Genomic DNA, 538,919 nt, shown 5'->3' with positions numbered 1-538,919 from the left:
AGCCAATCCTGTAAGCCAAAAGTGCATTTCTTCCACGCTTTGTGTTGATTCTGTCAATCCACATGAAGCCTTGAAATCAATTCAAAGCTCCAAATCTCTGGACTTTGGGTCAAAGCTTGTAAGATATTTGTTGTCTTTTGTGGGAGGCACGCAAAGGCAACCCCCCACCCCCACCCCACCCACACACACAAACACACTTTACATCACCCGAAGCTGAACTTTGCATGTCCAATTTCATAACCTAATCATGTTTGCCATAATTGCTGCACACTTGAAGCAAACAGCATTGCAGTTCCACTTTAAGTGCTCCCTAAGTATCCCTGATTAAACATACGTGAAAAATTATGTCTGTGTAATCTGTTATGACACCATGCATTATCCTAAACCAACTCAGCTCCCTATAACTGGGCAGGTCATATCAAACACGACCTCAAAACCTTGACAATATACAATTATCCGGCAATTAGACAACTCCCATAATCCGTATCGTACTATGTCATTGTGCACATTTAATTGAATGTTTTCGTTGACAGTAAACACAGCTTGTGCTTTCCGGGGTCAGGGCATGTGGTTCTGCAGAAACTAAAGGAAACGGCTCTTTTCAGACTGACAGACAGATAGAGCCTATGAAGCTCAATCTGGCAGATCCATCTCTGTGACAAATTATTGATCTTGGCTCTGTTGTCACTCCTCATGCCAAGGACCCCCTGCTATGGCTGTCTTCCGAAAACGCCCACTGGAGAAGACATTGCTTGAATATTGAATTTTTTGAAAGGGAGATAAGGGAGCGGAGGAGTGTGTGTCTGTCTGTGTGTGTGTCTGTGTGTGTGTGTGTGTGTGTGTGTGTGTGTGTGTGTGTGTGTGTGTGTGTGTAGGGGGGTGTTGGGGGGGCAATGTGAAAAAAGGCAAAAGAAAAAAACCCAAAAAGAGAGCGACTTGGTAATCCTCTCTTTGAGCACTTTGTGCTTTGTGCTCCATTTGTTTACTGAGTTCCCACACTGGCTGGGGGGCTGCAGCTTTTCTCCCAGACCGGAATTAGCATAGCCAGACTTGTAGTCAGATCTGTGTGGCACTTCATATGCATGTGCGTCACTGTTTATTTCAATGCGTGTGTGCGTGTGCAGTTTAGATGAGGTGAGAGCTTAGTGCATCCTCATTGGCTGGGGCAACCCGACTTTAATGAAATCTTCAAAGTGAGTGTGGTTTTTATAGAGTCTAATCAAGTCTGCTAACCTCTCAGACAGTCTCTTTTTTGGCTGCATTTTGCAGCAAAAACCCATCATGCTTTCCCTGTGTGCTGAGTGGGAACAGAGTCTGTGTCAACAGGTTGACTGCTGCCTACGTGCTGCAGTGGACGCTATCTCTTGTTAGGAGGCTGGATTGATTGCATCTATTGTGCACTCTTTTTTTTACAGAGCTTCAGCAGGACACAATATGATAGCTCCAAACCAAAAAATGGATGATAAGGCTTACAAGTGCAGTAAATGTCAAAAAATGATACCGGTATTTTGTACTACTCTTTCAATATGCATTTTGAACAATCCTGGCATTCGCTAATTAAATCTGCAGAATAATACGGACTAGGCTCAATACATGTTTTGTGCTCAAAGAGGTAACCTTTGCACTTTTAACGCTCAAACATTACATGAAATTTAATGACTTACAGATTTTGCTACCCACTGCATTAAAGCTGGTAGCCTTTATCTTTGGTATACTATTACTCTGTGTTCTGTTCTGCTTTAGAGAAGAATTAAAGGGATAGTTTGAATCTTTTGAAGCGGGGTAATATGAGATACTTATCCGTAGTCAGTGTATTAGATACAGTAGATGTAGGTAGGCTTGCCAGCAGTTTGGAGATGCAGTTTGGAGTACTGCCACAGAAGCTGAGCAATATACTGCTGTGGACAAGGGGCAGCAGCAAAAGTTATTTTAGCCACCTAAAAAAAATCAATAAGAGTTTAAGTGTACAGTATATTGAGAATACTTTCACAGCTCTACCTTTCCATCAGCCGGTCTTTTCCAATGAAGAAGCCATTAACAGCTTCAGTTCTTAATCTGTACTCTTGTCAGCACCACCAGACTCTTCTGACAAAAACATTTTAGCTCGCTGAATATGGGTGCTGCTAGTCTACAGCTGCCTCGATCAGTTCATTTGTTTGTGTTATTGTGTGACTTTGGTAAATCCAAACTAACCCTTTTAAATGCAAAAGTAGTACAATAACACAAAATAATAACTGATTGATTCCTCAGCTCCTGTGTTCAGCGATGTTAAATTACTGTTTTTCTCTGATGATGTCTGGCTTTGAAATGAGTAACATAACAACTTCATTTCACTGTCTGAAATAGTTGTCTGACATCAAGGTCAAGTGATGAAAATAGTCTCAATAGACCTCAAGTATACACCTATACTGTTTTTGATGTTTTAGGTTGGACTTTTTTAGGTGGCTACAATACGGTTTGTGGCTGAACTCTCCACAACACTTAGCCTCTTTGTTGGCACTCTCAATGCTCTTCCAAACTTTGCTGAGATTTTCTTTATGTAATACACTGACTTTGCATAAGTACCTCATACAACCCCACTTTAAGGAATCTGAATGCCCCCTTAAAAATGTCAGTGTCAACAGACGTGGACTCGCACTGATAATATAAATGTAGCTACTTTGTGACCATGCAATCGATACATATGGATTGGGTATATACATGTGCCATCACTGATGCAGTGTCTTCTGTACTGAGTCTTGTCTCTCTCTCTTTAAAAGCAATTGATTCTGTGCACAGCAGAGATATGTAATCTGCCCTCGGTTTCTATCTGTGCTGTGCTCCTGGGCTTGGATTATATGGCTGCTTTTAAAAACAGAATGTTTTATTCCTTGTGGTCCTACATTTTAATAATCCTCAACTAATTCAAGAGCCAACAACTTTTTTACTCACCACAAGGCTCATCTGTAATTGCTGAATAATACAGAATACATTTTAGTAATGACCTTATTGTTTCAAAGATAATTAATTGATTCACCAATGGATACCTTTTATAACTAACCCTCTCACATTGTTTTATGATGTCTGTGCACCGTGCTCACAAATACAAAAAGACGTTATCGTCGTGCTGGACCAGCGTTACTGTAGTGTGAGGCCAGACTGCACAGTGGTATGCTTCTCAAAGAGAATGATATCTGATTAGTCCAAGTCCGAATAGAAGCAGAAGCTGACAAACAAATGGATTTGCTGTGTCTAGAATGTTCTCTGGGGGAGCTGGATAGGCTGAGATACAGAGATGCTGCCTTTGTGTTGGAGCCAGCGCAAAGCATAATAAGACCCTTTGGGGAATGAACCAAACACAGAATGATAGGGACACAAAGGCACACATGCTCATACACTCAGTCAATTTCACAATCTCTCTCCCTCTCTCTTCCTCACCCTACCTATCTTTCTTGCTTCCCCATAAACTGACCTTTATATTACCGGCTACTGGGGTTGGCCTATCATTATGTGTTTTGGCTTTGCAGGTCTGGCGAGTTTCTTGACTCTCGCTCAGTTTATTGTGTAAGCCAAGTGTCATGTCAGACTCCCACGTACAGGCCTCGCAGCAGCCTTTTCATAAGGATATCATTGTGTGTGCACATGCATGTATGCGTGTGTGCGCACGGGCATGACTGTGTGTGCTTCACACGCATCACGGCGTGAATGGGCCTGCAAATCCCATTCCCTCCCTCCCTCTCTTGTTTTCCTTCTCTATCTCATCTTTACTGCCTCTTTAATTCCCTCTCTACCACTGTCCTCCTTTCTCGTGTTCTGCTAGCAGAGCAGTCTTAGAGGGAGTTTCACAATAGGGGTATTAACCAAATGTATATTAAGCTTGCCTGACTCGCGCAGTCAATGCAACGCTTTTACACCCCTAATGCCATGTGAATAGGGCTGCTGCTCCCCAAGAAACGCCTCCGTGAGCACTCGGAGTGAGGGGCCCTTTTACCGGCTCTCGTGACCCTGGTCCGCTTTGCCTGTGCCGGGCCCCATCTCAAAGCACACAGTTCTTCATTTTCATAAGCGCCTAATCTGGATTGGAAGCCTCTCCATTGTGGAAATGATTTGAGAGGGGGACTTCGGCCAGACAAAAGGGCCTCGTCTTTTCTGAGGGCTGGGGGCCTCCTTAGCCTTGTTCCTCCCTTAACCATTCTTCCATACAGAGCCCCTAGTAGGAGCAGCTAATTGTTGTATGGAGAGGAAGAGTGATGGGGTGTCGAGCGGATGTCCTGCTTAACACTGCCCCCAGTGGAATATGTATATGACGAAGAGGAAGATTAATGAAAGACAGATACAGGACTTCTCCTACCTTACTAAAAAAAAAGATTCATCCATCTTTCACAGTTTATTTATCATTTGATCCAGTTTAGAACAGATCCTGTGATGCCGGCTGATAGTAAAGTTTGGTTTGATTCCTTCAGGTTACAGCACATAAGACTTTGGAGCTAAAATGTGTAACAAACTCAGAGTGAAGCTTTGAAGTGTAATGCTGTTGCCCTGGGCTACTTAGCTCCAGGGTCAAATGTGATTACACCCTTGATCTGTGTTAGCGCCTTCTGATCTGCAGGATTGCAGTGTAGAGACGTACGTGTGTCTGTGTGTGTGTGTGTGTGTTTGCAGGCATACTTGCATGTGCCTGTATAGGGAAGACTTTGCATGTGCAAATTGATAAACGTATGTATGGCATGCATGTTTTATTCAAAAGGACTATAAGCCTTGATGATGCGTCGTGTGTGTGTATGAGAAACCCATATGTTGGCATGCTTCTCCTCTTAGAGAGGGGTTGTTAACTAATTAGAGTTGTTGGCCTGATCTTAGTGCTTTGTTGGTGTGTCTCTCCGTCTGCAAAGCCTATTCTCTCTCTCTCTCTTTCTCTCTGACTCTATCTCTCTCTCCCTGCTCACTGCTCCGGAACACCTTAATCCAGTGTGAAAGCAATTGGCTCTCTCAGATCTAATCAATAGAGGGCCAGGGCAGCGAGCCAGGGGGAACATCTCTGGCCCCTGCTCAGCTACAATCAATTTAGAACCATCGATTCAGTGATTGAAATACAAAGAGCAGACGCGCTGGACCGTACAGGTGCTTTAGTGTTTGGGTGTGCCAACATGTTATATATCTCCCTGTGTGAGTGTTTCTCCGTATTTATGTTTGTGTGTGTGTACTGAAGGTGTGTGAGAGTGTGTGCACGTAAATTTCTTCATGTATGTGTATATGGATAGTATGATTTATTTTCGAGCCATCTGTACTAAAGTGGGAATGGCATTTAATCTAGCACCTTTGAGATGGAGCCAAGAAAAAAAAATCACTCCTAATCCAATATGTCCTGCCCAGGGAAGGTGTGTTTTCAAAGATGTTTGTGTGTTAAGTTGGCTTGTGCATTTGTGTGCACCCGAGGGTTTCCTATTTACCAGTGTCAGGGCAGGGGGTGTACACCCTGTGTGTTGATGCAATTTTTGGATGCTCCAGCATGCACAGTTTAGGCAGGCCCTTGCATACCATTTGCATGCAAAATGTGACAACATTGCATGACTGTTGACATGTGAGAACACACACATGACATCCACAGGGATGTGTTTGGCTTGTCTTTGCTCTATACTCTGCATGTGTGTGTATTCATGCATATATGATGTCATTGCATATAATATTTGACCCTCTTTCTGCAGTCATGTGTATTCATTTGTGAAATTTATTGCTATGGATTTACAGTACAGGGTTGTGGTGTACTGAATGTCACTGTGTATATATTTATTTTTGACCTAAGTATCAGTTGTGCTGAATGTGAACACGCAAGACTATAAATGTTCTGGGTCATCCCCTACAGTAGCACTGCATCAGTATATGAAGCACTTGACATTGGTCTTGAAACTGCTGTCTTTATAGCCAATGTGATCTCATCCCATCCCATATCATCATTTTTGACGTTGGGCATCATAATAATGATGCCTGAGGCAGCCTTTTGCATTGTAGATTGACACAGGGTATTGGCAGTCAGGTGTAGGCAACAGAACTATAGGTTTAGGAAAATATTAATGTAGTCACCTCAGTCAACTCGTGACGAATAACTCTTGTCAGACCATCCACCTTCAAACCCACAAGAAAACTCACTCTTTCTGGCTCATTTTACTATGTCCATAGCTCTGACTGCCAGTGGGTTTACACTGGAGTTGGTTGAAAAGCTGATGCATCTCAAACAGATGATTAAGAGTGTATTGTATGCTGTATCTGACGCCGGGGGCCACTGGCCAAGCCTTGGTTTTTGACACCGTGTGAGTGAGACCAGGCTTTAATAGCAACTGCACATCATGTGCATATATAATGTGCTGTTCTACTTGGGTGGCCAGGGATGGCAGTGCCACCTGAGAAAGATAATATACACAGTCTGAGATTACATTTGTTTAGTATGCCTTAATGTTTGTGCTAATAATGAATTCTGACTGAGGCCAGTAAACATATGAACTTCAAAACCTTTAAAATCATACCCTAAATGGATTAAGGCGTGTGTGGGCTACTGAGATTGATCTAATGACTTATGGGGGCACCTGAAATTATACCACTATCCTTCATATGTCTCCTCTCATGCATAGACTGTCTTTTACAAACACCCCCACCCCCCGCACACACACAAACTCTCTCTTTTACTACTGTACCGTGTTAGACCTCACCCTCATGTTAATGGCTTTCTGCCATTAATCCAGTTAATCCAGTTTCCCAGTTGATGTGTTGTGTTTTCCCCTTAATTCTTGGCTTGTCAAGGTGTTGATGTCTTTCACTAAGTTCACAATGTCACAAAGACCTAATGAGGATGTGTCACACACTCTTTTAAGTAAGCCACATATACACTCGCCTCTCCTATACACTTCACTACACATTATCTTCCTTTTGTCACTTTTGTGAGTTCTGTTCATGCCCCCAGGGCAGTACAGCAGTCATTTCACTGGCAGACCTGCCAATTTTTTTGAAGTTTCAACTGGCCTTTATCTTGGTAAAATGAACCTCTGAATACTTACAAATGAATGCACAGACAACAACTTAAAAAACCTGAGATTCTAATACCAGACTTCACAGCAGCGCAGCTACGATTTATGTATGTGAAATTTTCCTCTCTGAAAATTGGAATATAATCAAATTAAAGAAGTACTTAACCCACAAGATGATCATTTGTATTTCAGTTACTCACCCTGTGTTACACTAAATTCATAAGGAATGTTTTGTTTTTCCTGCAATCGTCCATAGTGAACAAAGAATCCAAAAATAGTCTTACACAGGGATGTAATGTAAACACAAGGTGAGTAAAATATATACGAATGGCAATTTAAAGGGAAAAAATTGTTGTAATGCTTTAAATAATTTTCTGGGTAGTCCTAATTCTTCAGTGTTGGAAATTTGGATAGATTTATTGGATTATACATTTATAGAATTTATAGGGCTATAAAATAACAAATAATCAATATAAACTGATGCTAAACTTTTTTGCTGTGAGACTGTGATAATTCATGTGCCTGTCCACTGCCCATCAATAAATGACTTCATCTATCAATCCAAAAATGCGTAAAGATGTTCGTAAGGATGTCCAGCATGGCCACACCACATTTAGACACACACAAACACACATACAATAACACATATGTTTGCCGGTTACATAGCTGGGGGCATATTGACTAAGGCTGCCTGATAAAGGTCAGTGCTGTCCAGATTGGGACAGGTGGGGTGGGGGCTGTAGTTCAACATCACACACACACACACACACACACACACGCACACACACACACACACACACACACACACACACACACACACACACACCGTCTCTGTGTGATAGTGCATGTCTGTTGTCAGGAAGGGAATACAGCTTTCTGATAAGGTTGTGTAGAGGTCATACAGATGTAAATATGACATGAATATAGATGTGCTGTGGGACCGGTTACCTTCTGAGGATTTCAGGGCTGCAGGTGCATTGCGTGCCAGGGAATTGGGTCAACCTCTGTTCATTTACGCTGTGCAACAGAATATTTGATGAATGCATCCATTTGTCTTTGCAAGGTATTAACAAAGTACATCTCCATGCTCATCATTCATCCACTGAGCTTTTCTGGTCATGCCTGGACCTGATGTCAACAAAATCGTTGTTTTGTGTGTATAAAAACACACCCACCATGAACCATGAATGGAACTGACTGCATTGGGTAGGACAAATGCATAGTTCCTCTAAACAGCATTTATTATGCAGCCTTTTTTATTTCCTGTTGCCTATTGTCAGCTTTATAAATAATAGCCTGGCTGTTACTTAGTATGCAGTGAGAAATGGCTGCTTTGCACAACACACATATTGTGGGACTCTGTCACCAACAATTTGACTGACAAGATGCACTCCTGAGTGCTTTCTCACTTTGTTTTGCTCTCACTTTCCCACTTCTCTCTATCTCCCTTTCTCACTCTCCCTTTCCCTGTTCCTGGTCACTTTTCCTCTCCCACGCTTCACACATAATTTGTGTCTTCTCTTTTGATGCACAGGTTTTTATCATTATTTCCCATTAGGCAAAATAGCAGCAGGGGTGATGGGGGGGGGGGGTAAGCTAGTACCGCTGGACGAACATCTCGCCGCTGAATGCTTTAATTATATTGATGTTGCTGTTTTTGTGATAGTTGATGTCATCACCACCCCACTGTGCAGTGCTGCTCCTGATGACCTCTCTATCACGGTAATGCTCTTGCCACCCACCCCCCCCTTCTGTTCTCCAACTTCACCTATCCACCTCTTGTCCTGCCATTGGAGACAGAGGCTACAGCCCGAGGGTAGACCCTGAGCTCACTACTGGATTTCAAAAAGCCAGACTTGTGCTTTCCCTCCCCTTTCCTTTCTTGTCACCCACCTCCAATTCCACTTTACCGCTAACCTCTGGCCTCCTTACTGTGTCTGACAGCCTCTTTGCCATGTGTGAAAATGTCAGCATCTGCATGACAGGGTGCAGACGCTTACAAGTGGGTTATAGGTCGGAGACAAGATGCAGCACTTCTATGCGGTTACTGGGATGGAAGGGCCTCCCGTGGTTACTGTCTCAGCGATCATCAGAGGGAAGAGAAGCCCGTGTTCAGCTGTGTGATTCCGTCATGGGTGCTTGTCTTTGCCAGAATATTTTGGTGTAAACATTGTGTTATGTACGCTCAATTAGGAATCAAATTAGGGAATGGTAAACAGTGAAGGGACCTTTGTTTTCCAGTTGTTTTATCGTTCTACTCCTCTGCTACCTTCAAATGTGCATAATTACTCATCCCCATTCACAGGCCTCTACACTCATTAGCGGGGCCTCACCCCTCAGCCAAGGGTCTGGGTATTTTAGGATACATGGGTATTTGAAAGCCATTGTTAAGCCTTTGCTAAAAACAATTCTTAGAGCATTTTAACAATAAATGGGCTGGTAAGAATTGATGTGTTGAGATCTCATCTAGATTAGGACTGCAGTAGTTGCCAGAGTATTAGCCTCAGCTTGTTTTCATCTCTCTCTTTTTTTTTTAATCTAAATGCACATTTAGATTAAATACAATAAAAATATTTAAATACATTGCTTCTAGTTTTTTTTCTAGTGTTTTGTGTTTGAGACTATCACGCCTACTAGTTAAAACCATTACAGTAGCATATATACATATACAAATATTGCAATATTAAAATATTTTGTATTTTCTCGAAATTATCGTCTCTGTGTAGTGTATGTTATCCAAGTGATGGTCCTCCTGAGAGTCCTTTCCTTTATCACAGTAACAGTCATAATCACACATACCAACTCTGTTGACTCACTGTTTAAAAGTCTGTTTGGGTGATATTTTGGCGATCTGTAGGTACCAGCAGGTTGACTTGTTTCCTTTCCCTCACAGCTGCTGTAACTGTTTAGAGATTACTGCTTTGCAGCTAGGACGAATGAATTTTAAGAATATTTCAGACATACATGATGTATGCACATAGTGTTTTTCTCTTAGTTTTAGTGCAAAGGAATGAAACAAGTAGTCAGTAAATGAAAAACAATCCATTCTGAGAGATCTTGTTAGCTCAGGGATCTGTCAGAGTCCTTGTTACTCCAATTGACTCTTATTACATTGTTGCATGGAAAAGTGTGTTTTATATTCAATCAATATTACAGGGCCAGGCACATTGCTTCAATGCCAAGCAACTTAGCTTTAAGCCTGAGCTCTATAGAGACATACATACAAATGCAAAAGCATCTAAAATTAGAATGTTTTCCTCTCCTTTTAATAAGAAAAATCATTTGTTTTATGGTTAGCTGCTACTCATTGCTACTTAATTATACTATTTACCAGCTCTGTGTTTATATTATTAGTAGAACAAGGTTTTTAATTGAATGAAACAATAAAGAAACTTAATTATAGACAATAACAAAGCTGATCAAAAAGCTGATGCTCCTCTTTGATCATAAATGGCAAAACATGACGAGATTTCCTTTTCACAACGCTTACCTGCACAGACTCCTTTCTCCTTGTTGATTTCGGGATTTAAGTGACATAGGCTGCCATGGATGCTCATAATTTTATGTGCTGTGCATCTTGTAGTGCTATATCAATACAGGGTATGTCCACAGCTCAGAATTCATAGCTCGAAGCTGCCGCCTGTAACTCTGTTTGATTTCATTTTCAATTACACACTTTGTGAAGAAATAACAAAAACAAAAAAATCTAATTTGGCACCAGAGCATATGCATAATACATTAGGCAACGCTACACAGGTAAAGGGTCCAAATGACTGGATTGGCTGATAAAAGTCCAACTTGATTTGTTCACTCATTTTTGTTTCTTTGTTTTTTATTCCAGTTTCTAATTATAAACAGGAGACAAAGTTACATTTGTAGATGGGCAAGCCTTTTCTCTCTGTCCCTAATTCTCCCCTAGCATAATGCTTTATCGTTTACAATCTGCACCTTCTCATCAGGCTAAGCTCAGCTTTCGACAGAACTATGAGCAGTGAAAAAAATAAAAGCTCCAAGGCCATAAATGTAGTAGACATTGTTGAGCAGAGCAACAGCAAAGGAGCAAAAAGAGCAAGAGTGGGCATCTTTGGCTAACTGCTATAGATTAATTGATCTAGCCATGAAGTTAATGAGCTAGATCCTTTTTAAAAGAGACAAGTGCTGAGACAGAGGAAGCTAATGGTCTCTCACAACATGGAGTGGTAAGAAAGAGAGAGCTATTTATCTTGGAACATATACTTTATTCACCGTGTGACAGAATCGCAAGGTAATTGACGGGGCCTGTAACTGCTGATTTTATTACCTCATTCTGATCATCCTTCTCTGCAAGTCATGATCCACAGACAACTCAACATGGGGCGCAACAACTGATTTCTGCTCCAGATAGCTGAATAGCCTTTTTTTTTCTGAGCCAGTTGACAAACAAACTTGACCATAAAGTTGAACATCCTCTCACCATCACATTAATGCATCTAAATTGGTAATGGAGGAGGCTTTTGTGATTACAGTTTGCAAGCTGACTGAAGGTAGATTGATCGAATCAGTAGTGCAATCATATCGCAATCAAACACCGGCAATAAAATGCTGCTTGCTCACATAACTTCTCTCAACTGATTTCACCCCTCATCAAGTAACTCTTCATCTCTGCCTGTCTTGCCCCTTCGCCTTTTCTTTCTGTAAGTTGGCAGTGGGCAATGAGCCTGGTCAGGCCCCTGTTAGCTTCTGATTACAGTGTAGATTGTAGTGCAAGCAAATGTTACTGCCTGCTGAGCAGCGATATGTTTCAGGAGGGCGGTTTTCTCTTCCACCTTGCCAGCCAGGGATGGATTGGCACAGTGGTGTCTCCTGGAATACCAATGCCTCCTCAACGTCGTCGGCTCTATCTCTTTCCCCCCTTCGCTTCTCTCTGACCACTCCTCTATCTGAAAGATATGCTCAGTGCCTTGGCACATAGCTGCATCTTCCTGGAAATAAAATTGACCTGAGCCAATGTGCCATGCGCAATGCAGAGCGGCCAACTGCCAACGCAACACCCGGTTATGACGAGTCTGTGTGGAGCTAAGAGATTGTATTGCTTTCTTGATCTGTATCATGTTATACACGTACACACATACATGCATGTACAAAAGCAGACACACTACTCATGCACGCGCTTTCAGTAAGCCAGATTTCCCAGTCGGCTGGTCTGTCATTGGCCGGCTGTTCAAAGGGAAAGTGTGGGCCAAAAAAATACTGGCTGTGAGGTTACCATGGTAACAGCCTGCCCAGGGGCGTGGGCTGTCTGCTAAATTGTGCGCTGGTTTGTTAAGGCTCACACATACACACACACACACACGCACCTTAATTTCAACCGTGTGTGTCTTCCTACATTCATTGTCTAGCAGACACCTGCTCTGTTCATTAGCATTAGCAGTCAGACTGTCGGATTTCATGTCCTTATGTGAAGCAAACAGATTATTTTGGAGAAATCACACACAGGCCTTTATTTTCTTTTATCTGGACACTCTCTCATCTTCCAGTTATTTTACTGTCTCACTGCCCTCTATTGAATCCACGCAGATATGTTTTTTCTCTTCAAACATGCTCATATGGAGGAGCACGGTGCTGAGCTGCTCTTATTCACCAAATATTAGGACTTTAATGGGTGTCAAAAATTTATCAGAGGAAGCGAATTGTTGTCTATCTTTGTCTCATTTTTCTCCCCTGTATGTTTTCTTTAGAGCCTCGCCCTGTGATACAAGGCTACACAGCAATATGGCAGTGTGTAGAGTTTCAAAGGTAGCCTAATTGGATGGTATCTCAGGGGGCTTTAAGTATTGTTCACTGGGGTTTTCTGCAGAGTCAGACATTGCTGTATTCGCTAGTTGAGAGGACAGGTATGTCAAGATGATCAGTGTTTGCTGAAGAGGACTAAGGCAGCAGAAAGTTTAGAAGAGTCGAATTTATGTGTATGTGGGTGAGTTTGTGCGTACGTGGGTGGTTGTGGGTGTAGGTGCGTGTTTTATCTTGGAAGAGAGACTGACAGGGCCAGAATGGACAGATGATTAATGATCAGGGGGAGTGTTCTGTGGGAGGAACTCTTCAGCACCGCAGCTCTCAACAAAAGCAGAGGGGGTATGCTCCTAGTGCTGCACTCTTTCAACCATCCCTTTTATTCCTGAGAAAAACCTCTCCGGCCCTCTTTTATTCCTCCTCACATTCTCTCTTTCGGTGAGATTAGAAGGCGATGACAGGCGGTAGTGGAGACATACACTGACCAGACTTGCCAAGTGATGTCACCGCTTTGAACCCTGGATGCCTTCAAGTAGAGAAGAAATGACCACACTTGTGAGATGTTGCATGCAGTTTAGTCCCAGATCTTAGACTGAAATGTTTTTCGTGACTCCCTGTTGACCCATGTTGGCAGTTTATGAGAAATATGCAAAATTGTTCTTGAATCAGTTTCTATGAATGAATAAATCATATCCCTAAAAGGCATTCTACCCGGACTTTTAATATCCTGCGGGCATTTTCTGATGATTCTGACATGCCTTTGTTTCGAGCCAGGCCTCTGTCTCAAATTATTGTATTGTGTTTTTCAATGACCTTGTGGAAAAATGGAACACCTGGGTTGGAAAAGCAGCTCATTACGTGAATTGTGGCTGGAAAATGAACAATGACAGACGAGCGCGACTGAATACCAATAGGCTGCTGCACTGATTGCCTTTTTGTTTTAAGATGTTGGCTGTCCTGCCACGTTCTGCGTCCCCTCCGCCAGACAAACGCGTTCATTTCACTACTCGGATGATATTGTCTGATTTGTCACATGAGCAAATCTTTACAGGCATGCGCTTGGCAGGTATGCAGCCTGTGGTTGGAGTGGGAGAGAGCTGTTTTTCTGAGTGACTGAGCAACAAAATAGTAAAATACGGGTCAACTGGGGTCTTGACCCGATCATAAGCCCGTCTGTATGAGTGTTTGGGAGTCAGGGGGGTGTATGCATGACTCAAAAGCCTGTAAAGACTGTGATCCATGCCATGTGATGGATGAGGGCCAGGGTTAAGAGTGTATTGCGGAGGATAAGGGTTGTACTTAAGGGTCACTGAAGCTAACTCACAACTTGTCCCCTTCTGTGGGTCACGCACCCTCTCCGTACAATGTTTTAAAACCTCAGAGAAGCAGAGAAGGTAAAGCTGCTAAAAAAAGTATCTTTGGTTTTTTTTCATTTTAAAAGACTGTGTTTAAATATTGTGGAGGAAATCATATGTGGATTTAATCAGACAAATACTGCAAATACTTACTTGTTGCAAGTCAACCTGCTGACTTGCAACAAGTTGATCTGACCATCCTGCACCATTGCAGGGTTTTCCACACATTCTGTATTTGTGACGGCACAATTAAAATATCTGCTACCATGTACTGATTTATATTTTCAGAACTGGATTATTGGTATTGGAATATGTAGATACTGTTTGGTTTTTGATTGCGCCAGAGCGTACTGTGGGCACAGATGAAGCATCAGAACACCAGGTGCAGTGGACGTGAAACTTAGTCTAAAAGTTTTCAGCTTTCACTTGCCGCTGTAGCAACTGCTCCTCTCAACCATCGATCTGATCTGATTAGCTCTGACTGCATTTATAGATCAATCATCCACCACGCAACTCAAACTTTACAAACTGCTGCTGAGGGAAAGAACTCAAGATGAGTTCTGCCTCTGATTCTGTAGGGAAAAACTGCATCCATTTGAATGCTCTTATTTTATTTCTATGCTCTGCAACATAAGAAAATGTCCTAACTTGAGTCATAACTTTAACGTGCTTAACTTTGTCAGTATTTGAATGCTGTAAAACTTTTTTTGAAGAGATAGATATCTCCTAATGCAGAAAGGAACTCTTTCCTTTAAATCTCAGATTTATCACAGTACCTTTCCACATCAACTGCTGCATATGTTTGATTGCATTTTCCCACAATTTGCTGCCAAGCCATTTCTGGTGATTTAAAAACCTCATACACACTTCAGAGTGATGCCAAGGCAAAAGTCAGGGGAGGACTTAGTGTACTGTGACTTTGATTGGGTTTGAGGAGGAAAGCCATTTCCAAACCCATCTTGGTCATAATCCTTTGCCTTGGCTTACTGCAACTCCTAACTGTGCATTTCCATTTTATCTCACACACACCTGGTGATGCCGGCATGACAAGCTAATAAAAGTCTCATTTCGCTGCCTTCATAAATCCCACGTCTCCAATTACTTTGGATTCTGATGGGCAATATACATTTCGCAACGGCACATTCTAAACACATGCACCTTATGTGACACAGAGCCAGAGAGCTACCATGCATGATGTATTGCCTGCAGTGTGCACTATATTATACGCTCAGCAACACGGTTAGTCTAACCCCAGGCTCTGCATATCAGCCATTGTTCAAGCCTCTTCACAGAGACTAGCTCATATTGCAAATCTTCTCGTGTAGCACTTGTCTTGGCCGATCAATACATCACTGTTGTGTAGAAGGAAGATCAGAGTTTTCCTCAAATTAACTTTTGAAATGTGTGGTATACAAAGTCAATCCACATGCTCATTTATGAGCTACATTCAAAACTGAGACTGTTGTCATTATCAGGAATGTAGAGTGGAAGAGAACCTGCTGGGAAAATGACTGACAGTGAAGAGATCATCATCTCATCTCTCCCGGTCAGGCTTGCTGGGACATTAGGTCATTGCAGTTAGACTGTGATGAGTAGCGAGCAGCGATCCACAGCTGCCATACCTCTGTCAACTCGCCGCGGAGTGAGCTGGAGACGGAGGGAGAGACAGAGAGAAAGACAGCCAACCTTAACAAGAATTCAAACCTGTCAATCAAGACAAAAAAAGCAACACAGGGAGAAAAAGGTGGTAGAAGAGAGACAGAGCAATTCATTACCAGTGGGACAGACCAAAAAGATGTTAGGGCAGAGAAGAAGTGAGAAGGAGAGAACAATGCAGAGAGAATCCTGTAGAGATCACTTGAAAGGGAGGAATGTTTTGTTTTTTGCATGCAGCCAGTTCACTTGTGGGTTATTCTCCCATTGGGGAGACTAATTGCTTGTTGATCTAATGTTCTATCCCCTCCTGTCCCCCAAAAACCAACACATTTGATGAGTGATGGGTCTATGTGCCTTTTTTTTCAGTGGGACAGGAACTCCTGGCCTCCTCCAATCTAAATATTCACAAATCAGGAGAAAAGACTTTGGGCTCAGTTCCAAATTCGATGAAGCATAACGCTACGCAGCCTCACTGCTGCCCGCCCTTAGAATGATCCCTCTGAGGGCTCGCTAACACTGCTCACATCGCTTTCTCACTCTCCCTCTCTGTCTATGCCCATATTTGTTTCTTCCTCCCTCTCGCTCTGTGAGGCACATCAGCGAGCGGCTAATTAATGAGTTTAATGCTAGGATTCATCCACATATTATGTGTCAATTAGAGAAAGAGCATCAGCTCCAAGGTAGGAGATATAATCTAAACGGACATCCATCCTGCGCTGGGTGTGAAGTGTTTGCATGTTTGTTTTTGCCTAGCTGTCACTTATCTCCCCTCCTGTAATGCTGATGGCAGCATCTTCACATGTCCAAGGCAAGGTATTAAATTATCTCAGGCTCTGTAGAACATATGCTAGTCAAGTGGCAGAAAATATGGGTGCACCATTTATTTAATGGGGTCACATGTGTAAATCAGTTCTGTAAATGCATTCCTGAGGTGAGGATAGCATTGATGCCAATATGAGGATGTTTTTTTGAGGGTGTGTGTTTATGTGAGCGAGTGTGTACACGAGTATGAGAAGTGTGTCTATATGCATTCTTCTGCTCACAAGTTTGCCTTGAGGCACTTTTGCAGCGCTGCCATCTCAGACAGCTGATTCAGCACAGCCTCCCCTGCCTTTCTCTTCACTTTTGCCCATTTATGAGTGTCCAGGCTCGCTACTGTCTGTCTGTAAACACACAACCCGAGGGCAGAACCCGATGCACATATTCTGCTCACGCCCCATTAAACACACGCTGAACAACTTATTGTGATCCCTTTCAGAGTCAGGGCAATAGATTTGAAGCGTGTGTGTGTATATGTGTGTGATGGCCATGCGCGTGGTTCCTTGCTCACCCTGATGCATGAATTTTACACAGCAAAGATGATGACACATTAGTTCTCTCCCCCTCTCCTGTTGAAAATGAATTTTTGATCTGTATTTTATCGTCTTGTAATCTCTGATATCTTCGGAAGTTATTGCTTCATAAAATGGCTCTGCAGCTGGTTTGTGCTTTCCCATATGGCCAGAGAGGGCTTTTTTAAGAGTCTCGATGTTCTTGTTGTATATAGAACTCGATCTTCTCACACATGAAATCTGTGTATTACAAGTGAAAAGAGGTCGCAAACTTCCACTCCCACACACTAAAACAGAGGCTCACACTTCCCCTATAGAAGCATTATTACCTTTACTCTTGCAAACCCAGTAGACCTATATATTCCACTATATAAGCATCTATAATTTCAAGACAGCCTGGAGTATCCACAGCATAGCAATGCGTTTCGCTTGGGGGATATAGTTGTGCATTGGAGCTGTGATATGCCGTATAGCTCCTAGGGTTGTTATATAAGCTGTTTGTGGTTGTTGTGGTCCGCCCTGGTATGTGTGTTTGTATACGGTGGTCTGGCTGTGTGTGGACAGTGTTGTGTGACTAGACATGAGGTCAGTCAGTTAGCCTCTGGTGTGTCTGCCAGCCCGACCGAAGGAGACGGGAGAGCAGCCGCCATTGGGGGCAGCAGCTTGAGTTGTGTGTATGCATGATGCCTCCTTTTTTTCCTTCACCTGCTTTCCTCTCCCCTTTTCTTCATCTCTCCATTTTTCACCAACAACCCAACAGAGAGACCGGCTGAATGGTATGAATGGAGGAGCCATAAAAAAAACGAAACCTGCTCTTTTTACAACGTAGTAAAGATGACTCTGGATTCCACACACCAGCCTCTCAGTGCATTTTTTAATGAAGCATAAAATTTTTTAATTAAATCTTAAAAGCCTGTTGATACAAAGGTCCAACGGTTTTTCTCACATAGCTGCTGTGCCACATTCTCCACTATTTGATCCGGCCTTGTGGCAGAATGGGACCAACTCCTTGGTCATTATTGCTTTAAATAACTCTCCATTTACCAAGCTCTGCCCAGATATTGGAATAGAGGGCTCCTAATCACATACAATAGAGCCATTTCGTTGTAAATTCAATACTGGTTTAACCGTTTTCTTTTGCTTTTAATATCTGAAACACTTAGCCAGTGGCTCTTCATTTTGTTTACCTGATAAAGTCTGTAATTGTCTGCAAGAACCTTTTTGTTCTTGATATGTATCTTGCTGCACTTTTTCTCAGAGCAATTTTTTCCTTTTACATACTGCACAAATACTGCTGTCACAGTTTAGTCTGTGAAAAAAGGGATATCACTTGTGTTTTTACACAAGTATGAGTACCCTACATCCCATTTCTCAGCCGCAGTCAAGCCTTTACAGTCTTTTGCCCAAGCAAATAGACACAGCTGGAGAAACTGTAAGATGCTTGTCCCATTAAATTTATAACCCCTCCCCCTCTGGAGTGCAGCAGTACCACAGCTTCCTCCCCCATCAGTAAGCCTGCTAAAATATTAGACATTTATCATGGTTATTACAGTCAGTAAATCCTTCCACACGGTGCAGAAACCCCCCAGCTTTGTATTCTTTTGGGATGTGAGGCTAAATGGATTAGGTTATTGCCTGGACATAGGTGCGGTGATATCAACTACAATAATCTTTGTCCTCCACCACGGCCTTTAAAATTTAGGGCCCAAACACATGAAGCCAACCGCCACTAACTAATGACTTTGCCTTGTGTTGCCTCAAGTCTTCTGCTAAAATTTGCACTTGAAGAAACTGAAAATGCTACAGCTGACCACTGACTCATGCATATTGTGTGAACCCCAAATATAGTTAGTTGGCTGTATTTCTTGTCTAAAAGAAACCATTATGGAAAATAAAACTAAACAAACTAGCCCACCATTTTCATGCCACTTCTAATTAAACAGTTGTGTCAATTAATCGGGATAGAAAATGACAATGTGTCAGATAGAAGTGTTGCAAAGTTTCTATTAGCCGTTCGTTTTACTTCCAGGTGTTGTCCACTTGTAGTCTTTTGTTTGTGGAGAATGAAAAGAAATGGTGAAAGTGAAAATAAGACAACCAGGTGAAATCACAGCTTGCCTGGGCTGTACAGTTAGTCAGAGTACGTCCCTACCAGCTGCCCTGGCCGTTAATTTAACATGGTTAAATGGTTTAATTTAAATAGCAACCACCACAATGCAAAACTACTGATTGATGATTTCCCACAGACACTCAACAATTGTCCAACAGCACCTCACGGCCAACTTTCAGATGGGTGCATTTGGGCGATCAGAGTGAGGGCCAAAGCAGACCCTTGTGAACACACAGACATAGAAACTATGATCCAGATGCCGGGTTCATGCATTGTTGTTGGCTTGTAGATTTTTTTTTCTTCATTCATTCTCTGACGTTGTTTTTCCTTTCTCACAGCATGCCCGCCGGGTACCTTCAAGTCCACCCAAGGGCCTGGTCTGTGTCTACAATGCCCTCCTAACAGCCGCTCTACAGCTGAGGCCGCCACCATCTGTGTGTGCCGTAATGGTTACTACCGTGGCGACGCTGATCAGCCGGATGAGCCCTGCACCAGTGAGTATATCGCACATGACATTATGAACACACTGTCACACGCTTACATTCTTTTTGGACATGCACCTGTAAAAGCCACCCATGTGTGCACTGAGGCATAAATGAATGTTTGACATCAATATTGAATAGTGTGGTCAAGCATACAGGCCACTATATTTTCATGATGACAGTGTCGAGATTAATCTGACTTTGTCTCTCTCTCACTGTCATCAAAGCAGCACATGTAGCAGCATTTAAATGAGCATGTACCCAGAGCCCTAGCAGTCTTTGCAGTCTGGTCATAATAATCACATTTCAAGGTTTTCATCATTGACGTCTCCTTCACTGCGCCATCGAGCTTCCTCGCTGTTTCCTCTCAGTTATCTCTGTCTCTTTTTCTTGCTGTTGTTCTTTCTTTCTGTCTGCTATCATCCCCCGAAGTCCTAATTACTCAGGCAGATGCTGCGAAGCTTCGATACTGTCCTGCCGCTATCCGCTGGAGATCCAATAAGGCCCCTCGCAGCATCATAGTTATCTTAATATGATGTAAAAGCAATATGCTAAGCCTTCCTGTTGTCCCTGTTGACACCGGTTACGCAGAAGGAGTGCGCCGTTAGACCCCCAAAAAGTTTGTATACCTCTCCTCCCTCGCTGCCACTGGGGAGTGTCTTAATGGTATTTCTCTCCTCACAACAGCAGACCTGGAAGCATTATTGGTGTGGTTATGTATTCATTTAGTCCTGATTTATTCACATAGACCTGGCTAATTGGCCTCAGGAATATGGGCTCTGGACTGTACTCCTTTCCTAATAGTTTAGCAGCTGTAGCCTTCACAGCTAAAACCTGTTTTGAATGCAACTCTTTTGCCGTCTTTCCTTTTTATAACTCTGAATAAGTGCCTTTAAGGTGCAGAGGGACCCCGATGCAGCATGGCTGTCTGTCTGACTGCTTGAACGCTTCCCAAGCGTAGCCATCCACACCTTTAGGCTTTGGATGTTCTCGACGGATGACACCCCACTTTCACCTTGAGATTTCTCCACCCTCCCATGGTACACTGCATAGCTCTCTGGTGAATTAGTGAACGCTTCATCAAGTACAGCATCTGCCTCTACCTTGAGGCCTCAAATTTCCCTCAAGCAATCTCCACAACAGCTCCCCAGTGGAGCTTCTTGAACAGATCCCTCTGGTCTGTGTTCACTTTCCAAACGAAGCCTGTGTTACTGTTTTTTTTTCCTGCTTTCAATCAAGCCACTTCTGTCTTATCTTCTCTGTCAGTTCTGTTCTCTTTTCCTCTGCTGCACACTCCGTTTTTCTCAGCTTCAATCCTCTCGATATCTTAACATTTAGGCGAGACTATTTTTGGGTTTAAATGATAACACATCATACTAGGTGCCTAGTAAAATCATTCTTAATAAGTTAAAAAAAGGGAAAAATGCACACTATTAAAATCACTATTACACACTGCACCACAAAGTAAAATATACATTAAAAGAGAAAAATGCTTTTATTTCCCACGTTTAAATGCATGTCCTACTGAGAATTTTAGTTTTCAACCCTCCCTTTTAACATTAACATCTTAAACCAACCGATTCCTCCTCAATTTGTGTTGACAGAATTCTTTTGCAACGGCACATTCAAAGCCTCCTCTGAAGGTTGAATCATACAGCCGCAGCTGAGCTTGATGCTCAGGTTGCCCTAGATCTCAGCAGGGGGGGCCAGTGAGATCATCCCAGTAAGAATCTCTTTAATACTGCGGGTCCCGATAAGAGTGCTGCTTGAGTAGCTTAAATCAGGCCAATCTGTGGCTGCAGAAGCTGTAGCTTTGGCGCTTTTCGCCACCATCAGAGGCGTGGGTCCCTGTGTGCTCCAGATCAGTCTGATTAGCTTGCTGATGGATTGTCCAGTGCCTGGCTCTGTCAGTATGGGGGGGGGGCTTCATGCTTCCTTTTCTCCCCTCAGGGACACGCCAAGCCTGGGATGCACTTCAGACTCCCCTCTACCTCCTGGCCCTCCTTCATCTCAATCCTCAGTCTTGCACTGAGTCCAGCCATGCCTGAGGGGAGGAACACTGAGCGTTCTGTCTCGCAGCGTGAAGCCCACTCCTGTCAGCGTGGCTACCCAGCAGTGGGCTCTGGGACAGTGGCTTGCATTGCACTGTATCCTCTCTTGGTCCCTTCCCTCAGGCTCCAGGCCTCAATCTGACGTACTTCTACTTACCCCTGGGCGTGTACATGTAAAAAAGAATTAAGGTTTATGTGTAAGGACTGTGTGTTCAGGGGAGGTCAGCCAGCTCCAGCATGCCGGGCCAGAGGGTTTCTTCCAATGTGTGAGTCAGAGAAGGAGAATGACAAGCTGAGGGGTAACTGAGGGGAGTTGGGGAATAATGCCATTGTTGATTGTTCCATAGGGGAGAAGTGATTGTATGTAAGGGATAGTATAGAATATGGTAATGATGGGAAGGAAGGAGTAATGACAAAGATAGACAGAAAAAAATCATCGTAGTGATGATTTGACAAACTGAGATTTAAGTCTGTACATTTAGCCTGAATATAGACCTACTGAATGTAGGAGAAATGATGGATTAGAAGAGCTATCAGGGGAGGTTCTACACACAGCCCACAGTAACACAGCATATAAGAGAGTCCCAGCGAGGCACAAAACATTGTTGAAAAAGAAAAAACATGCTGTATATGCATGTTTACATCTTGGAAACCACCACTGCCAGCCACCAACCAAGTCATGGGGAAAATCTTTGGAATGTAATTGAATCAACATAAATATAGGGAGAGAGAAGGAAAATAGGACGATTCTGACGGGTTTCTACATTCCTGATCCGTACCGCATTGGCTCTGAATCATGCGGCTCTCGCTCTGTACCCAATATCTGTGGCCTGTCCCCTGAAAGCCTCCTTGAGCACTGTCAACACTCTCTGCGCCTCGAGAAAAACAACAACAAAATTTCTGACTGGAAAGACGGAGTTATCAGGTTTTCCATTCTCCTCATCATTCCATTTGGATTTTCTTTCTTCTTTGCTCCCCTATTCATTGTCTCCTTGTTCTGTTTTCAAAGAGAAGGAAGTGGGAGCTGTCAAAGAGCATAAATATTCGGTTCTTTTATTCTGTTTTTTTCTCCACATGAGCCCTCTTGTCAGTTCTAGAGTCAGTGAAGAGAGCTCCCCACAGCAGTCACCTGGCCAGTTTCCCCTTAGTATATAGTAAATGGAAGTATGTCTAGGTAATTGACCAATCCCAAGTCCCGCCCCCCTTGGTTACTGTTGCTAAGTCAGACAGGCTTTACAAAAACAAGCATGGTGATGCCGGTTTTGCTTAGCTGGGTGCGGCAGTATTTAGTAAATATTTTATGGGTGTGGGGTAATATATCTTAGAGAAGCCGGAGGCAGGGACTACAGTATGCAATGGCTGGATATATTCACAATGTCAACTTAACAAGGCAAAACAACACAAGTTAAGGCTTCAAGTTTCAACAAAAAGGGAGACCTAAGATGACAAGACTGGCACTCAAAACTGCTACTGTACTGTGGGTTATGTGTGCCCTTTCCCTTTCAGGGAATCAGTAAAATACTCTATGTATTTATTACTGACTTCAGAACATGGTGCTGACCTAACATTAGTATTTCTTTACTGTGGAAAGTTAGGTTAGTTACTTTGGGGCAGCACCTAACTTATAGAGATAATATAAACAAAGGAATGTTAGCCTTGATCTAGCAAACGATAACTCATGACATCTTGAAAATAGGACGTTAACCAACTTATCTGTCCTTTCCCAGTTCTCTGTAATGTTACCACAGAAATAGAAGGAAGCACACCTATGTGACGTTGTTAATCTGACATTGCAAACTCCTCTTGATGTTGCTACTTTAGCTAGCTAACTCGGCATAGTTGAGCAGTTTTTGCTAACGTTGGCAAAGTAATGTGTCCGTGAAGACTGTGACAGTCCCCAGGCCACGTCTTTAAAATATTGCCTTTTTTTCTGCTTTCAACATAGTCGAGCTTAGCCCATATCTGATATGAATACAGGAAAGGGGAAAGCTGATCAAGGTTCCGCTGAGTGCCAGGCTTGTTAAACACAGAGCGAAAAGGGGCAATTTCTAGGAAATTTTCTGTCCTACTTTAATCGTGTGTTCCACTTGTACTGGGAAGTTGAAATTTCTGAGTTCCAAGTTGGAAATTTCAACTGGAGCGCCCCCGAAGTCCAATTTGCGCCTTGAAAAGTTATTGGAACCTCAGTAACCATGACCTCCAAATCCAAGATGGCTGCTCTATGCATCAACCAGTCCCCCAGGAAATGCACTGGGATTTGAAGCCAATTTAGTTGTGGCTAAACTGGTGAATTAGACCTCCTGGGTCTGATACCGTTGGGTCCAAAAATACAATACACTGCGAAGTCTGCAAATCAGTGGATACATTATTTTTGAGGGTTACAAAGGGACTTGTTTTCATATCAGGATTTGATCCATTCGCTCTGATAACATTTGGAAAGTCTAGATGAGCCGCAAGATTAATTCATTTCATCCCTGTTCAAGTTAGTGGAGCCCTAAACTAGAAGTCGCCAGCTTGGAGGTGGAAGACTCTTGTGCACTTGCTCTATGTACCCAATGATGTGGAAGCAGCGCTGATCGTCCGGGTAATTTCATACTGCAGAAATAGAGCTTTTTTGGCATCATATGCCACTGAACAACTTTCATGGGAATGAATTGGGCCCCTCTGCAAATGCTGTATCCAGGTCTTGTAATAGATCAACATCAGTCAGTCATCTGTAGTAATATAGGCTACTGTTTATTAGCATTTCTGTGTTATTTGTGTTTCATTAAAACAGTCAAACATGCAGTCCTGGCCCACTTTTATGCATGGACATGTTGGCACAATGTTTGTGAGCACAAAATGCAGCGTTATGCATTGTTATCAGCTGGTATTGCCAACAATGACTAATCTGGCTAGAACCGGTACTGCTCACAACATCTTGGTTTTCTGAGTTGTTGCTTGAGTGTCAAGTAATTTCCAGCTTTGACTTCTGAGGTAAATGGAATACAGCAGGAATCAGCAAGGAGGACATAATGCAACAGACTGGCACATCATGCATGCACACAAAAATGACTCAAGTCTCTCTGTTGCTTCTAAAGCTTTTTGGATGCAGTAATTCAACATTTGGAGTCACTGCAGAGAATAATGTGGGTGGGTAGATTATCTTTTAGTCAGAAAAGCTTCCGCATATTCCTATTGTTCCTGCTCAGACAAGTCATTGCGGATGCACCCACCTCTCTCAAGCTGCATGCTCCCATACACGCTAACACACACAGTCTATCTATGACTCCCTCAGTCTCTCAGCCAGACAGTATTAGTCCTTATAACATGTTTTATTTCATGTCTCACCAACCCACACAGCCCTTCTTTCTTTCTCCCAGCTCCTCTGGCTGTGATCAGTATCTCCACACAGGGACCTTCTGTTGGTCCCTCAAGGCCTGTTTCACATCATAAAAACAAACAGTTTGAAAGAAGAGAAGCGCCAGTCTCAGACCACTCAAAGGGAAGATGAGTAAACAATGTGCAGAAGTGTTTATTTTGGGCACTGGGACACTCTTTATATTAGCAGCCAAGGGAGAAAACTAGGCTGTGGTCTTTTACAATGCAGGTGGCACCTTTACACCCCCACACTAACAGGGCAGTGAGGAATACCTCAGTATGCGAGTTCACCTTTATTGTCCAAAACCTACCCAGCACACAAAGATGTATTTTCCCATAAATGCAAATACTTGAAGTCAAACCTTTATCTTATTTTGCCTGATTCAACACTGCCTCTACATATTTACATTTTCCTGACCTTGGCATTACCTTTGTCCATTTACTTGCTGTTTTCATGTCCCACACAGGTTGCAAGGTTGCTATTTTTATGATGCATTTTAATTACAATATGATGTCAAATAGCAGAATTAACAAAGTTACATTTTGGTTAAATTTAAGAGGGTGACTCAAGAAATGTATTAAGTTGTTAGAAAAATGCCTCTGCAGATAGTCATGTAAACAGGATTATTATGGGGTATTGTCAGTTTGTGTGACCATGTAAACAGCTTACACAGACTTTTCCTTGACTCACAGTTTTGGCAGCAGTGGCATTGTTGTTACATGTAAACACAACGCAAATCTAATTGAGTACATCCTTATTAATCACATGAACAAACCAATCCAAAAGCAGCCAGCAAAGAAATATATCATTTTACTGTTAGACTAAGTACTTTGTACTTAGTAACTACATAAATAATTACTACAGTAGGTTATGTGGCTTAATGTCTTAAAGGGGACTTGATGATTCTTTTTTGTATTTTTTGTGTTATATATAGTATTACACTAAGGGACCTTCATGTTAAACGTAGCCACCGTTTCAAATAATGAGGTAAAGGTATGTAGAACCGACCCTTGTGAGGTTTCTCCTCAGGTTTCCTACAGTTATGAATTATCTGTTTACTACTCTGGCTACAGTATAATGTCATAGGGTGCTGGATTTCTTTATATGGTCAGTTGTTTACATTTCATAGACTATGATGCTAAATGAAGCTACATGTTATGCTCAGGGAAGCATATGAATTTGATTGTGGATGTTGTTATTTTCTCCTTATTTCAGATCAGATTCCTGCTGGAACATATCCGGTTTTATTAAGAAGCTTTTATTGATGATTTAAAATTAGCGAAATAGGTCCTCTTCAAATGTGCATTACTACACAAAATGACCAGACTTCTTTTATCTCCAAAAAGTCAAGTTATAAACATTGATATGTCCTCATTGCCCTTGTGCAAACAACCTGACACTTTGCACCAGTTGTTGTAATTGCAACATTTAAATAGAGCCCTTACCATGTTGTGATACAGAACATGTCACAAAGAGCTTCAGAGCTGCTCGGAGATTATGTTTTGCTCCTTTAAGGGAAAGCAACATGTATGCAAGCACAGCCGAGCCTGACTGGCATGGCTAAATGAACACCAGCTGAGAGCCTGTAAGTAACGTTCTCAACCAATTAAATCCTATGGCAATTTAAAACAGCCAAAGGCTCAGTAATAGTCTGCAAATCACTGGTTAAGTGGCCGTTGATTCTGATTTCTTGTGCCATCCCTGCTTATGTGGAGCCTGGTTATAATTGGGACAAAGTGGTGTGACGCCTCATTCACACCTCAACTAGGCAATTTTTTTTTTCTACCGTTGTGTAAATACATTGATACAGACAGTGTAGGCATAAATACACAGAAACAGATAGTTCAGGCGTGTCTGCTTGTGTCACATGCATTTTCCACATGAGCAAATTTGCATTGCTTTTCCCAGCGATGCAAGTTTGGGGGCGAGTGCATGCATGTGATGGATGATCCAGAGGATACAAGCGGTGTGAGTAACATATGAAGTGCCTATTGTGCAGTCCCAAAGGGAAAAAGCTAAAGTACAGCCAAGTCCCTCATATGGGCCTACGAACACACCCTTTTTCACCTTATTCTCCCTTCACATACATCTGGAAGCATCCTAGGACCAAATATTGTGCCATTTGACCATGTATCCAGAGCACTAGCCGTCCTCTCAGCCAGACTATAATAATCACACTATGGAGGTCATGCCCTTCCTGTCACTGACCTCTCCGTTGTTGAGGCGCTGAGCCGAGGTCGCAGCTGTAGTAGTGCTGTTCCCTCACCCTTGTGTGTTCTGCCGCTTTGTCCCAGCTCCCCAGGGCTATCCCACATGGCTTTGCAGCAACAATGATTAATTGTGTCTCTGTTGACTGAAGTAACTATCTGCCCCAAGCCCATAGAAATGGGAAACTCAAGTGCTGTATCATAATAGGCATGGAAATCTACATGTATGCTGTTGTCATATTTTTCTCATGGGTAAAAGAGGAAAGGGAGTGCAGGTTTCTACAATTGAGCGTACATTTAGTTTCATAGTGGTCGTGTACAAGTGGGTCAGTTAAAGTCCTGTTTTAATGATAAAGGTCAGGCTTTATGAGGGATAAACTGGTACCAGAGCAGCACCACAGGGCAGCCTCACTTAACCTAAGCCGCTCTGACTAAGGGCTTTGGCGAGCGTGTGCTTTATCGGCAGTGTCTGGTATCTAAGAAGAAAGGGCTGCTTCTGAGCAGCTGCAGGGACACATAGTCTCAGCTAAGCAAAATTCTACACTGCCATTTGAGCAGATTTGAACTCTCAAAGACTTGAGCTCCAATCGCGGGAGGCTGAACAAGCCACTTTTCTGCACCCTAATATTAAGCCCGCACTCAAGCAAAACAATTGTTTTATTATTTCTTGATTCCTCTCTGAATATCGTCTTTGAGGTTTTGCTCCAGCTGCGGGCTATGAGGGAGTGAATGTGAGCATGAATCTCCAGAGCCACTTGGATAAGAATACTCCATGCAACACTGCATTTTGCTAAATAACCAATGTTTGATAGACACAAACGTTTCGCTGTATGATCTCTCAGGCTGTGAATAGAATAAATTAGCATTCCAATTGTGCTGAAGATGGAGAAAAAGACAAGTTGCTCTTGGACAACAACACTTTATTACAGGGTTGTAAATTGACTAAATTGACCTAACAGCAGGCAGATTTACAAAACAGTTTTGCTTGGCAAGCAATGCGTAATGTTGCTTTAAAGGAACAGTTCATCCTAAAATCAAAAATACTCATTTTTCTTCTTGCCTGTAGTGTTATGTAACAGTTCAGATTGTTTTGTAGTTTTGTAGTGTAGCTACCCCCCAATGCATGTGTTTACTAAGTGTAGGGTGGATTTACAAAAAGACACATTTCAACTGCCAGTTAAAAAGTAAAAAAAATGTTTAGTTTGACAAATAACAAGGTAATATAATTTTCTTACATTTTTAGATGGCACTTGGCTCGAGGTGCTCAATGTGCAAAAAAAATAATAAAAATAAATAAATAGATAAATAGTAATGTCTCTTTCTAGAACTCCCAACCCAGTTTCTCACAATAATCCACAGATCTTGTTGTGAGCAGTTTCATATAGGAGCTATTTTCTTTCTACCAAACTACACCCACCAACAATATCACAATGGAGGCAGTAAGAAGTGTGTGCATCTACTCATGAACGTGAGTTTCGTGTAAGCCTGTTGGTGAGGACTCTTAGTCATCTAGGTCATGGTAATTTTAAGTGCTTTATCACAGGCAACTGAACTTGCTTGAGTTTCCTGAAGACGTTTCACCTCTCATCCAAGAGGGTTTTTTCAGTTCAGAACTAAAGAAGTGTCTTGGATGAGAGGTGAAATGTCTTCAAGAAACTCGAGCAAGTCTGGTTGCCCACAATATAGCACTTAGGACTTGAGCAAGTACAACTGAGCTAGCTGATGTGACAGCCCAGCTGAGGATAATGCCATTCATGTTTACATCTCATGCTGTCACAAGCGCAAGCCTCTCGTCCATGAGTAGATGCACGCTTCCTCCTGCACGGTAATATATTTGGCAGGTGTAGTTTGGCACAATGAAACAGTTCCTCCATTCAACTGCTCGCTGCAAGGTGTGAGGATTATCTTGAATAACCAGGTGACAATTTTTGGAAAGAGACATTGCTCATGAGATTTTTAAATGTATTTTGTAAGCCAAGTTCCATTTAATTCCATTATATTTGAGAGAGGAAAGACATCTCTATTTCTGATAACTCCAACACTCAGGAACTCACACCAAAAAAATCTAGATTGATTAACAAAACAAAACTTTTTTTTAATTTTGTTTTTTGATGAATGGTCCTTTTAAGGATCATGACAGCTTGCCTTATGGTAAAATCTTTTTTGATATTAAATAGGTCCAGCTGTAAGGGTATGTGAGCTTAGCTCAAGTGTCATTTGTCTTACACCTTTTCTCTGTGTGTCTACAGGTGTCCCATCCAGTCCGAGGAATGTGATCTCCATTGTGAACGAAACCTCTGTCATCCTGGAGTGGCATTCTCCCAGGGAGACAGGCGGTCGCAATGATGTCGTTTACAACATAGTGTGCAAGAAGTGCCGGGCCGACCGACGCTCCTGCTCCCACTGTGACGACAATGTGGACTTCGTTCCTCGACAGCTGGGTCTCACTGACACCAGGGTGTTCATCAGCAACCTATGGGCTCACACTCTCTACAGCTTTGAGATACAGGCCGTCAATGGAGTCAGTAATAAGAGTCCGTACCCTGCCCAGCATGTCTCCATAGACATCACCACCAACCAGGCTGGTAAGTGGATGCCGTGGCGAGGTTTTGGTGATAATGTGGTGGTGCTATTGATGATGATGACGACTAGCTTATATCTTACCTTTCCGTACTACTAGTTCTGCTTGTAAGCAAAAACCCGCCTTTGTATTTTTAATTCAATTTGCATTTGTGAAACTCTACTATTATTGCATAAATGTGAATCATTTCACCTGAGAAGACCATCATTTTTGCACAATGTGCATTTCAGAGTCTCACTTCACAGCATAGCTTACTTCAGGGCTGCTAAGATTTCACGTCGCTCCACCGTGAATAATGACTTTATAGCTTGAAGCAAGAGGCCAGCTGCTTTAGTGAAAGTTATACATACATGCTCTCTTACTCACCCTTCCCTCCCCGAATCAAAGTAATGGCTTTCCCTTTTGAAAACACGATGGAGAAGTTCAAACCCAGACCCAAGACACAGCATGTTACATTTTGTGGCAGGACAAGCACAATTCACTGCACCCATCCTTCTTTCCTTTGTAGTTTATTTACACATCAAATCCGGTGATGAAAATAGCCCCAGTTTGCATTTCACTTTAGGCATTCCAGAAATTCTTGCTTTTTAACATCGCTAAAGGTAATCATCCCTCCACAAACAACACATGACTCATTTATAAAACCCCTTTTTTGAGGTTCACATCTGGAGGTTGCAGGCTGGTTGCTTCACAGACTGACGCATCTCTTTGTTGTTTTTCCTTTGGTCTTTGTTTAATGAGACTTTGTTTTGAGAGCAATGCTGCACAGCGAGTCAGTACTTCTCTCTTCATGGAAGGCTACACCCCAGTTGAAACCTGTCTGTAAATCTGCAGATTTGTACACCGACACTGCTCTCCGAATTAACAAAAACAAGAGAATTAATCTTACTTAATTCCATCTATTTCATACATTTGGGTAAGCATTAGGCGTGATCTGCAAAGCTGTCATTTCTTAGTTGCACTGTTTTTAGCTTAGCTGACTGCAAGACACAGACATGTTAAACTTCCAAGTTTCACCTTTAGTGTTGAATAACAGCTATCCAGGTTCGACCCTGTCCACTGTTCAATACTTTAATGTCAAACTGAAGGAGACCGGCCCAAGATAGATACACGGACAGCTGCTGTTTTCAGGCTACGCTGAAATATTCTTCATTCCTGCTCTTTCTCTGTCCTCTCTCTCCTCTCTCTCCTTGTCTGTCTCCCTGTATGTTTGTGTGCATGTGTGTGCATTGTCTGACTTTCCCTGTGATGGATCAGAGCCCAGCCAATGAAAATGACCTTCATCCTGCTATCCTTTCCTCTCTCGTTCTCCCTGTCTGTCTTTCTGTATGTTTGTGCTCATCCTCTAACTGTGCCTGTGATGGGACCTGAGCCCAGCCAGTGGAAATGACAGGTCGAGGGAGAGATTGTCTTTGCCGGCCCTTTTTTTTTTTGCTTCAGAGTTTTTCATGCTCTTGTAGATCTTTGCAAGCAGAAGCACCTATCAAGGGACAAGTATTGACCAAGTGAAACATTTAAATGAGGCTCTTTTCATTTTTCTGTGTTTCTGTGGACGAGGCGGACCGTGAAAATCACAGCGTGAGCTTGTGGGACCTAATAGCAGACATGAAGCGGAGTTACAGGGTGGTGAAAGACAAGAGATTGTTGGTTGAGTTCATACTGGCAAGGTTCCCATAAGGAAAGAGTTACAAGTTTGTCAGCTTGGGGCCCCTGGAACCTTTTGTTGGCCACGCACTATGATTTTCTGTGTTATGTTTTCCACATAGTCTGATCCACTGATGAAATACCTAACGTCAAATGGATTCAGAATTATTGATGCTCATTTCAACTTTATAATTGTGGAATGAAATATTTTACATTTATTTCAAAGACCAGTGAAATAGAAATTGCTTTATCTTGGTCCCTTTTGTATAAAAGTACATTTTGAAATTAAATTTGGCCCAGTTGGTGGAGGGCATACCGTATTTGATTACGGTGACTCTCAGAAGAATGTAATGACCAACTGAACTTGTCTCTGTCTGCGACTGAGTCAGTCGGGGGAGGAGTGGGAGGGAAGACGGGGCAGGATAGAGAAAGGGAGCTCTTTTTTTCTTCTTCTTTTGACCAGACTATGAGACTGTGACAGTGAAGGAGAGGAAAATGAGGGAGTAAATAGGTCTGATTATCAGGGTGGCCTAATGGTGCCGACTGTCCCCATTTGACAGGCTAATAGCACACTTGACAGATAGATGTAGAAGAAGCAATACCCAGGCCTATTGTTGAAGTCTGCTGCAGTAATGAGGTGTCTGCCAGTAATCTGCCAGGCCTATGTCCAGCCCTATGTGGCCCTTTGTAGCCAGGTAATTGCACTGTTCCTAGTTTCGACAGGGGGTTTCATTGGCGGGCCACTGAAGAGGCAGAAGTATCCAGAAGGGATTAATGTTAATAATGCACTTCAAAAACTAAAAGAGAAGACACACTTTTAAAATGTAGGGCTCTATTTTTGTGGGTTCATGCACACTGTGTTAAGAAATAGAGCATGCTTCCGTTTTTTGGAACCTTGAAATCCTCTTGTCCGTTCATTTGGTGTTTTTGTGCACTGCAAACTTGCATGATGCAAGGTGGGGAAGGGTGGCGTAACAGAATGCAAGTTCCATGTAAATGAAGTGGCAGGAGGAGAGGTGTTTGTATTCTGAGCCTGGAAGACCATGGAAATTCCCAATACAATACCAGTCATCATACATACAGTGGGGTCATTGTGCCAAGATATTGTAATCGTTGCATATGGGAAGTAATGTGAATATTTAAGCACCCCACTGGTATCCAGGGTGCTGATGCCTATACTGTACACAAAGGCAAACTTCTCCTTCATCTCACCCAATAAAGTGGCAAAATGACATCAGCACAATCAAAACTCTGTTGAAACTGATTGCTTCAACATCAGAATGACAACTTTAGCGCTTAACTGTGAGACAAAAGCAAAGGCTGGCACTGTTTGAACTAAACAGACGAACAGCGCACAACCCTAATTTCACATGTTGTCATCCGAATGCCAGAGCCAGGGCTGGCAGTAGAATAGACAGATTTCTTTGTTTATGTGACATTGCCATGTTTATGCACATCAGGGAATGCACAGGTGCAAAGATATCGAGGATATGAAAGTTGAAACTTGTCCACTGAATGTTTTCATTGGGATTCTGCTGTCTGTTAGTTATCACTAATGCCTTAGGGGATGTGCATAAAAGCTTACATTTCTAAATCAAAAAAAGTCATTTCATTATCGTTTTTAATTTTCATAGGTTTAAAAAAAGGCTCAAAGAATGTGGCAGAGTTAAAGCCACTACTCGGTCTCCTCTGAATACCTCTTTGCTCTGCCAGTCAAGGTCAGCCATTTTTGTGCTGTTGTGCTCAGTACAGCTGTTAAATAGGTCTGACAAGAGCAAAATGATTGCTTGTCAGATAATCATTAATCAGCATACCCTCTTGTTTATTTTCAATTTCAGCCATTGATTTTTGCAACAACAACATGCATGGATGTGACTTCGCTTAATATGAAAGTAAATCGCAAGTGCATTTATATATGCACTCATTTTCTGGGCAACATGGAGCAGTGATTGCAGTTGTCACTGTAGCCGTGTCACAAAAATAGGGTCTGTAAATCAATCATATAGAGTGTGCATCTCAGTTTAAAGGACCACTTCACCAATTTTAAACCTTATCTTAACTTATAGCCCTCACATTGTCTGGCTTATGAACAGCAATTGCCAATAGCACTCCAAAACCTACAGCTGATGATTAAGGTTTGAGCTTGAACAAAAGCAGGGGAAAGAAATATAGCTGTATTGGTGATTCCAGGGTTCAAGTCAACACAGATCATTAAAAGCTGAAAGCTGGGAAGGATCCTTTGACAGTTTCAAATGCCTTCTTTAAAAATTATGACAACAGTTTTTTGACAACTGGACAGATGTTCATTTATTTATGTCAAAATCTGTGCCAGACCACGCCCTTCTCTGGCAATGACCTCATCCCCTTTTGGTCAACTGCTAAAATCTTTTGAGGATGCTTAATCAAAACTGTCCAGCAAGTTTGGTGGCATTAGGACAAACTAATTAATGGCCAAATTCTCTGCCAGACTAATGCACTTGTCTGGGCCTTAATTATACCACCATGATCAGGCTAATTCATGTCATATTTCTTGGGCAGCATAAGCACACAACCTCAATAATTGGTGAAAATTCCATGTGTCTATGATGCACTGTCTCACAGGAATTTGCAAAAACATTTCTGAGGACAAATACTTGCTTACTTTAAGTTATTATAGTTTCAAAGTCTCACAGTTCTGTCTGTTCAACAGAATGATAAAAGGCCTCCACACCAAAATAAGCCTTTTTTTGCTTCTACTCAGCTCAAAACATCATCAGGTAGAGGATTTGGGGTATAAGTAGAGCCTTCCCATGAGATATAGACTGTTGACAAGAGTAATAGTATATTATTACCCTTGTAATACTACAAGAATGTCAACCTATGAGAGAGCAGATAGGTGAAGTGCTCCTTTATGTCAGATTACCCAGAAAGAAAGAAAAAGTTTGTGCTTGTCTCAATGTCTTTTCAACTTGACACAGCTTTAGTGTGGACTGTTGTGAGATTAAGGAAAACCAAGAGACCCCCAAAAAAACAGTAAGGGCAGAGTAGTTAGGAGGATTATGGTGTAAATTGGCCATGAGGAGACAAAGGTGAGAGGAGGTAAAGTGGACGGAGAGGAGGAGAGGAGGGAATAATGGTCGTGGCGAGGGAGTAGAGGGGATTTAGTGTGAATCACCAAAGAGGCCATTTAACTGCCCTCCATCCCAGCGTGTGTCTGGGAGGAAGGACTGATCAATAGTGTGATTTAGGAGTTCATTCATGGCCTCTGCTATCCAGGAGATACACTCACACACATACAGATACAGATATACAAAGGTTATATACTGCTCCCTCTCTGGCTATCATTTATTCCTAGCCTGAATTTAGTCATATTTATCTGTGTTTGATATTGAAAAATAGCCATTATAAGTTTTTTTTTTTAAATGGGGTGTTGTAATTTAAGGGAAAGAAGACACTCCCTTCTTCTTCTAGTGAATTTATTAAATTGCTAACTGACCAGTAAAAATAAATGTATCATCATCACATTGTGGGCGATAAAAGAACTTCTGGTAAAAACTACAGACTTGGCAGCCATGTTTTCTTATGTAAGCCATCCAGGGGCACCCATAAGGGGGGCCGGGCTTCCTGGAGCCCAGCTGCGTGGTGGATCATTGCTCAGTCAATCCGATCACAGCTGATCAGATTAAATCAGTGGATGAGATTTGCAGCTGCTGCAAAGGAATGCAGACTTTTAGACCCAGCACAAATTTTGCACCTACGAATCACACCAGACTCAGGGTAAACACATTTTAAAATTAGGAAAGATTTATTCTGAAAAGACTAAATGAAAAAAAGCTGTCCTTCAGTTGCTTTGCTGGTTTTAACAGCCAACTGAGGAACACGACCAGAACCCCGTTTATATAGGCTGAGTCACGGGTGATCTTATGCCTTTCTAACTCAAAATAAAAATTATTTAGATTGGTTGGGGGGGTTTCCGTTAACAATAAAAATATAAATAAGAATATAAAACAACATAAAAGCAAGTGAGTAATTAAAGAATATGAATACATATAAAGTAACACACATAAGCAAGTGAGAAATGGGCTATAAATATTCTCTGTGCCACACAAACATCAGTTAAAGGTTTCACTTGCACTGTGTCTGGTGTTCTGTACTCTGTCTGTGCCCAGAGTACACTCTGCGGTACAAGAGTGTGGTGCTATGAATAATTTCAGGGTATTTATTCTAATAACGCTCCTAATGATAGTCTAGCTCCAAAAATAGAAAATCAACATGTGGCAGCAGATATTTTAATCGTGGCAGGCCACCACACATAATTAATAAGTGGGAAACCATGACTGCAATAAAAATGATTTATCTTAAATGTAAGTAAATCTCGCCACATTTTATTTTCAACCAAAATTTACACAATTGCTAATTAAAACAACAAAAATAAACATTGTACATAATTTAATGCTGCTTTAGTAAAAGTAGCCTGTTTCATAACAAAAACTTCGAACAAAATGAAAATCACAGCAGACAGCCAGCAGGAAATGCACATAAATCAGGATGCCAAAAAAGGAAGGAGAAGAAAAAGTAATAATAATGCAATAAACAGCTTTTTCAGTCAGCAGGGAGCTGCTCGCAGCCAGCCTAAAGAGGTGAACGATAGCCAGGAGGCTAAGGTTATAGCTAACGTTACTAGTCAAGACGTAGAGGCTCACCACCACCTGTGAGAAAAAGGATCATAGTGCTGATGTAGCCCCCGACTCTCTTAGTCAGTTTATATGTATGTGTTTATATGAGTAAAGCAAAATTCACTCGACCTTTTAAGGGGCCCATTCATTACCGTGGGTGGGCCTGATTCCATCCCGGACATTTTACATCCGCCACTGCTTCAGATGAGGAGGCCATTTTTCATCTTTTACACTTTTTACAACTGCTTTCTTCTCTGAGTGGTTATGTGTGGGGGTGTTTTGATGAACAATGCATGAGAGAAAAGAAGTCTGTAAATCTCATGACTGGTGCTATCTTTTTCAACTAATGCCTGATGCTCAACAGTTCTCTGATCTTACTGGCACAGCCTTCTTGACCTAGATTATGTGCCAACAGTCCCTCAGACCACAGAATGCCAAGTATATCTACAAACAATCCTCCTCCACTTAGCTGCTCTGTTTGGAGAGCTATTCCCACAGAAATGCAAACATTACTATCCTCGGCCTTCTATGGGCAAGTCCGACCGGGTGGGTTGCATTCAAGATACTAAGATGCAATGCGGTAGACAGAAATCCAAACAACCAGATGAATTAAAGAGATCTGCGCTCTGTGGGGTTCTAAAATCAGACGAGATGTTAGGCAAACATGTCCGTGGAGGGTATTCAAGACACTACTCATTATGCCTGTACAGTTTACAGCCTACAGAGTCTCCCCATTTGTTTTTAAGGGCTTGCCTTTTTCCCTGTTTCTTCCCTGTCACTGCTGCTTCTGTGTATCAGAGCTAGGGTGTCCAAGAGTTTCATCATCTTAGACGGTTCTTGGGGCTCTCTCCGGGTGCCATTTTTATTTCATTTGATGCCTGTTCTCATAAATGTTGGATCCTGTCCCTGGACCCAGAAAGGGAGGTATTAGCTGCAGGCAAAAATAAAAATGTGGGCTTGAATGCTACTGAGTTTTCTCGTCAATTCTGATGTCTTCATATAATGTATTAAGCGACGCTGGGAAGTGCGTGTTTGTGCCGATGTGAAAGTGTGCTCCTGCAGTCAATCTTTTTTTTTTCCTCACATAGAGCTCCGTTCAGAGTCCTCTACGTATAATATGATTTTGAAAATAATTCCAACCATGGTTCCTTGACAGAAATCCACGGTGCTGAACTGATCCCTCTTTATGATGTTTGAGAGAGGCCCATTACCATGTAGTCATGGCTGGCTTGGCCGTCTGAGCCTCTACTAATAGGGAGGGTAGTAGTTAAACCTATGCTTTTGACAGAGGCACAGCACATGACTATAGGCTGCTCTCCTCATCTGAGACACTGAGCCCCTATTAGGAGGCTGCATGGTTCAATGGTGTGCCAGCATCTTAAAGCAGAAACCGCAAGTGCACTTCAGAGAAGGAACAACTCTGCTTGTATATGCGGTTGCGAATGTGACCATATGTATTTATGTGCACTTGTGTGTTTTCTTTTTGTACACAGAGTTGAATGGGAATTCGGTACAAGACCAGCTGATCAATTATAGTGCAACTCTCTATCCAATAATTTTACCAAGAGTAACTGAGGCAGAGCAGGAACTACAAGCTGGGAATTCAAATAAAAAAGCCATGCTGCATGAGGAACACGGACGGCAGTCTTTCCTGAGACTCTCACAATGAGCGAGAGGACACAGGGAGAGAAGAAAGAGCGAGTTGGAGACGTTAAACATTAATGCTCCTGTCGGGGGGGACTAATAAAACTTAACATTGTCTACTTTGTTGGAGGAACAGAGGATTTTTTACCTACTATTTATAAAGGAACTTCACCAATTTTGCACATCAAGTTCAGTTTGTTAGTCACAGTGAGTACTTCTCAGTCTGTGAAAACAGTTGTATAATGTCTCTGTAGGGAGTTTTCTAAATTCTGAACAAATAACCTCAGCAATGTCATCATGGTTAATTTGGCTTGACGACTATCAATCTTTAACAGAGAGCCTGGGGATGTGGAGTCTGACAGCTGTAAGCATTTACATGGCAGGAAGAGCCCAGCAAAGACACAGTATTGAGTTGCATTATTGGAAATATGCAAGAAGTTTTTGGTGCTTTAAGCCTCCAGCAGACTGAGATTTTTACAATCTTATAAATTTAGTGCAAGTTATACTCTGCAACATGGATCTAAATAGACTAGGATACGACATCAAGTTTGATATACTCAGACTATGATGACATCACCTACTGAATCACGGGCCACCACCTATGTCTGTTGAGGTCAATACACAAGAACAAAACGTAATCAGCATGTGTCATGCATATACGCCAACTGTAGTGGTAAGAGCAAAATGTTTAAAAAAAAAAAAAATTCGAGCCCCTGCTATAGTTGCATTTAGTGTGTCGAAAAAAGTTTGAAGAAGAGGAGGAGCAGGAGAATGTGGATGCAGTCATGGCTGGGGAAAAGAGGCCAACTTGGCATGCCATTTCATGCTGCATGGCTATTGGTTGGTTAGAAGATGTAGGTTGTAACAGCAGTCACACAGTGCAATGATCATCCCAAATTTCTGACACAGTCAGAATTTTATCCCAGGCTGTCTTTTTGATTGCAAGACCATGATAACAGCTATCCTTGAACCTCTCTCACTGTGTGACGTAGGACTACTGTTTTAGAGCCACGACCAAAAATATCACCACGTTTCTTTTGCTCTAGGACAACCCAAAATTGCACAGTGTATACTGGGCTTTACTTAAACAAGGGACTACAAGTAAGTGTATTTCAGCATTGGAGCTAGTAAATATTTAGAAAATCAAATATCACAATATTTTTGACCAGCTACCTGGCAATGATATTGCGACCATATTGTAGACAGGACTGTTGGTACTTCGACAAAATATTTACACAATGAGATTTTGGAGAAAAAAGGTGTGCATGAAGGCAAATAATTGAACAGCCAAAACATTCAGGTAAGTTCCATAAATTACATCCCCTCACTGCAATGCAGGCTCAAAAACCAGAGAAAGACAACACTTATGATAATTTGATATCCAAAATCTAAAATGATACAATATCGCTATAATATTGACACATTGCAGCAGGTGCAGTTTGTGTTAGTTTGGGGGCTTACTGAAGCCCCTAGAGGCTAAAATTGTAAATGTAGAGTTTTAAATCATTTCCATATATCTTTTTTTAATAACACTGAACTAATCATTTATTGACGTACCTTGCAGGGATACAAGGATTTTGACATTTAGACATTTAAACTGGCTCTAAGTCTCCTAACTTTATGGGAGTGCAATACTAAATGACTGGAGACCTTTTTTAATGAATGTAGAACAGCATATTTGATATGCTGATGCTTCACCCAGCGGTGAAGTGCTCAAGATCGATCTACTTGGTCAATTTGTGAAGGTCTCTGTCTCGTCTCGAACTCGACTGTATTTCTACTTGGTCTAAGACAAAGACTTATTTTAGACTTTATTTCAAGACTACAACCGTGGGGATATCGCTGAATTGCCTGTGCAAAAAGGGGGGTTGAAAAAAATGTTTAAGTTGTTTTCAGCTGCTTAGTGTTTGTATCGGTTTGCTCATAGAAAACAAAGGAAAATTCCTGTACACAAAATTCACCGCTATAAAGCGGTTTGATTATTTTATCAAGGCATTTCTCATGGTACACATATAAACACACACATATATGCAGTATGCTGATAGGAGAGGTCACTGAAGAGTAATCTTTATTTGTTCTGGTGGGTGTTTTTATAGATATGTGGATCTTTTTGATCAATTTGAGGAGGGCCTACGGTTTGCATGTTCCACCGTTTATCGTAAGTGTGTCATGCAGTGTGGGACTTGCACTGGTCTTTTTCTTCACTTGGTCTTAACCCCTCAAAGTCGTGGTCTTTTGTTAGTCCCAATACAATCTAGTGCTGGTCATGACTTGGTCTCACTTTAGGTGGTCTTGACTACAACACTGCCCTCACCGTACCATATAAATTATAGTTACTGCATAGTGAAGTAACAATAATGGAACCAGAGGCTCGGGTCTGTGCCAGACATGTAGAAATGATGCTCCAACTCATCTGTATTCCAAAGTAGATTAATCGTACAAAGGTAAAGAAGCTTTTCATTCTTTCATCAGTTTCTTTCAAACCCTCTCTCACCTTTTCTCTCTCCCTCTCTGTCTCTCCATTCCTTTTCTCTCACTTTCTCTCTGTCTCAGCCAGACACTGGGAGGCTTTGACTTTGATTAATGGTGAGCCAAGCTCTGCATTAAAAGCCAGGGGCAGCAAGTGGGGCCAGATAAAAGTGGAGCACAGGAGCAAGGGATGGGAGGGATGGAGGGAGCAGAGAGGAGTGCAGGACACAGTCACCAATCACTGTCAGCATCATCGTCCCAGGGTGACAGTGGGGGATGCAGTTGGAGGGGACAGCGGTGCTTCATTGGGCTGAACCTCACCCTCAAACAGGCACAACACATTGTCTCTGACAGGCTCTTCACACATAGGCTACCAGGGCACACAGACACACATGCATGTGCACACACTCTCTTCTGCTTTTCTTCTTGGAAACATGTCCAGTGTCTGTCCAGTGGGACACACCAGTGAGAAAAGCATTTTCTTTGGGGAGTGTAGTGAGAATAATTGTTGGAAAGATATTCAGAACTCACACTTTCATGCCTAAAAATCTGGCTTAGTTTGCACGCACACAGATATATTTGAAAGCGTTGTGTCCTTTTTGTATGTTTTGGCCTTTTGTCAAATTACATTTTAGGTGGCTGAAAACAGACTCCTTCCAGACTGAAGAATTCAGGAACTGTTATCAGTGTGGATGTGTAGAAAGGGAAAATGGGTTTTTTGTTTTGTGACGTCAGATTGTGTGCAGTCTCCTTTGAGAAGCATGTTAAATGAGGCAACACAAATTGCTGCAGAATAGGAGGTGACAATGCGAAAAACCGTAGTTCGGAGGGTACCTTTCAGCATGCACCTTTTCTCAGACTTCTAACCTGCCAACATGTTTTTCTTTATGTGGCTTAAGGGTTTTAATCGCCACCTGCCATTTTGTTAAAATTAATTTTGCGTTCATATTAGGGTTGCTTTTACCTCAACAGATCAGTAGTTATTGACATATCATTCCCATGGTTTTCATTTTCAGTCAACACAGAAACTTAGGTAGAACTCACAAGAAGAAGTTAACTTGTTAATACTGCATTAAACTTAAACAAAACAAAGCTGATGTTTGAAAAAAAAAACAACCCTCCATTAGATCTAGAAGTTGCTCCGTCGCAGGAAGGTGATGTTTCATTCCTAATCGCAGCCCCCAAATCTGACTTTCTCCAAATGGGGTTAAAAGCCACCAGCACCTATTTGAATCACTGAGAAACTCTGAGATGTTGGTGGTGAGGTCTCAACCCAGGCTATAAATACACTTGCACACATTTAGACACCAGACGCTTAGCACTTGAAAACATGCATAAAAAATTATCCATGGTAGAAATGGATGTTTTTCTGTCCGTGCGCCTGACTGCACGAATTGAGTTGGGACCCTGACTCGGGGCTGGGGCCGTGGAAATACCTCTCCTCCTCAGCCCCTTTTTCCACTGCAGGAATTTCAGTGTGGAGTGCCCCTCCCCTGGGTCTGTCAGGAACAGTGTGTGCCTGTGGCCGGTAATTGATAATGCGGCCCAGGCAGCCCTAGCCCTGGTCAGTGGAGCGTGAACCAGCCTGAGAGGCAGAGAGGCTGAAGTGCACCGAGGTGAAGCTTAGCCCTCACACTCTCTGTCTAGGGTATGAGAGAGGGAGGGAGAGAGGGAGGTGAGAGCTAAGGGAGGCAGACATAACAGAATCCATTCGCAGTGCCAGGATAAACAGAGCTCGTTCATTTGTTTGCAGTTACATTTAAGGTAATTATCTGACACTCAAATCAAGAAATACGCTAATCAAAACTGTATAATAACGTTCTTCCTACAAAGCATAATCATAATAAGCAACCGGTCATCGGTTTTTCTCCTTATAGAACTCCTGTGACCCTATAGTGGTTATGCAAGGGTGAAGTATGAAAAAAAGGAGAAGGCGTAGAATAACCATTAAGGAGTCTGATTAAAAAAGGGAACATTTAGTTAAAAGAGGGTGCCATTTGCTGCTTTTTGAATAGGGGAGTTATTCAGAAAGATGGTGAGTGGATACCAGGTGGAGCGATGACTAGGTCTCAGCAGCGAGCAGGCCGTGAGCCAAGAGGCTGATAGGCACAAAATGTAGAGCATGGGCTTGTGTGGGGCTGTATTTATGCCTGCAGACATGGGGGTGGAGATTCCTTTCCAGCGCTGTATACAAACAGCAAGGCTTTGAACTTAATGTGAGCAGCCGCAGAATCGGTTTTTAATCAAACTTACTTGTGTGTTCACAAATTGGTTTGATGAGTAAGTCTGGTTGGATTCATCTTTGAACTTTAAAAACTGAATTATAGTTCATCTTAGCACCTTGGAGGAGTTTGTGATCACACAGTAGATTCTGGGGCATATTCACATGGCATTAAAGAGATTGATTTGTGCATAAAAGCTAAGCAATTTGTATTTTTAATAAATGTTCTGTGACAGTTATATAAACAAATTGCTTTCTCTATCTAGAGTGATTTATTCATACTTAGGATTCTACTTAAAGCCCCTGAAAACAGCACGCTACAATCAAATTTACATCAGGAAAAGCATCCTAGTTCAACACGCAAAAACTTTAATTCAGATGTCGCTTCGCCCTGATTGGTGCATCAAAGTATGAGAATTTAAGCATCACTGCAAACTCTGAGATGTTAAATGACCATTGTTAGAACATCCAATCACATCATAAGACGTCCCCTTATGGTCATCAAATTGTTCCAAAATGAAAGTTGGCATGTGCTTTTTTCAGAGCAATATTATATTGCAGTATTATTATAATATTATTTCCTGGCTTGTAAGGGAGGGTCTGACTGGACCATTATTCGATATGGAAACAATGTCACCATCTGGTTGTCTGCCTCATAATGGCGTTGTATTGTGGGCGTCCGATCAGGACCATTTTTTGCCAGGTACACATCTTCACAGTCCAACCAGTGTTTTCTGGGATGCCTTTACCGAGCCCCACCCACTTTAAACCAGTAAGATGATCTCCACTCTGAAGTGCAATAACAAAAACTTCGGATTTGGAAGAAAATAGTGTGTTCATGTAGTAGGACAACATCATTTATCGTAAGAAGATGATGAAAAAAAATCTTTAAACCCACTGAAAAATGCTTTGCCACATAAAAAATGGTACATTTTTTAAATCTCCAGCAGCAAAAGAGGTTTGTTTAGAAAACAAACAAAACCTTTATCTTGATTAACAGGGATCCAAATGATCCCTGGGAAGTGTGTAATGATTCGAACTGTGCAGATTTTAGAAATTCACTCGCCTGCTACCGGCCAAGACAGCGCTGTCTGTGACATTTAGGAACTTGTCAGTTTGCCTGAGATTACACATATTATCATAACAAATAGATGCAGAAGAAGTGAATATCAGCACCCAGGAAATGTACTTTTTTTCTCACAGAGGAGAAAGTCTGGGGTATTGAACTACCTTCGCTACTGTCAGCAGTGATAAGATATCTGCAGATTTGTTAAATGTCAACAGTGAGGAAATCTGCCAAGGTATCACAGCAAAAAGGCACGGGGATGGACTCTGCAATGGCATATGACACCTGTTATGATGGTGTATTAGGCTCAATTCTAGTTCACTTTATGTTATTTCACACCTGTAGTTCATGTAGATAACAGATAAAAAGAAAAATACTTTCAGCTGATTGGATGCTGCACTGGTTCAGATGCTGGTGTTGTTAGACCTGAGTAATAAAACATAGTTTTTCAACAGGGTGTGGTGATCATGTACAATCTTTGTGACTTAAGCTTTTATAATGCCCACAGTACAGACAGGCAGTTGTACTTTGACTTCTGCCCAACTGAAATTCAAAAGATGTGAAACCACACACAGAAATAAACACAGGTGCAAGCACATGCATTCTCTCTTTCTCTTTCTCTTTCTCTTTCTCTTTCTCTTTCTCTTTCTTTTTCTTTCTCTTTCTCTTTCTCTCTCTCTCACTCTCCCTCTAACACACACACACACACACACATATACAGAGTTTTAGTGGGGACGATGTCTTCTTCATGTCGGATAATTCAATCTCTGAGCAGCATGTGAATAGCGACGAGGAACAGGGATGATGGAGGGATGACAGTGCAGGGGACAAAAACGATGGAATGAGCAGGAAATTGCCAAGTGTCTGGGTTAATTGACAGCGCATGTGTGTGCATTCAGGTGTACTGGGGCTGAAGGAGGGAATAGACCATACAGCTGGGCCAAAACGATTACAATATGAGGCTCAATTTGATTCCAAAGGGCTTTGTTTACTGAATAAGTTATGGGTGATACACAGATGTTTTTCTCTTCTTTTTTTAAGTTTATTTTTTTACATGTTTTGTATTGGTTTGAGAATGTATAGTTTTATATTGTGAAGATAGACACGTAGTCCTTGTTTTGTTGATGTAATGCAACTTAACCAATTTCAAGCCTCACCATGACATCCGTTTCACTGAAATTAGCTATTGCTGCCTACTCTAAGACCACACTTTTTAACACAATCAATTTACTGTCATTTTTGTCAAGTTTGCCATCGACAGGCAAAATAGCTAAACCTCTTCTGTTTCATCTGCACATGTCATTTTAATGTACAATCCTGGGCTAATTAATAATACCTTCCAAGTGGTATTCTGATGAATGTATTTTTGTTGCACTGTGCATTACAATATATTGTAAATTTAGATGCATATTGATGTCTCTACTGCATTTATTTGTGCAGAATCATGGTATAACACAAAAGCCTAGTTAAGCTATTTACATGACTGCATGAATTACTTCAAAAAATGCATTTTACAGTACATTAGGCACTTACATTTCCAAACAAACTGGAACTAACTTGTTTCCCTTTCTTAATCAAAATTAACAAAAACAATGTCAGTCAGTATTAAACAGCAGTACATCCTATTATTAAGCACAACCATACGCAGACCTTTGTTTCAAATTTAAAATGCAGCCCAACTTTCACTTTTGAGGATTTTAATAGTTTTGGAACTTAATTACTGCCTCCGATGCTTCCTGTGGATGCCACATTTAGTGCTCATACATTCCGCCCAAGTGGCCAACAGTGAACTAAATCCAACACGATTGGTAGCTGGACTCTCGCCAGACTTGTGATGACTGACAATTCTGGCGCAAAGGTAGCCGGAGTCCTGCTAACTGGAGCTGACACTCAGCCCAAATCCACACCCTCAAATCTTTGCCAGATCTGGCAGCCTTATTTTGGCCAAAGCCGGCACATATTTGGTCCTGCCGTGCCAGAATATGGCTGAGTGAAGCTCTAATCGGCCTGACTCAGCTGGCTACCTGGGTCCTGATGAGAGTGGCAGTTGTTTAAACTTGGATTCTGTGCCAAGTACTGATAACTGATAATGCTCTGTTCTAGCTACACACATTGGATGACATGCCTTGTACACTATGGTAAAAAAGTGCACAATCCTTCCTGGAATTATTAGTGTGGATAATATTCCAACTAAAAGTAGCTGTCCTAAAAGATGTCTGAATATGAGGAAGATAATGAAATGGTTGCACCACAGCTGGCTGTTTTGAATCTAGAGTAGTGAATCAATATGGCTGCAAAAGGCCACAGTTCCACATGTTTATATTTTAGGTTAACATTAACAGACTGGCGCTTTCACCTACTGGCTTAAGGAATATAGCCAAGCCTTACTTCATCTGGAAATAAATACATTCTCATATCATTCAAGTAGTTTGGATTGAAATGTACAATCAATGTAATTCTATAAATTTACTGATTTTATGTTACTCTTTCTGTGCACCACAGCTCCCTCCATAGTTCCCATCATGCACCAGATCAGCTCCACCATGAACAGCTTCACACTGTCATGGCCACAGCCAGAGCAGCCCAATGGAATCATCCTGGACTATGAGCTGCGCTACTATGAGAAGGTAAGATAAGACAACTGATACCAGTGTTTGTTTTGTTTTTGTTGTAATTTATTCCTGTGAAGAAATCTTCATCATGAAAACAATTGTTTCATTGAACTTTCTATAAATGAGTGCAAATTCAGCCATACGAATTCATCAAATATACAACCTTTTTCCACATAAACTACATAAAAAAACAGCTCCAAATCCTTTTTTACCGTAATTTAAATATCAGAATTTCCTATCTTACATCAATTTTTGTATTTGTATTACATCAATATTGTATATATGTGAAAATATCACCACATTTCTCAATCAAATAACTGTATTTGATCAAGTTTCTCACCAAAAACAAAATTTTACAAGATTAAGTTTAACACATCTTCATAACATTATAGCTTAACTTTGCCCAATGCGGATTTTTCCTGAATAGAGCATGTACGCATCATAATGTAAAGCATGGTGTGTTCCATTTGCACTGGAAAGTCAGAATTTCCAGGTTCCCAGGCAAACATTTAAACAGAAACACCCCCTATAGTTGGATTTATAACGGATAAAGTCAAAGAAACCTCACTAACCTGCTGCTCTGTGTATCAAGTAGTGAAGCATTTGTGTCTTATTTGTGTCTCATTAAAAGAGTCATACACATAGTCCTATATAACTTCTATCTGTGGACATGTTGCTACAGTGTTTTTGTTTGCAAAATATAATGCAATGCCTTCTTATTAACTGGTATTACTAACAGCATCTTGCTTTACCGACTTGTGCTAGAAAGTGATCAACTCCGGTGTGACGTCATTCCCAGCTCCGACCTCCTACTTCAGTTGTAAATGAAATGCAGTATTATTGTAGCCTTCGTCAGCTGTAAATTTCGGCCACCTGGCTGCTAACCGTTGATCTTAACTAGATCTCATGCCAACGTCAGCACAGATTTGTTGTTCACAATTTACCATTAGAAGGGAAATAGCAGAGTGTTTTCTTTGTCGTGTGGATAGTTTAACTGCATCCCTTCGTGTTCATCTCTTCTCATCGGGATGCTGTTTGTCTCGAGCCCTGCTTTGTAGCTCCTGTATAGTCGATTTGACATAACATATAAGCATTGGCCATTGCTATGGGTGAATTTCAGAGTATTTGTCGATAGGTCTTTGATGGCAGTAAACAAGGCAAATATCAGGCAAAACTGATGTAACTTAGTGTATCCCTTAAGTGTATGCTTGTCTGTGTGAAGTGCCAGCGCTATCTCAGATAGTAGGTGTTGTTTCTTACTCTACACATGCATAACAAACTGCATGTAAAGCCCCTCCAAAAATCTGAGCTGTCCCAGATATCAGTCAGCAGAGTCCCCTGGGTTGATAATATGTTCTTTCACTGTGTTCACTCCATCTCTCCCACTGTTCTTTGGTTTCTGCTGCTGATGAAGTGAATAGGTTGACCTCTGCTCCAGGCCCACTCTGCACAGTGCAGCAACCTGTCCCGCTGTGAAAATGCATTGCGTCTGGGGGGAGTCACATCGACCCGTCTGCTCACACACAATACGTCTGCTTTATTAAGTCGCCAGCCCTACCCCACAGCGCCTATGCTGCTACCAGTATTGACCTGTAGGCTTTTCCCAAGGCCCTTGGACATAATGATACCCAGAGATCGGAGACTCTAGCTTTTTGTTTGGGCCCTTGTTTGTCCTCCTAAAGCTGATCGATAGTTATAGCAAGGTTGGTCATGCAAGATTTTTCCCCAAGTCTTTGTCATCTTAAGCTGAGACTTTTGCGAGACTTGGTGCACCTTTACCCATGTTCTGCTTTCCACATAAAAAGACAAAAATCAATAGAGTTTTATAAATGTTTTTTCTTTTTCTGTTGAGTTATTTATTTCAGACAAACTCATTTTGGCTAAGGTTGGTGGATCAATATTCACAGCTCCACCTTAGAATAGTGTTTGTCACATTAAGCATTTTCTATCGGAGAGAACAACAATCATGTTTTTAAATTATGTTTGCAGTTGGAAACTCAGTTATCCAATAATAGCTGCATTGCTCGCTGTTTCCCCCTCTGGCATTGCACAGGTCATGAAATTGAATCCGATTGCCATAGCCCTGAGAAACCTTATCTGCCAGACAGCTTAGTGTCGTGTAAATAACACTAATACAGCCTCCCATTAGCTCATGAATATCAATGAAACCTAATCCTATTGATGTTTATGTAGCATGTCTTCACACAAATAGATGAGCACGGTGCAATCACAAATTAGTGAATTAACGAGGACAAGATTGCTAATTGCACTGGGATGATACAGGTGACGGAGAGGTTTTGCTCTACGCTGTCTCCCTCTGTCTTATTGTACGCTCATATCCCCCCGTATCAAGAAACTGCACCAACATGTGAGTGTGCGTAAGACACAGAGGGTGAGTCAGAGTGATTGCTTTGTGGGCACACTCAGCTGTGAAGATGAGATTGCCACACTGGTGGGCCTCCCTTGACACTCTGTATTTTGGATCTGACGAGGCTTTTTATAGGCTCTAAACAGACTTTCCCTCAGCCAGCCACTGCTGTCCAAAGTGTCACTGCTGATGTGTTTTGGTGCCTGATTAAGCACCAACCCTCAGAAGAAAAAAAAACAGATGGTGGCAAATTAAATGCCATGTGTGTAATTTCCATACCAGTTAAGATTTATTATACACAGGCATGATGAAAAATCGGCATAAATTCTCAGTGACACACACTTTGGCTTGGGTTACTTACATGCATGTTTAGCCTTCTTGTTGCATATGAAGCAGGGAATTAAACTGCATTCCAGCGAGGTCAGTCCTGCCAGCTCTCCACTGATTCTCTGAATGCTTGAGAGGTCCAGAAAATCTGGAAGTTTCACGCAGCCGTAAAGTGATGATATGGCCTTTTAGTCATAAAAGGCAATTATGGAGGGATGTTTCTCACCATGTCTATCACACGTTCCCAGCTTTACCCAGCGCTATGGGTAACTTATAGGCTGCATAATACAGTCATAAAATTGACTTTTTATATAAAAATGGCCTTGCTATGTTCATGTTCTTTTTTATGCATCTCACCAATGCCTGTATTAATCTTAGAGTAGTCACACTGTTATGGTTCTGGAGTTGATTGTCTCAGTGTGCCTGGCACAGTCAGCTAGTCCTTAGCACAGCAGAGAGCTGTCTCTCTGTACACTTCATCTCACAGAAGGTCCCCCATTCCCATTTACAAAAGCAACTCCTCCAGCAGCATGGCATTGTCACACTCTGTGTTGAGTAATATCTCAGGGTAATCATAAAAGAATATTCCACTTTTTTTTCTTTTTCTTTTTTTTTTTGGCATCCATGTCTACAAAAGCTGTGGCCAAATAAATTATATTTTCAGGTTTTACATCCATCTCCAAAACGTGATATCTCAAAAATGCCTTAAGGGAATTTCTTTAAATTTTCTTTAAATTTGGCACAATCATCCACTAACTGAAAGATTTACTAATTAGATGGTGGTAGTCAAAAGTCAAGGTCACATCCTGTTCAGGTGAACGCAATATCCCATAAGTGCTTTGAGGGAATTTCCTTACATTTGGCACAAACGTCCAATCAGACTCAACAATAAGCAGATTAGAATTTGGTGATCAAAAGTCAAAGCCACCATTTACGTTTTGAAATTTGTTATTTCTTTGCAGCATCATCTATATTTGAAGTATTGTCATGTTTACATACTGTATGAGTCTAGACAGACGTGATATAAACTGCAACTCGACTGGTTGATGAAGGAATACAACCGTAAGGTGGTTATTCTGGTCATTTCAGTAACTTTATGTTTTCCTCCGTATTATTTTTGTGGTACATCTGTCTTGATTTGACAGTTCATAGAAGACAGTAAGTAATACAATTTAGAGTTGTCATGGGACAAAGGTCCACAGATAGTTTGGAACTTTTGAATGTCCTTTTGGGATGTAAACATGGATGCATCATTAAGAACTGGATGCCATGTTTGAAGATGGTGCCCTATTCACTCGCACATAGGCACATCCATATACATGAGTGGCACAGAAATATTTCACCGATACAGCTTTATTTTTATGATCAGTGTGCATCACAGAACTTGCAGCTACAACTGTGGCTACTATTTTACAGATGCATCTTAGCCGATGCTGTTCTGTGACTTAATTTCATTGTTTTGTTTATCTAGCAGTGATTAAGACCAAAAACAGTCCTTTTTAGGAGGCTGGGGCAGTGTGGGTGTGTTGTTTAAACTACCAGTGAGACAATGAAACAAGATCCAGAAAGTCCAGTTTGAGTAACAGTTTAATGTGTTTAAAGGCTTATGAGGCACCAAAACACAGGCATCAAACAGCCTGTAATACTCACAGACAGGATTTTACATCTTGGGAAAGTTACCACTGTCTTTCGTGTACCAATTGCAAGGTAAACAGAAGAAATATGCTGCAGTGCAGTGGCAGTTTGGGCTGTAGTCACATGAAGGAAACGGTTGAGTGTGCTGAAGTGAGTGCTGAAGGCTGTTCTCTCAACATGCTTCACTCCCTTCTTCAACCCACCTCCTCATTACAGAGTAAGTGGTACTGAGACCCTAAAAATTGGCAAGCAAGATGAAATGAATTAAAGGTTTTCAGAGTAAAAGTAGAATTCCATGCTCCCGGTCTCTCCATTTTTCTTCTTCCCTTTTTTACTCTGGTTGCCTGAAAATTTGGGGAGGGTGGAAATAACTCAGCATAGCGGAGGTCAGGCCTTCCATTAAGGCTGGAGCAGAGCAGCCACTGGCTCTGGTTACTGATGGAGTTGTGTGTGTTGGTGTGTGCATGAGTCTGTGAACTTGTGTCAGTGGCTGTGTGTGAGTGTCAGCACTAGTTCAGGTGTATCCCCTCTGGACGGCAGCAGTGCTGTCATGCAACAATGTGAGAAATTCAAGAGCAAATCCAAGTTTACAGCGTATCATCGGGTTCTGCAGGGTACTGACCGTAGCACCATCTGCAATTTTGGCACTCTGAAATCCCCCTCGTACTTTACATACAATTAGCAATTCCTCAGAAGAGAAGCCAGGAGAAAGTATTTATTATTCTTTTCTTCTCTCCCTGCCAGCCTTCAGAGTCAACCACAACACTTTTGTAGGGACACACAGATGTTGCACAGACAAGTTTAGATTTTTAATGGAACCTCTGAAAAGCAGGACTTGTGCGGCACTCCTCCCTCGGTCCCCCTGCAAGGGTATTCACATTTCCTCCTTCAGACTCCCTTCTTCTCTGCCTCTTTGTTTGTCTCCCACCTCGCTCACTCAGGCCTCCTTGTTAGTCTCCAGGTGAACCAAACGCATACAAAGAGTCATCTCAAAAAGGAGGTGGCTGCAAAGAACAAGAAAAACTAACAGAAAATGCTGGAGCAAATACATTTCCCTTCAAATGATTCTATAGATAATATGATCCTTCCCACTTCTCTCTAACCGTGCTCGCTAGTGTTTAGCCGTTGGCCTTGCAGAATTAGAATGAGAGGAAAATCTTTTATTTTGTTGTCGTTTGGCAATTAAATGTTTTTTGCATTATTTTAGTTTCTTTATTTCCGAAAACGATTAAGAAGCTTAAATGGTCTTTAATATCAGATGTTATCGCCATTGTATTTCCATACAAAATAATTACCATTTTCATTTTAGATTAGAATTCATGAGGTAATCATTTTAGTATCATTTTAGCATTTAGTAATAAAACCCATCTAGTCTCTAAGATTTAAATTGTTAGCCTATCTTTCCCCTCCTTTCTTTCTTTTTTTTTTTTACCTCAGGCAATATATTTTAATTTTAACATTAATTGGAGGGAGTTATTTCTTTCATTTCCAATTTACAAACATAATATTAGATTGTTCTCCCTCATACATACCCCTCCTCCCTTTCTTTGTGTGTGTGTGTGTGTGTGTGTGTGTGTGTGTGTGTGTGTGCATGCATGTGTGCATGTGTGCATGTGTGTGAGCCTGTGAAGAGGACACATGGTAGACACCATGCCTGTCTTTGAGCCAAGTGGCCATGCTGTCCATTTTGGGTGGTTGGCATTTTTTGAAAAACCGATCCACGCATGCACACACGTACGCGCCCGTGTGCGCAGTCACACACACACACACACACACCATACAGGCCCACAACAGTAATGGTTTTTGACTTGAACCCCCCCTCCCCAAAAAAATAAACCTCACAAAATAAGTGGGAGATGGCAGAAAGTGGCAGAAAGGAAATTCAAAGAGAGATCTCCCCTCTGCAGGCAGTGCAATGGTAATTGGTAGGAAATTGACAATTACCAAAAAAATGAATTGAACGTTTAAGAAGAAGAAAAAAAATATTGGACTTCCAGCAATCCAGCAATATGATTATAATAGATCCAGTGCTAATGGAGTACATCCCGCAAATGTAGTCGATCCTTTAAAATGGGTCCAATTAAACAGTCCAGCATCGGTTCTCAATGTGGTTCCACGTCCAAGTGGTAGTTTAAGGTGGTTATTGCACATCTTGAGAAAGCAACCAATAAACAATATGTATTAGGAAGACTTCTTGCTAAGTTTGTCTCAGTGATTTTACTGAATGCTGCAGAGCCCAAACTCCCTGCGGCGCTTCCTGTCTGTCACCCCTGGCAATGCTTTTGATTGGCTGCTCTGCCATCTGCCTCCCCACCTGCAGCTCTGTCTTTATTTAGCAAGTTAGGGTGTGGTCCTCATAATCCCCATTTGACTGGCAGCAGGAGAGGACCTCTCGTGGCTGGAAGTCCCTCCTGGCATGGCCTTTTATTGGCTATCCCCTAACCTGCTGGAGTGCCAAATGCCAGCTCATTTTTAAGTGGCAGATGTGGGTGTGAATGTGTGTATGTGTGTGTCACATAATCCCTATTTGACTGGCAGCATGAAAGGGCCATTCCTAACTGGTGCTCCCTCAAGGGATTCTCCCTCCCATTGGAGGTTTGCCATCTGTCTACTCACCTGTCCTCCATTCAAACTCAACAGATGGGGGTGTGGTCCTGAGAAATGCAGGAAGACTGATAGCAGGAGTCGGCAGCTCCTGACCCCAAATGGTCCGTGTGCACTCAACCATGTCTTATACCAGATGAATAGGTGACCATGGCTATGGTCTCTCAGGGGGCTTCATGTCTTCTGCAGCTCTTTCAAAATGCACAAGCTGCCTCTCAAAAGTCAAATTTCAGAAGTATTTGTATGCAGCACATCGGAGAGATGACAGATTGTGTGATCTCCTGGACAAAAGGTCCACAAGATGATTAAACTCTCTAAACCCAGTTACATCCAGCATTCCATTTATAAACATCTCTTTTCCTCTCAGAAATAGAACGAAAGCCTGCTGGTGTGATGCTCTCCCATCCCAAGCCCAAACATTTGTCTTCATCAAGCCCAGAGTGTCCAATAAGAGCTAATGTGATTGCACAAATCATTATGTGGGGTTGCTCCGTCTGCTCAATGACGGAGCAACCGGAATGATTCAATTACACCAATCAGATTGGATAATGATTTCGATGTGGGTTGCTTCTGCCTAGAGTTTCTTATCGCTTCCTGCCATCATCTTCCTCCTCCCTCCCTCCCTCGCTTCCTACTCGCCTATCTTCCTTTCCCACTCCACACTCAGGTTTGTTATTCATATTTTCTCAGTCACACATGTATTATAAGAGCAGCCCAGCATTAAACAACAGTGTGTTTACCAAGCGTTTTACTGACACCGAGAATTCTGTCCCTTCACTTTCAACTGCCCCCCCCCCTCCCGCTCTACAGTAAGTCTGCATCTAGCTATCAGCAGCCTGCAGTGGTGGGTGTAGTGTAGGTGCAGTCTTATTTTCTGGCTGTCATATTCACTCTGGGTTATGGGAAGGTGACAGGCCTAAGTAATTACTGATCCACTGTATCAGATACCTCCAGCAAGCCCCAAACTACACTGCAGCCGACTGCCTGACTGGCTCTCTTGAGCCTGGAGAGAAAAAGACAGAGATACAGGATCTGGAGGGCAGGACCCACGGTCATTTGCATAACGGACGGCTACGCACACATGCATGCGAGAAAACCACTTTTGAGATGATATTAACAGATAGTCAGCTGTAAAAAGTGAGCATGCGCCGAGATAGAATGTTACACACAGCACCGATTTTTATAGCATTCCCTTTAATGAAAAAATAAAATCTTTTCTGTGGGTGGAACTGGCCTGCCGTTGTCTTTAAAAGGCAACCTACTTCAAATAACAAAACAAGAGGATGTAATGTCAAACTTCTTGCAGTAATTAAACTGCCTCATAAAGCACATCTGAGGAGACAAATATGCAATGCTATTCTATTACTGTTCAGGCGCAGCTATTGCTCTTTGTAATTTGCAAGAAATGATTGTCTTTAATTAACATATTGTACGTGTGTTACCATATGAGTGGGAATTATGGCATGTGTGTGGATGTGTGTGTGTGTGTGTGTGTGTGTGTGTGTATTTGAAGTTCAAATTGACCAAAGCCTTATTAAAAACTGGAAGAAAAATGCATCATCTCTTGCTGTTTAAATGGACCTTTAAGACATAATTTTTAGGAGAGCTTTACTACCCTTAACTCCGTTCTGTCTCCTCTGTTTATCTATTTTTCTCTATCTACTGTTTCCATCCATCCTCTGTCAGTGTTGTTTAAGTTACATTTCCTGTAACTCTGATTTACAACAACTACACAACCTGAACTGATTTTCTCGAAATTTGCTCCACTTTCTAAGTATTATTTCCTGAATATACTACGCTTAATATTTCTTGTTGTTCTCTCACTGCCAAACTCCTGCTACCACCACTGTATCTCATTTCACCAGATTTCTTAACTGTGCAGTTAAACAATTTCCCGCTGACATCTTCTCTCTAAGTCACTTGCTCCTGGTGTGTCTGTTGCTCCTTTTAGGACCATGCAGAGATTAACTCCACCATCCTGCGAAGCCAAACTAACACTGCACGCGTGGAGGGCCTCAGGCCGGGGACAGTCTACGTGGTACAGGTGCGCGCGAGGACTGTGGCTGGCTTTGGCAAATACAGCAGCAAGATGTGCTTCCAAACCCTCACAGATGGTAAGGATTGCCGAGCCAGGAGAAACAGCTCACTCCGTCTCTCTCTATCCCTCTGTGTCTCTCTCTCTGTCTCACACACACACACACACACGCGCACACACACACACTCATACGCCCTAACTCTTTCTAACACTCTTGTCGCTCTTTGTATTTGTTGTTGCATTATTATTAGTAGGTGAGCTAGAGGGGAACCGTAATGTTTGATTGCACTTCTATTTCTACAGCTAAATTAATTTCCTTCACGGTCAGGTTCAAGTGTGTGTGTGTGCGTGTGTGGGTTCTTTGAATATGTAGAACGCTGAGTGTCTTTTGTTTGTGCAACTAACTGTGCTTGATCCAAAATGCTTAGCTAATTGGTTTTTCACCCGGCCCTTCTGTTGCTGGAGAGCCGTCCCAGAATGCATAGCTGTGATTAGTAGTTGATGAGATTAATTTTTTTGCCATGGGGGGGCTGGATTGTTGGAGAGGGAAAGGGGCTGAAGAGGAGCTGAAACACCTGCTCCACTGGCAAGGTTGTGGAACTAAGTTTATTAGTGGAAGTGCAAGGAGGTGTGTGTGTGTGTGTGTGTGTATGTATGTGTGTGTAGGGTTGGCGGTGGTGGCGTTGCGTGTCGCTTCTTCATGTAATACTTTTTCATAGACTTGCCAGGCTGTAAAATCAGTGCTAAAATTAACACAGCATGATTCCGTCTGGATGGATTAAACATGTGAATGGATGGCATTCACAAGATTTGCCAAAGTGCTGCCTCATTGTGCTTTGCCTGACTAGTATTATGCATGTGTGCAGTAGTGGATCTTCCTATAAGCGACATAGGTGGCTGCATAGGGCATTACCCAGAGAGGAGGCACCACAATTCTCCCCTAACTGTTCTTTTCTTTTTCTCTCTGAAATTTGAAAAAAATTAAGCCTAAGGGAAACATTATCTAACGGTCAGTCTGTAGTAGGGATACCGCCTCTAGTTCTGGCAATGCAGTTCACCTTAATGTGTTCACAAGTGAATGATCATCACAGTCAGATCATGCAAGATCAGGGATCAGATGGTTTTCAAGCCAAGGACCCCTTACCTGAAAAAGAGACAGCGCAAATGCAATTTGTTGAATGGCCACTTGAGGCTGGCTTCAAAAGAGAGTCCGAAAGAGTCCTGATAGGCAACTGTGTCAAAATGTCCAACTTTATAGCAGAAATAAACATGTTTACAGCCTTTAAAAAAAAGTTTCTGAAGATAATTTTAACATTCGTAACAACTGTTCAAGGGGTGAATTTCTATGTAACTCACCCATTTACATTTTATTAAGGCTTAAAGTTACACATATTTAAGGATTGGCTGCTTTGAGTGACAGGCTGTCTGCCAATAATGTCCTTGGCTTCTCAGTCAGATCCACCTATCACTCCTCCATCGTGCCAGCCTCCCACCTAAATATGGTGACTTCTGGCTCAAGAACTACAAGATGGCGACAACCAAAATGCTAAACTACTAAAAGCCAATGATTGACAGTAGCTTTGTCTATTATTTTTACATTCTATAGTTGTCAAGCAGAAAGCTATATTTCCCTCAGGCTGTAGACTTGACCTGTATCTGAGAGCGGAAACTCCACTTTCACAAAGATCAAAGATTAATTTTTGAGAAGGAATTAAAAACCTTTCAAAAAACGTAGCAAACAATACTTTGGCGTCCCCACCTTCAGTAACCCTGAGGACTCCCAAGGGGTCCCAGCCTCCCTGTTGAAGAACCAGGTGTTAGATCACTGATGGGGAGGTGAAGTGTATGTGGAGACTGTTAGAATAAGAGAAAATGAAAAGCGATCTGGGGTACAGTAAGAAAAAAGGAAGATGACAAAATTTGCACATACTGTATTTCTTTACTGTGCAGGCAACTGAATCTGCTTGGTCTGGCACTGCACATGTAACCAAAGCTCTTAATGTATCAAAGACAGGCGTGACTTTTACACATTTAATTCCGTTAATGAAAATGGTAACGATGAATAAGACAGTGATGATCTTAAGGGAGGGTAAGATCGGAGGGATAATAATAATGATGATGAAGGTGATCATTGTGGCTATTTACCCGTTCAGAGCAGATGTAGTGGCACAGTCACGGCCCCTTTGCATCGCCCTCACGGTCACAAATTATCTTCCCCTCAAACGCATGCATGCGCTTCGCGCTCGTTCGCACTGTTTACAGTTCATCCGTTGGCTCGCTGCCATGGCACGACATTCGTCAGGGCAATTAGCAGCAGCAGCAGATGCTAGAGAACTGCTGACAATCATACCCACAGCTCCACCTCCTGCCCCTCTGCAGGTTTCCCCTTCCCCCTGTCAAGTCGCTCCTCCATCTCATTTAGGCACCACCTCGCCACTCAACCACCGCTCTTCCTCCACGTCTCAAAACATATAATCCCTTTTGTTTTCCTGTCACCACGTTTTCATACACCTCCACAAGGTGTCCTTTTGCCACTCTCACATACACAAACACACACACACCTTCAAGCAGCGCAGATGTGATTGACAGATGTGATGAAAAAGAGTTGATTGGTTCATCAGTAGGGTTACTGATGTTACAGTTCTCCAGTTCTGTAATAGGCTGAGGCCCTGCTAACTAACTGATTGTAATAGGAGCCTATTTACCACAAGAACAGGTAGCTGTGTGATTTCTGGCTGTCAGGGAAAATCACTATTCTCATATGGGTGAAGGGGAGATTTATCTGGACCCCTCATGCCTAATATGCATCAAAAGAGAACAGGAAGACTGCCTGGAAGCTTGAGAAGCCGGAACATCATTCACACTGTTTGCTTGAAACACACTTGATAAATGTACAAGTTAAAAGAGTGAGCAATTCCTGTCACATTGAGTTTCCTCATATATCCCAGCTCTCACGCTGCTTCGAAGATGCATTAGTTCTCCCTTTATCACTTTAATCCAATAGGCCCATTCTACACGGGGGATTGGATTTAGAAGCTGCTGATTTGCCTGCAGCATGCTAAATCGTGCATTGCTTTAACTACAGTGTTTGCTGGTGCCAGAGTCGCGGGAAGACAGGCACACAAAAAGATAACCGAGGATTCTGCTGTGTCGGGTTTTTAGGCATTTAAGCCGCCTCTGAACCACCACCATGCCCGGCTATGTGCAAAAAACATGTTTGGGCTGCATGTGTGATTGGCAGTAGATGACTTTCCTTTTCAACACCTGAGAAACAACATTCCAAGGTGCACTCTCTTGTCCGCTCGTCTCTGACAGGTATTGCGGCACTGAAAGCTGAGAGGCGCCCCTCACTCTGTCTCACCATCAGCTTTATGCTTCTCTGTCACTCTCTGTCTCTCTGTCTCTCTCCAGGTTTATCAAACACAACCTGTCAGTCAGTCTTGCTAAAGCTCGCCGGATTTCAGTCAGCACCCCTCAGCAGAGAGATCTATATGTTTTCTTTATCCATCAGTACACCCAGTCCAACCATTCTGCTCTCCCTTTTCTGCTCCCTTTGCCTCCCAAACACACACACATACACACCTCCAAAATAAACACAGTTATGCTCCTTAAGCACTACCTAAGCTACTCTTAATGTCTGAACTTCTGCCCTTCTCTTTTTGCAACACAGATGACTTCAAGTCTGAGCTGAGGGAGCAGCTTCCTCTGATTGCGGGGTCAGCGGCTGCAGGAGTGGTCTTTATTGTTTCCCTTGTTGCTATCTCCATCGTTTGCAGCAGGTAACCACATTTCATTTTTCTGTCCTTTGCAACAAGGTACTTCCTAAAGCTTGTTATTTCACCCGGATGGATGTGGTTTCGCTGGATGCAGTAATGCACGCCAAGCTCCATGACTTTCTCAGCCCCTGCTCTGAGCACGCGTTCATACTTTATATGATAACCTGCATGCACCTTTGTGCTCTGATGAAAATGAGAAGTTGGAATTAGAGGCAAAGTATGGGCAGGTTTTTATACGTAAAGCTTATAAAATTAGGCAAACTTCAATGAATAATACATACTAGGGCTGCTGCTTAAAGTCAGAGATTTGAATTATCAGTCGGAGACCCGTCAGTTGACTGAGATTGCTTGCAGTATCTGGCTTTTGTTTCTAGTGTCTGTAAAAAAATAATGTTGCACATTTGCAATTTGTCTTCAGCCCTGTTAGCTTGTTTACTATATTATATACACTGTCACACTGAATGTCCCACAGAGCCCATTCAAACTTTAAAACTGCATATGGAAAACAAAATTGTTGAATAGTCATACTGAACTGCCAAATCTGATTTGTTTGAGTCAGGTACAGCCCATATACACACATACAATACGAGACCAGTTGATTTGATGAATGTCAAGTATGAAGGCAAATTGAGATATATATGTTTTTGTATTATTTGTATATTTGGTCTCATATCTATGTAAATGGAAATTGATGGTCTGTGTTCTGATGTCAGTGCAGTACCCTGCATCAATAGATGTTCAAATAGGTTTACAAGGCAGACTGCCATCTGAGTAGAATTTTTGTGGTTGGACATAATTTATTCAGTCTAAATGCTAGTGTTGTTTAGCGCTGTTTATTTGTAAATATTTTCCAGTATAATTGTATGATGGTCAATTTTAGAACTAATCAGTAGTCAGGTAAAAGTCAAGTAAAAATCTGCAGGAAAGTCTAGTGATGGTCACAGCTGTGCCAGTAGTATAAGGAGAAAATATTAGTGTTCATCTTTGTAAATTCCTGTTTAAAGTTAAAGTTAGGTTTGAGGTCCCCTGCATGTTTAATTGAAAGTTAAAGCTAAGATTAAGTTGATATACAACTTTCTAGGTTACAATTTTGTCAGCCTATCCAAAAAGCAACCAATACAACCCAGTGTAAGCCAAGAATGCACATTGGTGATACAACACTCTGTATGACGCTAAAGCACCATGTCCAGGTGAAATACCGTGTATTTAGGGGGGCCCTCACAATTGATGCAGAAACTGCTGCAATGTGAGTGGCAGCATTGCTATGTTTGTCCACTCTGTTTTTCATGCTCCCAAGTTTTTCTCCTTAAAAAGACAGTAGCAAGAAATCTATCCCACTTTTGCCATAGCATAAAGCTTCCAGGGGAGCTGTTGCAAATATTAATAATAACCTATGCTTACAATACAGAAGGCCCACACACTCCTCCATTTGTCAATAACTATTGAAAGACAGATGACAACACAGCATGAAGATGGATTTCCGTCACATTGTAATGGATTGCACTTTTTTTCAAATCAGAATCTAACCATATATGACTATGCTGCATATAATACATTATGTCAAATTGAAATTCCACAGTGACATTGACCTTCTTTGATACTGAAACTCGTCCAGTAAAGTATGTTTTTGAGACGTTTAGTGTTAGTGAAGTAGCCACATCCCTGGGTCATACTTTGAAACATACATCATGTGAGCTCCATGTATGAACTCATAGTGCTTTTAGTAATAGCAATCACTTTGACTGAAAGGAAAGCCAAGTTGACATACTTCAAATTGAATATTCAATTCCACAGAGACCATAATTCTACTACTTTGCCCTGTTAACTTACTTAAGTCAAGCCAATTTAATTTTGCAGCAGTTAGTCACATTGTCGCATTCCTATCTTGCTCTGCTTTAAATATATGAAAGTCGAATTTTCTGCAGAGCTGTGTGCAACTTTGAGCAAGTAAAGTGTTCATCAAACAGGCCGCGCTCTTTTGATGCCGAGGCAGAGGAGACAGATGAAAAGCAGAGAGATCCTATCAAGGTCTAATTAAAAATCAGCTCATTTTCATAAACTTCATTTGCCATTGCTAACCCTCTGCAACTGATTCAATTTCAGCCACGTCATTTTCAGGCCATACAGAGAAACATGAAGAGTAATAAGCCCTCGTTTACACTTCCTTTCATCCTGTCATCTCTCTGTCTCTCTTCTCTCTCTTTTTTTACTCTCTCAATATTCATCGCTCCCTCAGGAAAAGGGCATACACCAAGGAGGCGGTGTACAGTGACAAGCTGCAACATTACAGCACTGGAAGAGGTGAGTCCATCCTAATAACTTTAACTAGTATAAGCTGAAGTAGTTGGTTTTTCATCCCATATGTTAAGTTTGTCTGTTAATTTGCTGAATATTTCGAGAACCACTTGGCAGATTTTGGTGGCCATATGGCTTTTTATGAAGCACTTAACATTTTGGCCCATATCTCGTGAACTCAGAGACGTTTCCTGGATTTCATGGTTCAAGATGAATGCATTAGTTCAGCCCACGCAAATTTCTGCATGAGCAGAACAATATTTTTCACCACTCCTACTACAAATTTAATCCAATCTTTGATACATTTGGTGCATAAATTACTTTTAGTAACTAAAATAATAAGAATTAAAAATATATATTTATTTGTCCTTTAATACACCATGCCAAAATTGGTTGATAGATTATTTTACACATGGTCTTTTTGATATTCCTCCTTGTACATATTCTTCGTATTTCCGACAAGATTTAGCTACTCTCCAAATATCAGGGCAGTTTTCAGGCAATTAGTATGATTTTCTCTTGCTGCGTTAATTTAGATGCAGATGCAGTTTAAAGGGACAGTTCACCACAAAATAACATAAAAAATGTCTTTCACCTGTAATGCTACTAAGCAGTCTAGATTGTTTTGGTTTGAGTTGCAGATATCATCTGTTGAGTTGTCTGCCTTCTCTCCAGTATAGTGGAACTATATGGCACTTGGCTTTCTTGTGCTCAAAGTGCCAAAAAGTACATTTAAAAAACTCAACAGCAATGTTGTTTTCCAGAAATCATGACCCAGTTACTCAAGATATACCACAAATTCTAATGGAAAAAAAAAGTAAAACATAAAGAGGATAGTGCTACCTAGATGGAGATTTAGTCTTTTCTGAGTGTTGCCACAATTATTGATATTTGCTGCACCTCCATTTTCTACTTTTTCCAGTTCTCTACTGCTGTCATATCATGTGCGACATAGGACGTGTACATAAAGCATGTACACAATGTACTAATGGAAAGGAGGTTTGGTAAAAGATAAATTACCTGAGGCAGCAGGCGTCTGGATGTAAAAGACATTTTCCTTCCTTTACACAATGACACTGACTGACATGTCATCTCTCAGGGCTGTACGATAGCCGTGATTGAGTCATGTTTCAAGCACTCCCCTGGCACCGACTGATGAGGGAAAGGAGCCTGGAGGGACACACATATAACACCCTACACACACATACAGACAAAAGGGGTGTGTATGAGATTTGTACCTCAAATGAAAGGCCTGTGTACTGCCGACCTAGCAGTCTGAAAAGGGGCTCACTGGAGGGGATAGAGTTTTGTTGAGCCTGACACAGCAAAGCGTTTCAACACAGTTACTTTGTGTCAAAGCTCCAGCAGTGCCAGCCGGGGGCTCATTAAACCTGCTGTGGGCTGAAGAGTCAGTTTTGTCACCGGCTATCTTTTGGAAAAACCAAATGCAATTAACATGAGTGGTGAAAATAAACAAAAGATCAGAGACGCTTGCAGCCCTAATCATCAAATAGGCAATATGAAGTGGAGAGGAAATAAAACGCTGATAAGGGATCCTATTCATAGGTTTATTCCTTCAACCCTCACACCGCCAACACTCATGAAGTAATCCCCCCACCCCCCCAACCCCATGATGCATTGTTGTATTCTTTTCTCTCAAGATTTGACTGGCAGTTTTGTAATTACAGTATTCAACGCAACAATTAAATAGCATGGCTCAGCCAATTGTTTTGGGTGAATCTCCAAAAAAGTGTGTTGCCGGCTTTCACCCAGCTGCCTACTGTTCCAGCTGTTGCCACACACGTCAGGTGATGTCTCCTCATTCCCAGCCCACCTAATGTGACAGGCGTCAAGAGGGATGCTGTTCACACTGTAAATTCAGTTATGCAGCTCTTGCAAAGTCGTGGTTATGAAAATGAGACCTCTAACGTTACACCAAACACTGGGTGGGATGTCATGACAAGCAGATTGGGACACACGCATGAACACACACATCATTCCCACAGATGATTCAAGTGCTGCTTGTGTGGCTTGGATGCATTATTTTTTTTGTTTTAATTGCACACATCATCGCATCATCAGCACCACGAGCGTTCATCCCAGCACATTATACACACCTCACTGCATCTGAGCATTTACAGTTTTTTTCTCAGTGCGTCTATTCCCTGTTACGCTTTTCCACACATCAACAACTCGTCAACACCAGCTAATTAATAGACAGACAGACATTTCTAAGCGCTGCATGTTTACTGCATGCCCTAATGCTTCTCTGCATATGACTACCAACACATCTTTAGATCGCTAATGTTCGAACCCTGTTTGGTGCTTTGTAGCTTCAGCTGTTGTTTGTTGTTTTAGCATCTGGCACTCACACTGAATGAGATTTGGAAACCTATTCAACAGATCTAGTTATTGTTAGATGCTAAATATGTTTATACTTCAGCTGCTTCTTTTTTGATGCCACTGCACACTGCATTCATGTGAATTTAGAAAGTTGGCTGTGGAGTACATGTTTGACACAATTGGTAAGCATCTGTACACTGTTAGGACACTTTTCATCACCCTTCATCCTAAAGGCTCATATATGCTCATATACTGTGTAAAAAAAACCCCAAAAAATGCATCCATTTCACGCTGCACTGCCCCCACATTATCCAGTACTACTAGTACTGGTCCATTTTGTCCATACCCATAAGCTTTCAGGAAACGGACAAAGGCTCCGTCTATCTCCATTTCCGTCTCTGTATCTAACGTTGAACATAAATGACTCCTTAGTCATAAAGGTCAAACCCTTTTTGCTGATCAGAATAATATCTTTCACATAGTGACTTATAAAAGGCACCACGGGCCTGATAAACCCAAACTAACATCTATACAAATGTGGCTGTTAATCCCGCACAATTTTTAGATCCCCACTGTGATTTCCATGCTAATAAGCTGCAGCGTGTGTCTGACAAATGATTTTCTGACATCAAACGACGGATAATTAGTTTGTGTTTAGGAAATAAACTCAAACTCATTATATTCACAGAGCCACAGAATAGATTAGTGTGCATCTCGGGCTGACATGAAATGGGACTACAGGCTTACAGTGTCCTGCAATTGTGTATGTTGATTTTTCAAAAGTGGATAATCACATAAAACATATAATTATTATATACTGCAATTGCTTAATTACAAATATTGCCAGGCAAACGGAATTAGAAGAAATTATGTTTCTTTGGTGAGAGAACTAACATATGAAAGAATTCCTTTAACTTAAAACGATGAGCATTTATCTAACTACTGTTTCACTGACAGACATTGCTGTTTGTCTTTAGGCAATAAGTAAACTCTGTGTTCTTGGACCAGTAATTTGATTTTACCCAAAGCCAGTAATAGATTAATCTAAGCATTACTGCCGTACGGTTGATTTGTGGATACATTAGGGCCATTTAGTAAACGAGCAGGGCAGACTAATAACAGCCTAAATGCCGGACATTGGTGAAAATAACATGGTTAAGTGCAGTGCAGTAAACTGTCATTTATAATTCAGGTCAACTAAATACGCTCAACCGCAAAAGCAATTATGTCATAGCCTCGGGAATTTGTTGAGATCTAGAATCCAAATTCATTAAATTTATGAGTTTGTCCATTTTTCCTATTTATGCTAAATTTAATTGAAAAAGGTATGAAGTTATGTGTTATATGCCCATGAGTCATTGCAGCAGCCATGCATTCTCTCCCGAAAGGCTTTTTGTTTTATATGTTGGCAAAAATAGAATTGATGTTTGGATACATTTGCTTCATACACTCAAATGAAGGACCTATAAAATATTTAAGCAGAAATCAATTTTTTATCTGATGGCCATAAAAAGATGAGTCCAGTTAACCAGGGCTGTACCACAGGGAGAGAGAGAGATAAACTGTTTGCATTTTAAATTATATATGAACGTGGCCTCAAGACTCTGAATTTGAAAGTAATGGGTATGTGTAGGTAGTGTGTGCGCATGTGTGCTTGAGATTTGTGCTTGTGTGCTCTCATATGTTTGTCGTTGTGTACGCTCCCTGCCGAGATTTTGAGTCCCGCCCAGTGGTGCTGCTGTGTGCGAGCAGCTTGGCGACACTTGTAAATGAAACGACTTTAAGGAATGCAAAGCTGTAAACCCTCTGATGGATTAACTTGAATCCAATCTGTATGGAATCTCTAATGAGCAATTACGTTCACACAGGCAGGGTTCAAGGCAATTAGTGCGGTAACTAGAATCAGCTTCTAGTCAAGAGCGAGGTGAGTCACCTTGATCCCTCCAAGACCAGACCTTATCCTCCTCGCATCTCCCGAGACCCCTCCCTCTCTCAACATGGCTCATGCAAATAAGCAGGCACAAATTGACTTGATGGAGATGGGTTTATTCCAATCATAGCTGCCAAGATTTTGACTAAACAGCTCTGAGAAAGAGGGCTGCCCTTGGGTGTCAGTGTAGAAATGATGATTTGACGTCTGCTCGCTCGCCGTAATGTCCATCATGTGGCAGCTTGTATTGAATTTGTTTACAAGTGTTTTTCGGCACTCCTTCCCCACACGGCCTGTCGACGCTTAAAATCTGTCCTCCGTTTGCAGGCATCTCCAGTCTGTGAACTGAGTCACCTATTGCAGAGCAGCATAAAGAGCTAGTTGATAGCGCAGTGGTTTTATCTCTTTATGAGCTCCTATAGGGAGATGCTGTGGGGAAATTGGTTCTACCACTATCAAAGTGCAGAGACTGCTAGGGTAAGGGATAAAAGGATAAAAAAAATCTGTCTACATTTACTCTTTCTATATACCCCCATCCCTTCATCTTTCCCTTCATCTTTCTCTCTGTTTTTTTTTTTTCCGGTTCGCTTCCCCATTTTAAAAACTGAATCATCAAACCACCATTTTGTTGTCTGCTCTACTCATAACAGAGGCTCCTCCTGCAATAACCCACCGATATACTATTTAATATGTGCAATATGTGCGAATATCAATTTGCATACTGTAGTGCTCTTGCCTGTCTCTGAGGAGGACCATAGAGCAAATGGAGTTATCATCATTTACAGCTGTTAAGAGCTTGTAGTGATTGTAAGAAATGCTGTGTCACACTGTGATCTAGGCTACGACTTCTAGGGCAATCAGTCGTTGACACTAGACAATAGCCAAAGGAAGAAAAAACAAAGAACAGTGTCTTCTTCTGGAAAGCTCATTTAGCACTTTGGTTGTTCTAGAACTCTCTTTGCGAGCCGACATGTCTAACTGCCCCTCCCCACTGGGCTGCCCGACCCACTTCTCAGGCTCCCCGGGGATGAAGATCTACATTGATCCCTTTACCTATGAAGACCCGAACGAAGCTGTGCGAGAATTCGCTAAGGAAATTGATGTCTCCACGGTCAAGATCGAGGAGGTCATCGGTGCAGGTATGTAGAAATATGAATGTATGTGTATTTATGCGTAAGGAAAGGTTAATGTGGACTACTATATCCTCATGTATTTCTGTATGTTACACGTGTGCTTGTGTCCAAACAAGTTTACCATGCGTCTGTTCAAGGTCGTGAGGCTCAGCCCTCTTGGCAGCCACATCAGATGGGAACATGTCAAGGGCCCATGTCAAGAGCACTAGCAGCATATAGGCCAGCTACCCTGGGACCTAATGGCAGTAGAAATAACTCAAGCCTTGCGGCCTATTCCCTGTGCTTCTCTGTTTTTGGGCCCTATTAGTATTGCTCTCGAACATGCTCTACCTTGCCATTTTAATTGACCGTACATGAAAAATAGGTAGAGGCTTGTTGTTTTCTGTCCGTAATATGGATGTCAGTTTTGGTGTATTTTGCTTTCAGTAAGTTGACACCTATAATTGGTAACTAACCTGCTGAATTTTTAAGAAAAAAAATAACATGAAGTTTGCTTTTCTTTTTAGTCTAGTGCTCCATTGACTCAGTGAATTTTAATGCTATCCAATTAGAGGGAGTGAAATTTTAATGTTTTGTGATGTATGTAAATGTCTTGACTTTTTGTTTTATTTTCTGTTGGCTTTGCTGACAGAAGGCCAGCTAGTCACGTGAACATAGTGGAACATAGTGCCCACTGCCGACCCTCTAGTCTCCACTGGTTAGCTAACATTAGCCATTGCTGCTCTGCACTGTGCACCAGCCGTAATGCCGTCCTGACCCAACAGCCCACCCTTCGATCTCCTCCTAGAGCATCCTGCTAAGTAAGCAGCTCCATTTTTTGAGGCAAACGGTCTTTAGCATTGGTAACTACTGTTAACTCTGTTAGTGCCATAAGTAATGTTAGCATGGCCAGTGGTGCTAAAATAGATAACAATTATAAAAAAGGTTTCACGGCTCAAAATGAAACTGCTTGCGTTCCAGCGGCGGGACGGCCTTGCTGCAGAGACATGGCGGCCACCCTCTGGTCTCCTCCTACGTCTCCTGGTGAGCAAGCAGCTTCATTTTGAGCCACAAAACCCATTTAGCGTTGTTAACTATGTTAGCACACTAGCCAAACTGGCACCGCTAATGGCGCTGGCAGACCTAACGGCAGTTAACAATGCTAAAGGGGGTTTGTGGCTCAAAATTTAGCCACTTAGTCACCAGGGTTACTTCGGAGGAGACTGCAGGATGAGCATAATATTTCCACAGCAACACTGTTTGGTCAGCTTTACATGCTGTAATCATCAAATGAGTGACACCGCTGGCAAATGTTAGCTCCCACCAGACCTGAGTGGTGAGCGGTGCAGTAAGCTGATGAGTTACAAAATGAATCAATGGACAAACATGTGAAACTAGTCAAAAATATTCTCTGCAGTTTACCAATTAATGATTAAGTCTTGATATCCCTATTCCTGAATTATCTGTTGTGCATTTTTAAAATGTCTGCTAAAGTTGATGAACTGGTAGTTAGCAGCCCATTGGTTTGAAGTATATTCTGAGCATCTGGAGGCTAAAAGTAGCAGCTTAGCATGTCCACATGTCTCTTTCATGCCTTCTCCTTTGGACAGGACACACCTATTTTTACAGCAGGAAGGACATGCTGATACCAGATGTGTTGGTTCAACAGGGGCTAAAATACCCCTGGTAATGAGCCTGGGCCTTGAATAGCTCCTGAGGACTGACCTACTCAGCAAGCTAGGTGTGAGGAGGTGGCGGGGAGAGGATGAGGGTAGGGATGCAAGGGGACTAACTAATTAAAGATTTCCGTTTTTGTTGATTTCACTGTGTGGTGTCTCTGCAGGACACCAAGGTGGTGATAATTAATCAAACGGGTTGTGGATATTTACCAGATAGTGCTTGCCTGCTATACTTTGATTAGGGAATAAGAAGACACTTGACTGGCTTTTAGGATAGATGAGTATTATAAGTCAGAGGAGCCACACTGTTAAGAATATCATGAAGGAGCAACACTAGAAGAGTATCGGACAACATTTAGCATGCTTGATGAAGACTAAATGAAGATCTATAATTTCTGCCAAGGGACATGAGATGTAAATAAGCTTGATAAATGAATAGATTTAGATTCCATCAACTCTACTTATCTATTGTGTGATCACTTTTTGATCACACTAGATTTGTGTTTGACAGAGCAACCACTGTGCACATCTCTCTATCCCCCCTCTAGGTGAATTTGGGGAAGTTTACAAAGGCCGCTTGAAGCTTCCTGGTAAGAGGGAGATCTATGTAGCCATCAAGACCCTGAAGGCAGGTTACGTGGAGAAGCAGAGGCGGGATTTCCTGTCTGAGGCTTCAATCATGGGCCAGTTTGACCACCCCAACATTATCCGTCTGGAGGGTGTCGTCACAAAGAGCCGTCCAGTTATGATCGTCACAGAGTTCATGGAGAATGGTGCCCTTGACTCATTCCTCAGGGTGAGTAATTTTTGTGGACACATACATGTAGTATGGGGTAGTCAAAAGTCATTTTCAGGAACTATTCAGTTGAATAGGAACCTTGCATAATGGAAATTAGAAGCTAATTGGAAATTAATTGTTAAACAGTCCCGGAAAAGGAGTCCATGCTAAGAATTGCTCCTAATACAAATTAGAACAGGCCTTCTAAACCTATCTTGTGCCAACAGAGAATATGTTTCACCACAATGAACACGATTTCAATCATTCTTAATTTGAAAATTTCCACCAGCTAGCTCTATCAGCCTTTAATTTCTCTATTAATGCCTGGAGCTTTTAATGGACTCTTCACACTTTCTTTTATAGTCAGGATTGAGCGGACATACAGCTTAATCAATATTCAACTCGCTTTTTTCCTCCTTCAATCTCATGGATTGCTGTTGTATTCCACTTTGATCTAGGGTGGGTTTAAAGGGGCTCTTTGAAGTTGGCTTTGCTAACCGCCACATCCGACTTGTGTTTCCATCGATCTCCCTTACCCTCTTATTTGTTACTGTGTTTCGGGGGTTCAAAGCTTGCTCTTCAGAGCATTTGCACAGGGGTAGGGGCACCATGCTCGGATGATGAAGAGATGGATGCCTGCATGCCCAGATGGAACAATGCTCCAACACCTGCAATGAGCAAGATTGGCTTGAGGAATCTAATTTGCTTATCTAAGAAAAATTTTCTTTTCCATATTAAAGGAATACTTCATCCCCTAAATGACCATGTGTATATCAATTACTCATACACTGAAGTCTGGAGGAAAATGTTTAATTTGCATGTCTCCATGGTGAGGAATCCAATAATGGAAAAAAATCCTGAACTGAAATCATGGGCCACCACCTTTAACGACAGAAAAATTAGGAAAACGTGTTGACTCAACCCTTTGCTGCATGTTGATTCCTCTCTCTCTCTCCCTTTCACGCTTAAACTGTCCTGTCTATTAAAGGCAATAAAAGCTCAAAAAATAGTCTTAAAAAAAAATAAAACGTGTTGACAAACTCTCATAAAAACATGTGCAGTATATTCAGTTGTATGCTCAGTCCTTGCCAAACAGAAGGTACTTTCCAACTGGTAACTAAACTAAAAGCAAGACTTATCTGAGCTCTCTTCAAAGCCAGACTCCGTTGACAAAAACAGTAATTTTACACAGCTAAACATGGGAGCTGCTGGTCTACTGCTGAAATATTGTTTGTTATTATGTGACTTTTGTGTTTTGAGGGATTACTTTGGTCTTTGCAAAGTCACACAACAACACGATGATCAAGGCAGTGGTAGACGACCAGCATCCGTTTTCAGCAAGCTTATATGAGTCTGGCTTTTAAGAGCGTATAGATAAGTTTTACTTTTTGTTCAGATCCCTGTCAGAAAGGGTCACCCATGTGGGAAGCATTAAGTATACAACTGGATAAATGAGACTTGTGTTATACTGGTATGAGGGTTTGTAAATGGATGTGTTGACATAGATTGTTGTTGTGAAACACGGACAACTTTGTATTTGCAATCATCAAGAATTTGATCTGTATTTGGATTCTTCGTTCACATAAGGGATGCAAGAAAAACAAAATTTTCTTCACAAATTTAGCTTAAAACTGTGAGTAATTGATAAACAAATTATCATTTGGGTGGTGTAGTATTCCTTTAGGAGGATTTGAAAGGCAAAAAAAGGAATTAAGGGTGTTGATTTTGTAACAGCAAAGTGTAAACAGCAAACATTTAAAACAGAGGTGCAGGGAAAAAAACAATCTGAAATAAGTGAACATAATTACTTCCTTTGTAAAATGGTCGCTCCAAACTAAAATAGATGGAGAAAGCAGGGAAATTAGGCTACTTGTTTCTTACGTACATACCAGGTCTGACAACACCTCTTGTCCCATTGCCACTTTATGTGCATGTAGCCTCTGGCTGCAGCAATAATGATATACTACAAGGTCTTTATAATTCTGGAGGAGTGTCCCACTGGGCAGCCTCTCTGAAGACATCAAGACTACATGTTGTCTATAAAATACATCTGAAAATAGCACATTTATTTCTGCACTGATATTTCCTAAAAAAAAAAAAAGAGTCCAATTCAAACTGCGTGTATTTAAAATAACATTTTAAACATAGATATTTTTTTTGCCATTCAGTGAAGAACCAACATAATTAGCTCATTATCATTAAAAAGCAGTAATATTAGCATTTTCTGACACCTCTCTATCCTCCAGCTATTCTCATTTATGTTAATTGTGCCAAAGATAATATCTAAATAACCATTTTTATTTGTTTTCTCTCTGTCCTCTAGCAAAACGATGGTCAGTTCACAGTGATTCAGTTGGTGGGGATGATGCGTGGAATCTCAGCTGGGATGAAATATCTCTCAGAAATGAACTACGTCCACCGTGACCTGGCTGCACGAAACATTCTGGTCAACAGCAACCTGGTGTGTAAAGTGTCTGACTTTGGCCTGTCACGCTACCTACAGGATGACACCTCTGATCCCAGCTACACCAGCTCTCTGGTGAGTACTTTCAATGTTTTATTTATTGCTTGAGTGCCATGAGAAACTGTCTCTTCTGCTCATCAAGTTTTTGTCTGCGTTTTAAGTGTCCAGTGAATGTTTTATTGACATATACATCAGTCAAAGCATCCTAAAAAACCATCACCCATCAGTCTAATCAGTTTTGCTTTTATCTGACGCTGTCTCATTCTTTTTGAAGGACATGGCAACCTTTCACCTTTTCATTGCCTTTCATTTTATATTAGCTGTCTCTCTTCCTCATCCTCCTTCCTTCTCATTCCTACACCCTGCAAGTCACGGACCGGAGGTCTGTCACATCTTCATTAGTGTGGAGACAAGCCTCCTCTGGGAAGGCTCCTCTCTCGTTGACATGCCCAGAGTGCAGAGAAACCAAAGGGCATTGCAGCCTCTCAAACTGACAGCTACCACCCCCTCTCCCTCCCTCCCTCCTCTCCCTCACTCCTCATTCATTATTACTGGGGCATCATGGGAGGCTTTGGCTCCTCATTAACTCCTCCACACTACAGATCTGTAATTATTAGCAGCCATCGTTAGTTCATCTTCTGCCTCTCCTCTTCCTAATTCAAAACACACTCTTACACCCTCGCAAACACACGGCACAGGTCATTAGGACTCCCGGCATGCCTGAGTTTGTGTATGTGTTTTTATTTGAGTGTCTGTGTGAATGTGTAGCAATGCACATGCACAGGCATGCATGTGCATGTTTGTGTGGGTGGATGTGTGCATGCCCATGTGCAAGTGTCTCATATCACCTCAATGACTCTGCTTTGAGAGTCTTTGAGACTGGTGCAAATTAGCTTGTTTTGCTGCCAATGTATTGTGTGTTGTCTGCATTTTGTAGACTGTAAGGTCCTGTGTAAGATATAGGACATGGTTCAATATTATTTAATTCTAAAGTAGATTTTATTTTAAGTGTTTATTATATTGTAAGTTCACAAGTGTTGTTCAAATACATTTTTTTCTTCCCCAAACCAATTCAGACACCTGGACTTGTAAATGGGCTGATACTGATCTGAAACCATTTAAAAAAAAAAAAAAGAAAAGAAAAAAGTTTCATACTTAGCCTAAGCCTATATGGATGTTAATTAAATCATTTGTAAAACATGAAAAAATACACTTAATGCCATAGAAATTGCCAAATTTGTGAAATATTGCTAACAGCTAATTTTACACCATCTGCTGGAAGCCAGTTCTTATTCGTGCTCTAAAACAGTAATTGGCTGTGTCCTCACCACACAACTTGCTGTGTAAGCTACTGTTTTAGAGTGTAAGAAGAATATATCTAGGTGTGAAACTACTTTAAAGTTTACAAATGATGTATTATCAGAGCAGTGCATAGACTTACGTATTTGCCAATACCCAGTCCAGTATTTTAAAGTTCAAGTTTCAGAGGCATTCAACTCTAAAATTCACTAAACTTACAATACAAATATACTTACAATATCCATACATTTTAGCCATACCCTTTTGTTATGCAAGTCACTGAACGATGTCCTGTATTTCACCTGTCCTACTCATATTTTGAGTCACCAGCCATGGTGACATTGCCTTATAAAACCTATTCTGCCAGTCCTATCTGAGAGTAGAGATTTTGACTTGTGTCTGCAAACACTGAGGATATACAGCATTGTGGTAGCACTGCAAACAATGTGAATAAATGTGATTATATTCTGCTATAAAATGTTCTATTTTAGGATTAGTTTTAGAGGTATTTCATGCAAAACTTTAGATCAAAAGCATACAGTCATATAGCGTGTGAGTCAGTGCTGCCCAGATATGAAAATAGGGTTCTCAAAATAATTTGTCTTTATCTAGGCGAAGAAACAAAACACAGAATGTACTTTACTTCTTTTATCCGCTCCGTTGTGGCTGTACTCAAGTAGAAATTGCTCTCTGTAAGAATTATTACTTTATATGCAGAAACACATGCAGAGTGTACAGTGTAAATGACTGGCAGGAGGTGGTAACCCAGGTGTGAACAGGAAGTGTCATAAAAGCCAAAGGAGACATGACCTCTTATTGGTGTGGCTGAAAGCTAATTGCTCCCCAGGAATAGCATCCTTTGTATGCTTGACCCCTCTGGGTAAACCTTTGCTGAATGGGTCTTATTTAGCAACAAAGAGGAGCAGCATCTCTGTTGTCAGAGCCGCTGAGCCTGCTAATAAAACAGGGTGTAAAAGGTGGGGATTGGATTATAGATTGCAGTCGGCATTTTGATGTTGTTTAATGCAAACAAAGTCTCCTTGAGGGCATTATGTGGAGAGCCAATAGAGCAGGTGAGGTTTGAAGTTTGAACCAGGGGAACTGTTTTGATGGTAACATGCTGAGGTTTTTTGATGGTGTGTTTTTTACTGATAGAGATTTTAAAACAAGCACATCAAAGCTTTGGCTGTGCTTCACTTTCATACTGAGTGCTGCCTTATTATCATAAGCAGATGAAATCTTCAGCTACATAACTATTTTTGTTCCTTCCAAATCAAGAGAGCAGTTTTATTCGTATCGCATAATGAGAGTCCGTCAATATGCTTGTTAAAATCCAAAATAGAACTAAGTATGAACAGCTGACATATGAGGACAGCTCATAAAGAGTTAGCTGATGTTGCCACAGACTTTCATGTCACCTGTCCTCTTGATCCCTCATAGGCTGTATTCAGGGGAACATGCAAACAAGCATGGAGGGAAGCAGGGGTCCACAGGTCCCACACAGGGTCCTATGCTGTAATTAAGCTATGCATGGTGCCCTTCAATCCTTGACTTCTTCAGCTATGACCTGGCTCTAACCAATCAGCAAGCGAGGCTGGCGTGGCAGACAAGGCCGAGGGAATCCGGGAAATTAAATTGCGCTGACATGCAGTGATTTACATCGCCATCGACCTCCTCCTTCAGCAAATTAATCACCCCTTTCCCTCTACTGCTTTTTCTAATTTTTTCCCTGCAATTCGAGGAACAACAATTACAGTGCCTGTGGTGTGGTGCTGGATGTATGGTTAGGGGGACATGCTGGTAATTGTGTTAACCCTGGATGTGGGTTCACTCCGGAGCAATGTTGTGGAGGTTTCGGACAGAAGGGGGCTGTCCTCCCGCTCCGTTGGCTGCTAACCAAAGTCGTGATTAATTAGACTCACAGGACAATACTTGTACTGCACTGGTTTTGCTAAGGTGATGTGTGCTAATTAATTTAAAGACTGTGTGTTTCATTGCGGCCATGGCTTTCTTGCATTTGTATTTGCATCGCTGCTCGATTACATATACATGGTTGCATGGTTTAAGAAAAATCACCTAGGGAGTCCACACAAGTCCAGGTGAGATGTGAGTGACCCTGCTTACCTGACAAATAAGAGGATTGATTATTGAGAACCTGGCGATGCAAGAAGACTTTGACAATACTCTCATTATTCACCAATCCATTTACCTAGCCACCCATCCATACATCCATCTATCTGTCTTAAATTTTTTTTCACCTATCCACTTCTTTCCCTTCTCAAGGTTTTCCCTGGAGCAACACAGAGCTGCATCAGAGCGGCATTCTCAGTGTAGGTGTGACAAATGATGCGTCAGAGTGTTTACGGCCGTGATGGGTCATATGTTTTATTCTGTTTTGTGGTCACGGGTGAGTGAAAGTCAGAGGTCTGTACATGGTTACTGAGGTTTATGGATAAGATTTGAGTTGATTAGGAAAGTATGTGTGGATTTGTTTCTGAAATCTGGCATGTGAGAATAGCGTTTCAAGTCTATAACAGCTTATACAAGCAGTGTCACCCTTTTTATTGACATTTCGAGCCCACAGTCATTGGCAGGTATGGGTCAGGAATTTTTACTTGTGCCACAGCTGATGTGGAAAGGCTGTCCTTGCCTTGCATGTCACGCGATGTGTTCTGTAAGTTGTGACTGAGTGGGCATGTATGTGGTTAGAAGTGTGTGCTTGTGCTGTGTTCCTGGGTACACATATATGTCCCCAAGGTACCCTTCTGAGTGTATGTGTATGTAGGTGTGTGTTTGTTTGTTTGTGTCATTGAGGCCGAGAGGGGTTGAAAGGCGAGGTCACACAAAGCCAGTAACAAAGCTCATCTGTCAAATCGCTGTGACCTGAGTGACATTCTCTCAGCTCCGCTCCAGTGCTCGCACTATGTGGACCGCGCTGTTGTTTCTGTCATTTGTCTGTTTTCTATTTGCATCCTTTCACCCCCTCTCTCTCTGGCTTCAGGCCCATGCACTTTTTGGCTTGTCTATTCAACTTGTAGTGAAATATTTATGCACTGCAAGTTAAAGGGACAGAGTCTCTGAGTAAACAAGAAGTGAAACGAGAACATGTCTGTATGGACTTAGCCAAAAGCAAACAAAGGGAGGTTTTCTGACATTTCACATTTGTATGCAAACATGAAATACATCATTTATATATGTAGACATTAAGTAAAGAATCCCAGCATTGTTAATTTCATGGCCTTGAAAAGTTCAATCAGTATTTGTGAACATGAGCTCTCAAAGCCGGAAACCAGAGTAAGTCTCAAACTGTAGTAAACAGCAAACATTAAGTGTATTCAGGGAAGTAGTAGTATTAAGTGTGGAGCTGCTATTAAGTGTATTAAGTATTAAGTGTGGAGTATTAAGTGTACATGGTTAGTATTAAGTGTGGAGCTGCTCCATAGGCCGAATCACTGTGACATCACTACTAACATCAGTCGGTTTCGGGTATACAACATGCAATTGATGTGAATTGCAGATATGTTGTCATTTTTAGTCGTAACTGTAACGTGTGAAGGTATGTAGTAAGACATAGAGGTCCGACGTATCTGGCATTTCAGCTGTTCTTAGTTTGTGTACTGTGTTGCTTTGCTGGCATCTTTGAAAAACTAAATCTACTGACGGAAGCTAAGCAATGTACCTCTGTGGATGGGGGCTGCAGCAAAATGTGTTTTAGCCACTTATCAGATCAGTATCACAGTAAATGTAAGCTATTTTAATAAATTTAAATATGTTTTCTCTGCTTTACATTAGACTCTAACCAGTCTCGGCAAAAGTCGACCAGCAACTCCCATGTTATGTGAAGTAAAATTACTATTTTTGTCATTGGAGTCTGATTGTTATGAGATAACGGCTTCAGCTGGTTGGAAAAGGCTGTCTGACGGCAAGAAAAAGTGGTGAAAATATTCTTACTATAGTTTGCGCTTAAATCATTTTTTTTTTTAGCTGGGCCTGTTTTTAGGTGGCTAAAATCTTACCAACTGAGGCAGCGTTTGCTCAGAGCTGTTTGATTTTATGTATGTGATCTACTCTGATGTTACTGTGAATGTAGTGAATAGCTTTATATACATTAAATGGGAGACTGGTATTTTTGGACTCACCGAATATTTGTTGTATCTTTTATTTCCCTTCCTGTTCACAAATTCTCGCCATTTCAGCTTAACAGGGCAGAAAAATATGTTTCTGAAAACATTTTAATAGAAATATAGACAGTGCAGGAATCTTAATCTATACTTGATCATGACTGTCTAGTTTTACTGTTTGATTGGATTTCAGTCTGACTTAGAGAGAAAAATAGAGAGAGAGAGAGAGAGAGAGAGAGAGCTAGTTAAAAATCAGCAAAGTATCCTTTAGTAACCTGCAGTTTCCAACTTCCTTGTTTTTTATGTGGGGTGGGCGTACTTACACATAATACATACGCATGCCAGGCACTGCTTTCACTGGGACAGCATGTATAGGTTGTTTCACCCCCTTCTGCACAGATCCTCCATCTCCCTTCTCTTTATAAGTATGAGTCACTTTTGCAGTGACCGAGCATGATCCCCATCTTGCTTCCCACTGTGGAGTCCTGCCAAGCTGGAGGCACTGCTGCCGGGCATTGAACCCCCGTCACACTCACTCATAATTGCAGCGAAATCCTAAACATGCTTTCCTGCCCTGTTATTTTTTTTTTTTATCTCTTGGTGTTGTATATGAAACTAATTAAGATGTTTCCAGGCTAATTTTATTCAGATTATAGAGTTTAATCTGCTCAGTTTTGGGGTAAATGTAGCAGCAGAAAATATCCAGGAATGGAAATTAATATGAATATGGAGGAAGGCGTAAGTTCTGAAAAGAAGAAAGAAGGAAGCATGATCTATACCTGCTTCCTGCATCAAAGAGGGAGCAACCATCCAAAGCACTCCACCTTGATTTATACCTTCTGTCGTGTTTGCCAGAGTCACTATAAGGTGGGCATTGATTCGCCATCTGTGGCTGTTGGACTGCATTTGCATCTGAGCAGGATTCACAATGAAGTGGTTTGTGTACAACTAAATCAGTGAAAGAGATACCTTCTTTGTCAGTGGGCCTGTGCTTCCATATGACTACTATACTGCAGACTGCGGTGTCACCAAGGACAGATTTAATATGTTGTTAACCAAAGTGTAAACTACCAAAAAAGAAGCGTTTTAACATTTTCAAAACAGAAGCGCTGACATGACCATCGCTTTTTTAATATTGGTTTCATTAAAGGTGCCTTCATAACTACCTCCACAGTAGCTTTAACAACACAAGGACCAATATTAGCCCCATCATTACGGGAAAAATAACACCTACTCAGGTTGTGCTCTAGTTTAATAAGACCGTCAAAATTTGTAATTGCCTATTGCCCACATCCTGTGAAGGAAACATGGGGCCAAGGTCACTGTCTAATTTTAACATGGTTCTTGGTACTTGCCTGGTTTAATTTGATGGTGCTAGCAGATGTCAGAGAAATTGAGGACTAGTGGAAAGGTTTCCCTGAAGGAGTGGAAATTTCTGTTTTACAGTTTAACACGGGTAGGCACTAATGATGCTGTGGATGAGGAATAATTTATGGGGTGAAAAATAAAAAGACAGATTGCTGACTGCTCTTGGAGACATAGTGAAGAATTGTCTTTTCATAACCTGATTGTAAACTGTACAAAACATCTTGCAAAAAAGTATCACATAAAAGTCACTACGGGTAAGACATCTCGATGGAATTTCTAGTCATTTCTATTTTACGCACATTTAAAAAAGAAACACAGATATTACAAACACCTTGCACCTTACAGTCTGAAGGAGCTTCACCACATTGATTCAAAATAAGTCAACAAATAAAATAACAAACCTGTGTGAGTGTGTATTTAAGGCATGGAGATAGAGATGAACACATTCAGTTAGTAATTTCAACAAGTTGTTAATCATTAATGTTTGCCCAAAGCGGTAGCTCTAACAGTAAAATATGTTCGGTGTACTAGTTACAGATGCCCTTAGAGGCAAGAGAGGAAGAAAATTCTGTTGATCCGTTTTTTAAGTCTGATTTAAATCATTTTTTCTACTGTTTTTATGACGTGAGAACAGGTGATAGTAAGGTTTACGATCATCTGTTTTATCTGTGAAACATATGAATTACTTTTTTTTCACCTGGGAACAAGTGAAAAAAGTTTTGGCAGCACTGGGGTGTATGAAGAAATTAAAGTTCACCTGGAAGAAAATATGAATGCTTTTAGACCTAAATAAAACATGGGGTAGAGGTGCTAAATTAGTTAAACAACAAATGCTTTACAACCTGACAATTTTTTCACTTGTTTTCATGGTTAAAAAAAGCCAGTAACAATTTTCTGCTATTCTTAAGTCATAAACAGGAGAGAAAACAAAGGGATCAAAGGGATAGTTCACCCAGAAATGAAAATTCAGTCATTATCTATTCACCCTGATGCCAGTGGAACGTCGGGTGAAGATTAGTCCACAAAACACTGCCCAGTGTTCACAGGGAAAAGGCGTTGCACTCATCTCTGCGTTGCACTCACAATTATTCACTTTTAAGTGAAGTATTCCTTTAAGATCAAAATTGTAAAACAGATTACCATAATTTGTTTTTTCTCATTTCCCTTTCAGGGCCTCTGTAAGTTTATGCTAGTTGATCTGCTTAAATAAAAAATACTGTTTGCAAGTTCACTATTGTCACCTGGTGCTGACAAAAAAGGAATTACTATGTGCTGCACAAAATGTTTGGTTTTGTATTATTTGTGGCTGAAATATGTGACACCTTAAATATGGTTTACATATATATATATATATATATAGTATTATCTATTATAAAATCTTGGAAAATGGATAGCAGTCAGGACAGTTATCACAAACTGTACAGTATAACTAAAACAATTGTTTCTAGCAGATTTTATCAGCTACAGCTAACTTGCAAATTAAAGATAAACTCTGGAATCCCAATAGTAAAGCTCAACCAAGAATTAAAGTTGACATAAAGTAACAGTAAAGAAATCATGAACACTTTGTTAATGCCGTAGCAGACGAGTAACACTATTAAGTCACACATTGACTGTACTGAGTTTCCTGTAGCATTGTTCCCTTTTAGGTAAAGGGATTATCAGGATGCAGTACAATATGTTTCTTTCTAGCTGTTTCTATTGTGCTGTCATTTATACTGTAACCTGACTGGATTTCAGTTCCTCGAAGCAATTATTTTTGAAATTAGATCAGAAAGCTACAGACAGAAGGATTGCAGTGATATGAAGCACACGTATTTTAATCTTGATCACAATTTCAGTTTTTCAGAAGTAGACCAATTATGGAGGGCTATTCTGGGCGTACAGTGTTTTTTCATTCCCTTCTGTTATCTTCCCACGCTGTATAGACAGTTTTCAGAATTTGTTTGTTAATCAAATCTAAAAAACAAAAGGCCTCAAAGAGTTCCCAGCCTGATGTGAGACTGTTTGGCATCTTTGGAACATAAAATAAAACTTTGACAAACACTTTCCTGAAGTTTCGCATGACTCCATCGTATATATGGTGAAAGACCTGTGTCTTTCTCTCCACCAGAGATTCCCATGGGTGTCTGAGAAACCAACATCACTGTCACCAGCCCCCTCCCCCTTTTTTTCCTTGTTCTATTTTTTGTCCCCATCTCTCCATATCACTCTTTCTCTCCGAGCCTCTCTCTCCATCTCTCTCACACTCATTCCCATTCTATTTGGGCAGACATCCAGGGCAGATCGTTGCTCTCAGGATTTCATTAAAAGGATGTTGATGGAGCACTCTCCCCAGCCTAAGTAAATGTGCTCAAGTCCATTTGAGTGTGCATTGTTTGGAAATGGATAACTGAAGTTGGGGGAGTAAAGGAAAGGAGAAGAGGGAACAGGGGGGAAAGAAGACAGGGAGATGGAGATCTGCATATTTGTTTCCAGATGAAGGAGAAAGTTTATTTGGAATCTCTCAGTAGCTTCTGTGAAGTGACAGTGCTGAGTAAAAGCAAGACTAAACATTGGACTCTTCTTTTTCAATTACTGTAAATTTATCTGGGACGTTGTTTCCTGTTAGTGATGCCTGTTCGTTGTACTCTGACAGCTATATTTGCTCCAGATTTTTACCTCATTCTGCAGCAGCATGTCAGTGACAGTCTACACGAAGGTACCTGGCACATTGGTGGATGGATAGCTCAAGCCACTGCAAAGACATGACAGGTGTTTCACATCCGTGCTATGTGTATCAGTGTCTACACACACACATTATTGGGCCAAGAGACCATAACAGACACCAGTAAGTACACACATTACCTGGCCACCACATGTTTATCCTTCATCTTTTTCAGACCTGGCTGTCACAGGAACACACTCGTCTCGCCGTGATACCTCTTAACCTGACAGTCCCAGCACATCTCTGTTGCAGTCACACTCCAGAAGTGTCACTGGCTGTCATAACTGGTCACCCGCCTGTCACAGACGGTCACAACCAGGTGGAACCAGCACTGTAATCTCATTCTTGTGACATTAAGGTGACAGCACACTCCTGTGTCTGCTCAGTGTGTTCTAGATGCGAAGTCTGTGTGCAAACATGGCTGGATGTGTTGTCCACGGGCATGATGTGGACATTTAGAGGAAGAAAAAAAAAAGTTAATGTCACCAAGTGTGGAAATATGGGAATAGTATTTTGACAGCATATGGACAATTGTGCACCTAGAAATTTTACATAGGGGTGGCCAGATGTGGCCAATGAAAATCTCACACTATAACCAAAAGCCATAGCTGAATTTCCATAATTAAATTATACACCTAAATTATGTAAATTAAGCTAGTTGAAAATTATGTTAATGTCATTACTGGATGAGAATAGATTTATATCAGCACAGTTAACATTTTGAGTTCCACAACAGTGCTGCTTCAATGTGTTGTGTATCTATAGCTACATGTGTTAGGCTTTTCATTGTTCTTTAAGTAGGCCAGCTGTTATTTTCCTGAAATAGGCAAAAAATATAGCTTTAATTTGAAGGAGCAAAACATCATTAGTAGGGAAAGACTCATGGGTACCCATAGAACCAATTTTCATTCACATGTCCTGAGGTGAGAGATCAAGGCTCCAGATTGTTTCCTTGCCAAAATTTAGCCTAAATTTAGAGCGTTATTTAGCCCCCTTCTTGATAAGATATGCAGACGTGATTTGTACCAATGGATACCTTAGGCAGTTTCATTTGACAGGTTAATAATAATAAAATAATAAAATAAATAAAAATAATAGAATAATAATAATTATGATACATTTGATTTATATTTGATTTATATATTTTTTATATATTATATATTTTTTATATATTTTTTCATGGTATTCAAAGACACTTCACATGAGTTAAAAACAATCACACAATATAACAGACTAAAATACACACGACATTATTCACACATTAAAAGCAGTTTTGAAAGGAGAGTTTTGGTAGTGATTTGACCTGGGAGAGGTTGTTGCACTCCCAAATGTGTTTGGGGAGAGTTTCAGAGGGAGGGGTCGGCTGTAGAGAAGTGAGGTCGGAGGGGGCCTCGTTATGGAGAGCTTTGTGAGTGAGGAGAAGGACTTTGAATCTGATCTGTTGTGGGACAGGGAGCCAGTGGAGTTTCTGGAGGACAGGAAGTGATCACAGGAGTGGGAGTGGATAAGGCAGAGGAGCTCCGGATACATTGGAGTTGATTTAGGACTTTGGATGATGTGCCATAGAGAAAGCTGTTGTAGTAGTTAATTTTGGATACCACTACCTTTATAGTATCTTAAAAAAATAGTGCCACAGACTGTTAAAGACAGTCCATATGTTTACATGATGTTAGAAAAAGCTGAATTGTTAAATCAATTGCCCAGCAATCTAAGGGTCTTAAGTCTAAGAGGAAGTACCACAATGTACTGGAAAGCTCCAGAGGCGCCTCTGAAAATCACTTTGTGAATGATGTGAATGTAAATGGTGGTGCACAAGGTTCCTGTGTATCCTTTAAAAGTCTTAAAAGGCATTGAATCCATCAATCTAAAAATAAAGCCTTAATTGGCATGAGAATTGATTTTTCAATAGTCTTAAAAATGCTTTGGAGGTGTAATTTTTATGAGTCTTTTTTTCTGACATTGCATTGAAAAAGCTCAAAATAATAGGTTACTAAAAAATAATGAGTATTTACAGAATGTCTCTTGCATTAACATCACAAAGGAGTGATGTTTTATGTCACATAAATATTTGAAAAATTTCCCTTCAGTATTGGCTCCTGTAAAATTGTTTTTTCAAGTGGAATTAAAAAATTATTCATCTGTGCATGTCTTTTCAATTTAGTTGTGTTTCGATATGATGATGTTACATTTGTCAAAAAATCCAATTTTATGAAAAAAAAGAAGAAACAGTTAAATGATTGTGTTGGTCTGACTAAAACTGGACATTTAAAATCCATGTAGACATGTTAGTCCAACTTAAATTGTATTAAGTCAAATCTGTCTAAGTCGGACTAATACTCCTAGATAATGCAGTTAGGGTTTGATTTACTCTTTCACATATATGCCTCAACAGGACCCCAACTAGCTGAGTGGTCCTGCCTGTGCTCTTTAGTACCAGCGCAGGGCTTTGACCCTGAAGTCGAAAAGCATACATTTGTAGAAGAAAGCCAGGAAAAACAAACGACGAGGAAGGAAATAAAACAAAACAAATACAAAAGCACATAGTTAAGGGAAGAATATGTATGAAATGTCCAGTGAAGAAATGTTATCCATGTTATTACCGTTTGAAATGCAACCATATAACTGTTTGCCACTTGCTAACTTTTTGTTGGTTTACTGAAGCAGCAAATCGCTACCTGCTGTGGCAAAGTCACACATACTTCCATCAATAAGTCAATCCCTCTCTGTGCTTGTATTCTGGGACAAGGACAGTAGTCCAATTAATAGATCTAATCGAACTATAAGCAGCAGCAATTGTATCAGTGGCCATGGCCCTCCCTTGGTTTGCGCCACTGCATTTGGTAAAGTGTCTTTGTGACACATTTATTTCAGGTTTTCACGCCTTCATGGCCACTCGCTTGTTCTCCACGGCGCCAACATTTATCAACCAGAAAATAGACCCATCCAGTATCTCTGGAAAATCAGGCACTGTGCGTCACCCACTTTATTTATTATCAAGGGAGTTTTGCAAAGTATCACTTGATATCATTACAGATTACTCCTCTCAAGGCCTTGAAGTTGTGCAGCTGTGGCGGCTGTGCTCCATTCTGGCTCATCTACAAAAATTCTGAGTTAACTGTCCGAGATGATGGGAGTGTGTGAATTCTGTTTCAGGGGCGATATTTCACTTCAAGGCAAACAGAAAACAGCTTGTTCCTTTTTCAGTAGCCAGCACAATATACCGTATCCAAAGAGCTCTCGCCGTGCTTCAAGGCTTCACAAAGCACTCCTGCTTTTGTGTTGACATTAGGTCTGTTTTAATTCCCATCATCACTTCTACTACCCCCAACTCGTTCCCCGTGGTATTAACACTCTTTTTACTGGGAGAAAAAAAAAGAGCTCCACTGCTTTTTATTATGTTTTTGCCGTCTTCCCTGTATGCATGAGCTGTTCGGCACTTCATGTTATTAAAGCAGGATTTTGGCAGAGCTATCACTGGCCCAAAGCAGTAATTACTAAGGGTTTGCATAGCTGCCTCTGACTCACCCGCCTTGGAAATGTTATTACTAAAGTCTGTCTCATTGGAGGCGCACGGGGAGCTTCTTGTGAAGCCTGTGTCTTTGCTCAGGCCATTCCAGCGACACTCAGCTCATATTCCCAACAGGGTCCTGGGGCATGAGACCAGATGTACAGAGTGAGGGAGGGAGCAGGCGAGTAATGATAAAGACAGGCTGTAATAGACGCCGTTTCGCTTGGAGCAGCTATTTTTTCAAGTTGTTTTACGTTTATTTCTTTGTTTTTCATCTTATGTATGTTTGTCCGCACATAATAATTGACTTGAAGCACTGCCACTGACAGAGTGACTGATGAAGAGGAAGGGGATTGGCCCTTTTGTTTTTTCTTATGGACAGTCCTCGGCCTGTATCTGTGCAGCTCGATTTGCCCTCAGACAAAAGAAAGGGCAAGAGAACGTGTCCTGGGGTCTTAGTTTAGATGAAACGATTCTGATATGAAGTAGTCTGAGATATGAGAAAAGCATTGAAGTCACTGGGGCTTAGACAGCCTTTATTCGACTATTGATCTCTTCCTCTCTGTATCTCTTTCTTGTTCTCTCATTCTCTCTGTCTGTCACACACTCACACAACTGCACACTGCACCATCGCCTAATTCCTTCAACGCTCCATGTCTTTTTCTCCGCTGTCTGGTGAGAGTTTAGTGAGTGTTGCCTCTGCGTCTTGCAGTGCGTCCTGACAGCAGGCTCAATTCAGGTTCAGATGTTAAATCTCTTTTCAGGGTCAGCAACCTCAAAATGGTCAAACCCTAAAGAGTTGCTCGTTAATGAGCTCATTCTATCCACCTCTGCAGTGCAACACAGCGCTGACCTGTAACACCTACATAAGTGCGTAGAGATGGAAGGACAAGAAGAACAGGAAGTAAACCTGTTTGTGATTCTGTTGAGCATTTCAAATAACTGTCTGCAGTACATAAACACCCCAGAAGAACCATTTTCTGTCTCTCATTCTCCTCACTAATCTCTCGTTTTCCTCTTTGTCTCCTCCTCTGCATCCCTCCCCCTCTCTCTCTGATTATTCTCACTCTCTCTGGCGCTCATAGAGCGAGCAGGAAACAGGGTGGTCTGTGTAGGTTGCTCTCTGGGTTTGGGTTTGTTTCCAACAGCGGCTTATCTGCAAATGCTCAGGTTCAGCTAATTGGCATTATTAAACTGGTGGCGAGCTCAACTGAGATATAAAGGGAGGTGCTTTCGGGGTATGTGTGTGTGTTTGTGTGCGTGGGTGTGCACGCACAATCAGCTATGCTTGCGCCTGTGCATATGTTCCCAACTGTGTCTATGTATGTGTGTGTGGAATTTTAAACAAGCAGCTGTCAATTTCAGTCAACAGGGCGCGTGGCATGCCTGAGGCCCAGGTAGCCCAATTACAGGCAGACACGCTCGATGTGCGAGCAGAAGCCCGGGCCTATCTTCCTTTATTCAAACACGGCTGTGGGAGAGGAGCCGCTAAATGTGATGTTGGTCGATGTGTGAAGGGCGAACGCTGTTGAGAGCCGCTGCTGAGACAGAGGCAGAATCTTGTATGTGTTGTTGCTGCTGGAGGATTGATACTGGGTGGATTTGGGGATAAAGAGTTAAAGCAGGACAGCCAATTTAAGAGCGGTGGCGTTGAGATTGATTGCAGATTTTAAAGGGACAGTTCATCCCATAATCAAAAGTAAATATTTTTCCTCTTACCGTCAATGATATTTCTCAATCTAGATTGTTTTTTTTTTTGTGTGAGTTACTGAGTGTTGGAGATATCTGCCTTCTCTTGAATATAATGGAAGTGGATGGCACTTGACTTGTGGTGCTCAAAGCGCCAAAAAATACATTTAAAAAACGCAAGATAATCCACAGACTTTAAAGTCTGCAGAAATTTATGTAGGAACTATTTTCTGTCTACCAAACTACAACCATCAACTGTATCACATGCTCAGGGAAGTGTGCCTGTACTTATGAACAAGAGGTTCATGCTCATGACAGCATGAGATGGAAACATTAATGACATCCTCCTTAGCTAAGCTGTAACATTAGAGTTTGAGTGCCACAAGCTGAGTGCCATCTAGTTCCATTATGTTCGAGAGAAGGCAGAAATCTCCAGACTGATATCTCCAACAATCAGCAACTCACCATAATAATCTAGTTTGATTTAAAAAAAAAAAAAAAAAAACGCACAACAGCTTTTGTGGTGAACCGTCCCTTTAATTGACACAACTGAAATGAATGTTGACCTTTATGATAAATCTTTGCAGGACTCAGACATGTCTTTGATTTCAACGTATGCCCCTTGTCTTTGTTTCTATTTTCCTCAGGGTGGGAAGATCCCGGTGAGGTGGACAGCACCAGAAGCTATCGCTTACAGGAAGTTCACCTCAGCCAGTGACGTGTGGAGCTACGGCATTGTTATGTGGGAAGTGATGTCATTTGGAGAGAGGCCTTACTGGGACATGTCCAACCAGGATGTAAGTGACCATTTATACACATCAAAAGACCTACGAAATTACAAATTATCTTTAATTTGGTGTTTTTCCTCTTGAAGCAGGATGTTAGGGCAGGACATTAAACAGTGAGCAATAAATGCAGTGGCGGTTAAAGAGAGAAAGTAAGTTTTATTTCATTTGGAAAGATGACTTTTTAGTTACATCAACTACTACGGCATTACGTCACTGCTGAAATGCACCTTTTTCTGGGAAGTAGCACTTTTCTAGGAAGTTTAAGTGTCCTTTTCATGGGAACTTCAAGACAGATTGTAAAAAGCAACATTTAAGTTGAGTGTTTTCACTTTTCTAAACTTCCAGGTGGAAAAAACAAGTTTGAATCTGAATAAACTGCTTCATTAACAGAGTGGCCATTTCCGTACAGATGTGGTTATACTATCTTTTCACCCCATAGATGACACAATCAAGGATAACTCATAAGAGAGGAAGCTGTAATAAATCACACATTTTTATCAGCTCCCGTCTCCCAGCATCATCACTAGAGATGTCCTTGATTCTGACTTTGAAAGCAGACTTATTATGGACACAGTCTCACACTATCCTCTTTCCTTCCTGGCCAGCATTTGAGAGCAATGAATGATTGCTGAGAGCTCTTCTTTGTTCCCCATGTCCGTTTGGACAAGGTCCACATGCAGACTCCCACAAACACACAGGCACCAACACAAACACACACAACCATTGGATATAGTCCCATAGTATGAGGTCTCTCTCCCTAAGCTCCCTTAGTGAGACAACTAGCCAACCATCAGGCCTCTATGGACCCCGCTCCACAAGGACCGTCCAACCCAGCAGATGTTGCCACAGTGGGCCAGCAGCAAACACTGCCTGGTGGGACTAATGCAGAGAAGAGGACTGGCACAGCACAGCATGTCCGGCTGCTCAGTCCATGCACACATACACACACTTAAAAACACACGTACACACCACCACTTCTCCATATGCACCATTTGTCAAGATTTTGCTGAGTTGCACTCAGCTCTGGGGTGGAGTTGGCAACCTACAGAGCAGCCTCTAATTTTTAATGATAGTATCTTTTACACTTGATTTCACACCAGACCCTTATCTCGCAACTATGCATTTTTAAGAAAAGATTACATCTACAGACAGTATGGATATATGGATATGGGTTAGAGCTAGGTCCATCAATGTGCAATGCAGCAATCTGAGCAATTTTTAGTCTTTGTGGTGGTGTCTCAGAAGTGCCTTCTTAACTGCAGATTTAGCACTTTTTACTTTGAGATAATATATTTACTTTGACTTCATTGTTTGTGTAGTTATTACAAACCATACATTACAGCTACTGGACAAAAAAACCCACTAACATCTGGGTTTTGTATTTAATGGGAAAGGTTATAACCAGCAATCATTCCTGGATCAAATGCAGTGGTTGAGTATTGAACGGCTCCAGCTCCTATCAGCCTTGATTGGCAGTGATGGAAATACGACATCAAGGTGGAATTGCTCATTTTAGCACCTTAAACGGCGTGATGCAATGACCTCACAAAATAGTGTCCATCTCCAGGGCTTGAACATTAAAATATTGTCAAATGTAGTCAGAACTGACTTTGAGAGATAGACCAAATAAGAAAGAAATATATAAAAAGAAGTAACCATTATAACATTTTAACTGGCCTCCATGCTGCGTTATTTGCGTTTGTGACTTCAAACATGACACGCCAGGGAAAATCAAAACAGAAAAGCACACTCGCCTACTGCAGACCCCCATTGGCAACTCTTGTCTACTGGCAATGGGAGAGCAGTCTATCACCTATTTTTAATGGGTATTCCCGAAGTTGAAAAACCGCATACGCACTGATTTTGCTGAAAAAAATTGTATAACAAATTATTTGGTGTGTGAAGGGTGTTCATTGAATACTTTTGCCAAATCTCCAAATCTGCCCTTCAGTTCCGATCTCACTTCGTTCAATGGTTACGAAATACTTCACTCCAACTCTGACTACCCTGAAACTCTCAGTCTTAGCTTCCCTCTAACAAGGCCAGAATAGCCTGTGCAACCTTTAAGAGACATGTGTCAAGTGGCTGTGCTTCACAGTGTTAATTATATGCAATCTGCCCAGTCCCCAGTGACTTCTTTCTACAGTGACACTGCCTCTGCTATCCTTTCTGTCTCTTTCCATGCTCTGTCCTCCAGGAGTGACATGTGATTGGCTGGAGTCAAGAGGAAGGGCACCTCAGCCTGAATGCTAACTGTCTCTTGATTGACCAGAGGGAGTGTGTCTATGCATGTATGGTGGTGGGGGTGGTGCACTGGTGGGGGAGTTGTTGAGGCAGGGATGAGCGTGTCAGGATTACAGAGTGGATATGCTTAATGCCATTAGTCACTGCAAACTCAAATTAGTACTTTATTTTTAATGAAGTATATTATTGACAACCAGCCAGCTGATATAAAAATACTGTAACTGACAGCAATTAGTTGTAACTACTGTATGGAGTATGGTGTATAATATAACCTGAGCGTCCCCTTCTCCCTCAGGTGATTAACGCCATTGAACAGGACTACCGTCTGCCCCCACCAATGGACTGCCCCAGTGCCCTGCACCAGCTGATGCTGGACTGTTGGCAGAAGGACCGAAACGTACGACCCCGCTTCACTGACATCGTCAGCACCCTGGACAAGATGATCCGTAACCCCACCAGCCTCAAAGCTGTAGCCAACATCCCTGCAGTGTGAGTAAAAACACTTCTGCGGCAAAACGACACATGCATTCACCCTGAAGTGGACACTAAGTATTCACAAATGTGCTTTTCTTCGGTTTATACAGCATTTACACATGCTTTCTGCACAAACTTTAAAGCATGCACATGCTTACTTTTTATCGTCTCATAAAATAAACATGAATATATTACTGTTGATTGCATCAAACCTGAACTTTTCCTCCCCAGGATTTTTTTCCCTGCTGCTTATAAGTCTCCCACCCATACACACCCCCGCATTGGCTTTAGAAAGTTCACTATTTTTGCATTCTGCGGTGTTATATAAATATTTTTTACTCTGTAATGATAGGGAAAAACATGTTTTTAAACAAACTAACATTGCCACCTTGCGATTGTATGCCTCTAACCAGTCAAGTTGCAGTTTACATCCATGTCTGTTCAGACTTATATAACTGGTGAAGAATTTCATGAAAGGTATTAAGTGTTTGTTTTAGCAAAATAGAAGTTATCACTATATTGACATGTGTGATTCCAGTCAGTAATTTCCAGTGAGCTCCTGGTGGACTACCAGAGGATAAAACACAAAGTTGTAGCCATTATAGTCGATTGCTTTAAATATTAATATTGCAGCAAAAACCTAAAAGCTCTAAAACGTAGATTCTTTATACACATCTTAAGCCAGGCAGCACAGAAGGCCTATACAATCAGCACAGTTTCAAGGTGAGCACCCAAGATCGGTGTCACCTATTCAGTATCTGGCCAAATATCCCTTAATTATGGCAATAAATAATGGCAAGGAGAGTGTTTTTGCAGAATATTATGATTTCAAAGTGAAGTTGACCTTTGACCTTTGGGGTGTAAAATGTCATCTCTTCATCATTTTATCCAATTAGACCTTTGTGTGAGATTTTGTAATAATGAGCGTGATGATTCTTTAGTTATGGCCAAAAATGACTTAAGTTATGGCTTTAGTTATGGCCAAAAACATGTTTTGTAAAATCACAGTTACCTTTGACCACCAGAATTGATTCAATTCATACTTGAATTCAATTGGACATTTGTACCAATTTTAAGGAAATTCCCTCAAGGCCTTGTTGAGATATCATGTTTACAAGAATGAGGCGGGCATTAGGTCACAGTGACCTTCAGAAACATCAGAACATCAGAAACTGACTAGTTTATTTTTGAGTCCCAGTAGACATTAGTGCCAAGTTTGAAGAAGTTTTCAAAAATTTTCCTAAAACATCACGTTTACAAAAATAGGACTGACATGGGGTCACAGTGACCTTGGGTTTTGGCCACTAAAGTCTGATCAGTTTAGCACTGACTCCCAGTGGACGTTCGTGCCGAATTTCCTAAATGCTTCTGAGATATTTTGTTCACAGGAATGAAACGGATGCCATATTACAGTGACCTTGACCTTTGACCACCAAAACCCGATCAGTTTATGTCCCAGTGGACATTTGTGCCAAATTTTTTTCCTAAAAATGTTCCTGAGATGCCACGCTCATAGGAATGAGGTAGATGTGAGGTCAAATCTGATCAATTTCCCAGTGGATATCTGTGCCAAATTTCAAGAAATTTCCAAAAAATGTTTCTGAGATATCATGTTCCCAAGAATGTGGATGTGAGGTCACAGTGGCCTTGGCTTTGTTTTTTGACCACCATCTAGACTTTAAGTGGACGTTTGTGCCAAACTTAAATACATTTCCTCAAGGAACTGAGATTGATTGAGATATAATGTTTATAAGAATTAGACTGACAACAGACAGTCAACCTGAAAACATAATGCCTTCAGAGGCAAAATGAAAACATTCAAAAACATGCAATTTACAAATTCATTCAGAATGTTTATTCATTATCTTGCAAAGGCACCATTGGTTTTGATTTGTTTTGAACTTTATTGCGCATGATTTTGCCAGCTCTGCACACCTTGTTTGGGGCAGTTTCCTCCACCCTTCCTCAAAAACCTTCTCAAGTTCAGCCAGATTGGATGTGGATTTTCTGTGAACTGCGAGCTTCAGGTTTCTCCACAGATTTTCTGTTCCAATTTCCAGGCTTTGGCTGGGCCCCCGAGGGTCATTGTGGGACTTGTCCCGAAGCCACTTGTTTTGGCTGTGTGCTTTGTGCTGATGCCATGTTGAAAGGTGAACTTTTGGCCCCTTTTGCGTTTGACTTTGCGGTCCCTTCTGTATTTAGCTCAGTAATTGTTACTTTTTCCTATTTTCCTAATATGTGACACTGACAAGCATCACCATAGCATGGTTCAGTGTAGACCAGTGACTGGGGTCTTTGTTTTTGCAAGTTTTCTTTAATGATACCAGAGAATATTTTCACACTTTTTGCAACTTTCAAACAATGTAATAGATAGCAGATAAATAGGTAGATAGTGTATAACACCAAAATGTGGTAAAAAAAAAAAAAAAAAAAAATCAGGGGTTAGAACGCTTTCCAAAGCCAATATTCACACAGTGCACACACACATGCACACTTTCTCCTCCTCCATCTTGCATCCTCTCACCCACACCTACGCAAATGCCATAACCATCGTTTCTCTCTTTCTCTTTAAATCCTCCTTGCTTAATATTGTATCAAAGCCCTGCACTACACTTACCTCCTCTTACTCCTCCTCCATCTCTCTCCCTCCTCCAGGCCTTCTCAGCCACTGTTGGACAGATCCATACCTGACTTCAACACCTTCAGCTCAGTCGAGGACTGGCTCGCTGCCATCAAGATGAGCCAGTACAGAGACAACTTCCTCAACTCAGGCTTTACCTCCCTGCAGCTGGTGGCTCAAATGACCTCAGAGTAAGTTCACCTGCTGATGTGCAAATGAAGAGTTCCAAACCCATATGGCACTTGATGGGCACCCTTGCATAAAATGACTCAACGTCAAGTGCTTGTATTTTTAGCATGAATGCGCCCAGTGACTCAAGTCGTTGATTGCATCGAATTAAAGTCTGTATGGGTAATGCATGAAAATCTAACTCATTATAACAGAAAATAACAGTCATTGTGGTAAACATATTTCCATCTGTGCTCTTCAAGTATTATTGCTACTATCTAATAATTTTCTATGAACAGCTTTCCAAAATGGACAAGGATGTAAATCCTTTAAATATACAATTTAAAGAGGCACATCTATTGGCCCCTGTTTATGTAGAGTATTTCAAAGCATGGGTCATGGTCGCATTTCTTGTGGCACTTGTGGTACCAAAAAACACGCATATTGCACTTCATTTATTTTAATTAACAATGTTGCTTGGTCTATAAAATTATTTGAAAATGTAAAATCATTCTAACATTTTTTATTATTATTATTAAAAATGTATGCCTGGGGCTTGGTGGCATTTATGCAGTCTCTTTGCAATGCAAAGCAACATGCATTACTAAGTCTTCTCCCAAGTGATGGAATTAATTTTGTAAATTTGTGTTTTCTGTTCATTGCCACAAGCTTTCCATCCTGAAATGGCCCTTTCATATATAGTGATGTGAGGACTTTAAATGCACCAGAAAATGATAGCCATTTCTTGCTACTATAATCGCTTCATACTCAAATGATCCATTCCATCTTCAACGTGATGAAAGCCTTTCATCTATTACTTCAAAATATGCTCTTGCTTTTCAAGTTCCTTTCTCTCTGCCTGTTTCTCTTTAGGGACTTGCTGAGAATAGGAGTGACCCTGGCAGGCCACCAGAAGAAGATCCTCAGTAATATTCAGTCCATGAGGGTGCAGATGAGCCAGTCACCCACGACTATGGCATGACTACAGGGGGCGCTGTGCCACGGAACGGGCAGCATTCGCAGGACCAACAACAATGGCAGCCCTCGAATGACCCCCGATCCATCGGAACGCGCCAGAGTCGAGACTATTGTCTTAATCTAATCCACTACCATGACAACAGGAGACCAGGGTCTACACTACCACATGGTTAACAGCTATCACACTTCATGCAATCCACGCCAGGAGTTCAGGGTCCAGACTTGATACTGTTTCTCCATTTATCTACGAAAGGAAGACAGGTTATTGGTTGCTGTAGTTATATGGACTGCCACTCATGTCACTGTAAACCAAAATAACTCCAACAATCCGACATTGATACAGGGAACCTCTCACAATTTCCAGACTGTATGGTAAAACGAGTGATATTGTACTTCTATATTATCTGGACTAGAAGATGTTAAAATTGTAAACAGAAGTGTGAGCCATTTAGAAGCAACGTGTGACCTGTGATTTTACCGTCGTCAATGTGTGCAATGAAGATGCCTTGACCTGGCCAGAAATAAGTCCCAGAAGAAAAAGCAATTACCAGTAGGAAAATTTAGAGGGAGAAGAATACAGGGATGTACAGTGGAGCACCATTTTCAACTCTCACACCATCTTTTGCTCGTTTGAAGAATTTGAAAAATGTATCTTAAATGGATTGGTTAAAATTCGGAGCCAGTTATATTTTTGTCTTTTACCATCTGTTCGTTTGTTTGTTTTTATCACTATAGCAAGATGCCGCCCACTTGTATTTTAACTTTAACACTACCTGTGGAGTCCTGGGTAGAAGGCCTTGCCAAAGGACTTCTTAACCAGCCCCACCCAGATTCAGAGAATATAAATATGTTTATCTCTTGCTAAATATGATTATATCTTTCATAATAAACCTTCATATTGAAGGTGATATGTATGAATATGTATGTACAGAACTCTCTGCTTGCATTTTTGGCAAAGACATGTTTGTTGACTAGATTATGATAGACACATGCAATGTGTAGATTCTCTATGGTGCCCCGGTTCCGAAACAACACACTGGGTTGTGCCTCTCCCTGTACCAGAGGCACAAGGACAATCCTGACTGAATCGTAACCCTGAGAGAACATTAAAAGAATCGTGGGCGATGAATTGGTATTGTAGAGCTATATGAAAATTGCTGTAGGAGTTAAAATAATTGACAAAATATCCATTTACTGGAGATCATGTTTAATGTGGGTGTACACATGCTGTCTCTTGCTGGTGAGCACTTACTTGTACAGATATGTTTTATGTTTTTATTTCTTTTTTGTTCTGTTGTCGTTTGTGTCGGGAGTAATCAGCACCATCCAGAGGGGAAGGAAACTCCGCACCTCAGCCAGCCCCAACCCATGGTGAGTACTCGCTGATCACACGGGAAAAACACTACTTAATGTGATAGTTCATCCCCACAATCAAAAATACATATTTTCCTTCTTACTTGTAGCAGCACTTATCAATATGGATTGTTTTGGTGTGAGTTGCCAATTGTTGGCCCTTGTTGCCATGGTGTGCCCCGCACTGTTGGCCCTTGTTGGCTTTTTTTCTGACGATTTAGCATGTTGTATTGGTGGCGGTGGCCGTGAAGACCATCACGGCTGAAATCACTCTGATTGGCCATTCAGCTCAGGGCATGAGAAGAAGAATGGAAGGAGGAGGAATGTAAACAAACAGCTAAAGTCAAGAGGGGATTAGTTATAAACAAACTTGTAATATGAGGTGAGGGTTTTTTTTTTAACCAGTGAGTTCTTCACAGAAATGTCTCCTGATGGGTGGTGGGTTTGTTCACTGGTGCACGTTTAATGTGCTTTGTTCTTTAAATATTGGCTTGTGTTGTCAATGGGCTAACTGGCTAGAGTTAGCATCATGGCAATCTTTCGGTTTCCTGTTGTGAATATTACAGACAACCATCCTCTGCTGGTCTGGAGGGGTATTTCCTCTCATGCATGTGCAGAACATAAGTGCTTGCTGGCTGTTGTTTTAGAGTGATCCTGTGCAACCTTTTGGCCGAGACACGGCAAAGTGAGGTTGATGAAGCAAGCTGCTTTTTGGTCGCCGCTAGTTCTGTGATATTGGTTTTGTGTGTCTGGGCCTATAGGGATGGCAGTCTTGGTTTAGTTTTGCATCTTTATGAAAAAAATGGAATGTGAATAACAAGGTGTTTGTTTTTAGTCCAACACTCCGTTGACCAGGTGAGCTTTGGCATTTAAAAGCATTATCCATTTAGAGGTGGTGAAATTTTATTGTTCTGTGTGGTAAATGTTTTGACTATGTTAGCACCACTTGCTGTGTTGACACTGCTAACAATACTAAAAGAGCTAGAAGTGATAACACAGTAACAAACGATGAAGGGAGTTTGTGGCCAAAAGTTGAGCTGCTTTCTCACCTGCGTGACCAAAGGGGAGGCTGGAGGCTGGGCACAATGTTTTCAGAGCAACACTGTTGGGTTGAGACTGGGTTATTAATGGTAATCTGCAAATGAGTAGGGCTGCTAGCTAACATTAGCTGCAGTTCAAGTCCTAAGGCCTGCCCCTCCATGTTAGTGAAGGGACATAGGACAAACTAAAAACTCAAAGTACATGCCAAATACATTTTTCCCAAAGACGGTGTCTGCCACTGAAGGTAGTTTTCCTTTGTTCAAGTGTTATTATGTTAATTTTGGTTTTGATGAGTTATTAAATTATACTAAAGGGGGCTTTTCCGCCATGATTGACACCCAATCTGTGCGCTCGCATTCAATGGAGCTGCTCACAATTAAGTGGATGGGTGTTTTGGCAGAAATTCCCCCACCGCCGATATACTGCCACTGCGCAGATGCAGGCTCTCAATGACATTACCATCGCAAGATGGCAATGCCCTAACTCAGATATTTTAATTTCACTTCAGCATAGCTGGGATAAGTGGGAGCGTGTTGTCCATCTTTATATACAATCTATCGTTGATGCACAGTGCAGAAAACTGGAGGGCATCAAAATTAACCCGTACAATGCCATGCGTAACCGATTTAAAAAAGATTCTCAGCGGTTAAAAAACGGTCAGCAGTTGAAATCCCTAGTAGGAGATATCTGCTATAGAGATGTCTGCCTTCTCTTAAACATAATTAATCTAGGTGGCACTCAGCTTGAGGTGCTTAAAGTGCCAAAACATTACATTTTAAAAACTCTTGTGAGCAGTTTAAAGTAGGAACCACTTTCTTTCTACACTTGTCAACCTTACCACCGCACAGAAGGAGGCATCTACTAATGGATGAGAGGCTCGAGCCAGTGACAGTGTGAGACCTTAACATTAATGGCGTACTCCTTAGCTGAACTGTAACATTAGTTAGTGCATTAGGGTAAGGTGAGCTAGCAGTAGGTGCACACTTCCCTCTGCAGTGATACATTTGGTGGGTGTAGTTCAGTAGAAAGAAGATTCCTGTATGAAACTGCTCACAACGAGGTCTGTGGATAACCTGGAGTAGCCTTATTGAATCATAATTTCTCGAAAGAGACATTGCTGTTGAGCTTTTCTCTTTTTTTTAAGTTTAATTTTTGGGCTTCTCAGCTTTTAGGACAGTCTTAGAGTGAAAGTGCGAGAACGTGGATGACATGCAACATACGGCCAAGCAATCGAACCCTTAGCTGCTGCGGCAAGGACATAACCTTTGTATATGGGGTGCGCTGTTGAGTTTTTCTGAGGTATTTTTTGGGCTTTTAAGAACCACAATCTCGATGCCATCTTGTGCCATTATATCAGAGAGAAGACATCTCTACGGCCGATATCTTCAACAGCTGGCAACTCACACTGTAACACAGGTAAGAGGAAAAATATGGATTTTTGATTTGGGGGTGAACGGTTGCTTTACAATCAAATTGCTCTGTATCTAGAAGAATTTTATTTTAGGTAAATCCATTTCATCTCTCTCTTGGGTTGCTGCAAATATCTTGGACAAGGCTTGATTCCCTACAAGTTTGAAATACATAGGAGAGCAGCTAATCAGGGCTCTGGAAATCGGAGTGAATCAGCATCACTTCTCTACACAGTGAAAATGAGCATCTGAGGTTTGCCAACAGATGCCTGATGCCATTCCGAGGAACACACAGGCTTAAACAGCCCACACGGGCGCACCGCTCACAGTGTTGAACAGCGTTCCATACACTGCTGTAGCTAAGCTGTTGAGTAAATCTATGTACTCTCACTATATGCTGTTGCCATATGGGTAGGCAGGTTGAGCGCAAACGCTGTTGTGCCACAGAGAGTTTCACGCATATATGAGTCGCTCCATAACTCTCAGCTGCAGAAATCGGTTTTGGAAATGCACTTTTTGGCGGTATTTGATTGCAAGATGTCTACATTGTTCCCAAGGGATGCTATGGCTGGCTGTCTATGAAATTACACTGCAGTATTTTGGAATATATTTTGAGGATAGCTCTGGATAGTGCACTAGGATGATTTCTCTTTTTCTGTAGGCTGGGGATGGTCTTTTATGATTGCAGTGTGATTGGTCTGTGCAGTGTGGTGGTGTCAGGACAGCTTGGTGATGAGTAGTGGTGGTTTTGCTTACTTTTTTCTCTCCTTGCGGGTCGTTCGCTTCAGGCTCTGGGAAAGCTAGGAGGAATTGTTATATTTCATAAATCAAGTTTTGTCAAGTGTTGATGAAATAGTAATAACAACATTGGCCTTTAAAAGTGAAAGCAAACTGACCTTCTTGTTCCTGTGGTAATATTCCTCTGACATGCAGCTTTGGCAGCAGAGTCTCTCAGCTCACGGACAATTATCATGAGCTATTGTGGAACCAATTCTTTGCAGTAGCTGTGACCCTGCTGAAATCCCTTTCGGTCCTATTTGAAGAGACATGAGTGAAAATGGTTTTAACCACCTTGCATCCAAAATTAGAAATTGATGGCAGGCCCATTAGCAGATTATTAAGTATACTCACCTCCCCCCCAAGTCATCCTCCTCCTCCTCCTCCTGTCTGTCCTGTCCCTGGCTACTCTGGCACATCTCCAGCTCGTTCATCCTGGGTGTAACCAAGCTGTCCTGGGTTGGGACTGGGCTGGGCCGGGCCAGGGCTGCCCTGGCCTGAGAAATGGTTGGCTCCATGCTCCAGTGGGCCCAGGCAGGGGTGCAAACCCCTGCTGGGACCCCCATCTGACAAGCATCTGATCAGCTATGGGGAGGGAGAGTGATGGGGCTGTCAAAAAACACACACACAAACACACACACAATAAGGGACACTCAATTATGTTGTGTCCATGTCTGGTTTCTAGCCTGATGCTTAATGAAGAGGAAGGAGGCAGAGACCAGACAGAGTGTGTGCATATGTGATAGAAATAGGGAGGTGAGTCAGTTTACAGAAGGGTGGGGTCGCAGGACAGAAGACAGGATGTTGGATGAAAGTCAGAAAGTAAGCTCATTGAAGTAAATCACTCTCTCATCTTGCAGCAGCTTATGTGGCAACATATTTGTCATTATATAATGTTAATTTCTTTGGCAAAATCTATTGCCTTCTCTTTTCAATTCTCCAAGTCATTGATTTACCAAGTATTCCTAAATAGAATCACATGCTCCTTGAGACTGGCATAAATCCCTCTTGCTAAAGCCAGTGATTCAATTTGAATGCATCAGTCCTCAATTCAGCTCAGTCTCGTGTATTTGCCTTTCCAACCCAAGAGCCTGTGAATGAGATGATAGAATGTATTCATTATGCAACAGTGTAATTCTCCATTTGCTCTGTTTGTCTTTCTAAATATCTGACTGTAATGACACTCCAGTGTGATGAATGGAGAGGCGGGTCGCCATCCCTCTCTGTAAGCCATTTCATATGGAAGCCATTCATCACAGACGGATACAAAACACAAGAACAGTGCTTGTTAAATGTTTCATGGTTGCTGTAACTGTCGGAGAAGTGACCAACGATCCTTTTAGCAGCCAGTTTCATGCCCGTCATTTATAGGTCAGAACAGTAGAAGCCGTGTTCACCTGAAAATGACCCGACACTTTACAAAACTTATTAAACTACTCCATTCTCCTTTTTTTTCTTCTCTGTTTCAGACTGTGGACATAAAGATTTACACACACATAAAACAGCATACACAGTTTCCCATGGACACACACAACTTGGACTCGCTGTGGGCAGGCGGTGAGCAGGTGAAATGGGAGCTTTCCAGGATACCAAGTAACAACTTATGGTACTCAACGGATGGTGATGCTGAGTATGTGTGCATATGTCATAGTTTGTTTATTTGTGTGTGTGTGTGTGTGTGTGTGTGTGAGAGAGAGAGTGAATGTATGTGTGTGGGCATAGCAGACACATTTGTGTGTACAGACATTTATGTGTGCACAGGTACATTGTTTAAGAGTGTGAACGGTTTCTTTTTTTCTGTATAGCTACCACTTGTAAATTGTGACAAGTACGTGTCAAGAGTTTGTAAGCTGTAACTTTCTGAGAACTATTGTACTAAAAATGCACTCAATAAACGCCTTGGAAAACAAGTCAATCACTTTATGGTCTGTGACTCAGTGGGCTATAATTCTGTTTTCATTAATGGTGAGTCAAGAAAGCGGAGAGGAAGGGTTATTATCCAGTAACACTACTGTCAGCGCTGTGCGTGAGCGTGACGTCTAATGCTTGGTTTCATAATGGCTAAGGAAATAAACAGCATTTTGTCACCGCCGGTCTGGCTGGCAGCACGTGTTAAAAGCCATCAGCCACTAATAAACGAGCCGTCACCGGGAGAACACGCAAACCCAAAAAATGACTCTCCAAGAAAACTGACAATATTTTGACAAACTAGTAGAAATTATCCTCCCATCTAAACTCTTATCTGTGTCTCAAACACAAACTTGCACGAACGCAGGCGTACAAATACACAAGCAGTCACAGCAGTAAATTCTAGTTGCCAGAGACTTTTAGAGCACTTCGCACACTGGAAAGCGTATTGCACAGTAATGATATGGTTAATGAGGTGAGGCGAAGGATGTGGGGATGCATCCAACTCCCAGCATTCCTCCATAACTGTTTATTGACTCTAATTGATTGATAATATCCAGCTTCATATTAGCGGAGAGACTGCTGTGCAGGGGCCGCGCCAAACCGAGAGGAAGCCAGCAAGATTCATGAAACAGTTAATTTTCCATCTTTTCAAGTTTGTTGGATTACATAAAGTGCTTCACTCGCCACTTTGTCCTCTTATGAGGATGTATGCAATGATGTCACTAAAGAAATGATGAAAGCGTCTGCTGGTTTCTTACAAAGCTTTGGACGTGGTGTTGATGAAATTACTGAAATCAGGGGGTTAGAGAGCAGCCCGATTGAAAAGGAGCATTTTACAGCCCTCTCCAGTTGAAAGTTTTGAGTCTGTCTCTCAGAGTGTGTTTAGGTGCTGTGCTTAATTCGCAGTTCTGTACTCAATTATGCCAGTCAAATCAGATTTTGCCGTTCAATACAAATATCTGACAAGTCATTTTTATTCCATAGAAAGTTTGAAAGTTTGAACAGGTCCAGTGGGATGTTTAGTATGACAGCGGCATTCAGGTGAACGAGCTAACGGCTGTAATGGCAGATCGGATATGCAACATTTTTCGCTGACCCTAGAAGCAACAGCCAGAGATTGCAGTGTATTAAGTTGCTTTGAGCTTTAAATTGTTATATTGTTTAAATTGTATTGCTATGACAACAACGGCGTATGTAGATGCACCTGCCAGTGGTTCCTCAAATCCTTGCTACTTTTTTTGCTGTATTTCTATTTTTTTGACTCCATGGCCTCTTTTGCTGAAGCACGTCTTTTCTTCGATAAAGAAGCACTTAGCGACATCGATAAAAGTTGCGTGGGTTTTGGACCGAATGCAACAGACCACAAGAGGATCCCCACCCATGGCATATGCTGAGCAGCCAGTCAGACCAGAGGGGATAAACAAAACTGAATGCGCCGGACAAAGACAGGGAGGAGAGTCAGCATCATGGCGAGGCTGACCCAACTTGAACCAAGAGCTGTTCCTGTACCAAGCCTACTTCTGGCTAATGTCCAGTCACAGGCGAATGAAGTGGATGAGATGCAATTGAGGCTTACTCAGCAACGGGAAATCAGAGACTGCTCTACTCACATCTTTACAGAGACATGGTTAACCCCTATCATTCTGGATCAAGCTATTGCACTGGATGGGTTAGCCTTGTTCTGAGCCAAAAGGACACAAAGGTGTGAAGCAAATTCAAAAAATGCACTGCAGGAATTGTATGCCATCGGCAGCAACATGCCCAAGCAACCGGATGCAATTTTCATAATAAATGTGGATTTCAATCAACTCATCCTTCAACTCCAAAGATGTAGCAGGATCAAGGACACATTTTAATTTCATTTTTTGAACTGTGTTTAATTCACCACTTCACCAAGCAGAAGAAAGAAAATAATGTTATCTTGGAGCCTAAAGTGCAGAGTCACTTCCTCATCTGTGCCACTGTATCACGGACGCAGCTCCTTGTAACAAAGAGTGACGTGAAAATACAGTGCGTTCTCTGCGCAGCAAACTCCTCCTCAGGAGCACATTGAACAGGACACTGATTAGGAAAAAACAACTGCTTGACTTGAAGCAAGTCAGTCAACTGAGGAGTCTCCGACTGGTGATTCAAATCTCCGACTTCCAAGGTGGCAACCCTGTTAATTTGTATATCAGAAGATGCCTCAACAATACGTGGATCTAGCGGGTTGGGAGGAGAGAAAAAAACTCAAGGAAATAATGGACAGAACGCATTAGGCCTCCTTTTCACAAAGCACATAGATAGCATGCTACCAATTTCTGTTAGCCAAATATGCCGTACATATGTAGAATGCATAGATAAAGCTGTATGACGTTTGTTAATCTCTTAGCTGATTTGTTTTTATGCTAACTTCAGTTTAACAGTGCAATGGTCTGTCTGAAATCTGCCACAAATGAACAACTTTCTCAACATATTTGAGGCAAATTCCAGACCATTCCAGATGTGCTCAGATTTATGTGGAAACGAGGCGTCTAAGCCACAGTATGTTGTATAGCCGACCACAGGAACTGAACAAGAATTACATAAAAAGCAACACTATGTGCAGCACACCTAGAGAAAACCTTGTTGCCTAGTCTGACAGGAAAATGAAGCTTGGCGAACACGACTTACCCACACAGATGCTAACAGTGATTGACCATACTCATTTCACAGCACAGCACAAACGCCCACTGGCTGAGGGGCTTACAGTAATAGGCTATGTCAAAACATTACATGCACACATCGTGTTCACAACAATGGGACTTATAAGTTGCAATCAGTCATTTCACAGCACAGATGTCCACTTGTTTAGCTGAGGGTCTTACAGTAACATAACCCTAAATATATGTGTCCCCTATTCATTGACCTGATGCATTAATGAATCATTATCATCATAATACTTATCATCACCCTCCTAGTTAATCATAAACAGTACACAGCAGAGAATATAGAAATAAAGCCCACAAAACTTGTATAGAGCACAAGGCACAAATATTACTGCTCTCAGTAATGCTTTTGCTACTTGTGCTGCTATTATCATTACCATGTTGATCCGCAAACCAACTTTTACCTGCTAAGAGTTCAACTAACCTTTCAGTTTGAAGAAACATATAGACGTTTTATCAGTTTTCTTCTTGTTACTCAGAGCATTTTATTTCAATATTCAGTATGTGCACAAAAGTCACACTCTTAAGATGTAATTGATCTCTCTCGCTCTCTCACTCTCTCTAAAAAAAAGAAAACAAGATTCAAAAAGCATACAAAAAAAGGCACACAAGCAATTAATGAGTAACTACACATTGTAGCTATCATATATAAATGGTAAATTGATAGTGAAGTTAGATTGTTTTAACAATGGTATGATAATTAATGAGATGTAGTATTTTTTGTAATGCTATAATTTTTGGTATTTTAACAGTTTATTGTTGCACGCTTTATAACATTTTATATAATGTATTTGCTAATGATTAATTATTGTTTTTAAACTGTCAACATTAACATTAAAACATTATTTGGTAAAGGTGTAACTGATGATCAGCTTGTCAAATGCTCAAAAATACTGTGTAGTATATCTTTAAACATCATTTGGGTGGCCATTATACAGTTACTATGTTAATACATGCACTACACAGTAGTTGTTGTAGTTGTTATTATCATTAGTTACAACTTTAGAGTAGTCATTGCAGCTGTCAGTTGACCATTAGCAAATACTTAACATGGTGTATAAAATGTTATAATGTGTGCAGCAATAAATACCATAAACTATAGAATTACTAATAATTTTAACAATTAAAGATTATCAAATATCATTACATTGTTAGTTAACAGTAAAATAACTATCAAATACAGTTTGATCAATTCAAATAAATGTACCACTCAATGCTTATGTTCATTATGCAGTGTTACCCTAATAACTTGAATGTTATCATGACATAGAACTTGATATAAAAGATAAGGCCAAACCTGTGTTGAAGTGGTATTTTCCTTTAATAATTATGATCTTTCTTGAACACAAGTCCTTTCAAACACCAAGACATGTTTCACAGGAGAAGCCGTTTTGCTCAGGAGACATTTCAAAGTCATGTGTAAACTTTAATTGCACTTGTAAAGATGTGCTAATAGTTAAACAGGTGTAATGACCATTGATATGGTGATGTTCTTTATAGTATCCTTCCCCAACGCATTTAACTTAATTGGACCTGTTTGTCACTTTAATCAGAGCAATTAGAGAGATTGTGGAAGATATGTGCCCTTGTGACAAGAAGCACCACATTCCATTAGGTGTGAAGGCTGACTCGTGTGTATTTATGTGTGCAAGAGAAATGGGGTGAGCTAGACCAAGCGAGGCTGACAGAAAGCCAAAGAGATGAAGACAGAGATGAGTGTGGAGAGTGTTCTCTTAGAAGTATGCTTCTTCCGTAACAGGGTGTTTATCTCTGACGGGGGAATCAGCTCACTTTATTTCACATTAAAGTCACAGGAAGTTTGAAAAGTGACTTCTCAGCAGCAAATCTTTGCCTTAATCAATATTCCCTGAGCAATCACCTGCGAGAAAGGGATTGGTGCACAGCAGGGAACTCCTGGAGAGAGAAGGGGAGAGAGTTGGAGAAAAAGCAATCCATCCAACAGTGTAGATCAGAGTGTGGGAGTAGAAAACTAGGAGTGAATACTGAGTGAAGGACAGCGGAAGAACATAGTGAACTTTCAACCGTGGGATAGAGAGACCTTGGAGAGATAGAAGGGAATGATAGAACTGAAGGTAGCCATTTCTCAAATCCTTTTCCTTTTGTATGCATTTTAAGGCCAAGGTCCAAGGCCTAAATGTAAACTCAGTACAGCCTCAGTAATCTGTAAGATGCTTATTTACAGTCATCTTGGAAGTCTAGGTAAAGCCCGCAGCACAAACTGCTCTGGAAGACCTGAGTCTGAATGTTCACAAGCTCTGTGGGGTGCTGTGGGGTTTTTTTTATTTGTAAATTTTTTTACAAATAATTAAATATAGCTTACAGTAAAGAAAAAAAATGAACAGCTTTGCAGCAAAATGTAACTACTGGATGGATGAAAAAATTCTTTCAAAAGAATTTTATTTTATTTTATTTTTTGTTTCCTCCTCCCTGAGCTACCACCTTATCGTGGTGGAGGGGTTTGTGGGTCCCAGTGATCCGAGGAGCTCAGTTGTTGGGGTCAAAGTTTCCCTCACCGAATGCGGGTCACTGCCCCGGTGGCCAGGCCTTTACCTATGGGGCCCAGCCGGGCAGAGCCTGAAGAGGTAACGTGGGACCTCGTGGCTCACCACCCATAGGAGGGGCCAAGGGGGTCTGGTGCAATGTGAGTTGGGTGGCAGCCGAAGGCAGGGACCTTGGCTGTCAGATCCTCGGCTGCAGAAGCAGAAGGAGCCTGAGCTGGTGCGCAGTGTTGTGAAGTTCTGACTAGATATAGTCTGCCTCAACTCGACACATAGAATGGGCTCCGGAACCAGTGTTCTCGAGAGGGATTGGACTCTCTTCCACTCTGGAGTTGCCACTGGTGAGAGTTGCCGGGCAGGGGTAGCAATACTTATTGCCCCCTGACTCAGTGCCCGCATGTTGGAGTTTAACCCGGTGGATGAGAAGGTAGCCTCCCTCCACCTTTGGGTGGGGGGATGGATCCTGACTGTTGTTTTTGCCCATGGTCCAATTGGCAGCTCAGAGTATTCCCCCCTTTTTGGAGTCCTTAGAGGGGGTGCTGGAGAGTGCTTCTTCTGGGGATTCCCTCGTTCTGCTGGGGGATTTCAATGCTCACGTTGGCAACGACAGTGAGACCTGGAGGGGCGTGATTGGGAGGAATGCCCCCCTGATCTGAACCCAAGTGGTGTTTTGTTATTGGACTTCTGTGCTCGCCACAGATTGTCCTAAAGGAACACCATGTTCAGGCATAAGTGTGTCCACATGTGCAATTGGCATCAGGACACCCTGGGCCACAGTTGTTGGACTTGGGGCCGTATGTCTTGGACACTCTGGTGAAGAGAGGGGCAGAGCTATCAACCAATCACCACTTGGTGGTGAGTTGCCTCCGATGGTGGGGAAGGACACCTGTCAGACCTGGCAGACCCAAACGCATCATGAGGGTCTGCTGGTAAAGCCTGGCAGAGTCTCCCATCAGAAGGAGCTTCAACTCCCACCTCTGGGAGAGCTTTGACCATGTCCTGGGGGAGGCGGGAGCCATGTTCTGTGCCTCCATTGTTGAGGCAGCCGATTGGTGCTGGTGACGTAAGGTGGTCGGTGCCTGTCGTGGCGACCACACCCAAACCCGTTCGTGGAAACAGGCGGTGAAGGATGCCATTAAGCTGAAGAAGGAGTCCTATCGGGCCTTCTTGGCCTGTGGTACTCCGGAGGTACCGGCAGCGATGATAATCAGCACCTCCAAATCTGAGGCCATGGTTTTTCAGCCAGAAAAGGGTGGAGTGCCCTCTCCAAATCGGGGAAGAGATCCTGCCCCAAGTGGAGGAGTTTAAGTACCTCAGGGTCTTGTTCACGAGTGATGGAAGGAGCGAGAGATCGACAGGCGGATTGGTACAGCTTCGGCAGTCATGCGAACTCTGCACCCATCTGTCGTGGTGAAGAGGGAGCTGAGACGAAAGGCAAAGCTCTCGATTTACTGGTCCATCTTCGTTCCTACCCTCACCTATTGTCACCAGATTTGGGTAGTGACACAAAGAACAGGATCACAGGAACAAGCGGCCGAAATGAGCTTCCTCCGTAGGGTCGCTGGGCTCTCCCTTAGAGATAGGGTGAGAAGCTGGGTCATCCGGGAGGTGCTCAGAGTAGAGCTGCTGCTCCTCCGAGTGACCAAAAGAGCAAGGCTATAGTATGGCAAAAATGTCAAAAAATGACATTTCCCAAAAACAGCTGAAAACAGATGAAAATTGCATTAAATAGCATGCTGAAACACACCATAGCATTAAATTTTCCAAAAATGACCAGAAACTTGATTAAAATGCATGTTGAAAAAAATGACCCAAAAAGCAAGGCTATAGTATGGCAAAAATGTCAAAAAATGACATGTCCCAAAAACAGCTGAAAACAGATGAAAATTGCACTAAATAGCGTGCTGAAACACACCATAGCATTAAATTTTCCAAAAATGACCAGAAACTTGATTAAAATGCATGTTGAAAAAATGACCAAAAGAGCAAGGCTATAGTATGGCAAAAATGTCAAAAAATGACATTTCCCAAAAACAGCTGAAAACAGATGAAAATTGCATTAAATAGCATGCTGAAACACACCATAGCATTAAATTTTCCAAAAATGACCAGAAACTTGATTAAAATGCATGTTGAAAAAAATGACCCAAAAAGCAAGGCTATAGTATGGCAAAAATGTCAAAAAATGACATGTCCCAAAAACAGCTGAAAACAGATGAAAATTGCACTAAATAGCGTGCTGAAACACACCATAGCATTAAATTTTCCAAAAATGACCAGAAACTTGATTAAAATGCATGTTGAAAAAAATGACCAAAACAGCAAGGCTATAGTATGGCAAAAATGTCAAAAAATTACATGTCCCAAAAACAGCTGAAAACAGATGAAAGTTGCACTAAATAGCGCACTGAAACACGCCATGGCATTAAATTTTCCAAAAATGACCAAAAACACCACAAAAATGCATATTGAAAAAATGACCAAAACAGCAAGGCTATAGTATGGCAAAAATGTCAAAAAATGACATTTCCCAAAAACAGCTGAAAACAGATGAAAGTTGCACTAAATAGCACACTGAAACACGCCATAGCATTCAATTTTCCAAAAATGACCAGAAACTTGATTAAAATGCATGTTGAAAAAAATGACCAAAAGAGCAAGGCTATAGTATGGCAAAAATGTCAAAAAATGACATTTCCCAAAAACAGCTAAAAACAGATGAAAATTGCATTAAATAGCGTGCTGAAACACACCATAGCATTAAATTTTCCAAAAATGACCAGAAACTTGATTAAAATGCATGTTGAAAAAAATGACCAAAACAGCAAGGCTATAGTATGGCAAAAATGTCAAAAAATGACATTTCCCAAAAACAGCTGAAAACAGATGAAAATTGCATTAAATAGCATGCTGAAACACACCATAGCATTAAATTTTCCAATAATGACCAGAAACTTGATTAAAATGCATGTTGAAAAAAATGACCCAAAAAGCAAGGCTATAGTATGGCAAAAATGTCAAAAAATGATATGTCCCAAAAACAGCAGAAAACAGATGAAAATTGCACTAAATAGCGTGCTGAAACACACCATAGCATTAAATTTTCCAAAAATGACCAGAAACTTGATTAAAATGCATGTTGAAAAAAACGACCAAAAGAGCAAGGCTATAGTATGGCAAAAATGTCAAAAAATGACATTTCCCAAAAACAGCTGAAAACAGATGAAAATTGCATTAAATAGCATGCTGAAACGCACCATAGCATTAAATTTTCCAAAAATGACCAGAAACTTGATTAAAATGCATGTTGAAAAAATGACCCAAAAAGCAAGGCTATAGTATGGCAAAAATGTCAAAAAATGACATTTCCCAAAAACAGCTGAAAACAGATGAAAGTTGCACTAAATAGCACGCTGAAACACGCCATAGCATTCAATTTTCCAAAAATGACCAGAAACTTGATTAAAATGCATGTTGAAAAAAATGACCAAAAGAGCAAGGCTATAGTATGGCAAAAATGTCAAAAAATGACATTTCCCAAAAACAGCTGAAAACAGATGAAAGTTGCACTAAATAGCATGCTGAAACACGCCATAGCATTCAATTTTCCAAAAATGACCAGAAACTTGATTAAAATGCATGTTGAAAAAAATGACCAAAAGAGCAAGGCTATAGTATGGCAAAAATGTCAAAAAATGACATTTCCCAAAAACAGCTGAAAACAGATGAAAGTTGCACTAAATAGCGCGCTGAAACATGCCATAGCATTAAATTTTCCAAAATGACCAGAAACTTGATTAAAATGCATGTTGAAAAAAATGACCAAAAGAGCAAGGCTATAGTATGGCAAAAATGTCAAAAAATGACATTTCCCAAAAACAGCTGAAAACAGATGAAAGTTGCACTAAATAGCGCGCTGAAACACGCCATAGCATTAAATTTTCCAAAAATGACCAGAAACTTGATTAAAATGCATGTTGAAAAAATGACCAAAACAGCAAGGCTATAGTATGGCAAAAATGTCAAAAAATGACATTTCCCAAAAACAGCTGAAAACAGATGAAAATTGCATTAAATAGTGTTCTGAAACACACCATAGAATTCAATTTTCCAAAAATGACCAGAAACTTGATTAAAATGCATGTTGAAAAAATGACCAAAAGAGCAAGGCTATAGTATGGCAAAAATGTCAAAAAATGACATTTCCCAAAAACAGCTGAAAACAGATGAAAATTGCATTAAATAGCATGCTGAAACACACCATAGCATTAAATTTTCCAAAAATGACCAGAAACTTGATTAAAATGCATGTTGAAAAAAATGACCAAAAGAGCAAGGCTATAGTATGGCAAAATGTCAAAAATGACATTTCCCAAAACAGCTGAAAACAGATGAAAGTTGCACTAAATAGCTGCTGAAACATGCCATAGCATTAAATTTTCCAAAAATGACCAGAAACTTGATTAAAATGCATGTTGAAAAAAATGACCAAAAGAGCAAGGCTATAGTATGGCAAAAATGTCAAAAAATGACATTTCCCAAAAACAGCTGAAAACAGATGAAAGTTGCACTAAATAGCATGCTGAAACACGCCATAGCATTAAATTTTCCAAAAATGACCAGAAACTTGATTAAAATGCATGTTGAAAAAAATGACCCAAAAAGCAAGGCTATAGTATGGCAAAAATGTCAAAAAATGATATGTCCCAAAAACAGCAGAAAACAGATGAAAATTGCACTAAATAGCGTGCTGAAACACACCATAGCATTAAATTTTCCAAAAATGACCAGAAACTTGATTAAAATGCATGTTGAAAAAATGACCAAAAGAGCAAGGCTATAGTATGGCAAAAATGTCAAAAATGACATTTCCCAAAAAACAGCTGAAAACAGATGAAAATTGCATTAAATAGTGTTCTGAAACACACCATAGCATTCAATTTTCCAAAATGACCAGAAACTTGATTAAAATGCATGTTGAAAAAATGACCAAAAGAGCAAGGCTATAGTATGGCAAAAATGTCAAAAATGACATTTCCCAAAAACAGCTGAAAACAGATGAAAATTGCATTAAATAGCATGCTGAAACACACCATAGCATTAAATTTTCCAAAAATGACCAGAAACTTGATTAAAATGCATGTTGAAAAAAATGACCCAAAAAGCAAGGCTATAGTATGGCAAAAATGTCAAAAAATGATATGTCCCAAAAACAGCAGAAAACAGATGAAAATTGCACTAAATAGCATGCTGAAACACACCATAGCATTAAATTTTCCAAAAATGACCAGAAACTTGATTAAAATGCATGTTGAAAAAAATGACCAAAACAGCAAGGCTATAGTATGGCAAAAATGTCAAAAAATGACATTTCCCAAAAACAGCTGAAAACAGATGAAAGTTGCACTAAATAGCACGCTGAAACACGCCATAGCATTCAATTTTCCAAAAATGACCAGAAACTTGATTAAAATGCATGTTGAAAAAAATGACCAAAAGAGCAAGGCTATAGTATGGCAAAAATGTCAAAAATGACATTTCCCAAAAAACAGCTGAAAACAGATGAAAGTTGCACTAAATAGCATGCTGAAACACGCCATAGCATTCAATTTTCCAAAATGACCAGAAACTTGATTAAAATGAATGTTGAAAAAATGACCAAAAGAGCAAGGCTATAGTATGGCAAAAATGTCAAAAAATGACATTTCCCAAAAACAGCTGAAAACAGATGAAAGTTGCACTAAATAGCGCGCTGAAACATGCCATAGCATTAAATTTTCCAAAAATGACCAGAAACTTGATTAAAATGCATGTTGAAAAAAATGACCAAAAGAGCAAGGCTATAGTATGGCAAAAATGTCAAAAAATGACATTTCCCAAAAACAGCTGAAAACAGATGAAAGTTGCACTAAATAGCACGCTGAAACACGCCATGGCATTCAATTTTCCAAAATGACCAGAAACTTGATTAAAATGCATGTTGAAAAAAATGACCAAAAGAGCAAGGCTATAGTATGGCAAAAATGTCAAAAAATGACATTTCCCAAAAACAGCTGAAAACAGATGAAAATTGCATTAAATAGTGTTCTGAAACACACCATAGCATTCAATTTTCCAAAAATGACCAGAAACTTGATTAAAATGCATGTTGAAAAAATGACCAAAAGAGCAAGGCTATAGTATGGCAAAAATGACAAAAATGACATTTCCCAAAAACAGCTGAAAACAGATGAAAATTGCATTAAATAGCATGCTGAAACACACCATAGCATTAAATTTTCCAAAATGACCAGAAACTTGATTAAAATGCATGTTGAAAAAATGACCCAAAAAGCAAGGCTATAGTATGGCAAAATGTCAAAAATGACATTTCCCAAAAACAGCAGAAAACAGATGAAAATTGCACTAAATAGCGTGCTGAAACACACCATAGCATTAAATTTTCCAAAAATGACCAGAAACTTGATTAAAATGCATGTTGAAAAAATGACCAAAAGTGCAAGGCTATAGTATGGCAAAAATGTCAAAAATGACATTTCCCAAAACAGCTGAAAACAGATGAAAATTGCATTAAATAGCGTGCTGAAACACACCATAGCATTAAATTTTCCAAAAATGACCAGAAACTTGATTAAAATGCATGTTGAAAAAAATGACCAAAAGAGCAAGGCTATAGTATGGCAAAAATGTCAAAAAATGACATTTCCCAAAAACAGCTGAAAACAGATGAAAGTTGCACTAAATAGCACGCTGAAACACGCCATAGCATTCAATTTTCCAAAAATGACCAGAAACTTGATTAAAATGCATGTTGAAAAAATGACCAAAAGAGCAAGGCTATAGTATGGCAAAAATGTCAAAAATGACATTTCCCAAAAACAGCTGAAAACAGATGAAAATTGCATTAAATAGCATGCTGAAACACACCATAGCATTAAATTTTCCAATAATGACCAGAAACTTGATTAAAATGCATGTTGAAAAAATGACCAAAAGTGCAAGGCTAAAGTATTGTAAAAACGTCAAAAAAATACAGTTCCCAAAAACAGCTGAAAACAGATGAAAATTGCACTAAATAGCATGCTGAAACACACCATAGCATTAAATTTTCCAATAATGACCAGAAACTTGATTAAAATGCATGTTGAAAAAATGACCAAAAGAGCAAGGCTATAGTATGGCAAAATGTCAAAAATGACATTTCCCAAAAACAGCTGAAAACAGATGAAAGTTGCACTAAATAGCACGCTGAAACACGCCATAGCATTCAATTTTCCAAAAATGACCAGAAACTTGATTAAAATGCATGTTGAAAAAAATGACCAAAAGAGCAAGGCTATAGTATGGCAAAATGTCAAAAATGACATGTCCCAAAAACAGCTGAAAACAGATGAAAATTGCACTAAATAGCGTGCTGAAACACACCATAGCATTAAATTTTCCAAAAATGACCAGAAACTTGATTAAAATGCATGTTGAAAAATGACCAAAAGAGCAAGGCTATAGTATGGCAAAATGTCAAAAATGACATTTCCCAAAAACAGCTGAAAACAGATGAAAATTGCATTAAATAGCGTGCTGAAACACACCATAGCATTAAATTTTCCAAAATGACCAGAAACTTGATTAAAATGCATGTTGAAAAAATGACCAAAACAGCAAGGCTATAGTATGGCAAAAATGTCAAAAATGACATTTCCCAAAAACAGCTGAAAACAGATGAAAATTGCACTAAATAGCGTGCTGAAACACACCATAGCATTAAATTTTCCAAAATGACCAGAAACTTGATTAAAATGCATGTTGAAAAAATGACCAAAAGAGCAAGGCTATAGTATGGCAAAATGTCAAAAATGACATTTCCCAAAAACAGCTGAAAACAGATGAAAGTTGCACTAAATAGCGTGCTGAAACACGCCATAGCATTCAATTTTCCAAAATGACCAGAAACTTGATTAAAATGCATGTTGAAAAAATGACCAAAAGAGCAAGGCTATAGTATGGCAAAATGTCAAAAATGACATGTCCCAAAAACAGCTGAAAACAGATGAAAATTGCACTAAATAGCATGCTGAAACACACCATAGCATTAAATTTTCCAAAAATGACCAGAAACTTGATTAAAATGCATGTTGAAAAAATGACCAAAACAGCAAGGCTATAGTATGGCAAAAATGTCAAAAAAATGACATTTCCCAAAAACAGCTGAAAACAGATGAAAATTGCATTAAATAGCATGCTGAAACACACCATAGCATTCAATTTTCCAAAATGACCAGAAACTTGATTAAAATGCATGTTGAAAAATGACCAAAAGAGCAAGGCTATAGTATGGCAAAAATGTCAAAAAATGACATTTCCCAAAAACAGCTGAAAACAGATGAAAATTGCATTAAATAGCATGCTGAAACACACCATAGCATTAAATTTTCCAAAAATGACCAGAAACTTGATTAAAATGCATGTTGAAAAAAATGACCCAAAAAGCAAGGCTATAGTATGGCAAAAATGTCAAAAAATGACATGTCCCAAAAACAGCTAAAAACAGATGAAAATTGCACTAAATAGCATGCTGAAACACACCATAGCATTAAATTTTCCAAAATGACCAGAAACTTGATTAAAATGCATGTTGAAAAAAATGACCAAAACAGCAAGGCTATAGTATGGCAAAAATGTCAAAAAATGACATTTCCCAAAAACAGCTGAAAACAGATGAAAGTTGCACTAAATAGCACGCTGAAACACGCCATAGCATTCAATTTTCCAAAAATGACCAGAAACTTGATTAAAATGCATGTTGAAAAAAATGACCAAAAGAGCAAGGCTATAGTATGGCAAAAATGTCAAAAAATGACATTTCCCAAAAACAGCTGAAAACAGATGAAAGTTGCACTAAATAGCATGCTGAAACACACCATAGCATTAAATTTTCCAAAAATGACCAGAAACTTGATTAAAATGCATGTTGAAAAAAATGACCAAAAGAGCAAGGCTATAGTATGGCAAAAATGTCAAAAAATGACATTTCCCAAAAACAGCTGAAAACAGATGAAAATTGCATTAAATAGTGTTCTGAAACACACCATAGCATTCAATTTTCCAAAAATGACCAGAAACTTGATTAAAATGCATGTTGAAAAAATGACCAAAACAGCAAGGCTATAGTATGGCAAAAATGTCAAAAATGACATTTCCAAAAACAGCTGAAAACAGATGAAAATTGCATTAAATAGCATGCTGAAACACACCATAGCATTAAATTTTCCAAAAATGACCAGAAACTTGATTAAAATGCATGTTGAAAAAAATGACCCAAAAAGCAAGGCTATAGTATGGCAAAAATGTCAAAAAATGATATGTCCCAAAAACAGCAGAAAACAGATGAAAATTGCACTAAATAGCGTGCTGAAACACACCATAGCATTAAATTTTCCAAAAATGACCAGAAACTTGATTAAAATGCATGTTGAAAAAAATGACCAAAACAGCAAGGCTATAGTATGGCAAAAATGTCAAAAAATGACATTTCCCAAAAACAGCTGAAAACAGATGAAAGTTGCACTAAATAGCACGCTGAAACACGCCATAGCATTCAATTTTCCAAAAATGACCAGAAACTTGATTAAAATGCATGTTGAAAAAAATGACCAAAAGAGCAAGGCTATAGTATGGCAAAAATGTCAAAAAATGACATTTCCCAAAAACAGCTGAAAACAGATGAAAATTGCACTAAATAGCACGCTGAAACACACCATAGCATTCAATTTTCCAAAATGACCAGAAACTTGATTAAAATGCATGTTGAAAAAATGACCAAAAGAGCAAGGCTATAGTATGGCAAAAATGTCAAAAATGACATTTCCCAAAAACAGCTGAAAACAGATGAAAGTTGCACTAAATAGCATGCTGAAACACACCATAGCATTAAATTTTCCAAAAATGACCAGAAACTTGATTAAAATGCATGTTAAAAAAATGACCAAAAGAGCAAGGCTATAGTATGGCAAAAATGTCAAAAATGACATTTCCAAAAAACAGCTGAAAACAGATGAAAATTGCACTAAATAGCATGCTGAAACACACCATAGCATTAAATTTTCCAAAAATGACCAGAAACTTGATTAAAATGCATGTTGAAAAAAATGACCAAAACAGCAAGGCTATAGTATGGCAAAAATGTCAAAAAATGACATTTCCCAAAAACAGCTGAAAACAGATGAAAGTTGCACTAAATAGCGCGCTGAAACACGCCATAGCATTAAATTTTCCAAAAATGACCAGAAACTTGATTAAAATGCATGTTGAAAAAAATGACCAAAACAGCAAGGCTATAGTATGGCAAAAATGTCAAAAAATGACATTTCCCAAAAACAGCTGAAAACAGATGAAAGTTGCACTAAATAGCGTGCTGAAACACACCATAGCATTAAATTTTCCAAAATGACCAGAAACTTGATTAAAATGCATGTTGAAAAAATGACCAAAAGAGCAAGGCTATAGTATGGCAAAAATGTCAAAAAATGACATGTCCCAAAAACAGCAGAAAACAGATGAAAACTGCACTAAATAGCATGCTGAAACACACCATAGCATTAAATGTTCCAAAATGACCAGAAACTTGATTAAAATGCATGTTGAAAAAATGACCAAAAGAGCAAGGCTATAGTATGGCAAAATGTCAAAAAATGACATTTCCCAAAAACAGCTGAAAACAGATGAAAATTGCATTAAATAGCGTGCTGAAACACACCATAGCATTAAATTTTCCAAAAATGACCAGAAACTTGATTAAAATGCATGTTGAAAAAATGACCAAAAGAGCAAGGCTATAGTATGGCAAAAATGTCAAAAAATGACATTTCCCAAAAACAGCTGAAAACAGATGAAAATTGCATTAAATAGCATGCTGAAACACACCATAGCATTAAATTTTCCAAAAATGACCAGAAACTTGATTAAAATGCATGTTGAAAAAAATGACCAAAAGAGCAAGGCTATAGTATGGCAAAAATGTCAAAAAATGACATTTCCCAAAAACAGCTGAAAACAGATGAAAATTGCATTAAATAGCATGCTGAAACACACCATAGCATTAAATTTTCCAAAAATGACCAGAAACTTGATTAAAATGCATGTTGAAAAAATGGACAAAAGAGCAAGGCTATAGTATGGCAAAAATGTCAAAAAATGATATGTCCCAAAAACAGCAGAAAACAGATGAAAATTGCACTAAATAGCGTGCTGAAACACACCATAGCATTAAATTTTCCAAAAATGACCAGAAACTTGATTAAAATGCATGTTGAAAAAAATGACCAAAACAGCAAGGCTATAGTATGGCAAAATGTCAAAAATGACATTTCCCAAAAACAGCTGAAAACAGATGAAAGTTGCACTAAATAGCACGCTGAAACACGCCATAGCATTCAATTTTCCAAAAATGACCAGAAACTTGATTAAAATGCATGTTGAAAAAAATGACCAAAAGAGCAAGGCTATAGTATGGCAAAAATGTCAAAAAATGACATTTCCAAAAACAGCTGAAAACAGATGAAAACTGCACTAAATAGCATGCTGAAACACACCATAGCATTAAATTTTCCAAAAATGACCAGAAACTTGATAAAAAAGCATGTTGAAAAAATGACCAAAACAGCAAGGCTATAGTATGGCAAAAATGTCAAAAAATGACATTTCCCAAAAACAGCTGAAAACAGATGAAAGTTGCACTAAATAGCATGCTGAAACACGCCATAGCATTCAATTTTCCAAAAATGACCAGAAACTTGATTAAAATGCATGTTGAAAAAAATGACCAAAAGAGCAAGGCTATAGTATGGCAAAAATGTCAAAAAATGACATTTCCCAAAAACAGCTGAAAACAGATGAAAATTGCACTAAATAGCATGCTGAAACACACCATAGCATTAAATTTTTCCAAAAATGACCAGAAACTTGATTAAAATGCATGTTGAAAAAATGACCAAAAGAGCAAGGCTATAGTATGGCAAAAATGTCAAAAAATGACATTTCCCAAAAACAGCTGAAAACAGATGAAAGTTGCACTAAATAGCACGCTGAAACACGCCATAGCATTCAATTTTCCAAAAATGACCAGAAACTTGATTAAAATGCATGTTGAAAAAAATGACCAAAACAGCAAGGCTATAGTATGGCAAAAATGTCAAAAATGACATTTCCCAAAAACAGCTGAAAACAGATGAAAATTGCATTAAATAGCATGCTGAAACACACCATAGCATTAAATTTTCCAAAAATGACCAGAAACTTGATTAAAATGCATGTTGAAAAAAATGACCCAAAAAGCAAGGCTATAGTATGGCAAAAATGTCAAAAAATGATATGTCCCAAAAACAGCAGAAAACAGATGAAAATTGCATTAAATAGCATGCTGAAACACACCATAGCATTAAATTTTCCAAAAATGACCAGAAACTTGATTAAAATGCATGTTGAAAAAAATGACCCAAAAAGCAAGGCTATAGTATGGCAAAAATGTCAAAAAATGATATGTCCCAAAAACAGCAGAAAACAGATGAAAATTGCACTAAATAGCGTGCTGAAACACACCATAGCATTCAATTTTCCAAAAATGACCAGAAACTTGATTAAAATGCATGTTGAAAAAAATGACCAAAACAGCAAGGCTATAGTATGGCAAAAATGTCAAAAAATGACATTTCCCAAAAACAGCTGAAAACAGATGAAAGTTGCACTAAATAGCACACTGAAACACGCCATGGCATTCAATTTTCCAAAAATGACCAAAAACACCACAATAATGCATGTTGAAAAAATGACCCAAAAAGCAAGGCTATAGTATGGCAAAAATGTCAAAAATGACATGTCCCAAAAACAGCAGAAAACAGATGAAAACTGCACTAAATAGCATGCTGAAACACACCATAGCATTAAATTTTCCAAAAATGACCAGAAACTTGATTAAAATGCATGTTGAAAAAAATGACCAAAACAGCAAGGCTATAGTATGGCAAAAATGTCAAAAAATGACATTTCCCAAAAACAGCAGAAAACAGATGAAAACTGCACTAAATAGCATGCTGAAACACACCATAGCATTAGATTTTCCAAAAATGACCAGAAACTTGATTAAAATGCATGTTGAAAAAATGACCAAAAGAGCAAGGCTATAGTATGGCAAAAATGTCAAAAAATGACATTTCCCAAAAACAGCTGAAAACAGATGAAAGTTGCACTAAATAGCACGCTGAAACACGCCATAGCATTCAATTTTCCAAAAATGACCAGAAACTTGATTAAAATGCATGTTGAAAAAAATGACCAAAAGAGCAAGGCTATAGTATGGCAAAAATGTCAAAAAATGACATTTCCCAAAAACAGCTGAAAACAGATGAAAGTTGCACTAAATAGCACGCTGAAACACGCCATAGCATTCAATTTTCCAAAAATGACCAGAAACTTGATTAAAATGCATGTTGAAAAAAATGACCAAAAGAGCAAGGCTATAGTATGGCAAAAATGTCAAAAATGACATGTCCCAAAAAGAACTGAAAATAGCTGAAAACTGCACTAAATAGCATGCTGAAACACACCATAGCATTAAATTTTCCAATAATGACCAGAAACTTGATTAAAATGCATGTTGAAAAAATGACCAAAAGAGCAAGGCTATAGTATGGCAAAAATGTCAAAAAATGACATGTCCCAAAAACAGCAGAAAACAGATGAAAACTGCACTAAATAGCATGCTGAAACACACCATAGCATTAAATTTTCCAATAATGACCAGAAACTTGATTAAAATGCATGTTGAAAAAATGACCAAAAGAGCAAGGCTATAGTATGGCAAAAATGTCAAAAAATGACATGTCCCAAAAACAGCAGAAAACAGATGAAAGTTGCATTAAATAGTGTGCTGAAACACGCCATAGCATTCAATTTTCCAAAAATGACCAAAAACACCACAATAATGCATGTTGAAAAAATGACCCAAAAAGCAAGGCTATAGTATGGCAAAAATGTCAAAAAATGACATTTCCCAAAAACAGCTGAAAACAGCTGAAAACTACACGAAATAGTTTGCTGAGACACGCTATAGCATTGAATTTTTCAAAAACAGCCAAAAACACCATAATAATGCATGTTGACAAAATTATGTAAAAAGGAAGGTTATCGTATGGCAAAAATTTCAAAAAATGACATGTCCCAAAAACAGCTGAAATAAGCCTCAGAAGTAGTTGTTTGAGCATTCACTGACAGCCTCGCAGCAGAATGAGGAAATATCCACACAAATATGACACCCGAAGCAGAAGGAGAAAGGTTCTTCTCAACCATCAACCCAAGGCCAGCCAACGAGAAGATAGTTATTACCCAGCGGAGCTGCAGATAAAGAGGGACAGCAAATCATTGTCTGTGCATTTTAGTTCTTTTTGTGCTGTTGCCTGTCTTAGACTTTGTGTTAGATGTAATGCCAGTAAAAATAAGTGAGGTAAATGTTGCTTTTGATGTATGGTTTTGACATCTTTATCTTTCAATAAAGCCTGCCACAAGAAGTTTTAACCTTTTTCTGCCATTCTTGGGTGTTTTCATTTCATCCTTCTGAGAATCTGATGAGTGGCTTTGTGCCATGTCCAAAAGAAAACGTGAAAACTGAAAAAAACTGAAAAAAAGAAAGAAAGACTGTGCCGAGATATGGATGGCATAAAACTTTGCAAAAACTGCTAAGAATATCATAATATGACATGTAAAAAAAATGACAATACTATTGTATAGAAAAATGTGAAAAAAAAACATGATCCAAAAGCTGATGAAAACTGCATGAAATAGTTTGCTGACACACGCCATAGCATAGAAATTTCCAAAAATGACCAAAGACTTGATAATAATACATGTTGAAAAAATGACCAAAAGAGCAAGGCTATGGTAGGGCAAAAATGTCAAAAAATGACATGTCCCAAAAACAACTGAAAACAGATGAAAGTTGCATTAAATAGTGTGCTGAAACACGCCATAGCATTCAATTTTCCAAAAATGACCAAAAACACCACAATAATGCATGTTGAAAAAAAGGCCCAAAAAGCAAGGCTATAGTATGGCAAAAATGTCAAAAAATGACATGTCCCAAAAACAGCTGAAAATAGCTGAAAACTGCACTAAATAGCATGCTGAAACACACCATAGCATTAAATTTTCCAAAAATGACCAGAAACTTGATTAAAATGCATGTTGAAAAAAATGACCAAAACAGCAAGGCTATAGTATGGCAAAAATGTCAAAAAATGACATTTCCCAAAAACAGCTGAAAACAGATGAAAGTTGCACTAAATAGCGCGATGAAACACGCCATAGCATTAAATGTTCCAAAAATGACCAAAAACACCACAAAAATGCATGTTGAAAAAATGACCCAAAAAGCAAGGCTATAGTATGGCAAAAATGTCAAAAAATGACATGTCCCAAAAACAGCTGAAAACAGATGAAAACTGCACTAAATAGCATGCTGAAACACACCATAGCATTCAATTTTCCAAAAATGACCAGAAACTTGATTAAAATGCATGTGGAAAAAATGACCCAAAAAGCAAGGCTATAGTATGGCAAAAATGTCAAAAAGTGACATGTCCCAAAAAGAGCTGAAAACAGATGAAAACTGCACTAAATAGCATGCTGAAACACACCATAGCATTAAATTTTCCAAAAATGACCAGAAACTTGATTAAAATGCATGTTGAAAAAATGACCCAAAAAGCAAGGCTATAGTATGGCAAAAATGTCAAAAAATGACATGTCCCAAAAAGAGCTGAAAATAGCTGAAAACTGCACTAAATAGCATGCTGAAACACACCATAGCATGAAATTTTCCAAAAATGACCAGAAACTTGATTAAAATGCATGTGGAAAAAATGACCCAAAAAGCAAGGCTATAGTATGGCAAAAATGTCAAAAAGTGACATGTCCCAAAAAGAGCTGAAAACAGATGAAAACTGCACTAAATAGCATGCTGAAACACACCATAGCATTAAATTTTCCAAAAATGACCAGAAACTTGATTAAAATGCATGTTGAAAAAATGACCCAAAAAGCAAGGCTATAGTATGGCAAAAATGTCAAAAAATGACATGTCCCAAAAAGAGCTGAAAATAGCTGAAAACTGCACTAAATAGCATGCTGAAACACACCATAGCATGAAATTTTCCAAAAATGACCAGAAACTTGATTAAAATGCATGTTGAAAAAATGACCAAAAGAGCAAGGCTATAGTATGGCAAAAATGTCAAAAAATGACATTTCCCAAAAACAGCTGAAAACAGATGAAAATTGCATTAAATAGCGTGCTGAAACACACCATAGCATTAAATTTTCCAATAATGACCAGAAACTTGATTAAAATGCATGTTGAAAAAAATGACCAAAAGAGCAAGGCTATAGTATGGCAAAAATGTCAAAAAATGACATTTCCCAAAAACAGCTGAAAACAGATGAAAGTTGCACTAAATAGCGCGCTGAAACACGCCATAGCATTCAATTTTCCAAAAATGACCAGAAACACCACAAAAATGCATGTTGAAAAAATGACCCAAAAAGCAAGGCTATAGTATGGCAAAAATGTCAAAAAATGACATGTCCCAAAAAGAGCTGAAAATAGCTGAAAACTGCACTAAATAGCATGCTGAAACACACCATAGCATTAAATTTTCCAATAATGACCAGAAACTTGATTAAAATGCATGTTGAAAAAAATGACCAAAAGAGCAAGGCTATAGTATGGCAAAAATGTCAAAAAATGACATTTCCCAAAAACAGCTGAAAACAGATGAAAATTGCATTAAATAGTGTTCTGAAACACACCATAGCATTCAATTTTCCAAAAATGACCAGAAACTTGATTAAAATGCATGTTGAAAAAATGACCAAAAGAGCAAGGCTATAGTATGGCAAAAATGTCAAAAAATGACATTTCCCAAAAACAGCTGAAAAGAGATGAAAATTGCATTAAATAGTGTGCTGAAACACACCATAGCATTAAATTTTCCAAAAATGACCAGAAACTTGATTAAAATGCATGTTGAAAAAAATGACCAAAAGAGCAAGGCTATAGTATGGCAAAAATGTCAAAAAATGACATTTCCCAAAAACAGCTGAAAACAGATGAAAGTTGCACTAAATAGCGCGCTGAAACACGCCATAGCATTCAATTTTCCAAAATGACCAAAACACCACAATAATGCATGTTGAAAAATGACCCAAAAAGCAAGGCTATAGTATGGCAAAAATGTCAAAAATGACATGTCCCAAAAAGAGCTGAAAACAGATGAAAACTGCACTAAATAGCATGCTGAAACACACCATAGCATTAAATTTTCCAATAATGACCAGAAACTTGATTAAAATGCATGTTGAAAAAATGACCAAAAGAGCAAGGCTATAGTATGGCAAAAATGTCAAAAAATGACATTTCCCAAAAACAGCTGAAAACAGATGAAAATTGCATTAAATAGCGTACTGAAACACACCATAGCATTAAATTTTCCAAAAATGACCAGAAACTTGATTAAAATGCATGTTGAAAAAAATGACCCAAAAAGCAAGGCTATAGTATGGCAAAAATGTCAAAAATGACATTTCCCAAAACAGCTGAAAACAGATGAAAATTGCATTAAATAGCGTGCTGAAACACACCATAGCATTAAATTTTCCAAAATGACCAGAAACTTGATTAAAATGCATGTTGAAAAAATGACCAAAACAGCAAGGCTATAGTATGGCAAAAATGTCAAAAAATGACATTTCCCAAAAACAGCTGAAAACAGATGAAAATTGCATTAAATAGCGTGCTGAAACACACCATAGCATTAAATTTTCCAAAAATGACCAGAAACTTGATTAAAATGCATGTTGAAAAAAATGACCAAAACAGCAAGGCTATAGTATGGCAAAAATGTCAAAAAATGACATGTCCCAAAAACAGCTGAAAACAGATGAAAATTGCATTAAATAGCGTGCTGAAACACACCATAGCATTAAATTTGCCAAAAATGACCAGAAACTTGATTAAAATGCATGTTGAAAAAATGACCAAAAGTGCAAGGCTATAGTATGGCAAAAATGTCAAAAAATGACATTTCCCGAAAACAGCTGAAAACAGATGAAAATTGCATTAAATAGCGTGTTGAAAGACACCATAGCATTAAATTTTCCAAAAATGACCAAAAACACCACAAAAATGCATGTTGAAAAAAATGACCAAAACAGCAAGGCTATAGTATGGCAAAAATGTCAAAAAATGACATTTCCCAAAAACAGCTGAAAACAGATGAAAATTGCATTAAATAGCGTGCTGAAACACACCATAGCATTAAATTTTCCAAAATGAACAGAAACTTGATTAAAATGCATGTTGAAAAAAATGACCAAAAGAGCAAGGCTATAGTATGGCAAAAATGTCAAAAAATGACATTTCCCAAAAACAGCTGAAAACAGATGAAAATTGCATTAAATAGCGTGCTGAAACACACCATAGCATTAAATTTTCCAAAAATGACCAGAAACTTGATTATAATGCATGTTGAAAAAAATGACCAAAAGAGCAAGGCTATAGAATGGCAAAAATGTCAAAAATGACATTTCCCAAAAAACAACTGAAAACAGATGAAAATTGCATTAAATAGCGTGCTGAAACACGCCATAGCATTCAATTTTCCAAAAATGACCAGAAACTTGATTAAAATGCATGTTGAAAAAAATGACCAAAAGAGCAAGGCTATAGTATGGCAAAAATGTCAAAAAATGACATTTCCCAAAAACAGCTGAAAACAGATGAAAGTTGCACTAAATAGCCATTGAAACACGCCATAGCACTCAATTTTCCAAAAATGACCAGAAACTTGATTAAAATGCATGTTGAAAAAAATGACCAAAACAGCAAGGCTATAGTATGGCAAAAATGTCAAAAAATGACATTTCCCAAAAACAGCTGAAAACAGATGAAAATTGCATTAAATAGCGTGCTGAAACACACCATAGCATTCAATTTTCCAAAAATGACCAGAAACTTGATTAAAATGCATGTTGAAAAAAATGACCAAAAGTGCAAGGCTATAGTATGGCAAAAATGTCAAAAAATGACATTTCCCAAAAACAGCTGAAAACAGATGAAAATTGCATTAAATAGCGTGCTGAAACACACCATAGCATTAAATTTTCCAAAAATGACCAGAAACTTGATTAAAATGCATGTTGAAAAATGACCCAAAAAGCAAGGCTATAGTATGGCAAAAATGTCAAAAAATGACATGTCCCAAAAACAGCTGAAAACAGATGAAAATTGCATTAAATAGCGTACTGAAACACACCATAGCATTAAATTTTCCAAAAATGACCAAAAACACCACAAAAATGCATGTTGAAAAAATGACCCAAAAAGCAAGGCTATAGTATGGCAAAAATGTCAAAAAATGACATGTCCCAAAAAGAGCTGAAAATAGCTGAAAACTGCACTAAATAGCATGCTGAAACACACCATAGCATTAAATTTTCCAAAAATGACCAGAAACTTGATTAAAATGCATGTTGAAAAAAATGACCAAAACAGCAAGGCTATAGTATGGCAAAAATGTCAAAAAATGACATTTCCCAAAAACAGCTGAAAACAGATGAAAGTTGCACTAAATAGCGTGCTGAAACACACCATAGCATTAAATTTTCCAAAAATGACCAAAAACACCACAAAAATGCATGTTGAAAAAATGACCCAAAAAGCAAGGCTATAGTATGGCAAAAATGTCAAAAAATGACATGTCCCAAAAAGAGCTGAAAATAGCTGAAAACTGCACTAAATAGCATGCTGAAACACACCATAGCATTAAATTTTCCAATAATGACCAGAAACTTGATTAAAATGCATGTTGAAAAAAATGACCAAAACAGCAAGGCTATAGTATGGCAAAAATGTCAAAAAATGACATGTCCCAAAAACAGCTGAAAACAGATGAAAATTGCATTAAATAGCATGCTGAAACACACCATAGCATTCAATTTTCCAAAAATGACCAGAAACTTGATTAAAATGCATGTTGAAAAAAATGACCAAAAGAGCAAGGCTATAGTATGGCAAAAATGTCAAAAATGACATTTCCCAAAAACAGCTGAAAACAGATGAAAGTTGCACTAAATAGCGCGCTGAAACACACCATAGCATTCAATTTTCCAAAAATGACCAAAATCACTACAAAAATGCATGTTGAAAAAATGACCCAAAAAGCAAGGCTATAGTATGGCAAAAATGTCAAAAAATGACATGTCCCAAAAACAGCAGAAAACAGATGAAAACTGCACTAAATAGCATGCTGAAACACACCATAGCATGAAATTTTCCAATAATGACCAGAAACTTGATTAAAATGCATGTTGAAAAAATGACCAAAACAGCAAGGCTATAGTATGGCAAAAATGTCAAAAAATGACATTTCCCAAAAACAGCTGAAAACAGATGAAAATTGCATTAAATAGCGTGCTGAAACACACCATAGCATTAAATTTTCCAAAAATGACCAGAAACTTGATTAAAATGCATGTTGAAAAAAATGACCAAAACAGCAAGGCTATAGTATGGCAAAAATGTCAAAAAATGACATTTCCCAAAAACAGCTGAAAACAGATGAAAATTGCATTAAATAGCGTGCTGAAACACACCATAGCATTCAATTTTCCAAAATTGACCAGACACTTGATTAAAATGCATGTTGAAAAAAATGACCAAAAGAGCAAGGCTATAGTATGGCAAAAATGTCAAAAAATGACATTTCCCAAAAACAGCTGAAAACAGATGAAAGTTGCACTAAATAGCGCGCTGAAACACGCCATAGCATTCAATATTCCAAAAATGACCAAAAATCACCACAAAAATGCATGTTGAAAAAATGACCCAAAAAGCAAGGCTATAGTATGGCAAAAATGTCAAAAAATGACATGTCCCAAAAACAGCAGAAAACAGATGAAAACTGCACTAAATAGCATGCTGAAACACACCATAGCATTAAATTTTCCAAAAATGACCAGAAACTTGATTAAAATGCATGTTGAAAAAAATGACCAAAACAGCAAGGCTATAGTATGGCAAAAATGTCAAAAAATGACATTTCCCAAAAACAGCTGAAAACAGATGAAAGTTGCACTAAATAGCGCACTGAAACACGCCATGGCATTCAATTTTCCAAAAATGACCAAAAACACCACAATAATGCATGTTGAAAAAATGACCCAAAAAGCAAGGCTATAGTATGGCAAAAATGTCAAAAATGACATGTCCCAAAAACAGCAGAAAACAGATGAAAACTGCACTAAATAGCATGCTGAAACACACCATAGCATTAGATTTTCCAAAAATGACCAGAAACTTGATTAAAATGCATGTTGAAAAAAATGACCACAACAGCAAGGCTATAGTATGGCAAAAATGTCAAAAAATGACATTTCCCAAAAACAGCTAAAAACAGATGAAAATTGCATTAAATAGCGTGCTGAAACACACCATAGCATTCAATTTTCCAAAAATGACCAGAAACTTGATTAAAATGCATGTTGAAAAAAATGACCAAAACAGCAAGGCTATAGTATGGCAAAAATGTCAAAAAATGACATTTCCCAAAAACAGCTGAAAACAGATGAAAGTTGCACTAAATAGCACGCTGAAACACGCCATAGCATTCAATTTTCCAAAAATGACCAGAAACTTGATTAAAATGCATGTTGAAAAAAATGACCAAAAGAGCAAGGCTATAGTATGGCAAAAATGTCAAAAAATGACATGTCCCAAAAACAGCTGAAAACAGATGAAAGCTGCACTAAATAGCACGCTGAAACACGCCATAGCATTCAATTTTCCAAAAATGACCAGAAACTTGATTAAAATGCATGTTGAAAAAATGACCAAAAGAGCAAGGCTATAGTATGGCAAAAATGTCAAAAAATGACATGTCCCAAAAACAGCAGAAAACAGATGAAAACTGCACTAAATAGCATGCTGAAACACACCATAGCATTAGATTTTCCAAAAATGACCAGAAACTTGATTAAAATGCATGTTGAAAAAATGACCAAAAGAGCAAGGCTATAGTATGGCAAAAATGTCAAAAAATGACATGTCCCAAAAACAGCAGAAAACAGATGAAAGTTGCATTAAATAGTGTGCTGAAACACGCCATAGCATTCAATTTTCCAAAAATGACCAAAAACACCACAATAATGCATGTTGAAAAAATGACCCAAAAAGCAAGGCTATAGTATGGCAAAAATGTCAAAAAATGACATTTCCCAAAAACAGCTAAAAACAGATGAAAATTGCATTAAATAGCGTGCTGAAACACACCATAGCATTAAATTTTCCAAAAATGACCAGAAACTTGATTAAAATGCATGTTGAAAAAAATGACCAAAACAGCAAGGCTATAGTATGGCAAAAATGTCAAAAAATGACATTTCCCAAAAACAGCTGAAAACAGATGAAAGTTGCACTAAATAGCACGCTGAAACACGCCATAGCATTCAATTTTCCAAAAATGACCAGAAACTTGATTAAAATGCATGTTGAAAAAAATGACCAAAAGAGCAAGGCTATAGTATGGCAAAAATGTCAAAAAATGACATGTCCCAAAAACAGCTGAAAACAGATGAAAGCTGCACTAAATAGCACGCTGAAACACGCCATAGCATTCAATTTTCCAAAAATGACCAGAAACTTGATTAAAATGCATGTTGAAAAAATGACCAAAAGAGCAAGGCTATAGTATGGCAAAAATGTCAAAAAATGACATGTCCCAAAAACAGCAGAAAACAGATGAAAACTGCACTAAATAGCATGCTGAAACACACCATAGCATTAGATTTTCCAAAAATGACCAGAAACTTGATTAAAATGCATGTTGAAAAAAATGACCAAAAGAGCAAGGCTATAGTATGGCAAAAATGTCAAAAAATGACATTTCCCAAAAACAGCTGAAAACAGATGAAAATTGCATTAAATAGCGTGGTGAAACACACCATAGCATTAAATTTTCCAAAAATGAACAGAAACTTGATTAAAATGCATGTTGAAAAAATGACCAAAAGAGCAAGGCTATAGTATGGCAAAAATGTCAAAAAATGACATGTCCCAAAAACAGCAGAAAACAGATGAAAGTTGCATTAAATAGTGTGCTGAAACACGCCATAGCATTCAATTTTCCAAAATGACCAAAACACCTCAATAATGCATGTTGAAAAAATGACCCAAAAAGCAAGGCTATAGTATGGCAAAAATGTCAAAAAATGACATTTCCCAAAAACAGCTGAAAACAGCTGAAAACTACACGAAATAGTTTGCTGAGACACGCTATAGCATTGAATTTTTCAAAAACAGCCAAAAACACCATAATAATGCATGTTGACAAAATTATGTAAAAAGGAAGGTTATCGTATGGCAAAAATTTCAAAAAATGACATGTCCCAAAAACAGCTGAAATAAGCCTCAGAAGTAGTTGTTTGAGCATTCACTGACAGCCTCGCAGCAGAATGAGGAAATATCCACACAAATATGACACCCGAAGCAGAAGGAGAAAGGTTCTTCTCAACCATCAACCCAAGGCCAGCCAACGAGAAGATAGTTATTACCCAGCGGAGCTGCAGATAAAGAGGGACAGCAAATCATTGTCTGTGCATTTTAGTTCTTTTTGTGCTGTTGCCTGTCTAAGACTTTGTGTTAGATGTAATGCCAGTAAAAATAAGTGAGGTAAATGTTGCTTTTGATGTATGGTTTTGACATCTTTATCTTTCAATAAAGCCTGCCACAAGAAGTTTTAACCTTTTTCTGCCATTCTTGGGTGTTTTCATTTCATCCTTCTGAGAATCTGATGAGTGGCTTTGTGCCATGTCCAAAAGAAAACGTGAAAACTGAAAAAAACTGAAAAAAAGAAAGAAAGACTGTGCCGAGATATGGATGGCATAAAACTTTGCAAAAACTGCTAAGAATATCATAATATGGCATGTAAAAAAAATGACAATACTATTGTATAGAAAAATGTGAAAAAAAAACATGATCCAAAAGCTGATGAAAACTGCATGAAATAGTTTGCTGACACACGCCATAGCATAGAAATTTCCAAAAATGACCAAAGACTTGATAATAATACATGTTGAAAAAATGACCAAAAGAGCAAGGCTATGGTAGGGCAAAAATGTCAAAAAATGACATGTCCCAAAAACAACTGAAAACAGATGAAAGTTGCATTAAATAGTGTGCTGAAACACGCCATAGCATTCAATTTTCCAAAAATGACCAAAAACACCACAATAATGCATGTTGAAAAAAAGGCCCAAAAAGCAAGGCTATAGTATGGCAAAAATGTCGAAAAATGACATGTCCCAAAAACAGCTGAAAATAGCTGAAAACTGCACTAAATAGCATGCTGAAACACACCATAGCATTAAATTTTCCAAAAATGACCAGAAACTTGATTAAAATGCATGTTGAAAAAATGACCAAAAGAGCAAGGCTATAGTATGGCAAAAATGTCAAAAAATGACATGTCCCAAAAACAGCTGAAAACAGATCAAAATTGCATTAAATAGCGCGCTGAAACACACCATAGCATTAAATTTTCCAAAAATGACCAGAAACTTGATTAAAATGCATGTTGAAAAAAATGACCAAAACAGCAAGGCTATAGTATGGAAAAAATGTCAAAAAATGACATTTCCCAAAAACAGCTGAAAACAGATGAAAGTTGCACTAAATAGCGCGATGAAACACGCCATAGCATTAAATGTTCCAAAAATGACCAAAAACACCACAAAAATGCATGTTGAAAAAATGACCCAAAAAGCAAGGCTATAGTATGGCAAAAATGTCAAAAAATGACATGTCCCAAAAACAGCTGAAAACAGATGAAAACTGCACTAAATAGCATGCTGAAACACACCATAGCATTCAATTTTCCAAAAATGACCAGAAACTTGATTAAAATGCATGTGGAAAAAATGACCCAAAAAGCAAGGCTATAGTATGGCAAAAATGTCAAAAAGTGACATGTCCCAAAAAGAGCTGAAAACAGATGAAAACTGCACTAAATAGCATGCTGAAACACACCATAGCATTAAATTTTCCAAAAATGACCAGAAACTTGATTAAAATGCATGTTGAAAAAATGACCCAAAAAGCAAGGCTATAGTATGGCAAAAATGTCAAAAAATGACATGTCCCAAAAAGAGCTGAAAATAGCTGAAAACTGCACTAAATAGCATGCTGAAACACACCATAGCATTAAATTTTCCAATAATGACCAGAAACTTGATTAAAATGCATGTTGAAAAAATGACCAAAAGAGCAAGGCTATAGTATGGCAAAAATGTCAAAAAATGACATTTCCCAAAAACAGCTGAAAACAGATGAAAATTGCATTAAATAGCGTACTGAAACACACCATAGCATTCAATTTTCCAAAAATGACCAGAAACTTGATTAAAATGCATGTTGAAAAAAATGACCAAAAGAGCAAGGCTATAGTATGGCAAAAATGTCAAAAAATGACATTTCCCAAAAACAGCTGAAAACAGATGAAAATTGCATTAAATAGCGTGCTGAAACACACCATAGCATTAAATTTTCCAAAAATGACCAGAAACTTGATTAAAATGCATGTTGAAAAAAATGACCAAAACAGCAAGGCTATAGTATGGCAAAAATGTCAAAAAATGACATTTCCCAAAAACAGCTGAAAACAGATGAAAGTTGCACTAAATAGCACGCTGAAACACGCCATAGCATTCAATTTTCCAAAAATGACCAGAAACTTGATTAAAATGCATGTTGAAAAAAATGACCAAAACAGCAAGGCTATAGTATGGCAAAAATGTCAAAAAATGACATTTCCCAAAAACAGCTGAAAACAGATGAAAGTTGCACTAAATAGCGCACTGAAACACGCCATGGCATTCAATTTTCCAAAAATGACCAAAAACACCACAATAATGCATGTTGAAAAAATGACCCAAAAAGCAAGGCTATAGTATGGCAAAAATGTCAAAAATGACATGTCCCAAAAACAGCAGAAAACAGATGAAAACTGCACTAAATAGCATGCTGAAACACACCATAGCATTAAATTTTCCAAAAATGACCAGAAACTTGATTAAAATGCATGTTGAAAAAAATGACCAAAACAGCAAGGCTATAGTATGGCAAAAATGTCAAAAAATGACATTTCCCAAAAACAGCTGAAAACAGATGAAAGTTGCACTAAATAGCACGCTGAAACACGCCATAGCATTCAATTTTCCAAAAATGACCAAAAACACCACAATAATGCATGTTGAAAAAATGACCCAAAAAGCAAGGCTATAGTATGGCAAAAATGTCAAAAATGACATGTCCCAAAAACAGCTGAAAACAGATGAAAACTGCACTAAATAGCGTGCTGAAACACACCATAGCATTAAATTTTCCAAAAATGACCAGAAACTTGATTAAAATGCATGTTGAAAAAAATGACCAAAACAGCAAGGCTATAGTATGGCAAAAATGTCAAAAAATGACATTTCCCAAAAACAGCTGAAAACAGATGAAAATTGCACTAAATAGCGTGCTGAAACACACCATAGCATTAAATTTTCCAAAAATGACCAGAAACTTGATTAAAATGCATGTTGAAAAAATGACCAAAAGTGCAAGGCTATAGTATGGCAAAAATGTCAAAAAATGACATTTCCCAAAAACAGCTGAAAACAGATGAAAGTTGCATTAAATAACGTACTGAAACACACCATAGCATTAAATTTTCCAAAAATGACCAAAAACACCACAAAAATGCATGTTGAAAAAATGACCCAAAAAGCAAGGCTATAGTATGGCAAAAATGTCAAAAATGACATGTCCCAAAAAGAACTGAAAATAGCTGAAAACTGCACTAAATAGCATGCTGAAACACACCATAGCATTAAATTTTCCAAAAATGACCAGAAACTTGATTAAAATGCATGTTGAAAAAAATGACCAAAACAGCAAGGCTATAGTACGGCAAAAATGTCAAAAAATGACATTTCCCAAAAACAGCTGAAAACAGATGAAAATTGCATTAAATAGCGTGCTGAAACACACCATAGCATTAAATTTTCCAAAAATGACCAGAAACTTGATTAAAATGCATGTTGAAAAAAATGACCAAAAGAGCAAGGCTATAGTATGGCAAAAATGTCGAAAAATGACATTTCCCAAAAACAGCTGAAAACAGATGAAAATTGCATTAAATAGCGTGCTGAAACACACCATAGCATTAAATTTTCCAAAAATGACCAGAAACTTGATTATAATGCATGTTGAAAAAAATGACCAAAAGAGCAAGGCTATAGTATGGCAAAAATGTCAAAAAATGACATTTCCCAAAAACAGATGAAAACAGATGAAAATTGCATTAAATAGCGTGCTGAAACACGCCATAGCATTCAATTTTCCAAAAATGACCAGAAACTTGATTAAAATGCATGTTGAAAAAAATGACCAAAAGAGCAAGGCTATAGTATGGCAAAAATGTCAAAAAATGACATTTCCCAAAAACAGCTGAAAACAGATGAAAGTTGCACTAAATAGCGCGCTGAAACACGCCATAGCACTCAATTTTCCAAAAATGACCAGAAACTTGATTAAAATGCATGTTGAAAAAAATGACCAAAACAGCAAGGCTATAGTATGGCAAAAATGTCAAAAAATGACATTTCCCAAAAACAGCTGAAAACAGATGAAAATTGCATTAAATAGCGTGCTGAAACACACCATAGCATTCAATTTTCCAAAAATGACCAGAAACTTGATTAAAATGCATGTTGAAAAAAATGACCAAAAGTGCAAGGCTATAGTATGGCAAAAATGTCAAAAATGACATTTCCCAAAACAGCTGAAAACAGATGAAAATTGCATTAAATAGCGTGCTGAAACACACCATAGCATTAAATTTTCCAAAAATGACCAGAAACTTGATTAAAATGCATGTTGAAAAAATGACCCAAAAAGCAAGGCTATAGTATGGCAAAAATGTCAAAAAATGACATGTCCCAAAAACAGCTGAAAACAGATGAAAATTGCATTAAATAGCGTACTGAAACACACCATAGCATTAAATTTTCCAAAAATGACCAAAAACACCACAAAAATGCATGTTGAAAAAATGACCCAAAAAGCAAGGCTATAGTATGGCAAAAATGTCAAAAAATGACATGTCCCAAAAAGAGCTGAAAATAGCTGAAAACTGCACTAAATAGCATGCTGAAACACACCATAGCATTAAATTTTCCAAAAATGACCAGAAACTTGATTAAAATGCATGTTGAAAAAAATGACCAAAACAGCAAGGCTATAGTATGGCAAAAATGTCAAAAAATGACATTTCCCAAAAACAGCTGAAAACAGATGAAAGTTGCACTAAATAGCGTGCTGAAACACACCATAGCATTAAATTTTCCAAAAATGACCAAAAACACCACAAAAATGCATGTTGAAAAAATGACCCAAAAAGCAAGGCTATAGTATGGCAAAAATGTCAAAAAATGACATGTCCCAAAAAGAGCTGAAAATAGCTGAAAACTGCACTAAATAGCATGCTGAAACACACCATAGCATTAAATTTTCCAATAATGACCAGAAACTTGATTAAAATGCATGTTGAAAAAAATGACCAAAACAGCAAGGCTATAGTATGGCAAAAATGTCAAAAAATGACATTTCCCAAAAACAGCTGAAAACAGATGAAAGTTGCACTAAATAGCGCGCTGAAACACACCATAGCATTCAATTTTCCAAAAATGACCAAAATCACTACAAAAATGCATGTTGAAAAAATGACCCAAAAAGCAAGGCTATAGTATGGCAAAAATGTCAAAAAATGACATGTCCCAAAAACAGCAGAAAACAGATGAAAACTGCACTAAATAGCATGCTGAAACACACCATAGCATGAAATTTTCCAATAATGACCAGAAACTTGATTAAAATGCATGTTGAAAAAAATGACCAAAACAGCAAGGCTAAAGTATGGCAAAAATGTCAAAAAATGACATTTCCCAAAAACAGCTGAAAACAGATGAAAATTGCATTAAATAGCGTGCTGAAACACACCATAGCATTAAATTTTCCAAAAATGACCAGAAACTTGATTAAAATGCATGTTGAAAAAAATGACCAAAAGAGCAAGGCTATAGTATGGCAAAAATGTCAAAAAATGACATTTCCCAAAAACAGCTGAAAACAGATGAAAATTGCATTAAATAGCGTGCTGAAACACACCATAGCATTCAATTTTCCAAAATTGACCAGACACTTGATTAAAATGCATGTTGAAAAAAATGACCAAAAGAGCAAGGCTATAGTATGGCAAAAATGTCAAAAAATGACATTTCCCAAAAACAGCTGAAAACAGATGAAAGTTGCACTAAATAGCGCGCTGAAACACGCCATAGCATTCAATATTCCAAAAATGACCAAAAATCACCACAAAAATGCATGTTGAAAAAATGACCCAAAAAGCAAGGCTATAGTATGGCAAAAATGTCAAAAAATGACATGTCCCAAAAACAGCAGAAAACAGATGAAAACTGCACTAAATAGTATGCTGAAACACACCATAGCATTAAATTTTCCAAAAATGACCAGAAACTTGATTAAAATGCATGTTGAAAAAATGACCCAAAAAGCAAGGCTATAGTATGGCAAAAATGTCAAAAAATGACATGTCCCAAAAACAGCAGAAAACAGATGAAAACTGCACTAAATAGCATGCTGAAACACACCATAGCATTAAATTTTCCAATAATGACCAGAAACTTGATTAAAATGCATGTTGAAAAAATGACCAAAAGAGCAAGGCTATAGTATGGCAAAAATGTCGAAAAATGACATGTCCCAAAAACAGCTGAAAACAGATGAAAGTTGCATTAAATAGCATGTTCAAACACACCATAGCATTTAATTTTCCAAAAATGACCAAAAACACCACAATAATGCATGTTTAAAAAAATGACCCAAAAAGCAAGGCAAAAACAGCTGAAAATTGCATAAAATAGCATGTTGACATACGCCATTGCATTTAATTTTCCAAAAATGACCAAAAACACCACAATAATGCATGTTGAAAAAATGACCCAAAGAGCAAGGTACGGGAAAAACTTCGAAAAATGACATGTCCCCAAAACAGCTGAAAATAGCTGAAAACTGCATTAAATAGCGAGCTGAGACACACTATAGCATTTAATATTACAAAAATGACCAATAACTTGATAATAATGGATGTTGAAAAAATGACCCAAAAAAGCAAGGCTATAGTATGGCAAAAATGTCAAAAAATGACATGTTCCAAAAACAGCAGAAAAGAGCCGAAAACTACATAAAATGGCATGCTGAGACATGCCATCGCATTTAATTTCCCAAAAATGACCAAAAACTTAATTACAATGCATGTTGAAAATATCACCCAAAAAGCAAGGCTGTAGTATAGCAAAAATATCAAAAAATGACATGTCCCAAGAACAGCTGAAAACTGCGTAAAATAGCTGGCTAAGACACACCATGGCATGAAATGTTCCAACAACAGTCAAAAACAACATGTGTTGTGTTAAACCATCACCCAAAAAGCAATACATGTATGTGTGGCAAAAATGTGAAAAAAATAACATTTCCCCAAAACAGTCAGGAACAGCTGAAAATTGCAAGAAATGGCTTTCTAAGACACACCATGTCATAAAATGCTGGAAAACATCCAAAAACACTATGATATGGCATGTTGAAAAAATGACCTAGAAAGCAATACTATAGCATGGCAAAAATGTCAAAGAACGGCATGTCCCCAAAACAGCTGAAAACTGCATAATATAGCATGCTGAGACGTGCCATAGCATAGAATTCTGGAAAAACAGCCAAAAACACCATGATATGGAATGTCGAAAAAATGACTGAAAATGCTAATATAGTATGGAGAAAAATGTCAAAATATGACATGTCCCTAAAACAGCTTAAAACTGCATAAAATAGCGTACCAAGACACAACATATCGCAGAATTTTCCAAAAACAGCCAAAAACACCATAACATAGGATGTCGATGTTTTTGGAAGTTTCTCTATACTGTGATGTGTTGGGACATTCTATTTTAATTGGATTTCAGCTGTTTTTAAGACATGTCATATTTTGATTTTTTTTGACCAAGTCTAACGCGCCATTTTTGGTCTGTTTTTTTGACATGCTAAATGATGTTTTTGGACAGTTTTTCATTATTCTATAACAGGCATCACTAATTGGAGCACCGCGGTTCGGATCCAAACTAAAACTTCGTCCTATCCGGACCCAAGTTGTCATAAAATGTAAGAATGAGAACAATATTTTTTAAGGAGTAGTGCTGGGCAATTAATCAAAAAATGATTGAAACCGACATTCAGAACCTCTAACAGACATAATTTTTGCCATGTTGGGTTTTTGGTTTTTTTAAAAAATTCTGTTAACCCTTTCCTCGCCGGGGCTGCCAACTCCCACGCATCTGCCATACATCTCACGCTTCTGGGCTCTGTCTCACGCTCTGATGACACAGAGGAAAATCTCATGCCAAAACACAGCAAGAGTAGAGGTGTTGAACAATCATGTAAAAAATTTTAATTCCTAACTAAAATGATTAATAGCACAGACGTTTCACAGAAGTTGAAGATAGAGTTATGTAATCGAGGTAAAAATGCTCAATTAATCCTGATTCTGATTTTAGATATGAGGTTCGGACCTTCGCTGGGAGGGAATTTTAGCAACTGGAGCCCTTTGAATTTTCATTGAATACCCCTGTTCTATACTATGGTGTGTCTCAACATGCTATTTTTATTGGTTTTCAGCTCTTTTCTGGACATGCATTTTTATGGCATTTTTTTTGACATACTACAGAATGGTGTTTTTGGTTGTTTTTTCAACATGCTATTTATAATGATTTTTTGACTTTTTTTTCGACATTCTATACTACGGAATTCAGCTGTTTTTGGGCAAGTCATATTTTGACATTTAACGCTCATGTCTTTCTACTGCATTACACTAAATTGGCCTCTTCCCCTTTTTCCAAGGTCTTGGGTGCACCTGGATTGTGGTGATGGCTGTGCTGATGCTATGATCTTGCTGCTGGTCTTGCTTGTGCTGACGCTGTATCTCCTGCTCAGCCTGGATCGTTTTCTGGGTCGTGCTGTTGCTATGGTCCTGTCTGTGGCTGCGCCTGTGTCGTGGGCCTTGGTTGCGCTGATGCCGTGATCCTGCTAGATGCCACCTTCTACTAACATTATTATGAGTCATGCCTCCAGTATTAAAATACACATGGGACTGTTATAAACATTTACGATATATGCGTGTAACATCGCATGCTATCATAAACTGCATTTATCAATTTTATGTCTATCACAATTGCTATTTGTTGTTTTTACCATTATTGCTGAGCATCTCTCCCCCTCTGTCCTACTCTCTTCCACTCTCTCTTAAACATTCTATACTATGACTCTTTTCAACATTTGGAACCACAACCTTTTTGACCATTTTTTGACATGCTATACTTTGGCATTTTTCAACATACAACACAATGTATTTAAAACTCAACTTAAAATATTGACTTTTTGGACTGCTTTTTCACATTCTACACCATAAACTATGCTGCTATACTGTCTTTTTAGACATGCTATAGTTTACCATTTTTTAACATACTATACAATGACTTTAAAACACACAATATTGACTTTTTGGACCGTTTTTTTTTTCAACATGCCACGCTATAAACTGCTTCAACATGCTATACTGTGACTCTTTTTGACATTCGGAGGGATCACTTTTTTGACCATTTTCCGACATGCTATGGAACGGCATTTTCAACATACTATACTTTGGCTTTTAAACACTTTCCAGATTGACTTTTAGGACCTTTTTTTAACCACACCATGCTAAAAACTGCTTCAACATGCTATACTATGACAACTTTTTTCGACATTTGGAAACATCTTTTACGACCATTTTTCACCATACTATACAATGACTTTAAAACACTTAAATTTTTGACTTTTTAGACCATTTTTTCAACATTCCACACTATAAACTTCTTCACCATGCTGTAGTATGACTTTTTTCGACATTTGGAGGGATCACTTTATGTTTACCATTTTTCGACATGCTGCACTATGGCATTTTTCGACATACTATACAATGACTTAAAAACACTATTTAAACAATATTGACTTTTTTGACTAAACTTGACATAAACTCTGAGAATTCGGATAAAAATTTAAAGTATGGGCTGGGGGCGCGGTACACCATAATAAATAGAATGGGTTGTAGCGCTTTCCAGGATGGGTATGACAGACTTAGAAAAAGGCTTTTAAAGGAATTCTTATTTAGTTTAGCTTTAGGATGAATTACTAAGCTCAAATCAAAAATGGCTGCGACTCAGCCTCCTTGGCCTATGGCTCAAGCAATGTTAGCATTTTTGACCAGCAGGAGTGGATTCATTTATGCTAACATAATGATCAGGACACAGCCAGGTCTCAGTGACACAAAATAAATCAATATGAATATCCTATTTTAAATCAGCGATTAAAAAAACTTTAGACGATAAGGATCTAATGTTCAAAAGTCCGCATTTAATTCTAATGTATCAATTTTTATTTGATTTTCTTGTACAACTCCCCTTTTGTTTATTTTGGATTTCAACAATTTAAGTGGCCGTTGTTACACTTTGGATGTGTGACTGTACTGGAGGAAGCTAAGAAAAGCTCAGAGAAGCATGTAGATCAACTCTAGATCTAGATTGATGGCTTTGACCCTCTAATAAAATCTGCCAGATTCCTAGAGAGGAGAGCAACTCCATCCAAAATGGGATGGCCAGGTCTTCCCCAAAGAGTATGCCAGTTATCTATGAAGCCCACATCATTTGCTGGACACCACCTTGACAGCCAGAGGTTGAATGACATGCTGCTAAACATGTCATCACTGGTCAAATTAGGGAGGGGTCAAGTTAAAATTACAGTGTCTGACATTGTTTTTGCACGGGAACACACAGGCTTTATGTTAATTTTGGTGATCTCAGATTGGGGTACCCAGGTGTCATTACCGCAGAAATAATGAACAATCTTACCACTTCTACATGTGGCCTTAGTCAGTAGTTTCAAATTTGACTCAACATTGCCCGCTCTGGCCCACGGGATGCATTTTACTATGGCTGCTGTTGTCACTACGTTTTGCAAAACGTTGTTTCCTCAGCGGGTGCGTCGCTCAGCGGCGAGAACTCATTTGAAACGTGAAGGGGAGGTGGGTTGTGAACCGTGGGCTTTTGCTTGTTACTATGCTTTGCTCGGACAGTCACCGAGCCTCCTGGCTGCATGGGGGTTGCTAGGGGATAGCTAGCAGAGGCTACGCCATGTCGATCTGCACCGGCTACAGGGGGCATGCTAACTACCACAGCTAGAGTAGGTCTTTCCATGGTGCGGAGCCGTGCTTCCACATCTCTAAGCCTCAACTTCAACACAGCAAATAAAATACACCTATTACAAGTACCATTATTTCTAAAGGATACAGTGGAATAACTAAATACCTGACACATCGAACAGGAGAGCGCAGCAGAGGAGGGAGAAGAGGAGGGAGAAGCCATCGCTAACCAGGGCTAAAGTAGCTAACCAGCTCGCTGTGAGTGAACAGCTCTGTGATTAAACAGGAAACCCGCTGAGAGGAGAAGACAGCAGTGAGTGCTTGAGAAAAACTTGAGAGTTTTAAATCACAGGCAAGTACTAAGCAGCCAGAGTAAGGAGGAAATTAGAACATTAGCTGGGAATCGCTGGCAGGAGCAGCACAGAGGCGCGACCAGAAACAAACAAAGAAGCAACGGAAGTGAGGTAACACGCTTACTGCAGTCCGTCAGCACGTCAGCACATGAGTAAAAGAATAGACTCTGTGTCTGCCTCTATACAAAGGGTTAGGGCACATGTGGAGCTTTCTGACTCATCCAGCCACGTGTGGTGTGACTGAACGGATACTGACCTTCAGCTTCCTTTTTTTGCTTCAGACACCATTTTTTCTCCACAGAGCAACATAGCTGATCCTGCTCTAGTCATTCTTCAGTAATGATGTAGAATTTGCATCTCACTTGTTCAGTAATTAAGTTATTGATGGACCTCAGTGAATTCAGCAAATGTGGAAATACTGCTTTGCTTAATCAAGATGTCAGTAGCAAGACTCAAAAGTGTATCTCTCTTAATAGTCGAGGACATTTCGCCTTTTGTGTATAGGAAGAGGAATCCAGCACCTGGGTCAAATGAGATTTTATGTCTCGAAGGAGTTCATCAAATTTAATTATGATACATATAATTACCAAAAGCAATCTTCTGTGTGGTAGGAATAATCATTTCAGAGAGAGACTTTGGCAGCTGCAGGGGTAAGGCGTAATTTAGAGACAGTCTATAGAGTGACAGAGGAAGAGAGTGAGAGAGAAAGGGACAGAAAGAGGTGATTGCTGTAAACTCCAAGGGGGAAGGCGGCAGCAGTCAGTACAGTTCTTACTGCAAGAGCTTAGAAAAATATGGTGAACTTACGTAGTAAGACATTTTTTTGGCATTAGTCTCAGTAGATTTCTAAAACTTCATTTATTTACTGATTTTAAAAGTTGTTCATCAACCTAGACTAAATTATGGACCAGTTAAAATAATCTAGATTCTAGGTCTAATGTGTCGATCTGCTAAGTTTATAGACTACAATGCTGTCTACAAAGCTAGAGGGGGTTGCGACAGTAATCATGTCAGGGGTGTGACTAACTGGCATGCTGATAACACCTGATTAAATTCTAGATTTACAGCATAAGTAAAGCATAAAATAGTCTCTTATTTTACCCCACCAATGCTGTCCTATGTGGGACAGTGATAGAGAGCATTTTTGTCTAAAAACAGAGCATTATTTTACACATTTTTTGTGTGTTTCAGCCATAGAAAGAATAAAAAGATGGATGACATGACAGCTCACAAAAAGTGCAGATGAAACATCTCAGACATTGTGGCTGACTGCAGCAGAGATCATGAACCCCCCTCCTCCATGTTAGTGAACAGGTCATGGGCCAAATTAAAAACTCAAAGTACAAGCCAAATAAATTTTTTACAAAGACAGTTTCTATTATTTAAGGTAGTTCTTATCACCCTGATGTGTGCTCATGTATTCTTTTTTTCTGATGAGCTTGATTTTAATTAGTTATTTAATGCTTTGACATCATGATAGTCAGCTATGTGTGCCAACAGCACTGCTCGCGACTGGTCGGATGGGTATAATACCTGGAACCGAACCACTGTGAAGATCATTACTGCTAGACTTGGGCTCCAAATGACATCACCGCCTCAAGATAGCAGTGGCAAGATTTGGGATATTTTTGCACAGCTGGTGTAAGTAGAGAAGTGTTGTTCATCTATACACACAGTTTCAACCAATAGTTGAACAAATTCATAATTATCAAGTAGTACAGGTTGTTACCTAATTTAACTTCCATCAACAGCCTTACCATTGAGAAATGAAAAGTCATGCTGCTGAACCTACCATATGTTCACACTCAAGCCCCCAGAAGGAGTGCCAGGCTTTGAAGCAAATTTTACATGGTGGCCAAAAGTGGAATGAGATCATCATGTGATGCTATGGGGCCCAAAAAGACTTTCTACTTTTGACTTGCATTGGGAAAAAGACCTCTATAAATCACTAGATACTTTTTTGTGAGTGTCAAATCCTCCGCAAAATTATTCCCTTTACTTTCAAGATTTAATGCATTCAGTTAGATTAAATTGCAAAGTCTAACCCAGCCACAATATTTTATTATTTGATGACCATTAAAGCTAGTAAGATGCTAAACCGTAAGTCAGCCGCTCTGCCAGTGGAAATTACCCGCATTGGCACAGTGCGCATGCTCCATGGACTCGGTGATTCGAAAGATTTCGTATTGCGAAAATACAGCTTTTTTTTTTTTTTTGCTTCACTGAGCAGTGAGCAGCAGTACTCATAAGAATGAACGAGGCCCCACCTCCATGGCAGTTTCCTGATTTTCTTGATATAACTATGCTTAAACTGCACTGACTTTAATTCAAGATTAGATTTGGTGATTGGAAGGTGATTTTGCCCAAAAAATCATTACGATGTTTATCTGTCCCACTTAAAAATATGTCCCACTTTACCACCCTAAGGAAAGTGTAAACTGCACTTAACTGATGTTAGTGTCATTCTAATGTTTAGTAAGCATTAGGATTACAAAAGAGCGTTTGACAAGTACTTGGTTTCGTTTGATTATGAAAAAATGGCAATCTTTTATTCTAACCGCGCCTAGGAGAAAATAAACAAAAGCATTGCCGAATCCAGATGTTTGCTAATGAGCTGGATTCATCATAACAATATGTGAAGAAAGACAGTCTGCAGTTGTACAGCAGGTACCGAGTGAACAATGGGAGCTGGAGGACGAGGTGAGTTATGATGGCTTGAGGATCACGGCTGTAATTGGTTCTTTCAGAGGGTGAGAAGGGGTAGGGGTTATGAGGAGGGACATTACACTGCTTCCACACATACACACACACACACACACACACACACTGCCTGACAAACTCCCCACCCATCCCAGAAACCCCCCGCAGAGTCTAATCCCACACAGAGCCCCCTCTCAGCTCTACCCGCCTTCGATTGCTGCAAAAATCAATGAAATATTTTCCCACCAAAATGAAGACGAACAATGGATGAGATTGGCACGTCAAGGTCTTCCTAATTAGAGAGTTCACACAGAAGTGCTCCTTTGCTTCATGGCTTGCAGAACAGAGGGAGAGAAGGGAAAGGATGGATAGTGAGTGATGAAGGTCATCCACTTCCCACTCGTTGCTCCCATCTCTCTAATATCAGCTTCATAACTCATAACCTTGGCTGCCAAAGCATATCTGATCGCCTGACATTCCTCCGCATTTCTTGTCATAGCTGTGCACACAGCATGCCATGCCAGAAGTTACAAGCTTTTCCTCTCATTGTCTCCCTCCCTGATGTGCAAAGAGACATGTCACTGGTTTTTTATCACATCTAACCCTCAAAATGGAAGTGGAAACCCTGCCATAGTGTTGTATTATTGAAAGGCCTCCTGATGTCTTTTGCTCTGGGTAAGTGCAGAAGGTAAACTGGTCTTGTGTAGAAATTCTACATATGCCCTTAACTTGACTGCCCTCACAGGGTGATGCAAGAGAGCAGATGATAACAGACAAGGCTGACCTCTCTCTAATGAGGGCATTGGGATAAAGATATGTAAATCCCCCACCAAGTTTGCCTTCAGCATTTTGTGTCAAAGGGGAAAGCTACACTTTACTCCTACTTCTGCTACACAGCGCATACCTGTATTATCATGACTGCAGATGTTTAATTAAAACCTTCCTCAGCTGCACGATACATAAATCGGATCTTCATAAAAACACAGTGCATCACTTTCATTCCACACTTCTCAAAGTATGTTCTCATGGCCTGGCACTACACAGCAGTGATGCATGTGAAGCAGAATTATGTAGAGCAGTGAAACATTGGTTAATGGCAGTCATTACTGCTCTTAACCAGCACCTGCCATCTTAACAGATGCTCATAGCATTAAGAGGTACGTTCCATAGATGCACTTCAGATGGTGTAATGGTATTCATACTTGGTGAAGAGGGATACAGTGCACAGTCATACTTTATGTGATGCTGTTACTGGCTGTTGCAGAGCTCCATAGGGATTATACAACATTCAGCTTTATGACTTGCCAGTGTATGCAGACAGACTAGAGAACGTATAAAATGTATGCTTCCTGCTCCTGGTTCTAATGGGCTAAAATATTTAATAAAAACAAACCTGTGCTGTTAAACACGAGGTATTGTGGCTACCTAGAGAAAAGATCAAACAGCGTGACTATGTAAGTAGCAACAACCTAACCATCAACACTGCAAAAATTCAGGGTGCCCTGGTGACCGAGGGGTTAAGGTGCAGACTATAAACCACAATACCCTAGTACAGTGGTTCTCACTTTTTTTCTTTAATGCACCCACTTTGAAATATTATATTATGTTATACCAGCAGAAAACATTTTTGGTAGAAAAAAAAAGATACAACACAGTGCTGTGCCATCAGTGTCTGATTTATTAAACATTGTAACTGAAAAACACTTTCAAATTTCAAACATTTGAAAAAACTCATTTTCCATCCATCCATCCATCCATCCATTTTCTTCCGCTTATCCGGTGTCAGGTCACAAGGGCAGTGGCCTAAGCAGGGAAGCCCAGACTTCCCTCTCCCCGGCCACTTCGTTCAGCTCATCCTGGGGGATTCCGAGGTGTTCCCAGGCCAGCTGAGAGACATAGTTTCTCCAGCATGTCCTGGGTCTTCTGCGGGGTCTCCTACAGGTGGGACGTGCCCTGAACACATCACCAGGGAGGTGTCCGGGAGGCATCCTAATTAGATGCCCGAGCCACCTCATCTGGCTCTTCTCAACACAGTAGAGCAGCGGTTCTACTTCAAGCTCCTCCTGGATGACCAAACTTCTCACTCTATCTCTAAGGGAGAGCCCAGCCACCCTACAGAGGAAGTTCATTTTGGCTGCTTGTACCCGCGATCTTGTTCTTTCGGTCACTACCCAAAACTCGTGACCATAGGTGAGGGTAGGAACGAATATCGACCGGTAAATCAGGAGCTTTGCCTTTCGGCTCAGCTCCCTCTTCACCACGACAGATCAGTGCAGAGTCTGCATTACTGCAGACGCTGCACCCGATCTCCCGCTCCATCCTTCCCCCACTTGTGAACAAGACCCCGAGGTACTTAAACTCCTCCACTTGGGGCAGGATCTCCTTCCCGCTCTGGATAGGGCACTCGACCCTTTCCTGGCTGAGAACCATGGCCTCGGATTTGGAGGTGCTGATTCTCATCCCGGCTGCTTCACACTCAGCTGCGAACCGATCCATTGAGAGGTGAAGGACACAGCCTGATGAAGCCAACAGGACCATATCATCATCCGCGAAAAGCAGAGACCCAATCCTGAGATCACCAAACTGGAACCCCCTCAACACCCTGGCTGCACCTAGAAATTCTGCCCATAAAAGTTATAACAGAATCAGTGACAAAGGGCAGCCCTGGCGGAGTAAAACCCTCACCGGAAACGAGTCCGACTTACTGCCAGCAATGCAGACCAAGCTCTGGCACCAGTCGTACAGGGAATGGACGGCCCATATCTGGGGGTCCGATACCCCATATTCCCGGAGTACCCCCAACAGGATTCCCCAAGGGACATGGTCGAATGCCTTCTCCAAGTCAACAAAGCACATGTGGACTGGTTGGGCAAAGTCCCATGCACCCTCAAGGTTCCTGCCAAGGGTCCAGAGCTCATCCACAGTTCCACGACCAGGACAAAAACCGCATTGCTCCTCCTGAATCTGAGGTTCGACTGTCCGACGGACCCTCCTCTCCCCTGAATAGGTCCTACTAGGGAGGCTGAGGAGTGTGATCCCCCTATACTTGGAACACACCCTCCGGTCCCCCTTTTTAAAAAGAGGGACCACCACCCCAGTCTGCCAGTCCAGAGGCCCTGCCCCCAATGTCCACGCAATGTTGCAGAATCGTGTCAATCATGACAGCCCCACAACATCCAGGGCCATAAGGAACTCCGGGTGGATCTCATCCACCCCCGGGGCCCTGCCACCGAGGAGCTTTTTGACCACCTCAGCAACCTCAGCCCCAGAGATGGGAGAGCCCACTAACGAGTCCCCAGACCCTGCTTCCTCACCGGAAGGCGGGTCAGTGGGATTGAGGAGGTCTTCAAAGTATTCCTTCCACCGATCCACAGTGTCCCGAGTCAAGGTCAGCAGCGCACCGTCCCCACCATACACAGTGTTGACAGAACACTGCTTCCCCCTCCTGAGACGCCGGACGGTGGTCCAGAACCTCTTCAAAGCCATCCGGATGTCGTTCTCCATGGCCTCACCAAACTCCTCCCACGCCTGGGTTTTCACTTTGGCGACCGCCGTAGCTGCGTTCTGCTTGGCCTGCTGGTACCTGTCTGCTGCCTCCAGAGTCCCACAGGCCAAGAAGGCCCGATAGGACTCCTTCTTCAGCTTAATGGCATCCGTCACTGCCGGTTTCCACCAACGGGTTCAGGTGTGGTTGCCATGACAGGCACCAACCACCTTACGTCCACAGCACCAATCGGCCGCCTCAACAATGGAGGCATGGAACATGGCCCACTCTGACTCAATGTCTCCTGCCTCCCCCGGGACATGGTCAAAGCTCTCCTGGAGGTGGGAGCTGAAGCTCCTTCTAATGTTCCCAGTAGAAGCTCACAATATGTTTGGGTCTGCCAGGTCTGACCAACATCCTCGCCCACCATCAGAGCCAACTTACCACCAGTTAGGTGATCGGTTGACAGCTCCGCCCCTCTCTTTACCCGAGTGTCCAAGACATGTGGCCGCATGTCCGACGACACAGCTACAAAGTTGATCATTGAACTGTGGCCTAGGGTGTCCTGATGCCAAGTGCTCATATGGACACCATTATGCTTGAACATGGTGTTTGTTATGGACAGTCTGCGGCGAGGACAGAAGACCAAAAACAAAACACCAGTCGGGTTCAGATCAGGGGGGCCATTCCTCCCGATCATGCCCTCCAGGTCTCACTGTCGTTGCCAATGTGAGCGTTGATGTCCCCCAACAGAACGAGGGAGTCCCCAGGAGGAGCACTCTCCAGCACCCCCTCTAAGGACTCCAAAAAGGGTGCGTACTCTGTACTGCCGTTTGGATCAAAGGCACAAACAACAGTCGGGATCCGTTCCCACAGCCGAAGGCAGAGGGAGGCTACCCTGTCATTCGCCGGGGTAAACTCCAACATTCAGGCACCGAGCCGGGGGGCAATAAGTATTGCCACCCCTGCCCGGCGCCTCTCACTAGTGGCAACTCCAGAGTGGAAGAGAGTCCAACCCCTCTCGAGAAGACTGGTTCTGGAGCCCATGCTATGTGTCGAGGTGAGGCCGACTATATCTAGTCGGAATTTCTCAACCTCGCACACCAGCTCAGGCTCCTCTCCCACCAGAGAGGTGACATTCCACAAGAGTTCCACCTAGAGCTAGCTTCTGCAGCCGAGGATCTGACAGCCAAGGTCTCCGCCTCTGGCTGCCGCCCAACTCACACAGCACCCGACCCCCTTTGGCCCCTCCTATGGATGGTAAGCCCACGGGAAGGAGGTCCCACGCCACCAGGCGCTCACCTCGAACCCCACCTCCAGGCCTGGCTCTGGGGGGGGGGGCCAGCGACCCGCGTCAGGGCGAGGGAAACTTCGAACCATTCGTCACATTCATCAAAAGAGGTCCCGTGAGCTAAACTTTGTCATTTACTCATTTTAAATATTTCAAATGTAAAAGAACAAAGAATCCATGACTAAATTCATGGCAAATCATTTCTTTTGCCATCATGCAAATCTTCATACATAAGAACTTTTAATAGCCATCACTTAACTGAAATTGAATATTGAATATAAAATTCAGTTTCAGTTTTTATAATATAATCATTTTTTTAGGAGTTATACATGACATGTACCCCCCTGGAATACCTCCACGCACCCCCAGAGGTACGCGTACCCCCATTTGAGAAAGACACACATACACCCCACTGAGGACCTTAATAAAGGCAATCTCACATTACCCGTCAAGATGAGTGAAAACACTGACTGCAGAGAGCAGTAACATCTGCTCATACTTGAAATGGCCACTTTGTACTTTTTTTATAGTATGTGTTGTCTTAACTAATTTGTGTGTCTGCGCAGTTTAAAGGTGGACACCAAAGATTAGTGTCACCAATTCAGTATTCCAACAAATGTCTCCCCTTTTGTACCTTAGTTATGGCATTGAATAATGGCCAAAAAAGTGGTTTTGAAGAACATTATCATGTCATAGTGAAGCAGACCTTTGACCTTTTGAATATGTAACGTCATCACTGCATCATTTCATCCTATTAGACATTTGTTAGAAATTTTGTCATAATTAGTTGGAGTTACGGCCAAAAACATGTTTTGTGAGGCCACAGTGATCTTTCACCACCAAAATCTAAACAGTTTATCCTGGAGTCCAAGTGGACATTTGTGCCAAATTTTAGAGAATTCCTTTGATGCATTTTTGAAATATTGTGTTTATGAGAATGGGACATAAGGGCCACACAGACAACCCAAAAACATCACGGTGTGGACACAGAGAAATGCAGAAAATAATATCACTACAATGAAAGGAGTCTCCGTCTATCTCTCTGTCCTTGGGTACTGCTTGCTTTTACTGGCTTGCTTTAGTTACACATTACACAACAGTTAAAAAAAAGAGCCTGTATATGTTACACTGTAGCAAACTCAAACATTTCAAGCATCAGCAATGTAATTTTTGGAATGAATGCCTTTGTTCCCAGAAACAGCCTGGACCAAAATAGATAGCAGTTATCAAATGATGCATATACTTTATCATTGCTAGGGGTTACTATTATTTTATGGCAGGTATATTGCTTAGGATTCAAGGGAAGGCAGGGTTGGGTATGAAGTTGTTTGGATGAGCAGTTCTTGAGAATTTGCAAGCAGCAGCACAGGAGGCCAAACTATAGGTCCATTCTGACCAGGCACACTTTGAACGGGCACTGCATTATTGACAAAAAACAAATACAACAAGGAAAAAGGAATGCTTTCACAGTGTTTTGCCATGTAACATTAGTGCACACAACAAACTCAAGGTCATCCTAATCTCATGTGGACAATCAATGCACAGCACAATAACATCATTAGCTATATAGGAAGACAGATATGCCAGAAAGGCATCCTTGCATGTGTAGCCCAGGACTCCACAGTATGACGTTTAGTGGAAGTCACACAAAACAAAAGAAAATCATTTTCACTTACTGTATGGTATGCAGCCAGGCAGATAGATTTGGTTCAATTTTCAGGCTTTGAGATTTTCGAGATTTCTCCTGTTAGAACAAAGAAAATGGAGCTCAAATAATTTTGTTTTTGGTTATAAAAGCACTGAAAATGCATATAAATAACAACACTCAAAAGCAACATGTCGTCCATGAATAAAATGTCCAGTATTCAAACATTTAAAAAAATAAATTATCCCATTTCGGTTTGATAATGACTCAGACAGGAGCTTATCTCACCCTGCACCCCCACATTGTCCATCAAAGTCCTTTTGAGAATAAAGAGACTACAGGTGTATGTTGGAAAACATCCCTGTCATTTCACCCACTTCACTTAACAAACGCCACTTGAATTTGACAACTGCTGTGATTATCGTGAAGAGTTCACATGGAGCCTAAGAAGCAGTCCTCTCAGACTCAGTTAAAAGTTGCACGTGTCGTTTTCTGAGTTTTTTTCATGTGTGCATGTTGGAGCTCATGCGGGTGCATGTTTGTGCATGTTGTGTGGTCAGAAAGCAGCTCCTCTGATGGGAGCATGTGTGCTGGTGAGCTGTAACTCAAGAGGCTGGATGGAGGACAGACTAAGTGGCTCTCTGGGGAGAGTCGATCGGTTGTTCAAGACAGTGGAGAGGGACACAACAGCTTCAGCACACGCTAACAGCCAAAACAGACACACAGTCTTGGTTAGTGTAATTGCTATAGACAGCCATCTGAATGTCTTCTCTTAGTTGTTTTCTCCCTGACATGCTCACAGTAAGCCCTTTCACCTTTCTGCAGTTACTTATGCCAAAAGACTATAGTGAAAGAAAAGTAGAAAAACAAAACTAAAATCTATTGCCATATAGTCAGCACTCAATAATTTACCCAACAATTGTCACAGTGGACATTTTCTGTTGGTAGGGGAGAATATTCTGGTGGAGGATCAAAATAACCCTTGTTGGTTCAACCATATAAATATAACAAATGTTTTCTTAAAATTATTGAAAACTAAATGATACCAGAATCAAAGGATGGTAAATAGCTTCTAAGAACCAATCTGGATTGTACTTAGCAAAAAGCTAATACCTGTACTGAGGAAAACATTTCTGTTTTCCACAGAATGCAAATAAACTACAACTTTCCGAATATGTGTATATATATATATGCCAGCCAATAACAATCTGTGGCCAATCAGAGCACACTTTTCTTCATCCATTACTACAGGTTTTATTCTTCACACCCGGAATTTGTACTCTGTGCATGCATCAACAAGACTGAAAGCTTTAACTGTCCTCCATTCAGATACCTGTGATGCTAGTGTTTGTCACAAGTTAAAGCCCAGAGGAACATGAGCAGGGAGGGGGAAGGAGGGGCGGTGCCTTCAAAACTTCAATACAATTAGAAAATTCTCTGTACCTAGAACAAGATCCCTCCTCTCCCCAAACACCCACCCCTTCCCCATGATACCTCCCTCTTCCCCCTACACCCACATGTATGGCATTATACAGAGTGATGAAAGGAGAAGAGGAATGCCAAATGATAACTAAGTCCCTCCGGACATCTCCATCCCATTCCCAACCCTGCCTCCCTTTCGACTGTCCTCTCCACTTACCATCTCCACCACCACCACCGTCCCCATAAGACTGGGAAATGCAGCTGCTGTCAGCTGCCGAGGGCCTCTAGGCTGATCTCTCACTTTCTGGAATGCACACTGCCATAATGAGCACCGGCCCCCTCCTTCATCCACCATGTTCTTTCTCCATCTTGTTTCCAAGGACCTCGTTCTCCTCCTGTAAGGCAGAAAAGTGAAGAGCACACTCAAGATGACGAATGGCAAAATAAGGAAGGTAATGAAAAGTATTATTTTTGCAAATTCATGAAGTTCACATTGGAAGTAAATCCATTTGATAAATTAACGAGTTTTTTTTTCTTTTTAAATAAAGGAATCCAAAATAGTTTTGCAGTCCTCAAATGAACTGATTATAATGAATTAAAGTGCAGCAAAATCATATAAAAGTTATGAATTGCTTTATGAGTGAAACTCTGTTCTAATTAATTAGGCTTTTGTTCACAGGCTCTACATTTGCAGAGTTTTCACTTAATGATGGAAACTCTCAATCATCAGGGACGCAAGGTTGGCGTATCAGAGGTTGCATGCAGCTGTGCTTTGCCTGTGTGCTTATGTTGACTGGTGACCTCTGAACTTGAGTCATTACTTACACCTGTCAGTCAGTGGAGGCCTGGTCTCTGGAGGGGATTTGTGACAGCTGAAGGGTGAATGAAACATGCCCAGCACCCTAAATCCAACACTTCTTAGTCCCCTGTGGTCCCAATAATCATAACTCAAGGGCTGACCTCTGACATGTCACCTATTACATCAGGGAGGTGTGGGCCTATGCAAAAGGCACAATGTGGGGTTGTATGTTGAGCTAGAAACATTGCTTTAGTGTTTTTATGATTGTAGCAGCCATTTTGATATATTCGCTGGCCGGGATGTATTTATTGTAGAGTATCCATCTTATTGGGCGCTACTGTTGAAATGATAATGGGTGCCACTGATGGTGAGATAGTAGGAGTATCATTAAGTAAAATGGTTAGTTGTGGCTAATCATGGTGGATAACTGCCAGTGGCAAAAGTAATTTGCCTTCAATTTATCAAACAGTGCTTTGCTTTTGAAAAAATATCTAGCTAATATTATATTAACATTTTTTTTTTTAAAACTGTCTCTCTAGAGCACTACACGGAGATAAAATCAATACCATATTATGTTAAACGTTTGTTTAATGTGCTAGTGTCTGTTTATGAGTTGTAGCAAATCATAAATCATCTTTAGGAGTAGATGTTTACCATATGCTAGCTCATGCTCCATTAAAGAGGAACACCACCTAAATTAAGAATTCCAAATTTTTCTGAGATAATTCTATCAATGTTTTTGCATGAGCATGAGCCACTTACTCTCAATGGCAGAAACCAGAGAAATAAGTGTTAAATTTGTGATGTCATCATGTATAAAGTCATGTGTGTATGTATGTATGTATGTATGTATATATATATATATATATATATATATATATATATATATATATATATATACACCTTTAAATTTAACAATATCTTAACAAAGCAAGGCAAGCTAATTGCTAATGTGCAGGCATGCAGCCTGGTCCCAGTCTCATAAAGTATAATAGGCTGCATTTTGCAGCTGGATAGAGGCTTGCCCTAACACACAGTTAGAAGAAGCTTTGATCTCATGTATTTATGCTCTAAATCACCAGGATAATTTACTAAACACAGCATGGTAGGTGTCGTCTAACTTGACAGTTCTCCTCTGGCTTGAACTCAATCTTATCTTTCTTTTGTTCTGAAAACCATTAGCGGTACTTATTTTCTTCTTTCCATGTTTGCTCATCTGTACATGGAACTGTATGTGTTACATTCTGTCATCCTATTAGCATATTTGTTCATTTCACTCTCAGCCTATCTCATGGCCCAATCTGTTGTCTATGGGAAATGATATTTGCTAAAATGAGCCCCTGAAGCAGCCACATAGTGTTGATAATAATGATAGAAATCTAGTTGCCTTTTGATGCATGAGCGCCTTTTAGATTTAATAGCCATATGCTGGAGCTGTTGTGTCTGCTGCTGTTATTGTTGTTGTTGATTGTTTTTAATCTTGCCGTGTGTTGGACATCAAACGAACTATCCAAAGCTACCCCTGACTGAGACGATGTACCAACAGACTCTTAAGGCAGTGTGCGTGCATGTATGTCAGTGTATGCTTGTGTGCCAAGGAGAAAATGCTTTAATAATACATGTCCATGCATGGGTGAATTTCTTATTCATATTTATACACATTCCTATCTGTGTGTGTGAGTATCTGTGTGTGTGTGTGTGTGTGTGTGTGTGTGTGTGTGTGTGTGTGTGTGTGTGAAGCCTAATTGTGTGTGTGTGTATGTGTGTGCACACTGCTGCAACCCCTATCAGGCATTAGATAAGCTGCAGCCTTGCTGGGTCAGGTCCTCTGAGAGAGCAACCTATGGCAATCTGCAACCCAAGACCGCTGCTCAGAAAGGAGATTTCCCTCTGAGTCAGGCCAATTACTTCACATGGCAGACAGGAGGCTGGATTGGGGGAATGTGTGCAGGCACGTGCACAGATAGACCCCGGGTGGTCCTCAAGCGCCCGTCCTTGCTGCTTCTGAATAGTTAAGTGCCCTTTCTGCAAGACAGTTTTTTTCTAATTTCACATTAATTTTTTTTTAAATTTGGCCCATGGCATCAATATGCAATTAAATGTGAGTTGTAAAGCCCAACAACTGCAACTGAGATCTAATTCTGCGAGATTGTATGAGCCCCTGCCTCTTCCTCATTCAATTCCCTTGTCACAGCCACTGCAGTTAACACACGCAAATCGAGTGCCCTGCAGAGCAGCAAACACGTCTCTCTGACCTGTCTTTATTGGTGACAGCCAGCCAGTTAACCGCAGTGTTTTCCCTGAGCCTCGGCATTGTTTGTTACTGAAATAAAACCCCTCTGAAAATTGAAATAAATAAGTAAGTGAGAGCAGCCTGTTCTTATTTTGAGGTTGTCATAGGCCAGCACTTTGTCACGTCCCCTCGGCATATGATACCTATGCTGAGGGCACCCTTTGGTGTCTCTATGAAATGCATCTTGCTTTCAACAATCTCCAATATGAACCCATCCGCAACAATAGCTGAAACCGAGAGCACTGACGAAGGATGAAGAGTGAGAATCTCCATGTAGGGTGGGAGGGGTGGTGTATCGGTCAAACAAACATTGACTTTAACCCAAGAGACCACTGTTTGTGTCCCACATGAAATCAAAAGTCAGTGTTTTTTTAATGTCTCTAACACTGGGTTCACACTGAAAGTGGAAGCGCCCTGATAAGTTAATTGCTGTGCAGCCACCTGTCAGCCATAACCTGGCTGTTCACACCAGGAACGCACTTCTCCATGCCGGTCAGCAGCGAATATCCTTCTCTGCTCCTTTCCAATCACACGGTGAGCTCCGTACCTGTCTCTCTGTCCTAACTTGCTTATGTGTCTCTGGCTGTGTGTCTGGTGCATGTGTGTCTGAGTGTGTGTGTGCATCTCTGTGTGACCATCTGTCTCTGTGTGTCTGCTTGCTCCTTCCCTTTGTGTTTAGACAGAGCATTGTGGGAGCACTGGATGCATATTTAATCATTTATCATGGTCAGATCATGTATGTAATGCCTAATATAGTGTTTATATAGTTCATACTAGAGTATTTAGTGTGTTTTCCTGCCAAATTTGCTCACGGCAAATGCCGAAACTATCAATGCAGATCAAGGCCGCAACGCGTCCATTGTTATCAGTCTGAATTACGTGGCGCTTCTTGAAAAAATCAGTGCGCTTCGCGGCTGTTCTGCGTCTGGCATCCAGTATTAGGTCACTAAATTGCCAACTTATTTGAAGCCAAAACATAATGTTTATTTCTAAACCTAACCAAATAGATAAGCTGCCTAAACAAAACTGCGACTGTCTGACATTAACCAAGTGTAACAATGTGTTTCACCTAGGAGATAGCTGTGCATCACATACGTCCCTTTTACACCAAAATTAGTGCGTATGAAAGTTTTTAAACATGAGAAAACCTGTAAAAAACAGGTGATAAACTGCTTTCCCGTTGTCAATGGACTAGAGCCAGCTCTACAGTAGATGAGTGCCTCCCTCTCTTTCACTGGTGTCACATTTGACATCACAGATGGACTGGAAAATAGGTTCATATACGGCAGAAAGCAGAATGGACGCCAGTGAAAATGTTACGTTGGTTATGTTTTTTATATCTCTTACTTATTCAGCCTCTCTTTCAGACTTGGTGCAGACTAAATTTGGAACAAGACAAAGTTGTACCGTTTTTTTTTGGTCATAGCATTCTGTCAGAAGAGAGGCTTAAGTTTGCATGACTACCCGAGTGTTGCATGTCCATCACTGCTGACTGAAGCTGATTGGAGCTGGAGCCAATATAGACTACTGCAGAGTAAATTGTCGCGGGAGAGAATAGCAATGGTAAACTTGGCAATATGTTAGCGGGTGTTAGTGTTTTTTGTGCAGTGAGAAAGCACCTATATAGACGCTAAAGAACGCCTTGTGCATCGATATGAGACAACAATGAGGTGACTAAGCTTTGGTATTTGCCAAGCTGGGAATTGGAACGTGTTTGCAAAAGATGTGCTCCATAATTCTGTTTTCTACAAATTATCATTTGATGGGTACCTTTTTTTTGCTTGAGCACTTGCCCCCAAACAATTTTGCACAGCCCTGAACTAACCACTCTAAACTGACATTGTATGTGCAAGCGAGGCTGGACGCATGATGAGATTTATCCTCAGTATGCTTGTAAGCTGAGAGTCTGTTTTTGCCCTGGGCATGTTCAGAAAATTTCTGTTGTGGAAAAACAAAAAAGAAGAAACAATATCTGTTTTTAGGCCCTGCTGTGCTCAGGTTGGTCTGCCTGGTCCTGACTGCTCTATCTTCCAAAACAATGGGCCTTGAAGTTGTAGTCTGTGGTACTGAGTCTTTGTACTTTGTCAGTTTCCAGGCCTGTCTTTCTTTTGGTTTACTGAGTAGCTACATATGTTTCTCAGTCTGTGTAGATGTTTGTCTGCTGACACCTCTTTTTGGCTTTGCTGTTAAAGGAACACTTCAACTGAAACTGGCTCCCTCTGACCTTGCTTATCCTGGCAACATCTGGACCCTTATGACTCTTTTTTTTCTTGGTCTTTCTTTAACTGGACTTTGGCAGGTAAGTTTGGAGTTAAAATTGCTACTGGAGAGGCACTAAAATCTATTTGTTCAAATTTAAATATTGATTATGTAGCACATGTCCCTGTTACATGAGTTCTAGTTATTTGGACACAATCTTCAATTTTAAGTAAGCTCATAAGTGTTTCCACATACTGACAAGAAAATAGAGTTCCTCACATCTGCAATATAAGTGTTGCTCCTCTTTCTATACTGGTAAGCCAAAAAAGACATTTTCTCTTTTTGACAGTTTAATTTAACACATTTCAAAGTATTTACATCCAGTGCATAAAACACATCTTTTCACCCACCTCTGCCCATCAAAAACAAAAACTGTCAAAAACAAACACAAAAAGCGAGACAGTGTATAAATTATTAATGTATTCGCCTTTGACATTCGCAATGCTTCCAAGAAAAACAAGTTGCAGAAAAGTCAGTGTTGTCTTACAGTCCTTACTGGAGTTCAGAGTCCATATCTTTAGCCTGGCATCATAAAATGGTCTTAATTATCCCGTGAAACTTTTCAGGGGAGCCATTTTTGTCATACTGAGTTTTCTGCAGGTGCAGTGAGGAAATCATTTAGCTCAGCCACCGTTAAAAAGCAGGCGGACAAGTGGATTACCAATTCAAGACTTTTGGCTGTGACCATCCCAAACATACCTGTACAGGTTTGCATAAATTGAAAGGCAGCAACAGAGCATTGTTGAAGCACCCAAAAAGAATCAGTTCTTCAGTAATCCATCTGTATTTTGACTTACTGTAGTTAAGAAACCAAGAAAACCTGTGTCGTGCACAGACATTTCCTGGGGCAGGTGCTCAAGTGACAAAAGGGCACACAACAAAAAATGTTGTTACTCTGTAATGCACGCACTGCAGGGTGTACTTGAGGCCCGAGTACATTCAGTGCATTTGTGCACAGTACTGAGTAAGGGAAATGTGACTAGCTAACATACGTGGTGTGTCTCAAGATCAATATCATATGCACCTGCTACACATTAGACATCTACATTTATCCCTTATGTACAACAAGCAACAACAAACAAAACAATGCCACATCATGCACACTGGCAGTTCAATTCCCGGCTTCTATTGTCTGCATATTAAAGTATCCTTGGGCAAGATACAGAGCCACAAATTGCTTCAGATGGCTGTTCCATTGTTGGTTGAGCGTGTATGAATGTTTAAAAACCGAGAAGCAGGTGGCACCTTGTATGGTAGCCTTGGCCAATGTGTGTGTGAATGAGTGAATGTGCCAGTAATGTGAAAGAGCTTTGAGTGGTTGCACGACTAGAAAAGTGCAATGCAAGTGCAGAGGCAATTGCCTTTAGTGGTCTTTAAAATAACCATTAAAAATCAACAAATCTTCACACAAAAACATAGTGAAACGTTGTTCTGTGAATAAATAAATTAATGAAACAACTGTAAATGTATTGTAAGTGTTCTACTGTTTGAAGAGGGAGGGCAGGGGCTTGACTCATATGCAGTTGTAGGTAATACAACACGCCTTTATGGGCCAATTTAAAAACTAAAATAAAAAATTATTAAAAACAAAAAAGAAAAGAAAAAATCTCTTGAAAAAAGCACACTTCGTTAGTCAGAGGCCAAAAGTGCAAGTGCATGAGCAACACCTATGGTCTATCTGTGCACGTGCCTGAAGAAACCCACCAAAAATGTCCTTCCAATATTTCACTAAATTTGGACAAGCTGAAAAGAGTGTGCCAACCATTCATATATCGCAGAGAAGTGATATTGATTAATACGATTCCTTCAGTTTTTTCCTTTTTTTTGATATCAGGTAAGTGTCAAATCACCTTGAAGTCAAGCTCTAGCATTTACTGAACATAAATGTATCATTTTCAAACTCCCCTCTCCCACACTGTGAGATATTTCTTTACCTAAGTCTTTGCTCCATGCCAACATGAGATAGTTTGTAGAGCCTATGGAGCAAGCTAAGAAAAAAAACGCAAACTATACTCGAACCAATTTAGTACCAGTTGCCATCAAACATTTTTTGTCAGGGAAACAATGAATTGGATGACCAGATAAAAAAGACAGATGACAGAAGTAGCTCTAGCAATTTAATATGATCAAAAAGAGATGAATCTGTGTTAACGTGTAGTGTGCCAGACTATAGTTTATGATAATCCAGGTGTCATGGAAAAAGAAACTAGTTAATGAAACTGTCACCTAACAGCAGATGCATCAAATTACCTTGTCAGATCTGTTCTGATTTAATGAAAAACGTGATCCCTAAAGCACCCGGCCTTAAAATAAAAGGATAGAGTTGTCAATTACCGTAATCCATAATGTGGGAAAAATATTAATCTAATCACTTAAGGACAGACTTGGGTGTCTGATCAGACTGGAAATGAGTGGATATAAAGTTTGCAACACTGAAATTGGAGAGGAAGTGGGAGTTATTTTGTTACTCTATGGGCTATTTCAAACCAGGACATCATGTTCCACTGGAATGATTTTCCTGGAACCAATCAGCGGTGCTGTGCATAATCATGCAGATGGGCCAGGCTGACTGGATTTCCTAGAACAAAATAAAACTCTAACAGCCTTGAAGGAGAGAAGGAAAGGAGGAGAGGAGAGAAGAAAGGAGTGAGGAGACCACAGAGCAGAACAAGAGGAGAAAACAAGATAGTGACAGAACCATATAATTTTAGGGGATGAGAGTTAATGTAATGACCTGTCTTAAATGGGTGGAGTAAGGATGAAAATATAACTGACTGAGACCTAAGAGCAGTGAAAGAGACCGGCAAAACAGAAAAACAAACTGAACAGGTGAAGGAAATAAATCTAGGATGCATGCAACAGGGGAGCAGGAAGGAACAAAAGATAATAGCAAAGCAAAGCTAAATAGATCTCTTGCATCTGTACCCTGGATAGGGAGATATGTGTGTCTGCGCCGGCCTGCCAGATAGATAGGACAGCACAAGATGAATGAGATGGGTAAATATGCTTGTGCTCATCCTATAACCACCACGGACATTCTGATGATAACAGCAGGTGTGTTATCATCTGTGTGTGTGTGTGTGTGTGTGTGTTCTTCCAGCTTGCCTTTATCTATCTGTGTGTGTGTGTGTGTGTGTGTGTGTGTCTGTCTGGAAATGCTGATACACTGTGTAGAAATTTACGGTGTGTAGAGTTTGTGCACAATATAACTCAATGAAATTAAATAATATATAATGCCTTTTTTGATTCTTTTAAACGATTTAACTGGAAAGTCATGTATTTAAGCTAAGGCTGTCAGTGTTAACGCTTTAATTGATTGAGGTCTGTATAAAACGAGGTAATTTTTTTTTAAATCCCAGTAACTGTCGGGTGATATTTCTGTCTTTAAGAGGCTGTATCGGGCTGAGATGATTCTGATATCATGTGAAACTAGAAGACCTGAGGAATTCATTAATCGTGGTGTCAAAACTGGTCCCTTGCCCTTTGACCTCAAGATATCTGAATGAAAATGTGTTCTTCAGGTACCCATGACTCTCCCCTTTACAGATATGCCCACTTTATGCAAGTCGCATGCTGTTTTTTTTACATTTGATTCCAAATCAAGACAATCCAGCAAGAATTGCTTTACCTTGTCAATATGGACTTCATAACTGTTTTGTAAGGCTAAATGATGGAATTGAAAACATGTGATTTAAAAATTCAATTAAATGTCATTAACTATTGAAATTCTGTGATTAATCGTGATTTAAAACTTGACAGCCCTATATGAAATGGTGTGTTTGTGGGTCCTTCCCCCAGAAAATATGTCTCTAGTCAAGTACCTGGCGCACAAATCTGCTGTTCGAGATTGCTATAATCACAGGGACTGCAATGAAATACACCTACCTTATGTACTGTTTGTGTATAAAATGTTGCTTCCATCTACATATGTAGCTTGATATCATTATCTTTGACTGAAATTTATTTTGCATACACAGCCTTCAGCATCGTTCTACTTCTTTCTCCACTTAAAACATGGAGGAAAAACATATCTGGTCTGTAAACGCTGATTTGTCAGGCTGAGTGTCGTTGTCATTTATCTGCAATCTAACTTTACTTTCTCAACAAGTTCCAGTTTTTATTTTGTGCCTCTTATATGTGTGCATGTGTTTGTTATGCTTGAAAAATAAATAAATAAATAATACTCCATCAAAGTTAGCCTCTGCCGTTTGCCTCACTTCTATGTATAGATCACAGGCAGCTTCTGAGGCTGTTTGTAGCCTACATCTGAGCTACGCAGGTACGCGGTGGGGGGCAGGGACTCATGTCTGCGCATCTCCACAGAGGTGTGTTTGTGAATAAAAATGTGTTGTTTACTTCAGTCGCACCCCAGAGTAAATGACTTGTACACCCAAACTTTGAATGAAAAAGTTGTATTTCACTCCTAAAGAGGTCACGATTCAGATTTCCTAAAGAGCTCTGAAAAATTACTGAAGTTACACAAAAGCACAGTATTCTTGTCAGACTACCCATCCTGTCATCTATTAATACTGTTGTTAAGTCCTGTGCCTATTAGATGTGCATAGGCCTGCCTCCTATCCAATAATATGTCTGTCTGAGCGGTCAGGAGCAGAGAGATTATTATCATTCTTATCAGAGTGTGTGTCGTGAAGCTCTACAGATGTGGAATAAGAAAACCTGCTTATCGACGGCTGTATCTCTTTCAAGAATGTATCCCCAGGTGACTTAAAAGAGACTGACTTCAAAAGCGGCAGGAGTCAGCCTGCAGTGTGAAACACTGAGCTGACCAGCCAGATGCTGGTCTCCTTGAATCTCTCTCCAGCACCTCTACTATCTACACACATCCGGCTGTTTGATATTTAGACTACAAGGCACAAAAGAAGTCCTCCTTAACTGGTCACAATCACTGCATTTGTTACTTGCTCAACTCTTTCAGTTTGCAAACAGTCTTGATAAAAGAAGACGACAGATGTTCTTTTGTTCCTTTTGTGGTTTGCAGATGTCTGTTCTGAAAACTGAAATTTAAATACTACAGAAGTATTGCTGCCAAGCCATGAAAAAACAGATCAGTATCACATACACAAGAAGTGTACTGTTACAAGATAATTTCACATTATTGCTAGTGTTAGAAAGCAGTAACAATATTACTTCTCTCAGTGACAAGTAGTGGTACAAACTACTAATAATATTACAGTTATCCCAGAAACAAATAACTCATTACAATCTTACTTTTGTTGTCATCCATCTCCTGATTTGAAATCCAACCATTATTTCATCCCCAGATTCATTTTCTGAATCGTTGTGCATTCCCATCACAAAGTGGCAAGCTAGCTTGGAGGATGGAAATGCAAATTACTTTTCCAGGTAGTTTTTCCAGGTAGTGGTACTAAGATCCTTTCCACTGTGAAAAGCACAACCTCAAATCTCAAAGAAACCTCCACTATAGGGGAGCCCATGTGGCCATTAAAATATTACAAAGTATTTTTAGGGGACACCCATACAGATATTGCACCAATCATGACAGTCAGAACAAAAAATGTATACCCCCTGGAGAACAGAATATGTACACAAGTCAGGTTTACTGTTTTTTAAAGGAAAAACTCATTTAAAAGATTGACCCTGCCCAATACAGTACACACACAATCACAAGAAGCTGTGCTGAGGATATAAACATGTGCACATAGTAGAAAAACAGTTTGTTTGGGCAGACATTAGGGCTCTTTTCTCTTTTTTTTGCTTGTTTTTTTTCCTAAATACATAATTCTGACTCGGCTGAATTCAGCTTCATCACAGTCCAATACGCAACTGTCACGACGGGAGTAACTGGAGCTGCTGTTTGTAAACAAGAGTGCAGGGTGAAAGTGAATAATAAATTAACTCAGAATCATACTCTGAATGTGAAAAAGAAAAGAGAAAATAACAAGAGAACAAGGCAATAATGGATGTTTCAAAAACCTCTTCAGACTCCTAACTTAAATTGGATTTTAACTCCACAGAGTGCAGGTTGTAGATGTTTATTTTCATTCAATTGTCAAGCGCTGCTGATGACAAGTTAACAGCCCTGCCACAGAATGCAAATCATGTTGGCTTTCTCATTTTGCTGCCAGGTGGAGTTCTCAATATGTCGTTCAAGTGAGCCTTGCTTCACTACAGAGCCTAAAAAATGTATAATTGAAAACTCTGAAATGGTTCCATTGTCAGGCACTGTTGTTAAGTCCCAGCTTCAATGCCCGTCATCCTGACAAGCTACCAAATACCTATTTTTAATACTTCTGGCACTTCTACAAATGAAACATGTCATTTCTTTTCAAAATTGCCAGGGATTGAAAGAAAATCTGGTACTGTAATCAACCATGTATGGTTTAATTTTATTCATTTTTCATACATGAAAAAAATGCACCATAAACACAAGTGTAATTTTTAGCATCACAGCAAGGCAGCACAAGATAATGCATCTATTTGCATTGACAAAATCACATTACATGTAAGGAAATGAACAAAATCCCTTGGTAACAGAAGTCTGACTCAGTCTTCTTTATGAGAACCTCTCGTATGAGAACACAAAATAAGAGATTTTTTCTGGGATTCTACACCAGTGCTTAAATTCTGCCCCCTCATACATACCCTGCCTGTAGCCACATCTATAAATGGCTCCCCTGATGACAGTTCTGTACATTATAATCCCACTTACTGTCATGTAAATCTTGCCTTACAAGAGAAGACACAGAAATTCAGTAGCAAGTGCTGTGGACTAGGTGTAATTCTTTCTGAGAAGACAGAAGAGGATGGCACTGCAAGGCTTGACAGCTCTGAGTGTTCTCTTAACAGACACACTTGTGCCTTGACCACCTGCTACACCCTCCTTTCACTGTAGAGAGACAAACTGATAATGGTGTCACTGTTGAGGAAATGTTTCAAAGAAGGAAAATTCTCTGAGGCAGTGACTTGGTTACAGTCAGTTTTCTTTTTCTTAGCAGACACGTGTCCAACAGATGCATTTAAACAAACAGGAATTTATCAAAGTCTGTTTTGATCATGCCTTCTGATGCGGAAAAGGCATCAATTTTCTTAAGGGTATAGCTTTGCGTGTTGGTGTTAGATGCCATTTTAGATCATTTGTAATCGCATTTTCGTCTCCTTTGAATGAAAAACCAAGAGCGAAACACAGCCAGCAGCACTTATGTTAATGTGTATGCTTATGCACAAAAATGCTGCTTTTTCAGTATGTACGCTTAAAAATGTCTGTATGTATGTGATTTGAGCAACAGCTGAATGATAGAATAAACATGCATATAGAATTTGAGCACAAAATTACATCTATCCTAGCATGCACATGTAGTTATAGTTTTTCTATTTTGCAATAGAAAATTACTTTGTCCGAAAACTTCTGCAGGTAGCAGGACCTTGAGTAGAATCTAAAATCTGAGGTGTAGAGTGTGAGCAGGAAGGGAGACAGAACCGTCCCATGTGGTGCTCCCGTGCTGCTCACTACGGTGTCTGACACGAAGTTCTGTAGCCTCAAATACTGTGGGCCGCCTGTGAGGTCATTGTTAATCCAGGCCACTAATGGAGCACCCACCCGCATGTCCAATGTCATTTACATGATACAATCAGCCATTTATTAAATGTGCACTATGCAGGGTTTTTCGTATGGACTTTCATAATTCCTCTCTCGAGGAATCACTCGAGGTGCATTTTTTCTGCAGAGACTCTGCCCTCTTGGTGTTTTTTCTTATTTTCTAATTATTTTGCTGTGGTCAGAACATTTATGGACTGTAGTTTGTGGACACTGGTACGTAGACCTCAGCCAATAGCAGCACTTTAAGAAAAAAGATAGGGATCAGGTAGTAGCATGCATCCAAGAGGAAGCTGTAAAAATCACAGCTGAAGTGCAGGAATAAACACAAATATAGTGAGGTAAAACGTCAAATTAACAAAGCTTGTTACAAAACTTTAAACAACTGAATCTGGTGAAGGTTTTACATTTTCACTTTTATGGCCGAGCTCTTTTGTTGCCCATTTTCTGCAGGTATGCAACACATTGAGCTTAGTTAGCTTTAGCCTAAAGATTCGGCTTTTCCATTATAATTAAAATAAAATTCCCATAATAGTGCCTTGCAGCAGAGTCCTGCATGTGTCTGATTTTCAAGAACTGTTCCTAAACCAGAACCATGACATGCATTACTGCACCCGCCCCACCACCCGCACATGAAACAAGATCTGCAGCCCAGCCTGAAGCCACTTATCTTACAATAACCCTGCACTGTTCAAATAATTTGGTTAGGCAGCAAGTTTGAAGTGATCATTTATGGACATTTTATACATGTGAAAGATATATTTCAAAATTGAGGTAATTCAAGAAATACAATTTAAATGAGCATTTTGCTCATTCTCATAATACTGAGCAGCATATCTCTACAGTTACCGTGCCTGTTAGAAGCACACCTCATTAAAGTGGCTCTAATATTTCATCTGGTGCAGAATACAGAGAAGACACACAAAGCCAGCAGTCAGAAAATTAAAAGGTTGAAAGATTAAATAATCAATTTTCCCATTTTATTTTAATAAATTCCGGGTTTCCCAAATATTCATTTATTTGTGATGTTCTGCCACAATCAAAATATCTGCTGCCATGTATTCAATAATTAATTTTTGCAGTTGGACTGGGGCGCTATTAGAATTTAAATATATATTGTCTGATTATGTACTGCACTGCACTCCCAGAGTGTACTCTGGGTACAAACTGAGCAGCTGAATATCAAATGCAGTATGAGTTAAACACAATTATTTATTGCACTGGGTCTAAAAGTTTGTTTTAACATGTCAGCAATCCAACTTGAGACTCAAACTTTAACAAACTGCTGCTGAAGAGAGCAAGATCATATGAAGGGTTCTGCCTCAGCTGCTTTCACAGCACCCACCCACAAATCCCCACAAAATTTTTGGGGTCATCCGCAGGTAACCTACCAGATGCATGACTCTGGCTTGCAGTGTACATATCAGCAATGTAATGGAAGAGGTGCCAAATTTGAATGTTGTGTTCACAAACAGAAGCTGGCAATCCCTGCAAAGTATACCTTTAAGGGTTGTCTCCTTCAGAAAAAACATGTTGCATTGTTAAAGCTAAAGGAGCAGCTCTGAGCAGGAGTTTTATTGCAATATTTGTACACACAGGCTGAGTTCTCTCCCTGTGCGGCAGATCAACAACTGCAATGCCAAAAAAACACATTGATCAACACACTGCATGTGCAGTAAGCCAGAGGCAACCAACATCCCTCCCATTGTGGACCACACAAGAGTACTGCGAGGCAGATCATATTTACACATATAGTGTGTGTGTGGAGGGGCTGTCTTCAGCCATTAATCAGATATAGCTTCACAGCATTGACTCGTCCTATGAAAAAAAAAAAAAATCCATGTAAACATCTTAACATTTCATACAAAACACCTTGCAGGGTTTGGTTTGACAGAGATTGAAAACAGCTGATGGATCAAATATCTTTCACGAGACAGGCCAGCTAATCATACACAGTCCACAGGAGGATAGTTTGCTACTGGAGGCAGAGAAACTGTTTACATGAATGCCCACTTTCAGAATGCCCTCGTTTTGTGACTATAGTGAAGAGAGGAAGAATCTTTTTCGATATTTGAAGGAAACTCATTTTTAAACCTTGCATCCAACAGAGGAAGTAAAAGATCAGAAGTAACAAGCAGAAAAAAACAATATGCTCAAGCGATAAAAACATGCCTCGGGGCAACATGATGTTCCCATCTCTCTAAGGGAGCCACCCATTTGAGATCTGTACATTTTGATACCTGCAGCTTCCTACAAGCAGCCTCAGCATGTGAGGTCACCCTTATCCTCCAGTCCTTGACAGAACAACCAGTTTTGCCCTCGACAATTTTGCTAATAGCAGCTTTTGTCGGGGCTACCATAATGAGGCACCCTGGTGAGGTAACAGTTTCGTATTGGTGGTGATTTTAGCAGCAGAGGTTAGCTGTCCATGTGAATTGCTCCGTCATCATAACGCCTTTTGAAATCGTAACATTCACAAGCAATGGCATGTCCATCAACTGCATGTGGCTACGGCACAAATGTCAGTTTGCTCCTTTATTACTGGATGTGCGTCTAGCCTCTGGGAGAAACATCAATGTCTGTGTCGCTGTAGGGGAATGGGCTCCGCTATTACAGCATCATGTGGCCATGTCTTATTGTCTTGCAGCATTATTCTTTCATTCATTCATTGAGCTGAGAAGAAGGGACTTTTGAGTCTGCATTGTATATGAGTGAGAGATTCAGCATTCAAGGTGGGAACAGTGAGCAAGAACAAAAGCCGCCACAGAAGGCTGAGGTATGGGGAATGTGAAAGGGAGAGAGAGGGAGGGAGGGAGAGAGGGAGAGGGAGAGATGGAGGAAGGTAGAAAGATGTTAGTAAAAGTAGATAAATAACAGGGGGTTCATCTGTTAAAGACGCTAAAATAATAATACATGTGAGGGTCAGTGTATTTTCTCTTGCACTTCACATTTTAATGGGAGACAGATGTGTGTGGCACTACTGTAGAGAGTGCCACCAGTGTGATCACACACCATTGCTCGGATATCACGCAAAAGAGACAGAAGAGAGAAAAAAAGTGGGAGTTATGTTTCTTTTTTGCTATGAGAGCCCGTGCGCAGATAGACACAAGTTAAAGGCAACCATCCACAGAAGAACTCTGCCACCTAATCACTACTCCTTCCTCTCTGCACTCCCCTCTTCATTCGAACTCCTCATTTCTTGCATTTTTCTTTAGTGTCCTGTCAACACCTGCCATATTTCTCTGACAAGTGGTCATTAAGTGCAGAGTGAAATTTGTTTTAAATTGAATATTGAGAGTGTTTGTGCAGGACTGTCAGGCTTTTTAATTAAGGTGGCTTAGCAAACATGTTTTCCTGCAGAACAAAACAATGCAGGTCCTTTCAGAGTGTCTAACTGTGAACAGTCGATAATAGCTGTACTCCACTGCCAGTTATTCACATAGGACAGGCTTGAGATAAATGGTAGACATCAAAGAAAAACAAGCATAATAGAATCTATTCCTGTAGGCTATGATGTAAAGCACATTTTAAATATGTGGGTGAGTGCACATGCAATCTGAGCCAAGAAGTGCAGGTACAGTGACACAAGCAATCTCACTGATACAAGTGTGATTTTCCTTTTTTCTCTCTTATTCCTCTAGTGCACACATGATTATATGATGTAGTATTTTTATAATTTAAACTTGCTTAAATTAACATTTATTTGTTGGATTTGCCATACGTGCAACAACTAATAATGCAATAATTTGCAATCTTTTAACCAAAAAAAAAAACAAAAAAAAACATGCATGCCCAATTCAACTTTTTAATAAATGGCAAAGTAATTGTAACTTCTGAGTCTGAATATTTCACTTTGAGAAACAAACAGATTCTTAAACAGTCACACTTAATATTTAAGCTGCTAGAGGGAGTAGATGACACACAAATAGATGATACACGTATTAAATCGTCTTTATTGCACTTTTGCATTAGCATTCAGTGCACTCTGCAAGCTTTCATGAATTCTTCATTCATTAGGAGATGTAATGAAGTCTTTCTTGTAATTTGGCCCATCAATAATTAGGAGATCTTACTGAATGGTCTCTGGAAATGCTGGCTGTGAGAAATCTTATACCATTAATATTGCATTGAACTCTTTCAGGCTTATTAGTAAGGCTAGGTCCTTAATGAGCCAATAGTCCTTAGTATTGTCAATATTTTATCCTTATGTACCTTTGTCGATTGAAATGGGTCTTCAAGCGTTAATGTTAATGACCCTGAACATGGAGGTCAAGAAGGTACTGGAGAGCTAATTCTCAACCACAAGAATAAGTAAGTTCAAGATGTTTAAAAGATGACAGAAGTTCGTTTTGGGGTCACTCTAAGTGTGAAACACTTTGCAACTTTTATATCACCTTTGCTGTGGTACGCAGGATCGTTTTCAATGAAAAGATGGTATCCCCTGATGTGACACATATCGTTATTAAAAATAAATTCCTGTTTTAAATGCATGGCAACTTAATTTCTCCTTCACTTTTATTTGAATCTGGTCAAGATCCATATGGGTGCCTGTTCTCTGTAACACAGAAGTCTTTCATTTCCTCGCAGCATTTTAATCAACACTCTGCTAGTAATTACTGACTGAGGAGAGTCCAGGTACTGGCAACAGCAGGGGCATTCATACGCTCTTTAATGGCACCACTTGTTTATATGCCTGAGTCCACCTACACACACCACTAATGGGCTGCACATAGCCCAGTCATGAATATGCATTCTCACCTTGGCTGCTTGTTTGAAAAACTAGAACACAGAATAAAAAGGAACAACAAATAGTGTCTCTCTGTAATTGGCTGTCAGCAAAGGTAATATGCAAATTTCCAGCCTTTTCTATCCATGGTATTGTATTGAATAGAGAGCTGCTTTTTGATACATGTGAATAGGCCTTGATCAGACTGCAGTCATTTGGATTAGACTAGCAGACTTACAAAACTGCTTTATAGCTTGTACATGTTTGTTTTTTTTTTTGGTGTGTGTGTGTGTGTCAGTTGTCCGAAACAAAAGTTCTGTTCCTGTACCAAGGGTCTGCATGGTAACGCGTTTTCTGTCCAAATTCATAACTGAAATTTATTGCTACCATGTAAAAAGGAAATTAAATCTGCAGAGCTTAAAAGAAAACTCATTAAAATACGTGTGGTATCAGAAACAATTAAGGTGCTGGGTGACACAAAAAGCAGCTCCAAATTTGAATAACCACGACCATTAATCGTACATCAAACACACCCAGAAAGAAACTTTTTTTCATTGTAAGTCAAGGCTCTGTCAGCACGCAATGATGGAAAACAATAAAGATGTTATCCTCTACACAGTACCCTGACAGCTATTGAGCTGTCATTATACGATCATGAAGTCATTTCCATGCCTAACTTGAAAGCATATTATTATGATTAAAAACAACAGTGAAATGTCAATCAATGCCGTGCCATTATTGCCTCACATTCTGTCTCTGGAGACACCCGCATGCTCCAGTTTCATTTTTCTGTCCATTTTCTATTATGATCCTATTATCTTCACAGTGGGGGGCATTTTATTGCGATCCTGAGAACCTGGGCAAAGTGTTTTCTTAAACTTTCTTAAAAAACTGATGTGTGACATGAAGCAGTCATTTACTGTATTAACCTCAGAGACAGATGCTTGTGAAGGCAAAAGAATGACAAATCTTCCACAAATAGTACAGTAATATTGGACTAAATTTGAAATCATAATATTAGGTAAAAAGAAAAGAGTTTATAGGTATTTTTAACACATCTTAAGAGTCATCAAGAAAACAGTTACACTGTGACTTTAAAGAGTGGCATGTTTTTCTCTATGATCAGATTGTAGGCTAGTTAGATATTTTTTTTTGCTAATGGAGGTCCGTCATCCCCACTCTCAAACAATCAGGCTATCAAGTGCTGCGCAAATATCCTCTATTGTACCTGATAAACTCAGCGACAACTGGTATACATTGCGATGTTTCACGTTACAGTCATGGCGGGCTTCACTGTGCTGCGATTGACACAAAAGACACTTGACTGAGATGCATTTGTAGAAATCCAATTGGAAGCGCTTTTCCAACCCTTTAACCGGGTTTGGATATGATTTGCAAAAACTGCATCGCATGCATTGTTTTTTTCATCCGTCACCTAAAAAAAAAAAGAAGTTAGAAACCTTGCACATTGAGTCTGATGTGATTCATTGCTTTATTTATTGCGAAAATTTGCAATACAAGACAAATGTGCTCCCTTGCTTCTCTCTGCTGGAGGTGTCTCTCTGGCTGTCACCACTCTCCAGCTGTGTCTTGCATTTGGCACCGCAGCTTCATGAACGGGCTGAGCTGTCCGCCTTTCTGTCTCCACATATTCGCTCTCTCTGTCTGTGTGCAGTCCAAATCTCCCTCCTTGTCATCATCATCAACCTGTGTTTTATTGTTTGACCTGTTAAAAGTGAGCTATCTGAGTTATGATGTCTCCCGACGACATTTTCTTCACTGATTCTTAGTCAAACGACTCAGAAGGTTTCTGACCGATGCAAAAAAATGAAGTTCTAAAAACTTTAATGACGGATGAAAGTTTCAGTCTCAGTGTGCAAACTTTATTGACAAAATGTTATATTTATTTTTAGATGTGCGACAATTTTGGACCTGAGCTACTTGGCATGCTGCCTTGCTATATTTGCGTTTATTTTCTCTGTGGTTTTCATAGCTCACCTGATTGCTAACTTTTTGTAAGCTCCCAACTTCAACTACTTGCTGTGCTTAGGAACGTCCCAAACACAGCAAAATAAGAAAAAAATAAGAATATAAAGGCAGAGGGCAGAGCAGACTGCCTTTCTCCTACAGTACTTTGAGAAAATTTAAGACACACTGTGTGCACTCAAACATTGCTGACTACACGGGCTTTACTGAGTAGAAGACCTTGACTCGGACTTGAGAGTGGTTAAATCTGCCCAGGGTGTATTCCTTATCTGCATATTCGTGGCTCTGCATTTCTCCTGCTTTTCTACATGAAAGCATAGGCGCTGGCAAATCAGACCTACCAGGTCAAAGGTTACAGAGCTGGAGGAGAAGGGTCCTCCTGGGAAGGACATGTCCAGATGTGGGTTTCCATTCCTTCACATCTCTATTTTCCATCAGACCCGCTGGCCGTGCAGAACAGCATGCGGACCAACAAGAATAGCTAAGTAATCTGTTCATGCATACATGAATTCGGTATTTTTCTCGGACATGTTGAGGTGTCAAGGCTGTTGTGGGGTATATGTTACATTCACACACCACCACTTTAACAATTGCTTCTGACAAAGGATTTATCATGGCTGTTATTGTTATTGTCAGTGAAAAGATTTAGAGCTGACACAATGGCTGCTCCATTCTATATCTCTCTGGTTGCCTTTAATTTATGCTGTTGTGTGGAATGAAATGGGAAAAGCCCCTGTTTAAAGATGGCTGTATTCTACAAAACACATCATCAATTACTAAATTCTGTCTCTTTGATTTATAAGTGGTCCATGAGCAATATCCCCACACATGGGCAGCCTCTTCATCAACTTCAATTACAGAGAGAGGACATCTGTATCTGCAAACACATGCTGAGTTTGCTGGCTTTAAAACTCCAGCAGCAAAAAGGCAGAATATTTGGGAGAAATGCAAACAAATATTGATGCATATGGTTTGTGTGTGTAGCCTGAGAGATGTAGCAATGCCGACATAAGTACCACCAGGAAGAATGGGACCAAAAATCAAGATTTGGAGCTGTTTTGTGTCTGATTGCAAAAATATGGCAGGCACAGGATGAGAGCTGAGAAAAAGCTTTAGGCCAGTCCTCACCCACAACATGCTGCTCAGAATGAAATATATTCCCAATCCCGACTAACTGCATTATCCCATTTCCATCCATAGCAGTAAGAGATAATAAAGCGGGCAAATGCGAATGTAAATGTGCTGGTACATGATACATAATTGCCCTATTAATTGCTTGTTTGCTGCAGAACTGTTGCCGGGCTTTGGTACAATATCTCAGAGCTCGTCCCGGCGGGGCGATACTCCCCTTCTTCTCGGAGCCTCTCTCGCTCTCCTGTCCTCTATCTTCCTTCCTCTAGCCTGTGTTTATGTACTGAGGCAGAGAGCAGCAGTCTCATCACCATCATTTGGATGAGAGATGTTGTCATCATCAGCCAAGTCCCATTGCCATGGCCCCTGCCACAATTGGAAAAGGGGGAGGGGGGTGATGTGTGTTACCATGACGACCATATCAAATTGGTCAAAGTGAGGCCAGCCAAGCCAAAACTTTGAGTTTTTTTCGTTGTATTTTTTTTTTCTATGACCGTTCTGATATGCTAATCTATCAGCAGCAGAAGCAGCAGTAGCAGCAGTGGCAGTGGTGGTGAAAAGGGGAGGTGGTGGTGGGTGAAGAGGGGGAATAAAATTGTAATAAGGCAGCTGTGAGGGACACCAATCTGCAGGGAAAGCTACTTTATGCAGAAATCCAATTTAAGAGATTGGCTTAGCGACTGAGTCATTGAAGGTAAATCCAAAGGTAATTATAGGTAAATCAAAGGTGAAAGCATGCAAAACACCGTACACAACTCTCTCTCTCTCATTCGCTCTCTCTCCATCCCCCGGCTATACTCATTACCACATATCACTATGTTGCTTACCAAAGAGAGACAGGGGCAGGGTGCATGGCATGAAATATAAGCATAACTGTGGATTTTAGCCTTCATTGCTTAAAGGGACTTGACACTCTTGTTGATTTGGCATCATGCTAAAGAAAGTTTAATAATTAAACAATACCTGCCACTGTTAATACCGTAGGAGAATTTTAATTCTACCTTAATACATTCATCCCTGCCAATTAAATTCAGCCAGTTGTTGTGAAGGTGAGAAAACTAGCAGGGGTGTTTTTGTCTTTAGATTGTGTTAGCATCTGACCTAAAACAGCCCCTCCTTTACTGATCACCCCTACGCTATATCATTAACTGAAGCTAAAGCAGGGATAATGATGATAGCGAAAGTGTGCCAACTCTCACACCTCCTGCTGGGTAAGCGCCAACTTCCCACTTCCCACTGGGAGAGGATGATTGTGAGTTGAAGGCAGCAAAAACACAGCCAAGGAAAAGCAACTTATCAGACAATAGCAAAGCAATACTAAGAACACAAGGTATTTTTGAGACTCTGACATATAATCCATGGTTTGACATTATGGAATGACATTTCAGAAGTGGCTTCCCTGCTTTGCTATTTGTTCTGCCCTCCGAGACGCACAAGAGCAGTAATTTCTTAGATTGTAGATAGAGGGCTAATAAATAGCTGAGCTTGCGGCTCACAAGTCATTTATCCTGACCTTTTATTTCAGGCAAAATCAATTTTCTGTTAATATGCCACTAATAAGGAGACACCTTTCATTTGTTTGGCTCTCAAACTGCATTGATACTTTTTAGCAGGGTTATGGCCAGGCGTCCCAACCATTGCATTTTGATTTGTTGACTGAAATCAGCCACTTTGAAATGCTTCACTGAAAGCTCTAAAGGTGAATGTTAATGCGACAGCCGCATGGCGTATGGCACTAGACTACAAACATGAGGAAACATGAGCACAGAAATTCGCAACTCAAACTGTTTTCACTGAAATCGGCTCTGCACAGGGTTTCCAAGAAAAAATAATCAATTTTATGTATACAGTTGGTTGCCAGATTGTGTCTAATCACAAGCTTAACTTAACACACCTGTGAAACATAGTTTTTTTTCCAGTCTAATCGCTGGAAAATATCAACTGGCTTTGAACATTTCTGCAAATCATGGATTAAATTCCATTTGTATGTTATATTATAAAGGGGCTAATTTGAGACTTTACATTTCTTTATGTATCAACAATGCTGTGGTTAATACATGGTCAAGATTTGGCACAAAAACCACAAGGAAAAGATCTTATCTTGGTTTAAAATAACTGTGTATACTGGCAGGATGTAAAAAACGGTGGCGTTTGTGGAACTATCAGCGGGGAAAGAAAAGCAAGTTTGGTGGCTATAAAGCTGCAAGAATATTTGCGACAGGTCCCTTAAAAACGCCAGGTTTGGTGCCCACAAAGCTGCTTGATAAACAGTGATGGTTCGCTAAAAAACAGTCCAGTTTGATGTCTAAAAAGTTGCTGGAAAAAACAGCTAAGGTTACTAAAAAACACGGTTTTGTTGTTTGTTGGTCTTGATCAATTTCATAAACTGTTGACATGTTTACTAACAGATGGATGTGATTGTGAGGGATATTATACATGTCTAAAAGTAACCCACAGAATTACATAATTATTACAGGAATGTAACAATATATTACATTACTTGCTTCTTGGTAAACTAGTAACTGTAACTAACACTGGCAATAAAGGTTTTATGTTCACCCAACTCTCATTCATTAGTTCTTTAGTATGTCTTGAACAGTATACAGCCACTGTTCAAGTGTCGCGAGCAACTAAGAGTCAGTTACAACATAAGCCGAAGGGTATTTCAGCGCCTTCATATCTGTTTAGGGTGCATTATCTTTTCATATTTCAATAATGTCTCTGTGTATTTGGTAACATTTCTTGGAAAATAGTGTCAACCCCGTAATAAAACGGAGGCAACCCTGTGACAGAATAATTTATTTGCGTTGTCAACACAGCATTTATTCTTATTTCAGTCTATTTCTGAACCTTCAAATGTGTAAATAGTGGGAAAGTCACATTAAAAAGTCAATCAGATAGCAAATCAGATCAGAGTTAACATTTGGTGAAACTTACCCTGAAGCGCTGTCACTAGGGAAACCTGTGCAGGTAAACTGATATGAATCGCTAAGCTTTGGGGAATACTAAGAGAGACATGCATAAAAAGACAATGCTGTTAAAAACAGTTTGGGTCAATATATACTGATAAAGGCAGCCAGAATGCATGAATAACACTTTTGTATGGCAGTTGACTGATAGTGCAGAAGTTTTTTTTTTTTTTAAGATTATTTATGGACTTTTTATTGCCTTTAATGGACAGGAGAGTTTGAGAGTGAAAGGAGGAGAGAGAGGCTGGAATCGAACCAGCGACCGCTGCAGCGAGAATACAACCCCTGCACATGGGGTGCCACTCTATCCACTGAGCCACGAGGCGCCCCAATAGTGTAGTTTTAAGCACCGATTTAATTATGATAATTTGGAAAAGGAGAAGGGCAGCAGCTGATTAATCAGCTGATAAAACATTAATTTAAAATGGGAAGTTGTGGCATCACGGACAAGTGGACTTTCGTCTCAGCGCTCTATTGCTACAGTGTGATATGCATGATGACAACGGCAGCAAAGTTGTTTTTTTTTTTTAATCCGTGTGTCTTTTGTATCGTTCTGTGTCCTGTCTTTCAATATGGAGGTTGTGCAGGTCCACTAACACCACTTAGGTAAAGCTCTTCATGAAAACTTTTTTCCCTCAGTAACAGTTTGTGGACAGTTTCATTGAACTGTTGATCAGTTCAGAGCTGATCCCATGAAATCAACCGATGAGAGGAGCACTTGTTTGCAAGTGAAAGCAAACTTTTACACCCGACAGAATAAACAGCTAAGTTTCCCCTTTCAATGTGCCCTAATGGTCTGCTGCTCCGTCAGTGCCCAGTGTACACTCTGCTGTCAGAGAGTGTGACGCAATCAGTAACTCCTAATGACCAGTCCAGCTCAAAAAGCTATTTGTGGTGGCAAATGTTTTTATGGTGGTGAGCTGCAAAATAATGAATGTGAGCAAAGCTCTATCCACGAATCGAGCTCCTTTTTGCTCCATGTAACACAGGCATATCACAGGAAAAATATAAGGAAAATCACTGCGTTTTTTCCTTTCACATCACAATGGCAGGACTATCATCATTTGTAGACATGCACCAAATTGTAACTACGCAGAACTAATGTATTTTTCTAAACAGACAGAAAACAAGCAAATGAATGGTTAACTGACAGCAGACATGACCGCAGCATAGACAAATACAACCATTTGGCGTTGTGCATTCCTGCGGGATTGGTGGAGGCTGCACAGCCATCCACAGCAATCAGAGCCAAATTTCACCGATATCGATAGTTTGTGAAACATCCTATTGGTGCTGATAAATCTGTCTATTTTTAATTTTGCTGGCCAGTGATTTCGTTACAAAGCAACCTGGTTGATCTCCATGGATCTGGTGTTATAATTTATCAACAGGTCTGCTGTTATCCTCCATGTAATTCATTCTCTTTGTCTCCCTGGAGAAGCATAAAGTGACTCTAAGGGGGAGCCAGGAGGCCCAGCAGCTGCATTGTGGAGATTTGAGCCACAAAAACATTTCTGCAACATGCGTTGAAACCACAAATGCCTGCCTCACTCACAGCACAACAACCTTGTATTGTCAGTGCCCCCCCGTCTGCATTTCTACCCTTCTCACTTACCTCCGCTTCCCAATTTATATGTAAATTCTGTCTCCCTTAAACAATGCTATATGCACATCTATCCTTCAGTGGCAGAGACCCAAAAAAATCTACAATAAAAAGCCTGAGTCCTCACATGGAAAGCAGCCATGTGAGTCATTGCAATTTAGTACTTTAACTGTGGCCTTGTGAAAACACCTAATGACACCTAAGAGTCTACATTTTCTACTATCAGCGGCAGTTTAGGACTAAAAATATCATATTGTACATGTTGTAACAACCAAAGCTGACAATAAAAAAGAGAAAGAAATAGGAAGAGCTCTCTGTTAAACAGGTGTGTGCATGCAATAGTACACATCACTGTTCCAAGTACAATTTTCACTGACTTGGCAGTACCGGGGAAATCAGGTGGGTGTAACAGATAGAGATGATGTTTCATCTTCCACACACATTTTACCACACCAGTAAAGCCAGCACAATGCACAATGTGAGGATTAGATCTGACTCTATCAATCTGTCTATCTGCTTAACACACTAGTGGTCACATACTGTAGGAGAAGTTTAAGGTATGATAAATGCTTAACATGAACACACCAGAGAAACACACCAAACTTGAACATAAGCAACTCATACCTTGTTGGCAATTCCTAGAATTCCATTATTTTTGTCCTCCAAGGAGTACTCTATACTAATGATCATTTATTGATACGTTCATTAAACATTTATCAACATTAACTAATTGCCATTTGCTCGCTTTTAATGATTTATGAGCCCAAATTAGTGTGTAATGCTTTGTTTCATCAAATAATATTGAAGTCAGCACCTGTTAAAACGTCACTTTCATAATCAGCAACAAATGTGCCTCTTAATGCAATTGTTTTTCTTTTTTCTTAACTCCTCAGTGGGGAAAACAAAAGAGGACTTCTAATTCCAACTGTCCAAAACAGGTATTATGTTGCAGGATTACCCCACGCTGAGCTTGAGGGCTCTGAGAAAAATAACTTAATAAGAAATTCTCAGCACTCGCAAGCTTTATTTGATGCCCTACCACTGTGAGGTGAATGGCCAAACAATATTTTGATGGATATGTTTTTAAACTTTTCACTTTGGGTAAAACCCCATGGCTCAAACTGCAGCGCCTGTTAGCAGACGGTGGTCAAAAGGTTCATCAAACATTTACATTTCACCACCCACAGAGAACAAGTGAACTTTTAGAAACAATGAGTCAGGGCCGTAATCATTCATTTAATAAACCTAGAAACTTAACAGCTAAACTTCCCATTTTAGACCATTGTGAAACAAAACTCTTAAACTGACACCTCTTTTCCCCCAAATTAAATCTGGTTCTTGAACTGTTTCAGTCTAGGATTTTTGGAACTTTGGTGCTATCTAATGAATCAGCCTGCTTTGCCAACAGTTTTGAATGCAACTATTGTAATCAAGGATGTGCAATCAACAGAGGGTGTTGCACAATGCACAATGGAAATAAACGGTAGAGGCAGATGACACTGATTACTTGCGAACTCTGGTTTTGTTTTAAATATCTTAGCAAAAATTGTTCAACTATTAATGAGCCCACTACACACTCTTTTTTTGTCTGATGATTGCTTACTTGACTTCTCCATTGTTGCTTGCTCCATCCTCTCTTCACAATCTGTAGAATATGACCCGCTCATCGATGTCGTCACCTGCTACATTCTGATTCCAGATCAGAACCAACTTTTGGGTTCTTAACCAATTTGTCCTTGGGCAAGTGCTCTAAATGGTTCAAAATTAGGTGCGAGAACCAGAACAGAACCAGTTCCATGTCGGAGGAAACGGGGTATGAGTGCCATTTTGGGGAGCCAGCATACATGATCGAGGGCCACGCAATAAAAGTGCTCACTTCTGGCACCAAATAAACCATGACGACAGTTGAAATGCAAGTCAAGGCTCACAGAAGCTATTATTTATATAGTCTATGGTTTTACAACACTTTCTATATAATTCAAATAGCCTGGGTTCGAGTACAGGTGTTGGTTTTTTGCAACAGGTATAGTGCCATGAGGCTGTTAAATGTGAAGCTTGAAGGCAACGTGAAGTCTGCATAGGTTTGGATTGCAATAAGTTTTTGACCTTGTTATGCAGTGTTACACTGTGTAATAACTTGTAATATCTGAGAATATATATGCATAGGACATCAAATTAATAGTGGACCAGACAAGACATAATCTTGGAAGAATTTTACCTACTGGTTTTGTTATCTCAAATAAATCTTGTTCAAATTTCTCCCTGCCTCATGTGAGCACTTTGCGTCTTCACACTATAGTCTTCACTTCAATGGTCAAATCACCTTGACCACAAATATCCAACCCAAAAATACATTCACACGCTTTACAATGTAAGACCTTATTTACACGTGAAGAATATTTGAGTAATTGGCTGAAGAGCAGGGGCTGGATGCTCTACGGAGCGTTAAACGATGTTGAGAGGGTCTGCTGTGGTGTTGAGCTAATACAATTTGTTTCCTGTGCCTCTGCTGCTTTGCTATGCTGGATTAATTTTCTGCTTTCACTGCTCTGCCTCTATCCATCTGAAAGGGGGTAAGCCACCAACCACCACCAGAGACGCAGAGACCAGTGTTGAGCTAGGCTCAGCACTCAGTCTTCTTACACTATACACGCACATACAAGGGCATGAGCACTAACACACACACACACACACACATGCACAACTCTGCTGTGTGTATGGTGACCGATTTGCCAAACGCTCTGTTGCTCAAGCACAGAAAGGGATTAATGTGTTGGCAGCTGGCCCTCTAGATCTCAGTTCACAACGCCCACCTCCCGTACCCTTCCTTCAATACAGAAACACATCCTCAGCATCCTCTCATCTACATTTGCCTCTTTGTCAGCATTCATTCTTAAGGGCAGACAATGAATCGTGCAGCTCAGATGAAGAGAGGAGCAAATGGAGAATGCAGGCTGAGACGTCAGATACGAGAGCGGCGCAGGCGGAGAGGGATTTAGCAGAGAGGAGAAATTCATGAGTGTGTGAAAAGAGAAGAGAGTGAGGACAGGGGTGCAGTTAGGACTAAAAAAGAAAAAAATAAGATGAGAAGTCAGAGGGAGGTGGAGAGGGATTCAGACGGAGGGCACACAGATGAGGTGGGTCTCTGAGAAGCCATGGGAACACGGTCTGTGTGTGTGCGTGAGTTTTTGTGAGGGGCCAGATCCATGGTGAGCAGGTCAAACCCATTTACCTCTCTGTGCCATCAGAGGAGGCTTTTTGGTATAAATGGCGGGGGGCAGGTCTCCAATTCCAAATCTTAAGTTCACTTTTAGAATCAACAACTAAGACAAGTAGCCCATGAACTTCTCTGAGTTTAAGTGTGTGTGTGTGTGTGTGTGTGTGTGTGTGTGTGTGTGTGTGCAGAGTGGAAATATCACTAACAGCACCAATGACTTCCTCACACAAAGCACTATAATGTCTCTCTGGGGATCAACATTTGCTCTTCTACGGTTAAACAGTCCCAAGGCGATTCGTCATTGCGTATTTATCATCATATCCACACACAATATCTTAGAAAAGTTTATCTAAGGATTATAGCAGCAGAGGTCAGGAGCTTTTTTTGTAGCAACTTACCACTGGCTATACACTTAAATTATGCAGTAGCACCCCCTGTGGTTATAGTAGCTCATACAGCTGGATTACTGTGAAAGTGCACCAAAGCTTTACAAAATGCTAGGCAGCCAGTTAACTGCTGCTCAGCACAATATAATTTACATCCCCCCTGTATCAGCCTGATGTACAATTATTTATCTTATAAAGGCTTTAAAGCACCATTTTTTTTAGTGTGTAGGTGTATAGTGCCCATTTCTTGCCCTAACCCCTCACTGAGCAAAACACAAGTACCTATCCTTGATTGCTACTCATTATAATACACTTAAGAGCTGAATGAAGGATGGAGAGAAAAAGAGAATAATTTGATGCCGGAGGACACCTCTACCTTCAAAAAGTCTACTTATGTGAGATCATGCTTTGGGAGTGTTTTGATATGTCATTCAAGTAGCTGGGTCTTTTTTCCAATCCTGCCTCTGCTATACTCTCTCAAATACATTTCCACACTGTTATCCCACACTGTGCAGCTGACTAAACAGGACCCCAACACAGATGCACCCAAAAACACAAGAAGTATCATTCTTTCATGGATGCTGTGAATGATTTTCAGTGCTACAAATTGCACAAAATGAGTCCTCTTGGGCCACAAGGCTTACATTTGAAATTCAGTTAAAAGATACCAAGACACTTAACTTGCAGATAACAGCAATTTGCATGGACCACACAAGCATTCATCAGTGCTTCAGTTTGCAGCGGTGCTATTTTATGCTGCCCCACAAAGTCAGTTATAACTAAAATTGCTTATACGACCATTTCTGCATGTACAAATATTCTGTATGTCTGCAATTAACTTATTTTTCTGTTACTTTGAATAGTCCACTGAGCTTGGTCATCACACACCAAAGCATTTAGCCTGAACGCAGGCTTTGCCCAAATCTGTTTTCACACATGTATCCATCATACTCCAAAAAAAGATTAAAATGGTGCTTTATACTTTTTGCACTTTGCTCCTACATTTCACAGGCACTCAACCTCTTAGTTAGGACCTAAGTTATTAATGTGCTGTGCTCAGCTAGGCACACACTCACACATACACTTTTGTGTGAAGGACATTTCATAAAGCAGTGCATTATTGTTATTAGAGCATGGGCACAGTGCCCAGTTGCCAGTGCCGGGTTGAGCGGAAGCAGTCATTAAATTTAAATTGAGCAATATTTTCTTTTGATGCTTCGGGAGCTCATGTAGGGTGGATTCATATTGGCTTGGCACTACTCGTTTATTTGTTGCATAAACTCAACTTTATTTGCTTCGCCCATATGAATGTGTCTGTTCATCACTGGGACACTTTAATAAACCTGATGCATGAAGCTAAATTGCTAACTTATTAGCAACCTATTGATAATGATGTTTATTTGTTAAATGCAATGTCTAATCTAAAATTGTTAAACAAAGGTGCAGCTGCATTATTCAACCCAGCAATGGTTGGAGAGAAATCAACATGCTTCCGCATTAATTTAAATGGATTGAAGGTCCTATACAGGTGTGATGTATGTTTAGAAACAGCTGCATTTTCCTTTGTTTTTATAGCGTCTTCTTATTCCTGCCCTCCTCCTCCTCAGTTGGTCCGGTTCACCCTCTAACACCTGCCAATCATCCTGCTGTCTACTTTGAAATAGTCTCTAGCCTGAGGCTGAAGTAACCGCTGTATCCAAAGCCACCACAGGCTCTGACAAATCAGACGGTCAGTCCAGACCAACATAAAAAAGAAAAATCACTGCCCACGTTTTTACAAAAACATTGTCTGCAACACATTCTGCTGTAACACCTCTTTCTTATTGCTTTTTAACTTTTGTGAGCTTGGAAAAATAATGTTGGCTCTGGCTGGAGTGAAATCTGGAGATTTTCAGCATCAAAAAGTTGGCATATGTACTATCTTTGAAAACCTATGTACCTCTTAATTGTTTTATTCATATTCAGATCCTAACACAAAATGTGGAAAAAAACAAAACACTAAAGCAATGAAACATTAAGGGGTGTCTATTAACTTTAACTCAATTTTAAGAAAGCTAGATCGAACCTAGATCAGCCCTTACCATCGCTAATAATACTACGTAATAGCAACACCTTCATAGTAACTGACCTAATAATTAAATATGTTACATCCCATGCCTGTTGCTTCGAAAGCATCTGTAGACCCCCTCTCTGGCTGAAGTAAAAATTAACACCCAAAAAATGCAACACTGATGATGCTCTTTATCAGTGTTTACATTTTAAGAGTTTTTCTGACTCTAAGCATATGTTCTTGATAAGGCTGTTAAATGATTAATTTTTTAAATTGTTATTAATTGCATAATTTCAACAGTTAATTTTGATCACTCACACTTTTTAATCACATGTTCTCAATTTCATTACTTTGCATTACAAAAAAAGTCCAATTGACAAGATGAAGCAATTCATACCAGACTGTCTTGATTAGGAATCAAATGACAGAAAAAAAATGCATTGGACATGCATAAAGTGGGCATGTCTGTAAAGGGGAGGCTCATGGGTATCCATAGAACCCACTCAGATATCTTGAGGTCAGAGGTCAAAGGACCCATGTGAAGCGGCCATGCCGTTTTTCCATCACCAAAATCTAGCTTAACTTTGGAGCATTATTTAGTCCTCTTACTGAAGCATGTATGACATAATGCTGGATCCCTTAGGTCTTCCATTTATATATGATACCATTATCATCAGTCGCTTGAAACCCTGTACAGCCTCTTAAAGACAGGAATGTTGGGCGGAAATTAAAGCAATTAACAAAGAATACGTTTGGACCTTAATTGCATCGCGGTTAACACGTTTATGCCGACACTCCTAGTAATTCCATAAATAATTCAACAGCTTGTTCCTCCTCTTTTGTCGGAAAGATGTAATCATCGGGCCTGAGCTTATTGTGTGACTTGCCTTACCAACTGCGGCCACTGTGTCAAAATGTCAGCATCGGTATCAGACATTACAGACATGAATGTCCTATTTATCTGATTTTATTCTGATATATAATGTGTATTGCTGGTTAAAGTGTGCTTTAATTCCACATGGTGCTTTTCATTCTTATCTTAGATGCCAACAGAATAAGAGAGCACCTCTTCTATTATCCATTCAGTCAAAGACTGGCAAAGCAGTTAACTGCATGGCTCCTCTGCCCCTCGTGCTTTGATCTTCCCTTGGCATTCTCTCAGCCTCAACCCCGTTTTCATCGGTGTGCATTAGCTAACAAAAGAGAGCGAAGAGAGGATAGATATCTCCCTGAGAACGGAGAGATCTCCACCTAGGGACTTCAAAGCAGGCTTTGAAGTTGGGCAGGAGACGGCAGCATCCGCAGAAGAGAGGAGCCGCTCCACTGTCCTACTGCGTCATTAACTCTTGACTGCTACCCAGTCTACATAGTTATTGAATGAGGTGTGACTCCTCTACAGTGTTTTCTGCAGATTAATAATTTTTTAAAAAGGGCTGTCTTGAAATGTCAGCGTGAGTCTGAAAACTACCAATTCACCAAATACTGAAGAAACGCAGTAACATAATGGAAAACAACAAAATTGTTTTCTTTATTTACATAAGGCATCTCATAAAGAGTTTACAACAGGAATACTTGGTACGATACTAGGTATTGCATTGTCCACTATTACAGTTTGTTTGAGTAATTGCCATGACATTGTGTTCAGATATTCATACTCCACTGAGGATGAATCCAAATTATTTCCTCAGATTTTTTTTTCTAGTGCCACATGAGGTTAAACCTTTTATTTGTCCAAATACTTTGGTGTATGATCAAATACCTCTTAATGACGTTATCATCAGCCTCAGTATTTTTTTGTGTTTTGTGCTTATTAGCCTTTGCTGAGCGTTCCACAGGTGATACAGAGGGCCAGCAATGGCAACCCCTCCAAGAGAGTGTTAAATTACTCCCCGCCAAAAAAAGTTCAAGTGAGTCATCACAATCTAAACAATATGTGATGTGATCTTTGCTGCATAACATCAAAGTTATATTGGTGTCAGGTGGATGTCAGAGGAGTGCATGTAGAGAGAAAGTAAATGAAAAAAATCAACAAATCTGTTTTTAAAATGTCGCTGTTTGCCTTAACCAACAGCTTGGAGAGGTTACATTGAATTCCACTGTGATGTGTTAAAGCTCTGATAAGTAAAAATAAGTATTAGGTAAAAGTTAATTACAATGTTCACTGGATTGTGTCCTTGTAAAATGCAGATTTTGGTGAGAAACTTAATAAATACAGATGTTTGAATTTGCTGATGGTTTTGCAGCAATACAAAATAGATATTCAAGAGGTAATTTAAAAAAAATAATAGAACTGTCGGTAGAACTGTCACCGTTTATTAGCAAATATTAGCAACCTAACAAAACCAGGATGGACATGATTAATTACGGCAGCATGTCAGTAACATTACAGAACATTTTAACATGCCAAATTAGCATTTAGCCTAAAACATAACTGTGCCTACATTCAGCCTCACAGAACCAAAAGAGTGTCCGTACTCCCACAGACTAGGAACGTAACTTTATTTGCTTTTATTGCAGTCAATTATTTACTGTATGCACTGCAGTAAAACAAGCAGAGAGAGCACTCAGTACATTTTCACTACTTCAGTGACAGGTGTGGTTTTCAGTCTCCTATTTCAACTCATAATGCCTCCCTTCCAAAATGAATTGAAACAGCAGTCAGACAGTTTGATGTTATTTTTTTAGGCACTTTTTATCATAATGACCCGGCAGGTGACAAATACGGTGACTAAGCAGTTGCTGCTTGCTCTGTATAACTCACCTGGTAATTCTGACTGCACGGTTTCTTCTATTTACCTCTGAGATTTTTTTGTTCTTCTTTTGTATTACTTGCTCTCATTGGGGGTCTATCTGAGGTGTCATTTTAATTAAATGCTTTTTATTCACTGTTTTATAGAGTGGGTTTCGTCAATCTGTTTTATAAATGTGTTGGTGGTGCCTTTATTTTCCTGACACCAAACTGAAAAATCTGTCTTATCTAACCTTTGGGCCAAACACTAAAAACAGACCCGGCACCCAAGTACCACTGGGTTTTGAATAACCTTTGCTGTTACTCTGTGAGAGTGTTTAAGGGTTCTGTTTGAAGCAAAGCTGGAAAATAGCATAGGTGCCTCCATAAACCAATCCCAGAGGACTTCTTTCTTTGTCTTTGGCTCTGGTTCCACCTCTACCTTTCTCCCTCCTTCCTCTCTACCTTCCTCCCGCTCTCTGTCAAAGCAATAGGGCAGATATTGATTACCTCTGTGAGTGTGTGCAATACCTAGGAGTCATATGCATCTCACCATCCTCTCTCTGAGCTACCACACATCCCTCTTTTATCATCAGTATTCCCCCAAGGCTATACATCTCACGCAGAGATGTTTTCTTCCTCATAAATGGAGCTCTTGTAAGGTTCTATTCCTAATACATAAAAATGCCAGTCTCAGGTAAGATACTATGATAATTACAGCCAAAAGCCACAATGATTTTCAACACCCTCAAATTTTGGTAATTTATTTGGAAAATGATAGTTGAGTCTGCAGAGAAACCACCGTTTGACTTTTGCTAGGGGCTGCTCTACTAAAGGCTTGCACCTAAAAATGGAACAACCAAAAACTACAATACTGCCTCACAGTTGTACGCCTCCATGAACAAGTCAAGTCTCAATTACAGTTTACATACATGTCTGTCCACAATCAAATGTGGCCATGACAGTTGACAATGCTTCACAAATGCCAAGAAGCTACATATTATAAAATAAGGATGCTTTAAATTGGCATATATTGATCTATACAATCAGCACAGTTTTAATTACTGAGTTGTGTGAGTGTTTGAAACAGATGTTTCCATATAGTTTTTGCTATTTACTGCAATTCATCAAGAATGTTTGCCTTTTTTGGAATCTGTGTTCACTATGAAGGCATTTAAGAACTAGAGCTACTGCCTCTGGGCTCTATGCCTTGCGTAAAGTTACACTTACAGTTTAAACCCATGTCTGTGAAAAAAATCATGGATGCATCACACTCATCTTCTTCTCAGCAGCATATAAGATGTATACAATCTGCACAGATGCAAAGTGAGCACCGAGGATTAGTTTGACCAATTCAGTATCTAACTAAATGTTGTTCCTGACTGGTAGCATTTCATAATGGCCATAAGAGTGTTTTTACAGAACATTATGATGTCACAGTGAAGGTGACCTATTAAGATATAGAATATCACAACTTCATCATTTTATTCAATCAGACATTTGTGTGAAATTTTGTCACAATAAAGGTATGAATTCTTCAGTTATGAACAAAAGTGTGTTTTGTAAAGCCACAGTGATCTTGACCTTTGACCACCAAATTCTATTTAGCTCATCCTTGAGTCCATGTGAGTTTGTGCCAAATTCGAAGAAATTCTCTCAAGGCCTTCTTGCAACACCGTTTTTACAAGAATAGAATGGACAAGGTCACAGTGACCTTAGACCATGAAAATTTAATTAGTTCAACCTTGAGTACAAGTGGACGTTTGTGCCAATTTTGGAGAAATTCTCTCGAGCGTTCTTGAGATATTGCATTCATGAGAATGAGACGGACAGACACCCTGACATAGAGTAAACCTCAAAGCATAATGCCTCCAGTCACGACTATCACTGGCAGAAAGAATTTAAAAAAATACAATAACCTGATGGTACAGAGCCTCCGATTATCTATGACAGTGACTATACACGTGAAAAGTTAAGACATAACATTAAGAAAGTTACCCTGAATCAACAACTAGGCATGCAGCATTAGTTCCAACATATAGCCAATAAATATGAGGAGGTAAATGTTCTTGGAATTTGGACGAAGCCGGAGTGAGTCATGGTTGTTCAGTGATAAGCATAAAGAGGGTCCTGAATTTGAGGCTGGCTGGAGCTTTTCTGTGTACAAGGCATTTGGAATCTCTAAATTACCCATGGCTGTGAATGTGTTTGCCTGTCCGTGTTATTTATGTGATAGAGCGGCGTTCAGGTCGGAGGCCAGGTGACACAAGCCTTTCACCCAACACATGCTGGGATAGGCTCCAGCCTCCTGTGACCCTGTCCAGGATAAGTGCTGTAGAAAATGGACAGATCGATGAAACAGAATGAAAGAAAAAAATAGGAGGCAGTAATCCAAAAACACAAAATCATTGTATATCAGAAATGAATGTATTTTTTGGTTTTCTTATATATAATAGAGCCATATTTCTGTTTTCAAACATCCAGCATTAGATGGATTGTGTGTGTTTGAAGGATCTATCTAGGACAGAGGAACCAATAAAACCTGGTTGTCCCTCTTAACAAGCAATAAGCCCAGAGAATTAGTAAAGATTTTCTCTCTCATTTGTTCTGAGTCCTATTCCCACTCAGACCAAAGAGACATGGCTGGTTCGGCCTAGGTGTTGATGAGCCATGTCATCTCAATTAGGCCAGCTCCAAAAAGCAATCTGTTTTCAATTGTTATCTGAGGAAAATAAGGGTAGAAAGGCGAGACAAAGAACAGAGCAAACCAGAAGGAGGTGTTGATAAGCAGTGGACTACTGAAGAGAGAATCATTCTCTAACATGTGCTACCACAAGATGTAATCATGTTGATTGAAGATGGGAGTTCATTTTGCCTGTGCACAATTTTTTGTTCAGTATTAGTGTTTTGAAATGTCCAAATTAAACATTTGACATATCAGAAGGAATACTTGACTGTCTGGTCCTTCTGGTTTTCAAAAAATATCTTTGATACTGTGATATCCTTAGGTAGGTAATGTGAAAGGTAATAAATCACACTCCGTGAACTAAAAGAGTCTAGAGTCTTTTAAAAATCTAAAAAAAAAAGAGAAGAAGAATAACTGCAGTGAAATATTTCACACCATGGACACATTTCAATTAATTTAACCTAAACTGAGGTTTAAATTCCTTCACAGTTTTAGTTGTTATTCATATCACCCAGCAGAGCATCTAGGACTAAAAGGGTTCCATTAAGTGCAAAAACTTTAACAGCTCCATCAATCATCGGGCTGATCTGATGGAACTCATCAATCAGAAGCATTACACATTATTTCATTATTTCCACCATACGTTCTATAGAAAATAGCTTCTTGTTTCCCTTTTAGACAATAACTCTGATTACTGGCAGAAGTTTAGGGGCCCCTCCTTGAAAAGTGTCACAAGGTTTTAAAGTTATATAATGCAGGATTTTATGACAAAACAATCTATAGACTGAAATAAAAATAATCCTGCTCAATTATCACTTAAAAAACACACTAGAAGTGTACGTGCACATTTCTGCCTGTACACACAGTTTAAGTCATAAATCTACAGACTTTTACAAATCTGGCCAATAAACTGTATAAATAATGGACCTAGCTACCATGATGTCACCCACTGGTTTTTGGGTTGCCATTTTGAAGCCTTGAGTTTGGCATTTCAGCAAACAATCTTCATTATTTGGAGCTAGAACTGACCGTATCTGGATGAGAGGCTGGAGCTCTGGAGGAGCACGGGATGCATCTAACTGGAAGCCAAGGACACTATCAGCACCTCTGTGTCAGCTATATTTTTCAGCACTCTGAAGATACCGCTTGATCTGGCCCTTAGTAGTAGCAGCACGAAACCAAAAGCAAGCTATTTAAAATCGCGACCACAGTGCTAACAGCAGCACAGCTAAGGGAAAAGGCAAGTGGACTTTTCATTGGTGATACTGTTCAAATTCAGTCGCTAAAGCTGCATAGTATATTTGCTAGTGTATAATTATGTTCTTTACTTTTACTGCTTCCCTTTATTGCTGTTTTGGGTACGGTATATGGCTGTGTATGGCTTTTCTATCTTTCAGGTAATGTCCTTGTATTTTATTTTCAACCTTGGTTTCCTTTGCAAACACAGGAGCAGGCCAGATGGGGACTGGCAGGATGTGGTTTCATTTATGTATGTGAGTAAAATGAGCCATTTCCACTTTGGCCTTGACTAAGGTCTCAAAAGATTATAAACCTTCATAAATAGACCAAAGATGCACGCACCGTATGCACTGAAATTAATTAGATAGTTATTCTGGATGGTTGCCACTGCACTTCTGTGAGTGTGTTTTTTAATTTTTCCTGACCTCCTGGCAGAGTGGAATAACAAATAGATAATTTTGCATTCACAGCTTTGCTCCCTGTCATATAACAGCCACAAATGCACATTTTAATAAGGCAAAGGACAGGTTAAAATATTGTATGCAGAAGCCACACAAAGCACGCATAGCGCGATAGTGCTTGTTAAGAAGCACCCAGTGTCTCAAACTACCCCAAGCAATATGCATTATTTCAACTTTGCCTGTGCCCGTTACAGCAACAAAATCAGTTGTCATAGTATTGTTGATTCGGTAAATGTTTTGCTAGCATTGTCTCTAGCTCCCGAAATCATCCACCAAAAGAATCAATAGTTTGTAGAGCATAAATTGAGATTGCATTGAAGGAAATAAATCACTCTTGCTCCAGTTAACACTTTGGCTGCATGTGCACTTAGCGGGACCTCAGAAAGCATCGCCTTGAATATGCAATCAAAGTGTAAACACAGAGGCACTTTGTTGCAAAGCTGAAGCCTAAACAACACTTGTCACCTTCCTTTCAGACTAAGCAATCAGTCTGTTCTTCAATGATACAGCAGCCTTTAGAAAATGCCTCAGGTGTCACCCCTTTCTGGACGATTTTAGCTCATATTTTGGGTCCACCATGAATAAATAATGCAAGGCTTTTATGACAGTGACAGCGAGGAGTCAAGCTATGGTTGAGGGGAGAATGGAAAGGCTGTATGTATGTGTGTGTTTGAGAAAGATACAGAGCATGGGTGTGTGTGTGTGTGTGTGTGTGTGTGTGTGTGTGTGTGTGTGTGTGTGTGTGTGTGTGTGTGTGTGTGTTTGTGTGTGGAGTGTTTAGTGGATGCAGCTGGACTGGATGTATTATTGATGTGCTGTTAGCACTCCCAGGGAGTTGCAGTCTCATCAGAGTTTGCCAGGGGATTAACAGCCTCAAAAAAGCAAACCAGGGAAACAGAGAAAAGGCACGGAGCATATCCCTCATCCGAATCCCACCCTCCCTCCACTCCCTCACAGAAATGAGCCATCATTTAAAGGCAAAAGGCATTATCTTCATATGAGACATCTGGCTGGGTGCAACACACTGGAATTATTGATTAGTTTTGATTTTATTTAACAGCCTGTTACTGTGGTACAGTTTTCAAATGAAGTCACATTTGTAATGACTTTCCACATGATTACACAGTTGGCACAGGTCAGAGATAGTTAACCATTTCTAGCTGCATGCGTCGGCCTTTCCTGTTTTCTAAATATGTTTTCCTTCCCCATGAATACAACATGGCTGCGCACAAGCACACACACACAAACAGTGATCTACAGGTCCAGTCAGTGTATCAATGAAGGCCGCATTCCCACCCTGCTTCCTGTCATCCTCTATTATGGTTTCATTAAGTTGGGGAGAAGCACCGCCTGCGGATGGATGGACGGAGGAGCACTATTCCTTTTCTAGCTCACCAATCAGAGCTAGACAGAGCACCACAGAGACTCATATATCTACCTGCTTCACTCCCTCTTTTTACTTTCCCACTTTGCTCATTTCTCTCCCACACATGCTCTCAATTAATGCTTGCATTTTTGTTTTATATAAGAATATGACTGCATGCAAGCCTACAACACATTTAGATTTTTTGCTTCATTTTGGTTGTAAGTACATTGAGCGAGCAAAACTAAATATCCCCTTTGTTCAAAGACCAGTGCAACCACTGCAATCCATTTCAAGAATAACGGCATGTTTGGACCAAAACAAAGCTTCAGCATGGCACAATTACATATAAAGTCACCGCAAATACTATGGAAAAACTTAAAATGTCTGTGTTTGACACTTTGTCCAGAGAGCTTATCAGCACTGAGATTGGCCTAATGTCACCAAGAATCAGAAACGGAAGACAAACTTATTGTCTCTGTCTGTGGGCACCTGGAGCTGTACGATTCAATGTCAGTTCTGGACAGAGAATAAAAAGGGAGAAAAAGTGAGTGAAGCCATAGGACTGCATGGTGAGCTCAGAAAATGTGTTTGTTACTTGTGTTAGCTACTTTGTTGAATTGCCTTGCAGCAAAATAATAAAAGTGAAAAGTAAAAAACAGAAGAAGTGAAGCTGTGATGCAATGCCGTGGACCGTGTAAAGAAAAATTAAAGGATTGTTGTCTTTGTTTATGCTGGCTCAGAGAACAAATGACTAAATTAAATTATTATTACACTTACTTCCAGCTATCAGTTGTAATTTACAACAAACTAAGTTAGCATTAAGGTTATTGTTAGCTGGCCCAGTTAGTTGGCACAACTGTGTTAAAGTGGAATATTTGCTAGTTGCAAAATACTTCAGCTGATTAACTTGCATGAGTATTCACTTTGCGTCTGTTGTGAACATGCCTTAAAAGTCTACAGACATGCCAGTTTCTCTTCCCTGAGTTATTGTGGATCGTTCAACGTTCAAGGTTTCTTTCTTAGTCCCTGAGGTTAAATTTGGTGTGCAGACAGAAGATTCTACATTCTTAAACAAAACCTCACAACAGCAATTCAAGAGCATCTTCACCTTGGCGATGACCTTGAAAAACAATTTGTGCATCTGATGAGAGATGATCAGCGCTGGTTCACACTGATTTTTTTAACTGATAGTAAACAATATTATGAGTTATTTTTTTAGATAATAATCTATTTGAAATCATCTGTATGTTTATATATTATGTGTAAAAAAAAAAACACACACAGGCAAAAACAAACACTTTTTTCCATGGTTGTGTTTATACGTGTGTGTGTAAGTAAAGCTCAGAGGTGTCTCTGCACAGCAGGAGAAATTCGTTCAATGTGAGGGCACCTTCAGAGAGAAGGTTGACGCAAAAGGCAGATCTCAGCCTCCTGCCAGGCCCAGGCCCGAGTAAGCTGGGAAGAAGGAGAGACTTTAGAGAGAGGGGTTCAGTCCTGGGAATCCACCCTGAACCCACATTAAAGACTGACGATGCCAGACCGCACCAGCCTTGAAGATCAAATAGAGCGAAGATGCAAGCTGTGAACCAAGAAGATTTTGCCATGCCAGTGTTTAATTATTGACATTTCCAGCGCTGCAAGTCAGTTTTGTCAACTCAGCAAGAGAAAATACACTTACATTTTGCTTTAACCCAATTAGTTTCATCAGACCAAGGCCTGTCCTTACTGCAGTATGATGAGCTAGCTGTAAATAAAGTGGAACTGCTGTGCTGCTGGATGAAAGATACCAACATAGTATTTACATATGCTTTGAAACTAGGAATAAACAAAATGCTGGAAAGTTTTAGCATAGGAATAAATGCATAGATATTTTGTAAATTATGACAGGGACAGGCTGAAAGTTATGGGTGGCAAAGCCAACTTATAGTGCCTGCATTATTCAGAGTGCTTATCAAACATCAAGCCCCGAACATGTACTTCCAAATGTGTGCAATCCTTTTATTCCTTGATAAGCTTTATTCTGTCAGACAGAGCACTTAAGACATTCCAGCTTTTGTCAAAGAATCCCCTCTTATGAATGATTAAAACAGCAGAGTCAGAGCCATGGACACCATCGATACAATATGTTCTTATGACTGACAGCTGACAAGTGTTTCCCTCACAGGGTCGAAGAAGCCCATATCCCTGGGCACCATAATCCTAATATAATTCTCTGTTCACTGTAAAAGCCTGTTGCACTCTAAGGCAAATCACATTAAGGTGTAAGGGGTTTTAGACATGTGCCTTTATCCCACCAAGCAGGCACAGCATGTGGCCAGCTCATGTGTCATTTTCTATAGACTGCAATCTGACTGACACCCAGGGAGATGGTGGTTTCCTAAGAACATTAGGAAAAGGAGCTGTAGCGCTACACTGCGGTTCTGCAACCATGAATGTGGTTGCAGCCGTGGGTGCGTGAAGGCGGGAGCTGTAGCACCCCCTACTGACAAGGGGTGGAACAACATAGTCTATAAATACTGAAATATCTTACCATAATTAATCGCTAGCTAAACACTAGTTTTAAATTTGATCAGCATATGATGAAATATTTGTCACAAAATATATTCAAAAAATATGTTTTAAGTGTCAGCATTAATGTGTTAATTGCTATTTGATTAAGGTCTGTACATAATGCGGTTTCTGTTTTTTAATATTGCATTTATTGCTTGCCGACATTCCTGTCTTTAAGAGGCTGTACTGGGCTGAGTTTTAAAGCTACCGTGGTGATACTGGTATCATATGAAACTAGAAGACCTAAGGAATCTATTAGTGCCAACCATGCCACTGGCCTAGCTTTTAAGCAGTGGGCTGAATAATGCTCCAAAGGTATGCCAAATTGTGGCTCCAGAAAAACAGCATAGTCACTTTACAGCGGTCCCTTGAACTCTCACTTCAAAATATCTGAATGAAAATAGGTTCTGTGGGTAACCATGAGAGTCCCTTTTATGGACATACCCACTTTATGTCATACCCACTTTATATCCCATACAGGGTTTTTTTCCCTCTCAATTGATTCCTAATCAAGACAATCTGGTAAGAATTACATAATTTTGTCAAAATGGATAATTGTTTTGAAATGCAAAATAATGGAACTGAAGACGTGATCAAGAAAATGCAATCAATTTTGATTTCTGCAATTAATCTCAGTTTAAAAAAATAATCATTTGACTACCCTAGTTTAAAGATTGCAAATTTAATTAATTCCTCTAATCTGATGGGACGTCATCAGGTCAGATCAGAGTAAAAGATCGGGGTCAGCTGAACTTGCGTAGAGATTCACTGTATGCATTTATAGACTGCAGAAGAAAGGTGATATTACAGCTCAGTAAAAGTGAAGCAAAAATATCTCAATTGCCCCTTGATGTCTGGCTGCAGTATATGGGACATGCTGGGCAAAACTAAGAACTCAAAAGTACACATCAACTAAACTAGTCCGAAAGATGGTTTCTGTCACTTACGTTAGATTTTATTACCCTGATATTTGTTCAAGTGTTTTTCTGATAAGTTTGGATTTAATTATTTTTTGATGCAACAAAATAGGGAGTATGATGTCATGATTGGCCGCTTTGTGTGTTAATCTCGTACACGATCAGTGACTCAGCTAGTGATTGGTCAGTGATTGGTGTGTTTTGGGGGGAATTCGACACTGCAGACTGCTCAGAGTCTGGCTCCAAATATCATCACCAGTGCAAGATGGCAGCAGCCATATCAATTTTGTATAGTGGGGGTAAGTGGAGATGTATCCTCCATCTTTATATACAATCTATGGAGCTAATCAATGATGCAGACAGGCTGAACAGACTGAGAAAGATCAGAAAATTGCAAGGACAGTTGTTTTGGAACTGCTTTTTAGATCAATACGCAAGGGACTTCCACTTCAGGGGCATAGCCATTGATGTGAGTATGGCAGCCAATAATGGAGCGGATGATGAGTTGATATAACACTATGATTTGCTCAGGGCATATAAGTGGCTTCAGCAAAGAGACAACTTGATGTCAGACACCTTTCAAAATGAAATATTAAAAGTTTTTGCGGTCCAGAGAGAAATTTTCTGAGGGAACACACATTTTTTTGATACTAAAGGCTGACAGAATCATCCAATGCAACTACATCCCAGCAGTTCTCCAGAAACTCCAGTGCTGGTGCGTGCACATACATAGTCATGCGTGCATATTTATACTTTGCAGCACCCCTCAGTGTAAATATGTTCCAGCATGCATGGTTGCAGCAGCAGTGGAAATGTAGAACTTCAAAAATGTTTAAAGACCACAGCTAATAGGGGACTAAAAGAGAAGGTCAAGCAGCAGGAAAAATATTATAGGCTCCAATGATAAGTGTGAAATATTTTAGTTTCTACAGCCTGTTTCACCATAAATCTTATGCTCAGATCTTGTTTCCTACATAACCATTAGCAAGCAAAAGTTCAGCAAGTTGAGCAAGATGTAGATGTTTGTTATGATAGTAGATTGTTAGCCCCACTGGTAAAACCATTGTATGAAGGGTAAAAGCTTTACATTACCTTCAGTGTAGGGGTTCCCCAGCAGATGAGCCATAGACATGACTTTGACAGTGGTGGGGCTGTGCAGGTACAAAATGACATACCCTGAAATGACAACACAGATAATTATTAGTGTTGTTAAGCTGGTATAAATGACCTTCAGTTACAGACTGAACACTGGAAGAAGCATGCATAAGGAAGTGGGTCAGTTTCCAAATGACACACCAGGTGTGAGGATGGGTTATGTGAATAATCATTGTCTTCTCCCTGTATTAAACCAGGGAGAGAAATTTGTATAAGTCTGTCCATGACAGGATTCCATGTTTGGTTCCCAAACTGTGTGCCCACCAACTTAAAGGGACCACCTAAATCTGGGAACAGCCTGGTCTTCCTCTCACAGCATCAAAAATCAATGCTTGGTGAGTGGTCCTCAGCATCACACATGGATACACAATGCACCCCTCAACATCTGCATGAGACCCAACAGGCTTTTAACCAACTTCAGTGTAAATCTATCTGCATCATTATTAGACGGTTAGCACAATAGATGTAGTATAAAGAGCAAGAAAGTCTGATTAGGACAGGTGGGTCTAACAAGCACAGAACTTAGACCCAGAAGACTGGTGTTTGTGTCCCATGTGAAACAAAATGTCAACAATGAGTTATGTCGAATTAGTCATGAGTCACATCAGTGGCAGCGTGTGGCATAAATGATATAGGCAGCCGCCTTGGGCACCGTCCCAACGGGGGAACAAAATTGTTACTTTAAAAATTGGTATGAGTATCGGCCCATCGGCACCAGGGGAAGGCTCACCTTGGGCACCACATGTGCTAGAACCACCACTGAGTCACTTGAGTGACTGACGTGACTAACATTAACAACATGACTAACGTCTAGACAATCTTAACCAAGCAGTTTTTGTTGTTTTTGTCAACCTAAACCTAACCCCCAACCTTCTCCATCAAGATAAAATGCAAAAGGCTGCCAGGCTTATACTCAAACGTCAAAATATGAGGAGGGATGGGATCATTTTGCTCTGAAGAAAGTTATAAGCAACTTCCTGAGTTTGCCATAGCTGATCAACTGGCTATAGTTTACTTACTAAGCACACAGAGACACTGACAATGTCTCCCTCACCATAGTCAATATATTAGCAAAATATCTACAACAAACTAAAAATCATGCATAGCTTTTATTCAACAATCTACTTCCAAAAACTTTAGGACATAAATGTAAATAGAGCCTCATTCATATGATCAAAACGTTCCTAGACAATCATCCACTATAGTGTGTATCATAACACAAAGTTTTCCTGATGGGATGGCTTTATCCTATAGCTGTATTACAAAGAGTCTTTGTGAGTCAGACAGCATTCAAATATTGATTCTCAATATTTATCCAAGGTTTAACAACCTTAGCACACAAGTTGTACCAACCAGTTATGGCCAGAACTTTGAAACTGCTGGGGAAATATTAAACAGACAGAAAGGCTGCTGTCAAATTCACACAACATAACCAAAGAGGCTTCAAGTAGTAAGTGACAGCTGTCATTTTAGCCGCAAGGATACCCTGTTATAGGTTCCTTTATCCCCTCAGCAGTCAGTCATCTGAGCAAAAGCAGATTATCTTGATCATGCATGTATGGATTTAGCAGTCTGTAGGCAGAAGTCTACTGTCACTGTATTGTATTATGTTCCATTTTCACGCATGCACCGGAGGAATCTTACTGTACAGTACCTGGATTTGGTATAAAAACTTCTAACTTGTAAAAAGAGAAAAACACATTTCATACATCAAGATACTGTCCAACTACAAGAAAAAAAGGCAGACAAACAGCCTTCCAGCTGATGCATGGCTTTTTATAAATTCAAGTAATATTTATAGTCAAAAACATTCAGAGAGAATTCTCAATGTCACCTAAGGACGTTATCTGCCAAGAATTATTTAGACAATTATTATTTAAGTCATTCAAAAAAAGTCATATAATTACACACTGTGCTGTCCCTGGATGATATCTTAAATGGCGAGTGTGGTTCAGTCTGCTGTAAGTCAAATCAACAAACATTACAAAGGTGAGCACTGTGTTCTACCTGTGTGACCTCTTTTCCCTCACCACCAACACAGGACACAGGATTACCAAAAACTTCTGACCCAATATTTCACCACGTTCTTACTCCCACCTTGTTAAATACCAACACTCAAGTCAGTGGCCCAACATGTCTAATTATCACACTCAGGTATGTCCAGCATCAGTGTTTGACGCCTAGGAATGCTTTGGCAGTTTACACTTACTGAATACATCTTGTGCCTCCGTTTTCACAGGAAAATTGTTCAATGCTTAGAATCTTAATCTAAAATTAAGTTTAGTTTTAACAGGAAATGTATTACTGATTGCTCTATTTTTTATTTTATTTTAACAAACCAAAAAGTGTAGGTATAACACTCCATTTTTATGTTTACATTGTGAGATTTGAGTGGGGGGTGGACACAAATATTTTTCACTTTCATTAACAATGTAAGAAAGGGCATTTGGCCTGTGCTCTCCAAAAAACCCTCTAGTTTTTAAAAGTACTGTACCCCCCAAAGTAACCTCATAGGTTTCTATTTGAATCAGTTCCCCCTGCTTTCAAGTTCTGTAAATGCACTCGTGCTCTAAAAGCTTAAATTGCAGGAAAAATACAGTATGTTCTTATCATCACATTTTACATTTAATTTGACCACAAATCAGTCTCCAAACTGTAATTATAGAATATGCAAGCTTTAGTTCAGTCATGGCATTCTAGCATGTACTTGTCTTTATCTCCTACTTTCGGCCATTTTTTATCCTACCGAAAAAGAAGAAAAAAAAAACTTACAAGAACATTTCAAACTGTCAGACCTTAGTGACCTCTGTCCATGCCAAACTGTTTATCCTGCATCTGCATCAGCTTAACCTTGTCAGTCTCCAGCCTTATTACCAACTCTGCTTATTCCATACATTACTAGTGCATGCAGATGGAGAGTGTTCAGCAAACTCAGTCAGGCATAACTAATCACTCTTGCAGATTGGTTCCTGATTTTGACAGGTAGCTCTGGTGGCTCAAGTGTATGATTATGTGCATAAATATCAGTCTTTGCACAGGTTGCCATTGTCCTAACTGGTTCTCTAAAAACAGACTCGGAGGCAAGGTCATGACATCAACCCTCATTTTTTCCCACCTGCTGGACATGTGTTTTAAGTTTTGGAAAAAACAATATGAAAACTTTTTTTAAATAACTTTATTTCCCCAGGGCAAACATTCCCCCACCTCCGTCGTCTCTTTGTAGGAGGCGTACAAAGACTTCATGTGTTGTTTTGAGAAGTCATACAGCTGCAGTCCAATCAAACAGCAATAACTCTTAATTCTAAGATATCGAGATGGTAATAGTAAAAGAATTGAAACTAAAAGCATTTAATCATATTTCTTTGAAGAATTGATTTGATTAGTCTCACAGAATGATTGTTGAGGGACAATTTATCCCAACTATTTCTCCAGGGTTTTGTGTCAAACACACAACCCCAGACACAGATAGAGTGCAGTTGTTGTCATCGATGCCTTTAGATAGAAAATGCAGACTGCTTGCTGTCTTGTCTTCAGCAAAGGAGCTATTCCAAGGGGAGACATTAGTCTGCAACTCCGTTTTTCACTGCAGAGTGGCTCCTCTTAGTACGGCTCCAGCCTGACAATTCAATCCACTGGTTGTTTTCATGCACCGAGCCTGGCAGCAAGTCCACATCTGAATGCATGAAGTGGTCTCAGCAGCCCTGACTGTAAATGAGGCCCAGACATTGTTGTACATCACATAAAGACCAATGGGAAAAAGTTCAGTTTTCAATTATTAAAATGCGCAGGGATTCTCTGAGCTCTCATACTTTTTGCAAGGAAGCTTGGTCTGCCAAGACTGTGTATATAAAACACATGATGTCTTTTCCTTTCTGTTATGTTGCAAGTCAAATTGACCTGTTCCAATTTCTTACACTGAAATAATCTTTTCAGCTTTGCACCCAGTGACGCATCTTCCTATAGGGGACAAAAAAATGCATCTTGATGGCTTTGATCAATTTTTTGAAGGATTGATGCATATACTGTAGAGTGCTGCAGGGATGAAGTTTTTTTGTTGGAAAACACAAAAGTTAACACGGCCACTGCATCCCACAAAAAGACAGTGGGATTTTTTCATTGGATTTGGATCACTGCAGAAAATAAGCTCTGTGGCAAACAAGTCTGATACTTAATGTTGTGTTCAGTAAGTTAATCTTCACAAATGAACACTACTTTTATGATTTTCCAAAGGGCTACCCCCTTATAGGTTAGGTTTCCGCTGTGTTTCATATAGATATGCCAAAGGCTGCTCTGTGCATTGCTGTCAGACACAGAGGGTTGTGACAAAGTATTGGTATTTGATGACCTAGGAATGAGAACTGGTTGAGATGAGTAACAACAGTCTGTGAAATAAGTGAAGAGAAGATGGTGAAAACAAAGGTAAAGAATGGACAGACTCTTAACATGTTCATCCTTCCTACAGGCAGTTCAAAACCAGAATGTCTCATCTTATGATGAGGACGTATGACTGAGGGTACAGAAAAGAAACTTTTTTATATGTAACTGAATAACTGAATCATAAAGCGAGTTAGACATTAGACCAGTAGGGGGTCCCTCCCACTGCACACATGAATGGTATAAAATAAATTACTGATGTGGTTCTTTGAGACTTTTTGAATTCTATCGGACCAAGTGAATCAAAGTGCTGAAATGACTATACACCGAGTCATTTTGGTGTGTTTGTGATACTCAGAAAATGTACTCTTCATTTTACACCCTTTCCTTCTGTAATGATTGTGTATGATATTGATATGCTGTAATGGAGAGTGTAGCCATTACATCAAAATCAGGTCACAGCCTAGCGCTGTTCCTGGGGCTTGGAGGCGATTTGGATTACAGGTAGGTCCTCGCAAATATTGCAATACTAGCATTTGTGTGTGTGTCTGTGTGTCTGTGTGTGTGTGTGTGTGTGTGTGTGTGTGTGTCTGTGTGTGTGTTGTGTGTGTGTGTGTGGCAGTGAGTGTGTGTGGTATATATGTGTGTATTTATGGGAAATCTATAAAAGCAAAGCAATGGCACTCTGGAGAAACCTGATTAGGTTTGAGCTGAGCTCAGAAATCAAAATTAATTTGGAAGATGCTCCCGCTCTCTACCATTACCTGAGGCAGAGCCATTAAGTTAAGAAATAGCTGCTCAGCCTCACCACATCCACGGTTCATCTAAACTAAGCTGATGCAGCCTTTCTATTGGTTGCTAGTGCACAACAGATGTAAAGTTCTGGTATGTGAGGTAATTAACATCCATAGCTGTATCATGAGAAACATTCCTCATTGCCATGGTCTCTGGATGCAGGTTACATGCTGTATAGATAAAAGGGGACATTACTCAGGCATTAGTGAGTAGGTACAAAGAAGAGAATTCATTCTATAGGCATTTTCTCTTTTAAACAATCAATACAGTGCTTGATTGTAGTCTGAGGTTATATGTTTTAAAAGTTAGTCATTAGAGACTAATGGGTATATATGCCTCTCTGCCAGTCATTCATTAGCCAAAGCCACCTTAGAGCTGTGTGTGTCTGCATGTATGCTTTTGTGCTATGGTGTGCAGTGACATATTTACATCCCATTTCCCCACAGGAGCTGGGTTTGAGAGAGACATGCCCTTTTGTACTTGAACACAAGCTCCAATGGGAATTGTGCTTTTAGCAATTCTCTCTTATCTTCTTTCACCCTTTGTGACGGCATGTAGGGTGACATTTTCATTTGCTTTACTTACTCAGGTACTACAAGAATGCAGCTGTGTTCTACAACAGGACAGATTCATAAAAGGGTTAGAGATAACTATTAAAAGGTGACATTGTGTTTTTCATTTTTTATCAAGTTGGGTGCCTCCATTTAAAGATAGATATGTCCCAGTCATAGTTCACTAATAGAGAATTTAAGCCTTATGTGTCAACAGCATAAGACCTGTGCTTAGCCAAGGACAGTTTGCCTTTGGAGTGGACTGTCTTGAATAAGAGCAACTTGTGTTGATATTGTAGAAGAAATCAAATATTTTCTTTTTTAAAGCCCTGAGACTCACTTCCTACCAAGGTATAGTCATGTTAGATCCTTTGATTATCTGTGGGCTTAGTTCTGAGCTGTGTGTCCACATATCCCCATGCCTTAAAATTAAGCCCAGTAAGCCAGCCTTTATTCCAAAGATTCACGATTTTTCAAAATCAATCGGCTGAACTTCTTGTACAGGTAAAATATCTAGTTACGGATGTATGAGACAGCCACGGATGTGATGCAGGGGGATATCCAGCCAATCCCTGGTCTCTTTTCTGTTTTTTTTCTTCAACAAACATGCACAAAACACCCATCCCCACATCCCACAATATCATATCCCACGGGCCACCCTCTGATAGCCATATCATCATTGTCCTGCACTGTCTTAAATCAGAGCCAGCATTATGCCCTGAAGGTTTCTATTCCAGCAAAATGTCCATTCAGCAATATGGTATAAATCTCTGGATTTGGAGCTGGGAGATAGTCCAGATGTGGGCTCCTTACGATCTGAAATGACATATCATTACCATTAAGTGCAAAACGTATCCTTTCATATGGAAATGTGTGAAAAATCTCTCTATGCCACGAGGTAGCAGAGGGGATACCCAGATCCATTTTAGCAGAATACATTTCCCTGCCAGAAGCAATAATTTATCAAGCAATTTATATTTCAGAGAGGAGACTGACACATCTTTACAAGGTAAATGCAGCAAGGAAAGTCAGAGACCTTTCTTAATCTTGATTATAGAAATACTTCTCAGTTAGCAGATCCAAAACTTAACTATATCTACAAAGCCATTGGGATTCCTAAAATAAATTACACGTCAAGATGTTCCTTTAAACCCAAATGTAAAGGCTGCCCAGCTACTAAATTTGATTCCCCATTGTGGAATTGTGTGTGATTTCCAGGATAATTGGGCTTATTGTGGGTGGGAAAGTCGACGAGGGTACTTGCCATTTTTCCTTCAACTCTTGTATGTTTGAAGATTTTCTTTTTTTTTTTTTTTTAATTTATTTATTGGTGCAAAGGCATCTTTGAAAATAGTGGAGTTATTGCAATACTGATACCAGTACTGGAAATGCCTCTGATACTGCCTAAAATGCTGGATCCTATATTGGCAAATCGATGCACTTTAAAATAGTTTCACATCCAAACAAAATGTCAGTTTTCCCGAAATTCTTTGCAGCTCTAAAACAGTAGCCAACATAAAGAGTTGTGCTGTGCAACCACTAGAAATTGCTGTTTTGGAGTGGTAAAGAAGAACTGACATCATTAACATTAGCAATTTGGCAATATTTTATACTAGAAAGTCTCAGCACTTTAGGGTTTTAACCTGAGCCAGTGGTATCAGGCTGGTTCTTCGTAATTGCCAGTACACAAGTTCAAGTATTGGAATCTGTATTGTGAAAGAAATTATCAGAATAAAACCATAAACAAGGGTTAGCGTGATCACATGTCTCATGAGCATCTGAAATTTCTTGCTGCCAAGTGGGAGAACTCAATCTGCTGAAGAATGATGCTTGATATGAATTCAAAAGCTCTGGAAAAATGTTATTATTGCATAAAATTTTCCTATCCCTCTATACATTATGTACTGCTCATCTGGGACTAATGAGGCATTCCAAACATCCCTGCAACATTTTCACATTTCTCCTGAGGGATGCCAATCTGTTCCCAGGCCATATGAGAAATATAATCCCTTTGGCATATTCCTGATCTGCCCCAGGGCTTCCTTCCAATTGAAGGTGTCTGGAAAACCACTAATAGGAGGTGCCCAGAGAGCATAATGATCAGATGCCCGAACCGCCTCAACTGGCTCCTTTTGACATACAAGAGCAGCATCTCTACTCTGATCTCCCTTCGGATGTCTGGGCTCTTCACCCTATCTCTAAGACTGAGGCCAGACACCCTTCGGAGGAAACTCATTTCAGCTGCTTATATCCGCTATCTCATTCTTTTGGTCACTAGCCAGAGCTCAAGACCATAGTTGAGGGTTGGAGTGTAGACTGACTAATAAGAGAGAGCTTCACCTTCCGGCATTCAGTGACAAACTACCAGGAACAAATTGGGGCAAACTGGAGGAAAATGCAGGGCTGAATTTTCCCACACATCATCACAATCTCAAAGAATATTTCCTGTTTAAATTACTGACCCCGGTTATGCACGCTCTTAGTTCTGTAGAGACGATAGTTATTACACACTGTAACACTTTGATAAACATGCTAGTTAATTTAAGAAGTTAAAAGACATATAACATCTAGCTACTTCATTAATTGTAACATTGCTCTTACAATTCCTTTGCCTCCACCCATCACTGAGTCCCAAATAAAGTGATGTGTCAAGTTTCAGTTCCTTCAGTGGCTTTTATGTCAGGAATGATAACAAGATCTCTTATTTCCTCCTGACTAGAGCTGTTTGTTTTAACCAGTTCAGAATTCTTCAAAGGGATTGCAGAATCTTTAACATCCTCATTACGTTGATCTCTCCTGGCAGAGGGAGAGATAATGTGACAGAGGAAAAATGGAGGAGACTAAAGTTGAATGAGGAAGAGTAGGTGTGTATGTGTGTGTGTTAGGTGGCTTGGGAGTGTGAAGTGAAAGCTGAGTGAGATGGAGTGAGACGGAGTGATATGGTGAGAGCGAGAAAAGTTGTGGAACAGCGAATTTGCAGTTAGCTAATGAGCGTACCAAGGGGCACATTAGTTATTTATTTCCTGGGCTTGTTTCGTTAAGAGAAGGGCACACCAATTAGCTTTGAGGAGATGACATCCCTAAGCGCCCTTGTGCTCGGCTGCGAGGCAACACAAGAGCCCTGTCTGAAATGCTAAACAACCTGTAGGGCCTGGTGCGAGGGGGATGGGAAATGTGACCCAGCGTGACATCTCTAAAGCGGCGTGGCCAGCTGGAGCTACATTATGTGGGAGAGAGAGAAAGAAAGAGATAGCTGCTGGCTTGAAATCCACCGCACCTCAAAAAGGGGAAGAGAGGTTATGTGGACTGATGGCGAAGAGGATGTGGCTCTGCATATGAAACAGGCTCTGACATTATTTCTTATCTTTTCACATATTCTCTCTTTTTCCCTCCCTAATAATCTGTGAATGGATCTCAGCTCTGTCTAGACAAAGCGCTACCATGTTTCCTATTGGTCTGTGTAAACTGTTTGAATTTGTATTAGGCTTTATTAGCAATGAATGGAACTATAACCATTGCCTTTCAGATTGTGATTTGTGGCTCTGAAAAAAATGAATATTGCGATCAATAATATGTCATTAAAGGAACAGAAAAGGTTTGAGATATGAAAGTAATACAGCCATAGCTGCAGCAGTATGCGTAGGGTGAGTGCGTTTAGACACCACAGATACCTGGTGTGCACACACACACACACAGGCATTTCACTTACTGCATAGTCATTAAGTCAGTGCTATGATTCCCATTCATGAATAACCTGACTCTTGTGCAAAAAAATCCAAAATCACATTTTTGAAAAATACCAGGTGATGATATTTTCTAAAGCGAACACCTGCTGATACAAATAAAATATGCCAACATTAAAAAAGATCAAAGGCAAACACCTCTAGTCATCCACACCAGAAATTCCTATTTGTGCACCTTCATTAAATGAGGCGATGTGCTCCAAACAGGAGAGGACGGAGGCTCGTTTGAAATGTCAGCCTTCTAAGATATTAATTGGAGCTGAGGCCCTCCAATCAAGGGAACAAAACAGCACGTCCACAGAGGTGAGTGGTAATGAGCTGTGCTTTATATGTGGGGGAAGTTTGACTGATTGAAATTACACTGCAGTGTCTGACCAGACCGTAACACAGTCATTTAGACCGTAATAAGTGCAGCATCTTCCTACAGCAGTTTCCTCTATTGTGTGATTTCATGATAGGAAAGATGAAATACTTACAGTGGGTTAGTATTATTTTTTAAGAAGTTTTTTTTACTAAAACTCCAACTTCTTTTTTTTCTAGGATATGGAAATTACTTCAAATATCTATCCCTAGTTGAAATGCAGCTTCCATTTATCCCTCTTTTAAAATACAACACACACAATTAAGAGATAACATTGTCCCTTCCAGCACAGTTACTGTATATGTACATGGAATCATGATGGTTTGAATTGGTTAATTTGACCCAAGAAATTCATATAACAAGCAAATTCTGTCAGGAAGTCCTGTCACGAAACAGAGTAGTCCGAGGTTTGAAGCAGCTCCTAAGTGACTAATTTAGAAGACTTTCTTAAAAAATACCTGCTGTGTCAGTCCTTTCTTAATAACTCCCTGTATTGTTCAAACAGTAATTCATGACGCCTTTCTCCATTGAAACCAGCTCTCCAATGTGAAAGGAATTAACAGTGGTCAAGAGGTCTTAATGAAAACCAAACCACTGCAGACCTAAAAGTTGCCACTGCTGGAAAAACATCTGGAAATAATGAAAAGCTTTTAACATTTGTCACTTTAAGTGCAAGAGTACTGTGACAACAGTAAAGCAGCCACCTCACCAACTACCAAGCAATCCTGTGGCAAAAAACACAAGATGGCGATGGTGAAATGATGAACTCGAGTCCAAAAACAATAGATGATGTTGTGGTAGCTAATACATTACTTCATACAGCCTGGGCTTGCAACCAGAACCTATTAATGTTGTGATCCCGAACCTGAAAGATGCTTGTTAGGGGGGTGCAGTTTGATGCAATCACCTGGTAAATTAAATGAAAGCTATTGAAAGTAAAAGTATGGAAATGGACAGCACATGAGTAAAATATAATGCATGTATTTTATGTTCTGGGTCACACAAATTACTCTCTGATGGCTACCATTAGTCTGCAGGCTGCACTTTGAGAAACAATGCTTTCATGTATCCTGATGTACAACAAGAAGTGAAGATTGCTGCGACAAGGTGAAAATGAGAACCTACAATATTCGCTACTGCCCTGTCTTATGAAGCAACATCTTCATGGAAGCAAACAGTAAAATCACAGAAGCTAATTTTGGATTGTCTCAAGTAAAGAACGGTGACTGAATTCTCTTTAAGACGTTTGAAAGAAAGAAATCCAGAGAGCAATTAATTTTTTCAATTATAACTGCTACTGTGCGTGCTGTATCCATTCGGTGACAGATCAAGCCACCCACTCAACCTAACAAAACTAAAACTAAGGAGAGAAGAGACAGAGATGTACTCAAAACTTTTTGATACTTAATTGGCCACTAACATGTAGAAATTGTCATTTTCACTTCAGGACAGGACAACAATAGGGACAGCTTACACCTCTGCATACAGGTTTTGCTCAATAGTTGCACATGTATGATGTCATTGTCAGTCGTTAGTATTTCATGGCTACAATATTTCTTTGTGTGGACCAGGTTTGATGTTACTTCGGTTGGGTGGTCAGGCTACCCTTACTGTCTATAAACTCCCTGTTTGTGGCCGCCATTCTCACCAGTGTCGGAGTCTTTATTTTAAGGGTGCCATCATCTGCCTGTCATTAGGAAGCTTTCTCCACAGTCTCTCCTGTCTCCTGCAACTGAACAGCCGCTTGTTTTGTTTCTCCCTGCGGCCTCAGACCAATGCAAACATGTCACTGCCATCTGCTGCTGCCTGGTCCAAAGTGTCACAGCCAGCCATCTTGGTGTAGACATGGCCTGAAAGTCTGACACCGTAGCAGAGCCGCATGATTTTATCTCCTCTTTCACTGGTCCTTTCAGACTAACTTATGCTTTTGATTTTTAACGAATTGAACATCTGTAATGCTGGAAAACTGGAATATGACAAAATTTTGTTTGTTTGTGCATCAAATTTATTAAAAGAAATATGTTCTGCTACTAGCCAAGCCCTGCGTGTATAAATGTGGTATTTGATGCCATCTGCATGCATGTGCTTGTGTGAGTGCATCTGCACCTGTCAGATAAACACCCCTGATGAAAATGTTTGCCACATTTTTACTCTGTTTGTCAGGGTTGTTGTGAAACCTCTGCTGTGCTGCAGAAAACAGAAATTATCCATATTCTCTTGACTTATCAGGTTCTTCTTATAAAGAGATATCCATGTCTTGATTACACACAATCTGTTAGTGGCACAATAGCTCTGCTGTTTCAGTAAAAGCAATTTTAAGAACTGATACACAAAGCACTGTATCCCTGCAATCAAATGTGTTGATTCTCTGGTGACAATAAGCATGAAAGCTATAATTTAGGTTAGTGACTTCATCAATTTGCAATTTGAGAGGCACAGAGGTTGATTCTGCTAACTTAGTAATTACACCGGGGGCAGAGGACTGCTGTGAGATGACGGACAGAAGAAAGAATGCTGAGAAAGGGATTACAGGCTTTCACATGTGTTGTCTGATGTAAAATGTGCTCTATTGTGTACTGATAGCTGTATGTGTGGCCTCGGATATTGCTCAGATTTCATAACAGGCCGCACACTCTTTATTACTTTTGTTGAATTATTCCTGGGAATACCCCTGTTTAAAATTGCAGCACGATGATTCAGCCTTCATATCCTCAACGCCACATGCTGAGTGAAGAAAGGAAGGACAATCAGAGAGAGACAGCTTAATATAGTATGTGAAGGCAAGCAAGAAGGTAAGCAATAGACGGACAGACGAAAAGCTGAACACAGTGGCTTCTTTGCATATGACGTCATGCAAAGGTCTGCTGTCTAGCTATAAAATAGGGTGGCAAAGGCAACCAACACTGCACAAAGGTCTATAATTTGCCCTGTAACAGCTGTCTCAATCGATCAAGTTCAGTAAAAGCAAAGGCTACTTTACGTCCCAAAAACAGTAAGCAGTCTACCAGAAATGCTGCTCAGCCTTGCTTCCACGTTTTCCCCAGTGGCCATTTGTGGTATTGCAGCCAAAAAATCCTCTGTTGCCCATACAGCATTTCAGCCATATGGCAACATTTTTCGGTACGTATCACCAGACCACGAAACAGTTGACCTATTAGGTAGAAAATAGTAGCTTAAGTAGCTGTTGTAGCTAGTAACATTAGCCTAACAGCATTGCATCCATTAAAATATAAAAGACAAATATACTTAAGCACATCTACATATGCTGCCAAATATAAGTTGGCAGTTGTGTCAGAGGTGGACTGAACCACACACAAAATAAGTATATACTTTCAACAGCCCTCGCTATTAATGTGAAAGGACAAGGTAATTTGTAACAGCCGTAAGAGCTAGGCAATATATCATTACGAGATGATATTGTCTTAGATATTGAACATTGAAAGTGGTTCCTTTTTTTGGTTTTAAAGGCTGCATTACAGAAAAATGTCATTTTGTCATTGTCTGAACTCATCAGACTGTTGTAGCTGTTATATTATTTGCCTTTACTCTCTTTCTCTTTATATCCACATTTCTGGTGATTATTTATCAAAATGTCACTGTAAATATTTTGTGAAAGCACCAAAAATCAACCCAACGACGTATTTGATCAAAATATAGTAATATTTGATGTTCTCCATATTGCCTAGCCCGAACAACAATCATGTCTGCACCGAACAATTTAGTCCAGTTGTGAGAAAAATCACTTTTCTTCATTTTGTGTGGATCACTTCCATCCTGAGTTTCAATTTTATTACAACACGTGCTTCTTACAGGTTCATCCAGCCCTCTTATGTAGTCACGTCTCTATTTCCAATTCCCGCAGTATATGGATTTATCACATCCTGCCCTTCATTACAATTTTGTGCATCACAATAATCAGGCGATTGCAAACAAGCTACTGGTTAAAGAAGAAATCATTGGCATGTGTTAAACTGGCATTTTATTGCCCAGTCCCTCCTGTTGCTGAAAACAAATTAAAAGGACAGGGAAGAATACGTGCTGCTGTCCTTGCTTGATAAAGTGGCACCTGGCTGCGTCTGTACAGATATGTACTCTACACGTGGGTGCATATTAGTGTGAGCACTAAAGCCTCTGTAAAGAAGATCCTGTGATGTTTTTCATTCGCCTTAACATCTGCCTGCTTATGTTATTGTCTCTCTCTTTCTTATATGCTTCAATAAAGTTTCCATCAGAGAGGAGAGCCAAGAGGAATTTTCTCCAGCAGCAGGGTGGAATGAGGCGAGAAGAGGAGTGCAGAAATTTCCTTTTCAACATATTTACTTCTCAGATAAGAAGATGCTGCTGAAAATTCAAACGACTGTCACCGACTGTGACTGTTCATTATTATATAGGAACTCGCATGGTGTTCCTCATTGGACTTTCCTGGGATTGCACCATATGCCTGAAGGGGTTGATTGCAAGAGCACTTAGTCATCAAGTATGAAGTACACATGCAGCTCTTCATATCATTAACCTCTAGATGTTAGAAACACGGCTAATTCATATTCTGCAGGGATTTCAGATGCACTTTATTACTGTGCTGAGGGAGAATGAAGAGAATAATTGGATTCAGTATTAGTGGCTAAAATGAAGTCTGATTATTTTGATGTTCAACCCATTCTTTGTGATAATTCATTTACTTTTGTCCTTTGCATGAAATACTTGGATTGAAATTCCAATTTTTCCTCAAACAACATTGTCCTCGAACCATCCTCTTATCGCAAAACACAGCTTATCATCCTCTACGCGAATCAATTACGCACAAAGACTTTGGCAAATTTACACAGCAGGGCATTAGCTTTGATGAGGGAGCCACATATCCAAACTATTTACCTCTGTAATGTTTACCCTTTCTGTTTATCCTCCAAAATACATTACCCTGTTTTTTCTACCCTGCCCATCTCAAATTTTTTATTACCAGAGCATTACAAAGGCATTTGCCACACTGTATACATTTTCATTAAAAATGCTTCATCCCTTTTCAAAATGCATGAATGTCTTTAATTTAAGTGAGGAGGCAGTGAACCGCTGCAAAGCTTTAATTTCAGTTTCTTGCCGCCAACCCCCCTCCCTCCTCTAGTTTCACACACTCCTTATTCCCGAGGGACTGACAGAGAGAGGAAGAGATTTGGGTGTTTTCAAGGCAGGACCTCACCCACCCAGAAAAAGCTAACAAGCTCCAGCTATAGAGCATGAAGGGGAAAGAAATGCTTACATTTGTATAAATTAGCATGCAGCATAAAAGGCAAGGTCAAAAAATGCTGGCATTCACAGTGGGTGAAAGAAAATTCAAGGTGGAGAGATGGTAGTGGTATATGTGAATTTAAATCAGATTTTTTTTTCTCTTTAAGACACATTATACAGGCAATGTGGCTTCACTATCGGAATCTGTCCCATCCTATTCCCCGCTCCTGTCCTTTAAAAACCCTCCACCTGCCAAAGACTTGTCAAATTATTTCTGTTCTGATGTCATGAATACACGGTAAAACACAGGGGCCTCGAGCAGGAATAGTACAAAGTGCTTTCAGACGTATTTTAAGCATAATTTACACAGTGTCTGGTGCTCTGCATGAGACGTGTAGCAATACCAACCCATTAATCATAGTCAGGTCTGGCGTTCTTATCTCCCCGTCTCCCATCAGCTCAGCCAAGAGGAACTAAGACCATCTCCACGGACCTTTCAATCAGCCACCTTTAGATGGTTCTTTGAATTAAATCTTCGAGTAAATTCATGGACATATATTGAGAGCCGGGTCTGACCATCTCATTTCACGAATACACTAAACAGCAGCAGCTTCATCAACAACAAAATACCCCCCGAGGTGATAAACAATGCCACAGCGGTTCTCGGTCTCTTCAAAACAGATGTTTTTCATGGTGTTTGGCAACAGGGAATTTTCAGAAGAACACACAGCAGAGGGGAATTAAATATTGCCGATAAAAATGGCCCGTGTATTAGTTTGGCATCACATTAAAGGCTATATGCACTACATCTGTTTTGAAGGGACATGTTTATGGCACTGGCAGTTATTTGCAGGACACTGCCTTAAGGGGATTGGATTCCTCTTATTAGCATTGGTGCAATATGTGTATTGAGAAAAAGCCTTTCTTACAGGATTGGCCTGAAATTTTGGGAATACTTACTTTTGATTTCTTGCCAATGGTTGGCCCAGAAGGTTGTAACTACTCAGGTGTCTATGAGGTAAAACTGAAGCTACAACCAGCAGCTAGTTAGATTGGCTTTGTATATAGACTGGAAACAGGGGGCTCATTAAGTGATACATTTAATCAGGCTTGTTTAAGCCATATAAAAAGAGAGGAAAACAACAAATTACTGTGTTTTATCATGATATTTATTAGCCAGGTGCATTCACTTCTGTGACTTCACATGGTAACTCACTAGTAAAACAAGATTTCAGTGAAAATGATGGCACTAGGCAAAGATTATGGCCAGCATTTCAAGTTCATACAAATAAAACATTAATTAGTGAGTTAAAAGAGAGTAAAAAGTGCTAGTATGTGGACTTTGTTACTTTTTCACAGAGCCGGGCCAGCTGTTTCCCCATGTGCCCTGCTTTTTGCAGATTACACTTACCAGTAGAGGTGTAACAATCCATCCGTCTGGGTCAGTATATATCGATTCAGTGATCAATGATCCGACATCAGCGTTTCAAATCAGAGCCCATTTATCTATCATCACTGCTGAGATAACAGTACCCCTTTATTTTGAAAATCCCATGGCAAATTGAAATTCTGTGTCACTGTCAAAATGTCAAAATATGCCAGCGCCAGGAAGGTAATGGCAAACAGAAAAAAAAGATATTCATATTCACCTCTTGGAAATAAATCAAGAAGGGATAGACAGGTTGACAGACAGAGCACGTGCCATGCACACACTGCAATTATGCAATAAACACTCAAAAAATTAAAAAACACAAATCTGGCCTGGCATCTCACTTGACTAACTTGTTGCTCTCACTATGGCAACATTAGCTTCTCTGTTTCAACAAGGTTGGGCTAAAAAAAAACCATGCTGGCTAAAATTCAACTGTGCTGTTCTGTCAGGAGATGCAGTGACTCAAACCAGGGGTGAGTATGAAAAAGTATGAATAATACATGTAATTTGTTAAGCTATGAGCAGAGGAAAATGCACTAGTTGCTAAGCTAATTTATGTATGAAAATAAGCTTAAGGTAATTGTGGGTGACTAGCAAAAAAACAATTGTTTTGTCTGTGAACCTTGACAGTTATTATTGAACCAATTTCATACTTTTGTTAAAGTTAAATGCAGGGTTCTGACATATTTTCATGGGCAAAATTTTATAGCTCTTCTGTGACTTCTTAAGGCCTATAATGTTTTTGTTTTTTTTTAAACAGATTCAAACTGAGGAAATAGGAAAAAATGAAGAAACATACATGATGGTTAACAAAACACTGTCACACATGATGCATATTAGAGTTAATTACGACATCTACAGAAAATAAAATTGCCCTTATTAGACATTAAGTGGAGGGTCATCTACAGAGGATTAGTGCAACAATTTCATTACACACAGTGAAATTCGATAACTTTCCCAAAACTTTAAATGATATCTGCTATGTCCATGACATAAATGTGACTGTGAAATTTCATAACTTTTCAAATTTCCCATGACTGCGGAAACCCTGTAAATGTTCTTGTTGTTAAGCTGTGTTTTATGTGTGTTGGTGGAGTGTGTTTAAAGTTAACTTTAGTGTTTTTATCACTATTTTTAAGGCTATTTGTATTGTTCTTATAGCAAAAAAGACAGGAGCTTCTCCTAAATGATTTTTTTTTAAACGGGCATATAACATTGGTCATATTGATCACAGGCTCCTCACTAGAACTGACTACAAACTGAATTGAGGCAGATTTTATGATATCATCAAATATTTTTCCATTGCCTAAATAACTGATACAATGTCGTATTATGATGGAAGTAGTGAGTGATACCTACTACTACCTATTACCACCACCAACCATCTGCTGGCTGTAGCCTCATACTCTGTACAGCAGTGATACTCAACTTACTGCCCATGGGCCAAATCTGCCCCCCCCACCCCAACCATTTCCTATTTAATAATGAAAATTAAGTGATTCACACTGTGAATTCTTTTTCTTTGGTTGTATTTTTAGTGTACATAAGGTGCCAGAGTGCATAAAACAGCATCAAAATAGAACTTGTTTATCTAAAAAAAAGTGCCAGTGGAGGATCCCCCACACCCCCCGACAGAGATCCTAGCTAAGCCTCTAATTTGATAAAATCTGAGAAATGTCCTAAAATCCTAGAAACTTCTAAAATCCTGGAAACATCCAAAAATCTGAGAAACATCCTGAAATGTGAGACACATCCTAAAATCCTAGAAACATCCAAATCCTAGAAATGTCTTAAGATCCTAGAAACATCCTTAAATCATAGAAACGCCCCTAAAATCTGAGAAAGGTCCTAAAATCCTATAAACATGTATGGGGTGCTGCGACTGGACCCTGGCCTCCGGTCATTTTTTTCAAAAGTGGCCCCAAAGTAAAGCGAGTCGAGCATCCCTGCCGCACAGACATGAGAGTGGGATCAACCTTCTCATCTAACTCTCAGCAATAAAGCGGATAATCATGTTTCCCAAGATAAACACCACTATGAGCGACAAGATCTTAACAAACACACTCCAATGTAAGGTTTGTTGTTTTTTCTCCTCTGAGTCAACTGACCTGATGGAAAGTAGGATAGCAGAGTCAGCGTACACTCTGTCACTTCAGCCTGCCAAGTCCAGTTAACATCAGATCATGTTTGATTTCTGTCAGCACCGGTAACCGCAACTCTCTGGCAACTCGTTCCCTTTAGCACTCCTGCGAAGGCTGTCCCCCGCTTGACCCGTAACACTGTTTGGGAATGTGCAGTCATAACATGCTACATCCCAATCATAACATCTGTGGACAGAAGCATATGGGAAAGCTCTTATTATGAACACTAATGACAGCTGGAGCCTTGAACTGGAGAGGACGAGAGCCTCAGACGAGCAATAATATGCACATTGTGATTTTATTTCACTTTGCCGCACAGGTCAGCTGTTGGGAGTTTTAGAGGGTTTGATTTGGCCCACATAAATCTGTCGCCCCAGCGGGCAGCTGTTCAGCACGGCCGCTTTCGCATCTCCGCAAGGTCGTGTGGGAACTAAATGGCAGGGGTGGGAGCCCAAATGTGACTTTAACGCTAACTTGGCTCTAAAAAGCTGGCATGTAGACACACAATGGAGATGGGAGGAGAGTTTGTCCTCACAGAGTCAATGGATGGGACTTTTATAGCCTTTCAGTCTCTACAGCCCACAACTACACTGGGATTATGAAGCTGAACTTCAGACTTTACTATTATGTACATCCTGAACATCTTGATAGCTTCACTAATTTTTAACCTTCAAAAGGGCCCACGTGCTCACTATAAATAATGACTTTCCTCTAATAGTGCTAATAATGCAGCCAGTGTTTGATTTGCTCCGTTCGGTGGTGTTCAATATAATCAACATGTTTTGCTGTTGGACAGCCACGGTCTACTGAAAATGGGCTGGGTCTAACTGTCTGGAGATGGTTACGTTACATTTAAATACCGATTAATCATAAGAGCCCAATTCATCACCATGACAGCTGTGAAAACATCCTGCCAAGCCCCCATCCACTCCTTCCTCCTCTTCGTCCCCTCCGGTCTTTTCAGATTCCCACTTTAAAAGGACCACTTTTTGAAATCCCCATGCATGGCTGTACAATATGTATAGCTATGAGGATATTCATATGCTAATAGCTGTGGAGCTGAGAGTGCAAAATTAACCAAGCTTGACAGAGGCCCATGTGACCCCGAGAAGATGTCGGGAGGCCGGGGAAAACATCGATCATGTGACACCGGCACAGTTGAGGCCGGCCGGGGCTCGGTCAAGATGGATGCTTGTTCAGGCAGCACATATAAATCTCTGGGAAGGTTTGAAAATATTGAAATTAGAGCTGAATTATAACAAATAACGTTGGCTGCCTCTCCTCAGGAAACTTGTCATCCATCCTCTTCCCTCTCACTATCTGCCCCTGTCAGAATGCGTGAGCGAAAATAGAGAAAAGGTGCTTCATGAGACGGAGAAAAAATAGCTTGTGCAAGTGTGTTTTTCAGCTTGTGTGTTCAGTAATGTGACTCTAAAAGGGGTCGGGGTGTTGAGGTTCTCAGTGTGAGACAGGACGAGTGCTGTAATGACCAAAACATGACAGAGGACCCTGCAACTGATTCATAACCTTACTTACAGTGCAGATACTGTGAAATGTGTGTGGGAGAGCAAGACAGGGAGAGCAGGAGCCTCTGGTTGTGTGACCTCGCTGAGGCCAGGCTGCATATGACCTCATTTTCCCCTCTCTAAATGCTTTCAGGTAATGACATCTGTGTGGCCTGAGAGGTAAAACTACAGACTCAGAGCCACTGACTGTGCTTCAGACAAGTGCTGCACAGCAGCAGCCCCGAGCCTCGCCCAGGAGTGAAACGCTCCATTTCTATAAGCACTGCATTCACACACGGCAAATTGATTCATGAATCATTCAGATCTTTCAGCACCTACCTGACAGCGAGGTCTGAAAATGGCCTTCTTTAAGATCAACTCTGCCGTTAAAAGGGTACAATGCTTTTGATGTAGAATAAAGTGTATTTCATCATCACACTCAAGCAGGAGTGGCAAAGGCGTTCTCTCTCGAACTTTTTGGTTTTTATACCAAAAGTCGACAATTTGCAAAACATCAGGACAGTATAATGGCCGTCTTCAAAGGACCGCTAAGCAGAAATGATAATCCTGTCGTGCTACAGTATATTGTCACGACAGGATATTAGTCATTTAAGTGCTCACGCAACCTAATAATGTTGCATTCTTCTCTTATTGATGATACCAGGCAGGAAGGCTAAGCTCTTCCATTTATTGTAGTGTTCACCCTCTCAACAATAAGGATTGCACTTGAAATGAGCTAGGGCAGAGAGGTATGACAGTGTATGCTGTTCAACGGTAGAACTGTTTACACCGGTAGAGATTTGCTAATCACATGCACAATACCAAAACAATACAGGGCAAATCAGGGCTGGATTCTTGCTTGATCACAGGTTCTCAAAAATGCAGAAGCCTCACAAAACAGTGACATTTAGGACAGACTGTTCTCATGCAGTGTTCATATATATGTCTACAAAAATATTGCACCAAAATTTGTAACAATCCCATGTAATCCTAAGCCTGTAATAATAATGGCTGCGATCACGGGATAAATGCACTCACAGGAGTAAAGAAGGGAGTAATATAAAGACTGAAAGAGAGAAGGCAGGTTGGGCTGGCGGATAGTCAAACAAACAAACTACTTTCTAAACTATGTTTGTTTCACTTGTGAAACCAAGTGAACTTGATTTTAAGGTACATCATCACAATTTTTGTCTTCTTAAATCTAACCCATGTAACTTAGCATTCTTAAACCTAACCTTCATAACTTACCTAAACCGAATCTATGTAACTTTACATTAAGTACATAACATGACAATGCTCATCCATGTTTCTTTTCCTAAACCTAACTGACAAAACTTTACTTTCCTAAAACTAATTTACTGTACTTGACTTCACAATAAGTATGTAATATAATGTTAAATACGTAATGTGATGATGCCAGACCATAATTATTTTCCTAAACATATCCTAACTAGTGGTGGCACTAATTTGTTGGGCGCTATTTAGTTAGATATCACATGAACAACTGCATGTGCATTTTTTGTGAGGTATTTGTACCGCTGTATGAGGATAAATTGTTTGGGCAAACAGAGGAGGAGAGAGAAGCACATACAAAAAAAACGGCAACACTTGAATGATCTCATGAACCTTTAAGCTCCATTTCAAAGAATTTCAGTGTTACTGTTTTTAGTCTTTGGTTTGTAACTCGTGTTGTCTCATGTGAGGCAGCTGTTATTTTTCACTTGTGTGGAAGTTCCAAATAAAAGAAGAAAATAATCAAATGTAATAGAGTACAGTACAATTATTTTTTTAACAATTTCTTAACTGGATTTACAGAACCTACCTACTGTGGTATTACTAAGTTACTGTGGTATCCTTTAAACAGAGAGTAGGAACTTCCTGAGCTCTTTTGTTGCTTGCTTGTGTGTGTGTGTGTGTGTGTGTGTGTGTGTGTGTGTGTGTGTGTGTGTGAGAGAGAGAGAGAGAGAGAGAGAGAGAGATGTGTGCACCCCTGGCCATACGCAGCATCAGCAGAATATAGATCCCCTGGCTCCCCTGTAAAGGCAGCTTTATCAGTGGCACAGATGCATGAGCTGCATTCTTTACAATCTCTCCACACACTTTGTGCCATAACTTTTGTAGGCAAGCAAGGGTGTGTGTGGGCACATGTGCCCAAAAAAGAAACGCAAATGCACTTGTTCAAATTCACATGTATGCCTGGTGCAGACGCTGCACCTGCCATCCAAGATTACAGTTTTTCCCCCCATCCCTCAAAATAAATGCAGCTGTTTCATTTTCTTGTTTGCAGCAGTTGAGAAATAATCCGGATATGGCTGCTTGGATCCAAACTTCCCCACTCTAATCACAGCAAGGATGGCAGCAACAATTTATTTCCTGAATTTAAGGTTTTACTCAGCTGCCACCTCTGCTCTAGTGATATTTCACTTTGGAAAAGGCGATTGAAAAAGACAAAACGCAATGTGGGCGAGTGTCTAAATCTGAACCGCACTAAGAGAGAGTAGTGCAGTCAGTTTGACCACTTGTGTACTACTTGGTGGGATCTCTATCCACTTCAGCCCCAGGTGTGCCTCCAGGCATGTGCAGCCTCCTGACTTAATTTAGTGATAACTTCCTCGAACTCCTACATAGAATCTAATGACTGTGCAACTAACTGCCGTTTGAATTGGTGTCTCTATTAAATATGTGGGAGGGGGGAGGCTGCGAGAGGGTAATGTGCTAGGGGTTGTGAGTTTCAGAGATAAAGAGGGGAGGTGTTTCTGCACCTCAGCATGTTTCAAGAAACAACCAGATGCAGCCTTTTTAAAAATCAATACCCTAACCTTAGGCAGGTTTTATGCTGCTTCTTTTCTATTTTCCAAGCCTACCACTTCCCAATGGTTACAACTGTCTAAGATGGTCTAAGTTTACTTCAAATAAGCCCTAACACAAAGGTTTACATCAGGGAGTTGTAATGTAGGTTTATAAAATCTACAAACACTTCTGCTTTCACTCACACCACTGCAGATGAGCACCAAATGTGAAGTAGAAAATTCATAAAATCTACAATGGTGGCAAAGTGCTCTAAGTTAAACAAACAGCAGGCCAAAGTAACCTTGATTCTACATTGACTATGTTTACATACACATTAATTCTCCACTATTATCAAGAATATGACAATTTTCTGAATTTGTCATGTGCAGCATAGTCCATTTAAATAAACTGAATTAGGCCTTTTTCCCAATTAGACATTTTCTGATTAAGAGACCAACAGTGCCATCGGCGATACTAAAGCTAAAGCAATTACACTGGTGTCATATAAAATAAGAAGAGTTAGATACCCCCTCTTTACGGCAATACAATGCAGTTTTGGGCTCAAACCATGCAGTTTTGTTTTTTTTGTATGCAGTACTGTGACGTGATTTTCACCTATTGTATCTTAATATTGCTGCATACTGGGATCCCTAAACAGCCTTGAAAATGCACAAACTTGGAATGCATGCTTGTTAATCAGAGTATGCATGTAAAAGTAATTATTAGCAGAATACTAATTTTCATTCGCCATATAAACAACTTAGTGTAAACATTGTCTTTTTTGGAATAAGGGCAAAAACTGTAACATTTTATGCATGTAAACATAGTCAATATGGCTGATTCAGTTCACTTCTAAGGCTCCTGCCTGCATGGCAGCCTCATTACATCTGTCTGTGTGACAGCTGTCCAGAAAGGTAAAGATTTTGTCACAAACTTGATTAATCTCTACAGAACACATTACCATTGCAGTCAGAAAGTATTAGGGCAGTGAGTCATTTTCTCTTGTTTTGGCTCCATAGTAGAGCACAGTGGGTTTGAAATGAGACTGAAACTGTGATGTTAAAGTGCTGACCTTTAGCTGTAATTTGAGGGTGTTTATGTTGACATTTGATGAACTGTGTAGAAATTGCAGCCCTTTTTTTTAACATAGTCCCCCCCACTGTTTACCTAATATGGATGTGAACACCCTCAAACACAGTCACAGCTGAAAGTCAGCACTTTAACCTCTTTGTTTCATTTGAAATTCAATGTACTGGAAGAAAACCAAAACAATGAAAAACATATCATTGCTCTAATAATTCATCTTCACTGTATGTTTGGTTAGGAAGAGTGAAAATCTCTCTCTGTACAAGGCAGGCTTACATTTGCTTCATGTAACTGTGGGCCAGACCCAGTGTCCAAAGACCAGTGACAAACAAAGACCATGGGGTGTCACCAGCGCACCCACTAGTAATTGATGTAAAAAGGGGTATTAAACCTTGGTTTAGAGCAAACCCTGCACTGCCTTTCCATTGCGCTGCCTGCCACGCTGCCTGCTCAGTATTTATTGAGACACCTCCAAAGCAATCTGGGATGGCAGGCACAGATGGCTCCTCTAATCCAGGTAAATTATCTTTGAACCTTTCAGAGTAAACAGACGTGTCATTCTCCAGAAGTCTGGACTCTTCGCAGCATGAAAAGGGTGGTGAACACGGGTGTGTATCTGTGCGTACATGCATATATGTGCATCACATTATAAAAAAGTAGAGACACAAACATTGACTGTGCATGTAGCACAGCTATTGATGTGAAAATGTTGGCCGGTAATTCTGAGGAACAACTCAAAGCATTTTCCATGTGCTCCTGGCAAATGTTCAGCACTCCGAAGAATGAGACTGAAATTTTGAAGGTCTGCTTGCAGATAATAGCTAAAACTCCTTCAGTTGTAGATGAATTATCCAGCAAATCTTGTCGGTAAAGTCTGGGGTTTAGTAGAGGTGTAAAACAAAGCTATCTCTATCTGTTCACTGAAATAATGAATTACACTGGCTGATCTGCATCTGCTGCTTTATTCATTTTCTCGTTCATCAGCTGTTTGGCTACCAGTTGACCAGCAATCCAATCAGATATATGGGTATGTTTACATGCACACTAATGCTCCACTAATATTCTGAATGTGACAATATTCTGAATTTGATGCTCATCATGTGGGTATTCCATTTATCTCTGACTGAGATAAAAAAAAAAACAATGTATCTGTATTCATCTGCAAAATGTAGATGGGATGCATTATAATATAGTGTTGTTTTTAAAGGATAAATTGTTGTTAATCCTATATGGGTTTTGTCAGATGAACTGAAGTGAAATTATATTTGTTATGCAAGCTTTCACTGAACTTACTCGCAGCCTACAGAGAGCACATAGACGTGCATTTGGGGGAAAAATAATAAAGAGAAGACAGAGTGTGGGATAGAAATAAAAAAAAGGTAGGTAGGTTTTGTGGGAAAGTTCTGTATGCAGGATTTTATTAACAAGGAATTTGCTGAAGTATGTCCAGAGAAAACAGTGAAGCAAATAACGCTGTATTTATAGAATACTGCAGAGAATGCAGAGTGCGGGGCAGGGTAGCTTATTAGGCCAGCACAGCACAGCACAGTGCAGTCCTCCTGCTTTGGCTCTCTCCTAGGTGGCTGAGGCAAGATCCATTTGAACAGGAGGAAGTCTGATGTTGGCAAGCATAAAAAATATCTGTGCGTCTGTGTTGCACCTTGGAGGGACAAGGCAGAAGATGCTCTGTAGCTATGTCAGTGCATGATAGAAGGGGCAGGACAAGAGGGGTTTCTAAGATGAAGTTCAGTTTAGTCTTCCTCTCCTGTGCCAAGGCCTCCAGGGTGATAAGACTCAGCCCTGCAACAAAGACTGCCTTTATCACCAGCTTGTTTGTCCTGTCTGCATCCCCAGCATTGGTATTTTCTCCCCAGCACACCACTGCATACAACAGTGTGCTAGCCACCACAGATGAGTAGTCTGAAAGACCTGAGCCTTTTTGAGAAGATGCTCACAGTGTGCCCAACGACTCCTATGTTATCGGCACAGTCCAGAAATGTTCTGAAATAAATGGAGCACTGTTCCAAGACATCCACCACTTTGAATTGTGGTTGTAGAGAATATACATTATTGTGATTTAATAGAAGTTATAGTTAAATCGTATCAGACCAAAACTAAAATGAAACATCAGGTTTAAAGATTGTCTGGTAAGGTTAACTATCATCAGCTGAAAGGCCAGAAAACATGAATCAAGATAAAGCAATGCATTTTTTTTTAAACACATAAAGTGTCCATCTATGTGAAACTACTCTTAAACTTCAATTACATCAATCAAGGACTTCTTGACTAATCTGCAAATTAGTCTATTAAAGTATTGAGATTTGTACATCTCGAACGTATTTCAAGTTTAGAGAAGTGGAATTTTGATTTAGAGAGTCTCTCATTGGAAACAGCACGAGTTTGTACTCTATGTGTTTTATTCTCATTCTATTAATTATTTGACATTTTGAAAGAAAGATCTGCAAGGTCTCTGACGTCAGTATGTGAGAGTGTATGTTTGTGTGAATGCAATCTAAGGCAGGGTATTCATATAGTATCCTTGTGGCCTGAGGAAAGGAGCTTTTTCTGAACCCCTCCGTGGCCCGGTGATTCAGGTACAATCTTCAATGACCTCAACGGGGAGTAAAGGCCATTATCCAGGTGGTTGGGATCTTAAATGGCTCTCTTGGTCTTATTCTGTCAATATATCGTGTAGATATCCTTTAGGCGGGTTAGAGCAGTATTGACTGTATGTTCAGCCCAACAAACCAATTTTTGCAGGGCCTTGCAGAACTGTTTTGTGCTGTCTCCTTACTAGGATGACAGGATGTTCTCGAGGATGCAGGAGTAGAATTTCCTCAGTATTTAAGAGATACAGAGAGAGAACTGTCTCTGTCTGGCCTCTCTTGCCACTGAGTCAGTATGCAGTGCCCAGGCCAGGCCCTCAGTGATGTTGACAACAAGGTACTAGAAGCTGTCCACCCACTCCACCCACTGATAATAAGGAGGGCGTACTTCCTTCCCCAAGTCTTCCCAAAGTCCACAATCAGCTCCTTAGTTTTCCAGACGTTGCTGTCCTGACATCAGCAGGTCAGGTCCTCTTTTTTACTTTCAGTTAGACCTTTTCATTAGTATTTGTAATCAGATCCACCACAGTTGTGTGAAAATGTAATGATGGTGCTGGACTTCATAAAAGCTACACAGCTGTGTATGTGTCTGCCGGGAGTACAGCAGGGGAATCAAACTAGAGCTCTGGGGTGCTCTGATGTTAAGGATGACAGACCACTTAGGGTCTGCCCATCAGGAAAGCAAGGATCCACATGAGGTGCCTTATCCCAGGTTCTTGAGCTTTGTGATAAGCCTAGAGACAACGACGGTGTTAAACTCTGAACTGTAGCGCCTTTTCTTGTCCAGGTGAGATAAGGTAGTGTTGAGGATTTGTGCTATGGCATCTTCCATTGATCGCTATGCAAAGGTGTTGGGGAGTGAGGAGCAGATGTAATCCTTGACCAGATGTGCAAAGCACAGAGGTGAGTAGCACTGGGGGTAGTCACTCAGGCAAGATGGTCTTGTTTTCTTGAGCACAAGAATGATGGTGGACTTCTTGAAATGCATTGGTATGACCTGCCCACTGATACCATCTGGGATTGCTGCTTTATCGGTGTTCACACTAGGCCCCTAGGAAGTGTACCAGACTTTGAGGCCAATTTTCATAGTGGCCATAAGTGGCACTGCAGTCTCTGGGTTCTGTCACATGATGGGGCCCAGAGAGACTTTTTCCCATTGACTTAAATTGGGACATGTAAATCTGTACATCTGTAAATCAGTGGAAACATTTCACTATTTTCACTATAAATATTTAATCCATTCAGTTAAATAACATTTGGAAAGTCTAAAAGCTAGCAGAGCACCAAATTGAAGTCAGTCACGGAAGTTACCCAGCTGGGCACAGTCGTCTGCTGTAAGTCTGTAGAGCACATGCTCTAAGGGTCTCATGATGTAGAAAATACGGGTTCTTTCTTACTGAAGAAATAAGGGTGTGTTTTTGCTTTGTGCTCCACTGAGTGAAGAATGAATGAGGCCCCACCACAATGCTGTATCCAGCTTTTCTTTATACATCCATGGTTAACATGCTTGAGAGCCCTTCTGCAGCCATGGTCAGAAAAGGTGATAGGTGTGGAAGGTGCACCCACCCATCCATTCACTTTGGCTTCAACTGCTTTTTTATGTTGGCTGCAGATTGCCTCGTAGCAAATATAAAATTGTTTAGCTAACTTGCTAGAGAAGCATAAGCATTTGTTACATGCTTCTGAGATTGCCCTCCTGGAGCTGTGGTCCCCCCCCCTTTATCCCATAGTCGCTTCTTGCCTCCTTTAATGCTCCTCTTACACTGTACGCTGCTGCTTTATAATTGTCCTTGTGTCCAGAGCCTTTGTTTATGGCTACCCGGAGGGTTCTGGTCATCCATGGTGCCTGGTTGTGGAATGATTTGTCGTTTTGGGTACAGTTGCTTCTGTTGTTTTAAAGATTACATCTATCACAGACTCACTGAATCCACTGGCGTCATTAGTGACGTCAATGGTGTTGTCCTGAATGTGCCCCAGACTAAATCACGAGGCGGCCTCTGATTGGCCCGACTATTTCCTGACCTCACGCGTCACTGGGGGGAAGGGTTATAGTTATTTTACCTACTTTGACCTCACCTGACAATATTTCTTATTCGAAAGATCAGTATTGATGCCATTTCAGGACTGTTCACGGCATTGTCAAGCTTGTTACAGCATTAATCTGTTCTCAATAAATGGGTCTGTAATTGTTATAATTGGCTACATTCAAGTGGGATGGATGCTAATGAATTCCCTTCATAAATTATTCTTTTTTTTATTGTTTTAACTGTAGATATTACATGCAGTGTTTTTTGGACACTTTATCTTCTCACCTTTTTCACTATTCTACACTATACCACAACAGTATTCTGTTGGCCGTAATCCATTTACAATTTGTAAAAGATGAGGGCAGAGTTCATGGTAAAAGACGGCTGTCCTGGTGTGTGTTGTGTAACTAACGGCTGTAGAGATGAGTGGTCCTGTGATGAATGGCGCCGTCAAGCGCAGCTATAATCACGCCTACGCATGGCTTCCTGCATAATTGATTTTTAATCCCCTAATAGAAAGTAAATCACACTAGCAAAGCCTGCTTTAGCACTGCCCTAGAAAAAGAAGCGAATAATAGCAAAGAGAGAGAGCGCGAGAGAGAGAGAGAGAGAGAGAGAGAGAGGGGGGAGAGGGAGAAAGATTTGGGGGGAGAGGATGAAATGAAAATGAAGAGTAAACGTATAAGGGTGTAAAATAGAATTAAATATCTTTTAAAGTTGTTGCATTAGAGGCAAAAACCAGATTTGCTATATTTGCTGCTACATTGTAGTCGAGGGGCACTTCAGTAAAGTAGCCACACATGATATCACTGGGATTGAATTTATTACGGCGGCAGCCAAGATGATATTGTTTGGAAAGAGTAATGAGATATAGATTGACCCGTCATCTGATACAGGGAAAGATTGCATCTGTCACCAAAATAAACATGGCAGACACACACTCACAGGCTGGACAGTACACAGCCAAGAAACTGTCATTCAGACACAGAAAACAGGGACAGAAGTAATTTTGACTCAGCAGACAAAGGTCATGCTGGACATGGATTCTATTGGTAGCAATTTTTTTGTTTTTGAAGGGTATATTTTTAGGTAATATTTGCAATATGCAGGTGTCACATGAGTGTTTTGGTCAACATATTGTTTTCTAATGTTTACACAATGTTTCATCATGTTGTTCAGTGGAGAATTGAGAGAGGACAAATGCTTTACCACAGCAACCACTGCTTTAGATATGGAGATGAGCTCGTATTGATTTTAATGGGCTGCCCTCTTGGGATGCAGATTTACATCTAACTCACTTGTTTGCCTCTTGTCCTATTGCGGTCACAAAGCAGATGACTCAAATTGACCAACTACTCTTACTGTAAAGAAGGAAAAGCGGAAGGACAGAGGGAAGGACAAATAATGTCAAAACAAGGAGTCAGTGCAGACACTGCTCTGATAATTGTCAGCACGCGCTCCTTGCTATGAAAGGGAGAGCCAGTGTGAGATGGAGCCAAGGACTTGCTGTCACAAAACGTGCCAGCCACCCAACCTGAGGAAGATGGAGGAGAGGGGAGGAGAGAAAGACAGAGAGGAAAAGGGAGCGAGCATAAGAGATAAGAATGAAACACTCCAACAGCTGTCTCTCTGACTGTCTCCCTAACTGATGAGATTAGTGCAGCCGTGTAATTGCCTCCAAAAGGTGGGAATTATAAATGGTGTTATTGGATGGGCAATGTCAGGACAAGTCACAAAGGCTGCGAAAAAAAAGAATGTCTATATTTAATTATCGAAATGAATGGATCAAAATGAATCAGAGCAATAGTTGTGTGTTCAAGTTTTATCCTGTGTATAAAAAAAAGTTTGTAAATGCATATTTATATATATTTTTATAAATCAAGCTGAAGGAATGCCCTCAGACTGATTGATAAATTCGTTGATCAACAGTAAATTAAAGGTCCAGTGTGTTGAATTTAGGAGCACCTGCTGGCAGAAATTTAATTTAAAGGTAAACTACACCCATTTTTAAAATTCATTCATGTTATTCCTTGAGTCCGCCAGGTTGTTCTACCCTAGCCCAGAACAGTCAAATAAAACGCTGGCTGTAGATAGGACCAAATTGGTTACACACATACACTCATAGGTGAAGATTTGTTTCATTTCCACTGATTCATATTAAAATTTATTAGAGTAAAAACAATTTAAAGATCCAACTTAGGGTTCTGGCAACTTCACATATTTGGATATCTTGACAGGTTTTACGTTACCTGTTTAATAAATAGAGTAACTGATGACTAAACTGGCCAAAGTCGCCTGGTGCATTTGTGGCACACTTGGATGCAGGATGGGGCAAGAAAGAATACATTGTCATACTTTTTATCCACCTCAGTCACAGGGACCTCTTGACAGTTGTGAAACACCTGTGGAGAGCTTTCCTGAAGGGAAACTTGTTGACTGCAACATGCTGACTTCAGGCTATAAATACAGCTTCTCAAATATGCTGCCAGAAGAAAATGATTCACTTGCACTTTTGTAGACATGTTGAAGTTGCAATGGTTTCGATGTTTTCTGTGCTTAATATTTTGCTATTTTATTTGTCACGACAAATGAACGATTCATTGACAATTTGCAGTTAAATACTATAAATGTGCCTTAAAAAAAATATAAATTTGATCTAATGAGATCGCTTTATTCAGTTACATTAAATGTCAGTCTTGTAACAAAAAAGTTACCACCACAACGAACAAAACTGTTGCTGTGGAAACCTTCAGGTTATTTCCACAATCACATCCACCATCTCCTTGGACCCAAAGTGGACGTCCAACATAAATTATCCACCACTGAACGGACGTCTTTTGCACTGCTAAACTGTCAGAAAAACATGCCTGCATCATTTAAAGGAATTGATAGGCTCTAAGCTACACGATTCAGATGGATTGGACGATTTGGAGCAAGTTCTCTGTAACTGGTTTTGATTCCCATCTTTACTGTATGTCCATATTTCTGTCCATCACACAAACACCGACACAGACACAGGCATGTGTGCACATGCACATGCACACGCGCGCACGCGCGCACACACACACACACACACACACACACAATCTCTTTGTTATTCTCTGAACAGGAAGCATTTCTGACCTTGGTGATGGAAAGACGGCTCCACTTAGCTTTGCTTTGGATGGTTTTTGACATCCTGCATAATATATAGTGACTGCATTCCTCGTCATGATCACCACTCTGCCATTGTGTACAAAGATACTGTATCAGTTTACTTGGAATGCTTCACATAGTGGAAACTGTTCAAACAACAGAACAAAACAAAACAAAAAAACTGCTACTCATGTACAAAACTCTTTAGAAAGGATAGACAACCTTCGAAAGATAAGAAGGTTAGACACAGTCTCAGGCTCATGTAAGCAGTACCAAGGTATCGATAAGTAGAATTGCCCTTTTGGGATAAATAAAGTTGTCTTTATCTAATCTATATCTATATCTTTATCTAAAAGTATAAATTTCTCATTAAGTTTTTGATGGACAATGTCCGTCTGATAAATTTAGACAACATTTCTAATACGGTAAAGTAACGGCACCATATCACAGGTTAGACCAAAGACATTATAATTAAATATAGATGTCACACAGTGTCAGTGCTAACTCTGAGCCCTTTGCATTTGGGGATGGTAGGGATTTCCATCTGTCTTGTTTGGGTTTAATCCTGGTGTTGACACATTGCGTTCAGCACCCAGATTAGAATAAATAGCCCTCCGTACCAATTTTCTTCAAATATAGCATTGGTGAAGTGGGCTGATTGGATCAATTTTAACATATGTTAATAATTCCCCTTGTGTACAGTGCTCTCTGCAAGTATACCGATTGAAGCACTTACATGCTCAGCTCAGAGTAACTTTGCAAATAAAAGTTTAGTTGTATTTGTAGTTTTGGCCACAGTTATGGCCCAGTATGTTCATATTCTGTAAACATACTGAAGTGTGTTCTGTTGACTGGATGCATTTTCACATTTTACATACAGGATACTGCCTCACAGCTTTCTGCAGTAACCTGATTTCTTCAACATGTAAACGAGAAACCTAGTTTCCTTAATCAGGAGAAGAGATTGTAGCCCAGTTAACAAGCTCTATTTTAGGGGGAAAATTCTTGGCCATGTATATGTGCTTAACTAGGCTTTAAGACCCTTTTTTTCATATTTTCTTTTTTTTAACAAGGCTGCATATGTATGACAAAGACTTCAAACAAGGAGGTTTTCACTGTTGTTAAATGAAAAGACACACTGTTCAAAGACCTGTATCCTTGTATCCAAATTACACCCAGAGCCTGACTAAAAAGTGAAACTGAAACTAAGTCTTACAATGTGAACATATTTGCAACTAAAGAAGAAAAAAACACTCTCACAAAGAAGCCTTGGTCCAGTGTTTTCCACGAGTACATTCTGAATATGTCACATAAAAACATGTTAAAGTTATGCCAGACTGTCTCTGTTACTGAAGTTAAAGAGTGGAGAGGCAGTAAATGACTGATGAGGTCTATCTGACCAAATGTTGCATTTTTAATCTCGAGAGCAGATTGAAATTGTGTGGATCATCTTTCTGATAAAAGAAAATACTTGTTTTTAGTTCCAGTTACCATCATACGTGTCTCATGCAATTCTGAGCTGCAGTGATAGAGTCGAGAGTGTAAAATCAGCCACAGTGTCAGCTATCACTCTAAATAAACTTTGCAGAATTACAATCATAAACAATCTCTTTATTTGTTAGATGCAAAGTTTTAAAAGTCTTAATAGATTCAACTTGTTTTTTTTTCAAATTCAGTCAACTTAAACATTTAAGGTAGCCTGGACACTGAATCTTTTCAGTTAAAACAAATACTTTATTTATACAGTGAAACCGATAAAAATATACACATGTCCAATCCAAAGTATTAAGAATATGTAACTTATTTTAAATAATAATATGAATATGTTACAAATACATTTTAGGGCAGTATTCAGTAATCTGTAATGGAATACATCTTTAAAGTAACCCCCCCCAACACTGCAAGAAGTATGTTAGAGTGGTTAAAATATTTTTGGAGTTGAAGTAAGTTGATCTAGATGAGGTACAAAGCCTGTCCTTGTTCAAACATAGAAACTCATGGGTTTCCTACAGCAGTGTTGCACAGTTGTTGTATGGTGGCAGCTATAATTAGAGTAAATAATTTGTTAAATGTGTCTGTTTACATAATAATTCCCTCTCCCCTACTCCTGATATTATCACAGCAAGTGTACTGTGTTCTCCCTCTCACTAATTCTCACACGCATACAATCCCACACATTCTCCTTTTTTGAAAGCTTCCCAAAGGAATGGAAAATGTTGCAAGAGATGATAATACAGAATAATATATATTGTACAAATCAATACATGTATAGCATTATCCCTACTGCAGAAATTTGAAACAGCAGTGTTATTGTATTACAGTGTACAGCTAGTTGTCACTAGAACTGCAGTATGGCAAAAATGTAAGATCAGACTTTTATTTCATTTTTAATATAATCCCTGTTTGGATGCTTAGCACTCTGTAAAAAACATACTTGGAACAAGCAGCAGAGCCAAGATTTATGCATTATTGTTGAGGATAAGAACTAACAGTGTTTGGCAAACATAGCACTATCTTCTATAACAACTGGCTGGGGTTGCTGGAGTGTAAAATTTCCTATGGCCCCATGTCCACAAAAGCTTTTTTACCAGCTTAAAATGCCAGGCGCTCCTCAGGAAACGCCCAGCTGGGAGTGTTTGGGAGCGCTTTGGAGGCGGAGCCTTTTTATCAGCTGAGACGCTCTGACTGCATCTGGTCTCTACGATACAGAACATCCACAGATGTAAAATGTCCGGGGGAGAAAAGACTGACCTGCCGCGCTTTGTGGGTTTATCAGAGGAAACATTAATATATACAAAACATATTACCATATTTTTTACTCTAATGTTGTTTCTGTTTAGTACTTATACAGGTAAGATGTGATGGCCTGTCTTTATGGTATTTGTACATCCTCCACTGTGATTGGACAGCTGGGTAAAGAGTGATGACAGTGATGATTGCAGCATTTGTCAACTGAACATTTGTCAACTCTCTGCATAAAAAAAAAGAGCCAGACATGCAGTGCTCAGCGCAGAAAACACACTTAACACCCATCTTGCTGCTGTGTTTGTAGCGTCTTATGAATACCAAGCCCGATACAGAGCGCCGGGTTTTAAAACAAATTTTATGTAGTGATAAAAACTGGAATTACACCATCTAGGTCTGCCATGTGATGCCAAGGGGCCAAAAAAGACTTTTCTCATAGATTTACATTGGGAAAGAAACATCTGTAAATCGGTGGATCCATTTTTTTTGAGAGTCACTACCCCCGCAAAATGACTATTACTTTCACTATGGATTTGATCCATTCAGTTTGCTGGAGGAAGGTAGCTGGTCCTCAAAACTTGGCCATGCTCAGCCGCTGAAAAGTCTCCAGTGCACTTCCTCTATGGGTCCCACAATGTGGAAGATCCAGGTAATTCTACACTGCAGAAATAGAGCTTTTTTGGCTTCATGCCCCACTGAACAACTTTCAAAAGAATGAACAGGGGCCTACCGCCAACTCTGTATTCAAGTCTCTTGATACATCCATGGTAAATACGCGGGGCTACCATACCAGAAAACTGAAAAAATATGCTGGCTTCAGAGAAAAAGCGCAGACACGGGGCCTAAATCCAGTAAAGAGAAGCACAGCATGCTCTAACTCAGATATAAGACAGGCAGCCGGTCATGCCACCATCTACAGTGCACATTGAAGCAGGTAAACACACTGTTTAATCTATTCCTGACATCTTTGCTGTTATGTTTTTGGATTTACACATAGAATCTCTTTCATTTAGGTGACTGTTCTAGAGACAGATTAACCAAACAGTCAGTTTTGAGTTACAGGCTTGTCATGTTATGGTTCGTAAGTGTGCCTTCTCATTACAAAGCCTATAAGCGAAAAAAAAAAAAAAAAAAAATCACACTAGCTACACTAAATACATTGCTGCCTATCTTACAAAATAGGGGAGATATTACAGAAATTACAGAAAAATCTGATCACTGATTATCTGCATTTTATTCCTCTAAGTAACCTGGCTCCTTTCTGTGGTATGTAAACACAGTGAATCCCTTTGTGAACAAACCCAGTTCATATGACAGTGGTGAAAGGTAAAGCCATCCTTATACTCAAGCTTTGTATTAAAACTGACACAAACCCAATGGAACGGTGCTCAAGTGGGTGCCTCCCACTTACTGCTGAGCCTGGTTAGTCATGCATGCTGTGGGAATGGAACAGAATGCAATCACCTTCTCTTTTTTAATGGAGCTGTCAAGGCAATCGCAAAGCTTTTGCCGGCCACAGCGGCTGAGGGTGTATGAAGAGGCACTAAGCCAGCCGATGAGCCCTAGAGGTCTGATCACTTTGCTTATAAATTTGGCACGCATGATTTTATGCATGTGGGGAGAGACGGCCCTGAAAGCAAGAATACACATGCGTTGGTATGAATGTGGACACTTGGGTGTAGCAAGTGTGTATGAAAGTCACTAATGTTTGATCTGTGTGTACACATGCACGGCCATAATGTACATACAGCTATGTATACAAAAAGAGCTGTCAGTCCAATTCTTGTCATCTATGGTGTGCAGATGACACAGGCTTGTCACTGATGATAGTCTAGTGACAGAGCCGCTGAAGGGGTTTCTAATGAGATCCTCGGTAGGAGAGAGCAACATTTTCCACGATCAGCCTTTCAAGTGGAGGGCGGTTGGGTCAGACAATGGAAATTAGACTGGGAACATGAGAGGTAGGGCATGATGTGACTGATATGAGCTGACATTAGCGGACTGTATGCAGAAGCAGAGCCATCACCGAGGGAGGATGCCTCTCAGCTCAATATAACGTGGATCAGATTATGCAGCTGTGTTGGACCATATGAGATCATGTCCAGAACATGTATTTCATGATTAGATTAAGTGCTCTTGATAAAGTCCGGGGTCATCTGTTTTACTCTGTTGCTGGCAGCAAAAAATACAATAGCAGTGTTTAAAACTACAGTACAAAAGGGCTACACACATAATTTAGAGATATGTTAATGAGAAAGACAGAGAGAGAAAAAGACAGAGGATGGGTGCATGAATCACATTTTATGAGGTTAATTATCAATAATTAAAACCACTGGTGTTTTATCTGGTGATTAGATAAGAGGACAGAACCCATATAACCTTAGGGTTACAATATTCTTGCTTCAGTGGAAAAATTAATTTTGTGCAATGATTAAATCTCAAGATGGGATAGGAAGTAATATAATTAAAGGTCGAGTCCAGAATGTTTTATCTCGTTTATTTTATTCATTTCTAAGTAAGGTTCCTATTCACGGCGCTGAAATAATACCGGTAGGATTTTTCCGCACGAGCCCTGATTGATGTGAAACATAGAAATGACACCAGCTCATTATTTCCTTAATCGGGGAAATGTTTAAAAGCTACCGCCCCAACAACGGTTGACTGGTTTCTGCGCTGGATATTGCAACAAATTGACTAATTTGTTTTAAAGACAAGAATAAATTGTGCATTTCTTCGCTTCTGTATTACCAAGTTAATTCTTATATTCATGCAATTTCTACATGTGTCTAGTTGGAATGATAGATCTAGCTACACACAGTCATTAAATGAGTTTGGAGCTGTTGGTATGCGACATCCTTGTATGCTTTTAGTCAGTGCAAAAAGTCAACATGCATTTTCATAGATGTACTCCCTTGGATGATAATACGAAGGCTCTTCCTAACAGAGAGCGGGCTGATCTGAATATTAAAGCACAAATTTTTTTTTTAAATGTATTCAGCACGTGTTGTTTCCCAGTGTAGCTTTGACCCTGCAGTGCGAGCCTTCTGTGAGGATTCACACAACCTCATTGCAGAATTCAAGCAGAGTCCGCCCATGGGGAACTGTATCAAAGACTTCAGTTTATATTAGCAGATTGCATGTTTTTGCTGTGTTTCCTACCCTCGGAGCTGAGGGTCAACATTTGACTCAAGAAAGCACCATTCTGTTGCAATTCACTCTAATTGAAGAACCCAGAACAATAACAAATATTGTCTAAATGCAAATGGATATAATCATGTAGTTACATCTCTTTCATATGCTGTTTGATGTTAAAAATCCCCCTTGATGGAGACTGAGGAACCAGCTGAGGACTGGACACATATACACTGAAGAACTGTAATTGTTTGCAGCAAACAATTCTGGGATATTGTGCAGTGTGTTTTGTGAATATATTGTTGGAATCTGTACTATTACACAAATATCATGGACAGTATCTCTAAATTTTAAAGCATTTGATAAATGTAGTGTACTCTGTAGAGCTGCAATTATTAAATGATTAGTTCTCAACATTCAAATAAATAGCCAGCTAATTTAATAATCAGTTTGAGTAATTATTCAAGAAGAAAAAAACAATTCCAATTCTCTGAATCCATCCTCTTATGTGCAATTCAAAGTGTGCAAGTAGGCTGCAAACTGTTCTAAGGGTTCCCACATATATTCAAGGATATCAAGGACCCATAATCACAAAAAAAATAAAATAAAATAAAATAAATGTCTTGCCAAATTTTCTTACCTTGGGTTTTCTTGTCAAACCCTATTCAAACATAATTGCAACATGTTGACATCCATAAAGGGGAGAGACAGAATGTGGGGGAAAAAAATGGAACATAAAGTGATGGTAAACAAAATGTCACACATCTACGAGATGCATTATGTTGACAGCTACATAAAATACCATTTACCAATTAGCCATTAAGTTACATTACATAGAAGGTTATCTATGAAGATTAATGCAAAAATTTCATTATAATGACAAAATTCCATGACTTGTCCAAAAACTAATTATTATTATCATTTTTACTAATTCCATGACTTTTCCAGGCCTGGAAAGTTTGAGTGTGATATTTCATGATGTCTCCAGGTTTTCCATGATCTTGGTAATCCTGTATTCTTAACATGAACATGACTGAGCTGGCAGCCAGCACCTATTGATGCTAACTCTATAAACAGCGCTAAACAACAGCAACAGTGCTGACAGAGCTAACGGTGTTAACCTGGGGGAACTGGACAGTGGGCGTTATAATTTCGCACCATAACCATTCTGATATCAGCAATAGCTGTCATATGAGCTCAGTGCAAAGCAGCAGCAATGAGCTACATGCAGATGTGCAAAGACCAGAGCTCAGATTACAACACAAAGAGGCAGTGCGACTTCAGTAAGGACACCATTACTTCACTACATTTATATCTTTACATAGCAAATAGTTGTTTGCTGCTATATTAGTGCTCTGAATGTTGCATATACAACCTTTAAATGTGAATAATGTCTGGTTTCTTTACTCCTCTATGACAATAAACTGAATGTCCTAGGGTTGTGGACAAAACAAGACATCTGAGGACATCATCTTTGGGAAACAATGATTGACATTTTTCATCATTTTTGGACAGTTTATAGACCATGCAACTAATTAGTTAATCGAGGAAATAATTCACAGCGACACTGAAAATAATCATTAGTTGAAGCCCTAGTGCTGTGTATAAATATGTTGAATACATCCAGTTCCAATGAAAAAAATGTGTATTTTCTACAATTTTTCAAAGGAAGCACTCCTCCAACTTTACAAAGAAAGTTCAGTTTACTTGTCTTACTTTTAAACAGGAAACATTATAAACTTGGGTGTGAGGTTTGAAAGGAGTTGGCATTTAGAGGGCAGCAGGGACTCGATGGAAGATGCTATCCAGTTGCACTATGTGAAATGCAGGATACAATGTTTCAGCAGCTTTTCTGGAGACAGTCAGGATCTGTTGCATCGATTTTGAACATTCTTTTCTTAATATGTCTCATGTGAGTCGACTTTATAGAAGTACTAAATTGTTGTAGCTATATCTCTTTAACAGGATCTTTATACATTATTTGGATTGCATCGTGATTATATTTGTTCTGGCCCAATATTTTGACCATAAACTATGTAAAAAAAAAAAAGAAAGAAGAAAATAAGAAAAAAGCACCCATTCATCCAAAGGAAGTATCAAAAGTTTCCTGTACCACCAGGAAGCTGAGTGTCCTTCACTCAAATCCACTACTTGTATCATTCATTATAATACACTGCATCTCAGATGGTGCTGGACCACAAGTTAAAGGAAAGATTAGTCTTTCTCCCTATAGAATTGTACAACATTATGATGCATGTCTGCTCGTCTCTTTCTCATCCAAAACTTTTTGGCCTTACTCAGCACAAAGTGTTCACTACCTGCCAAAATGACTTTTGTAGAACTCGCTCCCATGACTACCTTCCCTCTGTGGCTTTCACTCTTATTCACCTGATAACCGTTGCAGAACTTTAAACTCTGCTGGCACAGACCTGCACCGCGGCTCTCAGCAGCCTTCTCTCTAAATAAGATACACAGTAAGCTGCTTATTTTAGTCTATATTTTGCTTTTGGTTAAAAAAAGTAATTGGATTAAACAACATTTTAAAAACAAAGTTAACTTCAGTATGGTGGTACAACAGATAATCCAGTACTACTAATGTATAATGGATTAGGGGATGTTAAAGGAAGAAAAAGTATAAGGTATTTCCATCATACATTGGGTTATATGTAAATAGATTTATCAATTTTCCCCGTCCAGACACATTTTGAAGTAGGCTAAGTAAAACTATCTACATTCATCACGTGTGCATATGTCAGTAAATTGCACATAAGGGAGCTACAGTGTGCAGACTCTTCTCATGTTGTTAACTGCTATTTTACTTGTCCAGCACCTGCTTTACATGGTTTTTGGATTTGTGCGACTACTATGTTTTTCATGTAATTTGTCAAAAAAAAACAAAAAAACAATGAAAGTGGGTTGAAAGCTAATCTATTCTTTCTCCCTAATATGGTGCTCCAGGAATGAGTCCTAAAACTGCATTTTAGCAGTGAAGACAAAAGGTTTTTGGTTAGATGCCTGAAATAAGGTCTGTTGTCAACACCAGCTTAGGACAATTTCATGTTTTGTTCTAACATTAAATATGGCACTAAATACCCCACATAAACTTGAAGCTTTACTATGTCTTAAAAATGGCATTTGCTTACAAGTGGCTTTATGAGACTACAAAACATCATCACGCTGAACACCCCTGTACAGCCTCGCTGTTGCAGGGATGTAAAGTTATGTGACAGTGGTAGGGTTTGTTTATAGCTTAACATTAATTCATAAAAAGTGGTGTTCATTTGTGGAGATTGACTTGCTGAACAAAATGTGCAGGTGTAATAAACGTTTGTTTGCAATAGACCCTGTTTTCTGCATTAATCCAAAATCCAATGAATAAAGCCCACTGGCTTCCTGACGGGGGAACTAGAGTGATGCTTTGCATTGGTCTACAGAAAAACGTCATCCCCAGAGCAGTCTGTTGAGGAATTACGGATTTGGCTTCATGCCTCTTAAATCACTGCTGCTTGCGGTATGTTTTTGCTTTTGCATTCTCTAACACTAAGTTGATCGGTGCTAGCATTAGCGGAGATAGCGGCGAGATCCAGCCCTACAAGTTTGAGCCTTAATTGGACCCAGACTCAGATGAGGAATCTGTCGTGCCAAAATCGATAACTATCAAACGCATCAGGATGGTACGTGTAATTAGTTTCTTCTGTTGTTTGTTAGCGTGTTAGCTTGTGAGCTACCGGGCAGTGGTTGACAGCATTAGTGTTTGTGAAACATACAATAATATTTGCCACGATGGGGTTTTGGTTGGTAATGAAAGGAAAGTTCAGGGTTTTAGGAAAACTCCAGTGTACATTTGAATCACAGTTTTTAGCAGACAGACATCGCCTCCTTCAGCAGAGGAATGTGAAAACACCTTCAGTCAGTATAGTCAAGGTCAGACATCTCAGAGGACATAAACATGAAAAAAGAAACATTTTTGAGTGTAGGGGATCTTTAATTAAAATGAGAAAAGTGCCTTTTTCTCTCTAATTGACTCCACCTGCTTTTCATCGTGGTCCCCATTGTTTTCTCATTACATTTACATTTGTAATATCTGATGATTTAGCAGCTTTTCCAGAGCATCTGCCATGTCAGCCCGCTCCTCTATGACACAGGTACACAGAGACAGTTGGCACGTTATTTGACAGTTGCAAACCAGTGAATCCCCCTGTTTTATTCCAGTGAGTGTATTCAATTTGATTCACCCAGGGAGACGCAGCAGAACACATGCTATCCATCATCGCAGCGAATCACAGTGAAGTGAAAGCTGGGACCTCAGCTCTGGTATGATGTTCCAACTCCTGTATATACTCTTTCACTTCATATATATGTTTGCACCTCACATTTACTGCACTGTACACCCTCTTAGATAAATGTACAAGCTTCAGTTAAAGGCTTTGTTTAGTGCAAAGCTAACGATGTGATTTAATTCCAGAGTATTTGATACATGTAACGGTGGCTTTGTCTCTCTGAACCCACACTGATATCCCAGATGTGAGGCGGTTCAGTGTATCAGATGTCGATGAAAGATGACTAATACCCTTGCAGATTTGATCTGATAAACTACTATCAAGTGTCGTATCAAAGCACGCACCTTTGAGCGTCTACTGTATTCTCTGACCATTAGCTCAGAAAAAAATGTTTAGCGTTGGCACACGTGATTGAAATGTCAAAGAAAAAAGCCTTTCTGGTGATAATTTCAGCTTAGATAAAACTGCCTTTGAAATGTCCCTACATTTCAGAGAGAACTGCAAAAAAAAAAGAATACTTTCATTTGACAGTGTTTCATTTTCTTCATTAACCACTCCTCAAGCAAGGCTAGATATGTCAGCATTGTGATTACATACCAGGCTTCCCACGCGCTGTAATTCTTTCTTCACATTTTACTCTGAATTACCTCTCTGATGGAACTGATGAAATGTGGCCTACGGCGGAAAGTGAATATTCCCAGGAATAACAACAGCAACCATTTTTTTTACTTGATGCTATTAACAGTGACCTCCAGCCATTTTGACGTGACCAGTGAGAGTGTAAGCTAGTGAGTGGAATGGGAGAAAAAAAATGCTTTAGATCTTATGTAGTTTCTTGTCTTCTGCCTGTACTTAAGTGTAAACTCTATATTTACATCCCGTATTTTCTCCATGTTGAGTGTTTCCTTCTGAAAGTGCAGGTATTCCCTGATGAAATTCAGTCTGGTAGAACATTAAAGACAGTTGTCTAAGGGACATGATGTAATGAAGAAAACACACAACTACTACTAGATGACTTGAAGGAGCACTGCGTAACATTTAGAGGGATTTAGTGGCATCTAGCACTACGGATTGTAGACTGCAACCAGCTGAACCTTCTCTGGGTTAGAATTTCTTTAGTATTTATTGTTTTTGTTTTTTTTTCATTTGTGTGAAGCATTGATGTTTTCACAGGCATAGATGTAAACTGCATGTACAACTTGACTATTACTACTGCAAAGCAGTGTATCTAGTTTTTCTCTTAAAACATAAGATCCAGATGTTCAGAAGGTTTTTAGTGAGAGTCGCATAATCCACAGAGGTCTCAAGACAAACAGACCGGCTGGTTTAAACTAGTAAAAACACAGAATAAAGCCATTGCTGCTGTTGACTTATACAGATATAACTTATTCTCAGGTAACAAAGACATTTTTTATTTTCAGGTGATTATAAACTGCAGAAAACATACTTATTATATTATATTCCATTTTTGACAATATATATCCCTAAATCCTACACACTGAACCCTTAAATGTAAAGTCTTTGAATATTTATAACCTGTATTTTTCTCATGTCGAGTGTTTACTTCTGGTAGTGTAGGAGTGCTGCTGATGAAATCCTATCTGGTAGTACATTAGAGACAGTTGTTGTGCAAGGAACATGATGTAATGAAGAAATCCAGTAAAAAGCATTAACCATACTACAACTAGCTGAATTAATTAATGGCTAGAAAATGTGAAGTCCAACTGAAATCACATTTCGTCATCCCGTTTTGGTGCCAGAAACTTTAGGTGCCAGAAAATATAAAAAAACAAATTTGTCCCTTTTGGTTCCTGTTTTTCTCCTAGGAGAACACAGGACAAGTGATTTACCGAGCAGATGTGAATGCTATAGCAGACCCCCAAAAAATGCAATTTAATTTAAGTTGGACAAATGTGTTGCCAACCTTTCTCATTCCTCACCAAAATGCTGCTTGCTTATATCCTTTTCTATCATCTCACAGAAACTCATTAAAGCTTAACCCTGCTTCTCTTTTTCTCAACTTTCTCTGCAACATGCAAACAAATAAACATTTCCAATATATAGCTTCCATCTCATTGTTGTTTAATTTTGTTTAAAACAATCCATCCACACGTCTCCAATCTAAACTGAGCTCGCACTTCACCTTCCTGACAGCTGTGAGCTTGATTCGTACCGGCAGCCATGTCATTGATTCCTTGGCAGAGGCAGAACTATGGCATCAATCTAGGCTGCAATATCATCACCTGTAACGAGACTCCTCTGCTTCTACTATTCTCATATGCACTGCCACACACACACACACACACACTCTCACACTTACTGTCATTCAAAGAAGTCTGAATCAAAAGGCATGTGATGAGGATGGATGCTCACATGCTTGAATTATTGATTAGAAGTTCAGCTGAACATTTTAGCTGTAGGTGATGTTAGCCCATGACAGAAACCCCTGCATTCAGAAAGGTAAATTTATAGAGTAGAAGTTATAGAGGGAATATATTTTACCTCCTTATTCACTGAAAAGTTTTTTTTTTTCCATTAGTGCAAGTCTTTTCTTGCAGATATTTCCCAGTTTTCCACTAATTATGTATTGTGCATGGGCAATCAATGTGAACTCTTAAACCTGCATCATGCACTTGAGCAAAACTGCAGCCTTTGTTATAATGGCTGGAAGCTATATGAGGCAATCCAGGGTTGTGAAAGGTGTAATTACCTGTCCAGGATGTAACTTGCCTCATACCTAGTGCATGCCGGGATAGATTCCAGTAACCCATAACTGTGATGCTGTTAGTATACTTCAACAGAAATGCTTAAGCGATGATTATATAGCTTTGGAAACCCCCTTCCCTCGATTGATTTTGACTTAGTGGGACAACACATTTTGCGAGCTACTTATGTTCAAACACAATAGACCCCGGAGTTGCTTATTTTTGGGCCACTGTTGCTGCCTGAGTTGTTGAAAACAATCAAGAGTGCTTGTCTTTGCCTCAGACAATTAAACTGCATCTTCAATCAGGACCCAAGTCTTTTTGAGAAACAAAAAAACAAAACAAAAAAACCCAAAATATATACAAGGACCAAAATATAACACTACAAAGATACTACGATTTAATGTCTGTGTAAAGTGATAATTAAAATGTGTTCTGAGTTTGTCACATCACAGATAGATGTGTTATTAAACGCATAACCAAATTTGAATGACCAAATAAATCGTCAAGTATGTAAAAGCAGGTCTCAAAATCATGAAAAAATGCACAGTATTCTCTGATCTGAAACTCTGGGATGTGTCCGCTGGAGGAGCGGAGGCCACGCCAAATCGTGGGACCTTGCTAATGATGCTTCTCGTTTTTATACTGCTACATTGTCAGCTATGCTGAGTACAGCTCCAGTGCATCATCCAGCTATGGTTTTAGGCTCGCCCAAAAAAATCTTAAAACAGGAAAATGGTAAAAAAAAAAACAGTCAACTGTGTAACTCCACAATTCAGTACTTTATAGTAAAGGGTCTTTGTAACATGTTTTCAACAATCAGTTTCCAACTTTTCTAATGTGTTTTGAAACAAATCTCTGAATTCACTTTATACAGACTTTAAGGTTGCAAATTTACCACAAGAGACGGTCACTGACTAAAACAATGGAAATACCAAAACATATTTACAACACATTTGTAAATATTGTGGCAATTGCGACAGACATTGTTTTTTAAAAGAATATGCACCATGTACATTTTGAAGGAGAATATCTGTACAAGGGAAGTGGACAAGACAGGTAAATAAATCAAGTTATGACAAACTAACTGACCAACAGTGACAACAGGCCATCAGGGGCCCCCGAGGGCAGCTGCCCTATATGTCTATTTGGTAATCAAGCTGTCAGCAGCATACCGAAAATAGATGGATGGTTCAAACTGTTACAGTACATCAAATTTTAGGAGCTCATTATATACATAACGCCACAGCCTTCATATAAAAGTAGTCAAGTAAAAACTTCAATAATTTCTTTTGAGATGTATGGGAGGAAAATTATTCTCACCAAAAAGCAGATACCGTACCCAGTAAGTATTGCACAAATTATGCACAATAATTATGGATTTTTTTTTTCTTTTTGCTGATGGGTCGGTGATTTATTATAGAAATGAATCAGCAAAATTATGGTCAGTGAAAATATACAAGTGATAAAACTCTGATCTACTAGCCAAATGCACCAATAGAGAAACAATGTTAGATTGAACACTGTATGTTTTAATATATTTACGTCAGGGACCTGACGTTAAGGTGAATAAGTTCAATAAATGGCAAGAAATGATGGTTCAGAAGTTGTACATGTGAAATAAAATGTCATCTCTAGAATGAGAAAATTAGGTGGATATGTACAAGTGGCGTTCACTCTTCGAAAACGTGCTAATCCAAGCAGGGAGTGCTGTCCGTGTCCATGGAAATAGAGGCGATCAAGTGTTTTTGAAGTACTATTGAAAGGGAAGCAACACCAGGCAAGAGGGGAAAAAAAACAACAAGATAAAATGGAGGGCTGAATTGTGTGTCTCCCTTTGAAATGATTCATTCCATTTCTGTTAATTAGCAGCCACACTTGTAAAATGACCTCTGAATCCTGCCTCTGTCTGTGCCTCCCACTGCCTAGCGACACAGGTCTATATACAGAGTCGATTAGAGCAGGAGAGAGAGGGAGGGATTAGACTGAGGGTTGAAGGCAGTAAGAGAGGACGCGGTTTAAAAAGAAGAACAAGTAAAAACAATGCGAGAGAGAGATAGAGAAAGACAAAACACAGTAAACCAAATTAGATCTCTCTGCTCCATCTTGGGGCGGTGAGTATAACAGTCTAATTATGTGTGGCACTTGGTGACAGAATGCATGACTGTACTGTTGCTTTGTCCATTTGGCAAGAACAAAGATAAGGTCAAGAGACAAGCGAATGATGCAGAACAATGAGACTTTTTGAACAAAGACCATGAGGAAAAAGTTCACCATCTGCCAAAAATACAAGGCAGCTCAGAGAGAACATGCCTCAGAGACGCCATGGTACATAATGAATCAGAGAAAGCAGGTATGAGGATTTGAGGGGAAATTTCACCGCTGCTGTCGAGTTTAGCATGCAGACAGTGGCTGATAAATTCGCAGAATGATACAAAGGGAGATCAGTGGGTGATAGATGGGGGATTGGTAGAGCAGATCCAGTCGTAGATTATTTATTGATTAGATATCAGAGACCCAGGGTGAGGCAGTAGGTGTCTTAAAACTGACCTCAGTGCGGACATAGAATAAATTGCTCTCAACCATTCAGACAGAAGTTTGTTCTTGTCTCTTCCTCACAAAGTTAGGCTTTTTACTCAAGAAATATAATTCATCACTTATTACTCTCTGTTACTCATTTATTTATTCATAGTTTTTAGATTGTCTATTTTTTATTTTATCAACAAAATAGCTCATGAGTTTTAAACCACGGACAGACAATGACCTGAATTGATTGTTGTGTTAAGTGTTCCTAATGACCTGTTTATGTGCTTTGTTTTACTAAATGACTGTCTGCTTTTTATTGTGCTGTCTTCTGTGTTTGGTAGGCCGAAGAGAAATTTCCACCTTGGTGGATCTATTCTATTCTATACTCTATCTATCTCTATCTTTTTTCTTCTTGTCATTTTTAATCCAATTTATTGTCTGTGATGTCTGAAATTGTGTTAATATATGCCTTGTACTTGCAACCGCAAACCAAATCTACCTACAGGTACAAATAAAGTAACCTAAACCTGAAAAGTACCGTTAATACTTTACTCATTACTTCCTGCTAACAGTAATTCAATACATGCTTTTTATAAAACTTTCCTGTTGGTAATTGTGTCCTTTTTTTTAATCAAAATTCAAGCTTCCTATGTGTGCTTCTTTGTGAATGTCATGGTCATCTCCGCAAAGTGCAGCTAAGGCTAGATAGCTTACAAGTGTCTTTTTATCTGGGGATCTTTGATTCAACCGTGACTGGTATTTTCCCAAAAATATATCTCAAAAGACAGGCAGTCAACTGTGCAACATTTCATCCACCACAAATCCAGCCACAGGCTTCATTAGTTCTTTGTTGCTTGCTGTCACGATTAAAATCCAGTTTTGGTTGCTTAGTCAGAGTTGGGTTACAGTCGTCCTCCATATGTTCTAAGGGCTCATTTTGGTTGGGTGTATTTCCACGAGCTTCACATCAGTGTCAGTATCTCCAAGTCTGAGGCCATGGTTCCCTGCCAGAAAATGGTGGATTACCCTCTCTGGGATGGGAATACGTTACTGCCAAAATCAAAGGAGTTTAAGCATCTCAAGGTTTTTTAAGCATCAGGGTAAAACAGAGCTTGAGATCAACGGATTGTTTGCCATGAAGAGAGAGAGCTGAGCGGGAATGCAAAGCTCTCAATTTACCAGTCCTTATGCACTCTGAACCTCACTGTTGGTCGTAAGTTTCGGGTAGTGATTGAAAAAATGAGATCACAGATACAAGTGGCCAAGATGAGTTTCCTTAGGGAGCTCGGAGTAGAGCCGCTGCTCCTTTGCGTCAAAAAGGGCCAGTTTAGATGGTATGGCCATCTGATCAGAATAATGCCCCCTGGGCGCCTTGTGTTAGAGGTTTTCTGGACTTATCAAACTGGTAGGAGGCCATGGAGAAGACCAAGAACACGCTGGGGGGGATTATATAGCTCATCTGTCCTGGGAACACATTTGCAACACATGTTTTGGGGGTAACTGTAATATTATTACTGAGAATTTTATTAGTCATTTGTTCAACTAATTGTGACTGGGGAAAGTAATTTTATTACTGTTACTAGCGTAACGTGTTACTGCCCAACCCCGCTTCTCAACATAGAAACTGGTTTTCTAAAACACATATGCATTTTTTTATGCAGATGGAGGACCACACCATTGTTCTGCAAGTCAGAAGTAAGTCTCAAGTCTTTGCACTCGAGTCCCATGTCAAGACGGGCGAGTCTCTAATCAAGTTCCAAGTCTAAAACTTAAAGTTTTAAGCTGTAAACAAGCATTCTTTTCAAATGAAGTAAAAATAAGAGTAAAAACAAATTCCATTTACAACAATAATTAATGCTTTTCAAAATGTGTATTTATTTATTAAAACATATTTTCAAAGTGCGACTGAACTTAATCATAAAAAGTAGTGCTGATATGTCTGCCCTGTCTGAGCACTTAAAATTAATCTTGTATGTTTTAGTCCTGTCTTGAATTTCACTCATCTCATATTGAAAAAATGTCTAAAACTTTCTCTGCAAAAAAATAGCTTGGGGTGAGGTATCAAGTATTTTCAAGTCAAAAGGCTCAAACCAAAGTGAAGTCATGTGTTATTTGTGTTAAAGTCCAAATCGTAATGCAAGTATTTATTTATATTTCGTCAAGTTGTTTCCAAAGTAACCAAATTTATGACTCACGTCATGTGATTCAAGTCAATATCTCTCATAGTAAGATTCTTCCTATCAATGGAGCTCGGTCCAGGTTAGTATTTGAAGTCAGATGGATTATTAGTAGCGTCATTAGGTACTATTAAATAGTTGAGCAAACTGTAACATTATGAATCTGTAAGAAGCTACAGCTTGCCCCTGTATTAATGTAGACCCACAGAAATCTTGTCGGTGTGGGGGAAACTATTCAGCATTTGACACCTCAGTATTAAAATCATTTGATGATTTGCTGCCTGACTAACTATGTAAGGCACAGTGGCAGCTATGAAAATTACTATGTGATACTGGTCAAGCGCTGAAGCCCCATCAATTACTCCTGCTAATAAACTGATTTGCATGTTTACCGCCTGATAGTTATTCGCAGCCCATCTTTTCATCTCTCCAGCATACACAGCAAATAATGGTCCAAGGCCTTCCATCACTGCATCCATGAGTGACCTCTTTCCATCATGTTATACACATATAAATCTGGTCTTGTGCAGATCACATGGCACATAATAATCGCAATGAGGAAAGTATGTGGAATGTGTTCTGTTATTATCAGATTACTGTCCTCAGCATTAATGAATGATGAACATTTGCATCACCCCCTGATGTGAACATAGAGTTTCAACACCATCTGCTATTTGTTCTATTCCCTGTTACCATGCCTGTGCTCCTTTGAAGAGGTCCTTTTAAAGGCATTCAAATATAATGCTAAATAGCTGTCACTGCCGGCATTCAGACACAACCAGAATGCAAATGAACAGCGCACAGAAAGAGGAAAAACTCACAAAGGACAAGTTGCAGCAAGGCCAAGCCCTTATCAGGTGAATCCCCAGGGTGCAGGGACTCACAGGTTGGGACCTTCCTGACCTGTGGCTCCATATCAACTGACCCATGCTCACCTGCTTTAATAAAACAGTGCATGCATTGTAGAATGGCAACAGCGGTAGGAAATTCTTCTTGAATCTGGTCTGGTTGTATCAACAGAAAAAAAGTTACAACAATGTCCTGATTTATATATTAAAATGGACTGAAATAGACTGAAAGGAATTCTAAGCCATGTTTTGTTGTCTCGTCAATTCATTTTGAATAAAATGCAATGTTATCTGAAGTCTGTGGCCTGCTGTGTGTGCAAAAGAGCTGCTGAGTCTGTTGTGTCAGTTGCAAAGAGACCCTAAAATAATTTAAAAAAGAAAGAATTAAAAGGAAAAAATTGTGTTGCAAATTTAGCAATCATTATTCAACCACATTTTCTAATTGTTTTTTTATTTTTATTTTTTTACTCCAAGTCTCACTATTAAACATTTATAAGCTGCCTACAAACTGTAAACTGCCTTAAAGGAATGTAAAGTTTCATCATAACTTCTCCTATGAAGACATATTTCATATTACTACAAATGTATTTTACTATATTGTCATGCATTATCTGTTTATACCCCAGCCAACAGTAACATGCAGAGGGCTCTGTATGATTTTATAAATTGCAGTACCAGGACCAATACCAGTCCCCATGAAGTGATGCAGATTCCTATAGAGTACTTCATTCAATTGCGTTTGGAGGGTTGTGTAACATTGTCATACTGTCAAATGTTGTGATAGCATCTTGGCACGCTTAACTGCAAAGTCTGTCAAATACACCACGCTTGACGGTAGCAACAGAAAGTTTGCTGATCTCAAGAGGAAATTGGGATGGTCTGAGACAAGACCTACAGTGCAAATCAAAATCAAAAGGAGGTATCATTGGACTGGAGACGTTTTGATACTATTTTGTACTGGATTATTTTGGTCTATCTTTTAAGGTATTGAGCATCGAGCACCAGCCCAATAGCTACTTACATCTTTGTGTACAGCTACATTATAGTGTCTTCTAAATCATGTATTAAATTATTATATACTGCTTACAGATTCTAAATAGAGGGATTTAGAGCAAATGGTGCCATTTTATCCACTATGAAGTTGCTTTCATATTACCACTAACAAACAGATTTTCCAAAATAATAAGCCCTGACATCTTAAAAAATATCATCCACTCACATAACAAAATGAACAGAAGGTTTACTTTCCCTATGAAAACCACTTAAAGATTATTTAAAATTCTTTTTTTTTTAAATAATTTTGCAATCTAGGAGCAGCCACAGCAACATCCCCAGTATCTTGTATTATGTGTTAGTGAGGAAAAATGGGTCAAACATCTGTTTTAATACTCTATTATTGGGAATTGCCCGTTAGATTTTTTCACCACTGTTGGTGGTCAAAACAAGCTTCCCCCACTGTCGTATCTTAATTTAGCTTTTAAATTTTATAATGATATTAAACACCTTAATTCACTGCATGTAATTAACATACTTTTTTGTACTTTTTTTGTAGTTACTATCGTACAACACGTATATGTTAAACTGTTAGGATCTAATGTATATTATTACATGACCCATAGCCCTGGCATTGAGTCAACAAGATGATTTGTACACAAAATGGTTTCTAGGGACAATGAAGCTTGACAGAGGGCCAGGCTCACCGTGACACTTATAATTGAGAATAGCTGTCATTGTCAAAGTGATTTATGATATAATTAATGACCAATTAGATGACATATTAGGGTGGCCTTATTTGTTTTGCTTAGATTTTTAAAAGTTTTGTCTTGCTGATTTTATTTTCCACAGCTTTCCTGGTTTAAGGTGAGTCTAAAGGCTAAAAACTCTAACAACTGTAAATATATACTGTAAATGTTAAAAGCATACCTGAATAAAAATCAATAAAAAAAAATAAACAGACAAAAAAAAACATTTTACATACTCTTATTTTTTTTTTTTTTGGTTAATAGGAGCAAAACAGCAAATGTAAATTTTTCAGTTGTTTAAAAACAGCTGGTTTTAGTTCCATTGTGTTGCTTCATGTTCGTAATGAACTGAAAGCTTCTGAGAGTTAGGACTCTCACAGTGAATTTCCATTTGAATATCTTTTAATTTCCTCCAACCACACTGAGTTACAATGTAGTTTTTCATCCTTTAATGAACAACTTGTGCCTATGACAATGTGTATGTTATTTCAAGTTAATTAAAACACAAATTAACCTACGCCCTAGGAATTTATCCACTTTGGCACCTTCAAAGCACAACAAAACCCCTCTGTTTCTTTGAACCTGTGCTAAGAAGGGCTGGAGCTGCATACATCCTCACCCGGGCTTTCTCAGACTTGACAGAAACAGCAGGAGATAATCAATAAGCTTTCCCACCACCTCCAAGAAGATGAACTTGGAGCATACCTCAGTACCTGCAGCCTTAATTTCTCTCCTGAGGTTCAGCAAGGGGACTCATTAGACTAATGCACCTTTGGTAATTACTCCAACCACAACCACTATATAACACCAACATGGAAAAAAAAAAAACCTTGTGTTTCTTACTAATGGCCAGATCAGCTCAGGTTTGTTAACCGATCGATCACCAAAGAACCAAATCAAATAGACTCCCCACAGCGGCATGCGTGCCTCAGGTTTTTTTACACAAAGAACTGGACTCTAGTCTACTTGGTTATATTGTGTTATTTCCCGCCCAGTCTCCAAAAGTAATGTTGGCATTGTACGTTTCTGCCAACCACAAATACGTTACATTGCTAAGTTTCATACATACCAGCACAGATCGCTGCCAAGCTGTGTTGAGACCGACAAACTTTTTTTGTTTTTTTGTTTGTTTTAGAGCAAGTTATCAGTTGCATTTCCAGCTCAGTGCTCTTTCATAAATAATGACAGAGTAGGTTGATTTCAACCAACGTCCAAATTGACATATACATCAATGACCGTCCTTGAAACGACAAATATTGCAATCCTAATGGTTGCCGTTTTAAACATGTTCTTAACTTCATGAAACAGTTGCAGCTTCATTATAGAACTCTGTGAATAGGTTCAGGCAACAAAACTTTGTGGTTAGGTTTAGAAAAAACAACATGGTTTACGTTTAAATAAGTATTTTTGTTAATCACTTGACATCAAATATGTCAAGTGACATACGTCACATATTAGTGTTGTTTGCCACAGACATAGAATACTATCCTATGTTGTTTTTAAAATAAGTCAATGTTGACTTTGGGATGCAAACACTGCTCTCCTGGGTGAAAGTCCTGTGCTTGTTTGAACTTACTCCATCTTTATACAACATTACATGGACTTTCAGGCTTTTTATATTAAATCAATCAGTTTTTTATCTGCTCCCATAATAATTACTATGTCTGCCAAAAAATATAAATAAGGGGTCATATACACTTTTGCCAAAGTTGTACTGTATGGCCTTTCTTGTGTGTGTTTACAATTAAGCCAAAATATGCTCTTTTCCTACTCATAAACAAGTAGTTTTTGTGCCTAAACATAAGCACACATTAACCACAACAAATATAAAGTTTTAACAAATATTTATCAACATTTATTCTGTCAATTGGATTGGGTTTTATTTTAGGATAGAGAGTTCTAATTAGCATCTAACCCACAAATTGTAAAATGAAAAATGTGAGAGAGTTTTAATTGGTGGACCAGCTAGCTTCTGTTAAATAGGCATTTTGTTTGATCCCTCCAACATGTTTCTGGCCATGATTATGAGAAAGGTTTCTGTCTGAACATAGACAGTCCTGCTGCTGTGAACACAACGGAGTAACAATGAACATATGCAGCATATCAATCAGGGTAAAAGATATCTTTTTTTTTCACTTGTGACAATATGGCACTTCACTGGCAGCACTGAAAAACCCTGGGTGGATACAATATTAGTGTTCTCTGCCTTTCTCTTCACCGATTTTCACTCCAGCACTGCGATATCAATCTGAGAAGTCCCTCAACCACACTGTTGGTTGAATGTCAGTGTGGTTGAGAGATTAATCGGTGGTCACCTGCTGTGGGTTGTCAATTGAACGCCTCAGGAAAAGCCATATCAGCATAACAGGAACCCATTTTCAGACATATGTCATACTCTACAAATACAACGGCCCTTGTTTTCTCTTTTCAAAGGTGATCTCTGCCTCTTTACTTGCTGTGTCTAAAGATTAGAGTTAGCGTCGGGGCAAACCATGAAGCACAGTAGCAACCTGGCACTGCAGACCACAGGGGGTGGATGAGGTGTGTTTGAAAGGGAAACTATCAATACTGAGCAAGACACAGCAGGAGACAACAGCTACCCACCGGCTATCGGCTCATTACAGGCGAAATAAAAGGACTCTTCAGGATGCATTTGAGTTCTTCTCATCTCACGAGACCACAGAGACAGACACACCTGAAAAACAGCACATTACAACCACCTTCACCCCCTTTGTCTTAACACACTGATAAAAAAAAAGGACTCTGGGAAATATGTAAGATTAGAAGCTGCTCTGTATGAATGCAGCAACATCTAAATGGTACTGTTATTCTAAGAACTATTCACAGCTTCAAAATATATTTTACTGAGCTTGCATTTGCTGCAGGAAATGCCTGAGGATGTGCCAGCAGCATGTCATCCGTGGCCATTACATAAATTTAATAAGGGTAAGAAAAACCAAGGTTAGCAAATTTCCTAATGAGGCCTGGTATGTATAAAGTCATTTTACATGTCATACTTGCTGTCCATTACTCAAAAATGAAGTCCAGCTGTCGTAGAAACCTGCTGTTAAGTCAGGCTCCCTGTGGATATGATAAGATGCGTCATCTAGAAGCAATGTAATCTTACAGAACAGACAGGATGTGGGAGGGCTCTCAGGTTCTATTTAATCATTTTCCCGGTTTTATTATCAAAGAAATTCCCTGGTGTTGCAAACCTTTTTTCTATGATATATATTCATGTATCTGCTAGCAGACATATGCTACATGAATCCGTCTTTGTAATGCTCACAAAGTCCTTTGACATTAAATGATAATGTGATGTAATTATGTGAGAGGTTGTGTTAAACTGAGGCAATTCACTGCTCATATGATACAAAATAACTTTGATGAGGCAACATGTGACATGAGTGTTAAATTCATTTGATTAAGTCCATGCTTTTTGATGTCCAGTTATCTAAAGACATGCGGGGTGGATACGTTATTATTCTGTAACCCTCACAGAAAAGCAACACAGAGAATAGATTCAACAACTGAATGAATATCAAAGAAGAAAAATAACATTGGTGATGCAATGTTTAATGCCTGCTTGGATATTCTGAAAATATGTTTTTTCCTCTCTTTTGTTCAAAGAATGTGGAATAAAAAGACATGAAAGCCAAACAGCTCACACTTATGCCTCTGGCTTCCATTTTCTTATTCGTCTTTAGATATTCGTTCCTTTTTGCTTTTGTGTTAAAAATTCTCAAATTACAATTGTCCTCTCGTTCTGCAACCCATATAAGACCAAACTCTGGTCAATATATTTTCTATTTCCTCAGGTTTGTGATGGGCTGCATAATGGTAAAACTAAACTTTCAGAAAAACTGTCAAGTAGAACCACTTCAGTTGCTTCCAGTGTACAATAAATGAACAAAAATCCTTGCTCACAAATGAATCTGGCAAATCAAGCAAGCATTTTAAACACCTGTGATCTGAACACTTTTTTAAAGCCACATCATTACTGACAGGATGTTTACTACTTTGTGTTGGATAACTTAATTTACCAATTTAAGCCAGAAAAATGTAGCTGGCGCCAGCAGCTGGTTATCTTAGCTTAGCATAAAAACTGGAAACAGTTGTCAGGCAACCAGGAAAGATGCCAGAAAAATGCTTGTTCCAGCCAAGAAATAGTTTCACAGATTTCATGTGTATATAATAAACAAGTTATATGGCATTATTACAAGATTTGGAGGTGCTGACAGGAGGATTTCTGTTGTTTGTCATTGTTTATTGCCTTTGTGTTAAACTAAGCTAATTGGCTGCTCCAATTAGGCCTGAGAGTGGTATCAATCTTCTCATCCAACTCCCATCAATAAAGCCAATTAGTGTGTTTCCCCCAAAAAACTGTTGCTTTGAATATCTAAATTTAGTACTTTACCATTTAAAGTTAATGTCATCAAAACAAGATAGGGAGCTATAGGTTTGGTGAACTGCATCTTAAGAGTGAAAATAAATTGGGCTTAATCGCTTTGTTAGAGCCATTATTAAAAAACATAAACACCATTGTTTACTTGTTAAAGAATAAACAGTCTGTTGAAATAGTTTAGCTTGATAGTGGAGGTCTTGTGGGAAGTGGAAATTGGCATTGTTATTGCTTTTTTAACCAAGTAACTAAACACAGTGTGAATACAACTGAATGAAACACATTCTTTGGAGACGTTATTCATTACTCCAAACTTTTTGCTGTTTAATTCTCAGTCCAGTCAATAGAAAAAAAATGTTGGCATTGTTCATTTCTGACAACCACAGATACGCTACATTTTTCACATTTCATGACTCAGATAATTCAGAGAACACATATGTGAGCTCATCTGTAAGAGGAGGGGATGGTGGTACATAAGACCCAGACAAGACGGCTGTCAAGCTGCAGACCACTTTTTAGTAACACATCGCAGCATTTTCAGCAGCAATCACACTACTATAATGGGTGTTTTTAAGCAAGGCAAAGCAAATTGTGCCGGCTGTTGGGTTGTTAATTTTTGCTTATTAAAGTCTTTTCTGAAGTCCTGTCTGGAGTCGCACAGAATATTCAATTATAAAGTATTTTTAAAATGTGTTTTTCATGCTCAAAACATTGCAAGTGTTAGTAAAACCTTTATATTTTCCTTCTTTTTTGCTTAAATAACTGCTTTGCTTTTTTACAAGTCAATTGGTTTTAGAAATGTCACGACCCATAGGAAAGCTTTTTGTTCCGTTTTTAAAGAAAACCACTGATATCAGCAGTACAGGATTTTCACAGTTCCTGTTTCAGTCGCAAACGGACTGCAAAAAGTGCTCCTCGGAGTAAAGAATTCTTCGCTTCCACCACCTCCACCAGCTGACTCCCCGTGTCACACATACACTGTGGATTATACATGTGGCTGTCTTGCATATGAAATACAGTACATGATGTTGCGGCGCGGAGGTGAGCGAGCAGCAGAGAGAGATAAAAGTGAGATATCACATCAAGGAGATACATATTTAATCCAAAGCAATAATGTATTATTAGCCTTCTAATGTATTATTTCCTTTTAGTTCCCCCTGTAGCTTCTTTCAAACTCTGCCATACAGGCAAGGTTTGATATCAGATTTTCCAGCTGCAATGAAAAGTTCAAGACTATGCGATTATGTTGTGGAAGTGTATCTAGAAAATGCTGATTTGATATCTTTTATTGGAGTTTGTCAGAGGAGTTCCACATTGCCTCCATTTCGTCGATTTTTTTTTTTTTTTGCAATTTACAGCTGTGGGAAATTAGTTCTAGGCTGCATCTCAAATCCCATCTCGCTCTCTAATACAGCATGTTAGCGGTGCTGTTGTGTTGTTCCTGGATGATGTGATGAATGCCGACATTCAGCTGAACGGGGAGCTTGTGGAGAGAGTCCTTATTGCATGATGAAGAGAGAGAGGAGAGAGAGAAAGTGTGGACGGAAAAAGATGAAAAACAAAGTCGAGTTCAGTAGATGAGACAGAGAGGGACAAATAACACAAAATGATCAAAAAGTGGGTTGGAAAGAAAAGAGACAGACTGAAAAGACGGAGAGAAGCGCGGTCTTTGAATTAAATTTAGTTACAATGCAATTACAATCAGAAGAAGACAGCAAAGAATATACGTCATTAATAATAACTGAGAAATGGAGGTTGGGTAAGGCTCTGTGCTCTACTGTGACTGCAGTAATTGCATCAAACCTTAAGATAAACCAACTGTCAAAAACAATATGTGTTCGCTACAACATATTAAAATGATTTTTGTTGGCATTTTTGTGAAGCAAAAGGGCTTTGAGTTTATGCGCTCCCCTCGCTTTGTACATGTTTGAGAGGAAGCTAAAAAACAGCTAAAGGCCATGCGCTGAGGTCTGAAACCTAGGTGAGCTGACTGAAAAAAAATGATTTCACCTTGACTGATTCTGCAGAGAGAGATTTGGGATGGAAACGTTTTTTTTTTTTTTTTTTTTATCATTGTGAGTGCGTATATGAGGGCGCCAAAGGGGAGGATAGTAATAAATGAAAAAACTCCTTTCACTGTTTTAAAGGCACATTGAGACACACAACGCTTTTATTACCTTACATCTTCTTTTCAAGGGATCTTTCTCCCTCCCTGTGACTCAGACCAAAGGCTATGTCTTTATCTGGCCCTTCTGTGCACCGCATAACTACACTGAACACCGTATTTGATCAGTGTCTCCACAGGAGGCCCTCTCCTACGGCTCCATCTCCGGCCCCACTGGCTCAGCACACAGCCCACATCAAGAGGACCTCATCATAGCTGTCATTGTTTACACTCCGTCACTCTGGTGGCTCTGACTTTGAAGGAGTTGCCCCCAACTCAATCACTACCTTTTCCAACACACAATAAGCTCTAACTGCCATAATCAGAGGTTATCTATCTGCTCCTGCCTCTTCTTGCTTTTGCACTCCACATTTTTTCTTAGATTTTTTTTTCTTATCGTTTTGTTTCCATGTCCGGCCACAGTTCCTGGTGGGGTAAAAGGAGAGTAATAAGTAAGACTGGTTCCTCCACGCTGGGCTAATGACAAGGACACGCCGTCCCAATGGTTCGTGTACTCGCTGAAGAACAACTGTCCAAGGAACAGGAGGTAACAGGGTCTAATCAGCAGAAAATGGAACAATGGTGTTGCTATTTCATGCCTTTGAGAGACACACACGAAAGAAGAGGTTTCAATCCAGAGTCCCACATGATTATATCAAAGGTGTATATCAAATATCAGGCCTCCGTCAGATAACTGATAACTGTGTTTGGAGAAAAACATGATGAATTCTGATAACTGTGGCAAAATGTGTTTGATTTCCCAACAATGTTTGATATGCTTGTAGACATATGTTTAGGTTGTTAGGCTGAGAGAGGGAATAAAGTGACGCAGCAGATACAGTGGAGATCATAAGGACATGAACAGTTAAACTGCATTGGCCCACCCCATTCTCTTTCATAAATCGTCAAATGCCACCGCTCTGTCAGTGATTTTGGTGTAACATACCAACACCAAAAGTCACCTTTCGCAGTGGTACGATATGCTACCAGGTGGCATCAGTTTGTATAGCAGCCAGATGGAACCTTTCGTGTGTGACGATTTGCCAGCAGTCAGCTGGATGGCACCTGGCGTAGCAGCTGAAACACCAAAGTCCTTATAGGACAATGGTGGATGGGTCCAACAAACCCCTGACTTCACCCACGAGCCCAGTGTTTGTTTTCAGTATGAATACAGAGCCAAACCATTTTTTTTTTCTAAACCTAACCACATGCCCCCATTGCCTTAACCGGTAACACTTTAAAATAAGGGTACATTAATTAGCATAAGTAAATGTCTTAAAAACCATTAACTAACAGTTAACTACGGTGTCAAGTAATCATTAACTAATGGTGTTCATGTTAATTAAGGTGTTAATTCATACATTATTAAATAGTATATAAACAGTCTATTAGTACAGTAACAAAAATAACAAGTACACATTAGTTAACATGGGGTAATAACACCTAAAAAGCAGTTAACTGATGTGTCAAGTAATGACTGTCTAATTGTATAAATTTAAATTAAGGTGGTAATTTATACATTACCTTATTTATTATAAATAACAGCCACAACCACTGGTCTCATGCCAGATGCATTTAAGGGCATTCAGAGATGTAAAATTTAAGAAATTGATGCTATATATAGTCCCTATATATATATATTATTATTATTATTATTATTATTATTATTATTATTATTATCATTATTATTTTGTCACGCAATGTTATTGGGTAGTCAGCATCCTTGACATATCCACTGGTTTTGTGTCTCAGCATGAGCAACACAGGGCTGAAGCAGAATGACTAAATCATCAAAAGAGTTGACATACGTCTCAAAATAGCAAAAGTGAATCTCCTTGTCCACGTCCTGCAATGTTTGTCCATTGACCAGTGGGTCAGTAGAAGTTTAAAATCTCTTCCTCTTCAATTAACTCATCGGCTCAATCAGACTCCACTGTTATCAGAATGCAAAAGGATTCAAGGTAGATATAAACAAACAGCTGTCAGAAGGACATAGACATACCGATCAGGTTAAGATATAATGAAATTTAACAAGTTGGCTGGAGGATAGCATTTATTTACCATGGAGATGACTAAAACCTTTTGCTTAAGCATAAATGAAAATTGTTAAGCAGCTCTTTAATTTCTGACAAATGACACTCATGAAAGGTGTCAAGTGCCAAACCATAAATCAGGCTTAAGATCCTGGATATGGTAATATTTTAAGTGCTGTTTTTCCCTGGTATTAAAGGCTTTATTGCAGTAAAGTGATGTAATTTTCTAAACTTGCCAGCCTTTTGTAGCTGTTCTACTTACTTTCACCCACTTATATATTATATCCACATTAAAGATTATTATTCATTAAAAATATAATTTTGGAGATAATTTGTAAAAGCACTGACCCCTCAAAATCGTTGCAATATGAGGGTAGATATTTGATATCTACCTATCCTACAGCCTTAACTTAATGGTACTTTACCCCCAAGTATGCACTGGGACCATCTTCATCGAGCCACTCCAGTCACACATTTGCTTCGGGATAAACCTCCAGCATGTACTATATTGTCAAGGGAATCAATTAAAATGTGATATGTGTTTCTTGCTTCAATTTTTCTATTGCATCTTTGTACCATCAAGTCATTAAACCCACAAGACGGTAAATCTGTGTGCCTCTGCACCTCTCAATACACTGCTGATACTTAACGTTTCATAGTCCACACTATCCGCTATCTGTCAAAGCTGGGCTGCTCTTTGAAGAGAAAACATTACATTGAAAACACTAATCGTGTGCGCTAACCTGGAGGGATAGTAAATGCTCTTATCACATCTCTATACATAAGCAAACACACACTTTTTATTTTTTTTTAATCTTCTGCTTCCAAAATCCCCCTGGCTAGGTCATATTGTATTAAAAACAGCATGAGGTTGTGTTGGGGAGACCTCAGTCAGGGCTGCCTCCTCCAGTGCCCATGTCATGTCTGGTACTGCCTGGGACCACAATCCAATCAGACAGATGGAGGGCTGTTTGAGGAGCAGAGAGAGGCTGCCCCCCCTTGCCAGTAAATACTGGCAGCTCTTGGATTTAATTACATTCACAGTATGGTAAACGGAACCGTGCCACGGGCCCCAGAATACACCTCTGCTTTGCACAGCAAAAGCCTCAAATCTAGTGAGTGACTTTTTCTTAGGAGAAGACTAATGAAGAGTTACACATGACTGCAAAACAAGGCTACGCTCCAACACTGTGCGGCTATAAAGTCTGGATTTTAGGGATCAGGCTGTGCTCAAAGTAAAACATAAGGAATTCACTAATAAATTCTGATACCAGTTTTAAGTAATCAAAATAAATATAATATAATAATATAAATATCGGTCATCAGTCAAGGAGACTGATAAGCAATATTTAAAACAGATTATTTGCAATAAAAATAACAATCCATGTGTCAAAATTTAGAATGAAACAAACTCCACCACAAAACTTGATGTTAAAAAGCCTTTAAGTATCCTGTGTTTAATTAACATAGGCAAAAGATAATATTTTAAAATAAAAAAAAGAGCCATAGCTCTCCTTAGCATGTACTGCAATAAAACCCCCAAACACTAGTTGGCAGTGGGGTTTCTGTGCCACTGCATTGCGAGTAAAGTTTGATTGCTTCAAAAAAACTAAAAACACACAAATGTGGCTTAATAGCAACAAGATTAAACAAAAGTATAAAATCTGGCAACATTATAACTCATAAGGTTCACAGACAGAACAAGTATATTTAGCTAAAAGCGTTTTGCCAACAAATACAACATGCTTACATTATTAGCATAATCATCGCAAAAATTAGCCCAGCCGCTAGTGGACCTTTTTCATCAGCTACAAACTGGATGCCGACTCATGTGAATGGGTTAAATGCATATTGGCAAGTCCACGTTACATCTTTCTGCTGTATGAAATGTCTGTATTATCACTGATCATAAAGTATGAAAAATGAATGATTGATGAAGTGGAAGCCGTCTATATCTCTATCTCACACTCACTGGATTCAAGATGTTCGATACTTTCTTAAATTGAAGTAAAAAAGATAGTCTTTCCAAAGGAGGTCTAAAGCATTTGTTGTGGTTTTGGAACCTTTTCTTATGTATCAACAATGATATATAAGAGTTTTCAGATATTCCAACCTAATTCTTTGTTGAGGGGGAAGATGTGGCTATGAAGGTTTTTGGTTTGTTTCTTTTGTTTTTTGTCCTGTTGTTTTTGTGATTGGAGATACAACCTTAGTGTACTGTTGAACATCCTTATTACTACAAGTGCCACTGTTCTGGGTCGAGCATGGCTGGAATTAGGACTGTCAAATGATTAATTTCTTAAATTGCAATTAATAGCAGAATTTCAATAGCTAGTTTCAATTAATTGCATCATATTTTCAAATCCATTATTTTGTATTTCAAAACAGTTTTGAAGTCTGTATTGACAAGCTAACGTAATTCTTACCAGATTATACTGATGAGGAATCAAATGTCTGATAAAAAACTGCATTGGACTACCATAAAGTGGACATGCATGTAAAGGGGAGGACTTATGGGTACCCACAGAACCCATTTTCATTCAGATATATTGAGGTCAGAGGTCAAATGTTATATTGCCATGCTGTTTTTCCATCGCCAAAATGTAGCCTGACTTTGGAGAGTTATTCCGACCCCTTACTGAGAAGCTAGCATGATGATAACATGGTTGGTACCACTGTATTTCTCAGGATTCTAGTTTCATATGATACCAGTATCATCACTCTAGCTTTGAAACTTAGCCCAGTACAGCCTCTTAAATATGGGAATGTCCGCCAGCGGATAACGCAAATTAAAAAAATAAACACATTAATTATGGACCTTAATTGCATTACCAATAACACATTAATGCTGACAGCCCTGGTACAAATACATGTCTTCATTCCCTGATGGCACACTTTAAGGTATTATTAAGGTATTTATCATTGATACAAACATTGTATAATCCTGTTAAACATGTAAAAATTCTTTCGCTAATAAAAAAAAAGTATGATACACTCATCATATCTCTTTTCACCTTCAGAATTCATAAGCTCTTACTAATGACGTGTAACCAATGCGATAGTGCTGTGGGCGGGGCATTGAGGTTGGCAAAAGAGTGGAGACTGCAGACAGAGGCAGGAGGCAGCATCAGAGCCAATAGCGCATTTTTAAGTTTATTTATTTATCTGCTGTTGGATGAAAGAACCAATGAATCTGATAATCATGGCCAATAACTGGCCAGGCGAATATACTATTGATCTTAATAAAATATTCAACAGTTTTGTTCGAACTGTCCAGTGCAGACTTTGACTGACACCTGTACTATTTTAAAGTAAGGGTCAATGAGGGACTCGGGGGGGAAAAAAAGCAAGTTGAGAGTTTCTGTGTTCCCTCTAAATGAGCCAAAAGTGGAGTTCAGCATGGGTTATTTTCACCCTGCCCTGTGACTTTATGCTCCAGTAGCTGCGCACGCTCATCATGTGCTGTTAGTACACATCCTGCCCTCACCCTCGGGTGACCCTGACTCTGCTCGGCAGGCTCAGACCCAGACAAATTACTGTGTCTCCAAGCTGCTCTCTCCTCTGCACCAACCATTTCCTCTTATTTCTACCCCATTCCCTGAAGAGGTGTCTGTCTGTCCGCTAATACCAGTGCAGCAGCAGCTTTCCACCTGCAGAGTCATTGGACAGGTTCCCATGAAGGTCACAGCTGTCAGATCATTACATGAGAAGATTGGGTCCAGGTTTACATTGCTGCCAAAACAACCACTTCATCACCGCTGGGGAGGATGTGAAGGTGGCACTTGAGCATCTCTAACATCAGATCTTCCAGAAAGCTGGAAATGTTGGAAAAACAAGTTCTCACTGGCTCCATGGTGGGCCGACGTGGCTGCACCTCACTCTTCATTAGGGTGGCCTTCTTGTGTGTTTTTTTTTGGCAGAGGAGAATTAGAGCTGTATCTGATTAGAACAGGGAGAGCAGAGCAGAGCCCTTGAAAGCCTAATTGATTAGACTGTCTTTTTTTTTCATCCCTGTGCTCCCCTCTCCATGCACCTCCTCTTAAATAAAGTGAGATGAATACAAATACCAGCAATGCAGGACCACACACCTGTCACCTCTGAGCTGCCAATTTAAACCTTACGCTCTGCCGCTAACAAGCCCGATTGCTGGCAAAGCTTTAACATTGGATTTGTAAACTTTTTCCTTTTTTGTCAAAAAGTTAAAGCCACATAAGGCACTTGCTGCAGAAAGACATTGCTAAAATAACTTAGGAAAATGAGGCATGGTAATGTTTTTGGCACTCAAAATGAAAGGTATTTTAATGGAATAGCTGCAAGAGACGGCCAAACCAAGGCCAGCTCAGTTAAAGTTGTTTTCGTGGAAGGGGGACATTGATTCTGGGCAGACGGAAATGTTGAGAGCAGCATCGGCAGTACAGCTAGCTAAATCAGCTATGCTCACATGGCTGCACAGAACTGAATGAGCCAGCGGCTTATCAGGACAAACAGACAGCACATTTTTAATGAATAATTAAAGCTAGTGAAAACATTGGCGTGCATCTTCAGCAATTCTGCTGATGTCATTGCACTCTTAGGGAAACTTGACACTATATGCAAAAACAATCCAGTCCAGTGATTGTCAGTTTGCAACATGATGGCTGTCGCTGGCAGGGTTAAAGTACCAACACTAAGACAATATGACCTGGGAGAAAACTCGCTGATGAGTTCAACAAGTATTTGCAGTCAGTTAATGCAGTGCTCCACCTGAATGTGAAGTTCAAGTTAATTTACTGCTCAGTCTCTCACTCTGTTGTTTGCTCTGGAAATAAAAATAATGCTAGAGCAAAATTACCAAACTCAAAACAATCCACAAATATCTCTGTCTTTATTCGTGCAGCATTTAAACATATGTTAGAGAAAAAGAAAAACAGGATATTTGTTATGTTACAGTAGAGATTACATTGCTTTATTAGGCACATGTACAAATAGATCAAATAGGTGTAAATGTGTAGTATTAACGTTAATTTTCTATTTTCTGTTGCTGTTTTGGTGCTTTAAAAGATTACAAGGTCAACATGGGAGAGTAAACACTTTTAACGACTGAGCAGGAGACTTTTGTGAGCATGGTGTAGTGGGAAAAAATGCCATTCAGCTGTGAAATAGTCCATTTGAAATGGTGTCACAAAAACTGGAAAAGTGAGCTTGTGTGCCACAGTCAAACGCAGTGTGTGAGCACAGTATTATATCACTGTACTTTTGGATATCACTAAAGCATTTCTCCTTTACGGGCTTTTAAAGGTCCATTAGTGAGCACCTGCAGCTGCTGTTATAGTAAGAGTAATAGTGGGATTTCATTTATGAAACTGTAGTTTCAGAGTAATGTGTAGATCATTAAAAATGCAGAATTATTCTAAGTCCTTGTATGTAAAAAACATGTTTATAAATTGATGTGGGAATCAATGTGAACTGCTTTAAACTGCAAGGATGAAACATGGAAGCAGTTAATCAACAATACAGCTTGGGGCACCCTGATAGCCTTGTGGTTAAACTATGTACTTATAATTGCAGCAGCACGTTTGGTTAGGGACAGGAACCTTAGTTGGTGCATGTCACCACTGTCACTGTCTCCTGTCTGTCTATGCTGTTATTAAAGGCTAAAATAAAGCAAAAAAGAAATGCTGTTACTCTGGCATAGTATTTTTGAGAAGCATTCAAACCAAAAGTATTTGTAAAAGATAATGTGTATGTTATTTGGGATGTGATTAAATGAATACAGAATGATCAAAGAAAGAATAATTGACCCCAAATCCTGCCCTCAAACGACAACTGATCATAGCATAGCATCGGCCAACTCTGATCAGGGTCCGACAACTATATGACTGTGCACCATAGACCATAGACTGTCATGCAATTGTGTCTAATTGTCTTCATCCTAGTCATTCTTAATACTTGTCATGGTTTTACATTGTGCCTGGGGCACTTGTGATAATTAAACATGTGAACACATTTTTTTTTTTCCTGCTGAGTTTGACATTCTGGATATATGACGGAATAGCGGTGGCCAACAACAAAGGGGCAGGGTTTAGGGAAGGCTCATTTCCTATCAGAAAGAGTCAAGTATTGCAATATGGCTTATTTTTTAAAAGAGTGATAATGTATAAATGTTTAGTCCTTGTGTATATTATTGACGTGGTTAATTGCAAGATTTCTGTGTTTTTGCTCGCTGTGTAAAGCATCTTCTTATATTCAAAAAGGTGTAATATACATTTTTAAATAAATGACATTATAGACTGCAAACATTCATATGTTAATATATGCCTATATATATTCATATATGCATATATGCTCATTTTATGAGTGAGTCATATGGTGTGTTTTGAAATATTCATTTGTTTATTTGTTGTTAAAATGAGGACAAAATGTATAAAAGCTGTTGAGCTTTTCCCTCTGACTTCAGTACACTCTTCCTGAGGTTAAACTTCTTCAGCACTGACAATCTATGATGCTCATAGAAGGAGTCTAATAATACACACTGTATGTTCTCTGCTAACAGTGCCAGCCATCAACATATCAATCATATGTTCTACTTCATGATTATAGTATTTTCAAATGTAATATCTGTCAACATATCATTAATTATTAACACACACAATTTATTATCCTTGTTGGTTGCACTTCTAGAAATATTTACATTTCTGTCTCTCCGTCCTGGTGTGCGTGTCCTTTCTCTGGCCTTTGGCTTCTCTCTGCACTTTGAATGCCAATATTTCAGCATTGTTTGTCTAGTGCAGAAAGCATCCCACTGAGCAGGAAGGTGACCATCCCTAGTGTCTTTGAAGTTGGTGCGTGTGTGTGAGCGACAGAGACAGTGTGAGCGTTAGGTGTAAAGGATTGTGCGGTCTGCTGTGTTGTGTTATCTGCATTTCAGTTTGTGAAATGACTGAAGACGCACAGTGATTGCAAATAGTGATAAAAACAAATCTGCATGGCACTGTATGCAGGCTTAAGGTAGATTAGCTGAAACATCAGAGCTCTGCAGCAGTATTGTAGAGGTTATCTTCAATCCTGTCCTACATATTTGACATTACATCACTCTCACGTAAAATATCCCCAATGAACAGTTTGACAATAAATAAAAGTCTTGAGGGAACGCATCCATAAATGTGATATATTGTTGTACCCTGTAGCTTGTACATCCAAGGACTCCTGTTCTGACTGCGGGAAAAAGGCCTTACCGCCACTCTCCCATTCAGTAGGAGAGAGCACTTATATCAGACATATTGCAAAAACACTGATCCTCTACCTCCTTGTTTCTTATTCGGTTGCAGAATTCTCAGAAGAGGCCATGTCAAACCAAGATGAAGGATAATCCATAACTGGTAAGGACCATGTATTACAATGCACATGCTTTTGAATTCGAAAGATCAATTTCCTGCAGCACTGTGACAAGAACGAACTAGATGTTTCATTCACCAAAAGGAGAATAAGAAATGAATAAATAAAGTTTGAATTTTTATACCGATTGACCGTTAGTGACTGTGACTTGTTTTAGAATTCAAAAGATTAAAACGCACCACCATGTAATAACACATTTCACTTCATGGACATGTAAATCCTCAAGTCAATAGCTTGTCACAAATACTTACTTTGTACTTTCAGCTCTCATGTAAAAATGAATCGCAGACTTACTGCAGCGACCTCTTCTATACATGATATTCAAAAACTAAAGTTTACTGCTTTAATATAAACTTTTATTGCACACATTCGGTATCCACTGCATTGTATTTCCCACAAAATAAATTTCACTGTGCTGCCAATAACAGCTTTGACACTGATGGCATAATAATGATGTTTTGTTCCAGTGTCACAGAGTGATCATAATCCACTGGAAGGTCAACTTTTGACGTTGTCTCCCGTTTAATTTGTAATATATATACAAAGCCCCCTGCAGCACATTTATCTGCGCTGGAGCAGCTGAAAGTGGGATGCTTTCATTACTCTTTACAGACGCTTGCCTTCTTTCTCTTTAGCCAGTCAGCAAACACAGGGCTACAAGCTAATCTTATCATCATTACATTATGTATTTGTGCTGCTGAGATTACCGACATATCCCCTATAGCTTCTAGAGGATATCTCTGTCTAAAATAAACACTCCGTAGACAAATAAGCACACACATTCAGAGGAACAGGAACATATTCATGCACATAGTCCTATAGATACATGTGCTCCTGTGTGTGTTTTGTGTGTGTGTGTGTGTGCCGACACACACAAAATACAATGTCAACCAAAGCAATTTAAAGCAACATAAATGAGATAGCTATTTACACAGCAAGGACTGTGATATTATGTTGGCGAATGTTGCGTTCACACAGTTGATACACTCTAATATCACTGTTATACTCAGGCAGCCAGCATGCTGCTGTGAATGCATGAAAGATACTCACACTCTGCACGGCACAGACCTGCAGTTTACCCCTGGAGATAAGCATGACACAACCACCATCTGAGCGAGTCCCTGCAAAAACTAAATTAACCAATATATTCAAATAAGGTGTTAGAACTGGCGTATGCTCATTTCTGTGCCAAACATTTTATTTATATGTGCTGATTTTTTACACAATACTAACATCAGACTTATCTCCGCTTAGCAAGAAGTCCTCCAAACTACAACAAATTATAATGCTTGTCAGTGTTCGGCTAAAAAAAAGCACATCTAATCACCCAAAAATGCAGAAGGCCACCACCATCTTCAGTGCCTTCCATAACCACTCCATATGACTGTGATTGCTATGATTCGCTCTACTTGGTTTAGACGGAAAAATGTAAGAAGAAAAACTATGTCATCAAGATTACAAAAAGAGGGTTTCAACAACATTTAGGCCCCATTCACACCAAGTATTATAATATGTATCTTGTATGATCAGATCATAAGTGGACAGCTCCAAGTATAGGTTTTAAAGCACCAGATGTGTCCTCACTGCGTCTTGTGATCTGACCAGTCAGGCTGCATTCAGAGGTGGTCTGCGAATCATATGACCACATCCCTTCAGCGGTGTGTATGATAATGTATACTGGGCTGCATTGAATGACTGCCTAGTCCGTTTATGCCCTCTGCATAGGCCAGGGGTGTTCACATTTTTCTGAATGGGAGTCATATAATATAACGTGAATATACCTATTATACCTAATATACCTTGGACATGCCCGGCATAGGCATAGGTCATTCGCATGACAACGATGTACCGCAATTTTTAACTTCTCTTCTCCTGAGGCAACTCTCCACATGTACCATCTGAAATCAGTGTTATTTCCATACAGTGAGAGGAAGTGAAATCCAATCACAAGTGGTACTCCAGAGACAAATTGTAATGCCAGGAGTGAACAGACAGACTTAAAGCTGACCATTTGTGATCAGATTACCCAAGATGTAGTTAATACCAGGTGTAAACAGAGCCTCAGAGTCTGTAGCCATGCTAGCAGCTCTGTGAAGCTGCACCAAACAGCAAACCAAGGTGTAAAAAACTGCAGTTCTTTAAATGACCACTTTAGCTAATCATATTCCAAAGACCCCCATGGCCAAAAGCCCAACTTTACGGCAGAAATAAACATGTTTACAGCCTGGTACAAAAGGAAAAAAGAAACCGTTTTGGTCTCTTTAGCCAATTTCCCCCTTCATGACTTAAAGTTACACATTATTAAGGCTGGGCCACTTTGAGTGACAGGCTGTCTGCTGACAGTGTCCTTGGCTTCTAAGTCAGATCCACCCATCGCTCCCATCACTCCCCCACAGCTCCAGTCTCTCGCCCAAATATAGTCACTTCTGGCTCCTTACATCCAACATGGCAACTGCCAAAATGCTAAACTTGAGGCTTCAAAATGGGAGTCTACAAACCAATGGGAAACATCATAGTAGCTACATCCATTATTTATATAGTATGGGCTGCACTTAGGGACACTTGCAATTTGAGCAAAACTCTCATTCAGCATGTAAGAATTCTCATAATGACAATGTTAACATTCCGATGTAAAGCAAACAAGTTTGACAAATTCACCGTATTTTTTAAGAGTTCTATCATGGAAACTACTGGTAATTTATATATTAACTCTAAAGACAAAGCACACCTATGGCTGACAGGAGTGGCATTATTTTTGCAGGAATTTTGTCATTGTACTGGACAAAGTGAAATATTGGCTTAATGACAGAACTACATTAAAAGTCAGGGGATAAACAAGTTATTTCAATTCTTCCAGAGATGAATATAAATGTCTCTATTATCTTTAATAATCATCAAACAGTTGAGATATTTCAGTCTGGACCAAAGTGGTAGACTGACCAACAGTGCCATCTGTAGAGCCAGGCCGGTAGCATGACGAACACTTGGTCGAGGTTAGGGAAAGATTATGGTCATGGTTCAAAGAACATTTACTGTTGGTGACAGGGACACAAGCAGAAGTCTCCCATGTCCAACTCGTGTACTTTTTTCATTTTGAACTTTCAGAGGTATTAACAAAAATGAGAGCTAAAAAAGACATCTACACACAGCCCCAACCCCCAAATACACCCACTAAACATACCAAGAAAGAAAGGTGATGCTGTATCTCCAGTGTCCATAGCTGCCAATGTACATTCAGGCTGGAATTGTCCTTACATTGTTGCAGACTGGGATGTACAAGGAATATGATTTGAAAGGTACTGCACATTAACCCACACTCAAGATGGGCACAAAAATCAACATCCTCTGCTTAGGTATATACATTTCTGATATAATCAATAAGGGGACCCCAGTCTTCTCCAAAAAGACAGGAAACCATATCATTGAGTCACTTCATAAAACAAGAGGGAGAGTAAATTTTCATGTTTTCCAAATTACCCTTTTAGCAAAAACCATACAAAACTCTCCTGCAGGAGGTCTTTTATCGCAGGTTAGGGAGCTTTCAGAACAACCCAAAGCAGCATGTACAGTCTGAGTCAATTTGTTTCCTCATAATTATAGTGAATAAATAAATAATTTCCTCTGAAACATTGTTAACTTTAAGGCAGGCACAGAGAACATGAGTCAAGAACCACTCACCTGATTACATTTGTAGAAAATAGCTAGAACTGATAGGAAATTCGTATTAAGCCTGGTCTTTGAAAAGTGAACGTGATGCCTGACCTTAAAGTGTACCAGCTGAAATCTAACATTCATGGAGCACTCTTTGATCAAGTCACACTTTTTTGATTCACCCACCCTGACCCCTCTCTATGAGGTTCTGTGGTTCTAAAACAACATCACGCTGCTTCTACCTTTGTCAGGCATTTCAGCAAACAACAAATGCTGTTTTCTTCTGCTCAGAATAGTAATTAGAAGATTTTGGAGATGCAGTTGGCACACATTGATATTGTAGAAATGTCTGGACTGAACACTAAACAATTTCCAGTATTGAACATAATCCAGGGTTTTGTTGAATCCAATATCAATGTTCTCATCTGCAATAAGGTTGGTCTGCAAGTAAGGTCAGGGTTTTTCTGCAAAAACAGCTTTATACAAAACAATTCTAATATCCAAGTTTCTGTAGCCATCAACATATCGCTTGTGTAATCTAATATGTTCTCTCAGTACAATACGTCCACAAACATGGCTCACAGTAACCCACTTTTTATAGAGAAGGGCAGATTTTCTCTGGCTCCAGGTGTTAATGTGATAATGCCTGAGTGTCTGTCAGTCCCCTTGGACTGTGGGCCATGCTTTTTACAAGGCTGCATTATCCCTACCATAATGCTTTCCCACAAAGGACTCACGCTGCCATGCTATAGCATTGTGTGGAGGAAATTGCAGGCTGCACTCCACTTCTATGTAACAACTTTATTCAGCTGTCCATAGAGCACCCTACCTGGTTTTCAAACAATGCTTACAGCAGATGGATTCAATTGAGCCAATTGAACAGCACGGAGGACACAATGTACTGCAGCAAGGCTGGTGCATAAATGATAGGAGCAAACCGTGTGGCATCAACAGTGCTCGCTTGATGTTACATCTGTTATCCAATGATGATATGTGCTGGAAAGACTCAGTGTGTAAATGTACATGAGTGGAGACAGATGTCTCAAATCAAACAATGCTCTTAGTACAATTACATGTAGCACACTGCATACACTGTGTACTTTCTGGTATAGTGCGTGAATTATGACAGGATAGTTTCTCAAATCAATCACGGTTGTTGCGCACTTAATGGAAATGATGGTCACAAAGGATTTGACAGCTTTACTCCCTCTCCTCAGTGAATTGCAACCAGGCGGAACATCATTGCTAACATTTGACAACAATTGTAATTCACCAAAATATATGCTTACTATATCTGCTTGTTTGCTCTCTTGTTATTGAATTAAAAATTAACATGCCTTTACAACATGTAATGAATGTCCATGGCTGATACTGACTGGCTCACCAGTAAGGCCATGACGCAAATTTCAATGCCTTGTTTCAGTGCCAGATTGTGTGCTTTGCAAGTGTGTGTGAACCAAAAAGAAAGCGAGAGAGGGCACATGTGCTGCTGTGTGCTGGTGACAGAGAGGATGCTGAGGTTGGAGCAGAAAGTATGAAGTTAAACGTCGAAGTTCAACATGTGAACAGTTAAGTCTTTTTGTTGTTGATTAAATGCTACAACTCCTCAAGTGTTTGTGGTCCCGCCCCTTCTGCTGTGTAGGCAAAATGGTGACCATTAAGGGTTAAAAATGTCTTAGTTCCACACTCAACTTTCTGACGAGTATGAGTGCACTTTCTAGGTTCTCACAGCCGCTGAATTTGCCATATTTCTCAGTATGAATGCACCTATGCACTCGAAAAGCACAGAAGTATCTGATTTGAAACACAGCAAGTGATTCAGGCAATGAAATAAAATACTTTTGCCTGACATCATCCTTGTTTGTGTGGATGAATCTTTAAAAAGTGCAATAATCAGAAGGTCAGCATATTCTAAATCTTAAAGAGTTACAGCACAAGACAGGTCTGACAGTGCGTGATGTTTTGTGAAAGGGCAAAGTAGATGTCCATGGAAGTCAGAGAGGTCTAACTCCAGCAAGTATTGACTTCAATCAATGGTAATGTTCTATTTATAAATTAAAAATGACCTCCATCAGCTTGAAAAATGTTGTTCAAAATACCATTAAAAAGACAAAAGGCAACAGAAGTCAGTATTCATTCCGTTACTAGAAAAAAACTAATAATTGACTTCAATGGCCTTTTTATTTGCAACTTCAATGACACAGCTTTTTACTATATTTACAATTCCTGTGGATTGGAGTATACAAGTCAAAGAATAAAGGAGTAAATTAAAGGCCATTTTGTTTTGTTTTTCAAAGAAATTATGGCCAGTTTGAAGATGTGAAGATTGCAAGCAAAGCCACTGTGGATAAAACAAATTCAAAACGCATTCAGAACCCAGACTCCACTTCATTATTGGTCTAGGGACACAAAGCAGGTAGCAGCACAGTTATTATGACCACAAATTAGTCTTGCAAACATACAGAGACAGTACGTGGCTCCAGCAGATGACTAAGCCCCTGGTATTAGCTCTGTCAGATATGCAGAGCAGGTGATTGCGGCAGTGTTTGGTGGACTATCATCTCTGTCCCAGTGCTCCTCCTGTCATCCTCTTATCAGTTAGCCTCTGACCCGAAAGAGCCGAAAGAACTTTTTCCCTGAGTCAGGGAGGGGGAAGCATGAACATCACTTTGGTCAGAGAGAGGAGCATGAATAAGTGGGCAATACTGAGGTTAGTTTCAGTAGTCTAAAGGACAATGTTTCAATGTAGGTTGCCTTTGTTTTTATTTCCTCTTGATATGTTTATTTAATGTGCACACCAGAGACAGAAACAAATTCCTTGCAAGTGAAAACCTACTTGGTAATAAATCTTATTCTGATGTTATGTGTCAAACTACCATAAACATTGCCTTCTATACTGCAACATGACTAACAGCACAAGGTTTTTTCCTCCAACTTGTGGACGCTTTAATCTTGTATTTCTATCTAAAGGTCTCACATATCCGATAAAATTCTTTCAACACACTAATCTACGCTTATCCTGACTTGAATGGTTTATGTCGTGTTTGAAGTTGTTTGAAGGTTGACTGTGGTCACTATCAGACGCACAGAATACGAACACAAAGATGTTGTGTTCTGTCTATGCCCTCTGGAACGACATAGAAGCTATTTCTGATCCGACGCCCCTATCAGCAGGACGACATAATTTGTCGGTGCCCGTCAAACTCGCTCCAAATCAGCGTTGTAAATTCAGTCCATTTTATAGCGTGACAGTTCAGGCACAAAAATGACTTAGCTAGGTTTATGGAAACATGGCGGTGGGGCTGGCTGATATGACGGTATTTACCGTGTGGCTATAGAAATTTGCTCACCATGAGAGATTTGGCAATAGTTTATCTACCGTGGAAAGTATTCAGGACAGGGTGTGAAGAAAGTCAGGGCTGGATTCTTGCATGATCTCATGATGCAGGTAATAGGATTTGGGCAGACATGCAGGAGGAGAGTAAAGTGATGAAAACAGAGCCATGTAACACCTGAAATTATTGATTTAATGAATCTTCAATTGTGAGGAAAAAAATGTTATCTAGTTTTGAGACTTTTGTTTTTTCTAGTGTCATGTATGCGAGGTAGCTGTTTTTTAGTTTGCCTGTTTGTTTGTATGGAAGTTCCAAATAAAAGAAAAAAAAAACAATGAAATGTTATTAAGTACAATATGGTTATTTTCAAATTACATGAATCCACAGAACAACTACACTACAGCATAATGTAATACTCTAACCATGATATAAAATTACATTAGAAGATTTTGGCTCCATCACCCAACTCTACATGAAGTTATGAGTTAAAATAAATACTTTGGAGAGTTTCATCATCATGACAACAATAACCACATGGTTGAGGTTTTGTAAAAATTGTGGTTATACTTATAACACAATAACAACATTGTGTCTTGGTGGACATAGGCAATGAACAGCAGTCTTTTGCTATGTTGGCCCACCAATACATCACAATCACCTCGGGACTTGGACTTTGTTGCTCTATAATAACGTCATCTTACTTCCTCCTTTGCTCCTGTCATAATTAAAATGTTGCTAGAGGGCTTTGTCACCTCAACACTTACCGAATCATTAAGTCATTTTGGGGAACAGGCTGAAACTACTGATTCTGTCATTCTTCTTGGCAGGACACTCTCTTACTAGCAATTCTAGGTATGTCACAATAAATGCTCAAATGGCTATAAGAGAAAAAGCCACCAGCATATGCAGTATATATCTGGAATATGATAAACATCAACAAGGATGCAGGAGTGACAGAGGGAGAAAGCAGCACTGTGGCTGTGCAGTTAGTAAGTATGTAAGAAGCACAGTAGGAGTGTGTAACATGTAGGCAGTACCATTTGGGAGGTAGGAGCAGCTGCTTAAAATGTCAACATGTTTGGCATTTATCAGGATAAGCTGCCATTCAGTGTGTGTACCACATATTGTTTCAAGTCTGACAGCGAACATTTATAATGCCTGTATAAAAATCTAAAATTTTGTCAACGAGCATCTGTACCTCTCTGCCCTGCTAGTTTTCTTTACATATGGGATCATGAGGTCGTCAACACGATTAGTGTTTAAAACCACATAACTCTGGCTGTGCCATTGTCCTCATAGGGGGAGAGTGTCGTCACCCAAATATGTGGAAGTGCTACCCTCCATATAGCATTTGGTTAAAAACTTCCACTGACATATATCAGTATCAGTTATCAGCCAAATAAGTTGTTATATATCGGCATATCAGATATCGGCAAAAAATCTAATATTGTCCATCCCTACCAGAAGTAACTAGAGATACAAAGGAGTAGAGAAGAAAAAACTTATCCTCTTGCCACAACTCTTTAATAAGACTTTCAAAATAAGTTGGGATCTCGCCAGGAAAAAGAATGTATGGAGAAATGAAAGCAGTCAGATGGGACCACCACCACGTATTTTACACAAAACTGTCTTCTAATTCTGCTATGAGGTTTATCCCTCACACTGACTGTGTGCAACACTTACTGTGCACTACACTGCAGTGAGCGAAGTGCAGCATTTCTTATCATGAGAGAGGAAGCAAGAAATAAATTATTTGGTATGGTACAGCCTGCTATTTGGGTTAATGTAATTAAGTGGCCATGAAAAGTTTGTATTAAGAATAGCAGATAACATTGAGAGGAATGCCTATAACAGTGAAGTCATTATGATATAGGTATATAATATTATGACTGCAGATGATGAAATACTTCCAGTCAGGTGCTTAACAGTATGTGAATCCGCTGCTCTTAAAAAAGAGGAATAAATAAAGCTAGAACCATACTGGATGTCACCGTGGATAAGTTTAGGACAGACTTAGAAGAATGATATCGGCTGGGTCTCTCATTTCTGTATGTGCATCATTCTGGTGGCTCTTCTTTTCTCTTTAAATTAAAGATGTATTTTTGCTTTGGAAAAAGCGCAAAGACCATATCTATCTAAATATTTATAATTCTTGGTGACTCTAGTATTTCCATTAGGGCTTTTATTGCCCATGTGTGATATGCCAATGGTAGTAACCCTTGGGCATCCTAATGGCCTGCAAGTTATTACTCATACTGTGGTTATTAGTCAGTACAATTGGTATGAAAAACTTTTTTCAGCTCTCATTTCTGGACATTTCACATTTCTTGTAGCAGCATGTTGCTTTCTTATATAACATTTACTACAACTGCTGTGCTGGTTCTTTAAATGTACCAATTTTGTCGCAAATAAGTCCAACTGACATTAAATTGCATATTTTTCATTTTCTTTACCCAGTATATTACTTTACCTCTTTAGTACATATATGCATGAGGAAGTAACCTCCACCACTCGATCACTGGCTGGCAGTAACACTCACTAACTGCCAGACAGTGAAATGACACATAAAGAGGGCTATAGACTTTGAAGTGCAACCCACATTAGCTTCCTAGCTAATGTTTCCCTCTTATTTACAAGCACACATATCTTATGCTGCACCTTGATTGCTGAATGAGCTACCAAACAAACATTCACCGGGCAAAAGTGAATTACAAATGACAGCTTGCTGGCTACAGCAGATAGCTAATAAGCTACTTGGCTGTAAAACGTTAAACTAAAAACTTGACTGCAAATCCAAACATCAGTCAGTTTAGATGCCAAATGCTAACAAACTGCTGCCTGTTTTTGGCTTCTTAGCCACCGTGCACCTACACTTAGTACATTTGCTGGCTCAGCTGCCACTCAAGCATCAGCCCACTTACTTAGGGGTTAAACGGGCAATCTCAAATGTGTGTGTTTACTTCATTCAATAATGAGAAATATGTTTGACTTTATTTTAGAGCTGAGCAAAGGGATGGTATTTTTATAAGCTGGTTTGATCATTTACTGAGAATATCTTTTTACTAGAGTAAATAAATTCTCTGTTTAGACACCTGCCCACTGAAACATTTCTCCAAAGGTCTAGTCATTGTCTCACGTCTATGAAATATGTGAATAGCAAAGCTGTGTGCTGTGAAAAAAAATCTCAATGCATCACTCCACTGTGACCCCATGCCATGTGTTGTGAAACATATCTGCACCTATGTATGTAAGTGAATTGAAAAACGACCACCTCTTGCTCTGCCATTCACCTGGGCTCTTCCATTTCTGTGTGCCACCGCAATAAAAACCTCTCCCCTGACTTTCTGAAAGTGACTTTCAGTGCCTAACCATGTAGGCCATGATAATGTTGGCCATTTTCATAGGGGGGAGTGAGGGGTACTTGGCTTTTTCAATAAACCTCTGATGTGTTTTGTAATGCATTGGTTATACTTCACAGTAAAAACCCATTCTGTTCCTTCGCCAGCCAGTGCACTTCTCCCTAAATTGCCTTTTCTCCAACTGCCATTCGTTATGCTTTCCACTCCGCTGCGCAGATATCATTTATTTATTTTATGAAACAACAACCCCGTCAAAACAAAACAACCTCACCCCCTACCAACCTACACACTGACAGTTGGATGGATGGATGGACAGAGAGACAGACAGATGCACAGATGGATGGATGTTTGATGGATGAACAAAATCATTATTGGGCTGGATAATCGGGATGAATGAATGGGAGAATGAAAAGATCAATGGCAAAAGCTAAGAAATTAACATCCAGTCCTATTGCGTATTTGCCAAATTCTCCATAGAAAAGATGGTGAAGCAGGGAAAAAATGGAGTGGGAAAAGAAGTGGTCCCGAGTTAGTGATTCCCCATTATGTGAAACTCAATTTTCCCTCCTGCTTCTCTTTTATCTGGTGCCATTATGGAGACGGTGTTTGTCTGGTGGCAGGGAAATAGGCCTGCTTTGTTTAGACTAGTGTCAGCTATAATGAAAAAGCACCATCAACTCAGAATGGGGGCTCTGTGCAGTGTCTATCGCGACACTCAGCAGATAATAACTATTGATTGCTATCCAGGGACAAGAAAAAAGAATGGAAGAAAGAGCAAAGGAAGATAGACGGGGAGAGTGAGGACGTGGATCAGACATCTATTTCCCCCCTTTCACCAATTATATCTTAGCAGTTAAATAAACTGCCACTACACAGAAACCATGCAATAAAATAAGTTGGATTTTGGAGGAAGCATCGTTTTTTTTATATTTTGTACATGTGTTGCACATTGTACGATGTCCTTTTTTGATATTTTCAAACAATTTGAATCCAGAATCTTCACCAGGGAGCTGACTTCAATTTCTCCAGGCAAGAGAGCTCCCTCAGCTTTAATCCAACTTCCCTATATACCTCGGGCCCTCCATTTGTCCATGTTCCAACCTCTGCCCTGTATTTTAAGAGCTGTCAGATTCCTGCTGAGGTGCACACAGCTATCGTTAAAACTCCACTTAATATTTCATACCTGGAGTAAAAAAGATAGGCGGTGTTTGCATCTCCTACTGCCTTTGACTTGGCAAATCCTTTCAGTAACACTGACGCCCACATAAAAGGCTCATTGCAGTAGATAAAGGTGACACTCAAATAACTCATTCTTGTACATCAGAGGTGAACTCCATGACTCTGCAACTTATCGACCTGACCCTAGGCAGTAAAAGCGCAACCCCCATGGTGCTGTTTTTCCCATAATGAATGTTTGAGGCCATTGATTTTCCATTCTTACAACCCTCTGTGCCTCCGAATCGATCTGAGTGGTGTTCTTATGCAGATACAAGGCGGAGGTGGAAAGTGTTAAACAGGTATGACAGCCAGATCTTGGTCGGTCACAAAATTTGCAAGCAGTTCACGTCAGTTCAACATCACACCTCTTTAAATCAACACCAACTGTAATCAAGTCGTTTTGTGCAATGGTTCGGCTAACTGCATGCAGTAGGCTCTCCATGATTGATTAACTGGGTTTACAGAAGTGACTTTCTCATCAGAATTTTCATTTTTCATGACAGTGTCTTTTATTACAAAAGGGTGTAGGTGCTTAACAACGCATTACCTCAAAAGCGTTCTAGAAAAGCATTTATTCATTATAATACTGCTGTTTTTGCTGCAGCTTGTTTTGCATCCGTATATATGGGAGCTCAGCTGCACCAAAGCTTTAGGTGCTTTTGAGCACGTGCATCTGCATGTGTGTAATGCTGTTTTCACTGGGCTTTAAATCCAGACATCAAATCCTGCAGATTACATTTAAGCAGCATATGTGCTACCTGACATGTCCATTACAAAATGCACTGTGAGCCCTTGTTTTAGATCGAAATGGAATAGAAGACAAAGGAATGAGAAATGCAATGCAAGGGAGGCGATTTACATAATTACAGTTTCATTTCATTAACATAGAGGACAGGGACACAAAAACAGCTGTGGTGCATATGCTAAATTTAACCATCCTGATCTCTACTTGGATGTCCATATAATTTTTATGGTGTTTATATACAGTGACTGTGCTTTCATTAAGACGATTATCTGACAGCTAATTTTAGTGTCTTCTGTCTGTTAGTATTCTGTTATATATAAAAAAAAATAATTATCTTTTAGTAATATAATTATAGTATAGTTCCCATGTACTGGACTAAAAATCATAAGTTTAATTACATGCAGGATTTAGCCTCCAACTGTCTCAATAGGTTTGCATACTCGCTCCGGCAGATGAGGCCCCTCTCTCAGCCAGAATAAATCTCATATGTGTGGTCAGTTACATTTCCTGTCTTGCTGCATTGCTACCGCCACAGGCCATGTCTTAGCATTGATCATTATCTGCAACAGACAGGTTTGGCTAAATATCATCACCCCGGAGACAAAAGATATGAACTCCTCTTTCACAGGTCTTATCTCTCTTTCGACCATCTGTGTGATCTGCTCCGAGGATGCACTGTGGTTTTACCAACATAAGGAGGAGGACTGAGTCCAGTTTTGGTCCCACATCCCAATGGCACACAAATCGGCAGTTTAACCTTCACCATGGCGGCCAATGGCCAATGTGTCATTACTCGAAGGCAGACAGACCGGGATTTCACCATAGAGCCTAAGCTCATGCTACCACAACTGCTTAAATGCCGGCCAAAATAAAGCTCAGGAGGGGGATCTGTCAAACCTCCACCAGTTATGCAGATGCTCACTTATTGCCAGACCACTTCCTTTCACTAACTCTAGCTTGCAGAGGAGAAAGTCTGACTGATGGTGGGAGTCAGGACCTCCTGGCTCAGTTCAGCAGAGTAGTATGGTCCATTTAGTGGGGTTTTACTTTGCCAAGACATGCCTACTCTTTAGCCACTAATCGTCCTCACATCACTCCATGAAGTGCTGCACTGCTCCTCTCCAATTTCCCTGACCTGCTATGACAGGGTATGGGGTGGAGGAAAGCTGCTGATTGGTGGGTTTTCTTATTGCCAACTAAAAGTGGACTTAGGAGAATCTGCAGTTTTTAAATCACTTAAACCAGATGATTCTATGTGGCCTTTTCCACACCATCAAATGCAACCACCTGTGTACTCCTTTACTGCAAAATGAGCATCGTTGTCATTATTTGCCCATTGAAGTGAGGCACATTATGTTTAAGTGCTTAAATTGGATTTTTGAACATTTTTCAGTGAATTTGAAATAGACAAATATTTCCATAAATGGAGTAGAGTCCTCATTTACAGAGATCAATATGCTGGATCTTTATTAAAGGAAAAGTTTTATTATTATTAATATTATTATTATTATGCACTGTAACATTGGAAAGTCATCTATATCAGCAGATATTGGCTATTAAAATGTAACGTTGTTACATATCCCCTAGCCCTTCTTGAGTTATCGGATCACGCTGCATCTTGATGGTCATTTACACTTGTATTTAGCACTGTCATCTTGTGATCAGAACATCCAAATTGCATGTTAATACCAGGTGTGCAAAGGGTCTCAGTAACTGAACCAATTCTTCTTTGACAATCAACCATCCAAATAAACTATGCTCCTTTATCCACCTAATCGGCACAACAGCTAAGCAATTTACTGGTGCGGACGTCAAAGTGGTTTAGATGCAAAAATCACACAATAACACAAAAAAACTAAGCAATCTAGGTGGTGGTAGACCAGAAACTCCCGTATTCTGCAAGGTAAAATTAATGTTTTTGTCAAAGGAATGTGGTGGCTTTGAAAAGGGCAATGTAATGGTTTCAGTATCCACTGTGAAAGGGCTGTCTGACAGCAAGGTGAAGTGGTGAAAATACTGAATATGGATGAACACCTCATAAAACCACACATCAAAAAGTCTGAACTAACCTTTTCAGTTCTTGATATTATTTTTAGCCATCACCACCAACCTAAATCACAGCTTATTGCTCACAGCTAGGTGGGCATTTTAATTTGAAAACCAAAGAAAGAACGCAGATGGACCCACCCTTTAAATAACTTCAAGCATTTAATCCACTACTTGTACCTCCATGGCTGGTCCCAGTTACTTACTCCTTATAGTCCCCTCCTGCCAAGGTGTCTGGCCCCAGGCCAAGGTCACACCAACAGGCCACCTGTCCTTCTGCTGGACCGCTACAAGTCGTCACAGGGTTTAACAGCAGCAGAGCTTCCTTCTGTCAGAACCAGGAATCTTCACGGTGCAAAAATCAGCCAATGTCCCTCCACTGCTCCACTGAGAGGAAATGTATTTCTATCCCTTCTCTTTCTGTGAACAGAGCTCTAACACGCAGGGACTGCCTGGTGCAGTAAAGCCGCTCAGGTGATCATTTGTGACTCCATCCTTAAGTTTTTTCCTGGGATTGACACAGACTGTCCTCTTAGCTTACAGAGTCACAGTATGATTCAAAGACAGGGGGCACTCCCTATATTTTACAGTTGGCCTTTTCTTCAGAACTCAGTACATGGAAATTAGACTGTCGATCCAGACACAGGATGGGGACCCAGCAGGAGCAGAGCAACTTGGCAAGAATGAAAAGTGTAAGCTGAGAGGCTGCCACAGGGTCAGCGCTTCCTGCAGCCGACATGGTGCTCGTGATCCATGTACAGTACGTATTCCAATGCTCAAAGTACAGCAGAGACCCGCGGCTAATTGCATACAGTGCAAATCCCAGTTGGTACTGCTGGGCTCTAGCACACAGAGCATGTCAACTGAATTTGTTAATCTTGTTGCCAGAGGCATGTTGTGCAAGTCTCACACAATCACAAATGAGGAAAACATAATCATTAGGTGTGGTAGGAACTGGCAACAATCAGCACTAATCAAATAATCTATTCTACTTTGCCTTTAAAAGCAGTTTGACCCACCGTGTTCTGGCAACGCTATCTGAGACTGAGGTGCAAAATCAACAGAGCTGAATATACAGCTCCATAATGTAATATACTGGCTGGGGAAGAGGCGACACATTTGCTCATCATGTTGTTCTTGTCCTTGGAGATTTATGACTCAGTGTCACTAAAAAAAATAAATAATTAAATGATATTAGGAAAAGAGCCAAACAGAACCGGTGGCAGTCCTTGGAGACAGGAGGGCATTCGCTACATGAGGCCGCCTTCACAATTCGCACTCTGCGTGTCTTGGTGCATTCTGACAGCTCTATGTTGGATGACAGCACACCACATGTTTTCACCAAATCTGATATCATGCTGATTCAATCAGAGATGCTTGGAGACATTTCTAAATATGGAGCAACACATATGCAGTCAAGAGCTGTGTCGAGACAATAACCTGTTTATGTGTCTTTCTCTTTACATATTTCTGATTATATCTTCCTTTATTGCCTTATATTCTGTCTGTCTTTGAGTGATATTAGGGGTGCAAGAAAATATCAATACACTTGAGTATGGTGATGTTACGTTTTGTGATTGATGCTCAAAAACACATCGATTTTTCAATTGCACATGCTAGAGAATCATGGCAGTCATGGGCAGATTATGAGACAGTGAGCCCCTGGGCACAGTTATTCACCACTTCTCCCACACAGGAGCAAGACACACAGACATTGTGCTAGTTTTGCCTCTTTTTTTCTGTGGTTGTTTAGCATCTTTCTTTATCATTATGCATCTTTTTGTGGTTTTGTGTCTCTTTGGGCTAATTTGTCTTTTTTTGTAGTTTTGTATCTCTTTGTAGTCACTTTGTGTTTGTGTTTTGTTTTTTTTTTTAATGATTTTTCACCAAAATTATTGCGTTTTGCAGGTTTTTTAAACCAGTGAAAACTGTTAAAGATAAGCAACAGACTGATTTTCACATCGCCAAGATTCAATCTCAACCTCTCAAACTTGGTTTAAAAAAAGGCTTTATATAACCTTGCTTACAGTATCACAATATCTTGAATTATAATCCTGTATCATGATAGGTAACGTATCACCGGATCCTTGCAAATACACAGCTCTAAGTGATATATACAAATAATGATACCTTTTAAATAATAAATGTATGACCTTTTAAACCTTTTCAGATAAGTAGGCCTCTTATTTTCTTAGCTATCGAAATCTAATGTCAGACTGCTGGGAAATTTTAGCAGGTAACTACTCCACCTCTAAGGATCCAGTGTACATAAGCATTGCTGATTCAGCAGAGTTCTACTGTATGCTGAGGTAATTCAAAAAAATCACAACAGTCACATCTGTGGTCTATCTAAATATACTACTGTGTATCACGCTTTGCAAGCAGGCTTATTAGAGATAAACAATGAAGATACCCTCTCCTTTCATGATCGGAATTATAAAGATAGCAAGAAGAACATGTTTGGGGAAAAAAGTGCAGAGCCAACACCAACACATACACAGGGGAATAATACGTAAAGATGAATGTAGTTGGAATTGGCTTTTAATAGATTAAATAGATATTGATTTATTTTATTGGATGTTGATTTTTCTCTTTGAATCCACATCTCATAATCTTTTCATATTTCTTTAAATATTTCATAATCTATTCATTAATTAAATTTGCATTTTGTTTGAAATTCGTTAATCTAATTTCTGATATTTTATTCAACGGCTTCACTGTGTGCTTAACTCAAGGAATATTAAAATAATAATAATAATATGGAACATTATTTTGCTACATTGCTTCAGTGGCAGAGAATATATCTGGCGTGCCCAAAACAGACACATTATCATCACAGCCGCCAAGCCCACCTTTCCTTTGCTTCTTCCTAAGCACATATTGCCTTACAGGTGGATATAAAGCAGAAGAGAGATTGGGTGATGCATGCAATTTTGATGAAAATCAGTGGGGGTGCAGGCAACAGTGTTTAGCTGTCATACAGCATATCAGCGGGAGAGAGGGCAGAGAAGATAGAAGGTACATGGAGGGAGGGAAGATAATGTTCTATTCAGAGCAGCGAAGAAGCAAAGGGGATCTGGACAGCAGTGAAGACACTTTTTAAAGATCAGCCATGTGTATTGTTGACGAGAGCCACTGCCTCTCAGCCACATTCTGACTCCAAATACAACAGATGTCAAGAAAAAGTAACAACAGCAAATATGAGAGAGGAATGCTAAGATTTGGTAACTTAGTTGGAGGTAAATCAAATAATGAAATGTAGAATTGTTCTTAACATAATTTCTGAGAAAATTCAATGCTGGCTGACATTCCTGTAAAATTCCAACCGAGTGACATCTTGTGTCATGACAGCTGATTACGGCTGCTGTTCTTCTTCTTTGTATTAGTCACTGATTGCTACAGCTGTTTTTTAAATCTCCTGCGGTGGGTCGTACACATAAACACGTCGTCAAAATGTCACACTCTACCACCCATGGTCACACACTTCCGGCTTTAGGTTTTACACAGACCTCATTATGGCGCTGTTACTACCTCTGGTCCCAGCTTAGCGGCGAGACCACTCTGTCCCCTCTTTCTGCAATTCAACATTATATAAAGAATGGCGAGGCAGGGTAACGGTGTGGAATTCCCGCCTTAAACAGCCAGCGTTAATGCAGCCTTTGAGAAAATGACCCTCCTTTTTCCTGGATTTATTACCTCCGAAAAATTATAATGTCTCAATAGATAGTTTCAAGTGTTCTTCAATACAGTATGATGTTCAGTAGTAAATTACGGTACCACCTGGTGTTAAAATAGATAAAGCAGGGCATGTTTTAGGGTGTGGCCTACCTTGTTACTGACATGTCATGGTGTCCTCGGGTTGTCAGGAAGATCCATCCATCACTGCTCCACAGCTCCACCATCTTATCCAAACATGGTCACTCCTTACTCCAAAAACAAGGTGGTGATGGCCAAAATCCCTAACTTGAGGCAAGTCCACACACCAATAGCTGACGTCACGGCAGTTGAGTCCACTTCTTCTTTATAGTCTATGGAGGAAGACAAAGAGACCGGAGATGTCACATTGTGGCAAAATCAAACATTTCAAGCATCAATGAATGTAACTTTACCTATGAACGCTGTTGTAGTGTAATGAGAGGCAACACATATCAACTGTTAAACCACTGAACACCATGCTGGGGATAGCTCGCTCTCTGTAGCCTGCAGCAACACTGAAGGCCAAGCAATCGACCAGTTTCACACATTTTAACAAGCACTACTCATAAATGGTGAAAACAAAGTCACTTGAAAAATGTAGTGAATCCTGAATTCTATTGCCTTGATTTTTATAGCACTGAAATGTAATTGTTACTGAAAGCCAGTTACAGGCATGGGGCAAAAAATATTATTATTATAAAATATTAAATATAAATAATACATATTGTAATATTATTATATATCACAAAGCCTATAGTTAAGGTATCTTTCAGTTGGCAAAGCTAAACAATGTTTACTCAGGTCTGGCTGCATTCATACTTTATCTGGCCATTTGGGGGCAGCAGAACAAGGTGTAAACATCTGACAGTCACTATTGCCTGTTTACACGGTCAGCTGACATGCTGCGACATTGGCATTTTTTTGGAGTCTTGTCTTATGTCATTAGTCATAACCTATCACATATAAGCTCAGGGAGATAAATGCTGAATCAGAAGTAGGATCACAACTTAGAAAATCACCTTCTTTCTGTTTTTGGAAAAACTTAAAGCCATACCTGAGTAGCAAAAATCAATGCTGAAGCACCGCTTGAATAAAGTTAACAAGCTACCAGCACAACTGACACTACAGAAAGAACAGTGTTGGTCTTTTTAGCTCAAGGCTAGCACTAACAACTGAAACCACCAACCTGTCTTATGTGTTTTCAGCAGCCTTAAGCTGGATGATCTTGGAGCCTTTTATTTTTTTTCTCACATTCTCACCGATGAAGCAGTTCTCCTGTTTAGCCAAAGGGCTTTGAAGTCCCTGAACCCAGCGTACGGTACAAAAACTGCGAAGGCCACATTCCAACCAGCACAGACTGCTGTTGATTCATTTCAATGTCTCACACTTGTGGCTCGCAAGCTCACAACCTGATGTCTTAAAGAGCGACGAAGGATTGTGAAAACCCAAATAACTTTGATCCTGCAGTCAGTCACTCTTTCAATGAATTCATTCAAGACCGTCTGGTTTTAAGTCATTATTAAGTGCTGCAAAGCAAGCCTGAAGTTAATAGGATGAACTGAAAGTCAAGTGTAAGGTGATCTCAGTGATGTGAACGAACAGCCAAGAAATGGGGAAAAAAAGCAAAGACGTGACTCAGTTGACTCTGAGAGTTCCAAGAAAAACAAGAAGACAATCCAGCATGGACAAGTTAATACGTCTTCTGACTCTGAAAGCAATGGACGAAGGCATAATTCCATTTTGTGAAACTTAAGAGAGGATGAAGGGTCTGACCACTCAAATGGAAAAAGAGGTGGGGAAGACAGAGCAGGCAGAGAAGAAGCTACAGTGAGAGTTTGGAAAAAAAAACATCAGCTTGTGACAGCCTCGGCCACAGCCCGAGACAAATGTGAGGCAGTATTGCTGCACCTCTACAGCACTCGATCACCCCAGAGCCTGCAGAGTGTCCTCAACATTCTCTTATCATCAAACAATGCCACGCCACGATGTGACAGGTCAGAGACCCATGTTGCTGCTTCCTGACAGAGCACATCAGTGGCGGTGGAGTAAAGTAGCATTCAAGCAGATAAGTACATACAGTCTCTCTCTCTCTCTCTCTCTCTCTCTCTCTCTCTCTCTCTCTCTCACACACACACACACACACACACACACACACACACACACACACAAACACAGAACATGTTCGGAAAGTTTGTATAGTGATAACTTTGGTGTTTTTTTTTTTAACCTGGACCTTATTTTCTCATACTTTTGTGTTTCAGTGACTAATGGAGACAACAATTTTTGAAATATTAACAGAGACCTTTCCAGCTAGTGGGAAAGATCGGGCTGCAATGTAACCACTTGGGCATTTGTAAACTTTTACTTTCAGTCCAATTGTAATTGGCTGTTTTTGCCACTAACAGGCTCAGATTATTATTACAACTGACAACATGATGGGTAGACTCCCAGAGGTTTTTCTTAATGAGTAAGATTCTTTTTGTTTAAATGGAAAAAGTCCTGAATTTGCCATCACAATTGGTCTAATTGGTTTAAATACGGGTTAATTTCACACAAAACCAGAGCTGGATGATTGTTGGAACAGTGGAAATATAAACCAAGACTGTTTTGTGAGTTTTACTTGATTTCTGTTGACTTTGAATAAAGTGTTTCATACAGTACTAAAGTTATTGATAATTTAAATGGAATCTGTTGGGTTTGATGATAAATGATTTCAGAGTTGTTTCTGGGCTCAAAGAAAGGATCTTAATCTCAAACAAAAGAGTCTATCTCTCTAGGATCCTTGCCATAATGCTGTCAGATGCCTGCGGCAAAAATAAGCACTTCAAGTGGACGTAATTGGTGGTGCACAAATGCCCCAAGTGGTTACAATACAGCCTGTTTGACTGCTGGAGGCTGTAGTCACTCAGACACAAAACATAGGAAAGTTATAAATTTACCCTTGAATAACAATATAATAATAATAACAAAATATATCTTAGAAAAGCAGATTTTCTTTTACCCATATATTATGTGTGAGATACTAAGACAAGAATGCATTTTGCAAGTTTTAGCTTTATCAATGTAAAACAATTAACTTGGAGAAGAAAATAAATCGAACAAAAGTGGAATAATTTGTTTTATTTGTGATGGACAAAAAGCTCTTCATTGGATTTAAGACAGTACTTATTTCTTCTTATTATTTCTTATTTCTTAGTATTAGACAAAAGTGTCTCCCAGGGCTACAGTGCTTAATTGGCCTTTATAATTGTATATCATCTATTCGTCTTCCGGCATGTCTTCCCCAAAAGAATGTAAATAATTCTTTCTACTTTTACCTAGCATGTCAATCAGTGGGTGTTAGGCATTTTAAAAGAGTCACTATTATCACAGCTGTTGTTGGCATATTTGATTGCCAAATTGTTCATATACCAAGCAAAGTTACAGAGGGTCATTTAGAGAGTAAAGCTATTCCAGTTCCAAAATTCAAGCCTGTCTGGGACTTTAAGTGTTAATTTATAATCATCCTTGTTAAAGTGGATTGTCAGCATCTTGCTAATTATACAGGAGAATGTTGTTTAATGAGTTCATCCACCTAATCAACCATCATGGCAAACAATAAGAAAATCTGTCCTTGCATCATTGTTGTAATTAGAATTTCCTGTTTATAAATCCTGAGCAGCACATCCCTAAGCCTAAAATCACAGATAATTGAGTCACAGTCGAAAAAAAGAGGAAAAACTTTCAGATCTGTGTAAGGAATCAATGCACGCTGTTAATTTAAGCATTTTGTCTTACATTTCCTCCTCATTTCCTGGTAGATTTATGCACCTCTGAAATCACTTTGATATGCCTTTGATAAGGACGGCCTGTGTTGTACCTTGCATTGAAGCCGTATAACCTTGTTCTTGTAATTTTTGTTCTTTCTTTTCCTTTAATTTAGCGTTGGAGCAGCACAGAGGACTTGGCATGACGTTATTATGAAGATATTGTGGGGGGACAGAATCAGAAACAGACATGGACAGGGTTTATTATTAGTCTTTTAACACGACAAGAACACAAGAGACTTTTACACTGAATAAAGTATGACCTCGGTGTTCCATCTTTATTATTTCATAGACAGCTGAGCATGTATGGCGTTGCACAGTGTCAGCATGCATTTGGCTTTCCCATTTCCTCTCGCTTTCTCATCGTCTCAATTTCAGCCTCAGGAGAGTTATTTTGAGAGATGGCTCAGCCAAGAACAAATTCTCTCTCATTGTTGCTGTTGACTTATTCAGTTATTCGACCATGTGGCAAATGGACACAAAATCCACAAATGGAACCTTCAGGTCTGAATGATTAATTGTCAAAAGCCTGGTGGCCATTTCTAGCTGCAAGGGCTGTTTTAGTGTCAGCCACAGAACCGTATGGCCACTGCTAAGATAAATCAGCAGGACACTCACACAACAACAGTGAACAGAAAATGCTGCAATGACTGAATGTAATTTCACTTTATATTAACTATTTTTAAACCAAAATAAATGTACTAAACCTGCTGGAACAAACTGTGACTCAGTGCAGGATGGAATTGGGCCTGATTGCTAAAAGAATTGACTCACATTATAAGCCAGTTATCTAATTCTCTGAGAGAATGTTGACTGCCCCAGATATTTATGAAGGAATAAAAATAAGGATGAATAATCCATACGGCTTTCCACTCACATACCGTGGATACTGTCAAATGTATCTTTAATAATTCAGTGTATTTTAAATGCCTGAGTTAATAAGATTACGTTAGCTGTGTTTCACTGCAGCTCCAGGACTTCTGTGTCATCAACAGCACTGCACCACACGGAGAAAACTGACAGTGATGATACACACGTGGACATAAATGCACACAAACCCTCCACACCCGACACACTCTTGGAGCAAAATTCCTCTCTTAAGCAGTTCATCCCAGGTGGAACAAGCCACAGGTTTAACTGATATATTGCCATGCCATAACAGTTTAAATGAGACAACATTTTGATCCTACTTGGATCTTTCCACAGGTCAAAATGTTTAAAAAGGTTTTGACTTGACAATGTCTGAGTAGGATCAAAACATTGTGTCAATCAAACTTCTGTGACATGGAGAAAAGTGTATTTTTTCCTCAGTGTATGCTGTCTTTTTATAGCCTCGCACCTACGGTGTGTGCACATAATTATTGTCCCTCAACTCGTAAAAACTGCTTACAGAACGATCTCACGATTGAGCTTCAGATCATTTTTGATCACAAGAGATTGATCACAGCTACCAGAATGAGATTTTCCCTTCATCACGTATGGACATTCACACATTTTACTCAGATGATACTTGTATTCATAAAAAGCACACAATCTGGATAGTCAACTCATCCAAGTATTTGACTTAACACTTATGAGCAGGAATGCACTTGTACAATAACTGTCTTCCTGGGAACAGATGGATTAAATTGTAGTTAAAGACTAAACTCTGCGTACCTACCAAGTTAGTAATGTGTATGAGTGCTATTTTAACCAAACTTGAAACGCTGTAAATAAGCATGTTGTGCAAAACTGCACACACTTGATGTCCACTCCTACAGCAGCTCCCTGGTCAAAGATGAAGCACAATTCTACCAAATACCATTGTTGAGGTCCTCCGGCAATGTAAGAGTAGCAATCTTATGCACAGCCATTATCTATTTATAGCACCAATACTTAATTAATCCTCTGATTCATCCCAAATGCACCTTTACACCCTCGTTAGCAGTAATACTGTATCTCAATCACTGTCCGCAAACATTGGAAAGTTAATTTATTTAACAACAGTAATACTTTATAATAATACAAGGAAAAAAACAGTAAAAAGATCAATAATAAAATGGGACAACAACCTTAAAAACTAAGCTTATAATGCACATAATTTAAATTACTATCTGTGCAGAATGCAAAATATGCACTCTTGAAACACCCCAAATGGTTAAGAATGCATATTAGATTCGGTTTCTCACATTATTTTTCCATCTCAGCTTTACCGCATCATATTCTGCTCGCTCCAGAAAACTGTGTGTATGCATGATTTGTAGTGCATGTGAGGTACGCACATTCTTTTCTTATAAATATGACAAAAATGGCATATGCATGCTTTCTGTGTGTGTGCAATGTTTATGCATCTGCCCCCTGGTGATGAGTTTGCACAGGTTAGCATGCAAAAGCACTTCCAAATAAACACTCACCGCTGTGTTTACTGTATGTGTGACTTTTCTGTATGTGCTGAGAACAATCTGCCAAGTTCCTCTGCGCTGCTGCCCCGAGCTTGTGTGGTGAAAGCTGGCACTGGCACACAGGATGATGCGGGGGCATTAACCTGCTCCACTGTCACCTACAGTGCTGGGCTGCAGTATTTCTAATGCATAAGCCAGAGTAGTGAGTGGAACCAATGCTGGTGTGATTAGTCTGGCTGGGGGGTAAATGAAAACCATTATCAAGGTTTTTCTCTCTGCCGCATCCTAATGCAAAGCACAGGGGAGAGGTGATTTGAATTGCTAAAGCTGCACTGGCGATGCTCATTTGGCACTGGACAATCTCGATCGGGGGCTGCCTTTCTACGTGCTGACTTTGTTTTGTTTTGTCATGTGTCTTGAAATGAGCATCATTATCAACTGTGACACTCTCAATGGGCTGATGTGCCACTGGTTGGGTCCCACGGTGAAGCAGCCTTGTAATTTTGGTTAAAAAAAAAGTATGACAGAGATAAGCCATTACGTTCCAATTCATTGATAACTGAGAAGCAAATGAACTGATAAAATGAACATGTCTGCCACATTGTCAGTCAAAATAACTTTGAATGCAGAGATTATGCTGTGAATGTGTTTTTTCAGAGTCTGAATAAATCAATCCTGTAGCACCTTGTTCCGGGACTAATGTCCATGCATATTTAATGATCCACTATCTGAGGCAGAGGTTGTTAATTCTGCCCACTGACTGACTGTACTGCAAGTTATCGCTGAAAAAAGAGACAAATATAGAACTTCCGCAGCATATTTTCTCTTCTAAAAGCACCCCCCATCTTATAATGAGCCCCATATTTGAATATGTATTCTATTTCCTTAATATGCCAGGCTCAATTACAATTGTAGCCTAGAAAATAAGACATCTCAGAGTGAATTAGGGTGTTCAAGTAACTGTCTTTGTTTCCTAACAAGAATGAAACCTGCAGGAATACAGCACACACAACAAAACACACTGACAACAATAAAGCACAAAGTCGAATCCACAAAACAATTTACCATCACAGTTTCTCTGTCATCGTTCCAAAAACAAGATATGTATATTTCAGAGAATAAAAGTAAAAACACATTGTGTGCTCGTCTATGCAAGTGAATTGGAGTAACTACAAAAGTACACTCACTGAGTGCAGAAGCATTAATGTTGTGCTATTGTGGCTAGTTTTTTTAGTTTTCAATTTGTTTCAGCTTGTAATAATCCCAGATTTTAGACACTGTCTGCTTTTTTCTTTGGCTTGTCTCTTTTCCCCTCAATATTTTCACTCCCTTCCTCCATTCTGCCGTTATTAAATCATTTAATCCATTCAAAGTGTAAGTGTACTATATGACAATAATAATCATTCATGCTAAACACAGTGTGTTGTACATTATTCTATAGCTTAAACAAAGTTTGATGAGTTTTAGTAATCAAGTTTCAAAAGTACTTGTTAAGCCATAATTGTGAATCGCCGTAAACACGAGATGTCCTTTAACATAGTCATATATGTGCATGCAAAATATTAGGCAGACAGTAGGGTGCAAGATTAGTTGCAGACAAATAGGATAAATTGATCCTGTGCAAATATGTAGATGAAGCCACAAAGTGGAATAAAATGTTCTCAAAAAGTAGTTTCTGTTCTCATTGTGGCAAATAGAAAAAAATCTTAATCTGTGTTTCCAGGAATCAATAGTTTTCCTAAAAGCTCTATAAGTGATATTAGCCTGATATTCAATTTTAAATATGTAATTATATTATTTTTCATATGTATGTGACTGCCAGGAGTTGCAGTCCACACCCTGTAAAGTTCTAGAAAAGAAAACATCCAGAGTCAATTTGCCTAATAAGATTTTGGCCTATGTATATATGAGTATTTTCTTTTAATGAGCAGTGAAGCATAGTGTGCTGAGAAAAGCTTAATAGTCAAAAAGGGACCTATTTTGAATGATGAAAGAGACTAATCCTAAAGACGACTCACTTCCAAGAGAGAACAAAAGCTTGTGCATGAAGAAGCCTTTCTTTGGCAAACACGATAAGCAACGATTTGGACTATGCAAAACAAACTCATTGTTAGCAGGAGGGTAAGTACACAAAACAGCAACAACACTTGTGAACAATGCAAAATGGCAGAAGCGCTGGAGCTGCCTGCTTTCAGCAAATTCCGGCTGGCTTCCTGGTGGTTGGCTACACCTGTTTTCTGTTTAATTGTCATGAAGCGAGGGGCTCTCTCCTCCTTTTTCTTTCCAGCCTTTCTCCTATTTTTACCTCCTTGTACTCCCTTGTTTTTTCCACTCTCCCAATTTCATTGCTGGGCATCCTCCCATGTATAATTCATGAGTGGCATGCTTGTTTTTACACACCACGTACCAACAGCCATGTTGTGCCGCCCCGAGGGGGTCTCAACTATGCCTGCCTGTAATCTGCTTACACACAGAGCAACCAGCTCACACCTCTCCTCACCAATTACACTCAATTCCTGGAATGGCCCTCTCCCTGACATGAGGTGCATTGTGATCATCGTGTCCTTCAAAGAGGCATAGACAGAGAGAGTAACAACACGGCATACATGTTTATGTGTGAAGGGGAGGTAATTGGTTGAGTACTCAGCGCTGGGGCACCGCACCCGTCCGACAAAAGCTCCTCTCTGAATTTGACAGTTGGTCTACTCAATGCAAGGTTAGAGGGCCTCGGCAGCATCAACACACTATCTGACCATAGAGCTCATTCAGCAAGTCAGAGACTGCAATCCAACCTACAAGTGCTCACAATTTATTGTGTACAAACGAAATCATCATAAGCTCCGCGCACCAAAACACGCAGAGTGACGCACAAGCACACACCCTAGACATTGCAGGTAAATGGGGTAGAATGTAGTGCTGTGTAGTGGGTAATGAGTGCTGATTGTTTGTGACGGGGCTGTAGTAAGGCTGATTTCCCAGCTGAGGAATGGGGGCTTTGTACACATCACAGGGCTGTCAGGGAAAGACAGAAAATGGGCGCATGCCTCACCGCTCTTCAGAAATAGACAGCCAGAACCACTTCACTATTTAGCTTTAGAAGGCAGACACAGGCAGAGAGCGATAATGTGAGTATTTTAAATATTTTGTGATGCAATTCTAGCCTATTTGCATGGAAATGTGCACTTGGGTGTTATACATTTGAGATGTAGGGGGGGGGGGCATGGCTGTTATTGAAGGGTGTAGTCAATTACTGACTCACAGGCAGTATTTATGCTCAGATTTGCATGACATTTAGGTAGACATACAGAGGAAAATCTCTCTTTTTTCCACTGGGGGGGTATTTTAATGGTATCATTATCAACCCTGTGATTAAGTATTGATTTTTTTTTTTTAAAACAATCCACAGGCTTAGAGTGCCACACATGTAAGGTTTCTTCAAAACAATACAGGCATTTTGCAGTTTCCCAGAATCTAAAAGGCTGCTGTTGAAGAATAAGTGCACTGTAAAGATGATTTCTTTGTTTTCTCTTTTATTGTGCCCAAGTTACATTTATATTTTGTCAGGGTAATAATTCTTTTGATTAGTGACCATATAAAGTAAATGGATTTTGTTTGCATACATTGCATTACGGCCTGGATTGATATCACTTTTTCATTAGGGGTTTCCTTACTTGATGACACATAGTCAATAATTCATCGATCCTGGTGTGTTTTATTCATAAGTCTTACAGTGCAGAGGGGATCATTAAAGATACTTTTTGCAAGCTTTGACTACCACTCAATGGAGGCAAATGATTCCTGCTGAATATGTGAGCAGAGCAGCAGCCTGTTGGTGTTAACTATCCGTATTATCTACGCTGATGACCCACTATAAGCTGTGAGTTCAAACAGAGTTACAGGCTAATCCACTCAACAAAAGTCAGCAACAGTAAAAGAATAAATCTTTGTTTATGTTTTTGGTTTATCTGATCACTCCCAAGGAGAATGTAAACAGTTCACGTGGAAATGCCTGAACTAGACAGACAGTATGTCGTAAGCAGGTCAAGAAGAAAAGGCGATACGTGACCTGAAAATGGGCCAGATGACCTGAATTTTTTTTTTGAGAATAGTTATTGGACATAGATTTTGTACTCACTGGCTGGTCAGATAGAGGTGTACCTAAAAAACAGCCTTAAGTAAAATGAAAATGGAGTAAAACTATAAACATGAGGTTAGGTCAGTCATTCAGTGACTAAATCCTCAGACTCAATCAAGCCAAAATCAAAGATCCTCTTCTGCCCTCACTATTACGAATAAGGGGTCAAAGGACTATCAGCCTGGCCAACACTAGGGGCTGATATTTGGCATTTTGCCAATTATCCGTATCCGCATTTTATTTTAATGATCACTGAGAAAATTAATAAACTAAAAAGTGCAAAGAAAGTGTCAGCATGGGAGGAACTTTTACTATGTAAAACCTCAGAGAGCTATCTCACTATTACAGATGAACTGGGCGTTAAAATATTGCTGTAAACTTTTGGGAACGAAATGGGGTGCAGTAACATTATATTGATTTATATTCGATCAGCACTGCCTAGTTTTGCCATTTAATCACATTTTGGTCCATTTAAGAGGGAGAGAAGGGAGGGTAAGTCTCTTGATCCAGCTCTATACTGTTTGTGTACGCAGTGGCAGCACGGGTGGCGGGCAATACAAAAATGCAGAAGTACAGCCTGTAGTTCAAGCAACAGCCTGAGAGCTGTGGGGGGAGGAGGGATATCTTGGCATATCTTAAATAGAGAGACGTTAACCACAGTTCATCTACATAGGGTGCCCTCACTGTTTTGATACAAAGCTGGTTGAAAGGAAAGTATCCCTATAATTAGTCTAAAATACAGCGTTGTACTCAGTGTTCCTAGTAATAAACCACTTTTGTCACAAACGTCACCAACTACCTTGTTGAGAGATGGCCGCGCCCTGAGGGTGAAAAGGTGAAATACTATCTAGTTTTCCGAGTAAATATGAAGTTACATTACGTTTTTATCTGAGGTAAAAATCTAAGAAACCACTGTAGTCAGATTGTTCAGTCTATCTACACTTGAAAAGTTACTTAAGTAACACACTCACCTCAGACTGGTAATGCCTGGCTTGGTTTCCAGAGAACTAATTGCAGGACATTAAATAAATAATTTACAACTAAATCCTTTTTACTCATTTGGAAAATACTGCAAATAACTGATCCAATCAAATGCAGTTTTGGTGTCCAATTTACATAATAATTGCAGGTCTTCCATCACTGTAAAAGACAAGACAATGTAGAGCTGCCAATTTAACATCAGACTTACTAAATTGACTGTAATCATACACTCACACTCATGAAAGTTGACATTTGAGGGTGTTTGTTTTGTTATGTTTTTGCAGTAATTTGAAGCTGTTTGAGCAGACTGACAGGAAGCTCTCTTTGTTGCATGTTGTCCAGTCACATGCATTGCCTCTCACAGGACCGCAGCAGATGGTGAGTAATCTGACGGGCTAAACAAGTGAGTTATGACAAAGAAACAGCGCCTCACTCATCTAGCTTGCTATATATGAAGTTGTCAACGCCACACTGTGGTCTATAGCCTAGCTCTACTGCTTCCAATTAGGGGCACCACATGCCAATTAAATATTCCTATGATGAAGCATCTAAAGCACTTTTGCATCTTACATCGCAAATTAGTCACTATTTCAACAACGTAGTCCCTTTTTCTTGCAAATCAATGCCAAAAATTAACACAGCGCATTGTTGTTGGTATTGAAGAGTACGAAACATGGCATCTAACCACAGAGAAGTGACATTTGCAGGTGCATTTACATGCTGTTTAATGTGCTGCAGCTGAGCCGCTAATTAGCAATGTAGCCTTCAAACTGCAGTTTGCAGTGCACTTTTCCCAGATGGATGTTTGTTTGGTCACTTCAACAAGCTAAGCTGCAGGTCAAGACGTGTGTTTGCTCATGTTTGTAAGCTGGATAAGAAGGAGAGTTGATCAGTAAAGCTAAGTGGTTACTGTTCAAAGTTGTTCTTGTGCTCTTGTGTTGTGTAGCAGTTGCAGTCAAGCTCAGTGTACTCGGCTCTGCCTATGACAGAATACTGACGTTACGCTATGTTGCTTAAAGGCATATTTTGTCGATTTTCAACCAGCTTTGTATCATAACAACAGAAGCAGATCAAGAAAGAGACCGGTCCATCTCTCCTAAGTTTAGACCAAAAGTAAATGTTGCAGTGCTGATCAAATATAAATCAAGGTTCTGTTTCAGTCAGCCACCATATTGTTTCCTGCTCCAAAACAGTTTTATGAAAAACTATCTTTCTAGCAGTGATGTCCTTCTTTAAGATTTGATTGCCTGTATCAAAATAAGATAGATGCAGGTACTGAAAAATCATTTCAAAACTACGAACTAGGGACATCATCATGAAACCAAAAAAAATATAAAACATACATTTCTTCCTTATACTGTCTGATTTTTTTCTCAACTGAGAACACAGGACAGGTAATTTACAGGGCATATATTTTACTGTAGCAGACCTAAAAAGCAGTTTAACTTTCAGTTGGACTTGTTGGATTTGTTAACGACTTTTATACCATAGTGTGTGCTTTATTTTAAAAGCATTTTCTTTATTATTTATATCTCCTCTGGCTTCAACCAGCAAAGGTAACGCCTGCACACTTACTCCATGGCATGGAGTAAGTGTGTAGGTGTTACCTTTTTTCTTCATGCAAGTTTTTTGAAAGCTCTGCACCTACGCAATGTGCGTATAACTATCCTTTTTTCAACCAGCGTTGCCCCAAATGAGTAAACTAAGCTCTTAAAAAGTGCAATTAGCTAAAAAGTGAAATAAAATACAATAAGGTCATTATTTCAGTATAACTCTAATATGCTATAATATGAAAAGGTTGATAAAAAAGTATTGCTGCAATTCTGTAAGTAAGCATAGTTATATACTGCTTCAAAATGTCTCTTTTTCTCTCTTTTCTGAGGTGGAATCTGTCTCAGGCTGATACACTAGAATTAAAGGCACTTTCTCATGCAGCGCTTTGTGCCTGCTGTGAAGAAACTCCCCTGTGCCCTCTTGCCTGGCTCCCTGTTTGGACGTCTGTATGCTGCTGGATGAGGCAAAATCGTTTCGTAATTGTGTGCGCATGTGTGCGTGTGAGTGTGTGTGTGTATTTTCATGCAAGCCTTTGAAAGTGTGTATAATTAGTCAAAAGACTAAAAAAGAAAGAGAACACCCGAATCAACAACCTGCTAACATAATGAGAAATCAAAAAGATTACCACAACATAATCAACAGCACAATTTGAAATTTCACAGTATTTCACTGAATGAATATTCAGAATGATTTTTGTAAAGCGTGTCCCCATCCAAATGCATTAAATATGCAAAGTGTCCCACCAAAGGATATGGACACAGAGCATCCATGGATCATATTCCAAATAATATCCATTGCAGATCCTATTTAGCATCTGTTGATTACATCTGCAAAGTTGAACACAAGAATGGCATCCAGCTTTCTGCAACAACAGATCTCAGGGAATAAAACATTTACGTATGAGTAGTTTAAAATATAGATACTGTTCCTTCATTTGTTGTTGTTGGAGATACTAATTTGCATCTTTAATAATTCAAACAGCATGACGAGAAAACACTGTTACTTTTTAATATGAAGACAAAATGATGCAGTGTACTGTAAACACAACATTTCTGACTTGGAAGATCCCAAATCTAGGGATGAAATGATTTCAAGAGAGGGCCGTAAACACACCAAGTAGCGGCAAAGTGCGTATTTATTTCATGTTTATCAATGGCGAGGACATTTTTTATAAAGTAGGTCAACATGTCACAACAGGGGTCAGAAGACTGTTTACTGTTAAGGTGCAAATAATCTCTTCCTACAATTTGCTGCTAAAATCTAACCTATGCCTAACTTTTAGTTTGGTCGCATTTTACAGCAGAATAAATGGCTGCAGCTCGAAGCGGCTGCCCCAGCTTTCCATAGCCACTTCAGCTCATTGCTGAATGCATTTTGTTGCTAATGTATGTTTTAGGCATGAAACACATTGAAAGTTCTCAGCATAGTTTAGTTTATATAACTTTATGCTTCAGTATCTCTGCAGAAAGCATCCAGTCTACGTACGTATGTACACGAAGCAGACCGAACACAAGGTAACATTAACATTTGCATATAACGTAAATTAAAATCATTGCTAAATGAGATGAACCCACCTCCCAACACCGGAGTTTGCACTGGCTGAATTCAAGGTGCTACAGTGTGAGAGTGAGGCACCATGCTATTATTGTAGTTGTGTAACGTAACTAAGTACATTTACTCAAGTATTGCACTTAAATACAAATTTATAGTATTTTAAGGTACTTGAGTCTATTCTTTACCCTTATTCCATCAATGAAACTTATCTAGTATTGAAAAGTATGATTATATTAACCACAGATTTAAAACTGCACACCTTCCTATTCTGCTCCTACATAAGTTGCACTATGATGATTTCCATCCAAGATGCTACTGATGACATTTGTATCAATTATTTATATTTGGTATTCATTTATGCTCAAAAACAACCACAAGAAAAAAATACAACACAGAGGCAGGCTACATAAACTTGCTGCCCCAGTCAACAATACAGGATTTACTTTTGCATGAAAGAAAAGCTCAACCCCTGCCTCAGGAAAGATTAGCGCTTGTCTCCAAAGGACTCACCTGTTTACTTGCATGTCTCACTGTATGTGTGAGGATTTTGCCTGAAAGAAAGGCTGCGCATAACTTTTCCCTTTAAGGGACAATAACGATAAAAATTGCTTTGACATTTAGCTGATGATGTGCCTAAAAAAAAAAAGTTGGGTTATCGTCATGTGTCTTGGCTCTGATAGCCGAACACGAAGACAGGCAGAGTTAAGCTCCACTCCCTGGTACAACACCAGCAGGTGGATAGTTTTATGGTCATTATGACCCCCAGTCTGGTTAGGTGCAGTGTCAACTGGTCTGTGTGGGTTAACAAGCAATGGTGATGCAGTCATTTAAGCAAAAGGAATAGTCATCCAGTGGCATTTTGAGCCCTCAAGTGCCATTTCCACTCATTTGAAGAACATTTTTGGGGCTGCAAGGATGTAGCCAAATGGCAATCAGCTGTAATGAGCTACCCTCAAAAAGTAAAGTGAAGAAAATGTGCAGGGAAGCCACTGGAACATGAGGTAAGCATGTTACCGCGTAAGCCACCAAAATGTGAAGTAAACATCTTTTAAATCTAGCGTGGTAAACCCTAACTGGGTTCTACTACTTCCAGTAGCTTTTTTAAGTCTTGGCTCCCACCTCTTTAGTGTGAGCTCCCCCTGTGGTCATTTAGTCAACTTTAATGAGTCACTGCCAGGATGCATAAGAGGTGGCTGTGTGGGGTTTAGTAGAAGCTGTTTGTGCTGGTAATGCTACCACCTTTCTGCCATGTTGCACTTGATTAGACAAAAAATACAAGAGCTGAAATAATCCTAACCTGAGCCTCCTTGCTCATCCGCCTGATGGCTGAAATGACACAAATGAAGCTCTGGTGATAATTCAGTCAGGAAGACTATACTTTGCATGTTTAGGCTTGTGATTAATCTCTCATATCATCTGCCAGTCACTACTTGAAAGGATGCTCATTCATGGTATGTTGCTGTTATTACTGTCTGAGCCAGTCAACTGAGATATCAGCTGTTCTATCAGCTAGCACATTTAAACAATACCTGTGGTATTGTTTAAATGTGGGTCAAAACACAAACTTTTACAAATCACAGCAACATCTCAGAAAACACACCAACGTTTCAAAAAACACCACCACATGGCATGAAAATTGTAGTGTTTGGTCAAATGTAGTGTTTTCTGAAATGGTGCTGTGTTTTCTGAATTGCTGTAGTGTTTTAGTAAATGCTGCAGTGTTTTGTGAAATGTGTTTTTTTAAATGCTACTTTCTGAAATGTTGACGTGTTTTGTGAAATGTTGTGCTTTCTTAAATGTTGTAGTATTTTGTGAAATTAGTCTTTTAAGTGTTTCTTGAAATGATGTGTTTTCTGAAATATTATAGTGTTTTGCAAAATGTTGTTTTCTGAAATGTTTCATGAAAAGTTGTGTTTTCTGAAATGCTTCAGTGTTTTTTGAAATGTGTGTTTTTTTGGGGTTTTTTTTTTATGTTTCAGCATTTTGTGAGATTTTGCTGTGTTTTCTGAAATGTAGTTTTGTTTTAATCATAAGGGCCATCGTAGATATCACAGCAACACACCTTCATTGTTAGCCACCATCACCTTTCTGCTGTCTTTTTAAATATTACTCTTTCTGCTTTTGGTATGTTCTTGCTGCAGTTGTGCACACCCGCCACCTGTTCACAGATTCGTCAAATTTATTAGACTCATCGGTCTACCAGTCTCAGCAGAGTGACCAGCTACCACCACCAGAGGTTGGACTACATGGGGGAATTTCTCCTGCTGCTGCTCAGGGCAGACGCTGCTCGATTACTAACAAGTCTAAGAGCAAAAGTCTTTCTGATTTTAATCATCTATTAAACTGTACACCTGTAATCTTCATGAAATAATTAACTTTACCCCATCCACACGTCTCTTCTGACTGAAGTACATTAATGGCAATCAATATGTATCCTACATGCACAAATCAAGTCTCTTATTTTCCTCCTCTCTCTTGGATAAATCTGATATGAGGAAGCTAACGTATGTCCTCTAATCGGGTTTGTTAGCATGTAGTCCCCTCCCGTCATCTCAGAATTTACCTTTTCCTGACATTTGCTCTACCATATACTCTTTGCTTTCACATGACATATTGTTCTGAATGTTAGTGTCCAGAATCATGTGTAAGTAGTTTCAATTTTATTCACTCGCACTGCGATTGCCATCCTTTTTTACAGTCCATCCCGTGACTCAAATTGTCCTTGGGGATGCGACCGGGGCAGAAAAGGAATGGCCCTGACCTTTGTCACCATATGCCTCTCAAAAATATTAGCGATCTGCATTCATACAGTGTAATTTTCCATATGGCATCAACAGCAGGCCAACATAATGTTGTAGGCCTCTGACTACCTGGTCACCTTTTATATTTATTTTGCTCCCTGGCGTCGTAGCTTCTTGTGACCTGGAATCGGCTGGTTGGTCTCTGACCTTGGCTCCGTGCCTGTCCACAGTGTCTAATCATCCTTTAGCCATGGATTGGCTCCACTCTCCCTCTATCTCGCTTTCTCCCCATTGATTTTGGTAATTTTATACCTGAACATAGTCATTAATCTGATTATGACTGTGTCTGGGTCCAGTTCATTAGTCTGGCCCAGCTGTAGTACAGGCAGATGCCTGCTGGGCCATAAGGATTCATCACAGAGCTATTGAGCCCTGAAGAACACACCACATAGGACAGCACCACACATATATGCACAGACAGACGCACTAAGGCTTAGTATTGCAGCTTTTTCCCAGATTTTGGCAATATGAGAAAGTTACATTTGGAATACTGATAGACAGATAAAGGCTGAATTATGTTTCTGCCTCGAGGCGTTTTGGTTCCCATTTGCCATTGCTCTGTACAAACAGGGTTCCACCATAGCTGTCCTGCACCTCTTCAACAGTATGACTACATAAGGGATTGTTGGAAAACATGTAGCCTGTGGGTTACCTTCCACTTCTCCATCCCTACATGGTGCATTCAAAGGTTACATTATATTTCGTTTTTTGGTTTGTACATTTTTCGTCGCAATTTTACTTGCTATTTAAGATAAATTAAAATCTTGATAAACTGCAATAGAAGCCGCATATAAAAGAATAAAGCCGTTACTTTTATATCAACAAAGATCAAAAGGAAAACCTGCCTTATTCTAAATCAACAAAACACATATAGACAGATTAAAAAAAGGTCGCTTTTGTTCCTTAGTCCCTTCTACAGAGAGATCGCGCTGTAGTGCAACTACAAAGTCCCTTAATTACAGCGTCTTTTCTTTTATACATAGAACCAAATGACAGCAGCAACACGTCGCTAGATTTTAAAATACTACATTTTAGATCCCAAAGTAAAAGAGGTGGGACAGGGTGGAGGGTCGGACAGGAGGGACGGGCAGGTCAGGCGATACAGGCAGTATGGGCAGGACAGCATCTGCTTCTAGTAAGATATATAGCATACACGTCAGCAGTGTTTTGTAAACAATAACAATGGCTTAAAAATCATTTACCGCTCCTGTTCGGAGGATATGTTTTCGGACATCATTGTTTTCCCAATTTGGGGGCATTTTTGGCCACTGTTCTTCTTCTTTAAGTTGGCTGATAACTGCTGACAATGGCTTTTAAAATCTCACACGGCTCGGTGGCACACATTACTGTCCCTTTTACACTGACGTTGATTCGGCACTGTAACCGCCTCCACTGCTGGCTCAAAGACTAAACAACCCTGTCTGCTCATTCTGTGATCGTATCTTTTACAAAGAACAACAAGGTGGAATAACAGTGTGACATTGCCGCCTTGAACTGGCAGTGTAGAAGGATTATCTTGATTTTCTGTGAGAAGTAATCGATTACTTTGAGTTTTTTCCAATGTAAAGTCTGGCTGTGAATGAGATACAATACAGATTTTTCAGAATCGTCCATATGATCATGATGACGTTATCATACTGAACCACGGCTTCCAGCACTTTAGCCCCCTAAGGGTGCCGTGAGCGTTGTGATACCTCCACTGCTTGTTCTTACAGGCTATGTAATGTAAGGAGGACCAACAAAAATATCCTATGCCTTAGATATTCCTGTACCTCTGGCAGGGAAATGGACCCACCACTAGAATATTCCATCACAGTCTCCTTATCAGGAAGCATGTCACTTGGGGTTAAAAGCACCTGAAAATGTTCCTTCCATCCTCCAACAATAGCCTCTCCAAATGGGATTAGTATTGCAGGACAATGGTGGTAATGTAATTGAGTACATTTGCACGTCAGTGATTTTACTGAATGATCTAGACAGCACATGCAGTGTGAAGTGCTTTCCTACTCTAATAAATTACTGAGAGGTTATATCATTCCTGTAAGATTTCATACATCTGCAATACAAAGTATTCGTCTTTAGAAATCATTTTAACATTGATCTGGATGGCACTGTTGTGAGAGAATCCCCCTCGTTCGTTCCCTGAAAAGCTAAGAGTCTGGAGTAGAGGCATTTTTCACAATTAATGAGTAACTAGATATTACAACATAACTATTCTTATATCCCAAATAAAAACCCAATGTATTATAAATTACTTTAATCTTCATTAATGTTTTTTGGTGATAACTAGTAAACAGTGTGATTGTTACGGTGAAAATTGGGATTATGGATGTAAATATAATCATAATTTCATTACACCCAGATCATCCCTCTACCCAGTTAACATATTCCATTTACTCCCAATAAGTGACCCATGAAGGTCAGGTGAAGTGGATGATTATTTACCACCACCTGTGAGGGGGCTGTGCACAGAAACCTACTGACTGTGTATAAATAATGGACCTAGCCACTATGACAACACCTATTTGTTTGTGGACTCGTGTTTTAAAGCCTTCTGTTTGGCATTTTGGCCATCACCATGTTGTTTTTTTGGAGCCAGAAGCGACCATATATGGAGGGTGGAGCTGTGGAAGGTCGAGGGGTAGACCTTACTTTATGATTGGGGATGGCTGGCAGACAGCCTGTCTATCAGAGTGTACACATCCTAAATTATGCATAGCTTTAAGCTTCAATAAAATGTAAACAGGTGAATTCACCACCCATACACTGATGTCACAAATGTCAAAATTAGCTATAGAGATAAAAACTGCTTTTTGTAACAGACTGTAAACATGTTTATTTATGCTGTGAAGTTCAGCATTTTTATATTGGTGTCTATAGGGAGTTTAGTCTCAAGTGGCAATTCAAGGAACTGCAGTTTTTGGTACTTCTGTAGTGGCTTAACTTTTTTTTCAGCCAAGGAGGTTGCAGTTTAAATAGACTAGACTCAGAGACACTTGTTTACTCGAAGAACCATGTTTATACGAGTAACCATTGAACTTGTAATGATGACAACTTGTAGTAGACAACAGGTAGTTTTAGCAGGCTCAACTTACCATGCTGTTGTACCATGGTACTTGAATTGTCCATTAAATATTAAAACGTTTAAATAATGTCTAATCTAATGTGTTGCAGAGCTGTCAAATATCAACATTCTGTTGGCACGAAGACTGTGAGACATCATCATGGTTAAAAAATTCCCAGTCATACATACTTATTACCAGGGGATCTCATGCGATTTAGAAATTAGCCCCCAAAGTCTGTGTTCTGTGCAGTATATTTGCAAGTGAAGTTTGCAGTTTACTCACATTCTCTAACCTCATCATGCAGGTATGTTGCACATAATGATTTTTAACTCCACTCTACTCAACAGAGTAACAATCAACAGTGCTTTTAGTAGAGATGTACAGTATAAACCTTTTTTTCTTAACTGTTAAATGTGGGTTAAACAAATGGAACCGATTCTGCCATTGCGCCAAGTCATCAATCTCATCATCTTTTAAGATTTTGCACTTCGTATGTTTTTTACCATTAAGTAAATATATTAATATACTTTTTGGTCCTTCCGTGTGGTAAATTAATTTTGTGTTTTTTGTATTTTATATTGTTTGTTTTGGAGTTATATATTTTGATTTTGTACTTTTCCTTCCATGGTGTCTGTCTGTAATTTATGTTGTTGCTTGTCATGGCCAGGATATTCTTGAAAAATAGATTTTTAATCTCAAGGGTTAAATTTTTAAAAATTAAAAAAAAACTTGATTTTTCTTCAAATGGTTCTCCATGCTGTGTAGCAAGATGAGCCTCCTGCACCCAACATATTATGGAAACTTTAATCTACTGCCCCTGCAGCCTTGTGTGACAACAAATCACATGACCTCTGTGTTTGGCGAAATATAGCACGTCATTTGCAAGGGAGTTTATATTTGAAAGATTAGGGACATGGCAGATTTGCACATGTCCCCTGAGGATCACAGACATCCTCCGCAATTATTACAAATCACTAGAGGTCCCAAGATAATACTAGTCTCATAAGAATAGAGCCTAACTCTTATTCGCTGAAAATGTCCAACACAAGTTTGTTTATGATCACCATTTTAGATATTATTTAATGACCATGTACTATACGTTTATGTCCTTGTTAATATCTAAGATGTGCAGGATGAAATCTTTTCCTATTATGAGGAACATAGGAGGTTCAAAGAAGACGCAAGGCACCATAGGGCCCTAGAAACAAAGATGTGCTCGCCTCGGGGGAAGAGAAGATAGCTGGTGGGGAATAAATGATGGAAGAAGGGGGACTGAGTGGATGGGGGAGGTGTACTAGATGTAGAGAATGAGAGATAATGGGAGGATTGGTGGTTGGACTGCTTGAAGGAGGCTATGGAGGGGATGAGAAGGCTTGGTTTGATCAGAAATGGGAGGGCCGAACTCCAGAGGGTAAAATATTAAACCAGACTGAATGAAAATGGTCTTCAAAGGAAGTGGGAGAAACAACAACATTGTTGTCCTTTTCTTTATCCGTCTTTCTCTCTCTCTAAGCACCAGTTTTGATTTCTGTTGTGTTAAATCAATCCTGCCTCTGTCACTTATTTGCATTGCTATTTTTGACTTCCTGTGTTAATAGCTGATGGAGATTATTGCTGGGATTTTGTGGTAAATAAGAAACCGAGTGTTTCGTTTAAGCCTCTTTCAGCCTGCATAGCTCTTTCGATACAATTTTTTCCCCAAATTGAACATTTCAAAGTGTTTTCATTTTAGTTTACTTTACTGCTTTTCATACACTACAAGGATTTTTCTGCAATTTCTTAAATAACCGTAGGGCCTTACTCTGTCACTTTGTATCCAAGATGGAAGGAAGCCCATAAATTGGGCATGGTGGTCAAATGATGAGCCCATTTTGAATCAATAGAACACCGCACCCTTGCAACAGCTTTTTCATTTGACATTTTAAAAGGACGTGTTTGCTGGGTGGGCAATAGAATGGTGGCTATTGTTCCTTTGTGGTGCTCAGATTGTTTATCGACTTGGTGAGCGTGCACCCAAAGCCCTCTGTCAGTGTTCGAGTCCTCTGGAGACAACTGCAAACTCACTGTTCATCTGTGCATCAATACACGAGTTGCATCAAAGAGGTGAGGGTCAGACAAGTTTTACCAGAAATGCAAACACATATATGGTACATGCAGCCTTTAGGCTAAACACACAAAACTCACACACTTACACACTTTGGTAAGCCACGAAAAAAAAGGCAACCGGACCTCCAAGGCAGGAACTATCTTTCTCAGTTCATGTAGTCAACCTGATGCAAGCACAGAGCAAACCACTGTAATAATCCTGAATGGTGACAGGCCACCAAAAGATTAAAATTCTTCCATTCAGAAACACATCAAGTATTCATCCCCATTGTTCATTCTGTTTTTTCATGGCAGGTCTGACTTCAAATCAGTGGCGATTGAGCCTGATCATGATGCACTATAGGATGCCAGAAATATCTGAAATAGGGCGCATCAGTCAGATATTTTCACTGTTGTAGCGTCTCACCATTCACTGAGGTGCTGCACTCTCCTGCTACCTAATTACCATCAGCAGTTATAGATGGGTGCTGTTAGTTATACACTGAGGGGATGATTAAAAAAGATCCCAAACATGCACCCACTCAGATAATTACAAATTAGCTAGTATTTGCATAAATAAAGCAGCGCATCGATTATTAAAACATACCTCCTACCATGCCTATTCTTTATGCATCTCTTATGAATTGCTTTCATTTTGCATTCAGCGCTGCGTTAGGCAACTTCAAATTAATGCCATTCAGTTCCCAAGTCTAATCCCCAATATCATGATTAAAATTCCCATGGCTTTCATTCGCCTTATCACAGTTGCTCCATGTTGAGATAATGTGCGTCTTTGCGACTCTGACAAAGTTGCTGTGCCATTTGTAGCTTCTCCTCTGATATTTGACGGTTGACATTCAAATGCGGTGCTTTCTACCTGGTTGCGGCTGCTCGCTGTTATCTGTTTCAGCTAGGTTGAGCGAAAAGGTGCATAGGTTGGGTGCTGCAGGGGAAGACGGATCTTCAAAACATAATGAGGGTTTGCCAGGGCGCCTCTGTGCCTGGCCCTTTTACAGAGAAGGAGAAAAATACTTTTATTATTCCTGTCAGGGCACAGAGGCCCTACCTTGGGCTAATACGCTGTTGTTTGAATATATGCAGATCACTCAGTAATTAGAATACCAAAGGTTTCGTCTTTTCACTGTTTTTCTTTTGCCTCTTGTTAAATGAAATGAAGGTGCTGCTCCTCTAAGTCCTGCTGGTTGACCATTACAAACTACAGTCACATATCTTTTCTTACAAAAATGTAAGAAAAGGGAACTAAAGCATAGCTAAGAAGTTGTACAGAGAATATGAGTGTATGTGAGAGCGTATGTGTGCGTGTGTGTGTGAGCTTGTGTGTGTGAATGTGTGAGCATGTGTGTGTGTGTGTGTGTGTGTGTGTGTGTGTGTGTGTGTGTGTGTGTATGAAAGCTTTGATTGTTCTTATATGCTTGACTGCACAGGATTTTGGGCAGGCAACCTTTTTGCTTGAAGCTTCAAGACTTCTCTCCCCTTATCTCTCTCTCTCTCTCTCTCACACACTCTCTCTGCCTGTTTGTTACTTTTTTATTCCTCCCTCTCTCAGTGTAGAAGCTGTATGCCTCAGCTAAGGTGAAACAGCATGGATGTGATTTCTATAGCTCTGTTGGAGACCAGCATCTCATCACAAACTGGTCTCGGCTGGTTGGGTGAGCGAATCAAATCCTGGATAGCACGACCGAAACGATTTCAGTTTGAGACTGGAGACCTGGCCTCACATCTCAGTCATTGGGGCACATTCAATTGGATGCATTCGATTCAATTCAGCTCATATATGGGGAGGAATGGGGAGAGCGGTGTCGAAGGACAGCTGAGGTTATGAAACAAATGCCTGAGAGAGGCGTGGATACATATGGAATTTACTAGGAGCTAAACGATTAATCAAATACAAATCGATATTGTGATGTAATAGAACACAATGTTCAACTTGCCTTGTTCTCTCGATGAACTGTACTTAAGATCTACAACAAATAAAACATCTTGTGAACTCAGGTTGGAAAGCGCCAGAGTCCGTCTCACAGGACACTTATGCCTGATGTTGAGCCATGATCTGACACGGCCATTCGGAAGTTAATTCGCCACATATTTTTACCGTGGCAACAACATGCGCTGGTGACACTGATTTCACCAATGTGCTAATCCATTCCACTTCCTACAAGCTTCTGTGATGTCCTTTTAAATAAAGTTACACTGTTACTGATACTGACAAGTATCACTGATTATGAAATCATTTCTCTCTTTTTTATTACTAAAAGCTGAATTACTCATTTGGCATCAATCTGTTATGTTATGTTTTATCAGTCATTTTAAAGTGCTTGCCACCCCACATGCAAATGTTCCACCAAAACAAGTTACATCCCTACTCCTTTTTGCAAGGACACGATGACTACATCCATGATTTCACACTGCCAAAGCCAATTGGTTTAAAAAAAATACCAACAACTTTTTTCCCATATGTCATGTTAATGTGTGCTTCCAGAACATTTCTCTATGAAACAGCACCGTGGAAATAGCTCTGGCTATGTAAATGAAATTGTATTTGAGATATTGTTTTAAATATTGCAATTAGATTATTTTCCCATATCGCTCAGCCCTAAATTTAACCTATGGTATCCTCTCTGTTAAACGTTTCTGAGAATCACTTCACTGGTCTCTCTCACGTATTGTCTTTACATGCAATTACCAAACAATACAGGATCACATGATCAAGCCCACTGGGAGAATAAAAAGAAAAAAAATCCAACAAATCACTGGCTCATACAGTTTACAGACAACTTTTTCATGTGCAACATGAGCACAACACAAAGTCCAGTATTAAATACATTCTTCATGCGTCTATAATTGGCAACATGACATTTCATTTATGTCTAATTCTGACTTTTTAAGAAATGTTTTAAGTGTTGAGGTTATCTAAGACAGAATGAGTCATCCTGTGGGTTTTACAATGCAGGAAGGTCCACTGTGTATGACATCACCACTGCTACTCTTATGCACTACTTTGTGCATTATTAATTGGGAGACTTCCTTCCACTCAGTGGTTAAGTGGCAGTTAAGTCGTCCTGGCTTTTTGGCTGTTTTCTCCCTCGACTCAGCCTCTGATGTCATGGTTACATCACTAGGGCTGCAACACTTTTAAGGTCTAGACAGTGCACTAGTGCGGTGAAAACATTAAAGTTTTGATCCAAAACAAATCTTTTACATAGTATTAAAGCCTCTATAATCAACATTTTTATAACAACAATGGATCAAATAACTATGTGTATGTGCAAGGGCTGGCTCATACTGACAAACCCATGAAGAAGCTCTATGAAGCATTTCAGCGTCTTTTGACTCATTGTTTTGGTTAGACAGCTCTTTGCGCTACTGTTTTGTTTCACCCTTACCACTCTTACATCTCATTCTAGATGCAGCAAGCCACTGTTTTTGGCGAAAAAGCTGAGATAACCCATGTTGGCTATCTGCCCAGCACCATCATCAGACAATAGTGAAGCATGTATTAGATTAAGAACCAGATGTTTTCCTTAGAAGCTGGTAGAGAGCAAAATAAAGCTACAAGGAGAGTGGATATGGACACAAACATATTTCCCACTAAATGCTATGTTGCTCCATGTCTGCTCTACATTAAATGAGTGACTGTTTGCTAACAAGTTTACTATATTAATTCTATATAAACTAGACTAACTATATAAAGTTAAAAACATGCCAGTGTTCGTTTAAAGCTTGGCCCCAAGCAGCCAACAAATCAGCTAATGCAAGATTTACATAGCCATTTTTTTTTTACAAGCAGATCATGGAGTATTCATTGATTGGGTCTTCCTAAAAACTCTGTATTTCCACCAGATGGGCGTGGTTTTGCAGACACTTACACTTTAAATACCGACATTTTATGTTGGTGACTCGGTCTGACTGTCAACCCAGAAATAAGACTCTCTCAGCTATCTTCCACCAGAATTGCATACTGAACCTTTAATTATATTTAGAAGATTGCTCCTCCAGAGTTTTCAAATCCAACACGGGTGGGCAGGGAAATGTGGTCTATTTTGATCATGGTCATGGTGAAATGGCTCAGCAATTTGCAGTCTGCAAGTGACTGAACTCTACACATTTTTCACATTCTCTTTAGACCGTCGAAATTGGTCATTCATGTGCTCTTGTTTGTCTGACGAGTCCATCAGAGTACTGCATATTAAAGGAAATTTGTTGCTTTCTTACACAAGTATACCTAACATTGCTCAGAGTGCAACAGAAGTACTTTTAAATTCTAAACGGGCACAGCTGATGATTTGTTGTGTTTGGAGGACAGAAAGTGGGGCCACACTGACATTGGGCCAGTTAGCTCTGTAAACTACAGCTACTCTCTGTCAGTGTCTGGGTTGACCTTTTGCTGATTGTGAATTAAGTGTCGGTGAGTGCTTCAGGTTCTTGGCCTTTGAAGGTTATACAGACCAACTCTGCTCACTACTGGACCAATAAACAGTGAGTACAACTAGAATCCGTCCGTCTCACGTTCTTTCCCTCCCCACCCCAATGACCTCCTGTATACTTCTATCTTTCTGAAGATGGGATATTTTCACACCCACTCCCTGGGAGATGGAGGGATGCTGAAAATGAAAAGAAAAACAATTAGTAGCGCTGATGGGCCTGTGTGAGGTAATGAAATTGCGTGTCTCATTGTAGCGTGTAATGGAGAGCAGTTTGAAGTTAATTGAGGGGAGATAGGACACTGGGCCACTGTCTGCCGGAGCATTGTGGTTGGGTACAGGGTTTATCAGTGAGAGAATCACTGAACCCAGAAAAAAAACAATTCCTTATCAGACCTCACAAATGGGAATTATCTCACTGTGGCAGACTAGATAGTGAGATCAATTGTTATTGTAATTAAATTCATATTCTTTTCATCTGTTTCTGGGTCAGGTTCATAGGCATGAAAGACTCAGCAGAGCCCTATTAAATGTTCAGCCAATCCATGTCCAAGTGTGGTTTTATTATTTCTTATATATCAGGTCCCTTAAATGTAAAATGAATATTCAATTCAGTTTAACATTGTGCATTTCTATCAGTGGTAAGAAATCAAAGATGTAGTTTTTATAATATGGTCTGGCTAGTAAACCTTCAGAAACTTTATTGTCATTGCTCTGACACTAAGGCAGTTTTCAGAAGGCAATAGAGTGCCACCTTCTGGATGAATGATGCACGGTGTCAATGTTCTGCTCCAGTGGCTTGTATTAAGAGTCCTCATGAATGTGGCTTGTTGAGAATGAGCTAAGCAATTAAAAAACTGCTTTAGGACAGTTGAAATAGCTCAAGAACATGAGTGCTTGAACCAGCATAACAAAAAACAACCCTGGTGCATAAATATGATGGCCTCATGCTTTGACATTTTTTTAAAACCAGTGCAGTGCTATGTATGATACTTACGATGGTGTCCACAAAATTTATTTTATGACTTAAGATGCTAATCTTGTCAGTTTCCCTTCTCTTATAACCCTTACACAAACCAACAGCCTTTAACTTTTCTGTTTGTTTTTGTGACTGGAGTATTTTCTAAGCACGCTGCATGTATCAAGAACCCAATAAAGGATCAAGAATGGAATAAACACTACTGTTCGGGCGGATGTGGTGGGTGGAGAATGTTCCTCTCTCCTCCTCACACAGAGTGTTGACAAAAGACAATTAAACGCAGCTTGCCTACAGTATTGATCATGTCTCCCTGATAGGCAGAGCAGAACCACAGCACCTGTATTCATTAAACAACCTGTTTAGCAACCATGCGGCGGAAGGAGAAGTCAGGCTCTGTTTGTGAAACGAAGCGCCACAGGCCAAGAAACACCTGCAAGATTGCACGGAAACTTTCCAGTGGAGCGTGACGAAAGGAAGGAACAGAAAGGAAGGGGAGGATGGCTCATGACCTTGTCTTAAGAAAAGGGAAAAGCAGGAGGAAAAGAAAAAAAAGAAAGCAAAAACATAAACAAAAACCAACAAATGTTAAATTAGGTGTGTTTAATGCAGTGATAACTGGAATGAGACAGAGGTTATTTATTGCTTTATTGCTTTATAAGCACTTGCTCACTTTTGGGGCTTGGGGGTGAAATGTTAACAAGTTTGACTTGTCCCTGTGAAATTAAGAAATGCTTTGGCAAGTCAAATGATTCAATGAATATTAAACAGACGCAGCGTACAGAGGCCTAATTTGTTTTGATAGACATGGGTTGTTTTTTTTTTTTCGAAAGACTGAAGTGATTGCTTTAACCTATAGCTTACCTACTTTACATTCCCTTCGCTGCTTTCTTTCACCCCTCAGTGGTAAATCTTCATTCTAAAAACCTCATTGAAAATAGGTCATTTTCCAGCAGACAGGCTATAAATGGCAGCTCCTGTAAGACTGTGCCCATAAATAGTCAGGGGATTTAAAATGCAATGTTATAGACCCACTTAAGCAGTTACGTTTGTCCTCAACATTCATGTACCTATAGAATTTACTACTATAGTTATCAAGTATATTATTATAAATACATACTATTTAAGTTCAAAGCATTCAATCCAGCTTTTGAAGGCCACACATTATATTCTATAAACTTTGAGGGAGTAAAAAAGACATGATGTGCAGCATTTGGAAATGCCAAAACATTCACACACACTTCAAAGCTGAAAAAGGTGCTATTTATATTCCTTAGGCTGCAGAAATAGGGCATCAACAGAAGAGCTCAAAGATTTACGTTAAAACTTGACACACAAATGAGAGCCTGTCGTCTGGCCTGCTCTCCCACTGGTTTCCATCTTTGATAACCTTGACCCTACATACAATCGCTGGACATTGCCTCAGAAAGCAGAAAATAAATAAATAAATAGCAGTGCAATCCCAGTTGTCCTGATTTAATTCCCACATCTAAGAGAAGGGGGCGAGTATATGAATGAGAGCTCAATAAAAGTATAAGTGCTGAAGCTCTGACAAGAGGGAGAGCTCAGCGTACGCCGTCATACCCTGTGTAACCTATCAACTGTGACCTTGACCTGCTGCTACATCTGAGGGCATCTCCAGGGACTGCAGAGTGCGAAGACACAAGCAAACTGGAGGGATGATTTTCATATGCCATTGACCAGCCTATTCATAGATGAAAGGCTGCGTTGTGGATTGATTTTTCTGTTTTCCGGCAGGGGTGACCTCTGAGTACAAGTCTGGTATAAACTGAACTGTGACAAAAGGTTGAAAAAATGTATGAGTGGTGGCAGACAGTTTTCCAAGATTAAGGGGCAAAGGTTTTCCAAGGGGCACAACAGACGTGGGGTCATGTGTGAAGGTCAGGATCATGACGTGTGTCACGTGAGGGCTGAGTTATAGAACTAGTTTGCATGTTGTATGACCACTGTGAAAGAACAAAGTGTTCATAGTTGTTTGTTCCAAACAGACACACTCAAAGGCTCAAAGGCACCCACTGGTCCCGGGGGCTGGCCGCGGGTCGGGCAGCTAGTTGGAAAATATTGTGGGCTCTGGGCATGTGGGTCATTAAGTGACAAAGCAGCATTCTGAGTAAGTTATTAATAACTTAGATAAACATTGTGCAATAGTCCACCTTCTACATTCCCTTCCCCTCAATCCATCTCTGTCTCTCTCAAACACACACAGCTTATTATCAGCTTCTCTGTGCTCAGAGTTTCCCGCTTCTTGACCAGGAAAACTTTGCAACATCGTTTAATCTCTCCGTTTCTTAATGTAAGGTAAAAATATTTTCTCTGAGATTATGTAGGCCCAACTCAATGTCTAAACAGCAAGCAAGCGTCTCTCTGTTCACACTGGATCGGTTAAATATACACTTATTTAAACCATGTAAACAAACTGTTGTACCTATCAGCTGTGTGCTCAAGTAAACAAATCACGTAGGATATCCTAGGTGCATTCAAGATCATATTTTAGACATACCCATTAGGAATGATAACAATTAATCAATACTTAATAATCAGTCGTTTAAAATTTAATCGAACAAGTGAAATTTAATTGATTAGTCGATGTGCTATGTAATGCAATGAAAGTATATGCAAAATGTTGCTGTGGGCTTTGATTGAAGAAAAAACACATTTAGTATTTTTTGAAATAATCAATGTTTTTATGTTTTTGTCAAATAACAATTAATTGATTCATCATTAATTTTACTAATAATAGATTAAGGAACGTGCTAACAGTTTGCAATGTTTGTACCCACTTAAAAGATGGGTGAGTACTTGCTGTCTTCCAACATGTGTCCTTTTCAAACAAAAACCATGTCTGACCGACAATATAGCCAACAGCCTGTAAGTTTTTATTAGCGATGGTAATTACTGGAAGATTTCAGCTCTGTGGCAATCTCCTTCAGGCCAACTGCCACCTTATTTTAGTTTTGGGGGTTTTTTTGCAGTGAAATGAGGGGGTATCATAAATAATGCTCAGAACAAACTTCACTAATCAGCTTTATCTCAACCAGTGGCTTTTAAAGCAAGCTGCAGGAATAAAAAACAGAGCATCCAACAAAAGTTCAAAGCAGCATGCTGCATAGTGATGTGTCATTTAGGCCAGTTAGGACATTTTAATAACTTTAGCAATAATTGTCCTTGTCCCAGTTGTCATTCCTAAAAATTGTGCTACTAAAGTGCAGAAAGTTGCTGTTTTGTGGGTAAGGTTTGGGTGATTGATGAACACGTATGTTTGTGGGTTGTGTTGTGGGTGGAGTGGCTGTCATGATGGGCTGGGTTAGTGCAGGTTCTGAAAAATGCTGACCTGTGAATCATGACAAAGCGCCATGATAAAAATAAAATGGGGATCTGCTCTATCTACTGAGCCACCAGGCACCCCAAGAAACACATCTTTGAGTCTCTCCTAGAAAGCATTTGTTATCTTGCACTTGTTTGTACACATTAAAAGTGAGAGATACTAAAATTAAATAGCTTCTGCCTTTATTAAATCTGATTTCTGTTGGACTAGAAGAAAAAAGAGAGCTGGAGAGAGAACTTAAAACTCTGCTTCCTTTCACACCAAACACCTGGCCAACTGCCCTGTGTGGCCTGTGAAGGCGGTGTGAATGTTGGATTGTCGGTTTTGGAAAATTACAGGAATTGTTGAGTACAGCCTCCCAAATTTCGACATGGGAAAGGTGTCTTAGAGAGGGGCTTCCAAAGCTGTTTGACCATCTGATAAGCACTTCTGTTGAAACATACTCACCCCTTTACTCCCACCCATATTACACTTACACTGTATACTTGTCTCCAAAAAATAAAACTGTTCATAATAATCCTGTAAGTGCAAGTGGAAAATTTTACCAGTAAGATATTAGATAAGTCATGCATGTTCATCCGCTCATCACTAACACGAAACTTGCTTAGTCAGTTTTTGTTTTAGGTAATATTTAATGGTGTACTTTTGCTCTGCTTAAGAGAACACTGTAGGGGAGCAGGTCACACCATATCCTTGATATTTGTAAAATAAAAATAAAAAAAAAAACTTACAACATGGCATTCACTCCTTGTTTTTCCACAATAACATTCCTTCAGTTACTAAGGTGTTCTATTTTTACCTATGACGCAGTGGAGCTATAGCAAGGAGGGGATTCAAAGAGCAAAAACAGGCTTATTAACTGTTAGTCATGGATCAGGGCATCTGTGGTCCACAATGATCCTTTGAAAAGCCCACAGTATATTGCTTTGCACTTGGTCTTGGCCCCTTGTTGCTCTTTCTCCCACTTGCTGTGGGCGAGGTTGATAATTAATGACCTTTTTATTTGTTGACCGAAGACATGTTGGAGGTATGAGGGCAAGTGCAGGTTTATAGATTTATAGGTATGTAATCAAGCAGCATTTTCTGATTGATTATGTAACATTTCTATTTTTAACATTTTTACAAGGGTTTATCAATAAGGTTATTGAGTAGTACTACTGCATTTTGCCCCTCTGAGTGGGGCAGGAAGGTTGCTACATTGGTAACCATTTCCATTACCAGTAAGATGCATCATGATTGTTTACTCAGAGCTGGTTGGTACTTGATAAAGTGACTTCAACGCTCTTGACCTGAGGCCAGGCCTTATCAACAGATTACTCCCTTCCAGTAATTCTTATGACTGTCTGAAAAAAGAAGCCTTTGATATTTATTTTACTGTCATTTGTTTGCCTATTCGGGTGTGCAATGTCCCAATTTACAAGTACCAATCATGTGCACAGTAAAAGGCAATAAGTAACCTGAGTGAGACAACACATTAACTGAATGAATTCAAGCATATATTTGCTGCCTTGTGTACATACAGATTTTTGACTAGACATCGCGGAGTCGTACATCATGTTAAAGCCAGTGAAAATATGAGTTCCTGCTCTGTCCTGACGGCCATGGGTCAGTTTATAAGTAACTCATGTCCTGTGGCATTCATCATCACCCACAGAGATAAAACCTTGATAATCTGTTAGAAAATCAGGTTGGTGTGATCTTACTGTAGATTATCTCTGTAGTTAAGATAGGTTCAGTACAGCCCTTTCTTTGCCAACAAGCACAAAAGCTCAGGAGGAGGTTTTATTCCCTGGATATTCAGTAATATTTTCAAACTGATCCCTAACAAAGACCTCTTTTAGGTCGAACAGTTTTAAAGAGCACCAATATTTGTTTTGGGCCACCCTCTCTATTGACACATACCAACAGAGCTTCAGGAATGTCACAATAGGTCGATCAGACAGCACCTTCCCACAATGTGTCTTTCTTATCACTCTTTTCCCACCTGGTCTTACAGTGTGCGCTGCTGTCAGGCCGACATACACTACACATACTCAAGCAGACAACTCTTAAAGCCTGTTGTTTTTACAACAATATTATCAGGTCACACATGCCTAGTGTACTTTCATGAGACTATGGATTGCATAAGTTAACACGCTTGGCTCATCTTTTTGTCTTTATCAGTGCTAAGTGTGGTGGGTTAGATGCTCTGATATGCAAAACAAAATATAAACAGAACACATTACGATATACCTTTGTATTAAAAGTTACCTCAGTAATATCCTAAGATATACATGTTTTAAGCTAAATATTAAAAACAAAACAAAAAAACAATATATATATATATATATGGGTATCTGTAAGGCTATAATGGTAACATGTCTCTAAAGGTGCCATGAATATTATTTGTGTTTGACAAATCTTACATCTTAAAGTATGTAACTGCTGTAAAGATGTCCTTTTCATAAATATGGGCTGTGTATACAGTAGAAAGACACAAATACCTTTGAAACAGGTGCAACATGTCCAGAGAAAACAGAGGAAAGGGGCTATGGCACTTGCTTTTGCTCAAGAGGCAGAAAACCTACACCTACCAGAATGCACTGCAACGCACCAGACCACCCACATCTCACTGGCAGGTGACGTAAAACAATCTTGTTTGAGACTTGTATAGCTGTAGCTGCATTCTGTTCAAAGCCTACAAGACACACCCCTTACAAACTGCACCCACCACCAGTACAAAACAAACTGACACAGAATTTGTTAAAATGCTAGTTGCAGTGATTAGATATCAGGCCAAATGTAGCAATAATCCACTTTATCTATTTAATGTATTCATTATACATTAAAATGTGATTCACCTTATCACCCTAATCCTAACCATAACCACCTCACTTTTAAACTAACACTTCATGGCTAGCATAAAGCAAACTTAGCATGGTCTTAGATGAACACAGTAATAGGCAACGCAGTAACAGAATACTGGTTCATATTTGATCAGCACTGCCTAGTTTTACAATTTGATCTCAATATTTTCAGCCTCCATTTTAAAAAAAAAAACAGGAAATTGTATGTCATCCACTTCCTTTTCACACATTCTTGCATTACAGCCAAACAGTGCACAAAAATCTGGGTCTAAAGACATCTTAGGGGAGAAATGGGAAACACAGTAACAGAAACTGGGCTTATTTTTGATCAGAGCTGCCAAGTTCTATAGTTTGATATGACTTTGGTCTGTGTTTCATAGAGAGAGAGAGAGGGGGGGGGGGACATTCTCTTGATCCGTTTCTACACTCTTTGTGTCCAGTCCAAATATGTATATTTACTTTCAACAATAGTTTTAGAGCCAGCAAGTTCCACTGGATGACAGACTCTGGATAACAGCTGGGAGATAAGCAGAAAGATCTGGGCGCTGATAAGAAGGAGGGGTTATCAGAATTGACGTACACCCACTACGCACATCGTTATGATAAAAACTTGGATGAAAATCGGAAGTATCCCTCTATGTGTGCGCAAGCATTAACACCACAATAGACTGTTGTCCAAAGGAAGGCCAGCAGAGGAGAGCAGCAACAATGCTGTAGCTTTTTTTATCATAGAGAAAGATTGACAATAGATTATGAATGTGTATGTTTTGGTGATAATGATAAGCAGAAAAATACAACATAATGTTTCTGTCTTTTAACCTCTCTGTGCAATGTTTAGCTGCAGACTTTATCTTTGTCATATTACTTTTCTTCCATCAAAAAATGATCAATTTACTCAATCGGTCCTTTTTTTTTTTGCCCTAACCAAGTTTAACATCTATTCAGTTGCTTGCTCAGTGCTTTTTATGACCCCGACCTTTCCTATCACTATTTGCCGTAACTGTGTTCGCTGCTGTCATCACTTGTAGAATACTTTCATGCCACCCACTCAGTCCAACCCCTTTGATGTCTTCCTGTCCACCACTCCTCTCTCTCCACCCACTGCCAAGGTTACCTGGACAGGTGGAGGGGCTATAAATGCTTAAAAAGCCACCGCTCTGTTCTGAGAACAACACAAGAGGGTCCACGCCTCTGTGCTGGCAGCTACAGGGTCCCATAAGCTGTGTTTCCACAGAGAGGCTCGACAACAGCAACTGCTCATCATTCATTCTTCAACTCATCAAAGAGGAAGAGAGTATTAGAAACGGGAGAGCAGCTGAGAGGCTGCCGTTAAGAGATCAGCCATGCTTGGAGGCATCCACACAGATTTGTTGGTCACAGTGACTCTACTCTTTCTAACTCAGACAGGGACTCAGTGCAGGTGAGTGTCGAGATAATTAAGCCTTTGACAGTCAATGTGACAGTTGATGTGTTATTTGAAATATTAGTATACTTGTATTTATTTCATTAATTGAAAAGTGAATGGGATTTTGATTTGTGGTAAGGTTTTGCTTTAAAGTCAATCACATTACTGTATATTAATTTATGGCAAAAAAATTGAAAGGAATCTGTAATGATTGTCTTCTTATTTCAGGGCTGAAAAAGACTTTTCATTCATTGCTTTACCCGATTGGAGGCCAAATGCAGGTATGACGTTTTACAAGTCTTGTAGATAATTACAACAATTGCTTGAATACAAATTTGTCACAACAGCAAGGGTTTAAATAAACAGATAAATACACAGAGATACATGCATACTGTACTTGATAATTAATTAACTTAATATAAACCCTTTCTTTTCTGTCCCAGAATATGTGTCACAGTGTTTCTACGACAGACACGACAATCTGATATGTGACTGGAGCCAACGCAAATCAGGTACAGATGATTTCTGCAAAATACCACATAATGGCTTTCACTAATCGAATTTAAAAATGAAATTGAAAGCCAAATATATTTATATATATATATATATATATATATATATATATATATATATATATATATACATACAAACACACAAAGTTATCAGGTTACAGTTCAGTTAGAGTTCACTTTGACACAAAGAGATAACTTAACTGTAGTAACCTTTCATTTTGTCCCACCCCTTAGAAGGGGATTTGGGACATTGGTTCACAGTGCTGTTGTAATCTACAGGCAGGCTGTGAGTCAGTCTGTGCCCGATGCCGCGTATCACTAATTGATCTGAAGCAGGCTAATAATCTTTTATAGTCTGGTGTTCTCCCAGGGGCAATCAAAGTAGAGACTCTGCACTTACGGTTCAAATTTAGCACAAAAACACTCCAAACTGCTATTTTGCATTTAATGATAATTGCACCACAACAGATGTACTTCCTGTTTTATTACAATCACAAAGACAAGGAAATGGTTTGCTATTTCTGATGTGATTAAAGTCATGATACGACATAAAAGCTCCTCCCGAAACCTGCATAGTTAAAAATATATTTCACTATTTATATTGTGTGATTCACAGAAAGGCGTGGTGATTGTCATTGACTTTTTAGAAAGTGTTAGCATTAGAACTATTTATAAAATAATCCAGTCACTTTCTATTATATGGATTATGTGGATCATCTGGTGTACGACATTTTCTTGTTGTCCTTTTCCCCTTCAGATGATTTTGTAGTGACTACTTTAGAGAGTGGCCCTCTGGGGCTGGAGGGCGAGGCCTGTCTGGAGTTCTGGTACACATTGCCAGTTGCAGCTAATGGGTCAGAACTTCGCGCTCTGCTGAAAAGCAGCACTGGTCTGAGAGAAATCTGGACTTTAGCTGTTCCCCTAAGGGATTCTTGGAGACAAGTGTTTGTCCCCTTAAACATCATGGAACCAGGGACCCAGGTAAAATTGTATTAAACCACATACTTATTATGAAACTGTAAATATATTTGTTTATATTTAAATTGATAATCTGCTTTTCTATAAGGTTGTAATCGAAGCAGTGTCCAAGGAGGGACAGTTCACATTTAACCGGATAGGTGTAAACCGAGGCTCTTGTGGTAAATGTTCTTTTACTCTTGATGATAATCATTATGCAAGACATAAACCGTTACTGTCCTAAAACTTCCTAGATTACTGTCAGTGAAATTGAAAAATCTTTCTGTAGCTTGAAAATACAAAAAATGATTTAACTTTAAGACTTCAGAACTTTAAAGTCGGGAGTTTAATTCAGTGGAGCAGTAAGAAAGTTTCTCAATCCTTTGAGGAAGAAGTATCATGTACATGAATAAAAGGTTGGACAATTCAAATACTAACTTTGATTTATTTTTCAACCTGGACCCTATTTTCCTCTGTTTTAGTGTCTATATTACAAATGGGAACAACAGATTTTTAAATTGTTATGGTACTAAGTGAGAGCGCTGCAGACAGTGAAACAGGCTGTACTGTAACCACTCGTGGCAATTATGCACCGTAAATTTACATCCACCAGAAATACTTGTTTTTACCACTTGCCACTCAGATTTCTATTATAAGTGTCGGACAATATTATGAGAAGGATCCCTGCCCAGGTTAATTTTGTTTTAAAGCATAAGATCCTTTTTTTTCCAATCAGAAACAGCTTTGAAATCATTATCACCACAACCACCAGATTCCATCTAAATTAACAGTGATTTTATCATTGTGAAACACACTTCATTCAGAGTTGACAGAAACAAAATAACACTAAACAAAATAACCTTGGTTTGTCTTAACATGGTTCAAACAATCACTAGCTCTGGTTTGGTTGGAGTAAATCCTTAATTCACCCAGTCACATGAGATAATATGCTGGCTCTAAACAGGCTAAAATTACTGTTTATTTTTGAGGAGTCTGGCGGGTTTGGTGATAGTGATTTTGGGGCTGTTTATGGTTACATGAAAAGGGATCTTACTCTTTTGCATATAAGTTTATCTCTGTGGGAATCCTTTCCATAATGTTGTCAGACACTCATAATAATCTGATCCTGTCAGAGACAAAAAACAAACACTTTTAGTGGACATACATTGACAGCGCCTATTTCTTCCAAGTGGTTACATTGCGGCCTGTTTCGTAGCTCCCGGCTGCAGTGTTGTCGCTCAATACTGGGCCAGTTTCAAAACTTGTTGTTCCCAATAGTAATTTTACATACAAAAGCATAACAAATAGGAAAACAGGAGCCAGGTTAAAAAAAACACACTTTAAGAGGAGTCCATATAGTACTAACACTAATCATTATGTTACTAATTAGATATTCCTAGCCAGATGGTGTTGTGATTATACAGTGATTGTTTACTCAGTTGCATCTCCCACAGGACCCCAGTGTGAATCTAACACAGAGCTATGGACAGACGAATCCACCCGCTGCCTCTGTTCTGAAGGCCAGTTCTCCTGCTCTCCCTCTCAGTGCCCTAGAGGCCAAATCTGCGGTCCTCAAACAGGAAGCTCCAGTGGGATTTCCACCTCTGGGACGTGCACTATACACAGTCACACAGACTGCAGCACTTTTGATGGAGTGCTGTTCCGCTTCATGGCTCCCTGCACCTACACGCTGGCTAAAACCTGCTCAACCTCTGAGGCCCTGCCCATGTTCAGTGTGGAGGTAGTCAATGAGCAGATCTGGAACTCATCTCTGCCAACTGTTCAGCAGGTCGTTGTGGACTTGGAGAACTTCAGAGTGTCCCTGCTGAGAGGGCAGACGCACCGGGTTGTGGTGAGTGCACTTTAAAAGGATAGAAATTTAGGTAGGCACACTGTGATTCATTGGTGTATGTTGCATCTGCAAATATATGAGCAATTCTCCCCAAAAGCTAAAATGTCACGCGGTCATCCAAAGCTTTCCAGTTTTATCTTATCTTCATAAAAAATTATTGCTGAGCCTACATATCCAAAAAAGACTTATTTAATGTTTTTTTAGTTGCTGTAACCATCTGGCTATTTACTCATTTTTGGCACTCTAATACTAATTTATTTTCAGTTTACACACCTAAGTTGTTTACCGACAGCATGCAGTTTTATGCACAGTTTTGTATCGCAAGTATCGCATTAGAAAAGCTTTATGGGAATGTCAAAATCTGACAAAACTAGGGGCACCAGGTTGCTTACCTGGTAGAGCAGGCACCTAATGTGTTAAGGCTGTGTCCTTGCCAAAGTGCTTGCCAGTTCGACTCCAACCTGCAGCCTTTGCTGCATGTCATTTCCTCTCCCCCTTTCATGCTTAAGCTGACCCATATACAACACATGTAAAAGCCAAAAAATAATTTAAAAAAAAAAAAAAAGACAAAACTTTCTCAACTGTGCAAAAAAAAACAAAACTGCACTCACAGGGTGTTTCTGCTTTTGTCAAAAAAAAGAGTTGGGGGGATATGGTAGGGCTTGTGAAGCATTAATTCTGAGGTACCAAACATTAAACTCACATGACTGATCAGCTGTTTCCACTGTATAACCATCGTCCTGTAAATAAGAATTATTGCATTAATTTGTATTTTGTCTCCAAAAAGCAGATATCATGGCCAATACTAGCTGATATGAAAGAACAATTGAACTTTGCCCGATTAAAACAAATTCCAGAGGACTTCTCTCATCTTAGGATGCAAGGAGACTTGATTTATCTCCGGTCCGCATACCTCTACTTTTTCTACTGTGTTTACTGGGAGATCGAATTAGTGCCTGAAGTCTTGCCTATATCGCCAACATGAGATGAAACTACGCTTTATACAGGATATTTGCACCACATCAGTTGACTGAAGCACTTCTAATTCACTTTTTTGCGACATTTCAAAAGTTTGTCAATCTAAATTAATAAAAATATAACCGGTTTGACAACACACATTTGAGGGTAATGTAAGTATTTTACATCTGTTAAAAAAATACAGTAATCCTATCCCCCTAATGTCCTTTTCCATCAAAATAAGCGCGCATATGCAGGTTTTCAAATGTGAGACAACCCAACAACAATATAAGATATAAGATATATATATAAGATATAACAAGAAATATACTGTGTTTTAACAAGTAGACAAGTATGCCTTTTTTGTTCTCTTTTTCCTGGTGTGATACGAATGATGTCACGGACAGGCTGGAAAACCGGTTATTAAACAGCAAAACGTAGCAGAAAGGCAAGTGAAAATGTTTCGATAGTCTTTTTTTTATCTCTATTTATTTAATCTCCCTATCAAACTTAGTGCAGACTATATGTATGTATGTTTGTTGAGTGCCTCTAGTATGGAAATGGACAGTATTTTGTGGTGGCCCTTTATTGCATTGCGCAGGCAAAGGGGCTAAAATTAGCACATCCGCCCAGGTGTCCTATTTCCATCACTGCCAACTAAAGCTCATCTGAGTTAAAGTTGATAAAGACTCGTGACTACTGCCGTCATTTCACCCTGGAGTGAATGCTGACTGTAAAATTATCCAATAAATTAAAAAAAAACAAAAAACAGATGTTAGTGGGTGTTAGTGGGTTTTTTGTCCAGTGGAAAAGGGCCAGTCTGTCTGTGAAAGTACTATCTGTGCAACTTCATTTTTGTGGCACCTTGCCATTATGCTGTAATAAGTACTGAATTGAGCAGTTTCCATATCTACAGCCCATTCTACTGATAACTGAGATTATCGTAAGTGCAGAGTTTAGTGACGTAATGTCCTGGACTTATCTGCCTTATCAATTTCCAAAGATGTTTCTCTCTCCAGAATTCAGATTTTTATGAAAACTGTCAGATACAGTAAGTCCACACTGAAGATAGCTGGTAAAGAAGTCTAAGGGGCCGTACACATGCTGCATTTTTAACAGCCTAGAAAAGCGAGCTTGAGCACTGTGTGCTTCTCTTGATTCCAGATTTGTTTGTTTGTCATATGCAGGTTAACACACAGTCAGCAATGCAATGAAATATTATGGACATTAGCGTGCAGGCACGTTGCATCATAACGGCCATAAACATTATAACCCTCTCACCAGAAATCCTGAGTGCAGAGCAGATCTTGTTTCAGGTGTTTGTTAAGTGTGTATTGGGCCTAAAACATAGTCCGTGGGAGAGATGTTCAGGTTATCGCTGCATCAAAATAAGCAACTACTCCTACTGATATTTAAGGAAGAAAGGAAAGATATCTGCCAGCTGTGACTGGTTGTTCCTCATTACATGACATGCAGTGCACGCTGCTGCGTTCCAAAAGCTGTGTCTCAATTTGGGGGCTGCAGCCGTTGTGCCCTGAAAAATAGGCACTTGGAAACGCATGCATGTCACAACAGTGACTAAAACTTTCGCTGTTTTTCAGGTTAATGGTGTCTGGAAGACACTTCCACTGAGCCTCAGCACTGTCAACATTAAGAGCAACCCTGCTGCTGTTGAAGTGGAAACCAGTTTTGGCTTTTTGGTCACCTTTGACAATGCTGGTGCTGTCCATGTCAGGCTACCACCCACTTACTCTAATAAAGTCTGTGGCTTGTGTGGAAACTTCAACCACCTCAGAGGAGATGACTTCAGAAAGCCCGATGGAACAAATGCCCCAGATGCCACAGCTTTGGCCAAGAGCTGGCAGACTGGAGCAAACACCTCGTCCTGTGAAACCATTCTAGTACCTCATCAGTGTGACCCACTGGAAGAGGCCGAGTATGCCAGTGAGCTGTACTGTGGAGGTCTCCTCTCCAGCACAGGGCCCTTCGCTGGCTGCCTATCAGTCCTGGGGGCAGAGAGCTACTTCAGGGGCTGTGTAGTCGACATGTGCACTGCTCATGGTGACCCAGCAGCGCTATGTGAGACATTGCAGGTCTACGCAGATATCTGCCAGGAGGCTGGAGTCGCCATACCCTCTTGGAGGAACTCTACATTCTGCCGTATGTTGCTTTATTGCTTCCTGCTTTTATTTCTCTCCCCCTATTTTCAAAATAAGGGAAATAGTAGCAAATAATGACTGCAATAACACAATGACAGTTAAGTTCATACCCTTGCATCTTTCCTCCCCTCTCTTGCGTCCCTCTTAGCCCTTCAGTGTGGTGATAACAGCCACTACAACTCATGTGCTGATGGTTGCCCCGAAGTTTGCTCCAGCCTGGATATAGTTGGCTCCTGTGGAAGCTGTGAGGAAAGATGCGACTGTGACTCTGGCTTCAAGTTCAGCGGGGGGAAGTGTGTCCCGGCAGAGGACTGTGGGTGCTGGTACAATGGAAATCACTATGAGGTAAGTCAACAGGGAACAATTTCATATTCACCTATTCACTTCTACTGTGTTAAAATTTATTCACCATCTCCCCTTTGCCTGCAGAAAGGAGCAACGTTCTCAGACGGAGAGTGTGTGCAGCAGTGCTGGTGCATGGGTAACAATGACGTGCAGTGTACCTCAATGCAATGTGCAAAGGATGAGGTTTGTAAGGTCCAGGATGGAGTCAAAGGCTGCTTCCCTTTCAAACCTGCCACCTGCAGCGTGTACGGTGATCCACATTACATCACCTTTGATGGGATGGCGTATGATTTTCAAGGGGGCTGCAGTTACACACTGATGACCACGTGCGGTGGACAAAGCTCGGTCCAGTTCACTGTGATAGGACACAACATGCATCCCCCCCTTAACAACTTCACCCGGTCCAAGCTGGAAGCTGCGACCCTTCAGGTTGAGGATCTGTACCTCACCCTGAATCAGAGTGGAGAGGTCTATGTAAGCATGAATACTCCTCGCAATTCTCTTTTATAGCACATGAATGCATCACAGGCTGTTGTGCAAATCTGTCTCATGACCTGCTATCAACCTGCAATTGACCCATTTACTGGATCTAATGGCTTTGGTATCATCACACCCATGTTTATAGGGGTCAATTATTACTCTGTAACATGCCACTGAGGGAAGTAACTTGTTTGCCACAAAAGTCTTACAAAAATATACAAAGTAATTGCTAATTGTAAACCTATATGTGAATTTGCCCTGAGCAGCTAATTTTGGTTGCATCAACTATACCAATAGGGGAAAAGAGCATTTTAAATAAACTAAATTCTCATAAGAACAAAATCATTACAAATAATGTATTGTCCTCTCTTTAGGTGAAAAATAGCCGTGTCCATCTTCCCTATTCCACCAGTGGCTCTTACGGCTTAGTGTGGGTCTACCTGAAGAAAAAATACATTGTCTTGGAGACAAACTTTGGCCTCAGAATGACCACAGATGTGCAGAACAGACTCTTCCTGCAGGTGGATGAGCGCTACAAGTATGAACTCTGTGGACTGTGTGGCACCTACTCTGATCGCCAAGACGATGACTTCGTAGCACCAGCAGGCCAAAATGTCACTGGGCCATTTGAATTTGGTGACAGCTGGAGGGTGCCAGGCGATGATAAGTAAGCTATCCTACTATGAAGGGTATCTGCACACATTTTAGTACAAATTAAATAAGTGTTATGACTTTCTAATACCTCCAAAAGGGGAAAAACATATACAAATTAAACAGTAAATGAAAAGAAAAAAGTTTTTGTAAGCCATATAAGCAGTGAGGCACAAATAATATTTCCATCAGCTTCAGCTATACTTTGTGTCTAATGCTACTTAGCAAATGATAGCATGCTAACAACCTAAAGTGAGGTGCCGCACATGTACAAACAAGTACACAAAGCAATTGACACTTGCAGAAGTAGACATGTCAACAGTTAAGATATTCAGTTAACTGCTGAGAATATTTCTGACCAGTTACACATGTCAGTCTATATGTTAATATTGCTACACTTCAGTTTACTGCATTGCACACCACCCAAGTCTGGTGGGAGCTAATATAAGCTAGTGGATCCACTAATTCAGCAAGTACGGCTTGTAACGCCTTTCCAACCCAACAGTGCTTGAAGAAGAATAATGAATACAAATATCTAAATCTCTATTTAATTGTCTAAACTTTCGCCTTTAGGTGTATTTCCCATCCAAATGATCCCAGAATCTGTGATTATAATGAGGAGGATGAGGCCTACAACGAGTGTTACACCCTGTTAGGGGATGCCTTTAAGCCCTGCCATGAATCCATTCACCCGAACATCTTCCTCAATAGTTGTGTGTATGACTACTGCGCCACAAATGGTGACCGACACACCCTCTGTGAGTCTCTCAAGTCCTATGCAGCAGCATGCCAGGTTGCAGGAGTGGACCTTCCCCACTGGCAGACGGACACAGCCTGTGGTGAGTGTTTGAGTCGGGCATGAGAATTATGATAATAGCATGGTGGATTTGTAGTATTATGATATCTAGTTGTGCCATTTTTTTAACAGTATTTCTAATAAATTCAAAAATTTGGTAATCTGTTTGCGCTTTAGATTGGATGAAGTCGTCCTGTTATTTGTCATGTATTTATTACCTAATGATTCTCTTTTCCAACAATATCTTCAACTCACTGCTACTTCTTTTCGTTGTTTGGATTATGGCACAGAGCCAGCCCACTGCATGAGCAAATTACAAAATACACCAATTCAATCGTTTCTTTTTTTCGTTTGTTTTTTTTTTTACTTTGTCATGAGCAAATTGGAGAAGATGGGTGGTTAAGATATGGACAGGGTTGCCTAACACAAATACCTCCTAGGGCGCCAAAAAAGCTAAGGTGGTGAACTCATTTCCTTTTTTTTGTTTCTTTGGCTTTTTGTTTTGTTGTCCCCCATTTCAGCTGAGTTCCCAACCACCGCAACACCACCAACATCTCCAACTCCTACAACACCAACACCAGATCAGACTTGTAAGGGCATTCATGGTTGGGAAGGTTTATTTGTTACTAGTTTGGACTGTCAGTGGCATAATCCAATAAAAAATTAATGATTTATTTTAAAATACAAATATATTCTCATGCTGTAATATTAATGTGAATAAAGAGCTCATAATACATATGATAGCCATCGTGTGTATATCATTTTTCTTAGTCTGTCCCATAAACTGCGACTTTGAAAAAAATCTATGTGGATGGGAGCAGCTCATACAGGACAGTTTTGATTGGACAAGATATTCAGGACCAACCCCAACAAGCTTAACCGGCCCAAACGAGGACCACACCACTGGAGGTAAAACCAAACATCAGGCCACATAATCACATCTGTTGTGTACCTGCATTTGTATTTCATAATTCATGTTTATCGTGCTATTTTCTTTAGCTGGGTTCTACATGTATATTGAGGGGGACAGTGCAACCCATGGAGATCCAGCTCGTCTGTGGAGCTCAATGTGCCATTATAATGGCCCACTCTGTCTGAACTTCTGGTACCATATGTATGGTTCGGCCACAGCGATGGCCCTTAATATCTACCTGCTTAAAGACAATAAAGCTATTAAGCTCTGGTCCATGATGAACAACCAGGGACCAGATTGGCATCGAGGAAACGTTGATATCATAGTGTCTGGTCCATTCCGAGTAAGTCCGACACTATATTCAGACAATAAATTGACCTAAAAGATTAATGTATTCTAATTCATGAAAGATGTTTTTCAATTGGCTCTTTCAGATCATAGTGGAGGGAATTCGAGGCTCTACTGGTCAATCAGATGTGGCCATCGATGACATTTCCATCCACTTTCGCTCATGCTCAGGTAAAATTTACCTCTAACTAAAAGGGAAATAAAACATTCTGAATCTGACTTAAGATATACTGTATCATAAAAGTATTTGGTGAAACAATTGAAATGGTGGAGTAACTTTCATCCCGAATGTCACCCAGATATTTCTGAGTTTAAACAAAGTCTATAATCACTTCTCTTTAGCTGGCTTCCCTGGCCTGATTGGTGGAACTCAGCTTCCTTCTATAACTGCAGAAGTCCTCCCCTCACACTCTGGTAAGTGCCTGGTGCCAGGAAGTTGTATTTTATGGGCCACTTGCTTTGCATCAGAAAGCTGAAGCGTGGTTACAAATTAACATTTATGTCTAGTGAATGAACAATTTCTAATGGTAATAGAAGTTAAAGATTGTCTAAATTTTTAGGAAGTTGCATAAGGGCCTCAGTACTTACATATTTTTTTGCAAATGTTTCCTTTATAGTCTGCAGTATGGACTGTAGCTTCGACCGCAGCCTTTGTAACTGGAATCAGATGATCACAGATGCTTTCGACTGGACATGGACAAGTGGTTCCACCCCCACTGCAATGACTGGGCCCTCTAGTGACCACACTGGAGGTAATAAAGTTTTTGTCTATGTAATATTATAAATACATAGTGGTAAGGAAAAATTCTTTCTCCCCATGGAAAGTGTCTCTGACAATCATTGCATTCCTCTTCTTAGATGGTCATTATCTTTACATCGAGGCCAGCAGTGTGACATACGGAGACACGGCTCGTCTCATCAGCTCTCAGTGTTCTTACTCTGGTCGTCAGTGTCTGCAGTTCTGGTACCACATGTACGGTTCAGCCGATACAATGGGCCTCCATGTCTACTTGTACCAGGACAGTTTTGCCAATCCTGTTTGGCGGAAGAAAAATGATCAAGGAAATATGTGGCGCCTGGCTCAGGTGGACATCACAACAACTGGACCTTTCCAGGTCAGACATCTCCCAGAAGATTTTCGATTGCCAAACAGTAATGGTATTATATCTAATGAAAGATCAATCTTGTACATGATATCAATACTGTTCTCCTATCTCAGATCATCATTGAGGGGCGCAGAGGCTCCAATGAAGAGTCCGATGTAGCAATTGACGATGTAAAGCTTTATAGAGGAAGATGCTCTGGTAAGAAATATGCCCAATGAACAAGTTCCTCTAAACCCTAAAGATTTGTTGCTTCTGTGTAGCATGATAATGTTTTAAATATCTGCAGGTATTAACCTATCTTAAATTGTTGTAGATCTGAGTGGTGTTGTGACAACAAATCCTCCAAGTGTCACTGTGCAAACCACTGCAGCCCCAGACCCTCCTCTGGTCAATGTTACTGTTATTGAAACTCCTGATGAAATACAACAACCGCACTCAGGTACAGTGCTAATTCCACAGCAGCTCATGTACACCCCTAGTGAATTTTCACTTTTCATTTTTTTCCACATCCAGTTTTTTTGTGATTTCTAGTTATCTAAATATATGTCTGACTTTTGTTTCCAGTATGCCACCTCGACTGTAATTTTGAACAAGATCTATGTCAGTGGAGTCAACTTCTTGCTGATGTTTTTGATTGGACAAGGCAGAGTGGCTCCACTCCTACGCTGATGACCGGGCCCTCTTCTGATCACACCATGGGAGGTAATTAGCCATCAGGCCAAGTAAACTTTGTGTAGAACTGACAGGAAAAACATAGAGCCACGGTCACACTTTGAACTGGGGAACGAACGTGTTGTTGCTTGCTTAAATAGTTCATCCTTATAAAACCACAACGGTAGACTGTCTGGCCAAGAGTTCCAGATATACTGTATGAAAACATTATTCCTTTAGCATCCTGAGCCAGTAAAGCCACAGCTTATAAATTAAGTAATTTTTAGTCTTTCTGTGTTTGAAAGACATTTGCATTGTCAACATTTAGCATCCAGTTTTAGCTGCAACTTGGCATCCCTTGAAATTCTAACATGATTGAAGAAAAGTTTCTAATATGCTATGCATTACTTGAACTTATCTTACTCTTCTGTCCTTAACCAGATGGCCACTATCTTTACATCGAAGCCAACAGTGCGTCACATGGAGACACGGCTCGTCTCATCAGCTCTCAGTGTTCTTACTCTGGTCGTCAGTGTCTGCAGTTCTGGTACCACATGTACGGTTCAGCCGATACAATGGGCCTCCATGTCTACTTGTACCAGGACAGATTTGCCAATCCTGTTTGGCGGAAGAGAAATGATCAAGGAAATATGTGGCACCTGGCTCAGGTGGACATCACAACAACTGGACCTTTCCAGGTTAGACATTCTCTACCAGGCACTCAGATTATTTAAAGATTGTCAGCCAATGATGCTGTAATGATAAAATATTAACAATGGGAGACATCTTACAAAAGTAACAAATCAATTATGCTTGCTATCTCAGATCATCATTGAGGGGCGCAGAGGCTCAAATGAAAAGTCCGATGTTGCAATTGATGATATAAAGCTTTATCCTGGTCGATGCTCTGGTAAGAAACACGCACAATGAATAAGTACCTCTAAACCCTGTTAAAATGTGCTGCTTATCATAAGTCTGTACAGTTTGATAATGTTTTAAATATCTGCAGATATTAAGCTATCTTAAATTGTTGCAAGTCTGAGTGGTGTTGCGGCAACAAATCCTCCTAAACCTAACAGAAACACAGCTCATCTAAGTGTCACTGTGTAAACCACTGCAGCTCCAGAGCCTCCTCTGGTCAACGTTACTACTCAGCTACCTGATACAGCTCCGCCCCCTGTAGCAAATGCCACCATACCTCCCATAGTGGAAGCAACAACCAATTTCGTCAATAAGGACAATGTTACTGAAGCTGCTGATAACGGACAACCACCACACTCAGGTACAGTGCTAATCCCACAGCAGCCTTTACACACCCCTGGTGTTGGGATTTCCACATTTCATATTTTTCCACATCCAGTTTTTTTGTGATTTCTAGTTATCTATATATATATGCCTGACTTTTGTTTCCAGTCTGCCACCTCGACTGTAATTTTGAACAAGATCTATGTCAGTGGAGTCAACTTCTTGCTGATGTTTTTGATTGGACAAGGCAGAGTGGCTCCACTCCTACGCTGATGACCGGGCCTTCTTCTGATCACACCATGGGAGGTAATTAGCCGTCAGGCCAAGTAATCTTCGTGCAGAACTGACAGGAAAAACATAGAGCCACGGTCACACTTTGAACTGGGGAATGAACCTGTTGTTGGATGCTGATAAGTTCATCCTTACAAAACCAGAACAGTAGACTGTCTGACCAAGAGCTCCAAATATACTGTATTAAGATATCATTCTTTTAGCATCCGGAGCCAGTAGAGCTTCTGCTTATAAATTCAAGTCATTTTTAGTCTTTCTGTGTTTGAAAGACATTTGCATTGTTAACATTTAGCATCCAGTTTTAGCTGCAACTTGGCATCCCTTGAAATTCTAACATTACTGAAGAAAAGTTTCTAATATGCTATGCATTACTTGAACTTATCTTACTCTTCTGTCCTTAACCAGATGGCCACTATCTTTACATCGAAGCCAACAGTGCGTCACATGGAGACACGGCTCGTCTCATCAGCTCTCAGTGTTCTTACTCTGGTCGTCAGTGTCTGCAGTTCTGGTACCACATGTACGGTTCAGCCGATACAATGGGCCTCCATGTCTACTTGTACCAGGACAGATTTGCCAATCCTGTTTGGCGGAAGAGAAATGATCAAGGAAACATGTGGCACCTGGCTCAGGTGGACATCACAACAACTGGACCTTTCCAGGTTAGACATTCTCTACCAGGCACTCAGATTATTTAAAGATTGTCAGCCAATGATGCTGTAATGATAAAATATTAACAATGGGAGACATCTTACAAAAGTAACAAATCAATTATGCTTGCTATCTCAGATCATCATTGAGGGGCGCAGAGGCTCAAATGAAAAGTCCGATGTTGCAATTGATGATATAAAGCTTTATCCTGGTCGATGCTCTGGTAAGAAACACGCACAATGAATAAGTACCTCTAAACCCTGTTAAAATGTGCTGCTTATCATAAGTCTGTACAGTTTGATAATGTTTTAAATATCTGCAGATATTAAGCTATCTTAAATTGTTGCAAGTCTGAGTGGTGTTGCGGCAACAAATCTTCCTAAACCTAACAGAAACACAGCTCATCTAAGTGTCACTGTGTAAACCACTGCAGCTCCAGAGCCTCCTCTGGTCAACGTTACTACTCAGCTACCTGATACAGCTCCGCCCCCTGTAGCAAATGCCACCATACCTCCCATAGTGGAAGCAACAACCAATTTCGTCAATAAGGACAATGTTACTGAAGCTGCTGATAACGGACAACCACCACACTCAGGTACAGTGCTAATCCCACAGCAGCCTTTACACACCCCTGGTGTTGGGATTTCCACATTTCATATTTTTCCACATCCATTTTTTTTTGTGATTTCTAGTTATCTATATATATATGCCTGACTTTTGTTTCCAGTCTGCCACCTCGACTGTAATTTTGAACAAGATCTATGTCAGTGGAGTCAACTTCTTGCTGATGTTTTTGATTGGACAAGGCAGAGTGGCTCCACTCCTACGCTGATGACCGGGCCCTCTTCTGATCACACCATGGGAGGTAATTAGCCGTCAGGCCAAGTAATCTTCGTGCAGAACTGACAGGAAAAACACAGAGCCACGGTCACACTTTGAACTGGGGAATGAACCTGTTGTTGGATGCTGATAAGTTCATCCTTACAAAACCAGAACAGCAGACTGTCTGACCAAGAGCTCCAAATATACTGTATTAAGATATCATTCTTTTAGCATCCGGAGCCAGTAGAGCTTCTGCTTATAAATTCAAGTCATTTTTAGTCTTTCTGTGTTTGAAAGACATTTGCATTGTCAACATTTAGCATCCAGTTTTAGCTGCAACTTGGCATCCCCTGAAATTCTAACATGATTGAAGAAAAGTTTCTAATATGCTATGCATTACTTGAACTTATCTTACTCTTCTGCCCTTAACCAGATGGCCACTATCTTTACATCGAAGCCAACAGTGCGTCATATGGAGACACGGCTCGTCTCATCAGCTCTGAGTGCTCTGACTCTGGTCGTCAGTGTCTGCAGTTCTGGTACCACATGTACGGTTCAGCCAATACAATGGGCCTCCATGTCTACTTGTACCAGGACAGATTTGCCAATCCTGTTTGGCGGAAGAGAAATGATCAAGGAAACATGTGGCACCTGGCTCAGGTGGACATCACAACAACTGGACCTTTCCAGGTGAGATGTATTTTCTCCTTGCCTGTCTAATGTGCAAAACAGAGAGAAACACCAATATTGTACTATCTGAAACAATAAATGAGAGTAATTGGACTAAATGAATCTCAGTGCTATAGAAGCCATGCAATGCTTTGATATTAACCCTTGCACTTTATTTTAGATCATATTTGAGGGGCGAAGAGGTTCCAACGATCAGTCTGATGTTGCCATAGATGACGTATCACTTCATCATGGGAAGTGCTCAGGTATTTTTGTCTTCCTAATGGCATTCAATTCAGGTCATACACACAATAAATGAAAATTAATGTGACTGACGTGAAATCTAGTTACTGACATGGCTAAACCAACAACCCCCACTCCAACAGCCTTGAATCCAGTTGCAACAGAAGCTCCAGGGCTTCCTCCAGCAACACCAACTTCATCAACAACCACCACCACAACAACTGACACCACCGCAACTGATGATGCACAAACCACTACAAAGCCAGCAACAACTGCAACCCCAAGAACTCCAAGTACTGATGCTCCAACAACAAAACCCCATCCACCAACAACAGAGCACCCAAGAACTGAGACTTCAGAGCAACCAGAACCTGAAGTTACAGACAGACCCCAAACAACAGCAAGACCAGAGCAACCAGCTACACCTAATGAACCTCAAACAACAGCTAAAACCCAAACCCAGACTACAGAAAGTCACAAGCCTACAGCTGGATCACAACTACCACCAACAGCTAATCCTGAATCTCCAACTGACAGTCATCCCGAGGCACAAACCACAGACAAGCCACAACCACCAACTACAGCTAGACCACAACCTCCAACTGAAACTCAGCCACAAACAACTGTGAAACCACAACCACCAACTACCTTTACAACAACAACTGCCACAACAACAGCAGCTGCAACCGACTGTGATACACAAACCACTACAAAGCCTATTACTCAGCCACAGACAACAGTTAGACCACAACCACCAACCACAGCCAGACCACAACCTCCAACTACAGCCAGACCACAACCTCCCACTGAAAGTCAGCCACAGCCACAAACAACAGTTAGACCACAACCATCAACCACAGCCAGACCACAACGTCCTACTGAAAGTCAGCCACAGCCACAAACAACAGTTAGACCACAACCATCAACCACAGGCAGACCACAACCTCCGACTGAAAGTCAGCCACAAACAACCATTAAACCACAGCCATCAACTACAGCCAGACCACAACCTCCAACTACAGCCAGACCACAACCTCCTACTGAAAGTCAGCCACAGCCACAAACAACAGTTAGACCACAACCATCAACCACAGCCAGACCACAACCTCCGACTGAAAGTCAGCCACAAACAACAGTTAGACCACAACCATCAACCACAGCCAGACCACAACCTCCGACTGAAAGTCAGCCACAAACAACAGTTAGACCACAACCTCCTACTGAAAGTCAGCCACAGCCACAAACAACAGTTAGACCACAACCATCAACCACAGGCAGACCACAACCTCCGACTGAAAGTCAGCCACAAACAACAGTTAGACCACAACCATCAACTACAGCCAGACCACAACCTCCTACTGAAAGTCAGCCACAGCCACAAACAACAGTTAGACCACAACCATCAACCACAGCCAGACCACAACCTCCGACTGAAAGTCAGCCACAAACAACAGTTAGACCACAACCATCAACCACAGCCAGACCACAACCTCCTACTGAAAGTCAGCCACAGCCACAAACAACAGTTAGACCACAACCATCAACCACAGCCAGACCACAACCTCCGACTGAAAGTCAGCCACAAACAACAGTTAGACCACAACCATCAACCACAGCCAGACCACAACCTCCGACTGAAAGTCAGCCACAAACAACAGTTAGACCACAACCTCCTACTGAAAGTCAGCCACAGCCACAAACAACAGTTAGACCACAACCATCAACCACAGGCAGACCACAACCTCCGACTGAAAGTCAGCCACAAACAACAGTTAGACCACAACCATCAACTACAGCCAGACCACAACCTCCTACTGAAAGTCAGCCACAGCCACAAACAACAGTTAGACCACAACCATCAACCACAGCCAGACCACAACCTCCGACTGAAAGTCAGCCACAAACAACAGTTAGACCACAACCATCAACCACAGCCAGACCACAACCTCCGACTGAAACTCAACCGCAGCCACAAACAACCATTAAACCACAACCCCCGCCTACACTTAAACCCACAGCAGCTACATCACAATCTACAACAACCAATAAACCACATTCAACAACAATCAGACCTCAGCCAACAACTACAGATGTACCAGAATCGACAACAACAGCTAGACCAAAACCACCAACCACAACTGTACCAAGTAAGTTAGAAGTTTGTATTTCCTTATTAAGCTTGGGCAGCATCTTTTTCTTACCTTCCTGAAATTTCAATGGCGTATAAAGTATGTAACAGTATTGATGTGCGGCGCAACATACATGTAATACATCGTCAGTACAGCATCTCAGTATGAGTTTAACTGAAAAGGAGTGTTTGTATTTTTGGCAGTATTGAAAGTCATACCAGCAGGATTACTAAATACCTTGGTATACCATAATACCGTGATACCACCCAAGTCTTTTCCCTGTATAAAATACTGACTGGGTCCCCCATAATGTATAGCTTACTTTATATATTAGATGCCAGTGGCATAACTCACTGGTGAGCTAAGACGAAATACTCTTTCTCTCTCACTTTGTCTCTCTAGCACCCTCTTGCCCAGCGAACAGTCATTACACCACTTGTATGCCTGCCTGTAGTCCAACCTGCACCTTCCTAAATGGCCCGCCACACTGCAGAGATGATGATGGCTGTGTGCCAGGATGTGTATGCGATAAAGGCTTTGTGCGTAAAAGGATGGTTTGTGTGCCTATCCAACAATGTGGATGTGTGGACAGGAATGGCACCAAACATCATGTGAGTGATAGAATGACTCTTCATCAATGAGACAACACAGCATCAAATCCTTACTTTCTAAAAGCCCAAGCATTATTGCAAAAAATGATGCATTTGGACATTGATGTCTTAGCAGTATAATGACTCTGTCTCTTTTGTCAGTTCAATGAAGTGTGGTACACCAACCACTGCAGTCAGAAATGTGAATGTGAAAGAGATGATGGCGTCGGGGAGATTGACTGCGAAGACCAAGATGAGTGTGATGGAAATGCTGTCTGTCTTCAAAATGAGGAGGGCGATTATTTCTGCCAGTCTACAGGTGCTACGAATGTCAACATTTGACTGTGATTTTTGAAAAACATGTTACATCTTGTTCAGTCATTTATGAATTGCTGTACACTTGTTGCTCCAAAGGCTTCAGTGAGTGCACCATCAGAGGAGACCCTGAGTACAGAACCTTCGATAAAATGAAGCATGACTTCGAGGGTGAGCACTCATATGTACTGGTCTGGACCAACAACTTGCCAAATAAGCTTCCACACGTCTACATTGAGGGCATCAATGGTGTACATGATGACGATGATGATGATGATGATGATGATGATGATAGTCACCATCATGATGACAGCAGCAGTGAAGAAGACCACAGTCGCAGAGTCAGGGATGAAGATGAAGATAATGATGATGATGATGATGATGATGATGATGATGATGATGAAAAACATGATGACACCAGCGAAGAGCATGATGAACACCACAGATTAAGAGAGCTTAAGATCAGAGTGTACAATCACACCGTGGAGTTCAAGAGGCGTCGAAGGCTGGTCGTAAGTATCGGGCATTTTTAACAACACACATCCTCTACCTTATTTTCCTGTGGCTCCTTTTCAGCAGACACACTATGGTGTTCATGGGATAATATCATTATATCTTTGCCCACCCACAGGCATTTATGAAAGCACTGAGGGAAATAACCAGCACTGCCTCATATTTTCTCTGTGAGGTGTTACGACAGCAGTGAGGCAGATGATGTGTGCTAAATTATGCTCTGTCATATGTTATTTCCCTGTTGGCCCTTTACACGTGTTTGTGTGTTTATGAGAGCAAGAGAGGCAGAGAGAGAGAGCATGTTAAAAAGCTGCAATACTGACATTTTTTTTCAGGGGTCAGACTTCATTATGTCTGAGCAGTCTGAGATATGTCATTTTAAGGCCTGCACACAGTATATTATATTTAACATCAAAGAAGCTTGAACATATTTTTGAAATTGCTATACCTTAGGGTATTTTTTTCCAAATTTTAATAATGTTCTGCATAATTATTTGTTTAAAGAAGTCAAATACATAATAAAAAAATATATTTTTTTAAAAACTGACTTTACCAAGGTCACAGTTATTTTCAGAAAAATTGAAAAAATATGCTTTTAATATTACCACTAGAACATCAACTTTTAACAACATTTGAGAATTTTAAATATAGACAAAGCTAGACCAAGAGTCTACAGCCATGCTAGCAGCCCTGTAGGGTTGCATTAACTAGGGAATCTAGTTGTGTAAAAATGCTGCTGTTCTCACTGTCACTTTTCCCCTGCTGTCCAAACACAGTGGAGGGGTAGGACAAATAGCCTTCCTAAAATACAAACCGTCAAATCTTTCCAGTACAACTGCTAAACAACAACAAAGATGGAAGAGAAATATCTTAATATAATGTAGGGTGTATATTAATATATATTTCCTAACTCAAAATCTCATGAACCCACATTGACCAGTACTTGTGTTCAAGCACACTTTCAGGGATAATTGTTAAAATTTAAATGTTTTATTGAAGAAGCGATGTTTAAGTACATGGGATTTATTGTTTTAGTTTTTTATTGTGTCATTGAATTGGGTGTCAAGAATCTCACTGGAATTTCACTGGCACTGGTATTGACTACTAAAGTTTTAGTATCGTGACATGGCTAGTACCAACGCACAGTGGACGTTTTTGCTAAATGCTAAAATAAGCATGCTGATATGCTGATGCCGAAAAGGTAGAACATTTACCAGGTTCCCCATCTTATTGCGCCAGTTAGTACTAAACTCAGCTTAAGTCCAGCTGAGGCTTAGTTTTGCATCTATTTGGCTGGAAACTAAAAAATTTTGATTTTGATCCTCCTCATCCTGACTGAGACAGGAATGCCTTTACCAAATTCCATAAAGATTCACTGAATTACTATGGAGACAATTAGTCATAATAAAAGCAGAAAAAAATATCAGCCTTGTGATGGTGCAAAAGGAAAAGTCAGGGGATGATCCAAGTCAGTATGATTGATCTTGTGTGAACCGTGAATATGTTATTTCAGTCTGAACAGCAAACAAACAGCATGGATAAAACTGTATGTTTCACAAATCCCTGCACAAAATATACATACAAAAAAAAACATGCGATCAGACAAGTCTAGTTAAATATGATAAATTCCATCGCACTGACACATTCTCTTCTATGTCTCCCTCCAGGTGGACGGAAGGAGAACTAATACTCCCACCTCACCAACTGCTGGTCTGAAAATCTGGGCGCACTCCTCTCGCATCTACCTGAAGACTGACTTTGGTCTCTTAGTGGAGTTTGATGGACACAGCAAAGCAGGTAACTACTCTTCACCTCCATTAACAGGTTGAATAGAATTAGCGGTGGTCCTGGAATTCGTAGGATTCATTTATGCAATACATCAAGTGAAATTGTGTATTTGATGTTTTTCCTGCAGAGATCACTCTACCTCGCATATATAAAAGGAAAGTGGGAGGTCTGTGTGGGAACTTTGACGGCCAAAAGTGGAATGACTTTATGAAGCCCGATGGTACCAGGGCCAGGAACGTTCAGGAGTTTGGAGAGAGCTGGAGAGTGTGACGGACGATCACACGGATGTAAGGAAGAGACATGGCACTGCGAAGGTTTTGACCACTAGTAGAAATATCACTGTGGCAGTTTACAAAAAAACTCCACGCTGATTACATATGTCACTTTAGAAGATAAGAAAAGACTGAATTAATGCTGATTTATTTTTTTCTTTAACTGAGCATAAGCTGCCAAATATGACTAAGCCTGAATTTTCTTTAATTCCAGCTCTTAGGGGCAATAAATACAAAACAATGACAACTTTCTGCTGATTTACACAGTAAAGTGTATCATCTACATATATCAAAGTGCATCATAGTCTCATATCAATGTCTCTTTTTAAAAGACATGTTTGTACTCTATTTATTCAAAGGTGATGTTCTTACAGCTGTACTATTTGTCACTATCCTATGTTCTGTTGGAAAGCAACTCTACGTGCAATAAATGATTATAAAAATGTCGCTTGCACTTGGTCATAATGTGTATTTGAATGTCAGTGCATTGGTAGATCTTCTGTTAAATCACTGCTGTTCTCATAAACATGCACTGGTGCGTTTGGGTCACCATCAGCCATCAGTCTAGTCTTCCTGTCTGAAGCGGAGCCATCACTGCATTCTTGACATATCTACAGTCTGACTGCGCTCTAATCATTACAGAAAGAAAAAAAATCATTACAGAACTTCCGTAACATGATATTACTCTCAGTAGACAAGGTTGCTGTCTTTCTCAGGCAGACAACAGGACTATACTTGTCAGGAGTGTACCTGTACAAATAAGTCTTACATTTGGCAGCCACACACAGGCATGGATGGGTTTGCATTGTGCTTTGTTCTCCTGCTGAGGTTGCTACTTCTGTATAATGGTGAGTGAAATATTATCACACTTAACAGTTTACAAAATTAAAGTCATGACATAATTATCTAATAATACACAATTAACAATTTAAGATACACAGTTAGAGTGAGGTTGATTAATAATTGCATAACTAGCTATCTTTATTCTATTGTTCTTTGACCTGATTGTGAAAAGCATCTATTGCCAAATGATTAAATAATTCAAATACTACATGACTAAGCAGATTACTCTCAAAAAATTATGGTAAATAATAATTTAATGGGCCTCACAAGTGCAGCTCCTGCTGGATCTGGTCGATGTCCTTGAGTGCTAAGTTTTATTTTTAGCTGAATCTCTGACTCGGTTTATAGGTCATAAGCAATTAAAGTAGTAAGTAAACAGCATCCACCTGTTATATTACATGCTGGTGAGAGGTCATTTATCAGTGCTAATTGTAGTGACCTCAGTCTGAAAATAAACCTTACAAATAGGCTTGAAGAATAACAAATTACTCATCCAGTTTTTATTGAGGTTAAGAAAAGACACTTAATTGTGTGAAAGTCTTATGTAAAGGTTTGGTGTAGACTTGATAATGGTAAGTGACACGATTATTGGGAAAACTGTTATTTATACAGTGACAAATTAAAGAAAAGGCCTGAATATATGTTGCATAAAATGTCAATTACAACCCTTTCTTTGACTAAGAAAAAAAAGTACAAAAGACAAAGGAGTAATTTCTTTAAAAAGTATTAGACTTTTGAAGAGCCTGTTATGATCTTCTGTCAAACCTGAAAATACACTGTTCCCTATCTGTTGTAACTGATCTCATCTAATCTTACAGGAAAGACCAAAAAAACATTAATGCCACTGACAACCATCTCAGTTTTCTTTTCTTTCATCCCAAGCAAATGTTTAAGTTAATCCTTTTATACATTTATTACAATCAAGTCAGTCAAGATATTTTCAAGTGTTTTTTTTTTCTTCCTTTAGGCATGAAAAAAAACATGCATTCCCTCCCATTTTTCTATTTTTTACTGCATTTAACACACACACACACAGACACACACCTTTTGTTAGAGTGAATTTTTTTTTCAGTCAACATTTCCTACAAAAAAAATCAATCCATTTTGTCAAACTAATGTCTTTATTATAAAAAATGCAGTAATTCTAATAAAGTAGCACAACTGATGTAAAGCCAAAAAAAAGTTACTGGTGAGGTACTTTCAAGAATAAAGTTGCAGCAATTGTACCGATTGTAGATGGAATACAGCCAGTGAAGCATGATGTAGTTATCATGACAATAATTATGTGAACAAATGATTAGCCACAATTTCCTCCTGACATAAAATCAATACTTAGAAATTTTGACAACTGTGTGACTCCTTACTTATTACTTAATGCCACCAAATTGTATTTACTTTCAGGGTGTCTTATGACAGCTATGGATGCAATGTATGGCATGACACAACAGGGTCTATTGTAGTGGCTAATGTGCAACTAGCATCAAACCCCACACATTTACAAGAAAATGGCTTTTTTAATGGCTTTCACTAGCAACCAGTGTGTAAAAAAAAAAAGTTTTAAATGCTGTTTATCCTGCATTACCATGGAATGACATGTCACTGTCCCTTTCATTTTGTTTTTTTCAGCTCAGCCAGCAGTGCCAACAGGTAACATTCACAACACCACCTCATACACTGTGCTTCCTGCTCACATTCCTCCAGTGCAACATATTTTACCTTCCAACTCAGCCCCACAAAAATCAGACACGTCCCTTTTATGTTTCTCAGTTGCATCCACACAAGATGCATCAAACTCTCATTCTGACTGAGTGATCTTTTCCAACCTTTCCTTGGGCTCTAACAGCTCCACCAGGCAGCCACAAAATATCTCACAGACCTTCAATCTAGAGGCCCTAAGCTACAACTACTACTACCATCATATCTGCACTACTTGCTCGAGCACAAGCTGTGCTACTAGTCATCCACTTTGCTGCTGTTTGTTACAGTCTGACAATCATGATTTTTTTAAGGCACCGTGGTGATCTTGAAACAACGCAGTGAAATTACAGTAATTGCTTACAGTTGTGCTGTGTGTGCTCCAGGCTGTGCACGTCCACCTGTGCTGTGTTGTCCCGGTCAAAACTCCAACTGTTTCAGGGGCTGTTTCTGTGACGAGGCCTGTGTGACATTCAATGACTGCTGTTCTGACTACAGGTCAACCTGCACACAAGGTAAGTGAAGCACACTACCAACTGAAATAAGATTAAGATATTACGATTTTTAACAAAAGTGCTAAAAGGTAAGCTAAAGCCAAATCAGAGACGTGAGCATTTTTGATTATTTTGTAACGGTTTTATAGTTGAGTGTCATAACTGTCTTTAACCTTGATATCTTACTTTTGTGTCTTTTTGTCGTTTTTATGGTAGCTGTATGTTGTAATTCTATGCTACATTGGTGTAAATATTGTATATATTTATATTTAAATATTTTCTCCTTTTTTACCATAATTGTTACTGTATGCAAACTAAGCAACTATGCTAACTAAGGACAGGAGTGAGAAACTTGCAACAGCTATTATATCTATATGTGAAACATCAGTTACTGCAGCTTGTGTGTAACAGGCTGACGTTATACTATGTTGATTTGCATTGTCTTGAGCAAATAAACTATATAAATAATTAAATGAATAAACACGAAAAAACAGAAAGTGATTTTGGCATGTCAGTTTAGGAATTGAGACTGAGATGAGGTTATATTTATTGTGCAAATATTTCTTCTTGATTGCAGATTTTCTCACTGAGCTCCCAAGCACAGCCAGCACAACAAGCAGCAGTACTTCAACTACACTGGCAAATGATGTCACAACTTTCTCATCCGCAGTTTCGTCAGCAAGAATACTCAGTTCAACATCTGCACTTTTAAATATGAGCTTAACCTCAGCCTCCATGGGATCTACTACTACAGGGATCAGCCAAACAAGCAGCAGTACATCAGCACAAGTAGATAACAGTACGACTTTGTCACCCGATATAACGACAGCACCCAGCACAACAGACGACACTGCGGCATCCACACTGGTTGAAGTGAATGCAACTTCAGCATCTACAGTCTCTGATACTGCAGCAACCAGACAAATCAACAGCAGTACATCTACAACAGCAGCACCCATCACAGCAAACAGCAGTACTCCCACGATGCTTGCAATTACCAGCACAACTTTAGCACCCACAGTCACTGATGTTAGCACAACAAACAGTAGCACATCTACACCAGTAGATGACAGCACAACATCCTCTACAGACTCTATTTCTCCAGGACCCACAACTTACAGCAGTACTCCGTCAACACTGGCAATTGTCAGCACATCTTTAGCACCCACAGCCTCCGACACAGCACAAACAAGCACAAGTAAAAGCAGTACATCCACAATGACAGAAATCTCGCTATCTTCATCATCTGCTGTCTCTTCGACAACAGCACCCAGTACTGCATCATCAGATGTGAGCACAAACTCAGTGTCCACAGTTTCTGGTACAACAACAACCATTCAAAAAAGCACCAGTGCATCTACACAACTAGATGGCCTCACAACCTCAGCATCCACAGTCTCCACAGCTAAAGGTTGGTCATTATGATCTCTGCGGAAGCAATTTAAAAAAAAAAAAAATCACATTTGAACAAGTACATTTTACATATTTATGTCATCTTTGAAAATGTAGCAATCCGTATTTTGTCTCTCCAGGATTTGGTAGGTTGAAATACATGATTTTACAGCAGCTTTTCTAAAAAAAAAATTGTGATACATGTTACAATGTTCACAGGCGTTTATTTGCAATGAAATTGCGGTGGCAAGTGAAAAGTGCAAAAATTGGACTCTGAGTTCATTACTATGAGCATTTGGTGTTTCCCACAGAATTAGAATATATTTGGTGGGAATCAGGGGGCCATGGTGGGGGCATCAACAGCTATTTGCCAACAATTACTGTGGTTAACATCCAGCACCAAGCTGTTAACACCGATATCAAAGCCGCCCGACTCTGTTGTTAAACTTGCCAATACCATAGGGTAACGTTAGTTATTTGATGTTAATAGTTTGCCCTGTCACACTGTGTGTGAGCAAATCATTGTGCTGTGCGCAGCTCTACAATTAAATGAGATTTTCCCCATTTTAAGTAGTAAAATTTGCAGTAAATGTGATTGTGATGATTGCACAAAAAAATTGCAAGATTGCACAGAAATCACAGAGTTTGGCTGAATCTGCATTATTTGTTGCATTTCCAACATTGCTACAAACTGGAGGGACTGACATTATTATTATTATATTATTATTTATAAAGCTCTCTAATCTTATTTCATCTTTTGTCAAAACTGATTTTTTTTTAATTGCTTACAATGATGCTCAGTTAGCATTTCACCTCCTTTGGCATGCACACTAATAGTTCCCTTGTCCTGACAACAGGGACAACTCTGAAAGAAACAAGTACATCTCCAGATACCAGTAGTGTCACATCTTCACCAGCAGATGGGAGCAAACTTGGAGAGTCCAACAAAATCTCAGATTCCACCACAAGCTCAAGTAAAGGTAAAGTCAGTCACAAGGACTTGTGTGCTTCAGTTATGTCGTTTGACTTACATTTTTATTTGAACTTTTCCTTCTACAGATGCCCAAATAGTGACTGTTCACCTAAAGATATCTGTTTTATCCCGGAATGAGGAAAATACGATTTTAGAGGCTTTGTCTGATGTAAGTAGCTACAAACAAACTTTTCCATATAGTTATCAGAAAAAAATAATAACAATAATATACGCACCTCTGTCGCTAACCTAATTAGCGAGTCTTCACGCTTTCACAGTTTGTGTCCCAGAGCCTTTTCCAGCAGAACTGTGAGGGCTGCACTGCGACGATCAGACACATCAAGCCCACCTAAGAAAGGACCTGGCTGCAGCTGCACTGTGACAACAGGCCTCACAACTCTTGGAAACAACACAAATATATGTTCAAACTAATTAAGCTATTAAAGATGTAATGTAGTAATCTGTAACGCCTTGGGTGTTAAAATGACTTACAACCACATAATCTATCTGTTGAGCGTTAACCTTAGAGCAGGCAGAGCAGCCAGGAGCAGATCGAGGTAGTGCTGTTTGGCAAGAAAGGGTGTGTAAGTGGTATTTCCTCACTTCAACGGAAGATGATGAGCCAAAAGTTTAATTATGCTGGCAGTGGTGGTTCTGGCCCATTTAAACCACAGGGGCCAGTTAAATTAGCTCTGAAACTAAGAGCTCATTTAGGCAACGGGGTGGTTCAGAAGCCAAATCAGCAGGTCATTATAGTATAGGTTATAACAGCGGGTTATTTCAACAACAAAAGTTAGCAAATTCAGATTTGTGGTGCTGTGCCATTGTAGTGCAAAGTAAGTAAATAAATAAATAAAAACAGGACTGCAGCTTCATTATCAATAAAATTGTTGATAATTTTCCTGATTAGTCATTTGGTTTAAAAAGTAGTAACATTCATTGCATTTCCTCTAAGCTAAGGTGATATTTTTGTTTAAACAACAATCCAATTAAATAGTTCATGTTCAGATAAAAGGTTTAGAGTGTACGATTTAGAAGGATATTTTGGCTGAAATTGAATATAAAATTCATAACTAAGTTTTCATCTGTGTTCAATCACCTGAAACCAAAAAGTGTTGTTTGCTTTACCTTACAATGAACCACTGATACAAACATAGGTACATCCTCCTCCACAGATTCCACTACTCGGTTTCTACAGTAGCCTAGAATGGACAAACCAATTACTTAGTTGAATAACACATCTTCACTCACCCCCCCTTATACAAAAGTGAGGCCAAAATATCCAACAGAAAGTGGTTCTAGATTTGTGAAAATTTCCTAGAGCCAAGAAAAGCGATTTAAAAATCTGTCATACTTAGCTAGAAAACTTTTTGAGCATTGCGCCGATATGTGCCAGTTGATTACCTCCATAGGAATGAATAAGCATCATACTTGGTCTGCTGTCTAGTTATTACTGAAGTCTGTGAACAAACCAAACAGCTGCTCTAGAGGGTCATTCACATCAGCCACTGTAGTTTTGCTACAAGCTCTTCACACAAGAAAATGTTCAGTTGGTTGCAGTCTGCACTCTAACCACTACATGCCTCTAGACTTAAAAAGTATTAATGCATGTATCAAATACATGACTTCCAAAGTCTTTATGCATGGTCTAACTAAAACAACCTTCTTAACTTACACAAGTTTACAGCTCATTCTGCAGCACAGCTTACAAACAAAACAAGGATAAATAAATTCTCAAAAGCAACTAAAGCAAACCTGCTGCAGGCTCTTTCACAAATCAGTGAGTGGACAAAAGTGCAAAATTATAGGAAAATTCCACATTAATCATTTCTCAGCTGTCTGTGAGGAGAGCAGCAATAACACAGAAGCTTTTTTAGCTTACATGCAAGGCACAGTACAAAAAATAACCTCCACAACATCAGCAAATACACACATCAGCTGCAACACAACAGTGTCAGAGGCCAAACAACACATTTAATTCAGCGACTACACAAGAAATACATAACGCAGAAAGCTGCAGAGAGACCAGCGGGTAACAGAAGACACTAGCTAGCAAAGAGACAGTCAGAAGTTGAATTTCACTTACTTTATTCGACGTCCAGGTCAATTCTCCTCTCCGTCATGGACGCCAGGTAGTCAACATCCCCAAAATGTCCCTCTGCAAGTGTTGCTGTGATGCTAATTTAGTTTGTTTACTGAAAAAAACTCCTCGTGTCTTCTCTCTATCACTGCTACCGTCGCATAACGGTAACTGGAATAACATTTGCTACACTAAAAAAACGCCAGCTCCGGTTTATTTTGCTGGAAAATGCGGAAAATGTTGTTGACTTTCTATCTTTTCTCTTTTCCTGGTGTCGCGAGGCCACAGTGCAACTTACGTCACACTATAAGCTCCCTTTCAAATATGAGTCCGCTGTTTCACCGCCGGGGTTAAATTTACCGTAGTTTAACTTTTAAATGATACATATTTTAACTTTGTCTTTCCTTGTGTAGACCATGGATGTATTGGTGTAGACTGCACATGTGCTGTGGCTGCCATGATGCAATATCATTAAACGGCCACTACGGGCGCTGTTTTCCTAATTTGAGAGAATCAGAATCCTTCACTATAAAATGCCACCGCAAATTTTGTTACTTTTGTTAAGTTTCTGTTTTAATCAGAGTTTCGTTTTTGTATGACTCAAAAACATTATTTGAGTGTATTAGACATAGATATTAATATCGTGTCAGTGTCATGCATGGTAATTTTTAAAGGTGATGCTCTTTAGTTGTGCATAAATGTCAGTGTGTGCACTGGTTACATGGGTGCTCCAGCATACACATGACATTATTAGACTCCAAATTGACTATCTGATGATGTTGGTAGAAAAAAAATGCAGTGTGCAATATTAAAATATTGCTGACATTTGGTCTTAATGTGTCTGAATGCTTGTGCATTGGAGATTTTCTAATTTGAGTCAGGGAAATACTCTTTATGCAGGTACATTCATAGAAACATTAGTCAAGTGTAGTCACAATCATAGATGTAGATTTTGGGGGTGACACAGGAGAGATGTCCCCCATAGTATTTTGAAAATGTTCATTTGTTTCTCAAAAAAACATTCAAGAAATGTAGGGCTTTTGTTTAGGCATTCAATTATGCTGGTTTGCACTTTACTTCCTGCTGCTAATAAGTTTGCTGCCTCTCCACAATTATGAGTTAAACATCACTGTTTAATTCTAAACACTTGAAAAAAAAAGTTTGAAAACCTAAAGTAAAAAAAATAGCAGTTGTGTATAGGTAAGACAGAACAAAATACATACAACACATAAAAGACAATAAAACATTTTTTGAATATTAGCCCGTGTTGTTTGTTCTTTAGGTAATCGATTAGATGTATTTGACACTTAATAAATACGTGTTTATCCTTTCTTTAATGTTCTTATAGATGATTTTAGTGTACGGCAACCCCACCTCCAGCCCAGACTGTCTCTTCCTTGTGTTGGTCCATGCTTCCCAGTAATGTGAGATCTCTCACAACACATGACGCTGTCTTTTTAAATGATCATTCATGATGGTGGTCAAGATGCAATTTGACCCACCCACCAAATAATATGCATTCAGTGTAAGTCAGTTTAAAGATAGGCCACAAACATTTCTGCTTGACTACAGCTTTCATTACTGCACTGTCAAAATGTTCCAGTGTGTCAAAAACTGAACTACACCAGAAGATGGCGGCAAAACCACAGCGTCGAAAGTCTCCTCTGCTTCAACACCTTGCACCAAAGATACACCAAGAGATGACTGCAGGGCTTCAGCATTCACCAGTCATGTCCAAAGTCCAGCCCAGGGGTTAATTGTGGCCTTTAGGCTGATTTTAAATGACCCTTGTCTTCTGAAATATACTAACACAATATTGGTTAATCAAGCAAAATCAGTTTGCATTTATGTTATTAACCTCACAATGGCAGGACGATCCTACAGTTTGTAGACATCCACCACGCAGGAACTTAACAAGCAAACTAACGATTACCTAACACCATATTTTCTGCAAGGCAGCAGATTTGGCCACAACAAAAAAGCATAAAGTTGACAGCAAGTGCCACAGCTTTCAGGATCAGTGGAAGGTTGAATGCTTTTTTACTTAAAGATTACACAAATGCACTTGTGTCATTTATGTTTGTTTGCTTTGTTTTGATTTGAATAACCTGTATAATGCAACTGACAGCTGGCCCCCAAATATTTTCACATTATCAAATGTGGCCCCCCATTCAAAAAACCTGGACACCCCTGGCATACACAGTCTCTATTACTACATGCATGTTATGAGGTTTTTCTAAACCAAATCTCGCCTTTGCTGAAATACATCGGAAAATGTATTATTGTTCTCAGTGTCTGAGGCAAAAATAATCTTCAGTTGTTGTGTTGCTGCCACACCTCTGGCTTTCATTTGTTTCTTTGTGCTTGTAGAAGGGACAACACTGTCAAAAACAAAACTCTGGGTACCAGTAGTGCCGCATCTTCACCAGCAGATAGCAGCATATCTGTAGATTCTGACCAAAGGCCAAACTACAACACCCCATCAGTTCAGGAACAGTAAGTGAAACTGATATTTGTCAAACTCAGTGATGCAGTTAAAAGTTTGAAAGGTGAGACAAGTTTTATTTGTCACCTTCCTCTCTGGAGATGTCTAAAAAGGGATTGTTTAGACGAGAAAAACGGAGACGTTTGGTCGACTGGATGTGCATGCAGTTTGCAATTAAACATCATGAAGTTACAGTATCGCAAAGGACCATCCATTATGTGCTGTTTCCAGGTGTATTCAGTGTGTTTGTGGTTTCGCTCTGCTTCCTAAATTTGTAGGCTATCCCAAGCTCTTCTCCCGCAGAACTGTAAATGCTGCAGCCTGAAGACAAGACACATGAACCCATCTGAGAAATTTCATCCAGTAGATCATCTGCAGCTTCACAATAGAGAGATGCTAAGGGTGCTGTAGCAATCCTCCACCCTATGGGTGAGGTATATTATTTGTATTCACCCCACCTGTCCCGGTCCATGTCACCCATGAAATCTCTTGTTTTTATTATTGTCCAGATGGTTTCCGACAACATTTAGTACAGTGTCCTGTATTAATTTGTCCGTTGGCCTTTGAGATGTTGTGACAGGAAGGTTTGGATTGGAGTCAGACAGCCTCGAGCAAAATAGATTGAATGTAGCTTTCGTCCAACAGCTACACTTAAAAATGTGGTTTCGTCATCTGTCTGTGCTTGTTGTACTGATGACGAAAGTAGTCTACATTTCTTAAATCTGCTCTTTTCATACCGTCATATTGTTTTACTGACATAACAAGACCATGTGATGCTGACCAGGTGTGACTTAAGATGTTGCAAGTCTTTTGCACGATGGTGTAATTGAGCCATACGGTGCTGCTGTGGTTTTATTCACTGAATCACAAATACATGTATAAAGAAATCCACATTTCAAAGAAAAAATATTGTGAAGTAGGGATACACGATAAGGTGTGGAAAAAATGCATATATTGATATGCAAAATGATATGTTGTGATATATATGTGATATGTTGTTGGTGCTATATCGGCAGATTGAATATCTGCAAAAACATCCAATATCGAGCATCCCTATTGTGAATGGCTATTATCATCAAGGATCATGATGCAGCTCCCCGTAACAAATTAAAATCCTCTTCAATAATGTCTCCTTCAATTCCATCCAACAATAACCTATTTATAAAATTAAATGCACGAAATAAAATGTAGATATGGAGAATTTTTTTCCATTATTCCCTGTTTTTGTATTTAATGATTAATGAGCACCTCAGAAAAAGTTTCCTCTGGTCACCAATTGTGATTGGCAACAGCTACACTGTAAAATCTGACAAGCTGAAATAAATCTAGGAAACTGATTGCCTTAAAAAAAGTAATTATATATAACTTTTAATCTTAAATTTACGTTATACCTAGTTTACTTAGAATTTAGCTATATGTACTTAATTTTGTGAAATTGCTGAAATGTAAAAATGACTAATAATTAAATAAATCTTTAGAAAGTTTTAGAGACGCCAGTAAAGTAAAGTTCAGTAAAATAAAGTTTTACTGCGCTACATACGTATGTGTGCTCTGCTGGTTGCAAACTAGTCAATCATATTTGTATTCTCTTAAATATGTTAAAAAAACTTAAAATATTAACACTTAGAAAGAACAAGGTAATTTTGCTTGTGATTATAGTTTGCAACAACTCCACAAAATTAAATTAATTCAGCTACATTTCGAATAAACTGAACACCTAGATTTAAAGTAAACATAAATAACATTTATAGTTATATTTCCGTTTTTATAAAGGCAATCAGTTTCCAAGATTATGCTATTTTAAGTAAGATCCACTTACAGCTAGACCCACAGTGTGAGAACAGACTGAAAAAATATGAGCTTTGTTAGTTAAAATGAGAAAATATAAATGTTAATGATCAGTGGTCGAGTCTGGTCAGAGTTAACTATTTAGGGAAGCTTACCCAAAACATCAAGGCAGTGTTGTTTGGCTGGGGTTAGAGCTACACGTGGTGACCCCAGCACTTCAAGGGGAGGATGAGACAAAAATTTAATTATGAGGGAAGGAGAAGAAACACGTCCACATGGCCTCGGGAGCTGCGAAACCTTTAGGAGCGGATAGTTCAAATTAGACCGGCATTGTCACCTTTGACCCGGGTGTTTTAATTTAGTGCAAAAGATATAAATGAGTTTCTTTCTTCTGCCTTTTTTTTTTTTAGTGCATCTGCGCGATCATACTGGAGCTGTCCAGCTGCCAGCCCGTTAATCTGAAGCGTCCTCTTCGCTCCTCCGCAGAAGTAACGTTAGCGACGTGTGGTGCAAATCAGAAGCGTGTGTTTCTCTCTGTGAGCTCCTCTCCACAATCCCCGCTGCGCAATTGAAGTTAATTCTGCAGAGTGAGTCCCAGGTTCACGTTTCGCCACAGCTTTGTAAACTTAGATCATACGGGGTCACCGGGAGGTTGAAGCAGCCTGCGTCCAGTCTCCAAAGATCAGTTACAATGTAATGGCAAAGGAATGTCGCTCCGTCCTGGCTGCTGCATGCAGCTCTGGGGCTTAATTAGAACCAATTTGAGAGTGGGGTGTCATTTTTATTTCATTCAGGAACACTGCATAGTTTCACATTGTTGTAGGCACATATCTTGGCAACCATTTAAAGTGCAGGCTGATACTGAAATTATTGTACACCTTAAAGTGAAATTAAGTGCCGGACCTGGCTTATTCGGGGCCCCGGGCAGGCTTCTCCTGGTGCCCCCCAATCCACCCCATTCCCCCAAAATAGTAATAATTCTGACTATTATTGTTGTTGTTATCATTATACTTATTGTATTTATTACTAACAAACACACCAGCTAATAAGAAATAACAACAAATAACTAACTTAGCTAACAAACATCAATAATTAATAAGCACTGCAATACAGTATGCAAAATTGCAAATATCATTCCTTTTTTGTTTTTGTACGGCACCCCAGATGAGTTTTGCCTATTCATTTTCTATTACTCTTTTTTTTTAAGTATAGCCCATAGTTTATTTATTTATTTTAATAAAACCATATCTCAATTTAGTTTAAATGTCTGGCTTTTTTCTTTTTCTTCTTTTTCTTTTTTTTTACTAATTATTCAATGAATCAAAGACAATTAGCACAGTACAACCAAAACCAATATGGTAGTAGTCAAACTATTGCAGCGCACACTGTCTAAAAGGCAGATAAAAAATAAGAAATAAGAAATATAAAAAAAATAATTAAAAAAAAGCTCTCTATATACACTCCACCATTTCCCTTGAACATCAAAAAAAAATCTTTTTTTGGTGAAGATTTTAAAAAACTCTTTATTGATTCATACACAAATTTCAAATTCTTATACACATTATCTGAGCACTTTTACACTTAAATGCATTAAGATAATGTAAATCTCTTATTTAATTTGTTCAATTCAGCTAAACTTAAGTCTGAGAATTAAAAATCAATTGGCAGGTCAATACTCTCTCATTCACACACACACACACAATCACACACGGTGTCCATGTTGTCCACACCATCAGTTTGTCGAGGTATCCCTGCTCCCCTGTGGTGTGTGCATGTCGAAGGCCCCGGTGTTATTGATCCTGATTGGGCCTCACAGGAGGAGATTCCGGCCTGCCATTGACCCACACTTCTCCATGTTTCCACCCTTCTCTCAGATCATCAGAGGCAGCCGTCTCCTCCTGCCCTTCTGCTTGCGTGAGATTTCTGATTGTCAGATGGAAGGGGGAGAAGGGGAAAAAATGAACTTACTACAGTTTTTTTTCGCAAAATCACTAGCAGGTCTTGCCTGAGTAGTCTGCACTGACGTTTTTCTGGCTTGGTGACTGTCAAAACATCCCCCCATGCGTTCATACTCTCCCTCCTTAGAAAGGCTCACAGGCTGCTCTCCTCTTCAAAGTAAAACTTCTCCACCATGTGGCCTGTGTTTTGTGCTGACGGCTGCCCAGCGCTCATGAACTCCTCGTAGGGGTCCTTTTTGTCCTCGTCGCTGCCTATGCACTTGAAAAGTGTCATGGCAAGGAAGGAGTAGAAGATCATGACAAACAGGATGTAACAGTAGGCGTTGTCGTAACTCTCCCTGGAGTTGGAGATGGTGGACGCTGGACTGGTGCTGGACTGAGGGCTCACTGTGGTGCTGGAAACAGTCATGTTGATTTGCTGTCCATTGACGTCCACACCAGTGTCCTCGAGAATCTGCTGGCATCTGGAGAGAAGAGACAGCAGGAAGGTCCGGTTCATGTGTTTCATGCTAAAATTACAGATGGTGACAAAAACAAAATAAAAAATTAGACAGAAAACCGGCAGGGTGACTGAGAAAAGAGTACTGATGGAAAGTGCACGAGGCAGACACTCACCACTTTAGGAAAGGCACGCTGTGAGTCATCCACCCACTCTTCAAAGACTTGATAAGGCGGTATTTCAGAGATAAAGACTGCTCCCTTTATGTCCTGTTGGATGCAGCCAAAATCTCATAAAAGCACAATTATGGCCTCATTTTATGAATGATATCTGCAGAATTGTCTGTCATTTTCATCAGAAATGAATTTGAATTATTCACACACTCTAGGATTTCAATTGTCCCAGCACATTCTGACTCAAAGTATTTTCTAAAGCTCCCTTTTAACTCTTTTTTTCCGCCCTATCTTTCTTCTTTTCTTTTTTTTTTCAGCCCGTCCTCTTTGTGCTCCTTCCTTCACTTTCAATTTGGTGTCTTGGAAGCTGCAGAGACGCTTGGATTGTTGTCAGCTCCGGTCAAGTAGTCTACTCATTTCAAAGAGTGTTGGGGTCAGAGGTTAAGTTGTCTCCAGTGTGTTGCTGCTTGACTGACACTCCACTCCAAAGCAACCCCTTTGGCTTTTTCACTCATTGTGTCATACAACTTGAGCACTTGTAAAATAAAAATAAAAAATGTTTGTAGACAGTTAAGAAAATATAATCTTGCCTTAATCTTATCTTTTGGACACCAAGCATAAACATGCAAACAAACCAAATACTAACACACAAATACACACACACAAAAAGTATTTAAAACATTTTTAAACAAACATTCAGTGTTTTCTCATGCATGCACACTCTAAACCATGAATGACACAGACAGCTGCATACCTGATCCCCTAACCCTCAAAAGGAAAAAAAAAGGACAAGGAGTGATAAAAATGCACCTCTGATATCTGTAACCTTTTGAGGAGTCTGCCAACTGGGTGAACAGTGTTTTCGTTTCTGTTTGGCAGCGAGAGCCAAAACCCTTCTGAACCCTGCACAGCCATGTCAGTGACTGATGTCCCGGTGTGACTATGGGCCGCTGTGCTTATATAATTTACAGCAGCTCTGCTTTAGTCATTAAGGGGTGTGAAGGAGCCCCCAGGGAGCAGGAATTTGTCCAAAAGGAGTGTTTATGAAAGGGGATATATTTATGATTTAGTGCTCAAGGAGGAGTGTGCATGAGGGGCAGTGGTGGAATGTAAAGTACTTTTACTCAATCACTGTACTTAAGTACAAATTTAAGTTACTTTTACTTTATTTGATATTAAATCTAATTTCACTTTCTACTTTTATTCCACTAGATTTTAGAAGACAACTCTTAATTCACCACAGTTAATTGATAACTTTAGTTGAGAGTGACTTTACAGAAGAGTTATATGCAAAAACTATATGAAAATACACTGTAGAGCGCAGATGAAATGATTAGCTGATTGATTGGAAAACAGAAACTACTTTGATAATTGTCATTTTCATGCAAAAACATTTCATGGTTCCAACTTATAAAATATAAGGACTTTCTGCTTTTCCTCAATAATTGTATTATTATTATTATTTTATATTTATTTACTTTATTAAATTTTATCTACATTGACTACTTTTACTTTTAAAAATTAAAAACGTTTTCCTGATTGTACGTTCATACTTTTACCTGTGTTACATTTTCAGTGTGGGACTCCTACAGCATGAATGAAGGGCGCCAGGGAAAAATAAAAAATAAATTAAAAAAATGAAAAAACAGTCATTTAACTAACAGTGAGTCACAGAAATTTAAAGAGATGCTTCAAAAGTTTTAATTAATTGAATTATTTATATCTTATTTATTAATTTTCCTGTTTAATAATACTCAAGTTTCATTTAAAGGTCTAAACATGAGGGTATAACTAATGTTTAAAGGCCCTCTCCACACTGCTATGAGTAAAATTCTAGAGAATAAATTCTTTATTGGCCTAAAATCAGTCTAATTTATACATGCAGAGTCTAAAATGCTGGAATTAACTTAATAATACCCAACAGGTGTGCATTTTTAATTTCGGATTGTAAACTCAAACAAAGTACAGAATTAAAGCTATAGTTCATAACTTTTATGAAAATAACTTTGTAATATTTGCTGAAACTGTCACTTGTATGGGACAGATAATCTGTGGAAAAAAATTATGATATGATATGAATCGATGATCTACCTAGTGTACTGTTTAGCTGTAAAAATGAGTTTGTGACTTGTGACTGTGTTGGAAGCATTTGAGCAAAGCACCACCCACCAATCGAAGCAAAACTTTCATATTTCACGGCTAAACCGTTCACTAAAATTTGTTTCTGAAAACGTTTAAGGTGTGAAATAGGCCATGCAGTAACAGAATCTTGATTCGTGTTTGATCAGCGCTGCCTAGTTCGACAGTTTGACTGCTGTTCACGAGCTGTTATTGACATGATTGACAGCTGTGTCAGAGACTCCTCGGCTCCGATTGGTTGTTTTATTTTACGTGCAGTTATGCCATTAGAAGCACTACCAGGGGGCAGACAAGTATCATTTCTTTTTTTAAAGATTATCCACTGTTGTGTGGATATAGTGCCAGTTTCAGCAAATACGAAAAAAGGTATTTTTAGAAAAAGTTACCAACTACAGCTTTAAACAGGACATGGCCTCTTGGCAGCTAACACCCTGGCATCCGATAAATGACACTCAAAGTCACAACATTCTAAATTTTTATATAGTTTATTATAAATAGTAAATAGTGCTGTATTGTACACAAAACTTCTTACAACAAAATCATTTTTACGCCAATGTAAATGGAAATAATACAAAAGAAAAACATGTATAACGAACATTGTGTAAGACTTTCTTAAGTACTTAGGAGCACTTAATACAAAACGTACAGAAGAGACACTTGAACAACACTAAATAAATAAGAAATGGAACTAATGTTTGCAAGTTCCTGGTGAAAACTAATTAAACACATGCAAAATCTGAAAAAAAAAAAATTAACTGTCAAACTGAATAATGTATTCACTGGCAGAGAATTTTTTTTGGCTTAATGACATCACAACTATGTTTTTGCTATTTTTCATCACTTGATGATTTCCCCTGATTGATCAATGCACACAACCCAAAATTAATTACATTGAAAAGATTTTTTTTGAGGGTATAATTAGAGACATTTGATCCATGTTAATTTACATCATATGAGGTATGAATGTATTGCACTTTCTTTGGGTTGCAGTGGTTTGACTCCACTCCGCCTCCATTCATGCCTTCCTGCTGGTTCTCCCGGTGTACTCATATTTTCATCTCCAAAGTCTGTTACAAGAATCGCGTCAATGTACAGTAAATATTATTTTCCTAAGACATTTTGATGAAGAGATCCTTAGAAGAAGATTGTGGCTGAGAGCAACACGTTATCACCATGCGGCCTTTTGATAACCATCGACCACAAGAATCTTCCCCTCTCCTATCAAGTTGGGCCCCAGAAGCACGGGGGTTTTCCCAAGTCCACCTCTCTGCCAGTTATTACAAAAATCAAATACACAATCTTGAATGTATTTACTCCCCTCTCCCCACCCGCCCTCTTCTTTTCCTCTTTAGGCATGGACAACGAGCCGCGCTTGGTCCTCGGAGCGTGACGCACAAGCAAAGCGATTGCCAGGTAACAGGAGAGGCTACGCCTTTGGTCCTAATTATTCCAGTCAACCCCCTCCATTGCCATCACTACACCTCCACCTCAACTGGTTCCCTTGCTGAAGGAGAATATCTCAAACCCTTCACCCACCCACCCACCCAACCTCTCTCTCTCACTGTCCCCAGGGCCGGGGAGGTTGTGCGAAGGCAGCGGGTTGGGGGAGGTTCTCTGGCGATGAATGTCAGACTGGCCCAGGAAGCCTCCTGCTCAGGCCATGTTGGGGGTTTCATATAATGAAAGGCACCTGAGGAGAAAGGGGAGAGACAGAAGGAGGGTTACGGAGATTCTGTGCATTTTATTCAGCTTTAACTGCTTAAATTCTCAGCTGATCAAAGGCCCAGTTTGCAGAAATGAAATATAGTATAGTAAGTATGTTTTCTTTAATGTATAATCACCTGGAAAAAAGAATCAATGTGTTTTCATTCCCTCAGGATGAGCTGTTTGGATTAGGGAGTGGGTCCTCATCTACAGAGATCACCATGGACAACCCAAATACTGGCTCTTGATAGAGCCATTCACATTTTCACCGTGGCCACCATAATTAGCAGCCCCTCCGCGATGAGAGTGTTAGAAAAACACTGATTCATTGAATGTGAAACTGCTTTATTCAAGGTTTTTACCACTTTAAATCACCGAGTCCATTCATTTGAGAGAGGCGGAAACCTCTACAGATAAGTCAGCTCCCCATAAAAACATCCTGAATGTCTGGATCTCAAGTTATCAAAGAATAAAAGTTAGCACTCATTTGCAGGTGCTGGGCTTGCAGTCCATCTTTGATGAGCCAAAATGCATAGAAAAATACTAATTTTAACGTCAAACATTTTTATTCTATGTTTTTACAGCTTTTAATAACTGGGTCTGTTTGTTTTAGAGAAGAAAAGACTTCTGCAGGTAAAAAAGTGTGACAGGTGAAGATAAATGAGAGGTGTAATGTTGACAGGAAGTACTGTGAAAGATGAAAGAGGTGTTTAAGAGCATGTGAGAACAGGTGAGAATGGAAACTGTGGTCCGAGGTTAAATGATAAAACTCTAAAAACAGGTGAAGAGCTTTGGGAATCTTCTCAGACTTTCTTTGAACCTAATGTGGTTGGTAAAACTAACCTGAGACGGAGCCTTAGCCTGGATCTGTGGCTCTGCTCCACTGATCAATAACAACTCTAAATCTGACCTCCAGTGGGACACATGGTTCTAATCCTGGCCTGCCAAGGGCCATAATCTCCCCCTGTTAAAGAGCCTCCTTTTATACACACACGCACACATATACATATACATGCCTGCGCTCACAGATACACAAAGACACACACACACACATTTCCCCAAGCCCCCCAAAGCTACATGTGGGTCTCTCCCAGGACTGGCTAAATTAATGACATCAAGATGTTGCCACTGATGGGCCAGTCAACATGTGGTAGTGTACCTCAGATCAGCCCCAGCAGCACACCGCACGCTCCCCTCCCTCCTGTCAAACACGCTTTGGGAAGTGGCTCCTTTCATTTGGGCAGCTATCTTTGTTACACAGAGGTCATTACATGGCTAGGTGCGCTACACTGAGGGGTTGATGGGCGAGCTCATCATACGGAGGTCATGAAAGGACAGTGAGGGAAAATGTGTGTGTTGGGGTAAGACATCAGGCCACGTGGACGGTCAGATGATGGTAATGTAAACTGAGGTAACCTGGCCACTAGTGCTCTCCAACATACATGTAATTCCAGCGCAGCGCAGGGTGATTTGAGAAGGTCGCTCATCAGAGGGTCTACGCAATTAACGTGGGTTGTGAGTTAGAAAATATAAACTAAATCACATGGCCAGGGCAGGGGTTATAGACGGACATAACTTCTGATAGATTAGAAATAATTTAAAATGTAAATTTAGAAATTAAACCTCTAAATCAGAATGAAAACACCAATTAAGTAAACATTTTAAGGGGCAGTTCACCCCAAAATCAGACATACATATATTTTCTCTCACCTGTAGGGCTATAAATCAATCTAGATTGCTTGGTTGTAAGCCGAGTGTTGGAGATATTGGCAGTAGAGATGTCTGCCTTTCCTCTCATTAAATGAAACTAGACGGCACTCGGTTTGTGGTGCTCAAAGCGCCAAAAAATGCATTTGAAAGCTCAACAGCAATGTCTCTTTCCAGAAATCATGACCTGGTTACTCAAGATAATCCAAAGACCTTGTTGTGAGCAGTTTCATGTAGGAACTATTTTTTCTCTACTGAACTATACCTGTCAAATATATCACCACACAGAAGGAAGCACCACTGAGCTAGCTAATGTCACAGTTCAGCTGAAGGGGATGCCATTAAGGTTTACATCTTGTACTGTTACAAGCCTCTCGTCCATGACAACGATGTATAAAGAGAACTGGATACAGCTATGGAGACAGCCCCCATTCATTCCTATGAAAGTTGCTCAGTGTCACATGAAGACTAAAAAGCTCGATTTCCATGAGGCCAATTACGCAAACACACTAGAGACTTTCGGCGGCTTGGCGTGGCCGAACATAGCCAAGTGGCTAACTTTTGTTTTGCTCTCCACTAACTTGAATGGGGATAAAAATGATTAATAATGCTGCTCTTCTAGCCTTTTGAAATGTTATCAAAATAAATCGACCAAGTACTGATAGTAACACGAGCCATTTCAAGGAGGATGTGATTCTCAAAAAAATATATCCACTGATTTATAAACATCTCTCTCTCACAAAACAAGTTTATGGAAAAAGGTCTTTGGGGGCCCCTGACATCACCTGATGGACAAGGAGGTTGTATTTCTACGTTTAGCCACTACGAAAACTGGCTTCAAAGCCTGGCGCTGTTCCTGAGGGCTTGTTCCATGGGTAGATGTATGCTTCCTTCTGTGTGGTGATTCAATTTGCAGGTATAGTTCAGTAGAAAGAAAATAGTTCCTACCTGAAATTGCTCACAACAAGGTGTTTGGATTGGATTGGATAACCTGGTCATGAATCTTAAAACGAGACATTGCTCTTGAGTTTTTCAAAATTGTTTCTTTTTTTTTTTTTTTGGTGCTGTAAGCACCACAAGCCAAGTGCCATCTACTTCCATTATATTGGAGAGAAGGCAGACATCTCTACGGCTGATATGTCCAGGACTCTGCAACTCATGACAAAACAATCTAGATTGGTTGAAAGCACTGCAGGTGAGAGGAAAAATTTGTATTTTTTATTGGGGGGGTGAATTGTTACTCTAAACTGTATTTCAAGCTTACCTTGCTCTGACCGTACTGTCCATACTGGTAGGATGGATGGTGGTCCATGGCGTAGGCTGGGGATGTGTAGGAGGGTGGGCAGTAAGACTGAGTGCTGGGCAGAGTGGGCATACTGGTCAGGCCTGGTAGAGCCTCCAAGCGCTGGGAGCCATGGCAGCTGGCAGCCATGCCACCGTTAGGCTCCAGGCCTCCGGTCAGAGGCGAGAGGGCAAAGTCACTCTGGGACTGATGTGGCACTCCACCTGGGTTCAACAGACCCATTACCTGGGGGGAGAAATAGAGTAAAACTGTGTAATTAGAACAGAAAATCACAAAACTTGAGAAGATAAAATTCACTCTCAGGGGCTCTGTAGACTTTCTATAAGAAATGGCAGTGCTTAATAGCCTATTTTAACAGCCCTTGAATACTCCCTCTTGAATAGGAGAGAAATAATATGTAGTTATGCAATATTCACTCTTAAGCATTATCTACAAGACCTTCTAGCCTTTTCCCTTTTTTTCTATTTTTTTTTAAATTATGCCCAATTTTCTCTACTGTGCTGTATTTTTTTATATGGAATCAATGTCATCTTGTGCTGAACTTGTATCTTCTTGGACTTTCGAGGTGGAGGTAGGAGGGGATGGGTGGGATGTGGGGAGGGATGTTTGCTTTAAAAGAAGGAAGGAAAAATAGTCTGAGTTGAAACAGTGTATGATTTGCATTTATCCCTCTATAAAAATGTCTTTAAAAATGTTGCCACACTTTATAATTTAATTTACCAACACATTTCAAAATTGAAAATACAATTCCACTCAGGTGGCCTAAAATGTCATCCCTCTCCTTGTTCATTGTCAGAAATACATTATCACTGGCTTCGCTTCCACATGTGGTTTCCTTTTACTCTGCTTGACTGATTGGGGAGCTGACGGTTGCTAAAAAGTTCAATCCTTTAGCCCACTAGTGGTTTCTGTTATCCTGTCAGATTTATGGATGTAGAGGTTATTTTTCCACTTTTAGTTTTCCTCATCATGACAGTTGTTGGCCTCTGGCATTGTTTTACAAATGTAACTGATAAAAATGGAGTTTTTAAATTTGGATGATCAGAATATAAGAAACCTATTTAAACAATAAATCTGTGAGAACGTGAAGTGTTTAAGCAGATTTATAACCGAATTGTATGTGATGTTTTTTTTTGTCCCACTCTTTTCCCACTCTAACTTTCTCTCGATGCCCCAAAATCACCGTATCCTTGTGAGGCCGGGGTGAAGAGGCCAAAGGCTACGTGGGAATGAGGAGTAGGGTGTGTTTGTGTATGTGTGGTAGAGCTACCTCTCCTGCTTGTGGAACTGTGTATATAAAAGCAAGCATGTGTGTTTGTGTGTGTGTGTGTGTGTGTGTGTGTGTGTGTGTGTGTGTGTGTGTGTGTGTACGGTCATGTAATATAAGCGTTTTTTGCTCTGATGTCAGGGGTGTAGGGGTAACGGTGATACATCGTGAACAGCTGCACATGCATTTGCGTGAGAAGCAAAGTCACAAAGAAGTCTAAAAAGTAAAGTTAAAGAGAGAACAAGAGTCATGAGTAAAAGAGTTGAGTTGAGCTGTTAATTTAGAAAAAAAATAGATCTAAAACCAAACATTCTTAAAATAACTGGAAGGAAAATAAGGCATAGAATAAGGAACTATGAGTGATGTAAAACCGAGGGCTTTCCCAAATGACAGCCAGCTGGTGCGCACACACACACACTGAGGCAACCTCAGGTGTGTTTAATGTGTGTAATTTACAGTTTGTCTGACAGAGTGATTTGACCTCACACATCTGACAAACACATCAATGCGGCCTACCACAAAACCATTATTTTTCTTACTGCTAAGGATGTCAGATATACTGTAAAATAGAAAAGTCTGTTGTACACAGACTCGAAACCTGAGTATTGCATGGTTTCCAGAGAATACAAATTCATTCAGTCACCCCTAACTCTTAAATGGATAGTTCACCTAAAAATTAAAATTCAGTCATTATCCATTCACTCTCATGCTGATGGTGGGTCAGGTGAAGTTTTACAATCCAAAAACCAGATTTTCACTGGAGAAATCCATTGCACTCAACTCCCAAACAACTGACGCTTATGGTGACCAGGATTAAAACATTGAAAAAAAAAAACATATTAAAACCATAAAACGCCTCCACACTGGACATCCAAAGTAATCTAAATGTCCTGAAGCCCTGAAATGCAAAATTGTTTTGAAAAATGTCACTGACACCATGTTTCTAGCCATAGTTTGTACTGTAGTGTGTAGCTCCTCATGTGGGATATGGCTAAAATGTGGGACAAACTATGGCTAAAAACATGTCAGTGATGTTTTTCAAAAAAACATTTGCATGTGGGAGCTTCAGGATACTTGCATTACTTTGAATGAGCAGTATGGAGGCATTTTATGGTTTTATTAGTTATTTTAAAAATGTTCGAATCCTTGTCACCATAAGCTTCAATTGTTTGGGAGATGAGTGCAACGCCTTTTTTCTGTGAAACTCTGTTTTGTGGATTGCAAAAATTCACCTGACCTTCCATGAGGGTGAGTAGATAATGACTGAATTTTCATTTCTGGATGAACTATCCTTTTAATGCTGCAGTAGATCCTTTAAAGGAAAACTTCACACACAAAATGATCATCTGTTTATAAATTACTCACCCTAGAGTGTAGAGTTATTGATATGCAAATAACAATTTTGTGGATGAAGTATTCCTTTAATGTATTAATTTCTTAAAGCATCAAAAAAAATCTGTATTATTCATATAAACATTTACTTATTGCTAATAAATATAAAAACTTAAATTAAAAGCTTTCTGTTGGCTTCATGGAAAGATTTTTTCCTGGTTATCCAGCGACGTGTAGCCATATCTCCTCACAACATCACACATATTCCAGTGCATATAAACAGTCATTTGTGTGGTATGTGTGTGAGTACATCTGTGTCAGAGGGTCTGTATCTATGCACATGCTCGTACGTTTACGCACTCTCAGTCTGCAACTGAAACGGCAGCAGTTCCCGATGGTGTCTGTTTTGAGGTTGTTCCGGGGATTAGGTCTCAGGGGGGTGCAAATCCCGGCCGCTCGCTTGCTTGGTGAGAAAGGGTTCCTTTGGTATGCACCAGATCAGCGGTGAGACGCCAGAGACCCTGCACCACAGGGGAAACCACTGGTCCGTCTGAAGCTCCGAATACAGAGCTAACTGCTCAGACAACAATATCACCTATCTAAAGTCAACCTTATCCATATCAAAACTCTGTGGCGCTCTAATGTGACCATATCTGGAGTTAACTGGACCTCAGGATCTCCTGATGGATACAGTAGTAGAGTAGAGTAGCTTTTATAGACAGATTTGGAGTTCAGATAATTCCAAAGTGGATTTAACACAAAATGGACCAAGCTGTGTAGCTGTACGAGAAAACTGAAGCTGTAAACTTTTCTAAGTGCAGAGAGGTCTTCATGTATTAACTATCAATGTCACAGAATTTAATCAATTCCCATTTCCTCCCACTTATTAAGTGAAAATCAAAAAATTAATTCTATCCTCATCTGAAATAGAGAAAACTGTATTGCAATATACATTCAAACAGCTGCAATGAATACATGAATTAAAACAAATTAGCCAACAAAGTGAGTCATTTGCATAAATTACACACTTTGTTATGAGGAGATAGATTACTTCATTCCAATCAATTAAGACACTGGAACATTCTGTGATTGCTATTCCAGACGGAGAAAACATTCCAGGCACGCCGCTGTCCCTACGCAAGATGAGCTGTCCGTTCTGTACGGAGTGGCCGCGCTAAGGTTAATGCTGAAACCATCCATGAGGCCACAGCACCTTTGGCCTCTTTATTGGAGTTAAAGTCACTCGTGACCCCTTTGGGTGTGTGAACTCACACCGCAGACTCTCAGTTACAGAACGGCAGCTACTAGCCGCATGTCAGTTATGTTCAACAAATTACTGGTTAGCTTGGATGGCTGTGATTGAAACCACCAACCACTGACGCCCACAGTTTTCATGTCATCTTCCCTCTCTCCTATCTTGCTAGACTTTTATCTGTCCAGTGAAAATAAAAATCTTTAGAGAAAATGATTGTAGAGTAAATGTGGTTAGCTCTTGAGGAGAAAACTACAAATTCTTGTCCATAACTAGAGCTCACATATCAAACAGTCAATTAAACTCAGCCACAATGGTGCCACCTACCACTCTCTGACCGTGCACCCTGGCAGCCACAACAAAGATCTCCTGTTTTTTCAATATATATATACATCCTCAGGCATTCGCATTGTAACAAACCTGCCTTAGGCAGTTTTTTATCTGTGCCTGACAGGAGTGTGAGATTCTCTCTCATGGGAATTTGTACCCAGCATGCATTGCATGTGGGCTGGCCACCCTTTGTGGCGGTTAAAAGCTCGTTTTCCGCCTGTTAGTCCATCTTCGGGGCTGGTAGGGAGCCACTGATGGACACTGATGACTGTGTAATCGACCATAATTGTCTTTTCAGTTTTGATTTGTGTCATCGTCCGACATCCATACATCCTTCCTCATGTCTCTTCCTTTTCCCTCCCTAAAGACTGATGTTTGCCACATTTTGAATTCATCAAACAACCCATCAGAATAAACAAAAATGAAAAGCTACCGTGTTTCTTAGCCTAACAAGGTTTTCATCAATGTCACTGCAATGACATCTCCTAGGTCACACGCAGTGCTCGTGTGTATCATTACGCTTCCATATGGTACATCTCATAAATGTCACGATGAACTGTTAGTGTCCTGTTTCCTGGTATGAAAACATATGTGTGTGTTTGAGAAAGAATTTATGTGTGTATATAAACAGGTATTTCTAGGTTTGTTGTGTTAAGTATTTCTATGTTTCATTTTAAACATGGATTTGGACACAAACCTGTGGTGAGAGGCTGTTGCCGATGGTAGGGTTGACAGCGTTGCTGTGTCCCGCTGGGGCCACAAAGCTTTCCGAGTACCCTGAGAAGCCGTGACGTCCAGAGGACAGGCAGTACGCAGAGCTTCCATCCTGGGAACCAGCTGACGTGGCGAGTCCGCTCTGGTGCACGGAGGTGGGGGGCAGAGGCTGCGGTCGGTGGACTGTACTGGGCTGCTCGGATGCTGCAGAGGATAAAACATTCTACTTAAACGGCAGTTCCACTAAATTTTGTTCAGTTGAGGTTTTAACAAATTCAGTAGTCTTCCAGTTGTGTATACAAATCCAAAAATTCAAATTTAGGGTCAAAGTATGTATGTTTTAGGGTAAAAAGGCCATTTTCCCAAGCCTTTAAAACTTTTTCCTACATGAACTTACACAGGTTTCTGTGTGATGACATTGCTACATATAAACACATATAATGTACTGCTGTGGACATACTAATTTTGTTTTAAAACTCACAAAATAATACAAACAAACTAAACTACTAAGGCAGTGAGTAGAACAACAACTTCCACGTGCTGTGAAGTAAAATTACTGTTTCTCTCAATGGAGTCTGGAGGCTGTGGAAAGTGGCAGCAGCATAAAGTATTTTAGCCTCCTAAAATTGAGTCTATTGGCTTTGAGGAGGGCAATCTGATGGCTTTAGTGTCCCCTTGGAAAGGGCTGTCTGACAGCAAGGTAATATGTTAATGAAATCTAAATATAGCACATGCTTCGACTGATATGGTCACGTTTAGCTGCTGCTAAGGGTGAAGGTGTCATTTCAACATATAAAACAAGGGTTTTGGGGATCCTCCACCAGAAAATTGCGAGCATCAAGTACTTAATTTCCTTCGGTCTGGTTAATTTTTATGCACCAAACTGTGCATTAATTTATCTTGTAAATTTAATTAATTTTGTCAAAGTTTTATACTACTTTTTATTGTACTCTTTGACAGAAACAGTTGTTTCCTGCAGAGCAAAAGGAGTTGCTGGTGCTTCTCTCTCAATACTTACCCGGTTAGTAAATAGTGTGTGTGTGTGGAGACTGAGGGAGTGGGGAGCATCGGCACTGTAACCTATAGTGCTTTTGGCCAACAGCTGAGTGGAAGTTTCCATTTGAAAAACCCAGAACATAATGCAGATGGACCCTTTAAAAACTAATTTTGGTTTAATCCAGTATACTTTTGCTGCTGTCGTAAAATAATTCCAGATTCTGATCAAATTTGCAAAAACAGTTTAAAGCAAGTCTTTGTGTGTGTGTGTGTGTGTGTGTGTGTGTGTGTGTGTGTGTGTGTGTGTGTGTGTGTGTGTGTGTGTGTGTGTGTGTGTTCAGCTGAACCCACCTTGAGCTATTGAAGTGGGAGTGTAGGGGCTGTCGGACAGCTGATAGGGCTGCAGGCCGGACATAGCTGATGGAGGGAATCCACCGGGGATGAGGTGGTTAAACGCCATCAGTTGATTGGCTCCTGCTTGCTTCCTCCACCGCGCTCTTCTGTTGCTGAACCACACCTGAGAGAGGAACAGAAATAAACTTTTTTATTTACTCCCCCCACCAAAAAATGTTGAATTGTCTAGTATGTATATGTGAGAGGGCTTGATGATTGTAAATGTATGTGTGTGTGTGTGTGTGTGTGTGTGTGTGTGTGTGTGTGTGTGTGTGTGTGTGTGTGTCAGGTGTGCGTGTGTGCGTGTGTGTGCGAGGCCTCTCTGATCCATTACAGGGAGCTGAACTGATACAGATCTTAACATCTGGAGTGTGCAATGAAACCACATCTTTGTGTGCTACTGCAATGGCTTCAGAGAGTACCAGCTGTTCAACCCCATAGTAACACACTATCTAAATCAGAAATCTATTTTGGGGTCTTTAAATAGCCCCTTTTTGTAGACAGTCTGACAAAAATAGTAAGTCATCTTCATACACAGTGGGAGCAGTGTGTCTGTGTTTGTGTCTGTACATGGGGGGGGGGGGTCAGGCGTCTGGTCGAGGGGGGATACATGTCTAATGGCAGTAAGGAATGTGTGGCAACATCTCAAGGTGATTTAACAGCCACAAGACACATATCCATTACATACGGACACACTTCTCCGCTGTCAAGACTGTATGTGTGGGACAGAGTTGGGTCTGAGCATGTGCCTAACCTGAACTCGAGCCTCCGTCAGTTTGGCCCGCTGAGCCAGCTCCTCCCGCGTGTAGATGTCGGGGTAGTGTGTGCGCTCGAAGGCCCTCTCCAGCTCCTCCAGCTGCTCTGCTGTGAAGGTGGTCCGACTGCGGCGCTGCTTCCTTTTCAGAGGCAGGCCTGGCTCTGAGTCCACGTCGGAGCCCTCGTCCGAGTGGCTGGCTGGAATTGCAAAACAAATAGACTTCAGCGTTCAAGGGAGTCACACTGAAACTGAATAAAACTTTGGGGTAAAGCTGGGACAGATTTGAGACAAAAGATTTTGCTGAGTACAGAGCAAATTTTAGATTGTGTCCTCCTGCTGCCTTAAACTCCTCAGTGGTTCCTGAGGGGATCAAAAGCCAGAGGCTGCTTGAACATGGATTAAAGAGAGCTAGATCCCTCTGGGGCATCTATTCCCTGGGACACTGTGTCTCCCCCGGTCTTAGCCATGCTGTGCACTATGCTGATAGGGTCCCATAGTAAGGAGCAGGCAGCCTTTTGCAGGTGCTTCTTAATCTGTTTGTTCAGTTGAGGGCAGGAGAGAGCGACTGGGTAACTGGGAGACAGCCATTGGGATCTAATTCAGCAGAAGAAGGGAATCAATGAAGGCTTGAGAGTAGAGACAGAGGACTATTGCTGCCTTTCGGGGGGGGAGGTTACCCATCTATTAAATAATGATTAGGCTCCACAAACTAGCGTGACAGCCTGCTATTGTCCGCCATTACACGTCTTCAATCCCCCATCTCTTTCTCAGTCATACGCACACTCACAAACATGCATCTGCTGCGTCCTGGCTATGGGCTTTCAACTCAATGAACGCAGTCTATGACAATGTGTCAAACACAGATGGACACAAGGCAGAAAGAGTAGCAATCCACTCTCAAATCCACCCCAGAGGGACCTCTTAAACCTCATGAGGAAGGTTCACTGCACCTTTTTGACGCTTGGTGCACTATGCAGCCAACACCTAAGCCGAGAGAAAAGCAGAGAGACAGGTGTAAGCGACAGAAAAGCTTCAGCAGAGGACTGTCTGTTTCCCCCAGACTGCTCATTCTCCCTCTGCCCTCCAGATTTAGAGCTTTAATTAAAAAGTGCCAAGTCAGACATGGGGGGGGGGGGCAGCAGGGATCTCCCCTTGCCTCTGGAGCCTCTGGAGCCGAGCAGGAAATGTTTGTGCCGGGTTGCCAGTGTGTGTCTGACCAGGCATTACACACGGATTTGCTCCTTGGGAATGCTGCTGTGCTCCGGGGCCGCCCAGCGCACAAGATTCTGATGCTGAGAAGAGCTCTTTATTACATTTGAACCAAGGGCGCCACGCTGGCATTAAGTCTCACAGAGGATTGGCTGGATGCTTAGACACTCCTGGAACGAGCACTGTAACTTTGGGATGTGGTTTGTTTAGGTAAGGATGTGGCCTGAGACCAGTTGGAGCAGATTTTGTACTACAACATGCATAACGAGAAGGCCACACAGCAAGAAAACTTGATACTTTTTCCAATAAGCACATTTTTAAACATCAGTATTGTTTGGATAATAATCACAAACAAAACTAGAGGTGAAGACTGCAAGAAACAGCAAAGTAATATGCAATGTCATTACCATTTTAATGATGGAGAACAGAAAGACAGAAAGAAGAAGCAATGACGGCGCAAAAACGAAAAGATTCCTGAGGGAGGGAAGGGGAGCTCATAAAACTCTGAGGAGAAAGCTCCCCATTGGCACTGTAACTCATGTTAACTGCAGAGTGGGGGTGGATCTCTCCTCCTTTGCCTCCTTTATTTCTGTCTTTCCCTCTCTTTTTCCCCTCCCTGTTTTTATTATTAGTATCTACAGAAAAAACACTCCGTCACAGACTCTCCCTTAATGGCAAATGACATTGTTGCTTTTGTCATCCTCTGGCTCGCACTTTCTCTTTTGCTCTCTTCCTCTCTCACTCGCTGTCTTTTTTTTTTTTTCCAAAGTGATGAGGCCAAGCCTTTGTATCTTAGCAAGGAAAAGCCTGTGGCAGGCCTCTGTTGGACCGATTACCACGCTCCATCTGTAGGAGCCATCAGGGACGCCCGGGCCCGCATTCAGGGGTCTGTCACCTGCCCAGCAGGGGAGTGCGGGGGGGTGGAGGGGGCTGTAAGGCCAGGGGCTGAGTGGGGGAATGAAGGGTGGGAGGGAGAAGGGAGGGGGCACAAAGGGGTCCAGAGAAGGGCCACTGGGGGCTATGGAGGGGCACAGCAGGGGAGCACCCCTTCATCCCCTCCCTCCACGGCCTGAGGGGCACAGAGTTTGGGGGGTATTGAAGAGGTTGACATAGAGAGGAGATGGGAGGCTGGAGGCACCTGAAGAAGATGCTGGGGAAGGGGTGCGGGGTGCCAAGATGGGGGTGCTGGTCATTCATAAAAGCGGACCTGTCCATTACATCTCATCCATTCACTTGACTCCTCTCTTTCTGTGTGCTCACCCGTCACTGCATCCACGTCTTTGACGTCTTCAAACAAGGGCCCTTACGCCATCGTGGATCGATTTTAAAGCACGCTGATGCAGAAGCGCACTCGGAGTAGGCTGTTCCCACACATTCCCCGCGACAAACAGCAGAAGAGGATACTAAAACACACAAAGGGAGGCCTCGACCTCCTTACTTAAACACCCAAATCAAATTTTACGCTGCAGCTAAAGCACTGGGGTGCTGAAAATACTCCATAGCCGCTCACAGTTTGGCTGCAGCCCTGACAAGAATCTTAATAGAAAGATAGATTATTATCCCTCAAGCGGAAATTGGGGCTGCTGCAGAGCTATCCATAAAACAGACGTTTCAAAACAAAGTAAGATGTAGGTTAATGAACTAATAACAAAATAGTTCAGAAAGCAGAGTGCGTGGTGGATCAATTTAACATAGTCTGGAAGGTTTAGCACAGTTTAGTAGTGTGGAGTATTCTACAAGTGAATTCAACAGGTTCTTTTCCCTGATCAGAGACTGATAAATAAAAACAAGTGCATATACACACTCGAGGACCAGCAGGAAAACGGACAGTGCTACAAGCCGACTACTCAGTGTAAACAGAACCATTTATCGATCAAGAGAGGAGAGAGACAGGCAGGGAAGATAAACTCCAGAGGGTCACAGATGTGAACTTCAGGAACGTCCAGTTGCATTAGCATCACCTGCGGCAGCAGTGCCTCGATCAGGCCAAAAAAACCAAGTGAGGATTCCAACTGCAAGAATAAAGACAGCTCTTGTTTACTGCGCAGTCTACATCGGCCAGGACTCGCTTTGCCAAGCATTCAAGCCCCCCCCACCCCCCCACATCCCTTCAAGAGATGTTAATACAAAGAGACAAGCACAGACGCACACATCCATGTATTTATGTGCGCGCAAATTTACACACGTAGGTTGAAATGGTGAACAGAGTGACAGAAAGTACGAGGGAGAATCAAAATTTAAAAAAGGGGAAGACGCAAGAAATCCGGACAAAGAATAAAAGGAAGGCAGAGGGATGAAGAGCCAAAGAGAAAGAGAAGCGGAGCATATGGGGCAGTTTATAGTCTTGGTAGGGGCTGGCTAGCCCTTCCTCCAGGGGCTGTTAATAGAGAAGGTAATTGAGCTGGTGACATGTGTTCGCAACACAAAACAAAGGGCAGAAGAGACAAATGAACTAGTTATTTGCCCAGGGAAGTAGATCTGGCCCTTTCAGGCCACAGAGCACAGAGCGAGTGGGTCCTCTGAATAAAATAGTGGCATGCTACATAGAGCCAGAGCGAGCAGATGCACTGGAGGAAAAGAATAGTTAACTGACAGCTTATGGGCTCAGCTGGGGTTAACAGTTAAGGGAAAAATGGGAGTGAGTGGGCTGCTCACTTGACTTGCTAAAGAGCCCCCAGGATCCCGCAGCTGCCTGGGAAAACAGGGGGGGGGGGGCAGATAGAAAGAGAAAGAGAGAGGGAGATGATGATGTGATGGACAGAAAAAAAATGGAAGTGAATAAGCGCAGGAGGTTGGCACTTAACGGACAAAGAAAGAGCTGGCGATATGACTTTGAAAGATGTATCTCTGTCTAATATTGGTGAGGTGACAAAAAGCCACAAATGGCCCTTCATGGCTATTATGTGTGCCCAGTGTGCGGTGGTTATTATTTAGTTCCACCGTGGTGCAGTTAGGTGACAGTTTCACGGTGGCATTTCCACCCTCGGGGCATGGACAAAGCAGCGGCACAGAACCCACGCAGGGACAAAGCAACAGGCCAGTCTGCCGCACGTTCCAGTCAAACAGAGACTAACCAGCAGAGCTGCACCTCGGCCCGGCCTCGTTTAGGCCAGACAGACAACCGAACCAATCACCTCGCCCAAATTAACCAGCATGCTCTCTGCAAAGCAAAACCTGTGCCTGGATTCACACAACAGATCAAGTCTGTGCACATTAAAAGGACCACGTTACTGTTGTATAAGTCAAAAGTAAATCTCAAGTGTCCCAAGTCCTAGACTTTGAGTTTCAAGTCCTAAACAAGTCATAGTGCATGCTTTACCAAATGTAATACTACTCTAACAAATGAGCTAAAATATTTTTTATTTACAAAAATCCTGAATAATTTTTAAAATTTGTTTTATTTGTCAAAATGTTTGTTTTTTTTTAACATCCTTGGTAATTTTTGTGTTCCCCTATTAGGCTCAGTGCATGAGGGGAGTAACAATAAATAAATAACCAGGGGAATAAAGACAAGCAAAGTAGGTATAAAAACAAATGCTGTGATTAATTATTTATGAACAAAGTAATAAAATGTACAAAAATGGTCTTCAAAAACACAACACAACAAAAACCTACTTTCTTTAAAAGCAAAGAAAGCGGCACTAAAAGCTAACCTTATCTAAACATAGCTCTCTAACTATTTAAATATTTTCCTTGACATATTGCTCTTTGTGCAACTTCATATGTAGAACTAAACGTTTTTGGGTATCTGTAATTTTCCATAATGCACATTTTGCATACTGCAGTTTGGTTTTTGTTGACAACCATGTAGTTTTTGTATGGAAATTAAATGATCTTTGGTATCATTTTTTCCCAATTGCAGCTCAGTAGCATAACCTTAGTTCTTCATGGTTCTCTCCTGCAACTCGATTGGTGGCTGTCGAATTGGTTCAAACAAAGTGGATCCGGGGAAATAAGTGTCAACTTGCTGATAATTTATAGTGTTAATGTTGGTATATTTCAGGAAATGAAGAGACTTTTATGATTTGTGGCATATTTTTTAAAGAACATACTTTTTAATCTTCGGGCTGAGGGAAGGTATCACTTATTTTCAAGTCACAAGGCTCAAGTCTCAGTGAAGTAACAAGTCTTGGTGTTAATGTCCAAGTCAAGTTGCAAATGTTTTTGATTTTGTCAAGTCTGAAGTCATTAAATTAGTGACTGGAGTCCAAGTCATGTGACTCGAATCCAAACCTCTGGTTATTACAACACTGATTCATCGATCTGATTTTCAGGAGTCGCTCAGTTTGTCATCTTTTCCTAAACATTATTGTAACCTCCTTTTCCTGGGGCCTGATAGTTTTAACAGTGAAGTGACCCTGAGTTAGCCCCTGACCTTTTCACAGCTACTGCACAGCGCCGCAGTTAAAACAGCCTCACCACTGACCCTGCAACACAACTTCACTCACTCAACAGAGAGAGAAGACATCATCACATTCCACGCTGTCTTTTTTTACCCAGCAAACACTCGTTAAAGGTGTATTTCTTTTGGTTTTATGAGCTTTGCGTGCAAATCTTCAGATTTTATTGTTTTAATGCCCGCGTTTGGACAAACGTAGAAAAAGATTTTTTTTCTAAATAGCATCTTTAATTTCTGTTCTTTTTTTAAGTGAATTTCTTTGTCCAGAGAGGAAAAAAGGCATTAATCAAAACAGCAACAGAGTTGTGCTGGCGTGTCCATAATGTGCAATGTGCTGGACGAAACAGCTCCACAAAAACTAGAGGCTAAACAAAGTTAAGTGATTGACAACGCTGTCTGGCTTTACTCAATTAACTATCCCATTGTGCTCCTCTTTGCAGAGTCCCCTCGCCCCCGACCCCTTTTCTCTTCACACCCCTTTATCCTCCCCATCACAGAGTTTTGCTTGGCTAATACTTCCAAGGAAATAGAGAGCTCCTTTTTCTACTGGGGCTCCTCTCCTTGACCTTCCATTGCTCACTGCTTCTCTTTCAGTCACTTCACAGTGTCTCTGGGGTTAGTGGGGAGAATGCGGAGAGTACATCAGCGCCGAGGGGCCGGCTCGGGGCAGGACCCCGGCCCATTACTTCAAAGTTGGCCTGCATTCATTAATTGTCCTTTGAATTAATATTGGAGGATCACAATGTGGGTGCCAACAGAGAAAGAGGCTTTAATGAAGCATAGAGTCTGCATTCAGTTGCAGATCAGCCAGTGTGGATTTTTTCTTTCTTTTTTTGGGAGAAAGAGGGAGACTTGAGAGTTATGCCAACACAGAACATAAAAGTACCTATCTATCTATCTATCTATCTATCTATCTATCTATCTATCTATCTATCTATCGACCTCTCAAGGAAAGAAAAATATTGGGGTTTTTGGTTTGTTTTTCCCCTGCAGTCCACCGGGCTACACTAGCATTATAAGCACTATTAACACAGGAAAACAGAGTGAGGCCCTCATGTAAAATTCTCCATTATCCAGCCCTGAGAGCAAAATGGAAATGTGGCTGTAGCAGACATTCCTCTGGTTGCACTGAGGCCTTCTGTCTCCTCCAAACCTCCAATCTTTTACTCATTCACCGTGGAAATGCAAGGACCCCTAACAAAGACACAAAACTCAACATCCACCTCTCCTGTTTACAGTTGCGGGTTGTTGCCGTGCTGCTCGGTTGCTTCTGCTCTCTGCGTGTGAGAGAAGCAAAGCTGTTTATGTTCTTGGATGTCTCGCGAGGATATAAGTTATGAAACTTTGAAATTGGATTAGATGGTTCGGATGGGGCAACTGCATGTGGATCTCTGCTACTGACTGTCTTCGTTTTTTCCCTTATGTTAAAGTATTTAAAGAAAAAACATTTTAACTGCATTAAAATACGGTAAACTCTCAAATATGATCTTTCTCCTCTCCTACCCTGGCTCTGAATCCATGCCAAAGTCACGGGGAGCCAGTAACCCAGTTTATTTACACAAACAAAGTCCTACTCAGCTCCTTCGACAAAAGCAGCTAAATCTTTCATGTTTTGTCAGCACTTGATTCCTCCTGTCCCTCTGGCTATTTGCCTGCCTCCGGACAATAGAGGCAGGAGAATGGCAGCAGATTGTTGGAATGCACCTCAATGAAACCAATTATTACATGTTGACTGCGTTCACCATGGCAGATTTGAAAGAACTGGGCTCATTCAATTTGGCACCGCAGGATTCCCTTTAAAGAAAAGTTATCCCTTTGACTGTTTGTATTTCTGAGCTTTTCTTTTTTTTCTTTCTCCCTCTCACCCCCACTGCCATAAACGGATCCTGCGAGAGTGGCTACTCCTCTTTCATGACTTTGATTACTTTAATTAGTTAAATGAGGCTAAAGTGCTAACTAATAAATAGAGGTAGGGGATGCTGTCATTTAATTTAATGCCACTTGTGGCAAAACCAAATTCTTTGCATTGTTTTGTTAGCAAATCTTTTAATTAAATCTATATACAACTGTGTTCGCTCCTGCTTTACGGACAAATGTGCTAAATGATTCTTCTCAAGCTGCAGCTCAACCATTTAAATTCTGGAGTTACTTCTACCTCCATAACTCAACAGTTAAAGGAGATGTAAACAACTTCAGATTCATCCCAGTAAACATCCTTTTTTCCCACAATGCCCAAGCCCAGTACACTTTATCCCACAAACCTTAGCAGTCCCTTTTCCCAGACAAATAAATCTAAATGAGTCAGCTTTGATCTTAGCACTTAAGGAAAGCCAACAATAGTGGTAGAGGAGAAAGGGGCAGAGAGCAACAGGCCTCTCCCCAGCGCAACAATAGCCTCTGCAAACACCTACTTAATCAATATTTGGCCAGAAGACACTCTCTCAGTCCCCAAAAACCAGCCTTTTCACATTCTAATGAAGAGCTATAAAAGAGAAAAACAACAACTACTTCCACAAAGAGACACAAGAATGAAATAGTGCTGTTCTGTATATCAATGGGGGGATAGTGCCTCAAAGCTGTTTGCGTGGAGGATGTCATCTATTTGATGTGAAATGTTTTTGGTTCCTTTTACAAAATTCAGCCTAAAAAAATCATTTTTCCCCATCCTATTTTTTTTTTTTTTAATTTATAGAAAACACATTCTCAAAAAAAAATAAAGATTAAAAAAATTAGAGGATGATCAACAAAGCTGTGCAAGTCAGATTAATTTAAAAAGCAAGTGTGCTTCTTTGTTTTTATTTATTTTGTTATTCATTAACTTTTTCTGCAGTAATGACTTTTTAAAAGTTAGAGAAGTCAACCGCCTGATCAGTATTTGGGATGTGTCTGCGCCTGGAAGAGGGAGAGGGAAGTGCCCACAGATATTGCATGAATGTGTGCGCCCTAGGCGGAAAGGAAAGGGGCGGACTTTGTCTTGAGATGAAAGTGGAGACAAATAAAAGGTTTGGATTTAATCTAGTGGAGAGAAGGGTTTCCCTGCGCTCAGTGGCTGCGGGCGTCACGCTAACTGCGCAAAGACTGTGACAAAAGCTCCGTGCGCAAAAGTAACGGCACCGTTCAATTTGATAACGCGAGGCCTGACGCGACTTTAACACATTGCAGAAAAAAAATGCCTCCTTCATGCTGATAAATGCGTTAATTTATTGTTTAGCATGTCTTAAAAAAATGAAAAACCAAATTTGAAAAAATCTACAAGAATGAATAAAAGTTATAAAAATGCGCGTTATTCCATGATATTGCCAAATCACTAACACTGTCTATTCAGGTCTAGTCATCAATAATTAACTACAGACTGCATTATGTCTCCAACAGCAACACTGCAACACTCCTCAGACCCCAACAGGTCGTAAATCAACAGGTGTTTGCGTAAACTCTGTTTTCTCCTATCTTCTTTCCTGAATGTCTTAACAGTTGCAGAAATGCCCTCAAAATTGGCACTTTTTTGAGCAGTCTATAAACCAGGTCGCACCGGGTCTATTGGTGTCCCTGAATAATTCATCGCTCATTGCGGGTTCATAATGTCTTCTCCCGGCCTTTTGTCAGCGTTGTTTTTTCTCCTTTTCTTTCCCTCGTTTTGAAAGGCCCTGGCGTCTTTTTGTACACCACTGAGCCGCTCACTGGAGTTTGGCTTTTGTGCTCGTCAAACTGAGGTGTGAGTCTCAATGGACTCTCCCTGCTTTGTCCCCTGAAGTTCATCCTCAAGTGTCCGATTGTGTGTAAAAAAGAAAAGAAAAACGTTTCTCAGGCTTGGAAGTTAGACAAATGTTTGATTATCCACTTTAAAAAAAAAATCTCTGCGCATTTGTTAAATCTCAGAAGCCTGTGCGTAAACACCTGGAGCTATAATGTACTTTTCTGTACGGGTTAACTAAAAAAAAAAAAAAGTTTGTGTGATCATTCCTGTATGATAAATTTCATATTTTAAATAACATTAAAACTGTGCTTTGCCTATTATTATTATTATTATTATTATTACTATTATTATTTTTATTAGTTTTCTATGGCAGCGAAGATTTCCCCTTTAACAAAAATAAAACCATAATGCTGCACTTACATCTATCTCCCAGAATGCCATCGATGCTGTGTTTAGTCCGTGGTTCGTTTTCCTCCATCTCCCTCTTCACCACCTCATCATCATCATCGTCATCATCACCGACTCCGCCGAATTTAGACCGCATGATGCGACTGATGGCGCTCACTTGGAGAAAAATAAGGGATTAAAAATATATTAAATATAAAGGTAAACCAGAAAAGAAATATGTCCTGTGAAAAAACCGATATTAAAACATGCTTTAATTGAACATGGTCACAATTCCTGTCTAATTAATATCGCAAAAAAAGTGTTTTTTAATTAAATGAATGAGGTCAATTATATTCACATAAATCCTGGCATTAAATAATAATAATAATAATAATAATAATAATAATAATAATAATAATAATAATAATAATAATTTTATTATGGACACAGGATCATGACTTGCAGCTCCATCAAGTGTCGCCTACCTGAGGGGACGTTGTTCCTGTCGCAGATGCCATCTTTCAGTAATTTGTCCCTGATTTCCCAGCTGAACATGCCCGGGTTTTCTCTTTTATACTCCTCGATTTTCTTGTCCACCTCTGGAGAAGCGGTTTGCTTCGATGGGAAGGAAGAGAAATGTGTGTGATTCAAATCCAGGCGAGACTCAGAATTATTTGCTTAAATTCAGAGTTTGGATGCAAAATATACAGTCATGACTCGGTAATTTAAAAGATAATTTTGTATGCGAGACAAGAGTCATACTTGATCAGGTTGTAGTATATATTCAAAAGACTATTTCCACAAAAGTTTCGGATCAATTTACATTACAGATTCTTGGGCCTCTGTGTTGCACATTCAAACAGTGGGTGTTATGTCCTTTTAAAAATATATTTTCCAACTGCGTAAAAACTAGGAATTTAAATCACGTTTACCAGTCTGGTTCCTCTCTAACTGCTCAATTTCATAGAAATGCTGTGAATTTTACCCAAACATCACCGGACCGCGTCTCTCACCTTTGGCTTGCTGCCTCCGATGGCCCCCGGCCTGATGGAGCCTGTCTCCTGGTACCGGCACAGGATTTTGGAGACGCAGCCGTGGGACACGCGTAGCTGCCGGGAGATGACACACGGCCGGACACCGTGATGAGCCATCTCCACGATTTTGTGGCGGATGTGGTTGGGAAGAGGTCTGCCGTTTATGAAGACACCACCGAGCTGGTTGACCCGACCCTGTCCTAACGGAGTGGAGACTGGACAGCAGGGCACGGAGGTTAGTGACTTGTTGACTTTGTTTTGTGTTTGTTTTATATATCCCAAGAGTAGTTATTTCTCAAGTAATAGGAAACAATTTACGACCAAACAAACACTACATTTGCGGGATATCGTCCACAAGCAGTTAGACTACATTTTTAAAGTCATCAAATCATTGCTTATTCAGGGAAAATTGACCGAGCATGACGCTTTTTTACAGCAATTCTCTGAATTTACATTACTGGGCCAAAGGATAGGTAACATGATAGCAGTGGCAATAATACAATTAATTTCGTACAACAAATAATTAGCAGTAATGTCTGTCAGAAGTTATAAATAGCAATAAAAACAGTAGAATTTTTTTTTTTAAAGTGCAATAGCGAATAAATCTGCCATTAGTGAAAAATACATAACACCAACAACTGAAAAAATAAAATAAAATAAAATAAAATTAGGGATGGCAACGAAAATATCAATTTTTAGGCTATATAAAACGATAATGTTGCACTTAGACCTACATCTGTCTCCCAGAACATAAGTGCAGCACTGAAGTGCTTTTGAATTAGAAAAATCAAATAGCCTACTTTAGTTAAGTTGATGTTATAGGCTAGGCCTATATATTTAGCGTAAGAAATATGTGTACGAAATTTAAAAATTCTGCATTAGGCATGGTAAAAATAATTCAGAATCAGCTTTCCAAAAAATATCAGTCATGTCTTGCCCAATTAATGCGATAGACTGCCAAATTAAAACAATATAGCCTTAATAAATTAAATTTAAAAAGCACGTCTTGTTGCAGGAAATAGACTTAGCCCGAGGTAGTTTTTCCTAATAAACTGACATTTAAAACTTGCAATAGGCTACCACTAGATTAAAAGATTCGTTATTATGATTTATTTTTTTCAGCTAGTTTTTTAGAAGTCGACTTTGTCAACTTTACCGAAGTTACGGGAAATTTTCCTCGCATAGTAGCCTAAGCAGCAACTAGTGGTGGGGTCTTACCTTCCAGAGAGTATCCTCCCCGCGGGTAGTTCTGCTGAGGAGTCGGTCTCATCATTCTCGGTAAACCTCCCGCAAGCGCTGTCATGATTCCTGACTTTTTGTCAGGTAACACTTTAAACGAAGCTGCCTTTGTTTTGTCGCTTTAATCCCACAAAACACCGGTTTGTTTGTTTGATGTTTGTTTGTAATATTTCGACGCAGCCTGCTTTTCCTGGAGTAACAGGTTGCCTCGACGAGAGAAACACTGGCTCCCCTTTAGATGTGTTGTTGACAGGTATCCAGCGGCCGCTGTGGGCTGAGCTCAGAGTTTAAACCAAAGTGCAGGTCGCTAACAGTCCTGCGAGCATTGAGAGGATGGTTTGAGAGGGATGGATGGAAGTCAAACATTTTATCTGTGCTCGCTGTCCCCACCGACTCTGCGCTGCGCCCCCTGATTGGGCAAAGACCCGGACGTTTTGGGGCTGGGGGAGCTCTGTGATTGGACAACAGGAGCTCCTTCTGTCTGGATTGACCTCACGAGGTCAGTTTGTGGTGTCACGAGCTTTTACAACTTTTCAGTAAGTGTGCAACTTTTAATAAAGACAAGTAAATAAGCGCACTGTAAAATCAGAGAAGTTGATCTTACTTAAAATAATCTTGGAAAATGATGCCTTTAAAAAGGAAAGCAAATATAACCATTAATCTTAATTTATGTTTACTTTATACATGAGTGTTGAGTTTACTCAACATTTAGTTGTATTTACTTACTGAGGTTTTGCAACTTAAAAATGACAAGCGTTGTTATTTTGTTGGCTGTATTAACTTAATTTTGTGAAGTTGTTGCAACTTAAAAAAGACAAGTGCAATTACCTTGTTCTTCCTAAGTGTCAACAACTTCAGGAAATCAAGTTTGTCTGACTTAACTTTATCATTACAAAGAGGATTTTGCCAGTGATGGAGATAGAAGATCTGAGAGTTTTGATTTCTCAGCATGTTTAAGAATATACAAATATGACTGACTACTTTGCAACCAGCAAAATACAGATATACAGCACAGTAAACGTGGTCAACTGAAGTTGCTAAAAGTTGGAAAGATTGAGTTAATTAAACTTGTCATTTTTAAGTTGCAACAATTTCGCAAAATTAAGTAAAGACAGTTGCATTTAAGTAAACTTAACAGTTACATATACATATTAAATAAACATAAATGAAGACTACTAGCCATATTTACTTAATTTTTTCAAAGCGGTCAGTTTCCTGGACTTTTTTTTTTTTTTTAAGTAAATCAACTTGTCAGATATGACACTGTGATGATATATCTGAGGGACGGTATTAGGACACTGCTTGGCACATCACTAAGAAAGTTTTGTGATGTACCAAACAGTGAAGAGAGCAATGGAGGTTAGTTATATAAGTATCAAAAAGTAACACATTACAACCATGTTAGAAAATATGAATAACAGGGACAGACTGAAAGCCCTAATGCAAATGTTCTCATACAGCATGTTTACATTGATACACACACACACACACACAATTTTGCATAATATATCACTTGCCTAAATACACAAAAGGCAATAATTTTTGGTTCTGACATTAAAATTATTACAATTAATAGTAGCTGTTCTTGTTAAATGGTTTTATTAGCTGTGCTATAATTATTATTATTATTATTAATAATAATAATATTAACACTTGCTTTAGAATTAAATAATGTATATTAGCAAAACAACAAAATTATAAACAGTTAAAAATGAGTAGTCTAGGTGGAGATTTAGTTGTGGCAGCTTCCAAAGGGCTCAAACGGCCACCGTCGATTTAAGTTTTAATTGCTCGAATATTCTCAGGTCTGCCTATGTATGCGCGATTACATAATTATGATGAGACGAGACTGAAGAGGGCTGCAACAGGCGAGAATATTAAGATACCATGCACTTAACAGTTTTTTAAATAAACTATGACACCGTGACGGTTTTCTCGTATTTTATTATTATTATTATTATTATTATTATTTCCATTATGTCTATTATTTTGTCTCTTATTTTGATCATAGCTATAAATCATTATCATATCACGATCAGCACGTCTAGAAGCCCTCACCTCATTTGTTGTTACTGCAACAGTTGTTATGTATATTTGTTTCCCAGTGGAGTCCCTCATGCTGTGCATGAGAATGCATTAGGTTATAGTTTACTGTAAAAAGCTTTGTTTTGTTGAAATAGCCCTTGAATGGCATGGCATATATGATGCTGCTCACTTTTTATAATTGACTTGTATAAGGCCTTCTTTATATAATATACTGAAAAGTAGATTGTAAAAAAGGTAGCAAAGAACGAGTTTTTATTTTTTTTTCTCTATCACCCAAAGTATATATGTAAGTAGATTTTCGCAAAAAAAGAAAAAAAAATGGAGGTCATGAGAGAAACATTGTGTTGAAGCGGTGGGATTCTCAGCGTGGAGAGGAGGATCAATTTTTCCACGAGTTCCTCCACACCCCACGCAAAAGTTCTGCACGGTCGTCTAACAGTCGCAGGACTTTAACAAAAGGTGCTGTGCGGCCCCGTGGCTCAGCCACACGGCAGTGTAACACATCCGTGCAAATGGTCGATTATAGACACACAGAACCACATGAGGGATCATTTGACTTTTCTGAAGCTTGCAGAGTTGTGATAATTATGATAATTAGGCGTGTTTAATAGACCGATACATTCTTTCCCCCTCCCCCACTATAGGAATAAGACCATATACTGGCTGATTCTGCTCAGATGCCTCCTCAACCTGCATACCATGAGTGACTGGTTGGTCATGACCTCTTTGGGACAAACTGATGCATTATCAGAGCTGACACTCTGGCAGGCAATCCACTGATCACCATCAGATTTGTCAATACTAGAAGAAAACACTGTCACAACCTCATGGAGGATGAGTGGAACCTTACCTGTGAATAAGCAAAAAGAAGCCAGCTGGTGCAACTGCTGTGGCTGATTTTTGTTTGATAAAAGGTGAGAAAACACCAAATGTTGAGGGGGGTACAAGGGTTGTTAGATGACATTTGTTTATCCAAGTTTTATTATAGTTTGACCCACCGCTCTAGCAGGAAATAGTCATCTTTCTGTCCCAGAATCCCACAGCATGTGGCCCAGTATATTTTTATTCCTCCTGTAAGACTTCATGTGGAAAAAAAAGGTTCAGTGGACGCAGAACATGTGGAAACATTATATGTCCATAAAAGAAGGAATGGGGAGGAGGGGAAAAGAAAGTTATCATACTAAAGTTTGACTATCATGAAAAGGATATTGGATCTACCGTGTCAAATCAATTAGTGGGGTAAGCTGAGGCAGAAATGCGCTGTGGTGGTGGTGGACAAAATGCATCAAAAATAAAGTACAAAATGGCCCCGAAAAGAAATAGTGTGTTGAATTTACTAGGCATACGCATAGAGTAAGCCAGCGGCTTTTTAAGGCTGCATTTCTGAAACCGTACACATTTTCAAATAAGAAGAATAATTAGCTCTGTGTCCATTAAAGATAAAGTTAGTCTAATAACCCTTAGGCTGTTTTGATCTTGGCTGTGGCCCTATAGCGATAAGGTCTACGTCGACAGTGGAAAAATCTCTCCAGAGCGACTCACAATACAGCTCAGTGTTCATGATTAACAGCACACCATCAGATCACATATAGATGGATGTTTGTAGGCAATCAGATCATCACAGTGATTTCTGACCATGAGTAAACTGCTGAGCTAAGAGGCCTCAGTTTGTTCTCAAAATTAAAATAGTCAGTCATGCATTCCTTAAACTGCAGGAGAAAAAGTACAGCTTAATGTGACAAGTTAAAAATCCCAAATTTGCAATATCATTTGGGTTTTTATTGATGCTTTATATGTTAAAACAACAGTCAGTTGTAAAACTGTGTGCTTAACCTTTATGGGTCTTAAGGAGATCCTGCCACTGCTGTGAGGGAATTTTAAATAATACGCCATAATGTCTGTTTCTATACTGCAGTCGCCCACAGAGGTCTAATTATAGTCGAGGCTTTGACACAGAGTACGATTACTTCTGCCAATTCTTTCTTTGCAATATTTTAAACACACATTTGGAAATATACCATTTCTTAGCCACATGTTGTGCAGACACTGTTCCTAAATAAAGCTGTGGTCTCACACTGAATTCGTTGAAAGAAAACCCTCATTAAACAAGTTTTCCACCTATTATGTTTTGTGTAAATGCCATACAAGATCATTTCTTTACGTATTAAATCTGTTATATATTGGAGGTGAGCAGGAAGTGTGTTTATGATGCCCTTCAAAACTAATTGGACTGCATCTGATTTTAATTGCTCTATGTGACATATCATCAGTTCATGTTTGATGTTTTGTCTTTATTGGCCCGCTGCAGCTCAGTGACAATTAAAAAGAGCTTTGCATCACAAAGACGACAGAGCACACATTGTGTGAAATAGGAGAGGCAGATTAGAAGAATGGCCAGGCTGACATTTAGATAAGCATCTTCAGAATGAGGAAATCCACTCTGTGATTAGTAGCCTTGGGATGTTACCGTTACAAGGTACTTCCAAAAGAGGCACTGTTTTTATGATGTGTTTGATCTTATCAAATACATATGACCCACAACACTTCAGTGGGAACTCAAACTGACTGCACTTATCATAACAAAGAGCCACAAGGTGCTCCCAGGTGAGAGGGAGCTCAGAAAGAGAAAAGCAGAGCATTTGTTAACCATACAGCCTCTGGGCATGTGGGGTTACTTTAATAGTGCAGCAAATAGGACTTGAATATAGTGAGTTAACAGTAAATGGTCTCATGATGAACATTGCTTCCAATAAAGATTCTTATCTGTCCTGCAATATACTACACCTTTACTTCAGTGTGTGTGTGTGAGAGAGAGTGTGTGTCTTAGGGAAGAGAGACATTGTATCTGGTGTTGTGACAACTCTTTGAAACGGATTTCACACTGCCCCAAAGAAGCCGTATGCATTCTGATAAAAAGCAAAAATATATTTTAGATGTGAGACATATCCAGTACAATATTATGTAAAGAGTAGCAACTCTGAAAAAAACACTGTATTAAAAGTGATGTGGAAATAGCTGTGTAATGCCAAATATTTTTTGCTCTTAAATCACAAAATATGTATTACACATTCCACTCCTTTGCTGAAAATTTATTGCATACTTTCAAGGGTCACACAATTTATGTACTTAAGTTTTGCTTTTTATATATATTAGAAAATGAAGCATAAAAACGCAGTAATGTCAAATATTTCTTGACTGGAGCTGAAGCTGTTAATTGAATAATCAATTAGTTGTCAACTACTAAATTAATCACCAACTAAATTGATGATCAATTAATCTATTTGACTATTTTTTTTAAGTCAAAGTGATCTGATTCCAGCTTTTTGAATTGAAAATGATCTGCTTTCTTTAATTCTCTGTGACAGTAAGCAAATTATCTTTGGGTTGTGGACAAAACAAGACATTAAAAGACATCTTCTTTGGCTTTGGGGAAAAAAAATCATAATTTTTTCATGATTTTCTGACATTTCAAAGACCAAACAACTAATTGATTATAAAGAAAATAATCAAAATGAAAGTAATTGTTGGTTGCAGCCCTATACTCTTGACTCATGGAACTATATTCATAGCATTAAAACATGCATTATACGAAGAGTTTTGGACATTATTTGAAAAGATTTGAGTTAACATGAATTTTATAACTGGTGAATTATTTTACTTATGAAATGTACAAATTTGAAGAGTAAAACAACTATCATTAATTCTATGATAACACATGTAAATTACTATAACCTCTCTATCACCAACTCTTTTTTTCACTTACCACACATGCTTTTAAAGACTAATGTAACAAAAGCATCTTTAATCTGATTACTATTGCTAATAACTGCAACTCATTACAGTTACTACACTGTTAGGATGTGATTGATTGCATGTAATTGTATTTGACTGTAATCCAGTTAGACACAATATGCTACTTCCCAACTCTACTGTCTCTAGTGTCTCTGTACAAACTGCACGCATAAATTCAGCCACAAGAGGGCACATGTTTGCTCAATTTATGATGACACGTCCAACACCCCATACAGTGTGTGGCCTAACTGTCTGACACCATGAAGCACCTCTTTCTACAGAGATGAAATATAAACTCACTCACTTCTCAAAAGACAGATCATTTCCCCTCATGATGCTCTTTCTTGGTATTACACTTTAGGATGGTGTTACAGCATGCTGGTTTTGCATTACTGAATGGAGACAATTAGGATGTCTAATAGGGGAATCAGTGATTTTCCAGCAGTGGATTCTGTTTTTCATATTATTTCAAGAATATTTGAAAATGCATTTTCATGGTCTATAAAGTCATCTGTAAATGTAATGTGAAAGTTTTTCATTTATGGTACTGCAGATCTTGTCAAAACTTTGTCAAACTACAGACATCAAGCAGTTTCATCCTACAGTGTCATACTGGTGCAGTATTGGGGATTGACTAGTTACATGTAACACAGTCAAAGACTTCATTTTTTTCTATTTAAACAAAGTGGGGGACACATATGACACAGAAGGTTTGGGGAGTCATCTACCAGAAAATCTTCATCAAACACTTAATTTTCTGCATTCTTGTGCCTTTTCTGCATCAATATATGGTGTAAATGTTTTGGATCGTTTTAAAAAAAAGTCATCTGCTACTTTATTACATTATTATATTATTGATGAGACATGTCCCCTGCGGCCCCCTGACATATACACCTATGAACGGAGTTCTGTAAATAAATAACAAAATAAATGTAATTTTAATACTACAATTACTGTCACTAATCAAAAATGTTGGGGATTACAAGGGGTTACCTATGAATATATTTTGAGGGTAAAAAGTTTATTTGTCTATATTCTTTGTTATATTAAGTCACTTTAAATTAAAGATTGGCAGTAATCAGTGTGGAGTTGTGAGGTTTACAATTCCTGTTTTAAAGTTATGTTTTAAGGACCTTTGAACATGATTGTCCAGTTTTTAAACCATGTCAGAAAAGTAATGAATTATTATAACATTCATTAGAAAATGCAATAAGTTATATTACTTTGACAAAGTTATTAAAATAGTTACATTACTCACTACATTTTTTTCCCACAGGGTAACTAGTTATCTGTAACAAATTTCATTTCAAAAGTAACATTGCACACTCTGCCTATAGGATTTCTTAGTAAAGAGCAGCTATTGAGCTATGGGAAGTAAAGGAATGTTTAAAGTGGAAGATGAGCCCTCACTGCACTTGCTTGAGAGGGAAAGCCCATTTGCAAATACATCACGCCTGTCCAACTGCAAACTATCCATCTTTGTAAAGTAGCAGATAAAGCATATAGTCTGGTATCTACAATAATGACTGGTATTCAGACTCCATTAAAAAAAACCCAGAGGACAGCGGCGGTGCTGAGCTGCAGCTGAGTCATTGCTGATCTCACTGCTCGGCGCTGTCCACTGCCCGTGGTGCTGAAAACCAAAGGAACAAAACACGGTGCTCTTTACCGTCGCTGCAGGCGCTGGAGTCTGATCATATGAGTAAGTGGAGCTATAAAATCCACCTCTTCTACACAACTCAAACTTGTGACACGCCAGGTGACACAGATTGGTAAATCAATTTGAACTAGTTTATCTACTGCATGTTTTTTTTGCTGTAAACTGGGTTTAGTTCATCGCAACAATGAAGAGCCTATAGTCTTGTCCCTGTCCACTACCACGGGTTGTGCTCCGGGCCAGTTCTGCAACAAGTCTGTGATCGAACAACCGAGACACGACATCTAACAGGACTGATCATTATTTTTTATTACTTTACAACGCTTTGTTGTCATCCGGGAATTTTCCCACCCGGAAATACTCCACAGTATATGCTCGATCATTCATGTAGATGGACACTGTCATGAAATAAAGCTGTTTTTGTGCCCCTATTAGACGGATTATGGCGGATGCGGTAGATACGGGAGGCGATGGTAGCTCAGCTCCATCTGACGTGACCGACTCGCTTCCCAACGACGTATACGAGTGCAAAATATGCTACAACTACTTCGACCTGGACCGCCACACTCCCAAACTACTGGGCTGCTCCCACACCTTCTGCACCGAGTGCCTCGACGCTCTGCACTCCCGGCAGGGCCGAGGATGGAGGATCGGCTGCCCTGTGTGTCGCCAGCGCACTATAGTGCCGGAGTATCGGGTTCACAACCTCCCCGACAACATCGCGCTGACAGAATCGCTCCCGATTGAAACGCACGAGCCTGCGGACTCATCAAACACAGACACCCCCGCAGCTCCGGCCGTCTCTTCAGCCGCGTCCCAAGAGAGCAACTGTCACACTTGCAAACAAGTCGCGTTTCTGAGCGGCTGCGGCTGCGCCATCTTCTCTTTCCTGTCCATGGTGGTGCTTTTACTTCTGGGCCTCATCTTTGTGCAGAACTTCAATCACACTACATGGCCCGTCGGCCCTATCTGTTTGTTTGTTGCCAGTGTCCTCGCGCTGTTCTCGCTCATCCTCACTTGGTTAATGTGCATGTTGAAGAGCCGACCTGATACTGAGGCAAGCAACTTCAGTTCCCTCACTTCTAATGTAATGTGACCCATTGCAGGCTACAGAACTACTCAAAACTAACCTGGTCAGTATTTGGAAAAAAAAAAGGGAAATCTATACTGTAAAATCTGACAAGTTGGTTTTAAAAAAATCTAGGAAACCAATTGCCTTGAAATATGTAAGAAAATATAACTATTAGTCTTAATAATGTTAACTTACTTCCTAATTGTTAAGCTTACTTAAAATTTGGTTATACTTACTTAATTGTGTGAAGTTGTTGTAAATTAAAAATGAGCTTAATTAACTCAATCTTTCCAAGTTTTAGCAACTTCAGTCAACCAACTTTACGGCACTATATATTTGTATTTTGCTGGTTTCAAACTCATATTTGTATATTCTTAAACATGTTAACAAAGCAGAACTTGCAGATCTCTAAACTTCCTTACTGGCAAAATCCTCTTTGTTGTGATCAAGTTAAGTCAGATTAACTTGGTTTACAAAACTTGCAAACACTTACAAAGAACAAGGTAACGACACTTGTTATTTTTAAGTTAAAAAACCTCAGTAAGTAAATACACCTAAATGTTGAGTAAACTTAGCACTTCCATATAAAGTAAACATAAGTTAAGATTAATAGTTATATTGACTTTCTTTTTCCAAGGCAATTGGTTTCCAAGATTATTTTAAGTAAAATCAACTTGTCAGATTATGTGCTTAAAAATCCTTATAGATGCCAGTGTTACGAACATGAAGTCATGCACCTTGTGAACTCTTTTTCTGCCTTTTTTATGGATTCGTGTCTCAGGTGTAAATAATTAAATGAATAATGGCTGAATTCCATTTAGCTGCTTCAGTTTCAGGGTCCTGGTGGCTCACTGTCATGACTTACTGGGACACACAGAACAGAGACATTGTTAATGTCATTTGTGACATTTGTGCTGTTTCTACCATGACTAATACCCCTCCTATAAAAGGCCTTTTTTGACCTAAATGGATGGTTGTATTAGCATCATGGCTCGAGTTACTCTTGCAAACTATCCACTATAGGTAGTCTGAAAAATATTTAAATTAAATCACAGCATAAAGTGTGAAACTAAAATACAATACAATATGTTTGTATCAGTGGTGGAGGAAGTATTCAGTTCCTTTATTTAAATAAGTATATAATAGCTTATACCACATTGTGAAAATACTCTGTAAAAATATTAATAGGTAAAAGTACGGATATAATCAGGAAAATGTACTTAAAGTACCCTATTCAGAAAAATCTTTTTAAAAAGAAAAATCCAAATTATTTCCAAAAAGGAAGAAAAGAAATAAAATGACAGAAATGTCCATTAATATAATTGCCAAAGTACCCAATTCAGGGGAAAAAAAACACCCAATAATCTCAATACCTTTAAAATACAAAAAAAAAAATTGAAAAAGATTTTAAAAAATAAATAAAATGACTTAAATGTCATCAAAGTAGTTGCCATATCTGTTGATCAGCTAATTGACTAATCGACCAATCATTTCAGCTGTACTTGTAAACTATTGGGTTGTTAAAGTTATTAAAAAAGACCATATTTTATGTACTTTTATGTTTTTCATGAAAAAATCCTAATTTGTAAAGTAACTAGTAACAACAGTGTTCAGATAAATACAGTGATTAAAAAAATACAATATTTCATTTTGAAATGTTGTGGAGTAAAAGTACAAAGTGGGATGAAAACAAAAGATTCAAGTTAAGTACAAGTGCCTTAAATGTATACTTAAGTACAGTATATGTGTATTTGTACTTCGTTACATTCCACCACTGGTTCCAATAATGTATGTGTGACACATCAATAGAAATGAGTTAGCATTTTAGCACTCCCAGTTGTAAATTTGCATTTCTTAGGATAGCAAAGGCATAACCTGCGCTCCTCTCCCTCTGACTGAGTAGTTAGCAGTCTTTACCTTTGTTGGTTGTATTGGTTAGGTTTAGGCAAAAGGAGTGATGTCACTGTCAGGGCAAGCCAATCAGAAGCAGAGAACAGCAAATTAAGGCAGGCTGTGACTTTGCCATCCTATCAACGCAAATTTGCCTTCCAGTTCCCTCGTCTCTAAGTCAGTGGGGTATTTTGAACAGGCTTTAGGTTAGATGCCTGTACTAAGGTCTGTGACTAACATAAACAAAAAGATTTTCAAGTTTTGTTTGATGACGTTAAATACGATTGTGAATAAAACACGTGAATTTTGTCGCTTTTAAGAATCTTTAAAAAAAAAAAACAGTTGATAACAAGTGGCTTAATGAGACAACAGAAGGTCATCATGTCGAACGTGGCTTTACCTCCTCACTGTGGTTCACAACATCTATCTGACAGTAAAACTAAGTGTATTTAATGGGTCTACCATAAAATGTATTAATAGTTTCACCTATTAGATTTACTTAGTTTACATCATCACATATGAAATTGGGGTACTGCCTTTTGTGTATCTGCCAGACAACACAGTAGAGTCTTTGCGCTTTATCTCGCGAATGCAAGAAGATTGTTAAGATACTGAATGCAGATGGCAATCTTTTCCTTGGTAGGTTTATGTTTTTTTGTAGTTGGATAGTTTAGAATAATATTGATAATATTGTCCAAAGAATGTACAAAAGTGTGCTATCGTTAAGCCCGGCAAATTTGGCTCTGTTTTCAGTAAAGTCCAAAGCATTATAGGCCTAACCATCGGGATTTTCCCTGCCCTAGGTGTGGAGAGCAGTTACGAGCCGACCACGGGTCTCTCCCTTCTAGGGTTGCCACCGTTCCCCTATAATATGGGATTGTCCCCTATTGAAAAGCATGATATACTATCCCTTACTGAATCAATACAGGACACATTTTGTCCCATATTTCTGTCCACACCCTGCTCAGATGCATAAACTATGCTTTCACATGCTTGGAATGACATGAGAAATAACAAAACCACAAGAGCTTCACATTCAGAATTTGCAGAGAAGACTGACACAAAACAGAATCCCAGTAATGAGTCCTAAAACCCAGAAATGTTAGCATTTCAGCACCTCTGGTTCCCTCGTCTCAAAGTCAATGGGTTTTTGGTTACAAGTCTTGAATAAAGTCTGTGGTAAACACTAGCTTCTTAAGAGACTTTCACATTGGCAAGCTTCTCCGACAAAACAGCTGTCATTAAACGCGACCATTACGCACAGCTGTGGCTATTAATAGTCTTAGTAGCACCAATTCATCACATGTACCTGTAAACCATCAACATGGTGATATTTCATACAGACAGATAATTGATGCTTAATTTATAGCACTCATATTGAAACAGGCTTTACAAATTGCTGCACAATTCAAGATAAAATCAAAATATCATGAGCATATTTCCCCACTTCACCTCTCCGCCCTAACTCCTAGAGTGTGACTCTATCCTAAACCCTTCTCAAGCTGCCATCTTTGCTTTTGAGTTAAATTACATAAAAAATAATTCTCAGTGCCATATCCATATTTTATCATCCTAAATGTCCTCAGTTTTGGTTTTTGATCCATATATCACCAACCTCTTTGTTTTTGAGGGGGCCAAAATAAGTAGTGTTGTAAAGCAGTGAAACAATGGAAATGTAGATGAATTCCAAGGGGTCTTCAATCATATGATGGGCTTAAGTTTACTTTCATATAAACTGTGAGAACATACAAATCCATGACTTGGTCCGCACCCAGATCACTCTCAAATGTCTCTGGTTACAGGGAAGTGTGCAATAACAGAAATGTCTAATTTAATTTCTCTGGATATGTTTTGTATAAATCAGGCTTCGAACACATTCTCTTTTCAGTCATCATTTCCTTTGTTTTAGAACATTATAATGAGATTGTCACTTCACTAGGTTTGGGTTATTAGGTCAGTTATGATTCAAGAGGATGTCTCAATTGAGTTTAGCTGAATCACAATAACACAGTGGATATTTATCTCCACTTAGTGTTGTTTTAAGAGGCAACACCGGTCCCAGGAGTCAAAATCCATCTCTTTCAGCTTTCTCAAAGGGGACTCCTTCACTTGGTCATCTAGATGATGAGTAATGCCACTTAAATGCCACTGTGACAAAAGCCTGGGGAAAAAAAAGGAGGGGTGGCAGGCTTCCACTGGGAGCCACAGGCAACACTGTGTCTGGGACAGAGGGCTTCATTTCACAGGGACTGGGGGGCTTAAAGTTAACGATTACTTTGAAATCTGCAGCCCCTACTGCCATCAAACTCTCCCACTACAGCCCACTCTCCCTCCTCCCACCAGCCGTCACTCCCCTCTCCCGAAAAATAAAAAGCTGTCGCCACAGAGCAGGGGATGAGTTTGGAGCAGATCCTCTTTGATGACAGAGAAGGATCCTTTTGTTCCCTAATCCCTACAAAAACCCTTCCCCCCTTCTCCCTTTAAGTTCTACTGGACGTCAAGGGGCTTCATAATCAGCCAGGGGCTAAAAAGTTATTAGTTTAGTTGTTTTACTTTAAAAGATTGGAGTGTAACAAAAAAGCATAGGTATTTCATTTAATAGGCTATTTTAGCACTCAACAAGCGTTGTATCAAAACAATGTGGGAAGTAGACGTAGATATAGTGTGTTAAACTTTTCTCCATCTGACCAGTGGCCAGAGTTTCACTGGCTCTCGAGCTGTTGCTTAAACTACAGGCTGTACTTTCACATTTTTGTATTGCCCACCAACTGCCTACAACCGATGCCGCCACAACCATGTAATCACAGAGTATAAAGCAGATCAAGAGACACACCCACCTCTCTTTCTGTCTTTCAAACGCCGACCGAAACCTGGTCAAACGGTAAGGCTAGGCAGTGCTGATCAAATATAAATAAAGATTATGTAACTTAATTACCTTTTCTCATTTAAAATGTTTTCAGAAACTTATTTTAATGACCATTTCACCATGATGGCGAGAGTTTGTGAACAGGAAGTAGGTGCCATACTGCTTCCTGCACAGTGAAAACTGGGGCCAAACAAAACTGTGATCAAACAGTAAAACTAAGAAGCTCTGATTAAATATAAACCAATATTCTGTTGCTGAGTAGTATATTTCTTACCTCATTTTTTTAACAGAAACATGTTTTTTATTGTTTCACACAGAGCATTTCAAATTATGTCAGGCTCAAAGCATTCTGGTAGTTGTAGATTTTCTACCTCTTGAGCAAAAGCAAACATTTTCTCTGTTTTTTCAAAAGTGTTTGTGTCCTTCTACTGCAGAGACGGCCTATTTTTATGTGAGAGTCAGTGAAATACTTCTTTAAGTCTTCTATTTTTGGTGTTTTCAGTGTGTAGAAATCTCTTTTAGAGCGGCAGGAATTAAAAGAAACGTATCATTAAGTACTACCCTAACAAGTCACATGACACTAGTGAATGGTTGTTATAGGTGGATCCTATAAGGGAATAGCCATTATCCACCGTGCATGCTGTCAAGACAGACGGGGTCACCCAGAGACAGACAGTTCCAGGATACATTTCCTCTCTTCTTGTGTCTCGCCCTTTAAGTGTGTGTAAAGTGTGTCCTCCTATCATTATCAGATTGGACACACAAATTTCACAGAGGAGATGAAAGTGTTCCTTTTGCTTCCAACATCTGCCCTCTTATGGGTTGCGTCCCATCAAAATGACCTCAAAGACATAGCCCTAGGAGAGCGATTATCACCACTCGCACTCGTCATGTGACCACATGCTTGGGTAAATGCAGTGCGTTTCTGAGAAGGAAAAGGCATGAACTTGTGTGTCTGTATTTGTCAGAGTATGCTTGCACAGACATAAGGCCTAACAAGCATGCACACACTCCACAGACAAGTGAGAAGGGATCAATAACGAGGGTCAAAGTGTCAAACGTGGCTTACCTTGCCATTTCACCTTCAATATGTTGCTCCAGACTTTTCTCTGTCTTGAACTGTTGGATCTTCTCTCTGTCAAATAAAAACAAAAAAGCATTATTAAAGTGCAGAGCGAAGCCCTCATGAAGTAAATGTGCACCGACTCCCTCTGGTGCATAAAAAATGAACTTGCAGCCAAGGAAAATCGGAATCCTATGTGCCCTGATTCGATTATAAAATGATGAATTCTATAGAAACATTTTGTTTGCCTAATGTTTTTAAACTGCTGCCTCTAGCTGTCACTTTATTCAGTAAAATGAACAAGTTCACTTATATACTGAGGGAGATGGGGGTTGATTGAGTTTTTTTTTTCTGGCCCTTTGAAGGCCACAGAAACAAAGATGTAACATCAAATTGTTTGCTGTCTTCACCTGCACTTGTTTACTATGTTAAAACATCTGAAAGTGGTGATTGTAACATTTCAGTTTTATAGTATCCAAAGTAAAAAAGTGTGTCTGTGGACTATATATAATATAAAACAGTGTTAGAGACACCGGAAATGTGTTACATCTATGTCAAACAAAGGAATCATTAAATATTCTAACATAAAATTATGCCAGAAAAGACTGAATACTGTCAGAGACTGAAAGGTATTTCAACCATCTTTCCATGCTATGAGGACAGAGAAAAAAGAAATAAAGCAAACAATTTGTTTTTATACTTCCAATCCATACATACACTTATATACATTTTATCAGAGAGGGGAAAAAACACAGGGAAGTGCAGTGAGAGAAGAAATATTTTGGGGTTTAGTGTCCTGGTCAAGGGTGAGTAATGTTAAGTAAGATAGTTTTACCATCACCAGTTATCAGCTACTTTTGGTAGCTGCTCCTTTTTGCATTGATGATTGAACCAGCAGTCATTAGTGAATTCTGCCCAATGACACCCTTTTTTTTTAAAAAAAAAAATGACCACCAGTTACTGTCATGGGACAGGATGATTGATTTTCAACAGTAACAGTATGACTAAGCAACACATTGTTGCAGATGGCTCTATCAGGAATGGTGCCTACCACATGATTGCTGTAAATGGAAAGAAATAAACTCAATGTGAATTTTAGTTTATTTCTTTCTTTGTAATTCAAACATTCAATCTTTATGGCTTTATTGGTACTGGTTGACACAGTACAAAGTAGTCCTCACAAAGTACTGGCAGCTCCTCCTCCTCCATCTCTTTACTCCACACCCACCTTCCTCATCTGGATTACTCTTTTCTCCCTCGTCATCTTTACTGACACATACAAATGAGAGGACTGGAAAAGAAACAAGGCCAAAAGGGACAAGCTAAGGAAGAAGTACAAAGAGCTATGAAGAAAGGCCAAAAATAGTGATGAGACCGACAGCTGGGAGGAAGGGAAACTTTCACCGCAGTGTAACTCCAAACTTCCAAAAGAAATTTTCCAGAAGCAGCTGACAGCAGTGCAGATGCTGCTTTCATCTCCTGAATAAGTAACTCTTATTAAAGATGAGAGACACTACCTTCAAGAGTTTTAATATGTAATCACGATAAGGCATGAAAAAGCAATTTGCAACTTAAAGCTTTAATGCAGCTGTTACTGATGCGCAGAAGCTATTGCAAAATACCACAGTGTGAGTTATTAGGTATAAACCTACTGAATAAAGATGAGGAAAATGTACATTATTTGACAAAAGTATACCATCTGACAGAATGTTTGGGATAACATTTTGATTACATTGGATTTTGGGCGATATCTTATAGCATTTAAAACAGTTTGAAATTGCTGATTGCAAATAGATTGTTTTTGTTTTGTTTTTAAATATTTTCTGTATTCTGTTGTGCTGGGATTTAGTATTTAACCCTTTGAAACCTGGGACGACATCAGTTTTCTTGTGCTACGTTCAGATGCCTTTCTTAAGCTTTTAAATCTTTCAAACCTGAGCAAACTGGTTAGATTTCTTTTTAAACATGAGAAAAAAGGCAATGAGCAACTTGACAAGATGTATCCCTCAAATTGCAACAAATCAGCAAAAAGTGACGAGAAAATGACCTGAAAATTTGCTTTAAATAAAGAGAGAAATGGAGATTTAAGAAAATTAACAAACTAAAATTTTATTTTATATTTAAAATTATGTAAGAGATTTATTTTTATTTTTATTTTTAATGTACTATTTTTTAGCCTTGTTTATTTCAGGTAATATCCTTTTTTCAGGTTATTTTTTTTGTAACTTTGCTTTTTTCTTGCTAATTTTTGGGTAATTTTTGGTTAAGTGTCTCATTGCCATCGTTCCATGTTTTTGAATGAAATGAAGCCAATTTTCTCAGGTTTCAAAGGGATAAACTTATCCCTAAATATGTTTATGCAATAAACCTATTTGACAAATTTGCATTGCCTTCTTTGATTTCTGTTCATCTCTGATAAACTACTTTGAAACTCTTGTTACAAAAAATAAATATGCCTTATACAAAATTAGTATGCAAGTTGAAATTTAGTCTATAAACCTATACCAGGCCAATTTCAAACATACAGTTTTGTACAAACTGTATTTTAGTTTCTTTTTTGTCATTTGCTTTTTGTTTTAAAGAGAAAACCAACTACTGGGCTCCCCGATTTTCTGTTTTTTTTGTGGCCAGTTATATTTATAGTTGGCGTGTCCATCATAAAGACAATGTGGCTAACTTAGAATAAAAACAACTTCTGGGCTACCCTTTTTTCTGTTTCTTACAGCCAGCGCAACTTTGTCAGCAGGACTAGACAGTGAAGATGTTCTCATAATTATGTTGACTCTATCTGCCTTTTACTGCAGTTTAAAAGTCTGTCACAGAGATGAGGAAATACAAAGACATCTGTTTTACTCCATCTTCCCTTTCAAAATAAAAGCCCTCTGACAGCATCTCATAGGTTTACCAGGGCAGAGACTAGCAGAGGTGGTCAGAGGCAAGCCAAAGTGAAAAAAGGAAAATAGTCCAAGAGTGAGTGCTGGAAGTTCAGGCATGGAAGTTAAGACAATCTGACAAAAAAAAAAAATGAGTGAAATGAGGATGCCTAAATACTGGCTTGATTGGAGATGAGGAGCAGCTGGGAGCACCAGGTGGAGGTGTTGAGGCTGATGAGGGGGAGTGGCTGGGTGGAGAGAGAGGTGGGGGTGGAGTAAATGGAAAAAATCCCACATCAGCAGGAGAGAGGCAGAGCAGACTGTGACAACACCCACCAACAGAGGTGCTACCTGTCCTAATTTACTAAAATCTTAGACACATCCTAAAACCTAGAAACGTCCTAAAATCTGAAAGATCCAAAAATCCTTGACACATCATAAAATCCCATTAACGTCTCAAAATTGATGCATCATAAAATCCTAGAAATGTCATAAAATCCCATTAATGCCTTAAAACACTGTGACGTCCTAAAATCCTAGAAACATCCTAAAATCCGCTAGCTGCTGATCTTGATTCCCTAGAAATGTCCAAAAATCCTAGAAACATCCACAATCCTAGAAATGTCCAAAAATCCTAGAAACATCCACAATCCTAGAAATGTCCAAAAATCCTAGAAACATCCACAATCCTAGAAATGTCCAAAAATCCTAGAAACATCCACAACCCTAGAAATGTCCCAATATCCTAGAAACATCCTGAAAACCTTGAAATATGCATGGGACTGCTGCAACTGGCCCCTGGTTGCTTGTCATTTTGCAAAAGTGGCCCTCAAATAAAGCAAGTGGAGTATCTCTGCTGATAAGGCTGCGGTTGTAGTTTAAATCTCTGTTTGTCTCCTGCACACACTCTGTCTCGGTCTATCGTGATAAAACGAAGTTAAATCACAATAACACTGAATTAACTCTGAAGCAGCGCCGAATGCGTAACAGCGTTCAAATCTGGTCACGATGGAGAGTCGACTAATCGTAAAAATAAAACAAATATCCCGGTCTAACCCGGTTCATTGTTGCAGCGACTGACGACCCAGACAGCGGTGAACGCTAGTAACCCCACTGACGTCCCCGCTGCCCCAAGCACGCGCCACCTCCAACGCTCCAATCACAGATGGAGAGATGCCTCGACGTCACACACTAGCTTCCGGGCTGGCAGAACTGGCCCGGCGATGCTTAGATTTACAATTTTACTTATTTTTGTATTGGTTTTTATAACAATCTAACCGTTGTGCTTTATGAAGAAATACACAGTGTTAAAAGGTTATATCAGGATAATGTCAGAGCTTTGGCAACAAGGATAAAGACGCGATCAAACCCCGCAGCGGCTCAGACGTTGCGGTTGAGAAAAGAGGTGAGAATGTATAGCTGTGTTAGCAGATGTTGATGAGAGGGACACACTGTTAGCCGGTTTGCTCAACAACGCGGCACATCACCTGTAATGTGTCAGTCATCTGTGATCAGTATAGGGTGTGTGTCGTGTTTGGTTCATAAGTGAATGTGATAATGAGTCACATTTAACCGCAGCAGCTGCAGTGGTTAGTTGAATGCTAGCTATCCCGCTTTGCTAGCTGCTAGCGCGTCTTTGAGCTGTCCGTTAGCTGCCAGTCTTGATGCCGCTTTGCTAGCCTCGAGAAACGGACCCTGCGGGCTGAAAAAAGGCTGATGATGAAAAAAAATTAGCACCGTTATATCTACTATTATGCACCGGCTACCATTACAGTAAGTGTGTTGATTTTCTCTCACTTTGATAGCGATCACTGAGATAAGGAGAGATCATAACATCGATGCTACACGTTGTCTAGTGCTTTACTTAGGAACAACACAGATAAAATATAATAGTGCTAATATAACAATCCAAAATGAAGAAGGACATACAGCCGCTGGTTATTTATACAGGTGACACATACGATTCAACTGTAAAGATAAGATGAAGAAATGTGTGAAATGATCACTAGATGTAATCATACAGGCCTATGCAAAGGTTTATAATCTAGTATCATCCCATTGACCTGACGCTCACTCGCTCGCTGGCACTGTGGATAAATATATTTAGTATCAAATCAAAGCTGGATGAAATAATGATGGATTGTTAGGCTTATGTCTGTTGGATGAAATGCTGTCTTAATCTGTTGTGATTATCTCTTGTGTCAAGTATGTTGGCGGAAAGCTCAGTTTTCTCCATTGTTCAACACTGAATACTTTACACATCAAACTCTGATGTATCTGTTTGTGTGTGTGTGTGTGTGTTTGATGCCATAAAAGTAGGCAATAAGCATGTGGGCATACTCAGTGGTGTTATGGTAGTTGATGAGGAGGGTGTAACGCTCTGTGGATGAGTGGGCTACCAAGGAATAAGCAGGTAAACCCTCCAACATACTCCAGTGGCTTTTTGGCTTATAGGTGGCTACACTGTAAAAGGCCAAAAAAGAGTGTTGGGCATACTGTCAGCTTTGTGGCATGACAATCCTGCACAGATGAGCTGGTATTAATTATGGTGATAGCTTCATCATGAAATGTTGACTGTAAAGATGAATATGTGCTTTGTTATTTTAACTGTGCATTACATTGTAATCACTTCCTTTTCTAAGCTTTTTGTCGTTTTTATCGTCTGTGGCGTTGTTGGGATGGTTGCTAGGAGCAGGTGAGTCTTATTTAATCAAAGCACACTGACTGAACCAGTGTTACAAGTGTTAAAACGACACAGAGTGAGTTTTCAACCCTCTTATGTGCTAGCGGCCGTGACTTCTTTGTGCGCCTGCTTTGCCAAGATACAGTTGATTTATGTCGGTTGGTTGTGGTATGTGAGTTGCTGCAAAACAGGTGAAACTTGTCAACCATGTCCATTTCACCTGTAAGGTTGAGACAGTTTATGCAATGTGTATTAAGACAAATACTTGATAGTAAAGGCAGCTGCTGTTTGCGTTCTCATAAAACCATTTACCAACTTCTTTTACTAAGCGGCACTATATATGTTAGCAGACATACTAATGTACTTTCTTTGTACGGTCCCATTAGTTCCCCACTTATGTAATAGGGGAACTGTCTATTTCAACCAAACGTGACAAAACATTTCATCTTTGAGCTGTACTTCAATCGTGAAAAACTTTACAATCTGATTGACTTTTTCAACTGATCACCTGAAAAAACACTTGTCTGTGTCAATTCAACTGTACTTCTGTCGTCTTGTTGCAATCTGTGGTTATTTTTTATAGTTTTGTTACCCAGTTGTTCTGCCTGTTGTTGTGCATGTCTACCAGATGTGTCGTCGAGGTTTGGGCGGTATTACGGTATACCAGGCTATTTATAAATCCCATTGGTATGATTTTTAATACCGTCAAAAAAAAATACAGACGCTCCTCTCTTTATTAAAAGCTACAAGAGCTTGCAGAAGGTAGCAAACTTGCCAGTGTGTGTATTGGCAGATTAGGTAGGGCCACACACAAATACCATCATATACAGTATACCGCAGTAAAAACTTGAGGAAAGTGAGAACACACGAAAAAAAAAAGGGATACCGCCCAACCCTGATGTCATCCTCTCTGTCGTTTTACTTTGCTGTTCTGCTTGTCACCCTGATGCAGTGTTCTCACACTGATCGGGATCAATGTATGTCAATGTATCCTCTTTGTCGTTTGTCTAGTCTGCTAAACTCATCCCATTGCACTTTTTGTGCAGTTCAACAACCAGCAAGGCTATCAAAATAAAATATCACAACTGTGACATTCAACGACACTGTAAAGGACAGGGAGAGTGATACCGCAGGATGACACTCATAACAACACAGACATACAGAATGACTGTTAAACGTGAGGAAGAACGACACAGGATGATGCGCAAAATGACAGTCAAACGACAGGGAAATTGACACAGCGGGATGGCATACATATACACAACACAGTCAGAAGACCCATCAGGAGGGCATGCAGGATGACAGTCAAACCACGGGGGACTACACATCTGGTGAAATGACACAGAGTGCGACAAAATGACAGAAGTACAGTAAAAAAAGTTAAATTGTCAAATGTTTTGTCATGGAGGCGATCAACAGAAATAGTCAGATTATCAGAAATGTTTTGTCAGCTGAAGTGCAATTCAAACAGACATTGACAAGTATTTTTTCACATGTTCAGTCGGCACAGACAGTGTGCATGTCACGTGATTTTGGCACTAAGGGAACTCTATACCTTTGAAATGTCAGTTCTGAGGTTTGAAGTCATGAGAAGGTTTTGGGCACTTGGCATACTTTGCGTCTCTACTGTCTTTGTTTTACACCGCATTGTTTATATGGTCTTGTGATTTTCATCAGTTACTGTTGTTTTTCCATCGTCTGTGTGTTTTCATAGTTTTGCTATTTTTTTTTATTGTACAGCACTTGCCAACAGTTGTTGCTTTTAAATATGCTTTATAAAAAAAAAATCTGTAATACGCGTCACTTTGCATTAACACATGTTGCGTTGAATTTATAATGAACTCCGCACAGTGAGAGGCAATCATCTATTGTTGTGTAGAAACAGATTGGCCCTTGTAGTGTAATGTTATACTGGCCCGTGATCACAGTCCTTACTGGAGCACGTGTGTGTGGTACAGTGCAGCGGGCCAGTGTTTCATAGCCCAGTTGGACAATGACTAAGGACTTGCACTCTAACTAAAGTTCAATTTCTTTACATAAGTTTCTGTTTATCATTGGGGCGTAGCATGATAGAAGGAAAAATCTAAATAAAAGCTTCCTTAAGTGTTCTTGCTCCAATATTTGGGTTTGTTCTTGCAGCTTGTGCTTGCATAAGTCTGGAAGCAGCACACCCCATCATCGCTCAGTGTTAGATTTTTCCCAGCACTGTTATATTAGCTGGCCAGGTTATGACAGTCTCCTTCATGACCCTTAGACCTCTGTGCAAAATGAGTCACTGCTGCTTGCTCAGGCTCACTGGCTACAGGGTTACACTGCAAATTACACTCCGGCCCGAAGGATGCACTAGGAATAGCTGAGCTCTGGGAGGTGTCGGATTTGTTACAAAGGTGTTTGAAATACAGGCAAACGAGAGCTATAGTACTGCGTTTTCAAACATTATTATGACTCGCCTTGGTATGAGTTGCGTGTGTCACTAACGGTAAGGGAAGAGAGGGTGTGTATAATTCCTAAAAAGTAGAGAGGCAATGTTTTCTTGGTAATGAAATAAAAACAGCAAATTTTCACATACAAGAGGCAAATTATTTTCTATCAATCAGCTGATCAAATGATTATTTCAGCACTATTATCGTTATGATATTAGGAGATGATACAGCTTTCATGCTTTCCCAGTGAGGCTCCATGCAGCAGGGCCAGTGGATCTGGTGAAATAGATAGTGCTGACTGAGAGCCCGTCTAAGAATAGGCAGAGATGTTCTTCAGACAAGCAAGGATGAGTGTAGTAGGAGGCAGCCGATTTCCTGCCGCCCAATATTTCCAAATGTTCTGACACATCTTTTAATCCAGGCTATACTTACAAAAGTTTCACGTTGTGTGTCTGTGTTGCAGGTCCGGTTGACTCGCTGCACAAAAGAACCACAGCCTGCAACCTTCAGCCAGAGCAGTGACGAGAGCAGTGTATCATCGCTTCTGTGGCTTGATTCATCTCCAGCACTGACTTCATCGTCGAGATGAAGTTAAAGGAGGATATGAACCCCCTGCTGCTGCAGGTGTTCCGCTCCGTGGTATGGGTCTACTCTGTCATCACCTTCATACCCTGGTACTTCTTTTCCGGAGCTGGAACCAACCTGGAACGGGCTCGCAGGATCAAGGCGCGCTCAGTTAGCAGACACCCAGCAGGGCCTTACAGGGCCGTCAACAGTCAAGAGAAGCTGGTGGCCTGGCTGCACCCCGGGGTGGACACCCTGGACAAAATGTTTGAATATGCCGCATGTCGGTTTGCAAAGAGAGACTGTCTGGGCACCAGGGAGGTGCTCAGTGAGGAGGATGAGCTGCAGCCTAACGGCAAGGTTTTCAAGAAGGTGAGACACAGACAGTGTTACTCTTAAACACACACAACAGATTGTGTGTCACCTTCATTATTATTTGAAATGTTGGGTCTGACCGGTGTAAAAGAATACAAACCGGTTTGATATTGAGAAAGTCATCGGACTGGACTGGTACGACAAATTTGAAAAAGGGTGTCACACTTGACTCTGCAGCTGGTCCCGAGTGGAACATAAACACACCGTGACCTAACAGCGAGCAAGAAGTCCAACTATCACCACCGCCAGCCGCGGCGTCGTGTAACACCAGATGCTTTTTGTCCAACCGAATCCTTTAAATATGCACACGTTTTATATTGTGATATTTACTAGAAATGACTTACATTATATCCAGTAACAAGTAGGATGTCATCAGCAGAGGTCATTTACCAGAAACTTTCAGCTTCCCTTTCCCTCCCACCATCTGACACCATATTTTAGGGTTTTTTTTGTAGTGAAATAAGGACCCAATCAGGTGTTCCTCTTCCATTGTGGCACATAGATATAAAGAGGGCTTCTGACAAAAGTTCAACTCAAACCGGCACATTGTGTTTCCCGCAGCCAGTTAGGACAATTATTAATTTTAAATCCAAAGAACGTTGCCATACTGATGCATTTTTAGTTGTTTTTTTTTCTTTTTGGAGAAACTGTCACGTCTTCTCATCACCCAAAAAAACACATGAACCTTCTAGTAAACGGCCACAACGTGCGCTGCTTCTCCCTCTCTCCCGCCTTACTGAATCTTAATCTCCTGCATGATGCCAACCTCAGCTCAGCAGTAAATTGCACACGGCCTGTCAGACACTCGTGGCTACATTAGTCTGTTTATAAACAAATATATTATTATGTTATTCACATTTCTTTATTTCTTATTGCCAAAAGAATACAATACCAGAACGACAATACCAGAATGACAAATGTCTGTTCAAGCAGTTCATGCTTGTACACCTGACCCTACCGGTTAAACCGGAAATCGACCCAAGTGTGGTGCCAGGACTGAGGAAATAGTCAAGTCAGTGGGTGGTACAGCTCATCACATGTAGGTTTAGAACTGCATATGTGAATCTGTGGGATTGCAGGAAGCTCGCTCGTGTCTGTGAGGCGACAGCGTAGTCTGCCACTGTGCACAGTGCGAGGGATGTGGGTGGAGGAGCAGCAGTGTTACTGGTGCTCTGTCTCACAGCTCAGTCTCCTCATTAGCACCTGCATGGCTGTAAAAGCCCTGTAGATGGCACTAACTGACTGCAAATGGGGGAGTCATGATGTACTGGGATCATCAGACCTCTCTCAGACTCAGCAGTCAGTACTGCACGTTACTTTTTTACATTGTGATACAGAAATACAGTGATGATATTAATTACATCGACGTGGACACCGTGGATGTAAGGTCCCTGAAATCATATTCGTCATTGACTAAAGCTGCTCCTAAAAAGATGCTCTCTACATTTGTCAGTTTTCATTTGATTTGGTGCAGTGCAGATAATCCTGAATATTGCACAAAACCCTTGTGTGCAGGTTATTCTTGGGAACTATAACTGGCTGTCGTACGAGGAAGCCTACGAGGCAGCGAAGTGTTTCGGCAGCGGTCTGGCAGCGCTCGGCCAGAGGCCTCAGCGCAACATCGCCATCTTCTGCGAGACCAGAGCAGAGTGGATCGTGGCAGCACAAGCCTGCTTCATGTACAATTTCCCACGTGAGTGACAAAAACCGACAAATTCAGACAATTTTAGGCCTGCAGTAAAACACCTTAGATGGCTCACCAACTTCATTGGATTTGACAGTTGTGACCCTGTATGCCACTCTCGGACCCACGGCCATTGCCCACGGCCTGAACGAGACAGAGATCACACACATCATCACAAGCAAAGACCTGCTGCAGAGCCGTCTCAAGGTACCCGCTTCTGTGTCCGTCATGTCAGCTGTGTTAAACAAGCCTCTGCAGGTTGTTTACTGTGTGTAACATCAGGGCTCGATAAGAAGCTATTTGCATAATTACTTTTCTCCTCTCACTCGCCCTTCTCCCTCCCTCCTACATCCAACTCCATGTCCCAGGCCATACTGTGCGATGTGCCGAGGCTGCAGTACATCATTGTAGTTGACAGTAAACCCACAAGCTGGCCAGACCTCCCCAGAGGCATCATGGTCTACAACATGGACGCTGTGAGGGAGATGGGATCCAAGCCCGACAACAGTGAGTGTTTGTGATTAAAAAGGTTTTCTAATTTTGTCGGGGGGGAAATGGGATGTGCACTGATGGAGGCTTAATACAAAGCCAACACCCTGATGTGTAATTAAAGTGCATGACGGAGTCAGCAAGAGGTCAAATCACCACTCGCCAAAAATGCAGCAATAACATTGGTTAGCTTTTCAGGAAAATGAAGGGATGTAGAAATTGTGTTTCTGCTTCAGCTATCACTTGAGCCATTTTTATCTTCTTTTTTTTCTGACAGAAAAAAAACACTGGAATAATATAAATGATTGGATACTGTAAATACAATACACAGTTTCCACAACTGTGTACAAAACAAGAATAACAAGGAATTAATTCATTAATTTAAACAATTAATGCATTAAGATTAATTGAAAGTTAATCAGGCTAAAAAAATCATATGATCATCATCATGGCATACACTTGTTTTAAAAGTGTTCACCAGTTCTTTTTCTTTTTTTTCTTTTTTTTTACAATTAAATGCTTAAGTGTGCAAACAAAATATTAAGGTTTTGGAAGTTTTTGGGGGAAAAAAAATGTAAAAAAAGACATTTGTCATTGAAAGTGCTTGAATTTCTGTATTTTATGCAAGAATTGAAATGAAAGCTCTTTTGATATTGCCAGCCATCAGTGTCACACAGCACAACTGTCAATGAAATTGTCAATTTGTAACAGTTATTAACTTTGTTATGTGTGTCAAACTGTGTTGGAACGGGAATTAGGCATAAAAAGTCCATGAAAAGGCTTTAAATTTGATGTCGAAGAAGATTTGGGGACTCTCTACGATTAATAATGTTTATGTTGGTGTGTGATCGATTTCCTGTCAACATCAACCCTCTGCTCTTCTGTCTCCGCAGTCGCAGTAGACCGCAGACAGCCAGAGCCCTTCGACATCGCAGTCATCATGTACACCAGCGGCTCCACGGGCATCCCCAAGGGTGTCATGATCTCCCATGGCAACATCATTGCTGGCATCACTGGCATGGCTGAGCGGATCCCAAACCTCAAGTATGCTTATATCAGATTCACTTCCTCCCTTTTTTTCTTGTCTTCTACAAGCAAATGAAGTTTTTAAGTATGGTGAAATACATGACCCGCCCTACTCTGCCTTACTCTGCCTCTGATTGGCTCACCCTGATATTCTTACCAACAAGCACTAGCCAATCAGGGCGAGAATAGGGAGGGTCATGGCTTTGCCATCCTGAGAAAAGAAGATGTGAGGTCTGCAACTCTCCAAATCTGTCAAAAAATGATCATTCTCCTCCTGCTCACTGTACTCCTTCTAAGACACATGCACTAGCACATCTTTTGTCACAAACTCCATTAACACCGCCTCACTTCTTTTCTGTGAATATTATGGAAATTAACTTGCTGTTATTTCTTTGCTGGCAGTGAAACAGACACCTATATTGGCTACCTGCCGCTGGCACACGTTTTAGAGCTCAGTGCTGAGCTGGTGTGCATCTCTCACGGCTGCCGCATCGGCTACTCCTCTCCTCAGACTCTAGCTGATCAGGTCAGTGTATAAAAGCACACACACACGCATGCACACACACACACGCATGCACACACACACATGCTTGTGGCCAGCATGTTTTTGTCACAGTCAGCGTTGTATGTTACATATATAAGATGTCATCTTAGATAGCAATGATCATTCATGTATTTATATAATCCTTCTTAAAGGGACAGTTCAACCAGAAATCAAAAATACACACATTTCCTCTTAATTGTAGTGCGATTTATCAGTCTAGATTTCTTTTGGTGAGCGATGCCGAGTTTTTGAAATATCGGTCCTAGAGATGTCTGCCTTCTCTTGAATATAATAGATGGCACTTGATTTGTGGTGCTTAAAGCGCCAAAAAATACATATGAAGACAGACCTCGTTGTGAGCAATTTCATGCAGGAACTATTTCCTTTCTGTTGAACTAGACCCATCTATCTTAGCATTGCACAGAAGTGTGCATTTACTGTTAGCTCATCTAGCACCACTGAGCTAACTAACATTACAGCCTAGCTGAGGAGGAGGCCATTAATGTTTACATCTTGCGCTATCACGAGCACGAGCCTCACAGTCATGAGTAGACGCAGGCTGCCTTCTGTGTGGTGACGAGTTTTTCAAATGTACTTTTTTTGCCATACTTAGTGCCATCTAGTTCCATAATATTGATAGATGGCAGACACCTCTACAGCTGATATCTCCAACACTTTGCAACTCACACCAAAACAATCCAGTTGATAAATAGCACTGCAGCGAAGAGGAGAAATGTGTATTTTTCTATTTTGGGGTCTTTTAAACCTTTTAAACTGTTTTAGCTTTATCTCTGGATTGTATCACAATGCTTGATTTTTGATAATGTCCTCTTTTGATCACTTTTAAAGCTCTGTGTAATCAGGCACCCGCCTACAAGTCACTGAGAGTTGACCGATATTTTGTCTTTCATTTTCACAGTCTACAAAGATAAAGAAGGGCAGTAAAGGTGATACCAGTGTGCTGAAACCTACTCTCATGGCTGCTGTACCAGTAAGTCTTTCTGTCACTGCACAAACCCACAAAGCCAATATTAATAGCAATATGACCTCGAACTAACATAACTCATTATACTTAAGTCAGGCCTTCAAGTAAAGTGCATAAAACAGTGTTAGAGTTAAAGTGTCAAAAGGGTTAACTGAGAGCTCGATGTGTAGGAGATCATGGATCGAATCTACAAGAATGTGATGACCAAAGTGGAGGAGATGAGCAGACTCCAGAAGACGCTCTTTGTGTTGGCCTACAATTACAAGATGGAGCAGATCTCTAAGGGCTACAGCACACCCCTGTGTGACAGGTAAAACACACTTTTATCTCGTGTGCCCGAGCTGAGGCATTCGCTTCTGCGCTGAGTCACGAGCAAACATTAACCTCTGTTACGACACGGCTAATTATAACCCGGCGTAGACTCTTGTTAACACAGTGTCTCTTCAGAAGGGTTAGTGAATTATTCTCTCGTATATGTGAATCACTGTGTGGTATTGATTCTGATAGGGTGTTTGCTCAGGTTATTCTTTAGCACAAGTCAATATCTGGATGCTGTGTTGATTAACTTTCAGTTGACTTTTTGTTGAGTTTGTTGCGAGTTGTTTTCGGAATCGCTCAATATGTCCACGCTGTATATTTCTGTTTTTGTACACCTCCTCCCTCAACAGTCTGGTGTTCAAACGGGTGCGTGCGCTCTTGGGAGGAAACACACGAGTGCTGCTTTCTGGCGGAGCTCCGCTCTCAGCTGCCACACAGCGCTTCATGAACATCTGCCTGTGCTGCCCTGTGGGGCAGGGCTACGGCCTGACGGAGACCTGCGGAGCTGGCACCATCAGCGAGAGTAAGAGAGCGGAAGTCACGTGGTGTTTTTAGTTGGGAAATTAAAGGAATACTTCCCTCGCAAATGTCCATTTGCATATCAGTTGCTCCCCTTGCATAACATGAAATTTGTGAAGAAAATGGTTTTCTCGTATGCCTTTTGTGAACGAAGACTCCAAAAACGGAGAAAAATCTTGAATAATTTAAGTACAAGGGGGTTGCATTTAACAACAGGAAAAACTATATCAATACATTCGTTAACAAACTCTCACACAGCTCGCGCAGTGCAATCCAGGTCTCATTTCTCATACTTTCTTAATAGGCAGCCCTTTCCAACGGGAATTTAACTCTTCAAAGCCACACTCCAGTGACAAAAACACGAGAGCTGCAGGTCTGCCACTGCCTTGATCAGCTAGTTTGTCTTATTGTGTGGCTAAAGTGAATTAAAGGGTCAGTTTGGTTTCATCAAAGTCACACAATAACACAGACAGACTGATTAAGGCAGCAGTAGACCAGCAGCTCCAGTGTTCAGCGAGTTAAAATTACTGTTTTTCTTTCGTTGCATTTACACTGCCTGCTCAATCAAACCACCTCGCCGTTCTGTATATTCTGTATATAACCGCCGATCGCAGAAAGGGGAGACAGTAGTTTCACCTCTAAGCCGGGACCGGACGCAGTAACAGCCCCAAACAATGTCTGTGTAAAACGTAAAGCAGGAAAGACGTGACGGTTTGTGACGTGTTAATGTGTGCGACCCACTGCTGGAGATTGAAAAAGCAGCTGTTGTCATAGCAGCTAATTCAAAGAACAACAGCATTCGTAAATGTTCGCAGACTGAGAAAACAATGAGATTCGGGAGCTCCTTATTCTCTGAGCAGAGGTGGCCGCCATATAACAGAGAAGGTAAATGATTGTGATTGAGGCCATTGTTATTGATCATAAAGTGCTGTTAACGCATATGTTTTATGTCATGCTAGAGGCCGACGCCTCGTGTGTGAAACGTCATGCCTCCTCTAATCGCAGGATGCCATGATGCAGCGTATAATCCACACCGGAGCAGAATAACGCCGCCATTGTTTGGTTCTGTGTAAAAATGCAGGGGCGGTTTAAAGAGGTAACTTTGTTGCGGCCCTAAAGTGCAATCTTTGCGTAAAAGCGGCTTTTGAAGAGAACGTTTCCTTGCATGTGTTAGGGAAGTACTTAGCATACAACTGGATTAATGAGACTTGGATTATACTGCACGAGTTTTGAAAACTATGTTAAAAACACAGACTCCTGTGACTCCAATTCAATGTGTTTTTTAAATTTTTTGATTCTTTGTTAAGCGTGGAGGCAAGCAAGAAAACGTTTTCTTCACAAATTCAACATAACAGCAGTAATCGATATACGAGCAATCATTTGGGAGGTGAAGTATTCCTTTTAAGAAAAAAGCAAATAAAAAAATACAAAGAATGTGGTTTTTCTGGTATTACCTACATTTCTCAGGAGTTTTTGCTCTTTTTTTCCCCCTCCAGTTTGGGACTACAGCACAGGACGGGTTGGTGCTCCACTGGTTTGTTCAGAGATCACGCTGAAGGACTGGGAGGAGGGTGAGTTAAACAACGCCAACCCAATTTAGAGAAGGCAGCAAACAGTTTGATATTCTAATCAGCTTTGTGCTCCTCTAGGTGGTTACTACAGCACAGACAAACCCAACCCACGCGGGGAGATTTTGCTTGGCGGTCCCAATGTGACGATGGGTTACTACAAAAATGAAATAAAGAACCGTGAGGACTTTTTCGTGGATGAGAACGGCCAGCGATGGTTTTGCACAGGAGACATCGGAGAGTTCGAACCTGATGGATGCCTTAAGATCATTGGTAAGAAATCCACAAACTACCGCACGTGTGTGTGAGGTGTAGGTGTAATTTCTATTAAGATTGTAACGTGTGTTGTCTTCCAACAGACCGTAAGAAGGACCTGGTGAAACTGCAGGCAGGCGAGTACGTCTCTCTAGGAAAAGTGGAGGCTGTTTTGAAAAACTGCCCACTCATCGACAACATCTGTGCCTATGCCAACAGGTAAAACCCTGCACACACTCCGACATTTCAGCCAATGCCTTCTCTTTTTCTTTCAATTTCTCTCTCTTTTAGAAAACTTTCTGAGTTCTTTTGTATTCATTTTTCAGTGACCAATCGTATGTGATCAGCTTCGTGGTGCCTAACCACAAGCAGCTAATGGCGCTGGCCAATCAGCTGCAGGTGAAGGGCACATGGGAGGAGATGTGCAACAACCTCCAGCTGGAGAAAGAGGTCCTCCGCATCATTACTGAGGCTGCTATCTCAGGTAGAGGAAAAAGCCTTTGTGTCTTCTTCATTTGGATTCATTCTGCACATGCACCACGGCTTCCTGGAGGATTTCAATGTCCCAGACAAATGGGAGAAATTCCTTTTGAATATTATTTGTTTATGTTCAGGCTTCCCGCAGATCCTTAAAAAGTCTTATGAGGAATTGAATTTATTATACTAAAACTAAGGCCTTGATAGTGTGAAAATGTCTAATTCAGTCTTTTACATGTCTTAGAAGTGATCATACATGAGAAATTTTATTAATCTTTCTTCAGACATAGCACTGTAAAATCTTAAATGGATAGTCACATGTATTAGCTAAAAATAATTTTCATTAACGTCGCACAGATGAGGATAGCCGAACCAAAAACACTAAGAAAACTTGCCAACAAACACCAGCTATTTCCCAGTTTCATGTAACAATAAATATTCAAGCAAAATTGTCCCTAAATAATTGATTGGTTGAAGTTTTTTTTTGTAGTTTTTTTTTTTACTATTTTGGTTATTGTAAAATCGGTCTTATATTTCATTGGGATTGGTGTTGAAGTCTTAAATCTAATTTGCCTTAAACTGTAGGAACCCTGTGTGTTTATTAAACAGAGTAATGTGCATAATAATAATTCTAAAAATAAATGTTTTATTGTTATTTATTTAAATGCACTAATGATATTCATGCTGCATTTTTGTATTTATCAATAATTTCTGTGTCTGTGTATATTTGCAGTTTGTGCTAATTGACACCTCTTAAGTAAATGCTTCAAACAAAAATATTTAAATGTTAAGTCAGCCTTTGCATGTCGCCCAAAATAAATAATGCTAAAAATATTCCTCAGCTAACCATGTCCTGACTGAATGCGATGCGAGCATCGGCATCAAAATGAGTTTTATGTAGCGTATATTAACAGCGTGGACACACAGTGACATTGTTAAACAGTGTTAGGCTTACAATTTGTTTTCTCATACAAAATTATTTTCAGCTGATATTATGACAAGAGAGATTTAAATATGTCAGACTTCACCAAACAAATTTTTCCGGATAATGACCGGATAATGGAAACCCTGGTATGCCCTCAGACAAAATGATTGATAAAACCCCATCGAAACCAAAGTGTCGGTTCTTCCTGTCATGACTTGACAGTTCAGCTTGGGTGTTATTGTATCTGCCTGACTTGCACCAGTATTCACACTGTATGTGCCACTCTGACTTGTGATTCTGCTCCCCTCCAACCAGCTAAAATGGAACGGTTTGAGATCCCCAAGAAGATCCGTCTGAGCTCTGAGCCCTGGACACCAGAGACTGGGTTGGTCACTGACGCATTCAAACTGAAACGCAAGGAGCTCAAAACACACTACCAGGAAGACATTGAGAGGATGTACGGCGGAAAATAACACATACACTCCAAACAACACATATATACATGCACACATAAACAAGCTCAGAAGCCACTACCAGGAATACTTGGAGATACACTTCAGATCCAATTAACAATCTCTCACACACACACACACACACACACACACACAGACACACACACACACACACACACACACATTACTGCAGACACATAAAGCAACTCATGCACCTCCTCCTCGGCTTTAATCAAAAGAGGAAAAAAACTCCAGCTCAATGCTCTCTGTCCACCAAAAGGCAGAAGTCTCACATGGACAACTGAGCCAGCCGGACGTGCAAGGTGCGACACACTCACCATTCCCTTTGATGGATTCAGCCCTTTGAGTTGCTATGACAACCGAGGCGGCACATGAAATCGGACGTCCGCATGACTCAAAGTGAAACAAATGTCAAGCCAGACGTATATCTGGATCAATGTCAGTGCGCCCTCTTTGTTGCCCCCCCCCCGCCCCCCCCTCCCGTCTCTCTGCTCTCTGGAGTTTTCCACCACTTCAGCATGGTCGTGGACGTGTAGCGCAGATACCTGGCAGGGACACGGGGTAGCATGAGTCTGATAGAGTGATCCCTCATGGGCTTTAAGTAACATTCAGGTTAGAATCTACGCAGGGAACTCAATTATCTTTTATGATTATTTTTTACATGTTGCTATGTTTCCTTTATGTTTGGTTTGTCAGCTTTGAAATCCATTTCATGAGGTTTTTTTTTTTTATACGTGTGAGGAATCAGTGCTGCAAAGCCATGAGAGATTGAGCATGAAGATGTTATAATACTGTTTCTTATTGTTATTTTATGGTTGTAATATTCTGAGGGTTGGGTTTTTTTTTTTTAATTTCTGTATCCTCCTGTTTTTTATTGCCAATTTGTTTTCGCTAATTGTACTTTTTGGGAGCTTTGTTTACAAGCGCTTATTTTTGTCTTTCTCTCCCTGTGTTCCAAAGTTTGTACATTTGAGTGTGTATTTGTTTACCGACTTGACTAGTTGAAGCTATCCAGACTTTAGTCCCCTCTGCTCTCAGCCTTTGCAGCAGGGTCAGACATCAATTGTAAAAGGCATCCATTAAGACTATTTCCATCGCTGCTCTTTTATTATTATCCATAATTCTGCCACCCCTGGATGTCCCCCAACCTGTTTTCTTATTGTTTTTTTTGTTGGATTATTGCATGGAAATAGAATGAGAGTAGAATTCATATTTAAATCAGCATCGCTGGATTGTCAGAGCGGCATGCATTTTTATGTGTAGTCGTCATTGCGATTGTTGTCGCAGGCTAACGCTCATATAAACTCACTGAGGTTAGGATCTGCAGTAACAACCAAATGATCAGTGGAGTAGTCCATTAGCAATCCATTACTTTTAAAATATTGCTGTATTTCTCATTTTCTTACATAGCTCCTTAAGTCCCGAAAGGTAATAATTTTATTTTGTCTACACAGGTTATTATTTCTTGCTAATAAGATAACTAACGTGAACCTGAGATAAAAACTTGTTCCAACACCATTATAACTTCTTCCCACAGGATAATTACTTGTTCCCTTTGTTCCCACAAGATAACAACTAGTTCCAACAAAATAATAACAACCTGTTCCCACATGATAATTTGTTCCCATAAGATAAAAACTTGTTCCCCTATGACAACTTGTTCCCTCAAGATAATAACAACCTGCTTATCTTGCATGCACAAGATAATAACATTTGAGCCCTTTTTGTTTTGTTTTGTTTTTAAATCACCCTTAGGGACTTTAAGGGGGCTTTGTTGTTTCTTTTTTGGCCAATAATTGCATATTTGTGGAAACATGTTGTACTGTAGCTGCCGCCAAAGAACGAGCGAGAGCTGCTGCTCACTTTGCAGCTGCTTAGCAGGCAGCTTTAAAGGCAGAGAAAAACAGCATAGATCAGCATGTTTTCAGATCAAACTCAGTGAATTAAGGTTTATTTTAACTAAACCAGAGCAGTTGGAACGGGGAAAAAACTAAGGCTAACAGAAACGGTTTTGTTGAGTTTTATTATGTTTCTATCAAGATCAAATGAAGTGTGTTCTACCGTAAGTTAACAAGGCAGTTTAGCTATTCTTAGTTCAGTGAAGCGGGAAACTTGGATTGGTGTGCAGTTGTATTTTTCGGTTTAATAAGGAAAATAGGTGTAAGAATTGGCGATAAAGGAGTTCTCAAACTCGTGAGTGTGTCACACTTTACGGCCCCAGTGACCACAAACAGTCCAATGTCTTTTCTGTTCATTGACATACCATAGCCCTGCCACATCTGCCCCGTATTCCTCCGGTCCTGACCAATGCACCATATGGATGTCTCCAAGGGAAAATAGCACAGCGTAGAAAACTGGTTAAATTAATAAGCCTTTCATTTGTGGCTCCCCCAGTTACTTTTTAGCGCAACTGTACATATTATCCTATTTTTGCCATAGATCTAGTTACTGTTACTTTTGTCTTTTTTACTTATTAATACAAAATACAAAATGAATGTGCAATATTTATACACAAATTTTAAACCTAAGTTTGTAGGAAGGAAAGAAAACAAACTTACAACAGCCCCTCCATAGTGTATGAATGTTTAGACCTGTTACTCATACTGGAAAACCTTAACAAACACAAGCATAGGTAATACAGAAGAGAACGGTAGAGAGACACTGATAGGAAAGTCTAGCTGTAGCCCATGTGAAAATACTGTACTAAACAATACCATGCTCTTTAATAAGACTGTAAAGAGATAAAGATTTTATATTTGGCTTTTTAGAAATTGCATGATAGAAAGTGTGCAACTGTACCAAATCACTTGAATATACTGTATATTTGAGAGAGAGAGGATGGCGCTCCAGTAAAACAGCTGAAGAAACTCCAGATGAATACACTCCTTATTTAATAGTGAGCATATAGCATAAACTCAGCAGACCTCATAGAGTGCAGATTGCAGTTCTGTATCTTCAAATTGGTTTATGTGTATGACACTGTATGTGCAATGTATATAAAAAAAGGGTCTTTGATTCTGTTAACTGCCATTTGTTTGAACTCATGCATAACATAAATTAATAACTGCAGGATTTCATATAGGTGGTGATATTCTCTGAATGGCTTCGGGCTCTCCTCTCTTTAAAAGGCAGGAGTTTCAGTCAGTGGTTCTTTTGTAAGGTGACATATTTTACCACAGCTGCCCCCTTAAATGCTTTGCTTTGCTTGTACTGAAGGCATTTAGCGTCAATAAAGGTACAGTCAGGTACTCTTCTCTTATTCAGATCTCTACTAAAGGTTATTTTAGCATGTAAAAAATAGACAGTACTATCATGACGATGTGGGAAACTGCTCCTCCCTTCCAGTTTTTCATTATAACGGTTCTCTGGACATTTTAGTGGAAAGTCAGTAGCTTTCTGTGCTGTTTGCTGCTTTTCCTCTGCCTGGCTAGAGGTGGCTAGTTGCCTTCTAACACACATGAGCTGTCTTCAGGGGTTTTAAGAATGTGAAGCACTCCCCTTGTTTCTTTAAGCATACAACGCCGTTTCCTACTACGTCCATTTGAGCGAACGGCAAAGAAGCGCTCCTGTTGTTTTCACTTGCATTGTAAATATATAACCTATATAGGTTGACAGGGAGGGGATCAATGATTCAAGTTCATTCAAACTACCAATAATTGTACAGATGTAAAGACTCCTGTTGACATATTTAATAATCTTTGTTACTGACCAGTTTTTGGGGGTCTCCTCCTTGTTTTGTGTGGTTAAGTGGCCCTGTGAGCTGGGCTATTGCAAGTGTCTCCTTCCTTATTTATTTGTGATTTGGCCTTGAAAATTATGTAATGAAATAAAACAAAGTTTGTGTTGTAATTACTGATGGTCTGTGTGTGTTTAATGGGTGTGTGTTTGACACCTGAACGCAGTCTGCGAGGCACGACGTGTGACTGATACGATCAGCAGCTTGATTTGAATCATCCTGAAAACCAGAGTTTCTATGGCAACGAAGGCCAGTGTGTGTCTGTGCATGTGTGTCTGAGTGAATGTGGTTTGTGAAAGACTTGTGTGGTGCGCGGATGAAACAGAACATACAGTCCTGGGAGTCAACCTTCAATCAGAGCTAGTAAACAAAGGGGTTTTTTTCTCCTTTTGACAAGACTCATAGACTGTAATTTCACTATATGTTGACCTTGACTACAGACCTGGGAATAGTTTGATTTATTAAAAGAAGAAGCTCGTGTCCCAGTATGTCCCTGTCCACAATGTATATACCTGCTGCCATCGGAAATATACAGCATTTTAGCACAGTGTCTGTGTTTTGTAGGATAAAGGCCATGATGATTTTTTTTATCATTTTATTAATTATCTATTCATCCGCTAGTTATTTTCTCAAGCTTTTAATTAAGTAATCATTTGGTTCATAAACTACATCAGAAAATAGGGGAAAATAACCATCACGCCTCCTGGAGCTCAGTTTGATATTCAAATTGCGTGTAATGTCCAAGCAACAACCAGAAACGCCAGAAATTGCAGTTCCGTCAATGTCCACTTGAGGCTGGCTCCAAGAGTGAGTCAATCCCCATAGACCTCCGATGTAAAATGCCCAACTTTACAGCAAAAAATACATCTTTCCTGCCTGGTTTTGGTCTTGATAGCCAATTTCAAGATTCATGTCAACTGCAAGGGGGTGAATTTTTAAATAACCCATTTACATTTTATTAGGGCTTAATGTTATACATATTTAAGGACGTGGCCACTTGGTGTGACGGGCTGTCAGGGAGGCGCTGCTTCAATCTATGAGTCAGCTCCACCCTTGTATCCAAATGTGGTCACTTAGGCAGTCACTGTTTTTTTACCCTGCCTATTTGTTTAGCTGACAGTTTTTCTTATCACTGAGATAACGTTGATTTGATGTATATATATATATATATTTTTTTTTTAAAAGTGTTTTTGCAAGTAGCAAGCGTCATCTTCTGTTCTCATGCCTCTGGGGTAGCTTTAATGTAGTGACACTTTATTTTGACACAGAGTGAGTGGTACCATAGCTCACTATATTTTCCATGTATAGCTTGCCCAACACTGGTTCTGTGTATATCCCACAAGCTGGCTTTTGGCTAGATTTTGCTGGATTTTTATTTTTTTTTATGATTATGATACATAAAACATTTGTGGTATTCATCGTTATTTAAGTAATGTAGTCATACAGCATATCATTCAAAAGCTTTCTCGTGGTGCCATTAATGCTTACCATTCCAAGATACAAACCACCACAACAGGCTCCATAAACCCCTCTGCCAGACAAATAATAAACAAATAAATAGTCTTTACTCACCTATGAAGAAGAATCAGAAGAAGAATCCGGTTTTATGAAGTGTTATTGTGATCCAAAAATCCATGTTTGTTGTCATTTTTTTCAAAAAGCTGCTCATAAGGTCCCAAACGTCTCGACTGTAATGGGTGGAGGATGAAACCAGTTACAGCTCAAAACACCTCAGATAGAGTTAGTAATGACTTTGAGCTTCAGCAGGTTCAGAGGCAAAAAGGTGAGTAGCGACACAGGTTAGATAAATGTTCAGGTTAAAGGTCGCTGCAGGCTTGGGAGGAGTTCGGGGACCAGGACTGAGGAGGCTGAATTGTTGAGTTGGTGACAGGAGTGAGCTGAGTACGCACACACTCACAACACTTCACTGGGGCACTGGTTGACTGACGAGGCGAAGAGTTTCTGGCACACACGAAACCACAGGTAGGGAAACAGGGAAACTAACACTGCAATGTCATTGTAGCAGAATGCCAAACAGCCACAGGCACGAGCAGACAGGAGACAGGAAGTGCTGAGGCAGAAGTCATGGTGAGGGACAGAAGGCTGAGGGTGAGCCTTACATGCGAGTGTGAAGAACAATCAGGCAATGAGTGAGCAGGCAGGAGAAGCTTTTATACTGGCTTGACTGCAGATGAGCTGCACCTGAGAGTCCAGGTGAAAGAGATGAGCTGATGATGTGGGAGTGGCTTACTGGCAGAGTGGAGCAGTGGTGGGGTGACGATTTAAATCTAGTGAAATATCTAGTCCAAACCTATTATTACATCCATAGAAATCCACAAACTGCTGTTGCATTGTTTTAGAGATTCATATTTCTATTAGTTTGATGTTTTATATCTTTCGTTATGATTCATAAACACTGGACTCACCACAGCCATGTCAGAGAGCTGGCCTTAAGGTTTCAATAGAGTGCTCACTGAGCCAACAGGAGCTTCAAACGGGGTTGCTGGGAGCTCTGTAGCCAATCATGGCCTGAGCTGAACAGCATGAGTTCCTGTAGTTTCAGTGTAGGAAAAGCTACAGCTACTGGCTGACCTCAGCTGAGGCTCATGGGTCTTGTAGTAAATGACACTCCAAAGCTCCACCAGACTTTTATGCATGATAAGCACGTGGCTCCTAGGTTGTTTTAAGGGGAAAAAGGACAGTCTTTCTTATCAATTTAGGTTTTCTAGAAGTGTTTTTATATGCAGTAAGCTCTTGAATAGACATTTATGTCTGTGTTGATTTGTTTTCCCTCATATTTACGTATTTTATATATTTTACATTGTTTAAAGGACCTGGAAAAAAACCTTAAAAACATGTGAAAGAAAAGATTTATTTAATGTGATATTTTTATCAACTTTGAATCTGGACAAAGTGAGGCTTCATACTATGGCCCCATTATTTTATTTTGTGTTTTCCAGCTAATACCTCCCAGTTCTAGTCATCTGAAGCATCTTTTTTAAAGAAAATTATTAGGGTGAAAATGAAAAAACCTCTGAAACCTAGATCGGCATCAGTATTCTTTAACAGCATTTAGACGCCTTTCATAAGCATTAAAACCTTTGAAATGTTAACATATGGGTTTGATTTCCATCAAAAACATGGGAAAAAATGCAGTCTACAATTTGGCATAAAATGTCGTGCAAATCAAAGAAAAAATTATTAAAGGTGAAAACGTATTGAGCTACTATGTAATGAGACGAAATCAAAGCTTAGAACTGAACCTGTAATGTATTTGAGAAGAAAAACATTTATGTACGACAACAAACCTCTCACATAAAAGCAATCTGTAAGAACACGGCTGGTTAAAATCCTGCGAGATGCTTCTGTCTGTGCTGGTTTTGCATTTCAAATACAACAGTAGTTATAAGACCACAGCGAGACAAGCCATCCTTCAAACCCCTCCTCTCCTCTCTTCCCTCCATCCAACCCTATGGGACCAGAGAGTGCGTCAGAGGCATAACGCTGCCTTCATTAGCCCACTGATTCTGACGCAGACACACACACACACACACACACACACACACACAGTGTGTCTCCACCACAAAGACAACAACAATAACAGCACCAAGGAGCCAGCAACTGTGAAGGACATCTTCCATATTGTGTGAATGTGTGGTTTGTGTATAAGTATGTGTCTGTGACTGTCTTCTCTTCGCTCTCTGACACTTTATTCCAACTTTTATTCTCCTACTCTCTCCCTCCCTTGTCTCCTTCGCGCGCCCTGCCATGCTCCCTCTTCCTGTCTACTTATATGACTCAGAAGTGCGCAAAAAACTTTTATCTGTGTTTGAGCTTGATGCGCACACTCACCAGTGTGAGCCAATAAGCCATCTTGGAGTTTACCCAAGGATGAGCGGAGCTGAACCGGAGCTGCCTCATAACTCTGGAGAGGTGGGTGGTAGCTGGAGAAAACTGAGAATAATTACATCTGAGACTGAAAGATGGAGGTAGAGCGAGGAGTGGGACTGAGATATGACACTGGGCTGTTGAAAAAATATGCAAGACACACTCAGGTGCAGTAGGGATATGAAGTGTGGATGGTTAAAGGGATACTTCCTATTTTTGAAGTGGGGTTGTATGGGGTGCTTATCTATAGACAGTATATTATAGACAGTAGATGTCAGTCAGCATGTGCACAGGTTTGGAGAAGCTAAGCGATGTACTGCTATGGCGGGACAGCAGCAAAACATATTTCAGCCACCTAAAAAAAAGTTGCATCTAAAAGAACTTCGTATCAGTTTAAGTGTATGCTACGTATATTGAGAGTATTTTAACAGCTTTACCTTAATGTCAGACAGTGATCTCCAACTGAAAAATGAAGCCGTTATATCACTATCCTTAAAGCCAGACTCCATTAAAAAAAACCCCCAAAAAAACCCCAGTGATTTAACATCGCTGAACACAGGAGCTGCTGGTCTACTGCTGCCTCAGTCAGGTAGTTTGTTTGTGTTTCTCTATGACTCTGGTGTTTTAAAGGGTTAGTATAGCTTCACCAAAGTCACACTATTAATTCAAACTAACAAACCAATCGAGGCAGCCGTAGACCAGCAGCTACCATGTTCAGTGAGCTAAAATTACTGTCTTTGTTAATGATGTTGGGTGGCTTTGACGAGAGCGTTGATGGAGAACTGAAGCTGTTAAAAGACTTCCCCGTCAGAACAGGCTGTCCGACAGAAAGGTAAAGCACTGAAAACACTCTCAATGTAGCGTACACTCAAACTGATGTTGATTTTTTTTTTAGTTGTCTAAAATACGTTTTGTTGCTGACCCCCTCCACAGCAGCACGTTGTTGAGCATCTTTGTCGGACTCTAATCGGCTTCTCTAAACTGCAGGCATGCCGACTGACATCTTCTTTATGTAATACACTGACTTTAGACAAGTACCCCATACAAGCCCACTTTAAAAAATCCAAACTATCCCTTAAAGGTAGCAAAAGAAAAGGTGAGCGGCCCTCTTTCTCTAGCTGCTCTGTCTTTTGAAAATAATGCCACTTTTGTGTTAAAGTTGCTCCCTAAAATGTATTTGTTATGCATTTTTCGCATTAACCCCTTGAACCTATTGAACAACATTAGCAGGTCCATCATTACAAAGTCATACTGCATAATAAAGCAAGTTCAAAGGCATCCAAAGATACCAAATATCTTGCGTTGAAATACAGTAAAAGCCAAATATGAGACGTTTTCTTTTGATGTACTAAGCAGCAATTAAGTACTGCAACAAGCAGAAAAACATGTTTCATCTGACTCTAAAGCTTCTTAGGGGGCATTCAAGGCGAGCCACACTGCCTAATTGGAAAGTTAGTGAATGTGACGCTCTACTTTTTTTTTGCTTTTTCCATCTTGTGCACACTCCTGCTGATTTTGTTTTTGGTCCTTAAGTGTCAAGCTGACCTTTGGCTGCTGCGCTCGGTACCGACGGCTGCACGCCAGGCACACGCCCCTGCTTAGCTGGGTCATCATGATACAAGGGCCAAAGTGGAGGTGGGAGAGAGGTCTGGCAATGAGCTTGAGCAGAGAGAAAGTGGAGGGTGGGGGGGTGATGGAGAGGCAGAGGGAGAGGCAACCAATACGTCTGGGCGATGACTCACCGATGCTGGGTATTTATAGCATCAGGAGGGAGGGAGGGAGGGAGGTGTGGGGGTGGAGGAGTGAAGGGGCAAGCGGTTTGGGAGGCAGCCAGGAAGGCATCATCGCACCGCCGACAGGGAGTGGTGGAGGGAGAGACAGAGACCGCAGAGATGAAGAGGCAGAGAAGAAAAGGAGGGGAAGAGAGGGATGGTGGGAGGGACAGAGCAGAGAAGGAGGTGGGGACGAGGAGGGAGAGTGGATGAATGAACAGAATGAAAAGATGAGAGGATGAATTGTGAAAAAATAGCAGACAAAAATAGAACAGCATTGGCATGACAAAGAGCATATTTAAAGAGAATCTCACACAAAAATAAACAATCTTACAGGGCGTGCCACACTGCAGGGAAAACAGCTTGTTAACACTCAGGGTGCACATAAGAACTGTGTGTTTATTGATAATAAATGTACACTATCTCTATCTGTGACCAACATCCTAACACATCTGCAAAAACACACACCCCCCTGCAGCCTCAAATCCAGACAGTGGTCTGATGGAGTCATGCAGAGGAGGACATGAGAGGTGGCAGGCTTTAATGAACACAAAAAATCACCATGGTTGCCTAGATGCCATCTATCTCAAGTTACACCTCGGCTAATAAGGGAGAGAAGAAGACAAAAATCCCAATTAGAGGCAAAAAGACAGTTTCTTGCAACATGAATGCAATGATGATCATTTGTGTCAGTCTTGCTGCAAATACGTGCATTATTGGTCGTTTATATTAAGTTACACATACTGCTCTCTTCATTGACAAGATTTTTTTTCATCAAAACACATCCTGTCTCTGCCTCTGATGACGTCAACTAATGCGTCACGCCGCATTCCTCACCACAGACACTCATGATCTGTGCACATGTGCTCACATACACATGCATGGTGGAGGAGAAAGAAGCAAAGTGTCAGTTTGCTGAAAAGGGATGAGTCAGAGCACCAAGGTGAACACTCGCAGTGCTTAACATGTACAGAAGCAGGGGGTGGAGAGTGATAATAAAAAAATGGAGGTTGACAGGTTACTGGAAGGCAGAGCGAAGAAAGAAGCTGAAACTGGAGATAAGTTAAGGGAATAGTGCGACAAATTGGGGAATGTTTGCTGACACAACGAGAGAGAACAAAAGTCAGGTTTGTGATGGTGGAGGCGAAGACTGAGAATGTAACTTCAGTGGAGGAAAGTAGGAATATACAAGATGAGCTCAAAAGTGGAACTTCATGACAAACTGCAGAGGAGCTCTGGTTAAAGGGAGGGTTCACCCCAAAATCAAAAGTATTTTCCTCTTACCTGTAGTTCTATTTATTAAATTGGATTGATTAACCAAGTGTTGGAGATATTGGCTGTAGAGACGTATACATTTGAAAAACTCAACATAATGTCACTTTCCAGAAATCATGACCTTGTTACTGAAGATAATCCACAGACTTTGTTGTAAACAGTTTCATGTTGGAACTGCTTTCTTTAAACCAAACTACACTCACTAACTGTATCACAGCACAGAAGGAAGCGTCCTCAGGTGAGCCGTAACATTAACTAGCTCAGTGGTGATAGGTGAACTAGTAGTAGATGCTTCCTTCTGTGCAGTGATACGGTTGGCAGGTAAATTTCGGAGAATGGAAAAACCCTCCATTAAACTGCTCACAACGAGGTCTGTGAATTACCTTGAGTAACCAACAATTAGTTTCTTAGATTTAAAGTCAACTTGTCAGATATTGCAGTGAACAAAGTGATACAAAACCTCAAAAAGATGCATAATAACCACAAACCAATGAAAAACAACAACAAAAATGAAGCAAAACCACCATTAAGTGTGTGTAGGAGCGGTGGTGGGGCCTTTTGCATAGCTATCCGTGCCCATGGGGCTTATTGTGTCATAATCTGCCTATGAGAAAGTGAATACACTTGTGTTCCAAATGTCAAACTTTTCCTTGAGACGCAAGCAAAAGATGCCCATTAGCAGAAGGTGGTGAACTCAATCTCATTAATACAAAGATATTTAGTCCCGCAGGTTTTCTGCTGCATTCCTGCAGCATTACGTGGACATGTGCCCTTTTCAAAAAGGCTACGCTTGTATAGGATCTCCACCTTCATTCCTTCCACACTCCGTCAGTCTTCTTCTCTCCTCCCTATGTTGCTCGAGACAGCACACTTCTCTCCTCATTTCTGCTCCTCTCTCCTAATGGCTCAGACAACACATGGCAGCCCTAATCACCCCCCATCTCTGTTCCTGTCTCAAACCACCTGCCTCCTGAAGACAAGGACCGCGCTTTGACCACAGTAATTGGCGCAAGGGGAGAGATGAGCCGGATGGGTACAACAGAGGATACGAGTAATGAATGCAAGCCACCAAGAAAATGTCTAGCTCCACAGAGGGAGCGACTAATGGAGGAGAGGAGGATACCAAACCTGTGGGAGGAGATGATGGTGAGAGCAGATGAAAGGCTGTGAGGCAGCGTCACCATGGAGACATTGGTTGAAAAGAGGGTGAGCCATGACAACGGGCGTGCCATTCACTCCCCGCCTCATGATGGGTGATGGGTGGTGGGGTGAAGAGGTGAAGAGGAGGATGAAAACAAACAAAGGAGCTGGGGAAGGACCGCCACATGTGGCCCTGACTCCTTTCTTGCTGTTTCATAGTATTATCTTATATATTTTTTACACCTGTGATGTAACAGCATCATGTTTGAATGTTATGACACTAGAGAAGAAATCCAGGGTTGAGACGATGAAGTGTTTGCAGCTTCTTAACCTTGGCTGGTTGAGTCATGGGTCCTTGAGTGAATCTGAACCCACTCAAAGAAATCAAAAAGATGCAGTTTGATAATGTTGTTTGTGTGTGAGCGCATGCATGTGAACATATGGGCGTGTGCTTTTGTTCCACTGTGACGCACACAAGCCGTTGTTGAGCTGATATCATTCTCTCCCCGTTTGTTTGATTGACATGTGGATAAACAGCAGCAGTGTCCCAGTTGCCTGCTGTGGGTTTACAGACTGGAGGAGGACGATGAGGCACTGTGGATAGTGGCAGACATGAACAATGGTGGTATGATGGCAATCAATGTCATCAATACTTTGCCAACAAATGATGTTGTATTTTATAGCAATAAAGCTTGTTTTGAAGAGTAAGAGAGCGTTAACCCTTTAAAACCAAAGCAAACTGTTTTTTTTTTTTCAAAAACATGGAAAGAAGGCAGTAACCTGTTCAGAACCTAATCATTTTCCAAACACAAAAAACATTGTAATGATGGATTTTTGTCAATGTGACTTAAAATATCCTCAATTCCTGAAATATATTTTGAAGGTGGTGTGTGGAAAACCTCCATAGAGAGATTTCCAGTAAAGTTATGTCCATTGGAATGGACGGGATGTGTGAACGGGCTAACAACACACGGCCCAAATATAGCAAGAAATTAGTAAAAAGAAAATTACATGAAAATTAGCACAAAAGAGTAAAACAAAACAAAAACAAATGCAAAAATAACCCCTGAAAAATGCAGAAAATTGAAAAATATATGTACTTTTTCTGTAACATTATTTTAAACATAGAATTATAATGATTATAGATATAGTTCTCTGGACATTTTTCTGTAGATCACCTTAGTCATCTTTGACTAATTTCTTGCAATTTGTGGGACATTTTTTGCAAAGCTAGTCATTTGATTTGTCTTTTTTTTTTAATTGTATTTTTGAAAAAAATCAAACTTTTTTGGTCAGGTTTGAAAGGGTTAAATAGCTTGTGAAAGGCGTCTGAACTGAAGGCAGCACAAGAAAATTAATGTTCAACCAGGTTTTATAGGGTTAAAGTAATGTGAACCAGGAAACAAAGCCGAAGAGAGACTGAGAGTGGCACTAAGGACTCTAAATCTAATTACTTTGATTCCCCCTTATCCCTGCTGTAATTCTCGTCAACAAATAGAGAAAGAGAGAGAGAAAAGAGGGACGGTACCACTCACTAGAAATGTTTTTAATGTCTCTAGTAACTGTGTGGGTCTGTATGGAACGATGCACACAGACAGCACATCATAAGCCCCGCAGAGAAATCACAGATTCAGTCAGTGAATCTTCCACCACCAGGAATCTGCTGGGATGTGAGTTTAAAAACGTCTGATCCATCCCTCAGAATCCTAACCGTGCCCAGGGGGCTGATAAAACTTACACAACAGATAAAAAATAAACAACTGATAGACAGATGCTGAGATTTCACACAAAGATGCACCAGCCTTCTGTTTTAGTCATTGAAATGTTAACATTAACTGGTACAGTGAGACCTAAAGGGAGGACATTTAAATAAGAATTTGCAGCTCAGTCAGCAGAAGGAAATGTTTACAGACAGATACCACATATATGGTATATATGTACATTTTATATCAATGTTTCTAGTGACTGGTATAGGAGCTGTTGTCATTGGGTGGTGGATGATATGTCACCTGGGCGAAAGACCTGCCAAACTGGAGACCACAAACAAAACCAGTTGTGTTGTATTGACCTGTCACATTTAAAACAGAAATGTTTTACCAGGGGTACTGGCACAAAAAGTGTTTGTTTTATGCCAAGACATCGCTGCATTTTCTACCAAGAAGAGCAACACAAAGTGGCTGTTTTTTACTGAGACAAGGCTGCATTTCTTGCCAGCAAGGGAAGTAAAAAGCATCGGCCTTTTACAGAGATCGCTGTTTTCTTTGCTTGGATATAGTGCAATGATGAGTGGTTTCTTTTTACAGAGACATTACTTTGGCAACAAAAAGTAATTTTATTTTATCGACGAATCGCTGTGATTCCTGCTGGGATAGTGCCATGAAAAGTGTTTGTCTTCTACTAAGACGTAGCTACATTTCCCGCCGAGAAATGCAACAAAAGGCTACAAGTGTGTACACTGCACACACTTTTTTTTGGTGTTGACTGGGTTGCAACTTGTTTTTTGTGCTCTCCTCTCACACTTTGCTACATGACCTGTGGTGACATGTAACAAAGTAAATTTACTCAAGTACTGTACTTAAGTATGAATTCATGGTACTCATACCTTACTTGAGTATTTTATTTTCATGCCACTTTATACTTTTACTCCACTACATTTCAGAGGGAAATATTGTACTTTACTTCATTACATTCGTCATACAGCTTTAGTTACTTTACAAATTAAGATTTTTGCATCAAAACATAAAAAATGTTTCTAAAATATTTTGTTTGTTTAAGCAATATCACACATGAGGCAGTACCGTTGTAGGGTATACCATCACGGCTGTGATTCAGTTGTAGCACCACCTCTTAATACTGAGGTAGCTGAGCTAAAAACGACAGCTGGGTAACGGCTCCACATACAACAGAAAAGCTCTCACGGCGGCTTGTTAAAGAGCACCGCTGCCACCAGTGTAACCAAGCGTCCTGGGTTTGCCTAACTGGATAACTAATAAAACAATAAATGGGACGCACAAAGCCAGAGTGACACACAACAGGCTTACGAAGCAGTCTGTTACACTATAATCTAGATAACTACTGACCATCAGTGTAGGCAGTATTAACGGTTTAGAACAGCTGTAAAGCAGCATGATACATGAAGAGTTAAAAGTCCCTGTGATGTTGCACTGTATGTCAGCACTCATGGAATGCGTCTTGACCAATCAGATTGCTTTATCAGGACTACATGCTGTATAATATAAATTAAATTACCAAACAGTTTGTAAAAGTACAGCTGAAACAATTAGTTGATGAATCAATCTGTCGATTGACAGAAAATTGCCAACTATTCAGAAATATGTTAAAGAATTTTTTTTGGTGGGGGGGTATTATTTTCAATTGTGTTTGGAATTTTGTTGTTTTTGGATGTTTTTTTATTCTTATTTTTACATTTTTGTTTGTTTTTTTAACAATTTTGAAGTGTGTTCTTTTTTTTTGTTTGTTTTTTGAAGATTTTTCTGCATTGAATACTTCTACTTTTCATACTTTTGATCCATTTTCCTGTTTATACTTACTTTTACTTAAGTAAAATTGTCAGTGCAGGATATTTACACAGGGTGGTATTATTACTTCTATTTAAGTATAGCATTTGAATATTTCTTCAAATACATGCTTGACTCATGCTAGTTAATACTTCTACTCCACTACATTTCAGAGGAAAAATGAACTTTTAATGCCACAGTTTGTATTTGACAGCTGTACTTTAATAAATAAAACAAGACTTTTTTTCCTAACTGATACCATCCCTTTCACATGCATTTCTGTTTGTTGTGCTACATAATCACGAAAGCACAGACACCACAGCAACCATATGCCAAGTTATTTTTAGCTGTGGAAAAAAACACAACCTCTGAGCATTTCTGACTCAGACACACATAAAAATACAGTAAGTACATGTGTGCGCTTGGGTGTGCTCCTGGTTGTAAAGGGACAAAACCCAAATATTAAAGGCCTTTTGTGCTGGACAAATATCCCCTTAATCTTTCCAAGAAGTGCGATATTTTCATCAGCCAGGGGCCTAACCTGAACAATTCAATTAATCTTCAAATAGCTCTTGTGCGCTTGTTCATTTTCAGTTAAATTGATAGCCGACAATGAACATATTCTATTATCCAGCTCTTAATGGGCAAGCATGAGAATGTATCCTTTAAATGATTGATGCTACAGTGTGCTGCTGGCTGTCGTGACCTCTGGACTTTAAGCCATCCCTCAGGGTGGAGCCTGTTTCTGAATGGAGACGTGTGATGTCAGAGGAGTGATGCTGTGGGATTATACAACACGACTTACAAACAACACGCCTCTCCTTCTTTCTCTCTCTATCTGTCTCTTGATCTGTGATTCAGTTTTTTTCCTCTGTCTCTTTCGAGTGCGCACACACACAGACACACACACACACAAAATAAACTTATGCCAGCACACACATCAGCAGGCAGGCAGATGGATGTCTTTTAACGTCAGGAGGCCCTCTGCAGCTCCTCAGCTCCGGAGAGCGGTTATGCAGCTGACGGCCAATTCAACTTAAAAAGAACCTCCAACATCGTCGTCTCTATTTGATGACACAGCGTGTGCTTGGCACCGACGTTGTGGGAATTTTTTTTTACCAGTTTAATGGAAGTGAAAGGATTACAACATGGGATAAATAAGGAACACACTGCATGCAATACAATGTGCAATGAACAAATAGGGATGGATGGTAAGGGGCGGTCAAAGCAAGGCTGAAATGGAAGAGCACTTGTGTGTATGGGGTGTCAGAGGGCAGTGAGTGCAAAAGTTAGAAACAATTAAGAGGACATAAAGGAGACTTGAGATGCTGCTGGAGCATCAAATCACCCTAATGTGTTTGACTGGCCATTTGGTCAGCTTACAGGGAGATACCAACAGAGGCTTAAGCATTAAAAGTGTGAGACAAGAGCACTGGATTCTGAATATTAGGTTGAATATATATATTACTTTAAAGTCACTGTGTGTGATATTCAGAGCATTAATATAGCAGCAAACCACTATTTGCTATGCAAAGATACAGTGGAATAATGGTGTCCTGAGCAGAGAATAAAGTCACACTCCCTCTGTGTGTGTAATAATCTGAGTTTCTCTGTTTTTTATTGTGATAGACGGTCTGGCTGCGCCTGCATGGTAATGCATGTGAGTCCCTGTGAGTGTACCCAGTGGCTAGTTCATCACAGCTACTCATACACTGATAACGCCATCCCAGCCAACAGTGGTGGACTGACATCACAGAAGCATAACGGCCACCCTTAAATTCAACCCCCAAAGACAACTGGATACAGCAGTGGAGCCGTTCATTTCTATGAAAGTTGCTCAGTGATGGCAATAGAGTTCAACTCCCAGGTGCAAAACTACCCCACATCTTCCACATTGTTGGGCCCTTAGCAGGGCCGGCTCTACACAATTTGGTGCCCTAGGCGCCTAACCCTAACACACCCAATAACGACACATCACGTGCTCACACATAATTTAGGAACATGTCACTGTTTATTTATTTATTTGTTATGTTAATATGTTAATATATATATATTTTTCTAGACAGAAAACACTAAGTGAGGGCGCCGGTGGGCATAGAAAATTATTATTTTATTATTATTTTCCCTCGAGGCCAAGGGGGACTGGTGGCGTGGCGGTGCCCCTCCAGCAAATGGCGCCCTAGGAGACCGCCTATATCGCCTATGCCAAGAGCTGGCCCTGGCCCTTAGAGGGGGCACACTAGAGACTTCTGCAAGCCAAGCAGCTAACTTCTAGTTTAGAAATGGTCATTTTTCAGTGGCTGTAACGCTCAAGAAAATGTATCCACTGATTTACAGACATCTCTTTGTCTATGGGGAAAAAAAGTCTTTTTGGGCCCATGGCATGATGCAACAGACCTGGAAGTTGTAATTTCACTGTTTGGCTATTCTGAAAAATGGCTCCAAAGCCAGGTGCACTTGCTTGGGGGTGTTAGCACTGTTAGCTGTTAGCCGCTGATTCAGCCACCGCCATTGTTGAGAGCCTTGTGCAGGCTATCGCACCTCAGACTTTGAATCATAGAAGTGCTCTAAGTATCCCATAAAGCTCCTTTAAAGCCTTAAATGACTCAATGGCTCAAGCATATGGAGGTGTTGTGTATACTGAGGCTTTATTCTACAGGCCTGTGTAAACCCATTGAAACCTACACAAATTGTTTTTTCCTTCAAAAAAGATGGGGAGAAAGCAGTGAGCAACTTAACAACACATGGCCCAAGAAATAGCTAGAAATTAGCAACAAAAAACAAACAAAATTACCTAAAAAACAAAAACAAATGACCCTCCCAAAAAAAGAATCTACTTAAGAACATAATTTCAAACTTAAAATTATAAGGATTATAGCCTAAATATAGTTTTCTTGGCGTTTTCCCATAGTGTTTTGATAATTATGTAATAATTGTCACCCTTTTATAAAACACATTTCCACGTCATTTTCTTCATCATCTTTGCCTGATTTTTTTGCAATTTGTGGTTGTTGTCAAGTTGGTCATTCCTCATGTTTTTGAAAAACCAATTTGCTCAGGGTTTATTGAACAGCTTTTGAAAGGAATCTGAAGGCAGGGTTTAATGGGTTGAAAAAACAAGCTGTTTGGATTTATCCAAGAGATATAAGTACAAAATTATCATGCAATTTAACATGTTTAAATATTTTCTTTGCCTCCATACCGAGCAATTATATCTAGAAAAGGAATAATATCAGAATGTGGCTGAATCAGTGGTGAGATATACGTTTACAACACCTTCAGTGTATTTTTGGAGCTGTTTTTTGGTGATAACCACAGATGTTTACCGGATGATATACAGTGAAAGGAGTACTTTACGCGTCCAGTTAGGCTTTTGATCTCACCATAAACTCTGTCCCCACCCATCCCTGACCTTTTATTGGCAGGTGCCTCGCGGTGGCCCTTTATCTTGTCGACCTGCGGAATGCCGGAGCTTTGGCCCCCAAATGACAGGAGGGAGTTTATCACGAGAGGATAGAGAGAGAAAGAGAGAGAGAAGGAAGGAGAGAAGGAAGGGTCTGCTGAACTGCGACAGCAACTCCGCGGTGGTTTTAGCCTGTGAGTCATCGCTACAGGGTTTAACTCTTAATGTGCCATGGCGAAGGTGGCAATGATGGTAAAAATACATATTGTTTTATGACCAAAAGTGCTTTTTCCGTGTCCGTGTGGGAGGCAATTTTTGGTACATATGGAATATATATATAATATTTTATGATAATAGTCTCATAAAATTTGTGCTTAAATGTTAATGTTTATGCAAGTTTGGGAGGAGTATTTGCATTGTTCATCTGATTTAATCAAATATGTTCATGCAGGGTGAGCTGTTTATATCCTGATGAATGCGTGCTCACAGAAGCATCACTGTTTGTGAGGCCTGGGCAGAAGTCAGTACATCTGCTTCCAGACTCTTTCCAGTCAATGGCTTCTCCTCTGTGCTGCACAGCACAGAGGAACTATTTTTAATGCAGCCAGCTTTTTAGTATGCCATATCATAAACCTGAATCATTTATATGGATTTTTTAGGACCGGCCATTGCGTGTGTTGTGCGATGACGCGGTGGTCAGGTGTTACCTCATATATCGAGGGGAGCTGTCCAAGTGCTGAAAACAGAAGAGATCAGCACCGCTCCTGAGGAGATGCCATACACCTTCACTGCTGTCTGAGCTCCATTGCCAAAGGTAAGACGGTTATTTTTATGTTTTCTTTTTTTTACAATTATTATTTTTTCAGTTCAAATGAATATCCAATTGTCTTAGATTGCGATATATGGTTGTTTTCTACACTCGCTTTCCGCAGATCTCGACGTTTTCTGTGATAAAGGGGGTTATCAATGTGATGAAACGTATCCACAACAATGGATGATTGCAATGCGTTGTTGCTATAGTGAAATAATGAGGAGTGAAAGGTTTTTTTTTAATGAACGTCTGTGCTGTTAATGGGGGAATCGGATGTTGAGGTTGCCCATAACAACGCGGGGAATGACTCATCCAGTGATGTGAATGTATCTCCTCACGCACAGCATCGTATCATTCAATTTGCGGAGCGTAACTCCATGATAGGCATACAAATCCCGGAAAAAACATCTGTGTATCTGCGCGTTGCTTTCGAGTAAGTTTTCTAAGATGTTTAGAAATCCTTGCTGATTTTGTTTTTCTTCTCTAACATTTTATGCTTTTTTTGGTTTATTTACAGGTGATAAATTGCCTATAATGCTGCATTTCCACCACAAGTTGCCCGCGGGGGGAGCCGTGGTCCTGCTCGCCTTCCTCCTCCATGGATGCGCCGTGCAGGCTGCGTCTCTCCCACTGCGTCCCCGCCACTACAGGCTGCGAGGCGGGGAGGGTGAGGGGCAGCAGGCTGCCTACCCACCCAGTTCCGACATGATGAAAGCCCTGGAGTACATTGAGAGCCTGAAGCAGCGGAACGGGGGCCGACCTGAACCCGTGGATTACGACGAAGTGGACAAGTTCAGGGTGCTGCTTCAGCTCGCTTCGCAGCAGGACGAGAGCCCCGGGGACCGTCAGCCTGCCCCCGGCGTGCAGAGGCAGGACATTACCGCTGAGCAGCTCATGAAAGCCCTGCTCAAGTCACTCCAGGACCGGAAAGAGGCGAAGCTCGGCCCCGTTTCTGCGCCCAGGAACGACCGCCGCACGCACAGACACCGCACCAAAGAAACTGAAGTTCCCGAGAGCGCACCTGCAGACTACGGTAATTTCCCCAGACCCCACAAGAAATATCCACTGATGTTCGAGGATGAGGAGAACACAGATGCCTCCAAACGGGCCACAGAGGACCTGGATGAGCAGTACACACCACAGAGCCTCGCCAATTTACGCTCCATCTTTGAAGAGCTTGGGAGGATGCCCACGATCGGGGGACAGAAGAGAGACGTGTTTGGGGACGACGATGATGAAGAAGAGGACGGGTTCAGCCTGAGGAGCCAGGCCTATGAGGACGTGGCCGGAGGAGAGGAGTGGGTCCCCATGGAGGAGAGGGAGGAGACGGAGGAGTTGGTGAACGGGAGCCACGAGGAGGTGGACAGGGCGCTCGGTGAGCAGGAAGACGCTGAGAAGGAGGAGATGCAACGCAGGGCGAACCAGAACCAAGAGGAGGCTGATGATGACACCAAACTGGTAGATTACTACCTGTTGAAGGTGCTGGAGATGAGCGACCAGACGCAGAAGAGGGACAAAACCGGGGAGCAGAGAAAGAGGCTGATCCGCCCCTCCATCGTGGATCCCCGGACAGTTAAGGAGCTGCTCCAGCTCTCCCTCAAGCTCCACGTCCCTCCACAGGACCTTATCGACATGCTGCTCACAGAGGAGCTCAGGAAGCTCCACCGTGAACCCCAAACTGCAACTCGCTACACCACCGGCCAGACCCCAAAGATCAGGTACTACAGCCGCAGACTGCCGCTGAAGAGCAAGCCCGCGACCGCCCCTGAGGACATGGACAGAGAGGACTTTTTGGACATCATCGGCGTGGAGACGATCAGTAACGAGTATCCAGTGGTGCAGAGACCCATGAAGACCCCCTCCTCCTCGGACAGAGTGGTGTCCAGTCCTGGTGCAAACACAGGCCCAGTTAAAATCCCTCCTCCCTCCGGGCGCAGGGAGAACCTCTTCTTATCCGAGCTCAACAAAATGCCCCTGAAACGTCAAGCTGATGTCGCCGATGATGAAGACGATGACGGCGACGTGGAGGACGAGGTTACGACCTATTTGGCAGCCAAAATCCTCACAGAGTACCCCAACACCATCACCAAGCGGGACACCCAGGCGCAGCTGAGGGGACATTTCCCTTACGAGCTGTACGAGCGCGTCATGAAGGACTACCTGGGACAAGCGGACACTGAAAAGAGGCCAGTGGCCAAGAGGGAAACCGAAATGGCCACGGAGGAGAAAGTTGAGCCCACAGAGATGCAGGGGAAAGAGGAGGTCATGGCCAAGACGTCGGCTCCACAGACCGTGAATGAAGAGGAGGAGGAGGAGCACCGCGAGAAAGCTGTGGCTGGGATGTAGCCCCTTCAAGACGCACGAAATTATGAATATAGTATTTATACTGTCTCAAAAATAAAGTTTGGTGGACGTGATCTAGTTTACAGAATTTCTATTATATAAGCTATATATCACCCTAACGAAAATGAACTATAGCAATCTTACAGGTCCAAGACATTTTTAAAAAGAAGTCCCTACTTGCTGCAAGAACATAGAAATATTATATTGATATCATAGATTAAAGGCGCAATGCGTGCATAAACGAGGAACAAAGTATCCTCAAAATCACTTTTGATTTGTCACTCTCAGATTGCCAATTAATACATCGACTAATTTCAAATCACAATGAAATCCAACGTATTAAAGTTTTGTGATGTTGTTGAAGGTTAGTTAATTGGTGTTTGTAAACAGGCTTATATTTTCAATTATAATCAACAGAGTGATGGCTTATTTTTAATTTATGTCAAAATATTCAATTGCATATGTGAATATATCTGTAAATTATAAAGTATAATGCTGACTGGGCCTTTAAAAGCATATAAACTGACAGGACAGGAATATTATAGGGATTTTTCGTTAGGGCAGCAGCGTGCTGGGCTGAGAACGAGTGTTGTTGTGACTCGTGATATATTCAGGGTTAGTGGATTTAATGTTATTATTATTATGGATAATTATTTCCAAGTCTAAATATCAGACCGTCGCCTGCCTTCCAACCCTTTCATACTACGAAGCTCTGTATTTGTTGGCCTACCAGTGGTTGTGCTATGTATGCTCATTTTTAAACCATTTTGTACATGTTCAATAATGTGTGATAAATCACAGATGAATAAAGCATCAGCGGTATTATTTTTCTTCTTGCTGAGTTGTGTTGCTTATTAAAAATCAGCTTTCATACACTATATATTCAAGCAAGCAGTGCCAGGTCTAGCACATTCGGTGCCCTGGGCAAGTTTCCTCTGGCGACCCCCCACCCCACCCCAAAAGAGAATTATCTTTTATATTTATTGTACTTACTACAAACAAGAACAAGAGCTACTTACAAATGAACAGAAATTTAAAAAAAAAAATAGCTGCCAACAATAACAATAATAACAACAATAATATATGGTTTGTGAAAATTCAAAAATATATTCTTTTCTCTTTTCTATCATTTTGTAATGCACCCTAAATGACTTAGGCCTTTTATTTTTATATTTTTAATGTTATGTTTATTCCTACATGTTTGCTCTTCACATACACTCCATGTTACCATTTGCCGTGTGCAATTTTTTTAACGCAAAAAAAAGAGGTAGGGTGGGGTGAAGATCATGTTGATCTCAGCAAACCATGTCGATCTCAAAAGGTTCAGTGAAGTCAAATACACTTATGGTAAAAATAATTACTCAGATTGTACCATTTTATCAAAATACACATTTTAATCAAACAGTAAGCTCCAATATCATAAACTGCACATGATAAAAAAAACAAACAGTGATATTCACACCCACACTAGCAACTGCTCCTTTTCAAGAGCAATGGTCCCACACATGTGAAGCGGGCTATATAGATTAAAAGCAGTAAGAAATTCATCAGAATCGGTTTTAGTCCAATCTGTTGGTTTTAAGACTGAAATCATTCTTCTTCTTTTTTTTAAATATTAAGTGGAGTTGCAGACTAGCACAACTCCAAGCCCCATTGTTTCAAAGTCAACTGGTAGTGTCACTTCTGATATATTAATGCATGATTTAAATACAAACTAAACAAATTCACAAACCTAAAAATACATTTTTGAATCCCTGATCCTCTATTACTACTTCATTTAAATGACAATCATCAATTTGAAAACAGCCCTCCCCCTTTCCTTCAGCTGAGCACATGACTTTGAGAAAATATCAGTCACGCTAAATGCAGTTACATCGCAGCAAAGCTTCAGACAGAAGGCAAGCAGATATTCTTCTTTTGAAAATGTTCAACAGAATCAAAGTAAATTCCATATTGGGAAACTTCTTTGACTCATATACAGTACGTCTGGTTCCTGTATTCCTCCCCGCTGCTCCTTAGTTTCCTCCACAGGTTAAAATGCAGGTTTGCTCATATACTCCTCCATGGTCTAGAAAAAATCACACAGAGTTTAGTTTAAATGTCAGCTTCTATGTCTTGTAAAAAAATCTTTAAAATACAACTGATATTCACAGGCACACACCCACACATCACCTGTTATTAAGTGCTGAGCACACCAACTAACACAAGCGGAACATCTAACCTTTCTGTCCATATTCAAGGTCATCCAAACAGCTCCACCTCATACCACTCACTGCTGTCATCCTGAAGCGATAATGGTCAAAATGAATGGGATGGCTACGCTGCACATAATCCAACACTTGATTAAAAAAGTGTTAGTCAGCCCTACTCAGAAGCACAGAACAAAACACACCCAGTTAACTACTGTACCACACAGAGCCAAGAGCCTACAGGGAGAGCGGGGGAAGCATCAGCCAAACACTAAAACCTACGTCACGTTCCAGGGAAATCTGTCTCTCACCCGCAATAACACTGGCAGAGAGAGAGAGAGAGATACACACACACACACACATACACAGAGGGGGGTGAGGGAAAACAGCAACACAAACACAAATCTATACAAAAAGGAGCTAATATCCACAAGCTACAAGAGGGGAAGGCACACCAGGGACTCAGCAGCACCACTGTTAATTGTACTCATTATGACAATAACTACTTGTGACGTTTGCTTTAAGTTCACACACACACACACACTCACACACACAAACAAGTTCCCATACTGGAGCTTGATTCATGAGAAGTGTTAAAAAGAACCAACATCAGGAATCCGGATCTGCCTAAGTACCCCACAGCCGACATTTAAAAAAAGACAAAATCAACACTAAACTAGGTTCAGAAGATGTAACCGTTTCTTTAATCACGTCGAGCCGTGCAGCAGATGTTACATGCTCACACCACAGATGCAAATCACGCTTTGTATTGTTTTATGTGCGTGAGTGTGTAAGTGCTTCTCACCTCCTGCAACATGTCCGAGGCTTCGATGGAGCGGTTCACCATTTGTTTGGAAGTTTCTTGTATTTCGCCGCCCATCAGAAACTCATCCAGGATAAAATAGGCCTTCTCAAAGTTAAAGATTATGTCCAGCTCACACACCTGAGAGGAGGTTATTTTGATCATTATAAAACGGCGCAAACTGTGCTGATTTTTTTTTCTCTTTTTGATATGATATGATTGGTTATGATCTTTACATCTTAGTCCAAAAGTTAATACACTTTGGATTTAAAGGGACAGTTCACCATAACATCAAAATCACATATTTTTCCTCTTACCTTTAGTGCTATTTATCAATCTAGATTATTTTGGTGCAAGTCGGAGATTTCGGGCATAGACATATCTGAGCACTCTTTACTAAAATGGAACAAGATGGCACTCCACATGTGCTGCTCAAAGCATGCGAAAAGACGAGCAATGCCAAAGTATGTGAATGTCATTATATATAATAATTAGGAGTGGGGGGAAAAATCAATTTGCATGGCAATATTGTATCGATATACATGCTCCAAGTATTGATTTTCTTTTTTATAATAAATGCAAATTAAGCTTTTGGTGGCCTGCTAGAGTAATTATATCACTTTTTTTCTAGTCCACTAGATACAATTAACTGCAATAAAAATGACTGAAGTGAGAAGAACAGACTGAAACTTTATCTCATTAAACTAAGTAGATGTTGACAAAGTTTTATGATGACACAATTTACAGTTCAAAAACAGGTAATAAATCGCAAAATATGTGATTGCAACACTCAGCCTATCCCAACTTGTTTAAAATTGCAATATTGTATTGTGACTTAAGTATGGCAACAATACTGTATCATGCGACTTCTGGAGATTCCCCCTAGCAATATTAGTAATTGTATCAACACATTATCACTCCAATTCGTCAAATATCGGTCAGTGGGCTTTCACGTCCACATAGGATGCGCGAGGTACCCTCCTGTGTCCGTTGTTGCCGTTCCATGATGCCGTGTCAATTTACACCTGTTATGTGCATTGTGTCTTGTCAAACACAAATCTATTTTCAAAGCAATGTACAATGTCCACTTGTTAGATACAGTCCTTTTCTAAATAAACTTACATTGATAAAACACTCTCTATTTAGGTTTTTTTTCCCGAGTGAACAAAGGCACATGGCTAGGTTTAGGTGAAAAAAAGCATCATAATTTGACACACATCCACCGCCTGCTGCCACCCAACCTGTAGGAGCTTTCTAGCTCCTTGTATCACATTTTTACTGACAGTATTTGTAAGTGACGCTGTCTGGCAGCACATCATACTGCCGCGAAAGGTCCTCTTTTCATCAGTGTCTGACACTGAATTCATTGACCAAGTGGTGGTATTTGACGAGCTGGGAATGAGAGCGGGCTGGTATGAATGTATGAATGTCCATGGTCATGGTCTGGTATTTCAGAGTCCTTCACTGTCTGCATGCAGGCATGTGAGCAGGCTCCAGGGTGTCTGAAGGTTTAGATACTGTAAGATAAAGACCTTGTGGAAGTTTAGACTCTGATGTTAAACAGGTCTGTATGACATGTGATATACAAGACTGGATTATTGCTTTTGTTTGGCTGCGTCCATGCGTAGTGCTGCACTAAGATCTTTTCTGATGTCAAATTTGTGTTGTATTTCTATGTATGTAAGATCAACTGAGGCTTGTAGAGTTTATTCTGTTATTGATTAAAGTGGAGATTGACCAAGAGTACAAGTTTTTCCACATCAAAGAACCAAAAGATCAGATGACAAAAAATCATGATCCAGTTACTCAAGTTTACTGTGAGAACTATTTTCTTTTTTTCTTTTTGTCGCTTTCACCACCAAGAGACGGGTGCCATCTAGGCGGACATCTTTACCGCTGATATCTCTAAGACTCTGCAACTCACAGCAAAACGATCTAGATTAAGAAATAGTAGAAACACTACAGGTAAGAGGAAAGATATGTGTTTGATTTTTGGCTGAATTGTCTCTTTAAGCTGCCATTATTTTCAGGCTACAGTTGCATATTGAATAGAAGAGGATGAAACACAATAAAATACATTGCCAAAGTATTTGTCCAGCAGCTCCACGTAGCGATGAATAACCTCCAGGGCTATCAGCTCATTCTCCTGGTTCTCTATGGCCAAGCAGAAATACAAGCTTGCATACCTGAGGAAAAGGTGACACAGTGATGACTTGCTGCGGATATAAGTAGAAAAGAGAATGATTGTCCTGCTGCTTAAAGGTCTCCCGTGTAGGATTTAATGAGATCTAGTAGTGAAGTTGCAGCCTGCAACCAACTGAAACTTCTCCTGTGTGCAAAGCATGTAGGAGAACTATGGTAGCTGATTAGAAATGCAAATAGCCCAGTAAAGAGCCAGTGTTTGGTCAGTCCATCCTGGCTGGCTGTAGAATCATGGCGGTTTAGCATGGTGCACTCTGTAGACGAGGAATAAGCCCCCATTAACAGTGCTGGACTTTTTGTAGCCATCTGATATAGAGGCCAAAGATTAAATTACAACTTCCGGGTCAGTCAAGTGATGCCATGAGGCCCAAAAATACTTTTCCCCATACAGTTATTTTGTGAAAGAGATGTCTGTAAATCAGTGGATACATTTGTTTGAGTGTCTCAACTCCTGAAAAATGAGGAGGGATGCAGGATAATATCAACACGTCATCGGTATCGATAAACAGTTTTAAAATGAAATATCAGCATCAGCCCAAAATGAAAATTTCTGCTTATATGACAGGCAATAAGATGACGCTTTACAGAATTCCCACACATTTTCAAGGACAACATTTCAAATCTTTTCCATGACTTTTCAAGGACTCATAATATATTTTTTTAATGCCAAACTTGCCTGGTATTTTTTTTAACATGTGAGATTCAAACTATATTAGAACATAACTTCAGCAAGCTGGCACACATGAAGGGAGAGCAAAGTGTTGGTAAACAAAACGTCACACACACTGATGAATATTAAAGCTTACTAATTTTATGACTTTTCCAGGTGTAAAAAAATGTTCAAGACTTTTCCAGGTTTTCCAGGATCGTGGAGCCCTGGGCATTAATTGTTCAGATTTGCCCTGGTTTTGGCTATTGTCAGGAATTTCTTAGGGAGAGCATCATCCAAGACTGTTTACGTGGGATGAATTTTACAGGTTTTTAATAATTTGTGACATAATAATGTATATATGGCATGTTTTACAAATAACCTAAGTTAAAGCAGCTCTCTTGTTTGCCCAATGAAGGTGTACATTTTGAGAAGAATTGTATTTTATATCTGCATTACAGTAAAAGTAAGCATATTACGCTAATTACACTACAGGAGAAATTGGATTTTCTCTGCAGTTAGGTGGAAAACATTTGTGCATATATATCGCCATTGGTTTCTTCATCAGCCAAAGTGAATTTGAAACTATTGCCATATTGAATACTGGCAAATATTAAATATCATGCATCTCTAAAAATGACTTATTTCAATATAAGAATTTCATCTATTTGGTCCTATAACATTTAGAAAATCTAGAGGAGCTGCAGGGTTATATCATTTTTACATCCATGAAAAGGAGCTGCTCTCTATGTAGATATAAGCGGCTCATTCTAAGGTAATGAAAATACAACAATTCTTAGTTTCAGGTAATTAAACAGTAATGAAAACATACTTCCAGCTATTGTATTCAATTTCTGCTAATAGAGCCCTCTGAATCCGACAAAATGGACCTTAAAAAAAACAGATAAATGAATTTAAAGTAGCTGAACAAACATGCCGTGGGGGCACCCACCTCTTGTAAATAATCTTCAGGTCTTTCCAGTGCAGGAAGTTACAGGAACGTGGTTGCCGTCCCAGTACCATCATGGTCATGTCCCTGGTGATCTTCTTTTTCTCACGCTCTGACATGGGCGTGAACCACTTCTGCAGACGCAGCTTGCCCTGGCGACTGAAGAGCAGCAGGAAGCGCATCTGACAACAAAGACACATGGCAGGGTCAGAAGGGCAACCGTGATGCATGCATGAACCTAAATATGCACACATGTTCACAAAAAGTCATTGCAGAGGACATAAAGTACACCCTAACACACTACCCAAGGGTCAAACTAGCGGTTTGCTGCTGTCGTGGCTCATTAAAGAGTAACTCCCCTGAGCAAACAGTGGAAAAAATGTGAGGGTCAACAACACGATTGAGGAAGAGGTAGTTTTGAAGGTTTTTTTTCACGGTTCTCAAAAGGAGTTGGTTTTCGGATGTTTACATAATGTGCTTCCTAGCATTGGAAATAGATTTGGCTACAAATAAAAATGGACATTAATTTTCTCCATCTCTATCGGAACCACACTGACACACTGTTTCCTTTAAGTCTTCCTCTCATTGTTGGTGTAAGACAGACAACTGGACAGCACATTACTCCAATTTAATGAACTTACACTGGCTGCCCATTTGTTTTAGGATTGATTTTAAGATCTGAGTTTTTACTTTTAAAGTCAGGGTGAACTGTAAGGGAATTTGACCATTTAAATGCTGACTTACCAAGAAAGACTCAAAATGACCACAAAGAGATGTGAAAGCGACTGCAAAGAGACTCAAACTTACTACAAAGAGACACCTCAAAGAAACACAAAACAACTATAAAGAGGCACAAAAATTACCCCAAAGCCACCCAAATTAAACAAAATTACTTTAGAGACATAAAATGACAGCAATGAGACACAAAACCACAAAAAGATTCATTATGACAACAAAGAGACACAAAACTATCAAAAACGACCCCAAAAAGACACAAAATGACTTCAAAGACACTAAAAACTAATACAAAGAGACACAAAACCTCAAAAAGATGCATTATGACAAAAAGATAAACAAAACTATCAAAAAATGACCAAAAAAAAAAATATAATGCACTCAGAGACACAAAATGACATCAATAAGACACAAAACCACAAAAAAAGCTGCATAATGGCAACAAAGAGACACAAAATAATCAAAAATTATCTCAAAAAAAGAGACACAATTGCCTAAAAAAAACAACCAAAATGACCAAAAAAAACACTCAAAATGACTACAAACACTTACAAAATGACCACACAGAGGCACAAAACCTCAAAAAGATGCATAAATACTACAAAGAGATGAAAAAAACTAAGAAAAAGGAGGCAAAACCATCAACTATGTAGGAGAGGTGGTGGGGCCTTTTGCATATCTGTGGCCGCGAGCCCATTCTCTCATAATCCTCCCGTGATAATGCACAAGATATTTCACACTTGCTGAAACCAACAGAACATTTGGATTTGATGAATTATTGTTGAACTCAAATACCTAAAATATGGGACATTGTTTTGTGTGTTGTTGATTGTGGAAATATGTTTCTCTGACTTTTTAGCCTTTTTAGGAAAATTTCAGTGTTCAGTTTGTTTCAAACAGTGGCGTTGAAGCCTTGGCATCCGACGCTTCTACTAATAGCCCCGGAAATAAATATATAGGCCATTCATACATGAGTCCAGACTGGATCTAATAATCTCTCATTTTGCTCATTCATAAAATCCTTTAAAAAATAATATTAAAAATAATATTATACTGCTGATCAAAAACGCCAGTCAGACCTTTGTGTCATTCAAGCAGCACATTTTATTAGATTTTGTGTGAGCGCGAGAGAGAGAGAGAGTGCATCAGTACCTTAAAATTCTGTAAATTTGAATGACAGCAGTTGCAAAGTTTTCTGTTACAACTAAATACTAATTACTTAGTAATATTTTAAACATCACGATTCAAAATTAATCTGGAAAGTTAAAAATAAATACATTTAAGGGCAAATAAGATGCCAGAGTGTAGGGGTGTGCCATGTCATATCATTCATGATAATACCAATATAACTTTTAATACCATAAGAAAAAAATCATATCACGATAATGGCAATAATACAGCTTGTTGGCATAATGTGTCATACCATTACACAAGGCAACAAAAAGCATGGCTGAGAGCATATTTTTCTACTAGTTAATAATGTTGTTGTTTACAAACTGACATGAGAAATATTTTTTTATTTTTTACTGAATATTTGAGGGCAAACTGTTCATGCTCACATGTAAAACTATACGCTTATTTTGTTTCATTTCTTTGTTCTTTAAGTTAATGATGAAATATGTTTAAATATTTTTCTGTATTTTGTCATATCTTCAAGGATATTGTTATTGCAAATACACCCTGTCAGGCCTTATCGCCCACCCCTACTGGAGTGCATAAATAACAAATCCCTAGTACAAAAGTCTGTGCTAAACCCTCAATGTCCTCAAATCCTAGAAACACTCCTGGTGTCAACAAAATGAGGAAGTACATTTTTTCCATTGTAAAGTGGACAGAAAAAGAACAATGCATCTGGGGATACATTATCAGGATTACAAAACTACAAACACATTAAGATAAAACCACATTATAGTAGCAAGCAGCTGGCCTACAACCAGTCATCTTACTGGTATTTCCAGGTGTGTATCCCCTGTTTCAGCCCACAGGCAAATTAATGGAGAGCATTAAACTGCCACCAGGGCAGGACTCGGTGTAAAGTGACGAAACCTGTTTGGGGACAGGTTGACGACATGTACACCTTACTTCCGGCTGTCGCTTTATACAAAGCAATAAACACAATTAAGCCAAACAATATAAAACCAAAGCAACTGCCGTTTGGCGGCCTGACAAGAACAAACAAGCCTCGGTGGAAAAGGGAAGCGCAGGTCCGAGCTTTAGTTACCTGTCAGCGACAACAGGTGCAACAGGTGAACAGCTAATCTTACTGTCATGCGCAGAAAACAAACACCAAACACTTACCATTTTGACGCTTGCGCCAGGAGCTATAAACGCTATCAGGGGATTTTAAAAACGCACTTTAACCCTCACAAAGGGTCAGCAGGTCCGGCTGAAGACATATCTGTCCGTCGTTGACTTGTCTGAGTATGAAAGTTGGTAAACTCCGCCCTCCTGTCCGCCGGAGGAAACGGTGCCTGCTGGACGCGTCACCGCACCTCACAGCCATCGGGATTGGTTATTGCAGGTTTTTGCTTTACAAACGCAGCCCATCACAACCTTTTAAAGTGTACCACGTGATTTGTACCGGTGCATTTTAATGAATGAGCTGATAAAACTTTAACTAATATCACTTGACTGTCACGGTTGTTTGTTTGGTGTTGTTCCCGGTCAGTGTCAGCAGAGAGCAGCACCCTCTCTGTCTGCTTCATGTGATGCTGATCTGTCACAGTGGTTGACAGGGGCTGGGAAATTAGTCGTGCACGTCTTGGGATTGTTGTTTACTTGGTATCATGTCTCTGTACCGAAATGCCATATGGTTTTTGAATGGGATCCACCAATATACCAGGTCAGTCAACATGTTGAGTCCTTATTTTGGAGCTTGTCTGGAGATGCAGATGTGAGGGGATGTTGTAAGCAACTGTATTTTGTCTATGTTATTACCCCTGCTTGTTGTCTGACTAAATATAGCATGCGATGTCTGTAAAAAATGTATTTCATATCATTTATTTAAGCCAAAAGGCTGCTATGAGGAGAATATCAAAGGTCTGATCACCGTATGGCACACAACACAAACTCCCCTTTATGTACTATTACAATAGTTTCATTCATGTGTCTTGTGGATGACTTTCACAGTGTTTTTATGCAATAATTAATCATTCTTCATTACAGCACTTAAGTAGGCCCTATTTGTTTGGAGTATCTGTACTTTACTCAAGTTTTCATATTTCTGACAACTCCCTAATGCATTTCCCCAAAGCATCTTAGTTGCTTACTACAAAATAGGAAAGGAAGGGAATAAGAACGGAGGGAAGAAGGGAAAGATGGATGAATGAAGGAATTGGAGGACAGAAAAAAAGTGGATTTCGTTCTCTAAATCAGTGGTTTCCAACTGCTCCAGTCACAGGATCCAGATTTTTCATTGTATTAGTTCAAGGTCCACAAATTAGATAAATGACCACATATTCTTTTTTTCCCCACAAAATGTTGACACTACATTGGCGTAGAACACAAAGAAATAAAACATATGCAAGGCTAAACAGAAATGGCACTTAAATATAAAAGTCAGTGCCAGAAATTCACTGTTACTTCAAAAATAAGTTTGTTTTTGACAAATTCATTAGCCAATTTCAGCTGATTCAGAATGCACCTGCGATCCACCAGATGAGAGCCACTGATTTAAATTCTTTGAGTTTTGAAGTGTTCAGATGTAATGCAGGCTCAATTTTTAAGGTGGTGTACATCTGCTGAAGAAATAAACGTCATGATTTTAAAAAATCATCATGCTTGCTTATTTGTACTTTTATTTTCAATACTTAAGTACGCTTAAAATTTTATCATTACTTTTAATACATGTACAGTAAATGCCAGATACATTAAGACATTGAAAAAAGTTGTATTAAAATAGGTGACTTTAACTTCTACAAAAGTCTGGGAAGAAATCTGTATTCTACTCAAGTATAGCCTTTCAGATACGTCATTCACCGCTACATTCACATTACCTGACTCTACTGAAACTAAATTTTGAAGAAAAACATTGAACACATTGATTTGTGTGTTTTCTGTGTGCCTTTAGGAAGGGATATGAGGCAGCGTGTAAAAGCTTTGAGCCCCAAGACTTGGATGTGTCTGTTGTGGGACGGTCTTTTATGATCACCGGAGCTAACAGTGGGATTGGCAGGGCGACGGCCATGGCTATAGCCAAGAAAGGTAAACTGCTGGAGAGGTATTGTCTCTGTGCCATGCATTTTAATGTTGATAGAAAATCTCTCTGTTTCCAGGTGGGACGGTTCACATGGTATGTAGGAACAGAGATAAAGCAGAAGAGGCCAGAGTGGACATTGTCAGGGCGTCTGAGAACACGGTGAGTGTTGTTGAACATTACATGGGAAGAAAAATGATAAATTGTAGAATCAGGGTGAAGGTGCATGCAGAAGAAAGATCAATCAAAGGTGTACAAACTCCAGCAATACCTGTAGTATTTAGAGCAACTTTATTAAAAAACCATAAAGAATAAAGATGCTCTAAACACCACAAGTGCTGCTGGAGTTTCTACGTCTAAGAAAAGTGACAAATCTCATTATATGTGAGAGACTGATACTTATCTGGTTATTTTAGGAGGTTTACATCCATATTGTGGACTTGTCAGAGACACGCAAAGTCTGGGAGTTTGCCGAGGCCTTCAAGAAGCAGTATCCATCCTTGAATGTGTTGGTAGGTGTCTACCGTCTCCTTTAAAGGGATAGTTCAGATCTGTTGGAGTGGGGTTTAATGATGTAGCTACTCAGCCAAAGTCTGTATATTACACACAGTAGATGTCAATTGGCACACACCCAATTTGGAGAAGCAGGCTTGAGTCTGGCACAGAAGCTAAGCAATGTACTGCTGTGGATGGGGGCAGCAGCAAAATGTATTTTAGCCACCAAAAAAGAGTCCCACCTAAAAAATCAAAATCAAGTTAAGTGAACGCTATATTAAGAATATTTTCACTGCTTTACCTTACCATCACACAACAATTTTCAGCTGGGAAATAAAGATTTAACATTGCTGAAAACAGGAGCCGCTGGTCCATCACTGCGTTAAATTAAGCCTCATTCCCACTGCACAAAAAAACCTGCAAACACCCACTAACATCTGTCTTTTTAATGCAGTAGGAAAGCGAATAATAAGCATTCACACCCGTGCCAAATGACTCGCAGTAGTCACAGGTATTTCAATTTTTTAGCTCCTAAATCAGCAAATGCAATGACTTGCTGCCATTAATTACCCTCCATCCCCTCCTAAGCAGCTAAAACTAAAATAGTTTGTAATGTTGTTCCTGTTCACTATGACATCTTTATAATTTCTTCATGACAGATAAATAATGCAGGGTGTATGGTGCACAAGAGAGAGCTGAATGCTGAGGGCCTGGAGAAAAACTTTGCCACCAACACTATGGGTGAGACCTCACTATGGGGGTCAAATAACTACATGCTGCTGTATACACAACCGTTTTAAATGTGTGACTTTTCATCTCAATAGGGCCGTACATCCTCACCCAGAGTCTCATACCACTTATACAGAAGAGCCGGGATCCAAGGGTGGTATGAAAACACACACACGCACACACGCACACACACACACACACACACACACACACACGCGCACAAACAAAGTGCTCATCTGCATCATGTGGACAGCATAATGCCACTTTTGTCCACACTGCAGTGGCTGTTGTCTAAGCACACTGTGCCTCTTTTCTCCCCTCCTGTTAGATCACTGTGTCCTCGGGAGGCATGCTGGTCCAAAAACTCAGAGTCAATGACTTGCAGTCCAAGAAGGGATACTTTGATGGTGTCATGGTTTATGCCCAGAACAAGGTAGAAGAGAACATAATCTAAGACCTATGATGCGCATGTCTGTGTTGGAGATCTACTTAAATCACTACTCACTCACTAGGCTTCAATTTGTTTGTGTAATGTTGAACAGAATAAAAAAAGACAGAACAGTGATGCAAAAATACATTCGCCATGGCAGTGAATACTGTAGAGCAGTGGTTCCCAACTGGTACTGTAGGTCATGGTCCAAAAGTGGGACATTGATCCATTATGAATGGACCAAAAGTGACTTGTGAATGTGTCAAGTTTATAAAAAACATACTTAATTTATTATTTATTTTTTTTATATAACCCATATTTGGTAAGTCTCGTTAAAATCAATTATCTCTCTTTTTCAAGGGAGACCTGGCCAAGATAGCCACGTAAGAAAAGTTAGAGATAACAACCAAAATAAAAACACAAAAGATGTACATGAAAAATATAGAAATATTAAAATACCTATGCACAATGACAAGTACCCAACTGATTCATTCACCCTTGTGCTTATGAAAGCTTTAAAATCAGGCAGAGAGACCAGTCCTCTCAGTATCAAATCCTTTGGAGGCTATTCCAAGTAAGGGGAGCAGAGTACATAAAAGCTTTCTTTTCCAGCTCAGTGCACAGTGCACAAGGAACAAACAACATTTTGAATTACAGTGAATTTCCAGCACAGAGCTTTTATTTCAAAATGCAGTTTGTTTATTCTTGAAATGTGTTTTATTTGCTTGCGTTCTAAGCTAATGTGTTGTTTGCATTCTGTGAAATAAAATTGAAATTGTTGTAATTTATCCAATGTGTGGACCTTGAACTAACAACTAAGGAGAAATCTGGACCCCATGGCTGGACCATTTGGGAAACATTGCTCAGAGGCTAATTTCTTCACTGAGATAACATTGTGTTGTTTCTTTTCAGAGACAGCAGGTGGTGCTGACACAACAGTGGGCCAAAGCTAACCCGGTCATTCACTTTTCTGTGATGCATCCAGGCTGGGTAGATACACCAGGTACGGACTCATTAGACAGCTAACCCAGAAGACCATAAAAACTATTGCTGCTGCTGATATTGTTTTCGCTTTTTTATTTATTTTTTATTTTAATTTTAAAAGCCTTTCAATAAACAGAAAAGCAGACAGGCATAAATGCACACTGTGTCCTGTCCATCAAAGACAAAGCAACAGTTCACCTTATGGTTGGTGCTATACTAAATGTCTAAAGACCTGAACTTCCATTTTTTTAAAACTAGAAAAAATAAACCAAACCAAAGTTCCCCAGACACTGTTTCATAGTAATCTAAAATGCAGCAAAAATATACCTTTTTTTCAAAAACTGTAAAAATGTTGCTCATCATATTTACAGGTAACTTTTTTCTTTTTCCAATTCAACTCCCTAAAGATACACTCCGGTATTTTAGTTGGTCATTTTTGCTAAAACTGGCAAGACTAAAGATTAGTCTAAATATAGTACATATGCTAAATATGCTACTCCTTTGGGTTGTTTTTCTTTTCCTTTTTTTGAGCAGTCACCTGGCCCAACAGTAGAGTATTTCACATGATTTTTGTTATTAAAAAGATAAGTTCAAAAATTGTGCCATTCAGTTATTGGACTAAATAGGCAGTTACTTATAAATTCAGAAAGATTTCAGAAGAATTTGATAGAAATATCTTATCTGCCAAATATTTTTTTCTGCATCATCCTCATTTTGTGAAAAATTACCAAATTATTTTTTAAATGAATCCGTCCTGGAGGACCCGCTCTTGACTTTTCCCACTTTTAGTTTGGATGTCACTACTTCTGCAGATCATTGCTGATTATTCCCACTCTGTCTGTAGTGGAAAGCCTGCTTCTGTTTCATTTGCTCAACCAGAGAAAAGTATAACTTTGGTCACACTGTTAGTAATATAAATCCAATATACACACTCATACGCACCAATAACCCTGACTGATTTTCTATCCTGTTTCCAGCTGTCTCTACATCTATGCCTCAGTTCCACCACATGATGGGGGAGAGGCTGCGGGGTGTGGAGCAGGGAGCCGACACTGTCGTGTGGTTGGCCTTGTCTAGAGCTGCTTCCCGAACACGCAGCGGGCAGTTCTTTCAAGGTGAGCAGCATGAAGTGCGACAGCTTCTTGAATGACACATACAGAGATGTTCTTCTTCTTTACATTCTGAGAGTGACCCCTGTTTGTGTTGTAGATCGCGTGCCTGTTCCTGTCCACCTGCCTCTGGCCTGGACACACAGCTCCGCAGAGGAGATTCAGCGTTTCATGACTCAACTGGAGACTTTGGCTAAAGCCATTCAGTCCCAACCTGATGCAGAGCCCAATGGTCCCTCCAGACCTCAGTTTGTCTGAATTCTGATGCAAATGTTGCACCATATGTAACCAAATAAAGCACTGGTAACAATAACATCCGTTTCTGAACATGCTTAGACTCGTTGGTCTAACATAGCTCTGATTTCTGCACAGACATATTTTGAGGGTGGTGTACAGTTTAGTGTCACTATGTGGTATATGGGCTGACTTAAAGGCAGAAGTAACTGATTTTGACTGAATATGTTATTGGCATTCACTGAACACATGTAAAAACATGGCTGTCTGTCATCTAGATCACTGATTCCCAAATGTTTTCCTTAAGAGATCCATTTTCTATCATTGAGTGAACTGATGATCCCTGACTAAATGAAATATTTCATGGATATTAAATTCAATGCATAACAAAATCAGTACAGAACTGATAAACTGTACAATTAACCCAGTGAAAACTGCAGCAAGCTTGTGTTAAAGGACAGACGATTATTTCCTGTGAATATTACATCAGAGATTAGTTGCTTTTTGTTTGTTTTTTTAAATAAATTTCCTATCTGCATCATGTATTTCTGATTTATTTTCATGCATACTTTACAGGCTTCGCTTTTGATTCTCGCATAGGCTCCTTGTACTTCCTGCTGCGGCCATTGCTCTGTTAGCTCTTTGGTTGTTCTAACTGCTGTTTTCAAATGCAGGTCGAGGCTGTTTAACTTTATGAGTATAACTTGTGTTCAGGTCTTCATTGCACCCTTATCCTGTGAAATCTTTTTCTCACATTTACTCCTTGAATAATAATCTAAACTTTACAGATAAAAAAAATCATTTAGTTTGCTTTACAGAAATGAATAAAATGCTAACACATAGACCCACTGTGTATTTTTTAAGAAAAGCTTTCTTACAATCCTTTAGTCAAGGAGGCCTTGCAACCCCCAGTAAGGCTTTGGCGACCCCTAGTGGGGGTTGAGAGCCCACATTGGGAACCAGTAATATGGATCAGTGGTTCCTAACCTTTTTTTGTGTGTGTCACGGACCTCTAAATTGATACATACTGGGTCAATAAGACCTCACTTCAGGGAGCTCCACCTAAAAAGATCTTGGTTGTTGGGAGATGATTAAGATCAGAATTCAACTACAGCTGAGGGGATAACTGAGGTGGGAGTGAAACCTATGATCAAAAGAATCACTTATGACTCTCACTCACATTGTGCTTACCTCTATAGTGAATTAAATAGTGAAAATAAACTGCCCCATTTTTCTATGGACCCCTGGAATTCCCTCGAGGACCCCCTCTGGTCTGCTCCATTTGCCATTCCTATACAGCCATAGCTCAGCGTCAGCCGTTTTATTTATGATGTCAACATTTTGTAACTGGACTACCTGTTCAGGGAAATGTCATAAACCGTTGATTTACAGACAAAAGTAATTTAGATTTTATATCTCATTAGTAGTTAGTGAACGCATGTAAAACATGCCTTTCTGGATTTAAAAAAACTGGATCTCTTGGGTTATCTGATGGGTGTGAGTTTGATTTTTAACACGTGCTTGAAACATATACAAGTATATCAGTGTTTGCACAGTAGTCTATAATTCTTACATGTTAGACATGCAGTAGATACGGCCGCCCTTGAAGTCGTTCGATATTTGCAGTGTTAACTGTATTGGGATAATATAAGCCTAGTTTAATGGATGTAATGTGACAGTCATCTGCCCGTTTACATTTCTAAATCGTCACAAAAACCCATTTTGGTCGCAAAATATTGTTCTTTTCTTAATGTAATAAAGTGGAAATTTGAACTAGGGCAGATAACCCTGGTATGGGCCCTTTGGAAGGCAAAATTTAGCTAATATTTGGGAATCAGCATCTGACTTAAGACCTAAGATGTTTTAATACTTACTGCAGTTTGAAGATTACAATAAGTAAGAGTAAAATGTCGAAGATAAGCAGAGCAATTCTGTGTGAAAAACTACAGAGCATCAATACTCATTATTTTTATTATTGTTTTGTAACAATCCACATTTGCTGTTTTTAATAATTTTATTTTTATACAGTATTGAAACAAAAAAATAATGTGGTGCATTCACATTTTTCCCAAGGGATTCTTTGCAAGTTTGATCTCTACAAGGGTAAAACAGTGAAAAGCTTGAAGCTGGATCCATCCATGTTAAAACTCACAGGGAATAGGAAGACTGGGCCTGATTTAAAAATCATCTACAATTTTTTGATGGATTTGTTTTTTTCTGCGCCGACATGTCATTCCCCATTTATGTCTGTTTACTGTGTTTTTGTAAGGGAGGGTGAATCAGGTTCCCAGCATTTGTCTTTAAAAGAAACTTCCAGTCCATGCGTAACAACAGTCCAAAGAAAACAAACAAATCCCAACGCCGCCTCCAGTCTCTTCCTCCTCCCATCCACAGTTCATCTTTTATGCAACGTAGGTGTACACTTTGCGATCTTCTGGTGTTCTTGCCAAGTATTCTCTTTCTATTAGTCCTTCTATGCGCTTTTTAATAACGACAGGGCTCGGAAGAAAACGCGCCCGGAGCTGCTGAGTTACCTGAAGACACAAAGTCACAAAATTTAACTTTTCAAAATCAAATTTTTAAATTGCATTTTCTTTGCAGATCATGTTGTCACAATAAAAATACTTTAAAGTTTTAAGAGTTTTAAGTAAAGAACATGGCGTATTACTTTATTATTCAATTACTGTCCATTTTAGGCCAAATATGTATTCTCATATGAAGTTTCTTACCTCTGCCACCAGGACATTGTGCTGCATCTTCTTCCTTGACTTCATGATTCGGACAATGGCTGCCTCGATCTCATGCTTCCTGTCATCATCCACTTTCTGCCGCGTCTCTTTCCTTTCGGGGTCCGACTCCCCTTGTTTAGCAGCAACTGGGAAATCAGAATGTAATAACAAGATGTTGTTCAAGAAAAAAATAATAGGAAATCTCTTGAGGAACCACTTTGTAATAGCAGATAGACCCACCCCTCCTCCATGTCACGTTTCATTTTCCATGTATTTTTAAACAGAGGATGTCATTTATCCACGTTTCTCAAAGGCTGAAACATGATACCAGGGCACTATTCATATTCTGAGGTAAATGTAAACCTAATACTGTACACAAGGTATTAAATCTAGTTTTAGAGTGCCACTTACAGGGTTCCCACACACTGTCATGGACAAACTTTTGAACGTTTCTGGCTGTGATGAATGGTGTTGTTTCAGTGCTCTTTAAATAAAACATGTCTTTCAAAATTGTATGAAAAAAAAACTAAATCACTGAAACTTTTTTAAGAAAACATGCCCTCAAAAATGATTTTCTTAAAAAAATTTAAGAAAAAAAAGCCCCCAAAAGTAATAAAAAAAAATAATAAAAAAGAAACACATTAAAATCTGCATTTAAATAAAAAGTTTTCTATAAAAATCATCTAAAATGTAAAAGAAAGACAAAAAAAAATGCCAAAATTGTTGAAAGAAAACATGCATGTTTTATGTATAAACTGTTGGCAAAATAAATACAAAATACAGCCATTTAAAATTGTATGTTCCTCCCCTAAAGCCAAAGGGGCTGAAAAAAATATTTCTCATTCCTAGTTGGCAGACATGAAGGGAGAGATGTGGGGGAGAAAATTAAGAAACTTTCGTGACGAACAAATAAAACTTCAAATAAATGTCAAACGTTGATGCATATTAGAGCTACATTATGTTGTCAGCTACAGAAAATAGATTCATTGTTATGTTATATTAACGTCACTAAATTTATTAAACTCACCGCATTTCCATGTTTTTTCAAAAACTTCCAATGATATTTACTATTTTCATGATTGTCCTGGAAAATGTGATTCATATTATCTCATATTATATATGAAATTTGATGACTTTTCTAGGTTTTCCATGACTGTGGGAACCCTGTAATTAAGATTTTGTTTAAAAGTAACACAATGATCAACTATTGTAAGCACAGTAGTAATGACCCATTTATCTCACAGAACATATAGACGCCCACAGTATCATGTTTGAGTTTTCTGGTAACGAAACCCTCTAATCAAAAGCACAATACACTGCGTCGCACAAAGAACGGCCCAGAAGTAAGGTGAGATTTGTATTTGTAGTGACGTATGTGTTGTTCGCAAACTTTGCTCACCTGTCTGTATTTTGACTCTGTGCAGTTTGGAAGTAAACTGATCATTAACTGTAAACACATGGCCACTCTCTATCTCCTTTGACTTTGGCTCCTTGGTGAGAACTCTCTGTGTCGGCTTTCCGCAGGCCAATGACTGCAGCGCTCGCACTAACTCCCGCTCAGGAATATCTGTCTCCTGCTGGATCTCCTGTAGACAGGGATCGAGAGGGAGATGAGGTTGTGAAAAGGGGGGCACAGGACTGTTAATGTAAGCAAAAATAACCTCTACAAAGACAAAAAGATGTGACAAGAGGTGAGATTAGGATGAATGTGCTTCATTTGTGCCCACCTCAAAAGTGCACTTTTCTCTGTTATTGAAGAGCATGAGGATGGTCATCTGAAAGGTGGAGACCTGCAGTATGTGCTTCCGTGTGTTCGAGCCAGTCACCTGAGCACCTCCCACACCCACCTCTGAACCATCCTCCTGCAGGTGAGGGAGAAGGAGAGTTAAATTGAAGCTCCAAACTTAGAAGTTATACCAAACACAACCATTGTATGTTGAATTATGTGGTTTGTCATAAAAAGGCAAATTGCAATTTTTGCCTACCTTTTTAATAGCTCCGTAGAAAGTTGCATTTAGGTCTGCCCCACCCATATGGTGTTGTAGTGTGAGCTGTCTACCGCTGTGCTTAGCGAGGTAAAACCTGTAAAATAAAAGTTCTTTAGAAATCACACAGAGCAACATTGTGTTTCCCTATCAGGGCAGTCACTATTTCTAAACTGAAAATTAATTAAAATAGGCTTTCAGTTTACATAATCAAAATCAAAAGCAGGACTGGCGATTAGGGCTGCCACTTGAAGGTCAGAAATGTGAATCATCAGTTGAATATTCCTCAGTCGACTGAGATTGCTTTAAGTTGAGCAGTCTTCTTTCATTTTTTTCCTAGTCAGTGAGCTGTGTGCTTCTGGGGATGATTTGGTCCCCAGATTTTGCTTTGGAGTGAGCACTCTTGACTTACAAGATACTCTTTGGAACAGAACGTCGCAGACAGGCAGGCAGCGCCATGGAGGAGGAGAGAGAAGAGACTTTCTGCATAAAGGTGGTGACAATACAACACAGTCTGTAGCTTTTTTTTTATAAGTAGTGTCAGAAAAACTTTTTTTGACCCATCATAAGCGCAGATAGCTTGTTTGATAAATTACTTGGATACCGCTGACATGACATCCTGCTGAGTCCATTCAGACTTTAAAACTTGATATGTAAATAAAACAAGTTATCGGATATTCATATCGAACTGCCAAATCTGATTCGACTGGCATAAATCTGAGTTGGGTGCAGGCCTATTGGGTTAAAAAAAGATTTTATTAAATTTTTAATAAAATATTTAAATTTGACCATCTGGCCTTAGTGTGGTACATTCTCAAAACTATGGCAATTATATCACACTTAAGACCATGTAACCTTCTTTTATACCATGTAACCTTCTTTTTAAAGAAGATTTTAAAAATGATCTGTTGATGTGTCGGGATCAAGACCCGACAGTATAACAATGGCATAGTTTCGTAGCCCACTGTGCTGGGGAAAAAAAAAAAAAGTTTAGATCAAAACTTTGACTTCAGACCTTAAAGTCTGAAGTCAAATCAAAAGTTGAATTTGGAGAATAGTCACACCCCTGCTCCTTTTGTATGGTGAAACATTGGAGTGCATTCAAGAGCTTTACCTTCTAAAGACTTCAAAGGCGTGTCTGGGAGCAGGGGGGATGGTGCATTTGGGTGTGGCTGACTGTGTGGGCCAGTAGCCGGTAGTGAGGACCCGAACTGTGAGGTCCACACCACTTAGAGATGCCTGAAAGAGATGCACAGGAGTTTTTTCCAATATACATTTCGACAGTCATTACATTTCCATTACAGAATAACTGGTACACGACATTCTGATCACATCATTGTGATCACAAACTCACTTCTGATTCTATTTTTTAGATGTACTTCTATTAACATATGGACTGTGACTTGTACTCAAGGTGTGCTGAAGGTAAAAAAAAAAAAGAGTTTGTTTTTGTTTGGGACTTATTTATGTCCATCTTAGCCAATGAGGCATGTATGGCTGACTGAAAGGGGTATTTTTTAAATTTTATTTAATTTTTATTTCTATTTCATTTTTATTTATTTATCATTGTACCAAATTTAATTAATTGATGTATTTCCACTGAATTTTAATCTGTTATTATAATGATAGTCATTGTTCATTTTATTTTCTTTGTCTGTGGGAGTGTGTGACTGTGGGGATATATATATTTATATACTGATGTGCGGTTGAAACTTCAATAAACATATTGTTTGAAAAAAAAAGGCATTCTTTGTTTAGAATAATTAGTGTTTCGTTTCTCTGAAAAGGCGTCCAACTGTCTTACCGATGTGGTCTGTATGTGTTGCCTGAACTCATCCATGGTAGTGTTGGAGATGCTCATGTCTCTGAACATCCCTTCCAGTTTGGAGGTGAACTGACAGCCACATTCTGTCTGCAAAGGACAAAGACATTACACTGAGCTGAAACTGCTGACATGGTTTTAGACAGGGTGAAGGCAGGGCAGCGAGAGCTGAGAGGAGGGAATTAATGGGGGACAGTACAAGGAATATGTATACATATTATTTCTTTTACCTTGAGCTTAGAGATCATGTTCTTTTCTGAGTCGTCTGACACACTCTTGTTGCTGAGCAGCCTGCGGCCCAGATGCTGCTTGTAGTACCGTTCAAACACATCCTTCTCCTGCATAAACCGGAACAACACCATGGCCTTGTCAAGGATAGACTCCACCTCCTGTTCTGTCAACTGGTCAAACAAGACAGGGAGAAACAAATGAGGCAAAGTAAAAATGATTTTCTTAAAAGAGCATACAAATGTAGAAATATTAGGCAGGTATTGAAAGGAACATTTTAAGAGCAACATACCCCTTTGACACCCTTCTTCAGCTTGTCATCAATAAAGAGTGATAGGTACTCCGGTGAGCGCGAGTTGAGGTTGAGGAAATACTCAAAGTCTCCTGCTATGGTCTGTTTGAAGAGTCTATCATTATTGAAAGACTCAAGGAGGAAACGATCAAATCGTGTCTTCAGGTCGAGCAGGCCCTGTTGAGGAGGCAATTATAAAGAGGTGATATAATCTGATGACATTTCTCTCTCATTCACTATTTCAAATAGGGTTAGCCAAGTGTCTATGGCTACGTTCAAATTATAAGCAAATGTGCCCCAAATCTGATTTATTTGCTCTTGTGACACAGACCGCATTTTTCTTAGAGTATTATGGACACAGAAAAGGGTTTCTTTTCGATCAGATTTGGGCGATTTTCATATGTGGTCCTAAATCAGATATATATCTGATCACCAGAAATGTGACCGCTGTGAGAACGATCATATCGGCATTCATATGTATATGTTTTTCTAGTACACCCATGGTTTTTCCACATCATATTTCAATGTGCAGTTGGGCAGGGCAATATAAAGATATTATATCGTATCGAAATATGAGACTATATATCATCTTGGATACTGGATATATTCATATCATGATATGGAATAATGATGTTTTTCCTGATTTTAAAGGTTGCATTTCAGTTAAGTGACGTACTTTTCTCAACTTATCCGACAGTTCTACTTATTTTAATACTTGTCTTTACCCCCTTAGTCTTTATATCTACATTACGAATGACTACTGATCAAAAATGGAATTGTGTTCATATTTTTTCAAAGTACTAAGAGTCATTCCTACAATACTGTCACATCAAAGCGGGAATTTGGTTAAAAAAATTGTAATGTTCGATTCTTGTCTCCCAGTTCAAGCATAAATGAAGTACTTTTGAGAAGATTTAAATATATTGAGATACATATTGTGTATTGAGATATAGCCTAAAAATATCGCAATATAATTTTCAGTCCATATCGCCCAGACTTACTGTGCAGGAGCACAAACAGGGTTGAGGCAGTCCATTTAAACTACCTTAGGCTGCCATAGCTGTATTACTGCTGTGGAAAGATCCCTAAGTCACCAGAAATTTAGAGGCTTACTGCTGAAAACTTTATGATAGAGAGCTTGCCTAAATGCCGTGACAGCGCTGTCCTGAGGTACCAACAGAGATATTGGAGCCCTGGACATCCTAAAGTTTAGAAAAACTGTTTGTCGTGTAACCATCCACGTCATGGCTACACAACTCACGACTCCTCTCCCAGCTGCACCCATACCTCTCTCTCTCCACAGAACCACCAGCGGTAGCTGCAAATAGAGCTAATGGACAAAAAAGCCCATTTGTACAACAGCCCGTTATCCCAAAAACCAATAATCAGAGCCAGATCTCCGAAAGCACTCTGCACACTCTCCCAAACAGAAGCATGTGGCTACTTGCAGAAAGATGTCATCAGACTTTTCTTTTACAAAAGCTTGCACCAATTCAGGACAGATGTGTTCACATGTTCACACTAATGTCAGATATGTGTCACTTCAAACATGAACGTGAACAGTCTTGGCAGAAAGATCTGATCTAGGAAAATATTTGAGCATCAAGCCCTGAATGCGATTATACTTTAAGTGTTAATGCGGAGCGTTGTGTTTTTGGACTCTTTTTCAAACATCATACCTGGATATAGTCGACAGGGTTCTTGCCCTCTCCCTCCTCTGACACCAGAGCTTTGCCTTGCTCCCTCAAGTAAGAGCTCATACACTCGCACATTGTTTTCAGGCCGTTTGGCACACGACTGAACAGCTTGTACATGCATGCCAGGTCTGAAAGGGACAAACAGTGGGTTAAGATTATACTTTCATCTTTATTTTAAAATCATAATCACTCTCATTTGGAAACATCAAATGGGCAACTCTTTTACCTTCTGTCTTGCCGTTCTTGAGCATATGGACGAGGCCAGAGTTCTCCATCTCGACAATGGTCTTCATGTGTTTAGAAATGAGCTCCCGCTCCACCACCTTGACGATGGGCTCCTCTGTAGACTTGTCCAGGCAGTGCATAACTCTCTCGATCTCTTCATTGATTCTGGCCTCCACCTTCTTAATGTAGACACTGGCACTGTTTTCTGCTAGGAACTTTTGGCTCTCCATCTGAAAGAGCAGATATTGTGTGTGTGTGTGTTTTATAACTAGATTTTACAAAAAGCACAGATACAGCAAGAAACCTGCCACAGACTTACCTGGAAGAATTCAGCTGACATATCTAAGAAAGGACCCTCAAAGTCCTCCTCATATACAGATCTGCCATCCAGACCAAGAATCATCAGCATCTGGCAGGCATTTCTGATGGCGCCCCTGCAGTAGATGATCCATACCAGCAGTTAATTTTTTTTTTAAATTTTTGAATATAATGCATTGCAACAGTAAAATTCACAAAAAATAGGCAGCAAAAAACAAAACAAAAAAAAACTTGCCTTACACTGGAGTCCTCCTCATACTCTCACAATATTCCATTGTTAAATGTTTATATTGAAGTTATTAATATGCAACTTTCAGTATATAAGGTAAAGAGAACTATTTTATGTTGCACAAATGTTCTATGTAAAATACAAGAATTTCAGTAATTTTATAATATATTTTTTAAAAAATCAGTACAGTCGTATGTCCCTTGCTGTCCTGATACTGTAAATGTTTTTGGGTGTATTATACTGTCATTCTTGTGAAATTGTTGGTATAATAATGGTGATGTTAAACTGGCTCATCTTTACTGTTTATGAATTGTATTGTTAATGTTTCTTTTTCTTTTTTTCTGTTTTTTTCAGATACATATTCTCTTGTTTCATATCATGGAGATCTAATAGGATGGGTGGGAGTGTTGCCATTAATTTTGCTTCATTTTCAATTTTTTTCTGCAATGCTATGTGTATAGCACATCCTTTGTGTCACTTTATATGTATATTGTGAAACTAAATAAAAAAGGTTAATCACACACACAACAAAGCATCAAAAACTAAATGACTATGATTGTGCATAGTTGTTGAAACATATCAGATCAAGACAGATATCCAGGAAACTTGCTGCATGTCACCCCATTGTTTCGAATTCAGCTAAAATCTCAGTGGGTCAACAGTTACAGTAATCCTTCAGTTGAAGTAGTGAAGTAGTACTTCTGCATACCTGTCAACAACCTCTCCTTTCCTCTCACGAGCAATCATGTCCAGTAACGTCTGCCGCAGGTGGTCTCGAATGCAGCCGTAGCGCACCACCTGGTCCCTGAATATGATGAGGCCGAGGTTGTACACATTCTCCACATTGTTTTGCTGAACATAGACCCGGTCCTGGAAGACAACAGAGAACAGGGTAAAAAAAAAAAAACACATTAAATACTGTATGTGCAGAAATAAGTCAGATGTCCCAAACTGACTCAGTAACACTTATGTTAACGTGCGCATGCTGGGATATTTAAGTAAGTTCTGCACAAGTAGAAATAATGTATATTTTTAAGAGTATACAGTTTATATGAAAGGTATACATCCCGTTACCACTTTGGCAAGTAAGTATTTTGCATGCTAGAAAAAAACACTACTTCCACTGGTGCACAATACTTTTTATTGGGGCTGGATATGCCAGCAAACACTTCATTATACACTATACAATCCGCCTGAAGGTCATTAGAGCATCAGAATAAATGACCGGTAGGTATCTAAATTATTCCCATAAAGCCTAAGATTACAACCTAAGCCAATTTCAGAGAGCATAGAAATGAAAGGGGGGTGTGGATGATAAATATTTACTACGCCACTCAGCATAGCAAGATTTGAAATTCCAAAATGAGAAATATTATTATTCACCAGTGCAAAATTATAGGTGTTTTTTATTAGATGACTAACTTCCAGGATATAACAGTGCATCATAATGTGATTTGCATTGCTGTTTTTCTTGTTATTTTGTTTTAAGAGGGCTTGCTTTCATGCCTGCCAATTTCCAAAAGCCTGTTTTATCAGCTTATGGGGTTTTGCTTTATGATGCCTCTCCTTTGTTCGGCATTTGAGTAGTGAATGACTTTGCATTTCTGACATTAGATTACTACATAAAAAATATAAAGAGTGCAGGTAATGGGCTTAAAGAAAAAACATATACATCTGTGCTCAGCATTAAAATGAATGAACGGTGCTGGAACTAACAATACCCTGCCTGTCCTGGCCAAAAAATGTTTGCAGGGCCTAAAGAGAGGCTTCTAAAAAGGTAAATACACCAGGTGAGAGCAGCAAAGTCACACTTGCTGCATCTGTCTGGCTCTCCGCTAGAGGTCAGCAGGCAGGTAACATCAGCGGCTGCTCTCGTTGCACAAATGTGGGGAGCCTGCCGTGGCTAAATGCCGGAAAGCAGACTGTCCGGGGTAAGTCCAGGACAGGAAAAAGGAGAGCGCAGAACAAAAGAACCCCAGGAGAGCTGTGTAGTCTCTGTACTGACTGTGCTATTGTTTAGCCTACACTTGTGCCTATCTCGTGGGCTCACTCACTCACACACACCCCCACAAACATTTTGGCCTTGCTGCTAAAGTAAATCAACTAGTCCTGCCAGTTTTCCAGCAAACAAATAAATACAGCAACAGAGGCTTATTGTTAGGAGTGCAAATAAAACAGCACCTTACAAAGTCCAGAAAAGGATGTAGGTAAGGTTGGCCAGAGTTGGAAACAAAAGGCCATTTCTTCAAATACACAAAATTATTCATGACAGCAAACCAGTGCCATAATCCACTTGCAGGGGCAACAGGACCCAACAGGGCTTAGAAACTCTGGTCTCATTGACCAAAAAAAAAAAAAAAGAAGCAATCATTGCTCTGGAAAATAAATATTTTTGTGCAGTTATTAATCTACAGCTACAGAACAATTTATACAAAATAAGTATGAGAAGAGAGCAAAACAGCCTTTTTACCATGTACATGAGGATGTCTCTAATCATAACCATGGCAGTCTGATGGTCATTCCAGGCCTGATTCAGTGTTTGCAGAAAGTTATTATTAAGAGAGTTTAAGACATCTTCCCGTACCTGAAAATACAAATAGATTGACAAAATTAAGGTCTCAGCAAGTTATCTCTGATGTGACAAATGAACATTTAATTTCATATTTAATTTAATTTATTTTATTTTATAAGGACAACACACATTAGTCAACATTTCTGTAAATGTGCCAGTGTTAGCCAGCTGGCAAATTTTCAACTGTAGTCCTTTGGCAAGATGTTTTGTAACCTATAAAGTGATAAAATTCACATAACGACAGCAGGACACCATACAGACTGCAACAGCAACAACAAACAGGACTTCTTAAGACAGAACATAGGCCATGCAAAGCAACAAGAGACATTTGGTAACAAGTACAATTCTGAAATGATTTAAAGGGGAAGAGGGAGTTAACAACAGCTTAAGACATTGTGGCTGTGTAGAAATGTAGTATCCAAAGTCCATTCACAATCCATTTGTGTATTATGCTTTGTAAAAGACGAGTATTTAAGCTTATGAATACGTCATCCACAATGTCAGAATTTGTGTATCAATAACTAACCATGTGTTATACTGAATTTGTGAAGGAACTGTTTTTCCTGCATACCTCGACTGTGAACAAAGAATCCAAAAACTGTAAGCACGATTAACAAATGTAAAACTTCATCAAAACATGCGCCTACAAATTCTCACACAACTTGTGAAGTATAATCCAAGTCTCATTCATCCAGTTGTATGCTCAGAACTTCCCAAACATATTTTTGCTGAAACCGTACCATTTGAAACACTTCCATAACAAGCATGGGCAAGCGTGTGAGTATGAACTTTGTGCATTCTGTTGGGCAAAGTTCAAATGCATGCGGATGCCCAGGCATGCACCTCATCCGTGCTAAAGTATTTTAAATAATAAGTCTGAATGAAAATGCATTTGTTTGTGAATAACGGAGCATGATTGTATAAATAGGACTTGGATTTTACTGCCTGAGTTGAGCAAGAGTTTGATAAAGTTTTGTTTTTGTTTCATGCCGTCCCCTGTGACTTCAGTTCACCATGAATGTTTGCTGTTTTTGGATTCTTTGTTCATCAGCGAGGCATGCAAGAAAAAAACTTTTGTTCACAAATTCAAGGTAACACAGGGGGAGTAACTGATATACAAATGGTATTCCTTTAAAACAAAGAGACACAATTCTAACAAATTATCACTGATTATCTGCTCATAATTTTTAAAAACAAAAGCTGCATTGAAAAAGAAAAATGTTTCGTTACTTTGTTGATGAGGTGCTCTGTGACGACCTCCCTCAGGCCTGTGTAGAGCTTCTCTCCGTGCTTGTGGAGCACCATGGTGTAGGCGTTCCTGTACAGCTCCTCAAAGCTTAACCCACTGTTGTTCTTCCTCTGGATCTCCTGAATGGCATTCTTTAGAAGGTCCCAGATGTTGTTCACATACTTCTCATCCATTGTCATCTAGGAGGGACAGAAAGATGACAGTGGATGGACAGTATGTTTACTTAAAAAATGTGATTCTTCATCAATTCCACTTAGCATATGTAAATGATAACAGTAAAGTCAAGGTTTTCTTTGCAAAATAAATGACCACTTGTACAAAAAGATCCATACGCATGATACAGGTTGAGTAAACTATGTACTACATTGTAAATGATTAATAGTATTGGACCTTTATAAAGCTATGTCATACAGATTTCAGAACATTTACATAAACATTTGCATACATAAGCAAGCAATTTCCACCTTGCAGTGTGGAAAGGGAAGTTATTTTAAAGCACAGATGTCTGATTGATGACTCTCACTGTAAAGCTTGGGTATGAAAGTGTAGGAATGGAAACAAGCCACATTCCTGTTAGTTGCAATCGCTCTGTGAGACAATGCAAGTGATGCCAAGTAATGTCCAGATGATTCTGCCAGCTGTCAGATAACTTTGCAAGCTCATAACAGCAATTTGATCAAGCATCTCAGTGCAGCAGCAGCACAGGAGCTTTAGCTTTGGTTAACAGAAGGCCACAATCAAATCACCATTTGATACTTGTGTCGACTTGACAACAGCAACAGAGAGATCTATTATTGATGCAATTTGTCAGTCATGTCGCAGAGGTTGAGCCATGACAAACAAATCAAAGAAATATCAAGGAGAAAGTTCTTGTTACTGACAGTTTCTGTCATACTGTTTAGGTTGTAGAACAAATCCTGCACTATACACTTTAGTTTGGTTTTATCAGACAAAAACAGTGAAAATGCAAGTTCAAAAGTAGTGGACTGTCAGCATCAAGCATAAACCTAAAAATGGACATCACAGCAAAGTTGGCAGTGTGGCTTTATTTTGGCTATCGATACTCAACGGAAAACAAAACAATATGTATTACATATTGTGTTTAAGACCTGAGCCCATGAAAACAGACTGTGCCATCATCTTGACCACACTGCATTAAAAAACTTTATAGTCCTAAATACAAAGCAAGTCTTGTTGTACCCCAACAAACAAACACCCTGGCGACACATTACTGTCTTCTTCTGAGTGTCCATGTCATTATGAAGGATTGAAATAGGTAACTTAGGTCAGTAAACCAAAGCCAGTTGAGTGTCAGCCAGATGTGACTAGTCCACATTAAATCCAGTTATCTTTTTGATGTTGTTAAAAAAGATCAGAGTTTGGTCTTACAGGTTTTAATTCTTTAACTGATCGATATCAGTTATTTTAAGCACACGCCCCACCTTTATGTATCTCCGCCAGGTGTCGTATACAGAGAGCACTATTTGCAGCAGATATTCAGGTTTTATTGTAACGCTTCTCCTCCTATAAGTATTTGTTGTGATTGAGAGTCACAGGTTCGAACCCAGGTTGGGGCGAGGTTTGGACCTTAGGGGAATTTGCATGTTCTCCTCGTGTCAGCATGAGTTTTCTCTGGCTTCCTCCCACAGTCCAAAGACATGGAAGTCAGGTTAACTGGTGACTCTAAATCGCCCATACGTGGGTGAGCATGAATGGTTGTCTGTCTCTATATGTCAGCCCTGCAATAGTCTGGCAACCTGTCCAGGTTGCATGCCAATGACAACTGGCACAGGCTCCAGCCCCCTCATGACCTTTTAGAGGACAAGTGTTTACTAAGAATGAATGAATGAATGTGATAATATTACTCATTTATAGTGTTTTGTACTTTTATTACAATGCTACACTAAGTGGATTCGACAGCAGTTTCTCAAGACACACTTTAGTTTTTGACACACTTTCTGTTTACTATGTTATGTTGTTGAAAAAACAAATGCTGCACTAAGTGGCTAAGAGTCATATAAAATGTTTTAGTTATATAAATATTTTGAGGATGTTAACTTTGTTATGTTGTAAAAACAATATAAAAAAACATATGAACTGTTTAGATACAAACATTTTTTCTTGTATTGCATTGCAGAGCTATTAAACTGTCAAGCTTATATACTGCTTTGATTTCAATAACTTGAAAGAACTTGATGTGTGTATTGTGCAGCTGTATTATCCAGGTAAATGCAAGTATCGGATCAGGACTCGGTTTTGGCATCTGTTCAATATGACATGACTCAGATTGGCATGGGGGCAAAAAAAACTTGATCAGGACATCCCTTAATTAATCCCTTAATTCAAGTTTCTTATTATATTGACTAAGACCACCTGATAGTAGCTACACTCTGGTCTAATGGGCTCGTCTTGCACTTGCATCTAAGATCAACATTTAAAGAAGGATTGACTGTGTTCACTCACTCATCTGCTCACTGACTCATTCTGCCAGACACCCACTCATAACTCTGGATATCCAACAGAGAATAAAAAGCATTTTGCCAGTGTTTCACACTACCGATCTCAACAAGGACTGCAATCGTGTTGAAAAAGCTAGGCAACTTTGGACATAACAAGATTGCATTTCCCCACAACATGACAACTGCGCTCATAGCAGAGATTAATTTTGTGTGTGAATATGTAATTCAGCCCTGTGATCAACGGCTGTTGGTGCCAGAAACGTTTGTACTAGTAGCAGGTAGCTGGGTTGACGTCAACAACATTTAACTACTCAAGTTACCTTGTTTACTCTCACGTCAGGCTGAGGTTGCTTTACCTCTAAAGCTACATAATAATGTATTAATTGCCATCTACGCCAAAAAAATGCACGGTGCAACCAAACACTAACAGCCAAAACAGCTTGCCGTTACAGATGATACTTGCTGACTGACTAACTTAGCTAGCGTCAAGTTAGCTCACATTATCGGGCCTGCTACTGAGCTAGCTACCGTTTGCTAACATATCACTGTGGAAGTTTCCTTCATATGCTAACATTAGCTCATGTCAAATGACGGTAGCATTTCTTACCAAGAAGCTAGCTACCGTTAAATAAACTGAACTGTTATCATAGCTAATGGTCTTTAGATTACTCGTCCAGCTAATAGCAGTTTAAAAATGACAATGACATGTTTTTCTTGTTTGACCAGCTAGCTAGGCGGCAGTTGCTAGCACAGAGACCTGTCATCCCCGGTACTCGAGTGTCATAGTTAGCGTCTCGGTGCTCACAGAGCCGGTAAAGACTTACAGGAAAGGCTCGTATCCTCATCTTGGTGTCCTTCTTGGTGCTGCTTTTGAGGTTGGACATGATTAGTTAGAACGACTTTCGTGTCTAAGTTGACTTAAAGACTACATGAAAGGCAGTTGCTGGTTTGTTTTCTACGCCAGGAAAGCGGCAGGGAAACTCAGTGACCTCCCCTGTAGGAATTAGGTCGGTCTGTGTGTCTGTTATGTTGTTGTCACTCGCTCCCTTCTCAGTGTTTTTTTGGCTAATGTTAGCTTGTATGCAGTGATGGCGGACGACTGGACTCCACTGCGCAACGCCGAAATCTCGCGAGAGTGAAAACACTGACAGGTGCGTTCCACAGGTTGGTAACGGCTCACACGTTTCATATCGGTTACGTTGGCATTATATTTGATATCAATATTTCGACATAAAAAAGATGTCAGTAGCCTATTCAGGAACTTCAGGAACAGGGTCCGACTGCACTATAATACATCCACGACTGTGTCAGTTTAAAAAACTTAAAACTTTATTAGATGACAGTTTTAAGCTAAAACAACGCTGAAGTTAGCTTCCGATTCGTTGCTTCCGATTCAGCAGTTCAGCAGAGTTAGAGGGCAAAATAACTTAAATTGCTCGGGGACCGATCCTCGTCTTTTTGCACCGTAAAGTGTTGTTAAAGCATGTTAGACATTAAAGGTAAAGCCCCGAATCTGTCTGAAAGCCACACTTTTAAAACCTATATTTGTTAAAATGCAAAAATAGGGAAATTTCACTTGGTTTTTCAAAAGTAGACCACATTAGACCAGGTCCAGATCAAAACCCACTATACTTAGACTGGTCAAACCTGCGCTGGATTATCCCAGAGAGGGTAAATATTATTTAAAACACAGTTCAGATTTGTGAAACCTTTATTCTATTTGTGAAAACGCAAGAAAAAAAGATTTCACTGTTTTTTTCCACGTTGTCCACATTAGACCAGGTCCAGATCAAAAACCACTATACTTAGACAGGTCAAACCTGAACTAGATTATCCCAGAGAGGCTGAATATTATTTAAAACACAGTTTCAGATTTGTGAAGCCTTTAATTTATTTGTGAAAATGCCAAAAAAGTAAGATTTCACTGCTTTTTCCCCCCACGTTTTCCACATTAGACCAGGTCTCTGTCAAAAACGACTATACTGAGACAGGTCAAACCTGGGCTACATAATTACAGGGAGGTTTAAGATTACTTTAAACACAGTTTAAAGTAATCTTAAGTAACACAAAGTAACACAGCTGCCCTCGAATCGGCAGCTGACTTCAGCGTCGTCTTATCATAGCTAACTTTGGCATTTGATAATAGTATTTCGACGAAAACATAGTAGGAGCCTACTTAGGAACTTAAAAAACAGGGTCAGTATATAAATGATTGACAAAAACGCACAGAAAAAAACATTTATTTGGTGACAGTTTTGTTTCGAGTGCCAAAATAGAGTCAAGCTAAGCTAGCTCTTCCGTTAGGCTAGGCCGCTTCACTCTGTCAGATAGGTTTACAGTTAAACATGCTAAGTTTCATCTTTGCGGTTTTCCACTGTTAGCATTGTCCAACTCCAACGTCCGATGACTGACCAACGGCTGAAAGATGGAGTATCTTCTCACTGTCATGACAACGCTTTCTGAAAGAGAGAAAGAAGAAAATATAAGAGCAGGTGAGTCCATAAGACATTAAGGGACTGTGAGTTATTTACTGGGGGGGCAAAGAGGGAGGCGTTTGTTATGTTGGCTTTGGTGAGGGGAATACTACGAGGATTAGGGCCGTGTTTAAAAAAAAGAAATTCTATTTCGAGAATAAAGTTATAATATTATGAGAAAAACAGTTGTAATTTTGAGAATTAAATCATAATATTTTGAGACAAAGTAGTAATATTAAATGAATAAAGTCACAATATCACAAGAATAAAGTCAAATAAAGTTGTAATTTTACAAGAAGTTGTGTTTTTCTGAGAAAAAAAGTTGTCCCTAACCCAAGATATTGATGTCAGATTATGTTTTATTTTTCTTGCCGTATTGTAAAATTTATCTTAAATTGCATTTGGCTGGGCATGAAAAATGTCTTGAAAGTCTAGCTGTGGGAACTCTTGACATTGACAGTGATAAAAACATAACCCAATCAAAGCTTAACCCTTTGAAACCTGAGCAAACTGGCTCAGTGTCTTTAAAATACATGGAAAGTAGGCAATTAACAATGAAAGAAGAAATGACCCCAAAATTAGAAAGACTTTTTAAAAAAAAAAAAAAAAAAGAAGAAGTACGGTAAGAAAATTACCTGACAATTAGTTTAAAAATGTAGCAAACAAACAGTCAAGGAAATGACCTGGAAAAAAAGTGCTTAAAAATTATGATAAAATATGTAGTCTTTCTTTTTTTTTTTAGCAGTAGTCATTTCCTTAGCTTTTTTGAAATACTCATCCATCCATTTTCTTCTGCTTATCCGGGACCGTTTAGGTTGCAGTTACTGCAACATTTCTCACCAAGTTGCCAATTGCCTTTTCCCCATGTTTAACAAAAAAGAAAAGAAAAAAAAAATGCTCCAGGTTTTAGGGATATTTCATCAAAATCAATCAAAATCTAAGTGTATCATTTAAATTTAAATTATTTAAATTAAAATTGCTAAAAAAATAAACTGTTTGCACTAACTAACCAGCATGCATGACACAAAAATCAAGGCTTTTTTTTAATTCCAGGATTTCTTCTTCAACTTCTCACTTGTAAACATCAAAGGGTTAGTTTATTTAAATCTAATAAATAATTTATGGTGGAGGGAGGGTCATGCATTTTCCCCAGTTACTCAGGAATCCTCAAATAAAATTATTTGTGGCTTTGGGAGGGTAAATAAAAAGAAAACAATAAAAAACAAAGTGAGCCCCAGCCATCCACTTCCTGATAAATAAAGAACAGTCCCTAACATTTAAAGTTATTAATTTAAAAGCAATATGGGAATAATAACTAATAGGTTGTCACAGTAGTAAACTAAAACCTACCTTAGAGGAAAAGCCACACAAACTCAAAAATAATTACCACATATGCACATCTTACTGTGCTAATAATAGCATACATAAGTTTACCTCTGCATTCTGGTGTCAAGATGGGAACTGTTGCATTCTTTCGGATATTAGCCCCAGCTGTCCTTCTCAGTCCCATGTTCTCCAGCTTCAGCTTTCTGATTTCCGTCCTCATCGCCCTGATCACCTGTATGAGCCTCTGTTCTCTGTCCATGGTGCCACACTTTTCCACCCTGTCTGATTCTCCCGCAGAGGGAAACAACCTACCACACGGCCCCATGTGACCTGTAAACACGCACACCACACAGGTATGTCCTCTTTCTTTCAAAGTTGATTTCAAAGCTCAGCGCTGGGCCGACAAAGACACAAGCATCCAATCAAAAGCAGCAATCTAATCTTTCATCAGACCACTGATAGTCTGGTCACATGTCGGGGAGAGTGTTATTTTCTTCTTAGTGATCTGATGCCCAATACTTTCCCTCCTCCTGTTAAATATTCATCTACTCTTTCAACGTAAAGCAACAATAGGTACTTGGAGAGACATAGCCTGTGGTCAGTCTCTGTTAAAGTTAGAGGGTTAGCTGCTTCTCCTTTAAACTTACACTACTTCTTAACGTGGCTAAAATGGACATAGGAAAATTAATGTATTTAAAAAAGACCAAAACAGACTCAGTTTCCACTCCAGTATCTTTATTATTAGGTCTCATGTAGACAGCCTTACTGCATTTGCACAAATCTAAAAACTGCACACACAGTTATACTCATAACACAGTAAAAAAAAAAAGGGTTATGAATAACCAGATGACTGCTGCGTGTCCTTATGAGACTTTATAGTAAGAACACTATGTGCAGTATTTAGAGGAGAGAGTGTAAGTCTGTGCGTGTCTGTTTGGCGCTGCTCTGCTGCTCTCTAGTGTCTAGTAGTCCCAGTATCAGGCTTAAAAGCAACCTAACACCAGGCAGAAAAACATAGTTTTTCACTGACCTCTTCTGGTTGAATCTGTCAAGTCTGTAGGACCTCTAACTGCCTCAATGTGTACTGACTGATAACACCTCTTTATCACAGCTTCCATATCACAAGCTCTGCTTTAGATTTCCTTACAAATATGTGCTATGGACACACTAACACTTTAAGAACAAGGAGAGTTGATTTACTGAGGGGATGTGCCTAAATTGTTTTGATGTATAACATCATATTTACTGACAAATACAAAAGTTTGTAATATTGCAAATATATATTGTTTTTTTTTTTTGCATTAAGCCAGGAGGCTTTGGAGTTTTATATCCTCTAATGTAATTATATATATATCACCAGTGAGTGTTTCTGATTGTCCGCATCACTGTTTTCAGCTTTGCTGTAGTGAATTCAGGTTATGACCACAGCTTGGTGTACGACTAACACTTTGCACCATGAAGCCTTCAACATACTGTGGAGGTCTGAAATGGCTGTGGTACTGTACTGAGCAGCAGTGATTCATCGATTGGTTGTCAACTATTAAATGCATCGCCAGCTACATTGGTAATCGATTAATTGGTTTAAGTAATTTTTTTAAAGAAAAAAGTGAAAATGATCTGATTCCAGCATCTTAAGTGTGAATATATTCTGGTGTCTTTACTCCTGTACAACAGCAGTGGTTTTTGGGTTGTGGACAAAATAAGACATTTGGGGATGTCACTGTGGCTTTTGAGAAACACTTATTGAAAAATTTCACCAACTTTTTGACATTTTATAGGCCAAACTACTAATTGGTTAATTGAGGAAATATTCAACAATGAAAATAATCATTAGTTGCAGCCCCACATTATGGCCACACATTATGCACGATGCTACCTGTGCCTGCAGTCCTTGTCCACTCAGTCTCCACGTTTTGCTCTCTTGCTCTTGGGATTAGGAGATGATGCTTGACCACCCATGATGATGTTTGTCCTCAGTCAGCCATGGGTCATGTAACGATGATACATTATAGAAAATGATTTACAGTTTTTTAATATAGATGTCAGATATCAGATGAGAAAATGCTGTGCATTGCCTTTTTTCAGGTAAAATCCTCTCTGATATTGACAACAAGGACGGTGTCATGTAAACTGTGTTTTTTTTCACAGGAATGCTACAGCTACAACCCCAACATGATGTGTGTTCAGAGGTCACGTTGGTGTTATTATGAAGTTAAGTAATTTTCATGTCATGGGTAAATTGTGCATTACTCCATCCTTATAGAGGTATGATAAAACACGCCTTTATTTAATATTTGGTGATGTGTGAGCTCCTCATTGATTTGTCCGTTACAAACTGAGCTTTGGGACACACATTTGAGCAGCTGAGAGGAGCTTATTATCAAGTTGTCCTTTTGCTCGAGTCGGGTTTTGACATCACATTACATACTTTAAGTTCCTCCCATTCCACAGTGTGGTGTGTAAGCTGTTTGTCTGCTGATAACAACCCCCTCGGCAACAGAGAGATAAACTCTGCATGCTGCTGTAGAGACAGCTAACACAAGATGCTGACAGACTACATGACAGAAACGTATTCAGCCTGTGGAAATGAAGACCCTGGTGAGTGAAAGGCATCTGTGTAAAGTGATGTTAAATTGTCTGTGGTTGGGCACACACAAAGTAATCACTTCCAATCGCATTAACAACAGCATTAATAAACAATATATATTTAGCATTTACTTTGTCACATATCATACCAAGGATGGCCAGCAGGTGGCATGTGCTGTGGTGTGAGTTTAACAAATTGGGCCTAATGTAGTCTAGCTCCTCTCCTTGTGCAAGCACATGACATCCTCTAGCAGCAGGGTAAACCCAAAGGACAACAGTATAAAGTGGTGCATTTTAAAGCAGAGGTAATTGATTTTTTTTGCAAGTGATTACAGAAGCAGAATTTAATACACTGCTTTTGATTTCAGCTCTTTTCATCGCTGCTACTTGCTTTGCAAACATGACACCAGAGGCTCAGGACAAATGCGGCTCCCTTCAGAATCCCGCACTCATCATTTTAGCCAAGTTGCTGTTGACCCGGCGCCAACACCACAAAACAGGACAAGTAATTTAATTTGCCACTGCTGCCGACCTTGAAGCAGGGAATGTAGGCTACCAGAATCCCAATAGGGAGGCTTGAAGAAAACGTCCTGGGAGCTGAGAGAGGGGTCAGGCTGTTCTGCATGTAGCATCGTACACACTCTCCTTACCTCTGCAGGAATACTTGTGTCCTTCAGGTCTGGATAAATGATAATATTTTTTAGGTATTAGAGTACTACCTGTGACAAATAATGTTATAATGTCACCAATCAATTACTAAATTTTAGGTTTACTATAATTATAACTATAATTAGCATCTGATTCTGTGTATAACTTCCTAACCATGTAATATAACACATAATGATAAAAATCTTACAATCATGGTCAAGGTGAAGGTTTTAAAGGTCAGTACTGTGGCCATTTTCATGGCATAAAATCTGAAAAATGACAAATATGCAGGAATTTTGCTTCCCCAAAAATGTTACCCCCCTTAAAATGGAAAAGACTGTTTTTAGGGAGTTAACCCCATCACGGCAATTTATGATATGCCGAAACACTCAGTAAAGCCGATGTGACCTAATCCTAGTCAACCAGTCACACTTACGTAACTGTATATGTCACAAACAAGGATAAGATTATGACTCACTGGATATGTCACACTGAAGTCTGGAAAGTATCACCTTCCCCTATGAGAGGCGCGAGATAAAACAAATAGCATAGGAGGGCAGGAGAAATGTGGGACACATCTGCTTTTATTATGTGATACATGCCAATGATGTCTCGTTGCACTTTTATCGCACTGTGTTTACATATCTCAGGAGATATGTGACAAGATGTGACATTTTAATGCATTGGCATCTGTCTTGATAAGATCACATTCCTCAACCCTTTTGAAACCTGGGCAATATGGGATGAATACTTTCAAAAACATGGCAAGAAGGCAACTTCAAAAGAACAATAAATTAACAACAAATTAGTAAAAAAATTACAATAAAATTTCCTGAAAATGAGTAAAAGCAAAAGAACACACAAAGAAAAAAAGGCAAGAAAAAAAGGAAATGATCTGGAAAAACTGATCAAAAATTTAAATAATTCTGTAAAAAAATTTAAAATATATAAGTATGATAGTTGTAAATATAGTTCTCTAGATGTCTTCCCTAGCTTTTTAAAAAATAGTTTCTAAGTCTACTAAAAGTGATGCCAATCCAGGTTTCAAAGGGGTTAAAAACAGAGTGTGTATCTGTAAGCCTTGCAGCAATCTGATCTTTCAAGAAATTGCTTGGTCATTTAGTGTCTATGCAGCCATTTTGTCATTGTGACTTACCACTGCAATGACAATGATGACACGGGTAAGAGGTTAGATAAATTCTCAAATCCCCTAAGTAAAACAACTGTTCTGTTTGTAACATGTGTTATGTGCAGACACATTCCCAGTCCCATCTCTCATCATCCAGAGGGAACAAATGTGCTGTGTCTTCTTCCAGCCATGTGATGCGATGCGATCTGAACATAATTGCGGCCATAACTTGTTGCCCGATCGAGGTGACATCCTAAATCACCCTGGTGAAAATATCTTAGGTCAGAATTCAATATTGGTCGTAAAATCTAAATATAAGGCCCCAGAGACTAAGCTGTTTCGCAGAGCGCTGCGGTAGCTGTCTGGCAGAAACACACACAGAGTAATAAGGCATGGAAGAGGAGCCATTGCCACTTACAAGAGAGCCTCTGCTGCTGAGATCATATGTAATATTTGTGAAATGCTGTAATAACTTTGAAAAAGCAGTTTGAAAGGACTTTTGGAGTCCTGTGCTATGTGTCTTTGTCTTCCAGCGTGCCAGTGTTTCAGATAGAGACCTGTAGGTTTTCCAGCTAGTCAGCACTGTCTTTAATGACATAGCTCATAGCCACAGTCCCATCCAGCAGCCCTCATTATGACTCAGTAATCATAGGCTACGTTTGTTTTTCTTTTCCTCTCTACTCTATATCTCTTGCTCTTTCTTTTTGTAAACCTACAGGCCTCTGTCTCTCTCTGTTTGTCCTCCTCTGAGCACAGCCGATTCAGTTTTGAGCAAGAGCCGCTACTGGAGAAAGTGTTTGTTGACTTTTCAGCACAGACTGGTGCTCTATAGGGGAGCGGTCTGTTATTTATGGCTCAGGCTTCTGTGATTGGTTGAGCAGAGATATAATTATGTCTGGCACTCAGCTTAGCTAGTTTTAGAATTACAATAGGTGCCATGTTGAGTTCACTGGTTGCTATGATACTAAGTGGAGGGTCTGGTACTGTAAAGAAAATGTATTTAATATTCTGGTGGTTAAACCCTTTTTCCGGTTTACCCTCAGCACTATGAGGTATACGTGTAGCAATGGGAGCAATGTCATAATTCATCACTGATTGTTATACAAGACTAGATGCAGCCTGAAATTTTGTTTGTGTTCAAGGATAAGTTAACAATGTTGACCAACTCAAGGACTGTGAATTTTGCTCCCGCATCAATAACATATGAAGCGCTTCAGCAAGGAATCTCATAGGGCCCTGACAGACCAAGTTGAAGGTTGGTCATCAGTTAAAGTTGGGCCGTCACTGCTGTGTGTCCCACGTGGATGGCCCTTGTCTGCCCTTGCTGGCCCCTTGGTGGCCCTTGCTGGCCCTTGGTGGCCCCTTGGTGGCCCTTGGTGGCCCTTGGTGGCCAGTATCTGCTTTTTTCCAGCCAATTCAGCATGTTGAATGAGTGCTGGAGACGGGGAGCCCATCAGTGAATTAAATCAATCTGATTGGCCGTTCAGCTCAGCACACAAGAAGAGAAGCCCAGACCTCATCTGAGCGCCTTAGGGGCATATGCCCATTAATGTCCCAAACATAGAAAATAAGAAGAAAATACAAAAGTACAAGCAGAAGGCAGAATCTGCAGAAAAATACACAAAATACATAATTGAGAAGGATGACTTATGTGTGAGTCTATACATTGTTTATTAGAAAAATCCTGTATAGTATATCTTTAAAAGCCAGTATGAAAGTATGTTGTTTTAAGACGGACCTGAAAATGGGGGAACCTATTCTTCAATCTCTTGACGTAGCATAAACATTGCACTGCACACCAAAGGTACAGGGTAGTTAAATGACAGTGTACAGTAACTTTAAATGATCACATCTCAAAATGTGTGTATAAATATCTTCTAAAGCCCCAACATGCATCCTTTAAATATAGTCACAATTTCAGCATAGCTGTGTAATTTGACTGATATGTGATAAATATGTAATTACTTCAGTATTAACCAGCCCCATTCTTTCTCATATAAAGGAAAGAGTTTAGCTTGGCGTTAGATGCATTTAAGATATGAGAATAATCTGGATATTTTTCTTATATAAAATCACCAGCAGCATAAAACATGGTGAAACCCAGGTTTGGATCTGAAGTTATCTTAAAAGAAATGAGCAAACCTTAACTGTTAAAATAATTGATATTTACCAAAGCAATTGGATGACTACAGAACTTGTTTTTTATTATCAATTCACTCTGCACCACTGACTGTTATCTGAATTCCCTGGCAAGGCAGGCACAACTTAAATACCAACAGAAGGCTGTAATTTGATGTTTCATTGATATCACTTGTCACCTAATAGCCACTGGTAATGATCTAATTGCATGCTGAGGTGATGACAGTTACTGAGCTCATCGTTCACATAGAATAGACAAAGTCAGACGGCTTTCCAAGGAGCTGCAAAGACTTCCAGTTAACTGCACTATATATGGTTGTGAGAAGGCTGGAGTTGGATATGGAGGAGGCAGGATAAACATGCAGGTCTCAACAACCATCTAAACAGTTAGTGCGGGACTTGACTTGTAGCCAGAGACTTACTGAGACACTCAAGTTTCTTTAAAAATGCAATATGCAATTCCTGCAAGGGGAGGTTAATTGAATTAATAGTTGTCCATGACACAAGAGACATGATTAATTCTCTTTATAAAAACAGTTACTAATGATATTGCCCTTTATCTCCTCATTATGCAGGGTGGTCAGACAGGGACGTTGAATAGACTAATGGGATTGTGTCGCTTTGAATTGGTCTTTGCCGAGGTTATTCCTCACACTTGCAGTAAAAAGCGGAGGCCTTGCATTTGTGTGCTCCCCATAGGAGGTGGGAGGTGAAGATGAGACTTAGGCTGTCTACCATAGATAATCCTATTGTGTATTCCATACCATGTCTTATGTGATCACTGTCTTTTATAATACATGTGCCGTCATATCAGAAATGGGAAACACAAGGATGGGAAGGGAGTGGAGTCTCAATGAGTAATCCTCATCTAATCCATTTATTTTATATACATGGGTCTGCCACGGTTAATAAATAGCAACGTGTCTATCATTTTCATGAGTAACGCTGTCTTGCGCTGTCTCTTTTTTCGTTTTAGTGTTCTTAGAAAATAAAATGCTATGTATCTTGTGCTAACGGGAGATGAGTGTCTGCTCTCTCTCACTCTCTGTGTCACATGAAAATCAGCTGGTCACGCAGGAGGACAAAAAATACTCTTCCTGGCCGGCAGCATTTAGTTTCAGTGCAGACCAAGGTTATTAAAGATTACATGACACAGTGTCATGGCCTGGCTGAGTGGATTGTGTAAGTACAGATTATCTGATTAGTCCCCTTTTCTCACCTAATTACTGATGTGATTTTATGGCAAGCTATTGTGACAGTGGGCAAAGTGTCTCAGTCACTCACAGTACCAAGCTGTCCATGTATCTACTGAAAGTGGTGTAAAGATAAGACGATTGTAAAAGTGTCCAAGCTGGCAGTTTAAATAAGTGTACAGCGTGAGTAATGCCAGTTAATAAGAGCTTTGTTCAAATTTACATAGTTCCCATAGTGCAAGTTTATGACTTTTAGACCTAGATAATAATTAATATGCTGCTTCCATATAACAAATGTTGACTGTCATCTCTCTCCGTCTCTCTCTCTCTCCAGGTCCTTAGTGTGGATAGGAATGTCGTAGTGCCACTTGCAGACTTCAGTGTCCAGGGAGCCCTAAAAAGGGAAGGAGTCTCACTCTGATTCCTGGCAGCTCGTGGAGCAGTGGACGCTAAATTAGGCCTGGTTTCATTGACTTCCCATCCCCAGAGTCTCAGCAGCCCCGCAGCCCAGAGGAGGAGAGGCAGGCTGGTGCTCAGGGCCTCTGATGCCTCCTCTGAGCTCCACCAGACACTGACTGGGTAAGTTAAGGTGCCAGATGGAGACATGATATGTCTTGAAAGCTTAGAATGAGAGGTTGCATCTCCTGGTATTATCAGAGTAAAAAAGGAGATATAATTATTATTCATGTTTAGTTATTCAAGATCAATAAATCATTACCAAGATATACTTTAACAAACAACACAATACAATCTGTATGCTCCCAACCTTTTTGTGGCTTGTGACCCTTTGAATGTATGGTACGATTATAACGTGCCGCTTGATTATTATTGGGTTTTTTTGTCTGTATTCACTCTGCTCCACACCCTTTTTGTATTTTTGTACATTTGTATTTTATAACAAGTATTGCATCCATCTATGTCCCACAGCACTCCATTCAGTATTTAAGAAACTACAATTCCCAAGAGGTGGTGCTTCTACCACCACAGCTGTGCACAGGTGTGTAACACATTACCAATGATTAGAATAGGATTGGCTACAGTAACCTGTCTGTCCGTTGCTGAGTCATGTGAGCGCCGATTAAGACAGCTCTACACTGACAGCTCAGAATAAAGTGAAACACTGCATAGATATTAGCATGCAGACATCTTCTCTGTCAGTATTGGCTTGTGACCCATTTTGAATGAGGCTATGTTTATCAACAGACCAACTGAAGATAAATTATTTCCTTCACAATTTCCTCTTAGTGATCTTAAGAGGCCTGAAGTGGTATAACTGTCTGTTATTTCACAAGACAAGACAGCACCAAAAGGAACTAAACATACTTTTGCGTAAGAGAAATTTATTTTGTCCTTAGATCTTTTGAATCATCTTCAGAATCAGAAATAGTTGATTGATCCCCAGGGAGAAATTATGACCCAGATTTGAAGAGGGGGTCCAGACTCTTTGGTTATGGTAATGATCAAATGCAGGTGTGTTTAAAAGTATCACTGAAGTCTTGAGAAGTAGATCTTGCACACTGCTCTTGCTCAGCCTCCCAATTTATTGGTTATATTAACTTTTCTGTTCCTCAGGACCTTCGTCAATTTGTTTGACACAATTTTATACAACACTGATCTAAAATAAATAGTGCTCTGCCTATTTCGCGTGCACAGGTGTGGGGCAATTAATCACTTGTGGCAGCGTTTTTAAATTACTGACAGTGATATGTGTACCATATGTCACATTGTCCAATGTGTTCATTCATAACATCAGCATATTTTATAAGTACATTGTAAATAGACGTAACTGTGCAAAGAGTCAAACTTTTCTCCTTTTTTTTGTTCCTTTGTTTTCTTTTTTTATATGTTGAATATAAAGTAACAGATGGTGCAGATGTTGCTGTCAATTATTTTAAAAAACGTGTTGGTGATTAATTGTCACACACGTGTGCACATGAAATGGGTGGAATACTATTGATTTAAGATCAGTGTTGCAAAAAAAATTGTTAAATAATCTTGAAAAAGATTCAGAGCAACTGAAACATTAGTATAACAATAAATTGTGATGCTGAGCAAGAGGAGTGTGTGGAATCAAATATAATTGTGAAATGTTTCTTAATAGTCAGATACACTATTTTAAGCTGCACTTTTATCTAGTTTTATGCATAAAAAGTCACCCAGATGCTAGAAATAAGGTATTCTTAAATTCATCTTATAGGATGACTTTTATCCTAGTTTTCTCTGAAAACCTCCTTGTATCCAGTGTGTTGGTATTGGCAGCTTTTAATATATAGTGTGATTGCAACATTATGTTTGCAACATGAATAACATGCAGAAGTTTTTGCAATATGAGGTCTCACATTTGGAAAAACCCCATAACAACCTTTTTTGTTTATGGTAAATATGCCAAGATATCATCATTGATTTTATAATAATATATAACATTCAACAATTTAATCTATCATGCCATCAAATTAAGCTTTAGCCATTATGTGATGTGTTGCACATGCAACCTGCTCAGTATAGGGTTTTTTTTCTGCTGATAAAATGCTTGTCCGCCTCCCACTCTCCACTGCTCTTTCCTCTTTGCTGTGCTGTCCAGTGTGATTGACCGCGTCTCTTTCTCTGTGCCGGCAGTCGGAGACAGGTGCTGAGTGCTGCTGAGTGTTGCTGTATGTGTGGGCTCCAGGGGCCTGGTTCAACATTCCAGCGATAGTTTGATAGACACAGTCCTTGGGGGAGGAGGAGGAGGAGGCCAAATGCCCGCACTGACTTCACAGAGGAAGAACCGAGGGGGTAAGTGAAATCTTTTGACGATGTACCTGGCGTGTGAGGATTGTGATAACATACTGCAACTCCCCTCTCTTTTTTAAGTCCCTCAACAGCAACCTTTACAGCACCCCACTTCCTGATCTAAAAAGCCGTTTCACTGCTTATCTCTTGGGCTGCAAACTGCTCTAATGTCACAGGCACTTCCTTTTTTCACACTCTCACAGGCTGCACGCATGCGCACACGTGTCTGTGTGCACATAAACATTCGACACAAAGTACACACAGTTGTGAAAATGGAGGGAAAGAGGAAGTTATACAAAAGGGGATGCAGAGAGAGGCGGGGAAAATAACAAGGTGACCGTATTTGGCAACAGTAGATAATGCAAGCAGAAGATGCAAATTAGATAAGGAGTGGTTGTCATGGAGACTTGATGTTGCGCAGTGATGGTTCGCTGTAAACCTGACCACATTTGTGGTATGGCCGTTGCCAAGCAGAAGGTGCTATTATGAGAGTGAGAGAGATGAGAGTGAGAGAAGTAGAGGAAGAGAGAAATGAAGATGTTAGTTCGCCCCATAGTGCATTGCGTCAGCCTGACCTGTGTTGAAGTGGCTTTGTCTGTCCCAGTGGCACGTCAGCGATAGACAGACACACAGGTAAGATCTGTTGCTATAAAATCACTTTGTGTAGGATTAATTTCTGTTGGCAACTTGACTTTAGGTGTTATTTTGTGTTTTGTATTGATTTGTTTGATTTCATAAAAGTGTAATTGTTGTTGACTTCCTATTTAACAAGCTAAATATGCTTGGATACTTTTGAAATATGGCAGTTTGTGAGCTCTAGGAAAGCCAACAGTTGCAGTATTTCTCTCTTTATACAACTTTGCATCGAGATACAAGGTTTGTAAGAAGTTCGGCATGTAAGGAGAGTTTATTTGATATTTGCAGCAGTGTATCTGCAGGCTACATTTAGACAGAAAAATAGCCGGCAGCTGGAGGGAAAGGCCTCTTTGCAAAGGGTGTTTCCATTCGTTTTTATTTTATCTCCAAGATAAGCTTCAAGTTTGAATGGTGCGCGCGCACACACACAAACACACATACACGCCCATGCACACAGTGGTGTCAGATGGGGACAAGACAGTGTGCTATTTCCTCTTGCTGTATTTCAAACCCGACAGCTTGAATTGCACCTGCTTCCCCTCACTGCGTCAAAGTCAAGAGAAGTTAAGTGAAACCACAAATATGCATCAGGGAAATATGACTGCAAGTATGAGATGTCATACATGCAGTTACAATCTACTTTTATGCATATTTATAGTAATTTGTAGCATATTTTAAACATCTTTGTTTATGTAGGATATTCCACACAGCACATGAGCAGAAGTTGTTTACTTCAAAACAACATTTTGCTTTTTCATTCTGCAGCCTCCAAAATAATCTATAGTAAAATGGCTGACGTTGAGCGCATTTCCCTGCTGTGGCCTTTCCGCAAGACTGTGTACTGTTGCAGTTGTTGCTGTGATGGTCTGTAATGGGAGTGTAATGTGTATTTGCGGCCTTAGTGATAGATGATCCGTCAGAGTTTGGCACACGAAAGCCCTGGGACATTTCCTCAGTGGACTGAGAGTTCACATCAGCCAGCTAGTGTCATTTACAGGGGGCTGGGAAATAGCAGAGTGCTGAGATGATAGGGAAGCTTAAGGTGGAAAGTTGCATTCATCAGGGAGGAGGGAGGGAAAGTAAGGGCCGACCGAAGGTGAAGGGTTACGATCTGATGGCTTGACAGAGGCAGAGGGGTCAGCCGTGCCAGACTGTGTTGGTTTAGAGTTTATGTGATTGATGATGATTAGAGTGTGAGGAAGTTTCTAGAATATTCAAAGCCTCCTTCTAAAATTACTATTTTATGCTGCTCTTTAGCAATTTCTCTGTCAAAAATTTGTAGGACTTTAAAGACAGATAATAACAAAAAAAGGTCAAAATCGATGCAACAAAATCTCACAGTTACAATAAGCAGGGGTGTCCAAATGTTTTTGAATGGGGGCCAGATTATTTAACGTGAAAAAAAACTTGGAGGGCCAGTTGCTTCGCGGATTATATGGGTTTTGAAAAGTAAAAAAAAAAAAAAAATCATGTACAGATTAGACAAAGGCAATGGTTCCATTTTCCACAGAAAAAGTATTCAACTTTGCATCGCTCCTGAGAGCGGTGTCCTTTTTTGTCAACACTGGTACACTTTTTTCATCATTTAATGCTTGTTTATCATCTCTTTATAAAAACACACTATTTCTACCTGCATAATTCTCACATGGTGCATGCCTACAACTATCAGATATTCATGCCATGAACGGAAAACGGAACAAATGCAAAGTGATCTTGCTACATTAACCCATATTGCCACATATAGTACATTTTTAAACACTAGTAATGGGCTGTTGAAAATCTCTCCAAGAGCCATGATTGGGCCCTGTGCTGGATTCTGGACACGCCTGCCATAATGCGAATTGATAATGACATTACTAGGGCTGCTTTCTCAGACTTTCTTCACAAGACTAGTTCACTGATCTTGATGTGTAAAATTAGTGGAATTCCCCTTTAACTAGACTAACTACACACACACGCCTCTTCCTGCTTTCAGTTGGTTAACATTAGTATGTGTGAAGAGTTCGCTCAACCCCAGGATGTTGATTCCTGTCGCACTTTGCTCATATCTAAACAGCGTTACGGCCTCATTGATCTCCTTCAGAGAACAACGGTCACACCATCCTCTTATCGGTGTGAGACACGCAGAGCAGGAAGTTAAAATACATGGCTGATTTTAGTTCAGATAAAGAAAAAATAAATAGAAAAGGAGAAACAGGCTGCTGTTGTACATTTGATCAGATTGTATGGAGAATAAGAGTTGTAGAGGTGAATGAGCAAACCATCTGGTAGCTGCAATCTTGGCTCTATATTTGTTTTGCTGATTGGACTACGGGAATATGGATCCGCGGGTTGTGACACATAGACAAGTGGTTGTGGTTTTTTAGGTGGAAATTTAGTGGACTTGAGAGGTAGTCATAAGTGAGAGTATGTGATGAAAACACTCATAGAAAGAATGATAATGAGTCAGAAATATGGACCAGCAGGGCAGAAGAGTTAAAGAAATACACAGAGAAAGAAAGAAGCAGAAGCACTGGCATACGCTCAGCTGCAGCTGAAGAGGGGAAATTCCACGTCAGTGTCTGAGTTTAGCAGAAAGCCCAGATCTTTGGAGGCGTTGCTAATGTGTCTCCTATTGAGCCAGAACAGCATCAGTCACCATGTTTCTTCATTATGGGTCAAGGAAAACTCCATTTGGAGGTTAGAGTGACCTGCTGCTTCCATTGATCAGCAGTCAAACAGATTGCTCTGCTAATCTAAAAGACATACTGTATGTATTCTAGCACGGCCGTTTCCATGGTTGGAAATAGAGCTCCTTCCATCACTAATGAATGATGGTTGGAAATAGATTGAGGCATGCAGTTTGCTTTTGGAGCTAATAATGGCGCTATCTATCAAAATGTAATCAGGGAAGTAGTACTATGGCATCCTGTGACATCGTCTTTATGTCAGAGGTATACAACTTGTTTTTTTTTTCGTTCCCTCTGAGTACACGGCACATTGCACCAGAATATTAGCTAGGTAAAGGGTTAGCACTGCAGCTGGGGCTCTACCACAGATTGTCACCCAGGGTTTAGGGGCCTGCAGTGTAAATGAGAGATGACTTATCACCAGCTTTGTATTTAACAGAGCTGTGCAGCAATAGAAACTGGTCTAAAGAGAGAAGGAAGGGGTGGAACGGAAAGACAGGCGTGACAGTTTTACATTGCAAAACTATTCGGGTATTTTCTGTAGCATTATTCTCAGTGGTAGAAGAAGTGTTCAGATCCTTTACTTCAGTACAAGTATAAATACCAACCTGAGAAAATACTCTAATACAAGTAAAAGTTTTGCATTGAAAGTGTTGCTTAGTAAAAGTAAGTGAGTATAATTAGGAAAATGTACTTAAAGTATGAAAAGTAGAAGGACCCAATGCAGAAAAATCTTCAAAAAACAAAAAAGAACTCACCCAAAAAAATTCAGAAATAGAAAAAAAATAGAAAAAATACCCCCAAAATCAAAAAATATTGTAAAAAAGAAGATGAAATAACACTCCTTAAAATTATTTAAAAAAAAAAAAAAAGCAAGAAAAACCTTCATTCATTTATTGTCCGTAACCGCTTGTCCTCGTAGGGGTCGCGGGGGGGCTGGAGCCTATCCAAGCTGTCATAGTCTGGTGACAAGCTGTCACCAGACTATCGCAGGGCTGACACATAGAGACAGACAACCATTCACACTAACATTCACACCTACGTGCAATTTAGAGTCCCCAATTAAACATTTATCAAAATAGTTGGCTATTCTCAACGGCTTGATTGATTTAACAACTCACTGTTTCACCTGTACTTGTACAAACTGTTATTGTTAATTTAATTTATAACAAACATCATATTTTAGAAACCTCTCTTATGTTTTGAAGCAAAAATCTTAATTTAAAGCTGTCAGATAAATGTAGTGAAGTAAAAAGTAAAATATTTCCCTCTGAAATGTAGTGGAATTTAAGTATAGAGGACCATGAAAATTAAATACTCAAGATAAGTACAAGTACCTCAAATTCATACTTAAATACAGTACTTGAGTAAATGCACGTTGTTACATGCCTCCACTGATTATACTGCACATGTATCTGCAAATACACCAAAGGAAAAAAGGGTTCTTTCATCTCCCTGCGAATATGGATGCAGGTGCGATCTCAGTCAAACTGAATTCAGCAGCAGTGCGTGGAAATGTGCTTTCTTTGTAAATGAAGATACAATGCAAAGCTATTTTCAGTTCAGGCAGCATTATGAATGCACTTTCTCCTTGATCACAATCAGATAAAGTGATTCATAGACAATATGCAGGATCTGACAGAAAACTTGGCGTCAGCACACAGCTCAAAATCTGAAAAGATTCCTACAGATGCCAAGGCCACTATCTCCATGGCTACCGGATATTGCAGCATCAGGTCCAAATCAAATTCTTGGAGGCTCCTTCAGCCTCTCTGGCTTTCCCCTGGATGCAAGGATTGTGGCAACTGAAGCCTCAGGTCAACAACAATACCGGAAAGTTGGCAGCAGCAGTTGCCACAGTGTTGTCTCGGTTAGCCCTTTTATAATATGTTGCTGACCTGCAACCAAACTGCATCAGGCTGCATCTTTCTGAAAAGCCATTTGCAGAGTATTTATACACTCTGTGTCATTCTGAATGCAGTTCAATGTGTGCTGCTTTTTTAATGTGGGCAAGAGTGTGAGCAGGGCGTGTCTAGACAGTGGCCCGGGGTGGCACGGAACCACCCCTGAAATCTGATCGGCCACTCCAGCTGCCACCCCATTATGACTGCCTATCTGCCCGGTCAGAACTGTTTGACGAATAAACAGAATTATTGTTGATAGGTGCAATTCGGTCTTAAACCTGAGAGGCAGTAATGTGTCAGAGGAGCCATACAAATAAACTGATACAACTGTTAGAAAGTTTGTTCACAAAGGCATATTTATTTTAATTTTGTTGGCACTTCGTACTTGCTATTTTACAATTTACTTATGGAGGAACAATTTCTTTATCAAAGTATGGAAGTGTTATTTTACATTCATGTGGTGTCACTCTGTTGTGATGTGTAGGTCTATTTATCTTTTAAACTAAACTATAAACAGGAATGTAATTACAGGAATGTAATGACTTTGCAATGTTAGCAGTTAAAGTAGGTATAGGTAGTGGATACAAAAATGGTAAATTAAAACTCTCCCACCACACGCTTGCACTTAATGCCACCCCTGCATAAGTCAGTGCCCACTTGGGCCACTCCAGTAAAAAAAAAAAAAAAAAAAGTCTGGACATGCCACTTAATGTGTGAGGCTGAGCTGAGGTTTCTGAGGGTTGCATGCCACAGCAGAAGAGAGGATCCTGACAGAAGCCAGAACTAATATGTTGCAAACTCCCTGTAAAATTTCTTCATATAATTCTTTCCTCCACACCCCTTAATCTATTCATTCTTTCCAAATGTTTTTCTCCTTATTCCTTCATACCTCATTACATCCCACTTGTTTCTCACTCTTTCCTCCTCTAACATCACTATCCCAGCTTTTATTTCTGATGCCCTTTGTCACTCTGCATGGCATTTCCTTGCTTCCCCTTCTTTATCTCCTTGCTGTGCTTTCCCCACGTTTCCTTCCTCCCTCTCTTTTCCCTCTCTCTGTCCTCAGCTCCACTGGAAAGGCAAGGGCAGTGTTGCTGTAACTGAACCAGCACTTCCTGGTGTTGTTTTAAGGGGGGCGTGGCCAGCCTTTAGCAAGCAAGAGAGGGAGGGAGAGGGGACTGCAGGATCTGTATGCCCAGTGCAGTCAGGAGCTCCCTCCTCCTCCTCTTCTTCTTCCTCCTCCTCCTCCTCCTCTACAGCTGTTGCTACTGCCACCCAGTGAGCACCACTTTCCTCGGGCAGCAGACAGACGATCCAGAGGCTGGGGAGTCAGTAGAGACACAGCCCAGCCCGTCTCAGCACAGCTCCGCACAGCCCAGCTCAGCCACTTCAAGAGGCAGGGGAGGGGAGACACTAGCGCACACAGCCAACGCTGCAACGTACACACACACTCACACACACACACACACACACACACACACAATCACACAGACAAACACTCCTCCTCTCTCTCTCTCTCTCTCTCTCTCTCTCTCTCTCTCTCTCTCTCTCTCTCTCTCTCTCTCTCTCTCTCTCTCTCTCTCTCTCACTCTGGTGCTCGGCTCTGCACAGCTCCTCCACTCATTCGCTGCTGATTCACTCGCTCACTCGCTTGCCTGTCTTCTGCCAGTCGCTCTGCCTTGCTGCGCTCTGCCTGCCTGCCTGAGAATGGTCCAGCCGGTGCCTGGGGGTCTGCTGTCGCGGCCTGTCTGAACACACGCATAAACACAGAGTCAATCGACACGCGGAAGCAAACACACACACACACAAACTGGAGAGCAATGTGAGAGGTAAGAGCTCGGATCATAACCCTCCTCCTTGTCTCATTGGTTTATCTAGATCTTTCCTCCTGTGTGTGCTGCAGTCTGTACTTTCCAAAGTAAGCGCCTGTGCAGTAGAGCATAGGTAGAGATATGGGAATTGTTTGCCTTGGTGTCTGCCGTGTGTGTGTGTGTTCAGTATGTGGGCCACAGGGTTAACACCGTTTTGTTACGGCTTGTTTTATAGATAGAGACACATGCACGTACACACACAGACACAGTAAGACACATTCTTGGCTCAAAGCAGATAGTCACACAATAGCTACTTCCTGAGGGTAGCGCTAGTTAGCAAGAAAATTTGCTGGTGTGTGTACGCGCATGTGTGTGTGTATGTGTGTTTGGAGGGCCACGGTTGTTCCAGGAAGCAGTGGAGAGGATCAATAGATCGCCCACTCAGCTTTCATTCCCTCCGTCTGACTCAACATTGGACATGTTGGAAGTTATCCTGCAGGGCTTGGTTAACAAGGCGAATGGTAAAATTTGATTCTCTTTTACCTCTTCCCCCCCTTGCTGCGTCAGCCTAAAGGGGGAAGCATGGTTTTACATGTGTGTGCCTCTGCGTGTGTGTGCTGTGTAAGGCAAACTCCCGCCCCGCCACATGTAAATTACGTGTGACATGTGAAGCTGCTGCTACCTTATATGGCGAGCACAGTATTTCAGTACAGTTGGATCTTGCCAAACATTCCGGGTCGCGGGAGGAGAGAGTGTGTGAGAGGGTGACTCTGTCTGTGGGAGTGTGTGCGTTAGTGTGTATGTGTGTGTGTGACTGAGTGTTTTCATGCGTCTGACAGAGGGGGAGTAACTGAGAGAGGAAGAAAGTTGAAGACAGAAGGAAAGAGGGGCAAGAGCAAGAGAGACAGGGAGAAGGAGACTCAGTAAATGGAGGGATTTTACTTGTCGATGTTTAAACTGGAGTGAAAGTAAGTAGTTTCGTACTTTATTAAGGCTTTAGGAGATAATGTGAGATTGAGCTGTAATGTTTTTCTTTCTTTCAGGAGTTAAGTAAAGTTTGTCTGTGTGGATCATTCTAAGGTAAATGGACTAAAAGTGTTGTCTTATGTGCGATGATATCTGGCTGTTTGTCAGAAACAATCATTTCAAAGGTTTTCTCAGACATTCATTGCTTTGGAGAGTCCAAAAATTGTCTCAATAACAGCACGTCATAATTCTAGTAAAATACTGTATCTGAAGGCCAGAGGATCTTCAGAGCTTTAAACTTTAGTCTCCCTTCTCTCCCGTCTTTGTCCCTCTCCTCACCACCTCTGCCCTCCTCCTCCTCCTCCTCCCCCTTACCTCTCTGGGTTTCCTCTCGGTGGTGTGTCCGTGGTTGGGGCGATGATGAGGAATGTTGTTGTTGTGACTTAGAGGGATTCAGGGTGGCTCAGACAGTAGCACACACACAAGTATGCACACACACGCAAGCATGCGCAACACAGACAGATGTGTGGCAGATTGCATTGTCGAGACTTTCTGAAGTCCCCACGGTAGCTCCGCTGCTGGTAGACTATCAATTTCTGTCTAGCAGATGCCTGAGGAACGTGCTGTTGTCATTGTGAATATTATGGCTAAAAATGTCAAAGATGACTTTGCTCTCTCTTTGTAAAATCGTAGATGTGTGTGTGAACTCAGGTGCAAATTGCTCTGGATGTTTGAGTGCTACCTATGATCTAGGATCTGCCCTACAGACAGGATTACGTGCATGGCTGAATCTGCACTGACAGGTTAAGCCTTTATTACACGAGAGCTTCTCTGTATGTTCCCTCTGTGTTATGACCACATTTCAACCCCTCTGAGCAACAGTTTGACACATGACACTTTCCACTTAACCTAACTCCTAGCTAACCTAAAATGCATTGACTTCAACAACTATCAGAGACACATGTGAACCGTTAACTTGCCCCGACATTCACCTATTTTCATTCTTTCCATGAAGCAAGTATTAATTGTTTATCAGATATTGCAGTATAGAGCAAACAAAGCCAGTCCACCTGTATCTGAACCACACAGCAGTGATAATAGGCAGGGCAAGCAGCATGTCGAAGCTGCTGTTCGTGGAGTTACTAATAAGTGTCTGGTTGTTTTTTTGTTTTTCTGTCCAGAGGTACACATGTCAACACTAGCCCCTCCTTGTTTTTCTTAACCCCAGTTGCATCAGCTCCTGCTTACAGCCTCTACATCGTAAACCTCTCTATCTCTGAAGCAGAGATAGATGGCTGTAACATTTAATAACACACGCCTGCCCCAATTGTCATATTCTCTCACTCACAGTCCTGTTCTAGATACGTTGCTTCCCTTTTTTCTATCACTGTGACTGCGCTGGTTCTGTTTGCTTCATTATATTAGAAGCAGGCCCCAACATGAGCCAGTGGATGTGGGTACATTAGCTAGCCTCTCCTCCATGAAAACATCTGACTAAATTGAAATTATAACTAGTGCAGAAGATAAAATTGGTCACTGTTGAAGTATGTTTGCATGTAATATACTGATAAAGAAGCTAAACCAGCATGTCTAATCATGCATGCGGAATACATGATTAGTCACTGTGGCGTTTGCTCAGGAATAAAAAAGATTTTGCTCTGTGTGTATGCAAATGTTAAACATGACAGTTAGATGGGTGCAAAGCTGTTATCCTAAAAAGAAAACCTTTTCAGACATTTCAGTCTGAGGCATATGCAAGTGTGTTTTGAGATGAACAATTCATGCTACGTTACCTCAAATTACAAAGTAGTCACAGAAAACTGCAATGATGTGCTTAGAAAAGACACAGCATTTATGTTTACAATAACATTGTTCTCCTTTCCAGCTTTTTATATTCATGTCTGCATATGGGATAACAACTGGCTAGCTATAAATACAGCTATATATGCAAATATAAGGGAACGCAAACAACATAAACAGCAACTTAGTAAAGTTCACAATGATCTACCAGAATAGCTTCAACAAAATATGGCATATATCTTACACATCTCTGAACTCTCCTGGAGGGATGAGCCTAAATTCCTCCAAAAGATATTCCCTCCTCTACTAAACCTGTCCAAAATCTCTCAAATATGTTCAACAGGTGACTGCTAAAGTTATTGCACATGACTAGTATTATTTTAGTATTCAATCAAACCATTCACCCTTTGTGTTTGCTGTATCCTTCCCCCCATTCATTTGGGTTTTTCTTAAATTTGTTATCTGCCCATATATGTGGAAATCACTGTGTCTATGTTCTCAGCACATTGACACAGATAACATAAATGTGAGCCAATGAGCCACTCATTAAACCATAAGGCCAGCCATTATCCTCACTGTCCGTTGACTTCACCACATCCTCACACACACACACACACACACACACACACACTCACACACATACATACAAAGATGCAGTGTTGCATACACAGTCAGATATTCACTCAGCTTAAGAATACCCTCTGTCAGGATGCATAGAGGTCTGTGTATTTGTATAGGTCTGCATTTGTGTTTCTTGTGTGTGTGTGTGTGTGTGTGTGTGTGTGTGTGTGTGTTTGTGTGTGTGTAGCTCTGTCCATGTATACTAAACAAGAGATCTAATTGTCCCCAGAGGTTTGCGCTCAGAGGAATCAATGGGCATTGTTTTTGGTGCGTTCTTAGCCTGAGACTCACTTTCAGAACCACGTTTTTTTAACCTGATGACAAATAGGTCAGTTAAACTAATGGCTGAGAGGAGATGACGACTTGATACTGATGCAGTAAGAAGGTCGTTTGTAGAGATGTAACAATTCATCGAGATATGCCTTTATTTTGAAATTCCCACGGAACGTCTGTGTCAGCATTTGCATTGAAGCACATTCAAACAGTGCTAGCGAACTAGTACCAGGCAGACAATTATAAGCAGCAAAGAAAAAGACAATGAGGATATTTACTGATATGTCTCATATCGATAGCAGGCCCGAAATTACTCGAATTGAAATTGAATCACTGTAGACTTTAAGATATGAGCAAATATTGTATTGTTGTACAAATAATTATTATTGAATTGAATTATAATGGTACTTTAAGTTTACACTCCAGTTCTTCATAGTGCCAACAATATGATACTCAAATTTGCAAGAAATGACAGAGATTTTATTTTTGCAACATTCTGTAGAGCATCCTCTTTTTGTCTAGAGCCTCTACGCACAGCAAACTAAACTTAGGAAAAAAAGTACAGATTAATAGTGTATTCATCATTTCTTTTTAATGTAATGCGCCTTTGCCCTAGACCTTATACTTATTTTATTCAGACCTACCTGGGCATAATCTCTCAACCAACATGAAAGGTAGCATCCCCAAAAGAAATGCATGCTACTCAGAGATGTACGGTATGCGGTATTGAGTAGCTACTGTGGATAGAGTAGCGGCCCCTCAGCCTCTCAGTATGTGTACCAGAATTAAAAAGATCAAGAGACAGCGAGGAGAACACTCTCACGTGTCCATATATGCACCAGTGTGTATGTGTGTACGTAAAGGTCACCAAGGGCAATATTGACATGCTATATTCTGAGCACATGGAGCAGCAGGAGCAAGGCTTGGGGTGTTGCATTTCCTCCGGTGTCCTCTACTGAGATGACCTGTCTCAGCACACTGTCACCCTGACTCCACCTCTGTCAATATGCTGAAACCACTTCTTTTACCGAATGGCAGCATACATAAAGTGACGGACGCCTCTTTCTCTGCAGTCAAAGCTGAAAATGGGAAAAATGGGAGGGAGCTATGGTTTGTTAGTGAGGTTGTCATAGCAGATGTTGGAATATAATAAGTAGCATTTTGCTCCAGCGTAATCTCCAGTTATACTGAGGCAGTTTAGTATTTCATATGCGATTATGCAAAATAGAGCCTCCAGTATCTCGTGACCTGTGGTGTTAAGCTATGCTAAACTAGACTAATAATGTGCCATTTTTCAGGACGTCTCACCATGACTATGAACCACTCCCTCTTGTCTCATGCACTTAGTCACAATGACAAGTTCAAGACCAGCCCAGGTTAGCAACAAGCATGTTGCTTTGATTGCTGTAACCTTTCCAATCAGTTGAGACATGCCCTAAAAACAAAACAGCTCTGTGTGTTCAAGAAAAACCCACATATCTGAGCGCCATCCATCACAGTCTATGTTTCAACAGTGTCTTTGACTCGTTTAGAACAGATTTGTTTTGTGACTCATTACCAATAGAAAGTAAAAGATGGGGAAGGCTTGCCTTTCATGTCAGAAACTGTTTGTGGCATTGAGGCATATGCTGGTATCACATGAGCTGATGGTGACGCGATGCTATTGAAAACACACACACTTCCTCTCCTTGCAGCCATGTAGTGTTTTTGCCACGTGTTCTAAAGGGTGATACGGAGCATATGGTCTTTCTCTCTCTCTCTCTCTCTCTCTCTGTCTGTCTCTCTCTCTCTCGCCATCTTCCCTTCCTCCATGGTGGTTGACCTTGCACCAGCTTCCAAGACCTTGGAGTCTGAGAGAGTGCTGCTGAGGATGCTGGAGGAGAACGCAAGTCAGACAGTCACATTGGGAGCACAAAGGTGGAGGCATGGATGGAGTTGGGGAGGGTAGAAAAAGCAGGAAGTAGAGTCTGATCCACTGGTTGAAACAGTATAAATTCTGTGGTTAGAGAAGTAGATCGTATTAAACAGCCATCTATTTGAAATGGATGCCTCGGAGACAAAGAGCACCACCAGTTAAAGTGGAATTAGATAGAGGGAGTGGCATACTGACAAGAAAGACCATAGAGATGAAGAAATCAATAGAGGAAGGACACCCATGTCCAGACATGATGGATCATAATGAGCGCTCATTACCACTCTGGCACTGTCTTACACCGCACTACATCGTCTCTCTCGTTGATATCTGACTCGAATAGAAACCATAGAAACAGATTAGGCAGCCAGACGGAACGCAGGGGGCGTTTTCATGCATCAAGTCATCACATTCTGTCATTTGATTGAAGACAGTCCCCGGCACCTTCAATTTAAAAATATTTTATAATAGATATCTCTATTCTGCCTCTTTATTCCATGTCTAGGTGGCTAGAGTTCAGTCTGAGGAGTTCAGATTTGATCTCACTTGAACTTACTACAAAATATATTTAGGTAGTAAAAGTGTGCCGCAATCAGCCCTATCAGACTGTAGCAATAAATAGAGTCAGCGTTATATGATATTAAAAACACAGGTCCTCTCGGGCATACAGGGTTACGCATTTTTGGCTGACGTGTCATTTTCACAGCAATGAAGATAGAATTACAGAATTAAATTCCAGTAGAAAATATTTAATCTATTTCACGTTATAAAAATATCTATTGGCATGAAAATATTGTAAAGTGTGTCTTATTAAAAAAAAAACTGCAGAATTTAATATAGTGTTATCTATCATTTGAAAATATTTAGCAGTGAGGTGATACATCTTTTCTGTTTGAATTTAATCAAAAAGTTCATTTATTTTAGTATTTGTGTGGGATATTGAAAATCATTTGCTATGTGTGTGCCTGTGTGTGTGTATTGTGGCTGTTGTAGTGTTTGTGTTAAGATTATGCTCACACTCCAAAGGTCATTTGTAGCAGTAATGCTACTTTTGCTAGCGTAGGGGTCATTCAAGGTGAAAGCAAGCTGTTTCCTCCCCTTACTCTGTAACATATAGCCATGTTGCTGGGTCATCATGACCTGGGCTCTACTGCTGCAGGACTCTGATATAGCGTGTTGCAGTGTTGCAGTGCTGTAAAGTTAGAAGCGCTTTGTAGCATTGCTGAAGGTGCACATGCTGTTCTGGGAAAAGCGATTTCTCTACACAGGGTGTGGTGAGTTACCCTGCCTGCGCGATAAGAGCTGGCTGGGCCCACGGGAGCCCAATCGTTCAAATTCCCAGAGCAAACCATGTACAATGGATTCAAAATAGAAACTGCTGCCAAAATGATAAATATTTTTAAAGAAAACACTCTCTTTTGCATCATTTCAAGTGAAATACACATGACATTATCACAGCAGGCATGTCTGTGTGAGATCATCGCAGCATTGACGTGATCATGATGGTACTTTTTATTTTAAAATGCTTCAAAGAGAATAATACTATCTGGGATCTTTAATGAAAGGTTGGCTGTTTGAAATAAATGTATTATTTGTTTTATGATAAATGAGGTAGTCATGGAAATAGTGAGCTGAGTTATTAGTTCAGCCTGTCCCTCTCTTTCTCTTCCTCTAGCAGCACTCAGGTCACCCTCCTCTTTGCTCCTCCCCCTGCTCTCACCTGGCGCTCAGCCCAGAATGTTGCTGCAACTCTGCAAACTCTCATTGGTCCCCGCTCTCGCACCGCTTCGCAAGAAGGGAAATGACTAACCTCTTCTCCCTCCTGCCCTGCCTCGACTTCCCCTCTCCTTTCACTCTCTTCCTTTCTTTCACCTCTAAACACACTTGCAATGGCCGGCCCTGCTGTACCCGACTGTAAGCAATACAGGATTTGATCTGATTTTCCTCTGTTGACCAGAAGAGGTGGAAAGTTGTGAATGGCTGCTTTGTGCATTTCTGTGTGTGTGTGTGTGTGTGTGTGTGTGTGTGTGTGTGTGTGTGTGTGTGTGTGTGTGTGTGTGTGTGTGTGTGTGTGCGCGTGGCGTGAGCGTGTATGCGTGCCATGTGTGTTTAGAGCGCAGGGCGGGTGAACGTTTTATTTGTTTTAGCTGACACCCCTGCATTTCTGACATTTTTACATATTCTTCATTCCCACAGCTGCATAGTTTAGCAGCAGATTAAAAAATGGTGCAGGTTAGAACCTCTAATGAATGAAAGAGAAATACATCTGAAAGTTTTCTTTGAATTTGGATCATCATTTTAATCTTTCTTTCCCCTCCTCTCTGTCTCTCTCTGCCCCCTAGAGGAAGTGCCTTCCCTGATGTCTGCTGCAGCTTCGACCTGCTTCTACAGCTGAAGCTCCACCCTCCCCGCTTCCTGCCTCGCTCGCTTGCTGCCACGGTAACACGAGTACAAGGACAGCAGCCACCTTGCAGCCTACGCTCCAACCTGCTCGTCCATCCACCACCATCACCATCCACTCCACACAGCCGGGCTCCAGCCTCAGCTCTCCTCCCCAGACAGCTCCGCTGCCAACAGCCCTCCACCACTGAGCACAGCAGCGCAACACACCACCAGACTCACGCAGCATCTCACCCACCTTGCCTTTAACCTTCGCCTTCAACCCTCTAAGCCTCCACTCGGTCCACAGTGTCCTTAACCTTCCTGTAGCAGGCTACACCCAGACTATCACCTTTGTTGCCTGCTTCACCGCATCTAACCAGAGGGCTCTCGGTTTGACCTGTTCGCCTGTTTGCCTCATTGGCTTGTGAATGCTGTATGTTCGGCAAGCAAAGTCAGGCCAAGAGCAGCAACTTCAGTGTTAGGCTATCGTCTCCTGGATATAAACACTTCCTCTGTGGTTGACCGATCAGGAAAATTATCTAATAACATTCGTCCTGCAACATTTCACTTTGGAAAAGGAGCCCTCTCAATCAATAGGATTTTTTTTTAATGTTTTATTTCAGAGTCACATAAAGATATCACAGACTTTAACAAGAACAGAATTTTAAGAAAAAGACCTTAAAGTTGTGGATTAACACACAAGAGGTACTTTATTCAAGCTTGAACAGATTTCAGCTCGGAATAACTTTTGCCAGCGTGTTGCCATGGCAAACATGGCACACATCCGCGACACAAAGTGGCTGACGCTCGAGGTTTGCAGGGAGTTCCAGAGGGGCACGTGCTCGCGCTCGGACCAAGAGTGCAAGTTTGCGCACCCGGCCAAGAGCTGTCAGGTGGACAACGGACGTGTCATCGCTTGCTTTGACTCACTCAAGGTAAGAAAAGAGAATTGGTGAACAGGAAGTATGGAGGTCAGATCTCAGACAAACAGATGGCTAGAGATAAGAGCACGTTCAGTCTGACAGGCAGTTTGAGTGGATATATGGAGTTACAAACTGGAAATAGCTGTTGTCTACAGCCTACATCACGCCAGAGTGCACCATCTGGCCACGGCATGTGCTCTCCTCAGTCCCACCTATTTCTGGTCAGGTGACTGGAACATGTGATCCAGGGTACAGAGAGGAGGAGGAGGAGGGGGGAGTTGCAGCTTTTTAGATTCGGGAAGCAGAAGTCAGGCATTTGTAACACTGCTCTGTGGAATTTTCTAGGACAGGCTGAAGTGTTTTGGCTGGTGGTGTTTACTGCACTCACTTCAGCAGTCATGTAGTCAGTAGCATTTCCATCTGATTGCACTGTACATAAACACTGTTGCATGAATTTACTAAATAAGCACAGTCCCTCTGGAAGTGAAAAATGCTGCTGTGTGCCAGCGTTTGAACAGGAAAACACAGATGAATAGGCTGTCACATGTACAAACACATATGGATGCCCTGAGCACAACACGTTTCAACAGCTAAAGAGAAACGAGGCGATAGCGTCATCATGTAGATCTCACCCAGTCAAACCACTTCCTGTGCAGAGGCCTAGGGGCAGTTAGAGGGAGTTTGTGCGTGTGTGTGTGTGTGTGTGTGTGTCTGTGTCTGTGTCTGTGTCTGCGTCTGTGCGTGTGTGTTTTAGAGCAAAGTTGGGGGCATATTTAGGGCATCGTATGCAGTAATTTTCCATTTTTAGGCAGCAGCAGGAAAGCAGAAAAGCAAACACCTATTTTTTACTCTCTCATTCTCTCTCTCTTTCACAATCTGTCTTTTTATCGGAGCACAAAATCTCTAGAGATGGGTGGACCTCAACCCAAAAGTTTCCAGCGTTGACACACACCCACACAGGTTTGGCTGTGTGATTTTTTTTATTATTGCTGTTTGTGTTCTGCCCCTGCAGACATTGGTGACTCGTGGCCATTGGCAGTGTGTGAACAGGGCAGGGTTATGATGAGGACAGCGTGTGTGAGTCGACTCAGAGAACAGTGTTTATAGGCAGATGTGGACAGAGGAACATTGTCAAGCCCAGGCTGAACTCTCCCCAAGTTTCCTCACAATGTGCTAACGCCTTTTAGTGTGTCCGTGTGTGATTTTCCAATTATAAGCCAAAATTAAGTCATTCTTGATATTAACTCTTGAGTCCTATCTCTATAGTTTTGGCCATCATTCTTATTGATGGAGAATGCTACCATTATTCTCCCTAATCTCCTGAGATCTTCCAAGAGACACAAGCAGATGATCATACACATTTTAAAAAAATGAGTCAAACTTACTGGGAAGAAAAAACAAAAACAGAGAAATTATTAACCAGACCATCTGTTGTGATCATCCATCACGGTTTGTAGACCCACTTCCCAGTTCAACGTTGTTTTATCATTCTTATCATAGATTTGTGCACAACATAGGCTGTAAAAAATAATGGACGTAGCCACTGTGACATCACCCACTCGTTTGTGAACTCCCATTTTCAAGCCAAGTTTGTCATTTTGGCCATCACCATCTTGTTTTTTTGGAGCCAGAAATAACCATATTTTGCAAGAGGGTGGAGCTGTGGAAGAGTGAAGATAGATCTGAGGCATAGACAATGGTGACGCCTCCCAGACAGCCTGTTACTCAAAGCGGCCCCACACTTAAACATGAGTACATTGAAGCCTTAATAAAATGTAAATGGGTAAGCTGTATACAAAATCAACCCCCTCAAAGTTGTCACAAGTGGTGTAATTAGCAACAGAGACAAAAACTGTTTTTTCTTCCAGGCTGTGAACTTTGACATGTTAATGTAGATGTCCATAGGGATTTATTTTTGTGCCCCAGAGGTTACCAATTGGCCTACAAAAACTTCTCCTGCGCAATAAGTAACATACATTTTTGACTTTACCTCCTCATGAAGAAGTATATAATCTATCTAATCTGTTGGCTTGTTTACAATTTGTAATCACCTGAATGTTCATTTATTTCCTCATCGGACTTTGTTGAAGTGTTCCTCAATGTCAAAAAATAATTCAGATGTTATAATAACCAATGGAGTGATGGCCAAAATTACAATTCCCAAGCTGTAAGACAATGAAACATAAATGTTCGTCTGAATATCTGGATGTCAGGGACCCCTCAGTTCAATAGAGTGGCCGCATGTCGACATTCACTGACAACACAGTAGAGCTTTTATGAACAGGCGGAAGGCTCTTGATACGTATGTTTAAATTGCCATTCATGCTGAGGTAAAGGTCAACTACTGGAAAGAAGTAGCTGGCAGAGATGTGTCGTTTTTTTGAGGGAACCAAGGGGCCTATTTTAGTAGTTTGGACTCATTTTCCACTAGGACTTGTGTATTAATGGAGATGGGTGATACTTTTTTTAACTGTACGCCCCATTTTTTCCACTGGTAATGAAAAACAGAGCAGGTCTCTGAAACCCACAGTGGAAACAGCAGCAGAAAGAGAGAGCAAAAGAGGATAGAGGAAATCAGAAGCGAAGGCTGTTAGTTGCATGTATTCACCAGAAGATAAGACCTAAAAAACGAACATTTACCACATTGTTGAGTTTTTCCTCTTACATAGACCCGCAAACCCACACGTTGAAAAAAATCACATGTCCTACTCTACTTTCACACAGGTTCAGTGGTTGAAATAGGACAAATTTTCAATTTAGTTGTGTTACATGAAGTCACATCGCTCCCCATTACTAGTATTGCGCCCCCTACACACACACACACACACACACACACACACACACACACACACACACACACACACACACTCACACACTTTCTGCCCATGAGAGAGGATCGGCCTTCTTCTTGAGAAGTGTATAATTAGAACAGGTCTCACATGATCACCAGTGCATAGCTGAGCAGGTCACACCCAAACCCAGTCATTTCCCCAACAGCCACTCTCTCTCTTTTTCTTTTTCTCTGGCCTCCTTTTTACATGGCGCACACACACACACACACACACACACACAGATAGCCTCACACACAAAAAATACATGTGTCCTGCACTAAGCCACTCTTGTACAGTCCATGCTGAGGGACTTAGAGCTGGGAATATGTTTGTAACAAAAATAGCAAAAAGAGTTAAATCACCATTTTTCATGGGAAGATGTTCATGGCAGTAATCAGATGTGGATCATGTACCCCCGAGCAAGACAATCAATCAGAACCAAGTTTAATCTAGGCCAAGGAATTTAAACTAATTTGTGTGTGTGCGTGTGCATGTGCATGTGCATGTGCATGCATTATTCTGTGCACTTATTATATACATGCATGTGTGGGTATTCACTGGCCTTAAACTTAGGCTTTAACCTCAGAGCGCAGTGCTTTCCATCGCCTGTGTATCTGGTCGGTGCAGCACAGACAGCTCAGCTATGTCAAAGCGGGGTAAATATTTGGAGAAGGATAGCGGCTGCCAGAACTCCCTGATTTAAAGTCAGCTTTGTAACTTTGTCTATTAATGATTAACTTCTAAGCAGACAGGTTAAGGAAGATACGCTAATTCTAAATCTGTTTAAACGATTCATATTTACGGCTAAATATTTGGATCTGCTCGAATATAAATGCAAACAGAATAACCGATGAGACAGGTGGAAAAGTGTGGTGCAGCATATGCTCCTTTGAGCTGGGCTGCATCTGACAAAACTACAGGAAGAACAGTTTAAAACGAACATGATGTGTTGAGGAAGTAACCTACTTTTAACGGCAGTAGTTGTAATAACTTGAGTTCCCTGCTTGCTTCAATAAAGCATTCCTAATCAGATTGGCGTATAATAGTCAGCTCAGGTTGCAGAAGCAAGCGAGCTAATGCCTCCCTCATTAGTTTATACTAGAATGAGTCTGAAATATTATAGAGTACTCTACAGTAAATGAACTGTAACACTGCAGCTCCACCCCACCCACACAAAGGTAAACTGTCAGCTTTATTTCAAGTGCTGTACCATCCCATTTTCATTTGCAAGCCTATTCTAGTCTGCCGTTGCTTGTTTTCATTCTCCTCCCATCTTGGTAGCTACTTGATTTCCCGCTCAGTCTGGTTTTTGCCTCATTTACTTCAGGCCACACCCATCCCTGGGCATGGTGGTTCACATTACACCCTGTTAGTCCCATATACCCACACACACACACTCACATAAACCCATGTGGTGTGAGTGTAGGGGCTGGAGTTATTTCTTCGAGCTGCCTTGTGTGAACCCAGGAGCAGCAGCAGGTCCTTGTTTACCCCCAACACTGCTGCCAATGTCATGAAAAAGGAGCGGTAACCATCAACCATGGAGAATAGTTTGAATGCACATACATGGCATAGACCTTGTACTTTGTGTACCTGCCAGCCTGACACACCCACTGTCATCATGTCTGAGAAAAAGAGACCAAGTGTTCATGCGTGCACATGTGAGTGTTGCATCTGTATTAGTAGTGCTGTTGCAGCGGGTTTCTTTGTGTTACCACGCCATTCTGAGCCAAGATTACATTCCTGTAGAGCAGAGGGCGGGTAAATACCTCTTATTTATCTCTCTCTGTCTCTATCGCTCTGTCTCTCTCACTGTCTGTGTCTCTATCTGTCTTTCCTCTCATTTTGCTGACCATATTTTGACAGCATGTTTATGTTCAGTGGTTAGATGGAACAGTCAGGTTAAACACACACACACACATGCGCTGAGAGGTGGCTGGCCAGACAGACATGTGGGGTAAATATTAGCCGCGTTGCTAGTCGACAGTGTTTTTTAGGATTTCAAACACGCTATTCAGCCAGTCTCTGGGTGGTAAAATCAGCTCGTCATGTTCTGTGTGTGTGTGTATGTGTGTGCGTGTGTGTGTGTTTGTGTGTGTGTGTGTGTGTGTGTGTGTGTGTGTGTGTGTGTGAGAAAGCATATGGTTATGAGTTCAGGAGGCTAATGTGTATTTGACAATGCTGTCACACAGTGCACATGACCATGTGCAGGCTACTATTGCCATTTCTGTGGCCAGTGATGAACTCATAAAAACTAGAGCAGCACAGTAGTTAAAGTTTCTCATTTATCTCAGTCAGTGGTGGAGTACAAGTATTCTGATATTTTACTTAAGCAAAAGTAGCAATACCATAGTGCCAATATACCGCTCTTAGTAAAAGTCTTATGTACAGAGCCTTACTTAAGTAAAAGTGCAAAAGTATTAGCATAAAAATAAAAAAAAGTAAAAGTACTCATCATGCAGTCCCTTATATGTTGCAACTGGTAATTGTGATGTTATTTTTAAATACTTTATATACTACTGTGTAGTTTAAGCAATAATAATATATCAGAATTTATTATTTATTTAATTTGTATGAATAATGAAATTTTTCAAAAGTTATTAAAATAAATGTAGTGCAGGAAAAAGTACAATATTTGCCTCCAAAATGTAGTGAAGTAAAAGTTCCATAAGATGAAAAAACTCAAGTAAAGTACAATACCTCAAAATTGTTCTTGAGTTAATGAAAAAAAGTTACATTCCACAACTGATCTTGGTATATTATATATTTATATAGTATAGTATATATTTTAATTTTGCTTTAAAGTGTATTTTTGAAATGCCTATGTTGTTATAATATGCATGTCATTTTTTTCACGTTGAATTGTAAAATCTCAAAATAATTGGTAATATCTTCATTTTTTTAAAGAATTTACCTAGTGCTTCTTTCATTAACGTCAAGCTGATTAGGGTAATGAAAAAAACAATACTTGATGTATTTTATCCGAAAAGTTATTCAGACATGGCGCGCTGGAAATCAAGGTGGGGAATTGTGCATAGTGAGAAACACAAGATTGAAAACTCGCTAACAAATGCCATTAAAAATCAAAATAAAAATCTTCTTGTCCAGGATGAGACAAAAAAAGTTATGGTTTATATTACAGTAAGCATTTTGGCAAACTTGTCCCCAACCTGAAGAAATTAACATCAGCAATCAATTCATGTTTCTTTTCTTAAGTTTGAGTTATTGTAATAGAAGTCTTAGATTTCATTCCAAGAAGCATTTAAAAAGGCTTAAATCTAATTTGTCCTAAGCTATAGGAGCCCTGTGTAAATCATTGCAAACACAAGTGTGAATTAACCTGAGAGGTAATTATCTAACATGTTAAACCATTTCCTGTATTTGATATAAACAGATCCTTGGGTTCTTTAATAAATACTTTTGTGCCACATTCAGACATAACCCAGTTGCACTGTTTATCTACAGAAAAGCCGCAGATGGGTGTGTGATTTCAAAAGCCACTCATAGACGTGTGATCCTCACATTGCTTGCTTCATTGGCTTCTTGCCAAAAGTTACAAGCCCAAAGAAAACAGAGAGAGAAGAAAAGGAAATAGGACACCTGTGCACAGTGTTGTAGTGTCAGAATCAAGACAGAATCTGACCAAGACAAATGTGTTTTCAGAATGAAGGTTTCGTCACACCTGTGATCAGCAAGGCTTGTTTTCAATAGCACCATACTCATCTCAAGTCAGGGTGCTGCAGTGAAGCTGTAGTTCAGACAGACACTTTCCTGGATGCATATGGGCTTCTCTCCTCTGCAGTCAGTGCACGGGATCTCTATCCTAATTGGATTTTTAATGGGATATCTGTGGGTACATCCACAATGAAGAATTCTCCTCCTTTAAATTAACAAGGCTGGGATTCAGTCATCCATAACATTCAGCTTTTACTAGAAGAGAGCTATTCATATCACAGTGTCGTCTGTTTGGCTGTGCTCAGTCTCCGCTGATTAAAATGAGCAGGTTTCACTAGATAAGAGCTGAGTCACATTGCAGGGGGCTTGTATTTCAGTAAGTACGATCTTTTACGTCTCTGTGTCCTGGTGTTGAGGGGTTTATTCTTACGTCTGTCTCACTTTCATGCTAGAGAGATTTGTGTTTGGACCAGTCTAATCCAGGCCTACACACAGTCACTCACAGACACATACACTGAGACATTCTTTGGTCTGCTCATTCCATGGTGTGTGCATCCTTGTCAGATCAGTTTGGCTGCACGTCTTCTCTGTGAGCTTATGTGACGGAAGATCAGCAACAACAGCCTGTCTTTTCTTCTCAGTGTCAGCCGTCCCTGTCCCTTCATCACAGTGGGCCTCTTTATAACACCACTGATACAATGATGAATTCTCTCGTGCCCCTCTCTCTCTCTCTCTTTCTCTCCCTCTCTCTAACATACAGACATACCATAAAGCCTCACATAGTCTGAGGGTTTGTTTGCTTCACCAATTAACAAATATTGACACATCAAAGCCGAGATTGCAGTGTTACATAATCTAAAACTCATACAACTTGCATGTGCATGCAGTCACATCCATTACCAACACGTATTGATAATGTCCCTTGTTTATATCAGTGTATTCATGTCCAGGAGTTTATTGGCTAAAATGTATAAAATAAAATTCCAAGCAATAATTAACTACTGGACAGGTAACTACTTTAGAGCATACATTTATGTTCATTCAAAATAATACACAATCAAGGTAAAGTTGTTTTTTTTATATCCACTTATACTGTAGAAAGGAATGAGCTCTAATCATGCTTAATTTTAAACCAATTTTTACATAGGAGTAGCTATGAAATCTTAAATGCTTGTGACATACTAATTTCAAGCTAGACTATGTGGTTGGCTAGCTCTATCCTGCAGACATAAGCATTAAAAAAACATTTCTCTCTTCAGCACTTTGACTCCAGTGCAGCCAAATATTGTTCAGACCTACTCAACTTTGTAATAAAATCCCACAGAGATACAAAAAATTTTAATATGAGCTACAGCAGTCTGAGTTAAATAACATTTTGTATTTAATAATAATGCAGCCATTTACATTTATACTATGTATTTTTCATTTGTTGAAATAGTGTTGCCATAAAAAACTTGTAGTTTGAAAATTTTACGTAGTGTAAACATCATAAAGCTTCATTAAAAAGTAGGAACAAGCCACCACAGAATATATGATGCTGTCGGACAATGTGGAATAAGACTTTAGTATTTAAGTGCATTGTAATGCTGCAGCACTCTTTTCTACAAAATGCAACAGAAGAGAAAACAGTGTTTCAGTTTACAGCACAGCCAAACACACTTACATTGTTTAATAAAGTAGATACATGTTTTTTAAAAAAAGGCCATTATCTTGATTGTTTGTTTGTGGCTAACAGCACTGATAAACACATGCTTTCCCCAGATTATGTGCATGAATTATTTTCTTATGAACAAAAAATACTGTATAAAAAGATAATTTCTGAAAGTGGATAGATTTAGTTGCAGATATTTCCTATGTTAATCATAACTAGTATAGATTACCTCTTTTACCAATTACCTTTATCCATCCCGATCTCTGTCTTTCTGTTTCTTACTTTTGTCAACTTTTTCATTACCTTTTACAGTCACATAGTCAGTCAGTCAGCGCAGCCATTATCCTCCCATTAGACAGGTGAGAGTGGAGAAAACGAGCTTGAGGGCACAGCCACTCACTTAGACTCAGCTCTCTCAACACCTTTTCACACTGCTCCTCCCTCTCGCCAGCTGTTAGGTCCATCAGTCAACTTTACCCTACCCCTTTATCTTCATGTTGATGCCAAACGTGAAAGAGAAGCAGTACAGATGCCTGCTGGTGGTGAAAGGCACAAGAATATGAGGCAATGAGGAAAAGCGTAGTTGATAGCTGTCCATCTGTTTTTTGCTTGCTCAATTGCTCTCTATGTGTCTCTTGCTTTTTTTTTTTTTTTTTTTAAGTGCATTCCTTCTCAGAATCACAGTGTCTGGGCTTGTCAAACCCAAGGCAATGAGTTCAATTTCTTCCCATTTTGTTCTGATTGCCACCCTAACCATAAAATTGCAAACCATACCAATTTTGTAAAGTTTTTCTAATGTGAAATTGAGCTAGGAGAACGAAACAAGTGTGCAGTAAACATATTATTAACACACTCACAAAATTTATTTGGCTAGTCATGAACCATTATGTGTCCTAGTTTTTTGACCTGAAACAGTGGCACCACCTGAGGTCTAATTAGTGTTAGCCCTATTAGCTTTGTGTGACACGCATAGACTGGTGGAGTCTCTTGCTCATACCTCACTGCATCCTCACATTGTCTGTTACTCACACTGTCACCAGATTCATATCATATTGCTCTTACTATATATAATGAGAAACAGTAACATTTGCATCAGCATCTCTTGCATTTACCCACTGCTTGTTAAAAAGTCTGGACTTCTGGACTGGACTTTGGGCTGATATGTTGGTCAGATTGCTTTGACTGCTGTAGCTATTCTCACTTCAGTTATATGGAATGCAGACTATTTTTTATCAGACTCAGATTTTTTTATTGAAAACAAATAAAGTACATGTATGTTATTTTACTTGCAGTAGCAATTAGGTGTCTACAGGAAGCTAAATTTGAAAATTTTAAAACCATTTCAATACCAGTTACCAGTTACTTGCCTGGATGAGTGGTATGCACAGAAAAAGTAAAATAATGAGCACGGTGGCTAGCAATTGTAATGATGCGGACTCATTTTGTGATCTAAATGATTAGAGGGGGCACTGTGCACATACAGGTGTTAGACAGATACTTCATTGATCCTTACAGAAATTACTTTATACAGCAACTACATTCATAATCAAACACGACAGACGATGACAGATGAGAACAGATCTAAACATAGAACATACACATCTACAGCTCATATGATAAAGAAATAAAAACAATACACAATGTATAAAGACAAAATATCACAGTGTGTAATGTGCAATGTGGCTTCTCTAACATTATACAAAGTATATACATATACTATACTTTGTGGCAAAGTCTGTTCCCCCATCATGTCTCCTGTAGCGCCAACACCAGACATCTTCAGGGTTTGATTTGAAGTCATTTTAATACTTTTTAAGGACCTGCAGCCACTCAGTTATAGAATAGAAATGAACAAAGAAGAATCATTCCTGTCTTAGCAAATCAGCACCGGTACAGACTTTATGAACAAGAAGCAAGCTTCAGAAACGAATTGAATCATTCCCACTCTGTCAGTTTTTTTCTTACTTTTCAAGAGAGAATCAATTTGACGACTTAATGTGAGGCAAAATCTTCTCTTAAAAGGCAATATGCAAGAGTCAGAAAGAGAGTGAAAGCATCCTGCTTGTGCAAGTGCCAAGTTCGACGGAGATAATCGCACGCAGAAACAGGATTAGGCCAGTTGACAGTGGGATTAGAGCTGTGGATAGGATTACAGTCTGTGAAATCAGATTAGCACAATACACGACAGATTAAATCTGTTAGTGCTGCAAACCGAATTAATCATCTGCCCGGTGGTTATTACTCTGCCATTGATGGAAGAGACTTTTTTTTCCGTGTTTTTTTAATCCAGGTGTCACATCACGGAGAAGGAAATGAGCCCTGTGCAGATGATGGAGGTAGTGGTGAGGGTTATAGAGGGAGAACAGAAGGCCGGGATCAAAGAACGGCTTATAAAAGAGAAAAGGAGCAGTGACATGCCTCTAAACTTTCTCTCAGCTTTTGAAGTTTTTTAGATGCATCACAAAGCTGCAGCTCCGAAGAGGTGGAAACAAGGCTGTAGTCTGCTTAAAGAGAAAGATGGGGATTGCATACGGCACAAGTTTCTCATCTTGGTCAAAGGATTTTTCTTTATTGTGCCTTTGTTTCTTCAGATTTATATGAAAATTTTCCCTTCTTTTTCTTATCCTTCTGTGACAAAGTCTGCCTGATTGATTTAGCTATTCAGGACTTTTATGGTAGTATAATCTTCACTTTAAAGCATGTATCTATAATGATTTCAGTAAATACACCATTAATATATATACATCTCTATGGTGCACTGTAAAATCTGGCAAGTTCATTATATACTTAAAAATATCTAGGAAACCGATTCCCTTGAAAGATGTAAGTAAATATAACTATTATACTTAATTAATGTTTACTTTATATCTAATTGGTAGGTTCACTTAAAACCCCATTATATTTACTTGACTTTGTAGTGACTCTAGAAGTCTTTGCAACTTAAAACTTGAATTAAATCAATCTCTTCAAGTTTTAGCAACTTAAGTAAACCAAGTTTACTTTTCTATATATCTGTATTTTGCTGGTTGCAAACTAGTCTGTCATATATATATATATATATATTTTATTTAATATTTTTAGAAAACAGAACTCACAGATTAACTTCATCATTGGCAAAATTCTCATTGTAATGATCAAGTTAAGTCAGACTAACTTGGTTTACTCAAGTTGCTAACACTCAGAAAGAACAAGCTAACTCCACTTGTGATTTTTAAGTTGCAACAACTTCACAAAATTAAGGACATTCAGCTACATTTCAAGTAAACTTAGCACTATAGGTCACATTCCCACCTGAGCTGTTTGGTCTTTGGTCTCTGGTAAATTGACCAGAGTTAGTTTCCTCGGATAGTCCGGTTCGTTTGGGGTGGTATGAAAGCTCAGTTGAACTCTGGTCCACTTCCAAGTGAACCCTGGTGCGGTTCGTTTGTGGTGTGAATGAAAACGAACCAACCGCAGGACTTTATAATAGGAGAAATGTGATTTTAGCAGGATTTCTACAGCTGAATCAATAATCCATCTGCTGATCATGAAATATTTCCAGCATCTCATAGCTGATCCTGACAAAGGCCAGCGCCGCTGCTACAGGCACGCGCAGCAGCGCGGGCGCACTTTTACATTATTATCAGTTATTAAAACAGTCAGATGCCTCTTCAGGGCAAAGTTAATCAAAATTTAAGCTTATTAAAACATACCTGTGTTCAACAATAGGACAGGAATGTGTAACTGGTCTCTCTGTCATCAGTGTCACTGCAGAATTCACCCAGAGGCCATATAATGACCTGATAAATGATCTCACAGCAGGTAATGCCGACATGTGTCTCTGTAGAGCCTACAGCAACTGATGAAAAATGCATTTTATAGTTCTTCTGTAGTGGAACATATATACAGAGTTCATTAAATTTTGTGATTTGTCGTCTTTAATGTGTGAGCATAACAACAAAGCAATTATGATCACGCACCCACAGTGGTCCTGATAACGTGATCGATGTGCAGTCTAAAAATAGCTGCATAATAATGCTTACAATTGTTTCTTTATGAGCTCTTTGCAACACCAAAGAACATAAATATAAACTCTCTATAAGCATTTAAGTGCTGCATGAACTTCTCTCAGTCACATAATTTGATTTCCCCATGCAGGTCCTGATGATGCATGATGACAAACGCAAAAACTGTGCACTCAACAGTCACCCGTCAGTCAGCAGAACCCCATGTCTACTCCTCTTGGTTTGTTTGACAAAATGCAGTGTGAATGCAAACCAAACCAACTTGAATCACAACAATGTTGCAATTTCACGCTCCCAATCGAATCGAGTCCCCGGGCTATTAGGTGTGAATACAACCTTAAAGTAAACATTAATTAAGATTAATAGTATATTTACTTGTCAGATTTTACAGAGTGGGGAATCATAAAAGTACATTTGTGACTGATGTAGATGCTCTGCTAAGACACTATAAGCACTGTTTAACCATTAGTATCGCAAGTCACCAGATAACTCATCCCTCAAGTTTGAAATGGCTGATTAAGACACGTGTCAGTCTTTGATCCTCAGCCGCTGAGGCCTACAGACACTCAGAAAAGAGCTCACTGCAGTCATATCAGAAACTTTAGTGTCGTTAGTGACGCCTCGCCACCGCCCGGACCTTGTGATTTCTGCGCAATGACTCTTCTTTCTCTCTCCCACTGGGAAGCAGAGCTCGAAAGATGATTTAATGAATGTTCCCAGGCCTCCTCACGTACTCACACAGCGAGTACTGGATGGCTTTCATAAAGTGCTGCTGCTCAAATCAATACCTGCGAGATTGCTGTGTTATTACTGATAATGAAAAGTACGGAACTAACCTTGTTAGCCCTTACGGGAGAAGAAGCCCCGCTGTATTGAACAGAGACTGCAGAGGAAAAGCAGCGTAAATAAAGTCACATGAAAGCGTGTTGTGCAACGAGATGTAGAGAGAGATGGCATGAAAAAAGAGCAGGGGGCATGTCAGGAGAAAAACAGAGGTCTAAGTTTGGATCCGGGGCTCCTGTGTACGTGACATCTGACCTGAGGCATTTCTGAGAACCAACACCCTCTCAAGTGTGAATAACTCATTGCTCTGTGTGTGTGTGTGTGTGTGTGTGTGTGTGTGTGTGTGTGTGTGTATGTGTTTGTATCTGTGTGTGTCTGTTTGTGTCTATATAAATACTGAGCTTTGTGTGGCTGCCACTGTGTCTAATGCAGCATATACAGTACGTGTCTAGGCTTTAAAATCAACTCCAGTTTGCACAACATGTCTTTAAATTATTTCCTAAAACTTTGAAAATCCACTCACATTTTCCATCCATGCAAACATGTATTTATCTGGCCGACCTTATCTCTCTCTGTGTGGTCTGTGTGTCGTAGCCTATAATCCTTTTCTCTACCGTTGTTGTTTGGTGAGGGTGGTAATGCGTCACCGGGGCATACTGTAACTATTATCATAGATTAACACACACACACCCCCCTCACCCTCCTCCATATTTCAATAAGCTCCACTGGTCGCATAAACTCCCTGACCACTAAGCTGAGCAGCATGGATCACAGTGTACACTGAGTCCCAGCAGAGGGATATATAGACATAATCACAGGGGTATGAAGGTGCGTTCATGGTCCAATATAGAAATGCAAGCCACAGCGAGAAACAACTCTGCATCGCATAAGACTGCGTAGATGTCTTTTTCGCCTTCTTGAAAAACTTTACTGCTAATTTAATGCAGAATTAAGTGGCTAAAAACAAAAAGAAAATCAATTGTACTTTACTGTAAAAGGGCATTATTGATTGTGAATTGCTCCTTGCTCTTGGTGGCTCGATACTTGCAAATATACAAACAATAAGACCACACCGGCACATCTGAGTTTTCTTGCTCTGCTGTTTCCAGTATGCTACTTCACTGACTATGCGGAAATTCCGGTGCAATGTAAGGATGATGTCAGAATATTGACAGAGATTATATGTTTTGTATTTAATGCTATATTTGAGCCCACAGTAGACAAAGACACCAACCACCGGGCTTGGCCCTTTGGGTCTCTGCTGCTCTCCAGCAAAACAAAGCTTCATTCACAGTGTGTGCGAGGAGAAAGGGCTTTCATCTCTTGCGTATGTTTGGACAGAAGTCACTGGAACGCAGGGCAGAGAACAGTGTAGCTTTACACCGCAGCCCAGCACAACTGAGTCTCACCCCAGAACATCACACCACAACACTAAGGCAACAAACAAAAGAGGAGAGAAGGCTCAGATAAATTATGACAAATATTTTACAGCATTTTTAAGAGATATGGCAACCATTATGATATGCAGGATACATATACAGTGGCAATGTTTTAAATTAGTAATATAAAAGAGACATGTACTAGCTGTTAACTACCCATTGGAAAGGAAAATTCAAAATAAGATTCTTTGTCCAGCCTGTGTTTCCTAGACATAACTGAGCTCAATTTAACATCAGTGAGATTTTGAGCATTTTCTTATACTTCTTAAATTGAGCTTGTCTCAGCCCAATCCTAATTCAAGATCTTAAAATAAGATCTTTATTTGTCTGAAATAATCTGCTCATGAGATAACAGTAAGATACACATATACATATGTACACTTAAGCATTTACATATTCATGCATATCTGTCCACCCCAAAAGAAAACTTTATTGGCTTATAAATGAGCCTGCACAATTTTAGAATTTTGTCTCAGGGATCAAATTAAAGTCTCACCTTTGGGAATTTTACTTGTTGTCAGACTTGTCTCACTTCTGAGAAGCCTATGAACACAGCAGAGGAACTCCTGCTGATATATTCTTTGCTATTAATTTGTCCTAGGTGTGGAGAAGATTGTTTATTTTTGATGAGACAAAGAAAAGACTGTTGTGATAAGCATTTTTTTTCTCTTGTGTAGTGTAACAAAAGTGAAATCCCAAGTTTTTCATCCCTGAAAATTTAGAAAAAAGGCACATAGAAAATTTAGATTGACAGCCATAAGATAGGTCTTGTGGGTTATGAGACATTTAATAGGATCAGATAGCAAAATTCTGGATTTCTGCTTTGTAAAATTGTTTTAATTTTTGGTTAATTGTGAGTGTTATGAATTGCTAAGTAACCTAACCTCTTTTATAAATTATTCAAGTAAAACAATCCGAGATTCGCTCTCCATGTTTGGTTTTAACTCTGAAGGCAACAAACAGACCTGTCCCAGACGACCTTAGAGGTCTGGACGGGTCATAACATAGCAGCAGATCAGAAATTTATTTTGGCCTTAAACCATTCAGCGCATTATAAACCAACAGTACTGAGGGATTTTAAGTCAAAAGGGTTAGGAACCTCTGGTGTATTGGATGTTTTTTACTCCAACCCTTAACTGGAAGCCAGTTTTTCTTCACCTTTCCACTGACTCACTCTCCCTCTCTTTCACACACACATGCGCATTAATACATCTTGCTGCATGCCTCATCTCTTCTCCGCAAAAGGATGGGATGCAGCCACACCCAGCATTCTTTACACATTGGTTCATTGTTTGTTTAAATCTCGCACAGTCACAAAAGCAGGGTGTGTGTCTACGGGTGAGAGGCAGAGGGTTAGAAGAGAGAGCGATCAGGGTGGGACATGTTATTACAACTTATCCTCAATCAGACTGCACGGTAGCCAGTGGGATTATTGTTCCTCGTTTGGCCTGGAGTTTGGCAAGTCTGATCTCACCAGGAGGAGCACAGACCCCACTGTTAATACAAAACACAGCCTGGACCAAACTTAAAGAGGGCAGGGGAGGTTAAGTTGCACAGCTGGAGCATGTTGAGAAAAGCAAGGCGCACTTTGTGGTAGAGCAAAGAGGGTTTGCAACATAACAACATATCTCATTACATGTTTAAAGCCCTTGGTAATAATTCAGGTGTAATACTTTTATCAATAATGATATTTATTTAATATCTGTAAAAGAAGTAAATCAAGTTATTGTATAAAGTTCCATTTTTTAAATTGATCATCCAAAAATTTTGTTATATAAAGTAATGATGACAAGCAAGCAAAATGTTTTACAAAATGAGATCTGAAACAATTGATTATTATTATATGTAATATTATGTGTTCAGTAATTTGTAGTGTACTGTTTTTTTGGTTGTCATTTTAATTATAAACAAACAGTTTCTGAGAAATGTTATCATCAAATATAATATCTTTCTGTTTTGTCATTTTGGAATTTTGGCCCTTAGGAAAACAGCATGATCATATCAGCATAGTGTGCTTATAGGGAAACTTCACCCATTTTCAAATATCATCCATGTTATTCTGATGATCTAAAACAGTCCAAATATGTAAGTAAATATCAACTATTCTCTCCCAATTCTAACTCAAATTTGTGATGTCATAGGGTATCAAGTAGAGGTGGGAGTCATCCAATACTATTCTCACGATACTTAGGTCATGATACAATATTATTGTGATAAAAAATGTTTAGCCTTATTTTGAGACAACATATATTGCGATTCATGACCTTCTGTCAACTGCAGATTAGGTAACAACTTTATTAACACTTTTCTTTATCAAATAAGATTTTTATTAGTTTTGTAGGGTACGAAAATAAAATATTGATACTTGGCTTCTCTGTATTGATACAATATTGCCACGCAAAATATCACAATGCCATTGATTTTTTTTTCTCTTGCCCCTGATATGAACTCATGAGCTTCTCCACAGACAATGAATTGGGAAAGATTTTCTGGATGTCAGTGAGAGCACCCAGGGGAATATTATATTGCTTCATTTTATGTTTCACAACTTGGAACATTTTGGTATTTAAAAAAATTAAAAAGAAAGCAAATTTCTTCACTTTTTTCAAATTTTGTGGGTCCACAAAACTGGGCTCACACTCGCTGTCTGTGGAGCAGCTCCAGACTTTATACTTACTGACATCACGAGTTTGACACCAACTTCGCAGTTCTGAAATAAGAAGTACCCAGAGCTTTTACTAAAGTAAAGTAGAATCACCATAGTCTAAGAATACTCAATAGCAAGTAAAAGTCCTGAATTCAAAATGTTAATTAACTGAAAATACACCACTATTATTTGCATAATGCACCTTAAGTGTCAAAAGTAAAAGTACCCATTATGCTATATGGCTCCTTTCTTATATTTTTCTCTGTACATCAATAACAAATACATGTAAGAGCAGTTTGGTTCTTCAACATGTAGCCAGTTTTAGATACTTTGTAAAATTCTGGGTACATTATCAGTAGGATGAAGCACAGGCTGCATCATGTCATATAAGTATATTGTATTTTCTGTAAAAAGTAACTATTTTTATCAAACAAATGTAGAGGAGTAAAGAGCACTGTATTTCCCTTTAAACTTTAAATGTATTAAGTTTCATAAAAAAGAAATACTCATGTAAAAGTACCTCAAAATTGTGTTTAAGTATAGTACTTGAATAAATATACTTAGTTACTTACCACCACTGCTGACGTGGAAAAAAAAAGAACATTCCTGAAACACAGTTTGGATGATTCAAGAAACACAGTTTGGATGATGAAGACAAATATGTAACTGCTCTCTGCTCATCACCCTGCACTGACACTGGGGAATCAACTAACAACGTGGATGAATCGCTCTGAAGCTGCTCGCTTCGTCGTTTTCCTAATTTCTGGCATAAGCACGAAGCAATGACAAATCAGTTTATTCACTCTCAGTCACATTCTCATCGGGTATTTTTCTCACTGTGCTGTGAAAAAATAGCATTTGAAACCCTCTATAAGTCTCTGTAGCACATCCATGTTTTTTATCTGCATAATTATCTTTAAATTGTGTTTGTATAATGAGATAACTCAATTCTCGGTTCCAGTTTTGAATCCCTCGATGGAGACAAAAGAGCCGTTCAGCGATAAGAAATGTTCAAGATGATATCTTAATCATTCATCTGCAGTGAGAATCAGCTTTTTCGTGTTGTTTATGTTAGTAGCACAGACAGAAAAAAAGGGCCAGGACACAGCAGGACGGAGAGCGATGGTGATTGGATGCTCTACTCCTGGATTAGTGGCGGCTTTGGGGTCGGTTGTATATGTAGTATTTTCTCTGCTGAGTTCCTGTATTTGCCAGCAATGGGGAAGATTCCAGGAATCGCTGTGTTGTTAGAGCAGGAGTGTCTGGCTGCTCTGTTGCCGTGGACACCGTCTCTAGCTGCTCCTCAAGGCCGCTGATGTCATAATAACAGCCACAAACATGATGTGAGAGAGGCGGCGACTTTCTTCTCCTTCTCTTTTTCTGTCTGCATCTCCATTTCTCTCTCCTCCCTGCATGTGATGACCCACACTAATCACTTCTTCTGCAAGTTCTAAAATTTCCCTGACGCAGCCCCAGCTCTCACTATAGACTCACTATGACTCTCTCTCTCTGTTCCACTCATGCAGCCCGACGTTTCCTCTTCTGGGACCTGATTCTTTATTCAAAATGGCTGCCAGTGTTAGTCGATGACATCTTTCGTGATTCGACAGAAATGTGTTGAACTCAAAGCCACATGTTTCTTTCTCAAACACTGCCCTCCCACCTTCAATCCTCACATAAACTGCTGCAGTTGTGAATGCAGCGGTCGTCGGGCTGGGTCATGCAGGGTGAACGCAACATGATCCTCCATGCCTCTGCAAACCCCTCTGCACACACACTCCAACTCACGTAGCACAAACACACACACACTCTCTCTCTCTTCACCCTCCCTGTGCTGCATGCCTTTGTCACTCTCTGGATGAGTGCTGTTAGAACCTGCTTTCAGCTCCTCTTGTCTCACACACATGCACGGCACGCTCGCCCACTTTCCACACACACACACACACACACACACACACCTCTGAGTGTTGTCAGTGTCAGAATTCCTCTGATAGCCAGGTCAGCTTATGGTCAGTCTTGGATGTTAACAGGAGACCTTCACCTCTCTATGGAAAGTTATGCTTCTGTTGAATGTTCCTTTTATCTTTTAACAGCACCTCTAAATTTTCCTTTTAAGTGGATATAAAGTAATATAAACACTTTCTCACTCCAAACTGCAGCTGTGATCGGAGGGCATGAAGACTTTTTTTCTTCGGTGAAAAAGCAACCTGTCACTGCAGTGTATTGTGTATCGTATCGTCATTTTTAGAAACTATAATACTCCCTCTTCCTCTCCCTGCAGTTCTGAAATTACCTGCAGTAACTTCCATTACTAGCTCCAGAACACTGGTTTGTTTTTTGCAACATCAGTGTGAGAGATTGTGATGTTTGCTACAACTGCAGTAATATCTGCTGTCTTATAGGCTGATCACAGCAAAACCATTGTTTCCCAGTGGTACAGCACGCCTGTCAGGCGCACCTCTCTTGCTGTTGCACGACATGTTTTTCTGGCGTTTTAGGGTGTGCATAAAAGTTACTTTTCCACTCAAGGCGCGTAGTCGCACCACTTGTCAATGTCAATTTTGCCATGCGTGTAGTTCTTCGAATGGCCACTTGAGACTGGCTCCAGAAACTAGCAAGTACCTGCAGACACCCAAGTTAAAATGCAGAATAAACATGTTTACAGTGTGGTATACAAAACGATTTTTGTTTTTATTTTAACATTTCTGACAATTATACAGGGACTTGATATTTATATTACTCACCTATTGATGTGTTATTAAAATGCAAGTTACACATGTTAAGGACGGGCTGCATAAGATGGGTATACATATATATATATATATATATATATATATATATATATATGTGTGACTTATTCCTAATCTACTTGTATCTTCAGTTCGCTGTAGCCATACTCTGAGTGGTTATTAAATCCAGACATGCCATTTTTATGGCTGCACTTACGTGTTTCTATGTGCTTTGTCTTTTATTTGACGGTGCATAAAAGGAAAATACCTCGTGCTTTACTTTATGAACATTTTCATCGGCCATATTTCAGCTGACGTCTTTGAAAATTTAAAATTCTCAACTCTAATGTAAACCTTCGCTTTCATTTAAAAATAAGATGTAATATCTCACATCTGTTAAGCCTACAACCAAGCTTTCATGTGGAAGCAGATCACTGACAAACTCTTCGTCCATGTCCAACACAGAATAGAGGGGATATGGCTGTAGTCCAGCTCCATGCATTCTGCATTATTGTCACCTGCCTTATGCAACACAATCTTTAATAAATCACTTTAAAAGGAGCTCCAATGAGATCTTAAAATAGCAATCTCAGACAAGTGGACTTATTGAAGAAATCATAAAGAGGCCCCCCTACCATTTCAGTGTCTCCCCTCTCTTGCTCCATGTCCCCCACTCCTTTCCCTCGCACCTGTCCGCTGCTCCAGTGTCAGTGAAAGTGAAGGAGATGGGAAAGGGGAATGAAGTCATGACGGGCTATGGAGATGAATCCCAGCAGGGACGGCTCTGTCAGCGAGGGAAAGCGCAGGCTGCCACAGTCAGCTCAGCTGTTCCACAGGGCTGAAAGTAAAGACATCTTTCTTAAACTGTGGACGTGTTTGTTTTGTGTTTGTGTGACGTTTATCTGCCACCTGTTATCCGAACATGACCCTGACGTGTATGCATTCTTGCTTGCATTAGAATATGTGTGTGTGTGTGTGTCAGACATCTTCTCAGACTCCTCCTTCCCAGACTCAAGGTATAATTGGATACTCACAGCTGGCAGCAAAAAGGGATCCCTGACTTAGATAATTATTCAAAGACTTCGAAGCGTGACCTCGCAGTGACTGCTGATACGTATATACAGATCATATGAAGGGATGGTATTTATAGTGTTAGACATGTAGCTAAGATGGACGTCTGGAGAGCAGCACCACAGTGTCTGTCATGACCTACTGGGGCTAGCATACACACAAACACACACACGTACACTTGTCCCTGCTGGGACTGACAGAAATAGCAAGCCGTTAACAATTAGTGCAAGACTCAGTCCAGACCTAATGAGAGTGTGAGTGTCTGACACTGAGCATTTACAACACTTTTGATGTTATGATGTTGCAACAAAAAACAAACCTGCTTGTGATCTGCCATTTCTAAATTGATACTCAGGATACCATTTTAAATAGTCTGCCTCACCAATGGCTATACCACCATACTATTTACACGCTTTCAGTGGGTACTTAAAAAGAGATCTTTAAAAATCCGTAAAAGGCATTAAATTAATTCATTAAAAATTAGGCAGTAATTGGTCTTAAAGTGTCTTAAATCAGTCTTTCAAAAGTCTCAAAAATGCAAAGCCTACATTTGCTACATCACATCAAAGACGGATACTGTAATAACATATGTTCATTGTTTTCCACGTGCTTAGCTCTAGAAAGTTTTAATATTTTCAGCATCAGAGGTAGATTATCTTACTCTTTCAATTGATATGTATATTTATATATATATATATATATATATATATATATATATACATATATATATATATAGTTTTATTTTTTCATTTTTTTTTATATTTAAAATTGGTCTTACATTTTACTTTGAGTGGCATTAAAGACATTTTCTATGTTCCAAAACATTGCATGTCAGATGGAGTATGCCAAAAATGCCCGTATGTTGTTCTCTATGCGTCTGCCTTTTTGCAGTATGCAAGCAAGCATGCTTTTCTGGCTGTTCTATTTTGAATTGCTTCTCTTTTATGTACATGGGGCACACCGGGTCCAAGTGTGTCCAATGATGCTGATTGCACTCAAGTCTGCAGCCCTGGAACCAGTGGGGTCCTCGCAATGACAAAAATCAAACTCATTCATCTCAAACAATCCTCTTCATCTTTTTTACTGTTTTTTAAATTGCTATTTATTACTTTTAACAGAAATCGCTGATAGTTATTTGTTTTTATTGAATGTATCATGTTATTGCAATAGCTATTGTATGTTTTGCATCCTTTTAGCCAATTAATGTGAATTCAGGGCGTTGCTGTAAACAAATTTAATCAGTACATTTTCACTGAATGAAGAATGTTTTGCTGATGATGATGATGGTGATCATGAAAACAGCAAAAAACTGCTAAAATTTTGACTGAGTGCAAATTCACAAACTTAAACATCATCAGTCAATGACATCTATATCCAAGATCCTCCCAAAACAACTTAACCATGGTAGTTTTAACATATACTTGTTTATAAATTCTATGGTTACTGTATTTCTAAAGTGAACGCAGCCAAACCTGCCTTACGCTGTGTGTCGTTCTAAATCTTGTTCCGTTTTGTCACTTCAGGGCCGTTGTTCCAGAGAGAACTGCAAGTACCTGCACCCTCCTCCCCACCTAAAGACCCAGCTGGAGATCAATGGCAGGAACAACTTGATCCAACAGAAGAACATGGTCATGCTCGCTCAACAGATGCAGCTCGCCAACGCCATGATGCCTGGCACGCAGCTACCACCTATGGTGAGAGGACACACACGTATGAACATACCACAGCTACTGCCCACGGTGAGACCACATATATGTAAGAGCTCACACATATGCAGCACCTTCACTGTGTGCGTGTGGCTCTTGCAGTCTTTTGATTCCGTCAGTCCGTCTCTTTTCCGTTACAAAAAGCTCACGGCTTGTGGTCTATGTGCACAGTTTATCCGCAGTCATTTCACTCCAGTGCTTTTATTTCGCTCTCTTCCAGCCCATGTTCTCGATGACGCCAGGCCTGGCCACCAATGCCAGTGCAGCAGCAGCAGCTGCAGCTGCAGCCTTTAATCCCTACCTGAGCCCTGTGTCACCAGGCCTGATGCCCCAAGAGATCATGCCCAGCACCCCTGTCCTCATGGCCTCCAGTCCCACCGTCAGCCAAGTCCCAAACGCTGCCGCTGCTGCAGCCCAGAAATTGCTGAGAACAGACAGACTTGAGGTAACAGACAAACTGATAAATAAAACCTGGTTTTCTCAACATTTTATGGAGCATAGAATAAACCCACTCCTTTCCTAGACTTCCAGGAAAACTAATAAAATCTACTTCATGATGCGTTTCTTAGTGGGAGTGGAGTCACCATGGCTGATAATGAGCCTGTAAACAAGACAAGTGTTGTTAACAAGTTGTTTAACAAGCATAAGAATAATAGCATCCTTTGTTGGACTTGCATAAACTGCTCCAGAAACGGAATTGTGATATTAATAGCAGGTACCATTATGCAAAGTAGAAGCTAATTAAAGTGTAATGAAAATAAAACTGTCAGAAGTTTGTAAACTGTAATTTTTCATCAGCTTATGATGCCGAGGCGCATTCCAAGAGATGATTCGTAATTAAGAGTTGTTTACTTTTTTTTTCATGAACTCACTCCCACTTAATTTGCCTCATCTAGTTCCAGTACAGTTTGTGCTATCACACTGTACGCTTGACAAAACACCATTAGACAAGCACAAAAGATGAGCCTCAAGTTGTTATATTTATTTGAGTTGGAGAGTGATGATTTTCACAGCACCAGTAATGGTATAGCAACAGCAAAATAACACAATCTTTGTAGTCAAGTAAAGGTGTAACTCCTGCTCAAAGCATAACATCTGTTGCAGCAGCATTGCACTCTGCTCTGTTGAGGCTACTAACAACAGAGAAATTACTGTCTTCCTCCTTTGCACACCCACAATCAAAGCCTTTGCTCTCTGATTCTGTAAAAACCTCCATGAAAATTAAGCTTTGTTGTTGATGCAGTGGAAATCTGTCAATATCACTTTTATTCATAGCATCTTTTTATGTTTTTTTATGTCCACAAAAGATAACCACAATAAACAAAACTACATCATAAAAATCATCTTTATAGAGTATACATGTTATAGAATTGATTTCGTCGTTTAAATCACATCAGTAAAATTAAAAAGTAATTGAAGCTGTTACCTTTATCATCTTTATGGAGCACACATTTATCGTTGTTTAAGTGCACACTGCTGACATGCTGCAGAAAAGCAGGGTGAGCAGAATGTAACCAATACCCAGGCGTTCATGATACGTCTAATTTAAAAGAAGGTGCTGCCCTCTGGTGTCTCACATATAGACTTTTAAAAATGTCTCAGGCTTACACTCCAACTCACACTTACAGATCGTTATAAAGAACAACATTATCATAACATTCTTTTTTTGGGTTTTTTTTTGCTAAAACTTGAGCACTTTCCCCTGTATGATATTTATGCACAACCAAGTTCAGGAACTCTACATTTAACAGTTATGTGTATATATACTGTATCAGTATTTATATGTCTGTACAGATCCTGTGTTTGGTGTGAAAGGATACCGCACAGAGGAAGGCCTCGAAAATAACTTACCCGAGACACAAGAGGAATGTGACCTTGCAGAGCATTTTAATCTGTTTATTGGACTGCAGATCTCATGCATTTTTAAGCTTAATGGATGTTTGTAACTCTCTATAATGACAGAGTGAGGGTTTGATGAGTCATTCTTGATATATTCTACATGAAGACACAAATGCACAAAGCAGGAAATGTTCTACAAGCATGGGCGGAATATGAGACAATAGGCCCCTGGGCACAGATATGCAAAAGACCCCATCAACTCTCCTACATATGAGCAAGAGACACAGAGTTCTTCTTTTGTGTCTTTTTGTAGTCTTTTTGTGTCTCTTTAAGGTAATTTTGTCTCGGAGGTCATTTTGTTTCTCTTGGGTTATTTTGTGTCTCTGAGGTCAATTTGTGTGTCTCTGAGGTTATTTTGTGTCTCTTTGAGGTCATTTTGTGTGTCTCTGGGGTATTTTTTGTCTCTGGGGTAATGTGTCTCATTTTGTGTCACTTTGACATAACTTTGTGTCTCTCTAAGAATATTTTGTGCCTCTTTGGGGCACATTTTATGTCTTTTCGTAATTTTGCGTGTCTCTGAGATCATTTTGAGTGTCTCAGTGGTAATTTGTGAACTCTGTGAGGTAACTTTGTGTCTCTTTAAGGTCATTATGCGTCTTTTGGTTATTTTGCATGGCCTTGGGAAAAAGTTGTGTCTTTTTGGTTATTTTGTGTCTTTGTTGTTGTTTTGCCCATATTTATTTTTTTTTATGTCTTTTTGTAGTTCTTTTTAGTTCTTTTGCATCCTTTTTGTGGTCCTTTGGTGTCTCTTTAAGGTAATTTTGTGATTTCTTTAGATATTTTTGTTCATTTTGTGTCTCTAAAGGTAAATATGTGTCCCTCTGAGGTAGTTTTGGTTGAGTTTTTCATTTGTAGTTTTTTGTATCTCAGTGGTGTTCCTTTGCATCTTTTTGTGGTCTTTTTGTTTCTCTCCGTGGTCATTTGGAATCTCTTCCTGGTTGATAAATATTAATTCAAGTTTTGTAACCATTAGGCACGTTCAATAATCAATCCATGTCTACATGGTACTATTCTTGTGTTGTATCCACATGCTGATAACGCCACATCTCTTCTCCTCTCTTCGTGTTTCCAGGTGTGTCGTGAATATCAGAGGGGCAACTGCTCTCGGGGGGAGAACGACTGTCGCTTCGCCCACCCTGCAGACAGCACCATGATCGACACCAACGACAATACCGTCACCGTATGCATGGACTACATCAAGGGTCGGTGCTCTCGGGAAAAGTGCAAGTACTTCCACCCGCCGGCCCATCTGCAGGCCAAAATTAAGGCAGCCCAGCACCAGGTGAACCAGGCCACAGCCGCCGCGGCCATGGTGAGCAGTCTGTAAAAACGTGGTCACACTCATTCACTAACACACACCTTATGGAGCAATTTGAGAAAATTATTATATTTATGTCAGGGCTACTATAGGTTCAGTCACCCAATAGGAAATATGTTCTGTGGCTCATACTCACATTCATGTTTGAAAGTGTTTCACCTTACTGGTTGGTGTTATTTAGCTTTTGGGTTTTTTCAGTTCTGCTTTTGCCAGGTCAAATTTTAAAGGTGCAACTTGGTTTGGGTAAAATCTTCTCAGAATAGGATGATATGAAGAAGGATGGGACAATAGTTTATTATTTCAATTAGCTTTTTTCCTTCTTATGTGGCAAAAAAATGTCATGTTCCTTGTTCATCTCATCCAAGACCACAAGCAGAGGAGCAGTTCCTCTCTCTCTCTTTCTCTCTCTCTCTCTCTGATGGCCTCGTCTTATTTGTGACCATTGTTTCTGTACTTCCTATCTCTTACTTCTCTTCCTCTTGACATTATAAAAAGGACTCATTGTGGTGTCTCACAGTAACAGCACATGTGAATAACTGTACAGCCGCACTGTTGTTTTCTCCGTGCTCTTATTGATGTGGCGAGGCTGAGAGCTTTGTCATCATATGACTATGATGTGCACAGTGAAACAGAAACCTGTGAATTGTGCTTCTATGTCATTTTTGTCCGATTTTTAAGAACTACTTAAAAAGAAATGATTGAATAATCCTCTCATGGCTATATTCATCCATGTCTGTGTGTCAGTAACTAATGTAGATTGGTAGATATCAGTGATTATTGATGATCATTTTAACTGTTGAGCAGTAGAGCTAGTGTCCACACTGTGCATGCCTTAGTCCTGTTATCCCCTTGTATATTGCATTCCAATGATTTGTTTTTTTATTTGTTTTTGTTTTTCTCACCTATACCCAAACTGCACTGCTGCCCCCATGATGCACCTCTGCTTGCTGGTTTATGTTAATGCGCTTGAACCCCATTGGCCCATTGCCATCATGTGCTCGCTGCCTGCTAATTAAGACTCAGTCGGCTGTCAAATCACTGAAGCGACCCCTCGACGCAACCTTTGACCTGGTACTATGACCTTTCACCTTTTAGCTTGGCATGTGGCTTTGTTGTAGAGCAGTGTTTTAACCAAAGATACTTAGCTATTTTTGTTTGTCGTTGTCTCAGTGCAATGTCTGTTTTTCCTCCTGTTGATCTGTCATTATTGCCTGTGATAAAATGATTGTGGCTTTCTGGGCTGGAACACCAAACGACTTATCCGCATGTAGAAATCACCTCAAACACGAATTCAGATGTGGAATTTGTGACAAGGAGCCACAATCACTTCATCACCTGTAGCTTTTTTAACAACAGTCAGCGAGGGCTAGGGAAGTAAAGCTTAAAATGGTGGCATGGCTTCAGTCTTACGTCCAAGTCAGTGGTCAGTGTTGTGGAGCAGCTAAATCAAATGTGTGCATGTCTGTGTCGCTAGTGCATGTCAGATGGATAAGGGTGGGGCTAAGAGGAACAGTCTTTAAAACCATACGGGAGAGATCCCACCATAACAGACGATTACAGTTCAAATGATAGTTCACTCCATCATCAAATCTTGTCACAGATATTCAGACCTCAAGGATGGCCTCATGTCAGGATGAAATCCGCACACAGAGCATTTTATGGTGTAAATATTCACATCTGACTAACGTCCCTTGGCCTGAGACCATTTTTGACATTTGTCTGAGAGTGAACCATCACTTAAACATGGCTTACACAGTTTATCATGGAGCTAGCAGTGCAGCCTCCCTCTCTCTGTGCTTCCTACCTGTTCCACCTCCTGTTAGCAGCCTTATTGTTTTAATAGTTAATGCTTGCTCATGTTGCATTTAGTCAGCCCTAAGAGTACAAAGTTAATAATCCAAGTAAGCTTCCTGATGAAATAATGAATATATGAATGCTTGTTAGCCAGTAGCTCCAGTAGGCACCATGCTCCTGCTTGTGTAGTACTTGTGTCAGACTGCTGCTTGCTTGCTACTGATGATATGATGATATTGTTGATGTTGTTGTACACACAAGGATGTTGTGATGCTGTTTATACGATGTCCTCTAACGTATGTATCTTTTTTTGTTTTCTTTCCCGTTTTTGCCTCTTTCCACACACCCTCTCTCTCTCTCTTTTCCACGCACCTCTCTCTCTCTCTCTCTCTCTCTCTCTCTCACTCTCTCTTTCTTTCTGTCTCTGTTTTTTCTTTATTTCTCACTGACCTCCCTCCGTCTGGCTGGGCAGGGCATCGCCCCTAGTGTCATGGCTCCCCTGCCCAAGCGGGCAGCCCTGGAGAAGGCCAACGGGGCCTCTGCCGTGTTTAACACCGGCATGCTCCAGTACCAACAGGCCCTGGCCAACATGCAGTTTCAGCAGCAGGCTGCTTTCCTCCCATCAGGTATGGCTCCCAAAGCAACCACCACTAGTGCTCTGAACACCCAGAGGAAGCCTGGATCAGTCTAACCCGGCTCCTGCTTGTCTGGGGTTGGGCACTGTGGTAGATTGCAGGAAAGAGCAGTTTTGGTTGTGATCTTTTTTTTAATCAACTTTTAGACAGAGGAACTTATAAAGTTAATCATAACATAAAAGCAATAAATTCCATCCTAGGTTAGTCAGGATCAAACATTTGTTTCTCAAAGTGCAGTTAAAAACTTCAACAAAATTGTGCATTATGCTTGGTATGGCATTGCATGGCCAGTAGGTGTTCAGATGGGTTAGAGTGTCTTTTTACTTACTAATTGCTTTAATAAAACTCCACCTAGCTACCGGCTTCACCTGCAGGGTGAATGAGGAAGGCATGGATCTTTGTAAGGACAGAACTTGTTTACTAGTCTGTTAGATTAAAGCTTTAATGGTGTGATTACTCATATTTTGATGAGAAACCATCGCTGGAGCTTTGGCTTGGGCTTGGATGAACGGGGCTGGATGGGTTGATTAATGGCAACAAACATCAGGCTGCAGAGTCTGGCTTCTGTACACATCTGCTGCTCTCCGCACTTCTGTCTAGAGTGTGTATATAATGTTTAATACTTGATAGTTACAGTCTCAACCGCACTATCACTCTATTACACATTCATATGCAATGCACTTCAGACAAAAGTCCAGACCCTCATTTGATTAACAGATTTGATGAGTTCAGCACTTCGCTTTTTTTCCAATCACTGATGACTGTGTCCAAGAGATATTAACCTTTTTTTTCCCACCTTATCTCTCCCCCCTCACTCTAACGAACCTTGTGACGGGCTGTTTTGATTTCTCTTCCCTATCCAATCCACTTCCTGTTGCACTGCATGATGGGCAGGCTCAATATTGTGCATGACACCTGCAGCCAGCGTTGGTAGGTCCCAGCTTTCCTTCTTCAGTTGTCTGTAACCTCATGTCTGTGGCTCACATGTCATCAAAACTGACCCTTACTGTGAAATTTACTCTTTTGTATTTATAGCGAAATTTGTCGCTGTTTTGGTTGCGTGAAATTACATTTTGTGACTGGAAGCATAAGCAAGAGTCCACATAAGGAAAGACAAATTTTATGACATTTAAATGTTGGATATTACCTGTATGACAGCTGTTGTTCATAATCTGTTTAACTGAGCTTTATTTTGTTGATTTCTCTGTGTACACCTACTATATATCACTTGACCACTGTCGTTCTCGTGCCCGCTCTAAACTTTGCTTTTGGCTGGTCTAACACGACACCTATTGAAACCTTTTTAAAAAGATTTAAACAATGGAGGGAGTTCAATTATAACCTTCTCCCCATCTCCTCTGCCTTAAAGGGATAGTTTGGAATTTTTGAAGTAGGCTTGTATGGAGCACTTACTCGTAGTCATTGTATTAGATACAGTAGATGTCTGTCAGCACGCCCACAGTTTGGAGAGGCAGGCAGGATTACCGACACAGAAGCTACGCAATGTACTGCTGTGGACGGGGGCAGCAAAATATATTTTAACCACTTAAAATATAAGTCCCACCTATAAAAAGGTTTAAATGTATGCAACACTGAGAATATTCTCACCACTTTACCTTTCCGTCAGACAGGCCATTCTAACAGAGAAACTGTTAACGCCTTCAGCTCCCCATCTATGCTCTCGTCAAAGCCACCAGACTCCACCAGCAAAAACAGTCATTTTAGCTCACTGAACACAGGAGCTGTTGGTCTACTGCTGCCTCCGTGAGTTAGTTATTATGTGACTTTGATTAATCCAAATTAAAGTCACACAGTAACACAAACTAACTAACTGCAGTGGTAGATCAGCAGCGCCTGTGTTCAGTGAGGTAAAATCGCTGTTTTTTCAAAGGAGTCTGGCTTTGAAGAGAGCGAAGGCCTCAGTTCCCTGTTGAAAATCGCTGTCTGACTGCAAGGCAAGGCGGTGAATGTATTCTAAATATAACATACACTTAAACTGATTGTTTAGGTGACTAAAATAGAGCCTGCCTCATCAGTACATTGCTTATCTGTCACCCAGTTTCTCCTGTCTGCTTCTCCAAACTGGTAATGTGCCGGCCGCCATCTTCTGTATGTGATACACTGAAGATCGATAACCTCATATAACCCCACTTTAAAAGATCCGGTTTATTCCTTTAGAGACTCATGTGACAGCACTTTTATTTATGTCTTTTTTTTGTAGAACTTTTTAAAGTTTGCGCTTATCTGGAGTTTACCAAGAAAGTCCAGTATTGGTCATCTTAGTATGAATAACACACACAAATGTGGAAGTACGTGACTGCTGCTGCCACAGCTACACTGTGTCACATCAAGGTCTCAGATCACAAGATTTGTTATCAGTGTTGGCAGAGGGAAGAAAGGGAACCAGTTAAATCGAATCCCTCTCTGACCCCTCCCCCACCTCTCTCTCTCTCTCTGTCTCCTTCCCTCATTTGCCTGGTGTGTATGTGGCTACACTGCTCCTCCGTATATTTTTGCTTACATGATTTTCCCTCCAAAAAAGTTCCCATGATGCACGGTGGTACTCCAGCCACTGTGTCTGCAGCCACCACATCTGCCACAAGCCCCTTCGCAACTGCCTCCACCAATCAGGTTTGCACCTCTACCGCCTTAGTTTCTCTCTCTCTCTCATTCTCTCTCTCTCTCTCTCTTTTCTCGTCTCTCTCTATTTTATCTCTCTCTGTATCTCTCTTTCTGTCTCATCTCTGTCTTTTAATGCACATGGACGATCTGGGGATGCTTGTGTCTCACAGTGAGGGGTGGGTCGGGTGAAAGGCGGTACTCCCTCTTGTTGGCCTACACTAGAGTCCAACATGTGTACACATATCATGCTATGACAAGATCTAACTCTGACTTAAATATTTACACATTTCTCAGATCTGTTTTTGTGCAAAAAAAAAAAACCCATACTGTGTTGCATTTAATGTTTGTCCTCATTGTAACCTCGATTTTTGTCCTTTCCCATTTTGAGGACTCTTCCTTATCAAAGTTGACTACCAACGAATACATGCAATTGGTATGTATGAGGTAGTTTTTTTCTAAATTTTTAAAGCCATTCGCACAGCTTGTGCAAAAGTCGCTATCTGTGCCCTTTGGTGCTTGGCTTTTTTTTTTTTCTCTCTTTTTTTCGCTGCTGCTTCCAGCTTGTAAAGCAAAGCTTTACCATGTTCTTCATGTTTAAAAGCTGGACATATTCATTATTAAAAGATTTGCAACCTTCTGCTTTCAGTTCTGTTGAAGGCATTTTGTTAGCAGTTAGTTACATTGCGCAATCTCATAAAACCAGTGAAAAGACGTGTAGGATGAGTCATCATGTTACTGATCCAGGACCAGTTTTCTGCATTTTGCTGAGGTGTGCAGGTCAACAACATGGAGGACTTAGATTTGCATGGGGGAGCCACCTCACTGACAGTTTCCCTCTGCCCCCCTCATCTCTCCCTTCCCCTCAGCCCTCCTCCTCCCCTCCCCGCTGCCCAGAAGATGATTCTTATTGACATGTCGCAACTGAAACTGTAGCCAAATTGCTTTTTCTGTTTTGCCTATTTTCTAATGTAATGAACTTGTTTTTATCGTGATAATGTGATTAAAATGTGTCGATCTGTGTTTGTGTTGCCAGCCAACGTCCGCTGTGAGTGTTTTGCGCTTCGGGATGCTTCATTTAATTCCTGTCTGTTTTCTACCCCCAGATTCCAATAATATCTGCAGATCATCTGAGTAGTCACAAGTACTTGACTCAAATGTAGTTCCTCTCAAGAACAGTGAGTTCCTATTTCAATCCTCACATTCCCTCTTCTCATTACGTTTGTTTATTTTGGGTGAATCATTTTAGCTCAGGTTTACTTGATTTTGCGTGCAGAGAATACAACTTTCTGTCTGTTTAAACTCACAGACCTTTTATGGGTTGTTTTTTTTTGTAATTCAAGTGAAATCCTTCATGTCTTGCAGATCAAATGAATGTGTGCTGGCACCGTCCAAGCCAAAAGAGTTCAGCCTTTATGTACATAACCTTCAGAATGTCAAGCAATGGGACAAGGAGGGTCTGCCATCTCTTAGCCGGTCCACGACGATGGTCTCATCACACGTGTAAACATCAAGGGTGCAACACATGATCTGTGCCATCTCCCCACATATCAACATCAAGAGGGATTTGTTGTCAAATTCAACGTCCAGCCGCGAGAAGAGGGTATCTTGGTGCCGGGGTCAGTTTGTTTCTCCCTCAGCGGGAAACACTCACATTACACCTCTGTGTCTGACTAAATCATAGCGCTCAATTTGTTCTAATTAATATCATTACCGTACGCACAGAAGGTCAAGAGCGTGGTTGCATAAAAGCAACATCCAGTGCTGGTACGTTAGTAGACCAAGATCTGTCTTTCCTTTTCTTTTTTCTTTTTTTTTGTTCTGCTTTATTTTGTTTTTAATTGATAGCCATATTTCATAGTTTACAAGTGTAATGCAAACATGCACCTTGAATTTGAATTGAAATCTGAAAGGCACAATGATTTTAACAGGAATTTTATGCGCCAAAAGAATTAGGCATGTACAGTATTGTGTTTTTTTACGGCGACTAGTGAAACTAGATGTTGAAAATGAGGGTCTTGGACATATGAATGTTCTGGGTAAACCAACATACCTGTGTACCTTGAAAGCACAGCCAGGCTAGCTTTTTCTGACCTTGTCATGTGCCATCGAGGCCATACAGCTAAAACCAGAGTGTTATCTCAGCAGTGTTATTTGTTTACCGAAGGTAAAAGTTTTGTATGGCTCTTTTTTTGTATTGTTTTGGTTTCAGAATCTCCATTGTGAGTGTTTTTGTTTGGGTTTTTGTTTTTTTTTTCTACTTTTCATTTCTCTAATTAATCAGATTTAGAAGTGGGTTTCTCGCCAAATTTGTGATTTTAATTTTGATGTTTTTTCTTTTCAAATCATGGAGGGTTTTTCTAACGTTTGTCATACCTCTTTTAATAGACTAGCATTGTTTTCTTTTGTTGGGATTAAGTTGTTGCTCAAGTCCATCGACTCTAAAGCCTGGTGAAGTAGAGGGTGTAGCTTCAATGACATTGCGTTACCTTCTTCTCTTTTAAAGAGGAGCGACTCTAAAACTGTCTCCGCGAAGCACTGTTGAGCCATGTACTGATGGGAATTCAAAACAACAGACCCAAAGGTCTATTAGGTCATTTAAAACCACATGTGCACTTGAATGATTGTTTGTCTGATCACCCTGTTTTAATTTAATCCTAAGTGAACTTTCGCTTTTGAGGAAACTCAACACATTGTGTGTTCGTATTTCCAAACAAAGGTTCTCACTCACTTGTAGATCTGACTACAGAAACCAAAGCACAGTTATCCTCTCAATCATCTTCACAAAGGGTTACAGAAGCATCTCCCACAAGGCTTATTTAATGAAATACGTCTAGCATCTTTCATTCATCTGTCAGTTTTAAGATCACATCCTTTTTGTGTATTCACAGAGGTGTGTAGTGTGTCTTTACCGATTGTAATGTACCTAAAGAAGCCTTAGAATACAATTAATGGGCCCCAGCCCAATCAAATGTACTTTCAATCACCATGCAGGTAAAGAACACCAATGATGTTTTATAGTTCTCTCACATGCCGCTTATGATCTTTTTTTTGTTCTTTCTCTCTATGTAAAAGTAACAATTACTCTCTTAAATTTCATTGAACTTCTGTGTTATGTACTACTTAAGGATTTGAATCTATTTGAGGTATGTAGTTGTAGATCTTTCTTTTTTTTGCCTTACTATATATTACTTGACAACATTGATATAGCCGTTGTAGATTTTGAGGTAATATGACATTCATAACTTTTTCAAACCATATAAATGATAATGTGTTGAGTCAGTTTTAAATATTCACTTCATTCATATAGCTGGATGTCTTTTTTCAGATGATGTTACATTATCAGTTAATTTTGTTGATGAAAGACTTTTTGATACAAGGAATGAGATCAATTAATTTGCTGCCAGCACAGCATCTCTGAGCAGACAAAAAAGAAAAACTAATGTTTTAACCAACTTAAATTTTCCTTGTAACATGTCAAGATCATGTTTGAAAATATATTGTATTGAGATATAGATTGTCCATGTTTTAGAGTAAAAATTATTTTCTACTGTATCCATTTCAAAACAAGATATGTACTTTTGTTTGAATATTTCTTAAGTTTGCCCTGAATGTCAGGCCAAAACGAGTAGTGAGATTGACGGGTCTTTGGATGTTTGGTGGATAGTGAGATTAGGAGCGAGAAAGACTTTTCCAGACTGGAGAGGTCCGAAATGCTGCAGATGATGAGTTCTAACCTAAGGGACGAAGGTTGACTTTTTGCACTTCTGTATATAGTCAAATGAACAGAGAAAAAAATGTGTATCATATTGAGATATTATTTTGAATAAAAAAAGATCTATAATTATAAGGAATTTTGTTAGATTAATTTAAATTCTTAAATTAGAAGACCAGCTAAAAAAATTGCTTGCAAAGAAGGGCACTAGTTTCTTGGCCAATGCATTCAGAGAAAGCTATGCGCTTTTTGTCTTATTTTATCAGTGGCTAGTATTGCCAGGGAATGTCGTAGGGGAATAGATATCCCCGTGTCATGCTAACTCCACCCCTCCTGTGGGATGACATATCCAATAATATCCATATATCATTTGTTAGACTTGGTCACGCAGTATTGCTGCTCCCATGGTACATAAAACGTTCAAAATTTGTATTCTATTATAGTTTGATTTGACTGCATGTAAAAGTACAAACATGTAAACAAAATAAACAGCGTAGTTATGTAAAGAAAGATAACACATTCAGATTACAGAATACACAGTGATATGTTTTTTACAGTAGATAACATCCACAGCGGGGAGAAATAATACTTCAAAAACAAGTCATCTTACTCTTGTGTGATAAAAGATGTTTTCCAAGCAAACATGTTATTTACAGAATGATCAAATATTAGCACTCATCCACCCCAGATACTTTCTCATAGCCATATAATTACAGTCGACACTGACTCACGGGAAGTTGTTCGTGCTATCATAGCCGTGCACTCAGCAGGTGAAGGCTCACCACACCAAATGCGTATTTGGCAAATTAGTCTTTTAAATGAATGTAACAGTCAAAATGGTCAACGTGTTTCTGACTTGAGGCTGCTGTGTTTAGTTGCTACAGAACCAAAGCACCATTTTCTCCAAACCAGATGCTCAGTCGGTCTCCCGGCTGGCCCCATGGTTTCTCTTCCCTGCTGGGGGCACAATGTAACGCTTTTGACTGCTTTTTACTTGTAAGTGCAACCACCAGTTATGTATTTGCTAACAGTTGCCACACAATAATGTACTATTCTGTCTTCAGATTTGTTTATGCACATTTTATTGTTGCCATAATTGACTCTGAATCTGAATCTGAAATCTGAATAAAACAATATTTGATTTGCTCATGCAACAGGTGTGTGGTCACTGACTCTGTGTGTACTGTGTGTGTGTGTGTGTGTGTGTGTGTGTGTGTGTGTGTGTGTGTGTGAACCAAGTTAATACAGGGACATTTCAAAGTTCAGATAGTCGCATTCAACTTAAAGGGACAGTTCACCCCAAATTCAAAAACATATGTTTCCACTTACCTGTAGTACTATTTATTAATCTAGATTGTTGTGGTGTGAATTGCTGAGTGTTGGAGATATTAGCCATAGATATATATCTGTTTTCTTTGAATATAATGGAACTTATTGGTGCTTGGTCTGTGGTGCTCAAAGCGTCAAACAATACATTTGAAAAAGTCAACAGCAATGTCTCTTTTAAGAAGTCATGACCGGGTTACTCAAGATAATCAGCTGACCTTGTTGTGAGCAGTTTCATAGGAACTACTTTTTTTATTCCAAACTACATCTGCCAACTGTATCACTGGGCAGAAGAGAGCGTGCATGTACTCATGGACAAGAGGCTCGTGCTTGTGACTGCGTAAGATGTTAACATTTAACACTATTTAGCTTAGTGGTGCTAGGTGAGCGAGCTGTAGAGGCACACTTCCTTCTGCGCAGAGATATTGGCAGATGTAATTTGGTATAAAGAAAATATTTCCTCCATGAAACTGTTCGCAACAAGTGGATTACTTGAGTAACTGTGTCATGATTTCTGGAAAGAGACATTGCTTTTGAGTTTTTCAAATGTAATCATGTATTAATTAATTAATTAATTAATTAGGGCACTATAAGCACCACAAGCCAAATACCATCTAGTTCCACTAAATTTAAGAGAATAAATAATAATAATAGATAGGATATATATAGTGCTCAAAGACGCTTTAAATGAAATGCAAAAAACAAAACAAATACAAAATAAAGAATACTAAATACTGAAAGATGCTTACATGAAACAAAAGAACAAAAACAAAAAACAGAGTACAAAAACAAAGAGAGGTAGACAGTAGAGGATATGGCAGCTCAGATTTAGGGAGGCAGTAGGAGACAGGTATTGAAGGCAGATATCTCTACGGCCGATATCTTCAACACCCTCAACTCACACCAAAACAATCTAAACTGATAAATAGCACTACAAGTTTAAGGAAAAAATATGATTTTTTGAATTTTGGGTGAACTGTTCCTTTAATATTTCACTCACAAACATTGGTGCCTTGTTGCTGAAAAACATGACAACTATCTACTATCATGCAAATGTTTATATCCCATTATATTTGACCTAATGCATAATATAAGGGGATAAGCATGACTGCTCATTCAACATTGTATCTGAACTTCAACGTCTTGAACAATTGTCGTCTCCTTGAGGATGCGATGTCAGCGATACTGGAGCAGCTCCACAGAGACTGATGTGTGACAGATGTGCAAGGTTAAATTAGTGGTGCTCTCAGGGCTATTTTAACGATGATGCATAAATTATCTGGGTCATAAGTGAAAATAAAAAGGTTAGATGTGGTCCGCATGAGCTCGCAACATGCCTCTCATTGTTCTGTATATGAACATGTTGATGACATCAGTGGTTTTATTTACTTTTTCATCTTCATAACGTGTAAGACACTTTCACCTGTAGATGTTATAAACATAAATATAGACTCAGTAGCACTGTGTCTGCAGCTCCTCAAAAAGTCTGAATAAGTCTTAAATGTATAAAAATAAGGCCTTAAATATGAATTTGTGAGGTCATTGTTCACCCTTGGCCCTCTGAGACAAACAACACTCCACCCAAAATAATCAAATAAAACACCTTTAAAACATTGAAATCAATGGGATTTCTAAACAAAAGCATGCAAGAAAAGGCAATAAAAAGTCCAGGCAGAGAGGCAGTAAGACGAGCAGTCCCAACACCAGGAGCCTCTTTCCTCTGCTGTTAGAACAGGAGCTCTTAATGAGCTGCTGCTCCTCAGACCACCTTAATTATCAGTTCATCTCGTTAGGTGACGCAGCACACCTGGGCAGAGCTGCAGGACAGAAACACAACATCACAGACACACACACACACAGCCCAAACAGCCACAGCTACAAATATTTAATCTACTTTTATTTATCCATTTTACTCTATTTTTGTCAGAACAACAAACTGCATGTAAGTCCACATTTCATTTTTAAACCTACCACTGAACCTAATACTGTGTTTTCACTTTAAACTTGCACTTACCTGTTGGCAAAATGCACATTAACCTATCTCACGCTAATAACAACCGTATCTGCACGAGACCTTTGTACTTACCTGCAATGTTTGAATAGAAAAAATATGATTTGTCCAAAAATCAGTATTAAATTCGGTTAAAAATTACCTTGAAAGGGTCTTTCAGAAGCATCAAATTTAAGTTTCTGATACCTGTGGACACCATGCCTACTATTTAAAACTTAAGATAGAACAAATTAATTTATATGGGTTATCAATTTAAAAACTTGTGTTCATAATTATGGTAATCCAGCATTTAATGTCCACATTTAAGTCTATTTCTCATAATTTAAAAAAAAATCACATTAATTAAAAAGAATTTTGAAGTGAATATACCATTTTAAGCTGATTACAAGTAAATATTAAATTGGTCCAATAATCTTTTTTTCCACATTTAAAAGGAAGTGTTGAAAACTTAACTGCAGTAATTATGGACACAGCTGATTCCTCACCAAACTATGCTATTGCAATTCCTTTTCATAATATTATTTAAAAGTAATTTTAAAGTGTTAAGTAAAAGATCTGAGCGCTTGTTTCATCACTGGTGAGGGCAGAGGTCATGCAGACAGACGTGCACGCGGCTGCAGTGTCAGTCTGGTCATCTGACGGCTGCGCGGAGGTTTCAGGGTGGCGGCTCCTTTAAGAAAACGGAACTGAGCCTCGGCTTTTGACGCGCTGAGGATGTGGGCAGGAAACGCCATGCAAGAGGGGAGAAGCGATCACGCTTCCCAGCAACGTTGCACAATACAGTGCGATCAAAATGTGCTTTAATTTTCCACGCTAATGTCCAGGAGCGGACACTCTCCTCGGATCCGGTCACACAGCAGGCTCGGAGGATCTGCCGGCGTGGGATTTGACTCCTATCCGAGCCAGAGGACAGCCTTCCCAGCCTGCTCGGGTTGAAAACATCGGGGCTGGTCAGCGGGTGGGAGAGAGAGCAGCTCCGTCGCGGAGAAAAAAAAAAGGAGGTGTCTGCCTATTTTTTTCTTCACCCCCCCAGTCATGAGGGAGTACAAAGTGGTTGTTTTGGGGTCGGGTGGAGTCGGGAAATCCGCGCTGACGGTCCAGTTCGTGACGGGCTCCTTCATCGAGAAGTACGACCCCACGATAGAGGATTTCTACAGGAAGGAGATCGAGGTGGACTCCTCTCCGTCGGTGCTGGAGATCCTGGACACGGCGGGGACCGAGCAGTTCGCCTCCATGCGAGACCTGTACATCAAAAACGGGCAGGGCTTTATTTTGGTTTACAGCCTGGTGAACCAGCAGAGCTTCCAGGACATCAAGCCGATGAGAGACCAGATCATCCGGGTGAAGAGGTACGAGAGGGTGCCCATGATCCTGGTGGGAAACAAGGTGGACCTGGAGGGGGAGAGAGAGGTGTCCTCCGGGGAAGGCAAGGCGCTGGCCCAGGACTGGAGCTGCCCGTTTATGGAAACTTCAGCCAAAAATAAAGGATCAGTCGACGAACTGTTTGCAGAAATAGTCAGACAGATGAACTACTCAACTGTTCCCAGTGGTGGCGACCAGTGCTGCTCATGTGTCCTGCTCTAAAAACCGTACAGAAACATCCAGGCTGAGCTTCTGACATGTCCTGCAAGCTTTCTGCAAATCTCTCTCCTCACACTGTTGTCTTATTGTTGCACACAAATCGACCACGACAACAATCGATGATGTATTATAGTCTGGAAAAGTGTTTACATGACGAAGTACTTGAATGTTTTGGGATTTTTTTTTATAGCTTTGTATATGACACATCTCTGAAAATGTGCCTCAATGGGAATGTCTTATTGTGAAACCTAAGAGACACCTCTTTTCTGGTTATTTTTTTGTAGTTTAATTTGTTGTACTGTTACTCTGTAGATTTAACAAGTTGGTTTTACTTAAAAAAAATAAAATAAAATTAAAAAAAATATATATATATATATATATATATATATATATATATATATATATAACAAACTGATTGCATTGAAAAAGGAAAGAAACTACAGAGAGTTGTTCCCAACTGGTCCAGCCATGGGGTCCAGATTTCTCCTTAGTCATTAGATCAAGGTCCGTGCATTAGATAATATTAAATAATTTAATTTTATTTCATAAAATATAACCAACATGGAGGCTTAGACCACAAATCAATAAAATGTATTGCAAGAATGAACAGAAACAGCACTTCAAAATAAAAGCGTAGTGCCAGAAAATCAGTTTTATCAAAATAAAGTGTGTTATTTATAAAATTGGCGCTTTAACGAGTCACTTGCAGTCCATTCAGAGTGGACCCACGACCCGCCAGTTGGGAACTACTGCTATAGAGAACTCGGTTATGAGTCCCAAAACTCAGCAATCCATTAGCATTTCAGCACCTCTGGTTCCCTTGTCTCAAGCTAAATGGGTTTTTGGTTAGAAACCTTAAATACAGTCTGTGGTTCACACAAGCTTTCACATTTTGTTCTGACATAAAGTATGTCAGTAAATACTCCACTTGCAAACTTTGAAGCTTTTAAGTATCGTAAAAAGGTTGCCAACGTGTGGCTAAATGAGACTACAGAATGTCGTCACGCCGAGCCGTGCAACTGTAGCGTAGTCAGTTTTAGCCTAGCATTAGCTTTTAATTTCTGGCAATTACATTTAGGCTAAAAAAGCCTGAAAGTGGTGTTCATTTGTTATGATTATCCTGCTGAACAATGCATGTAAGTATCACAAAGGTTTGGTTACCACACAGCTTATTTTCTGCATCGATCCAAAATACCATTGGCTTTTTGACGAGGGGACCAGGGTGACGTTAGCTTCCGGGTTGGCCCTGAAGAAAAACATTGTCCCTGGGGCACTGAATTAGTCTTAATGTATGCTTACTTTATATCTTATAGTTAAGTCAACTTAAAATTTAGTTGCATTTACTGAATTTTGTGAAGTTGTTGCAACTTCAAAAGACAAGTGAAATTAACTCAATCTTTCTAAGTGTCAGCAACTTCCGTTAACCAAGTTTACTGTGCCTTATGTCTGTATTCTGCTGGTTGCAAACTAGTCAGTGGCGTTTGTGTATTTTTAAACATTTTAACAAAACAGAACTTGCAGATATCCAAACTTTACATTAGCAAAGTCCTCTTTGTGATGACCAAATTAAGTCAGATTAACTTTATTTACATTAAAAGTTAGGCTGTTACATTATAAGTTGTGAACACTAAGAAAGAACAAAATAATTTAATTTGTGATTTTTAAGTTGCAACAACTTTACCAAATTAAGTTAATACAATACAATCATAAGTAAACTTAACATGAGATAAAAAACTAAACATAATTTAAGATTAATCGTCTTATTTTCTTACCCTTTTCAAGGCAATAGGTTTCCTAGATTTTTTTTTTTTTAAGATCAACTTGTCAGATTTTTCAGTGTGTCTTCTGGGGTGGGTCCATCTGTCTTGGGGAGGTGATGGTGGGCTTATGCTGAATCCAGGCAGAGCTTGGATTGGTCACTTCTGGGGTCTTTTTGTGCTGAAATGTAAGGGCAGGAGGCGCTTAAAATCGCTCATAAACGTATCAGTCACCGCTCAAGCCTTGCACAGGTTACCTAAATCAGATCTCCCCAATTTATTTTCCCAAAGGGTCAAGTGTGGTCCAAAAGGTGAGACCCCCACCCACTCAGATACTGTATTTGTGGACTGTGGTGGAGTTCTGTTATATATATATATATTTTTTTTTCCCCTCTCCGGTCTGGTGAAAGTGGATTTATCATGGAACTTGCACTTAGCTGACGATGTCCCTCCTCAGTGTGCACAAACAAGGACCTTAGTGCATTGCTGTCGCTGCATGGGGAACGCCACGACCCCCCATGTCAAGTGCCTTCCTAAGAAAACTCCTGTGACTGTGCCAACTGATGAGCCCTACTTCCTCTGCAGTGCGTCTTGATGGCAATCAGAACTTTTTAGCAGTTTTCGGTGAACATTATAGTTTCATTTGGTGTCAAAGTGAGAAGAGCCTCTTTCTGTTTTCCTGTCAGGAAGCTGAGCTTGTATCAGTCCTGCTGTTTCAGGGTCCGATTCAGGCCGTCTCTCGAGGTACTAGTCCAACAAGAACAACAGAGTAACTTTAACCTACTAGGATTTTGATTCAGTGAATGGCAAGCCATGTTTGTCTGTATTTAGAATTTTTTGTGACATTTTTTGACTTACCGTAATTGTAATTCTCCCTTTGGACAAAATCTGCTGCCATCCATCTGTCAGTTTGAAAGACTTGTAATACAAAACGCATTTTACGTAACGCTGTGTGCTGTGCTTGTCTCCGCTGATAACATAAAGTGTCTACATTTTGGGGTACTTTGAATGTGATTGTCCCTTTGAACAATCTAAATGCTCAAAAAGGTAGTCCACTAACAGATTAGTCAAGAGATAAGACAATTTATTGACAATTGATTAGTAGTGTAAAGGAGTACTTTTTGATCGTTTGTATATCAGTAAGTCATATGGAGTTGAATTCGTGAAGAAAACTTTTTTTCTTGCATGCCTCTACAGAAAACATTAATTTATTGAATGATTGATTGGGGAACATGTTTACCAACAGAAAAACTTCATGAAAACATCAGCTTACAAACTCTAACACAACTTATGCAGTATAATACGAGTCTCATTTATCCAGTCGTATGCCCATTACCTCTATAACACATGCATTTCCACTAATACTTTAGTATTTTAAAATTGAACTGAAAGTATTTATGCTCTCTTCAAAGCTAGACGCCAGTACTAAGGGCTTAAAGCTAACATGCATGTGTTTAAGAAGTACTGAGGGTACGTCTGGATAAATGAGACTCGTATTATACTGCATGAGTTGATGTTTTTGCTGTTGTAAAATGAAGCTTCAAATTAAAAATAAATCAAATAATAAATCAATATGTTCTCCATTTTGCATGGAGGCTAGCAAGAAAACAGTTTTCTGCACAAATTCAAGGTCACACTGCATGATTAATTAGTACTCTAAGTACTCTTTTTTTAAGTAATATATGATGGAAAAACTCCAAACATTTTCTAGTTCCAGCCTCACCAGTGTTGCTGCTTTTCTCTGTTGAATATCTTTCGGTTTAACTTAAAATAAGTAGTCTTAAGATGTCAACCTGGGCTTGTGGCACGGATGCATACTTTTCAGTGCTTTTGGAATTCTTCTTACACAAATCAATTCATTGAAAAAACAAAAAACTGTTTATTTCAAAAGTAAACATCATTAGTTGCAGACCTTTCACTGCGACAAACAAGATGTTGCTTTTCCAGCCCAGTCACCAGAATAAAATGTTGGCATTGTACGTTTATGCAAACGAATGCGTCACATTTTTATGTTTTATATTTAGACACAGACACAGACTGTATTAAACCAACGCACAGCAAAAGCATGTTTTTAACAAGACAACCGGACATTTCCAGGCGTGTTTGTGGCGATAAAAGTGGGTATTTCTTTAATGAGACGTTGAGACATTTTCAGCTGTGCTTGTGGTGGTAAAAGCGAGTATTTTTTTAACAAGACGTTAGGACATTTCCAGCTGTGTTTGTGGCAATAAGACCGAGTATCTTTCATCAAGAAGTTGAGACATTTCCAGCCATGTTTACAGCGGTAAAACCAGGTATTTTAGGCCCAAACTTTTATGCCTAAACCTAACCACATGTGATCAACAGTGCTGTCAGAACATAAGATCATAAATGCATTGACTGACTACAGCATAAGATTTAAACATGTAACAAAGTAATGTTTAAATTTATGCACTACATATGAAATCTACAGATTTAACTTTTTTTTTTTTTGCAGAAACAAACAATGCCAACATTTATTTTGGCGATTGGCTTTTCTTGGTATTTAGATATAATGTGGTAATAGATGCTGCATTAATGCCATATTTGACACTTGTTTACAAAAACTAAAAAAGGCTTGCATGTTTGTAAATGTTTACTGTTGGTATGAGGGTGACCAGCCTTCAGCACCTTGCTTGTATGATTAAGTAAGTGATGGTGGCCCACGTGAATAAGAAACTCCTCAGTCCAGTTGTTTGGGTAGTGGGTAGGGTTTCCAGTAAGTGTGTTTTGCTGGGGAGAGCTGTTTCCCCTCTACCTGCCGCATGTTTTCTAGGCTGTGGAGCGGAGGACATAGAGGGCTTTTCTCTGACTGCAGCCCAGTTCAATCAGCCATACATACTGTAGACTGGTATTTGGTTAGCTGCTCCTCAGACCGGCCAATGAGCTGCGTGCCTCCACCGTCCCTCTAACCACAGAGATTCAAGGTCAGATTACCAAATTAAATCCAAGGACATGCTTATTCTATTCAGGTCAGATGTGAAGAAAGGGTTGCTTCAATGAGTCTAGCAATGCTTACTTTGTTTCATAATAACTATCTGCAGTAGCTACAACTATTGATGATTGTCTAAAACTCTTAAGAACTTTGCAGGAATTCATATCTCATAATGCTTTCATAAGCGATATAATTGACAGATATAATAAGATATTATCAAAAACCACTGGAAAATGTCAAAATGTCCAGAAAATTATATTTATAACTCTTATGATTAATGATTAAATATTTTAACGTATGTTAATTATGTTACACACACACACACACACACACACACATATATATATATATATATATATAAATGTACACACACAACTAATTTCCATTTCTTATTAAGTTTCTAATTGCCTTCTTCCCATGTTTTTCAAAGAAATCAAGCCAATTTGCTTGGGTTTCAGAGCGTTAATTATTTTTGATGAATGAGTAGAAGCCACCATTTCTTTTTATTTGCTTGGAAAATTGGATTACCTCTAAAATGAATGAAATCTCTGGTGCACACACAGAATAAGAACATATAGTGATTGAAGCATAACATCCAGGTGGTCGGAAATGTGAAAACAATTATGTTAACACTCACGTGTAGATGATTTTCATTTTTTAAGATGGAAGCAGGAACAGAAAGCACAAAGGAAGATAGGTGTGTCAAACTGATTTGGCTCGTTGCTAAGCGGCTTATCTTAGATACTTCCATGTAAAAGTGTTTGCTTCACAGCTGTAAAATATTACTAAATGGCAAGAATTTGGAAAAGCAGGTCTACACTTTCATTGTGGGTCAGTGAAAAGTATTTTTTTTCCTAGTATTGTACTTAGAGTTTTGAGGTACTTGCACTTTAGTTGTGTATTTACATTTTTTGCAGCTTTAATCTTCAGTACATTTCAGAGGGAAATATTGTAGTTTTTACTCTGTTGCATTTATTTTTCAGATCAAGACTTTACATCTAAAAAACACTTGATTTGCTTGCAAAATACAACGCATCTGTTTTAGTTGCTTTTAGAGGGAGGCTGCAAAGCTAAAACTCCTCTGTGTCAACAGGAAAACTATGGCTGACATGGAAATATGTGTAGCCCTTTCTGGAGCCAGTAGAAAGAACATGCGGACTCCGTGAAAGAAGAGCCACTCCAAATATTAATATAAATGTCTCATTCTAAGGTAACAAAAACACAATGGTTCTTATTT

General features: G+C 39.9%; 12 protein-coding genes, 2 long non-coding RNA genes and 1 pseudogene across 41 annotated transcripts in view; 9 read left to right on the top strand and 6 right to left on the bottom strand.

Moving 5' to 3' along the window:
- Nucleotides 1–100,017, top strand: part of ephb1 (EPH receptor B1) — a 205,225-nt gene extending 105,208 nt beyond the window's left edge. For 2 of the 4 annotated variants that reach the window (XM_088085417.1, XM_042497106.2), the window contains 14 exons: nucleotides 19,558–19,713; nucleotides 29,570–29,905; nucleotides 46,103–46,227; nucleotides 55,098–55,260; nucleotides 58,852–58,960; nucleotides 61,194–61,258; nucleotides 66,476–66,664; nucleotides 68,865–69,112; nucleotides 71,418–71,633; nucleotides 86,898–87,047; nucleotides 89,578–89,771; nucleotides 92,412–92,567; nucleotides 93,418–94,893; nucleotides 99,572–100,017. In XM_088085417.1, the coding sequence (XP_087941543.1) occupies nucleotides 19,558–19,713; nucleotides 29,570–29,905; nucleotides 46,103–46,227; nucleotides 55,098–55,260; nucleotides 58,852–58,960; nucleotides 61,194–61,258; nucleotides 66,476–66,664; nucleotides 68,865–69,112; nucleotides 71,418–71,633; nucleotides 86,898–87,047; nucleotides 89,578–89,771; nucleotides 92,412–92,567; nucleotides 93,418–93,526 (2,216 nt within the window). In that variant the 3' untranslated portion in view covers nucleotides 93,527–94,893; nucleotides 99,572–100,017. Of the gene's footprint in view, nucleotides 1–19,557; nucleotides 19,714–29,569; nucleotides 29,906–46,102; nucleotides 46,228–55,097; nucleotides 55,261–58,851; nucleotides 58,961–61,193; nucleotides 61,259–66,475; nucleotides 66,665–68,864; nucleotides 69,113–71,417; nucleotides 71,634–86,897; nucleotides 87,048–89,577; nucleotides 89,772–92,411; nucleotides 92,568–93,417; nucleotides 94,894–97,273; nucleotides 97,333–99,571 lie in introns of all 4 variants that reach the window. The other 2 variants (XM_042497107.2, XM_042497108.2) reach the window with 2 other exon arrangements.
- LOC148188093 (uncharacterized) lies at nucleotides 50,415–62,425 on the bottom strand. Its single transcript, XR_015778147.1, has 3 exons — nucleotides 62,273–62,425; nucleotides 51,362–51,546; nucleotides 50,415–50,777 (listed from the first exon to the last, which is right to left on the bottom strand). It is a non-coding gene; the product is annotated as an uncharacterized LOC148188093 (long non-coding RNA).
- A 47,893-nt stretch (nucleotides 100,018–147,910) lies between the features above and the next one.
- On the bottom strand, nucleotides 147,911–345,157 carry LOC148188092 (uncharacterized). Its single transcript, XR_015778143.1, has 6 exons — nucleotides 344,722–345,157; nucleotides 280,739–280,938; nucleotides 194,597–194,680; nucleotides 150,780–150,957; nucleotides 149,172–149,239; nucleotides 147,911–148,912 (listed from the first exon to the last, which is right to left on the bottom strand). It is a non-coding gene; the product is annotated as an uncharacterized LOC148188092 (long non-coding RNA).
- Nucleotides 315,737–337,692, top strand: LOC121951504 (uncharacterized). 3 transcript variants are annotated; one of them, XM_088085415.1, is made up of 38 exons: nucleotides 315,737–315,998; nucleotides 316,212–316,264; nucleotides 316,427–316,495; nucleotides 317,253–317,476; nucleotides 317,562–317,634; nucleotides 318,907–319,304; nucleotides 321,863–322,421; nucleotides 322,569–322,765; nucleotides 322,850–323,239; nucleotides 323,620–323,912; nucleotides 324,470–324,735; nucleotides 325,214–325,282; nucleotides 325,464–325,601; nucleotides 325,692–325,948; nucleotides 326,040–326,124; nucleotides 326,296–326,367; nucleotides 326,571–326,705; nucleotides 326,812–327,068; nucleotides 327,173–327,257; nucleotides 327,373–327,498; nucleotides 327,624–327,761; nucleotides 328,152–328,408; nucleotides 328,536–328,620; nucleotides 328,831–328,992; nucleotides 329,124–329,261; nucleotides 329,652–329,908; nucleotides 330,036–330,120; nucleotides 330,331–330,492; nucleotides 330,625–330,762; nucleotides 331,153–331,409; nucleotides 331,570–331,654; nucleotides 331,775–332,803; nucleotides 332,846–333,778; nucleotides 334,163–334,371; nucleotides 334,513–334,669; nucleotides 334,765–335,177; nucleotides 336,846–336,975; nucleotides 337,094–337,692. In XM_088085415.1, exons 1-38 carry the CDS (start codon nucleotides 315,922–315,924, stop codon nucleotides 337,234–337,236), a joined length of 8,601 nt encoding a protein of 2,866 aa, XP_087941541.1. In that variant the 5' UTR covers nucleotides 315,737–315,921; the 3' UTR covers nucleotides 337,237–337,692. The 3 variants fall into 3 exon arrangements, with proteins under 3 accessions (XP_087941541.1, XP_087941540.1, XP_087941542.1); XM_088085414.1 differs by having other exon boundaries at nucleotides 331,775–333,778; XM_088085416.1 differs by lacking the exon at nucleotides 325,214–325,282 and having other exon boundaries at nucleotides 331,775–333,778.
- Nucleotides 337,820–343,591, top strand: LOC121952030 (uncharacterized). The gene is made up of 7 exons (XM_042498540.2): nucleotides 337,820–338,086; nucleotides 339,708–339,728; nucleotides 340,163–340,291; nucleotides 340,848–341,681; nucleotides 342,520–342,642; nucleotides 342,722–342,804; nucleotides 342,914–343,591. The coding sequence occupies exons 1-7, from the start codon at nucleotides 338,029–338,031 to the stop codon at nucleotides 342,986–342,988; spliced, it is 1,323 nt and encodes a 440-aa protein (XP_042354474.2). The 5' UTR covers nucleotides 337,820–338,028; the 3' UTR covers nucleotides 342,989–343,591.
- Nucleotides 345,158–350,517: 5,360 nt separating the features above from the next.
- LOC148188091 (uncharacterized) lies at nucleotides 350,518–351,568 on the bottom strand. Its single transcript, XM_088085318.1, has 2 exons — nucleotides 351,013–351,568; nucleotides 350,518–350,911 (listed from the first exon to the last, which is right to left on the bottom strand). Exon 1 carries the CDS (start codon nucleotides 351,452–351,454, stop codon nucleotides 351,080–351,082), a length of 375 nt encoding a protein of 124 aa, XP_087941444.1. The 5' UTR covers nucleotides 351,455–351,568; the 3' UTR covers nucleotides 350,518–350,911; nucleotides 351,013–351,079.
- Nucleotides 351,569–354,211: 2,643 nt separating this feature from the next.
- Nucleotides 354,212–377,985, bottom strand: pax3a (paired box 3a). The gene is made up of 9 exons (XM_042497391.2): nucleotides 377,394–377,985; nucleotides 376,155–376,390; nucleotides 375,627–375,756; nucleotides 375,175–375,318; nucleotides 365,450–365,649; nucleotides 364,654–364,819; nucleotides 363,290–363,510; nucleotides 358,373–358,636; nucleotides 354,212–355,387 (listed from the first exon to the last, which is right to left on the bottom strand). The coding sequence occupies exons 1-9, from the start codon at nucleotides 377,476–377,478 to the stop codon at nucleotides 355,370–355,372; spliced, it is 1,464 nt and encodes a 487-aa protein (XP_042353325.1). The 5' UTR covers nucleotides 377,479–377,985; the 3' UTR covers nucleotides 354,212–355,369.
- A 6,787-nt stretch (nucleotides 377,986–384,772) lies between these two features.
- On the top strand, nucleotides 384,773–393,465 carry LOC121950958 (RING finger protein 228 pseudogene; annotated as a pseudogene).
- A 2,389-nt stretch (nucleotides 393,466–395,854) lies between these two features.
- On the top strand, nucleotides 395,855–413,830 carry acsl3b (acyl-CoA synthetase long chain family member 3b). Its single transcript, XM_042497507.2, has 15 exons — nucleotides 395,855–396,078; nucleotides 400,243–400,715; nucleotides 402,234–402,411; nucleotides 402,500–402,609; nucleotides 402,771–402,909; nucleotides 403,785–403,935; nucleotides 404,320–404,443; nucleotides 405,381–405,452; nucleotides 405,617–405,756; nucleotides 406,115–406,287; nucleotides 407,780–407,854; nucleotides 407,933–408,124; nucleotides 408,211–408,325; nucleotides 408,433–408,590; nucleotides 409,824–413,830. The coding sequence occupies exons 2-15, from the start codon at nucleotides 400,365–400,367 to the stop codon at nucleotides 409,979–409,981; spliced, it is 2,136 nt and encodes a 711-aa protein (XP_042353441.1). The 5' UTR covers nucleotides 395,855–396,078; nucleotides 400,243–400,364; the 3' UTR covers nucleotides 409,982–413,830.
- A 15,543-nt stretch (nucleotides 413,831–429,373) lies between these two features.
- Nucleotides 429,374–432,697, top strand: scg2b (secretogranin II b). Its single transcript, XM_042498080.2, has 2 exons — nucleotides 429,374–429,527; nucleotides 430,042–432,697. Exon 2 carries the CDS (start codon nucleotides 430,059–430,061, stop codon nucleotides 431,868–431,870), a length of 1,812 nt encoding a protein of 603 aa, XP_042354014.1. The 5' UTR covers nucleotides 429,374–429,527; nucleotides 430,042–430,058; the 3' UTR covers nucleotides 431,871–432,697.
- A 544-nt stretch (nucleotides 432,698–433,241) lies between these two features.
- On the bottom strand, nucleotides 433,242–441,847 carry ap1s3b (adaptor related protein complex 1 subunit sigma 3b). Of its 2 annotated transcripts, XM_042497956.2 has the most exons (6): nucleotides 441,692–441,847; nucleotides 438,662–438,840; nucleotides 436,936–437,044; nucleotides 434,862–434,999; nucleotides 434,089–434,150; nucleotides 433,242–433,935 (listed from the first exon to the last, which is right to left on the bottom strand). In XM_042497956.2, the coding sequence occupies exons 1-5, from the start codon at nucleotides 441,692–441,694 to the stop codon at nucleotides 434,109–434,111; spliced, it is 471 nt and encodes a 156-aa protein (XP_042353890.1). In that variant the 5' UTR covers nucleotides 441,695–441,847; the 3' UTR covers nucleotides 433,242–433,935; nucleotides 434,089–434,108. The 2 variants fall into 2 exon arrangements, with proteins under 2 accessions (XP_042353890.1, XP_042353891.1); XM_042497957.2 differs by lacking the exon at nucleotides 434,089–434,150 and having other exon boundaries at nucleotides 441,692–441,846.
- A 171-nt stretch (nucleotides 441,848–442,018) lies between these two features.
- Nucleotides 442,019–448,413, top strand: dhrs12lb (dehydrogenase/reductase (SDR family) member 12-like b). 2 transcript variants are annotated; one of them, XM_042497954.2, is made up of 10 exons: nucleotides 442,019–442,235; nucleotides 443,463–443,596; nucleotides 443,668–443,750; nucleotides 444,005–444,100; nucleotides 444,743–444,824; nucleotides 444,908–444,969; nucleotides 445,141–445,245; nucleotides 446,155–446,245; nucleotides 447,204–447,341; nucleotides 447,436–448,413. In XM_042497954.2, the coding sequence occupies exons 1-10, from the start codon at nucleotides 442,180–442,182 to the stop codon at nucleotides 447,591–447,593; spliced, it is 1,005 nt and encodes a 334-aa protein (XP_042353888.2). In that variant the 5' UTR covers nucleotides 442,019–442,179; the 3' UTR covers nucleotides 447,594–448,413. The 2 variants fall into 2 exon arrangements, with proteins under 2 accessions (XP_042353888.2, XP_087941539.1); XM_088085413.1 differs by having other exon boundaries at nucleotides 442,019–442,299.
- Nucleotides 448,414–449,524: 1,111 nt separating this feature from the next.
- On the bottom strand, nucleotides 449,525–464,535 carry cul3a (cullin 3a). The gene is made up of 16 exons (XM_042497677.2): nucleotides 464,199–464,535; nucleotides 460,897–461,094; nucleotides 459,565–459,678; nucleotides 457,804–457,964; nucleotides 456,867–456,981; nucleotides 456,549–456,777; nucleotides 456,305–456,450; nucleotides 454,626–454,802; nucleotides 454,336–454,506; nucleotides 454,088–454,195; nucleotides 453,398–453,522; nucleotides 452,284–452,380; nucleotides 452,026–452,160; nucleotides 451,698–451,884; nucleotides 450,299–450,444; nucleotides 449,525–450,103 (listed from the first exon to the last, which is right to left on the bottom strand). The coding sequence occupies exons 1-16, from the start codon at nucleotides 464,256–464,258 to the stop codon at nucleotides 449,972–449,974; spliced, it is 2,301 nt and encodes a 766-aa protein (XP_042353611.1). The 5' UTR covers nucleotides 464,259–464,535; the 3' UTR covers nucleotides 449,525–449,971.
- Nucleotides 464,536–477,487: 12,952 nt separating this feature from the next.
- mbnl1 (muscleblind-like splicing regulator 1) lies at nucleotides 477,488–529,208 on the top strand. 21 transcript variants are annotated; one of them, XM_042497009.2, is made up of 13 exons: nucleotides 485,374–485,629; nucleotides 485,705–485,741; nucleotides 492,576–493,550; nucleotides 515,892–516,107; nucleotides 516,295–516,519; nucleotides 519,046–519,285; nucleotides 520,309–520,362; nucleotides 521,558–521,711; nucleotides 522,615–522,650; nucleotides 524,263–524,351; nucleotides 524,731–524,775; nucleotides 525,446–525,517; nucleotides 525,705–529,208. In XM_042497009.2, the coding sequence occupies exons 3-12, from the start codon at nucleotides 493,380–493,382 to the stop codon at nucleotides 525,500–525,502; spliced, it is 1,287 nt and encodes a 428-aa protein (XP_042352943.1). In that variant the 5' UTR covers nucleotides 485,374–485,629; nucleotides 485,705–485,741; nucleotides 492,576–493,379; the 3' UTR covers nucleotides 525,503–525,517; nucleotides 525,705–529,208. The 21 variants fall into 21 exon arrangements, with proteins under 21 accessions (XP_042352945.1, XP_042352941.1, XP_042352939.1 ...); XM_042497011.2 differs by lacking the exons at nucleotides 485,374–485,629; nucleotides 485,705–485,741 and adding an exon at nucleotides 477,488–477,644; XM_042497007.2 differs by lacking the exons at nucleotides 485,374–485,629; nucleotides 485,705–485,741 and adding an exon at nucleotides 477,985–478,274.
- A 2,801-nt stretch (nucleotides 529,209–532,009) lies between these two features.
- LOC121951354 (ras-related protein Rap-2b-like) lies at nucleotides 532,010–535,675 on the top strand. The gene has a single exon (XM_088085412.1). The coding sequence runs from the start codon at nucleotides 532,427–532,429 to the stop codon at nucleotides 532,973–532,975; it is 549 nt and encodes a 182-aa protein (XP_087941538.1). The 5' UTR covers nucleotides 532,010–532,426; the 3' UTR covers nucleotides 532,976–535,675.
- The last annotated feature ends 3,244 nt before the right edge of the window (nucleotides 535,676–538,919 follow it).

This window comes from Plectropomus leopardus, chromosome 12, assembly GCF_026936395.1.
Source record: "Plectropomus leopardus strain MGB_pleo_1.0 chromosome 12, ASM2693639v1, whole genome shotgun sequence".
Classification (NCBI taxonomy): domain Eukaryota; kingdom Metazoa; phylum Chordata; class Actinopteri; order Perciformes; family Serranidae; genus Plectropomus; species Plectropomus leopardus.
This window is presented reverse-complemented; position numbering and strand designations above follow the sequence as displayed.

What these genes read in the sequence shown, in the direction of transcription:
- dhrs12lb (XM_042497954.2), top strand. Translation starts at nt 442,180, where the DNA reads ATGTCTCTGTACCGAAATGCCATATGGTTTTTGAATGGGATCCACCAA. An exon ending in CTTTGCCACCAACACTATGG is followed by an intron (nt 444,825 to 444,907) that starts GTGAGACCTCAC and finishes TCATCTCAATAG; the next exon opens with GGCCGTACATCCTCACCCAG. An exon ending in CAGCGGGCAGTTCTTTCAAG is followed by an intron (nt 447,342 to 447,435) that starts GTGAGCAGCATG and finishes TTTGTGTTGTAG; the next exon opens with ATCGCGTGCCTGTTCCTGTC.
- LOC148188091 (XM_088085318.1), bottom strand. Translation starts at nt 351,454, where the DNA reads ATGAAACACATGAACCGGACCTTCCTGCTGTCTCTTCTCTCCAGATGC.
- cul3a (XM_042497677.2), bottom strand. Translation starts at nt 464,258, where the DNA reads ATGTCCAACCTCAAAAGCAGCACCAAGAAGGACACCAAGATGAGGATA. An exon ending in ACCCTGTCGACTATATCCAG is followed by an intron (nt 454,803 to 456,304) that starts GTATGATGTTTG and finishes CCTCCTCAACAG; the next exon opens with GGCCTGCTCGACCTGAAGAC. An exon ending in ACAATGTCCTGGTGGCAGAG is followed by an intron (nt 450,104 to 450,298) that starts GTAAGAAACTTC and finishes TTGTGTCTTCAG; the next exon opens with GTAACTCAGCAGCTCCGGGC.
- LOC121952030 (XM_042498540.2), top strand. Translation starts at nt 338,029, where the DNA reads ATGGATGGGTTTGCATTGTGCTTTGTTCTCCTGCTGAGGTTGCTACTT. An exon ending in TCAGCCAGCAGTGCCAACAG is followed by an intron (nt 339,729 to 340,162) that starts GTAACATTCACA and finishes TGTGTGCTCCAG; the next exon opens with GCTGTGCACGTCCACCTGTG. An exon ending in CACAGTCTCCACAGCTAAAG is followed by an intron (nt 341,682 to 342,519) that starts GTTGGTCATTAT and finishes TCCTGACAACAG; the next exon opens with GGACAACTCTGAAAGAAACA.
- scg2b (XM_042498080.2), top strand. Translation starts at nt 430,059, where the DNA reads ATGCTGCATTTCCACCACAAGTTGCCCGCGGGGGGAGCCGTGGTCCTG.
- mbnl1 (XM_042497011.2), top strand. Translation starts at nt 493,380, where the DNA reads ATGGCAAACATGGCACACATCCGCGACACAAAGTGGCTGACGCTCGAG. An exon ending in CCACAGCCGCCGCGGCCATG is followed by an intron (nt 519,286 to 520,308) that starts GTGAGCAGTCTG and finishes CTGCTAATTAAG; the next exon opens with ACTCAGTCGGCTGTCAAATC. An exon ending in TCGACGCAACCTTTGACCTG is followed by an intron (nt 520,363 to 521,557) that starts GTACTATGACCT and finishes CTGGCTGGGCAG; the next exon opens with GGCATCGCCCCTAGTGTCAT.
- acsl3b (XM_042497507.2), top strand. Translation starts at nt 400,365, where the DNA reads ATGAAGTTAAAGGAGGATATGAACCCCCTGCTGCTGCAGGTGTTCCGC. An exon ending in TGCTGCAGAGCCGTCTCAAG is followed by an intron (nt 402,610 to 402,770) that starts GTACCCGCTTCT and finishes TCCATGTCCCAG; the next exon opens with GCCATACTGTGCGATGTGCC. An exon ending in CTCAGACTCTAGCTGATCAG is followed by an intron (nt 404,444 to 405,380) that starts GTCAGTGTATAA and finishes TCATTTTCACAG; the next exon opens with TCTACAAAGATAAAGAAGGG.
- ap1s3b (XM_042497956.2), bottom strand. An exon ending in CTGAAGATTATTTACAAGAG is followed by an intron (nt 437,045 to 438,661) that starts GTGGGTGCCCCC and finishes CCTTTTCCTCAG; the next exon opens with GTATGCAAGCTTGTATTTCT. An exon ending in CCTCGGACATGTTGCAGGAG is followed by an intron (nt 434,151 to 434,861) that starts GTGAGAAGCACT and finishes TTATCGCTTCAG; the next exon opens with GATGACAGCAGTGAGTGGTA.
- pax3a (XM_042497391.2), bottom strand. Translation starts at nt 377,478, where the DNA reads ATGACAGCGCTTGCGGGAGGTTTACCGAGAATGATGAGACCGACTCCT. An exon ending in TCGGAGGCAGCAAGCCAAAG is followed by an intron (nt 375,757 to 376,154) that starts GTGAGAGACGCG and finishes TTCCCATCGAAG; the next exon opens with CAAACCGCTTCTCCAGAGGT. An exon ending in CAGGAACAACGTCCCCTCAG is followed by an intron (nt 375,319 to 375,626) that starts GTAGGCGACACT and finishes TTTTTCTCCAAG; the next exon opens with TGAGCGCCATCAGTCGCATC.
- LOC121951504 (XM_088085414.1), top strand. Translation starts at nt 315,922, where the DNA reads ATGCTTGGAGGCATCCACACAGATTTGTTGGTCACAGTGACTCTACTC. An exon ending in CGATTGGAGGCCAAATGCAG is followed by an intron (nt 316,265 to 316,426) that starts GTATGACGTTTT and finishes TTTCTGTCCCAG; the next exon opens with AATATGTGTCACAGTGTTTC. An exon ending in GCAGACGGACACAGCCTGTG is followed by an intron (nt 324,736 to 325,213) that starts GTGAGTGTTTGA and finishes CCCCCATTTCAG; the next exon opens with CTGAGTTCCCAACCACCGCA.
- LOC121951354 (XM_088085412.1), top strand. Translation starts at nt 532,427, where the DNA reads ATGAGGGAGTACAAAGTGGTTGTTTTGGGGTCGGGTGGAGTCGGGAAA.